Source organism: Panthera leo, chromosome B4, assembly GCF_018350215.1.
Source record: "Panthera leo isolate Ple1 chromosome B4, P.leo_Ple1_pat1.1, whole genome shotgun sequence".
Classification (NCBI taxonomy): domain Eukaryota; kingdom Metazoa; phylum Chordata; class Mammalia; order Carnivora; family Felidae; genus Panthera; species Panthera leo.
In genome coordinates, this window is record NC_056685.1 from 22963894 (window position 1) to 23540609 (window position 576716).

The window sequence follows — 576716 nt, forward strand, 5'->3', positions numbered from 1 at the left end:
ACCTTCTTTTGGATTATTTCCTTCATCGATGGACAATGACATTGACGAAGGGTTGTCTGCTACTCAGTTACCTTAAATCTAGACCTATGAAACGGACCAGGCCTCCTAGAACTAGGCTTTCTAGAGCATTCAAGATCACAATGCCTATCTTCTTGAGCTTGCACTCTATGGTAGCCTCTGGTCACAGGTGGTTATTGAACTTTGGAAATATGGTTAGTGTGAAATGCCATGTGTTGTGAGTGTAAAACATATACTGGATTTGGAATATTTAGTATAAAAATGTAGGGGTGCCTGGGTGGCTCAGTCAGTTAAGCGTCCAACTTCGACTCAGGTCATGATCTCACGATTTGTGAGTTTGAGCCCCATGTCGGGCTCTGTGCTGACAGCTCAGAGCTTGGTACCTGCTTTGGATTCTGTGTCTCCTTTTCTGTCTGCCCTTCCCCTGCTCAGGCTCTGTTTCTCTCTGTCTCCCTCAAAAATCAATAAAAACATTGAAAAGCTGTTTTTAAAAAATTTACAATATCTCGCTAATAATTGTTATATTGTTTGCTTATTGAAATAATATTTTGTATATATTGGGCTAAATAGAATATATTATTAAAATTATTTTTCTTTTTTTTTCTTTTTACTTTTTAAATGTGCTACTGGAACATTTAAGATTACATATATGAATCACATTTGTGGCTCACATTATATTTCTATTTTGGCAGTGCTGTTCTAAACCCAACTAGTCCACATCAGTTATTTGGCAATATAGCCTGAAGATGAGCCACTGAAGGGAATGCTAAAATTGCAAGGGCTTCTCATAGTTTGCTCTGCTCCTGGCAGACATAAGCTAGGGAAGGGCTGTACCTCTGGAGAGTGGCTCAGATACCATTTAGTACTCCCTCAGTGTTAAGTCATGAAGCGTAGATACAATTTGTGTCCTAAGACACAGAACTTTAAAGGTCTTGCCAGTGACCATAAATCTTGCTTAGGTGAATGCTAGTACCAGAACCAAAACCTTTTAGTTACGTTCAGTCATTGAATTACTTATAGAAGGACCTACTAATAAAATTTTAACTTCTTTTTTAAACGCCATGCTGGGCAATTTTAATGAACTGTTAACAAATTATGTACGTTTTCTAAAAACATCGGTTAGTGAGGAAATTACATTTCAGTCCCTGGCTGGTTAAATAGATAGAAAATCATATTGTATATTCTGATAAATTAGACAAACAGAAATTCCTTCTGTTATTATTGCCACATATGCTATAGTAGAGCATTCAACTGAGATGACCTTTATTTAGCAAAGGAGCATATACTGCGAAGAAAAATTTAAATAAAAAGTCGGCTGTGAACATGAAATTTACTTGTAAATAAGTATAGATCCAGTAACAGTTTTTTGCATATGCGTAAAAACTCACTTGGAGACCATGTGCTGTAATTTGGCAAACTCATTGCTAAGTCTTATTCCAAAAGTCTACATCACTGACATATCGGGCAGACTTTACTTCTTAAGTAATTAGCTTCATCATCATGACCCTCTGGTTTCTTCATTAATTTAGCAAATATTTAGTGAGAGCCTACTATGTACCAGGCATTTCTGTGTATTCTAGATGTTCAAGATACTACAGTGACGAATACAGACAACCTTTTTCTCTTTGGAACTTACATTTCACTGCTTGGATATTTTCTCACTAGGGAGAATGAAATGAAGTGGTAAAGTAAATCTAAGCAGTGCTACCTCAGAATGCCACCAGTGACATTTTGTTGGTTGGGAAGTGAAGTGAATTTGGGATTTTCTATTCGTGTTTGTCTTGGGGAATTTGAAAACAGAGGTGCCAATGAAAAGTGGAGGTGCACACAGCCTTATATATTCAGTACTAATTAGCATTTTCAGACAATCAGAAGACATTTTTATTTATTTATTTTTATTTTTTTAATATATGAAATTTATTGTCAAATTGGTTTCCATACAACACCCAGTGCTCATCCCAAACAGAAGACATTTTTAAAGTTTCAGATAAAATGATTAGACTGTGTTAAGAGATTTCTCAATAACTGGGGGGGGCGGGGCTTGGCATATTATTCAGCTTATTGTTATTATACATATTTTATTCTGTGGGTCTTCTTTCTTCTGCTGGGATATCCCAATCTATAGTTCACTGGATGTCTTAGTTCTTAGATCCATTAATTCTAGAAACTCCCAGTCAGAACAACTTCCCTTCTCATTCAAGACTGACTCCCTCATTCTCATTCTCTCACAATCTGAGTCTCACCCCCTTGTACATACCTCTCCCTTCCACATTTTCACTTGCATACACTTTCACAGGCTCCCCTTCATCCTGGCCCCCTTTCAGGCAGAGGATCCTTAAATACGGCTTTTTTTTTTTTTTCTTAAAGCTCAGCCGGTAGATGTCTCCATTACTCCCTCATTGCTAAGACCTCCGCAAGTAGGTTTTAATAATTTCTTTAGCCGACAATAAGGAGGAGGATTTGATAATTTGCCCAAAATGAGCAGATGCTCAGGAGGACACGTCTCCATCCTACGTCCTTCCCCTTCGATTTAAGTCAAAAATGAAAACTGCTCTCTCCCTCTTTTCCAGGCAAAAGAAAAGGCTGATTTAACTAAGCAGCAAGACGCCAACACCTTCCTCCTCAGTACGTCCAAGTTTCCTTCGCTCTGAGCCACAAACGCTCCGCTTCTCTCTTCATTCCCGCCCACCCCACCCCCACCCCCTCGGGTTTCCGAGTCATCAGGGAACGCGAGTGGGTGAAAGGACTCGGTGCTGCTGCATCCCGAGCCACCGCCTCCTCCTGCGCCTCCTCTGAGCCGCCTCGGGTTCAGCACTGGACAGCTCCCGCCCCAGCCCAACAAATGGCAGTCGGCTGATTGACACAGGAGTCGACCAAACAGAGAACAAGACGGCTTGAATCCGCCCTTCAAGGGTTTGGTTGAGGCCAAGCTGCCTCTTTAAACCGGCTTTTCTCCGGAGCAGGGGAGACAGGAGTGTGGTTTGTGGCCAAACCTAAGGGCTCCAGTTAACCAGCTGCCTGGTCCTATAAACTCCACAGAGACTAACGTCCTGAAAGAAATCTTTGCTCTTCGGGACTCGGTCCTGCGCTGGCGGTGCGGGTCTGTGTGCGCGCACTCCGCGCCTCGCGGCGAAGCGAACGAGGAGGAGCCAGAGCCGGGAGGCGGGAACGACCTGCCACGGGTGAGATGATGGAGCAGCGTCTTTGGCGGCCGCCGCGCCAGCAGCAGCAGCAGCAGCAGCAGCAGCAGCAGCAGCAGCAGCTCTTGAACACACCTCAATGAGAGCGACAGTGGAAGCTGCTGAGCAGAAAGACGTAAGCAGGCTAACTATAGCCGCCGGGAGAGAGAGGGGATGTAACCTGTTCTGCTCAAGGCTGTGAGGTGCGTAATCCCGAGCCGACCCATTATGGAGCGGGTGCAGCCAGCGTTGCCACAGGTGATTTGATTTCCTGTGACGGTAGCTTAGCCAGCCGGGACAATTCCAAAACATTCTTATTTTAAAGTCCTTTTCGGCCACCTGGAGAAGGGGGACGACTCCTAGGAAAAGTCTTACTGTTGATAAATTGACGACCAAAATTTAAAAAGTGTCTCCTCCCGTTACCTCCTCTCCTCTCTGCGAAGCAGATTGGAACCATGGCTTATCCCTTACTCTTCTGCCTCCTGCTCGCTCATCTGGGATTGGGAACTGCTAGCGCCAGCCGCGACCCTCCGGGACGGCTGGATCCCCCTAGAGAGAGAACCCTGAGGCTGAAGCAGCACGCCCAGCAGCCGGCTCGAGCCTCTGCCTCGGATTCCTCGGCTCCCTGGAGCCGCTCCACCGACGGCACCATCTTGGCGCAGAAACTCGCCGAGGAGGTGCCCATGGACGTGGCCTCTTACCTCTACAGCGGGGACTCCCACGAGCTGAAGCGAGCCAACTGCTCCAGCCGCTACGAGTTGGCGGGCCTGCCGGGGAAGTCGTCAGCCCTAGCCAGCTCCCATCCCTCCTTGCACGGGGCACTGGACACGCTGACACACGCCACTAACTTCCTCAACATGATGCTGCAGAGCAATAAGTCGCGGGAGGAGAACTTGCAGGACGACCTGGAGTGGTACCAGGCACTGGTGCGGAGTCTCCTGGAGGGCGAGCCCAGCATTTCCCGGGCAGCCATCACCTTCAGCACCGAGTCGCTGTCCGCGCCGGCCCCGCAGGTTTTCCTCCAGGCCACCCGCGAAGAGAGTCGCATCCTGCTCCAGGACCTGTCCTCCTCGGCACACCACCTGGCCAACGCCACGCTGGAGACCGAGTGGTTCCACGGCCTGCGGCGCAAGTGGAGGACCCACTTACACCGCCGCGGCTCCAATCAGGGGCCCCGGAGCCTGGGCCATAGCTGGCGGCGCAGGGACGGGCTTGGTGGGGACAAGAGCCATGTCAAGTGGTCTCCACCTTATCTGGAGTGCGAGAACGGGAGTTACAAACCCGGGTGGCTGGTCACTCTCTCCGCTGCTTTCTACGGGTTGCAGCCTAACCTGGTCCCGGAATTCAGGTAGGGAGGGGGGAAAAAGCAAAAGCAAAGTCTTCCTTCCGGTGTCTCATGTGGGGAAGGAACACTTGGCTGTGACTCTTAACGCCTCCCACCCCTCCCAGCGGAGACCCAGACTGAGGGACACCTATCGCGGGCGCCTGTGCTTAGGGACAAGAAGCGCCCTAGGTTTGTCAGTTCAGTGAAAGCTTCTCTCAGATCAGTTTCCCTGCAAGGGGCAGGGGACTGGGGAGAATTTGTCAGAGTTGAGAGAAATCTCGGATGCCCTGTGGTTCATTTCAACCCACGGGAGAGAAGGGAGGGTATTTCCCTTTCTAGGGTGATGGGAGGGAAGCTGGAGAGCTCGGGTGTGCCCGTGAGGCACAGAGTGGCCAGCATTGGATGAGGAAGAAAAGGGAACAGGAGGAAGACAAAGTTCCTCGGTTGTGCCACTTAGGGGTAGCCTCTGCCTGCTTTCTCTGTGCGAGGTTCAGGATACCCGTCTGCTGTTAGTTACCAGAGAGCGTGATTAAAAGAGTATATCCCCTCTGCAGTTTTATCCCTTCAGCAGTGAGTCAGTCTCAGCAGCATAGTTGTCTCCAGGATCCACTTTGCAGTTTGATCAGTGTGCTCCTTCTACCCACCTCTCTCCTCCCCCTTGTCTCCCTTCCTTGGTCCCCTCTTTGTCCTGTTCTCTGTGTCAGGCATACCTGAGGGTTCTCTAGTCCTTCACATACTCATACACTTTGTAAATGAACTGGATTGAGTTATCTTAGGGAGGAAGGGATTAGTTCGGACTGAATTCACTCAGGGAACTTGGAGGAAATTTAATAACAGTTTTTCTGTATTTCCTGTCTAAAGGTATAGCATTTGTGGGGAGATGAGAATTTGCAAAATAGCAGGGGTAACTTCTGCCCTGGGAAGTACCTGACCTTTCTGCTGAGGAACTTCTAAGAACTAGCACTTAAGGATCAATGTGAGGAAGGAACAGAAAGGGAAGAGTAAAAATTCCAAAGAGAGCCTTGGAGAGAGCCACAGATTGACTGGGGTCCTCCCTGATTTCCATGATGGGAGGCTCTGGCAGGAAGGTCTTGGGCATTGAGGTTGCTTCTGTATTTTTTAGGAACTTAGGCAAAAGTGAGAAACCTCTGTGTGCGAGTGCCTTGATGCTCTGTTTGGCACAACAAGGACAGGATGCTGACCTGGAGAAAGATACCAGGCTGAGTACTGCGTGGGCAAAAGGGGAAATCAGAAAGCTTGTCTTGGCAGTGTCATGTCCTGCTGAATGAACCCCAGTGAGTTGTTTAACCTCTCTGGGCCTCAGCTACTTAACTACCAAATGAAGGAGTTGAAGTAGATGGTCTCCAGGGAGCCATCCAGTTATAAAATTCTGTAGCTTTTGGTGCAGCAATACTTGAGAATATATATACAGATAGCAACCCCCCCCCCCGCCATGTGACTACATTAAATGTGTGTGTGTGTGTGTGTGAGTGTGTGTGTGGTGTGGGTGTGTGTGTGGGTACACGCACATGCATGTGTTTCTGTCTCTCTTAAAGATCTTGTCTTAAGCCAGAGTAACTCTTTCCTACTTTCAGGATAATCTTATTTCCTCCTGATTTCTGCAGGATCCTATTAGTAAGAGCTGAGCACAGCTTTGAGTCTTTGCCATAATGTTTGCTAGAAGAGGAAAGATCAGCAGATGCCATTCACTGCCAGAAAATTGTTTGTGGCCTTCAGATAAGTCTTTTTAGGGAGTCCCAGTTCTCAGGATCGATTCTTTCTTTCTTTCTTTCTTTCTTTCTTTCTTTCTTTCTTTCTTTCTTATCATCATCATCTATTTACCTATCTGTAATGTTTATTTTCTGTCAGATTTTCTATCTATCTATCTACCTATCTATCTATCTACCTACCTACCTATCGTCTATCATCATCATCTATTTACCTATCTATAACATTTACTTTCTGTCAGATTCTGTGGTAACTGCTTCACATGCATTATCTTGATTAATTTTCATGACCCTATGAGTTAGGTTTTATTATTTTTTTTAGTTTTTAGTTCATTTAGTTTTATTTTACAGAAAAAATAACCTGAAGCGGGAGAGGTTAAGCTTTTTTCCTGAGATCCCACAGCAGGTAAGTAGTAGAGCTAGGATCTGAGCCCTTTTCATACTTTTAACCACTATGTTAAACTCTGTTTTATGAAGGTGTTCTAAGAATGCTGCATATAATAGAGCTGCTACACAAAAAATATATGTATTTTCAAAGGTCAGATGTGGGTCTAGGGGGAGAGCCATTCATTTTCAGAATCATTTCTCTTAAGGCTCAGAAAGCATGAGTCACCTAAATAAACTCAGTGCCTTCTGCCAGCTAAGATGAAAAGCTGAGAACACAAAGGGTCTGAGATTGTGAGGGCTCACACACCCCCTACCTATTTTTTTGGACTACATTCAGAAAATTGTTTCCTCTGGCTAAGTTTCTTTAAGTGCTTTCACAGTCATCAATGGTATTCTTTAGCCAAGGCACAAAGCCAGGCCATTTAGTATTTGGCTCTCTACGAAGCTGGTTCATCCTGGCAGCATGTGTGAAGAGCAGAATAAGTGCACTCCTGAAGTGCCTTTGCTCGGTGTCTTGCACCCCTTAAATGCACAAGATGTTAATTATAGGAACTAGAAGAAATCTTCTGAAGATTAGATGGGTCCTCCTGTTGTCTCATAGATAAATAGCACTAAAAAGGTGAAGTGACTTGTCCAAAAATCACAAATCAATATAGTAATGACAGAACCAGGATCCAGGTCTTCTGCCTCTGGTTTACACTATACTTGATATTTATGTACCTAAATCATATTTCTGTGGCTCTCTTAACCCCTGAATACAATGCATGCTGGGGGACATAGTTTACTCTTCATCATCTTTTAGGACAAAAAAAATTGGCTCATAGAACACAGCTGTTGATTTAAAAAAATATAGTGTTCATTTCACACATTTGAGATACTATTTAAATGGACCTTTTCTGTCTCTTTCTAAAAGGCAAAGTGTTTTTTTTTTTTTTTTTTTTTTTGTTTTTCGGTGGTGGTGTTTTACGATATACAATATACATTCTACATTCTGTAATACAGGTGAATAATATTGTACAGACATGTTTACAGGGTAAACCTCAAATAAATTTTTGGAAAGCCATGATTAAGAGCTCTACACATGATTTAAAATGTATTTTGAACGTCCACAATGTTATTTGCCAAAAGCCTTATCTGTAGTGGAAAATCCATTGATAAAAATTTTCTTATGGAAGAGGAAAGGAAGAAAAATGTGGTTAAAATTTCCATTTAAGATAAGTTAGTATTTTCTCACATCTTGCATGTAATAGTCAAACGTTTAAACATTTTATTTTTAGAGGATTAAATCCCAAACATGAAATTCAAAAGTAATGTGAGAACATGGTTAACCACCTTCTTATATTAATGTTTATCATTGTAAAATACCTCTCCGAGTAAATTTTATTCCCCTCTGCTTCAGAATGACACAAGTATCTTAAGTTTAAAAGCCTGGCTTAAGACTCACATGGGAAGAGAAATTTATTGCTCATTTCTTTTTTTTTCAAAAAATGGCATTAGTTGCTTTAACCAAATGTCTCTTGGGTCTTTTGTTCTATAGTGTAAACATTTTAGTTCTCATATTCCATCTCAGCAAAAGAGAGAGTAATAATTTAATATATATCCTCAGTTGTTTATATTTATTACATTAGGTTTGTGATGTCTTTGTAGAGCTTTCCTTAAAGTTAACTCTTTGGTTTTGCATAATAATTTTTCATTGAGGAACTGGAAGTGCTATGGAGTTGGATCCCATTATGCTGAAATCATAGATATCTTCCTAGTGGTACTTTGTACTGTTCAGTGCTTAGGATGGATATAAGGTGTTGAATTTATATTAAGGTAAAGGAACCTTGGGAACTAATTATTTTTTGATGAGCTAAAAGAGACTTAGGAATTCACTTGGTTTCTTTCATCTTCTCAATTTGCAATGGAGGCAACAAGACCCAAAGGGCTAAAGGAACTTGCTAGGGTGGCACAGCTCTTTTGTGGTAGGTTAGGATTTGTGGGAACAAATATATATTTAGCACCTACTATATATCAGATGCTTTATATATACCATTGCATGTAATTGTATTTTCAGGTAGTGACAACTTCAGGAAAGTTGAGCAACCTGCCCAAGGGAACACAGCTAGTAAATTAGGGAGCCCAAATCAAGTTTAGGTCTATCTAGCTATGAAGCTCATACTGTCTTTCCGCCACCCTATACTGTTATCTCTTGTTTAACAACTTTATTTTCACCTTGTTACTTAAAAATATAACATAGTAATGACTTGAAATAATATATTTGGCCCAAATAAGTCAAACACACTTATTACTTTTAGGCCAACCACACAACCAAGTATGTCGTATAGTAAGAAGAGTATTAGACTTGACAGAACTTTGCCTCAAGTCCCAGTTTTGTCTCTGACTGGCTGTATTACCTGTCTGGAGATCAGCTTCTTCATAATTAAAATGTGGGAATGGAGTTTATGCTATCCAAATATCTTTATAACTGTTTTCTACGTATTCTTACTTGGTCTATCCAAATGGTCAACAAGTAGGCTCTGGAAACAGGAATAATACACATAAGTGCGGTACCTTGTGGAAATGATATTGCTGGGGAAGTAACATGCAGAGGAAGAAGAAACCATGTGAATGTCAGACTTGATGTTGATAACAAAAAAAGCAATAGGGCAATGAAGGAAAGATCACAATAGTATGGAAACCCCTTTTTATAAACTAACGCAGCGAACGTTGATGTCACTGATTTGCTGACTCCTGAGGGATCACTTCACTCTTTCCTTTACATCCTATACGCATATACCTCCATCAGTGATTCTGGTACAGATCTCTGCATTCAACTAGAGAGGGAAATTCACAGTATAAAAGAAATGACCATCTTGCTCCAAGCTAGACATATCTTACATCCCTCTTGTGGGTAATGATAGTGGTGAAAAGAGGTTGCCTGTAGACAGCAGAGATGCCTACCTGGGTTATATACCAAAGAGTTTTTAGATGAACTTCTGCCATTGAGGTTTTTCAGTCTCAATTATTTCATCTGTAAGCTGTGAATAGTAAAGTACATCTCCTTTGGGATTCTGTAGTGACTAAGTGAAGAATTGTGATCGTACAGGAAGTTCAGTAAATATTTTGTAATGTAACTTCTGGCTTCCCAAGTACTTCCCTCAGAGATAAACTTTCTTAGTTTAGCTGAATTAAAAGTCATGTGGTTAATAGTTTATAATTTATATGATGGCTTAGTTTCATCCCTCATTATTGTGAACACTTGTAATGACAGTGGATCAGGGTAGAAATATGGGCCTTGGAGACAGAAGATAGTGGCATCTTCTGGGTGGTGTTTGACTCATGGTGTTACCATGGGCAGTAGTTGCCTTTCTAATTTTCAGTTTCTTCATCTATAAATTGAGGGGGTTGGTCTAGGTGACATGTAGGACTCCTTATAACCCTGAAAGTCTATGATTATGTACATAATTAAACATGTTACTTTAACTTTTGAAGTTTTATTTGATTAGAATGCTGAAAACAGTTAATCCATTTTCATTTAAATGAAGATCATGTTCATATATGTTCAATGTAGTTTTTATCATAGTCATTTATTTATTAGAGAAAGCCCTCTTGATGTATACTGAGTTAAATATATATACTAATGGAAATGAGAGCTTTCTTTCTTTCTTTCTTTCTTTCTTTCTTTCTTTCTTTCGAATACCGTTTCAAAATAAGAAGCATGATCTGAGCTTTCAGATCTTTTTTTGAATGTTTATTTACTTTTGAGAAAGAGAGACAGAGCACGAGCAGTGGAGGGGCCAGGAGAGAGGGAGGCACAGAATTGGAAGCAGGCTCCAGGCTCTGAGCTGTCAGCACAGAGCCTGATGCGGGGCTCAAACTCACGAACCGTGAGATCATGACCTGAGCCAAAGTTGGACACTCAACCGACTGAGCCACCCAGGCGCCCCCTGAATTTCCAGATCTTGAAAGACCCCCTGAATATACTTAAAGTCAACATGAAGCTATTTTGCAATTTTTTAAATGTTTATTTATTTTTGAGACAGAGAGAGACAGAGCATGAGCAGGGGAGGGGTGGAGAGAGAGAGACACACACACAGAATCCAAAGCAGGCTCCAGGCTCTGAGCTGTCAGCACAGAGCCTGATGTGGGGCTTGAACTCACGGACCGTGAGATTATGACCTGAGCTGAAGCCAGAGGCTTAACTGACTGAGCCACCCAGGCGCTCCTGTTTTGCAAATTTCTAAATCAAGGGCATCAGTATGCCTGTGTAACTTCCCTCAAGATAACTAATGTTTAGGTTGAAGCTCCTTACCTACCCGCTCTTAATAACAACTCATTTTCAATTTACTTCTGTAGTTGGCTTTAAAATGTAAAGAAAAGGGCTATTTATTGTGGTGCAGCAGTGACACAGTATTACTTGCCATTTTCTAGAACACGCATTTGGAAGCAGAAATGGGATTTCTGAGACTGCTAAATAAATAACAAGAGTATATGCCTGCCCTCTGGAGAGGGAACTGATGCCCTCCCTAGCTGATTTTATAGCCTCAACTGCGAGATAAGTCAAATTTTACTTTCAATTCAAGAAAGGCAGCAGTTTGGTGTTCATTGTTCAGGGTTTTATGGCTACCTTTTTCCAACCTGCACTGTGTTTTATGATTATATTGTAACATACTGGGATGCCGAGAAGTATGCTGTTGACGTTAGTTTGCACTTGGTTGGTACAGAAGCATTAGTGCCTTGTTTGTTTTCTCCCTTCAGTTCTGGACTGGTATTTACAGGGTTATTTTAGCAGACTTACTAAAATAGTACACTGGGATTTTGATAACTTTGGCAGCTTGATGGCCACTATGCACAAATAGGCAGCACACTGGTACCGGGGCTATGCTCAGAGTGTTTGCAGCCGACAATGTTATTAGGCTCTTGTCCACAGCTTTGGCATATGTACCAGGGAGTGGGGGGTGAAGGCAGCTTGTTCTCCTGGTCTGTCAGCCTTATTTGCTTCTCAGCTGTTAGTAAAAAAAAAATTCTATGTGCAACTTCTACTTTATCTGGGCATTTACTCATCCCACAAGTCTTTCTTACTTCAGGGAAGAAAACATAAAAATATTTGGGTGGATAGGTTGTTTTATGAAATACTTCTTCAGTTAAAATACCTCTGTTTTCTACAATACCAAACTTAGTATAGGAGCCATGACTTTCTTTTTTGTATCAAAGCATATTATAGTGTCTCAAAGCAATTGCAGGATACATCTAGTTTCATCTAGGTAGGATTTATAGGAAACACAAAATTCGTTTAAGTGATCTGACCCCAAGATCATTTTTCCCAAACAAAAATCTTGTTACCTACCTTTTTGTCAAAGAAGGAAGTCTGTCTCTCTTGCTCTCTCTCTCTCTCGTACATGGTTAACAATTACTTCTAATTAATTTAAATACATATAATATCTGTTCTAACTTTCCCAGTTAAAAACTGTAACTACAACAAGACAATGTAGAATTTAAAAATATCTGTCCAGTTAGCAAAAGTACCCAGTGCATCTATAACTTAAAAGGAAACTTAGAATTACATAAGATTTTGGTTTATTTCTTTAACCTAGCTTTCTCTCCACTTACGTGTTTTGTCCCATGGGTATGCCTTTTTACATTACTATGGAAGAACTTTTATAGAGTAATATGACACATAGCTTTTATCTGAGAAAGAAGAAAAGGTAATTCGGTATAGAATAATATGTTTTATCAATTCTAAGATGTATTTCTTCCTGATTTTGATGTCTTTTAACTGAGATCTGTCTTATGATTGAGAGCATGTCATTTTCAATTGGCATACATTTCCTTTTAATGGTACACAATGCTGCATATTTCAATTAATGGTATCTTATATTTGATGAATATATGCCTGCCATGGGGCTCGAACTCATGAACTGGGAGATCATGACCTGAGCTGAAGTCATATGATCAACCGACTGAGCCACCCAGGCTCCCCTCTTTTTTCTCTTTTTTAAAGATTTTTTTTTTTTTTTGCTTTTCAAATTTTTATTTAAATTCCAGTTAGTTAACATACAGTGCAATATTGGTTTCAGGAGTAGAATTCAGTGATTTATCACTTCCATACAACATCCAGTGCTCATCGCAAGTACTCTCCTTAGTACTCATCACCCATCTAGTCAATCCTCCACCCACATCCTTCCATCAACCCTCAGTTTGTTCTCTATCTTTCAGAGTCTTTTATGGTTTGTTTCCCTCTCTCTTTTTTCTTCCTCCTTTCCCACACGGTCATCTGTTTTGTTTCTTAAATTCTACATATGAGTAAAATCATATGGTATTTGTCTTTCTCTGACTTATTTCATTTAACATAGTATATTCTAGCTCCACCCACGTCATTGCAAATGGAAAATTTTTCATTCTTTTTGATGGTTGAGTAATATTCTGTTGTATATATATACCACATCTTCTTTATCCATTCATTAGTTGATGGACATTTGAGCTCTTTCCATAGTTTGGCTATTATTGATACTACTACTATAAACATCAGGATGCATGTACCCCTTCAAATCTGTATTTTTGTATTCTTTGGGTAAATACCTAGGAGTGCAATTGCTGGATCATAGGGTAGTTCTATTTTTAACCTCCATACTGTTTTCCAGTTTGCATTCCCACCAACAGTGCAAGAGGGTTCCCCTCTCTCTTCATCTTCACCAACCCTGTTGTTCCTTGTGTTATTAATTTTAACCATTCTGACAGGTGTGAGGTGGTATCTCATCGTGGTTTTGATTTATATTTTCCTGAAGATGAGTGATGTTGAGCATCTTTTCATGTGTCTGTTAGGCAACTGTATGTCTTCTTTGGAAAAATGTCTATTCATGTCTTCTGCTCATTTCTTAAATGGATTATTTGTTTTTTAGGTGTTGAGTTTGATGAGTTCTTTATAGATTTTTGGATACTGACCCTTTATCAGATATGCCATTTGCAAATATAAAGATTTTATTTCTAATTAATCTCTACACCCAATATGGGGCTTGAACTCACATATGTGAGATTAAGAGTTACATGCTCTACTGGCTGAGGCAGACAGATACCCCCACAGTCCTTTTAATGTATGTGAAATATACAAAACATTGGGCCAGAAGTGGCAGAAACTTTTGTTTTCAGATTAGATTATCAAAGGATTATCAAAATCTTTCCCACACCATCTGGTGAAGGATTTCACTCACACTGTGGGAAAATGCCTAGGACAGTGAGAATAAAAGACCACTTGTAGGGGTGCCTGGGTGGCTCAATCAGTTAAACAACTGACTCTTGATTTCAGCTCAGGTCATGATCTCCCAGTTTGCTTTCGCAGTGCGGCGCCTGCTTGGGATCTCAGGCTTTGCTCTGACAGTGGGGGGTCTGCTTGGGATTCTCTTTCTCCCTCTCTCTAAAAATAAATAGGCTTTTTTAAAAAAGACCACTTATGGACCAAAAACAGGAGGAAATAGATCTTTCTTTTTTAAAGGGCTTAGAGGTTTTACGGTGTAAATAAAAACTTCATGGTGTAGCCACATAACTAGTTTCGGTTGGTGAGATTTAAATGGAATTGTGGAGTTAAGTGTTTTTTTCTTTTTCTTCTTTTTTTTTCTAGTCAGCTGCCTGAATGAAGAGTTTGGATTTCCCTTATTTGATGCCTCATACCACCGCACAGAGCAGGGTTTCTCATACTAGGCTTTATTGACATTTTGGGCCAGATCATCTTTTGTTGTGAGGGCTGTCTTGTTTGTCTTAAGACGTGCAGTAGCACCTCCGGCCTCTACTTACTAGATGCTAGTAGCAACCTCGTGGACCTCCTAGACATCAAAAATGTGTACAAACATTGCCAAATATCTCCTTGGGGGCAAAATGCCTATGTTTGAAAGCTGCTGGTGTAGAGAGAACTCATATAAATATGCTCTCCTGGGGCTATTTATTTCAAGGGTTCTGTATGTATATGTATGTGTATGTGTTCGTGAATGAGTCTGACAGATCACATTTCTATTTATTTATTCATTTTCTTACTTGTTTGGAACATAAGATCATTTCATATATAGAACCTGATATGAGTGAGGACTGGAAAATTTTCATCAATCAATGTAATATTAATTTACATTTTTACATCATCAGGGTTCAGAAAGAACAACTTGGCAAATTATTTGTAGGATTTGTTACTAATACGGCTTTATTATTCTCACGGTTAAGTGTTTTATATCTAAGGTTTATCCATAAAGGATGCATTTTGAAAAGAAAACGTGTGTGGGGGGTGGTGGGGTCATTCTTTAAAGAAGCAAATTTTAGTCGGTGTCCTGACAAAGCTTCTTTTTGAAGAATTAGAATTTTAGAAGTAAAAAGGATTTTAGAGATAATATAACCCAATTTATAGTTACTTTTACAAGTGAGGAAATTGACACCCAGGGAAGTGACCATCACTTGCATTAGCTATGGCTGCAGTGAACTTGTAATTTAATGTAGGCACAAATAAAAACACCCAGAGTCATCAAATAAAGGTTAACTTATATTCATTATTCACTGATTTCAAACATGGCTGGGCATCAGGATCATCTGGAAAGCCTGATAATATGTTCCTTGGCCCTCCCCAGACCCTGTGAATAAGATAATCTGAGGATAGGTTCAGAAGTCTATATTAAAACAAAGTCTTTGTAATTCAGAGGCAACTGATCCTTAAGAACCAACTTGGAAAAAGGCAAAAAGCGTTTAATAAGGTTGTAACATATATAATCCATTTCCCAAGATTTTAAGAATAAAAATTAAAAATTGTAGATGCTTAGCACCTTCAGCTTTAGTTATCCAAAGGATTTGGATACAGGCCATTCTGAATACCTGAAGCAATTCAATATTGTGAATGATCCTATTGGTAGGGGTAGACTGAATAGCAGGTTCTTCACGAAGGCAGAGACATCACAGGTACTGAGCCTTGGAATATGGGCCACAGAGTAGTGTGCTGTATCTCCCTCTCTTTATTTTGGGTTCCTTTTCTCACTGTTAAGATAGGGGCTATCATGAAAACAGCTGTTTCTGGTCTCTTTATATAAAAGTCCTATTTCCCCAACCAGTTCCACATGGCCTTCACATGCAAGAACTACATTTTATGACTTCCCATATTCAGTCCCTCTTGAAATCACCTTGCATTATTTCAGGGAGGCGGTATGGAATAGTGTCTAGGAGGAAGGGTTTTAGGATTATAAATGTATACTTGAATCCATGAGCTTTCACTTTTGCTTACCATGTGACACTGGGCAAGTTACTCAACTCTTTCCATGTCTTTATCTTGAAAAGGTATAGAGTACCTCTCATGGTTGTAAAGAGTAAACAGTCATATATATATATATATATATATATATATATATATATATGTTTATATATGTGTATATATGTGTATATACATGTTTATATATGTATATATATGTTTATATATATGTATATATATGGTTTATATATACATATAGTATATATATGGTTTATATATATAGTATATATATGGTTTATATATATTTTATATATATTTAGCATAATGTGTGGAATGTAGTATTTAAAAAAAACATTATAGAGTATATAACATGTGTCTGGCTAGGACTATAGATGCTGGAGATATAATAATGAAAATAACATGGATTTTTTTGTGGGGGTGGGGGAGATAGATGATAAATAAGAAAAATAAATATAATAAATAATTCTTGATAGGAACAAGTGATAAAAGTTATAAATAGGATAATGAGATAAAGAATCGCTGAGAGGCAGGGTGGGCTGCATTAAATAGGATGGTCAGGAAAGACCGTTGAGTTAAGAAATGAAGGATGAGGAGACAGGCATGGAACAAGTTGAGGTAATCATGATCTAAATAGGAAATAGCAAGAACAAAGGTCTTGAGACAAGAATGAGCTTCAAATGGTCTAAGAATAGAAAGAAAGTGTTACTAGAATGTACTGAGAAGTGGGTAATGACATAGAAGACGAGTGTAATATATGCAGAAGGTGTTCAATAAATGGCTAAGATACTGTGGTAATATAGAAACATATTAAGTGCTTTAAACATTTCTACCCCTTAGCAATCTGTAAATTGTGGATGAATCTACACTGTTTTCCTTTGGATGGTTTGGTTGTAATGTTATCTTATTTTGGTGCTTTTTTCTCTTTCCTCCTTTTACTCTTGGCCTTCTTGCCATTGCCTCCCTTAGCTCTGGGAGTTTGAGTTTTGCAGTCTCTCTGATGAGATTTCAGTAAAAAAATAAGCTATTTCTTTTTATAGATATATAATTTTTTAAAGTTTATTTTGAGAGAGAGAGGGAGAGTGAGTGTGTGTGTGTGTGTGTGTGTGTGTGTGTGTGTGTAAATGGGGGAGGGGCAGAGAGAGAGGGAGAGAGAGAAACCCAAGCAGGCTCTGTCAGCACTGAGCCTGACACAGGGCTCTATCTCATGAACCCATGAGATCATGACCTGAGCCAAAACCAAGAGTCAGATGCTTAACCAACTGAGCCACCCAGGTGCCCCAAGAATAAGCTATTTCTAGTTGCTCCATTCTCAAATGTGAATGAACAAATTGGAATTTGAGAGGCAAAGGAGGTAGAAATAAAAAATCCAAAATTTCTTGCAAAAATAAGCTGGGTGCTTTCCTTGCTCCCTGGCTCAAACCTGTACATAAAGCCTTTTCCAGACACAGACAGCAGAATAAGGGCAGAGACACAGCAGGTTAACTCCTGGGCGAAGCATCTTTTTCTTCACCAGCATGCCTGGAATGACGTCCTGCAGATCCCTGACTTCTCTCAAGCTGGTAGCTGGCAGGTCTTGTCATTTGGCATTTCCTGACATACTTTGTTGTCCTTTATGGTGAGGTCTCAGATGTAGAGGTCAGGGGCTGCCTGTGAGAGGCACAAGGCATAGAAGTGAGATTGGAAGAGTCAGAAGAGAGACCACAAATATTTGGACATGAATTTGGAGGTAGACTTTGCATTATGGGAAGTATAGGCAGGACTGTATCTCTAATGAGCATTAACAATGAAAATCTGGTTTATGGGTTTTAGGAAATAAAATAATCATCATTACCTTCTCTAACATGACAAATGTGGAATTTAATCTATTGGTTACCTTGCTTTTTGCACCCATAAATTTTAAATAATATCTTATATGATTTACTTTTCTTTCTCTGTTTTCCTACTTCTCTTGCTATTCCAGTATTTTTAGATAATTAAAGATGGTAGAATTTATAACCTGTCACTGCAGTAAAAAAAAATAATAATCATAAAAAACCAAAACCCTCTGTGCTTTGTCTATTGATTGCCTCTAAGAAATGAAACTTGAATAACTGAATCCGTGCATTTTCAGAATGTTCCAAATTCCAAGAACTAATGGATTATCTCTCTTTAGATCAGTTGCTCGAAACCCTGCTACCTTTAGTTTGCAAGTGTCTGCAAGGAGACTTCACATACTGCTCCCCACCCTTGGAATTGGCTTCTGCCTTTCTTTTTCTTGTTAAAGAAAGAAAAAGGAACCATATATTTTACTTATCTCTAATATCATCTAAGTTTTTAATCAATCATACTATTTCTTTAAAAAGTTTCACATTTTTTTGAAGCCATTCTTGTTGGAGTCTCATGTTTTCTGCAGAATAACTATCATGGAATATCTTTTCGAATTACTGAAAATTTGAATTCAACTGTGTGTTGGATGCAGGTTCTGTTATTTCTAGAATTTTTATTTTTTCATCTCCTGGAGCACAATTTCAAATACTTTCTAAGTATTTCAGGTACTTTCTAAATAAAATTTCTAAGTCTTCCCATGTCTGAAAACATGTCTTAGCGCATGATTGATTGTCAGAATATGGAATTATAGGTGCAAAGTCATTTCAGCCTCAGAATTTTAAAGACATTGTTTTTAGCATTTATTGATGGTGGTAAAACATTTTTGATATTAACCTGATTTATTACACTTTTGTAGGTAATTGTTTCTTGTCTCCCCATGGAAACTTTTAAGGTCTTTTCTTTTTCCTTGGGGTTCTGAATATTCATGATGATGTGCTTAGATGTGATTCATTTTATTCATCAACCATACCACTTAGTTGGCCCTTTTAGACTTTTCCACTCAGAAATTTTCTTTTGTGATTGCTTAAAATTACTTTCTCCTATCCATTTTCTCTTTCTGGAACTCCTAACAGGTATTTGACCTTCTGGGTTGATCTCTGTATTTCTTAACTTTTTTCTCATTTTTCCATGTTTTTCTTTTTATTTTCCCTTCTAGGAGATTTTATTTTTTCTTCCTTTTTAGTAAATTTACTTTCATTTGTCAATCTCTTTTAATTTCTACAAACTCTTTCTTGCTTTGATTGTTCTTCATAATTGTATGATCATTTTCTTAAATTTCTTTGAGAAAATTAAAATACCTATTAAATTGTCTTCTGTTGCCTGAATTACTGTTGTTTGTTCCTGGCTTAGTTGTTTTGCTTTTTCATACCAGTTCTTCTCCTTTATGCTACCAGTTCATCTCAAATGTGATCTTTAGTCATTGGTTTTATGATTGAAGGGCTCAGTTAATTTACATGGCTAGATGACGCGGAGCCTTCTCAGATGTGTAGGTCTAGTTTCTCAGTAGAACTCTCCCTTGATCGTGAGGCTTCATTTTCTTTAGGGTGCTTGAGAAGGAAGTTGGGAGTCTCTGGGCCACCCTAGACCTTTACTCTAGGAGAACTAATAACCAATTTTAGAAACTTTAGCTCTTCCCAGGCATTTTTTTCCATCTCTTTACAGAATCGTTCTTGGGTTTCAGTTTGGGAATAAATACCATTACAGCACACAAAGGAGGATAACTTGTGTGACTGTTTAGAAGGAAGTCCTTCAATTCATTATCTTGATGTCTGCCTCATTTTTACTTCTACTCTTGAAACCAATTGACTTTGAGTTTAAAATCTTTTTGAAAAGTCTGTTGGAAAAGACTCCATATCCAACTGCCATTACAATTGGATATAGAGGGATGAGGTAGAGAAATATATGCTCAACTCACCAACTTGAACAAGAGCTCAAACTTGGGTCTTCTGACCAGTCTTCCTACACTTATACCAAGGATATGGATATCATATACAGCCCTTTTCCTTATTAGGTATGTCTCCTTAGGCAACCCATTTCATCTCTTTTTGTCCCAAATTTCTTAACTATTATTTAGGGAAAATGATGTTGATAATACATAGTTGTAACATAAACTGGGGAAATAATATCAGTCACATACAGTTTCAGTGAGAACGTTTTAAGGTTGTCTAGCATAATGTCTGACAGTTAACGAGTACCTAATAAACGATAACTTAAAACATAGCGTTCAGAGCATCCAGGTAAACTCTATATTTAGTTCACATCTTGGGTTCCTAACCAGGGTGGCTTATTTTACTTTCAATGGGAAATTTTTTTATCTACTTTATGGCCTTATTTACTACTATTATTTCTGGATTAGAAGTAGCCTTTAGAGTAAACACACACACACACACACACACACACACACACACACAAACTGTGCAGATTATCATCTGGGTAATCTGACCTGAACATATGAATAAGAATCAACAGAAAAAAAAGAGAAATTTAGTAATTTAAGAAATGATTAATACAAAGATATTTTCATTTAGATATTGCAGCCAAACACTAACATAAATGGCACTTTTAATTAAGTTAACAGGAAACTGAAGGTATGAGATCATTATTTTATATTTTAAGACATAAATTAAACATTTATTTTCCATGACAGATATACTTTGTCATTTTTTCCTTCCTAGACATTAAAAAAGTATGACTTTCGACATATTATATAACTTGCCTGAACCTTATTTTCGTCATCTATAAAACGAGAGGATACTTCCTCTTTTATAGGATTGTTATTTGGAAAAAATGGGTCAATATAGGGGATCTCTTTGTACTGGGCCCCCTGAAAAGGGATTGTTATACCCCATTCAGAAATAGTCATATCCAAAGAGTTGATACAAGGAACACTGTGGATGTGTTTGATAAAATAAATTGTCCTCTTGTTATTTAAAATTGAAATAAAATGAAGCTCAAAACAATCCCAGCGAAGGAAAACCACAAAATGAAACATTAGTCAGCGACCTCTATAAAAGTGGCAGACTCAAAATGTATTTTTCAGAAAGAAAAATGCTATTAACAAATTCTGAACCCTAGCAATTTGAAGAGATATGCTGCACTTAAGTTTGAAAAAAAATATCTCCTTGAGGAGCCTCAAAATGCAAAGATTGTATATGTGGATGGAAAATAGATGTTTCTCCTGATTGACCTTACTTCATTTTGTATTTATTGGTTCTTTCTCTTTTTTTAAAATCACACTTGAGTTATTTTTTTTTTTTTCACACAAAATGTACAGATCTTCCCAAGGAAGGTGTGACCTGATTGCCAAAAAACCTTCCAAGAACAAGAAGCCAGACAGATGGAAGACGTTTGTCACTATGTAAAGTTTTGGCAAGCTTTCTCTGGACGTGTCTGCTGCAAAGTAGCATGGGGGAGGAGAACATTTCCTTGCTTTGAGACAGACTCTTGTCAAATTTTCTAGATGTTTTAGAGGGCATCAGATTATGTTCTTGGTTCTTTTGTATTTCTTGTAGTTATATGCTTGAATTAAATGATACAGATGCTGGGTGCTTTTCTGAGGATATTTTCTGAGGATGAGATGCCTCAAGTGAAGAAGCTACACAAAGCTTACTTAAGTCACTGAAACATGAATGTAGACTCTTCTACAGTTAGATGGAAAAAGAAAGAAAATAGCTCTTCTTCCCCTTAAAAAAAGTATTTTCACTTTTCCTTGATCGCATCCCATTTATGAGATATGCTCTTCTCTTCATATGCTACTTGTGTGCAAATAATTTTAATTAAATACTTGCTATATAGCTCACTGTTTTGCTTACTTTTTATTCACCCAACTGTTTAAAAAAAACAACTTTTTTTAGGGGCACCTGGGTGGCTCAGTTGGTTGAGTATCTGACTTCAGCTCAGGCCATGATAGGTTCGAGCCCCACGTTGGGCTCTGTGCTGACAGCTTCAGATTCTGTGTGTCTCTCTCTGCCCCTCCCCCACTCACACTCTGTCTCTCTCTCTCTCCTTCAAAAATAAATAAACATTTAAAAAAGCCCTTTTTAAAACGTTTATTATTGAGAGACAGAGAGAGAGAGAGGCAGAAAGTGGGGGAGGGGCAGAGAGAGAGAGGGATACATAGAATCTGAAGCAGGCTCCAGACTCAGCTGTCAGCACAGCTGTCTCGCACCCACAAAACGCGAGATGGTGACCTGAGCTGAAGTTGAACGTTTAACTGGCTGAACCACCCAGGCACCCCCCACAACTCTGTTTTAAAAGTCTCTCCATGTTGCTATATATAAAACCAGTCCATTTCTCTATTGCAATATGGTACTCTACTGCTGCATAGTGTGTAGAAACTGTCCAGTCCCAGGGATGGGCACCCAGACTGTCTTCAATTCCCTGAAATTACAATAACACTGTAATAAGCTTAAATACCCCTTTATAGATTTAAGTGAGAATTTCTTTGAAAGATAAATCCAAGAGCAGGATTTCTGGGTTACAGAGAGGAGTGAACATATTTTACAAAATATTGTAAGATTGTTCTCTCGACAGGCTGCATCAGGCTACATACTCACCACTAGGGCATAAGGGATCCTACAGCTTTATGTTACTGCCAACACTTGGTGTTGTGCAACTTTCTAATTTTTTGGCCAGTTTAATGAATCCAAAGTGACATCTCACTACTGTTTTAATTTACATTTCTCTGATTACTAATGAGCTTACGCATCTCTTCATGTGCACATTGTAAGTCTGTTGGGTTTACTTTTCTAGAAAATGCTTGTTTATATCCTTTGCCTTGACTTAAAAAGAACATCTTAAAAAGTTTCTACTTTTGGGGCGCCTGGGTGGCGCAGTCGGTTAAGCGTCCGACTTCAGCCAGGTCACGATCTCGCGGTCCGTGAGTTCGAGCCCCGCGTCAGGCTCTGGGTTGATGGCTCCGAGCCTGGAGCCTGTTTCCGATTCTGTGTCTCCCTCTCTCTCTGCCCCTCCCCCGTTCATGCTCTGTCTCTCTCTGTCCCAAAAATAAATAAAAAACGTTGAAAAAAAAAATTAAAAAAAAAAAAGTTTCTACTTTTATATATTTTTGATATATAGGAATCATAATAGGAAAATATTTCCTTACCAATTTTGTACATTGTAATATCACCCAGTCTGTCACCTTTCAGTTACCTTTTCCCTTGAACAGAATTTTCAAAAATTTCTGATGTTATTTTCTTAAAATTTTGCCTTACAGGTTATGCTTTTGGGTTTAAGAAAGCTTTCAATACCTCGTCACAAAAATATTCTTTTATGTTTTCAACCACTAACTTTAAAGGTTTACTTTTCACAGTCAGGTTTTGAACATCTGGAGTTACCTTTGTACATGGTTAGGTAGGTATCCAGGTATTATTTTTGTTCATTCAGTGAGCCAGATTCCCAACATTATCATCTTTATCATACATGTAAATGCCTTATATGCATATGTATGTTTCTGAATTCTCTATTTTGTTACACTGTTTCTCATGTCTGTTTTTCTGTTAATACTAAGTTTTATTGCCATGGTAGGGCAGTATGTCTTAATACTTGCTTGGGCAAGGCCTACCTCTTTTCTTTTCACAACTTACTTTTATTATTCTACTTAAGGTAAGTTATCAAGTTTTTCAAAATTCTATATAGAATTTTAGTGGTTCTGCATTAAATTTATAGCTGCATTTGATGAGCATTTACATTTTTAATATAGTAAATTATTCCTTCTTAGAGCATGGGCTCTCTCTCAATTTATTAAGATCATCTATTTTGTCTTTCATTAGAGCTTCAAAGTTTCTCCATAGAGGTTTTGTGTATTCTTGATTAAGTTACCTACTACAGAATTTATGGGTTCTGTTGCTATTTTAAATGGCATCTTTTTAGTTATAATTTTTTGTTGCAGATTTTGGTATAGATAAATGCTATTGATTTTTGTACATTGATCTGGTGCCCATTAATCTTGCTGCACTTTCTTATTATTCTCATATTTGTCTGTTGACTTATTGCCGGATAAATGATCCTCTACAAATAATGATGGTTTAATCTCATCTGAACTTTACATATCATTTTTTTTCTTTATAGAATTAGTTGTGACTTTCAGTACTATATTAAACAGCATCAGAGATAGTAAGCATTCTTGACTTAAAGGGAACATCTTAAAAAGTTTCTCCTTTAATTATTTTTGATAGAAGCAAGCTTTATCAAGTTAAGAAAGTGTCCTCCTATTTCTAGTTCATCATTAAAGAAAACTGGGTGGTAGAACTTTGGAAAATGCTTTTTTACCTTGATTAAAATAATCATATAATTATTCTTATTTCTTCTATTAATGCTGTGAATTTCATTGATATATTTTCTTTCTTCTTCTTTTTTTGGTCTTTTAAGTTTTTATTTTAATTTGTTAGTTAACACACAACGTTATATTAGTTTCAGGTGGACAATACAGTGGTTCGACAATTCCATACATCACCCAATGCTCATTACAAGTGTACTCCTTAATCCTCATCACCCATTTAACTCATCCCTCCCACCCACTCCCCTCTGCTAAGCATCAGTTTGTTCTCTACAGTTAAAAGTCTATTTCTTGATTTGTCTCTTTTTTCCCCTTCTGCTTATTTGTTTTGTTTCTTAAATTCCACATGAATGAAATCATGTGGTATGTCTTTCTCTGACATGCTTATTATTATTATATTCCTAATTCCATCCATGTTGTTGCAAATGACAAGATTTCATTCTTTTTTATGACTAATATTATATATAATTGTATTTTATATAATATACATATATGCATATGTATATGGATTATATATATAATTGTATTTTATATAATACACATAATATATTGCACCAACAGTGCAAGAGGGTTCCCTTTTCTTCACATCCTCACCAATACCTGTTGTTTCCTGTGTTGTTGACTTTAGCCATTCTGATAGGTGTGAGGTGATACCTCATTGTAGTTTTGATTTTCACTTCCCTGATACTAAGTAATGATGCACATCTTTTCATGTGTCTTTTGGTCATCAGTACGTCTTTGGAGAAATGTGCATTCATGTCTTCTGCCAATTTTTATTTAGATTATTTGGTTTTTTTGGGTGTTGAGTTGTGTAGGTTCTTATATATTGTGAATACTAACCCTTTATCAGATATTTAATTTTCAAATATCTTCTCCTGTTTAGTAGGTTGCCTTTTAATTTTATTGATTTTTTTTCCTTCACTGTGCAAAAGCTTTTTATTTTCATGTAGTCCCCATAGTTTATTTTTGCTTTAGTATCCCTTGGCTTAGAAGACATATCTAGAAAAAAGCTGCTATGGCCAATGTTAAAGAGGTTACTGCCTGTGTCCTCTTCTAGGATTTTTATGATTTCAGGTCTCACCTTTAGGTCTTTCATCCATTTTGAATTTATTTTTGTGTATGGTGTAAGAAAGTAGCCCAGTTTTCCCAACACTTTTGTTGAAGAGACTTTCCCTATTCAGTATTTTTTCCTGCTTTGTTGAAGGTTAATTGACCATAAAATTGTGGGTTTATTTCTGGGTTTTCCATTCTGTTCTATTGATCTATGTGTCTATCTTTGTACTAGTACCATATACTTTTTTGATCACTATAGCTCTGTGATATAACCTGAAGTCCAGAATTTGCTTTTCTTTTTCAAGATTGCTTTGGCTATGTGGGGTCTTTGTGGTTCCATATACATTTTAGAATTGTTTGTTCTCATTCTGTGAAAAATGCTGTTAGTATTTTGATAGAGATTGCATTAAACCTATATATTGCTTTGGGTAGTATAGATATTTTAAAAATATTTATCAGTTCTAGTAGGTTTTTGGTGGAGCCTTTAAGGTTTTCTATATATATTATCATGTCTTCTGCAAAGACTAAAAGTTTTACTTCTTCCTTACCAAATTGGATGCCTTTTATTTCTTTTTGTTGTCTGATTGATGTGGCTAGGACTTCCAGTACTATGTTGAATTAAAGCGACAAGAGTGGACATCCTTGTCTTGTTCCTGACCTTAGGGGAAATTGTCTGTTTTTCTGCATTGAGGGTGATGTTAGCTGTGGGTTTTTCATATATGGTCTTCATTATGTTGAGGTATGTTCCCTGTAAACCTACTTTGTTGAGAGTTTTTATCATGAATGGATGTTGTACTTTGTCAAATGTTTTTTTTCTGCATCTATTGAAATGATCATATGGTTTTTATCCTTTCTCTTATTGATGTGATGTATCATGTTGACTGATTTCTGAATATTGAACCACCATTGATACCCAGAAATAAATCCCATTTGATTGTGGAGAATGGTTTTTTAAATGACTTGTTGAATTCAGTTTGCTAGTATTTTGTTGAGGATTTTTAGAAATCAGAGATATTGGCCTGTAGTTCTTTTTTATTTGTCGCATCTTTACTTGGTTTTGGTATCAGGGTAATGCTAGCCCCATAGAATGAATTTGGAAGTTTTCCTTCCTTTTCTATTTCGGGAATAGTTTGAGAAGAATAGGTGTTAACTTTTTTAAATGTTTAGTAGAATCCATCTATGAAGCATTCTGGTCCTGGACTTTTGTATGTTGAGAGTTTTTTGATTAATGATTCAATTTCTTTGTTGGTTATCAATCTATTCAATTTTTTTATTTCTTCCTGTTTCAGTTTTGGTAGTTTATATGTTTCTAGGAATTTATCCATTTCTTCTAGATTGTCCAATTTGTTGGCATATATTTTTTCATAATATTCTCTTATATTTCTGTGATGTTGGTTGTTATTTCTCCTCTCTTGTTTGTGATTGTGTTTGAGTCTTTTCTCTTTTTTTCTTGATAAGTCTGGCTAGAGGTGTCAATTTTACTGATTTTTTTCAAAGAACCAGCTCCTGGTTTCATTAATCTGTTCTACTTTATAATTTAATTTTTTAGTTTCTATATCATTTATTTCTTCTCTAATCTTTATCATTTCCTTCCTTCTGATAGTAAAGAGTTCTTTGTTGTTCTTTTTCTAGATCCTTTAGGTGTAAAGTTAGGTTGTTTATTTGAGATTTTTATTGCTTGATTTTTATTGTTTGAGGTAGACCTATATTGCTATGAACTTCCCTTTTAGAACTGCTTTTGCTGCATCCCAAAGGTTTTGGACCATTGTGTTTTCACTTTCATTTGTTTCCATGTACTTTTTAATGTCTTCTTTTATTTCCTGGTTGACCTATTCATTGTGTAGCAGCATATTATTTTACCTCCACGTATTTGTGGTCTTTCCAGATCTTTTCTTGTGGTTGACTTCTAGTTTCATAGCATTGTGGTCAGAAAAGACACATGGTATGACTTCGATTTTTTTGAATTTGTCAGGGCTAATATGTGATCTATTCTGGAGAATGTTCTTCACGCATTTGAAGAGAATGTGTATTCTGTTGTCTTAGGATGTAATGTTCTGAACATATCTGTTAAATCTATCTGGTCCAGTGTGTCATTCAAAGCCATTGCTTCCTTATTGATTTTCTGTTTAGATGATCTCTCCATTGATATAAGTGGGGTATTAAAGTCCCCTACTATCATTGTAATATTATCGATTACTTCCTTTATATTTGTTATTAACTGTTTTATGTATTTGGGTGCTTCTATGTTGGGTGCATGAATATTTACAATTGTTATATCTTCTTGTTGGGTTGTCCCCTTTATTATTATATAGTGTCTTTCTTTGTCTCTTGTTATAATCTTTGTTTTAAAGTCTGTTTTGTCTGATAGAAGTATTGTTATTCTAGCTTTTTTTGATATTCATTTGCATGATACTTATTTCTCCATCTACTCACTTTCAACCTGCAGATGGCTTTAGGCCGAAAATGTCTCTTATAGGCAACACATAGATGGGCCTTGTTATTTTATCCATTCTCTCACCCTATGTTTTTTGATTGGAGTGTTCAGTCCATTTATATTCAAAGTAATTATTGATAGATATGCATTTATTATAATTTTATTGTTTATTTTGTAGTCGTTTCTGAAGATTTTCTCTGATCCTTTCTTGTCTTTCTCTCTTTAATGGTTTGCTGATTTCCTTTACTGATATATTTGGATTTCTTTATTCTTTGCATATTTTTTTAGTGGTTTTTGATATATCAGTACCAGTAGGTTTATATAAAGCCTCTTCTGCATATAACAATCTGTATTAAGGTGATGTTCACTTAATTTTGAATCAATTATTTTCTTGTCCCCTCCCCATGCTTTATGTGTCTATTTTAATAATTTATATCCTTTTATTTTGTGAGTTCCTTGACTGATTTTTTTACAGAAGTATTCATTTCTACTTTTTTGTTTCCTACCTTTATCCTTCAGTCCAGTTGTCTACAGAGGCTATCTTTGCCTGTTGTGGGCAGTGTTTGGTTCCTGGCCTGAATGTAGCATGTTTTAACTAGGTGTGCTCTGGTATGTTTGTGAAATGAGACTGTTGCCACTGCCACAGTAACTGAGGCTCTGCAAAACTCCCACAATGGGAGTTGTGGTGTTTGCAGGGATCTGGGCTGCTCTGAGGGAGAAGTTCCGCTGCACTGGGATGAAAGCAAGCATGATTGGGAAGGGCAGTATCATTGAGCATGATGGGAAAGGGCTTGGTATAAGCAATATAAGTAGTGTCAGAGCTGCACTAGTTCTCACTGGTGGCTGGTCCTGTGCTTATATGGAGGGGCAAAGGAGAGAAATGACACCAGCCAATTATTTTGCTCCTGGAGGGGTCTCTCCATGAATACTGTCTCTCTAGGTTTCACTCTGAGATGAACAAATAACCTCCCCACACTTGTGCCCCAGGCACTCTTCAGGTTACTCTTCCCATGCTGTGTGTCCATGGGTTGTTTGACTTCCTTGTATAGATGTATAGAGCAGTGCCCTCCAAGCTCTATAACCTTTAAAGGTTTTTAAAGCAGCCAAGCCTGCTAACCTTTAAAACTCTAGGCTTTAAACACCTCCTCGTTGCCAGAAGTCATGAAATTTAGACTCTCCCTCCTTCTAAGCCAATTGCTATGAGGATTCGTTTTGCCATTCACTCCCCCGTGTGCTAGTCTGTCTCTCATCCTTCTCCAAGACCACTCCATCCCCATTGCAGCAGCCACAATCTGCTTCTCTCCCAAACCCCATCTCCATACTTCCTACCTTCTTCAATGTGGCCTCTTCTACCTTTAGTTGTGGAGTTTGCTCTGCCAGTCTTCAGGTCAATCTCTGGGATATTTAAGGTGATCTGATAGTTATCTAGTTGCATTCATGGGATGAGGCAAGTCTATGGTCCACTTATTCTGCTGTAATCTCACCTCATTGATACGTTTTCTGATGTTAAAACATCCTTTCATTCTTGAGATATACTCCAGTGGATCATGATGTATAATTATTTTAAGATATTTTAACATTTGTTTAGCCAATATTTCCTTTAGGATTCTTGGATCTACATGTAGTTAAAATGGATATATATATATATATATGTATATATATGTATATATATATATATGGTACATATATATATGGTATATATATATATGGTATATATGTATACATATATACATGTATACATGTATACATGTATATATGTATACATATATATATACATATATATACATATATATATATATGGTATTATTCTCATGTGTTTTGGAATCAAAATCATATAAAATGCATTGTATTTGTTATATTTTAATTTGTTATACTTTTAATTTGTTATATCTTGTAAAGATATAAGAACTGTTCCTTAAAAGTTTGGTAGAACTCATAGACAAAACAGAAGCCTGAAGCTTTTCTGAGAAGTGAAAGATTTCAATTTTTTATGCTTATTGTCCTATTAAGTTTTATACTCCTTCTTGGGGCAAGTTTGCCATTTTATATTTTCTACCAATGTATCCTTTATCTATTAACTCTAGTTTTTAAAAGTTTATTAGAGAATCATTAATCATAACAGTTTTTAAAAACATTCCTTTTATTTTTCATTTGCCTACTTTTTATTTGCATATTTTCTTTTAAACACTTGAATCTCTTATCTTTTTAAAGAACTTTAGTTTTTTTTAATAACTGAAAAGTTTTAACTATTTTGAGATAATTTTAGACTTTAAGAAGATTAGAAAAGATCGTATAGACAGTTCCCACATACCCTTCACTCAACTTCCGATAACGTTAACATCTATGTAACCAGGGCAAAATTATCAAAACTAAGAAAGTAATGTTAGTACAACACTATTAATTAAACAACATATCTTAATCAGATTTCCTCAGTTTTTCCACTAATGTCCCATTTCTCTTCCAGGATCCAAAACAGGATACCATATGTTATAGGCTGAATTGTGTTTCCCAAAAACTCATATCTTGATTGTCCTAATGCCCCCATGCCTCATAATGTGACTGTATTTAGAGACAAGATCCTTAAAGAGGTAATTAAGTTAAAATGAGGTCATTAGGATGGGCCTTAATCCAATATGACTGATCTCCTTATAAGAAGAAGAAATTAGGACATAGGCATGCAAAAAGGGAAGACCACATGAAGATACAGAGAGAAGATGGTCATCTACAAGACAAAGAGAGAGGCCTCAGAAGAAACCAACCCTGCTGACACCTTGATCTTGGACTTCTAGACTTCAGAATTATGAGAAAATAAATTTCTGTTGTTTAAGCCACCCAATCTGTGGTACTTTGTTATAGTAGCCTTAGCAAACTAACATACCATTTAGTTGTCATGTTTCCCTAGTTTCCTCCAATCTGTGATAATTTCTGGGTCTTTCCTTGTCCTTTAAAGATACTTCTCATGTTATGAACCATTTGTTGACACTTTTGAAGAGTGCTGGCATGGTATGTTGTTCAGTGTCTTTCAGTTTGGATTTGTCTGATGGTTTGTCATGATTGGACTGACATTATGGACTTTGGAGAAGAATACAATAGACAGAAACTGTCTTTCTCATTGCATCATATCACAGAATACATAACACCAATATGTTTTAGTATAGGTGATGTTAGCCTTGATCACTTGGTTAATGTGGAGACCATATGAAGACACATAGTTTGCCAGCTTTCTCTATGCTAAAGTTACTATTTTCCCCTTTTTTTAAGTGAATTACTAAATTAAGCCCACCAAGGAGAGGTGAAGTAGTTTCCTGTTCATGGAGAGAGTAGTATCAAAGAACTTTGGGTGCACATTAATACCAAGATAGTAATGAATGTTTGGGGGGAGATGCTCTGAAGTTATTAAAATATACTGTTTCCTTTTAAAGTTTTTCCCACTAATTTTAGGATTTATCAGTAGGTCTTGCCTGCAACAATTGTTTATGTGGTATTCCAATGATGATTTTCTATTTCCCTAATTTTTTCTAAATTTATGGATTGGAATTCTTTTGAAACAGAGTTTTCCCTTTTTCCTCACTTTTTAATTTAATCACTTATTTCAGCATGGACTTATAGATATTGATTTTGGGGGCTGAATCCAATATTGTCATTTTTATTTTTTTGCTGAAATAGCTCCAAATTTGGCTGACTTCCACCTTGAATTAAATATTTAGATTTAAAAAAAAATCTTGTTTCCTTATAAGTGTATAGTATTTAAAGCAACAAAATTTCCTTCCAGTTTTATTTTTTATTTTTATTTTTTTAACATTAAAAAAAATTTTTTTTTTACATGTATTTATTTTTGAGAGAGAGAGAGAGAGAGAGAGAGAGACAGAGCGTGAGCAGGGGAGGTGTAGAGAGAGAGGACACAGAATCCGAAGCAGGCTCCAGGCTCTGAGCAAGAGATCAGCACAGAGCCTGATGCGGGGCTTGAACCCACGAACTGTGAGATCATGACCTGAGCCGAAGTCGGACGCTCAACCGACTGAGCCACCCAGGCGCCCCCCCTTTTTTTTTAAACTTTTTAAAAAAATGTTTTATTTTTTATATTTGAGAGAGAGACAGAGGGACAGAGAGTGAGTAGGGGAGGGGCAGAGAGACAGAGACAGAATCTGAAGCAGGCTCCAGGCTCTGAGCTGTCAGCACAGAGCCCAACACGGGGCTTGAATTCACAAACTGTGAGATCATGACCTGAGCCAAAGTTGGACGCTTAACTGACTGAGCCACCCAGGTGCCCCCAGTTTTATTTTTATCGATGTTCCACAGTTTCTTTATCTGTAGTGTTTTCATTGCTACTCAATACTGAGTATTTATTAATTTATCTTTAAAACTAAGGGTTATTTAGTAATTTGCTTTTATTTTTCAAACATATGAGATGCGTTAAAGGTAGCCTTTTAAGACATGTAATTCATAATTTAATGCATTATGATTCAAGGACATAATGTTATAATGTATAAGACACTGGTCCTTTGGAATTTGAGGTTCCCTTTGAAATATAACCTCTGGTTTATTTTCGATAAATATTTGGTAAATATTTTGTGAATGTTAAAACAGAAAGTGAATTATCTGTCATGCAAAGAGTTCTATAGATGCCTAACACCTTAACTCTACTAATTATAATATTTAGATACTTGCTAACATTGCTGCTTTTTGTTTGACCTATCAGTTTCTCAGAGAGGTATGTGAAAATTTCTGATTACAATTGTTGAACAATTTATTTCTGCCTTAAGTTATATACGTTATTCATAAAAATACACACATATGTGCATACACACTCAGGTGCACATATGTTCTTGATGGCTGTATCTTCTTAATCTACTGTTCCTTTTACCAATATAAGACATCTATATTCGTTAGATCTTCCAGTTACCTATTTCTGGATAACAAATGTATTGTAAAACCTAGGGGCATAAAACAAATATTTTCTTTTTTTCACAGTTCTGTGGGTCACAAATTTGGGAAGGACTTGGCTGGGTGGTCTGTTTCTGATGTATGTGGTATCAGTTGGAGTGGCTGGGGCTGGAGGATCCACTTCTAAGACATACCTGACAACTGGGCTGAAATGTGTCAAGTAGCTGGTGTATGTATGGGAACTTCTTGGTATACTCTCTCTCCATATTCACTTCACCTGGCATCTTGTATTTCCTCATGGCAGGATAATTTCAGGATAGCTAGGCTTCCTATATGCAGAATATACTTACCCCCTTCACACCCCTCTCGCCCATCTCATCGCCAAAGTCTCATCTCATTGTGGTATTGTCTTAAAGTCAGGATTAAGCCATTTGAATGAAGTCTAGATGAGCATGAGTCTTCATGTGTATGGTCCCTCAAGTATACTACCTCTGAATCTGAAGACCTATAAAGAAATATTATCTGTCTCCTTTTCCCATTATCCTCCCTTACTATATGATGATGGTAAGGGATAGCACAACTACAATAACACTCCAGTTAAAAAAAAAACAGGGGGACAGGTTACACATAGCAGCTACTAGATCATGGCAATTTTGAAATCCACTTCAATGCATATCACCAATTCCTTGATTACCCTGCTCCCTGGGAATAATTCTCTGAAGGTTCAGCCTTTACCTCTGAGCTCTTGAATCTGTCCTCTGAACCATCCTTCCTCTTCCCTAAGAAATTGACTAAGTTTTCAACTGAATGGCTTTCTTGGCTTCCTTCTTGTCCACGGAAGTGTGGGGAGGAGGAAGTATCTTTATTTTGTACTGTTTCTTTTCTTTTTAATTTAGAATGACAGTACTCCTACTTATGCTATTCATTGAAGAATGTTCTGGGTTTTCTATGAATCTTACTGGGTCTCACTCTATTAGACAGAAGCCAGATTTTTAAATCTTTTTAAGATAGGCAATTTTCTATCTTGGGCCCTGTGGCTATTGTGCAATAAAGCCTTAAAAATCTTAGAATCCCTATTGCTTAACAGAGAGTGTCTATGAGGCATACCTGGAAGACCATTTGGAGTCCTTTAGTCTAGCTGAAAGGTTCTATGAAACACCACCTTACATCTTTCTGACGTCTTAATGAAGGATTTTACAGATGCTCCCCTAAAGTGGTTCTTTGCTCTGAAGCCATTTAATATTCCAAGAATCTTTTGCTAGAAGAGATTTTTGCAATATTTCCCCCCGCCCCCTCCCCCCAATTCTGGCTCTCTGATATTTTTTCTAAATTTTACTCAAAAACTAAATAGCTCCATAGTGGCATTATTCACAACCAAAAAAGTGGAAACAACTCATTGTCTATCAACAAATGAATGAATTAACAAAACACAGTGTATAAACACACTGTAATACTCTTCCATTAAAAAGGAAGGAGGGCGCCTGGGTGGCTCAGTCGTTTGAGCATCCAACTTCGGCTCAGGTCATGATCTCACAGTTTGTGAGTTCAAGCCCCGCATAGGGCTCTGTGCTGACAGTTCAGAGCCTGGAGCCTGCTTTGGATTCTGTGTCTCCTTCTATCTCTGCCCCTCCCCCACTTGTGCTCTGTCTCTCTCTGTCTCTCAAAAATAAATAAATGTAAAAATAAAGGAAATTCTGAAACCTGCTACAACATGGATGAGCCCTGAGTACATTAAACTGAGTGAAATAAGCCAGCCACAAAAAGACAAACACTGTCTGATTCCAACTGTATGGGGTACCCAGAATAGTCAAATTTTTAGGGATATAAAAAAAGAATAATGGTTTTACTCTAGGGGTTAGGCAGAGCCAGGAATGAAAATTATTGTTTAAAGGGTAGAGAGTTGTAATTTTGCAAGATGAAAAGAGTTCTGGAGATTGGTTGCACAACAATACAAATGGACTTAACACTACTGAACGGCACACTTTTAACATGTTAAGATGGTAAATTTTGTGTTATGTATATTTTACCACAGTTACAAACTTTTAAAAGCCCAAACCAAAACTAAGCAGTTCCTCCTTTAGTCCATGTTTTTCTTTTTGTATCTATCATAGCCAAAAAAAACCCAGGTAGTACTTTCTGCATTTGGCCTAGAAACTTCCTGAGGTAGATCTACAAGTTCAATTATTCACAGGTGACAGTGTTGCCAAACTTTCCACATACTATGTACCAACAGTTCCTTTTTCCTCTGCCTCCGATACCATTTTCCTCATTATCTTAAAACACAATGTCTTCAAAGTCTTAAAAGACTTAGCCACATATTCCCGCTTTTATTAGCCATCTCTTTGAAAGCCTTCCAGCTTCTGCCGCTGCCTGATGCTAAAGCCAGAGCCACGTGTTTTAGGTTTTTGTTATGTCAGCAAGCCACTTCTAGCCACCAGATTTTGTTCTGGTCGTTAGGATAGACGACTGATGGCAGCTGGTCTACCAGCATCTGTATCATCGTTTTTGGCAGAACTTCTTCCCTGTACTCCCATCAATATTGACTATCTGGGCTGTTGGTGTCAATTTTTTGGTAGTAATGGAGCAGGAAATTGTTGTCCAAGGTACTAGAGGAGGAAGCAAAAGCAGAATTTAAAAACTTTCCTTCAACCTATCCAGTCTTTCTTTCCGTCCACTCACCCATAGTAGTTCATCATAGTTTTCAGTTTGCTTGGGTATTCTCTTTGCGGGGAGGGCATCATTGTTACTACTTCTGGCTTCTTTCTAGCATCTGCAGTTTCTTCAAGGTTAATATTTGGGGTGGGCTGATTGAGGAGACAGGGGAAATTTCTTTTTAAGTTTTCATTTACATTCCAGTTAGTTAATATACAGTTTAATATTGGTTTCAGGTACAGAATTTAGTGCTTCAACACTTACATACAACACCCAGTGCTCATCACAACAGGTGCCCTCCTTAATCCCCATCACCTATTTAACCCATGTCCCCTGTGGTAAACATCAATTTGTTGTCTATAGTTAAGAGTCTGTTTCTTGGTTTTCCTCTTTTTTCCCCCTCATGTTTGTTTATTTTGTTTCTTAAATTCCACATACGAGTGAAATCGTATTCCACATACGAGTGAAATTGTTTCTTAAATTCCACATACGAGTGAAGTCTCTGACTGACTTATTTTGCTTAGCCTAATACTCTCTAGCTCCATCCATGTTGTTGTAGCAAATGGCAAGATTTCATTCTTTTTTATGTATTTACCCAAAGAATACAGAAATACTAATGTTTATAGCAGCATTATCAACAATAGCCAAATTATGGAAAGAACCCAAATGTCCACTGACTGATGAATGGATAAAGATGTGGTATGTACACACACACACACACACACACACACACACACACAGGACTTAGGGGAAATATTACAAAGGTATGGACTATGGAAATTTTAGTCTGGTGGGAAAAACAGATCATTAAAATATGAAGAAGGTAACCACAGTGTATTATGGGGAGAAGAGAGAAGTAGCTTCTAAAAAAATTTTTTTTAATGTTTATTTATTTTTGAGAGAGAGAGAGACAGAGCATGAGCAGGGGAGGAGCAAAGAGAGAGGGAGACATAGAATCTGAAGCAGGCTCCAGGCTCTGAGCTGTCAGCACAGAGTCCGATGTGGGGCTGGAACTCACGAATTGTGAGATTATGACCTGAGCCGAAGTCGGACACTAAAACGACTGAGCCATCCAGGCATCCCTGTTTTTTGTTTTTTTCTTAAAAAATTTTTTAATGTTTATTTAATTTTGAGAGAGAGTTAAAATTTTTTTTAATTAATTGTTTTTTGAGAGAGAGAGAGAAAGAGGGGAAGTAGCTTCTAAATCAGATTTGGAGTTCATGGAAGGCTTTAGAAAGGAGTCAAGTAGGAATTATGATAGGTAGAGCATAGTTTAGGCAAAGGGACTTCAGGTATAAAGACATGTATAAAAGAATGGCTTTCTGAGACAACATGAATTTTTAAGGACCCACATGTAGTTGTGAATTGTCTGAAACAAAGAATGTATGCAGAAGAGTGGATGGAAACATGAATAGTAGCAGGGGCCTGAATATAATGTTATACCGAAGAGCTTGGATTTTATTCTTTAGGACAGTGGGAAATAATTGATTTTAAGCAGAGAATTGTTAGGATCAGATTGACATATTGCTAATTTTTTTTTACTTCTTAAAAATATTTATTTTTGAGAGAGAGAGACAGAGAGACAGTGTGAATGGGGGAGGAGCAGAGAGAGAGAGAGAGAGGAAGAGACAGAATCCAAAGCAGGCTCCAGGCTAGGAGCTGTCAGCACAGAGCCCAACACGGGGCTTGAACACGTGAACGGGAAGATCATGACCTGAGCTGAAGTCGTGGCTAAACTACTGAGCCACCCAGGTGCCCCAGATTGACATATTTCAAAGATTGCAAGGACAGCACAGTGTGATGCTTAAGCTCTAGTGCCCTTTGCTTGTGTGGAAACCTTCTAATGTCCTGGAATGAGCACTAACAATGAGTTTTGTGGTCAACTGTTTTCTGTAAAATTTTTAAAAGGAGGATATTTTAACTGCAAGGGTCTCTTACTACTGTAACTTGCTTCTATTACATTTTCCCTAGGCTGTGGGCATTTTGGGAACCAGCTAAGGGGAAGTTCAGGATTATTTATCTATATTAAAGTAGTTTGTAGTTACATTTACGTATAGCTAAGTTATTGCTAGCCATCCTGGTATACGAATAGCTTCTGGTAATGATCTTGCTACCCACCCAGCAGTTAAAACACAAAGATATGGGGCCAAAGGTCATATTGTGATACATGTGTTCATGATTTTCCACGTGTTTGTTAAAGAAGGACCCTAAACAAAATAAACATCAGCACCTACAAACCAGTATCTTTACCTGGAGCAATAGGAGGTAGGACCAAATCAGTAAGCTATTGTAAAATGTTTTTAGCCTTGTGAGAGATGAAGACCTGAACCAAGGCAGTGGTAGCAGAAAAGGAGGGGAAGGGTTAAGATGCAAGAAGCATTCAGGCAGTACAATCTAGGGAACTTGGCAGTTGTTTTGATTTGGGGGTTTTGCAACAGATTATCGACTCGGATAATTGGAAGGATGGAAGCCATTCATGGAAAAAAGAACATGGGGGCAACTGCAAATTTGGGTGGAGGACGAATCCCATTTTAGGCTTGTGGCATTTCAGGTGTCAGGTAGAGAAAAATGCTGGTCTGCAGCTCAGCTGAACACCCAGGTGTTGGGAGATATAATTTACAATATTTTCTTCTCTGGAGGCCACTCACCTGGCTTTTTTGGCCCTTGCTTTCCAGACCCCACACCAGGGAACTGCAGCCACTTACACAATCCCAGAGCTTCCCAGAGGCACCCGCTCACCGGATGTGGGAGCAGCACTTCCGCCCCCAGGAGGCATGCGCTTAGGGGACGCACAGCTCAGGGGCTGCTGGGCTCTTAGCCCGGCCCACCCTCTGTGGGCTCAGGGTAGCTAGTGGGTGGTTTTGCCTCTGCGTGGTTTTCGGCAGGATACCTTTTCCCACCCAGCGAGCGTTCTTTTCCCACCTAGTCCCCCAAACTTCCACTGCCTCTGCAGGAAGTCAACGGCACCTCCCCGAGGGCTTTGTAGGTCTCCAGGCACCAAGGCAGCACAGCGGCGCTAATGAAGATGAGTCAGCACTGAATTCCCAGCTGGTAAACGCACGACTCATTACCTTTGGTGGTTTTGCACAAACCCCGGAAAGCTTCGTGAGCTGTTTACGGTCTGCGGTGACTTTTGGTTCTTGCATATGAACCTAGAATTAAGAGGGAAAACTCTCAGTGATTAAGATCCCTATTTCTTAAGCCAGTTTCCCTTTGAAGGGACCAGAGTAATTGCAGCCTCCCGGAATCTTAAAGTGGCCAATGTTCCTGAGTGGGAAGATGTGCACTATCTTGTAACTAAAATCAGTGTAGCCAGATAGTTGAGGAAAACCTGACCTCGTTATTACTGACAGATGTGGAACAAATAAAAATGTATAGTTTTTATTAGTTTACTACTTACAGATGTATTCTAAATAAGCCATTCCTGGCAGAATACCAAGATATACTAGACAGTAGTAGCTCAGGGGGATATTTTGTGTCATTGACAGTTGACTGGTAATGGAGAGTGTGGTATGAACCTGCTGTAATGATACCTTGAGTCACTGGTTGAATTAGAAGTCTCCTGTCCACTCTTTAAAAAAAACAAAATCAAAAACCTAATCATTCCACTGACTTGCTGGAAGTTTTTCTTTTTCTTTTTTTGGAATCGCACTTCTTACTTTGTAGTATGACCCACACTACAGTGAAGCTCCATGAAGGCAGGAACTTTTTTCCCCCTCCTTTCTGTTGCATTTCAAAAGCCAAGAACAGTTTTGGCCCAAAGTAAGCCTCGACATACTTACTGAATGGTTGAAAAAAATGAATATATTGTTTTTCAAAGAGCATGAAGTGGAGCCTGCAGTGGGCCAGCATGATTGGCATGACCTATGTGGAACATAGTTCTAGTGAAAGTCCTGCAAGTAAGGCAATCAGAAAATGAACAAATGTTAATGGAATACCTTCTATACCCCAAATGATAACTTCCCAGATCCCCCAGAATTTACCATCTTTTCTCCATTAAACGTTCTGACATTATTATATTTGGGCCTTTGTGGTTCACCTCCGTGGCATCTCTCATAGTGGTGTGCTCATACCAGAAATAAGTATTTGTTGAAAGAGCAAGGGAGGAAACTGGCTAAGGCATTCGGTTGCCTGGGAATTCATTAATTTATCACATGAACAGCCATTTGTGTTATAGAATTATGGTCCACAAGCTTGCAAATTGTGTCTTTTGCAAATTGAAGTTTGTTTCTGTGAAGGATTTGAAAGTTTTCTATGATAATTTTTGGGTTTTCATTTCAGTGATCCTCTGAAAAATTAATTTACACATGTTCTGGGTTATCTGGATAACCAAATACTAGCAAGAGGGTTTGGTGTCTCTGTTTTCTATCTCTTTTGACCATGTTAGCGCTACTTAGTGTAGTACTTTGTTTCAGGTAAATAAGGAAAGATCAGAGGCAGCCTTACAAAACATAAGTGACTTATTCACCCCAAATTAAGCCCAAATGACATTAAACTGCTTTGTGGGAAGATTTCACAATAGTTTAAAAGGAGAAAAGAGAGAAATGAATCATAATAGGTGATAGAGTAGGTGATAGAATAGAATATTCTATATTCTATATCTATTCTATATATATATATATAATATAGATAGATATTATAGATATAATATAGATATATACATATAATATAGATAGATATAGATCTATATATATCTATTCTATTCTATTTAGTTTGGCCAAGTGTAATCATTGGTGTTTTTAAATTAATATTTTAAATTTAAATTTTGTTGAATTGATAGTTTTGTTTGCATTTATTTCATAATTTTGTGCGTATTTTTGTAGGTACAAGAACTATGATATGAAGAGTTTGAGCCTAACTTGATATTTGTACATATTTAATAATGTCATAATGAAAATAGTTTAAATTGGGAACAAGAGACCTTGAAAATGTGTTTTTGCTTTGCTCAAGTTTGTGAGAAATGACATTACAAAGCTTTGAGCTTTAAGGCCCAGAACATAGAATATTTATTTTAATGAAGTGCAGGTGGGGACAGTTCACTGTAGGAAAAAAATGTTTCTGCTGCTAGTAGTGCTCATCTTAGCAAACTGAAAATGTAAGAAGATGGGTTGGAGAAAATGGAAAAATTTTAGATAAAATTGGAGCTTTCTTTGCAGTTTTGCTTTTGGCTCTGAATTTGTGAGCTCTCTTTCTTAGTGATTTTTCTCAAATGGCTAAGTGAAATGCAGTGTTTTGGTTTCCAGAGTTAAGAGGAGAAAATTGCTAATCAGCACTTCTGTAGATGGTGCAAATCTCTGGTTTGGAGCACTGGGAGACCTGAAGGGCTGCTTAAAGTCTTTGTGGTGGACTATCAGAGGAAAGAGATGCTATCCTCCCCTCCCCATCTCCCTATCCCTGGCCCTGCATTGGGAGAAAGAAATGAGATGAAGGCCTTGTTTTGGTTTACTTTAATAGAAGGGGTACTGGGGGGGCAGTTGTTCTTTTAGAGTCAACTTTGCTACCATGTCCAGAGCAAAACTGTCAGGAATTCAGTCAATCAACTGAATATTTATTGAGCACCTCTATGGGCCAGGCATTATATGGGAAGCTGAAAACAGTGAACAATACAGGGTCCATGCCTTTGGGACTTAAGTAAAACTAATACTTGTTTTTTTCTGTTGTACTGTGTGCCTATCTTCACTTGGTACACTTTAGTTGGATGTGAGTGGGCGATGTGAAAATTTTTAGTGCACTCTTATATTGATTTGTCTGATTTCTGGGATGGAGCACAGAGGTAGAAATTGTAAAGGCTCAGATTAATTTGTTCTTATCTTTCTCTGTTTTTAAGGGGTGTTATGAAAGTTGACATAAATCTTCAGAAAGTGGACATTGACCAATGTTCAAGTGATGGCTGGTTTTCAGGAACTCACAAATGTCACCTTAACAATTCAGAGGTAAGAACATGAAGATAAAGTCCTCTGAAATCAGAAGCTCGGAAATGTATAACTTTTGAATTATATTGTATTTGTATGGGTAAGTGAACAAGAGACATCTTACTGGGAAAGAAAAATCTCCTATGCAGTTCTGAATGTTGCCAAATGAACTGGAAGAGGGGTAAAAAATGTTGTGCAGAATAACTGTTCATTTGGCTGAAGCTAAAAATATGTCTGAAGTTTTGCTTTAGTTAAAGTCTGACCCTATTCTTCAGAATGGGGCTCCAATTAAAATAGCCATGAAGTGAGAAATCCCAGGAGGGGTCAACCAGATTATGCACATTTTTATGCAGTGTGATGATTGTTGAAACGTAGAAGCTATACATTCAGACATGCTGCCATCTGGTAGGAAAGCAATAAAGTATGGCAGGGCAATTTTTGAGAACAAGGAGAAAACTATACAGGGACCTGGATATGAAACATGTATACTTGTGTATGTTTTTCCAGTTTGCAGCTGTGCTCGATTTCATGGGACTCTGGTTGGTAAAGAATAGGCCTAGAGATCATACATGTGGAAATAAGACTGTTACTTGTCTTTTGTAGTTTCAGAGAAGAAATGCTATGACATCCTGATTTCATTTTCAGTATCTATCTCTCAGGTCGCCAAATACTGGAAACAGCTGTACAATAAAATTCCTGATCTTAAACGAATACTTGGGCTGTCCTACCTTTGAGTCCATGAATTTGTGAGGAGAGTCAGCTTAACTTATTTAAAATACAGGGGATATTGCTATAAATGTAGTAATTTAAATTTTCAATTTTAATTTTTGCTCTTGTGAAGATGATTTTATGTAGTGCATTTTTTACCTTCTTACATGATCTTTATTGTTTAATTTTAATTTTATTTTAATTTCAGTAGAGTTAATATACAGTGTTATATTAGTTTCAGTTTCAATACGTAGTATAATCTTAAGGTAAGAAATTTTAAAGCAGAAGGATACTATCAGTGATTGCTTATTTGTGCCATTATACAGAGAAAAAAGTGCACAGGCATGTACACTGGTGTACATGCATGTACATATGCCCATTGCATGCTTCCCATGTGCAGCCTTCCCATATCCTGCCATATACAACCCATGTACTCCCATACCCTCATACCCCGCGACTCCCCAAATAATCTTCCACGGTTTCACACATCCCCACTACCTATACTATACCTCCTCCGATCCCCATACTCCCTACCACAATATCTCTCAACCCTCCCACCCACTAAAACCCCAAGAAATCCTCATAACTCCTCACCTCCCTCTAAATCCATCACATATTCCTGCCATATCCCTGTGACTCCTACTTCCTTAGTATCCTCTGTACATTCCTGCATATTCCCATACCCCCTCCCACATTTCTGTACATCTTCACATAGCCAACCCTCCACACAGCCCTCACTTCCTTCTCTCCCCTTACCCCCAAATTGGGACTCCAATTATGTAAGTGAAAGGTGTTGGTCTTACCAATTCATAGAAGTTAGGGTCCTCGTTTTGCTTCCTTTCACTCTTTGTTCTCATGATTTTTGAACTTTTCTGAGTTTCCACTTCCCTTTGGATTCATTCTGGCGTTTCTAAAGATAGGAATTTCAATCACTGGTCGGTGAACATCTTTAGCTTGATTATTATCTCCATGCCAATAGCATATAGCTATTTAGCTTTGTCTTTCAGCCAGGGTGGAATTTTTTTCTGCATGGATGTTGTAGTGTGGCTATGGGCTCATTTCTGTATAGCCTTGTTTCAGTGGTGTTCCTGGATGGTTCAAATAAGTAGTCTGTCTACAAACAAGGAGGTATTTACTTTTCAGTTTGTTACAGTTGCTGCTTGCCTCCAATAATCTTGGTACAGTTTTTTGTTTGTTTGTTTTTTCCTTCTAGCACTTCTGTTTGACTAGATGGTTATATTGGAAGAACTTCTTTCTTCTTTTGGAAGGTTGATTTATTTTCATTGCACCAAGATTATTAATTTTCTGGGTGTTGTGTCATTTTAAAGTTTTCAAATAAGTTATTTCAAGATAAAATATTATCCTCTGTTCTGGTTAAGAAAGATTAGGTTGCAATGTGTAACTCCCATTATATATGGGAGCATTGTATTTATTAGATTCCTATAGGAAAAACTGGGAAAACATGTCCTATAAAACAATGGACAGTTCTATGAATTTCATTTGAAAATGTTGTAGAAAGAGGCTTAATGATCAAAAATAATATCAACAAACACTGAATGTACAAAATGCATATTTTGACTTAGACTCTGGCTCTCTTCACTCTCTCCCCTGCTCAGGTGTTAGAATGGAGAGTGGGAGATGTTGGTGTCCTGGCCCATGAGGTCCTTGGTGGGTAGTCTGAATTGCACCAGCCTCTGTGGACCTCTTCACACTGTTGTGTTGGACTTCTCTAAGATTCTTCAGTTGATGCTTGTCACTCAAGGCACCTACAACCATTCCACGTCACATCTTCAGTCTAGGGACTACCAGTAGTCTTTCAGTCCCTCCTTGTACTGATATGAGTTGGAGACTAGGATCTGGCTTCTCTTGACGTTTTTATTGCTTGGGAAAACAAAGAAAAATCACTTGTTCAGGGTATTTTTCATCTGCGCTGGCTCTCCTTTGTTCCTTGTCACATGTCTTCTGTTGCGGACCCTAAAGATCACTGTGTAAACTGGCTTATTTTGGGAAGTACTTAACATGATTCATATTTCTAGGGTGTAGGGGCCTATCTTCATGAATATGCATATCATTAGAAACAGAGATACTCATCATGTTTATTGTGGTTTTTATCTTGCCAATGTTTCACATTCTTTTCTTGCAAATACTAGTGGAAGTCACACATTTTAGTTATATTGAGGCAAACTTTTCACTTTTGAAATGTTTCTGGTGTGTTGAATTTTTAGCCTGCAGGGTATCTTAAACCAGAATAGTGAGTCGGATGTTGGAAACAGACAAGTGGCATGTGACCAATGACAAAAGCCTCAGGAGCATTTTAGAAAGGCATGGGATGGTTTATGAGGAAATTGATTTCTCAATGAGTTTGGGTCCTTACAGGGACCCAAACGTTCCCTTAGGAGGCCACTATGTATTTTTCAAAGGGCAGAGTAAAACAGGATCTGAACCGACATCCTGAACTGGATTGCAGGATTATTCTGGCTGTTTTGTAAGTGACCAGATCATTGCAGTAGGGATTTGATCATGTTGTTAGTGTTCATTTAAATAATCCTTGGCCCATTTTCATATTGTTTGCATTTAATACACAAAATACTCTCTTACAGAATAGTTTTGAAAAACATTAAAATAATCAATATTCATTTTTGTTTTAAAAGCTTTCTTTTACTTTATTTCCATTATAAAAACTTTTTAATCATTATTTAAAGTAGGACGGTAGCCTTAAAACTTTTTAAGTATCTGCCCATTAGTATATGTGTATTTTTCATCTACAAAGTATATGAGTCTTTTATTATATTTATATATTCTATATATCATAAATTAGAAAACTTAGTTTGAGATAAAGATAAAATAATATTTTGGGGGCGCCAGGGTGGCTCAGTCGGTTGAGCATCTGACTTCGGCTCAGGTCATGATCTCACTGAGTTTGAGCCCTGCATCGGGCTCTGTGCTGACAGCTCACAGCCTGGAGCCTGCTTCTGCTTCTGTGTCTCCCTCTCTCTGCCCCCAACCCACTCGCATTCTGTCTCTGTCTCTCTCAAAAATAAATGAACATTAAAAAAATATTTTAATGTAGATTATATATTATAAAATTATATCTTTAACGAGAATAGTGAACTGATTCACAATTATGCTTCATCATTTTTTAAAAGTTTAATACTTAGTAATGCAGTGATTCAGAGGTCTCTAAGTTCAGTTTATTTTTTACTTTGTTTTAATGTCTGTCATGGTTGTTGAAAATATTCCTCACAAGAATATGTTATTCCAAATTAAAGAAATAAATTGTTGACTGTGTTTTCTAAATTACAATGTTCATTTTTCGGTTCCATCTACCAACTTTACAAAGGTTTTTGCAAAATTCAGCTGGTAGTCTTTCCTCTAACCTGATGTCAGTTGATCCTTACAAAGTATTTGGAAAGTTGGAATTTAAAAATTTTAAGGGAATATGTTAAAAAGTCCACTCAAACTTATGTGAAGAAGATTTTCAAACAGATTAGACACTTTTATTTCCAACTTTATACAGTTAATGAGTATTAATAGTTTCTGGCAACAAAAACACTGAAAATGTTTCCAAATACTGTACCCGTTTTCAAAATGCTCATTTGAAAAGGCTTTCTCATGGATTATTAAAATGTTACTTTTCCTTTGAAGGAACAGCTTATATTTTTGAAAGTACCTGCTGCATAGGCACTACTGACAACCACTTGTCATCATAGAGCAGGTCAGCAAATTTGGGGCATTTTCTTTTGTTTTTAAAGAGTAATGCATAACTAATCTTTGAGTTTAGAAACAGTAGTTCCCTTTGAGATAACCAGAAAATCTTTGTATGGGAAAAGGTTTTCCAGGTCACATACCATCTCATTAGGAAGAATTGTAAATATTTTACAACTTAAAATATACTCTGTAAATACACTTAGATGGTCAATTGTAAATGGTAATACATTGCAATTTGAAAGCTAGTGAAGAAACCAGTTAACCACTGTCAATATTTCTGTCATGGAATTCCTAGCATTCCTTCAGGATCCCTCCAGTGACTTATCAGTATTGTGGTCGATAGTATGTGGACTGAGTAAGAGCATTAATGTCAATCCGAGTCTTAAATTAGTAAAGCTTAATTTCTTTTTTTTAAATACAAAGGTTAAATATAAATAGAAGTTCTATTTTCTTTTTACATGCCAATTAACCTTGTGTCCTCTGCTGTGGGGATTACGTCTTGAGGTTATCAGATTTATGGTTCTATCTGGAATCACCAGAATGGTTGTGTTGTTGGCTCAGCCAATGGTTTTGTATAGCTTTAAGATACTTTTTCTGATATCTCTTTTTTCTACTGAATGTTTACATGAGACTCTACTTGTAACTCTTTACTACATTAAATCTAATTAATTTCTAAAGATATATTTTTAGAAAGTTGAAAATGTAAGAAAAGATGTCATTTAGTATGCAAGAAATTTAATGCAAAAATCTAAGGAAAGCAGAAGGAGTTATTCTCTTTTTGAAAGCTGTTTCATATACAGAATATAGCTTACTCATTTGGCTACAGCAGGATATAGAGTCCTTTTCCATACATCTCTGATTTAATTCAATTTGACTGAGGGAAATTGCATAGACACAGCTGTGTGTTAGTTCTCTTCTTGTGGCTGCAATCTCACCAATCTCTTCTCTTTAAAATCTCCTTTTCTCTAGAAAGGTTCTGCTTTACACATGTTATTGTCCTCCTATCTCTAGAACTCTGCTGTTTTATATGATAGTCACTAGCCACATTATGGCTATTGAAATGTAAATCAGTTAAAATTAAACAAAATTAAGAGTTCAGGTCCTTCCTAGCCTGATTTCAAATGTATAATAGCCATGGTAACTAGTGGTTACCATATTGAACAGTGTAGTGGACAGCTATCCTCTAGAATATGGTCTAGCTTATAGTGAAGTCAAAACACAAAGACTATTGAAACTTTTCCAATCTCTGAATTTCCTCTTGTAGTAACACTGACTTTAAATCCACTAAGGGACATCTAAGGAGAAACTTGAAGTGAATTTTGGCTTATATAGGCATTCTTATGATCTACTGTATTAACTCAGTTGAAAATAAATATTGAGAAACTTGCAAATGATTTTTAATGCCATTATTTTACACTGAAAACTGTAAAAATCTTTTAGTAAATGGTGAAAAGTAAGTACTGGCAATCTTTACATATTTAAATTTCTACTGTATTTGTAGTGAAACTTTTCTTTTTCCTTTTTGCTAATACAAAACATGGTTAACGTGAAGTCGTACTCTCCTGCTGGAATACAGGGCAATGATCAGGTGTTCATTGGTGCTTAGCAGAACCTGACATATTTGTTGAATCAATGGAGGCAGGCCACTCTGTTGCTAGACGGCCTCCCTGTAACATACAGCCACTGCTTTTGATATTTCCCACTGGAATTACCCAAAAATTGAGTTAATTTTTTTTTCTTCCTAGTACTCATTCAGATATTTGAAGATTGCTGTCAGTCTGCTTCTAAGTCTTTCTTCCAAGGCTAAATATCCCCTGGTTCAAGCGAGTATCCTTGCTTTACTAGACTTAACAAAAACAGGCCATACTACTACTCTATGGATCCATTTATTTCTGAAGTTGTAAAGCCCTAACGTGTTTGATTTTGTTATATAGTCCTTCTTTCTTAAATTAATAGAAACTGATTACAGTTTTCAGAGTTTTTCCACTATGCTCCTGAGAATTATTTGGACGAGATATCTGGAATTCTTCCCAAAGTAGGGTTAGGAATCACTCTCCCAAAATAACAGTACTGGGGTACATAAAAATTCAGTTAAGGGAAAGTTGGCTTTATCCTTTAGAGAAAAGAGGTTCTCAGCAACTGATCTAAGAGTTCAACAGTGGCTATCGCCATCTTGTGGTAGGGGAAAGAGAAAGACCGAGACAGAGACAGAGATAGGGAGAGGGAAGAGAAGAGGAAGGGAATCACTGGTAGGAAAATCTAAAATCACTATCAGAATACTGTATGTTTTTCCTTATGCCTAGTTTAAAACTGCTTTGTATTTAGATTCTGGTGAAATTGTGGACCACTATTTCTAACCTTGTCTCTTGCTACCCAGTTCTGACTTTAGTCTGTTCACCTCTAATTAGATACCTTAGGCTTCTCTGTTTGATGCCCAGTTTAAAAGTTTGCTGAACAATTAGTCTTGTTAATACTTATGATTAATGAGATATATGTTTTATCTTCCATGGGACACATTTTCTAATAGATTAATTCAAATTCATTGTTTTCGTTCATTCAATGTATATTTATTTAGCAATGTTATATTCTAGGTATTATTTAATACAGTGGTCAACAAGACAGAGGAAATCTATAACTGAAAAGAAATCATTTCATTCTAGAGGGAACCAGAGAGCTTAAAATTATATCAATTGACTTTAGCTTTTTAAATACTAACTTTGCTAAGGGACTAAAATACATATAGTAATTTTTGAGACATAGGAATGAATAATCCCTATTATTAAAGATAAGTCTTCACACATCTTCCAGAAGTACAAGAATTTACTTATTGAATTGGCAAATCATAAAAAAAATATAATGCTTAGTGTTGGTGAAGTTTTAGCAAAGTGGACATTCTCATGCAATATTGATAAGGATGCAAATTGTTCTCAGACTTTCTGGAAATATGGTAAAATGTATCAGCATTGTGAATTGCATTCTTCCTTATCCTATCTGTTCTTTTTCTTTCTACTTCTACTTTGAATAAGTTTTATAAGGGAATAATAAAAAATTGGCATAAATACATATGTATTGGACTACTTATTATAGTATATTGTTTACTGTAATAAAAATTTAGAAACAACTTAAATGCATAACAAGAAAGAATTGGTTACATTAATTATGATGCATGGTAAAAACACAATACTGTATTTCTATTTAAAATGATGATATTGGGGCCCCTGAGTGGCTCAGTCAGTTCAGCTACTTCAGCTCAGGTCATGATCTCATGGCTGGTGAGTTCAAGCCCTGTGTTGAACTCTGTGCTGACAGCTCTGAGCCTGGAACCTGGTTTGGATTCTGTGTCTCCCTCACTCTCTGCCCCTCCCCTGCTTATGCTCTGTCTTGTCTCTCCCTCAAAAATAAACATTAAAAAATTAAAAAAAGTAAAATGATGATATCATTCTTCATTCATTGATATGGAATGATATCTATGATATACAGTAAGGAAAAGAATCAGGTCCTCCAGCATGGTTTAAGAATTAATAAGAATTTTGGGATATAGAGTGAAGTGATATTATGCAAAAAAAGTCTTTTTGAACTGTATAAGTAGCTGAGTAGAAAACTGGTAAGAAGCAGCCAACTTTTATACCCTGAAAACAAGCCCTTTTAATTTTAGGACGTGAAATTTATAACTATAGGAATTATGTGCAGAGTGATTTCTGTAAGGCAACTCATTTGTATAAAGTGGGTAGACTGAAAGGGATAGGGCACATGCAGTCTCAAAAGACAAATCTATCTTTTAACTGTTCATGGTATCTCTATCTAGAACTCTATGGAGCTGGAAAGAAGAGAATAGAGAAAGCGAGTCAATTTGAAGAATCCTGAGAGTATCTATGAAAAGTGGCAGACTCCCTGTTATATCCAGAAACTCCTTTTCTTTTTTGGCTCCCAGTGAGGATTGCCAATGCAAACAAACAACCCCCTCCAAATCAAAGGTTACAGTTGGAAGTGGATGAATCCACAGTAAAAACTGTGGGTGGGTTTCACTTTTCTGTTGTTTCAACTCCAAGATTTTATCAAAATCTTAAAAATAAAGCTTAACATTAATACTAATGACCACTGCAGTTTCTTAGTAACACTTGCTTTTGGTCAAAAATTGTTCCACCTGCTTTGTCCCACGTGTTTTGCATACATAAAATTTATCTTTATAGTCTCCATTTTACCAATGAGATAGGCCTAGAGAGGTTCAATAACTTGCCTATAATCACACAGTTAGTAATTGGCAGAGTTGGAATTAGAAATCAGGTTTGCTTGATTCCAGAACACATTTTTTACGCAACTATCTTCTATTATTTTCTGGGAAACATATAATGGGATAAATCTATATTGGACTAAGAGTGAGCATGTACAGGGAGTTTTAGATTACAAAATACATTTAACTTTGGGGTTTGGATAGAAGAGATTAGGGGGTATTGTCCTATGTCGGTGTCACGTTAGACATGGTACATGGGCATTGCATTAAGTAGCCACTTTGAAAATCCCACATCCCTCTCACTGAAGAGAGGAATTAAGCCTAGGCTTTGGGTTTGTGTTTAAGAAGTGATTGAATTGACTGATGCTAACTTGCAGTGAAGGTCATAGCAGTTTGTTGTAGGGTTTTATTTGGGACCTTGTGCTGGCCGGAAAGTTCATCAAGTCTTTGAAAAATGATATAGGAGAGAAGTATTTAAGAATAAGTAAATCATCAGGGGCGCTTGGGTGGCTCAGTCGGTTAAGCGTCTAACTTCAGCTCAGGTCATGCATGATCTCACGTTCCATGAGTTTGAGCCCTATGTTGGACTCTGTGCTGACAGCTCAGAGCCTGGAGCCTGCTTCAGATTCTGTGGCTCCCTCTCTCTCTGCCCTTCCCCCGCCTCTCTCTCTCTCTCAAAAATAAAATAAAAACATAAAAAAATTAAAAAAAAAAGAATAACTCTCATCAAAAGTTAAAAATCCGAGACTAAAAAGATTTTGCTGAGTTGGAGAAATGGACCTGTCTATCAAGATGAAAGTTAGTAGGAACAAAGGTAAGATCCTGAATATGAATACAGAAATCTATCGTTCTGAACATAGGAAGAAAGATATGGTTTAGTTGTAGCACATGTGAACAGTAATATTTGGGAGAACAGTTGAAAGTTCTATATGAGTCAGTAGTATGGTATGGCTGCAAAACAGCAATAGCAAAAGCCAGCTTAGCCTTAGTCTAGGTCTTTGGAGGTTCACATCTCACTGTCTTCTAAACTTAACAGAAAATACCTCAAATAGTATGACAAGGAATATAGAAATTTAAAATAAAAGATCACTAAGGACTTTGAAGCATTGGTTTTTGAAGACTCAAAGACATTAAAGATGTTTTTCCAGGGAAGAGAAGACCTGTGGATGATCTGACAACTGTTTTCAAACATGAAAGTAGCTATTAAATGACTATTTATGTGTTTTCTGAAAGGACCCAGATAAGTGACTGACTTATCAGTAAGCCAGTAGGAACTACTGAAGGCTCTGTTTAGCTCAGCATAAGCGGAACTTTTGAACAATCAGAATTGTTCAAAAATTGAGAATATATATTTTTTAAACATGAATTTGTAAATGTGAATATTGGAGTTATTTAATCACACAGTGCCAGGATGACTACTTCATGAGGATGCTATAGGCTTTAGTATTTTCAACAGTGAAAGGTACCACTTGACAGAATTTTGCAGGGTTCATAAAAATTTCACGCAACATGGTTATACAGTTGCACTTGGTGCCTCTTAAGCTTTCTGCATCCCTAAGGTTTTTTACTTCTAGCATACTGTAAAGGGAAACACTAAAAGGTGCTTCCACCCAAACACAACACTGATTTTCCTTGCATTGAGGATACCTTGAATTCTCACACTGACTGTGAGATTTCTCAAACCTGAGATTTTCTGATTTTTCTCTGTGATAATGGGTAAAGCAAACTATTATTTATCTTTGCCACCTTCGTTTGAGCTAGCTTATAGGATTTTATTTCCAATTATTAAGCGCTTTGGGCACGGTGATGCAGGACTAATAAATTTTGATGAGAGTGAGAAGGAAACACCCAGAGATATTCAGCTGACATTAGATTGTTAGTCTGGGACAACCTGAACCAGAAAGGCAATATAGGGGAGTATCGTTCATTTTTTTTTCATTAAGCTAATTTGGTACTTTTGCTTATGAAGGAATCAGATACCTCAGAGTAGGAGAGAAACCCGTTTTTCAACTATGACAAACTCATGATGTTTGGTATCTACTCCTGAATAACACTGCTTTGTATACATCCGTATCACTATATTGTATCACCAATCTGGAACCTGTTGATCTATTGTACGAGACATCAGGTGTCAAACTGATCCAGCTTTCAGGTGGTCAAAACAAATTTCCAAGACATGTGGCAAACTCACATACAAATTTGGATTAAGGTCAGTATACAGAGTGTTCCATCTTGTAGGTGTGTGAGTGGCAGCCTCAGAAATTTCTTGCCAGTGGTACTCTTGTTTCACTCTATGGCATGACTTGGGATGGTAGGAATGTCCAGTTTGAAACAGAACTCAAGGGATACGATCCATCTCCTTAGACAGAGGTTGGTGAGGGCTGTACATATTGTCCTGACATCAGCTAAGAGGGGAGGTAGGTGTTAAATGAAGGGACCCCCTTCTAGCAGGGAATTAGAATACAAGTCAGAGTGTAGAAATAAAAGTGGTGAATATGGAAGATTGCAGCTCACTGGGTACAGAGATACCAAAGGGAGCCACTGTGTTTATGATAATATATAAATACATTTTAGACTCTAAACCATTGCTGAAGACAAACACCCTAAACACTCCCAAACTTCTCTGTGACCAAGGGTGAGAGTGGGTCCAATTTTAAGGTGGGAAATTAACAGCATGTTCAGCTGGCCACAGTAGGCGGGGCAAGAGGGTTGACTTGCATACACTAATGGATATGAAGTCAAAGTAACAGACTTTCTTGATCTTCTCAATTTGGTGAGAAAAGCTAGTGAACATATTTGGAATTTGTAGCTAAATTTATAATGGAGCCAATCAGGAGAAAAAAAAAATCTACCTATTAAACCTTTGCTTTTGTCATATTCAGTAGCAGAAAAATTGCTACTTGTCCAATTCTAGATATGAGAAGCAATCAGAATATACAGTAAGTGCTTGAGGGTGACTCTTTTGGGGTTAAATATAGCTTTGCATCATTAGCTTATGTGGGAAAAAATCCCATTATGACAGCAAATCAGATCTAATCTGGCACTCCCTCTGCTACAATTATATAAAATATGGTGGAAACTTGTCAAAGCTTTCAGTGAGAAATGAGGCTCCTGATGCTTGACAGCCCCCTTTTTGAGCACAGTGAAGAATCATGTTGCTTAGTTACAGCCTTTGGCTGATTTAGAAAGCTTTAACTGACTGTATTATACAAGAGTTAAACTCTAGCTTTGATATCCCTTTTTCCTCTTAAAAGAAAAAGCCTTATTTACCACCTTTCTATTTTTTTTTTTTTTTTTTTTTTTTTTGGTATCTTTACCAAGTCATTTATGTGTATTCATCCAGGGCAAGTTTCGATTTATCATTATTTTTCCCTCCCCAGGGTTTATAGATTGAGAGAGAACAAGTGGGTGGTTGATGATACAAGCAGAACATAAAGTATTGAAATAACTTAAGTGCTTTTGCCCTCAAAGTAATTTGCAAGTGTCTGTTTCAAAATTGTTTGTCATTTGAAGTCATTATGTTTTTGCCCTTTTTCAGCTTACTCATAGTTTGGGTTGCTATTGTCTTTATAATGCACAAGAATGTGTGACATTTAATTAAATTTTTGTATTTCCAAATGTGAACTCACATATAGGTGTGTGGAACAGTGAATGGAACAGTGAATGGAACAGTGAATGGAACTGGTGAAACAGGTATAAGGGTAGGGCCTGGAATTGCAGCCCAAACACTGAAAACAGAAGGATTAAGAGGAAAAACAAAGAAAACTTTAAATGGACATTTATAGCAGTTATTGTGCATGAATTAGAAAAGTGTGTAAAGGGGGAGTGTCAGATGTATCAGAGCCCAGAGTAAAAATACTCAAGGACTCATAAGTCTGGGGGAGACTTTAAAAGGCTTTTGTTTCATGTATTGTCTCCAGAAAGTAGTATCTTCTACTGTTTTAAATGTCCACACATTGAAAGTAGATATCTACTTTATTTTTATAGCTCTTTAGGAAAGAGAGCTGTCCCTCAGCAGTGCTTTCTATTATCTTACCATAATTATTGTATTGAAGAAAAGCCATGATTTAATCTTGATTATGTAATTATTTCAGTAGATTTTACTATTGGCTTTTCAGTACAATCTCTGTTTCATGCATGCAAAAGCAGTTTTTCCTGCTGGTGTGTACAAATCCATGATTACCTGGAGGAAATTCTATAGGGTTGATTCTGTATTTACATTTGGAGATAGGATAATGGGTAATTGTCTCTATAGACTTGGCTCCATTGAAATTCTAGTTCTATTGAAGCCCCAAATTCTTGGAACTATAAGGTGAGCCACTGTGCTTGTGGGCTTTGTTTATGTGCTGGTCTGCAAGTCACTTTCATTTGCTACCTTTTAAAATAGGTTTGTCTCAAAAAAAGATGTTTGTCACTCTTAAAAACTGAGAACAATCTGAGGGTTGATGGGGGGTGGGAGGGAGGGAGCGGAGGGTGGGTGATGGGTATTGAGGAGGGCACCTTTTGGGATGAGCACTGGCTGTTGTATGGAAACCAATTTGACATTAAATTTCATATATTGAAAAAAAATGTTTGTCAAATGCAGTCATTTTCAAAGTGTGTCCTAGGACCCCTAGGATCCTCAAGATCTTATTGAGGGAGTTTATGAAGTTAAAACTATTTTCATAATAATTCAAAGATGTTATTTGCATTTTGAACTGTTCATTCTTTTATGGGTGTACAGAGGCTTTATGATATGATATAGAAACAGATTGAATGCAGAAAGAAATATGAAGCAGAAATGTAAACTAATGATTTTTTTGTTTGGGAAAATATAGTTATTTTTCATAAATATGTTAACATGTTATGGGCTTATTGTTATTTTTAAATGAATTATTAAATATTTTCAAAATTTCTGAGTTTTAATATCCAATATGGTAAATATCAATGGATACAGTCAACATAAATAAAAGCTCTTTGGGATTCTGAATAATTTTCAAGAGTGTAAAGAGGTTCTAAGACCAAAGAGTTTGAGAGGTCTGATCTAGTGTATTTATAAGCTACTGTATAATTCTGATGTTGACTGTACTTCTTGGTTTCTCCTTCTTTCTCTTCCTTACTTCGATGATTCTGCTGGCAGATTTCCATACCCCCTCCATTTTCCCTCTTGATAATTTCAGCCTCAGGTCCCACTGAATTCAGTCTGTGTCCTCAGAATTGGCAGATGACAGAAAGACAACAATAACATTAGTTAAAATAGCAAGTTGTCTAAAATAAAATATCACATATTGTTTGTGTATTTCTAACTATAGTGACTGCATTCCAGGTAAAAATCTTCATGTATTATTTCACTTATTAGATAATTTGAATAAAAAAAGAAACTTTTATACTTTTCACGTTAATTTTTTAACAAATGTGGCCAAAATGTCAAAGGATGAAGTATATTGTATTTTACCCTTCCACCTTCCATGTTGGAATTTTAAATGTAAATTGAATCATTTACATGCTAAAGCATGCGGAATCCTGTGGAATTCTGCAGCCCAAAAGACCAATATGTCTGCTAGCTAATGCTGTTTATTAAAAAATAACATATTCAAGTAATGTCTGAAAATTTTCTTCTTAAGTTTGCTCTTATCATTGGGTAAGCTATTTAACTTCTGTTTTTAACTAACGGATTGTGAATTCAGTAAACATCATTTTTGGTGTTCAGTCAGGACATTCTTAGGACCAAATGAATCCCACGTATATATCTAAAATGAAAAGTCAATTTAATATTTTATTTCTTTGTTGAAATAGAGATTCCAGATTATTTTTTGTTCTTTAGTGAAAGACTTCACAGATTTTTCTTTAAATAGATTAAATTCTCAGTTGGTAGCTGTACAATGATATTTTGTTACCTTTGCAACTGTGATGCATGTGTTGCAGCTAAGGGCAGGGTAATGAGTGGGGATGAGTGGCAATGAAATCCTGTGCCTTTCCACCTGGGCCAGGGTTGATTAAATCTTCAGTTATGAAAGTGCTCTGTAGCCAGGTCTCTCTGGTGGCAGTGTGTCGAGCTTTTCCTTTTCCTCACTTTCATATCCAGTCACTTGCAAAGTGTTATCAATTCTACCTCGGTAGCTCATCAGTTTGTTTTCTTCTCTCATTCTTACTACAACTGACTTTGTTCTAGTACTAATCATTTCTCGCTTGGATGCTTCCAGTATTGTCCTGTGTTCAGTGTTATTCCTTTCCAATTGATCATCTGCACTGCTGCCAGTGTGATTTTAAAAAATATGATTATAACATCATATAAAATGTATGTATAAAATGTACGTACAGTATTTATTTTAATGTTTATTTTAGAGAGAAGGAGAGCACGTGAGCAAGGGAGAGAGGGAGAGGGAAAGGGAGAGGGGGAGAGAGGCGGGGGGAGAGAGAGAGAGAGAGAGAGAGAGAGAGAGAGAATTTTAAGCAGGTTCCATGCTCAGTGTGGAGCCTGATGTGGGGCTCAATCCCATGACCCTGGGATCATGACCTGAGACGAAATCAAGAGTTGGATGCTCAACTGACTGAGTTACCCAGGCACCCCTGTACAGTACTGCATAGTATTTTTATTTTTGAGATAATGTTGCATTGTGGTTAAAAGTGCTGGCTTTGAATTCAAACTGGCCGTGTTTCCTAACCTGTGCTCAAATATCTTTAAATGGGAATGATATTATGATATATGTAAAATGCATTTCACAGTACAGTCTCTATAAATATCAGCTATTTTCCATAGCACTTTGTACGCCTGAAATTATTAGTTGTTTATAATTATTTATTTATATCTGTCTTCTCTGCTAGACTATAAGTACCATGAAGGCAGAAACCACATGGCAGTGCAGGTTCTTTCCTATGTGCCACCTATAATGCTGTATTAAAATGATTTGATAGGGGTGCCTGGATGGCTCAGTCAGTTGAGTGTCTGACTCTTGATTTCGGCTCAGGTCATAATCCAAGGGTCTTTGGATTGAGCCTGGCATTGGACTCCATGCTGAGTGTGGAGCCTGCTTAGGATTCTCTCTCTCTCTCCCTGCTCCTCTCCCCCACTTGCTCCTGTGCACTCTCTCTCTCTCTCTCTCTCTCTAAGAAAATAAAAGTAAATAAAAATATTATAAAAATGATTTGATTACTGTCAATTGCAATCGGGTGCCTGCCCTTTCACTTTGTCATATGTGTATGTGTGTGTATACGTATGTGTATATATAAATACATATAAAGTTATAGTTAATCCTCAGAACAGTCCTAGAAGTTACCTATTACTATTCCAGTTTTATAGGTGAGAAAACTGAGGTTCAGATATTTTTTAAAAATTTATATAGATTACATATCAGTGAAGAATTTGGACCGATCAGTTGCTGATGCAAGAGTATCTTGAGGCAAAGGCTGTGACTTATGCATACATCTTATTGGTAAGGCTGTTCTTGTAGTTTAAGTTCATGTATAATACCATATTCTTGTAATAGAGTATCTCTTAAGGTCGCTGGTGTCATCACTATATCACACCCACAAGAAAGATTTAGATGAATTTCACCAGAGCTTGCCAGGCGCTCAATTTTCCTTCAGGAGTGGAAAATTCCAGGCAGAGAGCAGTTGCTCATGCTATTCTTCCTGGTTTCTGAAAACCTTCCCGAATATATAGATTGTAGGTCTAACTTTAATTTGTTTTATATTTCACTACATTTAAAATTTACTTCATTGATTTAATCATTGTAAGCAGTTCTAATTAAAAATGAATAGAGGTTCAATTAAAATTGATGGCTTTACTTCTTGTTAGAGAACTTCTATTATCACAAATACTATAATCAACTATTATTTTTAGGATAAAATAAAAACTCTGTACATGCCACAATGACTTAGTTATGTGCTTTAGTTTCTATTGTTTTCCATTTGTGATGGATACATTTTGTAAAATGTAAAGTATTCGGAGTAGGTGGCTCTACAAATTGACTAGTGATTATTCTCAATTTGCCATTGTCAAGTGTTTTTGTCACTTATCTAGATTTGAAAGGATGAACAAACACATGATGCTTTTAAGAATTGCATTTCTTGTTCTTTTTTGACATAAAAATAGAGAGCTTTACAAATACTACTCAGCTAAATCCTCCTCCACAACCAAACCACCAAATTAAAAATTAGATTATATTCTTGACAACAAATTTTGCAGCATATATAAATGTATAATTGGAGAAGCTTACCTTCATCAATTTTTAGCCTTCCCATTTCTCATACCCTCTACTGGACATTAGTTATTCTTGGTCAGTTTGATGGGTAAAAAGTTTGTGCTTAACTTTGCTTCAGTTTGTATTTCTTTGATAAGTAGTGAGGTTAAGTGTGTGTGTGTGTGTGTGTGTGTGTGTGTGTGTGTGTGTGTGTGCAGCAAGTAAATCAGCAAGTCTGTGAATATGAGATGTATATTATTTTATATATGTAATATATCTGGGTAGTTTAGATAATATTATTTTACTAAGATGTTGCAGTTATGCTATCCATAAGCCTACAAATTCACTCTGTAAGAACAGAGAAATGGAGATGTGACATATTACTAGTAAAATTTGAAGTGAGTTGAGCTTCTGTCCATTAGTTATACTTCCATTATTCTTTTATCTGAAGCTAAAACAGAGCTCTGTTTTTTATTAGCGAACCACCAAGTTGAATCTTCCCTGTCAGAGGTGGAAATCTAGAGATTTAAATGTTTTGTATCCTCTTTGTACTAGTTGTCAGTTTATGTCTTTGCTCCATATCCATTCTTCTTTGCCTGGCTTTGTGATGTTGCAGCTGAGCCCTGTAAGGATTTCTCTTTTGCCAGCTAGGACAATGTTAAGCTTTTTGGTAGACGGCATTGGAGAGACACTGAATGAAGAAGAGGCTTTTCTTCCTGGTTCTAAGATGCTTTTTTATTACGGCTCCAACGGTGAGCTACAGCCAGTGGCATGCAGGATGCCCAGTGTCCCACTCTCCAAAGAGTTTTGATGGCACTCACAGTCAGCTGGGACAGCTACTGGGATTCATCTTCCAGGGTTCCAGAGGGTTTCATTACCACCCTCCCAACACCTGCCCACATGCCCCTCTCAGGAGACATTCTTGTACTTTGTGCACCATCTTCTGTCTTCTGAACATGTAAAGTTTTATTTGTGATAGCTTTTTAATAACATTTTCTACAAATTCTACCAACTGTACAATTCCTTGGAATTCTAGCCATTTTGGCTTTACTAACAACCTTGTCTTTTCCATTCAGGGAGACTACTTAGTTTACCTTTTTCTGTGCTGCAGCCTAAAAGACTCTGCAGGCAGTAAACTAGGGCAGTCATAGGGATTACCTCATTTTTCTCCTCCTCCTACGGAGTATTTGGCTTTGCCTGTTGTGAAATGATGTTTTATTTATTTTTTTCCAGTTTTTGTATTTGGCTAAGGCAGCAAGGTAAATCTGGTCCTAGTTACCTTAGAAGCCCACTTCTGTTCTTTTAAATTCTAAAAATTAGAAAGTATTATGAAAATTAATATTTTAAGAAGTGTTTGCTTGCCTTAAAATGCAGGTTTATCATTGCCTTTCCTGCGCTTTAGGTTATCCTTCCAGGATCCTTTTTATTCTTCCCGAAGTACATACTTTTGAGGTTCAATTACTGAGGTCTCTTGGTAGTGAACTCTGTTCTTATATTTAAATATTTTTATTTTATCATCATTCTTTTATCATCATCATCATATCATCATCTAGCGAAGATATTTTTGCTAGACAGTTTTGTTATTTTTCCTCGACATTTTAAAGATACTATTCTGCTGCCTTCTGACTTCTATTGTTGTTGAGAAGTCTGCTGTTTTTTCTAATTGCCATGACTTTGTGAGTACTCTACCTTGTCTCTATAGGTACCTTTAATTTTGTTTTTTACATTCTCAGGATTTTTAAAACTAATATTTTAAGGCATAGATTTTTTGTTTTGTTTTGTTTAATTTATTCCACCTGAGATATATGCTTCCTGGATTGATGGGTTCACCTTTTGTATCAATTCTGGAAATTTTGCATCCATTGTCTCTTTGGATATTACTTTTTCTCCGTTCACTTTCCCTTTTTGACATTCCAATGAGACGTATATGTTAGATCTTTTCCTTCTGTTCTTTGTATCTTTTAACATTCCTCTCACATATCAATTTCTTGTTTTTCTGTGCTATATTGAGGATAGGTAATTTTTGGACATATTTTCCAGTACAGCTAATTGTCTCTACTTTTTAATCAGTTGATTATTTTTTTCACTTGTTTGGGTAACTTTTTAACAATTTCATAAGGAAGTGTTATGTTTTTCTCCTCCAAATCTGTTTATGTCTAACAGTATTGTATTGGTTGCCTGACTTTGTAATTATGCCCTTTATTTATTAAAACAGTGTGTGCATAGCTTCTATAGTTTTTCCCTATAGTTTCTATAGAAACAATTCTTGAGAGTAAAAATATTGTCAGGTGTTTCTTCTGGTTCTTATTCATAAAAACTGTTTTGTTTTATTTTTTCTTTTTGAGTTGGTATTTTTGTTTGTGAGCTCATTGCTTAACCTTATTCAGTGCTTAATCCTATTTTCAATGAGGAAAATTTAGATTTTGTTTTTGCTTCTTTCTGTATGTAAGGGGTACTATTGATCTGGGACATGGGAAGCCACTTCTGAGTGTCTCTGATCAACAAAACAGTTAGGATTTTTCTTCTTTACTTGTGGCTGGTCAAAGTCTTAATTTCATTGCTAAAATATTTGCCCCTGGGCAACTTTGCCCCTTTTGGCTGTCCATTCCTTGGCTCGGGCTTGATTCCATAGATACAGTTTTTCTGACCTTTTATTTCCTGTTTTAGTGGATCTTTGGAATCTTTTGTAGACCATTATGTCTCAAACATGTACTTTCTAATGTTTAGTTGTTGTGAAGCAGGAGTAACCTTTAAGCTCTCCTTATTACTTGCTGCATTAGAATTATACTGTTATGTGAATAAGTAGCATAGATTATTATTAACTTTCAGGAGGTGACTACTTGGAAGCATAAAAGATTGCTCATTGTTCCTATATAAGAAATATTTTTTTATGTAACTTCATAAATACTTAAGATATAATTCACAGCATGGAAGTAACTCTTTTCAGGCACTAGTTATTGGTACTGAGCATATAATCGATTGTAGTGTTATATATTATAACATTATATAAATTTACCAAAAACCTGAAAACCAGGTTATTTAGCTGAAATCATCTGAGAAAATAGATTTCCATATAATAATTATGAGCATAAAGTCTGCGGGTAGGTATCTGGGTTCAAATCCTGATTTCACCATTTATTAGCTGTGAAACTTTAGGCAAGTTATTTGATCTCTATTCTTCTTTCTTTTCTTATATGTGAAGAAAGATAATACCTACTTTGTATAGTTATTAATAAGATACTTTATTCTTTTATTCATTGACTGATGTCTGTTTCTTTACCACCAACTACATGTAGCTATTTAAGTTTAAAATTAAACTAAGTCTTATTAAATAAAATTAAAATTCAGTTCCTTAGTAACACTAGCCCATTTCACATGCTTTATGACCATATGTGGCTTGTGACTACCATATTTTATAGTGCAGAAATGAACATTTCCTTTAGTTCACAGGTGACTGCTCTCTCAAATGAGTAGTTATCAGCACAAAGCTGTCAGAAACAAGAAACAAGGAAACATGACACAATAATTTTCCAGTAAGTGATCCCAAAGAAATGGAAATCTGCAGGTTACTTGAAAAAGAATACAAATTAATTATTTTAAAGAAACTCAGTGAGATTCAAGAGAACACAGACAGTTCAATGAACTCAAGAAAACAATGCATGAACAAAATGAGAAGTTCAACAAAAAGACAGAAATAAGAAAAGAACCAAATAGAAATTCTAGAGCTGAAAAACACAATAAACAAAATAAAAAATGCAATAGAGACCTTCAAAATTAGGCCCAATCTGTTGGGTTGAAGACGGATCTTTTGGCATTATTCAGTTACAGGAGAATAAGAAACAAGAATAAAAAAGAGTTAAAAAAGGCTATATGAAGTATAGGATACCATCAAGTAAAACAACATTCACATTATGATAGTCCCAGAAAGAGAAGAGGGAGAAAAAAGGACAAAAACTTAAATAATAGCCAAAAATGGCCCAAATCTGGGGAAAGATATGGCTATCCAAGGACATGAAGCTCAAAGATCTCCAAACAAATTCAATCCAAAGGGATCTTCATTGAGACACATTATTATTGTTTACAATTTTTTTTCATGTTTATTTATTTTTGACAGAAAGAGAGACAGGTTGTGAGTGGGGGAGGGGCGAGAGAGAGGGAACCACAGAATCCAAAGCAGGCTCCAGGCTCTGAGCTGTCAGCACAGAGCCTGACGTGGATCTCAAACTCATGAACTGCGAGATCATGACCTGAGCCGAAGTCAGATGCTTAGCTGATTGATCCACCCAAGTGCTCCTTCAGTGAGACTCATTATAATCAAACTGTCAAAAATCAAAGACAGAAATTTTAAGGCAGCAAGAGAAGAGTCGTTTGGTACATACAAGGGAATCCCAATAAGGGTATCTGCAGATTTCTCAGCAGAACCCTTGTGGACCAGGAAAGAGTGGGATGATCTATGCAAAATGGTCAAAGGAAAAGCTGCCAACCAAGAATAGTTCACCAACAAAGTTGTCCTTTGAAATGAAAGAGAGACATAGACTTTCCCAGAAAAAATTTGTTACCACTAAACCTGCCTTGCAAGAGATGGTAAAGGAAGTTTTTCAAGATTTCAAATGAAAGGACATGATTGGTAACATGAAAACATATGAAAGAAGAAAATTCAATGGTAAAAGTAAATATACAGTCAAATTCAAAGTACTCTAATGTTGCAGTGGTGGTGTATAAATCACATTGAATTCTTGCATACAGGTTAAAAGACAAAAGTGTTAAAAATGATTAGTGCTACAATATTTTATTAACTGGTACACAATGTAAAGAGATGTCAGTTGGGACATCAACAATATAAAATGTGAAGGAGGCAAGTAAAGGTTTAGAACTTCTTTTATGTAATTGAAATTAAGTTATTATAAGCTTCAAATATACTGTTTTAACTATAAGATATATTATGAAAGCCTCAAATCACAAAGCAAAAGCCTATAAATAGACACACAAATGGTAAAAAAAAAAAAAAGAATAAGAGCATATTACTACAAAAATCATCAATTCATAAGAAAGTCAGTGAGAGAGGAAAAAAAGGAACTACAAAACAATCAGAAAGTAATTAACAGAATGGTGATTGTAAGTCCTTATCTATCATGAATTACTCTTAATATAAATGCTTTAAATTCTCCAATTAGAAGACATAGAGTTGCTGAGTGGATTGAAAGAAAAAAAAAACCAACTATATGCTGCCTAGAAGAGACTTATTTAAGCTTTAATGATACTTACAGGCTGAAAGTGAAGAGATGGAAAAAGATATTCCTTGCAATGGAAACTAAAAATGCAGGGGTAGCTATACTTAAATCAGGTAAAATAGCCTTTAACTCAAAAGCTGTAACAAGAGACAAAGAAGGCCCTTCTATAATAATAAAGGAGTCAATTCATCAAGAGATGAGCCCTGTAAATATATACACACCCAATTTTGGATGCTTAAATATATTAAACAATTATTAAGAGTTCTGAAGGCAAAAATAGACAGCTTTGCAATAATAGTGGGGAACTTCAATATACCACTTTAAACAATGGATAGATATTCCAGACAGAAAATCAATAAGGAAACACTGGAGTTGGATTATACCTTAGACCAGATGGACCTAGCAGACATTACAGAATGTTTCATCCTACAGCAGAAAAACATACATTCTTCTCAAGCACACATGGAACATTCTGCAGGACAGATAATATATTAGGTCACAAAACAAATAAATTTAAGATCAAAATCATGTCAAGTATCTTTTCTGACAAAAGGAAAGCTGGAAAATTCACCAATATGTGGAAATTAAATGACATATTTCTGAACAACAGGTCAAAGAAGAAATCAAAGGAAATCAAAAGGAAAGTCAAAAGTATCTTAAGATAAATGAAAATGGAAATACAACATACCAAAACTTAGGGGTTGCAACAAAAGCAGTTTTAAAAGGAAAGTTTATAGTGATAAACATCTTCATTAAGAAAAAAGAAAGTTCTAAGGGGCGCCTGGGTGGCTCAGTCGGTTGAGCATCCGACTTTAGTTCAGGTCATTATCTCATGGTCCGTGGGTTCGAGCCCCGCCTCGGGCTCTGTGCTGACAGCTCAGAGCCTGGAGCCTGTTTTGGATTCTGTGTCTCCCTTTTTCTCTGACCCTCCCCTGTTCATGTTCTCTCTCTCTCTGTCTCAAAAATAAATAAATATTAAAAAAAATTAAAAAAAGAAAAAAGAAAGTTCTCTTTAAATAAACAACCTAATTTTATACCTCAAGGAGGTATAAAAGAAAGAACAAACTAAACCTAAAGTCAGCAGAAAGAGAAAATAATAAAGATTACAGCAGAAATAAATGAAGACACTGGAAAAGATCAATGATAGACTTGTTGAATCAAAGCTGAAACTGATGTAATATTGTATATCAACTATACTTCAATTAAAAAAAAATTCAATAAACTAGGAACTGTTTCTTTGAAAAGACAAATGAAATTGACAAACCTTTAGCCAGACTCACTAAGGAAATAAGAGACAGGATTCAAATAGATAAAATCAGAAATGAAAGAGGGGATATTACAACTGATATCAAAGAAATACAAAGTATTATAAGAGACCACTGTGAACAGTCATATGCCAACAGATTGGACAACCTAAAGGAAATGGATAAATTCCTAGAAACGTATAACCTACTATGACTGAACCATAAAGAAAGAGAAAATCTGAACTAACTCATTGATTATTAGTATCGAGATTTAATTGATAATCAAAAACCTTCCAACAAAGAAAGCCTCAGGACCAGATGGCTTCACAGATGAATTCTACCAAACAGTGAAAGAATTAACACCAATACTTCTCTACCTTTTCCAAGAAATTGAAGAGGAAGAAACATTTCCAAGGTTACTTTATGAGGCCAGCCTTACTCTGATACTGAAGCCAGACAAGGACACTACAAGAAAAGAAAGTGATAGGCTAATATCTCTCATGAACATAGGTGTAAAAATACTCAACATAATAATAGCCAAATTCAAGGATCATACACCATGATCAAGTGGGATTCATCTCTTGGATGCAAGGTAACTCAACACACAAAAATCAATAAATGTGATATGCCACATTAATAGAATGAAGGATAATCATATTATCACCCAGTAGATGCAGAGAAATCATTTTATAAAATTTAACATTCTTTCATGATAAAAAAAAAACTCTCAACAAATTAGGTATAGGAGGAATGTACTTCAACATAGTAAAGGTCATATATGACAACCCCAGAACTAAAATCATACTCAGTGGTGGAAAGTGAAAAATGTTTTCTTTAAGATCAGGAACAATATAAGGATGTAGCCCACTTTTGCTACTTCTGTTCAACATGGTACTGGAAGTCCTAGCCATGCAATTAGGCAAGAAAATAAAGACATCTAAATTGGAAAGGGAGAAGTAAAATTATCTGTGTTTGTAGATGATATGATCTCATATAGAGAAAATCCTAAATATTCCATCAAAAAAATTGTTAGAACTAATAGATGAATTCAGTAGAATTTCAGGATACATAATCAATATATAAAAATCAGTTGAATTTCCATACACTGACAATGAACTGCCTGGAGAGAAATTAAGAAAGCAACTCATTAACTATAGTATCAAAAACAATAAAATGCCTAAGAATAAACTTAACCAAAGAGGTGAAAGACCTATATACTGAAAACTATAAGACAATGATGAATGAAATTGAAGGAGAGACAAATAATTAGAAAAATATACTTGTTTTTGGCTTGGAAGAAGTAATATTATGAAAATGTCCACCCTACCCAAAGTGATGTACAGATTCAGTGCAATCCCTGTTAAAATTCCAATGACACATTTCACAGGAATGGAAAAAACTAACTAAAATTTGTATGGAACCACAAAAGACCCTGAATAGACAAAGCAATTTTGAGAAAGAAAACAAAGCTGGAGGCATCACACTTCTGGTTTCAGAATATATCACAAAGTTTTTAAATCAAAACATTATGGTACTGGCATAAAAACAGGTATGCAGGCCAATGGAACAGAATAGAGAGCCCGGAAATAAAACCAGTCATATGTGGTCAACTAATTTTGACAAGAGTGTCAAGAACACACATGGGGAAAGATACCTTCTTCAGTAAATGCTATTGGAAAACATGGATATCAAAATGCAAAAGAGTGGAACTGGACTCCTATATAATGCAATTTATAAAAATTAACTCAAAGTATACTAAAGACTTAATTATAAGACCTGAGATCCAAAAACTCCTAAAAGAAAACATAGGGAAAAATCTCCTTGACGTTGGTCTTGGCAATGATTTCTTGGATAAGACACTAAAAGTACAGGCAACAGAAACTAAAATAAACAAGTGGGACTAAATTAAAGAAGAACAAACTAAACCTAAAGTTGGCAGAAGGAAAAAAATAATAAAGATTAGAGCAGAAATGACTTACTGCACAGCAAAGGAGAGAATAAATTTAAAGGGCAACCTACAGAATGGAAGAAAACAATTGCAAATCCTATATCTGATAAGGGACTAATATCCAAAATATACAAAGAGCTCCTACAACTTAATAGCAAAAACCAACTAATACAATTTAAAAATGAGCATAAGACATTAGTAGATATTTTTCTAAAGAAGATGTCAAATGGCCAATAGATAAATGGAAGAGTGCTCAGCATCTCAAATCATCAGGGAAATGCAAATCAAAACCACAATGAGATCTCTCCTCACACATGGCTATTACAAAAAAACAGAAGAGATCACAAGGGAACTCCTATGCACTGTTGGTAGGAATGTGAATTGATACAGCCATTATGGAAAACAATATAGTGTTCTTCAAAAAATTAAAAATACAACTACTGTATGATCCAAAAATCTTACTTCTGGGTAAATAGCCATAGGAAATGAAGTCAGTATCTTGAAGTGATATCTGATCTCTCATCCTCATTGTAACATTTTATCCACAGTAGCAAATTTAGGGAAACAACCTAAATGTTCTTCAATGGATGGATGGATAAAGAAAATGTGATATGTACAATGGAACATTATTTAGCCATAATAAAGAAGGAAATCCTTTCATTTTGGGACAACTTGGGTGAATCTGGATGGCATTATGTTAAATGAAATAATCCAGAGAGACAAAGACAAATACCATATGGTATCACTTGTATGTGGAATCTAAAAAACAAAACAAAACTAGTTTCATAGAAACAGATAATAGTATGGTGGTTGCCAGCATCTGAGGGGAGGAAGAAATGGGAATGTGTAGGTCAAAGGGTGCCAACTTTTATTTATCAGAAGAATAAGTTCTAATTAATATACAGCAGAGTGACTATAGCTAATTAGTCATTGTATACTGAAAGTTGCTGACAGTAGATCTTAGATGTTCTCATCAGAAAAGAGATGAATAAGTAAATGGTACCCAACTGATTTTGACCAATATTCTCAAATTTTTTTAAACCTTTCATTGGTTGTTAAGAAGTTAAGTAGACTTTTTCCTTTAAATGAGTTCCTCACATTTCAATAAGAGGGTTGGAAAAATGATGAATTCTGAAAATATATTTGGGTATGGCTTTTTGTGCTCAGGAAATTTCTGGAGTTTTTGTTTCCCTTATATAACTTTTTAAAAAATATATAACTGATTTTCAAATTGGCTTATGTACAACACCCAGTGCTCATCCCAACAAGTGCCCTCCTCAGTGCCCATCACCCATTTTCCTCTCTCCCCCACCCCCTCATCCACCCTCAGTTCTCTCTATGTAACTTTTAACTCAGTTATTATCCAGTGCTGAAATTTGCACTTTCATAAGAATACAATAACAACTCTACTGTTTTCTTATTTTGTTATATGATGTGCTGCACGTCAGTAAACTTAGAGTGTTCAATGAATTCTTAAATGTGTTACAGTTGAATTTTTATGTCACTTGGATAGTTGTTGGACAATTCAAACACATTTTTTGTACCCAGCCTTATTAGGTGAGATATCTCAGTGCAGGTATTTTTTTTAAGTGTTCTGGTAAATTGTTGAGAGCCAATATCTGGTATGTATTTAACAAATATTGGCCGAATGAGTAAATGATTGTCTTGAATGAGTGAAATGTTTATATAAACTAAACACGACAATTTTCCAAGAAAATTACCAATTCAAAGGACCTTTAGTTGCCATATGAATTTGTGGAATTTTCAGGGAAACCCAAAAGAGGAGGCAGTAAGCAGCTGTTGAGAACATATTGCAACCTAGGCCACACTTAAGTGTAGTTAATCCACAGACATAGACAAATATTGGCAATATACCTGGTGAAGTTTTATTTCAGCAAGCAGTCTCAGAAGCTTCATGGAAGGCACCAGACTTTGAAATAAAGTAAAATTTCAAAATGTGGCCGGTAGAAAGGTGACCATTAATTTCATGGCAATAAGAAGCCATGAATTAAAATCATATACTTAAAAAAAAATTAAAAAATATAAATTAAGTTATACAAACATAACATCAATATTTTCTGAATGATTGAATTCCTTGGGGAAAGCTGGATGAGATTCATATTGCTCCATATAATTCTTGATCTTCTTTGTCTTTTCCTACAGATAAATGAACGAGGTATATAGGAAGTTATCACTAGGGAAAACATAACATTGGAACTAAATGTTAATAAAACTTTGAGGTTGAGTTTTGGATTAGGTATCCACTTGTCTCTTCAGATAATGCTTTATTTGATTCGAAATGTTTTAGATATAGGTTGATTTTATTTTAATTAAGATTAATACTATACCAATTTTCAGAAGACTATTTATTTCAACTCAATAAGTTTTGTATGTTCTCTCTCTTTCTTTACTATTTTTTGATCAGTGAAACCTGAATTAGCAGAGACTTAGTATCATATTGAGGGAATCTCGGAAATTATGCATCGTGAGAGTAGTTTTAAGACATCCAAATAGAAATAAATTCAGTGGGTCTGTACATTGTCCTTCATTGTAACTCCCAGAATTTAGCCAGTACTTACCTTGATCCACCATGAGATGCCCAGTTCCTGGCCATATCCGTTCCTATACCAGATCTGGAATTCATAGCCCTTGCAATGTGAAGGTCTTAGGTATAATTCACAAGATTGAAGTTAAGGCAGAAGACAGTAACAGATTAAGGTGTTCTTACTGATGTTAGATCAAGTGGAATCATGTCATCTTGGCCCTCAAAGCCATCTACATTGATTTTATTCAATTTAGCTAACTAACCTCTTTCCCAGTAACTACTTTTCAAGTCATACAGTCTTTCACATGTCATAAAAATTCCTTTTTTAGTTCTGTACTTATTGTATTTACTGTGCGTTGGATATTATTTTACCCTTGTTAAATTTACTAGTTCTTTAAAGCCCAATTCAAGCCCTATTACTTGATTGATCATCAATAGAAGCAAGCTACATTTTGCTCTAAAATGGAAGTAATTTTCTCTATTATGCCAGTCAATTTGGTCTTTAATTATGCATTCTACTTGTAAATTACTATGTATGTTTCGGAGCTCACCTTAAGTGGATCTTTTCTGTAAAGCCTCTCCCAAATTGCATACCCCTCATGTGAAGTTCTTAGCAAAAAGAATCAATTAAACTTAATTGAATGCATATGATCATATGACCCTGTGTCTACTTTGCCTAATGTCTACTCATATTTTAAAACTAGGTTAAATACATGTGGGAATACATCTTTTGATCCCAAAGGGAGATCCCCTTAATATAAGTTCTCATAGCATTGAATACTTCTCATAGTGCATGAACTTTTATTTAATTGTGTCCATAATCCCTCTTAGATCATGCTCTTCTACTTGGGTTATGTTACTTGTTCTTTAATGTGTCCCCAGTGCCAGTCAGGGATATGTTGGTTGACACAAAATGGGTAATCAGTAAATTGCTTGTTTAACGGATCTTTGATATTATGAATACTCCATCTCCAGTAATATTAAGTGACTTGAGGGTTTCCTTTATGGGCCCTTTATGTTTAGCATGGATGTTTATATATAGAAGACAAAATAATTATTTATTCCCTTGTTTCTATGTATCTCTAGCACATAGGAAGAAAAGAGACAGGAAATGATAACTACCATTGGGAGAGAACTGATGGGTATTCGATGTTTCTAGGCATTTGAAGTCCTAATCTTCCTGTCCTGATTCTCAACAGTTTTAACCTTGCCCCAGTTACATAGAACAGTAGTCATCCTTTCTATCCAATATTCATAGACATTTCATTTTTTTTAATTATCTGGGTTTAAGCAAATAAATAACTACCCTTGCTTAGCTCATAATCAAAAGGCTCCAGTGGATTACTCCACCCTGCTATTACCACTCTTTCTGCTTCTGTGTATTTGGTAGCCACAGTATGTCTTTATGTTTGGTCATTTCTTGGGACTCTGTGCCCCATTTCTCAAGTACAACCAGAGATAACCTAGAGCAGGAGCTGCTGCTTTTTCTTTGATCTTTTTCTGCCCACCAGCTTTAAGATAGGAGTACAGTATATATGCTAGAAATTCAAACTCTCTGAGTGATACCTATGTAGATATAATTCATATCTGAGAACACAGAAGGTGATATCCAAACAAGATCAGGGAAGGTATGTGGAAATCCAGAGGAATCTGAAAGTATTTGGTTTACTTTTCCAGAGGTAGATTTTTATTCTAGCACCACAAATGATTCTGGGACTGATGTGGTCACTTGATTCATTAATGTAATAGTTGTCAGCAAATTTTGAAATCACATTTTGCATTTACTGGCTCCTAGGGCATGACATCTTGGTCGTTGCTTTAGAATTTTTATTTCTAAACTGGACTTTCTTCTAACTACTAGTTCTACAATTGCTCTTCGGAAAGGACACGGAAATGTCTTTAAAAGCTTGTTTGTTCATCAAGATATCCAAAAGCAATGCCAAATCAACTGAAGGGGAAGTAAAGAGGAGCCCAAGAGGGTAATTGGTGTAGGTGTTAATCAAACAACCTGTCTCTGGGACACACTGAAGAGGCCTATCCTAGGTCAGATCTTCAAGGGTGGCTCCTGGCTCAGGTTACGGCTCCTGTCAGTGAGTCCTCTGAGTCATAACATGGGATTCAGTGATTCCTTTTTTTATTAGCATTTAAGGTAGAGTGTTAAGAGGCAGAGAGGATGAAAAAAAGGAAACAAAAGAAAACCATAAATAGTAACCTAGAAACTGTTGATCTATTTCTGGAATGTGACCTGTTCTTCAACTGAAATTGAATTCTAGTTACTTTGTGTGTATAAATGTGTGTGGGGGGTGGGTGGGTGGAAGACTGTGATTCTCAACCTTGGTTTGTGACAAAATTGACAATCTCTAAGATTGTGGCAAAATTCTTTTTTTTTTTTTTTAAACCCTATACTTAAAAAATAATTGCTTACTGAAGTCCTGTCATGGAGCTTTTTAAAGAGTAGGTATAGTTCAATCAGTCCCAAATTAGATTGCCCTCTCTTCATTATTTATTATTATAAGACACACCATAGTTAATTTGAACTTTTTTTTTAAAATAGAAATTTTTGTTTTCCCTTCAGTTTTGCCCATTAAAAGCAGACAGGGCTGTCCTTGGTACACAGCCATGTCTCTACGGATGACAAATCTACTCTCAAGTGATATATTTTTTGAGGGTCGGTTCATTAATAAAGATGGTGAATGAGCTCCCTTAACCTCATGTAAAGCCTTTGGCCTGCTCTGTCCTTGGGAAAAGCTCATTTATAGTGATTTTTAAAGTGTCTACAAGGTTTTTTTTCTAAAAATGTGACTTAGCTTTAACTTCAGAAATGACTTTTCAATTCTTTAATCAGAACTTCTGATTGAGGCACTACTGATCAAAAAATTAAACACTAAGCTTTTAGGGGTGCCTGGGTGGCTCAGTCAGTTAAGCATCTGACTTTGGCTCAGGTCATTATCTCACGGTTCCTGAGTTTGAGCGCCATATCTGCACTGAGAGTGCAAAGCCTGCTTGGGATTCTCTCTCTTTCCCTCTCTCTCTCTGCCCCTTCCCTACTGGTGCATGCTCTCTCAAAATAATAAAAATATAAATGCCTTCTCTAAAAAAGATAAATGCTAAACCTTTAATATCCTCTGATCAATTCAACAGTGAAAGACTCTGAAGTACAATCATGGGGGATAGAATAGAATGATAAAGACATGGCATCTGTCTTTCAGGAGCTTGAGGTTTCACTGCTCATGGAAATAGAGAGCATAAATGGAACAAACAATGCATAAGCAATTAATGATCAATAAAGAAATTTTTGAATGCTAGAAGACCTGGCATTTAATTTCTAGTAACTTTTTCAGAAAAATAAAATTCTTTTTATAAATGTAATAGTTACTGTTTTATGCATCTGCTTAATAAATGAGGGCTTTTGGATGTGGCACTTTAGCAAGCATAGGAGATTTTTTATAGTGTCTTCATTCTGTGCTGACATGTTCAGAATAGGCGTTCTGGTCAATTAATGAAGAAATTCATATATCTGTTAATAGATATTGAAGAGTGGTCTTCAAATTAACTGATTTTTCTGAAATCATTCCTTTGGAAGCCTGAGATGCTTCAGTGAGGGTCAATGACATGGTTTAGTTAACTTGGAAATTTTTGGGGAATGTATAACAAAATGGTGCCAGAAGATCTAATTTGGTTTTCCAACATTCTAGCACTAACTGGAGCCATTCTCTTTTTCTTGGAAAGGTCATTTGTACTGAGACTTTCCATCAAGATGACAATCTGTTATTTATTGATTTTTAAAGTGTCACATCAACTGTATTACCAATATGTTACCTTAATACCTTTGAACCCTGAACTTAGTCTTGTACAAAATAATTTCTTCAACAACCTATAATGACTTTAAAATTGAATTTCTTCATTAGAATAATGGGAAAGGGGGTTCTTCTTTGAGAAGATCACTTATTGGATATAATATTAAGAGATATTGCTTGCATGCTTAAAAGAGCTATGAAAAATTATCCTCACATTCATGGAAAGCTTAAATAAGAGGAATCCTAAATCTGTGATTCTACCTTCAACTTTAAGGAGATTGGGAAGGAGTTGATTGTTATGAGTAATGCACTCAGAATCTTCTTTGATATAGGCAGATATAATTATAGAAAGTGTGTTAATTTTCATAAGCCTACTGTGGAGAAGATATTGGTAAGATGTGATACATTTTTCCAATGGATGATGCTCTCTAAGCATATGAGCCATGATGAAGCCATGATATATAATTTCTGGGCAATGCTGCCCAGAAATATATTTTATTTCTGGGCAATATATTTTATTTCTGGGCAATGCTGCCCAGAAATATATTTTAATGATGTATAAAATATCTCTGATTTGTTGATGGGATAACTGTCTGAGAAAGAAAAGTTTTCCTTTTGATGGAAAATTATAAAACTTGGGGTCGCTTGGGTGGCTCTGTTGGTTAAGTGACCAACTCTTGGTTTCAGTTCAGATCATGATCTCACGGTTCATGGATTTGAGCCCCACATTGGGCTCTATGCTGGTGGTGTGGGGCCTGCTTAGGATTCTCTCTCTCTTCCTCTCTCTCTGCCCTTCCCTTGCTCATGCTCAATCTCTCTCTCAAAATAAATAAATTAATTAAAAAATATATAAAACTTGCCTTGGGACAAAATAAGCAAACTGGATATTGCCCACTGCTTTTTGCCAATTTAATAATTATGTATAAAAGTAATTGGGGAAGAATGAGGAAACCTTTGAGGAAGAACAGTGGGAGAAAAAGCAGCCTTCTCATCTGGCCCACGTTGGCTCCCCAAAGTACTGCCTGCAGAAGTGCACCTGTGAAGTGGAAGGGCAAGTCCTGTTACCCAAGGAGATGACTGGCAAGCACAAAGCAACACTGAAAGCCAGCACCCCAGATGAAGGCCTCAGGCCACACCCAGGGATGTCCCTGGTTCTGTTGCTGGAGGTACTCTGAAAACCTCTTTGCCATAAAAGGGTCTCTTTCACACACCTGTGTGAAAAGGACATGGGAGGGTCGGGGGAGTATCAGCAGTCAGACTGCTGGATGAATATCCCCTCTCCATCAGATCAATAAAATATTTCCTGATCTCAGAACAACAACAACAACAGCAGCAGCAGCAGCAACAACAAAACCCCCCAATACATCAGAGTGGTAAAACTGTAGAAACCATAAAGTTCTGTTCTTGATATTTCCAAGTGATTGTCTCAAGTCTAGCATTTAGCTTGCTTTTTCCAATGGGAGGATCATGTGTGTATGAATCCAAGAGCTTTAACTATTGTATGCCGTTCACTTTCGGATTATGAGAGCAAACTTCTGTGGCTAAGTACTAAGGGACAAGGTGTTTTTTAAAGATTTATGCCACCACCCATACTTTGGGCTTTGGCTCATTGTTGTATTTATAAAATACTAAGAAAACCAAGTTTGCCTATACAAGTTTGTTGTTTTTTTTCTTTTTTATTCTGCTGAAACATCCACAAAAATTCCTTGACAAAAATGTTTCCTTTATGGTAAAACATGACAAATTGATTTACAAAACTGTGTGAGCTGATATTGACTCTAAAGTGGGTTTTTTTTATTTTTATTTTTTCAATATATGAAATTTATTGTCAAACTGGTTTTCATACAACACCCAGTGCTCATCCCAAAAGGTGCCCTCCTCAATACCCGTCACCCACCCTCCCCACCCTCCCACCCCCCATCAACCCTCAGTTTGTTCTCAGTTTTTAGGAGTCTCTTATGCTTTGGCTCTCTCTAAAGTGGGTTTTTAAAAATAGTGTGTAATGTAGCAGATCCTGAAGAGCAAAGCTTCTTATCACATGACAAAAACATAACTGTATTAGCTTAAAATAGTATTTTTCCTGAAGAATTTTGGTTTGCTTATTTTTTAAAATAGTTGGTAAATTTTTTTTTTTTTTAGGTATTTTGACAGTCACTGAATCAGAAAGTTCTGAAAGCCTCATAAGAATAAATTCATAGGAGCTCAGTAAATTATAAAATAACAAATAATTTAGGATTGAAAAAACAAATTCTACTTCTAATACTGTTATTGCACTGATATCATTACATTATATACAGTAAAACAAGAAATTTCAAGAAGGGCAATGGGAAAGGGAACAAATGTTAAAGATCTACATTCAGAGTACCTTGCTATTTTTGTTAGAAAACAGTTGAGTGTGTGATTGTCTGGAGACTAAAAGTGCTTTTGAAAGTATATTGGTGTAGTATATTCGATTATTGATTATTTCCAAAGGTGTTGCCAAATTTTCTCCTCTTTTAAGAGTATCTACTAGATAAATTTTAAACTCACTTTTTCGAGAGAGTTAGCTAATTTGGAGGCACAACTACTATAATACTCAGTCCTTGAAATCAACATAGAAAGTCTTAGGTATAGTCCTGCTGAGTCTATTACTTCCTGGAAATCCTTGCTGCAGGTTTTGTAATGGCATCAACTGTTCTATGGATCTGGACTCCAGCTATTCCTAGATGCTGCTTTCATCAGCCTCTCCAGTTGTGTAAGTGATTGATAATCATTCTCCCCCCCCCCCCCATCTCTCTCTCTCTCTCTGTCTCTCTCTCTCTCTGCAAATAGCTCCCAGTACTGCTCCCTGTAGATAATTTTAACAATGATAGCTGAATCTTGTTTTTCTCCCAGGTTTCCTTATCAATTTATCTCAGTTTAGCTTTAAGCATTAAATTACCAGGTATATTGTTCGATGGCAGGGCCAAAATGACTGTCTTATTTCTCATATGTGGTGTTAATTTTGTTTTGCTGCATAATAAATTACCACAAAGTTAACAGTTTATAACAATAAAAATCTATGATCTCAGTTTCTGTAGGTTAGAAGGTTAGGCAGAACATAACTGGGTCCTTTGCCTGGGTCTCTGCAGGTCTCAGGCATGTCACCAGAGGTTGTGGTCTTAGCGGGAGCTTGGGGTCTTCTTCCTAACTCATCCAAGTCATTAGAAGAATTTACTTTCTTTGGTTTTAGGACAGTGGTCCCTGTTTTCTTTCTGCCTGTCAGCCAGAGGTCACTTTCAGGTCTTAGGGGAGCTGTCTCAGGTTCTAGTCATGTAGTTCTTTTAGAACATAAAGGATTAGTTTTTCAAAACCAGCAGGAGAATGTCTTTTACTTTGAATCCCAGTCTATTTTGAATAACTCTTCCCTAACTAAGTCAGACCCATTCAAAACAATCTCCCCTTTGGGCCTCCTGGGTAGCTCAGTCAGTTAAGTATCCCACTCTTGATTTCAACTCAGGTCATGATCTCACGGTTCATGAGTTTGAGCCCCACATCGGGCTCTTCACTGACAGCGTGGAGACTGCTTGGGATTCTCTCTCCCTTTCTCTCTCTCTCTGTCCTACCCCTCTCAAAATAAATAAATAAACTTAAAAAATAATCTTCATTTTGACTTACTCAGAATTAAATCTGCAAAATTCCTTTATCTGTATCATATGATATAATTTAATCTTGGGAGTAAAATCCACCATATTCACAGACCTGTTCATACTCAAGGGGGAGAGGATTCTAAAAAGAATGTGTGTAAAAGGGAGAGGGGATCTTATGGGCCATCTTAGTATTTTGCCTACTACCTGTGCCATGTCTTTTCACAATGAGTTTCTATTTTCAGCATTGTTTCAGGATCAGAGTGTGGAATTAAAGGTATATTAGTGAGTGCTGTGACAGAGGCCTTGTGGGTCCATAACTACAATAACCTTGTGGCTGCCATCTGCATTTGTTCCCCAGAGCCCTTACTATATAATTACTGAGTCCTTTGGCCTTTTTAAAAAATGTATTTTTGGCAACCAAATAAGTATTAAAAAGCTTCTTTAATTACTATTGTGACATAAAAATATTACGAAGATATTTAGAAAAAGATATGAATTTATGTAGAGATAGTGTCCAAGAATCTGTTGGAATGTAGCATACCTTATCATGTATTCTATATGGAAAATCTGATCTTTATTTATTTATTTTTTAAATGTTTATTTATTTTTGAGAGAAAGAGAGTACCTGGAGGGGAGGGGCAGAGAGAGAGAGGGAGAAAGAGAATCCCAAGCAGACTTCACACTGTCAGTGCAGAGCCTGATGTGGGGCTCGAACTCACGAACCATAAGATCATGGCTTGAACCGAAGTTGGATGCTTAACTGACTGAGCCTCCCAGGTGTCCCTGGAGAATCCGATCTTTAAGTGTAGAGTGCTTTAGTTGTCATCCTTGGTTGGTCTATTCCATGTCCTAGTTTAACATGTAGATATGCTCAGCAAATCTACAGGTGAAAGAAAGCTAACAGTATTAGTAAATGTATTACAGTTACAGAATTGAGATCCAAAAAGCATTCTAACAGAATAAAAACAATTGGCTAAAGTTAACATGGTAAAGTTTGATAAGGATAAATATAAAGTTCTGCATAGCATTACTGTTTTTCCTAAATGAGAAACATTGTCACAGATAGAGGTTGGTGAGAACATGGTTTAGCAAACGTTTTAAATATGAAAAAGATTTAGAAATTTTGGTTAACAGTGAATTCCATGCGAGCCAATAGTAATATAAGGTTTCCAGAAAGCACTGATGGGGTATGTAAGAGTAAGGGAGGTAATAATTCTGCCCTTTTAATCAACACAGTAAGTAAACGGCATCTGCTATCTTTTTTTTTCCTTTTCTCACTTATCCAAACTAATTTCTCAAGGTTTGAAAACATCTTTGATGCCTATTTATGTATTAACATTTTGTCTATTCTGCTTACTAAATATAAATCACTTTGTATTCATATTATGTTATTAATTTGTATCAATGTTTATTTTGAATGGCCCTTAATGTTTAGCTACTGTTTGCAAGTAATATAGGTCCATGTTCATATAGGTATATCTACTTCTAAAATTAGACTTGTTTTGGAAGTTTCTTGTCCTTGAACCAAGAGTTGTCTTTTGTCCAACAGGATTAGGGAAACTGAAGAGTATAAAAAAATCCTCCCCTCTGTTGCTTATCCTTGCTCCTTATATATACCTCCTAAATTTTGAGACTATGTAAATGACTTTCTTCTACAAAATAGGACTAAAATGTGGTTTTACCAGTTGATTCCAAGGCTATGTGCTTAAGAAATAAAAATAATCTAGTCTCTAGCAAGCTAATTCCATGAAATCCTTTTAGCTACCAGAGAATTTCACTTGGTACCCAGGGCCAAATGGAGAGGTCTAAAACATTTCAAATAAACAACTTTAAGTGGATTCTTAAACTAGGTGTAAGAAACTGATCTTTCAGGGTACTAGATCATCCCTACATAAAGCATGCAGGCATGCATTTGCTTATTTATTTATTCATTTATATCTGTGTTCAAAATATACTTAATATAAAACTTAGTTACATTATAAGCGCTGTAATAATTCCTATATCTTGGGGTGCCCAGTGGCTCAGTTGGTTGAGTGTCCAACTCTTGATTTTGGCTCAGGTTATGATCTCGGTTCATGAGTTCGAGCCCCATGTCAGGCTCTAAGCTGACAGCACAGAGCTTGCTTGCGATTCTGTCTGTCTGTCTCTCTCTTAAAAATAAATAAATAAACATTAAAAAAATAAAAATAAATAATTCCTATATCTTAATTTTCTAGCTTAAAAAAAAAAAGAGAATGCTTCAGTACAAAATTTCTATCGAACCAGAGGCCTCCTTTAGCCTTTATTTTTTTATTTTTTATTTTTTTTAACGTTTATTTATTTTTGAGATAGAGAGAGAGCATGAATGGGGGAGGGGCAGAGAGAGAGGGAGACACAGAATCGGAAGCAGGCTCCAGGCTCCGAGCCATCAGCCCAGACCCCGAGGTGGGACTCAAACTCACAGACTGCCTGTGAGATCGTGACCTGAGCTGAAGTCGGATGCTCAACCAACTGAGCCACGCAGGCCCCCCTCCTTTGGCCTTTAAACATGGCTGCTAGACTGCTGACTTCCTCACTTTCTCCCTCTGTTCTCACCCTTCCTCTATTTCTTCCTTTTTTATTATGAAATATAGTATGCATATTAATTAATTTATATATTTTAACAGTAATGATAATAGTAATAATATCAAGATCCATGTAAATACCATTCAGCTTCTAAAATAATGTTTGAAGCCTCCCGTGGGTTTCTCCCAAAATGCATCTTCTTGCTACTATCTACCAATAAATGAACACTCTTTTCTAGGAAAGAGTTTTTTAAAAAACTTTCAAATATGTCTTTGCTGTTCTTCATAGTTTATTATATCTCTAAATGATAACATTTTTGGTTTTGGTTCTTGAGATATAAATACAGTTTATTCTTATTTTGCTTAATATATACTTTTTAATATTTATCCTTACAGATGTGTGTAGCTATATATTGATGCATTGAGTTTTGATGTTGAATACTGTTCTACTGTATAAATATACCACAATTTATCAGTTTTGCGGTCAGTGAACATTTGTATTGTTTTCAGTCCTCTCTCCCTTTTCCTTTGTCTACCCAGAACAGTGCTTCAAAAAGCATTCTTACACATATATGCTGGTGCATGTGTGCCAGAATTCTTCTCAGGAATGGAATTGCTGGGTCCTACGCTAGACGGAGCCTCCACTTTATCTGTGGTGCCAAAGTGTTTCCTGAAGTGACTGTACCAATTTGTATTCTCACCAGTGTTGTATGAGAGTTCTAGTGCTCTGCCACATTCACAGCCTTTGGTATGGTCTAATTCTTTAATTTTGATTTATATGGAAGATGTGAAATGGCATCTCATTGTGGTTTCAGTTTTCATTTCCCTGCCTACTAATGAGATAAACTTTTTATTCTTATGTTAATTGATCATTTATGTTTCTACTACATGGTAAAATGACTATTTTGTTTTCTTTTTTCTATTTGCTTTTCATGTTGCTCATATTCTTGATTTGTAGGATTTAATTATATATTGTATACATAAAGCCTTTGGTGGCTTAGTGTGATTATCTTACATCTGATTGTAGGTTGTATTTTAAAAATTCTCCTGATAGTGTCTTTGAGGAACCGAAGTTAATTTTATTAGATACTTAAAAACTTTTCCTTTATGAATTGTGCTTTTTACATCTTTTAAGCAAATCCTTTCTTATTCCCCAAATCATAGAAATATTACTTTTGAATAATTTCTTCTATGAGTTTTAAAATTTTGCCTTTCCTGTTGAAGTTCTTTGTTTATCTGGATGTGATTTTTATTATGGCAGAAGGTAGGAATTCATTCTAATGTTTTTAATGTCAGGGATCTGTAGACTTCTATAAAGGACAAAATAGTAAAAATTCAGGCTTTTCAGGTCATATAGTCCCTGTTGTAATTTTTAGCTCTGCCACTGTAGCAAAAAAAGCAACCAAGGACAAAACTTGAATGAATGGGCATGGCTGTGTTTTAATGAGACATTATTTACAAAAGCAGAAAGCTTACTGGGTTTGGCTTGTGGACTGTATTTTGCCAGCCCCCAATATGGATAACTAATTGTCTCAGATAAATTTTTTGTTTCTTTTCCCATTGATGTCCACTGTCTACTCTGTTGTATGAAATTTCCGTATACGTATGAGTCTGTTTCTGAGCTCTGTATTTTTTTTGTATTGTTTTACGTGTTCATTCTTGTCCTATCATCCCATGTCCTAACTATTATAGGTTTATTATAAAATTTAATATCTGGCAGAACAAAAACTTGTGCCTGATTCTTTAGATGTGTCTTGACCTTTTTTGGCTATCCCTCTTCTATATACATCTTAAAAATCAACTTGAGTTCTATAAAACCTCATTTAGAATTTGACTGAATTGTATTACATCCAATTGGGGAGAACTAAAATTAGAATATTGTATTCCTATTTATCTCTCCTTTTATTTGGGTCATCTTTAATATCTTAAACTAAAGTTGATAATATTCTCTTCAGTCTTACACATCGGTTTTTAGATTTATTCCTAGTTACCTTACTTTTGTGTTACTACAGTAAATAGTATGTTTCTAAAAATTGCCATTTTCTAACTACTGTTGATGTGTAGAATTTCAATTTACCAGCTAAACTCTCTTAATAATTCTAATGCTTTTCCTTAGGGGGTTTATTGTCTTTGTACAATGCCAATTTTGTTTTTTTCCACTCCTCATATTGTTCATTATTTTATTTGATTCCACTGACTACAGCTTCTGGTACAATGTTGAATAGAACTAATGAGAATGGGGATCCTTGTATTTCCCCTGCTTTTAAAGAATGATTCAACTTTTTCACTACTTCGTATGATGTTTGCAGGAGGTTTTCTGTTTGGAAGATGTACTTTATTTAGGTTAAGGAATTTGCTTTATTTTCCATTTTATATCTGATAATTACAGTTTTCGGTTTGATTCTTTATCTCTTTTCCTTATGATTCTCTCTCACAGAAGCTTATTTTTTCATGTATGTCGAGGCCATTTCTCTCAGAATATCATCAGTAGGTATCTTTTGATCCCTGGATCAAAGTGTTTTCTTTCAGGAGAGGAATTGTGTTTGCTCCTGGTAATGTGGTCACCATCATCTCATGACCCTTACAACTAATTTTTGGCCTAAGACTTTTTATGCCACTCAGTTAATATGAATTCTTATGCAGGGTAGACTTTTTTATTTTTTTCTGAAGAATCCAGAGTTAAGGCTAAGAATGATTTGTATTATTCTTTTGGTGGGACAGTTTTTGGGTTTCTCTCTTCCCCCTGCTCCCATCTTCTGAGAATGTCATCCTTTGAAAGCATCAGGTTTAAGGGAGCTTCTCTAATCTGACCTTCTACTCTAAAAGGGCCTTTGGCTTTGTCTTCTGTTCTTTATATGTAGCTGATTAAAAACTCAGGGTCCAGGTTAGCAAGAATTGCCATATTTTTCAAAGCAACTGCCAATTCCCACGCTACTTATTTCTTTTTTTTTTTTTAATTTTTTTTTAACGTTTATTTATTTTTGTGACAGGGAGAGACAGCATGAACGGGGAGGGTCAGAGAGAGAGGGAGACACAGAATCTGAAACAGGCTCCAGGCTCTGAGCTGTCAGCACAGAGCCTGACGCAGGGCTCGAACTCACGGACCGCGAGATCATGACCTGAGCCGAAGTCGGAGGCCTAACCGACTGAGCCACCCAGGCGCCCCACCACGCTACTTATTTCTGAGGATTTGTGTTTTGTTTCTATTCTGGCCCTTGAGAGTTCTCTTAATTTTTTGTCAACTGGGCAAGCATTAGGAAAAATGTTTTAAAATATTTCATTTAGCATTTTTAGTTGTGCTATACCAGGAGGAGATTCCGTGAACATCAATTCTGCTACATTACTGAAATCAGTATTTATTTCCCCTTTGTCTTTATTTATGGTGACAGCTTCCTGTCCTGAGCTATAGCCTACCTGACCATGGCTAACCTTTAAATCAGTGGTTCTCAAACTTTGCTGCACATTGAAACCACCTGGGAAACTTTTAAAAATCCTGATGCTCAGGTAACACTCCAGATAAATTAGATTAGAATATCTGAGACATCAGTAATTTTTAAAGCTCCCACAGGATTCCATTGCATAGCCAAGGTTAAGAACAACTCCTTAAAATCTGGCTGCCCATTTTGATTCATGTCTATTCCTGTTCACCTGCCTTTGTACTTTCCTCAGCCAAACCTTTTGCTTTTGAGGCCAGATGACCACATTCACAGAAAACAATTTTCTAATGCTCTTGACCCTCTTCAAACCAATGTGCTTTTTGTGTAACTAAATCTACTCTACCTGTGGTCAACTGAATAAGAAAATGTTCGGCTTGTTTTACTTTTCTTTACTACATTCTGGTTTTTTTTTCTTTTATATCTTTCACAGTATGCTGATGCAATTTTGTTTTCCTTTGCTGAGAAATTTTTAGTGCAAAGTCTCTTAATTCGCTAATTAATTCTGATAGACTAGTTTCAGAGTCTCAGCAAATCAGTGTGTGATATGCTTAGATTATGAATAGTTTAGCACAGAAAATGATGTAATTTCAATGGAATAAATTAGAGCCAATTAACATGGCAGAGTCAGTTATCTTTTTGAATAATGCAGATTTGTTCAGAAAAGCACTCTTTTATCTATAAAATGATCCATGCTTTTAACCGCTATGACTGTCATCACCCTTTTCCCTTTGGAGGTAAGAAAAAAGGAGAAAATAAATAACAAGAGCATTTAGGCCAGATATAGCAAAACAGAGAGGTAGGGTTGTCACAGACTTTGTTCTAGGTCAGAGTTTGTTAATTAACCATAACATGTTATTAAAATGCTGTGTTTTATGTCTTTAATGTAGCGCTTAGAGCATCTAAAACTGTGACACAATTTTAAATTTACAATGATTTCTTCAGGGGAAGTAATAATGACATTATTTCCCGCAAGTAAAACAAGTTGTTTCACTTTTTGGAGCTTTCTTATGTATCTTTTAGGGCTTGGAACCAAGTAGAGTAAACAGAGATCTAACTACAATATTAGCACATGATTAGTTTAACACATTAATTTTAGTGTCTACAAGATAAAAGATATCTCCCCAAGTGAACAGATGGCTTAACTAGGAATGGCAGATTTCTCATGATTTAATGGTAAGAGTTGTGGTCTGGAAAGCTTTGGAGAAAAATCACATTCTTTGGGCAAGTTGGTCTTTAGAAGCCGGCTATTGCTTTCCATAATAATGGATAATTATCATTATTTTCCTCTGGGGAACATTGTGTGGAATAACTAATTAATGATTGCGATGCACTTTGGAAGACATTCTGAGTAACTTTTCAGTATTTTACGTTTGAGTTTCAGGAGAAAATGAGTATAGATAAAGGAAACCTGGGAGAAAGAAAGCTCTTATTTCCACATCTCATAAAATGATTTTTCTGAAGTTTTGTTAATAGATTTAGTTCCTTTTCAAAGATGCTATTATAATTTTATTTCATGCTTGAAGATGCTGCTTTTTACTATTTTTCGAAAGCTCTGCTGCTGTGTGATGATCCTGTGTGCCTAGAAGTGGCTGTACATTCCAGTACATGGTGTGATAAGTTTTCTATAATGTTGTCTGTTGGTTAATGCTATCTTTTGGTATTTGAAGACCTGAATTTTCACCCTGTTGGACATATTTCTGATTTATTTTCAAGAAAGCCATCTCTAATTGTCACACATCAGGCATTGTTGACTGTAGCTCTTATTTCCTAAACCAGTTATGTGGTAACTAGTTTCCAAAGATCCCTCTCTCCCAATGAATCATACCCTCTGGTATTTATACCCTTGTCTAGTCTTTTACACATTGAATCTGGGTTGGCTGTTTGTAACCAGATTGATGATGCATATATATTTTAAAGCCAGGTTTTAAAAAGTCCTGCAGCTTCTGCCCTGATTTCTTGGAATGCTTGCTGTAGGGGAAACCAGCTGCCATGTTAGAAGTCCAGCTAATTTTGAGACTTCCATTCTGTAAGGCTGCTCAAGTGAGGTATTTGAAGGAGTCACTGGGAAAGATATATATGATATATGTTTGACCAGTTCACGGGTGTACAGCCATCCCAGCAGAAGTACCAGAGATGTGAGTATAGAAACATCTTCGGTGTGTAGACCAGTCAAGCCTTCACATGACTCCCGGTAACAGGTCAACTGTTACCTGATTGCAACTACGTAAAAGAACCCAAATAAGAGCAGCCCAGGTGACCCTGATCCACACACAATTTTGAGTGGGAACAAAATATACTTGTTTGAAGCCCCTAAGTTTTGTGGTGGTTCTTTAACATGGCAGAGAGAAGCAGAACAAGGGACAATGAAGACTTTGACATGGATTGCTACACTGATATCATAATGTTTTTTCCATTTTGATTACCTTTGCCAATAGTATCAGGCAGATCCTTCATATGTCAAGGTAGTGTTCTTAAAACTTGCCACAGTGATATTTAAAAGAGTACCTTTTCTGGTCTCCAGTTCTATCCATGGGGTTCATGCTTGCTTGAAAGTAGAACTGACCCTGTGACCTCTTTTTAATATTTCAAGAAGTCTAACTGAAATGGTACATTTATTCAAGATAAGGCTGCATAAATGTGTTAAGACAGTATGTTTCTTTATTGTTGTCTGTATTTATCAGTCTCTCTGTGTATCTCATTGAAATGAATTCTACTTAAACGCAGTGTTTTTGTTGTTGTTTATTCTTGTAGGTGAATATCGTAAAACAGGGAATTCTTTTGAGGAGAATAAAAAGAATTTTCTTAGCATATATTAGGCTTTGGTAATGTTTCCCAATATTTAGCTCTTTCCCTCTTCTAAGTCCATAGAAGACTGTACCTTCCAACCCCCGTACATTCAGGTTGAGCTGTGTTTTGGTCTGGACAATGGAAAATGGGCTGTGAATAGAAATGATGTGTGTTATTTCTGAGCCTGAGTATTTATTGCTGGCATAAAATGTATCATGCTGTCTCTTCTGCTACAGTCAGCATGAACATGTGTTCCATATAGTGAAGTTTCAAAGTAGAGGAATGTCTAATATCCTGAATCCCTAAGTGGCCATGTAGAGCAGTCTTCTATAGACTTGAGTTAGGCATGTAATATGAATGAGAAATAAACTTGTGCTGCATACATTCGCTATGATTTCAGGATTAATTTTTTAATTAATATAAATTAATTAATGTAAATTAATTTTTAATGGGTTAGCACTAGCTAACCTATCTTAATACAGAAAGTTTTGTCTCTTAAAATAATGGCTCACAGCAAGAATTGGGAGAGATGGTGTACTTAATGGATCTGTAAGCACCTAGCTCTGATTAGTTAATTGTAGAAAGCACATAGCAAAGCAGTGAGAGAATCAAAGACCAGAAGAGAACAGGTTGGAAAATTGGGATTCTACCAAGAGGCTGATCCTAGTTGGAGATTTTTGGCATAAGAACTAGAATAATGAGGGATATGAAAATAAAATTTTTCCTTTTTGGTTTTGTTCAAAACTGTTCTGATCTTCTTCGCTCAACAATCTAGTCTCTACTTTGATGCCAGAGTGAGATTTTCAAAATGACAATCTGGTATCACACCGCTGCTTAAAACGTTTCATTGGCTTTATGTTATTTGAATAAACATCAATATTCTTGAATTGGTATGATTTACCACACTCTTCTGATTCTCTGTTTCAGCCATACTGGATTTTTAAGGACGTGTTCTTTCTTTATCTGAAACCTTGTTTTCACTGCCCATCCTTTCAACCTCCCACTTTTCTAGTTAATCCTATTTAGCCTTCAGATCTCAGCTCAGTTCTTCCCCTTTAGTAATCTTGCTCTGACCATTTAGGTCTTTTGTTAAAGATATTCATAGAACTGAGTTTCTTTCCTGCAGGGCAATCACCTCAGTTTGTAATTTACATTTTTAAGTGTAATTATTTGATTAATAGTTGTCTTTCACTGCCTGATGGTAGGATCTTGTTTGTATTCCTCAGCATTTTAAGCCAATACATAGAAGGTAGAATGAATGCCTTTGTAGGCCTTTACTGTGAAGGGCCCAAAAAATCCAAACGATCTGAGGAGCAGGAGAGAAGAATTGATTTGTAGTGTATTGTAGCCATACCATAATTGGATCACTGGGTTTTAATGCGGTTAAACAAATTGGGATCAACTGTTTCATGTGAATACAGTGTGGTTTCAATTGTCTATGTTTTAAGCTTCCTGAGCAACTTGTTTCTTTGTTTTCTTTTTTGTTATAGAAAGATAAAAGACAGGTTTACTTAGCACATAGGGTAGCAAATAAACTCTATAAATAGTAGCTGCTTTCAATAAATATGTGTTGAATGACTGAATGATAATGTTTTATAAAATGATATGGGCAGTTCATAACCTCATGGATATCTTTTGATGAGGAAGAGAATGATCCTGGAAAGAATCACATAGAAAATTCCTTAGTGCCTGAAAATGGATATAAAGATTTTAATCTGGAATCTGCTTGAAAGTGTTTAATTTACATTCAGCAATGGTCTTATCCTAATTGTGACACTAAATTAAATAATTTATTTGGATTAAATTGTAATTGGCAGTACTTTTCATTTGGCCATTTAAGAAAATATGAGAGATGGTGTTACTTCTCTTCTGTTTCATCTTTCTACCCTCTATTTCTCTTTAAATTTCAGTCAAATGTGACTTAAACCTCTTCTGGAACTGGTTAACTCTATAGCATGGAAGCAAAGATAATTAAATGAAATAACATTCAGGATTTAAAAACCATCATGTATAAAAGATACCTACAGTGTTTATGAAGGTTTCATGTTATCATTTTCATGGAATTACTTTGGAACAGTATGTAAGAAAGAAGTTCATACCTCACTATAATTTCATTGCTACAAATGTGTCTTAATTTGACAACTTTCTTCCTAATGAAACCTCTTTAATTTTGAATTTGTGGTTGAACCCAGTGTTGCTCTAACTACGAGTAATGTTATTTTTACATATTTAATGATAGAGCCCAAATTTATGGTTACAATTTTTGAAAATAGGTGAGTAGGGAGTTATTCCTTTTGTGTGTGTCCTCCACTCTATCTAACATACTTTGCACACAGGAAGTGCTAAGTAAATGTCATTTGAGTTAACCAAATTGCAGAATTATCCAAAGCGGTGGAGGTTTTATGAAAATTAGATTTCCTTAACTTATTCTCAATTTCATTTATTATCACATGTCTTCCACTACAAATAGAAATATTTACCAAAATAACTTAAAATTGGTGCAAACTAGAATTGTGGGGAGTATGGACCAGTCCTTGTGCTACTGAAGCATAAATATTTTTTTTGTAGGTAGTATCTTCAAGTAGACTGTATGCAAAAAAGCGTCCTTTATATGCAACCTGAATATATATTTCAGTATTGCACATCAGAACTTTCTGAATACTTTGTATGTGAGATCAGGTGAATACTTAATCAAGTGAAATAAAAGAATACTCCTTAGCTTATGAATAGGATAAAGAGTACGCTGTTCAACCTGAAAAAGAATGTTTACTTGAATGTAATTCCCATAAGGGAATACTTAACTTGGGATCAAAGGCTCTTAACCCAGGGCCTATCAAGGAGGGTACATAGATGAGCTTTAGAATATCTGTGAAGTCTTTGCAATTTTATATAACATAATTGAGTATGTCTTCATGGATTAAACCAGATTTATAAATGAGTTTCCTGAGAGCTTATATATTTCTATTTGTTAAGACTTATTGAATTGTATACTTAAAGACAATCAATTTTTTGTATGTAAATTGTACCTCAGTTAAGCTGACCATCTCCCTGAAAGCTATGGGTCAGTGTTTCCAAGACATTAAAAGTAGACTAGTAGCAGACAGCAAGACACTTAGCAGTTTCTTCTAGATGGAACCTTTTCTTTCAGTTTTGCCCTTTCTTTGAGAACAGCCGCCAGCATACTTTCTATTTTTGTGCACAGACTTCTATAATTCACATATAAATGGAGGCAGGAACTAGGGAGGATATAGAAGAGTAGGTTAGCCATGAGTTAACCATATTGCCTTGACGATGAGGATCAAATAAGGTTAATAAAATGTCATTGGTATTCAGTAAATTATTTTCAAGTAAACTAAGACTTTAAAATATGTGAGCTGTGTTAGGAAATTCCTGAGTAATTTAAGGTGATACATATGTCCTTATGTTATTTAGTTTTTGATGATCTGTAAGGTGGGAGCCAAGAAACCCGGGCTTTAGTCTTTTGCCAATAACTTGCTTAAAACATTACTTGTGACTTTAAACAAATTAAATTTTTTTCTTGTCTCCTTTTCTTCACCTATAAAATGGAGATTATGTAACTTTCTCTGTATTCCCTATCATCTCAATACTCTGACATAGGACCTGGCACAGGGTTGACATTTCACTTTTTTTTTTTATTTTCAAATCAATGATTTTCTTACAATATTTAACAACATCAATTAATTGAAAGATTCACTTTATTTTGAATAGAACAGATGGTTCATGTAGGAAAATAGGGAAACTTGAAGTGGATTCTGGACATTTTAGATTTTAAACATATATTCATGAAGATGTAAAATAAGATTTTTTAGGTATACTCCATGTAGCTTCAGAAAGATTCATTAATTTGTGCATTGTTACATACATAGAGTAAAAAGGCATGATTGCTATTTAAAATCACATGAACAAAGAGAAAAGACAACCTATGAAATGGGAAAGATATTTGCAAACCATATATCTGATAAGGGGTTAATATTTACAATATATAAAGAACTCATACAAATCAATAGCAAAAAATAATCCAAATTAAAAAAAGGGGAAAGGACCTATATAGGTATTTTTCTAAAGAAGACATATGAATGGCCAAGAAATTCATGAGAAGATGCTTAATGTGACTAATCATCAGAGAAATGCAATCAAAGCCACAATGAGATATCACTTCATGCCTATTAGAATGGCAATCATGAAAAGTCAAGAGATAACGAATGTTAGCAGGGATGTGGAGAAAAGGGGACCATTGTGCCTGGTTAGTAGGATTGTAAATTGGTACAGGCACTATGAAAAACAGTGTGGAGAATCGTCAAAAAAATAAAAATATAACTACCATATGATCCAGCAGTTCTACTTCTGGGAATATATCTGGAGGAAATGAAACACTGTCAAAGAAATATCTGCACCCCCAAGTTTATAGCAGTATTATTTATAATAGCCAAGAAATGGAAACAACCTAATTCTCCAGCAACAGGTGAATGACTAAATAAGATATAAATACATGGAATATTATTCAGTCATAAAAAAAGAGGAAACTCTTTACAATATGGATGGACCTACAAGACATTGTGCTAAGTGAAATAAGTTAGAGAAAGACAAATACCATATAATTTCATTTATATGTGGAATTTAAATAACGCCCCCTCCCAAACTCATAGACAAAGAGGTCAGATTTGTGTTAACAGGGCGGGGGGGGTGGGGAGGAAGAATTAAAGGAAGATGGTCAAAAGATACAAATTTCTTATTATAAGATAAATAAAAACTAAGCATGTAATGTACAACATAAAGACTATAATTACCACTACTGTATAATATATAAGGAAGTTGTTAGGAGAGTAGACCACAAGGATATCACAAGGAGGAATTATTTTTTCTGTTCTTTTTTTTTTTTGTATCTATATGAGGTAATAGGTGTTAACTAAACTTATTGCAGTAATCACTTCATGATATATGTAAGTCATATCATTATGCTGTATACCTTAAAAAGGGATATATGTCAGTGATACTTTTATAAACTGGAAAACCCCTCAAAACCATATGAACCTTCCAAAGAAGGAGGTTCTGCCAGAAGAACTCTGTAGGTTTTTTGTGTTTCTAATGTATAAATGGCCTTCTGTTTTCCCTAAGCACCTTGATTCCCCCCCCCCCCCCCATTTGCAGGGGAAGGCTTGGAGCTAAATTTGGAAGTAGGATTGGTACTGTTGAATTTTTCTGCAAAATAGAGCAACATTTGGACTTCCTAGAAGGCATGCTTAAAGTACATGGAGAGGAGACATGAGAAGGACCAGGCAACAAGGCCAGAAGTTTGTGCCAACAAAGCATTTAATTTTGGATGTCCTACAGGCACTTTAGACCCAACATACCCCAAACTGACCTCATAAATGCCACCCTGTTCCAATATAGTCCTTTTTCATGCTTTCTGTCCAAGTGAATGTTTCCACCATATATCAACTTGCACAAGTCAGAAAGCTACGAATCTTCCTTTATATCTGTGTCTTCCTCATCACCTTATCCAAGGCCTGTTGATTTTATCTCATGGATATTTTTGTCTACTTTTCTTACTATCTACCCAGCAACACCTCTGTTCAGATTACCCAGAGCTTGAACTTTCTAATGGATCTCTTTATATGCATTGTTGTCCTCTCTGCTCTGTTCTTTTCCCTGCAGTTAAGAGAGTTAAGAGGCTGATATGCCATTCCTCTGCTTAGTTTTTGATGCCATCCCTGCTTTTAAGGTGAAGTTCAAAATCCTCTTCATGGCCTGGGAAGTTCCTGCATGCACTAGCCCGGACCACTTCTTTATTTTCATCCCACTGCTCTTATTCTTGCTCCAGTGATATTAGCTGGGCTTTCTTTTAGCTCCTTCAATGTTCCACACTCTTTCACACCCCAGGACACTTACATGTCCAGTTATGTCTTCTTGGATGTCTTTCTCCTGTTTTTATATCTAGTTAGTTCATTTTGCCTTTCAGTAACCTATTCAAGCAGCATTTTCTTAGAGAAGCTTCTAACTTCAGACTAGGTTTGATTTTCCTGTTATTTGCTGTCATGGCCAATGTTTCTTCATAGTTTTACGATAATTTTAAATTACACATTTATGTGATGATTTTACTTGTGTCTGTTTTTTCCATTAAACTCTAAGCCATATGGGTCTGTTCTGCCCCTAATTTTATCTTCAGTTCTTAGCACAATGCTTAGCATAATAGTCACTCAAATATTGAATGAAAGAAATATCAATGGAAGATATCTCATTTACATACTGTCCAATTTTCAGAGAGTTGTCTGTTTTAAGTTGCATTCCTTGGAGTGGCGATGAGCACTCTGTTCCATTCACCCTTATCACACCTGTGTCCTATGGCAGGTGAAGTTGGGGTTTATAATGTGACTATATAAACCAAGGACTTTTGAAGGCTGCCTATACGATGTTACATTCCAGAGTATTTAAGTTACACACATGATATCACATTGTCATGATACATTTCTTTTGGGCAAAAATACCCAGTAGTGCCCTCAGTTTGTTCGTTGGTGATAACAAATGCCTCCTGGGTCACCTTAAGCCAGTGTGCATACTTCTTGCCAGCAGAGAACTTAGAAGTTAGCTGTCTGAACCAGCAGTGGCAAGTGAGGGCACCTAATGACCAGAGGGCAAAGAATCATTTCTGAGCTATAGGATAATACAGCCACTTAGTTCAGTGGTATTAATGTAATTTAGTCATGTTGCCAAACAGTTAAAGTCATTTAAATTTGAGTCTTGTATATTTTTGCTAAACTTCTGAAGTGTTATTTTTAGTAATATATTGTTGGCTTCTTTGCCTTTTCGATTCCCCTGTCACATTTTGTTAACTAGAGAAATTTTGGATTTGGTGCTTATTCAGACAATAGAGATAGTATAGTGTCTCACTGCTTTGGCAGATGATTTATATCATATTTCCTATATTTTCCATTTCCTCTCCTTTGCTCTCCTTTCCTTCTTTGCCCATTTTTCTCTAGCCTTTTTTCGTTATCCTGTCTCAAGACCCCATCTCTTATTTACATGTTTTTATGGTTAAGTCAATCCATAAATGTAGACAGAAAGATGTACAAATGTCAGCTTTCTATTTTCAGCGGAAATTACCTTCCCAGAATGTTTATAAAAATGGATTACTTCTCTCAGGAGATTCATTCATCAAGAAACAAGTTGGTCCTCCTGTACAAAATGGAATGGAAATAGAAACAGTCAAAATATAGTAGGATAAACACAGCAATCAGAGATTGGATGGGGAGGGGAAGCCTAATTTGGAGGAAAAATGTTGGCTGCTTGTGAGGCAAAGAAATAGAACAGCAAATGTTCCTTCAAATTGCAACATTAGAGGAAGGTTATCCAGGGATGTACTAGACTTTTAAAATATTATCCAGAACTGCTTTGAATCAAGGTTGGGCTTCTAGAATTATAGCTAAGATCCATGCATATGTCAACATCATAATTTTATGGGATTCTAGAACATAAGAGCTGGGAGAATTCCTTAAGATAAGAAAGGCTATGTATTACCCAAGGTCACATCACATGTCATAACTGGGACTAGAATCCAGATATCCTGATTCCCAAATCATTTTTTAATGTCACTGTAATTGTTCTCTGGTTCTTTGGAGTTGCATTTCCTATGTCATCTATGTCCTTCCCTGTGCTGTCTAGTTTGCTGTCTGGGATGTGATCATCAGACCGTTTTAGTGACACCTCCAACACTGGCAACCACATTCTCAGTAGCAGTGTTTCTTAAAGGAGAATGGCATATTATGCAGTCTAACTAGAGTATCCTTGCTTTTACCCATGGAGAAGTAGTTTACTTGACAAATGGGCTACGGTTGAAAATCTATCCTAACAACATTCAAAGACTTTGTTAAGGGAATTGATATCTTAACTTTTTTGTGCACACAAGATGAAGTAAAGATTTTTGGCTTTCTTTTCCTATTATGTATAGAAAATAACATTTCCCTTACTTTAAACATAGTTTTGGGGGTAAAAAATGAGATAATTCACACCTAACTATAACTAAAGTACTTTAAGAAGTCTAGATAGGCGGGTCTACTCAGGACTTTAACTTACTAGGGAGAAAGCAGTTATTTGCTTTCCAGTTCACCGTACCTCTTCTGTACTTTCTTTGAGCATTGAAGAAAATTGTTTTTGCTCAAGGTGATTTTTCTCTGCTTTATGTGGTTTAGGAGAGTCAAGTCAATAGTTGGTTGTGATTATCCATTTAAACTTGAGGTATTTTTCTCTCCACCTAGCCCATTAATTTTGCTATTGAAGTCAACATTTGTATTAAAATTATTTACACAACACCTAATATTGTTTTTATTTCATTATCCAACTCTTTCTAAGCCTTTTTTTTTCTTTAGGAGAGACTCATTTTCCCTATACATCCAGAAAACATGTACATATTACATGTGATCAACCAAGTCCTTTGTAACATGTGAATAATGAAATAGGCTTGCTTCTAAAATAAGCTATTCACTGTGTCTCCAAATAGTAACCATATAAAGAGGGCATGAAAGAGTTTCAGTGAAAAGATCATTTTATGTGAAGATTAATTTATATGCATCCTCTAATTGGTATCCATTAGTTAGCAACATAGGTGACTGTGTCTGGCTTGTAAAACAACTTTCTTCTAAGTGTTCACTATGTAGAGATTATCATGAGGAAATTGGTGACAACTAAAAGCAAATTATCAAATTCCAAGGTACGTGAATATATGTCTTTGAAGTTAGAATATGACTCACCCTTTTGATACATCTAAAACCCATTAATGCACATGTTTTAAAAATTAATTTTGCTTGATGTTAGTAAACCACCAAAACCATATATCTATTTAGATGGGCACTGTAGAGATATTATGAAGTATTTCAGTTCTACCAGGTGTTACAAAATGAACTAAACTACCTTTATTGTGTTCTGTGATGTATTATCATCAATTAAGTAAATCCCCAATTGTAAATATAGAAAACACACACACACGCACACACACACACAAATTGTAAATCCCCAATCTGTAACCTAAACCATGACTTTTGCATGTCCTGAGAAGAGAAACTTTATAAAAGCTGAGTTATGGTGACAAAGAAAAAGGAATTATATTGTCAGGAAAGTAATACTACTAGAATTACAGAAAGTTATCCTTGTTTGAAAAAGTGGTGGGGCCATTTGTTTAGGAAAAATTATGCTAATTTAATAATATTTTCAGTTCTAGAATCTTGTTTATAGCTTGTTGGTATTAAAGGATTGTGTGCTGAGATTTTGTTTAAATCATCTTGAAAGTTTTTCATAACGTCTAGTTCTATAGGCACTGTTCCACAGTTTCACAACAAATTTCATACTTGAGCTTTGTTGAGAGATGTGTTTTTAAAATAAAGTTTAGGACTTCCTTGGGATGCCTGTCAAAAACAGATTTTGAGGCCCCTCCCAAATCTACTGAATTCCTGACTTACTAAGAATCCCAGGTGATTCTAATACACACTAAACAATTAGAACCATCACTTTATTAAATAATGATCCTTTTCTTTTTATATACTAACTTCTCCCACTGAACTCTTGAAACATCTGTCCTCCGCCTTAGCCCCTCATTAACAACTACGACAATAGCAGAAGAGAGAAAATACTTTCATACAAATAACAATCTTCTCAACACCCTTCCTTCACATGCTGCCAGGAAAAGAGAGATTGGAGAGGTTTTCAGAGGGAGAATTGAGAGGTGGATTCTTGGTACTTATGCTGCCAGACATTTTATTCATCTTTCATTGCCCCAGCTCACATGTGGCATCAAAGAATGCCATGATTAGAGGGCTAATGGTCGTATAGCCCTTTGCCACTAAAAAAGCACTTACACATATTTTAAAAATTCATATAACTTGTACCCACAAGGAAACCTAGATCATTTCGCTCACTTCTGTCATTTTATGGGTCAAGAAAAAGATGCCTAGAGAAGTGACGTGATTTGTTCAAGATCACATGCCTAATTGTTGACAGAGCTAAAGTAGGGACCCAGATATCCTGACTTCCAGACCATTGATCCTTTTAGGGCATGTTATTATAGAAATGTATATTGTAGTTATTTGTTTGAAGAGCAAATTGTTTTGTAGCTGGGACATTTGTTCTAAATAGTCTCACTGCTTTTCCACGTCTGTTTCTATTTATTTTATGTTGTGGGAAAACAACCAAAAAGTACATTTGTTATTGAGTGAGCTTTTGTGAAAATTGTAGCTTTCAGAGGAATTGGATCTCTGTCGCTTGAGGTTGAATTTGGTAACACTTTATTTTGGGTGTCAAGGCATAGTACATTTAATTAGCATTTACTGCAATAACACTGTTCGGTGTGAATTCTGATGATTAAAATGTGGATGGTAGTATCGCTGTACTTTGAGCAGAACCTACCCATGTGCAGTTAATATTCACTGGACTCCTCTCTGTCTTGCTCAGCTTTGATCTAGCAAAAACACACACAAACAAAGCAAGAAAAAAAAGGCTAAAACTGTTTTCTGCTTCTTCCTTTGGAATGTTTGCTTAATAGTTGTTGAATATATTCAAAGTATCTATTAGAATGGGTATGATAAGGAGGTCTTTTGCCCTTCCTATGTGACAATTCAGTTGAATAATTATTTAAATTTGGATGTAAGCCATTTTGTATAACATACAATGGTGATAAAATCACACTATTCTAAAAACCTAGGCAGAGACTAAGGAACACAGAGCACGAGTCTAAACAGATCACTAGAAATCTTTGTGGTTGGACTTCATCTGTCAAGAGATAAGGCAAGAGGAATACTTTAACTTGAGTGAGAGAAGTGTCACATTCTGTGCATGAAAAATGATATTCCCAGTGAACAGAATCTGCCAAGCACAGAGGCCATTTTGAATCAAGAAAGATGCTTTCTCTATTACAAATCCGAACAAGAAACTCACCTGAATAAATTCCACATTTTGAATCAAGTAAAGCAAAGGCAAGTAGAATAATTTCTGAACAGATTTGTCACAGAGTCACTAAGAACAGCGAAGCGTATATTCTAAAGGGTTTTCCCCCACACCCAGAGTGTTAATACCGTCTATTAAGTTAATTAAAAAATTTTTTGTAATGTTTATTTATTTTTGGGAGAGAGAGTGAGACAGAGCATGAGCAGGGGAGGGCCAGAGAGAGGGAGACACAGAATCAGAAGCAGGCTCCGGGCTCTGTCAGCACAGAGCCTGACGCAGGGCTCGAACCATGCGAACCATGAGAACATGACCTGAGCGGGAGTCGGACGCCCAACTGACTGAGCCACCCAGGAGCCCCATCTATTAATTTAATTTTAATTGAAGGTTTAGTAAAAAAAAAAGTTAACAGGAGTTTTTGAGCAGAGATGTAATGAGTAGGATAGTACTTACCAGCTCCTGCAAGAAAGATAAATATGATAAATCTTTTCAAAAGTTGGATAAAATAAAGTAAACATAATTTTAATTTAATAACTGATTTTGTAAAAACATAAGGGAAATTCCCAAATGTCAAAACAAAAACAAAAACCCAAATCAAAATCCAACCTCAAGAAATTATGGAGCTTAAGCCAGTGAAATAAGCAAGTGTGGGAACTTGGGTCACTGTGGGAACAAATGCTTTAATGAGGAAATTTGTCTTGAGGATTAATAGCTTTCTGGTGGAGAATTCTGTGGCAACTAGACCTAAGGCCATCATAAAGTGGCTAAACTTAGACCTTCAAAGGGATAGCACTCTTAAAAGAAAGTGGCCTAGAAAAAACTCTACTTGGCTGGCAAATTGGGTGAGTAACCTTTCTGACACCTTGGTAACTCTGGTTTTGGGAGGGGAGTAAGCTTTCCTGAGAATTTGCAACTTCAGGCCTTAGGCTTTCCCTCATTTGGATCTGGAGCTTGAATTTAAATTATCTATTTAGTAGGAAAAATCCAAGCCAAGATATTATTTTAAAGTAATTCTTGTTTGGAGGCCCATATGATTGATGCCTAGCAGAACCAAGTACAAATCTTTACTGAAGAACCACCTGAGGCCCAAGACCTCAGAATTCCCAGAGGCCGTGTTTAACCAAATAGTATATAGTAAAAAGTGACAACCATGTTAGGAAGCTGTGAGCAAGTTAGTGAAAATGATAAACAACAGAATTAGATTTCTAAATAATTCATATATTGTCATTGCCAGTATAATAATACAGTATATTTATATGTAAAATATAAAGATAGAAAGGAAAAAATGAGCAATGCACGAGAGATTATCAAATACGGCACAAAGATTTAAAGACAGACTTCTAGAAATGAAGATATAATTAATAAATTAAGTTATAAACATATTAAACTCAGGTAAGAGAGAATTGGTGAACTAGAAGATTGATTTGAAGTTATCTAGAATGTAAAAACAGAGAAATAGATGGAAAATATGAGAGTTTAAGACATATAGAGAATTAAATTAGAAGTATGAACATATGGCTACCCAGATCAGTAGATTGAAAAAAAAAATAGGAGGAAGAGGTAATATTTGAAGAAATAATGCCTTAGAAATTCCCAAACTGATGAAAGATAAATTCTTTGATCAAGGAAAACCCAGAGAATCTCATTTAAAATAAATAAAAAGAAACTCTGAGACACATCATGGTAAAACTAAAATAATAAAAAAGAGAAAATATAAAAAGTAGCCTGGAGTGAAAAATGACAAATACTAAACAATAATACCTAGAATATTAGTATCTTCAAATGCTGAGAGAAAAAACTATAATTGAGTACCCAGTAAAACTGTATTTCAAGAATGAGGGGTAACTAAATAACAAGCTGAGAGCATTTACCATTAGCAGTCCTTCACTAAAGGAACTTCTAAATGATATACTTAAGACAGAAAGATAAGAAAAGAAAAAAAAAAAAAAAGAAAAGATTATCTGAGATTAAAGCAAAAAAGAATGATGACCAAAGAAAATAGTACATATGTAGGAAATTATTAAACTTTCTGGGTAAAACATTAATAATACATAATTTGTGATGTTAGAAAAAATACAAGATATAATTAAAATACTGGATGAAAATATGTAAGCTAGGAAGGAATTAATCAGGTCTGAGCTTGTATGCTTTAAGAGGAGGGTAAATGATAACAATGACACTACTACTGTCACTACTATTATTAGCTTATATGAATTTAGTGCTTGTGATATACCAGGAGTGTTCTGATTGGTATATGTATATCAACCTACATTAGTGCCCTTCATAACCCTAGGAGGTAAGTGATTTTATAGATTTTACAGGTGATAAAATTGACAACCTAAAGCCACAGAAGTAGGACAGGTTGTGAATCCAGGTGATTGGTCTGGGTCCATGGCTTTAACCATTAGACTGTCCTACTACTGATTAATTTCAGTCTTTTACGTATGGTAAAATGTAAAATCACTGAAAGAAGAGTGGTGTACAACTGCCTTTACATTAGAAGATAAAAATGGAATAAGAGAGAAAAATTTGTAGGAATTCCACAGAAGCATAGACAAATTAGGCCAAAAGATTAATAATAAAACACAAAAAGCAAGTAAGATGGTAGAAACAAATCAAAAGATTACAGTCATAAATAAATGTAACTCAAAGTAGCTTGTTAGAATAGATTGACAGACTGAATTAAAAATAGAAAATCCAGCTATATTCTTTTTAGATAAAACACAGTCAAAACACAAGGACACAGATAGTTTGACAGAATAAGGATGAAAAAACATATTCCAGGCAAATTCTAACTAAAAGAAAGCTGACATAGCCATCTTAATGTAATATAAAATAGACTTGAAAGCAAAAACACTATTGGTTACAAAGATAGTCACTACATAATAAGGAAAGTTTTACTACATCAAGGAAGAGATAACTTTAAACTTGTATGCACCTAATAAAATAGTTTTAAACTATATAAAGCAAAACTTTATAGAACTGCTTGGAGAAATTGACTAACCCATCCATAAGGATGGGAGATATCAGAAATTGATGGGGGAGTAGACAATGAATAAGCAAATAGAAGATTAACCACATAGCTGAGAACTTTGATTCAATGTACATACACACACAAACTCTGGACCTCCAAACTGACAATGTATTTTTCTCAGTCACGTAGAAAATGTTTACAAAAATTGACTGTGAAGCCATAAAACACATTTCAACCAATTTTGAAGAGTTCATTTTATACTGAACATACCACATACACTACTCATGCAGCTAAATAAGTCACCAGTTAAAAAGAACTAATCCCCTTTCTTTTTGTAGGTTAAATCACTTCTAAATAACTCATAGGTAAAAGAAGAAATTAAAATGGAAGTAAAAAATAGTTAGAACTAAATAATAGTGAAAATAATACATATTGTCATTTTGGGATATAGTAAAAGTGGCACTTAGAAATGACTCCATAGCTTTAAATGCTTATAATAGAAAAAAAAAAAAAAAAGGCTGAGAATTAATGAGGTTAAGTGTCCAACATAAGAAATTAGGGGGGCTCCTCGGTGGCTCAGTCGGTTAACTGTCCGACTTCGGCTCAGATCATGATCTCACAGTTTGTGAGTTTGAGCCCCATATCTGGCTCTGTGCTGACAGCTCGGAGCCTGGAGCCTACTTCAGATTCTGTGTCTCCCCCTCTCTACCCCTCCCCTGCTCATGCTCTGTGTCTCTCTGTCTCTCAATAATAACTAAACATTAAAAAAAAAAAAAGAAATTAGGAAAAGAGTAGAATAAACTCAAAGAAAGTAAAAGGAAGAAAATGGTAAAGAACAGAAATTAATCAAATAGAAGACGATATGGAAAATGAATAAAACCTAAAGTTAGCTTAATAAAATCAACAAATAACCAGTGACATTTCTCACCTTAGTATTAAATGTGAAGGTATTTATCACAGAATACCAGTGTAGCTATAGAACTATAATCCAAATAAGAATAATAATTTTACTTGACTATTTTCCTTCTACAAGTTTAAAAATTTTAAACTTATAGGGGCGCCTGGGTGGCGCAGTCGGTTAAGCGTCTGACTTCAGCCAGGTCACGATCTCGCGGTCCGTGAGTTCGAGCCCCGCGTCAGGCTCTGGGCTGATGGCTCGGAGCCTGGAGCCTGTTTGCGATTCTGTGTCTCCCTCTCTCTCTGCCCCTCCCCCGTTCATGCTCTGTCTCTCTCTGTCCCAAAAATAAATAAAAAACATTGAAAAAAAAATTTAAAAAAATAAAAAAAAATTTTAAACTTATATTAAAATTAACTGCTTTTATATACTTATCTATGAGTTGTGCTAAATTCATGGAGTATTCACTATCATAATCAGGTTATAGAATGAATGGACCAATTACTCTCCCAAATTTCACTGTGTTGGCCCCCAGTCAGCTACTCCCCAGCCTCTGAAATTGCTGGCAACCTGTGATTTTGCTCTCTCCCTAAAAAGTTGCCTTTTCCAGAAAGTCATGTAAATGAAACCATATAGTATTTAGCCCTGTGTGTCCAGCTTCTTTTATTTAACATCAGCACGTGATATTCATTCATATTGTATATGTTAATAGTTTCTTTTTGTTGCTAAGTCGTATCCACTGAATGGTTATACCACAGTTTGTGTATCCATTTACTAGTTGAAGGACATTTGGGTTGTTCCCAGTTTGTAACAGTTATGTATAAAGTTGCTATAAATATTCATATACACATTTTTGTGTGAACATAGCTTTTATTTCTCTTGCTGAGTAATAGGAGTGGCACTGGCATATGGTAAATGTATTTCAGCTCTTTATAAAAAGCTGATACTTTGTTTTCCCATGTTGCTCTTTCATTTTGCATTCCCATTAGCAGTATCTGAGAATTGCATTTGTTTTTCATCTTCACCAGCAGTTGCAGAGTTTAGTTTTTTAAAAAATGTTTGCTAGTCTGTGTAGTGGTGTGTACTTTGGTTTTTATCTGCATTTCCCTAATGACTAATGATGTGGAACACGTCGTTATGTGCTTATTTACATCTTACATTACATCATCTTGGTGAAGTTTCTATACAGGTTTTTTTGGTGCTCATTTTCTAATTGAATTGTTATTTTCTTATTTTTAATTTTCAGAGCCCTTTGTATATTCTAGATAGTCTTATTTTCAATGTGTTATCCTTATTATATAACACTCAATTTTATTTTCTGGTATTTTGATGAGAATGTTTGAGTTTATGATAACAAGAGTATCAGTCTCTAGTTGCCTTGTAATGTATTTGTCTGGTTTTGGCATCAGAGTAATACTGTCATAACAATGATTTGGGAAGTGTTTCATTCTCTTCTGTCTTCTGGAAGAGTTTGTGTATAGTTGGTGTTATTTCTTCCTTAAATGTTTGATATAATTCACCAGTAAAACTATCTGAATCTGGAGTTTTCTTTTTTTTTTCTCCAATAGTTGTTTTTTAAAATAATGTTTTTACTAAAATATATTTGACATGTATATTTATAATGTCCCCTTTTTATTCCTGATATTGATAATTCATGTCTTTTTTTTTGACTAGAAATTCATCAATTTTATGAATCTTTTAAAAAAAAATTTATTTTTTATTTTTTATTTTTTTTTTTATTTGAGAGAGAGAGCACAAGCTAGGGAAAGGGGCAAAGGTTGAGAGAGAGAGAGAGAGAGAGAGAGATCTGTGCTGTGCATGGAGCCTGATGCAGGGCTAGATTCCACAACCCTGAGATCATGACCAGAGCCAAAATCAAGAGTCGGATGCTCACTAGATGGATCCACCAGGCACCCCTATGAATCTTTTTAAAGAATCCATTTTTGATTTCATGGATTTACTGTTTTTGTCTTCTCAATATCATTGATTTCTGCCTATGTTTTTATTCTTCTTGCTTTGATTTTAATTTGATCTTATGTTTCTCATTTTTTTGTACCAGAGGCTTAGATTACCAAGTTGAGACTGAATCATGTAATGCTATTAATTTCTCCCTAAGCATTGCTTTAGCTGCATCTAATACATTTCTATATGTTGTATTTTTATTTTTGTTCAAAATATTTTCTAATTTTCCCTGAAACTTCTTATTTGGCTGTTTAATTTTAAATATTTGAGGATTTTCTTGGTATTTTCCTGTTACTGATTTTGAGTTTAATATTTTTTAGTCACAGAATATACTGTTTATGACATATATGCTTTCACATTTAAGGAAATTCTTGACCCCGAATATCGTCTGTCCTGGTGAATAGTCCATAACCCCTTGAAAATAAGGTATATTCTTATGTTGTTGGGTAGAGTGTTCTTTAAATGTCAAGTTGGTCAAGTTGGTTGATAGTGTTGTTCAGGTCTTTGATAGCCCTTACTGCTTTTCTGTGGCTTTTTCTATCAATTGCTGAGTGAGGAGTCTTGAAGTCTTCAATTTTTTTTTTTTTTTAACGTTTATTTATTTTTGAGACAGAGAGAGACAGAGCATGAACGGGGGAGGGTCAGAGAGAGGGAGACACAGAATCTGAAACAGGCTTCAGGCTCTGAGCTGTCAGCACAGAGCCCGATGCGGGGCTCAAACTCACGGACCGCGAGATCATGACCTGAGCCGAAGTTGGCCGCTTAACCGACTGAGCCACCCAGGTGCCCCTTGAAGTCTTTAAATATAATTGTGGATTTGTCTGTTTCCCCTTTTAGTTTGATTAGGTTTTGTTTAATATATTTTGAAGCTCTGTTGTTTGTTGCATTCATATTTAGAATTTTTATGGCTCCCTGGAGAATGAATTCTTCTTTACCATTAATTATGTAATGTCTCTACCTGTTATTCTTTGTTGTGAAGTCTACTTTTTCTGATATTAATGTAGCTATCCCAAATTTCTTTTAATATATGTTTGAATAATATTCTTTTTCTATGTCCTTATTTTTTAACTTATTTTTGCTTTTTTTGTTTATTGTTTTTTAAATTAAAAAAATTTTTTAGAGAGAGGGAGTGTGTGTTCAAGTGGGGGAGGGGGCAGAAGGAGGGAGGGAGAATCCTAAGCAGACTCCACACTCAGTGCAGAGCCTGATGTGGGGTTCAATCTCACGATCCTGGGATCCTGATCTGAGCCAAAATCCACAGTCGGATGCTCAGCTGACTGAGACACCCAGATGCCCCATTAACCTATCTTTGTTTTTATATTTCATATAGGTTTTCTTATACATAGCATATATTTGGGTCTTGCTATTTCATTCAATCAGTCTCTTCTAACTTGTTTTTAGATCATTTATAGCTGATCTAATTATTTATATGCTTAGATTAAAAGCATATCATTTTCTAGTTTTATTCTGTTGTTTTATCCCTCTTTTTATCCCTCTTTTACTGACTTCTTTTTTAAAAACTGGATATTATTTATTATTTAATCTTATCTCCAGTATTGGTTTATTATTTATCTCCTTTTATTTAAAATATCTTAGTGGTTTACAGTGGTTGACAATATACATCTTAATTACCTTCAAATATTATACTGTTTCACATATAGTGCAAGAACTATACGCTATTTTTCCAATTCTTTCCTCTCATCTTTTGTGCTATTGTGGTGCTATTTTACTTTTCTACACACTATAAATGCATAGTATGAAATACTACTATTTTTGCTTTAGACTTTCGATGATCTTATAGAGTATTTAAAAATAAGAAAAACAGATTTCATGTTTTCTTTAATTTATTCCATTTTTAGCTTTTTTCATTTTTGTGTGTGTGCAGATCCAAGTTTCTGGTTGGTGCTATATTTTTTATGCTTATCTTTTACTTTGGGCTATCTAGGCCCTTTGAATCTGTGGTTCAGAATCTTTCATTGAATTTTATGTTCTCCCATAAATCTTGGGTACCCTGTTCTGATATTTTTCTCCACTCTGTTTCTTCTCTTGTATTAGTTTGGTACTTCTCTGCTGACCTATCTTCATGTTTACTGATCCTTTCTTTGGCTCTCTTTCAAGTCCAGTGATTTGCCTGTGAAAGGTGTTATTTAATTCTGTAAGTCTGTTTCTGCTTATAATGTTTCCATTAGAGTCTTTCTTATAATTTTCATCTTTGTTGAAATTACCTACTTATTCTTGTATTTTGCCTGCCCTTTCCTCTAGAGCCTTTAACCTGTTAATAATAGTAGTCCACATTCTCTAATAGTTTCTGTAGACATTGGGTATAAGATAGTAACAACTGAAGTAAATATATGTTTTGCCTAGAAATGTATATATTTTTCCTTCTGCTAAGCCTTCAGTGTACTCTTGAGTCAATGTGGACAGAAGTTGATCTGGAGTTGGGATTGCTGTTCATGTAGCTACCCTCATTGCACCGTATGCTTCAAATTCTAGTAGTTTTTACCTTGTTTTTAGAGTGATGCAGTTTGCCATGAATTTCTTTTCTCAATCTTAAGCCCTCAGCTTCACATCTTCCCTTTGTGCTGTACTTTAGACAGAGTTTCTTTCTGCTTTCTTGCCCAGTATCCATGCAGTATATTATTGTTACTTGATGCTTATTATCTTTGTGGTGAGGGTTGGGGGGGGAACTTGCTGCAATTTTGAATAAGCTTCTGTTTTAGGCAGGCACTATTTTCATGAGTCTCAGGGGCATGACTTTATCAGTGTTCCTATTCCATCCCCAGTTGTAGGTCTTGGACTGGGTATCCCTCTTCCAGATGTATAGGTTCCCACTTACCTCTTTTTTTCTCCTAGCTTCAGTGGGTTTTCACCAGTGCCCTACAAGTAAATATCTTTGTTGGGCTTCTACTAGTATTGGAAAGTATTTGTTCTATAGGGGAAAAAAGGAAAAATGGAACTGGGTGGACTTTCATGTGGTTTTTGAAATGTCTGTTGGTACTTTCCTCCATGACTACACCATGAATAATCCTTTTTCAAGACTCTCACCAGTCATTTTTTCTTAAGAGAAGCAGGTCAGGACTTGGAGAAGAACCTTAAAATGCTGTGAATTCCTCTTATATATGTGGCTCCCGAATAGTTTTACTCTCTTGCTAGCCCACATTTAACTTTTGGCAATTTATTAAAATTTTTAGCTGAATTCTTACTGGTGTCTGTACCAGATAAGTGGGTGCTCACATTTTCTTTTTTGTTTTGCTTATCTTTCTTTAGATTTTAGGTTAGAGTTTGTTGCTCTTTCTTTAGATTTTAGGTTGGAGTTTGTTGCCATACCACCTCAGCTTTTTAAAGAGTTCAAGAAAAGTTGGGAGTTTTCAGATTGTCCAGAATTTTCTTGGCTGTTGTTTATTGTGTTAAGAGTGTGACTAGTGTTCTTTCCAACTTTCTGCATCTCCCATAGAAGCTGATAGTACCCATCCATTATGTCTTAATGGGAAATTTTGAAAATGTGGAATTTATATTTATGGAATGTATTTTACAAATTACCAAAGCCTTTGGTTTGGACTAGCTCAAGCAGAATCCCAGTATAACATAATTTTCGCACACCTAGATCCACCTTGTCACCATTGGTGAAAATTGGAGTGGTAAGATAATAATAGCTAACATACATATAGTGCATACTATGTGCCAAACACTGTTTTAAGCATGTTCCACATGTTAACTCATTTAATCCTCACCACAACTTAATGTTTTACTGATAAAGAAAATGAGACACAGTAAGGGTAAGTCACTTACTCAAGATGACATGCTTTCTAAGTAGTCAATTGGGGTTTGAACCTGTGTTTTCAATCACTAAGCTTTATTGCTTCTCAAGAAAAGAAAGTATAAAAGGTGACAGATCCAGGTAATTTGGAATTTTGAAGAGCATTTAATCCTGCTTTTTCATTTTTACAAACAAGAAATCTTAACAGATGAGTTAAAGGACTTTTCCGGGGCTTATACACAGTTTGTATATGATTCAGTTTGTATATGATTTGTATATGATCAGTTTGTGGCTGATTCAGTATAGAATCAAGATCTTCCACTTACCATCCTATTTTTACTTCGTAACAACATTTGATTACAAATGAGAGTACAGTTCCAGTGACCCTGGCACTCATTTAAGTGCATCTATTTGATTTTTTTCTTTCAATGTATTTTATTGGGAAGAAAAGTGATCACTTGATTTTCTTTAATTTGTATTACTGAGAAGAAATGTACTCAAATATGGAAAATTTTCTAGACTTTCAAGACCTAGAGATTATTTTTTTAACTATTCTTCACTTGGACTAGAATTTATTTATAGGTTCAACTCAAATGGTGGAGGTGAGAGTAATTTTAAGTGTCCATTTTATTATATCACATCTATCTATATCTATATCTATCTGTATCTCCAAGAACAGAACATATCCAAAGTTAAAATATCTATCTTTGTTTAGACAGAAAAATATAAATAGCCACAGATTAGAATTTTCCATCAAAAGGCTCTTTTCCTATAGGTGTTTGTTAATTAGTACATTTATATATGATTATAGAAGCCATTTGTTCCACTTGGACTTTTTCCATTATAACTTATCAACTCTTGTTAGTCCTCTGAGTGAATGAATCTTAAAGGTACAGATCATTCATTATTGTGGCTCTACTTCTACTTCTCTTCTACTTAACACAGTGTTCATTTCCATATACCATTCATATACCTTTTAAAGGCGGAGTTTCTATCTTATATTCTTCCTTTTCTCTCTTCTTTACGTTTCTGTGATGGTTATGTATACACAGGAGAGTGTGTAAATGGGACAGGAGTCAGAAACTTATTCATTGTGTTCTGTGACTTATTAGTAATTTGGCCTCTGGCAAATGTTTTAATGTTTTTGAGCCTCTGTTTTCTCGCCTTCACCTCATGTTACATGAGGATCAGATTGGATCATTTATTCACCCACAAGCATTTATTGAACTTCTGTTATATGCAAGATACAATAATGGGCACTAGGGGCATAAAATGGATAGGACATAGTTGCTGTTTCCCAATGAGTTCATTTCTAGTGCAGAGATTGATATGTAAACAATTATGACATGCAAGTAAATGTATGAGTTTAATGTAGAAGAGACAGCTCTGAGAGTGTCAAACAAATAACAGGGGGTAGATTTAAAATATGAATGAAGGTCCACCAAGCAGGTAAGGAGAAAGCATTTCAGGCAAAGGAGAGAGTATTTAAATATCTTCTAGATGTGCATCAAGAACTGGTACAGACCCACAAGTGTGAAGGGTTGTTGTTATTTTTAAGAAACTATATTCTGAGGGGGCACCTGGGTGGCTCAGTTGGTTAGGTGTCCAACTTTGGCTCATGTCATGATCTCACGGTTTGCGACTTCGCGCCCTGCGTCGGGCTCTGTGCTGACTGCTCAGAGCCTGGAGCCTGCTTCAGATTCTGTGTCTCCCCCTCTCTCTGCCCTCCCTCCCTTGTACTCTGTCTCTCTCTCTCTCTCTCAAAAATAAATAAACATTAAAAAAATAAAAAAGAAACTATATTTTGAAGGATTATTAAAAATGTAATTTAAATTTGAAAAACATCCTGTTATGGTTGTTTATAACCTTAGAGGAAAGCTAGTTTTAAATTCATGAATAAGATATGGAGATAGAATGACAAATCAAGACTAATTAATTATAAGAAATTGGACTCTCTAAGTCTTCATTATCATGAGCCATGTTAATTAACATTTCCATTAATTACCTTGACAATAAAATAATCACACAATCAGTGACCCTGTGAAGTCACAAAAATGTAATAAGCACAAGGTAACATTGCTTAGAATGTCAAGGTTGGGGCCCCTGAGTGGCTCAGTTAGTTAAGCGGCCGACTTCGGCTCAGGTCATGATCTCATGGTTCGTGAGTTCAAGCCCCGTGTCCGGCTCTGTGCTGACAGCTCGGAGTCTGGAGCCTGCTTCAGACTCTGTGTCTCCCTCTCTTTCTGCCCCTCCCCCACTTGTGTTCTGTTTCTCTCTGTCTGTCAAAAATAAATTTAAAAATGTTAAAAAAAAATGTCAACGTTAAATAATTGAATGTAGGATTGGCTGTCACTATAGTAACAACCCATACAACACAGAAAGACTGAGAGATAGGAAAACTTACTTAAATTCAATATAACTCTTTTTATCCAGTATGTCAAAGATATTTCATAACACTGACTTTTAGAAACAAATTCCATATACATTCTTCCCAATTTTCTAACACGACTGCATTCCTATTAGTACTGTCTTCTTGTATGTCATTTGGAATACTCTGAGCAAATTTTGTCTTGAGATGTTAGAATTTAAGAAGAGAAGTATAAGGCAAGACAGTTAATGTATGTATCCAGTGTTTAAAGATGTACTAACAACTGCAGAATCCATTGATAAAGCTTAAAAGCAAAAGAGTACAATTCATATGATAAAATGTTATGATAACTTATCAATGCAAGAAAAAAGAAATTGTGATTTCAAACGGAAAGGGAACGGCAATAGAAATCATTCAAGGAAAGTATAGATCAGTACTCAGAAAAAAATAATCGAAAAATAGCTCTTTGTCTTTAGCAGTAGAAATATACTAGATAATCAGGTGGTAAATGACTTTACAGTAGGGAAGTTTTCGTATGTATAAAGCAAGGCATTTCACAGAGTATTTTCTTCTTTTTATTTTCTTACCATATATTCTCTCACTTGGAACCTAAGTAGGGTAATTTTTGTTTATTTCAGTTCTTCTAGATAACTATATGTTATGTAAATAAAATTGCCCTCTGAAATGTGTAATTAAAACACAATCTTAGGTGTGCCTAGGTGGCTCAGTCAGTTAAGCGTCTGACTTCGGCTCAGGTCATGATCTTGCAGTCCAGTCCGTGGGTTCGAGCCCCGTGTCAGGCTCTGTGCTGACAGCTCAGAGCCTGAGGCCTACTTCAGATTCTGTGTCTCCCTCTCTCTCTGCCCCTTCCCTAGTCCCACTCTGTCTGTCTCTCTCTCTCTCAAAAATAAATAAGCATTAAAAAAATTTAAAAACACAATCTTAACTGGACCAAATATAGTATATTTCTTCGGTTGTACGGTTGCACCAAAGTAGTACACATTAAAAATAAAATTCTACTTTAATAAAAATTTAACCAAAATATTAAAAACTTAATAAAAATATGGCATAATTAGAAAAAAGTAAAAGGTTTATAGTACTGACGGTCTCGTGCAATTATCTTAATATTTGCACATCATCTTCTGTATACTTCAGTCATACTTTTAACATAATTACAGCCATAATCTGCATTTTTATATTATAATTTTTGTATTATGTATTGTATTTTGTGTTGTGAATCTCTCCATCTTGTTAAAAATAAAAGATTTAAGTTAGCTTCCAAAGATATGCAAAATAGAGCAAGTAGCATAAAATAAAAACCAATAGGAAAAGAAAGAATGCAAGAGAAAGAGAGGGAAAGGTAGGAAAAGAAGAAATGTGTGAGGTAATATACAAAATCTATCCATTAGATTCTAAATGTAGGCCACAGATTTATCTTTGAGCAACATCACAAAGAGGGAAATGGGATCATTTCCTGATTTATAGTGTATAATAGATTCAAAGACCAGTTGTTTAGGAGAAGCACAAAATATTATTCTTAATCCTGAGACCCTAGAGAAATTTCTTTTGTTTCTCATCATAAAGAGGATACAGTGGCTTCAACATCCCTCTAATATCAAATATACTCATGAGTTTCATGGAGCCGTATGAAACATTTTTATATGTAGCTTTATATATTTGGTATTGACAAATACTATAGAACCAAAATAAAATACCATAATGCATTTTAAGAAAACATTTAATAACTCTGTTTACTTTAACATTAAAAAATCTATTTTGGATGAGTTGATTGCTCCTTTGTCTTAAGTTTTTTTTCAAGGCTACTTTGAATGGACACTTTTTCCACCTTTACTTTTGGATAAATTTTCCCATGATGAGCAGGGGGTTTAAAGCATTTCATTGACCTTAGATCTAGTTATGCTTTTCAATGCAACCTCCCTGAACATCCTTTTCATTCTTAATAGATTAGCTCTATATAACAGAAGTATTGAATGAGGGAGTAAAGGATTTGGCAACCAGAAATAGAGCTAAGTTTAGCAGCTTGTGGAAAGAGCACAAAATTTGAGGCCTATTAATAAATGAATGAATGAATTTTAAAGGTATTAATCTAATTCTACAAACACGAGCCAGATTTCATACACAAAGTTGCTTTTCTCTCTACAGAAACATGCACACCCATACACATGGACACATATGTATAGAAAGAGGAAGAAATTTGTTTGCTGGACAAAACACAAACTTAATTTTCTTAAGCTGATTTATTTTCTCTAGGAACTATGTTATAAAAGTCATGTATTTGTCAAGAATTATGTGGTTCATTAAGAAAGTAAGCAATGATAGATGATGATAAAAATACAAGGATTACAAGATGACAGAAGGAGAAATCAGTCACAGTGAGTTGGATGTGATTTTTCCCATCAGGAAATGGATGAGAGATATTATGAATTACACAGACAGTATGCAAAAGGTATCTTTTGCTACTTGTAAAATATTATATGTATTCTACTGTTCCTGATAAGGGATATAAGCTCATTGATTTCTAAATGACCCTTTGAAATTTTGTAGTTTTTCCTTTGTGGATTAACTGTAAAAGATGCATCCTTCATACGCTTCTGCCTATGAGTATTTCTTTTCTAATAGGGAATAGGGGAATTTACACAAAGTAGTTTACTCTCTACTTTTATCTTTTTCATTTTATGAAGAAAAACTTACATTTTAATATGCTCTGTGGAGTCAGGAGAGGTATCTGACCATGAAACCAAACCTGGCTCCAGACTCTCCTACTTAGGTAGTAGGTTCATTCTGCCTAGGCTCTGTAGGTTTTAAATAAATGGGGATAATCCTCATAATGAGGTTAATTATTATTTACAAGATAAAGTGATATATTATGTACCTAACACAGTGACTAGTAAATATTAGTCTCTCAAAAAATGGTAGCCATATTATTATTACTGATAGTGTATTTTTTGAAGCAAGTTGGCAAGAATAGTGACCAGATTTCTTGCTAGGTTCTTATAGGTACTACTATACTTTTCTAGACAAGTGTTTAGGATTGGAGAGAGAGAATTTAGACATTATTTTTTCATAGCAAGTTATATTCTAGTTTCTATGGATCATCTTGTCTTCTTAATCCTGATTTGGAGATTTTTTTTTTTTAATTTTTTTTTTTTTTTTTTACGTTTATTTTTGAGACAGAGAGAGACAGAGCATGAACGGGGGAGGGGCAGACAGAGAGGGAGACACAGAATCGGAAGCAGGCTCCAGGCTCTGAGCCATCAGCCCAGAGCCGGACGCGGGGCTCGAACTCACGGTCTGTGAGATCTTGACCTGAACTGAAGTCGGACGCTTAACCGACCGAGCCACCCAGGCGCCCCTGATTTGGAGATTTTAAATAAAGTTCTTTAAACTGATAACTTCTCATATTTTAAATGATGTAGGTTTACTTATAAATAGATTAATTTTCTTTTGCCCTGTCATTGTTGCACCAACTATATTATTTTGCTGTTGTATAAGCAATCAACTAATAAAAGATTAATGAGATTCCAGTTATTTGAAACAAGGGAAGGACTGCTGGCTAAAAGTAGGAAAACATAAGCATCTTTAGTGGGAGGATAGTGGGAGAAAGTTTGTGAGTCATCATCATTTAACAAAATTTTTAATCAGTATTAAAATCATGTCTTAATACTCTCTCATAATTAAAAAAGGGAGTGGAAATCCTTCTTTAAATTAACCTAGTTTTCTCAGCAAGATAATTTCAGTTCATAGAAGTATCTTCCTGCTGAATTTTCTGAGTCATGCTTGTGACTCACTGGGCTGGCTTTGATAATGGTGAGTCATTTCATATTTTCTGGGAATAAGGCTACCTGGCTATTATCACTTTATCTTTGGTAATGAGTTGAAAAAGTGTACCATCACAGGTGACAAGATAGGTAACTAGAGGAATATGGAAAGAAAATCCATTGTCTGTGATTTTGGTGTAATCTCATCAGGTAAAAGGCCAGTGATTTAAATAGTAAAAGAGATAGTACTCTAGCAGATGTTCTAATGTTGGCAAGAGCTTCCTTCTTTGCCGTGTTAAGAACATGGAAGCGTAATTTCCTATAGGCAATGACATTCTCTCTTTGCCTTCTTAAAACATAACTTTACAGGGAAAGATATTGGACCTTTCTGTTATTCATATAATGTCAAAATCTTAGGATGTCTAGCTTGTCCGGTAACCATCTGGATAATCCAAGTTAATCTCTCTTTTAAAGTAAACAACCTTAGCTGAATAGCAACCTTAATTTCATCTGCAGCCTATTTCTCCTTTGCCATGTAAAGTAGCATTCACAGGTTCTAGGAATTAAGATGTGGGCATTTGGAGGGTGGGGATTATTCTACCTACCACACATCTTAAAATAAAATTTTCTTTGTGCCATTTGAATATAAATAATCTTAAGGAAAATTTTCCTGGTAAAGGTTTTTACATAGCATGCTCTACTTCATAGATAGTAGTGATTTTATTAGCTTAACAATGTTTATATGCCAATGTACCCTTTGGCATGATTGAGAATAAAAGAAACCAGTTTATTTTCGTAAACTGTTTTAATTTCCAGGTAACCTCTTCTGCTCCAAAGAAGAGAAACATGGAAGTAAAAGAAACTCCAAGGGAGAAAGACAGAGGCAGGGAGAGGGAGATGTAGAGAGAGAAGGAAAGAGACAGATAGTATTAGAAAAGGGTATATCATATAGCAGAAATAAAACCAATTTAATTCACTTAGTTTTGTCTAAATGAAGCACTGTCTGATCAGAGTGAAAACATCACTGCTTCATCAATTGGTATTTTTCTGTTGGATGCTAAGACTAATGTGGTGGGTTAGTGGCCTCTGAGCTTGACTTTCTCAGCTATTCTTTGCTCAGTTAAACCACTTGTGTGCTATCAATATAAGCTGTCTATGATGCTTATGGTTAAACTTGAAATTGCTAATCCCTTCAAAATATAATGTGAGAATTTAGAAAAAGGTATATGGATATATGAATTGGAGAGTTGACAAGGGGAGGAATTGTTTTGAAAATAATATTCCTCAAGAAAATGTTTCAACTAATATAAACTGTGTCACACACCTTAGTTTCTCCATCTTTAAAATAAGGTGACCTATAGGATAACAAATAACCCCACCAAGATACAGTATAGAATCAGCAGTTTGAAAAGAACCTGGGGTATACAGGAAGGAAATCCATTTACTAATCTCAGATTGTACATTGGAGCTGGAGGAGCAGAATCTTTAGGAGACTTCTTTAAGAAGTAAAGAACTGGCAGGTGCAGTCTAAATACTGCAGTCTTCCTCCACAGTTTAAATATCTGGACACCAGTAGGAGCCAAGAATACTCTATCCAGCAAGGCTATCATTCAAGATCTTAGAAGGAGAGATCAAGAAAATCCCAGGCCTAACAAGAAATGTTAAAGAGAACACTGTGAGTGGAAAGAAAGAAAAGGCCACACTTAAGAAAATTAGGAAAGGAAAAAATTTCACAAGTACATGCAAGCATAATAAAACTAGTAGATTAATCACTCATAAAACAGGTACAGGGGTTAAAGAACAGAAGCAGTAATGTCAATTCTATCTAGAAAAATCAGCCAAGGGATTCACAAAATAAAAGAATGTAAAGTATGACACTATATTCATAAAACATGGCTGTGGGGCAGAGGAGTAAAAATTTAGTGCTTTTTACAAGGGGTTCAAATTTAAGTGATATTCAACTTAATATTGACTACTATGTGCCTAGAATGATATAAATAATTCTAATGGTAACAACAAATCAAAAACCTGTCATATTAGGCAAAGAGAAAGGAATCCAAGCATAACTCTAAAGAAAGCCATCAAACCACATGGAAAGAGAACAGTAGAAGAAAAGATCAGAGAAGAACTATGAAAACAAGCATAAAAGAAGTAACAAAATGGCAATAAGTACGTACCTATCAGTAATTACTTTGAATTAAATGAACAGATGTTCATTTGGAACATTTGGAACATTGCATTAAATGTTGCAATCAGAAGACCTAGGGTGACTGAATGGATAAAAAAGCAAGACTTATCTATCTGCTGCCTGTAAGAGACGCATTTCAGACCTAGAGATACATGCAGGTTGAAAGTGAAGAGATAGAAAAGCACTTATCATACAAATGGAAGCAAAAAGTAAGCTGGGGTAGCAATACTTTTATGAACAAAATAGACTTTAAAACAAAGACTGTAACAGGAGATAAAGAAGGATACTACATAATCATAAAGTAAACACTTCAAGAAGAAGATATAACAATTGTAAATATTTATGCATCCAACATGGAAGCACACAAGTAAAGCAAGCATTAACAGACATAAAGGAAAAAATTGATAGTAATACAATAATAGTAGGGGATTTTAAACACCCCACTTACATCAATGCATGGATCATGTAGACAGAAATATCAACAAGGAAACAAACAGTAGTTTTGAATGATGCATTGAACCAGATACATCTAACAGATAGATTCAGATCATTACATCTCAAAACAGTGGAATGTACATTCTTTTCAATTGCACATGGAGCATTCTCCCAAAGAGATGACATGTTGGGCCACAAAACAAATCTTTACAAATCCAAAAAGATCAAAATAATATCATGCATCTTTTTCAATGACAATGGTATGAAGCTAAAAATCAATCACAAGAAAAAATCTGGCAAGAACACAAATACATGGAGGCTAAATAACATGCCACTAAGCAACAAATGGGAAAACTAAGAAATCAAAAGAGAAAATTAAAAAAAAAAAAATACACGGAGACAAAGGAAAAGGAACACAATGGTCCAAAACCTTTGGAATGCAGCAAAGGCTATTCTGAGAAGGAAGTTCATAGCAATACAGACAAGAAAGAAAGAAAAGCAGAAGAGAGAAGCAAGAAAAATCTCAAATAACCTTACCTCACACCTAAAAGAGTTAGAAAAAGGACAAAGCCTAAAGTCAGTATAAGGAAGGAAATAATAAAAGATTAGAGCAGAAATAAATGAAATAGAGACTAAGAAACAATAGAAAAGATCAGTGAAATTAGAAGGTGATCCTTTGAAAAGATCAATGTAATTGATAAGCCTTTAGCCAGACTCATTAAAAAAAAAAAGAGAGGACTCAAACAAAATCAGAAATAAAGGAGTGATAACAACTGACACCACAGATGTACAAATGGTTATAACAGGATATTATGAAAAATTATATGCCAACAAATTAGACAACATAGAAGACCTGGATAAATTTCTAGAAACATATAACCTCCCAAAACTGAATCAGGAAGAAATAGAGAATTTGATTTCTAGAAACATATAACCTCCCAAAACTGAATCAGGAAGAAACAGAGAATTTGAATACACCAATTACTAGCAATGAAATTGAATCAGTTTTCAAAAAACTCCCAACAAACAAAAGTCCAGGACCAAATGGTTTCACAGGTGAACTCTACCAAATATTTAAAGAATAGTTGGTACCTATTTTTCTCAAACTATTCCCAAAAATAGAAGAAGGAAATCTTCCAAATTCATTCAACAAGGCCAGGAATACCCAGATACCAAACTGTATAAAGACACTACAAAAATAAAAGAACAATAGGCCAATATCTCTGATGAACATAGATGTAAAAATCCTCAACAAAGCGTTAGTAAGCTGAATCCAACAGTACATGAAATTATTCAGATGCAAACGTTGTTTAATATTTGAAATCATTCAACAAGATACATCACAATAAGAGAAAGGATAAAAACCATATGATCATCTCAATAGATGTAGAAAAAGTATTTGGCCAAGTTCAACATCCATTCATGATAAAAACTCTCAACAAAGTAGGTTTAGAGAGAATATACCTCAACATAATAAAGGCCATATGTGAAAAACCCACAGCTAATACCATACTCCTAGGGAAAAACTGAGAGTTATTCCTCTAAGGTTAGGAATAGGACAAGGATGTCCACTCTCACCGCTTTTATTCAACATAGTACTGGCAGTCCTAGCTATCACAATCAGACAATAAAAAGAAATAAAAGACGTCCAAACTGGTAAGGAAGAAGTAAAACTGTTTGTATTTTCAGAGGACATGATACTATATATAGAAAATCCTAAAGACTCCACGTAAAAGCTACTGGAACTGGTCAATGAATTCAGTAAGGTCACAGGATACAAAATCAACATACAGAAATCTGTTGCATTTATAAACACTAATAATGAAGTAGCAGAGGGGTAATTTAAGTTATAGTCATGTTTACAGTAGCACCAAAATAATAAAATACGTAGAAATTAACTTACCCAAGGAGGTAAAAACTGTACACTGAAAATGGTAAACATTGATGTAAGAAACAGAAGTGACTCAAACAAATAGAAACACATTCCATGCTCGTGGATTGGGAGAACAAATATTACTAAAATATCCGTACTGCCCAAAGCAATTCTCATTGCTTGATATTCATTAGAAACAAAATAGAAAATGTTAATATCTGGGCCCAAACTTTATAAATATTGATTTAATTGGTCAAATTCTTCAAATTTGGTCTTGATTCAGTAATCTTTCCCAAAGTAAAGATCTTCAGGTTAAAAGTAAAAGCAAATATTAGTAAGGAAAATTTATCCAGAGTGAGTGAAGAGTTTATAGGTGAAGACTTACTTGCTTTGAATTATTTCCTACATCAAGAGATTTTGTTAAAGCATTGGAAGATGTTAAAAGACTGATTCTTGATTTTTAGAAAGGGAGGGTAATCAAATATTGTATACTGCATATTGAGACCTTTGGCATTGACTTTTAAAATGAGATTCTAGAATAGATGTTTAAAATAAACGTTACTGAGGTATAACTTACATATATATATATATATATATATATATATATATATATATATGTAAATACATTGTAAGGTCATCTAGTTGTTTTTTTTTTTTTTTTTTTAATTGACGCATAGTTGACATTCAGCAAAGGTCATCTACTTTTGACAAAGCTATTTGCCTGTGTAACCACTACTCAAGTCAAGATGTATAGGATTTTCATCTCTCAAGAAAGTTTTCTAGTGTTTCCTTGCAGTCAGTCTCTCCCCATCTCCTGTGCCAAGCAACTACTCATCTAATTTTATTACTATAGATTTACTTGTTCTAGGATTTCATATAAATGGAATCATACAGTAGGTGTTCTTTTGTGTCCAGACTTTTTGTTAAGTGTAACATCTTCAAGATTGATTTGTTTATTGCATCTATCAGTAGCTTGTTACTTTTTATTCCTGAAAGTATTCCATTGAAAAGTCAAAAATATTCCCTTAGCTACTCTAATTTGGTGGGACTCAACCACAAAACTGTCTTTCCCATGGATCATGTGGGTGGCTTGCTTTTAGGCTTCGCTACATTGGATTAGAATACCTCTTACTCTCGGACAGGGGTTAGTTAGCAAGCTTCTTCCTGAAATGTTTAAAGGGTAAATATTTTGGAATTTGTTAGCCACATACAATCTGTGTCTGATATTTTTTAAACAACCCTTTAAATATGTAAATGTAAGTTCTAATTCATTAGCCTTGCAGAAACAGGGTACAGGTAGCATGTGGCCTGCAGGCTGTGGTTTGCCAGTTCCTGCTCCAGAGGAGTGCTGATCAATACAACTTTCTGTGATGGTATCTATAGTTGAGCTGTGCATTATGGTAGCCACTAGCCACATGTTGAGCACAGAAATTTAAAGTAGATTTTAAAAACCATTTGTGAACAACTAGAAGAGGAAGCATCAATCAGACACAAAATAAGTTCTGAAAACAGTACACAGGCTGCTATAATTTATTCTTTGACTTAGTTCCTAGTTTGGTAGGTGAATAAAATGTAGTAATCACAATACATGAAATTTGACAAAGCCTTTCATAATAGCCACACATCAAAATGGGGGAATTAGCTGTGAGGGTGTGAGGACAGTTAAGGATTCTTAATTGGTAATTGGTTGTAGCAATTAGATCAGATCTTTTATCTTGTGAATGCCGGTTCATGGTGTGTTGTTAGCAGCTCTGCTGTCCAATTAGTGAGCCCTAGCCGCATGTAGCTATATAAAAATACATGTAGATTAATTAAAATTAAATTTAAAAATTATGCTCTTCAGCTGCACTAGCCCCATTTTAAATGCTCAATAACCGCTTGTGGCTTGTGGCTGCTGTATTGGACAACAAAGACTTAGAAAATGTCTATCATCACATAGAGTTTCATTAGACAGCACTGCCAGGGAGAGGTTTCTAGGGACCTAGAAACAGATGAAAAAGATCTCTGTCTTTAATTGTGTTGACCCACATTTTTACCATAATTTAGATAAAGATTGCACAAAGAGAATGTGATAATCCAGTTTATAAATTTATAGACAGATCTGGGAAGGAAAATAGTATATTAAAATGACTGGAACAGCTTCCTAAAAGGTTTTGACAGCATCTTTGAAATAATAGTACCCCAAACTGTGAATTAATTAATACATGTCATATGAAAAATCACTTTCTTGGCTAAAAAATTTTGGTAACTGATCCTTTCTTAGTGAGTCAAAATGAATCTCAGCTTAGAGCACCTATTTTGTTTATTAACCTAGAGGGCTGGATTAGATCTAACAAGATAAGTTTTAACAAAGATAAAAGGGAAACCCTGCCTTATAGCTCTCCATATTATTTGTACAAATACAGGAATCAATGAGATCTGGCCTAGAAGCAATGTGTGTGTAAAGGGCTTGGGGGTTTTAGCCAATTACAGACTCAGTAGGGTTAGTCATATAATTCCCTCCTCTGCCCTCCTCTGGTAAGAAGTTATTGTGATTTAGGCTACACCCACATCTGTGTAGTGCTATACATAAAGCAGTGTTTGTTATTTAATTAAGTTGTGACTGCTGTGTCTTTCTAAGCAGCTTCATGTTTATTCCCTATGGTGGATTTTCTTAATAGTTTTCATTAAAAAAAAGCATGTGGCAGACAGAGCTCAGGTTTGGAAATACCTGGCTTAAAATCTCAAATTCACAGTTTTCTAAAGTTATCTACCTTGGCAAGTGTCTTTACTCTTTAAGAGTCTCAGTTTTCTCGACTATGATAATGTTAGAGAATAATATTAGATACTATCTTATAGTGTTACCCTCACAGATACCTACACTCAAGATTGCTGAAGGGATTCCCTGAGACACAAATACCTCTTCCTATACAAAACTGAGGTAGCCAGCTGGGAAGGTTGAAGAAGGGTGAGATATTTCATTCTTTGTCTAACACAGTGTTTCAGATTGCTGGCTCCGGAAGAAGAAGGCCAAGTTCATCTACCATTCTTACATTCTGTATGACCTTGAGCACACTACTCATCCCTTCTGTGCCTTAGTTTTTGCATTTGTGAGAGAGGGATGATAATAAAACTTGTCTCATAGAGTTGTTTTGAGGGCTAACATAAGAGTTAACTGGCATGTGACTCTTGCATAGGGCTTGGTATGGGGCTAGTGCTCAATGGCCACTATAGCTGTCGCTATTTCAGTTCAGCTGAGGCCTACTCATGTCATATGTTCATCCTCATGTCCTCCAATTATTGATACTCCTTCTATTCCAATTTCTTTCAGCCAGATATACATACCTTTCCTCTAAAGTTAGAAATAGATTTTTTAAACAGAATTTATTGACTTAAAAGAATCTCCCTCTATATTAACCATGATGCTAATACTATTATCTTAGTTTTTTAGAGAAAAAAATGTGTCTGGTCTTTAATTGGGAACTTTGTGGTAATATCTAGAATAAATAAATAATAAGTAAGTGATACAAGCATGAAACCATATTCCAGGTGTCAGAAAAATTTTATTTACCTAAAGCTGGAAATAAGAAAAAAAATTGGTTGAAACCACAAAGCCATTGGAAATTTTCCAAATGACTATAGATTGAGGGTGAAATTAGAAGTTTCTAATGTGATGTTCATTGTGTCATGTTATTTTCTGTTTCAGAATAATCATGCATTGTACATAAGGAAGCTATGCCATTTATCATTTATCCCTGTCAGTTTACTTTTGTCTTGAGGCTCAATACTTTTGCTTTTATGGAGAAGCTAAGTGCACATACAAATGAGAGAAAGAATAAATATTAGCTTGCTAACACTTGCTACGATTTATTGAATACAAGTGTGTGTATCTGCAGCTATGTGTTTTTTTTTTCCTTACATGTTTTTACAAATCTTCAAGACAGCTCTGCGAATGAGGATCAAAGAACTTATGGAGTTTGCCCAAAGTCACACTGGCTAAATAAGTAATAGGTTATAAAGTAGATTTTAGGGTCACTTTTCTTTGACATCGCCTCTCAGAATATGAGAACATCAGAGGACTATAAATAATCTGATAAACCTCAAGCATATAAAGCACAACACTGATAATATAATCCAGGTATCTTCTGATTTCTGTATATGCTCTGTAGCAATTTAACAAGTGGTTATCTAGTCTGTGTCAAGAATTTACCCTTTTGGAATGGCACATTCCACCTTTACGTAGTCCCTGACTACGTAGAATAACTTTCTAAGAACTTCTAGGGCTCTCACTGTTCAAATCATCTTACACCCTTGGTGGGTGGCTTTAAAAAACACTTTGTGAAGCACAATTTGAAAATAATTGTCTTATTCTTGTTTTGTCTTCTTGATTCAATCTCCCTATAGAATTTGGTTAGGTCAACTAAGATGGAGAGAACTGGTTAATAGAAATCAGTCTACTTCAGAAGTACTATGATGGCAAATCTGTCCCGATTGGGTGGGGTATGTAATCTCTTTCCCTAAAGAATGTCTTCCCAGATACCTAGCATTGCATTGATATAAATGAGTCCACAATCCTATGGAGACACAGAAACAAGGATTCATCTCAGTTTGGTTGGATCAGAAAATGTGTTTAGTAAAGGAGATGCCTGTGTTGTGCTAAGAATAAGTTGCAAGTAATAAAGTAAAGAAGATGAGAAGGGTACTGTGGACAGTGGGAAAGTGTGTGGATGTCTGGAGCCTTTCTTGGCCACTTGCTTTTGGCCTTTTACTTTGGCTGGTTGATTTTGTACAGAGCAGGATTAAGGAATAGACAAACCTATAATTTATAAGTTGCCTTGAGACGTAATGGAATTAAATCAGAAATATGGCTTTGGGTAACTCAAGTCTCTTTATTTGTAAGTGTATCAGAGGTAGAAGTGGAGGCAAATTAATCAGAGAGAGAGGAGTCTCTAAAAAAAGTGAATCTAAGTTATCATGAAATGACTTTTCAAATGGCATTATTGTTGAATGTTATTTTCATTTGTTATCTGAAATATTTTTGGTGTTTCTTCTTCCTCTCTATTCCTATTATTATCACACTTAGACTCTTATCACTTGACACTGACTATAGTAATTGCTTCCCAACTTACTTTGTTTCATGTTTTTCTCTCATTTTGCTAATATATCTCTATCATTTCCCTCAAATGAAATTTTCATGAGGTTACTTCCCTCATGTACAATGAATCCTTATCGCCCGCTACATATATCACTTTAATTTTGTGTCTTAGTTGGGTTTTAAGACCCTCCGTAATTTGGTTATACGTCTCCAACCTTAGTTTTCACTTAGTACTCCATATCTCTCATTGGGATTCAGTTGTAGTCAAACTGGTCTTATATTATTATTTATTTTTCCAGAAATACTTGCTGAGACATTGTGGATACAACTGAGAGCAAAACAGACATGGCCTCTGTTGTCATAATGCATAGAATGAAGTTAAGAAAAAGTACAAGGACATAAATTAGTCTTTTTCTACTTTTTCACAGTGTGTGCACATGCACATACATTTTTTTTATATGTTCCTATCTTTACTATATGCTGTATCTATTACTTAGAGTTGTTTTCTTTCTTTTCTACATCTATAAATATGTGGCAAGTGTTTGGAACTATATTTAATTGTGCATTTTTAGTTAAACTTAGGTGGAGCCTAAATACTGCATTGATCTGTATGTAAAACAAGGTTTTGAGAAACTGTTCAATAGGGACTTAGATGTACTTTCCAAAAGGCTGAAATTTAAATGTAAATTGAATCACAAATAGCAATGCTCAACTAAGTCTTGATAATAATGGGAACATTAGAAGTACTTTGTACCATCTTTTATTTATCAAAAAAGCATGTAGACACATGATATAAAATTTTTATCACTGTCTACTTGGGAGAGGTTTCAAATATATATTTTGGGATGATACTAGTTGAAGTTAAACAAAAATGATTTATATTCTTTTTGACAATTTCATTTTGAAACCACAGGAAAGCTTTTTGTAATTTGAAGATAATGACAATATTTTAAACATATGTGTGTGTGTGTGTGTGTGTGTGTATACACACACACACACACACACACACACACACACACACACATATGTATATGGAGAATTTATGTACAATCCAGGGTGGTTAATGTCAAAGAGGTCACTGTGGAGAGTTAGAAGAGTAGTTTCCTTAGGGCGACCTTTAGGTGTCAGCATTTGAGATGGAGGCTAACCATTGTTGTTCTTTTAAAGGAAACCAGCAAGTACTTCATTAGACACATTACAGCCTTCTTGTGCTTAGGAACACTAGACAACATTTCAGTACTATACTTTGAGACAATTTTAAATAGTAAAATTACCAACAAAAAGCTCAACTGTGAAAAATGTGGCACTAAATAGACCATACAAAGGACATTTGTTTATAATATGACAGCTGAAACAACATAAAATGTCACCTTGTTTAACCTCAGCTTGGAATATGTGTGTTGAGTGACTCAAATTTTTTGCTACTCTATGCATGCCCACAAATGACTGTGAAATTGCTGCAGTTGATTTGGAGGTTACAAATAAATTCCAGTGAATAAATTCACAAATATGGAATCTATGAATGATGAGGAGTAAATATATATATATATATATATGTGTATATATATATATACACATATATATATATATCTCAATGCTTTATATTTCACTAATTATCTGAATATTATCTTTCATAGCTTAAAAAATATATGGGTGCCAAGAGCCAAACAAGATTACACCTTGCATTTAAGTATCATATTTCTTAGTTTCCTCTTTGGAAACAGTTTCTCAGTACGTTTTGTCTTTCATGACTTTGACATTTTTAAAGCACATAGACAAGTTGACTTATAGAATGTTCCTCACTTTGGGTTTATCTGATGTTTCCTCATGTTTAGATATAAATCATACATTTTTGTCAAGAATATCACAGAATTGTTTGCAATCATTATGTTGGGAGGTATAAGATAGCTATTTGTCCGATTATTGTTATGTTAATTTTGTAGCCTTGGTTGAATCTAGTGTATGCTGGTTTTCTCTACTGTGGAGTTACTATTTTTCTTTCTGTTATTTGTGGGGAGATACTTTGAGATTGTAGAGATATCCCCTTGGAATTCTGTAATGAATTTTTTCCCATTACTTAAATAATTCATTTATTTATAAAAGTTTGGACTCATGGTTTTTATTTTATCCAATTGGTTTTAATCTGTTATGGACTGAATTTTGTCCCCCACAATTCATATATAGAAGTGCTATTTCTAGTACTTTAGAATTTTACTGTATTTGGAGATAGTCTTTAAATTGGTAATTAGGTTAAAATAAGGTCATTAGGGTGGGCCTTCATCCAATATGAATGGTGTCTTCATAACAAGGTGAGATTAGAACACAGACATGCACAAAGGGAAGGCCCCATGTTGAAAACACATGGAAGAGATGGCCATCTACAAGCCAAGAAGAGAGGCCTCAGAAGAAATGAATACAGCTGACATCTTGATCAGACTTTTAGCCCACAAAGTTGAGGAAATAAGTTGCTATTGTTTTTTTTTTTTTAATTTTTTTTTATTTTTTTATTATTTTTAATATATGAAATTTACTGTCAAATTGGTTTCCATACAACACCCAGTGCTCATCCCAAAAGGTGCCCTCCTCAATACCCATCACCCACCCTGCCCTCCCTCCCACCCCCCATCAACCCTCAGTTTGTTCTCAGTTTTTAACAGTCTCTAATGCTTTGGCTCTCTCCCACTCTAACCTTTTTTTTTTTTTTTTTTTTTTTTCCTTCCCCTCCCCCATGGGTTTCTGTTATGTTTCTCAGGATCCACATAAGAGTGGAACCATATGGTATCTGTCTTTCTCTGTATGGCTTATTTCACTTAGCATCACACTCTCCAGTTCCATCCATGTTGCTACAAAAGGCCATATTTCATTTTTTCTCATTGCCACGTAGTATTCCATTGTGTATATAAACCACAATTTCTTTATCCATTCATCAGTTGATGGACATTTAGGCTCTTTCCATAATTTGGCTATTGTTGAGAGTGCCGCTATAAACATTGGGGTACAGGTGCCCCTATGCATCAGTACTCCTGTATCCCTTGGATAAATTCCTAGCAGTGCTATTGCTGGGTCATAGGGTAGGTCTATTTTTAATTTTCTGAGGAACCTCCACACTGCTTTCCAGAGCGGCTGCACCAATTTGCATTCCCACCAACAGTGCAAGAGGGTTCCTGTTTCTCCACATCCTCTCCAGCATCTATAGTCTCCTGATTTCTTCATTTTGGCCACTCTGACTGGCGTGAGGTGGTATCTGAGTGTGGTTTTGATTTGTATTTCCCTGATAAGGAGCGACGTTGAACATCTTTTCATGTGCCTGTTGGCCATCCGGATGTCTTCTTTAGAGAAGTGTCTATTCATGTTTTCTGCCCATTTCTTCACTGGGTTATTTGTTTTTCGGGTGTGGAGTTTGATGAGCTCTTTATAGATTTTGGATACTAGCCCTTTGTCCGATGTGTCATTTGCAAATATCTTTTCCCATTCCGTTGGTTGCCTTTTAGTTTTGTTGGTTGTTTCCTTTGCTGTGCAGAAGCTTTTTATCTTCATAAGGTCCCAGTAATTCACTTTTGCTTTTAATTCCCTTGCCTTTGGGGATGTGCCGAGTAAGAGATTGCTACGGCTGAGGTCAGAGAGGTCTTTTCCTGCTTTCTCCTCTAAGGTTTTGATGGTTTCCTGTCTCACATTCAGGTCCTTTATCCATTTTGAGTTTATTTTTGTGAATGGTGTGAGAAAGTGGTCTAGTTTCAACCTTCTGCATGTTGCTGTCCAGTTCTCCCAGCACCATTTGTTAAAGAGACTGTCTTTTTTCCATTGGATGTTCTTTCCTGCTTTGTCAAAGATGAGTTGGCCATACGTTTGTGGGTCTAGTTCTGGGGTTTCTATTCTATTCCATTGGTCTATGTGTCTGTTTTTATGCCAATACCATGCTGTCTTGATGATGACAGCTTTGTAGTAGAGGCTAAAGTCTGGGATTGTGATGCCTCCTGCTTTGGTCTTCTTCTTCAAAATTACTTTGGCTATTCGGGGCCTTTTGTGGTTCCATATGAATTTTAGGATTGCTTGTTCTAGTTTCGAGAAGAATGCTGGTGCAATTTTGATTGGGATTGCATTGAATGTGTAGATAGCTTTGGGTAGTATTGACATTTTGACAATATTTATTCTTCCAATCCATGAGCAGGGAATGTCTTTCCATTTCTTTATATCTTCTTCAATTACCTGCATAAGCTTTCTATAGTTTTCAGCATACAGATCTTTTACATCTTTGGTTAGATTTATTCCTAGGTATTTTATGCTTCTTGGTGCAATTGTGAATGGGATCAGTTTCTTCATTTGTCTTTCTGTTGCTTCATTGTTAGTGTATAAGAATGCAACTGATTTCTGCACATTGATTTTGTATCCTGCAACTTTGCTGAATTCATGTATCAGTTCTAGCAGACTTTTGGTGGAGTCTATCGGATTTTCCATGTATAATATCATGTCATCTGCAAAAAGCGAAAGCTTGACTTCATCTTTGCCAATTTTGATGCCTTTGATTTCCTTTTGTTGTCTGATTGCTGATGCTAGAACTTCCAGCACTATATTAAACAGCAGCGGTGACAGTGGGCATCCCTGTCGTGTTCCTGATCTCAGGGAAAAAGCTCTCAGTTTTTCCCCGTTGAGGATGATGTTAGCTGTGGGCTTTTCATAAATGGCCTTTATGATCTTTAAGTATGTTCCTTCTATCCCAACTTTCTAAAGGGTTTTTATTAAGAAAGGGTGCTGGATTTTGTCAAAGGCCTTTTCTGCATCAATTGACAGGATCATATGGTTCTTCTCTTTTTTTTTGTTAATGTGATGTATCACGTTGATCGATTTGCGAATGTTGAACCAGCCCTGCATCCCAGGAATGAATCCCACTTGATCATGGTGAATAATTCTTTTTATATGCTGTTGAATTCGATTTGCTAGTATCTTATTAAGAATTTTTGCATCCATATTCATCAGGGATATTGGCCTGTAGTTCTCTTTTTTTACTGGGTCTCTGGTTTAGGAATCAAAGTAATACTGGCTTCATAGAATGAGTCTGGAAGTTTTCCTTCCCTTTCTATTTCTTGGAATAGCTTGAGAAGGATAGGTATTATCTCTGCTTTAAATGTCTGGTAGAACTCCCCTGGGAAGCCATCTGGTCCTGGACTCTTATTTGTTGGGAGATTTTTGATAACCGATTCAATTTCTTCGCTGGTTATGGGTCTGTTCAAGCTTTCTATTTCCTCCTGATTGAGTTTTGGAAGAGTGTGGGTGTTTAGAAATTTGTCCATTTCTTCCAGGTTGTCCAATTTGCTGGCATATAATTTTTCATAGTATTCCCTGATAATTGTTTGTATCTCTGAGGGATTGGTTGTAATCATTCCATTTTCATTCATGATTTTATCTATTTGGGTCATCTCCCTTTTCTTTTTGAGAAGCCTGGCTAGAGGTTTGTCAATTTTGTTTATTTTTTCAAAAAACCAACTCTTGGTTTCGTTGATCTGCTCTACAGTTTTTTTAGATTCTATATTGTTTATTTCTGCTCTGATCTTTATGATTTCTCTTCTTCTGCTGGGTTTAGGCTGCCTTTGCTGTTCTGCTTCTATTTCCTTTAGGTGTGCTGTTAGATTTTGTATTTGGGATTTTTCTTGTTTCTTGAGATAGGCCTGGATTGCAATGTATTTTCCTCTCAGGACTGCCTTCGCTGCATCCCAAAGCGTTTGGATTGTTGTATTTTCATTTTCGTTTGTTTCCATATATGTTTTAATTTCTTCTCTAATTGCCTGGTTGACCCACTCATTCGTTAGTAGGGTGTTCTTTAACCTCCATGCTTTTGGAGGTTTTCCAGACTTTTTCCTGTGGTTGATTTCAAGCTTCATAGCATTGTGGTCTGAAAGTATGCATGGTATAATTTCAATTCTTGTAAACTTATGAAGGGCTGTTTTGTGACCCAGTATATGATCTATCTTGGAGAATGTTCCATGTGCACTCGAGAAGAAAGTATATTCTGTTGCTTTGGGATGCAGAGTTCTAAATATATCTGTCAAGTCCATCTGATCCAATGTATCATTCAGGGCCCTTGTTTCTTTATTGACTGTGTGTCTAGATGATCTATCCATTTCTGTAAGTGGGGTGTTAAAGTCCCCTGCAATGACCACATTCTTATCAATAAGGTTGCTTATGTTTATGAGTAATTGTTTTATATATCTGGGGGCTCGGGTATTTGGCGCATAGACATTTATAATAGTTAGCTCTTCCTGGTGGATAGACCCTGTGATTATTATATAATGCCCTTCTTCATCTCTTGTTACAGCCTTTAATTTAAAGTCTAGTTTGTCTGATATAAGTATGGCTACTCCAGCTTTCTTTTGGCTTCCAGGAGCATGATAAATAGTTCTCCATCCCCTCACTCTCAATCTAAAGGTGTCCTCAGATCTAAAATGAGTCTCTTGTAGACAGCAAATAGATGGGTCTTGTTTTTTTATCCATTCTGATACCCTATGTCTTTTAGTTGGCGCATTTAATCCATTTACATTCAGTGTTATTATAGAAAGATATGGGTTTAGAGTCATTGTGATGTCTGTATGTTTTATGCTTGTAGTGATGTCTCTGGTACTTTGTCTCACAGGATCCCCCTTAGGATCTCTTGTAGGGCTGGTTTCGTGGTGACAAATTCCTTCAGTTTTTGTTTGTTTGGGAAGACCTTTATCTCTCCTTCTATTCTAAATGACAGACTTGCTGGATAAAGGATTCTCGGCTGCATATTTTTTCTGTTTAGCACACTGTAGATATCGTGCCAAGCCTTTCTGGCCTGCCAAGTTTCAAAGGAGAGATCAGTCACGAGTCTTATAGGTCTCCCTTTATATGTGAGGGCACGTTTATCCCTTGCTGCTTTCAGAATTTTCTCTTTATCCTTGTATTTTGCCAGTTTCACTATGATATGTCGTGCAGAAGATCGATTCAAGTTACGTCTGAAGGGAGTTCTCTGTGCCTCTTGGATTTCAATGCCTTTTTCCTTCCCCAGTTCAGGGAAGTTCTCGGCTATAATTTGTTCAAGTACCCCTTCAGCACCCTTCCCTCTCTCTTCCTCCTCTGGGATACCAATTATGCGTATATTATTTTTTTTTAGTGTATCACTTAGTTCTCTAATTTTCCCCTCATACTCCTGGATTTTTTTATCTCTCTTTCTTTCAGCTTCCTCTTTCTCCATAACTTTATCTTCTAGTTCACCTATTCTCTCCTCTGCCTCTTCAAGCCGAGCCATCGTGGATTCCATTTTGTTTTGCAATTCGTTTAAAGCGTTTTTCAACTCCTCGTGACTGTTCCTTAGTCCCTCGATCTTTGTGGCAAGAGATTCTCTGCTGTCCTGTATACTGTTTTCAAGCCCAGCGATTAATTTTATGACTATTATTCTAAATTCACTTTCTGTTATATTATTTAAATCCTTTTTGATCAGTTCATTAGCTGTTGTTATTTCCTGGAGATTCTTCTGAGGGGAATTCTTCCGTTTGGTCATTTTGGAGAGTCCCTGGAGTGGTGAGGACCTGCAGGGCACTTCCCCTGTGCTGTGGTGTATAACTGGAGTTGGTGGGCGGGGCCACAGTCCGACCCGATGTCTGTCCCCAGCCCACCGCTGGGGCCACAGTCAGACTGGTGTGTGCCTTCTCTTCCCCTCTCCTAGGGGCAGGATTCACTGTGGGGTGGCGTGGCCGGTCTGGGCTACTTGCACACTGCCAGACTTGTGGTGCTGGGGATCTGGCATATTAGCTGGGGTGGATCGGCAGGGTGCACAGGGGCGGGAGGGGCAGGCTCAGCTCGCTTCTCCTTCGGTGATCTGCTTCGGGAGGGGCCCTGCGGCACCAGGCGGCAGTCAGACCCGCCGGAGGGAGGGATCTGCAGAAGCACAGCGTTGGGTGTTTGCGCGGAGCAAGCAAGTTCCCTGGCAGGAACTGGTTCCCTTTGGGATTTTGGCTGGGGGATGGGCGGGGGAGATGGCGCTGGCGCCTTTGTTCCCCGCCAAGCTGAGCTCTGCCGTCCGGGGGCTCAGCAGCTCTCCCTCCCTTTGTCCTCCAGCCTTCCCGCTTTCCGAGCAGAGCTGTTAACTTATGACCTCCCAGACGCTAAGTCGCGCTTGCTGTCGGAACACAGTCTGTCCGGCCCCTCCGCTTTTGCCAGCCAGACTCGGGGGCTCTGCTTGGCCGGCGAGCCGCCCCTCCGCCCCGGCTCCCTCCCGCCAGTCCGTGGAGCGCGCACCGCCTCGCCGCCCTTCCTACCCTCTTCCGTGGGCCTCTAGTCTGCGCTTGACTCCGGAGACTCCCTTCTGCTAATCCTCTGGCGGTTTTCTGGGTTCTTTAGGCAGGTGTAGGTGGAATCTAAGTGATCGGCAGGACGCACTGTGAGCCCCGCGTCCTCCTACGCCGCCATCTTCCGGAACCTAAGTTGCTATTGTTTAAGCCACCAGTCTGTGGTATTTGTGTGGCAGCTCTAAAAAACTAATACCTAATCTGTTGCTATAATTATATATTTTGATACTCACATTGTCCCATATTTGGCCAGTAGGAGTCCCTTCAGTCTGCCTCCTGTATCCTTTTGACCTGTTCCTATTATTTCATGAGCATTTTCTTATTTTCTGGCACAAGATGTTCCAGGCTCACCTTATACTTTCTCAACCATGGCTCTGGAATCAGTTATTCATCCTTGGAGCCCTGATTCCTTTTAACGGAGAGTGGCATTTAGAAAACACAATTTGGATGCTATTGTGCTCATTACTATGAGGAAAGTATTGATTCTGGGATCTTTCAGGGATCTGTGTATGCTTCTCTTCCCACCCCCTTTCTCTGTCTCTGTGTCTATGAACATCTATGAGTACATATTTTTACCTCTACTTCCAAATTAACACTATAATATTCTCACTGTCTACACAAGACCCCTAGCTCTCCTCATCCTCAATCCTAGAATACACCAAAAGTAGTTTCATAATCACTGAGCCATCCACTGTGATAAATGGACTTACTAATTGAAGTTCAACATTTGTTTATAGTTCTTGTCTTTAATCTGAAGACAGGTAGTCTAAATATTGTGAAGTTATATTCATTTGAAAATTTGTTTCTTGGGGCGCCTGGGTGGCTCAGTCAGTTGAGCATCCAACTTCGGCTCAGGTCATGATCTCACAGTTGGTGAGTTCGAGCCTCACCTTGGGCTCTGTGCTGACAACTCAGAGTCTGGAGCCTGCTTCAGATTCTGTGTCTCCCTCTCTCTACCCCAGTACCCCCTGCTTATGCTTTCTCTCAAATAAACATAAAAAAAAGAAAATTTGCTTCTTGTTATTCCATTTTAGTGTTTTTTAATCCCCATTCTCATTGATATTTTTGTTTTTAAGTGTTAAAATGTTAATATGGTTCAAAAGACAAAATTTCAAAAAGAAATTCTCAGGAAAGTGTTAATTCCTACTCCATCTCTTAGAACTCTTTCCTACCCCCTTTTTCCTCTCTATTTCCACTTATCCCTATAGGTAGATCATTTTACTATTTTATTTGGTTTATTTATCGTGTGTTTTTCCCCCCACAAATGAGTTAATACTCTCTCTCTCTCTTAGTCCTCCTTTTTCATACTCTCAATGCTCTTCTGTATTTTGAAATTTCACTTAGCAGTATATTCTGAAAATAGTTCCTTATTAGTTCTTAGAATTCATCTTCATACTTTCCCAGACTGTATAGTGCTCCATTGTGTGGATGTTTCATAATGTATTTCACTATACTTGTATGTTTTAGCTTTTATATTATTCCCAGTATTTTGCAATTCTTGCAGTGCTCTCATAATCTTATACATAATATATTGACTCAAACAACACAGGTTTGAACTGCACAGGTCCAATTGTACATGGAGTTTTTCAATAAATACTGTACTGTAAATGTATTTGCTTTTATGATTTTCTTTTTTTTTTTTTAATTTATTTTGAGAGAGAGAGAGAGAGAGAGAGAGAGAGAGAGAGAATGAGAATGCAAATATATGGCACGGGGGCAGAGGTAGAGAGAGAATCCCAAGAAGGCCCCATGCTGTCAGCACAGAACAGAGCCAGATGCAGGGCTCAGTCCCACGAACCATGACCTGAGCCAAAACCAAGAGTTAGACACTTAACCAACTGAGCCACCCAGGTGCCCCCTTTTATGATGTTCTTAATAACATTTTCTTTTCTCTAGCTTACTTTATTATAAGAATATAGTATATAATACATATAATGTAAAAAATATGTGTTAGCATACTTTATGTTATTGGTAAGGCTTCTGGTCAACAGTAGTCTATTAGTAGTTAAGTTTTTGGGGAGTCAAAAGTTACATGTAGATTTTTGACTATGTGGGGGGTTTGATGCCCTGCATCCCTGCATTGCTCAAGGATCAACTGTGTATATGTGTATATGTGTATTTGTGTGTGTATCTCTATATATCTATGTGATATATATCCATGTTGTTGGGGATGTATCTTTAGGAAACACTCCCCAAAACGGAATTACTGTATCAAAACGTAAACACATATATTGTTTTTTTAGATATTGTTAAATTCCCCTCCAAATGGTTGTGCCATTTTGTGTTCATACTAGCAAGGTTGGTTGCCTGTTTTCCCACAACCTCACTAACATCACGTGTTGTCATCTTAATTTTGGCCAATATTATATGTGAGAAATATCTCAGCCTGGTATTTATGTATATTTCCTTTATTTTTAGTGAAGGTGAATATTTTTTAATGTGGTTATGGGCTATATTTGAATTGCCTGTTCATGTTTTTCAGGGTTTTGGTGGGGTTTTTTGGTTATTCATCCTTTTAATTTTTTTTTCATTTTTTTATTATAAAGTATACATACAGAAAATTTACTGTCTTAACCATTTTTAAGTATACAGTTGAGTGATATTAAGTACATTCTTATTGTTATGGATATGAATTTCTGTGAATATCAACCCCTTATTAAACAAATGGTTTACACATCTTTCCTTTCATTCCATAGATTGCCTTTCACATGGTTGATTGTTTCCTTTGAACCCAAAACTTTGAATTGTTATGAAATCTAATTTATTTTTTCTTTTGTTGCTTGTGCCTTTGGTGTCATATCCGAGAAATCATTGCCAAATCTAAGGTTTCAAGTTTTTGCTTTGTTTTTATCTAAGACTTTTATAGTTTGAGTTCTTATGTTTAGGTTTTTGACCCATTTTGAGTTAATTTTTGTGTATGATGTTAGATAAAGGTCTGACGTTATTCTTTTACATGTGGATATCCAGTTTTCCTGACACTATTTGTTGGAAAAAAACCCTATTTTTTCTCATTGAATGGTCTTGACACATTATTTCTAGGTTTATTTCTAGGCTCTCTTCTATTTCATTGACCTGTATGTTGGCCTTTATGCCAGTGCCACATGGTTTTGATTATTGTAGCTTTGCAGTGAGTTTTGAAATCAGGAAGTATGACTCCAAAACTATAGTTTTGTTCTTTTCAAGATTTTTGGCTATTCAAGGTCCCTTGAGATTCCATATGAATTTTAGGATGGGTTTTTCTATTTTTGCAAAAAGCATTGCTGGCATTTGATAGGAATTACATTGAATTTGTAGATCTCTTTAAGTAGTATTGACATTTTAGTGATATTCAATCTATGGGCATGGAATGTCTTTCCATTTATTTGTCTTCTTTAATTTTTTAAGCAAAATTTTGTAGTTTTTATTGTTCCGTAAGTTTTTAAGAGCTCCTTCTTTATCAGAGGTAGGCATACTTTATCTGTGAGAGATGTTAAAAATCTTTTCTCCCAGTTCAATAGTGTTTGACTTTGCTTATTGTATTTTTATGCCATGCAAAAGTTTTGTTTTTTTGTAGTGAAATTTATCTTCTTTTTATGCTTCTGGATTTTAAGTCATAGTTAGAAATCCTCAGCTACCACCAGTTTATATAAGAATTTACTGATATATTTTTCTAGAGCTTGTATGGTTTTATTTGTTTGGAATCTCTGATATACATGGGTTGTAAATGTTATGAGGTATGGATTTTATTTTGTCTTTCCCCAAAATATCTATCTAGTTGTCCTGGCACCATTTAATAATACATACATTTTTTTTTAACTCCGGCAATCCGAGATGACACCTTTATTTACTAAAATTCTGTATTGGGTTGACTTCTGTCCTATTCTCCAGTCTGTCTATTCATATATCATTGTTTGAATTATGGAGAATTAAAAATTTTAATATTTAGTTAGGCTAGTTTCACACTAGTAGTATTTATTTTTCAGTTTTCATAATTTAGCTTACATACTTCTTTTTACACATGAATCCTAGTAACTTCATAAAAAAAACTTTTTAGGTTTGTTACTGGAATGGTTTTAAATATGTATATTAACTTGAAGACACATGGCATCTTTATAATGTTGAACCATCCTATCTAAGACCAAGGGACATTATCTTATTTGTTTAAGACTATTTTTGTGCCTTTCAGAAGTTTCAGAAGTTTAAAGTTTTTCTCACATAGGCTTTGCCTTTTTTGTCAGGTTTATTCAAGGTATTTTATTTTCTGTTTTGCTATGGTAAATGCTTTTATTTTACTATATCCATTCTATTGGGTTATTAATTGTGTATTTAAAGGATATTGATTTTTGTATGTTAATTCTGTGTTCTGATAATTTATTGGATTCTCGTGTTACTTAAAGTAGTTTTATCATTGATGCTCTGTGGTTTCTAAAACCTCTACATAAATAGAAATAGTTTTGCTTTTCCATTCTAATGCTGGAAGTCAGCAGTTCCCAAGCTTTTTGGTCTCCAAGACCCCTTTACACTCTTAAATATTTTTGAGTTCCCCCAAGACATTTTGGTTATGTGAGTTGCCCATTAATATTTATTAGAATTAAGACTCAGAAAATTATAAGTATTTATTAATTAAAAAATTACAATGGTACATCCTGTGTAGGCTAGCAGATTTTTGGAAATGAGTTACTTTATTAAGTTAGTGGCAATATTGATATTATTGTGCATTTTTATAAATCCCTTTGACATCTGGCTTAGAAGCAGAATATATCTGTTTTTGCATTCAGTCTGTTACATTATTTTTTCTGGTTGAACTATATGAAAATTATCTGGCCTCATATAGATATGTAGCTGGAAAACAAAGGGGTATTTTATTAATATTTTCAGAGAATTGTAGATATTCTGTTTTATACTCCAAAATTTGACTTGTGGTAACTTCTCCAATATTATTTGTAATATAGAATCTGAAATTTATTTTTTTTATTTAAAAAAAATTTTTTTTTAACTTTTATTTATTTTTGAGACAGAGAGAGACAGAGCATGAACGGGGGAGGGGCAGAGAGAGAGGGAGACACAGAATCGGAAGCAGGCTCCAGGCTCTGAGCCATCAGCCCAGAGCCCGACGCGGGGCTCAAACTCATGGACTCACAGACCATGAGATTGTGACCTGAGCTGAAGTCGGATGCTTAACCGACTGAGCCACCCAGGCGCCCCTGAAATTTATTTTTTTAAATTGAAGTATAGTTGACACACAATATTACACTAGTTTCAGGTGTACAACAGTGATTCAACAAGTCTCCACATTATGCTATGCTCACCACAAGTGTAGCTACTGTTATCACACAATGCTATTACAGTAACATTTTTTATAGGAGTGACTTACTCATTCCATATATGGAAGCCTGAAACAATTTTAATATATTTTGTACAATGTTACATTAAAACCCATTAATGTATCTTGCAGTTTGAATGTGTCTTTTACTCATGCATGACTTTGTTACACATGTATTAGAGATCATTGTTTCACTGAGTTAGGCAATTATTCCAATTGTTAACACATTACATTATAAAATAGAAAAAAACATATTTGTTAAAATTGCTACTGATTTCATCAGAAAAGGCTTTAAATTGTTGGAAAACTGTCAGGTTCATGGTGGTAGATATAAGATATTTAAAACTTGAATTTTGTCATTGGCAGCAAATCTTGCCAGTTGTTTTTCTTAAAGTTCACTTTTTGTGTTTTCTAGAAAATATCTGCCAGATATCTAATCTGAATAACTATAATTTATCTGTCAATTTCTGTCATGGAAAATGGTGTTCCATGAAATAAGTGCTAATTCAGCTCACAACTGAAAGAATTGTACAAGTGATTTTCCTTGAAACAAAAATTATAATTTGGTATGCAACATAAGTCCTATATGCATACTTCCCCTATTATCATACTGAATATTAAAAAGAAATGTACTCAAGGCTTGAGATTTAATAATATTAATAATTTTTGCTGTTCGATTAAGGACATTCTTTTTTTAATGTCTATTTTTTGAGACAGAGAGAGACAGAGCATGAGTGGGGGAGGGTCAGAGAAAGAGGGAGACACAGAATCCTTAGCAGGCTCAAGGCTCTGAGCTGTCAACATAGAGCCAAATGCTGGGCTTGAACCCACGAACTGAGAGAGCATGACCTTAGCCAAAGTTGGACGCTTAACCAACTGAGCCAGTTGCCCCAGATTAAGGACATCCTTAAGTGATATTTTATTTATTTTCTAGTTTCTGATAGTAAATAATATAATCGTTACTAGTGAAGTTTGATGTCATGACCTTGATTTATACTAAGATGCCAGCAGTTTTAACCTCTATGCTGTTGCACCATCGGTACAAGTATCAATACAGTAGAAAAAGCAAGTAATATCTTAGTATTATTTAGGGAAAACTTTTGACATTGTGAACCCCTTAAAAGAGTCTTAGAATTACCTGGCTTTGCAGACCACATTTTAAGAACCACTAATCTAGGGGCGCCTGGGTGGCTCAGTTGGTTGACCATCTGACTTTGGCTTAGGTCATGATCCCATGGTTGGTGGGTTCGAGCCCCGCATCAGGCTCTGTGATGACACTCTGTCTCACTCTAAAAATAAATAAACATTAAAAAAGAAAGAACCACTATTCTAATAGATTTTTTTTCTAATTGCATTTACTATTATCTCCAATACAATGTTATATAGTAGTAGAAAGAGTGGATATCTTTATCTTATTTCTAATCTCAAGGATGTATCTCTTGTGATTTCCCATTAAGATACTGGTTTTAAAACTAAGTTTTGTATTTTATTATGTAGAAAGAGTATATATCAATTCATGTTTTCTTAAATGCTTTTTGATCAGAAATAGATGTTAAATTTTACCAAAGAGTAAAAGTTTTTATTTTTTATTTTTACTTTTTAAAATTGATAGCCATAATCATATCATTTTTCTTCTTAGATGTTTTATTATGTTGTATTATATTAAAGGACTAATCCATTGATATAATTCTGGAATAAATCTCCTTTGATAGTGATTTTTACATATCTTAATGTAGAATTGGATTTTTGATTTAGTTTAATATTTTAATTTTTGAAACGATATTGATAAATGATACTGATTGATAATTTTCTTTTGTTCTATTGTCTTTACACATTTAGATTAAAAAATTTTTTTAACTTTGTTTATTTTGAGAGAGACAGAGACACCATGAGTGGGGGAGGGACAAGAGAGAAGGAGAGAGAGAGAGAACCCTAAGTAGGCTCTGCACTGGCAGCACAGAGTCTGATTTGGGACTTGAACTTACAAAACCATGAGATCAAGACCTGAGCCAAAACTAAAAGTTGGACACTAAACAAACTGAGCCACTTCGGTACCCCTACACATCTAGATTTTAATATTACCTTTGCTTTATACATAGACTTTGGAAGACTTTTTTTTTTTTTTTATCCTGTTCTGGAATAATGTATGAAACATTAGGGTAGCTTAATCATTAAAGGTTTGGTAGAATTCTTCAGTCAAACCATCAGAACCTGCAGCTTTTTAGTTGAGATTTTTCAAAATTTTCTCTACTTATGAGTAATAAATCTGTCTTTTGAAGCGTTCTCTCTAATTGAGTAAATTTTGTCAATTGTATTTTATTCAGAAAAAAAAATTCATTCTATTTAGGTTTTCAAATTTATTAACATAGAGATATGCATCATTTAAAATTTTTAAAATTGAGTTATTGGTTTCTCATTATTTCTTGTATTGCATTTTTACTTCTCAGCTTTTTAAAAAAAGTATTTTTGTCATTTTTTCAAGAAATCAAGATTTTGATTTATTAATTGGATCAATGGTTTTCTTTTTTATACCACATTGAATTTTGTGCTTGTCTTTATTATTCCCCTCACTTTATTTCTTCTAGTTTGCGTTGTTGTTTTTTCTCTAGCTTATAGCTAGCTTCTCTAACATTTATTTTCATCCTTTTATTTTTATTAACAAAAGTGTTCAACACTAAAAATTTTTCTCTTGATTATTTTAAATGTATGCCATAATAATTTGCAGTGTTTTTATTATCACTGTCTTTAGAAATTCTGAAATAGCTATTTGTTTTTTTCCTTTCACCCAAATTGTTTAGTAGAGAAGGGACTTCTACCCTTAATATTCAGTAGGAAGGGCCTTTTTGTATTTTATTTTGTTATTAATTTCTAACTGAATTTTTGTCAGAAACCATTGTCTTTAATACTTCTATTTTTGTGAAACTTAGGCTTTCAGTATGACTACTATATAGTAAACTTTTGTTATAATTTCATATGCACTTAAGATGAAGGCATATTCTCTAACTAATGAGGATAAAAGTTTGATATATATCTGTAAGATGCAGTTTATTGATCATACAGTTTGGTCTGCTATATCTTGGTTTTTGTCCATTAACCTGTCTTATACTATGGGTGGTGTGTTAAAGTTTTTTAAAATTATTTTTCTGTCTCTTTTTCAGGTCTGTTCATTTCTGCTTTGTAAAGGTGGTTGGTGTACTAAGTGGTGCATGAATATCCATGAATGTGATATCTTTATTATGAATTGTGGCATTTAGCTTTTTTTAAAAAAGAATTTTTTATTAGAATGTACTTTATTTTATAGCAAAATCACAACTCCTGCTTCACTATTGGTTTCCTTTGCCTTGTATGTCTCATCTTTTCTGAATCACTTTCTTTTAGATGTTTCTTTAAATATGTAACATGTAGTTGGTTCTTATTTGTGAACCAGCTTGAAGGTTTTATCTTGTAATAGGTTTGTAAAGACAGTCTACGTTTATTGATATGACTTCTGTATCTCAACTCACTACTACTGCGTTGTTTTATTTCCGGGAAATTTTCCTTTTTGTGATTTGTTTGCTTTGTTCTTTAATTTCTAAAATATTCTTCGTATTTAGGATGGTTGATATTTTTTCTAGTAACTTCTTTTGTACTTAAAATACACTTTGTAATGCTTTTAGAAACTATATTTTTATTTCACCTCGTTATATAATTTGTCATTTTTAAATTGTACCCTTTGACCTCTTGCCCATAAAAGTAAGAGTTTATTCTACTTTATTTTTCTCTTTCCTTTTCTGTGTCATGTTTTAGTTGGACTATTTATGCATTTTTAGAACATATTTTTAAAAATATCCTTGTCTTCATCTGTTTTCTTTTTTTGCCTTATATATACAACTGAAGTTTCTCTACAAATAGATGGTACACATTTGCTTGTAGAATGCATAAGAAGGGCTCGTGTGTACTCTATTTCATGAGTTATTCCACGTTTAAAACTATTTTTCTGTACCCTTGATACTCAAAGGACAGCTTGGCTGCATATAAAAATCATGTTTCATATTTGCTTTAATTCTTGAAAACACTATTCTTTTGTTGCCTTGTTGTGTAATTTGCTTTTGAGAAGTCTGATGTCCATTTAATATTCTTGCTCTTGTAAGTTATTTGATTTTTCTCCTGAGACCTCTATTTTTCTTTGTTTTTATAGCCTAATAGTTTTTTTAAAGATTATATATATAATTTAAATCCAAGTTAGTTAACATAGAGTGTAATAATGATTTCATAATAGAATTTAGTGATTCATCACTTACATATAACATCCAATGCTTATCCCAACAAGTGTCTTCCTTAATGCCTCTCACCCCTTTATCCCTTCCCTCCCACCCAACACCCCACCAGAAACACTCAGTTTGTTCTCTGTATTTAAGAGTCTCTTATGCTTTGTCTCCCTCAATGTTTTTATTTTATTTTTTAATATTCACTTATTTTTGACAGAGAGCATGAGCAGGGGAGGGGCAGACAGAATCTGAAGCAGGCTCCAGGCTCTGAGCTGTTGGCACAGAGCCCGATGCAGTGTTCAAACCCATGAAACATGAGATCGTGACCTGAGCCAAAGTTGGACACTTAGCTGACTGAGCGACCCAGACACCCCACTCCTTCACTGTTTTTGTGTTATTTTTGCTTCCCTTCCCTTATGTTCATATGTTTAGTATCTTAAATTCCACATATGAGTGAAATCATATGATATTTGTCTGACTGACTTATTTCGCTTAGCATAACACACTCTAGTTCCATCCATATTGTTGCAAATGCCAAGATTTCATTCGTTTTGTTTGCCAAGTAATATTCTGATGTGATATGTATGTATGTATACATATATACACATATGTGTGTATATGCGTGTATATGTGTGTATACATACGTGTGTATATGCGTACAAACCACCTCTTCTTTATTCATTCATCAGTCGATGGACATTTGGGCTCTTTACATACTTTGGCTATTGTCAATAGTGCTGCTATAAACGTTGGGGTGTGCATGCCCCTTTGAATCAGCACTCCTATATTCTTTGGATAAATTCCTAGTAGTTCAATTGCTAGATTGTATCGTAGTTCTATTTTTAATTTTTTGAGGAACCTCCATACTGTTTTCCAGAGTGGCTGCACCAGTTTGCATTCCCACCAGCAGTGCAAAACTGTTCCTCTTTCTCCACATCCTCCCCAACATCTGTTGTTGCTGGAGTTGTTAATTTTAGCCATTCTGATTGATGTGAGGTGGTATTTCATTGTGGTTTTGATTTGTATTTCCATGATGAGTGATGTTGAGTTTCTTTTCATGTGTCTAGTTAGCCATCTGGATGTCTTCTTTGGAAAAGTGTCTATTCGTGTCTTCTGCCCATTTCTTCACTGGATTATTATTTTTTTGGGGGGGGTGTTGAGTTTGATAAGTTTTTTTATAGATTTTGGGTACTAACCAGAATATGGTTAGTATCTGATACGTCATTTGCAAATATCTTCTCCCATTCCATCAGTTGCCTTTTAGTTTTGCTGATTATTTCCTTCACCGTGCAGATTTTATCTTGATGAGGTCCCAATAGTTCATTTTTGCTTTTGTGTCCCTTGTCTCTGGAGACATGGCAAGTAAGATGTTGCTGCAGCCAAGGTCAAAGAAGTTGTTGCTTGTTTTCTCCTCTAGGATTTTGATGGCTTTCTCCCTTACTTTTAGGTCTTTTATCCATTTTGAGTTTATTTTTGTGTGTGATATAAGAAGGTGTTCCAGGTTCATTCTCCAGCATGTCGCTGCCAGTTTTCCTAACACCCATTTGGTGAAGAGACTTTTATCTATTGGATATGTTTTCTTGCTTTGTCAAAGATTAGTTGGCCGTACGTTTGTGGGTCCATTTTGGGGTCTCTATTCTGTTCCATTGATCTATGTATCTGTTCTTGTGCCAGTACTGTACTGTCTGGATGATTACAGCTTTGTAATACAGCTTGAACTCTAGAATTGTGATGGCTCCAGCTTTGGTTTTCTTTTTCAGGATTGCTTTGGCTATTCATAGTCTTTTCTGGTTCTATAGAAATTTTAGGAAAGTTAGTTCTAGCTCTGTGAAGAATACTGGTGTGATTTTGGTAGAGATTGCATTGAATATTAGATTGCTTTGGGTAGTATTGACATTTTTACAATATCTGTTCTTCCAATCCATGAGCATAGAATGTTTCCATTGTGTGTGTGTGTGTGTGTGTGTGTGTGTGTGTGTGTGTGTGTATGTCTTCTTCAAACTCTTTAATAAGTTTTCTATAGTTTTCAGTGCATAGATTTTTCACTTCTTTGGTTAGGTTTATTCCTAGGTATTTTATGGTTTTTGGTGCAATTGTAAATGAGATTGTTTCCTTGAATTCTCTTTCTGCTGCTTCATAATTGGTATATACAAATGAGACCAAATTCTGTATGTTGATTTTATATCCTGCAACTTTGCTGAATTCATGTATCAGTTCTAGAAGTCATTTTGTGGAATCTTTTGGGTTTTCCACATAGAGTATTATGTCATCTGCAAAGAGTGAAATTTTGACTTCTTTCTGTGAATTTGGATGCCTTTTATTTCTTTGTGTTGTCTGATTGCTTAGGCTATGACTTCCCATACTATGTTGAGTAACAGTGGCTGAGAGTGGGCATCCCTGTCATGTTCCTAAACTTAGGGGGAAGCTCTCAGTTATTCCCCATTGAAGATGATATTAGCAGTGGGTCTTTTGTATATAGCCTTTATGATCTTGAGGTGTGATCCTTCTATCCCTACTGTCTTGAGGGTTTTGTCAAGAAAAGAGGCTGTATTTTGTCAAATGCTTTGTTGCATCTATTGAGAGGATCATGTGGTTCTTATCCTTTCTTTTGTTAATGCGATGTATCACATTGATTGATTTGTAGATATTGGACCAGCCCTGCAACCCAGAAATAAATCCCACTTGGTTGTGGTGAATAATTCTTTTAGTGTATTGTTTGATCTCGTTTGCTAGTATCTTGTTGCGAATTTTTGCATCCATGTTCACCAGAGAAATTGGTCTATAGTAATTCCTTTTTAGTGGGGTCTGGTTTTGGAATCAAGATAATGCTGGCCTTGTAGAATGAATTCGGAAGTTTTCCTTCCATTTCTGTTTTTTGGAATATCTTCAAAAGAATAGGTGTTAACTCTTCTTTAAACGTTTGGTAGAATTCCCCTGGAAAGCCATCCGGTCCTGGACTCTTCTTTGTTGGGAGATATTTGTTACTAATTCGATTTCATTACTGGTTATGGGTCTGTTCAAATTTTCTATTTCTTCCTGTTTCAGCTTTGGTAGTTTATATGTTTCTAGGAATTTGTCTATTTCTTCTAGATTGCTCAATTTATTGGCATATAATTGCTCATAAAATACTTTTATTATTGTTTGTATTTTTGTGGTGTTGGTTGTGACCTATCCTCTTTCATTTGTGATTTTATATATTTGGGTCCTTTCCTTTTTTTTTTTTTTTTGATCAATATGGCTAGGGGTTTATCAATTTTGTTAATTCTTTCGAAGAACCAGCTCCTTGTTTCATTGATCTGTTCTACTGTTTGTTGTTGTATTGTTGTTTGTTTGTTTGTTTTGTTTTGTTTTCAATCATTGATTTCTGCTCTAATCTTTATTTTTTTCCCCTTCTTCTGCTAGTTTTGGGCTTTATTTGCTGTTCCTTTTCCAGCTTTTTTTGGTGTAATGTTAGGTTGTATATTTGAGATTTTTTTCCTTCTTTAGGAAAGCCTGGATTGCTGTATACTTCCCTCTTATGTCCACCTTTGCTGCATCCCAGGGGTTTGGGACTGTCGTGTTTTCATTTTCATTGGCTTCCATGTACTTTTTAATTTCCTCTTTAATTTCTTGGTTAACCCATTCATTCTTCAGTAGGATGTTCTTTAATCTCCAAGTATTCATGGTTTCTCCAGATTTTTTCTTGTGGTTGATTTCGAGTTTTATAGCATTGTGCTTTGAAAATATACAAGGTATTACATCGATTTTTTTGTACTTTTTGAGGGCTTATTTGTGACCCAGTATGAGATCTATTCTGGAAAATGTTCCATGTGCACTTGAGAAGAATGTGTATTCTGCTGCGTTAGGATGAAGGGTTCTGAATATATATGCTAAGTCTATCTGGTCCAGCATGTCATTCAAAGACATTGTTTTCCTGCTATTTTCTGTTTACATGATCTTTCCATTGTTGTACGTGGGGTGTTGAAGTCCCCCTACTATTATGGTATTATAATCAATGACTTTCTTTATGTTTGTGGTTAATTGATTTATTTATTTGGATATCTCCACATTGGGGAGCATAAATATTTACAATTGTTAGAACTCCTTGGTGGATAGATCCTTAATTATAATATAATCTCCTTCTTTATCTCTTGTTACAGTTTTTATTTTAAAATTTATTTTGTCTGATATAAGTATGGCTACTCCAACTTTCTTTTGATGACCATTAGCATAATAGATGGTCCTCCATCCCCTTACTTTCAATCTGCAAGTTTTTTAAGTCTAAAATGAGTCTCTTGTAAGCAGCATGTAGATGGGTCTTGTTTCTTAACCTTTCTGATACCCTGTGTCTTTTGATTGGAGCATTTAGTCCATTGAAATTTAGAGTGAGTACTGAAAGATATGAATTTAGTGCCATTGTGTTGCCTGTAGAGTTGGTGTTTCTGGTGATGTTCTCTTGTCCTTTCTAGTCTTTGTTGCTTTGGTCTTTTTTGTTTTGTCTTTTCTTCACTCAAAGGGTTCCCCTTAAAATTTCTTGCAGGGCTAGTTTAATGGTCACAAACTCCTTTAGTTTTTGTTTGTCTTGGAAACTCTTTATCTCTCCTTCTATTTTGAATGATAGCCTTGCTGGATATAGAATTCTTGGCTGCATATTTTTCAATTCAGCATGTTGAATATATCCTGCCACTCCTTTATGGCCTGCCATGTTTCTGTGGATAGGTCTTCATAAGTCTCCTGTGAACCTGATCTCTCTTTACTAATTGGTTAAGGACTTTTTTTCCCTTGCTGCTTTCATAATTCTTTCCTTTTGTGTATATTTTGTGAATTTGACTATGACATGCTTTGGTGATACTCAGTTTTTGTTGAATTTAATGGGAATTCTCTGTGCTTCTTGGATTTTGATGTCTGTGTCCTTCCCCAGTTTAGCTAAGTTTTCCAATATAATTTGCTCACATAAACCTTGTGCCCCTTTTTCTCTCTCTTTGTGTTCTGGGACTCCTAAGATTCAGAGTTATTCTTTTTTAATAAGTCACTAAGTTCTCTAAGTCTTGTATCAATCTCTTGTCTTTGTTTCCCTCTTTTTTTTTCTGCTTCATTATTCTCTGTAATTATATCTTCTATATCACTGATATGCTGCTCTGGTTCATCCTTCCTTGCTGTTGTGGCATCTATTCAAAATTACCATCTTGATATCTCAGTTATAGGATTTTTTTTATTTTTTATTTTTTATTTTTTTATTTTTATTTATTTTTATTTTTTTTATTTCATCCTGACTAGATTTTACTTACTGCAGAGAGGGATTCTATGCTTTTTCCAATCCCAGCTAGTATTCTTATTATCGTGGTTCTAAATTCTAGTTCAAACATCTTGCTTATATCTGTGTTGACTAAGCCCCTGGCTGTCATTTTTTCCTATTTTTTCTTTTGGGGTAAATTCCTTCATTTTGTCATTTTGGAGGAAGAAAAAAAATCAATAAAATAACATATAAAAATAAAAAGAAAAACAAAATAAGTAAAGGAAGCTAGATCCTAGGTGTGTTTTGCTCTGCTTGTTGAAAGAAGCTTGATAGAATAGAGAAAAAAAGGGAAAGAAAAGAAAAGAAAGGTGAGAAAAATTTTCAAATTAAAAAATATAATAAAGTAGAACAAAATGAAAATTAATAAAAAATTTAAAAATAAAATAAAGAAAACAAAAATAAAGTTTTCTCTTTCTATATTCAAGAAAAAGAAAAGAAAGAAAAAGGAAACAATTTAAGCAAAAACAGAAGCAGAGAAAACAAATAAACCAGCAAACAGAATGAAACCCGAATGAAGTTACATCCAGTTTCTCCTACAACTGAAACTATGAAGCCCTCTATAGTCTGTACATTAACCAGGTGGAGTGACTTGTGCTGGTCTTCTAGGGAATATGCTTGGAGGGTGTGGTTGGGCAGTGCTTGGTGTAACGGCTCCGTTCTTCAGTAGGTGGCACTGCTTAGCTTACTGGGGTGGATCAGTGTGGTGTGTATGCACACTTTCAGGAGAGGTGGAAATGGCTTCACCCAGCTCCCTAGTCTCTGGCACAGGAACTTCATACTCTCACCAACCTGCGATCAAGCACCCCTCTTTTGTCTCAGGCCTCTGTCTGCTCCCTGCCTCTACCCCATCCTTGTTCAAGATGTTTGCCTGCCTCTCCCCACAGTTTTATCTCAGATGGAGTTGTGTTTCAAAACCCCACACTTCAAAAACCCCTGTGGCTTGGACCCACTCCACTCTCTGGGGTAGGATCTCACTGAGCAATGGCCAGGTGCAGCTTGCCACAGAAAATGTTCTTGGGATGATGCAGTGGTAGAGGTTCAGAGATTATGGCAAATCACAACACACAGCTGGTGCCAAGTTTCACTGCACTCTGGCGTCTTTGTCCCAGTACCAGCATACGTGGCTGCTCCAGGGTCCACTGGGACCTTTGCCTGTGGGGAGACCATATGGCCTCTACCAAATGCACTCCAAGCAGAGGAACTGCTTCTCCCCATGTGGCAAACCGCTCAAACCCCACTGCCTGCTCCTGGGGATTTGTCCTACTTCCTCACCAGAACACTGCCAGGTTCTGAGCTCTGGAACTTCAGACTCTGTGCTCCACTGTTTATAGAATGTTCGTGGTATTGAAACCCTTTCCTTTCTTCCTGTCAATGGTTTTGGGAAACAAATTGCTTGTTCAGTCACCTTTGAGTGTTTTCACTTTTTCTCTGTCTTTCTTCCAGCTACTTTCAGGGGAGTACTTTTCTTGCACAATCCTGATGCACTGTACTCTACCCCTTTCTCTTTCTCTGTTCTGTCTCCACAAAAACAGCTCCCTACCCTCCATGGCTTTTCTCTCCCTCAGTCCACCTCTCCATACCATGTACCTGCCAAGTTCTGTGGCTCATTATGCAGATTGTTGTGATAATTCTCAGACCAATTTCCTAGGTGTTCCAAATGGTTTGGCACTGATCTAGCTGTGTCTCAGGGATGAGATAAGCTCAGGGTCTCCATGCTGTTCTGCCATCCTTAACTCCTCTCCTATAATCTAATAGTTTTAATAGGCTGTGTCTCAGACTTGATCATTAAGGATCAGTTTTCCAAGATATCTGGTAAGTGCTTTCCAAATATGGATTAAAGCGGAGGTTTCTAACTTTCTTAATACATAGTACCCATAGAGTCTCAGAAATATTTCCATGAAACCCTGAGACAAAAAAAAAGTATAATAATTCTATTCATGAAGTACTCTGGTCCAAACAGTATTATGTAATAATTAGTAAGTATTATGTCCTGAGAACTTGGTGGCCATTTGAAAGTAGTTTTCAACTAACTTAGATCAGCTACTTTGGATATGTGAGCCTGTTGAACACTGTACAATTTTTCAAACCTTAGAATCAAATTGGATCTTGCCTGCTCCACATTAGTTCTCAGATAGTATTTGCCTTTTACCACAACAACTATTGACAGTCCAATTTCACAAAGATTTGATGCCATGAAAAAAAATGTAGTAGTATCAAATGTTGAATCTGTGAACGATTTTTAAGTAGTCGTTTGTGTGATTTTCAACAGATGGTCAAATATTATTGTGTTTTCCTTACAAGCTTAAAATATTCCATGTCATGCCTGTGAATTCTCTCAGCATACTGGTATGCCTAAGCACACCACTTGGGAAACATTGGTCAAGTCTTCTTACTTTTAGAAAGTTCTTGGGTGTATAATTTTAAATATTAGTTTTTTTCCTACTGTATTATTTTCCTATATCAGGGACCTCAACTTTACATTTGTTATACATCTTGGACTATCTTAATTACTTTCTTTTTGACTTCTTTCATGTCTTCCACCCTTGTTTTTTCATGAAATAATTAACATACATCATTGTATAAATATGAGGCATATAGCACAATGGTTTGATTTGCATATATTGTGAAACATTACAATAGGTTTATCTAACATCCATCTTCTCATATAGATACAATAAAAATGAAAGAAAAAAAGGAAAGGTTTTTCTTGTGATGATGAGAAGTCTAAGGATTTACATTCTTCACAACTTTACTTACATATCATATAACAGTGTTTGCTGTAGCCATCATGTTGAACATTTATACCCTTAGTACTTACATATTTTGTAACTAGAAGTTTGTACCTCCTGACCACCTGCCTGCAGTGTCCCCTCTGCTTACTTTGCACCTCTGATAATTACAAGTCTGAACTCTTTCTATGAGATTTTTTTAAAGGTATCACATGTAAATGAGATCACACAGTATTTTTCCTTCCCTGACTCATTTCATTTAGCATAATGCCTTCAAGGTTCAGTTATGTTGTTGCCAATGATATGATTTTTTTGGTTATTTTATGGCTGAATAATATTCCATTTACCATTCATTCATTGATAGACACTTAGGGTTTTTTTTTTTTCCATGTTTTGGCTATTATAAATAATGCTGCACATATGGGGATGCAGCATGGGGTTATAGTTATCTTTTCAAGTAAGTGTTTTCATTTCCTTTGGATACAGTCCTAGAAGTGGAATTACTGGGTCATATGCTGGTTCTGTTTTTAATTGTTTCTCAGGTGCCTGGGTGGCTCAGTCAGTTAAGCATCCGACTTCAACTCAGGTCATGATCTCACGGTTATGGGTTCTAGCCCCACATGAGGCTCACGTCTTCAGCCTGCAGTGCAGAGCCCGGGGGCCTGCTTAAGATTCTGTGTCTCCCTCTCTCTCTCTGCCCCTCCCCAACTCACACTCTGTCTCTCAAAAATAAATAAATGTTAAAAAAATTTAAAAAAATTCTCCGTGGTATTTTGCATAGTGGCTGTATCAATTTATAATACCACCAACAGTATACTAGGGTTCCCATTTTTCCACATCCACATAGCATTTATTATTTCTAATATTTTGGTGATGGCCATTTTAACAAGCATTAGGTGATATCTGATTGTGGTTTTAATTTGCAATTCCCTAATAACTAGTTATACTGATCATCTTTTCATGTACTTATTGGTCTTTTGCTTACCTTCTTTTTTTAATTTTAATTTTTCATTTTGTAAATGTTTATTTAGTTTGAGAGAGAGGGATTGTGACCAGGGGAGGGGCAGAGGGAGAGGGAGAGAGAGAGAGAATCTTAAGCAGACTCCATGCCCAGTGCAGAGCCCAACATGGGGCTCAATACCGCGACCAGGAGATCATGACCTAAGCTGAAATCAGTACTTGGTCGCTTAACTGATTGAGCCACCCAGGTGCCCCTGCATACATTCTTTGGAGAAATGTCTATTCAGGTTCTTTGCCTATTTTTTAATTGGTTTATTTGTTTTTTAGCTGTTGACTAATGTGAGTTCTTTATATATTTTTGATACTAATCCCTTATACTATTCCATAATCAAATATTTTTTTTCTATTAAGTAGGTTTTATTTTCAGTTTGTCGATGGTCTCTTTTGCTGGACAGATTTGTGGTTTGATATGCTCCTACTTGTTTATTATTTTTAAAATTTTTTACATGTTTATTTATTTTTGAGAGACAGAGACAGAGTGTGTGCAGGGGAGGGGCAGAGAGAGAAAGAGGCACAGAATCCAAAGCAGGCTCCAGGTTTTGAGCTGTTAACACAGAGCCCGATGCACAGCTTGAACCCACAAACTGTGAGATCATGACCTGACCTGAAGTTGCCCCCTACTTTTATATTCTTTATTTTGTTACTTGTGCTTTGTAGTATCATATCTAAAGAATCGTGACTCAGGCATGCTGGGTGGCTCCGTTGGTTAAGTGATAAACTGTTGGTTTTGTTTGTATCAAGAAATTTCATTTCCCCTTTAATTTCTTCTTTCATTTAGCGGTTGTTTTTATGTCTTTTAAAGTTCACTTTCATTAAAAATTTTTTCAATACTCATTTTCATTCAGTTCATTTTGTATGGGGTATTTGTAATTTAATCTTTATGAGTTGGTTTTTGTCTTCATTTTTTCTTTACTTATCTAAAAAAAAAACCCCTGAGTTCCATTATTTCTTTCTTCTTTTTGGTAATTTTGCTTCTTCGTTTCTAAATTTCTGGCGCAATATTTGTTTTTATATCCTCCAAATACTTATTTGAAGATATTCAATATTATTGAGAATATTGTGCCATAGTCTTCTTTTGCTTTATATTTAGGTTTTCATCAGCTGAATTGTTTTGATTCTCAATTTGTATTTTCTTCACAAGCTTTGTTTGTTCCTATACTTTTTTGAACAGGGCTGGCAGTTTTGATGTGAGTTTTGAGATTTCTGGTTCAAGGACCACTCACTTCTCTTGGTAAGAGTTACACATAGTTTATTTATCGATGGCTTCTTTGGAAAGTAGTGAGGGATAGAGGAATGATGTGTGCCATACAGTTTTGTTTTGTTTTGTTTTGTTTTGTTTTGTTTTGTTTTGTTCTTTCCCACATGTGTCTTGTAGTATCCTGAATTTGCCTTCTGGCTTTTCTATCCCTTTATGGTAAAGTTTCCAATGGGTGCCTCTCTCTCCATTTTCTCTCTCCATCAGCATTGCCCTTTCAAGACTGCCTTTTGTAATCCCATGTACTTTAATGTTTTTTATCTATTATTAACAGTTTGATTTATTTGGGCTTCTTTTCCCAATATTTTCACATCTAGGGTGGACTTTCCCTTTCCAAGGGTAATTGAATTTAATCACAAACTTTCCATTCCATTCTTCTCTCTTCTGTATAGTGTTTTCCCTGGACTCTGGCTTATTGTCTTAAAGACTTGAGATAGAACATTAAGAAATAGCTCCACTGGTAAATGGTGTTTGATTTTTCTACATAGAACTAATTTGATTTCTATAGTGTTCCCTGTATTCTAGTCATAATGCACGTATATGTTTATTCTTCTTGGTTTTACTTATTTCAGGTTTTGTTTATTCTTATTGTTGATATACGTGGTTTTTGGAAGATGTTTTGCAATATTTTTATTCGTTTGATCACAGTGATCATAGCTATATTCACTGTATTTTATTTAAAAAATGAAAACCTAATATGTTTCATTTGTGCTTTAAATGTGTTAACTGCCTTTAAACCCTAGTGAATTGCTATATCCTGTAAAAATAGCTAAAATGTATTTCATGCCTCGAAGTACTCAAAAGTAAAAGTTCTAAAGCAGTGTCATGTTGATGAAACAAAGCAATTCTGGGTCTTCAGGTGTTAGGTTTTCTACACAATTTACAATCCCTGAACTAAAAATTAAACTTTAAATTTTTAAATATGATTTGGAAGGCTTTCTTTCAATCCCTCCAGACTTTTAGCTGCAAGGGGACTGAACTGTACATAATTCTCTACATGTACTAGGGTCTGTCAGTCTACCGGCATATACCTCAGAAATATTGCCAGTTTGGTTCTAGACCGCCACAATAAAGCCAATATTGCAATAAAGTGAGTCATATGAATTATTTGTTTTCCTAGTACGTATAAAAGTTATGTTTACACTATGCTTACTAAGAGTGAAATAGCATCATGTCTGAAAAAACAATGTACATACCTTAATTAAAAATACTTTATGGCTGAAAAATGCTAGCCATCATTTAAGCTTTCAGCAAGTCATAATTACTGATCACAGATCATCATAATGAACATAATAGTAATGAAAAAGATCGAAATATTGGGAGGATTACCAGAATGTGACAGAGTCATTAAATGAGCAAATGTTAGCAAAATGGTGCTGATGGATTTGACACAAGGTTGCCACAAACCTTCAATTTGTAAAAAATGCAATATTTGTGAAATGCAGAAAAGGTCAGCTGCAATACAATAAGGAATGCCTGCATTCCTGTGTTCCAGTGGCCTTTGCTTTCCTTGTTTTCTTGTTTAACATTGACTCATCTTTTAAGACTCTTCTTGGTTGCCACATCCATTAGGGTTCTCTCCTGACTGACTGCTAGTCTAGAATAGGTAGCCCGCAATGTCCATCCTTGTGATCCTGTCAATACCTCCATCATCACACTTGTCACAGTATACTGAAATTACTATGTACATAATAGCCTAACCCACTAAATTGAATATTTTGGGGGCAGGATCCTTGCGTTATTCACTTTTCTTATTCTTAGAATCAAGTACAACACGTAGGACATAATTGATTTTCAATAAGGATTTGTCAGACAGAATACTAAAAGTAAAGGCTCAGAAGTTCAAAGAGAATCTCTTGAGCTTGGTATACTGTGGTCTTTAGGATAAAACCTAATGTGAGTAGATAAAATTCTGAGAATAAGTAAAAGCCATATTATACTTTTTAGTTAATGAGGCATCTTAGTTGCTACCAAATGGATCAATTTTATGTAAAACAAAAGAGTATTATAATGATGATAAATAGTTGCTGATTGAGTTTTTTCCTAGCTAGATTTATCACAGTGATGATACCATCTTTTATGTAAAATATTAACCTCACTTAAGTGTTAACTCCAGGTACTTACGGACTGTGAACATGGAACGGAGAGGGGCTACTTGGACCATCTGTGACTTTGTTCCTCTCAGGACTGTGGCACTTTAGTCATCTGAGCTATTCACTTGTTAGAAATGGCATCTGAAACCACACGGAGATGATCTTTCTAGTGGTAATAATTGTTTTCACAATTGCTGTGCTCAATATAGAGATAGCTTTTTGTTTATAAATTGGCAACCTGCTATGGGACACTTAGTGTGTGAATATGGCCTTAGCTATTCCAAAAATGTGGATCGCAAAATCCTTGCTGCTTGCATATACACATGCATTTTTAATATTGAAATGTCATTTAGGTAGCATTCCTAGGATACATCAGCATTTTGGGGCTGAACTAAAATAACAATTCTGAAAATAATGTCACAGCAGCAGGATTTTTCATTCTGGTAAACTATTGTGTAAGAAATGTAAATTAAAAAAAAGAAATGTAAGTAAATAATATTTTCTAAATCTCAGGTAGAAGTAAGTGAATTTTATCCAGTCCTCCCTTAATATATCTAACGTAAAAACATTCTGATTATACTTGAATAATTACACACTGGCATCTATCTGTGACTTGTACATACATGGATTACTTAGAAATTTATACAGCATAGAGTAATAGGTAGGCCTTTGGAGAGTATATGTAGAGTTATTTTTAATCCTTGCTAGCCACTAATTAGCTGTGTAAATCTGTTCAGAGCACTTAATCTCTCTAGGTATCAGAGAGAGTTCCTCAACTCTAAAATGAGAAAGTTATAGAAGATGGTTTACAGACAATACTCTCCTGCTCTGTGAGTGAGATACACAATTTAAAACTAAACATGAATTTTTCTTAGGGTGAAACCGGAGTGTACTGAGTTGAAAGTTTTGTTAGGAAGCTGAACATTACAATAGGAAAGCATCTTCAGATATATTGACACTTCTACTTCTACAGAATTGTAATGCCTAATAAACATTTGTACTTGAGGGGTTCAATTTAAGAGTAGTGTCTTTATTTTTAATTTTTGTTTAATGTTTAATTTTTTAATGTTTATTCTTGAGAAAGAGAGAGACAGAGACAGAGACAGAGACAGAGGGGAGGAGGGGCAGAGAGCAAGGGAGACACAGAGTCTAAAGCAGGCTCCAGGGTCTGAGTTGTCAGCACAGAGCCTGACAAGGGGCTCGAACTCATGAACTGAGAGAGATCATGACCTGAACTGAAGTTGGACTCTTAAGAGACTGAGCCATCCAGGTGTCTCAAAAGTAATGTCTTTTTTAGTAAACACAAAGACCCATAATAGTTTTAGAACTAACCTATCTACATAGGAGGAATTAAGAAAGGGATGCCTTTGGAATGATATTAAGGATTTGTCTTGCAGCTATGTTTTCACAGAAAGTACACTATTTTTACTTACATTCTTTTGTATTATTTGGGGTAATTTGGAGAGGAGATGGAGATGATTGGTATCCCCATGGACTTTTAACAAAGAACGCTTTTAATAGGGAATTTTTATATACCCTTTGGTTATCATTTTTTTTTCCTACTGATCCTGCCTAGAAGTGACTTATAGATAGGTGTCCTAAAAGCAAGTACAATAATGAGCATTTCCAATCATGTTAAAATAAAAAATGTCCAAAGTGTATCAAATTTGTAATCTACTCTGTGTTGTGTTATCTAAGGAGTCTAATGAAGTTTTCCCTAAAAGCTTTAAGTAGCCTTGAACTATCCGGGCAATTTCTGATAATAGCCTCTGTGGTCTGAGAGTAAAAACTTTTGTGGGGAAGGAAAATGGAAGGATAAGGAGTTTAATTGATTTTCTCTCCTTTAAATAATTGTTAGCTTCAAAAGTAAAATATCAGCTTCCTCATTTTCCAAACCAACTCCTAAAGTATTTTATAACTTAAAATTATGTCCAAATACCTTAACAATCCTGGTCCTGCATTCCTTGTTTATAAATAAGAGAGTTAAGATATTCTCTAGCTCCGTGACATTAGATTGCGCTATCTCTTAGGGGCCCATGGATAGAACTACTGGAGTCTGGTATGATTTTTGTCACTGTAAAGACAACTCCTTAGCAACAAAACATTTCCCCTGTGGTCTGAAATTCCTAATATTATATCCATTACATGGGAATAATATTTCTTAAAGTGTCCTTTACAGAGTAGTGACTTTTTTTAATGATCTTGTGAAATTTAGCAAATGGTGCTGGAAGAACTAGACAGTAAATGCAGAAGAATGAAACTGGATGACTTCCTTACACTATACACAAAAATAAATTAAAAATGGATTAAAGACCTAAATATAAGACAGGAAACCATTGAAATTCTGCAGGGGAAAACAGGCAGCAGCTTCTTTGGCCTAGGCCACAGAACTTCTTACTTAACATGTCTCTGAAGGCAAGGGAAATAAAAGCAAAAATGGACTATTGGGACCTCATCAAGATAAAAAGCTTCTGCACAGCAAAGGAAACAATCAACAAAACTAAAAAGCAGCCAACGGAATAGGAGAAGATAGTTGCAAATCACATATCAGATAAAGTGTTAGTATCAAAAACCTATAAAGAATTTACCAAACTCAGCACGCAAAAAACAAATAATCCAGTGATGAAATGGGCAGAAGACACAAATAGACACTTTTCCAAAGAAGACATCCAGATGGCAAATAGACACATGAAAAGATGCTCAACATCACTCATCATCAGGGGAATACAAATCAAAGCCACATTGAGATACCACCTCACACCGGTCAGAGTGGCTAAAATTGACAACTCAGGCAACAACAGATGTTGGTGGGGATGTGGAGAAAGGGGAAACCTCCTGCAGTGTTGGTGGGAATGCAAATTGGTGCAGCCTCTCTGGAAAACAGGGTAGAGGTTCCTCAAAAAATTAAAAATAGAATTACCCTATGACCCAGCAATAGCAGTACTAGGAATTTATCCAAAGGATACAGGAATGCTGATTCATAGGGGCACATATACCACAATGTTTACATCAGTACTACCAACAATGGCCAAAGTGTAGAAAGAGCCCAAATGTCCATCAATGGATAAAGAAGATGTGGCGTGTGTGTGTGTATGTATACATATGTATACATATGTGTACATATACATATATATGTATATATGTGTATGTGTATGTATATGTATCAATGGATAAAGAAGATGTGGCGTGTGTATGTATGTGTGTATATATGTGTATATATATATATATGGAACTGGAGGATACATATATATATTATGTATAATGTACGTATATATTATATATGGAACTGGAAGGTATTGTCTTAAGCAAAATAAGAAAAGACAGGTATCATATAATTTCACTCATATGTCGAATTTGAGAAAATTAACAGACCATGGGGAAAGTGAAGGAAAAATAAGATACAAGCAGAGAGGGAGGCAAACCATAACAGACTCTTAAATACAGAGAAAAAAATTGAGGGTTGATGAGGGTGGGGGTGTGAAGGAGTGGAGAAGATAGGTGATGGGCATTGAGGAGGGCTCTTGTTGGGATGAGCACTGGGTGTTGTATGTCAATGATGAATCACGGGAATCTACTCCTGAAGCCAAGGCTACACTGTATGTTAGCCAGTTTGATAACAAATAAATAAATATACACATACGTACATACACGAATTCATACATACATTCACAGTACTACATTTAAAAATAAATAAGCCAATAAATAAGTCATTCAAAAAAAAAACTGATTTATTTACTCAGACTTTCAAAACTGTTAAAATACCAGAATGCTTTGTGCCTCTATAAGAAAAATATACAATTATTATTTCTCATACTTGGTTGCCCAGGTAAACCACTTCAAGGAGCACCTGGGGGAAGTATTGTTTGGTGGAAAATATTTTGGGAAAGCCTAGATTAAAACAAACTGCATCATCAAAATATTAGCTCAGAATTACTATTTTGTATCATAAAGTAGTCCTGGGGTAATACCCCAGAAGTTGGGAGCCGTTCTGCACTCAGACACTCAGGCCATGGCCTATGCCCGTGAGAGAGCAGACTCAACAGTAACACTGGGTCAAAAGCTTGAACAGCCAGCTGGTATCAGTGTCACATGGTGGAAAAAATACAGACCGGGAGCCACGCTGATGTGGGTTACAATTCAGGTTCTTTTAATTTCACACTCTATATTGTTGGTCAGCTCCGTAACCACTCTGAGTCAGTTTCTTCATCCTCAAAATGAAGATAAAGCAACAATAACAGTAGTTGTAGTAGCAAATACGTAGAGCTTCCGGCTGGGTACTTTTCTACTCACCTAACATATTTTAGCCGATTTGATCCTCACACACACACAACAAGATCACTTGAGATTTTCTTATTTCTGTATAAAATTCTGATTGTACAGGATTGTCGTGACAATTAGATAAAATATATGAAATGTCTGCTGCAGTGCCTGGGACAAACGGAGCACTTATTAGATTCTAACCATCACCATTATCATACTCAGCTCGAGGGTACTGAGTGCCAGGGATGTGTAGTCACGGAAGAGACGGAGCTGAAGAGGGTATGGTGGGCTGGGTAAGGAGACTGGAGGGATACTGTAGATAAATTTCAAATAGTTTCCACCATCTTCCCTGTAGCTAATTACGGCCATAACTTACACACTTAAAATCTTAATTTTCCTCCTACACTGCAATGTCACTTTCAGCAAACAGATGTTTATTTATCAGCAGATCTGTTTTCTATTAAATGCTTACTATGCGTGAGTAATAAGTAATATACATATGTCAGATGATCGTAAGCACAATAAAGAAAAGTAAAGCAGGAGAGGCAGATAAAAAGTATAGGGGTGAGGATGAGGATAATTTTTATATTTTTCTTCCATTCTTCTCTACAATTTCCACAGATAAGTCTACACAACAGAGAAAAAAGCAAAAAGTGAAGAAATGGGGAGAAAGGGAAAGAATTAGGGTATAAAACCTGTGATTGGCATTTAACATTTGTTTTATTCATTCAAAAGAGTGGAATGAAGAAAAACCTCCCTAAGTATCTGCAATGCCAGATACTTATGCATCTGGGCACATTTTTTTAAAAATATATATAGTTTATTGTCAAATTGGTTTCCATACAATGCCCAGTGTTCATCCCAACAGGTGGGCCCATTTTTAAAACCGGTATTCTCAAACCTTGATTCAGAGTCACTCAGACAACCTGATTCCATTGACTTTTTCAGTTTTTCCATGGTCTTAGATATTTGCTAACCTAATGCCTCACAAATGGCTAATATATTGCTGTGCTAAGCAGCATTTCTGCTGTCAGCAGTGCACCAGCAAATGAAGTACCTCACAAGGGAATCATTGAATTAAATGGTGCACACTGGGCTGGTTATGTTCTCTTCCACTTTGGAATGACTTCGCCTTCTCAGTTCCCAAGTGAAATAAAACTCCTTCCATCTGTGCTAGACTTGCATTCTGAAGGGGTTTTGGGATTTATGTTTCTTAGAGATGGAAGGCAGGAGTGATCAAGCACTAACCAAATGTAAATTGCCATGCTGGCTTTTGTAACTGTTACTATTGATGGGGGAGTTAATTGCCTGTGTACTTCATTTTTAACTATTGAGCTTGACTGGAAACTGAGAAGTTGACAAAAAGGTTAGAAGAAAACTGTGAAGAGACTGAAATTCAGAATGGCTTGCCTGGAAATATCAAATCTTTTTATCATTACTATATTTGGTAGGATGATCAGGATCTTCTTAAAATTTGTATTTTTTTAGAAGTTCGTATTATTATAATAACTCTATTAGTGGACATTCAGATTGAATATACTGCTCTACCGTAACCAATAGTTTGGTTGCTAGATAAGCCATTTCTGAAACTGAAGACAAAGATCTAAAAAATAGTGGTGTTAAAAGTGTGTCTACAGATAATGCTAAAATATGTATAATTTGTCCCTACAATTTGGTTAGCCCATTGGTCTGAGAGTTAATTTCCTTGAGATATTCTAGAATAGGAAGGCACTAATTTCTGTCTTGATAATGAAGGAAGAGAAATAAATGCAGGCAGTACTTAGTGTTAGATACCAAGGAATCCTCACAGTTTTGATCCTAGAACCCATGTTTGGAACTATGATTGAGTGGAAGTCTCAGATTCAGAAAGACTTTATTTACTTTAGTAGGGAATTGTTTGTAAATTTCAATAATTGTACTTTATTAAATATATATTCCACCATGTAAATATTTGGCACCTTATGTGTTAATTTTGTTGGAACATTTCTTCAGTTTCTGGAAACCTTGAAGAACATATTGATAGCATAATGTAGATTTGGGTGCCAATCTGCCCGGTAAATAATAAAAACTATTATAAATTTTTCTTTTTGCCCACGGAAATGAAATAATTAATGTATCATACTAAAGAATAAAATGTGAATGACATTTTCTACATCTTAATTTAATAATAATTCCACATGTGATTACTTTATATTTACTATTTCTAGCTCACTGGTAGTGTTCTACAGTTGTTGTGCCTGGTAGTTTGGTTGAAAAGCTTATAAATTTGTTTTGCTTTGTTGTAGGTGTGTGTAAGAGGTGTTTTATTTCCATTACCTAGCCTGCTGTACAAATATTCAATATTTTTCAGATTTTGTGATTTGGACATGTGAATCCAGCTCTTGGAACTCACTGTGTCTCTCCCAAGCTACAGCCCCAGAGGATAGTCTGTTACCTTTTACATATATTATCCATTATCCTCTTTTCTAACAGATGTAGCATTGTACAACATCTGTATTTATTCTCTTTAAGTTTTTAAAACCTTTCTCTTCCAGCTAACCTATCCTTTTACTTTTCTTTTCTATTCCACACACTTAGCCTACTTTTAATAAATGTCGCAACGGTAACGACTCACATTTATTAAAACAGAATTTTTATAATTGCTGAAAAACCACAGAAGGAAAGTCACATGTACTGGAAGTTAGCATAAGAGAACTCAAGTCTGGGGAAGCAGTTCCATGTTCCTTTCTGATCCTTGCCCAGTGTAATAAGTAGCTGTACAGTAGAGACAGACCAAAAGCAAAGAATACCAGGCTACCCTAGGAATACCATATAGGACTTTTAGTCTTGTGAGGTTGATCCTATTATATTTTTTATATGAATGATATTTAGAAATTAGAACCTAGGAATGCTTAGGAAACTACCTATGGTCTTTGTTGGGGTTGAATTTTACTTTCTGACATCTTCATTAAGAAAACCTTTTCTTCAAATATGAAACCAGGTTAACTCAATGATAAGTTGTTGCAATTTGACTAACTGACATCTGAATGGTTAAAGCCTTAACTCAGCTTTTGGAAAAACATCATTCTTTTAACTACCAAGGAGAATCAAGTGGAATTGAATGGAATGCAGCAATCTACCACATTTGGTCCTATACTGAAAGAACAAATTATAGTAAATAGTAATATAACAATAAATGTCTATGTTTACATTTAAAATAGTAGCTTCTCTTTACTGGGTTAATACTAGTTTCAAATCTGTGACAGAAAAGGGAAAGAAAGAAAGGGAATACCGTCTTAGGATGTGGCATGACACATTTAGTTATATTTCCAGTAATTGTTTTCTTTGCTGACTTAATTCTAATACTCAAGTTAGTTAGACAGATGTCACACTTTTCTACCAATTAGTGTTGTTTTGATGTGATCTACTGGTTCAGATCTATGTAAGCTTTATCATTATTAGAGGTAAAGATAACAAGAGAATTCTATCCGTGAACCCATAGCAGTAAAGCGGACTGACTCAAACATTACTCCAAGAGATGTGGTAGCATATTAAAATTGTGTAGGGAATAAAACGAACCGTAAGAAAGGCTAAAAGCAATGACTTTGAAGAGAAATTGCCACCATCGCCTATGATTTTCATCAGTATATCTGGCTTGTTTCATCCCAGGCTCTGCACTCCAGGGTGGAGACTTGTGTCACGCAGGCTGCATTTTCCACAGTTTCTTGTGACGTTATTTGGAGAAGAACCCATTCTATCATGGTTCAAAAAAAATCCTTTGTTCTCTATGGGATTTTATTCAAAATCATATGTGAGAGTGGCAGTATAGATTAAGACTAGCAATGAGCCTATAATTGTTGAAAAGTGCGTGGCAGTTGACTATTTGCTCTATTTTGTGTATGTTTAAAATATTTTCTAATAAAAGGTTAAGACAAAGCAACGTTAAAAAAATGGAATCCAAAACTGTATAAAAAAGGGAAAAGTCCTTTGTTAACATATGGCATCCAAGGAAAAAGTATATACATATATTTCTGTGGCTTTAAACTTAAAAGAGATTCGTAGAATGTGTTTATCAAAATCACATAGGGGACCTTTTGGCAAGTATATTTCTGGGGACCTATCACTGGAGATTCCAACTTAGTAGATCTGGAAGGGAAACATATTTCTGGTGATCCTTATGTACCGAACAGGCTTTGGAACCATTGCCAGCCTAGCTAATATGCATTGAAAAACTGTAAGGAACCAGGCATTGTGTTTGGGTAGGCCCTTGAAACACAGAAATTACTGAAAGTTATAGCTTCTGACCTAAAGAAATTTGGCTGCATTTTCTCACTTTCATGTCATTATTCTATCGTACCATGCTGCCTCTCTTCCCATCTTTCTTCTATGTAAGTCTATTTAACTTTAAAGAGAACATTTAAATGTAAAATTAATTTTCAATATTTGTATTTCTCCTTATAACTTAAAAAAATCAATGCTAATCCTAGAAATAACATCTGTTTACCACTAAGGAAGGGTAGTTACCCTCCACATTAAGAATGTTTCCAGTACATTTTAGGGTTCCCCCAGCATCGGCATCTAAAGGTGGCTTGGAGCAGCAGGGACAAGACGGTATGCCTGAGTTATTAACCCTTGCCTGACATTACCTAGGCTCTTGAGGATGAACGGGGCATTTGAGAGCAAGTTTAGAGAAACCAGACAGAAAGGAACTTCACTTTCTTGGGGTCTGTAGGGTCATCGGGCCTTGTAGATGAAAGACACTCAAAGAATATTGAGGTTCAGTTGATTTTATTTTTTAACTTAAAGTTAGCATTAGAACATAACTCTTCGCAGGTGACTTTTTCATTTTCTCTAATTCCCTTAACAACAAAAAACATGCTTTATATTACTTGAGGTTATAGAGGTCTAATATCCAAAGAGAATGGAATAAATACTATAGGCAAACAGGAACACTTTAGAAGTTTCTACGTTGCCTATTAGCTAGGGAGTCAGTGGTTGTCTTAAATGCGGAATGGTTTGAATGGCCACACTTCTGCAGGAAGTCTTTCTCTTGGCTCTTTTTTAGGTATCCCAGTGGTTCTCAAATTTAGTATGTAAAAGAATTACCATACGCTGTTGTATATACATATCCACATATTGTATTTTAAGATTTTCTTAATTTTAATCATGTAACATTTGACTGTCGGTCACTTCAGAGCTCATCTCTAAGGTAGATTGTGAGTGCTGTAGTGACATATTTGTCCCACTGGAATTAAGTGATTGGGCATGATACCATAAAGAAGGGAGAATAAATGATTAAAAATTGATTTTCACTCCAAAGGAAAAGAACAATTATTTACTAGTTTCTAAATTCCCTCCAAAATGAAAATTGGCCAAAGACATGTTAACTAAACATATAAGCAGAAGTTATATATCAAAACATTTTACTCTCAAAGCACATGATGGTTCTTTTTGCTAAGAGAAGATAGCACTCTAATTGTGAGGTGATTTCCTGGAGAAAATCCTTTACAGAAAGAAAATGACTGGGTGAGCTACTTATTCGATGCCATTTGGGTTTAGTTTCAAGTGTCCTGGGCCAAGTACAGACAGCTCAGAGACACCCGGCTCCCTCTGCTCTTGGCGGGGTTCCTCAAGTGCTGCTTTTTTTTTTAAACTATACGTTGTAGTTCAAATATAATATGGTTCCTATGAAGGAAATGCATTACTTCCATTTATAAAAAATAGAAATCAAAAGGGAATATTTTATCTATAAAAAGCTAAAATGGAATTATTGAAAGGAAAATAGGGTGTTTGTAAAAAATGAGAACTAGAAGTAGGCTTATTTCACATTTTGACTCATCATCATAATAATAATACTCCCAAAGTTTAGGTATTAAATGAATTATTTTGTGGCTAGCTAAACATTTTTATGAATTTAGATAAGGAGTATATTATGAGTAGAATTTGGAAGAAATCTTAAAATAAGAGCCCAAAATAGAACTCATTGTCAGCTTATTCTATTATTTCCATTTTCCCAAAATCTATAATCATCAATTTTTTCTTACTGGAATCATGTCCTTCCCAACTTGGCTCAGTATCCTGTCATTGCGAAGTTTTGTTGAATCTGACAACAGAGTTGACATCGAGAGTTCTGAGAAGTCCAGAGCTGTTGTGCCAGGTCCGTTTCAGTTTTAAATAAGCAGTTCAGTTTCTTTCATACTGTGCAAAAAATATGGTATCTGAAAGAAGCAAGGTCTGAATAGGAAGAACTTGAACCTTAGGTCAGACCTGGATTTCAGATTGTTTCTGAATAGATGGATCACCCTCACACGTTCAACCTCACACATTCAACCCAATTCTCCTTATAAAGCGGAGTAAATATTACCTCCTTTACTACTACTTACTACTATGAAAGTCCTGGTAAAAATAAAATGGACACTAGATGTGAAAAGGGCAGCACAAGACAAATATTACAAAATGAGATTTTTTGACTCACTGCTTTATGCTTTTATGTATTTTATTTTTCCATCTTTTCAAAAAATTGAAAAAGCCAAAATCAAGTGTATCTTCATTACTGATGTGCAAGTCAGGGGATGGGCAGGAATCAATGTCAGGTTTAGGAGAGGTCAGAAGAAATAAGATCTATCTGATGGTGAACAGCTGGCTAGATAGAAAAGGTCCATGAAATCTTTTATTTTTTAAAATAATCTTTTTCCACATTATTTTTACAAGGAATATTGCACAAACCTCTAGGATACGGAAAGACCGTAAGTGCTACAAATAGGTCACTTATTCAGGAAATAAGTGCAGTCTACAGATTTTTGCAATATTATGTTTCTAGAACAATCCAACACAAACTTTTGAGTTAGTAGTGAACAGAGGGAGAGCAAATGAGCGCTATACTTGGATTTTTTGGCATAAATACATGATTTACTAATGGCTAAAACTTGGTTTAATGCCAAAGATACAACTACATTCTTCATTAATATTTAATTACTCACTAATAGCTTTTTGCATAGGAATAGAAATTTCTGGGGTTATGGGGTGATGTAATAGCACCCTTTTGTTGATGTTGTAAGTGATGGAATATTGTTTTTATAAATAACTTGTTGACTTTCTAATGTTATTCATGAATCTGACCTAAAATATCTCAATATGGTAACTGGAATATTTCCTGGCTTATCTGTTAGAATGAAATCATCCACTGCTATTGCTCTATGGTCCTGTGGAATATCTCTAAACACAAGAGTTTAACCTTGTTGTTGGGGTTTTGTCCAGTAACTAAGACCTTTTCTCTAGACAATTACTTCCTCTCTGCCCAGGGAGTTACAAAGTCTGAAGAAAGGCTATTCTAATAAGGCCTACTGTTATTTTCTTGAAGCTTCTAGAACAATGTTGTCATTTTGTTTATACTTTATTGATAACCCAGTACCTTGGTTGTATCAAGTTTGCTTCTCTAAGGTGAAGTCCTTATATTGTTTAAAAAACTCTTGGTATGCATCAGGAATTAATTTATTATATTAGGTGCCCTCTTAGTAATCTTTTAAAATTGCCAGTCATCAATATGACTAAATGATTCCACCATTAACTAGTTGTGGAGCCTTGGGAAATTTAAAGAACTTTCTGTGATTCTGTTTTATCTTTGGCAAAATGGGGGATAACAGTAGTACCTAAAAGATTTGCTCTGACAATTCAATAAGAGTTCCTTACATTTTAAGTGGTGACCACAGTACTCGCACACAGTTAACAACCGATAAAGTTAGCTGTTTTATTATTATTATTGTTGTTGTTATTATTATTTGTGAACATGGATAATTGTCATAGTACTGTTATTGTCAAAGATATGGGTGATGGAGCTATGTGTATATTTACTCAAATAGTTAAATAGGCAAATATTTTGAAAAATGAATTCCTTGTGTTTAGCTTATTTACCTATCTTATAAAAATAAGACAAAAAATGTGGATAAGCCAATCTCTTTACTTGAACTTTTACACTTGAATTTTACAAGATAAAAAATATGTAGATAATAAAACCAGAGAGAATATATAAAAACTAATAGCATTACAGATATTTTAAAGGATACCTAAAAAACATTTATGTTGTGCCTCCTTTATTGTGATTCAGTTAGCTGTTATAGTAGATACTTTTGGTTGCCTTTGCAACAACCACCCCCTATCCCTCTTCCCCTTTCTTCTTAACAGAATTCTGATTCTATTCAGGTATCTGCTTACCCCTCAGAGACAAAGGATTAGATCCTGATAAATCTTACTCAATTTTGTGCACTCATCTATTCCCCTTACCAGTAATTGGTTTAAGTAAGGGCATGTTCTAAATCTGTAACTAATGAGACATGAGGGAAAGTCTGCTGAAGGAATTCTGAGAAACGTTTTATCCTAAAATAGAAAAGGTCTCCTTTTTGCTTCTGGACACTATGATGCTTGGAACTGTTGTAGCCATCTTGTGATCATAAAGTCATAAGCTTCAAGACAAAATTGATACATGAAGATGGCAAAGCAGTCAGATGCAGCAGAGATGCTAAGACATCGAATTAGCCAACATTGGAATTGCCAACCTCTTGGCTTCTTTTATAGGATAATAAATTCCTTATTGGTGTCATTCAGTTGAGTCAGGATTTTCTAGTATAGCTAAAAGCATCTTGAATAATAAAAGCATCCTAAATATTAGCTAAAAGCATCCTAAATAATGTTACTCATTGTGTACTTTTTTTATAATAGCATTTAAAAATTATATAAATGGAAAATGTAAGTAATTTATAACAATGGAGATCCTATAGATACACAAATTCTTATACAGAGTATTTTCTGAAAATATAGCAGCATTTGATATCTCCCAAAACCTTATCACAGTGATACTTGACAGTATTTGTTAAATTTTAAAATTTGTTAAAATTTTTAAGTTTTAACTTTTATTTTTTAGCTTTCAACATTCTCTTACTGTAAATGTACTATATGTACAGCAAACTGTACAAATCATAATTGACAAAAGGTTTTTTATGAAATACGTATCAGTTTTTATAAGGTGAACACACCCATGTAAATCACCACCTAGATCAGGATATATAGAACATGACTAGCTTCCCAAAAGTCTTCTCTGTATTCCCTAATCAACACCATCCCCTCATTCCAAGGGTAACCACTTTTATAACCTTATAGATAAATTTTCCTGTTTTTGCGTATTATATATTTGAGTCATGTACTATGCATCCTTTTGTGTCTGACTTCTTTTGCTCAACAGTTTGGAATGTGAGGTGCATCCATGTTATGCATTGCAATAGCAATTTATTTTAATTTTTATTTAGTATCCAATTATATGCATATACCATAGTCTATCCATTCTAATATGAGGGACTTTGGATTTTGGCTACTATGAATAATGTAGCTATGAACATTCTCATATACATCTTTAATTGTATATATATTCACACATTTCTATTGAGTATATAATTAGATGTGGAATTGCTTGGTCATAAGGTAAGTGAATATCCCTCTGCAGTAGATATTGTCAAAGAGTTTTCTAAAGTGATTGTATCAATATATACTTCTACCATCCATATATGAAAATAAAATTTGCTCTACATGTTTGCCAACATGATGTCAATTTTAATTTTAGCCTATCTGATATTGTATAATGCTGTCTCATTGTAGTTTTAATTATCAGTTCCCTGATAACTAATGAGATTGAGTGCCTTTTTGTATGTTCACTGGACATTTGAATATACTCTTTTTTAAAGTTCATATTTAAGTCTTTTAATATTTTTCCAAAATATGTGTTCTTTTCATTATTGATTTATAGAAATTTGTTTTATATTCTACATAATGTCCTTTGTCAAATTAGGGTATTGAAATATCTTCTTTGCCTGTAGTGCTTGTCTTTTCACTCTGTTAATGATATCTCTGTAGACAAATAAGGTTTTAGTTTCAATAAAGTCCAATTAATCACTTTTCCTTTATAGTTACTGTTTTTGTGTTGTGATTAAGAAATCTTTGCCTAAGATCTAAAGTCATGAAGAAATTCTTCTCTGTTTTCTTCAGAAGATTTATTATTTCTTTCATATATCTGGAATTGATTTTTATTTTTAAAATTTTTATGTTTATTTATTTATTTTGAGAGAGGGAGTGAGCAGGGGAAAGGCAGAGAGAATCCCAAGCAGACTCCACACTATGAGTACGGAGCCCAATATGGGGCTCAAACTCACAAACCATGATCATGACTTGAGCCGAAGACAAGAGTTGGATTCTTAACCAGCTGAGCCACCTAGATGTGCCTGGAATTGATTTTTATGAAGGTGTAAGGTGGTGATAAAAATACATTGATTCCATATGTATATTCAGTTGATCCCAGTGTTTTGTAGAGGCAGCTTTTAGATAAATCAGGTGGATTTATAGATCCAAGTATAAAAGTTGAGAGACAGAAGGTAAACTATGTAGAAAAGAGCTTAAGAAACAGAGAGAGTGCAATAAGAATATACAACATGGGTACAATTAAAGTCCCAGAGGAAGAAGAAGGCGAGAATGGACCAAAAACAATATTTGAAGAAATAGTGGCTCAGAGTACTGATGAGAAACCTCAAACCACAGATTTTGGAAGTACTGTCAACCTTAAAAAGATAAAAATAAAGAAAACTACAAGTATATATATATAATAGTATAAGGGCGAAAACCAAATGCAAAGACAAAATCTTAAAAGCAGTCAGGGAAATAAACATTGTTATCAAAGGGGCTACAATAAGACTGAAAATAGGCTTTTTATCATAGAGGGTGGAAGACAGACATTGTAATGACATCTTCAAAATGCCAAAAGAAAATAAATGCTGACTTAGAATGTTCTAGCTTTCATAAATGAAGTTACTTACACATTTTCAGACTAGCAATGACAAAATTCATCATCAGAACAACACCAAAGAAATATTAACAAGTATTCTTCAGGCAAAGGAAAATGATTCCAAGTGGAAGTCTGGAGATAATAGGAAAGATTGAAGTAGAATAGATTGAACACGGGTAGATATAAATTAATATTGACTGTACTAACCAATAGTAATAATGTTCTATAAAAATATGCTAGAGTATAAATTGGAAGGAAAGTTACTTGTCTGTTTTAATGTCCATGCATTGTCTGGGAAGGAAATTTATATTAGATTTTGATAAGTCAAGAGTGGATATTATAATCTCTAGGGAAACCTTCATCTAAAGAAATAGTAAAAAGATGAGTAACTATGCAGGTAACATATAGGAACACCAAAATGATGAATAATGAATCCAAAAGAAGGGAATCAGGAAAGAAGAAAGAAAGTAGGTGTATTTTATTGGGGATTCACTTCAAGTGGGAGTGCCCATCATAATATCTGGGCCACCATATTACCAGCAATGGAAATTCCTTTGTTCTTTTTTGTTTCTGTTTTTGTTTGAAATAAGCAAACCAGTAATTTCCCCCTTCTTTCATAAACCAGTATTTTGAATATTTTTCCACCAAGTAACATTTGCTCTAGATTTTGGCCTGACACCTTTTACAGATCTGTGCTAATCTTTTGTAGCATTTTTCCAAAGTTCAGTCCATCCCTAATACGTTTTCTGAAAAAAAAAAAAAAAAGAAAGAAAGACAAAGAAAAAAAAAACACAAAAAATGAAAGTTGAACATATGACCCTCCCCCCGTTTCCCTTAAATGCCTCCACTTTTCTTTTCATACCAAGCTGTGATTTAATTGACAGAGTTCCTGGTACCTAGTGGTCTTGAATTATTTTCTCCTTTAGTACCTATCTTTAGTGATACAAATACACGGTACCTCCATATCTGCTTGAAATATGCTAAAATTTAGCATACGCATCTGTGTGAACAGAATTTATTTTATTCCTTGGGTATTAGTTCTCTATAATAGCATGCTAAATTTGTTATAGGTTCTTATTTCCTCACTTTCATTATTAAGCCCTGAGTTGTGTACTAGCCCTTTAAATACTGAAGGGAGCATTGAAAAGCCTGGATGCCAGCATGCTTGTTATTAGCCTCCACTTCCTTACATCATTCCCTCTCCTGTTCCTTATTGTTGTTTCTTCAGCTCTGTAGTCTGTTGCCTTCTTTGGATCCTGACACTTACCTGATATTACTTTTCTTTAACAACTCTTAGAGATGTGTTTTTCTAAATAACTGACCATCTTTGCAACTCTCACTTTTTCCAACTCTATTTTTTATAGGAAAAGTAATTTAGTTTTGTTGTAAACTTTTAGAAGGCACAAAAAATTGCAACACAAACAAAAATGAATAAAAAGCACATGAATGTTGCCATCCTAAGAGCATCACTATTAAAATTTTAGTGTATGTTCTTAGGGAAAAGTTGTAATTTTTTCTTTTGTTTCATACAATTCTTCTCACTGACTTTGGAATCTGTTATTCTTTGCTGGTGATTATATAGGGACAGAGCTTAGTTACTTATTTCCCAAAGCTTTGTTGTATATAAATTGTAGCATAAGAGTGAGGATTAAATCTGTTGCAGAGCTCCTGATTTTGCATACTTCTTGGTTTGAATGCATTCACAGAAGCTCAGTGCCTTTTTTTTTTTTAATTTAAATCCAAGTTAGTTAATATATAGTGTAGTAATGGTTTCAGGAGTAGAATTTAGTGGTTCCTCACATACATGTAACACCCAGCGCTCATCCCAACAAGTGCCCTCCTTAATGCGCATCACCCATTTAACCCATCCCCCCCATCAACCTTCAGCTTGTTCTCTGTATTTAAGAATCTCTTATGATTTGCCTGCCTCTCAGTTTTTATCTTATTTTCCTTTCCTTTCCCTATGTTAAACTCTTTTGTTTCTTAAATTTCAGATATGAGTGAAATCATATATTTGTCTTTCCATGACTGACTTTGTTTAGCATAATACACTCTAGTTCCATCCATGTTTTGCAAATGGCAAAATTTAATTGTTTTTGGTTGTCAAGTAATATTTGTGTGTGTGTGTGTGTGTGTATACACACACTGCATAATACACTTTAGTTCCATCCATGTTTTGCAAATGGCAAAATTTAATTGTTTTTGGTTGTCAAGTAATATTTGTGTGTGTGTGTGTGTGTATACACACACTGCATAATACACTCTAGTTCCATCCATGTTTTGCAAATGGCAAAATTTCATTGTTTTTGTTGTCAAGTAATATTTGTGTGTGTACACACACACACACACACACACACATATATAAACCACATCTTTCTCCATTTGTCAGTCAATAGACATTTGGATTCTTTCCATAATTTGACTATTGTTGATAGAGCTGCTATAAACATTGGGGTGCATGTGCCCCTTCAAATCAGCATTTTTGTTTGTATCCTTTAGATAAATACCTAGTAGTGCAATTGCTGGGTCATAAGGTAGTTCTATTTTTAATTTTTTGAGGAATCTCCATACTGTTTTCCACAGTGGCTATACCAGTTTGCATTCCCACCAAGCACAAAGTGATCCCCTTTCTCTGCATCTTAGATAATATCTGTTGTTTCCTGGGTTGTTAATTTTAGCCTTTCTGACAGGTGTGAGCTGGTATCTTTTTGTTAAGCAACAGTTCCTGTTGTCTGCCTCAGCCCTGAGGGGAGTATGCTAGGGATAAGTGGGACTTGAGCTTTGTTCATCTATAGAGAGAACTGCATTTTCATGAGTTTTCTGATAGAATACTCATCAAGTCATGTAAAGCATCAATGAAAGTCTCTGATTAAACAAAATGAGGTTGTTTAGATAACTAGCAAACTTTCTGTTTTAAAGGAGAGTAAGATTTAGATATTGGTCATATGGAGATAAGTTTAATGTGCCTGGGTCGCCTCTTTTAATATGCTCAGGTATTAGAAATAAACATTGTTTGTTTTTTTAAGCAAACCATCCAGAACTTCTAAAATTTGATGTTTAGACATTTTAAGAGGTAAAAGAAAGTATGACTCTTGCTTCTAAATTTTGGCTTAATTGGAGAAGGAAGACAGTAAGCAGATGACTAAAACCTGATATGGTTTCCAATTCATTTAATTTTAGTCAACCCACTTAAAATTGAATATGAAAGACTGTTTTGACTACATCTGTTACTATCTGTATGTTCTTATGAAGATGCTAAATTGCCTAAATCTGTTAGCATAATTCAATTATTCTGCTTACAGAGATAATACTACAAATTTTACAAAAATGACCTTTTTTAGTGTATGGTTCTAGTTTGGTCTTAAAATCGTAGAGTTGGTGACCTTACAAGTCATCCTGATTGATCAAAATCTTGTTCAGTAGTTTCTAAAATTTAGAATGCATAAAGATCATCTATGGTGATTTTCAATAGTGCAAATCTTTGGACTTAACTTCCAAGATATTTTGAATTAAACAGATCTAAATGTGTCCCAGAAAGCTGGACAAGCACCCATGGCAATTCTTAGGCAGGCATTTTGTGGAGCATTTTTTGAAAACCAGTATTTAAAATATATTACTCCTGGCAGGTAATTATTTATCTTGCTAGAAGGTACATAAGCTCTATGGACTTAGGACCCTTGATAATTGTCAGCATGTTCCCAAGAAATAGAGAAAAAAAAAATCTCATTATCATTTCACAGAAGAGGGAGGTGCTATTAAATTAGGTGTTTTACTTAAGATCATTGTGCATATCTACCAATAGAAGCTGGAATATTACTCAGACCTCCTACACTAATCTGAAGCTACTGGGTCACATTTGCCTTCATTAGTATCTGAATTTTCATTATTTCTCTGTGCTTGGCATTCTTCTCAAGAGACATTCATCAGGACTCATTGCTTTAAAGGTTCAAGCAGCTGGAAACACTCTTCATATTGTACAGCATTAGATTTAAAATAGATCTCAAAATATGAAAGCACAGAGAATTCACTGACAGTATTTTTTGTGTTATTTTGTTGGGGCTGGAGATCAAATTAAGAACTAATTATCTTGATTTTTTTTAAGGAGGCTGCAGAATCTCATTCTCCACCTGTTTTATGGTTTGTTCCATTCAAGATAAAACATTACAAATGCTTTATATTAAAAAGTAAATGTCTAAAAATGAAGCATTTACATCATCATTTACTAGAAATGCTAGTTCTATTCATAGTTACTATATTCAAGTAATGCAGCTGCATTCTCCAAAATGAATGTCATTTGCTATATTTGACCCTGTGTTGAGAGGGAAGCCAGTGTCCATATTTGCTAGGTAAATAAGGACAGACTCCACCTGTCCTGTATTGCCATAGCAGACCATCCAACCTATCCCTCAGTGGTTCTGTCAGGCAACATTCTGCAAACAGAGAAAAAAGGACCCTCCTGCTGGCTGACCAGTGGGAACTCTACTAAGTCTCTTTCTGATAGAAACGTTTTTCATGCCCATACTACTGTGTGGCAAGGCTCTTGACATGATTTCTGACTTCTGTCATAGAACAAAAATTAAAGACATCTTTGTAGCACTTTGATCTCTTGTGAAATCAGGCAAGAGTACCCTTTGTGAATCCAAAGCCTAAGTCTGGAAAAGATCCATATTTCTCATAATCCTGTTATGTAGCCATTTGTATTTTTACTAATCATAAATTTAAACACAAGCCAGATTAAAATATTCCAAGGGAAAGACGCAAAAGATTTGCTGTTTAAACATGAAGCAATATTAGCTCCAGTGTCATAATCCTTATTATTTATGATCATTAATAATTCGGATATACTAATGATGCTATAAATCTGCTTGATTTTATTTTGTTTCTTTTTTTAGAAGTCATTAGTATTAGCTATATTTATCCTGGAAAAATCAAAATCTGCTGGCTTCTATTGGTTTTCACCATAGTTGGTACTTTAGCTATTTAAGATGTCTTAATCGGGGCTTGCTATACTTTACGAATAGGGAAATCAAAGCAGAGATAGCCCAAATAACTTATTCTATTCCAGAAACCCCCCAGAGGGTATCACAATCCATTTTAGCATTGGGCAGCAAGACATTTGTAGGATGGAATATGTTTGTGAGGCATGGGGGAGACAATGATATGGTATCTAGAAAAGTGTTGGATTAAAACACTTTGAGCAATTTGTATTGCTTCTAGAGCACACTGAGTAGATGGAACCCAAGATAATGAGGAAAGATGAGGAAAGTGGAGTTTAAATGTAGCATATCTAAAGTCACAGGCCTGGAGCTGAGCTGCTGACCCAAGTCACTCCTAAATGGATATTACAAGTCTGTGCTTATATATGCTGTATGTGATGAGAGTTACATTTTCATCAAATTACCCCTAAGAGTTTCAGTAGCCATTTTTTAAGTTCTTATAAAGCTCTCATGTTTCTGGGTGCTCTCATAATTATTTTGAACAAAGAAATATTGTTCTGGGATGATAAAACAACTGGATATGATTTATTAAATTTCAGATTTAATGCTCTTAAAGCCACCTGACAAAGTAAAAGTCACCAACCCACACTCTCCCAAAAAGGCAAATCACTTTTACATAGCTTTAGGAATTATTCCTGACACCTCAAAACTACAAGTGTTCATTATAAGAAAACTTTCCTCTTTTGTATGTATGAAAGACCATTTTAAAAATAATTCTTATAAAGAAAGATGGAGTCGAGCACACAAAATAACACATCTCATTTGGTAAGGGTTCTCAGATGTACATTTAACTTGTCCAACTCTTTCCAGGTATATATGCTCCTTATAGATTTCTTCGGCGTTTTCATAAGGCATTCATTCCATTCTTCCTCTGGGGCATTTAGGTAAGAAATCAAAATGCAGTTTGATAAATATACAGCGTGTTGCATTCCTGAAGGCAAGACTGAATTCACCCTTGTATTGTTGCTCGTGAAGACTTCATGTTGGGGGAAATTCCTGAAAAAAAAGAAGAAAATAAGTCAGAATTTTGAGTTACAGAACTTGAACCTGGTCATTTCAAGAGATAACAAAGGACCTAGATTTTGTTTTCTGGTATCCTCCAAACACAGGCAGGAAAAGACTGGAGCATCAGGTTAAGAACGCAGACGTGGAGTCAGATATACCCAAGTTCAAATCCTGGCTTGATTTTTATAATTTGTGTCCCTTTGGAAAAGTTACATAACCTGCAGAAGACTCAGTTGTCTCATCTTTAAATTAATAATAATTATAATTCCTACCTCACAGGATTGTGTTGAGGATTAACTGAGATGCTTGTAAAGTATTTAACATATCTGGTACCTGTATTAGTTTTCTATTGGTGTTATAACAAATTACAGAAATTCAGTGGCTTAAAACAACACAAATTCATAATCTTATGGTTATAAATTCTTTAGATTAGAAGTCTGATACCAGTCTCATTGGGAGAGGTGCATTCATTCTTTTCTGGAGGCTCTAGGAGAGAGTATTTCCTTGTCTTTTCTAGCTCCTAGAGACCTTCCTTCTACATTTCTTGGTTTGCGGTCCCCTTCCTTCATCTTCAAAGCAAGCAGTGTAGCATCCCTGTGACTCTCCTTTCATAGTCACATCTCCCTCTGTTCACAGCCAGAAAGGTTCTCCACTTTTAAGAACCTGCATTAGGTTAGACTCACTCTGATAATCCAAGACAATCTCTACATCTCAAGGCCCTTAATTTAGTCACCCTGTGTTGAGTTCCTTTTGCCATGTAAGGTAACATTCATAGGTTCCAGGAAATAAGATAAGATGTGGTTGTTTTTGGGGGGCCTACCATGGTGCCTAAAGCATTATTGGTAATAATATATATATACACATATATATATAATATACATAATAAATAATAGATTATATCATCATCATTGTGAAAGCCATGATTTCTTTCTTCATCGTTTTGCATTTGGCATTTGTTAGGAGTTCAAAAATACTTGGTTTATTTTTTGTAATAGAGGACTGTTTAGAAAATTGGAAGACACTATGGAGTACAGATAATGGCATAGGCTACATATTTTAATAATTCATTTATGTGTTATATTTTCCCAATATTTCAATGTATTTCTGCATAGTATTTTGACCTTTTCAGAAGACTTAGAGTATTTTGAAAATGAAAATGATGTTGGTGATTATATGGCCCAATTATAATTTTACAGATAGAAAAGCTGAAGAATAGGCAAGCTGAATCACCTATCATCATAGTTTGTTATAAGCAGTGCCAGTGTGAGAAGCGTAGCCTTTATTCCACTCTGCCATATTGTCCCTACCACCATCACTATCAACATTCAACACGCATGTGGGCCTTACTGGGCTGATAATAAGCCTTTGATGCAAATGTCTATTAAGGGACCTGTGTGCCTATTGTGGTATGTGCATGCCTTCTTCTTCTACACTTCTTGGCTACCATTTAGGGCTTTGGGCCTATGCTGCCTGAAAGTTGATGAAGAGTTCATGCAGCTCTCTGAATTATTCTATTCTCTGGATGATTCTATTTTGAAAAATTATGTTCCCTGAATTTTTTTATTCTCGGCTTCTTTATTTTTCAGAATTGTGTTGTGTGAGTAGGTTATATCATTTTCATGTTTCACATGAGTGTGAAGAGGTCTTAAGCTGAGTCCTGAAATGCTAGAGTCCAGCTCCAGCAGGTCCAGGGGTTCCCGAAGGATGAACGGGGTCGGCAAAAAAGTGAAAAAAAAATAAAACAAAAATAAAAATGGACACAGACAACAGCAGTGTGTTGAACTGGCCGCTTTATTGTGGCAAACGTGGCATTATATTTGCTAGCAATTTCCTTATAGCGTGCGTCATCTATGTTTTCTAGCATTACCTAATTCTAAAAATGTTCCTATGTGTAATCACCCTTTAAGGAATAACATGGTTATTTTCTCATAACGTTCCCTCCTGCCCTTTGCTTGTTGATTAATTTCTTACATTATTTTCATTGTGTATCTACGTTTATCTATAATCTGTAAAGCATTTGCTTTGCTGTTTTCATGAAAGGTCGTCTATCTCTCAACACCTCAAGTGGAACAGTTACAGGGACATGGCCTCTTAGTTGTTTCCCTGAACCACTTGTGGCTTGAGGAACAAAAGTGTTCACCTGAGTCTGAGGTGCCAGGAGGGAGCCAAGAGGGCCTTAGGAACCTATGCCTTATACGTTCTCAGTGAGACAATGCACCTAGGAACTAACGAACCATTCTGTACCTTAACCGACTAGGTTCAGTCATCATCTGGAATGCCTCCTGGGGGACAAGTGGGCCTACGGGTTGGAGTAACTTGTGCCCATAGATATACTCCTTTGTTGCCGCAGTGGGGCTTTTAAATCCATTTATTCCTCCTTTGCTGGCAAATGTGTGAGGCTATCCTTCCTTTAGGTAGAGGAGTCTTTATACGGGGTGGCAAGGGCTAAATGTAAGGCCGCACAATTTCCTTGCGGAACCTTATTTTCTTTCCCCAATGGTTCTTCTCCCAGGGGGCCTGTCGAGGGCAATTCCCCAACAGACAATTCCCCAGGTACTTTTATTAAGGCCAAATTACATAAAAGCGGGAGTACAAGAAGCTTCACTGTCGGAGGGGCCACCCTGCAGTCCCGATCCGTCCACCGCCCGGGCCCTGCCGTCAGGCTGGAGAGCTTGGCTTCCGGCACTGAAAATCTTAGGTAGAAGGCCTATATAGGTAGACCTGTTGACTTCCTGAATATTATTTTATGAATAAGATATGAATGATGCTGACAAGAGAAAACATTTAAGGTTGCTCATACTGTTATTATAAATATTACCTAGAAATGATATTTTAGGAAGGATGGAAGACCACATTATGTCTTGTTCATGTATGAGAAAAAAATAAGTTTATATTCTCTTTAGTAAGTATTACAATAGTTCATAAACAGGTTATAGTATTAATGGCTAAGAATCTACAAATAGTACATTGGTGGATAAAGTTAATGGAGGCAATGCTATTGGCCCTACCTAGCACTCCACATTGGCAAGCAAATAGAAACTGAGTGCTTATCTTTCCTGGTGAAATCAAAGCAAATTGTTACTGGAGTGCACAATTAATGAGTCTATAATATGCTCCAAAAGTTCTCTCTTTTTAATTCAATATACATGATCTCCTCACCCCCATGAAGAGGAGAGCCCCACACCTCAAGTTATAGATCTGGGGGTGGGGGGCTAGGATGTGTTATGTAAAAGAAGAAGCTTCAATTTTGGGCTTTTCAGGCCACTTGAAACTTGCTTTGAAGATTCACTCTGGCTGTTTAATTTATAGAATGTTAAATTCTAGGTTGGATCCCAAAGAAAATCAATCAACTGGAATCCTGATGTTTCTCATTATTTCACTGTTGACAATCCAATTCTAAATGTCTGTAAACAGTTGCATTCTTTTCCTATTGCTGCTGAACAAGTTACCACAAACCTAGTTACTTAACAAAAATTTATCATCTAACCATTCTGGAGGTCAGAATTATGAAATCAGCCTTACTGGTCTAAAGTCAAGATGTCAGCAGGATTGGTTCCTTCTGGAGATGCTAGGAAAGAATCTTTGCTCTTGCATTTTCCAGCTTTAGCTTCCTGCATTCCTTTGCTTATTGACCCTTTCTAGCTTCACACTACCCACCACCCCCCCACCCCGCCCTGCCCCCTCTCACATTTTCTTCTCTGACTCTCACCCTCCTGCCTCTCCCTTGGAAGGACCCTGTGATTATACTGGGCCCACCTGGATAATCTAGGATAAATCCCCCATCTCAATGTCCTTAAGCACATCTGCAAAATCTCTTTGCCATATAAAGTAACATGTGCACAGATTTTGGTTGTTAAGATATGGACATCCTTGGAAAGGAGCATTAATCGCCCACAGAAGTTACAGCTACTCCAGGGTCCAGTGAAATCAAACTGGTGCTCTTTTCTGGCAAGGCTAGAAGAAAGCTGTACTTGCCAACTTCATCTGGAAATTTTGCTAGTGGAATAATACCATGGAACTCTGTCTTGCCTGCTTTGTGGAAGTGGTTTGACTTGTTGCAAAGGTGAACCTGGTGACAATAAAAGTTGAATGAATTGGAACTATAAGATGACAGGGGCTGAATTTCCATGTTTAGCTAATGAACTGTGTCTAGGCATAGCTGACAAAAAGATGAATGAAGTAGGCTTTATCTTAATTGGGTTGACCCTAACTTGGAAAAATCAGGGGGCATGGAGGATGATCTCTTTCATTAATAACTATGTATTGTGAATATCCAGAAATTAATGCTTTTTAATAAAGTTCAATATTTTTTAGATAAAATGTAGTTATGGCCATAAATTTTGTTGGCAGGGTTATAGTCAGAGAAGACAATTAGAGAAATGGATTAAAATCATTCTTGGACCCCTTTTTTCTAGCTAACAGTACATTGACAATATTCCTTATCTGACTTGGTCAAAATTCCTCTGAATTCCTATCTTTGTTTCACTTCTCTTTAACCCGCCCTTTACTTGTGAGCATAGTATTGAAGGTGATGTTTGTGGAGATACAACACCATTTTCTTGACTTAGCCCATTGGCCAATTTTTATACTAATTTTAAAAGGATTAGGGCCAGGATCAGAAGTGGGAATGATAGGGAAGGTGAGGGAATGGAAGCTTTATCAGTTCATACTGCAGGGAGGAGTGTATTGACAGGGAAGTCAATTCCTTATTTCCTAAGGTTTTCTAAGAGTTGGTTGCCTTGGAGACAGGACAGTAGTTTCTGGTTAGATCTGAATGCTGGTGAGTGTCAGGGGTTGATGACCTTTCCTCCACCTTTGCTAGGATTTGTCCTCCTTTCTTTCCTGTCCTATTTAAAACAGGACTATATGTTTTAATATACATGTGCTCATCATAGGCTTTTTTATTTCCTGGCTTCAGTCTCTTTCATTCATTAATTTATTCATTCACTGATTTGCTCAGCAAATATTTGGTTGCCAGGTACTTATGAGTATTGCAAGATGTATGATGGAAATGTGACCAAAATGCTAAGAACAAATAGTCAACTCTCCCCGGGTGAGAGGGAGAATCTTTCACAGAAAAGGTGACATCTGTGCCCAGTCTGGAGACTGAACAAGTGTTTGCTTACAGAGAAAGGCTGACAACCTAACTGTGCGCTCACTCTAAATGTCTCCTAAGCACAGGATATGCCTGTGAAGAGAAGGTATTCTTGGGATTCTGTTTAAAACTTTTTCTTTGTTTCAATTAGGGTATCTAACATTTGAAATAAAATGTGACCCCTTTTTGAGAAGTCTCCAACTAAGACTGAGGGAGGGAGAGTTAAGCCCTCTTTGTGACAGCTTCTGCCTAAGGCAGTGGGCAGCAGTGGTAGCAAGGAAACAACTTTATTTTCATGTTAAATTGTCCTGATAATCTGGGATGGGGGGCAGGGGAGACATGGTCCTGGGACAAATGGTAAAGCGCAATATAGGACTTAATGAAGGTCTGAGGGGATTGCAAGGCTTCCTGAATTGGACTAAATGTTGTCATTATAAAAAAAGGACAAGAGACAAAGGATTAAAGGTAGCTACTGTCTCCTTGCATTTTTTAATTGATTCAGGTGGGGACTTGGTTCTGTTAAGGGTGATACCCTGGCCTGGTACATTAAAGCCACCAATAAATTTCTTTCTTTTCTAACGATGGGGAAGTAGCCACTGCCCAGAACCACTCAGATACCTGAGTCACCACCCCTCCCAGTCCTGGCCCCTTGGTCAGAACCCCCTAGACCTATAACTATGTATAATTTAGGGGAAGTAGATTTCTGCTGTTGAGTACTTGGTTCTCCAAGAAAATCCAATTTTTTACTAAATAGCTAATTTTTGTAGTACTTAAGCTTATTATTAAGCATATATACATTAAGCATATATACATATGTATATACATAAGCATGTGTGTACATTGGTATTTAAAAAGTACTTTACAATGATTATTTCCTACACCTTACTTTGTAAGGTAGATTTAGCCTAATTAGAATGTTTAATATAGCACAAAACAGAGGCCAAGTTTTGTTTTAAATAACAAAAGGTTTCCATTACTGATTTTTTTATAATAAAAATTGGCATCACAGTCTTGAAATATAAAATTTAGAGTTCTGGACAATTGCCACCTTTCTCACCTTTATGCTTACTAGGTCTTATTGTGGGATCAGAAGAAGGTCTTCCGTTCACAACTAAATAGAATTTTCCTCTGAGGGAAGGCTCAATGATATTCAAGTAGTGATCTACCAATGTCTAGTGAATCTTTTCAAGTCTACAAAGTAACAAATTTTAATTTGATAGTAAAGTACTTTCATTTGTGAAAATCCCTGAATATCTTGCTTCAATTCCCACAGTTACTTATGCTCTCTAGAGGAAACTGTGTTTTTATGTAAATAACTGAGTATTTTTTTCATTGGTTATTCTCATGTTAAAATATATTGTAAGTGTTTTACAATTTTTCTGCTAAAACGTTTTCATCATGATCATAATTTGCTTCCTTTTCCTCGAAATAGTAATTTTCTTATATAAGAAAAATTGATGTAATTAACATTTGTGGCTGATTATTTGTTTATTTAATAGGCTCACATTGTTACTTATACTTACCAAATGTAGTTCTTACCAGTTATCACTGGAACCCTAAGAACAATTTTGTGTTAACAAATAGTTAGAAACCATTGTGTTTTCTTCATGAAGTTTAAGATTATTTATGACAAGTTCAGTAATTGGTGAATCATACTTCATTTCTGTGTTAAAAATCAAGAAATCAGTGTCATTTTTCAGATCACATATCTGATTTCCTTTATTTTCCAGTGGGAAAACCAGTTGCTGACTATAGTTAAACTGAATTACTTAGATGTGCTAAGGAAATAACCAATATCAGTTATTGCTGGTGAAATACTTTGGTCATGGATTATTTTCTAGAATTTTAAAATTAGGGAGGGACCTGTACCAACATTCTTCTAGTCTAAACCATTCATCTAGTTTTTGTGTCTTTTTCAGAGCATCTTTGGTAAGTGCTTAACCACTAAGCATGAATACTTGGAAGGACAGAGAACTCACCACATGTTTGTATTTGACCATCTTTTACTAATAGACGTTCTTTTATATTGAGCCAAAATGTAGGTTCAGTCAGTAGAAGTAACGGCTTTGCAGTAAGTTGAAGCACTTGGGGACAGATCAAAGAAAAAACATAACCATGAGGTGACAAAAACACAGAATGTGCTTTATTTGGGTGTCTCTTGGACAGTTGTATGAAAGAAATCCCTCACAGCAGACTCTCCAGAGCCAGCAGGACAAGGTCACCACTCAAAAGGAGATGTCAAGGGAACTCCTGGGGGAAAAGGGGACTTATGCCTGCGGGTGATGTTGCTCAGTTGCAAGATGGGAAGTCTCTGGGTCAGAGAGTTCCGAAGGGTAGCAGAGGCTTGGGGTCCTTTATAGAGTCAGGGTTTGTCTAAACTGGGACTAGCAGGTGTTGGATGCCGTTTAGCAGGGTATGCAAAGCAGGCAGGCCCTAAGTGGCTAAAAATATGCGTATTTGGGCAATATTTAAAGTGATTGGATGTACAAAAATTTGGATTTGGCTCTGGTGGATTGGAACTAATTGTGCGCCTGCTGTAAAGAAGTATAACATAGGGCCAGTATAAAGGAGCCATCTTTAGCTCATTTATATAACACCCTTAGAGGTGATTAGAGAAATATATTAATATATCTTGCACAATACAGATATTTATAGCTCTATGTGATTTTAAAGTGTTTTAGACAGTGTTCATGTCCCAAAGAGTCTTCACTTTTCTCTGACTTAAATATTTCTAGTTTCTCCAAGTCTAACTTGTATAATGCTCTCCTGCTCATTCTATTTCCTTAATTTAAAGTTTATTTTTTATTTTCTTAAAATGTACAACCCAACAGTTTTTAGTATATTTAGAGTTGTGAAACCATCGTTACTATCTAATTCCAGAATATTTTTGTCATTCCAGAAGGAAAGCTGTACCCACTAGTGGCCACACTTCATTACCCTCTCTGTCCAGCCTTTGGAAATACTAATCTACTTTCTGTCTCTATGAATTTTCTTATTTTGAATATTTCCTATAAATGGAATCATGTGATATGTAGCCCTTTATATCTGCCTTCATTCGCTTAGAAATCATCCATTTTATAGTATGATTTGTATTTAGTGTTTTTTTATGGCTGAATTATTCCACTGTACGGGTATATTCCATTTTTATTTATCCGTTAACCAGATGATGGACACTGGGATTATTTTTACTTTTACACTATTATGAATAATGCTGCTTTGAAAATTGGAGTACAGGTTTATGTGTGAATATATGTTTTCAATTCTCTTGTGTATATACCTAGGAATGGAATTGCTGGATCATATGTTAATTTCATTTTTTTTAACTTTTTGAGGCTCTCCAAACTGTTCCCTATAATGACTTATACCATTTTACATTCCCACCAGCAAGGTAGGAGAGTTCAAATTTCTTTATATCCTTGCCAACATTTGTTATTGTCTGTTTTGTTGTTGTTGTTGTTGTTATTGTTGCTGTTATAATTATCCTCGTGCACATGAAGTGGTATCTCATTGTGGTTTTAATTTGCATTTCCATAATGACTAATGATGTTGAGCATCTTTTCATTTGCTTATTGGCTTATTATCTTTTTTGGAGAAATATCGTTCAGATTATTTGTCATATTTTTCATTGGATTCTTTTTAATTGTTGAGTTGTTAGAGTTCTTATATATTCTTGATAAAATTTCCTTATCTGTTATATGATTTGCAAATATTTTGTCCCATTCTGTGAGTTGCCTTTTCACTTTATTGATGATATTTTTGGATGCACAAAGTTTCTTAATTTCGATGAAGTCCAATCTATTCTTTCTTTTGCTTTTCATCTATTTTGTGTCAATATAAGGATAGATGTCCAAATCCAAGGTCATAAATATTAACCCCTATATTTTATTTTAATATTTTTATAGTTTTAGGTCTTTGATTCACTTTGAGTTAATTTTTGTATATGGTGTGAGACAGGAATGTAACTTTATTCTTTTGCATGTGAATATCCAGTTGTCATGGCACCATTTACTGAAAAGGCCATCCTTTCTCTTCATTGAATTGTATTGGTACCACAATCAAAAGATCAATTGATTATAAATGTAGTTCTTTAATTCTTGACCCTTTAATTGTATTCCATTGATGTATATATTTATATGCCGTGCCACACTGTTTTGATTACTGTAGTTTTGTGGTAAGTTTGAAATCAGGAAGTAGAGGGCTTGCTTCTTCAAGGTTTTCTTTCCTTCCTTCTTTCTTTTTCTTTCTCTTTCTTTCTTTCTTTCTTTCTTTCTCTTCCTTCTTGATTGTTTTTCTTTCTTCAAGATTATTTGGATTACTCTGGGTCCCTTAAATTTTCCTATGAATTTTAAGATCAACTTGTCAGTTCTGAAAAAAAAGGTACCTGGGATTTTGGTAGGGATTTTGTTGACTCTGTAGACCAATTTGAGTAGTATTTGTCATCTTAACAATATTAGGTATACCAAACCATGAATATGGTATGTCTTTCCATTTATTAGGTCTTCTTTAATTTTTTTTTTCAACAATGATTTCTGGTTTCTAGGATACAAGTTTGTACTTATTTTGTTAAATTTATTCTTTTTGATACTATTACAAATGCACTTTTCAAGACTTGTGGAGCCTCACTGAATTTATTAGTTTATTAGTCCTAATATTTTTTGTTGTTGTTTCCTTAGGATTTTCTATATTTAAGCTGATGTTAGCTGCAAGTAGATAGTTTGACTTCTTCCATTTCAATCTGCATGATTTTGTTTGTTTGTTGTATGTGTGTGTTGTTTTTGTTTGTTTGTTTGTTTTTTGTAAGTCACCCTGGCTGGAACTTCCACTACAATGTTGGGTGGAAGTGGTGTGTTCTTGATCTAAGCAGAAAATTTTCAGTCTTTCACCATTAACCAGTATGTGGATTTTTCATAGATATCTTTTATTAAGTTGAGGGAGTTTCATTATATTTCTAGCTTGTTTTTTCTATGTTTATTGATATGATCTTTGTTTTTGTGGTCTTTGTCTTTATTCTGTTAATATGGTGTATTATGTTGATTTCGTAAGTTGAACCAACCTTGTATTCCTGTAATGAATGGAACATAATCATGGTATATATTTCTCTTAATATCCACTGGGTTTAATTTGATAGTATTTTCTTAAGGATTGTTGTGTCTACATACTAAGAGATATTGATCTGTGTTTTTCTTGTGTTATCTTTGATTTGGTGTATCAGGATAATATTGGCCTCATAAAATGACTTTGGAAGTGTTCTCTCCTGTTCTGTGGTTAGAAGGGTTTCGGAAGGATTAGTGTTAATTCTTCTGTAAAGGTTTGGTAAAATTTACCAGTAAAGACATCTTGGCCTGTGCTTTTTATTGTGGGTAGCATTTTTGATTATTCAGTCTCATGTTTTTGGTGTATTTAGATTTTCTATTTCTTTTTAAGTTAGTTTTGGTAGTTTGCATTTTTCTAGCTTTTATTCTATTTCATCTAGGCTTTCCAACTTGTTGGTTTACACTTGTACATAATATTCCTTTATAATTCTTTTTATTTCTGTAAGGCTGATAGTAATATTTCCTCTTTTATTCTTGATTTGACCAGTTTCAGTCTTTTCTCCCCCCTTTTTTTTTCTTTTCTTGGCCAATCTAGTTAATGGTTTGCCAATTTTGATGTTTTCAAAAAACCAACTTTTAGTTTTATTGATTTTTTTCTATTTTTTAAAAAAATGTCTGTTTCATTTATTTCCACTCTAATCTTTATACTTTTTATTTCTTCTGCTTATTTCATGTTTTAATTTCCTCATCGTTCCAGTTTATTAAGTCAGATATTTAGGTTATTAATTTGAAATCTTAATTTTTAATATAGGCATTTGTAGCTATAAATGTTCCTTTGTACACCATCCTCAGTGTATCCTCAAATTTTGGTATGCTGTGGTTTCATTTTTATTTATCTTGATGTGTCTACCTTATGACATTTTCTTTGATTGGTTAATTAAGGGTATTTTTTAACTTCCACTTATTTGTGAATATCCAAATATTCTTATGTTACTGATTTTTTATTTTATTTCTTTTGGTCAGAAAACTATTTTGTATAATTTAAATCCTTTTGTGTTTATTGAGATTTGTTTTATAGTCTAACATATGGCTTATCCTGGAGAAAGTTTCTCATGCACTTCAGAAGAGTGTGTCTTCTATATTAGTTCGATGGACTGTTTTCTACATGTCTGTTAGCTAGGTTCAGTTTATAATGTTGTTCAAGTCATTTAATTTTCCATTGATCTTCTATCTACCTTTTCTATTTATTATTGAAAGTGGGGCATTGAAGTCTCCTACGATTATTAAATTTTCTGTTTCTCCCTTCAGTTGTCAATTTCTGCTTCTTGTATTTTGGGGCTATGTTTTTAGATGCATGCCTGTTAATAACTGTTATATTTTCTTAATGTATTGACTTTTTTATCCTTATAAATTATCCTCCTGTATCTCCAGTGCCAACCTTTATTTTAAATTATATAGTATTTTATACTAGCACAGCTACACCAGTTTTCTTTTGCTTTTTGATTTCACGGTATACATTTTTTTCTGTCCTTTGTTTTCAACATATTTATGTTTGAATCTAAACTGTGCCTCTATTTAAAAAATGTTTGAGTATAGTTGACATACAGTGTTACATTAGTTTCAGGTACACAACTTAGTGATTTGACAAGTTTATACATTATGCTATGTTCACAAGTGTAGCTACCATCTGTTCCATCACATTGCTATTATAATATCATTGACTGTATTCCTTATGCCTTTTATTCCCATGACTTATTCATTCTATAACTGGAAGCCTGAAATCCTCCTTCCCCTTCATTCATTTTGCCCAACCCCCCAACCACCCTGCCTCTGGCAACTGTCAGTTTGTTCTCTGTATTTATAGGTCTGATTCTGCTTTTTGTTTATTCATTTTTTAATTTTTTTAATGTTTATTTATTGTTGAGAGAGAGAAACAGAGTGTGAGCAGGGAAGGGGCAGAGAGAGAGGGAGACACAGAATCCGAAGCAGGCTCCAGGCTCTATGTTGTCAGCACAGAGCCCAACACAGGGCTCGAACTAATAAAACGTGAGATCACAACCTGAGCTGAAGTCAGACATTCATCCAATTGAACCACCCTGGCACCCCATTTATTCATTTTTTAAATTCCACTTATGAGTGGAACCTTATGGCATTTGTTCTTCTCAGTTTGGACTCATTTTACTCAGCATAATACCCTCCAGGTCCATCCATGTTGTCTCAAAGCGTGTGATCTCACCCTTTTTATGGCTATATAATATTCCATTGCATCTATATACCATATTTTCCTTATCCATTCATCTATTGATGGGCACTTATTTGCTTCCATATCTTGGCTGTTGTTAATAATGTTACAATACACATAGAGGTGCCTCTTGTGTACATTATAATTGAATCCTGTTTTTTTGTGGGAGAAGGAGATCATTCCTTTTTGTATCACTTCAATTTGAGTGTAGAGCCTCCCTTTAAACTGAATTTCAAACTATTGAAATCAGTAATCCATATATGAATGAATGATTATTAATTCTAGGTTACTTTATTACCATTAATGCAGCTGAAGGTTGTTTTAGTAGTTTTTGGCAGCCATATCACAATTTGTCAATTTATATAACTGGCTTTTATAAATCCAATCATATCATAGGACCCTATATTTTTGTGTTAAATTTTGTTTTGTTTTAATTAAACTATTGCCCTTTCTATTTCTGCTTTCAGTTAATTTAAACTCACTAGTAAATTCATCTAGTAAATTCAATATCACTCCAGTGATGATGATTATGATGAGTTCTAACATTTAATGAATGTGAATGGACATTCTATATGAATGGACATTGTATATATCTAAACTAAACTGCACTCTGCCATGTGTTAGATATGTGACCTGAAGCAAGTTAGTTAATCTCTCTACCCCAGTCTCATCTGTGAAATGAGGATGATGATAATCATATCTAGCTGAGTTACTATGAGGATTAAATAAAATAATATTTATAAAGCATTTAAAAATAATGTTTAACATATAATAAACACCATATGAGTATTTGTAAAATGAAATAATTCTATGAAATAGAGAAGACATTATTATTCCCATTTTTTGGGAAAGGAAAATAAGATTTAAAGAGATTGAGTAATTTACCCAAGGTTCCATTGCTATTAATTAGTGACTCTGGGACTTGAACTAAAGTGCCTCACTCCAGAGTCTATGTTCTTGCCCACTAATTCTCCAATATCATCCTCTTAATGCTTCATCCAAGCAATTGTTAAACATATTAAGGAAAATAGTGTTACGACCAAAGGCCTTAGAATGCACTGCCATAAGTTTCCTTTCATTAATTAGAGCTTCTTTTAATGATTATTCAATAATATCTTCAAACCTTTTATATTTCTTCATGAATAAAAAAATTAAAGTAATGGAAAATGCTTTGGTGAAGTTGATATGTATGCCTTCTGTGTATTTCCCTGATAGGGCATTGCAGACATTATCAAAAAGGAAATGAGGGTACTTTAAAATTTTAAGCTCTTAATGCTAATGCTTAGTAACTTTTGTGTTCCTTAAAAGGATTTAGTTATCTGATTCTAGAGTCAAAATGGTACTTTTTAGAACTTCCCAGTGTTCTTGAATATTCTTTTTTCCTGAATTTTACGTATGTTTTCTTGAATAATTTTTCCTTTTTTTTTTCATTTTTTTAAGTTTTTATTAAATTTCCAGTTAGTTAACATACAATGTTATTTTACTTTCAGGTGAAAGTATAGTGATTCAACACTTCATACAACAGCTGGTGCCTCATCACAAGTGCACTCCTTAATCTCCATCACCTATTTAACCCATCCCCCCACCGACCACTCTACTTCCCCTCTGGTACCCATCAGTTTGTTCTCTACAGTTAAGAATCTATTTCTGGGTTTAGTTCTCGCTTTCTCTCAGTCTCTCTTTCTCCATTTGCTCATTTTTTTTTGTTTCTTAAATTTCACATATGAGTGAAATCATATGGTATTTGTCTTTCTTTGGCTGACTTATTTCACTTACATAATATTTTCTAGCTCTATCCATATTCTTGCAAATGGCAAAATTTCATTCTTTTCTATGGCTGAGTAATACTCCTGTGTTTGTGTGTGTGTGTGTGTGTGTGTGTGTGTGTGTGTCTCACATCTTTACCAATTCATCAGTCAGTGGATACCTGGGCTGTTTCTGTAGTTTGGCTATTGCAGATAATGCTGCTATAAACATCAGGGTGCATGCATCCCTTAGAATTAGTATTTTTATATTCTTTGGGTAAGTACCTAGTAGTGCAATTGCTGGATCACAGAGTAGTTCTATTTTTAACTTTTTGAGGAACCTCCATACTGTTTTCCATAGTGGCTGCACTCAGTTTGCATTCCCACCAACAGTGCAGGAGGGTTCCCCTTTCTCTGTATCCTTACTAACACCTGTTGTTTTTTATATTGTTGATTTTAGCCATTCTAATAGGTATGAGGTGATATTTCATTGTAGTTTTGATTTGTATTTCCCTGATGATAAATGATGTTGAGCATGTTGACCATGTATATGTCTTCTTCGGAAAACTAACCGTTCATGTCTTCTGCCCATTTTTAGTTGGATTATTTGGTTTTTGGGTCTTGAGTTTTATAAGTTCTTCATATATTTTGGATACTAACCTTTTATCAGATATGTCATTTGTATATATCTTCTCCCATTCTGTGCGTTGCCTTTTAGTTCTGTTGTTTCTTCACTGTGCAGAAGATTTTTATTTTGATGAGGTCCCAACAGTTTGGTTTTGCTTTTGTTTTCCTTGATTCAAGAGACATATCTAGAAAGAATTTGCTCTGGACAGTGTCAAAGAGGTTACTGCCTATGTTCTCCTCTAGGAATTTTATGGTTTCTGGTCTCACATTTAGTTCTTTAATCCATTTTGAATTTATTTTTTGTGTGATATAAGGAAGTGATCCAATTTCATTCCTCTGCATGTAGCTATCCAGTTTTCCCAACACCATTGTTGAAGAGACAGTCTTTTTTTCCATTGGACATTCTTTCCTGTTTTGTCGAAGGTTAACTGACCATAGAATTGTAGGTTATTTTCTGGGTTTGCTATTCTTTCTATTTATCTGTCTATTTTTGTGCCAGTATCATACTCTTTTGTTCATTAAAGCTTTGTAATATAACTTGGAGTCTGGAATTGTGATGCCTCCAGCTTTGCTTTTCTTTTTTAAGGCCTGTTTTTAAAAGTCTATCTTCTTAAAGTTTAGGGTACATGTCATTTATAGTTGACATTTGATACTTGCAGATACTAGGAATGCTAAAATGGTATAGCTACTTTATATTTCCATCCAAATGTGTTTTGTTGTTGTTGTTGTTATTTTGTTTTGTTTTTGTTTTGTTTTGGTCAGAATTAGGTTTAGAACAGCAGGAAAGGCAAAAGCATACTAGATTTCTATGATTTTAAGGAGTGTATGCAGGACTTTGAATGTTATACAGATTATTTGGAGAGGCTTATTTTAATTATAAAGTTAAAGAAGATTTATCATCAATATTTTAATTGTTAATAATTTACTTAAAAGTTCTCCTATTTAGAAAAATAACTTTTTCGTGTGCAGTTCAATGATGAACTAAGGACATTCATGCATCTTGAAATTTTTTCTAGAATAAGATAAATTGTTTAAAGAATCTTGCATCTTTTTCAGCTGAGAATGATAGCAATTATACCAATTAAAATGATTTTCTTTGTGAGTGATAAATAATATTTTATTTTTTCCCCATCATAAAAGAAAAGCTCAATGCCACTTGAGAATATAGCATTTAGTTTGATTTAGCATTTAATAGGCAGTGTGGTTCCTGGCTTTTGGTTTAGCCCTATGCCCTTTATTTTGTAGCTGATTTGCTAATTACTATTGAAAAAGCCTCTAAAATTTCACTGGGGAAATGCAAATGTACATTGAGATTCTAAATACTTGAGAGGCAGCCAAGTACTGAGTGCATGCAAACACATTCTGAATTTTACATAATTTTTTATATAATTGCTTTTAATGTCCAGAGGCTTCCTCCTTCAATATCAGTATATAGATCCTTTCTCTTTTAGCAAAATCGTAATGAACAGAATGTTATGATTCTTTCAAATAAATAAAAATAATAAAAATTAGAATTTCTATGACAGGTGAAAGAGAAGGGAACTAAAAGATTTGTGGGAGGAGGCAGAAGTATGGCATAATATTAATTTTATAATTTTTATTGAAATAAGCATTGTGTAAAAGTACAAAATCATGAGTATACAGCACAATGAATTGTCACAAAAGGAACACACTTTTTTAAGTACCCCATATTTCAAGACAAAAAACATTACCAGTACCCAGAAGGCCTTCTTGTGCCCCTGCCCATCACCTTGTCCTCACTATTCCCCAAATTAGCAAATGTCCTGCCTTTTAACACTAAACATTGCATTTCTCTGTTTTTAAACACTATGTAAATAGAATAATGTAGCATACATGACTTATTTTATTCAACATTGTTTGAGAGATTCATCCATGCAGTTACATATAGCATTAGTTTATTTTCATTGTTGTATAGTATTCTATTATGTAAATAGAGCACAGTTTTATTCATTCTACTTTAGAGGAATATTTGGCTTTTTATAAGTTTTAGAGAAACAGTGCAGCCTTTTTTGCATGTCTGTTGGAGACTGCATATCTTTCATTTGGGTATATACCTAGGATTGAAATAGCTGGATAACAGGATTAGTTATTTTCAAATTTAGTAGGTAATGCCGAATTCAATTTCCAAAAGAATTGTATCAATTTATATGTCTGCCAGTATTATATGAGGTTCTACTTATTCTATTTCCTCACTAATACCTGGATTGTCAGTTTTTAAGTTTTAGCCATTTTGGTATGTGTTAGTTATTTTAAAATTGCTTTTCTCTAAAGACTAATGAGATTGGAAACTGTTATATGTTTATTAACCATTGTGACATGCCATTTAAACTTTTGCTCAATTTTACATTGGAATGTTTTGATGTGTAAATTTTTTCATATTCTAGATATGAACTATTTTTTATCATATATGTTGAAATACTTTCTCTTTGCAACTTGACTTTTTACTTTATAAATTTTATCTATTTGCTGATCAAAAGTATTTTTAAATTTTAATGTATTTTTTTACATTTAATACTGCCTCTAAATCATGAAGATGTGCTTTTATGCTCTTTTCTAGAAGCTTGTTTTGTGTTGCACATTTAGATCTTATTTTTATATATGTTGAGAAATAGGAAGATGTTTCATATTTCTCCATATGAATAGCCATGAGACCCAACACAATTTTTTTTTCAATATATGAAGTTTATTGTCAAATTGGTTTCCATACAACACCCAGTGCTCATCCCAAAATGTACCCTCCTCAATACCCATCACCCACCCTCCCCTCCCTCCCACCCCCCATCAACCCTCAGTTTGTTCTCCGTTTTTAAGAGTCTCTTATGCTTTGGCTCTCTCCCACTCTAACCTCTTTTTTTTTTTTTTTTTTCCTTCCCCTCCCCCATGGGTTTCTGTTAAGTTTCTCAGGATCCACATAAGAGTGAAAACATATGGTATCTGTCTTTCTCTGTATGGCTTATTTCACTTAGCATCACACTCTCCAGTTCCATCCATGTTGCTACAAAGGGCCATATTTCATTCTTTCTCATCGCCACGTAGTACTCCATTGTGTATATAAACCACAATTTCTTTATCCATTCATCAGTGGATGGACATTTAGGCTCTTTCCATAATTTGGCTATTGTTGAGAGTGCTGCTCTAAACATTGGGGTACAAGTGCCCCTATGCATCAGTACTCCTGTGTCCCTTGGGTAAATTCCTAGCAGTGCTATTGCTGGGTCATAGGGTAGGTCTGTTTTTAATTTTTTGAGGAACCTCCACACTGTTTTCCAGAGTGGCTGCACCAGTTTGCATTCCCACCAACAGTGCAAGAGGGTTCCCGTTTCTCCACATCCTCTCCAGCATCTATAGTCTCCTGATTTGTTCATTTTGAGACCCAACACAATTTATTGAAAAGACTGTTCTTTCCTCTACTGCTCTCCAGAACCACCTTTGTCATAAATCTCATGTTCCTTGGGTTTGCTTCTAGACTTTCTATTTTGGATCTTCGTATAATTTTTCTTGACTCATGCCAATACCACATTATTACCATTACTGTTGCTTTACAAAGAGACTTGAAATCTTAGAAAGCCATTCTTTGAGGGGTTGTTGTTAAGTTCCCTTGGTATTTTTGGCCCTTTGCCAAGTGGCCTATTTCCTTATAATTTTCCATATGAAATTTACGATCATATTATTGGAAGCATATTATGCCCATAGATTAAATGTGGAGATTGGACATCTTGACAATCATTAGTCTTTTAATCCATGAAGATGGGTGTATCTTTTCATTTATTTATATTTTCTTTAATTTCTCTTAATGAGTTATGTCTTTTGTATATGAAGAGGTTACTCAGTAACTCAGGTTACTTTAATTTTTTACTCTATATATTTTGAAACTATCTTTTTAGATGCATATAGATTTAGATTGTAATATATTCCTAAGAATTTGATATCCTTTTTATCTCTAGTAATACTTCTTGACTTAAAAAAAATCAACTTTGATACTAGTATACCTACACAGCTTTCTTTGGTATATGTTTACATGCTATATTGTTTGCATATCTGCCAACATGCCACTCATTTTCTTTCGGTCTTCCCACTGATTGTAGAGCACAGGCTGGATTTCCATTTGCCTAGGGACTGTCTGTTGGCTAGTCTATGGAAAGTTCAAGTGCCAGAGAATTAATATCCTTGAGAATAGCTGTAAACCACACTCAGGTGGGTAGCTCTTAGCTAGTTTAGATAGCTTAGCTCTTATTCTAAGGTGGTTTCCAGAATTCTCTAGAGGAGTTAAGTCCCAATTATCAGACTGGCAATTCTCTAGATGAAGCATCATTTATTTGATTCTGTCTTTCTTTTCCTGTCTCCTTTATTCCCTTTCTTCGGTTTCATGGAATTACCTATGAAATAAAGTATTTTATTCAAATCCTTATTTCAGGATTTGTGGATATCCAAATAAGATAATATACTTTCCATCTTTTATTTAAAATACTTATGTCTTTATTAAAAAAATTTTTAATGTTTATTTTTGAGAGAGAGCAGGGGAAGAACAGGGAGATAGAGGGAGACACAGAATCTAAAGCAGGCTCCAGGCTCTGAGCGGTCAGCACAGGACCTGATGAGGGGCTGGAACTCATGAACTCTGATCTTGACCTGAGCCAAAGTTGGATGCTTAACTGACTGAGCCACCCAGGCACCCCATGTCTTTATTTAAAATGTATCTCTTGCTAGCAGCCTTTGAGTTTGCTTAATTCAATTTGACAATCTTAATGTTTTATTTGAAGTATGTATTTCATTTTTTCCCTTTCCTCATCTGTTTTGTTTCTTAAATTCCATATATGAGTGATATCATATGGTATTTGTCCTTCTCTGACTGATTTCACTTAGCATAATAGTCTGTAGCTCCATCTATGTCATTGAAAATGGCAAGATTTCATTCTTTTTTGATGTTTATTTTTGAGAAAGAGAGAGAGGGAGAGAGCAGTGGGGCTGGGACGTGGGGAAGACAAAGAGAGAGGAAGACAGAGGATCCAAAGCGGGCTCTGCACCGACAGCAGCAAGCCTGATGTGGGGGTCGAATTCATGAACTGTCAGATCATGATCTGAGCTGAAGTTGAACGCTTAACCAACTGAGCCACCCAGGCACCCCAAGATTCCATTCTTTTTTATGGCTGAGTAATATTCCATTATTGTATGTATACCATATTGTCTTTATCCATTCATCAATTGATGGACACTTGAGCTGTTACTGTAATTTACCAATTGTGGATAATACTGCTATAAACATTGGGATGCATGTATCCCTTTGAATTAGGATTTTTGTATTCTTTGGGTAAATACCTAGTAGTACAATTGCTGGACCATAGAACAGTTCTATTTTTAACTTTTTGAGGAACCTCCATACTGTTTTCCAGAGTGGCTGCACCCAGTTCGTATTCCTACTCACAGTGCAAGAGGGTGTTCCTTTATCCACATAAAAAAAAAAAAAAAAAAAAAAAAAAAAAGAGAGAGAGAGAGAGAGAGAAAAAGAGGCAAACCAAGAAACAGACTTATTTATTATTTATTTAGCGCATGAGCAGGGAAGGGGCAGAGAGAGAATCCCAAACAGGTTCTGTGCTGCCAGCGTTAAGCCCGATTTGGGCTCTATGCCACACACCTCGAGGTCATGACCTGAGCAGAAGTCAAGTCAGATGCTTAACCGGCTGTGCCCCCTGCCATCAAACAGACTCTCAACTATGGAGAGCAAATTGATGGTTGCCAGAGGGGAGGGGGTAGAGTGACCGGTTAAACAAGTGTTGGGGATCAAGGAGTTTACTTGTGATGAGCACCAGGTATTTTATGAAAGTGTTGAATCACTGTATTGTATACCTGAAACTAATATTACATTGTGTATGTTAACTAGCTGGAACTTAAATAAAAATTTTTAAATAATGAAGTATGTTAAAGGTACCATCTGTTTTTAACATTTCTTTTTTCTTATTTATGTGTCTTCTTTCGGGTTCAGTCTTCCTTTCTGAAGACTTTCGACAACGAACAGGGATAAGGTAGACATTCATCCCTGTTTTAAAAAGGAGAAATCTGGGGCGCCTGGGTGGCTTGGTCGGTTAAGTGTCCGACTTCGGCTCAGGTCACGATCTCACGGTCCCTGAGTTCGAGCCCCGCGTCGGGCTCTATGCTGACAGCTCAGAGCCTGGAGCCTGTTTCGGATTCTGTGTCTCCCTCTCTCTCTGCTCCTCCTCTGTTCATGCTCTGTCTCTCTCTGTCTCAAAAATAAATAAAAGTTAAAAAAAATAAAAAATAAATAAATAAATAAATAAATAAAAAGGAGAAATCAGAAGGAGGAAAGGAGAGATAAGTCTCAAGCAAGTTCAAAACTTAGCAAGGCAAATTTCATTAGATCTTAAGGTTCAAGAACAATCTTTGATGCTGTGCCCTCTAGGCCCACTGGGATGGTAGCATCCTCAGCAGCACTTGTTATTGTTTGCTTTTTATGTTACCCATCCTAAAGTGTGTGAAGTGGTTTCTCACAGTGTACTTGGCTATTTTCTAAAACTTTTATTGATGTCCAATATACATACAGACTAGTTCGCAAAATGACCATACTTGTTTAACAAGCACTTAGATATAAAAATAGATTGCTAGGAAAAATGTCCACTTTTGTTTCTCTTCTCTCTTTATATGACTCCAAATTCATATATGTCAGATTTACTATAAACCATATATTCTTTGTGTTCTTTTCTATTATTTAATTTATTTTTTAAACTTCAGACTGGATATTTTCTGCTAATCTCTATTTGACTTGGCTTATCCTTTCTTTTCTGGTGGTCAATCTTGTTTTTTTTTGTTTGTTTTTTTTAAGTTCTAGAATATCTATATTACTCTTTTTTTTTTTTCAACGTTTTTTATTTATTTTTGGGACAGAGAGAGACAGAGCATGAACGGGGGAGGGGCAGAGAGAGAGGGAGACACAGAATCGGAAACAGGCTCCAGGCTCTGAGCCATCAGCCCAGAGCCCGACGCGGGGCTCGAACTCACGGACTGCGAGATCGTGACCTGGCTGAAGTCGGACGCTTAACCGACTGCCTATATTACTCTTTTTCTAAAAAAATAGATTCCAGTTCCCTGGAGAAGTTTTATTTTATATTTTATATTTAATTTAATTTTATTTTAATTCCAGTGTAGTTAACATACAGTGTTATATTAATTTCAGGTGTACAATATAGTGATTTAACAATTCCATATATTACTGAGTACTCATCAAAATAAGTGTACTCTTAATTCTCTGGGGAAATTTTATATTATCGTCTTCTCTTCTCTTGGACATAGTGATTATAGTTATGTAAAAATCTCTCTCAGTAACTTGAGTATGTACTCATTTGTGAAAATGTCTGTTTTCTCTTCGTGTATTTGGTAATACAGACAGACAATACAAAGGGAAGGGAAGGGAACGGAGTGATAACACACTCTGTTTATATTGTCAGAGTTTATATTGTCTGTTTTTCTCTTGGTGTATTTGGTAATTTGAGAGTTAATGCCAGATATTATGTTGTCATAGTGGTTCTGTATGCATTGCCTTCTTCCAGAGAGGCTCTATCCTGTCTATGATGCTTTACTAGATAGGGAGAGATCACCTTAACCCAAGTAGTGCTTGATGTATACCAAAATGGACAGAAGTCTGTGAAAAGCTCAGAATATTTATTTACTCTTATTGCCAGCGTATGATATTCCAAGGGCTTACTGAGAACCTTGGATATTTATTAGAGCCCTTTGTCCTTGGAAGGTCCTAAACTCCAGTTCAGGAGTTTAACGTTGTATTGTTGCCAGGAATTCAACCCTGTTTCTCTTCAGTTCCTGCTTTGCTTCTTGGACTTGCAACTTAGGCAACTTAAAAATTTAATAAACATCTTTGACACTTAGTCTTCTGTCCTCGCATTATCTCTGGGATTTTGTCTCTAGGGTTGAGTATTTTTGCAGCCCCCAAACTGATTATTTTTTCATCCTCAGGCCTGTGAGATTATCTAATTTTTCTGGCTTCTCTACCTCTTACCAGCTTCCATCTGTCAGATTCTTAGTCTTTCCCCACTGCCTCATATTATCAAATATTATGTTTGACTCAGAAATGGAGAATATGGAATATCTATGCATTTTCCTTCTTTCTATGATCTTGGCCCTTCAATTTTGGCTCCATTTGCAGTTTTCTGATGCCTCCACATGGGTAGGTAGGTTAGTTTGTTTCTTTCTCTCCTCCCTCCCTTCTTTTTTTTTTTCTTTCATTTATCTAGACATTTTAATTGTTTTTGGTGGGAACGTCATCCCGCTACACGACAATGTATCATAGCTAGAAATTAAAGTCAGTTCCTTCCTTCTCTCATTTTAGTAATATTTTTTGGTACCTACTGTACGCCAAGCACTGTGCTTGGAGTTGGGGATATTGCAGTAAAGATTGTACCAACTATTCAGGTAAAAAAATAGATTGTTACAGGGCACCTGAGTGGCTCAGTCGGTTAAGAGTCTGACTCTTGATTTTTTTCGGCTCAGGTCATGATTTCACAGTTTGGTTCCTGAAATCAAGACCTGCATCTGGCTGTGTGCTCAAGTGCAGAGCCAGTTTGGGATTCTCTCTGCTCCTCCCCCACTTGTGCATGCTCTCTCTTTCTCTCTCTCTCTCTCAAAACAAGGAAGTAAACTTAAAAAAAATAGCTTGTTACCTGTACCTCAGAAACTCCCTGTATTCTCCTCCCTCATCCTGCACTCATCTGCCCCACCAAAAAGTAATCATTATCTTGAATTTTGTGTTATCACTCTGTTCTTTAGTTTCACATACGTATATATCCTTAAACAGGACTTTATAAAAGAATTTTATAAAATTGAAATCATATTACATATATTCTTTTATTAATTTTTGTTCTTAGAACAGCAATTTATATTTGAACAAGTGATTCTATACAAATGTTTGAAGATGGACTCCTCCAAACATACCTTTTAGTGGTTTTAGGAGGCCATTTAGTGGTGAACAGGGCACAGCACCATACAGCAACTCTGATTTGCTTTTGTGCTTGTGGGTTGTGCTCTCTGAGAACTTTGTTCCTCTTTGCTACTGAAGCAAATAGCGTACGATGAAGCTTAGTAAGCAAGAGCTAAATTAAGTCAAGAATGAACAGAAAATTCCCAGTGGTTTGAGCTGTGGCCACAGGAAACACAGGGTATCAAAGGTAGAACATAGGTGCTTCTTAGTGAGTTTGGAGTTTAGGCCAGAGCAGTGTGTAGTTTTTTTAAGTGTTGAGCACATTAAGAACTATGTTTCTTGAGCCTTCGGGGCTATTTCTGTAGTAGGGTCTGGAAAGCTGGGTTTGCTTACTCAATGAGATATAATCCTGACATTTCCCAGAGTCAGTTTCAACTCCCACAAAGCATCTTGCTGTGTGTCGGTGTGAAGTGTGTAGACTTACAATGTGTCTGAGCCAGATGCTGCGTCGTCATCGTTTAGCCCTGTTTTTTGAGAGCTGGCTCCACTGACAACAAACACATGTCAAAAATTAATAATAGAAAAGTTTCTTTTTTTTTAATTTTAACCATATCATGAAGCAAAACATCCCCTCATTCCTCTCCCCCTACCCTGCCCCAGTCCATCATACTTTTTAAACTAGATTCTAGCAACTAATGAATAATAGAGACAAAGCATAGTTCTTTCTCTCCCTGGTGAAAAACGGCATGATTTGTTATTCATGAGTTCTTGTTTTCTTGGAGGATTGTTTGATGAAATTTGTGGGTGAGATGTATCCTATCATTGCCTGGAGGCCTTTTAGATTTCCTCGCTTAGAGTATTTTCCTTTTGTTTTTAATAAACTTGCAAATAGTTGTGGAGAAGAGCCACCTGTTTTAGTACGATGTCCCCGCAAACCCACTCCCAAATGAACACATTCAACATTTTACAGTATTTCTTCACAAGTTACAAAGACGGAGTAAAAGAAAAAAGCTGCTTTTAAAAATAATCTAGAAGATGAAGTTACTACTTCATCTTGCCAATGTCAAGACTCTTCCTTTGTCCCTCTGCTTGTTGCCATCTGCATTTTGAATAAGGTTCGGTCAGTTCAATACAGCAGGAAATCTTGTCTGAGTTAGGCAAGGCTTCTGTCTAAGCAGAACAGGCATGCTTTTGCCACTAAAGGGAAAGAAATGACAGCCTAGTCTACCATGGAAGGCCTTGGTCTCCATTGCTGTGTTTGCTGAGTTTGGTTTGGGATTAAGCATCTATGAACTGGCCTCATGATTCTCCTTAGACCCAGAGGGGCTTCTGTTTTCAGAAGTTCAGTTACAGAAGACATACTTCACTGGTATGCCCTAAATTGAAGATTTATTTTATAAAATCTGAGCTAAGCAACTCTGCATTGGGAAGGCAGAGGCTTATTTTTAAAATTTGTAACAGGTACAAGAATTAACTGCATGTCTTAAAAAATATATATATATGTATATGTATATATATAATATTTATATCATATATATTAAATTATTATATATAATTACTAAATTCATATATATATATGTACACATATATATGTTAAAGTTAATAATCTTCACTTACCTGAAGCTAAAGTAACTTCATACAAAATCCAGCAAAATGATCCATTTGAAATATTGCCCCAAACCCAGAAAAATGGAAAAATAAAAGTCTTAGAACAATCAAGATAGATTTCAAGTGGTGACATCCACTCTTGTTTATAGAATGCTACTATGCACCCGTATTTTGTGGAAAGTAGTTATTACTCTGGAGCCCGACCCCTGGGGTTGAATCCAGGCTCTGTCAGTCACTAGCTCTGTGGCTTTGGGCAAGCTTCTTTAATGGTCTGTGCCTCACTTTTTTATCTTTAAGATGGGGATAATAAAATTGATATAGAATTAAACGTATTAATACTTGTGCAGGCATTAGAACAGTGTCTGGCATATAGTAAACACTTAGAAAATATTAACTATTATCTTACTTATTCTTGCTTTGTTATTTATTATTTCAAATACTCTTGCTTTTTATGCTTGGTGATCTAGTTTTCAGGTATACAGGTAATTATAACTATAAATTAGAAGGGAAAAGACAGTTCTAGCATATTTTACATTTAAAATATGACACTTGGTTTTCAAATTAAGGAAAAAGGAAAAAAACATAAAAACTAAGCATAAGAACTCAAAAAGTTCAGCAGTCTTAGTATTTAGTGTATGAAAAAATAGCCATAAACTTTGAACAGCTCCAGAGGGCATTAGTGTATTTCAGCATAGTTTAGTACCTAGTGTTCAGAGTAATGATTCTGACTCAGGAAGAAATGTTAAATTCTCTTCATGGTGTTCAGTTCAGAGAAGACAAAAAGTGTTTTACATTTTAAGAAGATTCAAAAACAAACTTTAAAAAAAGGTATTGAAAGACCCATTTCTAGAGGATTTTTAATTATATGTTTTTTAAAAAAAAATTTTAATGTTTATATTTATTTTTGAGACAGAGAGAGAGTGTGAGCAGGGGAGGAGCAGAGAGAGAGGGAGACACAGAATCCTAAACAGGCTCCAGGCTCTGAGCTGTCAGCACAGAGCCTGACGCGGGCTCGAACCCAAGAACTGCGAGATCATGACCTGAGCTGAAGTCAGACGCTCAACCGACTGAGCCACCCAGACGCCCCAAATTATATCAGTTTTATTGTATTTGCATTTTTTTTTGCCTCCTCCTTTGGGTCCAAATTGGTTTTTCTTCAGAATTATATGTAAATATGATCCTTAGGCACAAGCATTGTTTCCATTAAATGCCCGACATACCTAAGTTTAGCCTTTGTTTTAGCCACTGCACTACTCAGTAGTACCTTCATACAAAATCTTCATGGCTGTCAAGCCAGCCAGGTTTTGTTTTGTGGTTAGGTTCACCAGGAGCTGAGACGAATTCCGTATCATGCCAATTCTGTGTTGCAACATGATCTGTAATGTTTACATACACATTGTTGAGGAAAAAGACCATTTTGCTCTAAATTCTTTTTTTAAATTTTTAATTGTGGCAAAAACACATGATGTAAAATTTACCATCTTAACCATTTTTAAGTGTACAGTTCAGTAGGTTAGCTATATTCACATTGTTTTGTAACAGATCTCTAGAACTTTTTCCTCTTGCAAAACTGAAATGCCATGTCCACTAAATAACTCATTTCCCCTCTCAGTCTCTAGCAACCATCATTGTTTTCTTTTTCTATGAATTTAATTACTTTAGATGCCACGTATAAGTGACATTATATGGTATTTATCTTTTTGTGAATGGCCTATTTTACTTAGCATAACATCTTCAAGGTCCATCCATGTTGAAGCCTGTGACAGTATTTCCTTCTTTTTTTAAGACTACGTAGTAATTCCGTTGTATGTATTAGCATATCCATTGGTAAACATTTGAGTTGTTTCTACCTCTTGGCTATTGTGTGTAATGCTGCAGTGAATATGATTATTTAATATTTCTTCAAGATCCTGCTTTCAACTATTTTGGATATATACCTAGAAGTGGGACTGCTGGATCACATGGCAGTTCTGTTTTTAATTTTTTAAGGAAACTCCATGTTGTTTCTTAAAACATGTAAAGTGGCTGCACCATTTTATATTCTCACCAACAGTGCATAAGGATTCTAATTTCTCCACAGCCTTACCGGTATTTGTTATTTTGTTTGATCAATAGTGTCCATCTTAACGTGTATAGACTAATACCTCATTGTGGTTTTGATTTGCATTTCTCTAATGATTAGTGATATCAAGCATCTTTTCATGTGCATCTTGGCCATTTGTATGTACTTTATGTAGACATGTCTATTCAAATCTTGCTCATTTTTATATCAGGTGATTTGTTGTTGAATTGTAGTTTTTATATGTTCTGGATATTAAACCCTTATCATATACATGGTTTACAAATCTTTTCTCTCATTCTATAGGTTGAAAGAAATTTTTAAAAATTTAATGTAGTCTCATTTGCTTTTTTTTTTTTGCTTTTGTTGCCTGTGCTTTTGATGCCATAATCAAGGAATCATTCCCAAACCCAGTATCATGAAGGTTTTCCCCTGTTTCTTTCTAGAAGTTTCATGGTTTTAGGCCTTATGTTTAGAACTTTAATCCACGTTGAATTTAATTCTTGTGTATGCTATAAGGTAAGAGTTCAGCTTAATTCTTTTGCATGTGGATATTCAGTTTCCCCAGCACCATTTGTTGAAGAGATTGCCCATTTTTCCCCATTGGCCGGGGAAACATCATTGCAAACATCGTTTGATCATTATATATGATTTATGTATATATGATTTTTATATATGATTATTTCTGGGCCCTGTATTCTGTGCCATTGCTGTATACATCTGCCATTATGCTAACACCACCCTGTTTTGATTATTTAGCTTTGTAAATGTTTTTGAAATTAGAAAATGTGAGACCTCTAAATTTGTTCTCCATTTTCAAGGTTGCTCTATTTGGGGTTCTAGAGATTCCGTATGATTTTTAGGATGTTTTTTTCCTGTTTCTGTAAAAACTGTCATTGGGATTTTTTTTAGGGACTTTAATAGAGATTGTTTGAGGTAGCATGGGAATTTTAGGAGTGTTATGTCTTCCAATCCACGAACATGGCTATCAGTCCAGGTGTTTGCATCTTTAATTTTTTTCAGCCATGTTTTGTATTTTTCAGTTTGGTTAAGTTTATTCCTCAGTATGTTATTCTTTTTTTATTTTTTTATTTTTTAAATATTTATTTATTTTTGAGAAAGAGACACATCATGGACTGAACAGAAGTCAGACACTCCACTGACTGAGCCACCCAGGTGCCCCGATTTTTTTTATTTTTTTAATATTTATTTTTGAGAGAGAGTGATAGAACATGAGTGGGAGAGAGGCAGAGAGAGAGGGAGACACAGAATCCGAAGCAGTCTCCAGTCTCTGAGCTGTCAACACAGAGCCTGACATGGGCCTTGAACTCATGAACCACGAGATCATGACCTGAGCCGAAGGTGGTCACTTCACCAATTGAGCCACCTAGGCACCCATTAGTTTTGAAGCTATTATAAATGGGATTGTTTTTTTAATGCCCTTTCTGGATTGTGATTGTTTTGTGTATAGAACTTCAATCAATTTTTTTGTATGTTATATTTGTATCCTAGAACTTACCTTAATATATTTATTAATTCTAATAGGTTTTTTTTTGATAGAATCTTTAGGGTTTTCTTTTTTTTTTTTTAATTTTTTTTAAACGTTTATTTATTTTTGAGACAGAGAGAGACAGAGCATGAGTGGGGGAGGGTCAGAGAGAGAGGGAGACACAGAAACAGGCTCCAGGCTCTGGGCAGTCAGCACAGAGCCCGACGCGGGGCTCGAACTCACAGACTGCGAGATCGTGACCTGAGCCGAAGTCGGATGCTTAACCGACTGAGCCACCCAGGCGACCCTCTTTAGGGTTTTCTACACATACAGTCATGTCTTCTGCAAACAGATAATTGTCCTTCTTCCTTTCTTTTTTGGATGCCTTTTATTTTGTTTCCAATTATTCTGCCTAAGACATCCAGTAATGCTGAAGAAGTGACAGTGGCCTGGGGTGCCTGGGTGACATGATTGCTTAAAGGTCTGACTCTTGATTTCAGATCAGGTCATGGTCTCATGGTTGTGAGATTGAGCCCAGAATCAGGCTCCACATTGGCAGCATGGAGCCTGCTTGGGATTCTCTTTCTCATCCTCTCTCTCTGCCCCTCCCCCACTCATACTCCCTCCTTCTATCTCTGAAAATAAATAAAAATATATTAGAAAAAAAAAGAAGTGGCTTTGTCTTCTTTCTGATCTTAGAGGAAAATCTTTCAGGCTTTCACCATTGGGTATGATGTTAACCATAGGCTTTTCATATATGGCCTTTATTATGTTGAGACAGTTTCTTTCTATTCCTAGTTTGGTGAGTGTTTTTATCATGAAAGTGTGTTGAATTTTGTCAAATGCTGTTTCTAAATGAATGGAAATGATCATGTAGTTTTTGTCCTTCATTTTGTCAATGTGGTGTATTACAGTGGTGTATTACATTGAATGATTTGTAAGTTGAATTATCATTACATTCCAGGAATAAGTCCCACTTGGTTATGGTGTGTAGTCCTTTTAATGTGCTGAATTTGGTTTGCAATTATTTTGTTGAAGATTTTCACATCAATATTAATCAGGAATATTCGTCTGTAGTTTTCTTTTCCTATGGTATCTTTGTCCGACTTTAAGGGTAATGCTGGCTTAATAAAATGAATTAGGAATTATTTTAGAAAAGTTTGAGGAAAAGTTTAGGTTAATTTTTCTTTAAAGATTTGGTAGAATTGTCCACTGAGGCCTCCTGGTCCTGGGCTTTTTTTCTCCATTGGGAGGTTTTGATTACTGATTCAGTCTCCTTACTAGTTATAAATCTGTTCAGAATTTTTATTTCTTCATAATTCAGATTTGATAGGCTGTATATTTCTGGGAATCTATTTTGCTCTACACTCTTGACCACCATCTCTTTCCATTCGGATCTGAATTACTCCTAGGAATGTGACTTTAATTGTATGTTGTTGAGACTATCCTTAATATATCTCTGCTCATGGCTTGGTAAATATGAGCATTTTGGTTTCATCAAAGAGGGCATCCAATCTTGTGAGTAGCTACCTCACTCACAGAGATACTGTAAGTCTTAATATAAGAAGCTTAGTGTTTATCAAAGGCTATCACGGAACTGCTACCTTCATGGAGGAAGAAGTGTTGCTTTTTTCCATTTCTACTTTCTTGGACTTGCATGAAGATAAAGTAGAAAGGTTTAGATTTGAATATCTAACATGAATGTCTTGAATACATAAAATGAATATTTTTAAATGAATGCTAAATTAGAGTAAAATTCTGAAGAATTTTTTCCTGTATTAGGTTGAAGATCTTTTTTAAATTCTAAATCCCTCAGGAGAAAAATTACAGAAAGCAGCTCCTCAGTCCAAATATGGTCAACATTGGTTGAGGAGACACCATACTTATGTAGAATTTTAAAAACTAGTTTGGCGTCACCATACTTATGTAGAATTTTAAAAACTAGTTTGAATACTAACCTAGTTACCTAATCTTGGAAATGTGTAAGTTTGGTTGGGAGATGGCAAAGTTAGAGTAGCTACAGAATCTTGATGGTGGATGGAGCAAGAAAGCATTGCAAGTTGATTGCAAGTTTATAATTATTAATAGAAAAATAAGCCTGGATCACTTTTATATTCTAAGTAAGACAGATGCATGTAAGTAATAGCACATTGGGTTCCATGGGGTCCTACAATCTTGGAATAAGTACAGCAGGATGATATTCTTATATTGATGTTAACTGACTGAATGCTTTTTACTTTTCTTTGAAAATATAAAGTAATTTAAGAAAAGGACAAAAACGTTTGAGGTAACTAATAATTCATATTGCTGTGTTTTCCATAGTAAGATTGGAAAACTTTTTTTTTAATGTTTAAGAGACTTTATATTTGGTCATATTTATCTGATCAGTTAGGTTTTTTAACCTTTATTTTTATTTCAACCTTAGAGTTAGTTTATTGTAAAGAGATATTCTTGTTCTAATAAACTTTCAGATCTGCCTTAAACATTTAAGGTTTTCAAATGAAAACTTGCAGTGCTGTCACATTATCAGGGAATTCAGTGTTATTTGAAGAAATAGCATTAACCTCCAAACTGCAGTGAGGCAGAATATTTAAACTACACCACTGTATTCTTAGTATGTAAGACAGTTTACTTGGATAAATCTATGCTGGATGAATGTTTGCTAAATGTAACTTACAAGAAATTTCACATATTATGCTCATAGAATCACAATCTAGTTAATGAGATAATGATACCCCCATTGAATTACTCTTCTGAGTTTCCTTTGTTTTTTCCTTTCTGCCTAACATTTTAGTTCTAGGGTGTCCTCTCACCACTTTGGACTTCTGTCCTTCATAGCCAATAGGCACTCTCTTAGTGATCTAGTCTTACCTGATTCTATAGCTTTATCTCTCATCTTTGTGCAAATCAATCCCAAATTATACAGCCCAGACATCTCTCCTAAGCTCCATACTACTTTATAAGCCTGCCTATTTGATATCTACAATTAAATTTAAATAGACACTTCACACTTAACATTTGCAAAACTGAACTTCTGCTCTTTCTTCCAAATCTACTCTATCAAGAGCCTTTCCTCACTCAATGATGGCAGCTCCCGTCTTAAGGTTGCTCAGGCCAGAAAACCAGAATAAAGTCCTTTATTCTTCTCTTCCTTTCAAACCCTATATTTAATTTATTAGGACATCTTGGTGTTTCTGCCTTCCTCAAACTGTACATGAATTTGACTGAATGGTTGTTCTTACAAATTAAAAAAAAAACTGAGGTTCAGAGAAGTTATGAGAACATCCTAAGTTCACAAAAGTAGTTAGTAATAAAGTCATAATTCAAATCCATATTTTCTAACTGACCACATATATAATATGTTCTTTTTGTAATACTAGTGCTTCTCCAAAATAAATGCTATAATTTTTTTTTATTTATATAGTTCAGAAATATGATCTGACCTATTGTGTAACTGGGTCTTTTTAAATAGTATATGTTATTTCAGTGAGGTTCTATAGGAATTTTCTAAGCCTAATTTTCTAATTTATAAATACTTGCCAATTCAGTTGAATTGATTGGTACTTATCTCTTCTTGTATCTTCCTCTGGGTCAAGAACTATGCTTTCAATTGAAAATTGTGTATTGGGTAAAAAGAAAAAGTGTGGGGGTAGAAGTCATGAAATAAAATATTCAAAGAGATCTCTTAGAAAGCTCTTTGTTAATATTTTCTTGTTATGTCTGAATTTAGAACATGTATTAACTCTTTTTTTTTTTTTTTTTTTTTTTTTTTTTTTTAATTTTTTAACGTTTATTTATTTTTGAGACAGAGAGAGATAGAGCATGAACAGGGGAGGGGCAGAGAGAGAGGGAGACACAGAATCGGAAGCAGGCTCCAGGCTCTGAGCCATCAGCCCAGAGCCCGACGCGGGGCTCGAACTCACGGACTCACAGACCGTGAGATCGTGACCTGAGCTGAAGTCGGACGCTCAACCGACTGAGCCACCCAGGCGCCCCGAACATGTATTAACTCTTGCTACCTTAGATAAAAATACTTTTCTATTTCTTGGAGTTTTCATGGTATGTAATATTGATTTTGATATTAATCATTGAAGCTTAGGTTATATAATTATTATTTAAATTATTTAGAGTTTTCTCTTAAGGGCTTCTGTATCAGAAGGACATTTTATAACTTTGAAATCCATTAGATCATATATTTTCTAATTGATTATTATGGCTAAAAGTTGAAAAGAAATGTAGCAGAAATGTAGCAGAAATGAAGTATGTCAAGCCAAATTTTATGAGATTTAAGGATCTCTTTGAAAGAAACCAAGATTAAGCTCTTGGGAGATGCCTATTATGTCTGTTGATGTGACATATTTGGAAAATGATCAATTTTTTAGATTTATGTACATGTAGAACACTTATCTATAAAACAGATTTTAGGTAAAGAGCCCTTGGTGTCATTATTCCATCCTTTTTTCTCTTTTAAATTTGTGTTTTAAAAGTTTACTTGTTTTATTATTTCACCAATTTGTGTTATTTTGTTCCAAGGATGAAAATTTGATGAATATTTAATTCAGAGAAGCAATTTTCACATCTCACATCCTACCTACCTACCTACCTACCTACCTACCTACCTACCTACTTGCCTTTGCTTTGATAGAAGTATTTAGCATGGAATCTCTTTTAAGACATTCTTATAGGCTTTGGAAATACCTCTCAAAGCAAACAGATGATTATTTGGGGCATCAAACCCAAAAGCTGCGCCTAGAAATTTGCTCCCTATGGCAACTAAATGAGTTAAAGTTGTGTGGTGCCTGCAACCATAATGGCATGTATTTAGAAAGGTAACTCAGTTTGCTGCTTCTAAAAAAAATGTCTGTTGACAAACAAATCTAAAATAATAGTTCAAAAAAGAGATACTTCTGTTACCATTTGCAGTGGTGGATATCTGTGAATCTTTATACTGTGAAATAAACTGGTCAACTATACTGCTGTCTTTTCTTTTTCATAGTGTATGCCAATTAAAGGCCTAGGATTCGTGCTTGGAGCCTATCAGTGCATTTGCAAAGCAGGATTCTATCATCCTCAAGACTTCTCAGTGAACAACCTCCCGAGTAAGTGCCCTTTGCTTCTGTGCATATATATGAGTATGCATAATATACACCATTATTAGTTATTCAGATTTTCTTTTAACTTTGTTGGGGTTCTTTATTTCAGTCCCCACTGGTTTGACATTCTTTCAACCCTTAAGGAGTTTTTGCTTTGGTTTGTCATCTGTAGTACCCTGGAGTACCATAAAAAAAAGTGTATATTTTGGTTTTCAGTACATTTCCTGAAAATAGTGTAGGTATGCAGTAAGCTCATTTGGGATTTAGTTATTGAGAGCGGTTGCTGCAGGAAGTTCCTAAATCTCATTTTGCTAGTTTATTTATTTATTAATTTGTTTATGTATTAGTTTTCTATGCTGCATAAAGAAATACCACAAAGTTGACACAAATTTATTATCACACGGTTTTCATTGGTTCCCTTTCTAGTCAGAGGTTAGCTTGGTCCCCTGACTCACCAGGCTAAAACTGAGGTGTCATCTGGGACATGATCTGATCTGAGGCCCAGGGTCTTCTTGCAAACTCATGTAGGCCAATATCTTGGAACAGTATGCTTGAAGCCACCATGTTTTGGATAGATGTTAGTCAGTCTGGGCTTCCTCTCAGCTTTTAAAAGTTACCTAAAGGCCTATCCAGGTGACCCTTTTACAACACTGCAGCTCACTTCTTCAACACTAGCAAAAGAATTTCCTCACTATGCTCAGATTGAAGCTTCTATGACACAATGTAATCACGAGAGTGACTATCCCATCACTTTGCCAGATAATGTAAACTATTCGAAGGAGAGACTATCTCATCATATTTACAGGTCCACTCACATTCCAGGGGAGGTGATCATACAGGGTGTATACTCCAGAATCAAAACTTGACTATCTGGTATTATATTCCTATTCCAGAAAATGTCAGTGCTACAATTAGAATGTTGTTTTTTTTACTTTATCTCTAGAGAATGCAACGTTGCCACATTGCACTTGTAGCCAGCTATTGGATATGGTAACAAGCACATTGGCTTGTAGCCAGCTATTGGATATGGTAACAAAGAGAGAGAGAGCGTAGTGGTAAAAGGGGTGGTTTTATAGGAAGTTAGGGTTTGGGATTACGGAAACTGAGGTGCAGGTATCTTTTAGATAGTCATTCACAAATCTTTGCAGCCCCTATTATTGGTCTATATAGGAGTTTGCATTTCTGCTAGGCGTCGTTCAAAGGGTACACTGAGATTGAGACCTGAGCTTCTTCCTCCGGGAATTTTGGCAGATGTTCGGAGGTTTTTTTGTTTTGTTTTATTTTCTCCTGGAAAAAATTATTCTTGGAATTGAGTCTGTTTACATTTAAATTTAGGCTCTGGAGATGAGTAACATTTTGCTCTCTCCTCAGTTGTATAGTTCAGAGTTCAGCCCTTGTTCTGATTAATAGTTAAAGGTATAATTCTAGGATGGCCTCCAAGATTCTGTTCCCACATGCCCTGTCCAATACCTTCCTCTTAAGTATGGGTAGGACCTCGGAATACAGTTAGTTGGTTACTCCCTTGCTTAGGCTATATTATCTAGCAAAGGTGATATACAGTCACCTATGTGATTACATTGCACTCAGTAAGATTCCTTCCCATAGTAAAAGACTGAAGAGAGGTTCTAGTGTTGGCTTTGAAGAAGTAAACTACCTTGTCGTGAGAGGGCCACACGGCTAAAACCTGAGAGTGGCCTCTGGAAGCAGAGAGCAAATCTCATGGGCAGCAACCAAGAAAACATGGACCTCAGTTCTACAGCTGCAAGCGACAAAATTTTCCACAAAGCCCGAAAACATGTGGAAGAAGATCCTGAGCTCCAGAGGAGAATTCAGCCAGGCCAAAACCTTGGCTTCAGCATAGTGAGACCCCAAGCAGAGAGCCCAGTTACACTGTGTCCACACTTCTGATCAACAGAAACTGGGAAATAATGAAGAGGTATTTTAAGCCCCCAAATTTCCAGTAATTTGTTATGTAGCAATAGAAAACTCATGCAATAGCAGTGATGATAACATATTTTCAGGATGGATATGCTTTTCTTTGCATGTGTGTGTACCAACCCATGGCAATACCAGAGCCACTTTGACATTCTTCACATTTATCGTCCAGACATAACATATGATTCAACACCGAAGAATGAAGAGAATAGGTTTTAGCTTATGTTCGGTGAAGGTATTTTGTATCTGGTTTACCCACATTTGTTCTCAGCTCCCACTATGTGACTGAAATAAAACATCTAAATATTTTAGAACCAGAGAATGACTATGCTATTTGCTTACAACACCACCAGGAGAAACTAGTTAACCTTTAACAACTTATCTTTATTTAATTTGCACACTCCTACTTTCTTCCTTATTTTAAAAGCCAGTGTTTTTCACTGGACCTACTTTCTCTAAGAAAAGGCGGCTTCTCTGTGTAAATCAGACTCCTGTGTTGTACATACTGCAGCCACGGAAAAGACGCCACAGTTTTTAGAAAGATGATCTATATTTAGACCTTAGCTGTGATTCAGCTTTGACCTTAGCACATACTTAACGAGAGCTGACCTTCCTCAATGACAGAGCAGAAAGCTAGCTACACATGACAATTTGAAGTCAGTAAAGTGTTCCTGGACCAAAACTATCTTTCCTGATGGTCTTGTCAGGTTGCAGGAAAAACCACTATTATTTACTCCTTGTCCTAAAGAAAGAATACAACAGTCTGACCAGGAATGCAAGTTATAACTTATCAGGGTCATCAACTGAGGACTGCCAAACATTTTTTCTATTTTTTGTTATTATCAAAACATATACTATATATATCTGTGTTTTGCTATATTGCCTTTTCATCATAGCATCCAGGAAGTTCACATTGACAGTTGTTTTCAAATATTTTTAGGGAGCTACCCATGACTTAAGGAATGACTAGGTATAGCTCTGGAAGAACCAACGGTAAAGAAGGCATTGAAGACCCAAAAATGAGATAACATTTGTGAAACTGATAGCATAGTATATGGCATGTAGTAAGTGTTCATAGATATAGTTAAATAAGTGAATAATCACACATGCATGTGAACAAACAGCAGTGATAATCCTTAAACATCATTGATCACTAGCACTTTGTCACCTATTTTATCATACTACAATAACCAATTTTTTAAAACTAGAACTTTGGGAGAATGAATTCTACGTGGGCAGGAGGGCAGAAGTGTAACAACCAGTGACACACTGAGTAGGGCAGTAGGAAGAATACTTGGGGGCTAGAGGCAACAGGAGGAAATTTGTTGCCTGATCAGGAGAATGGGATTCAGAAAACACGATACCTCAAAGATAAAACTCACTTAATTTACAGTTGTAAATCTAAAAGTCAACATCTGAAATTCCCACATCTATTATTGTCTGGTTATCACATTTGGAGACAGGAGCTGAGATATAGTGCTGTTGTCTTATAGAAAATGTAGATGTGGGGGCGCCTGGGTGGCGCAGTCGGTTAAGCGTCCGACTTCAGCCAGGTCACGATCTCGCGTTCCGTGAGTTCGAGCCCCGCGTCGGGCTCTGGGCTGATGGCTCGGAGCCTGGAGCCTGTTTCCGATTCTGTGTCTCCCTCTCTCTCTGCCCCTCCCCCGTTCATGCTCTGTCTCTCTCTGTCCCAAAAATAAATAAAAAACGTTGAAAAAAAAATTAAAAAAAAAAAAAAAGAAAATGTAGATGTGACTTAAAAATCCTGTTAAAATATGAAGTGATTTAAAATATTTATTCAGAGTGAGACCCACAGTAAACAAAGGGCTTGTAAAGACCAACACGGATGTGTTTAAATGACATGATTTAAAATTGTGCTGACAGCCCAGAGACTGTGTTTCTGGATCTCTCTTGAAATTGGTGGTCACATGTGATCTAATAGGATCTGACATCTGGATAGTAACAGGATTTCAGAATAACCAAGTACTGATGTATAACTGTCTCTTCAAATCCAGGCTGTGCACTTCCAGGTTGATGTAAAAGGAGCTTATGACACGCTCATCGCTCTCAAATGCATCAGTCTTTGTATGAGTTCTGTCTCCAGTGAAACCTCTTTTCTCTTTTCTGTGGATACATTCCCAACCTTTCAGTTTTACTTCTCTTGTCTTTTAATTGACTGATTCAGTGTATGTACCTTTCCAGATGAATCCAACTTACCAATGACCCATACTTAAAGATCACAGTCCCTGATTTGGCAACTCTGGTGCTAATGATGGTGGGGGGAAAAAGACAAGAAAGTAGAGATTTTAAAAAGGTATTATCTTGGAGCAAAAGAGAAGCTCTTTGAAAGCAGGTAAGATACAGGAATGCTGAGCAAACTGTTAAGCAAGGCTCGCCTTTCTGGAATAAGTTTACCCCTCCTTTTTTCACGATCGGAGAGCTGGAGGTATTTGACTTTATGCAGACTAAGTCCTTTATCAATCTCTAATACCGATCCCAAATTTAGAACAGATGAAGAGAGCTTGAACATCATGTTCTCATTATCAGCATCATCACTTTTGCTATTGGTAGGACTTCAACCTTGTGGTCTGATTCACTTCTGGTGTGGTGTAAAATTAGTCCTGATCAGTTTTATTCCAATTGTAGTAGCGTGGTTACCCATCTACTTGCGCTTTTGTTTTTGCCTCATTCATTGGACTAATTTTCACTTGTTAAGTCTTCCTTCATCAATCCTATTCATAGTGAATGGAGTCCAGTCACTCAGTGTGTCTGGAAGTTAGGGTGGGTTGCCAGTGGAAGAATTCCCAATGCCGTTAATGTTCTTGGACTGTCGACTATTGCATTTAATCTGTTTTTCTTTGACTGTATTCGTTTCTACTGTTGGGACATGCTGCATACAGTCTTGGACGTCCCTGGTTGTTAAATTTCTACCAGAGCTGAATTTCTTTCATAGGTTAGCACAGTGATTAAGAGCATGGTCTTTGGAATAAGTCTAACTTGGGTTTGAATGCTGGTGCTGCTAATCACTTGCACTGTGCTATATTATTTAACTTCCCTAACCTTCATTTATATCCTGTGTAAAATTGGAATGACACCACATGCTTTATAAAATTGGTATAAGGATTCCAGAATAAACTTAAAGTTCGAATAATAGTAGTTGGCACATACTAAATGCTCAAAACTGTTATTTTTATGATTATTTTTTAGAAGATTTTGTCTATTCTGCTTTCGTCTTTCCTCAAGTATCTCTCCATTTCGATTCCTTTCATCTAGCATATGCTCCACTTCCCAGCAGAGGATCATATTTTCACGTCCCAGACCTTTTCAGTTCAGTTTGTCCTTAAAACGGACCCTGCTATCATCTATAATATTCAGTCATCCAAAAATCTTCCTTTTTCCTACTAGCTGAAAATTACTTCAATAGATTTAAAAAATATTTTTTTATTTATTTACATTATTTTACTTTATTGGACTGCTAATTTGAGATTCACTTTTGTAAACAATCGTCTTCCCCAAAATATTAAAAAAGGCCCTCTGGCAGGGAGATGTGACTATCAGTCACATATTAGCTCACTGTAATAGGCAGAATGATGTCCCTTCCCACCCTTCAAAGGTGTGTATGTTCCACTTTCACAATCTGTGAATATATCAACCTCACACGGCAAAAAGGGACCTTGCAGATGTCATTAAGTTACAGACCTTGAGATGAGAAGATTATCCTGGATTATCAGGATCATTCTAATCACGAGTCCCGAAAAGCAGAGAAGTTTGGTGGCTGTGGTAAGAGATAGAAGTGAGGACACAAGAGGGGTCAGAGAAATGCTACATTGCTGGCTTTGAAGATGGAGGAATGAACCCAGCCAAGGAATGTAGGTGACGTCAAGAAGCTGGAAAAGGCAAGAAAATGGAATCTTCTCTAGATTCTCTGAAAAAAAATATAGCCCTACTGATACCTTGATTTTAGCCAAGTGAGGCCCATGTCAGACTTCTGACCTTTAGAACTATAAGAATGAATATAACTATATTCTATTTCATTTAGGAAGCAATATACACTTGTATTGTTTTAAGACACTGGGTTTGTGGGAATTTCTTATAGCAGCAATATAAAACTAATATACTCAGCTTGCTTCCCACCCAACATTCATTCCACTGTTTACAGCAGCCCATAGTGCTTTCTCTAGAGGAATTGTTCACAATTCTAGATAATTGACTCAGAACAATGTATGAGTGGGCTTTTGAGTCAAACATATTTGGGTTTAAATCTTGTCTTGGAGACTTGGGCAAGTCTCTCCTAAATTCTGAAATTCTCTTTCCATATTCATAAAGCAGGAATAGTGGAATCTATTCTTTGCTAGTTTTGAGGAGTAAATGAGATAACATACCATGTCCCCCAAATGATAGTGATTATTTTAATGTGAATATGGGGAATTTAGTCCTTTTACTTATAGTATTTATATATTGGATGTTGTGGGGATTGAATGAATAAATTGTAGCCAAAAAATACATTGTTTTTAATAATTTTATAAGTCATATCAGAATCTTTCCAAGATCTAAAATGTAGGAGACAATAGAAAAAATGAATATATGCATCAGTAAGCACATAGAAATATAGGGAAACACTGGACCTCTGACTATATTCATAGTGAGGGAATATAAATTTTAAAATGCTTGCACTGGGCTTCAGGTCAAACTTATTTTTACAACTAGCCATTCATGATGTAAGTATATGATGGCATATTAGCTAATCCTGATTTTATGATATGCGAATATACACTCATGTCCTAACAGTAGAAACCTTTTTGTATAATAGTCTAGGTATAACCATATTCAGCCAACTCTTCTCTTCTTGTGGACATTATAGATCTTGAACCAAATATACACAGAAATCTACTGAATGTGTTGGAGTTACTCATGTACATGTACCTTTTTCCACTTGATTTTTGGATGTGATTTTAACACACTGAAAACTGAAGACAGATTACTTTATCATCCTACACCATGAAAAAACAAATAACAATATATCTCCCGATGGTTAGCTCATTGCTGCATTGTAACTCCAAACCTTGATTGATGAATATGTTCCCTCTAGTTCTAATGAAAAAGCAAATATGCGTATGGAAAGAAGGGAGATATTTACCCTAATGGTGATTTCAGATGAGTGTTATTTGTACCTACAGCTAGTGTTGAACTCTCATTGACTTGATTCTCTGTTACTTTCAGCTGAATTATGTTCCTTGTCTGTGATTCATCTTTTTCTCACATGCCTTACAATGGAAGGAGGAAGGGGTCATGACATATGGGCATCTGAGTTAGTCTTGCAAAGGTCCAGGCTGTATCTTCCTCTGCCATAACCAGTTCCTATCATGGAGGGTTACAGTACCTCCAATCTGAGTGATTGGTTTATTGACTGATTTATATGTCTGAAAAACCCGTCTGTCAAAAAATATTACTGAGCATTGACTCTGCATTGTTTTAAGCACTGGAGAATAAAAAGTGAGTATAAAAAGTGGGGTTTCTAAGATTACTGGACAGACTCACATCTTCTCAAAACATATTGCAATATCCACAAGCAACAAATGAAGAAAGTCTTGAGTAAAATACAGCCACTGTTCAATCAGTAAATCAGATCAAACGTAAGAACTTTATGATTTAACTGGCCTTAAAAGGTTGGCATGTTTTCTCTCCATACTCAAATATTCAAATGTTATCTTTTTGCTCTTCTGAAAACACAGCTTTATCCTGCTGGCACTTAAGACTCTTAACCAGCAAAACACTTAATACTGTAGTGATATTTCTATCTGATGCTTGTACTATAGAGACCTGAAATATATAACTTCTGTTTCAATCCATCCTACCCACTTCAACTCATTCCTTTTTTTTTTTTTTTTTACTTTTTAAAAAATGTTTATTCATTTTTGAGAAAGAGAGAGAAGGAGAAAGAGAGAGAGAAATAGAGAGCATGCATAGGGGAGGGGCAGAGAGAGAGGGAGACACAGAATCTGAAGCAGGCTCCACGCTATGAGCTGTCAGCACAGAGCCCAACATGGGGCTCGAACCCACGAGCTGTGAGATCATTACCTGAGCTGAAGTCGGATGCTAAACCAACTGAGCCACCCAAGTGCCCTACTCATGCCTTTCTAAATCAGAAACTCAATGCTTTTTTTCCCCATAAAACATAGGAAGAAAACTTTCTGTGGTACATTTTAACAATATGTATCACAAGTCACAAAAATGTGGATACATTTGATCTATAAATTTGATACTTCTATTCCAGGATACTTGTATTCCAAGAAAATTCCAAGAAAAATAGCAATCTAAGAGATTAAGAGAAATGTATGTTCTTTTTTAATCAAAAAAAGGAGGGGCAGAAGAAAAGTACCCCTTTAATTTGTGCATTAATTGAATCTTTAGAAAACCAAGCCAAAAAGCTGATTTTAAGAAATTTCTGAAAAGTTGTAGTGTTTCATCAGCAGTGACCATATTTACCACTTGAATTTTCACACTAGATGACAAAATTTCTCATTGTAAATAGAGTGTAATTTTTGTTTTGGTAGTAGGCATTCAAATAGAACTTTGCATATAGGTTTTCTAATGTTACCTACTGATGTCATTTGCAATTCTCTTGATAACATTACCGTGTTGAAGGAAAAAGTTTAAGTTATTAATGCTTAACATTATAAGGGCAACTTTTAATTAGTAAATAATGCAGTTTAATCTTTGCTGAACTTTTTTGTGGGAACAGGTATTGCTAGGAATGACAACACTATTAACTGAAATTCAGATTTAATAAAGTGATAGTATGTCTAAGAAAATTATTTAAAACTCTATCTCTACATTTTTTTTGTTATTTTGAATTACCTATATTTCTTCAGTAGAAGATTTTTCTAAATCTCCAAATAGAATGAAATATTTAGAAAAGCATTGTTAATAGTGTTAACTGTTCTACTATTAGAATATAAAAAAGCTGGGGCGCCTGGGTGGCTCAGTGGGTTAAATGTCTGACTTTGGCTGAGGTCATGATCTCACAGTTTGCTAGTTCCAGCCCTGCGTTGGGCTCTGTGCTGACAGCTCAGAGTCTGAAGCCTGCTTCACATTCTTTGTCTCCCTCTTTCTGTGTGTCTCCCCTGATCGCACTCTGTCTCCCTCTCTCTCAAACACAAATAAACATTAAAAAAAATTTAAGAAAGAATATCAAAAAGTAGTACAGAGTTTAAAAGAACCATAAAATGAAGTACTCACTAAGGAATCATCTCTACTTCCTAGTTTAATGATAGAGAGTAAAGTATTACATTTATTATTCAATGTAAAACAATGTGGCCAAGAGTAGCATACAGGCACATGCTTTAATATTTGTTACATGCATCTAGTATACATTATTTTTCATAGCTGCATGTTTGCTGTGTGATACAATCTTAAAATTTCACTGATTCATACTTTGTGAAACAAAAATGTTATGAAACATCAAAACTTGCAAACTGATCAGAAAAGTTTTTTGGGAGACTAGAAAAATTACTTCATTTTAATAACGTTCCGTATCAGAGACTAGAGACCTGGCACGTAAATGCATTGCCTTGCCCTAGATTTCATCCTGGTTGGATGGCAATAGCCACAAAAGACATAACTGTGAGAACTGACGGAATTTTAATATGGACTATTCATAAAAAATACTGTATCAATACTAAACTTCCCAACTTTTATAATTGGAATATGGTTTTGTATGAGAATTCTCTTTCCTTAGGATGTACAAACAGGAGTATTTATGGGTAAAGGGATGAAGTATCTCTAACTATCGAGTGGTTCAGAAAAAAATTGTACACGTATAAAATCTATAAACATCTATCCATCTGTCTAGAGAATATCAATGATTGGGTAAATGCTGTGGACTATAAATAGTGGATCTAAGTAAAGGATATATGGAATTTTTTAATTTGATAAATTAATGTATAATTTTCTTGAACATAATAGTTCCATAGAATTCCATTGAGTAAATGTACTATGGTTTACTTACCTGTTCTACAGTTTATATTTTTATGAATTTATATAAATATAAAACTATACTTACATAAAAATGCCCCAGGGTTTTGTGTTATTCTGATGCCAATGTAGTAAAATTAAAGTAAACAAAAAGGTTAACATACTCTTCACAAATTTCACAATTTATCTCAACGGGCTCATGTTCACAGGTGAATATTTGATCCCTCAGGTATCCTGTGGTGCTACTATAACCTTCTCCTGTCCTTTTTTATATTTTTGCTCAAGGCAGCATACTGATCATCCATATAATGAGCTGAAAAGCTGCTGTCTATTGCCAAAGCTAATAGCTCTTCATATTTGCCATTTGTCTTCAGGAAAGCATTTGTTTTATCTGAATGTTCCAAGTATTATCTGCATTTTTATGCTTTAGCAAAACAGATTGAGATTCTGTGCATAGAGGATGATTACATGTTGCTCAGAACTGAGATTCCCAAATCAAATTATTCTCCAAGATGATTTCTAAACACACTTTCTTATAGGTTCCAAAGACTTCTATTCCTAACATATATTTCTAATTTGTCTCCAGCATCTTGAAACATAACATTTTTAAATAAATTCTTAACCACTAAATGGTTTGGGAACCTGAAGAAGGTTTATTGGATTGTATATTTTCAACTATACATTTGTATTACAGATAAGGTCTTTTATTCTTTTGGAAGAGCACTTTCATCATTAGCAATCATTTGCTGAGTATCCAGTATGTATAAAATACTGTTTTCAGTGCTAAGTGCATAAAGAGGTGTCTAAATCATGGCCCTTATCCTCTGGGAACTTAAAATTTTAAGCCATTATAAATTAAGGTACCACTTAGTAGATTAACAAGAAGCCCATTATTGTTATTCAGTAATATTATGATTTCTACTAGCTTAATATATTCCCTTGTCCTGGACAGAGAACTTCAGCATAAATTGATAAAACGTTTTTGAAAACTAGAAGACTATTTAATTGTGCTTTGAGTCCTCCAGGAAATACTGAATGTAGAAAGTTTCATGCTCAATTTTAGCTTTTCTGTGCTTTAGAAATCAGGTCTCTGACTTGAAAAACTTGTGGTTTTTCTTCCTCTCTATTTTACAACTCTGTGTCCCTTACAGAACCTCATGATTTTTCATACTCAAATAAAGTCAAGGCAATTATTAAAGAGGAAGTTGCTCATGATAGCACTTTACTATTTGACATTTGTGGGTTGATCTTGTGATACTTTGGAACTTAAAAAATAAAATGTGATCATAATTTTTCTAACAAATTGCTTTTATCCACAAATATTGAAGCATTTGTCTAACCAACATAATGTAGTATTACTTTTATGAAGAAATACAGAATGGTATGGACTTATGTCACTTTCCAACCTATATCTAGCTGCTACTATTTCAATAGACATAATATCTGTTAACTGTTATTTCAGCCTTACCTGAGGAAGAGAATGCAGTGTATGAGCTTTTTCTGTTGTATGTCCCTCACTCATGATTGTATTCTATGGCCTAGTATTCTGGGTCTTTTGTAATATTGATCTAGGTTGGAAAATAAAGATATAAAACCATTGTCCTATTCTTAGAGAGCTCACAGTTTGTTTGGGTACAGCATATACACATGTGGAACTTTAGCCGTTAGCCAAGTAGAAGAACACAGGCAGATAAAGATAGTTACAAGGAGTTGGAGCATCAGCAAGAGAGGTGAGACAAACTGGATTAGGCATGAAAACTTTTCTGTGTTGGTATGGATCTTGATAGTCAGTTGGTGAAGAGAATAATGGAGGAAAGTAGACAGGTTTAAGTCCAGCTGTGGACAGCAGGAATGTGCTATTCAACAGGACAGTCTGAGATTATTGTGTTCCTGAATGCTACCTTGAGTTTTCTGTATCAATAGGTTGAATATAGACAAGGAACATAGTCTCCCCAGTAAATAAGAATTGGAGGACATTGCGATCACAATGCAGTAATAACAAAATATGCCAATGTAGAGGGGACCATAATTAGGAAATATAAAGAGTAACAAAGTTGGATTACTGAAAGAAATGTATCTTTTTTCTATCATAATGCAGAAATGGTATCTAAGTCTCATTTAGGAATAATATTTTCTGGTAAGAGAAAGAAGGAAGGCAGAGAGGCCAATTTTTTTAAATTATATAAATGTAATACAATAAATTTCAGAAATAATGTGCCCCTTTTTTTTAAAAGTTCTTATTTTAATTACAATTAGCTAAAATCCAGTATTACATTACTTTCAGGTGTATAATATAGTGATTCAGCACTTCCATACATCACCCAGTGTTCTTCATGACAAGTGCCCTCCTTAATCCCCATCACCTATTTAACCCATACCCCCATCCTCCTCCCCTCTGGTAACTATCAGTGTGTTCTCTATAATTAAGAGTCTGGGGGCCCCTGGGTGGCTCAGGTGGTTAAGCATCCGACTTTGGCACAGATCACGATCTTGTGGTTCTTTCGTGAGGTTGAGCCCCATATCAGCAGAGAGCCCCCTTTGGATCCTCTGTTTCTCTCTCCCTCTCTCCTACCGCACTCACATTCTCTCTTTCTCTCAAAAATAGATAAACATTTAAAAAAATTAAGTCTCTTTCTTGGCTTGTCTTTATGTCTCTCTGTTTTTCCCTTTGTTCATCTGTTTTGTTTCTATATTCCACATATGAGTGAAATCAGATGGCATTTGTCTTTCTCTGACTGACTTACTTCACTTAGCATTGTACTCTCTAATTCCATCCATTTCACTGCAAATGTTAAGATTTCTCATCTTTTGGAGGTGCCTGAGTGGCTCAGTCAGTTAAGTGTCTGACTTCGGCTCAGGTCATGATCTTGTGGTTCGTGAGTTTGAGCCCCACGTTGGGCTCTGTGCTGACAGCTCAGAACCTGGAGCCTGCTTTGGATTCTGTGTCTCCCTCTCTCTCTCTGCCCCTCCCCTGCTCATACTATGTCTTTCTGTCTCAAAAATGAATAAACTTAAAAAAATGTAAGATTTCACATCTTTTTTATGGCTGAATAATATTCTGTTGTACACACACACACACACACACACACACACACACACCATATCTTCCTTACCCATTTATCAACTCATGGACACTTGGGCTGCTTCCATAATTTGACTATTGTAAATAATGCTGATATAAAATTGGGGTGCATGTATTCCATTTGAGTTAGTGTTTTTTGTATCCTTTGGGTAAATACCCAGTACTGCAATTGCTGGATGGTAGGGTAGTTGTATTTTTAATTTCAGATTGTTTTCCAGAGTAGCTGCATCAGTTTGCATTCCTACCACATTCCTACCAACAGTGCGTGAGTGTTCCTTTTTCTTCACATCCTCAACAACACCTGTGTTTTTCTTGTGTGTGTGTTTTTGATGTTAGCCATTCTGACAGGTGGGAGTTGATATCTCATTGTAGTTTTGATTTGCTATTCAACATTAGTGATATTGAACATCTTTTCATGTGTCTGTTGGCTATCTATGTGTCTTCTTGGCGAAATGTCTGTTCATCTCATCTGCCCATTTTTAAATTGGATTATTTGTTTTTTTTGGGTTTTCAGTTTTATAAGTTCTTTATATAGTTTGGATACTAACACTTTATTGAATATGTCATTTGCAAATATCTTCTCCCATTCCATAGGTTGCCTTTTAGTTTTGTTTGTTGATTCCTTCACTGTGCTTTTTTGCTTTTGTTTCCCTTGCCTCAGGAGACATACCTAGAAAGAAGTTGCTACTGCCAATGTCAAAAAGATTATTTTTTTTAAATATGAAATTTATTGTCAAATTGATTTCCATACAACACCCAGTGCTCATCCCAACAGCTGCCCTCCTCAATGCCCATCACCCACTTTCCCCTCCCTCCCACCCCCCATCAACCCTCAGTTTATTCTCAGTTTTTAAGTCTTTCATGGTTTGCCTCCTTCCCTCTCTGTAATTTTTCCCCCTTCCCCTCCCCCATGGTCTTCTGTTAAGTTTCTCAGGATCCACATAAGAGTGAAAACATATGGTACCTGTCTTTCTCTGTATGACTTATTTCACTTAGTATAACACTCTCCAGTTCCATCCATATTGCTACAAAAGGCCATATTTCTTTCTTTCTCATTGCTAAGTCATATTCCATTGTATATATAAACCACAACTTCTTTATCTGTTCATCAGTTGATGGACATTTAGGCTCTTTCTATAATTTGGCTGTTGTTGAAAGTGCTGCTATAAACATCGGGGTACAAATGCCCCTATGCATCAGCACTCCTGTATCCCTTGGGTAAATCCCTAGCAGTGCTATTTCTCAGTCATAAGGTAGATCTATTTTTAATTTTTTGATGAATCTCCACACTGTTTTCCAGAGCAGCTGCACCAGTTTGCATTCCCACCAACAGTGCAAGAGGGTTCCCGTTTCTCCATAACCTCTCCAGCATCTATAGTCTCCTGATTTGTTCATTTTAGCCTCAAAAAGATTATTGCCTGTGTTCTCTTCTAGGAGTTTTATGGCTTTCTGTCTCACATTTAGGTCTTTAATCCATATTGAACTTATTTTTGTGAATTGTGTAAGACAGTGGTCCTGTTTTTTTTTTTTCTTCTGCGTGTTGCTGTTCAGTTTTCCCAACACTATTTCTTGAAGAGGCTGTCTTTTTTTCCATTCCATTCTTTCCTGCTTTGTAGAAGATTGGCCATTTAGTTGAGGATTTATTTATGGGTTTTTTATTCTGTTTAATCTATGTCTTTTTTTGTGCCAATACCATACAATTTTGATTACTACAGCTTTGTAATATAACTTGAAGTTTAGAATTGTGATGCCTCCAGTTCGGTTTTCTTTTTCAAGATTACTATGGCTATTCATGGTCTTTTGTGATCCTACACAAATTTTAGGATTATTTGTTTTAGCTCTGCGAGAAATGCTATTGGTATTTTGATAGAGATTACATTAAATATATAGATTGTTTTAGGTAGCATGGACATTTTAACAATATTTGTTCTTCCAATCCATGAGCATGAAATGTTTTTCATTTCTTTGTGTCATTTTCAGTTTCTTTCATCAGTGTTTTATAGTTTTCAGAGCACAAGTCTTTCAACTCTTTGGTTAGGTTTATTCCTAGGTATCTTAATATTTTTGGTGCAGTTGTAATGGGATTGTTTTCTTATTTTCTTTCTGCTGCTTCATTATTGGTGTATAGGAATGCAACAGATTTCTGTACATTGATTCTGTATACTGTGACTTTACTGAATTTGCTCATCAGTTCTAGCAGTTTTTCGGTGGAGTCTTTCGGGTTTTCTGTATAGAGTGTCAAGTCATCTGCAAATGAAAGTTTTACTTCTTCCTTGCTGATTTGGATGCTTTTATTTCTTTTTGTTGTCTTATTGCAGTGGCTAGAACTTCTAGTACTACGTTGAATAAAAATGGTGAGAATAGACATACTTTTCTTGTTCCTGACCTTACAGGAAAAACTCTCAGTTGTTCTGTATTAAGGATGGTGTTAGCTGTGGGATTTTCATGTTTGGCCTTTATTATATTTAGGTATGTTTCTTCTGGACCTACTTTGTTGAGGGTTTTTATCATGAATGGATGTTGTACTTTGTCAAATTCTTTTTCTGCATCTATTGAAATGATCATATGGTTCTTATCCTTGTTCTTATTGATGTGATATTTCACACTGATTGACTTGTGAATATTGACCCACCCTTGCAACCCAGGAATAAATCCCACTTGATCATGGTGAATTATTTTTTTAATGTATTGTTGAATTAGGTTTGCTAATATTTTATTGATGATTTTTTCATCTTTGCTCATCAGGAATATCGGTCTGTAGTTCTCTTCCTTAATGGTGTCTTTATCTAGTTTCCATATCAGGATAACATTGGCCTCATAGATTGAATTTGGAAGTTTTCCTTCCTGTTATATTTTTTGGAATAGTTTGAGAAGATTAGGTATTAACTCTTCTTTAAATGTTTGGTTGAATTTGTCTGTAAAGCTGTGTGGTCCTGGACTTTTGTTTGTTTGGAGTTTTTTGATTATTGATTCAATTTCTTTCTGGTTATCGGTCTGTTCAAATCTCTATTTTTTCCTGTCTCTAGCTTCATAGTTTTTGTGTTTCTAGGAATTTATCCATTTCTTCTAGGTTGTCCAATTTGTTGGCATATAGTTTTTCATAATATTCTCTCATAATTGTTTAAATTTCTGTTGTATTGGTTATCTCTTCTCTCTCATTTGTGATTTTATTTGAGTCTTTTCTCTTTTTTCCTTGATAAGTCTAGCTAAAGGTTTATCAATTTAATTGATCTTTTCAAAGAACCAACTCCTGGTTTCATTGAGCAGTTTTATTATTTTTTAGTTTCTATATCATTTATTTCTGCTCTGATCTGTTTTATTTCCTTCTTGCTGCTGATTTTAGGTTTTGTTTGTTATTCTTTTTTATAGCTGTATTAAGGGTGAGGTTAGTGTGCTTTATTTGAGATTTTTCTTGCTTCTTGGGGTAGGCCTGTATTCCTATAACTTTCCCTCATAGAACTGCTTTTGCTGCATCCCAGAGGTTTTGGACCACTGTGTTTTCATTTCCATTTTTTTTCCATGTACTTTTTAATTTCTTCTTTTATTTCCTTGTTGATCCGTTAATTGTTTAGTAGCACGTAATTAATGTCAGTGTTTGTGATCTTTTCTGGATAATTTCTTGTGGTTGACTTCTAGTTTCATAGCATGTGGTCAGAAAAAGTGCATGGTATGACTTCAATCTTCTTGAATTTGAGGCTTGTTTTGTGGGTTAATATGTGATCTATTCCAGAGAAAGTTCCATCTGCATTTGAAAAGAATGTGTGTCATTCAAAGCCATTGTTTCCTTGTTGATTTTCTGTTTAGATGATCTATCTATTGTTGTAAATGGGGTGTTAAAGTCCCCTACTATGATTGTAATATTATCGATTAGTTCCTTTGTGTTTGTTATTAAGAGTTTTATGTATTTGGGCTGCTCCTATGTTGGGTGCATAAATTTACAGTTATCCTATCTTCTTGTTGGATTGTCCCCTTTATTATTATATAGTGTCTTCCTTTGTCTCTTGTTACAGTCTTTGTTTTAAAGTCTATTTTGTCCAATATAAATATTGCTACTCCAACTTTCTTTTGACATCCATTTACATAATAGATGTTTCTCCATCCCCCGACTTTCAATCTGTAGGTGCCTTTATGTCTAGAATGAGTCTTTATATGCAGACTATATATCGTTTTTTGTTTTTGTTTTTGTTTTTTTGTTTGTTTGTTTGTTTGTTTGTTTTTACCCATTCTGTCACCCTCTGTCTCTGTCACTCTCTGTCTCTTGATTGGAGCATTTAGTCCATTTACATTCAAAATCATTGTTGGTTGATATGCATTTATTGCCATCTTATTGCTTATTTTGTTGTTTTTGTGTCAAGATTTTCTCTGATCCTTTCTTGTCTTTCTCTGTTTCATGGTTTGCTGATTTTCATTAGTGATGTATTTGGATTTCTTTTTCTTTATTCTTTACGTATTTAAAATTTTTTTTTCAACGTTTTTTTATTTATTTTTGGGACAGAGAGAGACAGAGCATGAACGGGGGAGGGGCAGAGAGAGAGGGAGACACAGAATCCGAAGCAGGCTCCAGGCTCCAAGCCATCAGCCCAGAGCCTGACGCGGGGCTCGAACTCACAGACCGCGAGATCGTGACCTGGCTGAAGTCGGACGCTTAACCGACTGCGCCACCCAGGCGCCCCTCTTTACGTATTTATTAGTGGATTCTGATATATGGTTACCATTTGGTTTGCATATCACCTCTTCTGCACATAGCAGTCTATGTTAAGTTGATGGTCATTTAAGTTTGAACCCATTCTTTTTTCCTTTCTTCCTTACATTTTAGGTATGTGTTATTATATTTTATAGCCCCCTTTTAATAAGTACTTTGACAGTTTTTTGTACTGCTTTTGTGTTTCCTACCTTCATACTGTCACTTTTGTCTTTCCTTTCCACTCAAAGAGTCCCCTTTAATATTTTTTGCAGGATTGGTTTACTGGTCATGAACTCCTTGAGGTTTTGTTTGTCTGGGAAATTCTATCTCTCCTTCTATTCTGAATAATAGCCTTGCTGGATGGAGTATTCTTGGCTACAGATTTTTCCCATTTAGCACTTTGAATTCATCATGTCACTGCTTTCTGGTTTATAAACTTTCTGTTGAAAAACTACTAGCCTAATGGGTTTTATCTTATAAGTTGCTACTTCTTTTGTTTTGATGCTTTAAAATTTATTTATTTATTATTATATTATGCAAATTTAATTACAATATGTCTTGGTGTGGGTCTGCTTTTTTTTTTTTTTTTTTTTTTTTTTTGTGTGTGTGTGTGTGATAGGAGTTCTCTGTTCCTCCTGGATCTGGATGTTTGTTTCCTTTCCCAGATTAAGGAAGTTTTCAGGTATTATTTCTTCAAATAAATTTTATGCCTTTTCTCTTTTTATTCTGGGACTCCTACAATATAAACGTTATTACATTTCATGGACTCTCTGAGTTCCTTAAGTATAGTCTCATTTTGCACAATTCTTTTGTCTCTATTTTGTTCAGCTTGAGTACTTTCCATCACTCTGTCTTCTAGGTCACTAATTCATTACCAAGCTTTTTCCACTGTGATGTTAATTCTATCAAGTGTGTTTTTCATTTCATTTATTGAGTCCTTTCTCTCTGCTATGTTATTCCTTATCTCTGTGTTAAGGGTCTCACTCATGCCTTCCACTCTTTTCCAGTGAGTATCCTTATGATCATTGCTTTAAATTCTCTATGATATATCTGTTTCACTTAGATCTCTGGCCATGGCCTTGTCCTCTTCTTTCACTGGGGATAAATTTTTCTGTCTTGTCACTTGTCTGCCTCTCTGTGTCCATATCTGTGTGTTAATAAGGTCAACTATGTCTTCTGCTCTTGAAAGGAGTAAATTTTTGAAAAAGAGGTCCTGAAGTGCCTTGAAGTACAGTGTCCCTTGTTCACCAGTACCTGAAACTTCAGGAGAGTATCCAATGTATATTGCTTATGCCCTGCTGTTGTCTCAGAGTCACTTTTCCTTTCAGTGCAGTCATCTTCACTGACTATCTGCCTGTCATGGGTTTACTCTTTGTGGTATTAGTGGGACCCAGGCAGGCCAGCTCTGAGGAGGTGTGCCTGCCAGGAAACTTGGAAGTGTGACAGGGTGTTAGCAAAACTTGCACTGGGCCACTAGTCCAATGTCAGATCTCCTAAAATGATGCACCAGCTGGTAGCTGGGGGCCAGGGTGGCTGGGGGTGTGGCACAGTGGCTAGGCTTGGAATGCTGTGGCAATTCTGTACCCAGTAGCTGGATGGGGCCCATATGCTAACAAAATTTGCCCTGAGCCCAGGGCTAAGGCTAGCAGGCTTGCAGCATAGGAGTCCTCAGGAGAACTTGTGAGTGTGGTACACTGCTAGCGGGTTAGATAGCAAGTATCTGCAGAGTTCTGCCTCCTGCAGGTGGCTCTGTGCTGGGGAGCAGGGAAGGAAAATGGCACCTACCAGCTCTATCACTTTTTTGGAGAAGTCTCCCAACATGCTTTGAAATGTTGAGGATGAACAGATCTGCTCCCCTTCTCCCACCCCCACCACCCCACCCCTGCCTTGTATAAACTTGTGGGTGTGTGGCACAGCCCAACTCTCAGCTTTTGATGGTTGCCTCTCAGCTCAGGCTGCTTTCTTTTTAAGGACAGAGACCACCTACGACTCACCCTCCTGGCTGGCCCGCTGCTGAGTCCACTGACTTTTAAAGCTCTAGAATCCAATCCCCCTCCCTGGTCTTACAAACTCCCACAGTTCAGCCTCTCTGGTTTTCAAAACCAATCATTATGGGGATTAGTCTTCCCCGTGCGAGCTGCTTGGTTCTAGGACCCATTTCTCTGCACTGGTCCTTCATCACAGCTCCTTTCCTCCTGTAGGCAACCTCCCTCCACCTTTCTGACCTTCTTATCCTTTCAGATGCATCTTCTCTATATTTAGTTGTGGAGTTTGTACCACCAGTCTTCAGATCACTCTCCAGTTTATTGACTTGGATGTGGATGATATCTACTCCCCCATATGGGATGAGGAGAGGTCAGGGTCCTCCTACTCTGCCATCGTCCCAAGCTCTGACAACAAATGTACCACATTATTAATTGCAAAAGAGAATTTGTTCTTTTTCCATTTTTAAAAAAATCCTTGGATATGTCTTACAGAGAGGAAACAAATAACTGATCTTAAACCCAAACGTTTAGAATGTTACAGAGTGTCTTATGTGAGCCTGTGACAGTACTCTACAAATCTGAGTTGTTGAATTCGGCAAAATCTGAAACGAGAAACTGTTTTGTTATTTTTTTTGCTAATGTGAAAGTAAGGTTGTTCCTCTGATCGTGATTTAAGCTTATTGGGCCTCCAGGTCTTAAAAATCCGCTTTGGGTAGTTTGATCAATCCATTTTATTAGGGCATCTCACCATATTGCAATTCAGTTAAAATCTACATAACAAAGAGTGAACTGGAGAGGGTTCTACTCTTTAAATAAAATAGTTTTAATTGGGAGTAATTAATTGTATTCTGTACAATCTTCAACAAATTGATAGAGACATAGTATTATAAAGAAAAGAAAAGGACCACAGGCAAAGATAAGCTACTTCTGCAGAGTAAATTACTTTGTGAATGTAGAGGAAAGTATTTAATAGCATTAGAATCATCTGTGTGACCTGCCAGGCTCCAAGCTTGTTCATCTCTCTATGTCCAGCTTCTGGTTAAGCATGTTGTTCAAATCTAGAGGGGTACCATTCAAATTCTCTTCTATATGAGTGACACCAGAAACAGCTGACTTTGGAACCTAGAAGCTATTGTAGTTTGTTTTTGTTTTTGGGTTTTGGGTTTTGGGTTTTGTTGTTGTTGTTTGTTGGTTTGTGGGGTTTTTTTTCCCACCCTGTATCACATACGCTTGACCCACTTCATATTTTAGCTACTATTATGGTTACAGAACATGCTGCCAGTACCTTACCTCAAATGCCCACAGAATTTCTTCCCTTTTTTGGCCTCAGGGCTTTCTCTGATGCCCCCCTAAGCTTGCTAAGCACTTATCCAGGAGTGCAGAGAAATTGAAGTCCCCTGGGAATAGCTGTCAACCAGTAGGATTGGTGGTTGCTGCAAAAATGGGCCAGCCTCTCCCATCCTTTGGAGAGACAAATCTGAGGGGTGCTTTTTGCAGTTTTAATGGTCCTCCCAGGAAGATTCATTCTCCATGGTGTTATCCAATTCAATACTTTTTATTGCCTTTCCTTTCTTTCCTGTTTCTAGCTCATCCTTCACTCCTGTTTTTCTGGGTCCCAAATCAGCTACCTATATTCAGGTACTTATCTCAGGCTCTGCCTTTGGGAAACCCAAACCAAAGCAGCTTTAACTTTTTGATGGTGGTAAGTCACATTTAAGCACAGAGAAAATATTTGTCTGCTGGTTGGCTGTTCTTCTTTTAAAGCTTTTTGAATTTACAATTATAGAAAGAAATAATGCAGTAGCCTTTAAAATTTGAGTCAGAGCCAGGGAAAGTTTTGCCTGACTAAGAATTTTGTTTGACATTAATATTGGAGGACCCCAGGAGGTGTCTCTATCTATACTCATTCCCTTGGTGATCTGACCCGGTCTTTTGGCTGTAAATGCTATCTATATGCCCATGACCTTTGTGTCTGTATCTTCAATGCAGACCTTTCTTCCAAACTCCAGACTTCACATCACTACCAGGGTCTCTGGTAGACATCTGCAAACTGAAATGTCAAGTTTGAACTTACTTACGGCCTTCTCCAAAAACTTCCACATGCATTCTTCTCTTGGTTGTTAGTAACTTCATCCATCCACTTGTTAACACCAAACATCTAGGAATCGTCTTTGACTCTTTTCTTTCTCTCTCATTCCACAACCAACTCATCAGAAAAATCTGAATCTAGCCAATTTTTACTGTTACACTGTGGTCCCAGCCACCGTTAAGTCTCACATGTATTACTTCGAAGCTTCTCACTAATTTCCCTCCTTCTTATCCTTGCCCACTCCACTATATTCTCTATATTACCAAAGTAATCCTATAATTACATTAGGTATATCGTTCTCACTCCCCTACTCAAAATCCTACATGGCTATCTGACTGAAGGTAGAATCCAAGTCCCTACAAGTGACCCACATATGCCCTTTATGATCTGGCCCTGTTACTTCTCTGACTTCATCTTCCACTGTACTGCCCCACACTCAGTCTGCTCTCGCCACACTCGCCTCTTTGCTGTTACATGTGCCTGGTATGGTTCCACCTCAGGTTCTTTATACTGGCTCCTTTCTCTGCCTGGAATTCTCTCCGATCACAAGTCATAATGGATCACTGTCTTACCTCCTTCAAATCTTTGCTTTGATGTCACTTGTAGAATGAGATCTACCCAGGGCCGCCTAGTTGGCTCCGTTGGTTAAGAGTCCAACTTTGGCTCAGGTCATGATCTCACAGTTTGGGAGTTTGAGGCCCACGTTGGGCTCTGTGCTGAAAGCTTGGAGCCTGGAGCCTGCTTCAGATTCTGTGTCTCCCTTTCTATCTGCCCCTCCCCTGTTCATACTCTGTCTCTCTCTCTCTCTTGCTCTCAAAAATAAATAAACATTAAAAAAAGTTAATAAAAAGAATGAGATCTACCCTAACCACTTATTTAAAATTGCATCTCTCACCCCTAGCTCACCTGACGCCCCTGACCTTGCTGTACTTGTTTTTTCCTCTTGGCATTTCTCAGTTTTACATACAATATTATTTACCATTATGTTGATTGGTTGTTTTTGTTTCCCTCAGTAGAACACAAATTCCACAGGCACAGAGATCTTTGTTTTGTTCACTGATTTATTCCAGTAAAACAGTTCCTGACACATCATTTGACACTCAGAAAATAGCTGTTGAATTGAACAATAATTTGTTTCTGTCAAACTCTGTAAAACTTGAGGTACTATTTTATCAGTGCTTTCTATATCATACTCATTCCAAAAATGATTTGGAGTACCTTACAGAATTATAGTTTGCAACAGAATAACAATTAAAGATGAGGAAATTGGGCAAGAGTAAAATATTGGTCATGAAAAAAATCAGGGATAAGGTTAGGTTTTCTATGTTTACTAGAAGTGGACCACGGATTTGGTCCTAGGCAAAGAGAAACTCTCAAATTTCGATTGGTTAAAAATGATGGAAAATTTAACAAAGCTGAAGAACTTGTCAAATGTAGTTAAAATGTGACTGTGACTGTGACTGCTTGTCATGGTTGTGTTATAAAAACCAAGCTCAAGTATACAGAGCACTTAACACTTTGCAGTGCAGTCAACCCTTAAACAACATAGGGATTTGGAGTGCAAATCCCCTGCACAGTCACAAATCCACGTATGACTCCTGACTCCCCCAACTAGAGCTTAACTACTAATAACCTACTGTTGACTAAGTCCTATGAAAACTAGAGTTGATTAACATATATTTTGTATATTTATTATGTGCTGTAATTTATTATTACAATAAAGGAAGCTAGAGAAAAAATGTTATTAAGAAAATGATAAGAGAAAATACATTTACAGTAGTATACTATATTGGTACTATAAGTTTATTTCATTTGTTTTTGAGATGAATCATCTGTTATTACCTACATCAATATTGCCTTTCTTATATAATACGAAACACTGTAGATGTTAAATGTATTACTAACACTAGACATCAAAAATGAAAATGTAATATGGAAAAGAAATTCATATTTATTTATAGATATTACAGTTCAGGCAGTGATAAAGAAGCAGTAATATTTAGTGTAGTCAATACATTTGCTTCATGGTAGCCAACCCTGTATACTAATGGATGAACCATATAAAATGTCTACGGCATACGGTATTACAATCATATTCATAATATTGTCTTGGAAACGTTGTTACATTAAAAAAACACTTAATAGGCTCATACACAGTTTCTCCAATTGAGAGAGAGAGGCAGACTCTACCGTAATGTTAATTCTTTGGAAGCAAAGTTATAAAATGGTAAGAAAACTGGCACATTATTAATTTTATATTAAATATCACTTACTGGATGCCTTTGGAAGAATAGGTTATCCACTTCCATACAAGTCTTGCACATGATGTTCTATATAAAGAATACTTAAGTGAGGATGATGATGGTGACACAGAAATGTCTCATATAGTTCTTGCTTGACAGTTACTAGATTTTCACATGAAGACACATACACATACAACAAATAAGTTTAGTAACTGTATGGCATGATTATTATTTAGTGTCAATTAAGTGGAACTAGCTCAGCAAAAAGGTCTTCATCCTCACTGTTTATATGTTGAACTGGGTGTGGAGGAAGAAGGGGAGGGGTTGGTCTTGCTGTCTTGGTGGGGGTGGGGGCATAGGTGGGGAAGGGGAGGCAGGAGAAGCAGGCACGCTTGCGGTCACTTTACACAAATATATCTGTTTTTCACTTCTCTGTTTCTATATGGTACCAATCCTTCTACCCTGATTTGTGTTACTTTTAGCACCTGTATCAGATAATAGTCCATGTAGTAAAAGAAGCTAAAAGAAGTCCTTAAGTAATCAGAACCCTTCTGCCAAATTGTGTGATGTCAACTTGTTTTCTGGTACTTCTTCTTCTTCCTCTTTTTCTTCATCATCTGGCACTTCTTGGGCCTCACTCATCTCCCTCAAGTGGTCTTCTGTTAATTCTTCTGACATGGTATCCATTCACTCTTAAATTTCTCTTTACCTCCTCCACATTTTTTTGCCATGGCTCTGTTGTAAATCCCATGAAGTCATGTATAACATTTGTCACATTCTTTTTCCAGCAGGAATTTATTTTGGGGCTTGATGGCTTTTGTGGCTCTCTCATTATAACAACGATGGCATCTTCAATGGCATAATCCTTATACACTTTTATGATATTCTCTCTGTTGTGGTTCTCTTTCATGGCCATGATGATCATTTCCATAGAGTACCATGTAATGAGCTTTAAAGATCCTTATGACCTCCTGATCTAGAGGCTGAATTATAGACATTGTGTTTGAGGATAAGTAGAACCCTTTGATGCCTTTGGTGTTGAAGTCAATAGGGTTCTGGGTGGCCAGGGGCATTATCCAATATCAAAAGAACTTTAAAAGGCAGTACCTTCCTGGAAAAGAACTTCCTAACTTCAAGAACAAAGCATCAATGGAACCAATCCAGAGAAAAGGGTTCTTGTTGTTTAGGCCTTCCTGTACAACCAAAAGACTGGCAGCTGGTGTTTATCTTTTCCCTACAAGGAGCTGTATAGATAAGGGCAGTCCTGATCATAAACCTGACTGCATTTGCACAAAAGAGCAGAGTTAGCCTATCCTTTTCTGCCTTAAATCCTGGTGCTCACTTCTACTCCTTATTAATAAACATCTCTTGTGGCATTTCCCACACCACCCTAACCCCCCACCCCAGAACAGGGCATTTTCATCTGCATTAAAAACCTGTTCAGGCAGATATCCTTTCTCCTCGATAGTTTTCTTAAAGGCTTCTGAGAATTCATCTACTGCTTTTAATTGGCAAAAGCTGTTTCTCCTGTTATCTTGACATTTTTTTAAGCCAAACCTCTTTCTAAAATTCTCAAACCATCCTTTGCTGGCATTAAGTTCTCCAGCTTTAGATCCCTCACCTTCCTTTTGCTTTAATGACTTCACTTTTTTTTCAAAACATATTAGAGTCCATAGGTATACTTTTCTTATAGCAATCCTGCACCCACATAAAAGCTGCATTTTCAATATGAGATTGAAATGTATTTTAGGATGTGCCTGCTGGCATAGCTGCAACAACATCTTCACAAATTCCTTTTTCTTTTTCTTTCTTTCTTTCTTTCTTTCTTCCTTTCTTTCTTTCTTCCTTTTTTCTTTCTTTTTTTTTTTTTTTCAATTGTCTTTACTCTGGATTCTTTTATCTTGAAATGGCAGGCAACTGCAACTGCAGACTTCAATCTACGGTGCATATCAAGCAACTCAACTTTTTCTTGTAACGTCATACTTTTCTCTGCTTCTTGTGGGCACTTCTTTTTTTTTTTTAAGATTTTATTTTATTTTATTTTACTTTATTTTTTATTTTTTTTTAATATGAAATTTATTGTGGGCACTTCTAGCATCACTAGTGGCACTCTGTATGAGTCTCATGGTGTTATTCAAGGTTTACGGTATTGCCCTAAACACAGGTAAAAAAATACGTGAGAGCCCTGAAAGGTCACTTTTTATGTGCTACACAATTTACTGGAGAGACAAAATGCTCATGCAGAGATGATTAGCAACAGTTGGGGTTTTAGGAAGATACTGGCAATGCTTGAGCTCATCACAATAGCATCAGGAGGTGGCTACAAAATTATTAGTGCAGTTAATTTTAAGCACTTATGATTTAATACTGCATCTTTACATTTGTTTACATTTCTCTCAACTGTGGGATGGTTTCATGTGTTGTCTGTAAATATATGCACATTTTGATAGATGTTAAAAAAATTTTAAATTTATTTTAATGTTTATTTTTGAGAGAGAGAGAAACAGCGAGCGAGAGTGGGGGAGGAGCAGAGAGAGAGGCAGACAGAGAATCTGAAGAAGGCTCCAGGCTCTGAGCTGTCAGCACAGAGCCCAGCACAGGACGCAAACTCATGGACCGTGAGATCATGGCCTGAGCCGAAGTTGGATGCTTAACCGACTGAACCACCCAGGCACCCTAAATGTTAAATTTTATAATATATTTGTGTATATTTTATGATAGTAAATGTTCAAATAGACTGGCGTCTACATATATTTATGCATCCATTACATATGCAACTTTTTCTTTAATTTGTCAATATTTCTAGGCTATACAGTTTATCTGCAAGTTTTTTTTTTATCTGCAAGTTTTTTCAAATTGTCAACATTCTCCCAAAATTTTCCAATACATTTATTGAAAAAAATCCATGCATAAGTGGACCATGTGGTCCAAACTGATGTTGTTCAGGGTCAATTGTATTTTTCTTATTTGAGCAATTCAGGTGCTGTATCTCATACCATCTGGGAGAATTATGCCATTAGCTATGGGTGAAGTTTCAAGTTTAATATGTATAGAAAGTAAATAGTATACACTTCTTGGCTGATAGACAGCCGAGAGCTTCTTAAACTTAAATGAGAAAATTTCTGCCTGTTTAGCTAAAGCAATAAGCAAAGACTGGATTAAGAAGGGCTATTTCACAAAATAAAGACTTTCCATAGATACTTTCTTTTTTTACTAATTTAATGTTTGTTGTGATTCTATTTATAGAGTTTGGTTTATTGAAGGGCATTTGCACTTGTTAGGAATTACTGTCCCTTGTTACCAGATGTCCAGTCTATAAAACCATAACTTTAATATTTTGTCTATTCTTTTTATTGTTTCTGATATGAAGGTAAATTCCATCCATATTCTTCCATCTTGGTCAGAAGGGGAATCCTGACCTCTGTCTTCCAAATTTGTCATTAGCAGTCTTGACATTTTTGTCACCATCATCAGACCATCTGAATCTTTGACAACTTTCTTTATCTTATTCAGTACAATAACCCTTTCTGGCTTCATTCACGTGACTATCCAGTTTGCACTCAGAGTTAATTAAGTTATTGTTTTCTTAGTATCCTACACTTTTGTACTTTGTAGCTTTTGATACGTGTGCCCTATCATTCCTCAAGTTTTTATCTATATTAGATACCTGTTTTTAATCCCTTCAAATGCCACTTGGCCCTACCTCTTACTCCAGTCATTGCTCTGTTTCCTGAAAGCCTTGAAGAGCTTTGCATAAATACAGTTGTATTATATTTTGCCTCAGCTTGGGACTTCATACCACACTTTTAAGTTTCTGTTCTACTCTAGGATATCACTAGAGTCATGGCACAAGATGCAGGAATCTGCTCCAAAGTTATGAGTACACAACCAAAAATGTACAGGAGTTGATGACTCTGAAGGCTACCCTTGATCAATTGAGATCGATGATGAAGAAATGTTTTCCTCTTTCATCCCTTAGATTGACTCAGACTCAGGAGGTCTCTGGAGGATTGAGCACCAGCCACCCTGAAGGAGTGAAGGCTGTAGGTCCATCACACAGCCTTGTATTGGCTTTTCCTCCTTCCCTAAAATGCCACTGTCACAATCCTTTCTTTATTCTCTCTCCTTGACTGCTCTGTCTCTGCAGTGGTTTCTATGCTACTGGTAATTGTAGAAAATAAGAAAAAAACTGGTTTGAGTAGATCTCCTAGTAAATCATACCATCTTACTCTAAATGGATTCTTTTTCTGCGAAGTGATCCAAGTAGTCATCTTGTATAATAGTGCTGCTCGAATCTTTCATGTGTTCATCCTCAAGACCGGCTTTCTTCTTTCTCAACACCTATTCTACCTGAGTTGTTCACAAGTATAAGACTACACAACTGACTTCCACATTTTCTTTGATCTGTATTTCAGAACAGTTTTCAACTGATTCTCCTCTCTATAAAAAAAATAAAAATAAAAAAAATCTTTAATCCATCTCTACTTCTTTCCTTTGATGACGAGAAAAGCCATCACTTATTCTTACAGTTAATTTCTCCAACTGTGCTTTTGATTACATCCAATCCTCCCATCCTATCCTTACCAGTCTTTCCAGTGCCTCCTTTTACAGAACTTACCTGTAATAGAAGAAAACAAAACACAAAACCAAAATCCTTTTTTTTTACTTCATTATTCCTATTAACTATGAACTTTTCTTGCTTTTTTTCATTCAAAGGAGCATTTATTGAAATAATATTCTATTTTATCACATATTTATTCCTTAAGCCCCAACAACCTAGTTCCAGTCTTTATTGTTCCTTGGGAACCACCATCTTGAAGGTCAACGAAGGATAAAACAGTCATTTTGCCTCATAGCCTTTCTTCAGTCATTATCATTGATCACATTCCAGTATGTTCCAATAAATCTGTTTTCTTTTATGAAATTGTAAAAATTTGGACATATCTATTCTCCCTCTTTACATTACCTAATTATTGTCTTATCTACTCCCAGAACTCTCTGTAGGTTCTTTCTCTGATTCTGATCCTTCTCCCACACCTCAGTCTTATATTATTGTTCACTTCTTGTTGTGTATTACTCTTGGACAATGAGTTGGACCTCAAAGTTAGCTTCTCTGAAATGGAGATTATCATTCCCATTTACTTCCTCCTTACCTCAGCTCTTCAAAGCTTCTAACTTTCTTGTTTTTGAACAATAGTAATTTTCTTTAAGGCACCAACGATTTCTACTTCCTCTTTGCATCTTCAATATTTGAAGAAGAGAAAATAAGCACTCTGATTTATATACATTAATTCATTTAATCCCCATAGCAATTCACATTTTGTACATAAGTAAACTAAGACCCAAAGTGGTCAAGTGAGTTGCCTAGTATCTCAGAGCTGCCTAGGAATGGGAACCATATCTTCTGGATACCTAAATTCATATACTTTTCATTGTGTAACAGAATAGTCACTCTTAAACATCATTGTATACTGAATTATCAAGAAATACTTAATTATGTTTTTTCTATTTTATATATTAAGGAAGGAAAGAAGACAAATACATTTTAGAAAGAATATGAACCTTCTTCAACAAGAGTTGAAAGTTATAAAGACTTTCTATTAAACTTTATATTATTAAAATGCTATTTTAATCAGAACAACCTCTTTCTCAGATTCCTCAATCTATCAAGGTTATGTTACATACTGAACAGGGTGGTTGTGTTATACACTAAACTGGGTGGCTATCTTATATACTAAACTGGGTATATATTCCCTAATGTCTTTCATATTGAGTTCGGAGTTGGAAATAGTTTTTTTTTTTTTAGTTTATGTTATTAATTGGATATTTTTCAATGTTAAACTCAACTCAACAATTAAAATCTTTACCTATTGAGCTTCAGAGCTAAATTAAGTTTGATAACTGAGAATAAGAATCTAAAAGTAAAGGGAGGGTCAATAGTGGCAGTTAGTTAATAGTGGAGAAATGTCCTATGAGTAGACAAAGTGGAAAATTACATGATAGCCTGTAAGTATGGATTATACTCTGGGCAAAGGATGCACCATCATTAGGCAATTGCACAGTGAACAACTGTCGGTTAAGTGCCATTTTATCCAATTTAGACCTAATGAACTTAGTAGATGAGATCCCTGCTGAATTAAGGAGCAATCAAAGCCTCATTTTGGATTCTGTGCCATCTAGGTCAAGAAGTTCCAAAAGTGTTGGGTATGACTTGGTACAGGAAAGAGACAACTTTCTTCTCCTTCCTTCTGGTTAATTCTTTAACAAATACTTATGGAATATGATTTGTGCCATAGAAAGTATCATTTGGTGATTGGTAGATAATGATATAACAGAAAACTCTTCTTTGCCATTGAGGAATTTTAGTTACACTTTTGCTAATTTTTCTCAGTTACTCTGAATGACATTTTTAAATCAAAGTGATAAAAAAAAATTTTGTTTGAGTCTAAAAGCAAAGTAACTCTCTCCCCTAGCAAGAAGCTTGCTAAAAAGTCTTTAATAAAAGGGATAAGGAATGGAGAGGTGAGGATGTGTTTTGTGTACTCAATCTCACCTATCTCAGAGGTGCAATGACACTGTGGTTTTATTTGGAACTTTCAGGAAGGGATCCGGATCACCCTTTGACAGGAAGTGCAAAAGATGTGTCAGAAGAAGCCCATGTCTGCCTACCCTGCAGAGAGGGCTGCCCCTACTGTGCTGATGACAGCCCTTGCTTTGTCCAGGAGGATAAGTATTTGCGACTTGCTATCATCTCCTTTCAAGCCCTGTGTATGCTGCTCGACTTCGTTAGCATGCTCGTGGTCTACCACTTTCGCAAAGCAAAGGTAAACCCAGGTACCCTGGTTATGTACTTCCTTTTTATTACGAAGTGACCACTTCTTTTTTCAAACAAATTGAGTTTTTCCAAGCCCCAGTTGCCTCTCTGTTTGGCAGAAGTCTTCCTATTCCCATATAATATAATTAGACCAGAGTATGAACGTTACATTCTTTAACTTCCTAAGAGAAGTAGGGTTTAAAAATATGGAACCTTATTATAACATTTTCTTCTACAGAATGCTTCCCCCAGTTTAGTGTGGAGCCTCAGTACTTTATTGCCTTGAAGAACTCTCTTTTCTATCTCTTTGGCTTCTAGAAGAACTTATTTTGCTAGTAGCCAATGTATTGTTAATTTTTTTCATATCTAGAAAGCTTTTTGGTATTTGTTATATTTCATTTTTATTTCTCTTAACCATTGACAAATGGACGACTATTTTTGAGCACATTATCCTACAAAGGGCTTATATGACTTTTGAGCGAGGCTGCCCTTTGGTTCTGTTCTGAGAAATCAAAGAATAGTATAAACATTTATATGCTTCTTAGTCAGGGGTGGAGGAAATGCTAAAATGTCCAGGGTAAACATTTCTGGGAAACTGTCTTCAGTTGGTCACCCAATGAATTATATGTAGCCAGTGTTGTCAGAATTTGTGGTTCTGTTTCTTTCAGAAACTTATTTGTTGTACTGGGGGAAAAAAAAACCACAAAGTCTAAAGTTTCCAGCTTTTCCAAATTCAAATGACCCCTTCGTGTTAGCAAAGTTATACAGATTGGTTTAGATAACCAAGCTTACTGGAAGCATAAAGTGTTCCCATTAGAAATTTTAAAAATAAAACAACTCTCTGTGAATGGCATCTATTACAAGGCCTCAAGTCAACATAATAAAAGAAAACCCTCTATTGAGATTCTAGGAGAATGTATCCATTATGTTAATGTTATAGACTTTAATAGTTATTTTAAATAGACAGTTTCATTAACAGAAGCATACAACACAAATTAAAATCAGGCTTTAAGTTAGTCAGAAAGTGCAAATGGGCAAAATGCTCTTCATTTAACCAATACTTGTTTTTCTTTTGCAACAAAATATGTGTTAAAGTGTATATGTAATAAAGAAGCAGGCAAGTGGGGTTGAGAAATATCTAACCACTGTTACCTAGATAACAATCCGTTTTTTAAAACACCTATCCCTGGCAGAGCAGGTAGAATTAAAAGGTCTATTTAATAAACTGTTCTGAAATCTCTCTATGTAGTATAATTCATTTGCACAGGGGATAACAGTTCTTTACAAATTTTAATTGATTATAATCATTAATGATTGCTGTGCTAAATGGAGTTAATGATATATAATGGGCAGAATATTACATTGGATATTAAGAAATCTGAGATAGTTCTTTTTTTTTTTAATATATGAAATTTATTGTCAAATTGGTTTCCATATAACACCCAGTGCTCATCCCAAAAGATGCCCTCTTCAATGCCCATCACCTACCCTTCCCTCCCTCCCATCCCCCCATCAACCCTCAGTTTGTTCTCAGTTTTTAAGAGTCTCTTATGCTTTGGCTCTCTCCCACTCTAACCACATTTTTTTCCTTCCCCTCCCCCATGGGTTTCTGTTAAGTTTCTCAGGATCCACATAAGAGTGAAAACATATGGTATCTGTCTTTCTCTGTATGGCTTATTTCACTTAGCATCACACTCTCCAGTTCCATCCACATTGCTACAAAGGGCCATATTTCATTCTTTCTCATTGCCACGTAGTACTCCATTGTGTATATAAACCACAATTTCTTTATCCATTCATCAGTTGATGGACATTTAGGCTTTTTCCACAAATTTGGCTGTTGTTGAGAGTGCTGCTCTAAACATTGGGGTACAAGTGCCCCTATGCATCAGTACTCCTGTATCCCTTGGGTAAATTCCTAGCAATGCTATTGCTGGGTCATAGGGTAGGTCTATTTTTAATTTTTTGAGGAACCTCCACACTGTTTTCCAGAGCGGCTGCACCAGTTTGCATTCCCACCAACAGTGCAAGAGGGTTCCCATTTCTCCACATCCTCTCCAGCATCTATAGTTTCCTGATTTGTTCATTTTGGCCACTCTGACTGGCGTGAGGTGATATCTGAGTGTGGTTTTGATTTGTATTTCCCTGATGAGGAGCAGTGTTGAGCACTGAGATAGTTCTTGATGGACCAATGTCTTGATCTATGTTAATGTTACTTAACATTTCCAAAGTTACTAACCTTTCAAACTTCTCTGGGTCGTCATATGAAATGCTACTTTATAAGGTTTTCATGAGAATAGATATCTTCATGTATCATTTAGTGAAATTTCTATAGCTACAAACTAGTTGTAGTAAATAAATTAGATGTTATCTAGTTTTAGGATGGTCACTTTTTGAAGAATCAGTTTTCACAGAATGTGACATAATATAAGGGGGAATATTTTTAGGAAATGATATAGGTTAATATAGTCAGTGAATGCAGATCTAGTATACTGAAGAAAGGAAACATTTGGTGAACTTTTCTCTTCTGATTTCAGTTACCAAAAGGAAGAGAATTGTGAAAGCAGTAAACCATTTCCAGTGTAAAGATGGCATGTTTATAACATGTAGATATTGGCTTTGCTTTTTAAAGTTCTCTTGTGTCTTTACAGCATTTTTTTGCATAAAGCAGAAAACTGATCATTACTTTTGAGGTAATACTGATGCCTCTCTTACAAGTTTCCCATTGCATTGCCTACCCACTGATAGTATAAAGAATAAACAACTTATAATCTAAAAATTTATATCTATTTTGACAAAAGAGAAAGACATTGTGTGCAATGTAGAAGTAGCATAATATTATGGGTGAGTGTGCAGACTCTAGAGTAACATTGCTTGTACTTGAATCCTGTCCAGCCCCTTGAATACCATTATACTTTGGGAAAATTGCTTAGCCTCACTTCAACTAGTTTCTTCCTCTATAAAATTGGGGTTGGGGCGCCTGGGTGGCTCAGTCAGTTAAGCGTCCAACTCTTGGTTTCGGCTCAGGTTATGATCTCACGGGTTTGTGAGTTCAAGCCCCGTATCAGGCTCCACACTGAGAGTATGGAGCTTGCTTGGGATTCCCTCTTTCTCCCTCTTTCTCTGCCCCTCTCCCACTTGTTCTCTCTCTCTCTCTTTCTCTCTCTCTCAAAATAAGTAAATAAACTTAAAAAATGGGGGTTAATATACCAAATACAAAAATAATTTTAAATGGGTTATACACCTAAATATAAGGCCCAAAACTAAGAAACATTTTTTAGAAGAAAACATAGGCATAAATCTTCATGATTCTGGGTTAGACAAGGTTTCTTAGATACAGCATCAAACGTATACATGACAAAAGGAAAAAATAAATAAATTGGACTTCATCAAAATTGAAAACTTTTGTGCATCAAAGGACATCATCAAAAAGGTAAAAAGACAACCCCTAGAATAGCAGAAAATATTTACAGACTATACTAGTACTCAGAACATACAAATAATAAAAGGACAACAGTATTCAAAAATGGACCAAGTGATCTGAATACAAATTTCTCCAAAGAAGATATGCAAATGGCCAATAAGCATATGAAAATGCTCAATAACATTAGTTATTAGGAAAATTCTAATCAACCCTATAGCACATGCTAGCATAGATAAAAATAAAAAAGACAATAACAAGTGTTGTTTAGGATGCGGAGAAATTGAAACTCTCATTCATTGCTATTGGGAATATAAACAGTGTAACTAACGGTCCCTAAAAAAATTAAACATAGAGTTATGATATGCCAATAATTCCACTCCTAGGTGTATACCCAGGAGAATTGAAAACATATGTCTAAAATGACTAAAATCAAAAACACAAGAAATAGCAAGCAGTGGCAAGGATGTGGAGAAAAAAGAATACCTCATGAACTATTGGTGGGAATGCAAGCTGGTACAGCCTCTGTGGAAAACAGTATTGATGTTCCTCAAAAATATTAAAAATAGAATTATCATTATGATCCAGTAATTTCACTACTGGATATTTACCCCCAAAAAACAAAAACAGTAATTCAAAAAAAATACATGCACCTTTATGTTTATTGAAGCATTATTTACAATAGCAAAGATATGGAAGCAACTTAAGTGTCCATCTGGAGATGAATAAAGAAGATGTGGTGTGTGCGTGCGTGTGTGTGTGTTTGTGTGTATGTGTGTGTGTGTATACACACAGAACAACCTCGTGGTTTCCAGAAGGGAGGTACCTGGGTGGAATAGATAAAGAGGATTAAGGGTACATTTAACCTTGATGAGCACTGAGAAGAATATAGAATGTTGAATCATTATATTGTACAGCTGAAACTAATAACAAAAATAAAACCTTTGTATACACAAAAATGTTCACACAAGTGTTGATAACAGCATATTTCATAATAGCCAAAAAATGGAAACAACCCAACTGTTCATCCAGTGATGGATGAATAAATAAAATGTGGTATATCCATAAAATGGCAAATTTTTTTGTCAATAAAAAGGAGTGAAGTACTGATACACCACAACATGGATGAATCTTGAAAACATGCTAAGTGAAAGAAAACAGTCATGAAAGATCATATATCGCATGATTACATTCATGTGAAAGGTCCAGAATAGGCAAATTGGTAGAGATAAGAAGTAGGTCAGTGGTTGTCAAGGGATACAAGGAGGGTAGAATGGGGTGTTACTGCTAAGGTGTTCAGGGTTTCTTTTCTTTCTTTTTGGTCCAGTAGATTATGGTGATGCTTTCACAAATCTGTCAGTATACTACAAACCACTGGCTTGTACACTGTAAAAGGATTTATATCTTAATAAAGCTATTATAAAATTTTTTAATTAATTTTTTAATATTTATTTATTTTTCAGAAAGAGATAGAGCATGAGTGGGGAAGGGGCAGAGAGAGAGAGAGAGAGAGAGAGATGCAGAATCTGAAGTAGGCTTCAAGCTCTGAGCTGTCAGAACAGAGCCCAATGTGGGGCTCAAACTCACAGACTGCAAGATCATGACCTGATCTGAAGTCGGATGCTCAACTAACTGAGCCACCCAAGCGCCCCTATTATAAAAATTTTTGAAGGAGTTTATTAATTGCCTCACAGGATACTTTTGAAGATTTAATGAGATAATTTATATAGAGTACCTTACTAGACATTTGTCTTTTGTTATTATATTATTTTATTATATTTATTATACATATTATTTATTATATTATTTTAGACCTCTTTGTGAAATTAATAATCTGTTTCCTTCCAATGTTAGGGGCTAAGTATGACATTTAAAATAGCTTAAAAGATAAGGTGTTTAAAAATATAGCCATGCCTATTTGATGTAAGTAGTGGGATTCCAGGCAATAAATTCATTTAAACTGTCTTTATAATTGTAAATGATCATTTTATACTAATCCTAATAGATTGTCCAGATAGCTGAAATGAACAAAACACAGATTCTCTTATTTTGGCTAACTCTTCACTATGAAGGAATGGAAGGAATGCTAAACTGTAGGCAGGATAGTTTCACTTAATTAGTCTCAGTTAAAAAAAAAAATGTTTTGAATACCCAAGCTCCACAAGTGCCAATTCACATATGCACGTGCAATTACACAGGTATTTCTATATAGATAGTTATCTTTAAAAAGTGTTTACTATGCATTTATTTATATGTGGCTTTTTGTTATTTTTCAGATGTTAAGTGTACAAGTAAGCTATAGCTATTTACTATTTATATTTATCTATATCATTGACCTTTCTAGGAGGGTTCCAACCTCTACCTTAGAAATGAGAAAGTTACAGAAATCTTGAGAGACTATCAATTATGAAGTCATGGAATGTATGCTCCCTGTTGTGTTATTGCAATGGTAGCAGTTTAAAAGCTGGTCATGTAAATCAATTTGTTACTAATTTCCTGGTTTTTATTTAGAAAGATGACAAAATATGAGAACTAGAATGAAGTAACCCCTTTTCATAGAAAAGAAAACCCAGCCTCTAGGAGATTGTCAGTTGCCCAAAGTAACCCATTAGGGTGGGGTAGGTATGTATTTATATTTTGTCTTACGCCAGCACCCATAATAAAAATTTCTAGAAGATTAAAAGTATTAATAGATTGAGGCTCAGTGAAAAAAGGGTAGAAAAAAATTAGTTGAAGTCAAGGGTGGGGTTAAGATATGGAATGATTCCATGAGGGCAGGTATACTGTTTTTAGCCTGTTGCTAGAAAAAACTTTCTGGGGTTTTCTAGCAATAGTGCAAAGAGGAGAAAAAAAGCAAGTTAGGGTTCACAAGATAAAAACTGACCAGTCACTCAGATGAAATTTGAATATGCCTATCATTAAGTCTTCAGAGATATTTTTCCTGTGGATTCTTAAATAGAAAATATTGTTAAATGTATTGAATGATAAACATCCTTACAGAAAATAAATATAATAATTTTCATAGCTTTATTTGTTAATTTTCCTGATATTGTGCTAAAGTTTATTTATTTATTTATTTATTTTTAATTTACATCCAAGTTAGTTAGCATATAGTGCAACAATGATTTCAGGAATAGATTCCTTAATGCCCCTTACACATTTAGCCCATCCCCCCCCACAAAACTCCTTCAGTAACTCTCTGTTCTCCATATTTAAGAGTCTCGTATGTTTTATCCCCCTCCCTGTTTTTATATATTTTTACTTCCCTTCCCTTGTGTTCATCTATTCTGTGTCTTAAAATCCTCATATGAGTGAAGTCATATGATATTTGTCCCTCTCTGACTAATTTCGCTTAGCATAATAGTTCCATTCATGTAGTTGCAAATGGCAAGATTTCATTGTTTTTGATTGCTGAGTAAAACTCCATTGTGTGTGTGTGTGTGTGTGTGTGTGTGTGTGTGTGTGTGTGTGTGTGTACACAGGTTCAGGTTCATTTTTCTGCATGTCACTGTCCAGTTTTCCCAGCACCACTTGCTCAAGAGACTGTCTTTATTTCATTGGATATTCTTTCCTGCTTTGTCAAAGATTAGTTGTCCATATGTTTGTGGGTCCACTTCTGGGTTCTCTCTTCTGTTCCATTGATCTGAGTGTCTGGTTTTGTACCAGTACCATACTGCCTTGATGATTACAGCTTTGTAATACAGCTTGAAGTCTGGGATTGTGATGCCTCCTGTTTTGGTTTTCTTTTTCAAGGTTGCTTTGGCTATTCGGGGTCTTTTCTGGTTCCATACAAATTTTAGGATTGTTCTAGCTCTGTGAAGAATGCTGGTGTTGTTTGAAATTGAATATGTAGATCGCTTTGGGTAGTATTGACATGTCAACAATATTTGTTCTTCCTATCCAGGAACATGGAATCTTTTTCCATTTTTTTGTGTCTTCTTCAATTTCTTTCATAAGCTTTCTATGGTTTTCAGTGTATAGATTTTTCACCTCTTTGCTTAGATTTATTCCTAGGTATTTATGGTTTTTGGTGCAATTGTAAATGGGATCGAGTCCTTGATTTCTATTTCTGCTGCTTCATTGTTGGTGTATGGGAATGCAACCGATTTCTGTGCATTGATTTTATATCCTGCAGCTTTGCTGAATTCATGGGTCAGTTCTAGCAGTTTTTTGGTGGAATATTTTGGGTTTTCCATATAGAGTATCATGTCATCTGTGAAGAGTGAAAGTTTGACCTCCTCCTGGCCAATATGGATGCCTTGTATTTCTTTGTATTGTCTGATTGCTGAGGCTAAGACTTCCAATACTGTGTTGAATAACAGTGATGACAGTGGACATCCCTGTCTTGTTCCTAACCGTAGGGGGAAAGCTCTCAGTTTTTCCAGATTAAGGATGATATTAGCATTGGGTCTTTCACAGATGGCTTTTATGATCTTGAGGTATGATCCTTCTCTCCCTACTTTCTTGTGGCTTTATATCAAGAAAGGATGCTGTATTTTGTCAAATGTTTTCTCTGCATCTATTGAGAGGATCATGTGGTTCTTGTCCTTTCTTTTATTTATGTGATGAATCACATTGATTGTTTTGTGGATATTGAGCCAGCCCTGAATCCCAGGTATAAATCCCACTTGGTCATGGTGAATAATTTTTTTAATGTATTGTTGGATCCGGTTGGCTAATATCTTGTTGAGGATTTTTGCATCCATGTTCATCAGGGAAATTGGTCTATAGTTCTCCTTTTTAGTGGGGTCTTTGTCTGGTTTTGGAATCAAGGTAATGATGGCTTCATAGAAAGAGTTTGGAAATTTTCCTTCCATTTCTAGTTTTGGGGACAGCTTCAAGAGAATAGGTGTTAACTCTTTCTTAATGTTTGGTAGAATTCCCATGGAAAGCCAGCTGGTCCTGGACTCTTGTTTTTTGACAGATTTTTGATTACTAATTCGATTTCTTTACTGGTTATGGGTCTGCTCAAGTTTTCTATTTCCTCCTGTTTCAGCTTTGGTAGTTTAAATGTTTATAGGAATTTGTCCATTTCTTCTGGATTGCCCATTATATTGGCATATTATTGCTCATAATATTCTCTTATTATTGTTTTTATTTCAGCTGTGTTGGTTGTGATCTCTTTCATTCTTGATTTATTTATTTGAGTCCTTTCCTTTTTCTTATTCATCAAACTGGCTAGTGATTTATTAGTTTTTTTAATTGTTTCAAAGAACCAACATCTGGTTTCATTGATCTGTTCTGTTTTGTTTGGTTTCAACAGCATTGATTTCTGCTCTAATTTTCATTATTTCCGGTCTTCTGCTGGTTTGGGGCTTTTTTTGCTGTTATTTTTCCAGCTCTTTAAGGTGTCAGGTTAGGTTGTGGATCTGAGACCTTTCTTCCTTCTTTAGGAAGACCTGGATTGCTATAGACTTTCCTCTTATGACTGCCTTTGCTGTGTCCCAGAGGTTTTGGGCTGTGGTGTTATCATTTTCATTGGCTTCCATGTGCTTTTTAATTTCCTCTTTAACTTCTTGGTTAGCCCGTTCATTCTTTAATAGGATGTTCTTTAGCCTCCAAGTATTTGTTACCTTTCCACATTTTTTCTTGTGGTTGATTTTGAGTTTCATAGTGTTGTGATCTGAAAATATGCACGGTATGATCTTGATCTTTTTGTACTTGTTGAGGGCTGGTTTGTGTCCCAGTATGTGATCTATTCTGGAGAATGTTCCATGTGCACTGGAGAAGAATTCCACTGCTTTAGGATGAAATGTTCTGAATGTATCTGTTAAGTCCGTCTTGTCCAGTGTGTTGTTCAGAGCCATTGTTTTCTTGTTGATTTTCTGATTAGATGATCTGTCCATGCTGTAAGTGGGGTTTTAAAGTCCCCTACTATTATGGTATTATTTTCAATGAGTTTCTTTATGTTTTATGATTAATTGATTTATATATTTGCATGCTATCACATTTGGAGCATAAATGTTTACAATTGTTAGGTCTTCTTGGTGAATATACCTCTTAATTATAATATAAAGCCCTTCTTCATCCCTTGTTACAGTCTTTATTTTAAAGTCTAGATTGTCTGATGTAAGTATGGCTACTCTGGCTTTCTATTGTTGAAAATTAGTATGATAGATGGTTCTCTATCCCCTTACTTTCAATCTGAAAGTGTCCTTAGGTCTAAAGTGGGTCTCTTATAAACAGCATATAGATAGATCTTGTTTTCTTATCCATTCTGTTCCCCTATGTCTTTTGAATGGATGATTTACTCCATTGACGTTTAGAGTGAGTAGTGAAAGATATTAATTTATTGCCATTGTGATGCTTGTAGAGTTGGAGTTTCTGGTGGTGTTCTCTGGTCCTTTCTAGTCTTTTTTGCTTTGGTATCTATCTATCTATCTATCTACCTACCTACCTACCTACCTTTCCTTCCCTCAGAGAATCTCCTTTAAAATTTCTTGCAGGGCTGGTTTAGCGGTCACAAACTCCTTTAATTTTTGTTTGGGAAACTTTTAATCTCTCCTTCTACTTTGAATGACAGACTTGCTGGATAAAGAATTCTTGGTTGCATATTTTTCTGATTCAGCACATTGAATATATCCTGCCCCTCTTTTCTTGCCTGCCCAGTTTCTATGGATAGGTCTGCTGCAAATCTGATCTGTCTTCCCTTGTAGGTTAAGGATTTTTTTTCCCTTGCTGCTCTCATGATTCTTTCCTTGCCTGAGTATTTTGTGAGTTTGACTGTGATATGCCTTGTTGATGGTCAGTTTTGTTGAATCTAATGGGAGTTCTCTGTGCTTCCTGGATTTTGATGTCTGTATCTTTCCCCAGGTTAGGAAAGTTTTCTGCTATGATTTGCTCACATAACCCATCTACTCCTTTTTCTCTCTCTTCATCTTCTGGGACCCCTATGATTCTGTTATTGTTCCTCTTTAACGAGTCACTGATTTCTATAACTCTTAAATCTTGCTCTTTTGCCTTAGTCTCCCTCCTTCTTTCTGCTTCATTTTTCTCCATAAGTTTATCCTCTATATCGCTGATTCACTGCTCTGCCTCATCCATTCTTGCTGGCATGGCATCCATCCGTGATTGCAGCTCAGTGATAGCATTTTTTTATTTCACTCTGACTAGCTTTTACTTCTTATCTCCACAGAAGGGATTCTAATCTATTTTTGACTCCAGCTAGTATTCTTATTATCGTGAGTGTAAATTCTGGTTCAGACATCTTGCTTGTATCTGTGTTGATTAAGTCCCTGGCTGTCATTTCTTCCTGCTCTTTCTTTTGGGGTGAATTCCTTCCTTTTGTCAGTTTGAAGGAAGAAAAGGAATGAATTAGGTAAAAAAATTTTTAATTAAAAAAAATTAAAATTAAAAAATTAAAAACAACACACACACACACACACACAAATCAAATATATGATGCTAGATCCTAGGTGTGTTTTGGTCTCGGTGTTGAAAGGGGCTTGATAAGTTAGAGGAAAAAAATGGGAAAAAAAAAAAAGGAAAACATTTGAAAATTTGAAAAAATGATCACAATGAAATAAAACAAAATGAAATGATGGAAGTAAAATAGAATTTGAAAAATTTACAAAAACGTAAAAAAGAAAAAATTAAAGAAAAACATTTTTTAAGAAAAACATTTTTAATAAAAATTGAGAATAAAAATAAATTTTTTCTCTTTCTGTATTCAAGAAAAAGAAAAGAAAAAGAAAAAAAATTGAATATGTGGACCAGTGAGCAGAGTGAAATACGAGTGAAATTACATCATTTTCCTCTAAGATTCAAACTATGAAGCACTTTATAGTCCGTGAACTAAGCAGGCAGGGAGACTTGTGGTGTTCCTGAGAGCAAGGTTGGCCCAGTTGGGTGGGGCTTAGTGTAATGGCTCTGTTCTCCACTAGATGGCACTGCTTAGCTTACTGGGGTAGATTGTTGTGGTGCTGGTAGGTGTGTATGCGCATTCGCTGGAGGGGTGAAAGTGGTGTCACCCAGCCACCCAGTCTCAAGTATTGGAACTCTGTTCTCCTGGATCAGCAATCACACGCTGGTCCTTTGTCTCTGGCTTCTGTCCACTTCCTGCTTTTACACTGTCGGTGATCAAGCAGTCAGGTTGCCAGGTGGCACCTCCTTCCTGAGTTTTATATCACATGCGGCTGTGTTTCCAACCCCTCACTTCTGAGGGACTGCGGCTTTGTCCCATTCTGCCCCTCTGCATGAGGGTCTCACCAAGCAATGGCTGGGTTCCAGTCGCACCCAGGAATGTTTGTGGCACCATGCTGCTGCCGATGCCTAGAGACTGTGCCTCGGTGCCAGCCCACCCCAGAAAAAGTTCATGTGATCGTGTAGCAGCAGCATTTCAGGGATTATGGTAAATTTCAACACAAATCTAGCACTAGGCTTCACCCTTAATGACCTTGTTCCAGCACCAGCTAATGTGATTATTCTCCGGGGTCCACTGGGGCCTTTGCTTGTGGTGGGGCCACACAACCTCTACCACATATGCTCCCAGCAGAGGAACTGCCTCTCCCCTTGTGGCCCGAGGGATCCCCCAGACTTCACTGTGCTCTTGGGGATTTGCCCTTCTCACCAGAGACCTGCCAGGTATCAAGCTGTGGAGTTTCAGACTCTGCACTTCCCCTGTTTATAGAGTCTTAATGGAATTTAAACCTTCTCCTTTCTCCCTTTTTATTTCAGTCCCTGCAGCTGTTTCCACTTTTCCACTTTCTCTCCCAGCTGCTTTTGGGGGGGGGGTGCTTTTCCTGTACTCTCCCTACATCTCCATCCTCTCTCCACAAGCAAAAACAGCTCCCTCCCCTCTGCGGCTTCTTTCTCCCCCACCTCACCTCTCCGCAGTGTGTACCTGCTGAGTTCTGTGGTTCAGGTTGTGAAGATTGTTTTGTTAATCCTCAAATTTGTTTTCTAGGTATGCAGGATGGTTTAGTGTTGATCTGGCTGTATTTCATAGATGCGAGACACAAAAAACTCCCATGCTGTCCCACCATCTTGGCTCCTCTCTGTGCTAAAGTTTTAATGTTTAAATATAGCTTAGGTAAATCAATTCTGTAGAGGCATCACAAATGTGATCCTGATACCCTGTTCTTTGCTATTTAATGTAATGCAAGGATACCTTTAGAATATCTAGATTAGAGTTAGCCAGTGTGCATCACACATGCCATCACTACAAGGCAGTGATAGACATATTTGGTCTTCTTTCCCATTTGATCCAGAATTAGCCTCAGATCCCCTCTCATCAAGCAGGACTCTAAGCAGGTTCTCTGCATGAAATTTCTTCACCATCCTGGATCTAGAAAAATGGGAGGACTGTACCTTCATCACATAAACATTCTGAAGTGTTGTTGGTTCCTGAGTTTTCAAAAGGTATTCACTGGGCGACCCCAAGTTTGAGGTGTGAAGATTGGATGGCAGCTTCTTCTTCATATTTCTGTTGAGTGGGAAGCTATGGGCTGTAATATAATAGTGAGACAAGCTGGTGACGGAAGTGATACGCAGTAATGATGGCTAAGGCATCTACTCAGACATGCACCTATAAAGAGGTTAGAATCTGAGACTTATGCTCGTTTTCCTGTTTCTCCAGCATGTGAACCATATTATTTCTTCCAGTTCCACCAGAATTTATAGTATATAGCATCTTAAATGTTTTTAGTATAGAAACTACATTTCATTACGGATCTATTAAAAATGAACCATTTGTGAACTTAGGCATCTTTTTTTAATTAAACTATTTCTGTGAAGTGACAGAAATAACCACATTCACAGATCGAAAATAGAAACAGTGATGGCAGCATCAAATCCAACAGCTGATCCTGTATATCAGACATCATGCAAATGTACTGTAATGGTAACAGAAAACAGTTCTCTGTTCTAAAATGAAATATTAGGAGACATGAGATGATAGAGAAATTTGCCTTTAGTTTCACTGCTTCTCCCAGGAAGCCTAATTATAGGTTCATTTAGTTAAATGAGGTTTACCCATGCCAAAAATACCAACTATGCAGTTACATACCAATAATCATTGATTGAAGGTTGGTTTAACGTTTTATCATTTGGAACAGCACAAACTAGATTCCATTATATTTTTAGGTGAGGTTTGTAGTAGGATACCACAAAGAGCAAATTCAATTTTACTCTGCACAAACATTTAGAAAACTAATTATGTACATTTGTCCTTGTGCCCTTGGTTAAAGATTAAATCTGTCAACAAATTGAATGATTTTGACCCTAGTGAGATCTAAAACAGCAATTTTAACACAGTATTTTAAAGATGCTGCGTATTGGGGCACCTGGGTGGCTCAGTTTGTTAAGCGTTGGACTGTTGATTTCAGCTCAGGTCATGATCTCATGGTTTGTGAGCTCATGCCCCGTGTCAGGCTCTGCACTGACCATGCTGACTGAGCCTACTTGGGATTCTTTCTCTCTCTGCCCCTTTTTCTCTCTCAAAAATAAATAAATTAAATTTAAAAAAAGATACTGCATGTTAAATATTTTAAAATTATTTCTACATGGTTTTAAATGTTTGTTTTTGAAGGAGAGAGAGAGACAGAGCATGAGCGGGTGAGGGACAGAGAGAGAGGGAGACACAGAATCTCAATCAGGCTCCAGGTTCTGAGCTGTCAGCAGAGCCGGATGTGGGGTTCTAACTCACCAGCCATGAGATCATGACCTGAGCTGAAGTCGGTTGCTTGACCGACTGAGTCACCCAGGTGCGCCCTTCTACAGTTTTAAACAAATAATTTGACAAGTAACATATTTTTCTATTAGCTATTCTGAAGACAGAGTATGGTTCCTTAAAGCTTAATAATGTCAAGTGTTAGCACAATTTATTTCCAAGTGAAAAATATGGAGGAGAAAAGATACACTGGAAGGAACAGCAGCATATTCCACTTCTGAAAAAAAAAATTGTTTGCTTGATTTATTCTTAGTAAATTTTAGCATGGTTCGTTTGAGCTTAGTAGTTTGGGGGGAAAAAGTGATAGTCATTTTTTAAAAGCGAACAAACTGTGGTTTGTGTTTTCCCTTATATTGCTGTAGTAGTTATTTTTCTTTAATTAGCAATTAATTGACAAGGGATTTTATAGCTGCACATTTTTGGTTTGGAAAATTAGATGCTTTTAATATAGAGTGTGACTGATTTGTTAATGAAATTCTATTAGGCTAATTATGATGTTCTAATGCCTATGTTGGTGAAATAAAGGAAGATGTATTACTTTTTTATTGTGGTAAATATACATAACATGTAATTTACCATTTTTACGCTTGCAATTCAGTGGCATTAAATACATTCACATCGCTGTGCATCACTATCTGCTCCAGAACTTTTTCATCATTCCAACTGGACTCTGTCCCTCCTGGTAACCTCTCTTCTACTTTCTGCCTCTCCAAATTTGTCTTTTGAAAGTATCTAATATAAATGGAATCATACACTGTTTGTCCTTTCCTATCTGGCTTATTTCACTTAGCATAATGTCTTAAAGGTTTATCCATATTGGAGCATGTATCAGAGCTTTGTTCCTTTTTACTGCAAATAATATTCCATTATATGTATTTGCCACATTTTGTTCTATCAGTTCTTCTGTTGATGTACATTTGGGTTTTTTTTCACCTTTTGGCTAATGTAAATAATACTACCATGATCATTGGTGTACAAGTATTTGTTTGAGTCACTGATTTCAATTCTTTGGATATAACCTAGGAATGGAATTACTGAATCATATGATCATTCTGTGTCTACCTTTTAGAGGAAACACCAAACTTTTCCACAGAGGCTGTAGCATTTGATATTTCACCAATAATTCATGAGGGTTCTAGTTCCTTCACGTCTTTACCATCACTTGTTATTTTGTTTACTTTTTTAATAATAGCCATCTAATGAATGAGAGTGCTATCTCATTGTGGTTTTGATGTGCATTTTCCTAAAGATTAGTGACTATTGAGCATCTTTTCATGTGTTTATTGACTATTTGTATACATTCCTTGCAAAAATGTTTATTCAGGTCTTCTGTTAACTTATGAATCCAGTTGTTTGGTTTTTCATTGTTAAGTTGTAAGAGTTCTTTATATATTCTGAATATTAATCACTTATCAGATATAGGATTTACAAATATTTTGTCATTCTGTGGGCTGTTATTTCACTCTCTTGAAAGTATCCTTTGATACCCAAAAGTTTTTAATTTTGATAAAATTCAATTTACCTGTGCTTTCTCTTGTTGCCTATGTTTTTGGTCTCATATCTGAGAAATCATTCCCGAAGCCAATGTCATGAAGCTTTTCCTTTATATTTTTTTCTAGAAGTTTTAGAGTTTTAGGACTTACATTTAGATCTTCATTCTATTTTGAGCTAATTTTTGTGTATATTGTAAAGTCAGGATTCAATTTTATTCTTTTGCATGAGATTACCTGGTTTTTCCCAGCACCATTTGTTGAAGACATTTCCCTATTGCCTGGTCTTGGCACCTTTATCAAAGATCAGTTGACTATATACATGAAGGTCTATTTTGGGGGTCTCTCTTCTGTTCCATTGACCTATGCCTTGATACCAGTGCAACACTGTTTTGATTACTGTAACTTTGTAGCAACTTTTAAAATTAGGAAGTGTGAGTCCTCTAACTTTGTTCTTCTTTTCAAGATTATTTTGGCTATTTGGGAGCCCTTGACATTTCAAATGAATTTCTACGTTTTCCAAAACACCATCAGATCTTGAATAGGAATGCACTGAATCTGTAGATCCCTTGGGTGCTATTGCCATCTTAACAATATTCGGTCTTCTGATCCATGAACACAGAATGTCTTTCTACTTATTTATGTCTTCTTTCATTTCTTTCAGCACCGTTTTGTCGTTTTCAGTGTGCAACTCTTTTGTCTACTTGGCTAAATTTAAGTATTGTGATATATCACTTTTTACAAATAGATTTTGTGATTTGTACCATCCTTCAATTAAATGTGTATACTTCCACAGGTTATCTTTCATAGTCCCAGTCAATCATCTCTAAAATTTTCCTTTTATAATTAGTAATATTATAATAGTAATTATAATTAGTAATATTCCACTTTCATGCCTTTCATTTCCTTTGCTTTTTATGGAAGAGAGGTACAGCATAATACATGAAAAGAGGTAGAATTGTTGGAAGCCAAGAACTGGTACCTTCATTGCAGCTGTAGAGGGACTATAGAAGATGCATACTGATTTACAAAATTGTTTTCTTAAACTTCATTCTGATATTAGTCCATTACTACTACCCAACATAGGATGATGTTATTTATTTCTGTATATTTATGATATATGATATTTTCCTTAATTTCTGTTTTCCTAAGGATGACAAGGTTGATCTTAAATTTATTAGGTATTTTAATTCTATGGAACTAATAAAATATCACCCAATATCATAATTATAGTATTTTCCCTCCCCATTATTGAATATATATAAGAAATTTAGCACTTTTATTTTTCCTCATCTCCTCCTTCCCATTTTATTAACATGAAATCTGTGGTTAGTTTCCATCTGTTTTCAATAAGAGCCATCATGTGTTTCAAAGGGAAAACAATTCCTTAACATATTTTGGCTTTTGCTGCAGTTAAATCGATTGTTTAGACTTCTTCCTGTATGTTTATATGGTTTAATTGCTCACTATATATATTTCCAGTTGTGCTTTCTTGCCTTTGAGTTCTGACTTTTGGCCAATCTTTCCTCATTATGAAATATACGTATCTTAATGTGGTTTGTTTCAAAAAGGGTAGTTCTATACCTATGTCATATCTGACCTCCCTACCCCCACCAACTGTGGCTTTTTACATGACAACACCTTGGCTAGGGCAGAAATGGGGGGTTACTTTCTTTTTCTTTCAAAACTCTATTATCGCTGCTTCATTTATGCTTCAAAAAGAAGCATTGTGGGCAATTTCCAGGATGGCCCAGTTTTTGTCCTTTATGGAGCAAAACTTCTCGTCTGAATACGTATTAACTTCTTTACTTACTTTTACCATCATGATATGGTTCTTTTTTCATTGAGGTTGCAAAAAATGAAATCTATACTCTCAAACTTCAGATCAAGTTTTTTGGTTTTTTGATACTAAGAAGTCTCCCATGTGTTAGTTCTTATTTTATCTCTTCTTCTCTAGTTCCAGGCTTCTCTTTGAAGACCTCTTATTAAGTATAGGTTGGATCTCAAGGCTTGCTTTCTTTTTTTTTTTAATATTCTCACTGATGTGTTTGAAGGATTTCCCATCTCGAGATGCTTTTGTTTGTCTTCTATTTCATTCTTTCCATTTTTAGCACCTTCCAACCTGCTGTCCCCCATCTACAGGATATTATAAAATTCAGATATTCAAGATATTATAAAATTCTGTTTCTTTTTTTTGCTATCAATCTATTTCAGAGATATTTCCTCAAAAATGACAAATTTATCCTTTTCAGTTGAACTTATTTGGATTGTTTATTCTTATCTTCTATAGTATTAGCCTATAGTCAAAAGGAGGAGGAGCAGAGTAACTTCAAAACCCAGATTTAAGTTAAAGGGAAATAGACAGTTAGTAGTTAGAGATTCAGCAAAGGGCTTGAGGGGTTGGGAAGGAGCCTAAAGCATCCTATTAGTGAAATTCAGAGCACTTACTCTTTGGACTGCTGATAAGGAAAAATCACTTTGAAGGGAAACTCATGTATCTCCTGACACCTCGCCCACCTCTCCCCACACTGTTTTCAAGTTTGTTTTGTTCTCTGTACACTCATTTATACTGCCACTAATCCACTGAGTGCTGAGGGAATGACAAAGAATTTGATTTTTCAGAATTGGTCACTGGTCGGACTGTAATATTTTTTTTCAGTCAGTATTGTAGTTACCTACTTACTGTTTACTGTTACGTTGACATCATTCACTGATGGTTCACACTGCGAAGATAGATTTTTTTTTTCATTTGTATAATCTTAAAATCATATCAGTTTTGGAAAGGGAAAGAGAGGAATTTGCCTGATACATCTTGCCCACCCTGCTATCTTACCAGGAATACCTATATTCTTTGGGATTTTATTCAGTCATAGACTCTTGGAATTTATATGAATTCTTTCTTGTGAGTTTTGCAGATTTTGTATTCAACTTGCATATTTGTTCAACCTCATAATATATTTAATATTAGTACTTTTCTTAAAGTAATATTTACTTTAATATATATGTTTCCATTTAACCTAGCTGCCAGTGCAGGACTGATTGTGTAAGCTCGAGTTCATAGTTGTTGTGCATTTAAACATGACTGGTTATGTTCCTACAATTACTTTATCTAAGCTTTCGTATACAACATAAAACAAATAAGAATATTGTTTTATAGACTTGCCTCTTACTAAAACACAGATGGGTTGGAACATATTTCACTTACAGAACAGAATTTAGAATATTTTCAAATTACCTTCATTAATAAATTATGTTGGATTATTTTATTCACTTACTTCACTGATAGGACGTGTTTGAAGAAGAAATAAATTTATAGGCAATATAGCCAAACAACATTAAGTTAATTGTAAAGAGGAAATACGAGTCTTTATAAAATACTTAATTTCCAATTGAAAGGCACTCTAATTATATTCAAAATCAATGTATTTAATATCTATTTTTTGTGACCTAGGAGTCAAAGGACCGTTCTGCTGCTATTTGTCCTTTTATTTATCCTTTGTCTTTAAAATGGTAAATTTGATGAGGTAATTTCCAAGCACTAAGATTCTATGATTCTTTGAATCTGGGAGACTCACATTCTTAATTTGATATACTAATTGTATAGAAAGATTATCTGTAACCTGCTGAGGCCATCATTCCTCTAGCTAACAGATTGTGGACATAGGTGTCATCGTCCCTGGACTTAGAGAACTCAGTGGGTCCAAGAGTTTGGAAAACAGTAACAAAACAACAACAGTATATGAACTCTGGAATACAACCTGACTGATGTAGTAAGCAGTGTAGGGGAGTATTGAATCTACAAATAGGAATCATTTCATACCAGCTAACGTGAGATGAATGTTTTTATGACTATGTGTGTATATGGACTCATTCACTGAAGGAATTTCTGGGCCATTCCAAGAGTTACTAAAAAAGAAAGTATCACAACTTTTAATCCTGTAGTTTTGTCCTTACGGGGGTAAGAAGATAAGAACTAAGCAAAGCATATATCATTTAAAATAAAATATTTGATTCTGTAACATGATGCCTGATAGCATTTGTGTAATTTTTCCTCCCATGAAATATGTTTAAACATATGTATGAAGAAACCTGAAGTGCTAGACTTGAAAACTGGAGAAATATAAACATGTTTTCTGAATTAACTTTCAAATGGTCTTCTTCAAGTTATAAGAAGTCTGAGTAGGGCCAGCCCCAGCATTAAAAGTAGGTGCAGGGCAGAGTGTGATCAAGGAAGTGTGGGCTAAGCATCCCTGTTCCAAACATCAAGGCCAATGTCCCCAAGGTGTTAGGGCTTCACTTATTTTGGTCCTGAAAGCTTTCCAGTCTTTAAGGGCTTCCTATTTAAAATGCAGGTACTGTGTAAGTAGGACTCGTTGTCATGCTAATGAGGAGGGGAACTTGAGCTAAAACCTGATTGCCCCCTCCCTTCAGTTTATTGGAGCACTGTGTTAAAAAAGATTCTGAGGCAGCTAATGGATTTATTCTGAAAGGTAGTTACTGGCTAGCATTAGCAGCCCTAGATGTTAGCAGGGAAACTGATGACAGGCTCACCACATTATTTGCCACTTCTCTAGGAGTGTCGGGCTCAGAGGAAATAATGAGAAAAGAAAAACTATCAACTTAGGATATGAGAGGACCTTTGCAATAATAATGGCCATGAAACTATTTTGTCTAGGGATAGCCCACCTCTTGAAGAATTATATCAAAATTCAGGGTTTCTGCAGATGATGAACTGCTACGTTTATCCAAGGTATAATGGATTTACTAGGAGTTATCCTATTCCATAATTTACTAGCCAGTTCTAAGGCATTTTGAACTTGATGCAGTCTGAAGTGTACTTCGACAGGTGCCTTTCCCTAAGTATTTAAAAGTAAGTGTATTTCAAATAAAATGTAATGCTTTCAATTCTTACTCATTTTTACTTCTCTTCTGACAAATATATGTGGTATATTTTAATAAAAGGACCAGAAATTTGATCTTAAAAAATCACGGTCTCCATCCCAGCACACAGTATTTATCCCCCCAACGTATTTTGTTGACATAAAAATATTTTATGAGCTCTGAGTGGAGCATAGTCCCTAAGCTCAAATTTAGAGTTTCATCTCTTTTCTTCCTCTAGTTACTTAGGAAATTATTTAGTTCACTTGTAGGTTACCTTTCCTTAAAGCTACTTTTATTAGTGATCAGGAATGTCTACTTTTTCTGGCTTTCGAATTGTAAAGAGTGAGCTTTAGAAATAAGTATAACATTTAAACAATTAAAAAAAAAGTAAAAGCAAATTAGGAAAAAAGTGTTTTGGTATACTATGGTCGTAAAGTATTCACATTCTTAATATAAAAACAAAACGCTCTTAGAAATCAGTAAGAAATAGAAGAATATCCAATTGAAAAATAGGCAAAGAACACACATAAGCAATTTGTAAAAACAACAACAGTATAAAAATGCATTCTCTATATTCATGAGTAATTACAAAATTAAAATTAAAGCAAAGACATGTACTTTTATAATAATAATAATGCTCTGTGTTGGTGAGATGTTAGGGTCTAGGTGCTCCCATCCATTGCTGAGAGTTGTGTACATTGGTAGAAACTTCTGGATAAAATTTGGGATTGTTTAATAAACTTAAGAACTCATAGTAGTTTTACTTCCAGAAGACTTCACTAAAGGAATCATATGTATGCACATAAGAATTTACAAATCTATTAATATGTGTATGTATGTTTATCAAATCAGTATAATATAAACAACCTGGGAACAATTATGTTTTGAAAATTGGACTGTGGTATCCATGCACTTCAATATGTGGCCCATAAAAGTGATCTTTTAGAATACTAAGTGATAGGAGAAAATGGTTTTAATATAGTTATTTAATCATAACCTTCTCCACCACATTTTCACCATTTATTAAAGTTTTATTTTAGCATTTTCCATTTTATAGGGCAACTGGTAGGCCCAGTTGATTAAGCATCTGACTCTTGATTTTGGCTCTGGTCATAATCTTGGGGTTTGTGAGTTTGAGCCCCACATCAGGCTCTCTACTGTCAGCATGGAGCCCACTTCAGATCCTCTGTCCCACTCTCTCTTTCCCTCCCCTACTGGTTCTCTCTCTGTCTCTGTCTCTCTCTAAAAAATAATAAATAAATAAATAAAAACTTCAGCATTTTCCATTTTTTATTTTTCCTCGTTTTTTCTTATGCCATCCCTCTCTGCCTCCCTCCCTCCATTCCTTTCTTCCGTTTATCATCCATCGGCTGAGCATCTACTGAATGCTTGGAACTATTAACCATCCTGGGAGTATAACGCTAAACAGGACAAATAAAATCTGCCTTTGAGGAGTTGGCATTTGACACTGGAGATAGGTAATACAAGAAATAAAGAAGAATGTATCAGGTGGTAGTAAGTGCTGTGATCAAAATGAAATAGTGTAACATCATAGGTATGAATTTGGAGCTATAGAATTCTTATAGCCACCATGTAAGTAGATATCTTCATTTTATGTTTGAGTAAACCAAATCATAAAGAATTTAAGAAACCAGTCTACTGTTACTTGGAGAAGCTAGGGTTAACATTCAGCTCTGTTTGACTTTATAACTCATGATAGTTCTTAGCTACTGTGCTAAACTATCTGTCCTATGGTTACAACACAATTTTATCTTAAAATCTAATAAGTAGACCCAGCCAACACTGACCACATTGTAATAATCCAAATTCTAGGCCTGCACACATTCTTTTTTCCAAATTCCCTTATTCCCCATCAAAACTTATATGTCTTACGCTTCACTCTTGCCATGGCTTACTAGTTAACTAAATGAACTTCTTGTGTGGCACCATTTTTATGGCTTTATATGTTCCTTGGCTCTGCTCATTTGAGTTACCAGACAGTTTTACATTCTAATGGCATCATTTAGTACTTTAACCCAAGGAGAAACTCATACTTAATGATTTAGGGCTGTGTGTGTGTGTGTGTGTGTGTGTGTGTGTGTGTGTGTGTGAATACAAATGTGAATATATGTTATGTGCATATCGGGGTGGTTGGTGGTAAGGGTAAACATGGGGAGAAGCAAAAGAGTGGAGAAAAATAGTTTAGCTGAAGGAATCTCTTTTCTTTCTGCGCTTAAGAAATACCATTTAAATAGCCTCCTACTCCATCTGGTGGCAGCAATACTAATTATGAGTTATAAAGAACCAGACTGATTATAACATGTTTGTGTATGCCTTAAGAGACAAAATGCTTAAATGATCAAAGCTTGATTCCTTTTTTGAGGCACTTACATTTACTAATGCATATTTGGATGGTAAGGTCAGTTACATATTAAGTATGCTAAAAATAACTCATTAAAAATAGATGTACTAATAAACTGAATTGCTTGCCATTTGAAAAATATTGTGAGGGGCGCCTGGGTGGCTCAGTCGGTTAAGCGTCCGACTTCAGCTCAGGTCACGATCTCACGGTCCGTGAGTTAGAGCCCCGCGTCAGGCTCTGGGCTGATGGCTCAGAGCCTGGAGCCTGCTTCTGATTCTGTGTCTCCCTCTCTCTCTGCCCCTCCCCTGTTCATGCTCTGTCTCTCTCTGTCTCAAAAATAAATAAAAACGTTAAAAAAAAATTTTTAAAAAAGAAAAAAAAAGAAAAATATTGTGAGATGAATCTGGTTTTTTTAATAAATTCCTTAGATCTTCATTTTTAAAGCCATTCAAATATACGTAAAGGATTTTACACAATTATAAATTAGTGTTTTCATTAACTGTTTATTCATGAATATTTAGCTAGGTTTACAAAGGTGATTTTGATTCTGGCTTGCCCATGAGAGGTTCACAATGTAGTGGGGGATGGATATAAGGAAATACAGGATGTATATAAAGACATATACTGTAGTGTGTTTTGAGTTCTTGACAAGACAATAGGGAATAGTGATTAAGGTCACAGACTAAAATCCATCTATGTCTCTGTCCTGGCCTCTTATATAAGAGCTCTTAAACCTTAGGTAAGTTACCAACCTCTCTTTATCTCAGTTTCCTCCTCTATAATATAGGGATAATAATTAATCTAATCTCATAGGGTTGTGGTGAAGATAAAAATATATGGGATGCTTATAAGCTTCTTATAAATTAATGACCTGTGGAAGTGCTCAATAATTGTTAGCTATTAATAGGGCTATGTATAGAATATGATGGTGGCATAAAAATAAGAGTAGTTAGGGGGTGGTCTGGGAGATTTCAGAGAAGTGACACTTGAGAAGAATCTTGAAAAATGAATTTCACTGATCAGAGGGGAGGTAAGAGGGACAGGCTAGGCAGAGAGACATATGTACAAAGACACTGGAGAGCACAAGACACATCCAGAGAAATTCAAATATTTCAGTATGGATCCTGAAAAATCTGGCTAAGCATTTTGGATTTTATCTTATAGGCCATTGAGATGAATTGTTGATCTGGCTAAAGACGTTTGTTAGACATATGGTCATGGAACCACAGAAATAAGTTTGTCAGTCATTCACTCATTCATTCAGTCTTTTTTTGAGGGTGTACTAAGTTCCCAGGCATTCTTTATGGAATGAACAAAACAGGCAGGGTCTGTGATCCTATGAATGGAGTTCATAATCTTGTGGGGTAAAGGTAAGTGAGTAAGTAAGCTAATAAATACCAGAACTGATAAGTGCTATGAAGGAAAGAAACAGAGTGAAGTGAGAAAGGAGAATAAGATTGGAGAGAAGAATGGGGTTGAGGAAAATCTATGCAGATGGGTTGTTTAGGAGGACTACACTGAGGCAGTGTCATTGTATCTGAGGTCCTAAGGATAAGCAGGAGGAGGAGGCGAAAGAATAGGGACAGGAGAGTTATTCCAGGAAGAGAAAGCCATATCTGGGAAGATGCCAAAGTGTCAAGAAGCTTGCAGTGTTTTAGGAACTGAAGAAAGCCAGAATGGATGGCAAATAGTGGCTGAGAGGGTGAATGGACAGAGATGAGGTCAGAGAGATAGTCAGGTGCCAGCCATGCAGAGTTCTATGGGCCAGAGTGGAGAGTTTTATTTTACTTAAAGTGCAGTCAGCCACTGAAGGATTTGATGCAAGGGAATAAATGATTCCATTTAGGTATTAAACTAATTTCTCTAGCTGCTCTCTGGAGAGCAGATTAGTAAGGGACAAGTGTAAAAGTGGGGAGAAATGATAAGAAGTCTATTGAATTAGTCTAGGTAAGAGATAATGATAGCAGTGGGAATGGAGAAGAGTGGCTAAATCTGAGGTACATTTAAAAATAGAACTGACAGGGCTTGCTGATGAATTTGATGTAAGAAGTGAAGAAAAAAGAAAAATCAAGTTTGATTCCCTCAGTTTTATAGCTTGAGGGACTGGGTTAAGAATAGTACTATCCACTAAAATTAAGAAAATGTGAAACACTGGAAAAAGAATGTTTGAAGATCGGAGGAAGCAAAAATCAAGAGTTCCATTTTGAACGTAAGTTTAACTAGGGTTGCCAAATTTAGCACATAAAAAAACAGGATTCCCAATTACCTTTGTATTTTAGATAAGCGATGAATAGTGGTTTAATATAAGTCTGTGGCAAAGATTGTAAACTAATACTGAAACATTATATATTGTTTATATGAATTATTTAATATGTATTTTATTTTATCTGGCATCCCTAATGGTTAACCCCTCCGTGGGAATCAAAGTGGAGTTGTCAGGTGGGCAGTTAGATGTATGAGTTGGAAGCTGAGTGCACGGGTTTTAGGCTAGAGCTATAAATTAGGACTCAGAAGCATTAAGACATAGAAATTTAAAACTGTGAGAATAAGTGAGATTCCTCATACAGGAAATGTAAAAAGAAGAGAATGCTTAGCTCTGAGCTCTTCAACAATTCAAAGTAAAATGTAAGAACCCTTTTTGAGTAATTGAGGAGTGACCAAAGAGAATAGAGGGAAGCCAGATCAGTATCAGATTACAAAATCCAAAAGAAGGTAGTATCTAAAAGAAGGAGAGAGTGAACAACTATGGGGAATACTACAGTGAGAAAATAAAATGAGGGGAGAAAAGTGCACTGTGGATTTGGTAACACAGAGGTCACCGGCAACCTTAACAGTATACTTTTATGTCATGACTGAGGAATTAGAGAAAGCACACGTTCCTGAAACTTCTAAGAAATCTTATTTGGAAAGACAGCAGGGAAACAGAGTTGGCTGGATGGTGATAGTTAAAACCATGAAAACTTCTGAGCTTTCCCAGGGGAGTGTAGAGAGTAAGAAAAGAAGGCATTTGAAAGAGAATCTTAGCAATTTAAAGAAGAAAGAAAGGAGGAAGGGGGACAGAGGAGTGAGATGTATGAGCCAACTCCAATGTAGGAATTTTATGGGAACAAAGAGAAAGTGGCTCAAAAGAGATGGAGTTATTAGCAGCAGTAAATAACACAGAGCAATGAAGAAAAATGAGTGCTAAAACAGCTTATTGTCCCCATGTCACACCGTTTCACTGGAACATAGGTGTTTGGTAGCTGGTAGTCTTAATCTTCAAAATATTATGGATATTTTTAGTCTTTTCCGTATTTCACATTGAGGAAAAGCTTGTCAAACCCAACACAAAATCCTATTGGAATTTTGATTGGGATTGCATTTAATAGAGTTAGAACATTTGTCTAGTCATACAGAGAAAAAATGTTAGATCACTCCCTCACATTTGTAAGAAATCCCAGATGAAAATGCCTCTATGGATTTGATGATTATGAAGGCATTGAAAATTTTGCCCGAGCAGTTTCTGAGCAGTGGTAGTCACAGAAGTCAGAGTGTAGTGGAATCATAGGTGGATAAGAGAGAGAAAAGCAGAGAATAAATGTACAGCGTTCTTTCCAGGAGCTTGGTTCTAAAGTGAACAGGAAGACGGCATGACCAAATAACCAAAGAGGAAACTCTGGGTTGAGACTTAGGTTCAACTCAGGTTGAAACTTAGGGAAAACGTGGAATATTTGTTGAAACAGGATCGCATGGGCAACAGAAGGGAATAGGATCCTAGGTAGAAGTGGAGATACTCACTTTGGACCAGAGAAAATCTGAATTGTCTCTCAGATGGGAGAAACAGTGATGCTGATGAAGCAGATATCAATAATTTGGGGATGAGGCCACAGAGTTGAAGAAATTCTTGCACTTTCTGTCTGAGATTTGGAATAAGGTCAATTACAGAGTGTTCTTGAGTGGAGTGAGCCGGAGACTTGAGGGGACTGTCGAACGTTTGGCATAGCCACTGGAGGGAAAGTAAGGGACGCCCAGGTGCACATAAGAGGATTGCTGAGAACTCAGATCAAATTGGAAAGCAGAGGTGTTTCTCTGAAGTTTTGCTGAAAGGAAGGAAAGACAGAGCGTTGAAAAGATAGAAAGTACCAGCATAGGAAGTTATGTTAACTGAATGGTTATCATTCAAGGAAGTACAGACATTTTACAAGAGGCATTTTGCTTTGTGTCCATTTGTTTTCTCTTAAAGAAGATTTACAAAATGTTCACTCTCCAAGTTTCTTAGTGCATTTACAGCATTAATATGTGTGAACATTAATTAATTTTACAGAAGTCCCCAGGAGGGAGAGAAATAACAGTAATTAGCATCTTCAGTTACAAATGGAGAAAATGATGCCTAAAGATACTCCTGAGGTCATAATGCAAACCACTGTTTACTCATAATTAAATGAACAACATCCTCTAAATTCAATGAAAACAGCAATTTTATAAGACGTTAGTGGGAGTGTTACAGTTACGTGTCATCTTGAGTCCTTTCTGTTGTAGGAGCTCAGTGTAGAGTTAGGCCTATCACAGTTAAAACTGAAGTCAGGGAGATATATTTTGTGACTTTCACTTCCTGACACAGCAGGGGTCAGCAAACTATGACCTGTCACCTGCTTTAAAGAAAAATCAAAAGAAGAATGTTTCGTGAGGCGTGAAAATTATATGGAATTTAAACTTCAGTATCCACAAATGAAGTTTGGTTGGAATGCAGCCACACTCGCATATCTTCATGTTGTCTCTGGTTGATTTCACACTACAGAGCAGACGCGAGTAGTTATGATGGAACTAGTAAGGTCTGGAAAGTCTAAAATATTTACTAGTTGGTCCTTTACTGAAAAAAGTTGGCTGTCACTTAAAATACACCACCTGCCTGGTCTAGTTTCTATCCCCATAGTGCCTTCCTTATTGCTGCTACACATTCCAGAGCTACTTGTCTTTTTATAAGGAATGCTAAAAATCCTAGACCCAAATGAACAAATGTTCAGTGCTGGAAAGTAAGGTTCAGGTCAGGATGCCTGGATACAGTTTGGCCAGAGGTTACCTTGGCGCCCTTTCATTCTACCGTGAGGTCACTTCTGTCAGCTACAAGGGTGAGTCTGATTCGGAGCATTTGCTAGTTTCTTGACCTGCTGCTCTCTTTGTGACATAATCAGGCCTTTCAGATCCTGAACTTAAAGTTTCAAAACAATTTCCATAGGCAGAATAGTTGAGCAAGGAGATAGGACAGCTAGGCCTCAATCTGTATTTCAAATATAGCTTCCAGGGGCCTACTCCGTTTCTTGGTTCTGAGGTCTGCTGGCCTCGACAAGCATGGCTTAGCTGCCTTGGTCATAATTTTAAATTTTATTTACATTTTTACTCTACTGAACAAAATTTCATTTGGGGGTGAGCTCTTGGGCCACTGCTAATTCATATGCAATTTAACTTTGTCAGTACTTGAAAGATTGATCTTGCTCAACTAGAGTGCAGTTTTGAGACTGCATTTTGAGACTCCTAATAATTTTTCTGTGTCAGCATTTCTCAAACTAGAGGCCAGGCACTATCCCTTAAGGAGATTTCAGAGCTCATTTGTACCCCCTTCCTTCCTTGTATTTGTATCTATGGTGCTTTCTGTCCCTCGGCATTCTCTGTTCACCCAGTTAGAATCACAGGGCTCTCAGGCGACAGGAAGGGTAACCATGACAAGGAGTTATACATTTTTTCCTTCTGCTGGAGATTTTTAGAGATGAGCTGTCATGAAACCAAGGTTCTGTCTTATCTTTGTCTTCCACATCTATAAAAATCATACTCTCCTCCACACACCTATAAATATATAAGTTGGCTTCCTGAGGGCAAAAGGGGACCTGTTCTGGGTGTGTTTTCTTGTCTGCAGCATCTCAGAGTGATAACTTGCTCTGGGGTTTCACTTCAATATTGGATTTTCCTTCAGATTACCTGTCTTGTCTCTCTCTACCACAGATCAGAGGGGAGAAATGGACTGAATGCTAGCTGAGGACGCGAGCTTCGGCCACCATCTTCAGAGGGGCGCTTAACCCTGACAGGTGGAGTCAGGCTGTTTTAAGAAAAGACATTACTGACTATGCCTACAGCTGGATTCCTGTACAGTAGCCAGTAAGAGAAAAGAGAAGGCCTCTCGAAACACTTCCTTTAATTGACGGTTTGCTAGTTGGTGTTTGTAGAAGCAAAGCATAGATTTCTATTTTCCCCTCTTAACTATTTATAATAGCACCCCACCAATAGGGCCTAAGAAATACATCTGACAGAGAGACTTTTATTTCACTTGGAAGAAAGCCCAGTTGAGAAAAAGTTTAAGTTCAAGAGAAGTAAGATTCTCACTGACCTTTTTTCTCTTCCTTCTTTTGCTTTGCAAAGTCTGTGAGACTTAAATTATCTTTATAATGCTAATTAGCCAGGCCAGGATTTCTTCATATCCTAGAAATATGCAGAATTTTTGAGAGGTTAAAAAGTCTTTAAAGTTTATTTACCCATTCTCATGAATTCCCAGTTTATTTTATCATTTCTTTAGAAAATATTACTAAATTTAAGTATAATACTGTTTTATAATACTGCTGAGGGCTTTGAAGGGTATATGTTATTTTCTATTCCAGAATGTAATATTCAGATAGGAGCATTTTTGCCACTTGAGTAATACAGCCAATTTTTAGCTCTAGGACCCAAATTTAAAATAGATTGGAGGTAGGACTCAGTCTCATTTCGAAAACATGTGGCCTCGTTTTAACTATGAAAAATAGAAAAGAAGGGAAGCAAGGTGAATGATAATAGCAGAGAACCTTAAAGGAAATAAAAAAATGCCATAACTTTTATTGCCTTATGGCAGTAGAAATTTAATACATAATTATTATGGAAGCTGCTATCATCCATATTTATTTTACTCAACTTCTTTTGGAGCCTCAACACTTTTATGTCTAAAATGTTTTCTTCCTACTCAAGTCTACGTCTTTAACTCAGCACACACACGTTTCACTAACACCATGGTCCTGCTGCTTTGCCCTGGCTCCTCCCATTTACAGTATGTCTCTGCACCAGAGTCAGTTAGCAAGCAGAAGAGCATACGCTGATCTCTCTCTGTTTGCCCCCTCCCCCGAAAATAAACATTTGAGAAAAAAAACCTGGGTGGCTTAGTCGGTTTAAGGGACTGACTTTGGCTCAGGTCGTGATCTCACAGTTCGTGAGTTTGAGCCCGGCATCAGGCTCTGCACTGACAGCTCGGAGCCTGGAGCCTGCTTCGGATCCCGTGTCTCCCTCTCCCCCGTGCCCCCTTAAAAATACATAAACATTAAAAAAAGAAAAGAATAGCATATGCTGGCAATGCCAAGATGACCAGTTTACCTTCTTCTGGCTTTTATGACTTGGGGTACCCTTTTTGCTTTGGAATTTATCCCACAATTCTCACCCTCCTGACTCCTGGACTCTGGCTGGCCCGTCTAGACACTATTATTGGTGGTTTGCTGCTGGTGGGCGACTACCAGTAAAGTCTCGTGTGCTTGGATCAGGTTGGTGTCACTTAAATCTATCAGGCAATCAATTTCAGGTTCTGCTGTGTGGCCCTTAAAATGTGAATGAGAAGACAGACCCCCTTCTCATATCTTATGAAAAAGTTTCTTGGAATGGGGTCTCCAAGCACATATAATTTTTTAAATTGTCCTATGTGTTGCTAATATACCTCTAGGGTTGAGAGCCATTGACCTATAACCTTGAGAATTGCTCTTTATATCCTCTTCCATGGCTGAAGGTAAAGCCTAAAAACTGTTCTTCTCATCCGTTCTTCTCATTAATTTATACTTTTTACAATCACATGAACACTAAACCTTTTAGAAATCATGATTAATCTATTTTTTGGCTTTCCTTGGTCAGGGAGAAATAAAACCAAAGGAAGTGGTATTCCTTAAGGGCACCAAATTTCAGAGACAATGGAACATGCAAGAGAGAAAAAGGGGCCCTTCCCCCTAATCAGGATTCACTCAGTGAAATTAAATTCACAATCTCTTTATCCCTCTTTTCCTTTTACCATGAAATAGGAAAATTTATTTTTAAATGTCTGTGAAGGTAGAGAGGAGGCACACATGGAAGCTGATTCTAAAAGAAATCAAATATCGAGGAAGACCCTTGATTAGGCTACTCTGGATGTTAGCAGCATGGAATGACTGAGAGAGACAATAAAGGCTACACAAACTAGAAAGGAAGTTTAGATTTGTTTCTTGTTTTGTTTTGTTTTGTTTTGTCTTTGACACAAATAAGCCAACAGAAATGCTGTGTGAAAGTAAATGAGCAGTTAGGCACAACAACAAATGAGCCAGCAAGGCAGAAGGCAAACACCAGTGGCTCACCAGTGAGATAAGTATAGGAAATAAGCTAAAAGACATGACTACATAAGACAGATGTAACAAACACAGACAGCAGATGAGAATCACATATAAATAACAGAGGCAGCTGGAATTCAGCTGAACCCTAGACCCTCTCTCCTATTATCTGTGCCTAAATAATCACAGACATTTCCTCTGTCCTGCGAACCCATGGTCCCAACTGCCTAATTGATATTTCTGCTGTGCCTCAATTCATCAGTATGTTAACGACCAACTTCTGGATCTTCCTCTGCCACTCTTTCTTGTCTCAGGGAATGCCACCACCATCCATCAGAGAGTAAGTAAGAACCACAGCATCATCTTTGACACTTCTCTTTTCCTCAGCTTTCATAGCCAGTCTATCGTAAATCCCTGTCAAGTTGGCACCCTCAAATGGATTTACTTCTCTCCATCTCCACTGCCACCCCCTTGTTGTAGTGCCCTGCATTCATCGGAATTCTCATTCAGTATCCTCTCTCTACCCTGCAGCCAGGGAGATCTTTTCTAAATTCAGTTTTGTCATTTTAAAACTTGTACCCTTCCTCAGAAACCCTTTGATGGCTTTCCAGTGCTATAGGATAGAGACCAAAATCCAAACCCATACTTACAAGTTCAAGCATGCCTGATGCTGGCTATCTTTACAACTTCAACACTGACTTCTCTCCCCTTCCTTTTGGCACTTAAGCTACACCCTTGTCATTGGATAAACCATGCACACCAGGGACTTAATAATACCTGTGGCTTCTCTGTTTGGAACACTGTCAATTTTCTGTATCCATTACCACTCCACCTATTTAACTCTTTTTTTCTCCTTCTAGTCTTTCATATCTCAACTCATCCATCACTCTCAATAAAGCCTCTCTTAAGCTCTCATTCCCATCCAGATTTCTTTTCTGTGTCCTATTGCAGTTCTGAGAAGTTTTCCTATAGAACAGGGCTTTTCAACATCAGCACTATTCACATTCTGAATTAGATAATTCTTTGTTGTCGGGGCTGTCCTGTATGTTGTAAGTAACATCCCAGACCTCTATCCACTAGATGTTAAGTCATGACAGTTAAAAATGTCTCCAGACATCATCAAATATCTGCTGCCCCATTAAGAACCATAGCTTTAGAGCAACAATCTCTACCTCAGTCTGTGATGTATGTCTTTCCTAAATAACTGAGTACTCCATGAGAGCCAGAACTGTGTGTGTATGTGTGTGTGCATTTTGAATAGAAGAATGGGGAAAATGAAAAACAAAACACCAGTGGGAAATAACGTCACTATTCGATTGTCAACTCCAAAGTGTATTCTTTCTTTCTTGTCCAGATGGAAATTTGAGAATTCCAAACATGACATCATTGAATTTAAAATCAGCATAATCTTGAGGTAGCGCCACTAGAGAACATCAGTCATGGTATATATGCTTCTGGTCCACTATTTGAAGTTTCCAGATTATGCTTCTTGAGGAGGAGGCTCAACTTCTCTGCATCTAAATAAGCATACTAAAAATCATACATATCCCTCATGCAGTTATGTAGCAATTTGGTATTATTAACTATTTGGGGAAAAACTATTCCTGCAACTTATTTCATGTCTAAGTTTGAAATGGAAATGGAGTATACAGCCTTCCTTACATGTAATAGGAATGCACTCTGTGTCTTCTGTGAGGTGTTTTCTGGTAGCTCCATGTGGCTGGTGAAAAAGATAGACATAAATACATTAACAACAAATAAAAATGTAAATAGGAGTGGGTATACAAAAGGAGTAACACTTGACTCTAAATAGAAACATCAGGAACATCTTTCCAGAAAAGGCAGTATTTGAACTGCTTTGAAAGATGAGTAGGAGTTTTTAGGTAAAAGAACAAAATTTGCAAAGTTCTTGGGATTAAAAAGAACCCAGAAGAACACAGCATGTGGTCTATGGAGTGTTGGAGATGAAGGTGGAAAGGTTGGAAGGAACTAGAACATGAAGAGCTTTAAATGCTGAGATAAGGAATTTGGATTCGTATACAGTAAGTCATCACAAGAGTTTAAGAAAGAAATGACACGGTACATTTATGTTTTACAGATATCTCCCTGGCTGAATGCAGAAGGTAACCTAGAACATGGGGACTGGAAATACAGAGACCGTTTAGGAATCCATTATAATTGTTTCCAGAGAAATGAAGAAAAGCGTGATTTAAGGCAGTGACGGTAGGGGTGAGAGAGAGGGAGTAATTTTCAAAGATAATTCGTAAGAAGAAACAGCATAGTACTGGCCGTAGTGATGAGAGAAAGGAATCTAGAATGACTCTCATGTTTCTAATTTGATTTTCGTTATACACTGTGAAGCCGTTAACAAAGAAAGAGGATTTCGAAGGAACAGGTTTGAGTGGACTAAGAGGAGTTTGGTTTTGGACATGCTAAGATGAAGACATCCATGAAACTAGTTGGAGGAGACAGGACTGGTGCTCAGAAGAGAGATCAGACCTAGTATTTAGATTTGAGTTACCGTGATGAGGTGGTAACTGATTATGGGAATGAAAGCGGTACCCCAGAGAAAAGGTATGAAGAGAGGCAGATTCCTACTGTGTATCACCCAGGGAGGGTTTAGAAAAGAAAACCCTTATTCTAGGTCTTTATCCAAAATTTGAATCAACTGAAGGATTTGAATGTTAAGATTCAGTAAGAGAAAGTAATCAAATTACTTTTATGTCCGTTTACACTGATTTATTTATTCAGCTGGTATCAGGAGAACTAGTGTTAAAATGCCTTAAAATAGGTTCTATTTACAGCTTTCTGTGAGTCAGGAAGTCACAAAATCTTTGTAAATTTTGCAAGGCTTCAAGAACAGCCTTCCAGATATGTGCTTTCAGACCATAGGCATATGGTGAGAGAGTTGTTGTCTTCCAAAAGCAGTGATTAAAAAATAGGAAAGTTTGGATAGGGTTTTAGACAGTTTTGGGGCACCAATGGACCCATTCTGTTTTAATGACCACCTTAATTTTACTCACTTGAGAGCATACTTTGCCCATGGATTTCCATATATATCTGTTTCAGAACTTTTTGTACTTTATCTGGCATGTGGTCCATTCATGTTAATGACTGGACATGTGATTATGGCCATTTTAATTATGTAAACCAAAATACTCTATTTTATTATTTCATAATTGACATGCTCAAATCAAGCTCTAGCCTATTTTTATTGAAATATATTTGATGAATCACATTATGTAAATTTAAGACGTACAGCATGTTAAATTGATGCATTTATATATTGTAAAATGATTGCCATTATAGTGATAATTAACACCTCTACCACATTACATTATCATTTTTTAAGTGGTTGGAATAATTATGTTCTAGTCCTTTAGCAAGTTTGATGATTGTAATACAATATTGTTGTCTATATTCTAGCCTATTTTCTTGTTACATTGGATAACTATAAAATTGTCTTTGCCAAAACCAGTTGTAAACAACTAGGTACCGTGAACAGACTCTGATATGAATTTTGAGCTAAATGTTCACCAGCAAATGGATATAACGTTTTTTGTTGTTTTATTTTTATGTTCACCAAAAGGCAAATCAGCAACTTTTTTTTTTCTAGTGACATTTTTAATTGGTAGATAAGACAGGGAAGATAATCCAACAAAATCTTCCATCAGTTTTAATAATAGCAAATGAGGGTTTTGTTGCTTTATTTATGGTGCCCTTTTAGAAAAAGGCATTATCTGAGGCCAGACAAACGAGTGACTAATCAGCTGAAAGGTCATAAAAATGTTATTGCAAATTTAAACACAATTGTAATATATTAGCAAAAATTTACTCATATCAGAATTAAATTTAAGAATTCGTTGAAGGGCAAAATTGTTTATACCTAAGGAGAACAGAATCAGAATTTAACAATCGATTTCTAGAGACTATTTTCAAAATAAATGTTATGTGCACTAAGAAATGAGCAGGTATATATGTTTTATATAGTTATGATATATTTTACTATAGTTTATTCTGAAAAATCATATTTAATTTGAATTTTGATAGCTTTTAAAATAAACTAAAACTAATACTAATAAAATAAACTTTGCTCAAAGACACAGAACCAGTAAGTGGCAGAACCATTATGCAAGTCTCAAGTCATAAAAACGGCAAAGCTTATGTATTTAATTACCATGCTATGTGTGTGAGTGTTTCTCATCTTTGATAGAGTGTAAGTAGAGAATTATGAGCTTCTTTCTATTTCTTGTACCCTTTCTTATAGGGCTTTCTTCTGTCTTTGCCACATGATCAGATAGATGTAAATGAGTGAGAAGTTTGGAAATGTTACTAGCTTCAATGTAAGCTACTATAACACACAAAATGAAGGTACAAATGGTAGAAATACCAGAAAATTATAGAGTAAAGGTTTCTTTGCTGCTTCACTCCTTGTATGGTAAGTCTTGCAAATTGGTGGCACCAGCTTCATGAGATTTGAGGGATAAAAGCTCTGTTAATTTTTATCTTTGACCCTTTAGCGTGAGTTTCAGATCCTTTAGTATTACTTATTTTTTAATTAAAATATAATTCACATAGAGTGAAATGATCTTAATTGTACAGCGCAGTGAGTTTGACAAATGCATACACCTTTGTAATTCATACCTCTGTCAAGATGTAGAAATTTCCATTAGCTCCAGAAAGTTCTCTCATGTCCTTTCCTAGTCAATCCCCATGCCTCTCTCCACCCCTACCTAGAGATGACCATCGTTGACATTTCTATCACTATAGATTAGCTATACTCATTCTAGAACTTTATGTAAATGGAATCATGCAATGTGTTCTCTATTGGGCCTGGCTTCTTTAATATATGTTGTTTTGGACATTCATCTTGGTCGTGTGCATCAGCCCTTCTCCCCTTTCATTTCTGAGTGGTATTTCACTGTGTGAGTTTTATATAATATGTTTATCCATTTTCCTGTTGGATGGATATTTGAGTCGTTCTGCTTTTTGATTATTATAAATAAAGTTGCTGGGAACATTCTTGTTGAAGTCTTTTTGTGATCAAATGTTTTTGATAGATATCTACAAGCAGAACTGCTTGGTCACAGAGCAGATGTATTTTTAACTTGGTAAGAGACTGCCAAACCATTTTCCAAAGTGGTTATACAGCTTTGAATTCCCATTTTATAGGGCACCTGGGTGGCTCAGTCGGTTGAGTGTCCAGCTTCAGCTCAGGTCATGATCTCACTGTTTGAGTTGGAGCCCCGCATCGGGCTCTGTGCTGACAGCTCGGAGCCTGGAGCCTGCTTCGGATTCTGTGCCTCCCTGTCTCTCTGTTCCTCCCCCGCTCATAGTATGTCTCTCTGTCTCTCTCTCAAAAATAGAGATTGAAAAAAATTTTTTTTAAATTAAAAAAATAAATTCCCATTTTGTATTCCTATTATTGATTTATGTAAATTCCATTTGCTCTAAATCTTCTCTACATTTGGTATTGTCAGTCTCTTTAATTTTAACAGTTTTATGTTATGTTTTGTTTGTTATGTTATGTTATGTTATGTTATGTTATGTTATGTTATGTTATGTTATGTTATGTTTTTTAACAGTTTTAACAGTTTACTTTAATCTTTTCCACCCTTGTGTGAAATGAGAGTCCTAAACCGTTCCATCTTATAAATGCAATACAAGGATATTTTACAGAGTTTGAAAAACGCTGAAAATTTTAAGTAATGTAAAAATCACTTAGAAGTCTACAATTTGGTACTTAAAAACATTTAAAATTTAACATAAAATATTTCCATATATAAAAATTATACTCCTATACTCTATTGTCATTAAGTACACTCCAAAACCTTGAATTTTATGACATATTATTACATCATAGAGTATATCATAATTTATTTTACCATTTGTCTATATCTCAGGATATAGATTGTTCCTAATTTTCTCCCAATATGAATAATGCTGTGCATGGAACATTCTTATAACAACATCTTGTATATGATTCAGATATTTCTTTAGGACAGCTTTCTTACCAGATCATAATGTTGTCTCATGTCTAGTCCTTATAGCTCTTATTTCTTTTTCTTATCTCATTGTATTTAATAGAAATTCTGGAATCATGTGAAATACCAATGTTAATATCAGGTATCCTTACCTTGTGCCTGGTTTTAAGAAGAATGTCTGCCTCACCGCCAAGACTTGTAGGTTTATTTATGGTAGATGTTCTTTCTGTTAGGAAGTGATGCTTATGAACGTTGCTTTCAACATGAATTTCAGTTGTGATAAGAGTGCCACTCATGGACATATTGTGCGCAATGAGCATAAAGTGTGGGAAACCTTACCCAGGTTGGGTAGTTCAGAAAAGTCTCTGAAACTTCTGTGTCTGCCACCTTGTCTGATACAGGGAAGGCACTCAAAAAAAAACTTTATTGTATGAAAAGTCCATGAAATTAAGACCCGAGGAATGAGTTGAAGTGAGCTAGATGAGGGTTGGAGAGGGAGGTGGGAATAGGCCAGGGTGAAGGGACAGGATGAGCTCTGACAGCCCTAAGGTGGGGAGCAGCTGCATTTGCAGAACTGAAGTGGCCAGGCTGGCAGAAACATCATGAGCAAAGGGCAGTGAAGTGCAGACGGGGCTGAGGAGGCCCCAGGGGCTATGTGGCACAGTGTGTTCAGGGTTTCTACTGTTAGAGCTTTCAGAAAATGATAAAACCAATTGATATTAAGTATTTTCTTTTGGGGTGCCTGGGTGGCTCAGTTGGTTGAGCATCCGGCTCTTGATCTCAGCTCCCATCTTGATCTCAAGGTCATGAGAGCCCATGTTCGGCTCTGCACTTAGGTGTGAACCCTCCTTAAAAAGTATCCTCTTTTTCCTTTTTCATGCTACCTTACATTTCACTTCAACAGATATTGGCATTATGATTATTACTTTTTTTTTCTTTTACATGATAAATTTTTGTTTATTCCTTTTTTCTCTGGACTTTGCTTTTTCCATCATCCCTCCCTTTTTTCCTTCATTTATCTTACTTCCTTTCCCCGTAACTATAAATGCTTATTACATGACAGGCCTTAGAGATGATGCTTGGATACCTTTCCTCTAATTAAGTCTCTTGTAAACAGACTCCAAAACTTTATTTTGATTTCTTTGGCTTTTTGATTTTTTTATACCTACCCTGAGTAGGTCTCCTTCTACATCCCTCCCTTTCTTCTTTTTCCCTTCCTTGGTTAACATTTAGGATTTTTAGTTGATTATTAGCTGAATAATAAATGAATGCATTGTTGTTTTTATACAAAATTAACAATGAAAAATTATAAAGCAGTAAGAAAGACCCCTGTTTCTTTCCACTTCTGCCTTTTCCCAGAAGATATATGCCATCAAGGGTTAAATATATGCATGTACACTCTAAGCATACCTTTTGCTAAAAAGTTTTTTTTATTTCAATATTACTTCTATTGGAGCTCTTGTCGTGCCTGTACATATCTTTTTCATTTTTAAATAGCTGCATTCATATGGATGAAGCATGGTTTACATTCTCTGCTATTGATGGATATTCCAATTGTTCAATTTTTCACCAGGTATTGTACCAACAGTGCTTTGGTAAACATTCTTGTGCGTATATTTTTGTGAAAACATGCAAATAGTCACTGAGGATAAATTCCCTGGAGGTGGAGTTGCTGGTATAATCAAGTACAGACACTTAAAATTTTGATAGGCACTTCAAAACTGCTTATTCAAAGGCTTCATCAGTTTGTATTTTTATCAGTATGAAAGTGCCCATTTTCTGGCTTTCTAATCAGTGATTTTTGTTATCAATCTTTGTAACTTTTTCAATCTAATAGGTTCAAAATGAAATACAATTTTTATTTACATTTCATGATTACTTGTGAGGATGAGTACTTTTTCACATTTTTATTTCTACTTGTATTTCTGCTTTGAATTCCCTGTTCACAGCAGGGTTACAGTTTTCTATTTCACATGCGTCTTTGTATTTTAGTGGGAGGTTGGTAAAGGTTGTTTCAGGGGCCTCTATCCAGATGCTATTTTAAATGACAGCTTTACAGAGTTGAATTCTGAAAGTGAGAGGGGCAAAGTTGAATGCTACCACTATATAATATTGCCTCTGTCAATTTCCTTGAGCAGGTTTTTTGACCTCTCTAAGCCTCAGGCATCCTAATTTACAAAATGGGGATTTGTTGTGAGGATTAAATGTTTTTGTGAGGGTTAATTAACATAAACTGTGTGGAATACTAGCTGGTACAAAAATTCTGCTGTCATTACTGTTATTGTTGTCATTACTATCACTTTTATTATCAACATTTTGTTAAAATCAAAAGGTATCTTCAATTGGGGAAAATGCCATTGAATGAGCAAACTAGCAATGCTAGATATACTTCTAGGTCCCTCTTTTATCTAATGCAGTGGTTCTGGTTATACCTGCTTTCCCCCAAGTTGTTTTTTTTTTTTCTTTTTATTCCCAGAATTTATGCATTTTCTGTCTTTCATGGGCTTAAAAATGTAGCGAACAAAGAAACAAAGAGAAAACTATAGTAAATGAAACGCATTCATGGGGGTAGAAGAGAGCTGCTGTTCTGGTCCTTGGAGTCATACCTACACAGCATGTCATGAAACCCATCACATAGTGAAAGATGTATCTTAAAGTCATCTTCCAGGGGCACCTGGGTGGCTCAGTTGGTTGTGTCTGACTTCGGCTCAGGTCATAATCTCACAGTTCATGAGTTCGAGCCCTGCAGCGGGCTCTGTGCGGATGGCTTGGATGGAGCCTGAAGCCTGTTTTGGATTTTCTGTCTCCCTCTCTCTCTCTGTCCCTCCCCTGCTCATGCTTTGACTCTCTCTGTCTCTCAAAAATAAATAAAACATGAAACATAAATAAATAAATAAATAAATAAATAAATAAATAAATAAAGTCCCTTCCCATATTATACAAAATTCTGCTTCAAAGAAAGAAATTAATAAAGGGAAGCAAACTACTCATTTAGCCTACCCTTAACAGAGGTTTAGGGGATTAACTGAGGCACAGATGTGTGGTAGTTGTGGTTAGATAGACTTATTCTTGATGGATTTAGATGTACAACTGGAAATAAAAGCCTTTTCTGAAATATGAATTGCTTCTTTAAAAAAACTCAACAAAAGATGAGAATGATGGGATCCTTCATTCCTAAAAGTAACCTCTACATCCTCTGAATGGTTTGCTTATATAAAGGAGCAATCTTAGAGGAAAAGGGGCATCTTAGCAGAAAGGGTCATAGGCTCTTTGGGGGCATAAGAAGACCCACTGTGTTAATAGCTCTCTTAACTTTCAGAGTTCAAGATCTCTGCCTTTAGGTTTTAAGTATTGGCTATCTGTTTTATCTTCTAAGTCCTATCTGGAGGAGCAAACTTTTAATTATTATTAGTCACTGACACCCTAATTGGCATTTATCATATCCTTTTTGTTTATAACTAGTAAGTAAGATTAAGCATGGAAGAAATTACAAGTTGAAGATTAAGAGGAATAAGGGAATTATTTTTAAGTATGTGCCTTAGCTTGAAGAGGGCAGGCCTGGATGAGGTGACAGAAAGGGTGCCCTGAGGGTACTGGTTGTCTGAAGTGGAAGAGTTGAGGGCAGAAGAGCACAGGGGCAGAAGGACCCCAGAAGGCATTTGCAAGGAAGCTCAGAGAACAGTGACTTCATTTATGCTTGAGTCCACTTCTGCCTCCACCTACCCATCTGCTTCCTCCATTTTATCCTTATGAAACCAAGACCCTCTAATATGCTAAACCAAACTTAAACAGATGGTTTCTATTACTTCCCTCCTCTTGTGCTTCTCTTCCTTTCCCTTTTCCTCCAATTACTAAGATTTTGATTATTTAATTTATTCTCTAAATCATACAGCAAACCCGTAAAAAGTGAAGAATTTCCTCTCCACTTGAATATGGATCAGCATGCATGTTGCTTTTCATTGTAATCATTTATTTGGTTACTTATTAATTTATTTGGTGAGAAAGTCAGTGAAATTTTAGGACTTCTGGGAAATACCAAAGGTATTTGAATATGTCATAAAACCTACCTCATTTATTTCTAGCCTATAGATGTATATTCAGAGAGTTTTATTACAATATATTAGCTGATTACCATTAACCACTGGAAAATTTTAGTTTTTGAAATCTTCAATTTCAGGTGCCTATAGGTCATTCACATAGAATTCTCTTATAGGAAAGTGAAAATATGGGTCTAGAGCTCCAGAAAGAGGTCTAGGCTAGAGATAAAGACCTGGAATGATTAGTTTTAAAAAACTTCAAAATTTGATTACTTCTAGAAAACTGCTTTAGTAATAGTTCGGATTTGTTAAAGACTTTTTTAAAGGCAATTTCCTTTTTTTTCTTTTTTTTAATGTTTATTCATTTATTTTGAGAGAGGGAATGTGTGAACAGGGGAGGGGCAGAGAGAGACGGAGAGAGAATCCCAAGCAGGCTCTGCCCTGTTAGCACAGAGCCCAATGCGGGGCTTGATCTCATGAACCATGCGATCAAGATAACCTGAGCCAAGATCAAGAGCCACCAACTTAACCTACTGAGCCACCAGATGCCCTAATAGTTCTGTGTTTAATGAGGTAAACACAATTGCTTTCTAAAAATCTATTACATTGTAAAACTTTTTTCTGCTTTTTAAAATAACATTGTTTTAACTTTTTAGTAATTCTTTTCTGTCAAATGTCTAAATGTTCTTAATTATTTCTTGTGTCTTTTTGAGCTGATAGCCTAATCCTAATACATTTTTATAATATATTTTAGAGCTAAGAGTAACTAAGTAGGATGCAAACAGAGAAGAATGCCTAATTAAAATATCCCTCAGTTATTGTGACCTTTCTGAATCCTGTATGGAAGGGTTAACATTTGTTATCTGAATAAAAATTATGAATTTATTATTTGAAAATCTTTGCAGAACCATATTTATAATGTAATATATAAAACTCTAAAATATCAAGATAAGTATCTAATTGCAAACATGTTATGATTTCAAAAACATATGGGAAAGGGGCATTAAGGAATCTACTGAAATCATTGCTTCACTATATACTAAATAATTTGGATGTAAATTGTAAAAAATAAAAAATAAAGTTAAATAAAAAAAAGGAATATTCTGGTAACAAATCAGGCAGATGAAGCTGAAATCATAATAGATACCATAAAGAATGGCAAAATTCTGTAGTCTGTTCAATGTGAAATAAACTCAAATGAATAAACAGAAAACAATTAATGGATTGTGAAAAAAATAGAAATGACAATCAAAATGTAAACAGGATTAGTTAATATATCACTCCTTTTTTTTCCACTTTGTCTTCGGGCAAACAAGTTTAAGAATGATGCACTCCGTGTGGACTGAATCCCACCCATAATGCCCGTTTAATGATTCTTCTTCTTAATTTGGGGAAAATCAGAATCCAATTTACTGCATGTCATCTAGAGATATTTACACAATTTTAGAGGTTGAGTTTTGAGTTCCTGTCTCTATCACCCTTGCACCTAAGTAACAATTGTTTTGTTTTGTTTTTCCCTGTCAGATATAATGCTGCTCTTTTAAATTTCTGAACTGCTAACTTTAGCAAATAAGGAGCCATCTATTGGCTTATTCACCGAAATGCTCATCGTGTTTCTTTGGACATTTCTAAGTGTCTTGTCAGAATTAAAACTTTTGTGTTAAGGTGGAGTTGAAGGAACAGAAACAAGTCGTAGCCTGTTTAGACTATTTCCAGATATCAGACAATATATGAAATGTTCCTTATTTTACATGTTGCCTAGTCATTCCAGGTATTCCTAAACATGCTATAGAAGACAGATGATGTGTTCAAGACAACCTTAACGGTTCTGAGCAATTCTCTTCTTGTTCTCACATTGGTTTTTTTTCCTTAAATAAGGCGATTGAAGAGATGCTGATGTTGTCTGGCTGACATTTGATGGGTTCTCTTGCCTCTGTGTGAGCAGCAGTACTTTAAAGTCATTACCTTACAGACCACAGTTTTCAACACACCAGACTGAAAAAGAAAAAAAAATTCTGAAATTGGACAATGTTCAAATGATAAAGTAAGATGCTACTTAGCAATTAGGCGAAACTGAGCAATGATTTATGAAGTTTCTTGAATTTATTCAAGTATAAAATATATTTATGTTTAAAAAATGATGTCAAACTAGACGATATTTGAGTTCATCTCTATAACAGAGATTATTTGAAGAAGCAAAGTGTTTTATTAATATCTTCTAAAATACTTAATATTTTATATTTTATTATGATTCTGTTTGGATTCTTCATGAGGAGGAATTTGTTCTTTCAATTATCAACTTTTTATTTGAAAATATATCAATCTCAGTAGCTTTTAATCAATAATAGAAGTCTAAGCAGATAACATATTTTGTTTCAGTAATTTCATGCCACTTTATTTAAGGTTATACAGTAATCTTTCTCAAGGCAAAATTCTTTAGTTTGTGAAGTTCACTGTGTATGCTTTTTGACATTTAGAGAATTTATCTCCATTATGTGAAATATGAGTTGCTCTGTTTATTAGTACTGAAAGAAAAAGAGAATTGAAGTTTGCAAATAGATACAAAGACATCAAAGCTATTTTTGTAAATTATGGGAAAAAATGAGGACAAATAAGGACCTGATCATCTATATTTCAGGAATGTATCCTACTGGCATCTTAGCAGAGGAGAGGTGCTAAGAGGTGGGAAGAAGTCTGATAGAAAGAGCTTTGGTACTAAGTTATTAAGGACATACGCAGGAGAGATGAGCTTGGCTGAGTAAAGGTTATCCAAAATGTTCCCTCTCATGCATCTGTTATTCTGCATCTCTGCACTTGCTGTGAGTGTTAGCAACTTTGAGCCATAATATCAGGCACTGAAGTTCCGTGGGGAGTGGGAGGAGGAAACTCCTCTGTATGCTCACACTATTTGAAACAAAGCTAAGCAAATGGACAGGTATCTCATGTAAATCCTGCCAAACCTGCATTAAATGGTGAATCATAATTAATAATGAATGACCTGTTATATCTAATATCACGTGCATAAAAATACCAGAAATTTTAAAACTCAGTGTGTTGTACTGTTTTAAAGAATAAGAAACTGTATATGTTTCATATATAATGTTTATATGAAAGTATACCCATAATGTATATATAAAAGTATATACATTATGTGTATGTATATACATTATGTGTATGTATATACTTTTATATATACATTATGTGTATACTTAATATATATACAGTACTTTAATGTATATGTTAGTCTTGATTTTATTTTTGGATAAATTAATTTTTCTAAAATGTCTTAAACAGCTCCACTACAAATTGTCAAATCATGTGAAAACAGGCTTTCTTGTGAACTTTTAGAAATTAGGAAGAATTCCTAGTTAAGGCAGTGTGACAATTTTTTAATGTTTTGCATAAAGCCATCAAGAATTTTAAACTGAATAGTAATTTTTTATAACATTTGAACTGAACTCCTTACTTGTAATTTATTTATTACTTGTGTCTATTTATTTTAAAATGCTTTAGTAGTGCTACATGTTTTTGTTATTATATTACATGTAATTCTGTTCCTTTGGGTAAGAAAATGACTGAGGGTCAGATTGGATGTACAGAGGAAATCACACTGACTTAAGAATCAGCAGCAGTGGATAATGGGACCTTGTTCTGTCACTCATCAGCTGAGTGATCTTAGATAGACTGTTGATCTCATTTTCTCTATCTGTCCATGAAACATTGATGATGAAGTACCATTGACAGAGTGCCTGCTCTATGCTGGGCAGTGTTATGGCCAGTATTTGCAACAGTGCTGCAAGGAAGGGCATCATTACATCCATTTTATTAAATGAAGAAACTGAAGTTCAGAACGTTCAGCAACTTGCCCAAGATCACACAGCTGATAAGCGGCCAATGATGAGATTCCAAACTGTCTGGATATAAAGCTCATATACGTTATTACATGCATTTAAAATTCTCTGTGGTACTGTTCTTGATGATGGGAGAGTAAGAGGATCCTAAACTTACCTCATCCCAACAGATACATCAGTGGAACTAACTCAGAAAATGAATGGAACACTGGCAAAATAGACTATCCACAGTTAATCACAGGGAGGAGGCCATATTGAAAATGGTAGGAAGGACAGAGTCCTAGTCAACAATGAAACTAACCCAAGAGACTGAGCATAGTGGGGGACACCACAAGAATGGACAAGGAGATGAACAGACCCCCCACCAGACACCCTAGACATAAGGGACCTAAACTAGAAAAACAAGTCCCCCAAACATTTGGCTTTGAAAACCAGAGGGGCTTAACTTTGCATGGTTTTACAATCAGTGGGGCTTAACACAGTAACTTTAAAAATCAACTGGAAAAGCTAGAAGGAAATAGGAAACTGAGACCCCACCCTTATAGAGCCAGCATAAAAAACAACCCATCTCAGATACAGCATAGAGGGAGCAGTTTGAAAGTATACAAGAAGAAGATTTATTTATTAGTCTCAAAACATTCACTGGAGGGACAGGGATCTTTCGGAGACTTCTCCAAGAACAAAATGCTGGTGAGTGCCACTATTCCTCCTCCCCAGCCCAGATACAAGGACACCTGCAGGAACCAGTATGAACACTTACCACCTTGCTTGCTAATACAGCATGCCCTGCCCCTGCATTCTCCTGTGGATTTGCCCCATCCAACCTGCACCACTGTCTAGGAGTCCTTCCAAGCAGTGACTGACATGTCTCATTCTGCAAGCATACCTGACAGTGATCAGCATCACTTCAAAGGGTCTCTTACCCAGGGAGAGGGGAAGAAAACCACATACACCAGTTCAGCTGCATCCCTAGCAATGGGCTGGGGGCAGACAACTGATTTGATTGCTGGCCCTGCCTCTCAATGAAAGCATCTCGGAGAACACAGGGAAAGCATCCTACAGTTCCCTGTGAACCCAGTAGTGGACTGAGGGCAGACATATTGCCTAACCCAACTAGGCCAAGATGGCCACAAACTGGCCACTTAATAGTAGAGGGACCAAACTCTACCCACAACAGGCAAAGAGTGCCATTGTAGCTGACAAGGCTGAAGGCAAACATGGTTCAGCATGCAGCACACTTAGGAGACACCCCTGAAGTGCCAGGTTCTGGTGAAGGGGACATTGTGCTACAGGGCACCACAGGATCTCTTCTTCATAAGGCCACTACTCTCAAGTTCAAGAGATGTAGCTGACTTTCCTAATACATAGAAATAAACACAGAGAGTTGGACAAAATGAAGAATCAGAGAAATATGTCCCAAATGACAGAACAGGACAAAATCACAGCAAAAGAGCTAGATGAAATGGAGATATGCAATATGCCTGATAGAAAATTCACAGTAACAGTGATAAAGAAAGATACTTACTGGACTTGAGAAAAGAATGGCGGATCTCAGTAATACATTCAACAATGAGATAGAAAATATAGAAAAGAACCAATCAGATGAAGAACTCAATGACTAAAATTAAAAATTCAGGGAATTTTGTAGTAGGGAATAAATGAATAACTGTAGGGAATAAGTGTAGTAGACTAGAGGAAGCAGAACAGATCAGCAAACTGGAAGACAGAATAATAGAAAGCATCCAAGCTAAACACCAAAAACAAAACAGAATAATGGCACCCATCAGCATTTTTGTTAAGAGAACTCAGCGATACATCCAGCATAATAATATTCACGTTTTAGGGATCCCAGAAGGAGACGACAGAGAAAAGGAGACAAAAATTTATTTCAAGAAATAATACCTGAAAACTTCCCTAATCTGGGAAAAGAAACAGACATCCAGATCCAGGAGGCATATAGAGCCCCCAACAATACAAAAGCCAAGGAGGTCTACACCAAGACATATAACAATTAAATTGGCAGAAAGTAGTGATACATAGAAAAATTTTAAAAAGCAGCAAGAGAAAAGAAAACAGTTACATACAAGGGAAACTTCATAAGGCTATCAGCTGACTTTTCAGCAGACTTTATAGGCCATAAAGGAATGACATGATATACTCAAAGTGCTGAAACAAAACAAAACAAAACACCCTGCATCCAAGAATACTCTATCCAGCAAGGCTATCATTCAGAATGGAAGGAGAGATAAAGAGTTTTCCAGACAAATATAAGTTAAAGGAGTTCATCACTACTAAACTAGTCTTATAAGAAATGTTAAAGGAAAGAAAAGGACATAATCATGAGTAAGAAAATTAGGAAAGGAAAACATTTCACAAGTGTATGCAAACATAATAAAAGTAGATTAATCATGTATAAAAACCATTATGGAGGTTAAAGCACAAAAGCACTAAAATCAATTATATCTATAAAACTCAGTTCACAAAATGAAAGGATATAAATTATGACATCATATACATAAAACATGGCAGGGGTAGAAAAAATTTAGTACTTTAAAGTGGATTCAAACTTAAGCAACCATCAACTTAATTGGAATGTGCTATATGCATAAGTTGTTATATATAAACCTAATGGTATGAATGAAAAACCTGTCAGAGATAAAAATTAAAGAGAAAAGAATCTAAGTGTATCATTGAAGAAAGCTATCAACCACAAAGGAAGAGGGAAAGAGAAGAAATGAACAGAGAATAACTACAAAAACAATCATAAAAAGTAACAAGGTGGCAATGAATACATACCTATCAATAATTACTTTGAATGTAAATAGACTAAGTGCTCCATCCAGAGGACACAGGGTAACTGAATGGATAAAAAAGGAAGGTCCATCTATATACTGCCTAAAAGAGATTATTTTCAAACCTAAAGTCACATGCAAATTGAAAATGAAAGGATGGAAAAACATTTATCATGCAGATAGAAGCAAAAAGAAAGCTGGGGTAGCACTACTTATATTGAGCAAAATAGACTTTAAAAGAAAAGACTATAACAAGAAACAGAAAAGAAGACTACACAATCATAAAGGGGACAATCCAACAAGAAGATACAACAATTGTAAATATTTACCCACCCAACAGGAAAGCACCCAAATACATAAAGCAACTATTAACAGACATAAAGGAAGAAATAAAGAGTAGTACAGAAATAGTAGGGGACTTTCACACCCCACTACATCAATGGATAAACCATCTAGACAGAAAATCAACAAGGAAACAAACAGTGGCTTTGAATGATACATATGGATCTGACAGATTCAGAACATTGCATCCAAAACAATGGAATACATATTATTTTCCAATGTACGTGGAACATTCTCCAGAATACATCACTGTTAGGCCACAAAATAAATCTCAAGAAATTCATAACAATTGAGCTCTATCATGCATCTTTTCCAACCACAATGATATGAAACTAGAAATCAATCACAAGAAAAAATCTAAGAAGAACACAAATATATAGAGATTAAATAACATGCTACTAAATAATGAATGGGTCAACCAGGAAATCAGAAAACACATAGAGACAAATGAAAATGAAAACAATGGTTCAACATCTTTGGGATGCATCAAAAGCAATTCTAAGAGGGAAGGTTATAGCAATATAGATCTACCTCAAGAAGCACGAAAAAATTTCAAATAAATGACCTAACCTTACACTTAAAGGAGCTATAAAAAGAAATACAAAGCCCAAAGCAAGTAGAAGGAGGGAAATCATTAACTAGAGGAGAAATAAATGAAATAGAAACTAAAAAAGAAGACAACAGATCAATGAAACCAGGACCTGGTTCTTTGAAAAGATCAACAAAATTAATAAATCTTTAGCCACAGGAAGAAGGAGAAGAGGAAGAATAGGTGGAGGAGGAGATAGAAGATTCAAATAAATAAAATCAGAACTAATAGAGGGGAAATTACAACTGACACCACAATACAAAGAACACCACAAATACAAATATTGTGAAAGTTATATGCCAACAAATTGGACAATCTGAAGGAGATGAATAAATTCCTAGAAACATATAACCTCCCAAAATGAATCAAGAAGAAATAGAAAATTAGAAAACACCAATTACCAGCAATGAAAAAACTCCCAACAAACAAAATTCCAGGACCAGATGGTTTCACAGGTGAATTCTAGCAAGCATTTAAATTTTTTTAATGTTTATTTATTTTTGAGAGAGAGACAGAGAGAGACAGAGCATGAGTGAGGGAGGGGCAGAGAGAGAGGAAGGCACAGAATCCAAAGCAGTCTCCAGGCTCTGAGCTGTCAGCACAGAGCCAATGCAGGGCTTGAACCCACAAACCATGAGATCATGACCTGAGCTGAAGTTGGATGCTTAACCAACTGAGCCATCCAAGCACCCTTCTAGAAAACATTTAAAGAAGAGTTAATATTTATTCTTCTCAAACTATTTATAAAACTAGAAGAGGGAGGAAAGCTTCCAGATTCCTTCAACAAGCCAACATTACCCTGATACCAAAACAAGATAAAGACACTACATACATACATACATACATACATACATACATACATACATACATACGAGACAGAGAGAGAGAAATACAAAGCAGTATCTCTGATGACCATAGGTGCAGAAATCCTCAACAAAATACTAGCAAACTGAATCTAACAATACCTCAAAAAAATCACTCAGCACAATCAAGTAGTATTTATTCTTGGGGTGCAAGAGTGTTTCAGTGTTGGCAAATCAATCAATGTTATGCATCACATTAATAAGAAAGGTGATAGACCATATGATCATTTCAGTAGGTGCAGAAAAAGCATTTGACAAAGTACAAAGCATTTGACAAATTTGACAAAGATTCATGTTAAAAAATGTCAACAAAGTAGGTTTAGAGAGAACATACCTCAACATAATAGAGGCCATATATGAAAACCACAGCTAACATCGTACTCAATGCTAAAAAACTGAGAGCTTTTTCTGAGATCAGAAACAAAACAAGGATGTCCACTCTCACCGCTTTTATTCGACTTAGTACTGGAAGTCCTAGCCACAACAAGACAACAAAAAAGAATAAAGCACACCCAAATTGGTAAGGAGGAAGTAAAACTTTCACTTTTTGCAGGTGATATGATACTATATGTCAAAAACTCTAAAAGACTCCACCAAAATATACTAGAACTGATAAATAAATTCAGTAAAGTCGCAGGATACATAATGAATATATAGAAATCTGTTGCATTTCTATACACTAATAATGAAGTAACATAAAGAAAAATTAAGAAAACAATCCCATTTATAATTGCACCAAAAATAATAAAATAATTAGGAATAAATTTAACCAAGGAGACCTGTACTATAAAAACTAAAACCATTGATTAAAGAAATTGAAGATGAAACATACAAACAGAAAAATACTCCATGCTTACGGATTGGGAGAACCAATATTATGACAATGCCTATATTGGCCATAGAAATCTACAGATTCAATGCAACCCCTATCAAAGTACCAACAGCAGTTTTCACAGAACTAGAACAAATAATCCGAAAATCCAATAGCCAAAGCAATCTTGAAAAAGAGCAAAACTGGAGGAATCACAATCCTGGATTTCAAGATGTACTACAGAGGTATAGTAATCAAAACAGTATGGGAGTGTCACAAAATAGACACACAGATCAACAGAATACAGAGCTCAGAAATAAACCTATGCTTTTAGGATCAATTAATCTATGACAAAGTGGGAAAGAATATACAATAGGAAAAATACATTCTCTTCAATAAACAATGAGAAACTGAGAATGAAGCTGAACTATTTTCTTGCACCGTGCACAAAAATGAACTGAAATGGCTTATACACCTAAATATGAGACCTGAAAGCATAAAACTAGAAGAAGGCAAAGGCAGTAATCTCTTTGACATGAGCCATAAAAACATTTTTCTAGATATGTCTCCTTTGACAAGGGAAATAAAAACAAAATTAAAATGTTGGGACTGCACCAAAAAAAAAAAAAAAAAAGCTATTGTAGAGGAAGAGCTATTGTACAGCAGAGGAAGCCATCAACAAAACGAAAAGACAGCCTACTGAATAGGGGAAGATATTTGCAAATGATATATCTGATAATGGGTTAATATCCCAAATATATAAGTAACTTATACAACTCAATACTAAAAAATAAAACCATCCAATTAAAAAATGGGCAGGGGCCTGAATAGGCATTTTTCCAAAGAAGACATACAGGTATCCAACAGACACATGAAAAGATGCTCAGCATCACTCATCATCAGGGAAATGCAAATCAAAACCACAATGAGATATTACTTTACACCTTTCAGAATAGCTAAAATGAAGACAACAAGAAATGACAGGTGTCAGTGAAGATGTATAGAAAAAGGAAACTTGCTCACTCTTGGTGTAATGTAAATTGGTGCAACAATTGTGAAAACAGTATGGGAGTTCCTCAAAAAACTAAAAATAGAATCACCACATGATCCAGTAATTCCACTATTGGGTATTTATCAAAAGAAAATGAAAACATGAATTTGAAAAGATATATGCACCCCAATGTTTCTTGCAGAATTACTTACCATCACCAAGATATAGAATCAACCCAGATGTCCATCAGTAGAGGAATGGATCAAGACGAAGTGGTGTGTATGTGTGTGTGTATATATACAACGTACTACTACTCAGGCATAAAAAAGAATGAAATCTTACCATTTCCAGCAACATTGATGGATGTAGAGGGTATAATGCTAAGTGAAGACAGTCAGAGAAAGGCACATAGCATATGATTTCACACACATATGGAATTTAGGAAACAAAACAAAAAAGAGAAAGACAGAAAAACAGACTTTTAAATATAGAAGGAGTGGTTGCCTAAAGGGAGGGAGGTAGGAGGGATGGGTGAAATGGGTGAAGGTGATTAAGGGTATATATATCATGATAAGCACTGAGTAATGTATAGAAGTATTGAATCATTATATAATATATAACACTATATGTTAATAGTATAATAGTATAATATAGTTAATAGTGCTAATATAACACTATATGTTAATTATGCTTGAATGAAGAATTAAAAATAATTAAAACTCTGTGGATTGTTTTGATTTCACTTTACCAATCTCTGTCCTGAACATATCCTTTTGCTTTTTTTGTACCTTTTTTATTGCTGATAATTTTTTTGGAAAAAATAATACTGATTTGAACCGACCCCATTTTTGGCAATTGTTCCTTGACAAATTTTTCTAAATCTGAATGGTTTTTCAATATTTAATCACAGATTTTTGTTTAAGTTTATTTATTTATTTTGAGAGAGCGCACAGCACACACGCACACACACATGAGTGGGGAAGGGGCAGAGAGAGAGAGAGAGAGAGAGAGAGAGAGAGAGAATTCCAAGCAGTCTCCATGTTGTCAGTGAAGAGCTCAATGGAGGGCTCAATCTCATGAACTATGAGATCTTGACCTGAACCAAAAGCAAGAGTCAGGCACTTAACCAACTGAGCCACCCAGGTGCCCCTCATCACAGATTTTCTTAAGAGAAACTAACTGCATATAGTTTGCCAAACTGGACGTAGTCTGTTCTCATTTATTAATATCACTGTAAATAAAATTATTGAAAAACAGTGTCCTCATATCTCTCAATGTCAGGATTCTTTTCAGGACCACTTTTACATCTTGCTTCCAGTTTATTATTGTGTAACTATTTCATCAGGTGTTTATTTGTAATCTCCCAGTCTGTGGATTTCTCTATAGAAATAGAAGAAGTCCGTTCTCCTTGCTATCACAGCTAATTCTTTTGGTAAATAATATAGATTTATAGTCTTGGTTTATCATCCAAACTTATGCCAGTTCTTTCTCTTCAGAATCTAATTCTGTTGCTTTATTGTAGTTTCATTTTGCCTTCTGAGGTACAGCTATGTAAAAATACCTTCCTGCTCAGAGGTTCCTTTTGTAATAGAAAGAAACTTTAATTACTACCAGGCTAAAGAAATCAGCCATAATTCAAAATAGCTGCACTGTTTTAGCAAGATATACATTAATTTCCCCAGTGGCTAAAAATGTTTTAAAAATATAAATGAAGTAGTTAGTCCTTGTAGGATCAAGGAAATAATGACAAAGCATTTTAATTGTTTTTTAAAAAATTCAGACTTCAGCATTCTTGTCGCCTTATTACTTCCAGTGACTTAGCTTCCTTTGGGTGCCTACCTCATGGGCAAATCTTGTGGCGATTGCAATTGTGGTTCATTTTACATCTCTCTACTTTGCATCCAAGGATTATGAAATTTAGAAATTGACTTTGACGTAATTCGATAAGATTGGTATCATACTATGAGCTCTTTTCTTTAGTATATAAGTTTGATATCTGTTACAAACCTTCGTAAGTCAGTTCAGAAAATTTAAGAAATGGGGCAGGTGGGATGAAGTAGAGTGAAATGGAATCTGTACACCTCTCTTGTAAACTCTGGAATTATATTCATTAGGCATTATAGATCCTAAAGGAGAGACTTAGGCTCAATGATAACTCCCCCAGCTTTATATTCACCTGTAAGTATCATAAAAATACTGTTTGATAATTTTATGCAGGAAGTTGGTACTGAATAAAATCTTTTTAAGTAGATATTAGTTAGGAAGGGCTTCATTTAGGCCCTTTGGTATATTATGATGCCTAATGGTGGAATTTTCTAATAACTTGAAATGACACATTTTAGATTTCTTTTCTTTAATTTTACTTATTAAATTATTAAAATTCATATTACACAGCAATGCATGACTAAATCTGCAAAGAAATTAAAATGTTTTTGAATAAGTTGATCTATACCCAAATCTATCCACTTCTCCAGAAAAAAAAAAAAAAAAACATCGTTATCAGCTTGGTATGTATCCTCCAGATCTGTATTTTGTATATTTAAATATATCTGGAAAATATATGGTATTGATTTGTGTGTTAGTGTTTTATATAAATAGTGTATTGTAATTGTTGATCATCTTTCAATAAAGTTTTCTAAGAGTTTTGCAGTTAGCAATTCTGGTGGAAAGGGTTTCATACCACCATTTCTATCTCGGGCACAACTGTGAAGGAGTTGAAATTTTTCTTTGGGCTCTGTTATTCTGCTCATCATCTCTCTTGTCCATCTTCATTTTTCTTTTTTTTTCTTTTAAGTTTTTCTACTAACCTTAGTTAGTTAACATATGGTGTAATGTTAGTTTCAGGTATAAGATACAGTGATTCAACACTTCCATACATCACCCAGTGTTCTTCATGACAAGTGCACTCCTTAATCCCCATCACCTATTTAACCCATCCCCCCACCCATCTCCTTTCCATAACCACCAGTTTGTTCTCTATAGCTAAGAGTTTGTTTCTTGGTTTGCCTCTTTCTCTTTTTTCCCTTTTTTAATTTTATTTACTAAATTCTACATATGAGTGAAATCATATGGTGTTTGTCTTTCTCTGACTTATTTTGCTTACAAAACACTCTCTAGTTCTATCCATGTCGTTGTAAACGGCAAGATTTCACTCTTTTTAATGGCTGAGTAGTATTCCAGTGTGTGTGTGTGTGTGTGTGTGTGTGTGTGTGTGTGTGTGTGTGTGTGTATTACATCTTCTTTATCCATTCATTAATCAATGGACATTTAGGCTGTTTCCATAATTTGGCTATTGTAAATAATGCTGCTATAAACACTGAGGTGCGTGTATCCCTTTGAATTAGTGTGTTTTTGTTTTGTTTTATTTTATTTTTGTATTATTTAGTTAAATACCTAGTACTGTGATTGCTGGATCATAGGGTAGTTGTACTTTTAACTTTTTGAGGAAACTCCACACTGTTTTCCAGAGTAACTGCACTGTCTTCATTTTTCAATCCTCCTCTCTCCTTCCTCATCCTATCACTTAGATTCTAAGAAAATATTTCTGTTCTTTGCTTTGAACTTAAGTCAACATATTACTTACAACACTAATATATTAATTCTTGGCACCAGGTATAAAATAAAAGGGTTTGTTCTAGATCAAAGAACTTCCAGTACCAAGACAACGGGGAAATTTTTTAGGGAGCATGAGGTTTCTTTTTTTGTCCCTGAAGACCCACCTATTAGCTACCTATTCATTCTGTGAAGCCATGAAGCCAACTCAGCCCAAGAATATTTTGAAGAGAAAAGTACACATTATGGAGTCCCTGGGGGGCTCAGTCAGTTAAGCTGTCCAACTCTAGACTTCAGCCCAGGTCATGATCTCAAGGTCCTGAGATCAAGCCCCACATCGGGCTCCAGGGTGGGTATGGGGCCTGCTTAGGATTTTGCTCTCCCTTTGCCCCTGCCCTGCGCACACATTCTCTCTCTCTCTCTCTCTCTCTCTCTCTCTCTGTCTCTCTGTCTCTGAAAAAAAAAAAAGGAAGGAAAGAAGGAAAGAGCACATTTTCTTTTTTTATCTTTATCTTTTTTTAAATATATGAAATTTATTGTCAAATTGGTTTCCATACAACACCCAGTGCTCATCCCAAAAGATGCCCTCTTCAATACCCATCACCCACCCTCCCCTCCCTCCCACCCCCCATCAGCCCTCAGTTTGTTCTCAGTTTTTAAGAGTCTCTTATACTTTGGCTCTCTCTAACCTCTCTTTTGGATCACTCTAACCTCTCTTTTGGCTCACTCTAACCTCTCTTTTTTTTTTTTTTTTTTCCTTCCTTTCCCCCATGGGTTCCTATTAAGTTTCTCAGGATCCACATAATAGTGAAAACATACGGTATTTGTCTTTCTCTGTATGGCTTATTTCACTTAGCATAACACTCTCCAGTTCCGTCCACATTGCTACAAAGGGCCATATTTCATTCTTTCTCATTGCCACATAGTATTCCATTGTGTATATAAGCCACAATTTCTTTATCCATTCATCAGTTGATGGACATTTAGGCTCTTTCCATAATTTGGCTATTATTGAGAGTGCTGAAAGAGCACATTTTCAATAGGCCTTTCATTTGGTTATGGAACCACTTTTTGGAGTTCCAATTAATAATTTGAAATTATAGCCTCCTCTGCTCAGCCAGGAGCTAGGCAGTGAAGGGCTAAGAAGATTGCTCAACATTACCAAATGAAAAGGAAACAGGTTATTTACTGTAAGAATATATGCACCACTACCACTGCTATGTGGTAATAATGGTTGTAACATAGCTAAGAAACTACTGGCCCTAAAATTAAAAAAAAAAACAAACAAACTCTTGGGTTCTCGACCCCCACTTTTAGCTTTTCTGGGGCCATTTGGATCCCAAGCATGAAAAAAAAAAATTGACTGCTACTTATATCTCTTTCTGTGGATTTCAAATTAATCATCCTGGTGCTGTTTTTTACTTTGAAGAGTGCATACCTACTTACTAAGTATCAGGCATAATAGTAGCCATTATGTATACTTCATAGTTTATTAAACTCAGATTTAATAAGGTTAAGATTAGGATACACATTTTACGGGTGAAGACATTGATGTTCAAGGTTGCCTAACTCCCAGGGATTATTTCATAATTCAAACTGAGATGAAGATAACTCCAATATCTGTCCTTTCCGTTAAGCTTTGCAACTTCTTTTCCTATCCTTTTTTTTTAAAAAAAAATATTGCATTGATTGTTTTATAAGCAGTCTTGTATAATGTTTTGGACTCTCGCTCTTAGTGTCATCTTTTTGTAAAGTTTAAAAAATAGTACTCATAATTAGGTATTTATGTAATTTGCAATCTTAGAAATTCTACCAGCCAAAACCCACTTAAAGGCTTGCTGATAGAAATTTTCTTTTCACTTAAAAGCATCTGGTAGCTAAAATAAAGACCAATAGTGAGAAGCCACTTGAATAATCAAGTCTGTTCACTGTCTAAACTTGTTTCTCCATTGCAAATTCTTAGATTAATAAAAGCCTTGAGTTCTTTGAGGGATTACATAAAGTATTCCTCTGTGTCTAACAATGTTCTAGCAGCAGTGTTTTGAAGACATATTATAATTTCCTGTTTCTGGCTGTCATTTATCTGACATTGTTTTAATGTAATGGACTCTTGTGGCTTGGGTTTTCAGCTTCTTTTTGTTGTTGCAAAATCTGTTGCTACTACTTCAAATTATTTTCCTGTGAAGATACTATGTTTGCACCATGTATAATTTTTTATATATTTCACGTTGCATTTAGTGATTGATGTTTCAGAAATACAAGCAAGATATTTTGTGTCTGTGTATTTCTTGGATTGAAAGCATCTTCTAGTGTTCTCAGCTGCTCAGTTTGCTCATGGATTAAAATTTTAGGGGACAAAATTCCATAAAGCCACTGGAAATATCATTAAATCCACCACCACCTTTATAGTCAGTCTTTTCGCATGTTTCAGTTAAGGTCTCTTGTCTGAAATACTAGCCATTTTTCATTCACTGGTTGAGGCATTGTCACAATAGGTAAGCTCTTCCATTGCTAGGAATGTAAATTAACAATGCCTTTTTCTTTTTTCTTTCTTTCTTTCTTTCTTTCTTTCTTTCTTTCTTTCTTTTTTAGAGCATCAGGGCATCGGGCCTTATTCTGTTGGAAACAATTCTTTTTGGGTCTCTGCTTCTATATTTTCCGGTAAGTAACATAATTGTATTTTAAAAATAGCCATTTATTTTATTTTGCTCAGGCAGTAATATAAATATAAATGAGTAATGTATTATATATGTAAATAGTTATATATATCATGTATGCATACATATATATCATATATATACATATATATGATATATATGATATATATAACTGTTAACACATATATTACTAGTTTATAATTCTTTATATGCACACTTGTTTATATACACACATACATATGTATAAATACATATATATGTATATATGATATATATAACTATTCACATATATATATAATATATGATATATATAACTGTTCACATATATAATGTTACTTGCTTATATATATGTTTATGTACACATATCTTTATATTTATATAATAAATAAAGTGTAAAGTGGAGCTAATCATATTTTTGTTCTGAAATTTGTGAGTATGGGGTTAACTGCTTAAGTGAGCTAACTTGTCAAGGTATGATTGGTATGTATGCTTACCATAAACATATAAATATTGGTTTTCTTCTTCTTCCCCCTCTACTTGAATCAAACCATGAGACATACCAAAAACTTCATGCTGAAAAATTCTAAATGGTTACATAGAAAAATAAACAACATGAATGTATGTGTGGTATTGGTGGCATAGGTAATCCTAGTAGACTCTTCCTATCACAATAGTAACCTGTCTGTAACCAGAAGGTAAGTACCGATTTTACTAATTCAGTTCAACCAACTTGTATTCAGCAGTTACTACATGTCAAGTGCTATGCTAATCGGGGAATATTTTGTGAGTGACAAAAATTTGATTTCTTCTCTCAGGAAGCTTACAATGTATAGAATGAGATGAGTAAGTATAGACAATTATAATTGAAAAAAAACCTAAGGTGCTGTGGAGACACTTGGAAGAGACAACTACCCAGGTCTAGGGAATAAAATATCACTTGACTGAGATCTGAAAGATCAGTAGAAGTTAGAGAAGGAAAAGGTAGGGCTTCCATGGCCTCATGTTCTTTTTGGTTTTCCTCTTACCTTACTAACTGCTCCATTTCAGCCTAATTTGCTAATTCTTAATCTTCTTTCCTACCTCTTGATACTTGAGTGCCTCAGAGTTCAGTCCTTGTAGAGCTTTTCATAGTCTACATGCTCCCTTGGTGATCTCATCTAGCCTCAAAGTATTTAAAAATACTATTGATATACAATGACTCTCAAGTTTATATCTCTAGCTTAAACCTTTCCCCTGAGCTCCAAACTCATATTCAACTGCTTACTCGGCAATACATTTGAGGGTCTACCAGAATTCCCTATCATGCTCTGAACTGAGATACTTGATCTCTCTCACCCCCAAAGGCAGTCTCCCTATCTCCATTGATGACAACTCTCTCCCTCTCATTACTCAGGCTAAAAGTTTGGAGTCATTCTTGACAACTTTATTTTTCTTACATCCATCAGAAATCCTTCAAAACATACCAAGAACCCAGCCACTCCCCCGTCTCGGTCACTGCTGCCATCCTGGTGTCTAAACCACTATCAGTCTCTTCCAGATTTTTGTTATAGTCTCTCCCTGGTCTCTGTGAGTCCCCATTTTACTTAAAGTAGAAGCCAAAATCCTTGGAATGGGCAACAAATTATAACATTGCCTGCTCCATTATCCCATTTTTTTTATCCTCTGTCTTCACTCAGTGTTTATAAGGGTTCTTAATCTATTCAGGTTTTCTACTTCTTGAATTATATTTCCTCTTAAGATAGAATTTATTTGGGTATAATCATTTTAATTCTTCCATGAAATCATCTCTTTTACTGAAGTTGTCTGATTTACTAGCATGGAGTTATGCACAGTAATTAATAGAAGCGATATAATATAAAGAGTCGTTATCATGCCTGGGACTCTAAATGGCAAGTTGTACATGGTAACATTTTGTCTTCCCTGTAGAACTACCAGAAAGATGTTTAACCAAAGTTATAGAATCACCCAATTAGGACTAAAAGGCTGAAATGACTTCACTAATCTGAATAAAAATTATCTGAATATCTGCAGCTGCAGTCACCATCATCTTTTTCCTAAACCTCTGCTATTTTAAAATACATTTTCTATCCAGTAGCCAGAGGAATATTTTAAAATATAACATCTAATTTTTCACTACTTTGATAGCTAGCTTCCCACTGTTCTTACAATAAAGACCAAAACCCTTGATACGGTTTATGATGTGTATAGTGTGGTGCTTGCCCACCTCCTCAGCCTCATCCAGTACCATTTATCTTCTCACTTTCTGCACCCAGCTCCTCTGACCTTCTTTCAGTTTATAAATGATACATAATCTCTCTCATGGTAAGTATAATAATAGCTACCCCAAAATGGCCACCATCCTGAACCTATAAATATGTTACTTTATGTGGAAAATGGGAATTTGCAGATGTGGTTAAATAAAGGACTAAATAAAGATAAGGAGATTATCCTGGATTATCTAGATGGGCCCAAGGGTCCTCAAGGATAATGAGAAGCAGAAGAGAGAGAACCAAGATGGTATCATGAAAAATGATTGGACTGGCTATTGCTGCCTTTGAAGATGGATAAAAGAAGCCACAAGCCAAGGGATGCAGACAGCCTCTAGAAGCTGGAAAAGGCAAGGAAATAGATCCTTCCCTAGAGTCTCTTGAAGAATACCTTGATTTTATCCCTGTAAGATCCATTTTGGACTTCTGGCTTCCAGACCTGTAAGATAATGAATCTGTAGTGCTTTGGCAGGGGGGAGTTTAAATGTTTGTTTATTTTTGAGAGAGAGAAAAAGATAGAGTGAGCAGCGAGGGACAGAGAGAGTGGGAGACAGAGGATCTGAAGCAGGATCCAGAGAAGAGAAGAGAGCCGGATGTGTGATATTGGGCTTAAATTCACAAACTGCAAGATCATGACCGGAGCGAAAGTCAGCCACTTAAGCGACGGAGCCACCCAGATGCCCCAAATCTGTATTGTTTTAAGCCACTGAGTTTGTGGTAATATGTTATAGCAGCAATAAGAAACTAATATGCCTCTTGTCCTAGGATGTTTTTCCTTCAATTTTGAAGAGTCCTCTCTTCCTTCCCCTACCTCCATCTCACCACTTCTTCTGCCTAATTAACAACTAGTCATTCTTCAGATTTCTGCTTCTTACTTTTTTTAGGAAAGCTTTTCTTGACCCCCCAATTGGAGTCAAATTCCTTACAATAATTTCTCATGAAATCCCACTGTCTTTCTTGACAACCCCCGTTTCAGTTTGTAAGTGTACATTCACAAGTGCAATTAATCTATTAATGTCATTTTCCTGTGCAAACTCTAGTTCTTTGAGAACAAGGAGATGCTCCATTTATTTTCCTCACAGCCCAGAACCTGTCACCATATCTGAAGCACAGTATATATGCAATGAATGAATGAAAAAGATTATACTTGGATGGATTTAGAACTGTACCCTAAACTAGTGGCTATTGTCCTACTGAAGTAACTTCCAAATAGAATCTGCTTGATTGTGGAGAACTAAGAATGATAATCCTTATTAATATTACTTTAGTGCTAACAGTCAGTTAAAAAACTTTTTAGGGATACCTGGGTGGCTCAGTCACTTAAGCATCCAATCCTTGATTTCAGCTGAGGTCATGATCTCAGGGTCACGGGATTGTGCCCCATGTTGGGCTTTGTGCTCAGGAGCCTGCTTAAGACTCTCTCTCTCCTTCTCCCTCTGCCCCTCCTCCCAGTCACTCACACATGTGTGCGTGCTCGCTCGCTCTCTCAAAAACAAAAACCAAAAACCAAAAGCATTCTTTAATGTTATTTTGAGATGTTAGCACAATTTGGCTTTATTTTTATTTATAAGGTTCATATTTATTCAAATGAAGTGGTTGTATTACTGAGCATAGGCCTGAAATCTATAAAGGAATTTTAAAGCCTCTTCAATGAGTGAAGTACCTTATTAAGCAAGGACATTGGAAAGAATAGTAAATTTTAGGCTAATAAATGTTCAAAGGAGTTATTAAAGACCCTTTCATTGACTGGGATACAATTTTGAAAGACATCTGATGGACCCATACCTATTGATGATTATCAGATACAGAGAAAAAGAAGGGAGAAGAATGGACATTTATAAGGAAATATAGGGGTGCCTGGGTGGCTCAGTTGGTTGAGCATCATCAGACTTCAGCTCAGGTCATGTCTCACAGTTCCTGAGTTCGAGCCCCACCTCAGACTCTCTGCTCTCAATGCGGAGCCATTTTGGATCCTCTGTCCCTCTCTCTCACTGTCCCTCCCCTGCTTGCACACATGACCTCTCTCTCTCTCTCTCTCTCTCAAAAATAAACATTTTTAAAAAGGGAATATAATGATAGCATTTCTGCTTGATAATTTTAATATGCCTGGGACAGAATAACAGAAAAGAAGACTTACCAAACAAGTAGTGTCCAACAGAAACATTACAATACCTCATCGTATTGACTTCATGCTTAATTAGCTATCTATTTCATCTTCTATAACATGTATTTTTCTGTAAGTTCCCCAGTTTACATTGGGAGATATTAATGTATAGTTCCCAAGTTTATACTGTGTGCCTTGGTTTCAAATAAGTTAGTGTTCATGCTCTGAAGACAGAATGGGTCAGGTTACTTAATGAACGTTTGGATAGAACATAAGACACAGGGAAAAAAAGGAGATTAAAATATACTATTGATTGAGTCTAGAAAGGAAAGTAATTTTATTTTAGGTGAAACAATTGGAGAGATGATGTATCGGAAATTGATAGTAAAGGTGTTTTGGTTTTTATTTTCCTACATGGGGTGTGTATATGTGCATGGATGCACATGCATAAATCATTCTTGACAAGAGAAGTAACTTGCTTATTGGGCCAGGGCTCATTGACTTCTCTGGGTTTTACAGAAATGAAGTTTATAACTTCTGGCTAGACTTTTTGATTCAGTAAATCTAGTATAGCCCAAAGGTCTAATCATTTGATGATATAAATGTGACCTATACTTTTCCTATTTGTTAAATATCTTACCTACTTTCTCTGTTCCTGGTGTGGTCTCTACCAGAATTGCTCGTGAAAGTTTTGAAGGGAGTTATAGTTTATTGTTCTTTTTTTTTTAAGTGTGCTTGAATAAAGGAGAGTTGTTTTCAGCAATGGGTAACTCCATGGAAGGAGGCTTTGGGTGTTCACTGCTCTGCCGAGTTGTTATGCAATGAGCCTTTTCTTCTTTTTATGCTGCATATTGTTGTTCAGATTTGCAAGAATTAAGGTTATTTTTGCCTTTTCTAAGCAATCTTAGACTACACACGATTTCATAACAATGCTTATATTGGGAAGTCCAAATTAGAGATTATCATCACTGTGCAGATGAGGACAAACCAAAATCTGACTAAATTTAGCACTGTTATAATTGGATAGCAGAGAGCGAAAGCATTTAAAACATTTTCTTACAGATTCTCAAAAGAGACTCATGATTTGAAGTCCATATATTTGTGAACAAATGATTAGTCTTCATAATCACCTAAAAACCCCAATACAATTTCTAGAGGAAAGAAAAAAAAGAACTTTTAAAAATCAACTAAAGTATATTTAACCTATTAAATTACATAAAAATGACATTTTACCAATTGGTAAAACATAATAAGTGATATGGAGTCTAGAAGTTCATTTTTGACTTGAGTAAACCAACAGTTTCAGCTAATAAGGTGAATTTTTTCTGGTAACCTTGAATAGCTATTTGGTTGGCTGATGTGCCTTTTTATAAAGAACACTCATACTTGTATAAATAAATACTAATTTTCACGTTGTTTCCCTACCCCACCCCAGGCCCTATGATAAAGAGCTAAAAAATATTAGGAAAGGAAGAAATATCAGATACAACTTAGTCTTTATTCAACCTATATTTTGCAAATAAAAGGACAGGCTGAGAGAAACTATAACTTATCCAACTAAGTAGTGAGAGAGCCCAGAATAGAATCTAGTCTCCTGACTCCTTTCACTCTGTGATGCTACCTGTGGTAGCGGGTGTGAATATGTGGTTGAGATCACATTAGACCAGGTAATCAAGGACACCCATGTTCTACCTTCTGATCAGTCACCTTTCCATATTAGGTCTCCAAGGAAATAAAAGGCAAGAAGATAAAACAGGGAACCAATTTAAAATAGCTTAAGTTCTGGCTGTAAGAACCCATGTAAAACTCCTGTGAGCTTGGATGGACCATGTTATTGAACCATATGAACTTTCTGATTCTGAGACATTTGACTTACAAAAATGGCTACTTTATATTTAACCTGGTAAATAACCCTATAGACCATGTCAGTTTGGTTTCAGTGGCACAGAACCTAAGAGGGTGCAAAGATTGCTTTTTTAATTGATCACCCCAAAGACTAAAACTAAAACTCAGATTTTGTTTTCCTTCTAGTATAAAGTACACACAACATTCAAAAGCAGAGGGAAAACAAGACAGTATTGCTCTGAGCATAGAGCTTCAAAGGAGGGAAATAAAGGAGAGACAGTTGAAATCAGGAAGGGAGAGTGAGAATGTGATCATGAGAACATATAGCTAGAGCAGCTGAGCATATTGTTGTTGTTAGTATTATTATTATTTCCGTTATTATTTATTTTAAAGCTCAAATTAACCTAAATAAGGCCAGTGAGAGCCCCTTGAAGCTGGCTCCTGCATTCTTTCCATATTACCTAATTATTCTGAGCCCTTTCCTCCATTATAGTGCAACAGAAAGTACTTTCCCTAGCCCAGCCCTGGAATCAGCCTTTTCACCAAGGAGCCCTGGTTGTTTTTAGGGAGAAATGTTCGCAATTCAGTACTGAGACAGATTCAGTTCCATTGTGACAAACATAGGGTACCAAATTCCCAATTTTATAGCTAGGCCAGTGTTTCTCAACCCTCAGTTATCTAGAGGCTTTTGTAAGGAGATTTCTCCTCAGCTCAAAAATTCCATCTTTAAAACACAGTTTTTTAAGCTTATGTAGACTGCATCTTACTTGCTGTCATTTAGATCCATTTGGATGGATACCAGAGCAAAAGGGAAAAAGTAAATTGGAAAGAAAGTTAAATATTCATGAGCATAGCAGTACTATCAAGAAAACAGTAGTATGGGGATAGTTGTTTCATGCCAAGGTAGCTTGAAGAGTATGGGAATAGAAGACTCTTTTTTATTTATTTATTTATCTTGAGAGAGAGAGAGAGAGTGTGTGTGCACAGACCTGAGCTGAAATCAAGAGTCTGACACTTAACTAACTGAGCCACTTCTTCGGGGAATAGAAGATTCTTAATCCCAAACTACTAGTAAATTCCAGGAATATTGGTTAAAAATGTGGATATTAAAAGACAAAAACTAGACCACCTCCTTCAAGGGAGCTGGAAGAGTTTGACACTAAGACACTTTGTTCTCTCTTTTTCTTAAGTTTATTTATTTATTTTGAGAGAGACAGAGGGAGCTGGGGAGGGGCAGAGAGAGGGAGAAAGAGAATCCCAAGCATGCTTTGCACTGACAGCACAGAACTCACTGTGGGGCTCGAACTTACGAACCTATGAGATCATGACCTGAGCAGAGATCAAGAGTCCAACACTTAACCGACTGAGCCACCCAGGCACCCATTTGGTTTTCTTTTATAGGATAGGTTAGAGGAATCGAAGACATGGTTATAAATGTCTTGGAATTCTGTGTGGTTCCATTTATCCACTTGTTCCTGTACACTTCCCTCAGCCTACCAGAGAGAAGACTGATAGTTGGTAGGTGTGGTCATCTACTTAACAAAAGTCAGTAATTAATAATCTTCCTTTAGCTGAAAGAGTTTTAATAAACTGAGAGCCTTAAATCATTTAGAATTGGACCCCTGGCTTTAGTTTGTCAGTGAAAAAGCAACAGTGTTTAAATTTTTGCTAAAATAAATACCAATTAGACTGTATTCTTCTTAAAAAATACTCTGTTGTTTTCATGAAATATACTACCATTGTTTGCAAACTAAACACAAAGAAAAAGTCACAACCAAACACAACCAAAGTTCATTATCATTCAGAAATAATCACAATGTACATTTGATCATTTAAGACATCTGTGTGTACACATTTATACATTGAAATAGAAAATGGGTGAATGGTGGAAATCAGGATACACATATATGACATTTTTAATAGAAACTTAGTTGTAATCTTTATTGTTTTAACCCAAAAACTGAAGTGAAACTAAAGATATTACTGAGCTTTAGATAAATGAATCTTCACAGCAAACATTATTAGTCCTAATAGGTTTCTAAAGTTAAAAAAGACTACAAAATGTTTTAAAAGTTGGGTTAATTCTTTTTCACTTATCTATATGTTTCAACTTTAAATAGTATCACTTGACTTAAGCTGGGACAGCTAAGAAATCAAATTTAAATACAGTTCCTTTTGCCTCTTCCTTCCACTTTTTGATTTTTGTTAGTTAAAAATCTTTGAATTGTTAGCATTTATAACATGCATATAATATGCAGTTTTAAAACTATTATCCACATACTTGTTTGGTCTTAGGTCTTTATTAAATAGATTTAATATTTTCCACTAATGTTTGTAACCTGGCTTTTCATTACTCAGTTCTTTATTTTAATTTGTCCCTTGGTTTTCATTAATAGGTTTTTCATGAAGGAAAAGCTCTATAGTTCTTGAATTTTTATATGCTTGAGAATCTCTACCTAGTGTCCTTATACATGAAGAATAACTTGCTTGAGTATAAAAACTTCAAGACACACTTTGTATCGCTCAGAACTTTACATCCATCATCTGAATATTTACAGCTCTTAAAATAGCCTGATTTCTCCCTCCTGTGGATGACTTAATATTTCTGCCTACATGCCAATAAGTCATTCTTCAGTTTTGCAATTAAATAAACTAGAAATTGCCTTGAAATTTATCATTCTGTGTTATTTTTTGTTTCTTGGATCATAGTGTTTCTTTTCAATATATAGATGTAAGACCTCTTCTATTCCTGGAATTTAAATATATATACATTTAACTTGTTCCTTCTTCAGGAACAGGAATTATGTATACGTTGGATTTTCTTTTCCTTTGGTATCTATAAATGTTTCTAGTCACCTGTATATCTTTGCTCTTTTCTATTTTGCCCTGTGTGTTTGTTTTTTTTTTTTTATGTCCATTTAATTCTGAGAGAGAGAGAGACAGACAGAGCATGATCAGGGGAGGGGCAGAGAGAGAGAGACAGAGAGACAGAGGCAGAGGCAGAATCTAAAGCAGGTTCTAGGCTTCGAGCTGTCAGCACAGAGACTGACACAGGGCTCGAACCCACGAACCCTGAGAGCATGACCTGAGCTGAAGTCTGACACTTAACCAACCGAGCCACCCTCAAACGCCCCTGCTTTGTGTATTTCCATCAAGCCTTTATTCTGTGACCTTTATGCTATTCTCAGGTGTGTTTATTCTGCTTGAGTGGATTCTAATATTCTTTTAACCTCTCCACTGTTATTTTCATTTTCACTTTCTCACTTCTTCTCCAGCTTTCTTGGAGCAATTGTATTGCTTTCTCTGTTTTTCTTATCTCTTCTTTGATTCTATTGTCTTTTTCTTTAAGATTCTTTATCAGAAGGAACATATTTTTTGGAATTTCTCTGAAGCTGTGAGAATTAATTTGAACTTGTGCCAATATTCTTGGGTAACGTCACTTTTGTTGTCCATTCTTCATATGCCTTTTTCTCCATTATTTAAACAAAGAGTATGTATGTGCTGGTTCCTTTCTGATTTTGTGTGTGTGTGTGCGCGTGTGGTACTTCTTTTTTATTGTGGTAAAATATACATAAATATAAACTTACCATTTTAATCATTTTTTTTCAATATATGAAATTTATTGTCAAATTGGTTTCCATACAACACCCAGTGCTCATCCCAAAAGGTGCCTTCCTCAGTACCCATCACTCACCCTCCCCTCCCTCCCACCCCCCATCAACCCTCAGTTTGTTCTCAGTTTTTAACAGTCTCTTATGCTTTGGCTCTCTCCCACTCTAACCTCTTTTTTTTTTTTTTCCTTCCCCTCCCCCATGGGTTTCTGTTAAGTTTCTCAGGATCCACATAAGAGTGAAACCATATGGTATCTGTCTTTCTCTGTATGGCTTATTTCACTCAGCATCACACTCTCCAGTTCCATCCACGTTGCTACAAAGGGCCATATTTCGTTCTTTCTCATTGCCATGTAGTACTCCATTGTGTATATAAACCACAATTTCTTTATCCATTCATCAGTTGATGGACATTTAGGCTCTTTCCATAATTTGGCTATTGTTGAGAGTGCTGCTATAAACATTGGGGTACAAGTGCCCCTATGCATCAGTACTCCTTTATCCCTTGGGTAAATTCCTAGCAGTGCTATTGCTGGGTCATAGGGTAGGTCTATTTTTAATTTTCTGAGGAACCTCCACACTGCTTTCCAGAGTGGCTGCACCAATTTGCATTCCCACCAACAGTGCAAGAGGGTTCCCATTTCTCCACATCCTCTCCAGCATCTATAGTCTCCTGATTTGTTCATTTTTTAATGTACAATTAAGTGGCATTAAGTACATTCACAGTGTTTTGCAGTTGTTACCACTATTTCCAGAACTTTTTCATCATCCCAAGTTAAATTTGTCCTTTTATGCCTGGCTTATTTCACTTAATGAAATATTTTCAGGGTTCATCCATGTTGTAGCATAAGTCAGAATTTCATTCCTTTTTATAGCTGAATAATATTCCATTGTATGTATAATACCACATTTTATTTACCATTTATCTGTTGATAGACATTGGTTGCTGCTACCTTTTGACTATTATAAATAATGCTACTTGAACATTGGCATGTAAGTATCTGAGGCCCATCTTTCAGTGTTTTGGGTATATACCTAGGAGTGAAATTGCTGGATCATATGGTAATTCAACTCTTAAGAAACTGCCAAGCAATTTTCTAAAGCAGCTGCTGCAGTTTATATTCCTACCAGCAACTCATGAGGACCAGTTTCTCTACGTACTTACCAACACTTGTTACTTTCTGTTTTTTTTTCTTTTTAATAGCCACACTAATGGGTATGAAATGGTATCTCATTGTGGTTTTGACTTGCTACCTTTCATATTTGAAGAAAGCAGTTTTTATAGGTAGCTATTTTATGAAGAATTAAATGGAGAGCAACAGAAGGAATAGATTGAAGCAGGCTACTTTTATTTTGAGATCACATGAAGCCACAAATTTAGGTTATATTATAATCTGAGGCTTCGCGTTCCTCTTTTACCACACTTTTTTAGCTCTGGATACTTTCCTTGGCTAGTGTGCTACTTAGGTACATCAACAAAGATGACATCTCCAAATCTCTCTCTCCAATCTGGGAAGACACTAGGTTTCTATAGGAAAATTCACCAGTTCCCTTTTGGCCCTCCTATGCCAAATATTCATTCTTCAGTGAATAGATCTGTTATAATTATACTTTTAAATTGTAAGCCTTTGAAGAGTAGGACCGTGTCTGCTGCATCTACTTCCTTTATCGCACATTGAAAATCGTTGAGTTTCAACATAATTCTAACTAAAGCAACTGACACACATGCACATACACCTATATAACTGTGTGCCTGTATATCTCTGTCTATCTCTGAGTTCCCTAGAGAGAGGTAAGGAGGAATCTAGACCAATAATAGAGGCTTTAATCCTAGCCTACAAAGTCTTACGTGACCTGGCCCCAATCTCTTTGACGTCATACTCCCCTCCTCTCTGCCTCTCTCACTCTGCTGCGACAGCACTGGTTTTGATGTTCTTCCTTGAGTAGGTCTGGCATGCACCTACCCTCACAGCCTTGACATTGGCTGTTTCTTCTTCCTGGAGCAGTCTTAACTGCTTAAGTTAACTTAACCCACATATATCCCTGGGTAATTCCCCATCTTCTTTAAATCTTTGCTCAAATGTCAAGCCTTCATTGAAAGGAAGTTAAGGAACTCGTTATTTTATAATAAACAGGGAGAGGTTAACTCAAAAATTAGGACATTAAAGTGAGAATAAACCACCACAATTGCAGAGAATCTCTAATGGAACCAAATGGAAACAGATTCAGCGGTGATGTGGAGGCAGAAATGTCACAGTCTGGCAGTAGACTAAGCACATAATAAATTATCCTGAAAATGCCTTAATAGCAACAAATAAGGAGATGCTTGCTCTGGCAATGATAGAGATTTTGACAGTCAGATGGGTTGAGTCAAAAGATAAGAAATTGTACCTCTGCATCAATGTCCTAGCTAGCATGTTATAGCTCTCTAGTAAGAAAAAAATTATAAAAAAGGGTAAAGTATCAGTTTATTTCTAACTCCCTTGCTAGAATTTTTGGGATAATGTCTTTGTCCATGGGAAAAAACACAGCAGAAACTCATTTTGTCTCTTTATCAATGGTTATTATTTCTCCTCTGATTATAAAAATGTATCTTAAATTTTCCTGTGCGGGCCCAAGACACATATGTAATTAACTATTTCTGAAATTTGGTAGTTTATTTTCAGTTAATAAAAAAGCCAACAAATGTATACTGTAGGGTTAGATATTAAATGTGAACCTGTGATTTAAGATAACTTTAATAGTCTCTGGAAAACATTCTCATATTAACAAACTACCAATACTGTGATGTCTAAGTTTATCTCTGTAGCCTTATGCATGAATAATTTGACATAAGAAGGCAAAAATACACTTAAAGATGTTTAATAGATAATTCAGAAAATAGTTACAAACAGAAAAATAGTTGCTAGACATGACATTAGCAATGTGTCTTAAAAAATAGTTTCCCCTTCAAAGCTATTATAGGAAACAGTTGTGGAAGACTTAGAAACATCATTTAAAAAAGTAGCAAGTATTTTTTTAAAAATGACAAGGAGATGACGCTTTGACATGGCAAATCATACCTTAAATGTCAGGGACTACAAAGTGTCACTGAAGAGTCACAATTCAATAAAGCAGAATTATTACTTAAAATAGCAAAACAGGAAAAAATATCAAGACATAACACTTACATAGAATCATATTAACAAAAACCTAACCTCAGAGCAGTCTCAGGCTGATATAAGTGTGATTGAAGAAATCATTTGGACCCATAGCTTCAATTAGAAAGGTCAGTGTGAACTTCTGGGATAAAGAACTGATTGCTTTCCTAAAACGTATCAGAAAATATGTCAATTTATATATTTATTTCAGTAATACATTTACCTAAAATGAATTAATTATTAATCATTATTATAATTATATTAATATAAATTATTTAAAGGAAATGCAATTTATGATTAAATGTGTATAAATTTCCATTATTTGTCTCTCCATGAGTATTCCAAAATGAAATTTATTTTGAATGCCATCTCTAGGCTTCAGCAATAATATAAATATGACTAACCGAAACATAGACATGTTCAGATGACATTTTCATCCAAAACTTACTTTAAACTTAACTTTGACTTTCTTCATTCTTCACACTTTAATTTCTATATGAAAGTGTCCACTTTTCATCATACTTACAGAAATGTGGGAAAAAACACTTGTCCTGATATTGATTCTTGTCCATTTCACATGTCAGTCATGCCACTGGGTCCAGATGTGACCTAACACAGCCTGCATACAAGTGCTGTTGTTTATTGTGAAGAGGGTAGGAGAGGCTTTGCTGATTATATGGATTCTTTCAAAGCAGTTGCACATTTCGCCTTCCAGTATAAAGCACAGCATTTCATCAGATGCTCTGACATAAAAGATGCTCTAAAAAAAGAAGAGGTTAAGCACATATGGCATATGCCCCTACTTACGGAGTCACAGTGAACATCTCGTATGAAGGCTTTGAGATCTGCTCTATCTTGCTCAATGTTATTACCTCCTTTTCCACATAATACCTATGAAAATATTTGTAATTAATAATATAAATCCTATAATGTATGCCTTAAAGAATACATGTTAAAAATCTCATAATGTTGTCTAAGTGTGATTCCATTTATACAGAGTGAAATTGTGTGTGTGTGTCTGTGTGTATAATATGAGCATATGAGGTAAACCTTAAGAAAGCAGGAAAATGACAAACACAAAATCCAGGATGATGGTTGCCGGAGAAGGGGGGGGAAAGCATGGGATCAAAGAGGAAGAGGGGCATAAAGGAAGCTTGTAGTGAATAGTAATATTCTCTTTCTTAAACAGAGTGGTGGATAAATGGGTATGGTCATCTATTCTCTCCCTATATAAAATCACGAGAGATAGATTATACGTAGGTAGGTAGGTAGGTAGGTGGGTAGAGAGAGAGATAGATGGATGGATATGCTGTGATGGTTGGAGGTGCAGAAGATGAAGAGGATCCAGTAAAGGAGACTGGGAATAACCTAGCAGGGAAGTACGAGTAGGATCAATTGAATATACACATTATGTTTAAAGAAAGAAAGAGAAAAGAGTGATTAATTTCTTTGGATGCTGCTGATTAGTCTTCTAAAATGAGGAACAAAGATTGGCTCCTGAATTTGGAATGTTGAGGTGGTACTGACCAGACCTGTTTCAGAACAGAGGTGAGTGATAAATGGAGAAGATTAAATGGAGACCGCAAGTAAAATCCTCTTTCTACAAGTTTTACAGTAAAGAGTAGAGAATTGGAGTACTGAAGGAAGTTGTAGGTCAAGAGACTTTTTTTCTTAAATGAGCTAAATTACATTCTTGCAGAGCTATGGAATGATCCCATAGAGATGGAAAATGATGGTGCAGGAGAGAAGTGAATATTGTCATAAAGAAAGCCCTTAAATAGTCCTTAAATACGGTATCCAGTAAGTGGAGAGTTTGAACTTAGATCAGAACACATCTAGTTCACTCATTGTGTTGGTAAAAAAAAAAAAAAGGAGACACTAAGACTTCTCTTTATAAATACCAAATGAAAGCCTGGGGTCAGGGCAAAAATTAGAACTCGGGTCCTCTCTGAGAATGTGTAAATTTTGGCTGTTTGTCTCATTTTCCTGTTGATCAGGACTTCACACTAGATTCAGACAGTATCTCAGTGCAGTTGGTTGGGAGCCCTTATGAATAAACTGCAACTTTCTAATAATTGACAGTGATTTTTCAGATTTGGGGATAACTATTCCACAGTATACAGTGGTCTGGATCATGTATCTCCTCTGAACAATTGTGCGTTCTATGGCCAAATGACTGTCTCTGATAGAATAGTGACTAAGATGATGATTACTATCCTTCAAGTCCTAGTCAGTCCAGATTCAGGCACCCTTGTGTCTGTGTATTCTTCAGACACTGTCACCGTACCAGTCATACAGTCACTTGGGCTATTTCTGCCATCATAAAGCAAATGAAAGATTTGATAATTACCTACTCTGGACAGACAGTACAGATCTTCAGGACTAACACTGCATTGATCTGTGATATAAGCTCAAACAGAATTTTAATTAAAAAATTTAAGCTATAAAAATGGATTACACACCTAATAACCTAGACTTGTTGGCAACTGTTGACAATACTGAGTAGTACTGGAATTATTTTTCCTTCACTTGGTCAACATTTTGCCCTTTTATTTCACCTTCTTGTCCTACTCTGTTTAAATAGAATGTTGAAAGTCAAAGTTGAATGCTCAATGTTGGCAAATTGTACAATTTTCAGGTAATGTTTAAATGGCATTTTTTTTCACCTTGGGAATCTTGGCTTCAAGGAAGTCTCACTTTTCGCTTTCAGTGTCTTCTCAGTTTTTCCTTAGAAAAATATATTTTATTTCTGCCCCTTTGCATTTGAAAGAAATGAAGCCATGCTTCCGTCCTGAAAAAAAGTCATATGGTGATGTTCTGAAAACACTGAGAAATGAAGTCCTGCCTTCAGAGTCCTGGACTTCAGGGAGGAGGTGCAAAAAGAGAAAGGGGTGCTTGGGTAGTTCAGTCAGTTGTGCGTCCAACTCTTGATTTCAACCCAGGTCATGATCCCAGGGCCATGGGATCGAGCCCCACATGGGGCTCCGTGCTGCGCTTGGGACCTGCTTAAGATTCTCTCTCCATTTGCCCCTCTCTCCTTCTCTCTCTCTCTCTCTTTCTCTCTCTCTCTCTCTCTCTCAAGTAAAAAAAAAAAATTAAGAGAAAGGGAGAGAAGAAGATTATCTCTCTCATTAACACTGTTAATGAATTTAGGGAAAAAGTACTACAGAATAAGTATTACACCATCATTTCTCTACTGCAGTATCGCTGTATTATGTTTGGTTTTATAGTTGAGTTCCTGTGTTTCCCTCTCCATTGTAAACAACAAGATAGTGATATGAGAGCTGACATTTATTTTGTGATTCTCCATATCAATGTCTGAAGTACTTTGTATGTGTTTCCTTATATCTTATACATCTTTGCCTTCTCTAATGTGTAACATAATGTCTGGCATATAGTAAGAATCCAATGAATATTTTTCTAGTTTCCTGTAAACAAGGCATTAGATATGCCAACAATGCAGAGCATCTGCATAATAAAAAGGTTGCTACCTGGTATTATGATATAAAAAGCTCTGATAAAACCCTGTTATAGAACCCTGTCTTCGTGGTTGACATGCTAACAAAATTAGCGTTGTTACTTAACTTTAATTGCTATAACTTAAATTAAGTTATAGCAATTGTTTCCTGATAAATTTAATATACTAGCTGGTAAACACCTTATCTCTTGTATACTTATCTGATCAATATTAGGCTTTATAGTATAGTGGTGAAGAGCATGGACTGTGGAGCCACTGTAACTGACACTTATTAGCTGTGTGACCTTAGTCATTTAAGCTCTCTGGACCTCCATTGCCCTATCTGTAAAATGGGGATTATAAACTTACCGTTGGATGATTTTATGCATGCAAATGCTTACAATAGTGCCTGATGCAATTATGAGATGTGTAAGTATTAGTTAACAAAGTAGCATATCCTAAAGTAGGAGTTCTCTGACTTTACAAGCATCAGAATCATCAAGGACTTGTTAAACCCCAGATTGCTGAGCCCCACTGATTCAGTAATCTAGGTTACAGTCAGAAAATTTGCATTTCAAATAAGTTCCGAAGGGATGCTGGTAACCCCTGGTCCATGGTCATTGAACCACACTCTGAAAACCGTTGGCCTGTAGCAATGCATTTCAAACTATGTGTGGTGAATGAGTGAATGTTTTTAACTCATTTGTTAGTTTTGCATTGTGTCAATCTGTCATAGACAAAGTGTTTGGTAAAATACAGTAAATATTAATTACCAGGAAAGTGAAATGAATAGTTACTTTTGGAGTTTTCCAGCTGATCTCATTATCAGATAAATGGGAATTTTCTGTCTACACCCTCAAAAAGGGAGAGAATTCATATAGCAAATAAAGTGAATTGTGTGCACTTATGTTTCATGTTAGGCACTTAGTCCCTTCTGGTATTTTAGCAATCCTTTCTTGTACTCCCTTTAAAAATTTTTTTTCTATTTTTTAATTTAGAGAAAGAGGGAGAGAGAGAGGGAGAGAGTGAGCGAGAGCAAGCACGAGTGGAGGAGAGGTGCAGAGGGAGAGAGAGAGAGTCTTAAGCTTCATGCTCAGCATGGAGCCCAACGTGGGTTGGGATCATGAGCTCAACCGAAATCAAGAGTTGGATGCTCAACCAACTGAGCCACCCCTATGCTCTTCTAAATGGAGACCAAAACAACTGGAGAGTGTGATGCTAAGTGAAATAAGCCATACAGAGAAAGACAGATACCATATGTTTTCACTCTTATGTGGATCCTGAGAAACTTAACAGAAACCCATAGGGGAGGGGAAGGAAAAAAAAAAAAAAAAAAAAGAGGTTAGAGTGGGAGAGAGCCAAAGCATAAGAGACTCTTAAAAACTGAGAACAAACTAAGGGTTGATGGGGGGGTGGGAGGGAGGGGAGGGTGGGAGATGGGTATTGAGGAGGTCACCTTTTGGGATGAGCACTGGGTGTTGTATGGAAACCAATTTGACAAGAAATTCCATATATTGAAAAAATAATAAATAAATAAATAAATAAATAAATAAATAAATAAATGGAGACCAAAACATAATGTATTCTTAGGATCCTGGGATTAAGATATGGATATCTTTGGATGCTGTTATTCTGCCTATCACACCAATCATCAAAAATTCTCATTCAGCACACCAGTCAGGCAACCCCAATCCAGCCAGAGCTGCTAAAAAATCTTTGAGACACTCTAATATCCAAAGCTGGATTTTAAATATCATCAGCCTATAAGACAAAAAAAAAATGTTTTACAGTACCTATGCCATGAATTTGATGAATTTGTCTTTCAGATAACTTTACTCTCCTACATAGGGATTGATCAATTTTTCTGTAATTACTTACATACATTAAAAATTAGCAAAGTTTATGTTAAAAGACCATTTTTTTTCTGATTATAAATACAGGTCCCTCATTCCCTCAATGCCAGCCATCTGCTGGACTTGCATAGTAGCTACCCTAGTTAGAGATGTGCCCTATGTATTCTCGTTTTTCATAGTTCCACCCGACCTGCTTTATTCATCCAGAGTACGTTTACTGCCCGGCTTTCCATATGGTATTTGATTTTGCTGCCCCTAACGTTGAAAATTCCGACAAAAGGAAAAGCATCCTTGTTTTGACACCTACTTAAAACTCCAATTCAAAAAAATAACACTGTATTTAAATGAAGGAAGTCTCCCATATGCTCCATGAGTTCCCATGTAAAATAAACAAGTAAACTGACTTAACTAAAAATAAAAATTTAAAGGGATAGTGCATAATTGTGACTATTTAAAAACTCAGAAGGTAGATAACAAGCAGTATGGTGGTATTAGGATTAGATACAGGTGTTGGGGTCAGGATTAGCTGAAATTTCCAAGGAACATAAGAACAGAAGCTTTAAAATGCTAAACTGTCTTTCTCCCATAGAAAGAAGTATGGCCGTGAATAGTCCAAAACTATTTCACAGCTATAGGGATCCTGGGTGACCCATTCCCTCTTTCCCTTCTAACCATTTCATCTTCATCTAAGGAAGCGAGGATGTGGGAAGAAAGTGTGAAGGGGGAGGGAATACTATACTTCTCTTTCATTTAGCCCCATTTGTCAGAATTTCATTATGTGGTCACCCTTTGCTTCAAAAGAAATTGTTTGCTTGTCTGTTTGTTTGTTCGTTTGTTTAACATAAGGGGCCATGTGCTTAACTGAAAAAGCTGAGAGAAGGGAATTCTTTGTGTTATGAGATCTCATCTCTGCCATGCATGTGATTTTTATTTTCTTCCAAATGCTGGTTTGCATGTTCTGTATTTCTTCAATGCATATATATTATCTTTATAAAAGATAAAAAATATATCTTTTATAAAGATAATATATATGCATATAAAAGAAATCCTGTCTCTGACTCTAGCAATGACTTTTGAGGAGAGAACTAAGGTTACTGAGGTACTGATTATGCAATTCACAATGCAGACTTCATTTAGTGGAAAACTGCCTATCATTATTAATTGTAATCTTTATATAGCTCTTCTTGTTTCTTTCACTTGCTTGGGAAAAAAGTAATTATGTAACAGATGTGATTCAGACAGGAAAGGAAGTCCCTATTTAATCTATGGGGTTATTAGATAACTACTAAAGAGGGACTCACCTAAGATGGGTTTTCCTATAGGGGGTTTTCTGGTGACAGCTCAACTCCTTTTAGGGTGCACTAGTTTTGATGACTTAAAGACCTTTGGAAGTTATTTTAAACTACATAGTGTAGGTACACTGAGTTTAGTGTGCTAAAACTGGGTAGGGAAGCGATGGTTTTTACTCTAAGCTTTATTCCCTTTGCTATGAGGCCTTTTTATTTTAAGGGAGATAATATTGCTACAAATTGCTAATTTTGATGTTTAACAAAATGCTCCACATTTCTTTAAAGTCAGAGATGTGTCAAATGGGAATAGTTGCTAAAGAAATTTGTTTAAGGAAGCTTCACATTTAAAAGGCTGGAAATTTTATCTGGCTAGGGCTAGGACCAATTATGCACAACTGTTGGTTGTCATCATATATATTTAGCGTTTGCCTCTATTTTCGTTTATATTCTATACTCTAAATTTTCCTCAATCACTAGGCAGATGGCAGTGATAAGTTTTATAGTGTTTGGAGTGATGATAGTTTTTAAGTATTAGGAAGACATATTCTGAGAAGCCAATTTTAAATTGAATTCCTAGATATTATAGGGCACTGAATAAGGTACAAAGGGTTTTTTTAATGATCTTTTTCTTCTTTTTATTCAAGTATAATTAACATATAATGTTATATTAGTTTCAGGTGTACAAAATATTGATTCAAGAATTCTGTACATTACTTGGTGCTCATCGTAAGTGTGGTTACCATTAGTCACCGTATAATGTTATCACAATATTATTGACTATGCTGTATTTTTCATCTCTATACAAACAGAAGTTTGTACCTCTTAATAATAACCTTTATCTGTTTTACCCATCCCCCAATCCATCTTTCCTCTGGCAGCCACCAGTCTGTCCTCTATATTTGAGTCTGTTCTTTTGTTTGTTTCTTTATTAATTCATTTTTTTAGATTCTGAATGTTAGTGTAATCATAAGATATTGATCTTTCTCTATCTGACTTATTTCATTTACCATAATGCCCTCTAGGTCTACCCATGTTGTCTCCAATGGCAAGATTTCATTCTTTTTTATAGCTGGGAAATATTACATTGCATTTATATACCACATCTTTATCCATTCGTCCATCCATGGACACATAGATTGTTTCCATATCTTGGCTACTGTAAATAATACTGCAATAAATATTGGGAGGTGCATGTATCTTTTTGAATCAGTGCTTTCACTATTTTCGATAAATACTCAGAAATGCAACCACTAAATCGTATGGTAATTCTATTCTTAATTGTTTGAGGAACCTCAGTACTATTTTCCATAGTGATTGCACCAATTTTAAATTTACATTTCCACCCTTGTTTCCACAACCTCTCCAACTAACGTTATTTCTTGTCTGTTTGATAATAGCCATTCGGACAGGTGTGATTTGATATCTCATTGTGGTTTTGATTTGCCTTTATCTGATGATTCATGATGTTGAGCATCTTTTCAAGTGCCTATTGCCCATCTTCATTGGGAAAATGCCTATTCCAGTCCTCTTCCCATTTTTAATCAAATTGTTTAACTTTTCATTATTGAGTTGTATGAATTCTTTTTTTTTTTTTTAATTTTTTTTTCAACGTTTTTTTATTTATTTTTGGGACAGAGAGAGACAGAGCATGAACGGGGGAGGGGCAGAGAGAGAGGGAGACACAGAATCGGAAACAGGCTCCAGGCTCCGAGCCATCAGCCCAGAGCCTGACGCGGGGCTCGAACTCACGGACCGCGAGATCGTGACCTGGCTGAAGTCGGACGCTTAACCGACTGCACCACCCAGGCGCCCCTGTATGAATTCTTTATATACTTTGGTAATTACCCCCTTCTTAGATGTATGATAAACAAGTATCTTCTCCCATTCAGAAGATTGCCTTTTTATTTATTGTTAATGGTTTCCTTCACTGTGAAAAAGCATTTTAGTTTGCTGTATTTTTAGTATAAAGTAAATGTAATGCAAAAAAAGAAAACCTTTATTAGTATAATGTAAGTCATCCAGTCATTTAGTTTTAGTTTTGTTGCAGTTGCCTTTGGAGCCAGAACCAAAAACAGTATAGCCAACAGTAATGTCAGGGAGCTTACAACCTATGTTTTCTTCTAGGAGTTTTATAGTTTCTGGTCTTATATTCAACCTTTTAGTCCATTTTGACTAAATTTGACTAATTTTTGTATATGGTGTAAGATAGAGGTTCAGTTTCACTATTTTGCATGTAGCTGTCTAGTTTTTCCCACACCATTTATTGAAGAAACTATTCTTTCCCTATTGTATACTCTTGCCTCCTTTGTCATAATTAATTGACCATATATGTACTGATTTACTTCTGGGCTCTCTGCTTTTCCATTGATCTGTGTGTGTTTTTATTTCAGTATCATACTGTTTTGATTACCATAGCCTTGGAGTATAGTTTGAAATCAGGGAGCATAGTACTTCTACCTTTGTTCTTCTTTCTCAAGATTGCTTTGGCTATTCAGGGTCTTTTGTGATTCCAACAAATTTTAGAATTATTTGCTATACATCTATGAAAAATGCCACTGGAATTTTGATAGAGATTGCACTGAATCTGTAGATTGCTTTAGGTAACATGGACATTTTAACAGTAGTAATTCTTCCAGTCCGTGACCACAGAATTTATTTGTGTCTTCAATTTATTTAATCAGTGTCATAGTTTTCAGTGTACAAGTCTTTCACCTCCTTGGTTAAATTTATTTTTAGGTATTTTATTCTTTTTGATGTCCTTGTAAATGGTATTGTTTTATTAGTTTCTCTTTATGAGGGTTTATTATTAGTATAATGTAAATCATGTCATTTGCAAATTATGGCAGTTTTACTTTGTCCTTTCCCATTTGGATGACTTTTGTTTCTTTTTATTGCCTAATTGCTCTGGCTAGGATTTCCAGTATTGTACTGAATAAAAGTGGTGGGAGTGGGCTTCCTTGTCTTGTTCCTAATCTTAGAGGAAAACTTTTCAGTTTTTCACCATTGAGTATATTAGCTATGAGTTTGTTGAGAGTTTTATCATGACTGGCTGTCGAATTTTGTCAGATAATTTTTATGCATTTATTAAGAAGATCTTGTGACTTTTATTCTTCATTTTCTTAATGTAGTGCATTACATTGATTGAAATGCTGATGTTGAACCATACTTGCATCTGTGGAATAAATCCCACTTGATCATGGTGTGTGATGCTTTTAATGTACTTTTGAATTCCATTTGCTAATATTTTGTTGAGGATTTTTGTATCTATGTTCAAGGATATTGGCTTGTAATTTGTGTGTGTGTGTGGGGGGGGGTGTGTGGTGTCCTTGTCTGGTTTTGGTATCAGGGTAATGCTGGCCTCATAAAATGAGTTTAATAGCACTAGCTCCTCTTCAATTTTTTGGAAGATTTGAGATTAGCTATTAGTTTTTGAATATTTCATAGAGTTTGCCTGTGACACCATATGGGCCCGAACTTTTGTTTGCTGAAAGGCTTTTGATTACTGATTCAGTCTCCTTACTACTAATGAGTCAATTCAGATTTTTCTATTTCTTCATGATTCAGTCCAGGAAAGATGTGTTTTCTTAGGAATTTATTTATTTATTGCAGATTTTCCAGTTTTTTGGTACACAATTTTTCATAATTAGTCTTTATGATCTTTTGATTTTTGTGATATCAGTTATAATTTCTCCTTCATTACGGATTTTATTTATTTGAGTCTTCTCTCCTTTTGCTTGGTAAAGTCTAGCTAAATATTTGTCAATTTTGTTTATCCTTTCCAAGAACTAGCTCTTAGTTTCATTGGTATTTTTTTTCTCTTTTTATTTTTTTTAGCTTCTATTTCATTTATTTCCACTTTGATCTTTATTATGTCCTTCCTTCTAAAAACTTTGGTTTGTGTTTGTTCTTTTTTCTCTGGTTCCTTTAGGTATAAAGTTAAATTGTTTACTTGAGACTTGTTTTGTGTTTCTTGATATAGACCTGTATTGCTATGCATATTCCTCTTAAAACCGCTTTTGCAGCATCTCATAGATTTTGGGTTTTGTATTCCCATTTTTATTTGTCTCAAGGTATTTTTTTTATTTTCCCTTTGATTTCTTCATTGGCCTATTGGTTAGTCAGTAACATGTTATTTAATTTTGTGATTCCAGTAGTCTTCTTATAATTAATTTCTAGTTTGATACCACATGGTCAGAAAAGATGCTTCATAATGTTTTCAGTCTTATTAAATTTATTGAAACTTGTTTTCTGGCTTAACATGTGATCTGTCCTGGAGTGTGTTTCATGTGCACTTGAGAAGAATGTCTTTTATGCTTCTTTGTGGGTGGAATGTTTTATATATAAAGTCCACCTGGTCTAATGTGTCATTTAAGGCTAATGTGTCCCTATTGAGTTTTTCTCTGGATGATCTATCTACCAATGTGAGTGGGATATTAAAATCTCCTACTACTGTTGTATTACTGTCAATTTCTCCCATTAGGTCTAATATTTGGTTTGTATATTTAGGTATTCCTATGTTGGGTGCACATATACAGACAAATGTTATATCCTTTTGTTGCATTGATCCCCCCTTATCATTATATAATGTTCTTCTTTGTCTTTTATTACAGCATTTTTGTTTTAAAGTCTGTTTTGTCTGATATAAATATAGCTACATCAGCTTTCTTTTCATTTCCACTTGTTTAGAAAATCTTTTCCCACACCGTCTTTATTTTCAGTCTATATGTATCCTTACATTTAAAGTGAGTCTCTTATAGGCAACATATAGATGAGCCTTGTTTTTTTCAATCCATTCAGCCATTCTGTGTCTTTTGATTGAATCTAGTCCATTTAAAGTAATAATTGATACATATGTACTTATTGCCATTCTGTGGTTTTTTGGCAGTTTTTGTAGTTCCTCTTTGTTCCTTTCTTCTTCTCTTGCTGTCTTGGAGTTTGGGGAATTTCTTTTAGTATTGTGTTTAGATTCCTTTCTCATTATCTTTTGTGTGTCTACTGTATGTTTTTGCTTTGTGGTTACCATGATGTTTACATATAACATAGCAGTCTGTTTTAAGTTCATAGCAACTTAAATTTAAACACATTCTAAAATGTCTATTTTTATCTTCCCACATATTTATGTTTTATTTTTTTATTTAAAAAATTTTTTAAATGTTTATTTATTTTTGAGAGAGACAGAGACAGAATGCGAGTGGGTTAGGGGCAGAGAGGGAGACACAGAATCTGAAGGAGGCTCCAGGCTCTGAGCTGTTAGCACAGAGCCTGACGTGGGGCTCAAACTCACGAGCTGTGAGATCATGACCTGAGCCGAAGTCAGACACTCAACCGACTGAGCCACCCAGGTGCCCCAACACATATTTATATTTTTGATGTCATATTTTACATTTTTAAAATTTTGTGTATCCCTTAACTAATTATTGCCTAATTCATTTTACTACTTTTGTACTTTAACCTTCACACTAGCTTTAAAAGTGGTTAATCCACTACCCATTTATACATACATTCAGTTTTACTAGTGAGACTTTTACTTTCATATGTTTTCTTGTTATTATTGCCTTTTCAGCTTAAAGAGGCTCTTCAACATTTCTTATACTGCTGTTATAGTGGTGATTAACTTTTTTATCTTTTGCTTGCCTAGAAAACTTTCTATCTCTCCTCCTTTCTGAATCATAGCCTTGCCATGTGGAGTATTCTTGCTTGGCAGGTCTTTCCTTTCAGCACTTTGAATCTGTCATGCCACTCCCTTCTAACCTACAGAATTCCTCACAGGAATTCTGTTGATAGTCTTATGGGGGTTCCCTTTATGTAACATGTTCTTTTTCTCTTGCTACTTTTAAGAATATCTCTTTAACTTTTGACATTTTAATTATAATATGTCTTGGGTTCATCTTATTTGGGAATCTCTGCTTCCTGGACCTGCATATCTGTTTCCTTTCCAGGTTAGGGAAGTTGTCAGCCATTCAGGTAAGTTTTCTACCCCTTTTTCTCTCTCTTCTCATTCTGGAACTCCTATAATGCAAATCTTATTGTGCTCGATGTTGTACATTAGGTCTCTTAAACTATCTTTACTTTTTTTCACTCTTGTTTCTTCTTGTTGCTGTATTTGGGTGAGTTCCACTATCCTATCTTACAAGCTGCTGATTCGTTCTTCTATTTCAACTAGTTTGCTGTTGAACCTTTTTAGTATAGTATTAGTGCAGTAATTGCGTTCTTCAGCTCTATGACTTCTCTTTGTTACCTTCATGAAGTTTTTACTGTGTTTGTCCTGAGTTTGATGAGCATCTATAGGACCATTACTTTGAGCTCTTTATCAGGCAGATTATTTATTTCCATTTCATTAAATCTTTTTCTGAGATTTTTGCCTTGTTCTTTCATTTGGAACATATTCCTCTCTCATTTTGCTTGATTCTCTGTGTTTGTTTCTATGTATCAGGTGAAATAGCAATCTTTCCCATTCTCGAAGGTGTATTTTTGTATAGAAGGTGAGCCTCATTGTTCCACCCTGCCCTAGCTCTCACTTGTCTCTTACACCTTTGCGATTATGTAAGTAGCCTGATTTATTCTTGATAGGTCCCAATTGCTGAGGTTATGCCAAGACCTGTTAGTTTTCCAAAGGGAGTGATCTCAGTCAGAAACTAGATTCAGGCTGAGTAGAAACCAGATCTTCAGGCAACAGCTACTTTTAAAAAGTATGCAAATATATATATGTGTTCCCATGAGACCACAATTATAGATATCTGAAGGTATCCTTTGGGCAACAGTTGCAAGAATTGGGGCTTCAGGCAAACGTATAAACTCCTTTCAGGGAAGTAACAGCAAGCTGTGACAAGGCCAAGGGAGGGTGCACACATGGTATCCCCCTGCCTGTGTTCCCCATGAGCACCTCTGTAGCCTTTGGAGGTGTACTAAACCTGAAGTCTGTCCTTCAGCTGAAGCTCCACGGCAATTAATCGGACCTGTTTCATGTGCAGACTAGGGGTGTGTTTTGGTCTTCTCTCTGTGTTGTGTTCTAGGTATGACACCCTGCCCAGAACTGTCTTTCTGAATGTTAAGATCCTGTGGGGCCCAGGAGTATAAGCCCCTATCGTCACCAGAGCCAGGCAATCAAGATACACCTCCTGTGTGGATTGTGCTTACCCACCAGCTTTAGTAAAACTGTGGGAGGGTGTTGGGATCAGGGCACACCTGAAACCTTAGCGAGCCCTGAGATGAGCTCTGGGGCAGTGCATTCCCTAGCAAGGTTTTGTCTGGGCATGCCGACGAAAGCTAGCAAGGTGGAGGCAGAACACAAAAAATGATACTTTTAAATGTCTCTGTCCCTGAGGAAAATCCCTGCTAATCCCTGCCCCTCTGGCAGATGCTGTAAGATGAGCGACTGAATCATTTTCACATAATCTAATCATCTCTCAACCTGCCGCCTTTGCACTGGTTCCTGGGATGAGTGAGTCTCCACATGAGTCCCTCAAAAGTAATATCTCAGATCTCCACAACTCCCTGGATACCTGGAAGGAAGCCCCATTGATTTCTAAAACCAGACATTTTGGGAGACTCATCTCTCTGGTGCAGGGCCCCAGAGTGGGACACAAACTCCTCGCTCCTCAGGGAGAGGCTGTGGCCCACGAGATCCCTCCCTACAGTGTGTTGCCATGCAAGCAGTAAGGTTTTTGGCAAGACCTTGTCTCTGCTTCTCCTACCCATTCCTCTTATCCCTTATGGAGAGTGCTGTTCAGCTAGTTTTCAGTTCTTTTTCATCAGGATTTATTCCATTTGTCATTATAGTTTTGGTGTGCCCATGGGAAGAGATGAGCTCGGCGTCTTCCTGTGACACCATCTTGGACCTCCCCCTTGCCGGGGCAATTTTGGAGGACATGTTTTCTACATGGGGTAGCTGCAAGATAGGGGAGGATTGCCTAAGACACATTGGATTTTGTAAGAGTGACATATAGTCTTGGTTTGTCACTGGGATTTCTGAGTTGATTTGTTTCTGCAGCTTAGCCTCATTGAACATTGACTAGTAACTATCTCAAAAAAATGTACATTTCTCAAAATTGTTGAGATAAATTATCATGTATGGATCACTGTAACACACCTGGTTTCTTCCTATATCCCTAAAAGAATTCAGATTTATTCTCAAAATTTTTAATATAATTTTAATGTTTTTATTATAAAAGTGTTCATTTTTAGAAAAGTTAGGAATTGAAGTATAAAGATAAGAAAAATTACCCATAATTCTACTACAAAGATAACTTGTTGATACCCTCAGTTGTTGGACATTTATGTGGCCAATGTGGTTTCCTGTATTTGTCATTGCCATTAGTGCCATGAAGAACATTCTTGGGTCAAAAACACTATTCACACGGAAAAGAAGAGGGCAAATTCTCTCTATAAAACACTACCCCTTGCTTACAGACTTCCTTCCACCATCTCTTGCTTCTTCAGTGGCACGAATTTTTTTTTTTTAATTTTGTCACATGCTGTTTAGGAGATACAAACTGTTAGAGTACACTGCTCATTGTCTACTGAGAGTGTGTTATAATGAAAGAGTTAATCTTCCTGGTCTTCTTTTCATCCTTTAGTTTTAGATAAAACACTACCTTTACAAGAAAAATATTTTTATATCTGGACTCTAAGCTCTTTTCTTATACTCTAATCCAAAACTTTAAAGACTTCATGAGTCTGTGTTATCTACCTATGGCCAAGTCTCTTTGAACATGCAGTGGGAAGACTGTCCACACAGAGGAAGTTACTAGAGAAAAGCTGACATTTTACATGAAAGGGTGAAAATGAAAATATTCATCATGATGAGCTTACTTTATTGGTCTTGTAACAAACGATAGGCAATCCACTTATCCAGTAAATGAAAAATGAACTCTTCCTACTTTGATGCTAATGATATTTATTATCCAATATAATAAATTTGTGTTTAAAAGACTTGTTTTCTTAAATTACCCTTTATGTTTTATTTTTAATATTTGAAAATTATTTTTTGGATTTGAGTAAAAATTGGCACTTAAAAAGAGTGAGATTACAATGCTTACAAAAATCTTTATGTACAGAATTGCAACTTAGAAGAACACCATATTTTCTGGTTGATTTTAAAAAGTTTATTGACATTTAGTCCTTTCACAAAAAGAGAAGTTTAGGATGTGTTTATTGTTGAATCATAGATGCCTTTGTTCAAGGAGCATTGAGGAGCTAGACTTTGAGAGGTCTCCTAGTATGGGGCCTACTTAAACACAATTGCAGTGAAAGCCCTGTGCTCTGCTTTTGTCTTCCCTCGTCTGACTCAGCATTACTCACTCAATTCCTCTCCCTTTTATATAACCCAGCACCATTCTATTCTAGCCAAGTTTATCTCTGTACCACTCAGATAAGCCCCATGCTGCTCTTTGTAAATGTCATTCTTAGAGGAGGGTAGTCTTAGGATATTTTCTAAAAGAATTATTTTTTAAATTATTTCACTGACTGAATTCACTCTGAAGGATAGTTTGAGTCAGGGGCTTTTTTTTTTTTTTTTAAATCTTTCAGGAGAGCATCTGGGACACAGAGCAGGTAGCCCATTATTGACTCAGGAAACTCCCTGGACTTGTTAGGCGGATAAACACAGAGTGAAAGAATGGGTCTGAGTTAGTTAGATGTTCTTGCAGTGTCTGATGTAAGCAGCCAGGTTTCTGAACGACCTTATCTATCACAGATTTTTAGTGTCTGTATTGGAAAATTATTGTGTTACCCATTTAGACTAGTGAATTAAACATCTATAATATAAATTTTTTTTAACGTTTATTTATTTATTTTTTGAGACAGAGAGAGACAGAGCATGAACAGGGGAGGGGCAGAGAGAGAGGGAGACACAGAATCTGAAACAGGCTCCAGGCTCTGAGCTGTCAGCACAGAGCCCGACGCGGGGCTCGAACTCACGGACCGTGAGATCGTGACCTGAGCCGAAGTCAAACATCTATAATATAACTTACAATTGGAATACCAAAGCTGTGAAGGTGTGTATTTTGTGACAGTTTGGTGAGATGACACGGTTTAGTCAGAGTTGATAATATAGATGATCTTTGAGGGCTTTCTTATTTACAAAAAAGTACATAAGGTGATTTTGAAGTTATTTGTGTATTGTGCTTTCCTTCAAAGTTCATAAATGGTGCCTATTATAGCCTAAACCATTCTAAATGTTTCCTTTAAGATTTAAGTCATTTTTGAGGTGTCTGGGTAGCTCAGTTGGTTGAGTGTCTGACTCTTGATTTCAGCTCCGGTCATGATCCCAGGGTTGTGAGATCAAGCCCTGTGTCAGGCTCCACACTGAGCATGAAGCCTGCTTAAGATTCTCTCTCCCTCTTCCTCTGCACTTCTCTCTGGCTTGTGAGCGCTCTCTCTCTCTCTCTCTCTCTCTCAAATAAAAAAAAAAATTTTTAAGATATAAATCATTTTGAAAATGTCACATAAAAGCAAATGTCATTTAATATCTGGAATGTTTTAGAGTTAAACTTATCTATAATAAAGTCATGAAAATTTTACACACTAGAGAGGAAAGGTAACTTCTGCATTTGGGGCCCTCAATTGCCTAGATACTGATTTGTAGGAAAGAGGAGGGAGAGGGAATCCAAAAATAAAATCTACCAGATATTCTAGGGTAGAGAGAAGAATCTTTGCTATGTGTGGAGATATTGCTAAATAATATTTGTTTTGTATAACATAGATCAATATACAGATAAAACTCACTGATCTCTATTATGAATTAATTTTAATTCAAATACTTGTTCACTAATATCTCAATAGATTTTAATTTTTATATTTTTTCTAATCATAAATTATTATGCTTCATTTGGAAATTTATTAAATGGAGGGGCACCTGAGTGGCTCAGTCTGTTAAGCATCCAACTTTGGCTCAGGTCATGATCACACTGTTCGTGGGTTCAAGTCCCACATCTGGGCTCTGTGCTGACAGCTCGGACCCTGAGCCTGCTTTGGATTCTGTGTCTCCCTCTCTCTCTACCTCTCCTCCACTTGCACTCTGTCTCTGTCTCTCTCTCTCTCTCTCAAAAATAAACATTTAAAAACTTTACAAAAAAGAAATTTATTAAATAGAAAGCTATATGAAAAAAAGCAGAGATCACCTGTATCCCCATACTCAGAGAAAATTTTTATAGTATAAGCATGCATTTTGGTTGATACTACTTTTATCTAAGTGGAAAAATTGGAATCCTACTTTAAATAGTGTTTTTATCTTTTTTAAATTTCATTTACATATATCATTAAGTATGCACCAACGTTATCATTTATAACAGTTGCATAGTAATTTACTGCATGGATATACTATATTACCAAAATTTATTTAGTTCTTCCTGAACCTTTAGTTTCTCTTTCTTTTTCGTTTTCTTTTTTTCCCTAATGCTTTAGGCTATTTTAAACCACTCCACAGTGAAGTACTTTGTATGTGACTACTTATATAAATCTCTAATTGTTTCTGTAAAGTGCATCACTCTGAGTGGATTAAAGAATATGAACTCATTTATGTTTAAAAATGTGAATATTTTAGGGGCAGCTGGGTGGTTCAGTCCGTTAGGCATCCAACTTCAGCATAGGTCACGATCTCGCAATTTGTGAGTTTGAGCCCCCCATCAGGCTCTGTGCTGACAGCTCAGAGCCTGGAGCCTGCTTCAGATTCTGTGTCTCCCTCTCTTTCTGACCCTCCCCCACTCACTCTGTCTCTCTCTCTCAAAAATAAATAAACATTAAAAATGTTTTAATTTTAATATTTTAAAACTAATGTACTATTCTTAAATAAGTTTTATTTATTTTAATAAGTTTTATTTATTTTTTTTTACGTATTTTATTTATTTTTTAGAGAGGGACAGAGAGTGAGTGGGGGAGGGCAGAGAGAGAGGGAGACAGAATCTGAAGTAGGATCCAGGCTCTGAGCTATCAGTACAGAGCCCGACGTGGGGCATGAACTCACAAACTGTGAGATCATGACCTGAGCTGAAGTTGGAAGCTTAACCGACTGAGCCACCCAGTCTCCCCAAGTTTTATTTATTTTTTATTTATCCTAAGAACCAAAAGCTGGAAACAACCAGGGTGTTCACCAACAAGAGCATATAGCCATTCCATAAAGTATATACTGTATACTTTCATTTATATGAAACTGTAGGAAAGACCATTCTAATTAATGGTAATGGAAAGCAGTGGTTGCCTGGAGCCAGAGGTGAATGGTGGGAACTGATTCACTGTAGAAAATTTATAAGGTGAGGGGCGCCTGGGTGGCGCAGTTGGTTAAGCGTCCGACTTCAGCCAGGTCACGATCTCACGGTCCGTGAGTTCGAGACCCGCGTCAGGCTCTGGGCTGATGGCTCAGAGCCTGGAGCCTGTTTCCGATTCTGTGTCTCCCTCTCTCTCTGTCCCTCCCCGTTCATGCTCTGTCTCTCTCTGTCCCAAAAATAAATAAACGTTGAAAAAAAAAAATTAAAAAAAAAAAAAAAAAAAGAAAATTTATAAGGTGCAGATAAGCAAAGAGAAGAAAATTATCTCACCATTTAAAGATTTGTATAGCACACTTTTTTTTAGATATATAAGTACATGAAGAACAAATTCAGTTTAATGAGATTTATTTATTGACTTAGCAGGCAATATTTCATGAGTAACTCTGCCACTTGTGCTATTCTTGAGATTATTTTAAGATGTCATTCTTTTCATTTTAATGTTTAAAAACTTATTGTGTACTGCTATGTCATTTAACTATAAGAAGAAACCTCCACGTGATGATGAGTTGTATATTAAGTAAGTCTGCTTCCTATGAAATTTTTCTGCAGCTTTGATCTCTATTACAGAAAACAGTGGAGATTCCTAAAATTGTTATTAATTTCACTGAAATTAGCCTACGTTATAAAATTACCGATATGCATTTAAATTAAACAATAACCCCATTTCTTCTCTCCTTCAGCTGAGGAATTTTCCATGCTTCATTACCTTCCATTACTTACCTTTTAACAGGGCTTCTTAACCTCGACACCACTGACATATTGCTGTGGGGTCTCTCCTTTGCATTGTGGGATGCTTAGTGGCATCCCGGCCTCAACCTACTAGGTGCCAGTAACATCCCTGCCGGAGCTGTAACAAACAAAAATGTCCCCAGACATTGCCAAATGTCCTTTGAGAGGCAAATTCACTCCCAGTTGAGACTCCTGACTTAAAGAAAATGCAGCACTTTATTCTTAATATTGCTTAATTACACATATCTCCCTGTCAATCACTTAATATTCTTCTGATAATTAGGCTCTGGCCTTTCTGTTCTGCTGTGATTGCAGATTAATGAGGTAAAACTTTGAGAGGTCTTGGCTGTATATGTCCATATATACTCCAGTTACTTCTGAACATCGACTAAATAAAGGCATCCTTTGGAATGCCACTGTCTTGGACCATGAGAAATGGAGAGACACTTTAGAGATATGACCACAGTTCTCCTTACAACTTTACAGCAGGTGTTTAACTACACATGACTGTCTGCTAGATTTTATTCAAAACAAATTAAGCAGACTTAATTTTACTTCTGCATATAAGCAGGTGTTTAACAAGGTTAAAAGTAAAGTACTCTAGGGAATTTTCAAGTTAGTGGAAACCATTGGTGCTTTTCCAATTAGCTGGGAAAGAATGCTTGGAAAAATTAGAGGCATTTGAGAGAAAGGAGAGAATTTTAACAGCTGAAATAGCTATCCTCATTGTCATTTTGGGCTAGATAAAGATTATCTTCCAGCCTTAGAATAGTTATTAACCCATGTTCAACAGTTACTATCCTAAAGAAACAATCCGAGGGATAAACAAGAAGAGAACAGAGTTGTCTTCATGGAGTTCGTAGTGTTGGAGGAAATTGTACATAAACATTTTTACAGTTGGGTAACTTTACCATCAGTGAGAAACAATTTCATTGATTGGCAGTATTTCATCAGTTGCCAAATGAGTTGTGCAGACAGTAACAGCAGAAGTTTATAAGACAGAATTCCACAGACTGGAGAGATCAGAAATGTATGGTTGGAAAAGCTAGTATCTGAGCTCGGAAAGGAGGTAGAGGAGGCAAAGGAGAATCTCAGTGGAGGGTGGTTTGTGTTAAGATGCTACTATAAGAAAGCTCAAAGCATATTTGGTGTGTAGAACTGAAAAAAAGGGGGGCGGGGGAGAAAGCCAGAAGGAAAGGCTAAAGCCAGATCCTTGAAGTCCTTGAATATAAGGCTAAGGAGTTTTTATTAAATAACGGAAGCTAATGTTTCCCACACTGGTTCTGTGAAACAGTAATCCAGCAGATGCCTTCTGAATAAAGTGTTCTGTGGGTAAATAAACTTGGAAAGTGTTGCATGCTAAGTGTGTATGCCCTCCTGGTGACTTAAAATGCATATGGGTATTTAAAGACTATGATTAACTTTGTTAAAGCCAGCATTTACAAATGCATTTGATCACAAGGTACCTATAGGGTAGGGTTATGAGGAATAAGAACATAAAGTATCTATCAACAGGAGAACAACCTAGAATTTGCAGTTTGGTAATAGGGAAGCTTTAACCATGATTTCGAAACAGGAGGTGGTATTACCAAAAAGATATTTTAGTCAGTATCGGCTTGTACACAGATTAGAAAAAATGCACATAAAATATTCAAAAGATAGGACCCTTAAGGAGAAAGCTTCTGTTCCAGGTATTCATTGATTTGGTTTTTCATTTTTTCATCCCCCCACTACTACTTATTAAGCAAATACCATATGTTGTGTGATAAGCTTGGTGAATAAGATGTTGAACAAAGGAGAAATGGTCCTTGCCATCATGGAGTTTAGAATCTAAAGGAAGAAGACAAATGTAGATTTAAATTTTTATGGATATTGTTTAAAAAAAGAGAGAAAGAAAAGAACAAAGACTGCCGTTGATCAATAATGCTGAAAGAGACCACTTCATTTCCTCTTAAATATGGCACTAAACCTTGTTAAAATAGTTTAACATTGCTGATTTCAAGGTTTAAGTGTAGCTTTATTTAATCTTGGACCAGTTTAGCATTTTGGAAATAACATTTTAAAATACCGATTTGGAGAAAAGAAAGGAAGTATAAGGAGAAAAGAGAGGGGGAAGTTTTTATTTGTAATTATAGTTTTTCCTTTCGTTTGACATATATGCAGAAAAGTGCACATTCCATGAATGTGCAGCTTGATTAATTTTCACAAACTAAACACACTTATGTAACCAAAACAAAACAATGTTATCACCCATCTCCCCTCCCCCCGCAATACACCCTCATTTTCCTTCCAGTTATGACCTTCCCTGCCCATCAGAGTAACCACTACCCCTACTTCTTTCATCATAGATGGTATTTGCCTCTGTGTATGTGTTTGTGTTGTGTATAAATGCAGTCATTCATTATATAGGGTTTTAAATGAAGACCAGAAGGCATATTTGGTTCTAAATAGAGATCTTTCTATAAATCAGTGGTTCTCAGAATTGGTCACACATCGGAAGCACCTAGGAACTTTAAAAGTGGCTCACATCTAAATCCTACCCCCCAAAAAACTTAGTATAGTTGGTATGAAGCGAGGCCTGAGTGATAGAATTTTGAAACCTCTCTGGATGATTCCTCTGTGCACCGAAGGTTGAGACTCACTACTGCAATGTGTTGAAAGTGAATCCATAGATGTTTACATAATATTGGAGCTAGCTTTATGCCCAACTGTCTGACTAATATTTGTAAACCCGGGATTTCTGTATCTAGATTTTAGGTTGTAATTTGGCAGAAAAAGTGGATATTATATGTGACTAATAACCCTCCCACGATCTGTCACCTGGGCAGCAAACCATTTTTCAATTCAGTACTCTGTGGGAGGCAAATACAGTTGCCTTGTTTTAGAGCAGCCTCTGCTTATAAGACGTTGGAATGTTATCAGGTACTGGATTGCAGAACTGTCAGATTTGTGTCAAAAGGCATTACATGCTGGGCATTGAGACTCAAGAGCAGTGAATCATGTGCTTGAGAGCTTTAAGAACCCCTTAAGCCTGCACAGCCTGGGGATGGCCCTGGGGACTGGGGATGGTTTTCTTCTCAGGGCCTAAGGAAGCCTTTGGGGTGACTAAGATATTTCAGACTTGGAAGAATGCAGAGTAGAGTTCTCAGGAATCTAGAAAAGTGGGAAGCAAAGAAGCATCTGAATGCTATGAAATGATTTTCATTTTAGCTTGAAGACCGACTTAGTAGCAAAGTAATAAAAGTAGATATATTTCATTTATTTTTCATCCTTTCTCAGAAGTTGCAAGTTCTGATCTTGGGAAAATTTTATTTTGCAAATGATGAATTGCAGTTTCAAGAGTCTGGACGAGGTTCACTGTGAGTCAGTGAAAGGAATTTACCTGCCCTGAAATACAGTGGAATCTGCAGTTCCGTACCCAGACGCTCCAGTTCTGTTTGCAGGGTCTCCTGAAGGACGCTTGTCCCCACCACTCAGAAGAGCTGGGATCATGCGCCCTGGGATGTCTTTGTGCTGAGGTGATATGTTGACTCAGCCATTCAAGAGCCAGAGATGTTCCTGAAGAGCATGTGTTTGTTCCTTGCCTTTTTGTATTTCCTGTGGTCTAAATTACCTGTTCACTTTTTGAGGATATCATGGTTAATAAGAGATAAAGACCCCTGCTCTCAAGGAGCTTAGAGTCTAGCAGAGGAGTCAGAAGATAAAGGTAGCTAACAAACAGATAACGATTCTAGATAATGATGAACGCTATGGAGAATACAAACAGAAGAGGCAGAGTTAGAAGAGCACTCTGAGCTGGTGGCACGTGAGGTGAAAAGCAAATGAAGAGAAGGAGCCATTTTCATGAACCCCAGGCAAGAAGACTAGCATGGAAAAAAAGCCTTAAATCAAGAATAGACTGTGACAGGTTTGAGACTCCAAAGCAAGCCCAGAGGGCCGGGAGCACAGTGAGCAAGAGGTGGACGAGGCTGTTACGGAGGGTCTTGGTGGTAGAAGGAGTCGGGATTTTATTCTAAATTCAGTGGGAAGTCTTGGCATCCAACAGGTCAATTGCCTTCACTTTATTTCCTTTTAGCATGCAGTTAGCCAGATTGTTAAAAAGCAGAATGAATCCCATTTTTCTCAGGAGGTCAGACATTTATGAATATTCTCTTCAGCTACATGTTAACCTCAGGAAGATTAGTACCATAATCCCAAAAGAAGATAAGAGAGAGAAAAGTATGTTTTGATTCTTGCCCTTTACCCTGTTAAGGATTGAGCCTGTAGTCTGTGGTAATCATTAATTGAATCTGGTTTGCTGAGGGCTGCAGATTTCTTTTAAAACCCGTATTTTATTAAATTACATTGCCTATGTACTGCAGTTAAATATGGAAGGAAGCACCAGTGTGAGACCTTCATTGGATTTTAGAGTGATATTTGCTTTTAATTTGATGGTCTACGGTCTACTTTGACTTTTTCTAAACACCTGGGGATCACTCCATGCCTTTTGGCAGAAAAAAAGGAAGAAATGAAAGCATAGATTAGATTTCTATCACTTTTAAATCCTGAAAGAAAGTGGGACAGGACCCTTATTAAGTTACTCTAGGATGCGGCACATATGACCTTTACACAGTGATTTATTTAAGATGATCAATCTTAACCAAATGATCAAGTTTTCATTTATTTGTTTGGAATTAAAACATAAAAGCTGGTGGATTTTCTCTGGATGTTTCCCTTGCTGACACATAGAACTGGTTTGGCTTCTATTGAGGCAGATGAACGCATTTAAATCTTGGAGAGGTATACACAGTGTGAAGTGACTGATAAATGAACAGGGCTTACAATTGCAAAGTTATTGCACATGGCAGCTTATTGGCATATAAATTAAACTGCTGCAAGGTAGAAGAATGGAAGAAAAAATTAGGTTGCTGTGTGAGATCAAATTAATTCAGGAATCATTTGGACATTTTATTCCTCTGAAAATAGTTTGCTTGGAGGTCTCCGGCTGTGTTTGGCATCAGGCCATATTCACACTGAAGGAAAACGTGCTTTAAGACTTGCCGTTATGCAGCACAGCAGTGGTTTCAGTCTATCACGCTCATAAACAGAAGGATGCTTTCTGGAAATAATCCCTGGTAGGAAGTGGATGCCAGAAAGGTCAGAGGAAAGAGTGGGACACTGACCTGCCTTGGGCAAACCGGGTGGGAGAAATCCCACAGGTTGTGGCTCAGAACCGAGATAGTCAGGGCCACTTTGGGAGGAGGGAGGATGATTGGCCCCAGTGTAGGGCGTCCTCACAGGGAAGCCACTCTGTGTATCCCCACTAGAGGAGCACAGCGCCTCCCTCTCTTCATCTCCCAGATCTCACCGTAAATGCCACTTCTTCAGAGGAGCCTTTCCTAACCGTCTTCCAAAACCCTTCCTTTCTGTTATTTCCTATCACCTAACCTAGCTTTTCCCCTCTTCGTGATCATTTGAAATTATTTATTTATATTTGTGTATTTACTGTCTCTCTCCCTTACTAAATTACTCACAGTTTGCACTCGGGTAGCATCCTGTTACCTTTGTCAGTGTGTCTGCAGCCGTTAAGTCAACACTTAATTCGCCCTGACAGGAGGCAAGTAAGAAATATTTGTTGAAGGGATATACAGAACCTGGATGAAAACAATCTGAAAAGCGCTATGGACTGGGTTGTAGCCCTTGTACAACAGCCTTGGGAATGCAGCTGTGGTCAGGGTGTGCTCAGAGAGACAGGAAAATGCCTGAGGAGATTGGACTTGAACCTGCAAATCAGGTTGGTGAGGGTGCCTGACACTCTCTGCCTCATAAATAAATACTGCTGAAGTCCTGTGACACAGGCTGGGAAAAATCAGTTCCCACTTTAGTATTGAAAACAGGACCAAATGTAAAAGAAGCTGCCCAACTTATACAGCTAATGAATAGCAGAGCCAGGATTTGAACCTCTAAGACCAGGCCCTGCGTTCCCTTCCATCTCATCTTCTGACTGCTCTCCATACATCTGGCGCCCCCAGCAGCTGCAAACTATTGTCTTTCCCCCAGTCGATCCCAGAGTTTGTCCTGAGTTCTATAAACTCCAGCCTCCAAAGCCCATCTGCTAACTCTCCTCCTCCGGGTGCTGCTCTGTCGGGCACCTTTTGCCTGGGAAGATTACCAGCTCTGATTACTGTTTCTTGAAATGAAACAGAGGAGCCCAGGGCTAGTCCCAAAGAAGGAATGCCTGAATCGAAGACTATTTTAAGCTTCCCCTAAGACAGAGATAGGCTTATATAATCTCAGAACAGTCATCCTTTTCAAAGCTAACTGCAGAGCAGATTAAAGTAGATACAACCAGGGTATTTTCCACAATAAACTACCCTCCCCAGGACCCCTGGCAGGGGAGAACACTACCGTGTACTGAGCACCTACCGTGTGTCAGGCACTTGACATAGATTATTGTATCTGAGGTGAACCAAGGTTAAGTGTGGCATCTAACCAAAGCTCTGAGTGATGCTGTAACTTAGAACCACATTTATAGGATTGCCCTGGTACCAGCACGGTGAGTGAGGGCCAAGGTGGAACCACTCTGCCGTCTCGTAGTCTTCCAAGCACTGAAAATACACTGGCTTGTTTTCCCTGCCCCTGGTGGGCAATGATGCCCTATACAGTTGGCAGTTTTCCAGTATTGGCGGACCATTCTGTAAAAGTGCAGTGTGCAAATGAAGAGGCCAAGAGGAGGTAACTCCCAAGCATATAGTCTACAGGCAGGGCCACCTCTGTTGCCAGGAAAATGGATTGTGAGTAAACCTTAAGCAAGGGAAGTCTTTGAGTTACATTTATACCTTTTTTCAGACACTTTTGCCCCCGCCTGCCCTTCACATGTTAAAGGTGCTGTGGTATTTATAACATTCCTTCCTGTAAGCACTCTTATATTTAAAACATTCCTTCCTGTAGACACTGGCATGGCAAAAATAATAAACACATGTAGTAAGCTCACTAATACCTTTATGTTATTTGTTATTATAGATTTATTATATTATTATTATTTATCTAACCCATAGAATTACCCAAAACTTCTAGAGAAAATTCCCAAGCCACCTTTCCTATTTTTCAGTTGTAGATAATGCTATCCAAAGGGCAGAAACTTCTCTTCCTTGATAAAAAGTTTCAGGGACAGTAATTTTAAAACACTTGATCTGAAATCATGAGTATAACTTTATAGTGTGGGGAAAATCTAGGAATACATAGGATATCAAAATTTAAGCCAGTCCTGTTTTAATACTAATAAAAGAAAAAACCCAACCTTTATCGTAGATATCTAAGCATGTATGGACATGTGGTTCTCTGTCCTTGTAACAGATTCTACATTATTGAGAGTGAAGAAAACTAGAGTTGAGGTCAGTGCCCTATCAGTTAGCCCAGGCAAAGGAACTTAGCTCCCTTACTAAAACAGAATCTCCAGTATTTAGTATTAGGAGGAGACTACGTGGCTCTTCCCATTCCTTGTCAGCTCCTCAGAATACACCAGACTCTAAACAAGTAGACATGCTATGATCTCTGCTTAGAATTATTGTCTACTACTTATCACATGACTGAAGAATGACTTCCTGTCATGCCTTAAATATCACTTCTCCAGAGAGGCCTTCTGGCCTACTTTACCCTTAGTAAGCTTCCTCGCTGTTGTTTTCCATCTTTGCATGCTATTTCTTCCGTAACATTTATAATAATTTATAATTAATACTGTTTTGTTTACTTATTTATGGGTCTCTCCTTCACTTAGTTTCAACTCCATGAGTTCAGGCACTGCATTTTTTATTTGCTAATATATTGTCCTTTCCCTAGCACAATGCCTGTCACATAAACTCAAAATTTGTTGAATAAATGAGTGAATGAATAAATGACAGAATAAACAAACTAGAGTGATTAGTGGCCAACTAAGTACTTCTGCCTTTTTCTAGAAATGTTGAGTCCCCAACTTTACTTGTTTTGGTTTTCAATTGGCTCCAAGAAATTTAGTGCTTTCATCCTGTGTCCCAGAAATAGATGCCAGGCCCAGCCTTTAGCCTGGTTCCTTACTTCCTAACCCCTGGCCAGCTTCTACATGGTGAGCATCACTGTACAGCCCATCATATGGAAAATACCTTTAAATCCTTACCACCTTCAGAGTCAAGACCAACAGAGATAGATTTCAACTCTATGGCAGTCTAGGACATTCCTATTCCTCCCAAGTTGGCTTTCTGTGGGACAGGTCTTCTTTCCAGAGTGATTGACATTATTGAGGACCTCGCTCTTTATATCATACATCAACTCCTACGTGCAGGAATGTGGCTTTTCTCTACTGATTGAACCTTTTAATCATGGCTGAATACTCTAACTCTAAATTCATATAATTATGTTTTTTATCTCTTAATAGAAATTTTTATTCTGTTGCATGTTGTGATGTGCACTGTATTAGAAACATGAACATTATTTCTGGATAAACCATTACCTACATGCCTTACATGTGATCTTTACAGGAATTCTACCTGGAATTCAATCCCACCTCCACCACTGACTGTACAGTCTTAGGAAAATGATTTAATCTTTATATGCCTCAATTTCTTCATCATTAAAACGTGAATAATAATAGTACCTGCCTCATAGGGTTGTTATGAAGGTTAGATGAGATAATATATGTAAAGCTTAGAACAGGGTCTTAAACACGAGACATTATATAAATGTTAGTTCTTATTTTGATGACAGTGATAACAACTAAAGCCTGTCTGTATATTTTCTCCTTTCTGTTTTTCATTTTTAGAGGTAAAGTTGATGTATAGCATAAGCTCTGTGGTCTTTTCCAGATCTAACCAGATTCAAGAGTTCATGCACTATTTCTAAGCACTGAATTCTAAATTGTATGATAACTCCTTAACATGAACTGAATGCAAATTTAGGATAGTTTCTTTCTGGAAAAACAAGCCATTTTTACACATGCCCCATGCTTTAAATCAAATTCCCTTGAATAGAGGTTCCCTACTCTCCTACCAAGTTTCTAAGCCTCAAAGTACACTCAGTGCATTCATCTTCTGACCCTCCAAATCCCTTTGCTGTCTCTTATCTCTGGATTTCTTTTGCAATGTTTACTTCAATTCCATACATCTTCCAAACAAATGCCAGGATGGATTTTTCAAAAACACAAATTCAACTATGTCACTCTACTGTGTAAAACTCCTCAGTGGTTTCTGGTTAACTTTAGGATGAAATTTCATTTGCTTGGTATGGCATACAAGACCCTCAGTGATTTGCCCTTGTCTTTGGATCTGGCCTCTCTCTTCCCACTACTCCACACTTTGTGCACCAGCAAATAAGAGGGTGCTTGTGCTTCCCTACAACCGTAATCCTATCCCATGCCTTCATGCCTTTGTATGTGCCTCATGCAAAAACCCATTTTCTCTTCCTCAACTGGATAATTCTTTCTTGTTCTTTAAAACATTTTTTCTCATCAAGGAAGTTTCCTCACTGAGTTTGGCAATCTTTGTGCATGTTCCTCAATCAAAACACCTTTGATACATTGAAATGATTTGAGCACGAATTTATTCCCTCCTTTAGATTCTATATTCCTTCATGGCAAATGCAAATCTCAGTTTTCCTTGCGTTCTTAACACAATGTCTAATAAATTTTAAGCAATAAATGTTAAATTGAACTATTTGTATCTCTTGGAAAACTTAATGTCAGGTTCGATATACATACATCACAAAATTGTGATTTGTCTTTAAATTCTGTAGTTCTACCATAGCCAGCCAGTCACAAGACAGTGCTTTTAAAAGTAACCATCAAAGAAGAATTACAGAAAATGTTTAAGACAATGATAGCATTAAGAGAATAAGCTATGTCTTCTATAAATATTACTTGGAAAGGTATATTCTTTTAAGCCTTATTAAGTTATAGTCATATAGAGGTCATTTAAAAACTATCCTCCAGAAAGTGGACCCCAACTCATGCTGAAGGAGTAGATATCCACTGGTATATTCCTAACTTAACCCAACAGCAGGGTGGCAAAATTAACTTATGAAAATATAAGTGAGTTAGAAGGCAATCTTTGAAGCATCTTATTTTGATGAAGCAAGAAATTAATAGTCTCTAAAAGCCTTTTGAAATACCATTTTCTGCTATGTAGCCTTACGATATAGATAGAATTGTGTCATCAAAATGTAAGTGTGTCAGATAACAATGAAAGAGCTACACTCCCATCCACGTACTAGCCAAGGTTTAACCCTGCTTCACTTGTGAGATCAGACAAGATGGGCCCATTCAGTGATATGGCCGTAGACTGAAGGAGCTACACTGATAACTGATCGACTTAATTTTTATTCTGAGATGTACAAAAAAACCCAAAAATTTGGAAAAGTGGACAGAAATGTCTCCAAAAAAGTGACAAAATAATTCAGTAATTACAAAACACATGCACAAAAAAAAAGATTTTTGAAAACTTTATAGAGCTGTCTACAGAGCATCAAAATAATAAAAATAGCTCAGAAATTAAAACATAGAAAAAAAGAAAAAAGAAATTAAAAAAACAATTTAGTGAAGAAATCAAAAGGAAAGGAAAGTTTGGTACGAAAATGATTATGATTTGTTTTCCTCTCGATATATTCCATATGCTCTGTGGTTTCATAACTTGACAAGAAATGGACCACATATTTGACATGGAACTTGCTAATAGTTAGCACAAAGGGGGAAACATAGTTACATTATATGAGCTTCTCTGAGATTAAAAAAGCAAACTACTTTTAGCATATTGAGTGCCAGAGATTCTCATTAAGAGACAGCTCTGTTTTGCTTTTGTGTTTCTCTGACAAAGCAATAAAGAAATAGGAGTATCTCCTGAAACAGTCTTCACGAGGCTGATAGCATGACACTAAAATGCAGTTCAGCAAAATCTGCAAAGACTCACCCAATGTAACATCAGTATGTAGTACTCAGATAGTATGCTTTAATTCATATACTTAAGAATATCTGAAAGACATTATTATTATTATTATTATTATTATTATCATTATCATTATCATTATTCTTTCTTGCAACTTAGCCTTTGCTACATATTGGTTAGCATAGATTTAAGAGTTTGTACTCTGACCATTAAAGTAAATGTTATATTTTATCATTTGAGGATATAATTATCACAAAGAATGGCCAATGTCCATTTTATCAAAGTGTATCACACAGGATAAATTAGGCTATGCTGTGGAACAATCCCAAACTCTCAGCAGTTTAAAACAAAAACATTTATTTCGGGCTCAGGTTATCCATCTGTCATGGATCAGCCAGAGGCTTATTCTGAGATTCAGGCAGTGATATGCAGCATTGCAGCCACATTACACCTCCTGACCAAAATTCACGTGCCATTCCTAATTTTAAGAGAGAGTAGAAGTGTAATCTTACCATTGTGTGGAAGGGGAGAGAAGAAAATTTGTGATCAGCGCTAATTACTACACAATGGTGAGGAGCCTGGTTAAAAAGTCACCACTCTTCAGAAAGCACCACACCAGAGCTCTGAAATGGAGTGGGATATAATATTATCAGTAGAATATGGGTAATTGAATCACAGACCTAATAGAACTGAAAAATGAGTTTAGTAAGGTTGCAGGCTACAAAATCAATATACAGAAGTCCACTGGATTTCTATACACTAATAATTAAGTAGCAGAAAGAGAAATTAAGAGGACAGTCTCATTTACAATTACACCAAAAGTAATAAAATACTTTAAACTTAACCAAGGGGGCAAAAGACCTGTGCTCTAAAAACTATAAAACATTGATGAAAGAAATTGAAGATGACACAAACAGATGGAAAGATATCCCAATGCTCATGGATTGGGTGAACCAATATTGTTACAATGTCCATACTGCCCAAAGCAATCTACAGATCAATGCAATCTCTATCAAAATACCAACAGCATTTTTCACAAAATTAGAACAAATAATCCTAAAATTTGTAGGGAACCTATAAGACCCCAAGTAGCCTTAACAATCCTGAAAAAGAAGAACAAACCCGGAAGTATCACAACCCCAGATTTCAAGATATACTGCATAGCCATACTAATCAAAACAGCACAAAACCAGACACATAGGTCAATGGAACAGAACAGAGAAACTACAAATAAACCCACAACTGTATGTTCAATTAATCTTTGACAAAGGAGTAAAAACTATGCAATGGGAAAAAGTCTCTTCAACAAATGGTGTTGGGAAAACTGCACAGCTACATGCAAAAGAATGAAACTGGACCACTTGTTTACAGCATACACAAAAATAAACTCAAAGTAGATTAAAGACCTAAATGTGAGAACTGGAACTATAAAAATCCTTGAAGAGAGCACAGGAAGTAACCTCTTTGACATTGGACATGGCAACATTTTTCTGGATATGTCTCCTGAGGCAAAGGAAAGAAAAGCAAAAATAAACTATTAGGACTACATCAAACTAAAAAGCTTCTTCACAGCAAAGGAAACAACAAAACAAAAAGACAGCCTACAGAATAGAACATATTTGTAAATGACATATCTGATAAAGGGCTAATATCTAAAACTCAACACCCAAAATAACTAATAATCCAATTAAAAATGGGCAGAAGACACGAACACGTATATCTTCAAAGAAGACATACAGTTGGCCAACAGACACATGAAAAGATGCTCAACATCACTCATCATCAGAGAAATGCAAGTCAAAACCGCAATGAGGTATCACCTCACACCTGTTAGAATGGCTAAAATCAAAAACACAAGAAAAACGTGTTGGCAAGAATGCGGGGAATAAAACAACACTCATGCACTGTTGGTGGTAATGCAAACTGGTGCAGCCACTGTGGAAAACAGTATGAAAGATCCTCAAAAAATTAAAAATAGAATTACCATATGATTCAGTAATTCTACTACTGGGAGTTTACCCAAAGAATATGAAAACACTAATTCAAAAAGATATAAGCACCCTATGTTTATTGCAACATTATTTACAATAGCCAAATTATGGAATTGACCCAAGTGTCAATTGATCAGTGGATAAAGAAGATGTGGTATATATGTAATGGAATATTATTTGGCCATAAAAAAGAATGAAATCTTGCCATGTCCATGGGTGGATGTAGAGAGTATAAGGCTAAGTGAAATAAATCAGTCAGAGAAAGACAAATACCATATGATTTCACTCGTAGGTGGAATTTAAGAAACAAGGCAAAGGAACAAAGGGAAAAAAATATTCTCAAATATAGAAAACAAACTTATGGGTACCAAAGGGGAGGTGGGTTGGTGAACGGGTGAAATAGGTGAAGGGGATTAAGAAAACACTTACCATGATGAGCACTGAGTAATTAGAGAATTGCTGAATCACTATATTGTACACCTGAAACTAATATAATGCTGTATGTTAATTATACTGGAATTAAAATAAAATAAAATAAATTTTAAAAAATAATATGGGTAATTAAGAGCCTAATGTTTATGCTGCAAAGCAGTAATTTTCATGATAAGAAATCCATGCTTTACAGATTCTACCCAAAAAAAACAAAAAACAAACAAACAAAAACACGAAACATCAATCTGGCTATAAAAATAGGTTTATGGCATTCTTCAAAGTAAGTTATATATCACAAATCAGGAAAGGATACACTCTATCAGGGAATTATCTTTTAAATTCTAATGATACTGTAACAACTATCTGACATGACAATAACCACTTGAACACATTATTTTAAAACAAAACTACCAGAATCATCCATTAATTTCTCCTTATGCCAAAGGAGGAAGAGGGAAATTCCAAAGCTTCTTTGACCAACAAAAATATTCAAATATTTATACCTTCAGAAATCTGGGGTTCCAATCTGAATATTATTACCCAGGGCAATTGACAAAGTATAGTTGGTATTTTTGTAAACATTTTTCTCCAACTTAATCTTAATGTTCAGAACTAGATACTTCAAATATGATCAATCTCTTTTGATAAGATGTCTTAGCACCTTTTTTTCTTCTGCCTGTCAAGAATTTCTTTCACAAATAGCTACTAATTGCTAAGGTCTATATAGATGAGGCTATTGATTGCCTTAGTCCAGAGATTTTCTACTTTGATAATATTGACAGTTTGGGCTAGAAAATCCTTTGTTGGGGGTAAGAAGGAGCTTTCCTATATTATAGGATGGTTAGCAGTATTTCTGGCCTCTACTCTCTGGATGCCAGAAGCACAACTGCCTCATGACAGCCAGTACTGTCTCTAGACATTTCTGAATGTCACATAGCAAATGATTACCATGATGACCATGCTTAACTGAATTAGAGCCCACCCCTGGGATCGATATAAAATCAGTGTCCCTGAATATTATGGACTTTATTGTGCAGTGTTGCTTCAGTTACCATGACTACATAACAAATTACATCAAAACTTTGTGGCATAAAACAACCACTTACTATGTTCATGGAATCTGTGGGTCAAGAATTCTGACAGGATACAGCAGGAGTGGCTGTTCTCTATTCCACAATGTCTGGAGCCCCAGCCGGAAGACTTAAAGGCTTAGGGTGAAATGTTCTGAAGGCTTCTCACTCATACATCTAACATTGATGCTCACTGTTGGCTGGAAGACGGTAGCAGCTGGAGGGGTGGCTGGAACATTTACACTTGGCCTTTCCATGTGGATGCCTGGTTTCCTTACAAAATGGTGTCAGTGTTCCAAGGACAAGCATCCCAAGAAAAAGAGAGCCAGATGTAAGCTGTATTGCTTCTTTTGACCTAACTCCAAAGTCCCATAACATTACTTCTAGCATACTCTGTTGGACAAGGCAGTTACAAGGCTTAAGGAGGCATATAAACAGTACACTGTAAGAAGAGCATATGGGTTAGGACAGAGATCAGTGTACTCATCTTTGAAAAAAAACAGTATGCCACAGAGATGGATAACCCTTGATGACATCTGAGTTCTGTTAGTAAGTGAAGACAGAAATTTTGTTTGGATAGACAACAACAGTGTTTACTAATGTGCCATTATTTGATAAAATAGCCCAAAGAAGAATAAAAAATGTATATCCCATACAATTAATAAATTACTTCTAAAGATGATATTATGTAGAAGCTTTACATTTTAACTAAACTAAAATAGCCACATTGTAAAGCCCTCCGTTTTACTTATTTTAGCACGATATACAAATGGATACAAAGGTGATAATAATATTACTTGGCAATTTGGCCCAGTAAAATCTAAGTGTTTAGATGAACTTTTGAGACTCCATCGAATGGATTTTGCAAAAATAATGGCACTTTGCTAATGGTGTGAAAGAAATGGCAGAAAACATCACACAAATAATAGCTCATATGAGGACTGTTGTCAACATGCATTTAAGGAGTCATCGCACCCTACATGGACAAATGGTAGCTGTGACAAGATGATAACAGACACTGAAAGTTGAAGCACCCTGGGTGAAAGGAGAGAGGCCCAGAGACTAATTTGCTTGATCTTCTACTTTGACAATTACAAATAACCCCTGGGATGCTTCTACGGAGCCCAGTTTAGTAACTAGTAATTAGTGTAAAGAACAGTGAACTAGGAATCAGGAGACCTGAGTTAAAGTCCTGGTTTGGCTAACAGAATGACTTTTCACAAATTGGCTAATCTTTTTGGGTCTCAGTTTCTTACTTAGTAAGTTAAGACAATTGTCATAGATGATCTCAGAAGCCCTTTTTACTTCTACAATTCCTTGCCAGTTTGGGGAAATGTCCAAAAATAGTCAAACAAGCAGTTTCAACTAGTTTCTATTAATTCTGTTACTTCCCAAGTAGGAGACCATATCTTGGCATGGTCAGGGTATGTAACAGATCCCCCTGTTTTTAAAGAGCTCTAGAAATCTATTTAGGTTCTGTTTTCAAGGAAATTCTATGCTTACTTTTTCATAAAAAGCGATCTTCCAACAGACATATAGTTTTCTTATCCCTTGTAATGTCAACTTTCATCAAATTCTCGTTTGCTTTAATAATGAGATATGGGAATTGGGGGAAAATGAATGATTAGAAAAGAGGTATGGATTTAACTTTGCCTTGATGGAAATTGGATCCACTGAATATAATTCATTATAAAGGGAGACCTGTGCATTGTAAAAGGATAATCCAGGGGTGCCTGGGTGGCTCAGTTGGTTAAGCATCTGTCTTCACCTCAGGTCATGATCTCATAGTTCATGAGTTCAAGCCCCACATTTGGCTCTGTGCTGACAGCTCAGAGCCTGGAGCCTGCTTCAGATTCTGTGTCTCCTTCTCTCTCTCTGCCCTTCCCCTGTTTGTGCTCTGACTCTCTCTCAAAAATAAGTAAACATTAAAAAAATTTTTAAAAAAAGGCTAACCCACAATTTACCACTTATATACAAAATTTAAAGCTCACAAAATAAGGTTATATATTATTTATAAATACATATAAGTGGAACAAAGGTAGAAAAACATGTTGTGGATGCATTTACATCGAATTCATTTTAGTGTTTGCCTCTGGAGAAGGTAGGAGTCAATGAGAGAGTGGAAGGGAATTAGGAACAATCTAGTTGATATTGATAAAGTTTTGTTTTGTTTAAAAACCCAAAGCAATTAATAACAAAACTATTCACATTTATTCATTTGTGTGGTGCGCAAATGACAAGGTTATATTATTCTGAGCTTATTTGTTTAAAAAAAAACTCTTCACAAAATAAAAAGATAAAGCGGCATTGAAGAGTCCTGTCAAGAGCTGAGCTGGAGAGAGCTGAGCTGCCAGGTGTCCGAATGAATAGCTGATTAAGGCAACAAGCCAAAATGAAAGTAACAGACAAGCCTTTCATCACTTTTGGCAGTAGTAGAGGCAAGAAACTGAGCAAGAGAAAGTCCTGGCTTCCCCATTGTTTCTTTTTTACCCCATGGAATGGCACCAAGAGAGGGTCAGATGAATCAGCAGACAAGGGGAATCTTCTCACTGCTGAGAGAGCCCTGAGGCTGGGGGCTGGGGGAAAGGCTAAGAATGGAACAGTACAGAGTACTGAATCAGAGTAGAGAAAAGTGTCTTAAAGGTCCTTCAGTCAGGAGATCTCAGGGTTAGGTACCTATGCTAAGAATGCATATATGAGTAGAACATGACTGTCCAGAGGGCCAGAGTGCTAGCCTGTAAATCCCTACAGAGACTGTGGTGCATCAAGACTGTACATCAGGTCTGCTGTGGCGATGGCAACTTTTCCCCATGAGGCCTGTCAGGTAAAGACTCTGTAATCATCCATGGTTGGCCTGAAAAATGGTATAGAAGTTTTTGATGAGGAGCTTGCCTCAAGACTCAAAACTAGTGAGTTTTTGAGCTGGACTCAAAACTCAAAAGTAATGAGTTTTCCCAGTTTGAAAAAAAAGTCATGTAGTTGAGAAATAGATAATTTAATAACAATATTTGGAGATTTCAGTACCCTGCTTTCAATAAACTATAGCACACCTAACCAGAAGATCAACAAGGAAATAATATAAATCAGCTGGATCCAGCAGACATCTACAGAATATTCCCCTAAGATCAGGAAGAAGACAGTAATGTCTACTGTTACCACTTCTAATAAACATTGTACCAGAGGCTTTAGCCAGAGCAGTTAGGCAAGAAAATGAAATGAAAAGGCATAGAGGTTATAAAGGAAGAAGTAAAATTATCTCTACTTGCAGATGGCATGATCTTATATAGAGATAACTCTAAGGAATACACACTAAAACTATTAAATTAACAATTCAGTAGGGTTATGGGATAAAATCAACTTGACTTCCATATTTTCAATGGACAATCCTAAAATGAAATTAATAAGAAAATTCCATTTAAAATACCACCAAAAAGAATAAAATATTTGTGAATAAATTTAATAGAAAGTACAAGGCTTGTACAGTGAAAACTACAAAACATCATTTACAGAGATTTAAAAAACCTACATACATGGAATTCAGTGATTAGAAAGCTTATTATTAATATGTCAGTACTCTCCAAATTGACCTACAGATTCAATGCCATGCCTATAAAAATGCCAGCTATCTTGTTGCTGAATTTCCCATACTGATCTAAAATTTATATGGCAATACAAGAGGCCTAGAATATTCAAAAAGAACAACAAAGTTTGAGGAATCATACTTTCTAATTTCCACACTTACTACAAAGTTGCAGTAATCAAGAGATACTGCATAAGTTACTGGCAAAAGGATAGATCAATGGAATATAAATCAGTGGAACAAATTGAAAGTCTAAATATAAATCCTTACATTTAAGGCCAACTGATTTTTCCTAAGGGTGAGAAGACAATTGAATGAAGATAAGAAAGACTTTTCAACAAATGATGCTGGAAGAGCTAAGATATCCACATGCAGAATAATGAAGTCAGATCCCTACCTCACACTGTATAGAAAAATTAACTCAAAATAAATCAAAGATATAAATGTAATCATTAAGACTATAAAACTCTTGGAAAGAAACAGATATAAATCTTCATGACTCTAGGTTAGACAGGGTTCTTAGATATGATACCAAAGCCATAAGATAAAATAGATAAGTTGGATTTCATCAAAATAAAAAACTTTGTGCTGCAAATGATACCATCAAGAAAGTGAAAAGAGTGGGTCCTGGGTAGCTCAGTTGGTTAAGCATCTGATATCAGCTCAGGTCGTGATCTCGCGGTTTGTGGGTTAGGGGGTTCAAGCCCTTCATCAGGCTCTGTTCTGAGTTAGGCTTAGAGCCTGGGGTCTGCTTTGGATTCTGTGTCTCTGTCTCTCTCTCTCTGTCTCTGTCTCTCTCTCTGTCCGTCCCCTCCTTGCTCTCTCTCTCTCTTTCAAAAATAAATAAATAAACATTTTTAAAAATTTTTAAAAGAAAGTGAAAAGAAAAAAATAGAATGGGAGAAAATATTTGCAAATCATACATCTAATAAGGGACTTGTATCCAGAATATGTGATGAACTCTTATAACAATAATAAAAAGACAGAAAACCCAATTTAAAAAAGAGGAAAGCATCTGAGTAGATTTTTTCCAGAGAATATATACAAATGGGCAATAAGAACATGAAAAGATGCTCAGGATCATTAATCATTAGGGAAATGCAAATCAAAAATTGTAGGACACCATTTCATATCCACTAGGATAGCTGTAAGACAGGCAATAGTAAGTGTTGGCAAGGATGTGGAGGAATTGGAAAGCTCGCACATTGCTGGTGGGAATCTAAGACAATGCAAGCCATATTCTAAAACAGTTTGGAATTTCCTCAAAATGTTAAACACAGAGTTACCATATAACAACAATTTCACTGCTATGTATATAACCAAGAGAAATGAAAACATGGTCTTACTAAAACTTGTTTGTAAATATTCACATTTTTCACAATAGCCAAAAAGTAGGAATAACCCAAATGTTTATCACCTGATGAATGGATAAACAAAATACAGTATATCCATATGATGGAATATTATTCCTCAATAAAAAGGGATGAGTACTGATATATACTACAGCGTGGATCAACCTTGAAAACATTATGCTGAATCCGAGAAAGCAGTTTATAAAGACCACCTATTGCATAATTCCATTATAGGAATTTTTCAGAATGGGCAAATTTACAGAGACAGAAAGTAGATGGCCCCAAACAGAGGACAAATGGAGAGTGACTGCTACTTGATATAGGGTTTCTTTGGGGTGGTGAAAATGTTCAAAAATTGATCGTGATAATGGTTGTACAACTCTGTGAACAGAATGAAAAACATTGAATTGGATGGTTATTTAAATGAATAATTTAAATGTGAATTATTTTGCACTAAAGTTGTTTACAAAACTCACAGCAACTCTTGTTTGAATAATAACAGTGTGGCTTATATTGAACTAACCTTACCCCACATAATAATTAGAAACTCTGGACAATATATAAAAACATAACTATTTGAAGGTATTGGAAAACTACCCAAGGCAGGCAGAGACAGGAAGGAATTTAACCTGTGGATAACAGAACTGCACTGGATGCGATCCACATCATTTGACTTTCCCCTGAGGACACCCCCCAGTTGATGCAGTGGATCCAGGCTAGAACTCAAGCAAACACCTGAAATCTAGTCATGACATGTTAAAGCATAGATTTCAGTTCTTCTAGAGAAGTTCGAAATTGAGGGGATACACTGTCAAAATGATGCGGCCATAGGAGGGGGGTTTGTCAGTCTGAGTCCAATCTGGAGAGAAACTATACAGGAATTTGAACAGTAGGAATTTAATATGGTTATTAAACTATGACAGGGGAGTTAAGTATAAAGATATAAAGAGAACTCTAAATGGCATCCTGGGGCAGAGAGAAAGTGCCCAAGAGAAGACAACTTGAAAAGGGGCTCCATCTCCAAGGCAAGAGTTTTGTGTTTGTTTGTTTGTTTGTTTGTTTTTTAAGTTTATTTATTTATTTTTGACAGAGAGAGAGAGTGGGGAAGGGGCAGAGAGAGAGAGGCAGAGAGAGAGAATCCCAAGCAGGCTCTGCATGGTCAGCACAGAGCCTGTAGTTCAAACTCAACAAACCATGAGATCATGACCTGAGCTGAAACCAAAAGTTGGACGCTTAATCAAATGAGCCACCCAGGCCTCTCTCCGCAACCCCGCCTGCCTGCAAGGCAGGAGTTTAGACCTTGTTGTAGAAGGTGTGGCTACAGCCTACCAGATGAGAGAAAAATGTACTGGATTACCCAGGAAGTGCTGGTCCACAGTTGCCAGGAAAACAAGGAAGTACCTTCTGGGATTCAGGCAAAACAAGACTAAAGGGCAAGCGTGCAGAGAGTAGAGGCTTTGGGAGCCCACTCACAGACTGGGCAGCACTTGGGCATAGATTGCCAGACACGGGAAAGCAAGGCCCAACTGTATGCTGTTTACAAAAGATGCACGTTAGACAGACAAGATGAAAAATAAAATGATTGAAAAAGATATACGAAGCATAAGAAAACTGAGTGGCTTTGTTAATAACAGACAAAATAGATTTCGAATAAGGAGATATTAACAGAGGTAAAAAGGTGCATTTCATCATGATAAAACTGTCAATTCATCAGGAAGACATGGCAATCCTAAACATAAATTCACATAAATAACAGAACTTTTAAGATACATAAAGTAAAAACAAAACAAAACAAAACAAAACTTAAAAGATGGCTAAATTCACAATCAAGTCATATACTTTTATACTCCTGTCTTGATGAGAAATAATACAACTATACACATACACACAAAAATCAGTTAAGATTGTAAAAGATATAAAAACATTGGCATAATTGCTATTTATAGAACACTACACTCAACAATGGAAGAATACAAATTCTTTTAAAGTACATGTGAAGTATTCATCCAGATAATCAAATGCTATGCCAAACAGTAAATCTCAATATATTTTTTAAAATGGATATCATAGGGGCAACTGGGTGACTCAGTCAGTTGAGCATCCAACTCTTCATTTCTGCTCAGGTCATGATCACAGGGTCCTATGATCAAGCCCTCATTGAACTCCATGCTGAGCATGAGGCCTGCTTAAGATTCTCTCTCTCTCTCTCTCTCTCTCTCTCTCTCTCTCTCTCTCTCTCCCTCCCTCCTTCCCTCCCCCTCCCTCCCTTTCTCCCCCCCTTCCCCTCTCCCCTGCTTATGTGCTATCTCTCTGTCTCTAAAATATAAATAAATAAATAAATAAATAAATAAATAAATAAACAAATAAACAAATAAATAAAATGGAGATCTTATGATATACATTCTATGACCTCAACTGAGTGAATTAAGTAATTAATAATATAGTAACTTAGAAAGCCTCAAATTGAGAATTAACTGTCTAAAAATCTAGTTTGTAAAATAAGAAGATCACAATGGAAACGAGAAAATATGTCAAACTGAATGATAAGGAAAATACAAGATATCAAAATTACTTAGATGCAGCCAAAGCCGTGCTTATAGAGACATTATAGGATTATATGTTAATGTAGAAACACTATGTAGAAACAAAATATGATTCATGCTTTCACTTTACAAATCTACAGAAAGAACAAATTAAAGCTAACCTAAGTAGAAAAAAAGGAATAATAATGATGATAAGAAGCTATTAAATAGAAAACAGACAACAATACAGAAAGCTAACAAAACCAAGAGCTAATATTTTATTTTAAAAATAAAGTTGACGGGGCACCTGGGTGGCTCAGTCGATTGAGTGTCTGACTTCAGCTCAGGTCATGATCTCACAGTTTGTGAGTTCGAGCCCCACATTGGGACCTGTGCTGACAACTCAGAGCCTGGAGCCTGCTTCAGATTCTGTGTCTCCCTCTCTCTCTGCCCCTCCCCTGCTTGCACTCTGTCTCTCTTTCTCTCTCTCTCTCAAAGCTAAATAAACATGAAAATAATTTTTAAAAAATAAAAATAAAGTTGACAAATCTCTAGTAAGACTGATTAAGAAAGAAAAGAATACACTAGTTACCAATATTAGAAATTAAAGAGAAAATATCACTCAAGATTCTACAGACATTAAAATGGTAGCAAGACAATATTAGAGTAAAACTGTATGCCAACAAATTTCAAAACTTAGATGAGGTGTATACATTCTTTTGAGAATACAATTTACCAAAATTGACAAAAGATGGACTCAAAAATCTGAATAGGCATGCTCATATTAAATAAATCAAATTTTTAATAAAAAACTTTTCAAAAAGAAAACTATGGGCCATGTCTTTATTAGCCTTTTCTATCACAGGTTTTAGAAAGAAAGATTGTCAACCTTACACAACACTTTCAGAAAATAGAAGAGAGAATACTTCCCAATTCATATTATGAGGCTAGCATACCCTGATACCAAAACCTGACCAAGATATTATAAGAAAAGCAAATAAACAATAACCCTCATAAATGTAGATTCAAAATTCCTTAACAAAATATTAGCTAACTGGATCTAGAAATAGATAAAATGATAATACCTCATGGCCAAGTGGTGTTTAGCTCAACAGTTCAAGGTTGGATTTTTAAAAATCAAATATTATAATTCACCATATTAATAGGATAAAAGAGAAAACTTATATGATCATCTAAATTGATGTAGAACATTGAAAACAATTCAATACCCATGTATAATAAAAACTCTCAGAAAACAAAATAGAACAGTTCTTCCTCAGTTATGATAAATGCCATCTATCTAGAAACCATACTTAATAGTGAAATATGTACTATTTCCTTAAGATCAGGAACTAGAAATGGATATTTATTCAAACCAGCACCATTCAACATCATACTGGAGGTCCTGGCTAGTTGAAACAAGGCAAGAAAAAGAAATAAAAGGCTACAAATTGGAAAGGAAGTAGTAATACAGTTTTTATTCATGAACAACATACTTATTTGCATAAAAAAATCTAAAGACAGCTACAACACTAGAACTACTGAACTGAATTCACTAGGTGATTTGGCAAGGCTTTTGGATACAAAGCTAATATACAAAAATCAGTTGTTTCTATACACAGAAGCAAACAATTAGAAAGTGAAGAATTCTAAATTACATTTACTGTAGCATCTAAAAGCACCGAGTGCTTATAAATAAATGTATCAAAAATGTGCAAGACAACTACACTGGAAACTACAAAATATTAACAAAAGAAAATAACACCTAATAGGTGGAAGAATGTATCAAGTCCATACATTAAATAAGTGAATGTTTTCTTCCAATTACTCTGTAGAACCACTGCACTTGTAATCAAACTCCAGTAGGCTTTTCTTGTAGAAATTGGCAAGTTGATCCTAAAATTTATATAGAAAAGCAAAAGGTCTAGACTAGTCAAATCAATATGTAGCAAGAACAAAGCTTATACTATCAGATTTCAAGAGTTGCTTTAAAACTACAGGACTCAAGACAGTATTAATTGGACTATGGGTAGATGAATAGATCAATCAGACAAAATAAAGTAGCCAGAAATAGATCCATACATATAAGGTCACTGGATTTCTTCCCTTTTTTTTTTTTTTTAATGTTTATTTATTTTTGAGAGAGAAAGACAGAGCATGAAAGGGGGAGGGACAGAGAGAGAGGGAGACACAGAATCCAAAGCAGGCTCCAGGATCTGCCTGTCAGCACAGAGCCTGACGTGGGGCTCAAACTCATGAACAGTGAGATCATGACCTGAGCCAAAGTCAGATGCTTAACTGACTGAGTCACCCAAGCGCCCCTAAGGCCATTGGATTTCTTTCCAAAGGACTCAAGGCAATTCAACATGGAAAGAAAAGTCTTCAACCAACAGTTCTAAAATAACTGGATAAATAAATGGGGGGAAATGATGACAATCTTGGGGTAGGTAACAATTTCCATGGGAGAACACACCAATCACTGAACATAAAAAGAAAGGATAATTTGGAATTTATGAAAGTTTAAAACTTCTGGTCCTCAGAACGCATCTTTAGTAGGCCTTCCATTGCTGTGAGGGGAAGGTGGAAGCTGCATTGGTGGTTACCATGGCTACTCAGGCATTGCCTTCACTTGTAATTTGTTATTTTACTAGTTCACACAAGTAGAAAGTAGAAGCATCATGGAAGGGTGCCTGATACAAAAAAAAATGCCAAAACGTTGTGGTGAAACACATAAACACCATGGTAGCTGTGTTGCGGAGGTCGTGATGGGGTTAAACAGAACATAGGAAGCTGCTTATCGTCCTTGGCCTAGTGACTGCTCTGATGGGGACAAGCCATCCTTCATTCCTTCATTCCTGGCCCATGGAAGCTGGGCCTGATCTTTTCCTTTCATTGGTCCCCTCTCTGTTTTACATTCTACCTCCCAGATCTGCCTCCCAGATCTACCTCCCATCTTCTCCCCATGTTTGTTTGTTTGTTTGTTTTTCTTGATCCTCTCTTTCTAATAATTGGCAAATGACCAAAAGTAGTTTTCAAACACTTTTGTCTTACTTTCCCACCAATTTGATTTAAACCAAATAATAACAAGCCGAAAACAACAAAAGGAACCCTACTGGCCCTTCTTACCTAACAGCGTCAGTATGACGCCACAAAAAAAGTCTAGTTTTATTGCACTCACACATGATCCGTGCTTTTTGCCCCTCCAACCTACCCCTTTTAGGGTGCAACAGGAGAGTCGGGAGATTAGGGGGGGCAACCAGGATCTGTGTACACATTCTCTCCTTAGACCTCTGTGATGAGCCAGAGTGGAACTGTAGCTGTGTAGCTTCTAAAATGAGATTATACCTGTGAAAAAATTTCTTAAGATTCTGAAGCCTTTCCCCATATATGGGAGTATTGTAGTGCCAGTGTGAAACCACGTACTGCACCAAAAATGTGATAGTCGTTCATCTCCAAAGAATACATGCTTAATGATCCCATTTCTGTAGAGTTCAAAAACAGCCCAAACTGACCTATGGTCATGAAAGGTTATTACAGGTGCAGAATGCACAGAACCTAGCACCTGACTAGACACTGTGGAAAGGTAGGCCCATCTGATAGCCCTTTGAAGCTTTTAGGAAGTGTCCTTGCCCCCGCTCTGACCCTCACTACCCCCACCCCACCCCCACAGACAGCATGCTGCAAGAGCACGCAATTGCTATTGAGTCAGCAGCAAGCAGGAAAGGTTAAAAATACCTAAAGAGCGCTCCTCAGCTATCCAGATAAATAAGCACATATGCCAAGAAAAATATGCACGCTAAAATTCTGTTTAAGGTCTTGCTTAAACTCAGCAATTTTGATGTGACCGTACCCCTGGAGAGAGAAGACGTCGTCACGTGAAGCAGTTGGAAGCAGGCCAAGGATCTGCTCCTCTTCGTCTCAGTCTCTCTCTGCCTCTCCCTTCAGTATCTCCTCCTGCATCAGTGCCAAACTCTTCCATCTCTGTGCCAGCTCTCTCTGGCATCCGAGAGCCTGCGTCACCGGGATCTTCCCATCCAAGCAGTAGACCGTGTCCTGACCCGTGTCTTCCCTTCCGCTTTCCATCAAAACTTCCCCATCCTGTGCCTATTCCTTTAAGAATTCTTTTGTCCAGGGGCGGCTGGGTGGCTCCGTCGGTTAAGTGTCTGACTCTTGATTCGGGCTCAGGTCATGATCTCACAGGCTGGCAGCACGGAGCTTGCTTGGGATTCTCTCTCTCCTCTCTCTGCCCCTCCCCAGCTCATGCGTGCTCCAAACCAACAAACCAACCAACAAACAAACAAACTTTAAAATAAAGGAAAAAGAAAACCAGAATTGTTCTGTCCGAAGTGGCTTTCAGTTAGTTATCATCACTCTAATCCTTTCAGATAAATTTTGATAGGGATCTTTTGAAGATACAGAGAATGATTCTAATGGCCGGTATCTTAAGCATTGTGACAACCTGAAAGAAAAATATTTTTAAATAATTTATCTTTTTATTGAAGACTTTAAAATTATGTGATTTGTCACACATCCTTATGAGAACACAGTAGCAAATCTAGCAAAAGTTATTCCTCCTCCTTCCTTGTGACTTGGACATATTCTTGGGCCTCCAAATCTATCTTAGTGCATTTAGGTTGTTAAACCTAAAGAGGCAGCTGAATTTAGAGCTGTTGATTCCTAAATGAAAAACCTTCTCATTCATTCACTCGGTAAGCAAAAATGAACATACTTCCAGTGGAGAGAGATCTAAAAATGGTATTTTTATGCAATGTAATATGTTCCATGATATAGATATGAGCCCAGAGAAACAGGCTACTACCTATGAAATATAAGAAAGGCTACAGAAACAAGTAAATATTTGTTCTCTGGAATAAAGAGTAGGGAAGTAGCTGGGTGAAAAGGGGGAAAGAATGTTCTAGAGTTGACGGCACAAATACAGACACCGAGTTATGAAAGTCTGTGCTCACTTGGGTCTGCAAAATTGCATGTGGCTAGCACATGGATATGTTGTTAGATGGTATTGGAAGAGAAGACTAATAAGGAATTGTGGAGAGGAGCACCTGGGCGGCTCAGTCGGTTAAGTGTCCGACTTCGGCTCAGGTCATGATCTCATGGTTTGTGAGTTCGAGCCCCACCTTGGGCTCAGTTCTGACAGCATCGGGCTTCTGTGTCTCCCTCTCTCTCTGCCCCTCCTCTGCTCACACTCTGTCTCTGTCTCTCTCAAAAATAAAATAAACGTTAAAAAATTTTTTTAAAAAAGAATTGTGAAGACAAATAAGAAGGGGAATTTGTATACCACTACAAACAGGTACACTTTAATAATAAAACAGGAAGCCAAAAGTGGTTTCCAAGCAAGGATGAGAGATTATCAGATTTGTATTTTGGATAGAAAACTTCTAACAAAATTTGGAGTATAATTTCCATTCACTGAGGTAAAGATGTCCTCAAGGTAGCACGGATGAAGGAGGAAATTAGGATTAAACGCAAGTAGTATTCTTAGACTAAACATCTTTTTTCCATGGCCTGGAGCCTGTGGCGTATGGTTCAAAAAACAGCTCTTACAGGTGATACCGTATTCCACGTGATCCAGCACATGGCCATGTATATCCCCTCCAGTCTGAGAAAGACCAGAGGTGAAAGACAGTGAAGTTGAGGAACTTCAAGGTGAAGTTTGGGTGTGCGGAAGTGCAGAGGGTAGAGTGGGAGTTGTGGAAGAAAGTTCTGTGTGTGTGAAACAACGTGGAGTTCAGTTCTTGTGGAGACAAGGGCGGAGGAGGGGGGTTACTGCAAGAATTTCAAAGAGAGAAGGTGCATGTGTAAATATAGAACATTTATCTGAAGAACACTGACTCTGAAATACTTAGGTTGTGGGGCAATTAGTCACTTGATTTTCACCAATAAGGAAATGCAAGTTTGGGAGACCAAACAACTTTTCATTAAAATGGAGAGAGAACTGGGGTGCCTGGCTGGCTCAGTTGATTAACCATCCAACTCTTGATTTCAGCTCAGGTCATGATCTCACGGTTCATGAGATAAAGCCCCGCATTGGACTCTGTGCTGATGGTGTGGAGCCTGCTTGGGATTCTCTCTCTCTCTCTCTCTCTCTCTCTCTCTCTCTCTCTCCCCATGTGTGCTCTGTCTATAAACAAACAAACACACAAACAAACAAACTTGAAAAAAAGGAGGGGGAACATTCTTTGAAAATGTTAACAGTTTAGAGTAATTCCACCTTTGACGTGTTTAAATTACTGTCATCTTGGGCAGGTCATTTAACCTCCTAAGTATCTCAGTTCGGGAAAGAAATAATCAGGTATTTAATAAACAGTAAAAATCCCACGTACAGATTTATTTTTATTATTGGTAATGACTGTGTGTTAAACAGAGTACTCCGGGACAGGAAAGTGAATACAAGGAGGATTGAAAATATACGGAGAACACCCATTTGTTATTGCTTACTGACAAATGCTGAAGAGCTTTTATGGCATCCTACAGTTAAACTTAGATTTTTATTTTCAGCTCCTTTATTTAGAGCTGAGTTATAAGAATGTGTCCTCTCCAAGAGGGGTGAGGCAATGAATGACTCAGACTGAATCAGGCTGGCTAAGCAGTTCCTTCACCATAGTGATCTGATATTTTTTATGTCACTTTGCCATTGACAGAGAATTTATAAGGATCAGGTAGAATCACTCAATGCTCACTTTAAAGAGAAATGAAAACAGTTTGGAATCAATCTTTAAGGAATCAATTATACATATATATATATGTGTGTGTGTGTGTGTGTGTGTGTGTGAGAGAGAGAGAGAGAGAGAGAGAGAGAGAGAGAGAGAGAGAGAGAAACAATTCCACTACTCTAGTTGACATAGTGCTTTCACATACATTTTTCCCATCCCATGGAGGTGAGAGAAAAGGGATTATTAGCTCAGCTTTCTAGGTGAGAAAGGAGATGGTCAGAATGATGTGCTGAAGGCCGTGCAGCTGGTAAGCGGCAGAGCAGTCCCTTGGGTCTTCAAATACTGTAGTCTTTCCACTATGTGCCTCTGCTTCTCAAGAAACACATGCACATTTCTGCCTGGGGTTTGAGAGTTGGTCATGGCAATGGTGAAGGCACACTTAACAACTGACAGGCCAGTTCTGACTCTGGGTTGTGACTGCGGCTTGAATAATTACTTTTTCAGACTTTTAGTGAGGTTGTGGTTCATGGACCCTAATGTTTTATATATTCTGCACACTTTATTCAACAAATTTGGAACAATCTTTGAACTATAAACAGAAAGATGGTTTTTCCCATGAATGGTCTATGCAAGACTGTCAATGAAAAGGATGACCCATAAAGCTAAGGTAAACAGATGGGCGTGGCCAAGGGACAGGGGCCACCTGAGGACCAGAAATGGCACATTGATCAAGTTTTTATATATTCTTTTCTTGACTTTAAAAAAGTTTTGGTTATTAAGCATCTTATTATATATTGTGTCACTTTATCATTTTTTTCTCTCCTCAAAATGCTGTACTTCAGTCCTTTTTGTGTGTGCGAACTCTTTTGCACCTTGTAGCTGTATTGAGGTCTGGGAGTTTTAAGATATTCCCATTTCTCTTCTGTCATTTTTCTGTATCTTTCCATCTTCATTTAATGTCATAGATATTACATATTGTACCTTCTCCACTTCGCTCTCTCATCCGGATATTTAGAAACAGCCTCCCACACCCCGGAGGCGAGGTTCACCTGCAGCCTCCCTGAAACCAGTTTCAAGTAAGGCATCCTTGTGGATGACAAACTCAGGGTTCGACTGCAGGCAGAGTGGCCACTTTGCCCTGACTCCAACAGTGAAAGAGCTGTGCAGTGTCCTCCCAAGAACCTGTGTGTGTGTGTGTGTGTGTGTGTGTGTGTGTGTGTGTGTGTCACATACTGGGTGGCAAAGACTGGTAAAGCTGTCAGGACAAACATGAGATTCTTTCCTTAAAATGTTAAAATAAAGATTTATAGTGATTACAGTGAATGTCAGAAATCTTTGTATGCATTTTCTCATTCCTGTATTATAAAAGTAATATATCTTCATCGCAAAAAAAAAAAAATCAACTAGTACCAAAGGATGTAAATTCAATAGTAAAAATCCCCCTCTCCCTGCCTCTTCCAATCCACCCACCCCAAAGGTAAATAATCTTTTTTTTTTTTTTTTTTTTTTTTTAATTTTTTTTTGACGTTTTTATTTATTTTTGAGACAGAGAGAGACAGAGCATGAAGGGGGGAGGGGCAGAGAGAGAAGGAGACACAGAACTGGAAGCAGGCTCCAGGCTCTGAGCCATCAGCCCAGAGCCTGACGCGGGGCTCGAACTCACGGACGGGAGATCGTGACCTGAGCTGAAGTCGGACACTTAACCGACTGCGCCACCCAGGCGCCCCATCCTTTTTACATATATACAAACAGAAGCATATTTTTATTACTGTTCTGCAACTTTCTTTTCATTCAAACGGTTTCTCTTAAAGATGTTTTTGTAGCAACAGAGTCAGCCATTTAATTATTTTAAATTTCTTTGTTTTCCATTTTGTATGTATGTAACATGAATTATAAATTTAAGCCATCCCCTCTGGGTAGACAATATTTTCAATGTTTTTGCTATTGTGAATAATGCTTTAGTGAATATTGGACATAAATATTTGCATATTTTGTATGCATGTATATGTAGGACATTTTTTTAGAAATGGAATTCTTACTGTATTTTATTAATTTTTGGACACTTTCCTTTTTTCCTAGTCTTGGTCTGAACCGTGGCTACACCAGCTCCATGTGTGTTTTGCTTCTGGGCTCTAAACTAAATCAGCAGCTCTTAACCCTTGTTAAATTAAAACTACCTAAGAGCATTTTTTAAAATTCAGATTATTCAAACTGTGCCCTGAAACTCCTAACTCAAAGTTTCCACAAGGGAACCCTGGGCTTTCCCATGTTTTTACACGATAGGTGATTCTAATGTTGACTCAGAGTTGAAGACCATTGAATTGGTTCCTGGCTTCCAAATTTTCCCTTGATGATGCCTATCTCTTCTCTCAGACTCAGTAGTTCAGTCTCTGTGATGTCACTCTTTTCTTTCACAATTTTCTTCATGAATCATTCTGGTTTTGTTTTTCAGCACTCATTTTCCCATTTGTTTCTTTGTTTGCTTTTTGGTTTTTTTTTTAATGTTTATTCATTTCTTGAGAGAGACAGAGAGAGAGAGAGAGAGAGAGAGACCGTGAGTAGGGCAGGGGCAGAGAGAGCGGGAGACACAGAATCTGAAGCAGGCTCCGGACTCTGAGCTATCAGCACAGAGCCCGACGCAGGGCTTGAACCCACGAACCATGAAATCATAACCTGAGCTGAAGTCAGTTGCTTAACCAACAGAGCCACCCAGGCTCCCTAGTTTCCCATTTGTTAATTGCATTCTGATCTTTAGTTATATTTTCCATTTCTTTTTACTTGAAAATTACTTTTACCCTATAAACATTATTCAGTTTAACCCCTCCATGTTTGCTACACTAAACAAGCTGGTTGAAGTTCTTGGTGACCAGGCATTCTACAATATCCAGCCTCTATCAAAGGCCCCTATCTTTAACTTATTACTCTTTCCTACATGATGGCAGGCAGCGAGACATCATGATAATGAGCTTGTCCTATAGACTCAGGCCAGGTTTAAACCCCGGCTCTGTCACTTACTAGCTGTGTGACCTTGTCCAAATTCCTCAACTTTTCTGTCCATCAGGTTCCCCATGCGTAAAGTGGAAATGTTAATAATGCCACCTTAAAGGATTTGTGTAAGGAACAAGTAAGTTGTTTCATGTAGAGCACCTTAAAAGTAATTGGAACATAGAAAGCACTCATTAGATGCTATTATTGTTATTATCCATCTCCCATCTCCCTTCGAAAAGATTATGAGACAGACCTCTGAGAGGCTTCTCTCTCTTTGGATGCATGTTTCTGCTTCTTTGGTTTCTTCGTCTGATTATATGTTGCCATCTGCTTTCCATCTTGCAGAATTTTGTTGATATCTGTCATCTGTTGGCATTTCTACTCATCCTCCCTTTGGTCTTGACTGTTGTAACATCATCAACTAGACTTTCCAGAAGTAGCAGACATACACATGTTCAACCTGCCAGGTTTAACTTGAAGTTTGCATTCTTTCTTAGTCACAATTTAAACATAGACATAAATACTTGAAAAGATTCAAATTATTTCTCCCAAACCACCCTGACCATATTTTTCTCATTGTTTAAAAATATTCCAAACAAAAAAGTTGTTTCTCCACAGCTTCTAGTCATGAGCTATGTGCAACAATCCCAGAATTACGAACTTAACAATGAATTGGACTCCATGGAGAGGCAGCCTTGGTAGATTCCTTTTCATCTTTTAAAGAGTTCTCCTTTAAAATTATTTTTCGTATAATCCTTTCTCTAAGTGCATGTTCTAGTTATGTAATGGCTTTTGATTCCATACTCTTCTTACATCATTCACTTTGAAAATAACAGCATTTCTGATGATTTAAAAGTAGGGTTGCCTAGGGGCTCCTGGGTGGCTCAGTCAGTTGGGCGTCCGACTTTGGCTCAGGTCATGATCTCACGGTCTGTGAGTTCGAGCCCTGCATCGGGCTCTGTGCTGACAGCTCAGAGCCTGGAGCCTGCTTCAGATTCTGTGTCTCCTTCTCTCTCTGCCCCTCCCCCATTCATGCTCTGTCTCTGTGTCCAAAATAAATAAACATTTTTTAAAAATATATTAAAAATAAAAGTAGGGTTGCCTTTTGTGGTAGATAGCTTCTAAGATGGCCCCAGTGATTCTTGCTTCCTGGTATTCAGAGCCTGTGCATTTCCCTCTGTTTAACTAACCTGTTTTTAATCAATAAAACACATCAAATGTGAAACGAAGAATGTCGCTTCCATGATGAGGCTACAAAGATTATTACATCTATCTTACAAACAGACTCTTTCTTGCTGGCTTCAGTGAATCAAATTACTATGTTGGAGAGGTCCATATGGCAAGGAACTGGGAGTGGCTTCCCACCAAAAGCCAGCTCAGGGCCCCACTTTCTTCAGCCCTCAAGGAACCAAATTTTGTCAATAACCACATGAGCTTAGAAATGTGAGCCCTCAGATGAGATCCCAGCCCTGATTAATACTTTAATTGTAGTCTTATGAGAGACCCTGAAACCAGCAATGCTTAGATTGCTAACCCACATATACCGTGAGATAGTAGATATGTGTTGTTTTAAGGTGCTAAGTTTATCGAATTTGTTATATCAATAGGTAACAGATATACCTGGCTTTCCCTGCCTTCACCAATCGTGCTAATAGCTCTGCTACTGCTTTAAGAACATAGTTTGCTTTATGTGTTTCTTTCCCATTCTGCATATACTACATTCTCAACTCCACAGTATTCAGAAGCTTCTTTTCTGTTAGTATTTGAAGATATGTGTACAAGAGGACTAAACACATTTTTGACTGAAATGTGACAAATATCAAAAGTAATTCTTACGTTAATAGTAAAACTGGCATTTGCCATTTATCTGTGGTTTATTAAATGATTCTATAGATACTATAGGATTTTGCTTTATCTTCATTAAACTGTTGAGGAAACTGAATTCCACAGAACTTAAGGGATTTGTTCTAGGTTATATGTCTAATTAGTGGTAGAGCCCAGACTGGCATTTATGGCAGCTAACTCCAAATTCCTTGTTTTTATTCATTGCACTAGGCTGCAGAACTCCTTCCACTTGACTGGTAGGCAACTCATATATTTGCACTATTTTACAGATGAGAATTTTCATATTTAAAGTTTTGTGTCTTATCAGATCTATTCTCCTGCCTCATATATTTTACTTAAGCTAATTAATTCATCTCACATGTGTGTGTGTGTGTTTATTTTTATTTAGCTCTAAACCAGGTGTATCATTCTTCCAGCAATCACAGCAAAAATTCATAAGATACATGCTACATATATTTTATATTCTGAATTAAATAAAGTCCCCCAATGTCTAATGGCCTCTCATTACCATCCTGTTTACCAACTCTTGTAGTGTTCTTTGTCCATTATAAAAAAAAACTGAATATGAAAATCATTGATCATATTTAGAGCTCATTTGTTCCTGAACCTGTTCATTCTCAGGAGATATATTTTTTACCTCTCTGCCAATGTATCAGATAAACTATACCTTTCTTATTGTTAAATTTTAAGAGAGGATCTGGAAAGCTTAGCTTTATGCTCCCATTATCTGCATGGATTCAACTAAAAGATTCAGCTATCTTGTGTTGTCTTACCATTTATTAAGCTCCTGTAAGAGATACTGGAATACTTTTTTACTTAAATTAACCTTTTTTTCTAGTTATAGAAAATTTTTAAAATACTGAGAAGTATGTGCATACTTAATACTAAAACCAGAGACCACTGGCAACACTGTTAAGTTCATGAGATACTTAGATTGACATACATACACACACATAAGTGTATATATTTGTATTTATTCAAAACCAACCCTTAATAAATATTGACAATAAGGTTTTCAACTGGAGCCTAACAAGAGTTTATGACCATTTCAGAGAATATACATTTTTTTTCATAGTGACAAAATGGTTTAACTGTAATACTTTGGTCATAATCTCACCATTCCGCTCATGTGTATGTTTAGTGTATGTGTAGTGTATGTTTTTCTCAGAGGAACATACAGTTCACTCATAAGAGCATCAGGAGAGAAAATAGGAAGCAGAACCATAGCTTTAGATTTTTTGTTTCTTTGTTTTTGCTTTTTTGATAATTGCAGAAAACATAATTTTGGGATGGACTTCTTAATAGGAGCAAACAATACAATTCATTTCCCCCACTGGCTTTTATGGGTACCCCTTCATGCCCTGCTTTGTGGAACAAATTAAGGGTGTTAAAGGTAATAAGCGGGGAGTAGATATACTATCATTTATGTATACGTATGTGTGTGTATATACATTCATTTATAAAAATAAATATTAAGCATGATCAGTATCATACCTAAACTCTATATTTTATGTGCTGCTTGTTTTTTCACTTAAAATAAATCCCAAAAACTTCGCTGTATTCATTAATATTTTTGAGAACTTGATTATTAAGGATGGTATAATCTTCTCTTCATGCACCTTAATTTACTTTTGACCAGAAAATTATTGCTTTTGAACACATAAACTGAGGTTATAAAAGCTTAAGACAAAGATAGTCATTTGTTTCTATGTTTATTGTTGGGATGGAGTATTGCCACAAAGTGCCTTTTCTTGTGGAGAGATAGGAAAAGAGACTCGGGAGGCTCTCTGTTCCCTCTCGCAGCATCCTCTCTCAGTGTTCTTCCTTCCACCTTGCCTGTGCTTTCCCTTAGACAGCTAAGTATCACGTATCTGAGTGCCGCATCCTGACAGTTCTAATCGGTGAATGGATGGAGAAGAGGGCAGCCGATGGGGGAGAAGTGGTCATGGACTAGAGGGCTGCAGGACTGGCTGAGGTAGAAATAGTCCTCACACAGTGAGGACACAACCAAGGACATTTTAATTTGTTTGTATCGTTTAGTAAAAGCCTCTGGGGTCACAGAATTAGACCCTGACAAGGAGTAGGAATGAAAATCTTTCCCTGTTATTTTTTGGCTTTCAGATCTTATTCTGGTTCAGAGGATGAGGCATGTGATGTTTTATTTAAAAGGTGTGCTTGTTAATTCGATACCATCTACCAGGCAGTGAGTAGAATCACCAGTGAGACTTTGGGATCTTGTCATCTTTGCCTTTAGTTTTTACAGCTGTGACCCTTTTAATTTCCTTTTATATTTTGAAGGGTATTATACTGGAGATTTTAGAGGGGCTGTGTCAGGCATACATATCTCATCTGCTATCACAATAACCCCAAAATGTTACTTCTCTACATTTTAAATATTTAAAAGTTATATATATATATATATATATATATATATATATATATATATATATATATATATATTATGTTTTACTCTATTAATTTATTCTTCCTTTGCTGCTTTGGAGCAATAGGAGCCAAGTACAAAGTAATAAGTTCTAGACCACGGTTGTGTAAAGACATAATCACAGCCATAGTCCCTTTCATTTGTGTGGTAATTGCAGAAGTGTAAAGTTGTATTAAGTAGTTTTTATTTTTTTGTCATTTGGATCCAACTTTAGATAATTACACATTCACAAGACATACATTTTCATCCTAAATATTTCCTGTGTGTGGAATCATATCTCTTGCCAAATATAGAAAAAATGATTTTAGAACACACTCAAGGAACTTTGAATCTACTTATTTTATAAAGCAAATCCTGTATAAAAGTGCTTAAATATATGTAGTTCCACTCACACGATTCATTCCCAGCCTCCTACTTCAAAAGATAGCAATTCCAGTTGGATTAAGTACCAGGATTTAATATTAGATATTTCCAAGCGTTACCTTGCAGACTGTCCTCCGTCAAGATATCAGCTTTATCCTTTACTTGTTTGGTAAGGAGTGTTGGGAGAGAGTAAACTGGAGAAGGTTGAGTAGCCCTGGAAAATATTTGACTAGCAAGACTTTTCCTTGGACAAAGCAGAAGGAAATTGTAGAAGTGGCAGAGAGAGCCCTTAAAACTTTAGAAGTTCTTCACATCCTCATCAAAGGACAACTTCATCAACAAAACTCCTGTCATTTGCACCTGTTACTCTCCCATTACCCAGTAATCTTTCTCTTTCTTCTGTAAATAAAATGGTTCACACACACCTACTAACACAGACACCAAAGCATGTTGCGCCTCGTTCACCTATATGACTAGTTTAATTCACAACCAATTTCACTGGACTGAAGCAAATAACACTGGACGAGTCGATTAGGAAGGTAGAACTACTGTGTCCCAGGCTGTTAGGAAGCTGTTGCCCAGATCCTTAAAATATCAGGCCTAAAACCAGAGCTTCACACGTTTTACTCTCAGGGCTCTGGGAAGAGCACTGGGCTGTGCAAGCTTCTGACCATTTTACCTTCTCAGCGGTCCTCTTCCTAAAGCGCTGGGCCTCACACCTACTGAGCTGACACAGCAGAGTTTAATTTTCTGTCTCTGATATTGCGTCTGTATTTGCAAAAGAGAGCTATTCTATTTAAAAATGTTCCTCTATTTTGTGCCTGTTTGGAAAGGCTGATATTTCTTTTCTCTTGTGGTTCTCTTTTCTTCCCCCATTAGCTGTGTTCAGTATCCAAAGAGTATAGGCAATCAAGCTGACTTCAAAACTAGCTAAAAAAAAATTCATATTTGATGATATGGGTGAATAATCTATATAGATTTGTTTGTAATGAGGGGAAGACTTGGAAGGCCATTTCCAAAACAGCGGTGCTTTTTTTTTAAGTTTATTTATTTATTTTGAGGGAGAGAGAGAGAGAGAGGCAGGGAGTGAGGGAGAGAGAGAATTCCAAGCAGGCTGCACGTTGTCAGCGCAGAGCCCGATGTGGGATTTGAGCTCACAAACCATGAGATCATGACTTGAGCCAAAACCAAGCATCGGACGCTTCACCGACTGAGCCACCCAGGGGCCCCAACAGTAGTGCTTTCTAAAAACACAATGCCTAGAGTATCCCACTCTGAAAAATCTTCCAATGTTGAAGAACCAAGTCCTTAAAATATACAGAGGTCTCTTTTTCTCTCACCCTACCCTTCTAAACCTACTTCACATTTATACCCTGTGCTCATTCATCCAGCAATTATGCATGGTCTTCGGTCCTTAGGTTACTCAAGGACAAAAGTGGTACTCTTATGTCCTGCTTCTCACACACCAAGTATCTTTATATCTACCATTATCCTCTAGTACTGGAAAGAATATGCAGAAAGTTTTCTCTTGAAATATGTACTTTGAAAATATACCTCAGACAGTTCTTCTAGTAGAGGAACTTTGTATGGATTCTGGTTTGAAAACATACTATTTTTGATAACCATGGGAAAATTAGTTAACCCCATCAAACTTCAGTCTCTTTATCTTTACAATGAGAATAGTAAAGTATATCTTGGAAGGAATATATCTATCATACTAACTGTGTGGGAGGCATGGGGAGCTATTATTATTGCTACATGAAATGGCAGCTATTTGTATTATCATCATCATTCATAAAGTCTTCAGCTCAGGGGCTTAGATTTTCTCCATTTCTTCTGTTATGAAGGTTTTTATAATATGTGTCAATAACTCAGAATTTGGGAAGGGGTATCTATAATATTTTTTAATCCATACATTTATATACATTGTATTTAACAAGAAAAGGTGAAATACTGAGGTTTGAAAGACATTGAAACTTCCTAGTCTTTCTTTTTTCTCTTTTCTTTTCTTTTCTTTTTTCTTTTCTTTTCTTTTCTTTTTTCTTCTCTTTTCTTCTCTTCTCTTTTCTTTTCTCTTCTTTCTTTCTTCCTTTTTTCCTTTCTTTTTCTTTCTTTCTTTCTTTCTTTCTTTCTTTCTTTCTTTCTTTCTTTCTTTCTTTCTTTCTCATTATAGAATATATTAACTACTAAAAAGCTAGATCTGGGTGGGATGTTGAGAACTGACACTCAGTGCATCAAAAAATAAACTTATCATCTTTTCTCCTTCCTTACTTCCCCTTTCCTTCCCTCCCTTCCTTTCTTAAATCTCATTCATTCCACATACATTTAAGGCTCACATACCATCGCCAGATAGGATACCAAGGAATGAGTATGTAATCATGAGTAAGATAGTTACGATCCCTGTCCTCATACAGTTTACAAACTAGCAAGTAGACACATTTAACAAATGAATTACAGAAATAATTATATCAGAGTAGAGTTGGTGAGTGCAATGAAGAAAAGCTCAGAATTCAGCACAAGTAACTAATGTGCAGAAGATGAAAATCCAACTCAGTCTGGGGAGTGCCAATCCAGGAAGGATAAAGTGAGGGTGGGGAGGTTTCTAAGCAGAGTTAACATAGTTTTACCCAGACTCATGCATCTTCTTTTTTATCTGTTCCCTTTCAAACACAATCATCCTCCCAGTCACCCAAGCTTAAAATCTTCACATTATTTTTGATACTTTATTCTCTTTTGCCTCAACAAATAATCAGCTGCCCAATTTTCGTGAATCAGCGTGTTCTTTCCTCTGTTCTCTTGAATGCCTGAATTCCCATCCTCACGACAGTAGTTATATCCTTCTTTACCATTTTCCTACAGCTGTATGTTTTCTTTCATTCAACACGTATTTATGAGCACTTTCTGTGTGCCAGCACTGCTAGCGATGTTATGACAGAATTGAACGTGATAAACGTGGTTGTCACAAAGCCTACAAATCGAATTCAGTGCTGTGGATCTGGTGCTATAAGTAAGTAGGGGCAGTGTGCTGAGCCCACAGGGAAGGTCTCCTCTTTCTAGAAGGAGAGAGATTTAGACTGAAGCCCATAGGGTGAGTAAGAATAAGCCACGCACAGGTGAGGCAGTTGGATTGTCTAAGGAGCACTCAGTCAGAAGGGAGAGCAGATGCAAGAATTGGAGGGTTGGCATAGGTGAAAGTACTGATGTTACATAGAGGTAACTGGTGTCTATCATCCTAAATAATTTAGACTTTTTCATAAGAGCCCTGGGAGCCACTGAAATGTTCTATGCAGGAGAGTTACGGCAGCAGAAGCATCTGGGGACTGGAACAAAGGGGGATGCTGAAATAAGATACAAGAACAGGAAAAAGTTTGGTGAGGAAGATGATGAATCCATTTTGTGTTGTTTTGTTTTTCTCTCCCAACTGGCCCTCTCACCTTCAGTATCTTCCCCTTACATAGCATCCAACCCTCATGCATGCTGCTGCCAGATTAACTCCCTGGAACACACTTCTGATCTCAATTTAAAGAAGTTTAATGACATGTCTGCTCAGGGAATAGAATCTGAATTCCTCACTCTTTTATTCAAAGCTGGTTCCATCTCTGTTTTAAAGCTTGATTTTTAGTGTTGCCCTTTCTGTCTTCCTGGCTGTAAGCATATACTCTATGCTCTTGAAGCTCTCCCACAACTGTGCCTTTGTCTTGGGCTCCCTCCCCCTTTCCTATTCGCTTACATACTTAAACCCTCTCCCCCTCAGGTTGTTACTCAGGATACCTTCACTTGTTCCCACTGAGAGTAATTTCCCTTTTCTCTGAATCCTCAATATGATTCGATTCACAGTATGCTAGCATTTGTCACCTCCCCCACGTGGTAGAACTACTTAGAGAGGCAAGATGTGAACCCTGGAACTCAACTGCCTGGATTCAGATCCTAGCTCTGACGTTTCCTGGCTTGTGACATTGAGCGCATCTCTTAAATTCTCTATGTGTCATTCCTCCTCTGTAAAATAACGTTCCTACTATGTAAGGTATTGTGGGGATTAAATAAGTAAATACTGTAAAAATGCTTAATTTCATGTCTAGCAATAGTGCTGTGTAAACATTTGGTATTATCATGCCATTATTTTTATCATTTACACGTAACATCCACTCTTCTAAACTATAACCTGATAACCTAATGCACATTGGATTTATTCTTATGACTTCTAAATCACTTACTGCCTCACACAGAGTAAATAAATAGTGAATTGTGAATTAGAATCACAATGATTAGTGAATTGTAATTGGACTTTTCAAATACTTTATTTTGTATATAATATTTTCTTTGTTAAATTGACTAAAATAATCATTGACCAAACATTTAACATATTTAAATTTTCTGTGTGTGAAACACATGGAATATATGGAAAAGCATGCCTTTTCTGATTTTACATTGATTCAGGGAGACCTCCCCCCATACAGTTAACTACAGTATAAGATAAAGTAAAAAAGATGTGATACAGTCAAAATGTGATAAGGGGAATTCAGAGAGAGTGGGTGGAACAATCAGAAAAGAATTCACTGAGATAAGATATAATTATACTGCAGTGAGAATGGTCACTTTTAGAACAAAGCATGCATAAATCAACTCTCCTAATGGTATTAGCCAAAGTTTATTGAATGCTCAATGTAGCAGGCACTATGTTTATCACGTTCAAACTTCAAAACAGTACCACCTAGAAGTATTAGTGTTGTGTTCATTTTAAAGATGGGAAAACTGAGGCATAGCAAGGCAATGTTAAGTAATTTGTCGAAGCCACACGACTAGTAAGGAAGAGAACCAGGATTGGAACCCAGGGAGACTGGATTCAGAACCTGTGTTTCTCTACTACAAAATTAGGAGTTCTACTTCACTATTGCTGAACCATTTCTAACAATATATTTTATTAAGTTCAACAGAATTTCACTTTCTATGATTTTTAAGCTTATACCTCATCTGTAGATATTGAAAAAATTGACTATTATTCTTTCATTTATTTCTGACTGACTCAATCTCTCATTAATTCTTCCTCTAATTCTTCATCTGTGAAATAAAAGTTGGAAGCTATAACAGTAGTTCCTGAATAATTCAAGAGCAATTTTTTCCTTCAAAATAAAAATATATGCAAACTTTTATATTACATTGTTCACCTTTGCTTATTCATTCCCTTATCCATTGCTTGGTGTGCAATGGAAAACTTTGCAATAAGTCACAGGATTTTTCAGTTTCCAAGAATCTACTGTGCTAGAATAATCTTTAGAACCATTTCTAGTGGAAACATTTGAGCTTTTGTATATTCTAGACTTTAGGTCTGTCTCTCTCTCTCTCTCTCTCTCTCTCTCTAGTTTCTAATATGTCATTTCTCTGTGCCATTAGAAGGAACACATGTGATCCCCTAATCCCTTAATCTTCTATCAAGTTTTCTCTATTTGTTTTTTTCCTCCTAAATTTTCACTTCCTCCTAAGGCTCAGATTCCTTACTAAACAATACAGCCTCTTTTGCAGAACTTATAATTACTATCAGACCCTTGTGTAAAGGAACTACACAACTCCTCACCTCCAGGTCTCTCTTTTTCTTGTTAGCCTTTGTGTCTACAGCTTCTAGTAGAGTGTCTGGCTCCTGGTAAATGCTTCATTAATATTTACTCGATGAAAACTCTGGAGTGAGAAGAGAGGAGTGAGTGAAGCAATTGAGCCAAGCACTAAGTGGAGAAAGTACTACAGAGTGGGAGATTGATTGGGGAGTACAGTACAGGCTAATCCTCTCAGGGCTAGTTCAGACTGGGGAAAGGTACTGCCAGAAGTGTGGAGGTGGGAATCAGCAAGGCTCCAGCGAAGTATCATAATGGAGGCCAGCCTGGCTGGCCCTCTGGGGAAATAAAGAGCGTTAGGTTTGAATGTACCACAGGCTTAGAGACAATTGATAGAAACTCCTGAAAGTTAAAAGTTAAGGAACTTAGGTTTGATTGGAAAACAATAGGGAGACTCTACAATCCTTTGATATGGACAATGAATGATCAAAACAATATAAAGTTTTGTTCAAAAAGATATGTGCTTATGTTAAAATTCATATGTGTTAAACATCAGATTATGAAATACTGATTTTAGTCTATGGGTCATCAGTTGATCCTGAAGGTCTCTTTCTTTCTCTTCTCATCCCACAGGTTGTTATTTTGTACTTTGAGCCAAGCACATTTCGCTGTATTCTCCTAAGATGGGTCCGTCTTCTCGGTTTTGCTACTGTTTATGGAACTGTCACACTCAAGCTTCACAGGTACATTATATTTCCTAAGTTTTCATTCCTAGGAGAGGATCAAAGTGTCTTGGCATGTCATTGCAAGCTGGGTCAGCCACATAAATGGTTTAATTTCAAGAATTGAGATAGCAAGATGATATATATTTTTCATTTTCAGGGCAATATTATTAAGAATCTCTAGGAGAATCTTTAATACAACTGAATTTGAACAACATGCTTTAATAAAATATGCCATTAGGTATGAAAATTTTAATTCTGAATAAAAAATAGTTTAGAATGAATGCAAGACAGTATTTACTAGCTAAGAATAGGAAGGAAGACAAAGACAGTACCGCTGAAATAATAGTCCAGGTCCCGAGCTACCAAAGAATCCTTACATAGTAGAACTCAGCAATATGCTTACTTGACATAAACTACTGTTCTTCATTCATCAATCACATGCCCCAGGGTGATCGGCTGATATTCTATCGGTGAATTTCAAAAAAAAAATGGTGTTCTTGACTTTCCTCCTTAACCAGCGTGCTCAAGTGATTATCAACCTTGTAAATTAGATAATAGTATGAATTCTTTTATACTTAGTTTCAAAACCACCTACTTTTCTTAATGTATATGATAAATAGGAAGAAGAAATAGGCAATATAATATATTATCTGTGCACAAAAGGGTTTTCCATGCCTCCTCTTTGCAAGCTCTCTCAATGCAGTGGTGCCAAAGACCATCAGAGAGAGATCGTAATTTCTCCTGCACGATAAATCTGCAGCCCTGTAGAGGAAAACCTTTATGCTGATTAGCTTTAAAGTCATTTTATAACCATAGGAAACCATTCATATTTCCATGTTAATTTGATCATGTTTCTCAATAAAAGTATTTTAATATGGCTCAGAAAGCAGCTTATTTTAGAGCTATAATATGTGTTATATTTATCTTTAAATGTTCCCCTTTCAATCTTAAAATGTGATCATTGTATTGTCTATTACACAAGAAGTTCCATTTCTTTTTCTGGTTGTTGCTTTTTGTTCTGTTTTGTTTGTTTGTCTTGTTTCATTTTTACTTATTTACTGGGAATGCTCCAGACTATCTTTTCGGAATAAATGTAAATATCCTTAACTCTCAAGATTCCTTTCTTTTATATATGTCCTATAGTACACAGCACATTGGACTGGGTTTTAGGAAATCCAGCTTAAATCTCAGTTCAGCCTCTAACTCTAGGAAAGCATAGGCTTCTATTTCCTGTAAATGGAAAGGATTGGACAAATCTCTACTGTTCTTTCTGACATTCGCTTTATTCTTCCCACACCACAGCACGCTTTGCTATTGTGTTCTCATAGTCTCCAAGTGTCTTCCAGTTTTCATTCCTTATATGATAGCTGTTTTCAGCTGGTGTTCACCAAAGAAAATGAGTAATCATTTTTATTGCTTATAACAGACAATAAGCCTTCTAGAAATCCTGAGAGAAAGGATGATCTCTTGAGATTTAAAAATTATCTTTCTCCCTGTGAGTCTAACACTTGGCATCTCTTGGGTTCTTTATTATGTAATACAGTCTGTTTATTTAATTATCTTCTTCATTTTTACCTAATTTACTTTCTTTTTGAAATGAGGGTCTTACCATTGAATCCCCACCTCTTTGCACAATGGCTGATACATTGGAGGTGTTTAATACACATTAGTCGATGATTGAATGAATAAAAATGTCAGATGCAGCCTTGAAAGCTGCTTCCAACAGTTCTCTCCACACATAATGCATTCATTCATAGGCCCCTGACTCACTGTATGTCCCCAAGTATCTAGAACATATAACTCTGGTCTGTAAGAGGCTGTTTGGTGGGATGCAAATATAGTATTAAATAGCACTGAATCGTGTAATGAGAAAATTACTTCCATTTAGGTTCTCTTTCCATCCTTCTGATTATATCCAAGAGAAAAATTAGTGTGGAACCAGAAAGTCTCTGACACCTGCCAAACAGTTTCTAATCCTCCTTTGCAACAAAGAACAGATCAAGCTTTGGGCTCAGAGCTGTGCACTGCAGTGCGGTCTGGATATAACCTATTAACTCTCTCATTGCACTTCTATACTTACTTTCTGTTTCTGGATTATTGGTTCTTCATTGAAAGTAGCAATATAAAAGTTTCTTTTAAAATATTTTAAAGCAATAAATAGAAATTGATTTAAAGAATGTATAGCTTGTACGCAGACCTAGGCAGAAATCTTGAGTGGGGTCTGCAAATGATTGGAATTTGAGAAACTAGATTAGTTCATCATTCTTTTGTTTAAAGACTAGAATTAAATCTCTATCTTTCTATGTATCTCTAGAAGTCATTGTAGTGAAGAGTTACCCCCACTGAAGTCTACATTGAATAGAAACTGTTTCTAACTTAATGAGCTGAGTTATTCTTATCCTGTCTGAAACATATGGCTTCATATTATATTCTGTTTTTTTCCATATTGTTTAAATTGAACTGATTCCAGTATTGTTTAAGTCTATAAAACTGAACAGTTAGTATCCAAGAAGAATGTGAACAACCCAATGAAAGTGACGGCTGAACCAGCTTTGTATTCTCCATCCTTAGTTGTGCATCTTGCCCATATTTATATATTTAGATATTTGTTAAGTGAATGAATGGGTTATAGTGAATGGAGCAGCTGGGGTGCCTTTGGTTGGTATCTTTTAGATTCAAGCAACATGTGGCCCTGAAGAAATGACTTCTAAGATTTTGTAGTAACATGATATAGAGGAAAGACATAAATCCTAACAAATCCAAATTTGAATTTTAATCCTGCCATTAACTATTTACAAAACCAAAAATACATTATTTTAACATCTGAAAATCAGTTATCTCACTTCACTTGTAAAGTTGTTGTAAAGATTAAATATGATTGGAATATATGTAAGTATATCAAGGGGGAGGGGTTACTATGGCTAAATTAAGCAAAAAGGAAATTCATTGGAAGGATAGAAAGTCACAGAACTAGGCTTTAGAGAACCTGACTCAAGGCAGATTGAGGAATCAAGACAGCATAGTGAATGCCATATATCATTTTCACAGAAACTTCATTTTTCATTTCAAGATTTTTTTAAAGGTAAACCCAACTCTTTAGGCAGAAAAGTCTAAGGAAATTATCAGTACAGACATATAAGATGAATGTTATAGTCGCTTGAGAATAGGACAGGCAAAAAAGACCTGAGTTTTTGTTTTATTTCAGTCACTTCCCCCAAGGCTTAGTAATAGAACATTTCTCTCTCCATCTCCTGGTTTCTCATTGATTGATTGTAGTGTTTACAGAATTCCAGTATCTCAGAAAACTTGAAGCAAATGTGAAAAAGGAACAAGATCTCTCTCACTCTGTCACAGAGATGATACTGTTAGCCTGGGATGGGGACTTAAAAGTTCCATGTACTTTTACCAAATCTTCTACTTTTTAATTTAGTGGTGTCTCCCCACATTTGAGACTCACGCAGTCAAAGACTACAATGCCAAACCAAAGGATCACTAACACATGATGGAGATAAAAAGCAGACCAACTTTTAGTTGTCCTTATTATTGCCTTAAATTATCTATAGGCAAATCAGTCCCTTTTTTACCTACACCCTAGGGCAAACCAGTCCCACTGCCCCACCTTCAGGCAGTGCAATTTATTTGAACCTGAAACTATTTGTTCCTTTTTGGAGAAAGAAAGAAGGAAGAATGATCAGGTTTTAGCTTGCTTAATATGGATCAAAAGGGAAAATAGTGCTCAAGTAGGAAAAAATGAAGGAGTTTCATTGATAAAAAGGAGTTTCCTTCAGGAACCATACATATGTTTGACTTGGGACATGAATGATGTAAGACAGATCTAAAAGAACATCTAGCACCTCCATGGATGTGTGTGTTCACAGATTACTTGCTAAGTTAAGTTGGTTTAAGAAAATTGGGAAGGCAGTATCTCTAGGTGCAGAAAAGCCAAGTATAATTTCAGGAGGCAAAATGAGGCAATGTTTTAAAGGAAAGGAGGTGGAAAGAGATTAAGAAACTTAATGCTAAAGGAACATTTTCCTATTCCCTATAATATGGTTTCTGGAAACAAATTGCTGCGTTCCTTTTTCCAAGGCTAATCAAGGAAAAAACAAAAGACTTTGTTGTACTATATTTAAAATGAATATTTAAGCAAGCTGTGAAAAAGCCTTCTTCTGGGTCTGGATGAGGGATTTTCACTTCATACATTATTCAGTATTCCTTGCTCTAGATACAACACAATACATGGCAGTTTTCTCTACTGTGCTCATTAGCACCAAATATTTATACTTTGTGAGAAGGATTTTATTTTATTTTATTTTATTTTATTTTATTTTATTTTATTTTATTTTATTTTTGGTTGTTTCCTAGTAAATTTTGAAAAGCGACTGGATGATATTTATATTTATTTATTTTATGTATTCTTTATAAGGATACATAAAATACAGTAAGGTATGTTAAATTTTTGAAAGAGCAAAAGAAAGAAAAGCAAGTGTGGGACTATATAAAGAAGCTAAGAGCTTGTAATAAGATGGTTTCCTTCTTTAGCTTAACTTATGATAACCACTGGCTGGCAGGCAATTTGAGATAGGAACTTAGGCAAATTAGACTGTCTATTAGCTGCAGAACCATCTGCCTTAACAGACCATTGAGCAAGGTGTTGGTTAGACCTCATTTATGAAAGCCAAAAAAATAACAACTTTTGTTCTTAGGTGGCTGAGCAAATGCCTCTGGGCATACACAAGATTACTCTAAAACTCTTACAGTTAACTCCAGCTCACAGATGAATGATGTTGAAGGTCCCAAATCATGGTCCATAGGGGTTTGAATATGAAATAGTTTCAAAATGGTTTTAACCAGTTGCCCACCTCAACCAAAATAATGTCTCAATTAAACATCCTTTGAGCATGTAACCACGGACATTGCATTTTGACTAGGAAATGGGAAGAGTTTGCCATATGGATCATGATAATGATGACGATTTCAGGTCCTCCTTTCTGCTGAGTTCACTGTGATTTATCATCTTTTCCGGCTGCCTACTCTGGATTTAGAATACCTTCACATGAAGAATTACTCATAGTAACATTTCTTGAGAACCATATTGTCTCAGAGAAAAGGGACTCATACGCTTCTGAGGAAGGTCTCTTTTCCTGTTAGAGTTATATTTGGACATTGTTAAAGAAAAAAATTATTCTGACACTCATTAAGGAATGGTGAGACAGACTTCATTCAGGGGTCAATGACAATGGAGTTTTACAGCAGGGGAGAGAGATTGGGCTCAACTCTGAAGATAACAAGGAAAAGTGGAGATTAACAGTGAAGGAGCAGTGGATGGAAAACTAAGAGAAAGCATCAGAGGCAAAGGAGAATTTCTTGCTAAACCAATTTGATAGGAGTCTTGACAAAGGCAAGCCAAGGTGGTCTCAGATATCAAGGGTGGGAGATTCTCCCAAAACTGACTTAGTAAGACTCTTGCTACAATTGGGCAGTGTAAAGACAAGGGAAATCCAAAGAGAATTTACTTCTGCTTTTTTCTCTTTTACTGTGTGGATTAAAACAACAACACACCTTGAGCTTCTATGTATTTTGAAACCTACTCTCTCAGGAATTTGTTGCAAATTGAAATTTAGGCATTTATAAATTATAGAGAATGTAGTCATTACACAAAATTTAATTAGTAATTGAAGCAATTATATCCTTTTATTGGAATAATTGAAACTTAATTTTAGGAAAAACAAACAAAAAGACAAGGGCAGTCCAAAGATTGGGCCCAGTCGAGCAGAAGGTTCAGAAGAGCCTGGCTAAAGTTTGATTAAACAGAGAATCTTTGTTAATAGAAAACTAAGTAAGTTCCAAATTCAAAGAAAGTTACTTAGCTTCAGAGGCAGACTACCAAATACCCGAGCCTTTGCCTCCTATACCCACACTTTGCATTTACTGGAAAATAACTAGGTGCTCTATAGAAAAATGACATGCTTAGGATGATAATTTAGAAAATAAAAGTTTCAAATTCATGTTTCAGAACTATGTCTAATACTGGCATTTTAAGAGGTTTGGAAAGAAAATTAGATTTGTAAATAATTTGACTTTCTCTTTACCTGTTTCTTAGTTCATTGAGTGCCAACCTAGGCTTTGTGAGATTAAGATTTAAACAGTTTCCCTAGAGATATTTTTACCATTTTAAATTATTTGCAATGAAACAGGAAAGATCAAAAGACATTTGGCTCTTGACAATATAAATTTACCTCATAATTTCATTAATTCAAGAAACATTGGCATGGAATGCACCATAAAGACTCACACTAATGCACAGAACTATTTGCGTGCTATCCCGATTCTAATTAACTTTCAGAAAGTGTGTGGTTACATATCTTAGCTTTGCAAGCCCTACATTTCTGTCATTCTGATCACTCATATGCTTGGAAGGACCTAGAAAAAGTGAGGCCTTGAAAACCTGAGAAATAAGCAAATTGTGTCCTCTCACTTGTCCTTCCTATACTCATCTCCCCTTTCTTGGGGTACTTGTAATCCGTCCAGAGCTGTCTGAGACTGAGTCCTGTGGGACTTGTATACAGCTAGTCCTTATGAATGGCTCCGCAGAAACCATGAAAATAGAGTCCCCTAAGCTCCAAGAAGTTACTCTTTGATTATAAAATCTCCAACTGGAGGACAGGACAATTCCCTCTGCTCCTTCCTCCCCATCCTGCCCCTTCTAATGACTTCACACTGCCCTGTCTGGCTTCCTACAGGACCCAAAGGTTTGGCCCAGCTGAATGGCCCTAAATATTGTTAATTATGTTGGTATATTCTTGTCACTTTCAGAAGCTAATTAAGGGTTGCTGGCTTGAATAGCTTCATTTATGAATTAATAAACTCAATTTAATCTACTTATAGGAAATAAAAGATTTGGGATATGTAAGCATATTGATAAAAGATGTCTTTTATTAACTAGAGGTCTGTATTCATACAGAACTTTTAACATCAATGAGCACCTTTTCAGTATAATTAGAAATAAAAACAAAATTCATTTTTTAATTTTTCTACTTTTCAGAACATATTAAATATTAGACATGAATAAAATGGGAACATATCTCAGAAAACTAAAGAGATTTAAAGCGTTACTTATTTTGTCTGACTTCAGATGTCCTACTTGATTTTTTGTGATGCATAATTTTTAAATACCCTTTATTGTGTAATATCTACATTCAAAGCTTTTTAATATTAAACTCCTTTTTTTGTTTTTGAGATTATATATATATATATATATATATATATATATAGGCTCTAATTTCTAATCACAGCAGGAGCATTTTATGTCAAGATTTCTGGAAATAGGTTTGAATTACAGTATATAGTTTAGGGGTTATGTGCCACTTTGGAAACATAGGATGTTTTTTATTGCCTGGATTGTATGGTGTCACCTTGTATATGTGTGTGTGCAATTCTCTGTGTGTGTTCCTTAACATTAAAATGCCAAATAAGAGCCCATCTGGTAATTCAGAATTAGTACTTCTTGGACTATAGTTGATAAATACTTTATCCTAATGTTCTTTGTTAGAGACTGTATGCCCTCAAGTGGAAATATTTCTCTTCCTCATGTGAAGTAGATGTGAGAGAATAAGTGGGAAATGAGATTAATTCATTCATGTAGCAAAAAGAAGGGCAGCCAGGCTTTAAAGGCCACAGTGAGTGCTCACAGCAGCAGCACATGCACTAAAATTGGAAGGATGCAGAGAAGATTAGCACGGCCCCTGTGCAAGGGTGACATGCAAATTCATGAAGCTTCCACACTTTTGACTAACAATGTGCTGTAATAAATATATTGACTAAACATTAAAAAATTTTTAAATTTCTTGGGGCGCCTGGGTGGCTCAGTCAGCTAAGCATCCGACATCGGCTCAGGTCATGATCTCACAGTTCGTGAGTTCGAGCCCCGCGTCCGGCTCTGTGCTGACAGCTCAGAGCCTGGAGCCTGCTTCACATTCTGTGTCTCCCTCTCTCTCTGCACCTTCCCTGCTCATGCTGTGTCTCTCTCTGTCTCAAAAATAAATAAACATTAAAAAAAATTTTTTTTAATTTTTTTTTAATTTCTTAAAAAATAAATAAATAATAAAGGCCACAGTGAGACAGTCTGCTTCTGCAAGCTGTTTGCTGCCATCTGCCTGCCGTTGTCTGGGCCCAGAGGCAGGGGCTCGGCTGGCCTTATTACGTGGACACACCTATGTCCTTCCTGATGCGCCATCTACTCACCTGGCCTCTGCTTACTCTGCTGCCCCTCCCCCAGCATTTACAAGTGTCCACTCCCAAATATCTGAGTTGTGTTCACGTTTTCATTCAGCTCAAAATAATTTCTACTTTGAATTATTCTTTGACCCACAGGTTATTGGTTATTTAGTTTGCAAATATTTGAGAGATTTTCCATAAATCTTTGTTTTTGATTTCTAATTTAATTCTGTTCTGGTCAGCACACATTCCTTGTATGACCTGAATCCTCGTAAATTTATTGAGACTCATTTTATGGCCCAGAATATACTCTATCTTGGTAAATGTTCCACGGGCACTTGGAAGAATGTGTCTTCTGTGGTTTTGTGGTTGTTTAATAATTTTGTTCATCTTTTATATCCTTATTAATTTTCTCTCTACTTGTTCTATTGAGAGAATAGTTGGAAATTTCATATTTGCCTGTTTTTCCTCACAGTTCTTTCAGTTTTTACTTCAGATATTTTGAAGTTCTGTTCTTAGATGCATAAACATTTGGAGTTGTTCGGTCCTATTCGTAGGACATGGATTCATGTCCTATCCATAATGATAAAGGATTGACTCCATTATGAAATGACCTTCATTGTCCCTGGTAATATTCTTTGCTATAAAATTTACTTTGTCTGATATTAATATAACCACTTTTTATTTCTTTTGATCAGTGTTAGCATGTTATATCTTTTTTCCCCATTATTTTAACTTTAAACCTTTTGTTTTATATTTATTTTTAAAAATGATTTTTTAATGTTTATTTATTTCTGAGACAGAGAGAGACAGAACATGAGCAGGGAAGGGGCAAAGAGAGAGAGGGAGACACAGAATCAGAAGGAAGCTCCAGGCTCTGAGCAGTCAGCACAGAGCCTGATGCAGGGCTCGAACTCACAAACCATGAGATCATGACCTGAGCCGAAGTTGGTCTCTCAACCAACTGAGCCACCCAGGCGCCCCAAACCTTTGTTTTACATTTAATGTGCATTTCTTGCAGAAAGCTTACGGTGAGGACTTGCATCTTTAAGTCTAATCTGACAACCTCCGTCTCTTAATTTGTGTATTTAGACTACTTTCCTTTAAACATGACTATTGTTAAGCTTGTGATTTTAGATAGTATTACCTGTATAATACTTTCTAACATGTCATTGGCTTGCTTGGCCTCTGGCTATCCTAATGTCCGTCACACAGAATTCACATGTGTCCAGTCCAAAAGACTGGATTTGAGCTAACAAGGAATTTAACACTAGAAGCTCAACTATTCTAGAAATTCCTAGATACTGCAAAGTACCAAAACTGACTCAAGAAGAAATAGAAAATCTAAACAAATCTGAAACAAGTAAAGACATTGAAATTACTAATCAAAAATCTTCCCCTCCCGCCCCCCCATCCCCCACATACCAGTACTGGAAGGCTTCACTGATGAGTTATATCAATGATATAGAGAATAATTAACACTAATTCTTTGCAAACCATTCTGAAAAATAGATAAGGCAACACTTCTTATTCATTGTAAGAGGCCAATGTTACCCTGATACCAAAAATAAATAAACATATCACAGGAAAACAAAACTACAGACCGATATCTCTTATGAATATAGACATAAAAATCTCAATCCAGACAGAATCCAGCAACCTCTAAAAAGGATCATACATCACGACCCGGTGGGATTTAGACCACACAAAAATCAATCAATGTCATAGAGTACATTAACATAATAAAGGACAAAACCACGTGATCATCCCAACAAATGCAGACAAAGCATTTGACAAAACTCCAACACACTCTCATGATAAAACACTCTACATCCTTGGAATGGAAGGGAACTTCCTCATCCTGATAAAAGTTATCTATGAAAAACCCACAGCTGACATCATGCTTAATGATGAAGGACTGAAGTCTTTACCCCTAAAGTCTTTACCCCTTGTTCCTAAGATTAGGAACAAGACAAGAATGTTTGCTCTTGCTACTTCTAGCCAACATTGTCCTAGAAGTTCTCACCTGAGCAGTTAAGCTCCAAAAAGAAATAAAAGATATCTAGATCGAAGAAAGAAGTAAAACTGTTTCCAGATAACATGATCTTCTATAGAGAAAATCCTAAGGAATCCACCAAAAACTATTAGAATTAATAAACAGGTTTAGCAATGTTGCAGTGTACAAGACAGACATGCAAAAATCAGTTGTATTTTACACACTAGCCACAGACTAAAACTGAAATTAAGGGGAAATTTTCATTTACAATAGCATAACCATAAAATATGTAGGAATAAGTTTAACAACAGAACTGCTAGAAAGGTGCCCTGAAGACTACAAAACACTGTAGAATTAAAGAAGACCTAAATAAATGGAAAGACATCCCTTGTTCATGGTTTGGCAAGTTCAGTATTTTCAGATTTCTATCTTTCCTAAATTGAATCAGCCTAATTCCTATTAAAATCCCAGCTAACTTTTTTGTGGAAATTGACAAGCTGGTTCTAAAATTCATATGGAAATGCAAAGGAACTAGAATAGCCAAAACAATCTTAAAAAAGAAGAAGAAAGTTGGAAGACTCACACTTCCTGATTTTAAAACTTACTTCAAAGCTACAGCAAGAGGAAGACGCACACAGATCAATGCCAGGTTTCTCCAGGCCAAAGAATGAGGTTGGACCTCTACTCTACACCATTTACAAAAATTAATTCCAAATGGATAAAAGACCTAAATGTAAGAGCTAAAGCTATAAAACTCTTATAAGGAAACACAAATATTCATAGTCTTGGAGAGAAACCTAAAGCACAAGCAAAAAAAGAAAAAAAGTAGATAAGCTGGACTTTATCAAAATGAAAAACATTTGTGCATCAAAGGATACTATCAAGAAAGTAACAAAATAACAGGGGTGCAAGGATAGGCAAAATGGGTGAAGGGTAGTGGGAGATACAGGCTTCCAGTTATGCAAAGAATAAGTCACAGGAATAGAAGGTACAGGGAATATATATATCAATGATATTATAATAGCACTATATGGTGACAGATGGTAGCTACACTTGCAGGGATCATAGCATAATGTATGAACTTGTCAAATTACTTTATTACACACCTAAAAGTAATGTAACATTGTGTATCAACTATGCTTCAATAAAAAAGTGAAAGAATGAAGGTAAAAATCATATCAACTCAATAGGTGCAGAGTAGTATTTGACAAATTCAACATCCATTGATGATAAAAACTCTCAACAAAGCAGATCTAGAGGGAATGTACCTAAACATACTAAAGGCCATATATGATCACAAAACCACAGTTAACATTGTACTCAGTTGTGAAAAGCTGAAAAATTTTTTTCTAAGATCAGGAACAAGACAAGGATGCCCACCTTTACCACTTTTATTCAACATAGTATTGGAAGTCGTAGCCAGAACAATTAGGCAAGGAAAAGAAATAAAAGGCATCAAAACTGGAAAAGAAGAAGTAAAATTGTCACAACTTGCAGATGACATGATATATATAGAAAATCCTGAAGACACCACCAAAAATCTATTAGAACTAATAAATGAATTCAGTAAAGTTGTAGGATATAAAATAAATATACAAAAATCTGTTGTGTTTCTATACACTAATAACAAACTATCATAAAGAGAAATTAAGAAATAGTTCCATTTAAAATTGCATCAAGAAGAATAAAATACCTAGGGATAAATTTAACCAAGAGACGTGTACACTGAAAACTATAACACATTGATGAAAGAAATTGCAGACACGAACAATTGGAAAGAACGAAGCTGGGGGCATCATGCTCCCTAATTTCAAAAGATATTACAAAGTTATGGCAATCAAAACACACAGAGGTGGAACAGAAGACCATTCAGAAATCAACCCATTGACATATGGTGAATTAATTTACAACAAAGGAAGCAAGAATGGGAAAAGGATAGTCTCTTCAATAAACGGTGCTGGGAAAACTGGACAGCCACATGCATAAGAATGAAACTGGACCACTATCTTACACTGTACACAAAAGTTAACTCAAAATGGATTAAAGACTTGAATGTAAGACCTGAAACCATGAAACTCCTGGAAGAAAACATAGGCGGTAAGATCCCTGATATCAGTCTTAGCGATGAATTTTGAATCTGATTCCAAACACAAAAGCTTTTATAAAGCAAAAATAAACAAGTGGGACTACATCAAAATAAAGAGCTTCTGCTCAGCAAAGGAAACCATCAACAAAATGAAAAGGCAGCCTACTGAATGTGAGAAAATGTTTGCAATTCATATACCTGATAAAGGGTTTAATAATCCAAAATATATTTAAAAACTCATAGAACTCAATAACAAGTGTGCCTGAGTGGCTCAGTCAGTTGAGCATCTGATTCTTGGTTTTGGCCCAGGTCAGAATCTTACAGTTCATGGTTTTAAGCCCTATGTGGCTCTGCCCTGGCAGTGCAGAGCCTGCTTTGGATTTTTTTTTATAATAGCCCCAAACTTGAACCAACCCAATGTCCAGCAACAGAAAAATGGATAAGCAAGTTGTTCCTGAAGTGATGGAAGTGTGGGTTATATAAGCTGTTGCATTCATCAAAAGTCATTGTTTTGTGCACTGATTTGTGTATTTTGTTCTGTGTAAATAAATTTAACTTTAAGGAAAGAACTGGAAGTTCAGTTGCTTGAGCATCCAACTCTTGATTTCGGCTAATATCGTGATCCCAGTGTCGTGGGATAAAGCCCCGCATCCATCTCTGTGCTGAATGCGCTCTCTCTCTGTGTGTCTCTCACTCTAAAATTAAAAAAAAAAAAAAAAAAACCCTGCACACCAAAAAAAGTGAAAAGAAAACCCACGGAATAGGAGGAAATATTTGCAAATCTGATAAGGGTCTGATATTCAGTATATGTAAAGAAGTAATACAACTCAACGACTAAGGAACAAACAATACAACTTTAAACATGGGAATTGAATTGAATAGAATAGACAATTTTCCAAAGAAGATATACAAATGGCCTATACCTACATGAAAAGATGCTTAACTTTTCACTAGTCATTTCAGATATCACATTCAAACCACAATGAGATTGCACTTCAAACCCATAAAGATGGCTATAATCAAAAAGTCTTCTTTTTTTTTCTTAATTGTCAAAAAGTCTTAAAATAACAGTGTTGGTGAGGATGTGCAGAAATTGAAAACCTCATACATTGCTGGTGGGATTGTAAAATGGTACAGCCATGTTCTGAAACAATTTTGTTCCTCAAAATATTAAACATAAAGTTACCATATCACCCAACAGTTCCATTCTTAGGTGTATATCCATGAGAATTGAAAATACATGTCCAAACAGAAAAAAATATATACAACAAATTTTCATAATAAGATTATTCATGAAAGTCAAAGATTAGAAAGAACCCAAGTGTTTATCAGCTGATGAATGGATAAACAATCCATGATTTATCTGTACAATGAGATATTATTCAGTGGAAAAAGTAATGAAGTGTATTCATTAATGCTACATAGTCTATGATGTCATTTACATGAAATATTCAGAATATTTCATAATAGACAAATTTGTACAGACGTAAAGTAGATTAGTGGTTGCCAGGGTCTAGGGGAAAAAGAAGAATGAGGAGTAACAATAGGGTATGAGGTTTCGTTTTGGGGTGATGAAATTGTTCTGAAATTAGATAGGGGTTATGATGCACATTTTATGAATACACTAAAACAACTGAATTTTATAAATTTCATAAAAGTTAAATTTACCATATTTACCGTGTCTCATAAATTTACCATAAGATGAAGAATTTTATGGTATATGAGTTATATCTCTGAAAAGGAATTATTCATATATTCATGAAAGTTCAATCAAGAAAATTTAAGCAAGATGTATAGGTTTGTATAAGAAAGAATAGCTTTCTATTTACCTTTAAATTGGAGAAGATAATTACAGAAATGTCCTCTTCGCAATTTTAAATGTAAACCTGAAATACCTAGGAATAATCTTAAGGGTTGATATGAAAGCACTACAAAACTTTTAGAGAAAGCTTTCCAAAACAACAGAATGAGAATGGCCAATTCAACAAATAATTTTGAAAATTAGCTCTTTGTCTAAAAAAAATTACCTCACAGTCTCATCTCAATTTATAAGAATTGCAACAAATTATAAAACTGAATGCAAAAAAATTTGAATAAAACAATGGGAAATTATGGATCAGTATTTCATTTATTTCAGGAGAAAGGGTTTTTTTTTAATTATAATTGTTCATAATATTAAATATCCAAGGAGTAAGATACCCTCATACTCTGAAGAAGAGAGCATAAATGGTACAATCCACTGAAAATATCTGGTAATATGTATCAAGAGCTTTTTAAAAAGTGAGTTATTTTTTTGAAATCTAAAGAAAAGTGTATACAAAAATTGATCTGCAAAAATTATTCATAATGTTCTTAAAATATTGGTGTATAGGTAAGACAAACATATGCATAAACATAGATTACACTAGGTGTCAGCCAGAAAATACAGTATTCAGTCAGGCAGCTTAGGAAGGTGACCTGAAAGAGAAAGGTTTGTCAGGGGCTGGGGAGGTAGAACACAGTAGAGAGAAACTAACCCAAGAATACGGCAGGTCCTAGTCTATAAGCAAAGAATGTTATGAGGGGCACTTAAAAAAATAGGTCAAGCTCATGAAAAAGGGGGCTTTGAAGGCTATAATCACATATACTTGTTAAGTTGCCAACAATAGTACATTTGCTTGGGGTGCCTGGGTGGCTCAGTCAGTTAAGCTTAAGCATCTGACTTTGGCTCAAGTCATGATATCATGGTTCATGAGTTCAAGCCCCACATCATGTCAGGCTCCATGATGACAGCTCAGAGCCTGGAGCCTGCTTCAGGTTCTGTGTCTTCTTCTCTCTCTGCCCTTCTCCCACTCACACTTTGTCCCTTTCTCTCTCTCTCCTCTCTCTCTCTCTCTCTCTCTCAAATAAGTAAACATTAAAAACATTTTAAAAAGAAAATAGTACATATGCAGAAGGATTATGATTTTTTTTCATATTATAGCCAGGTTTACATAGATAAAATTTTTCCTATGTTCTCTAGTCACTAGAAAAGTTTTCCTAAGTTGGCATCTGTTCCAGTATAAAAATATGAGACTTTATATCTTTAAAAAATATGTTTGACCTTGTATACCACCTTTCTTGTAAGTTCCCTTTTCAATTAGTTTTCAATCCATTCTAAACGTGATAAGAGAGATGAAACAATGTTCCCCAATATAGATAGTAACAACTGATATGTATAGAAGTTAATGCACTAGATTTCTATTTTCCATTCTTAGACTTTTGGGGCTTTGAAGGAGTGAGAAAAAAATGTTCATTGGATTGTAGTTTAGAATGAAAAAAAATAATGATGTGCTTAAAAGATTATGTGCCATCATATGTCATGCTATTTACAAATATAGAATGTTGTATGACAAAAATGCTCAAAAGAACCACATAAATTATATATTGTAATCCTAATATCATAAAACACGTTTACATATAGACAAAATACTAGAGAATAAAATTCATCAAAATGCTAAGTGTTTCTGTACAGCTAGTGCTACTTTAGTTTAGGCATTCATTTTTCTCTGTTTGCTTATAGTTTCTATTGTTTTACTTGGACCATATATTATAGTTTTAATGAAGGAATCAATTTGCATGTAAAAACAGATGAGTCTGTGATATTGTATAATAGGCAAGGCAATGTAGTAGGTACTCTGGGACCTGCAAAGAAGTTTAAGTCAGAGTTTAAAATCTAGTGGTGAAACAAAGTGTAAATAGCTAGACAGTATGAGAACCAAAGAGCAATCACAGGAATACTTTATAATTAATTTCCAAAAGTTTCACTGACAATAACTGAAAGTTCTTCTATTTTAAGGGTAATTAATACCATCTAAAAAGTTAAAGATACTACCAGTCAGAGTCAGACAAACTGAAGAGTCATTACATACTCACATAGCAAATCCTAATTTCTTTTGTGGTCGCATCTTCTGCTTGCTAGCTAATATGTTTTGTGTATTTTACTGTGAGTTAAGGTGAAGGTGAATGCAATGGTAATTTTAGAGTTTTTATATATTTAATTTTTTGTATTTATATTGTTTAGCATCTTTTTTATGAGAAACCTAAAATAGGATAAATATATTAACATGCAACTAGTTATTGAGAATTTTATTTTCTTGTTTTTATAAGTAATCACACATACAAAAGAGTAACTTCATATTTGCAAAGAATTTTGTCATCTTTTTGTGGTCCCCTATGGCCTAGTACTATTTTTTATCTATAAACGTATGGTAAAGAAACTGAAAGACTAGGGGCGCCTGGGTGGCTTAGTCAGTTAAATGTCGGCCTCTTGATTTCAGCTCAGGTGGTTTCTGATATGTTTGTAATATGTAATATGCGATAAGTTGTAATAAGTATCAGTACTTCATGCCTTCTTATTAACGAGTAATATTCCATTGTATGTATGTGCGACATACATACATACTTGGTTTATTCATTCATCATTTGATGGATGAGTTGTTTCCATTCCTGACTATTATGAATAATGTTACCATGAACACTTACATACAGGTTTTTTTGTGTGTGAATCTATGTTTCAATTCTCATAGGTATATAAGAACTAGAAGTGGAATTATTGGGTCATGTAGTAAATCTATGTCTAGCATTTTCCACCAAATTGTTCTCGGGGCTGTATCATTTTCTGTTTCCAGCAGAGATGTATGAGGCTTCCAGCCTCTCCACATCTTCAGCAGTTATTATCCACTTAGTTTTATTATAACTGTCCTAGTCTGTATGAAGTGATATTTCACTGTGCTGTTGATATACATTTCTTCAGTGATTAACAATGTCGAGATTATTTTCGTGTGTTTATTGGTCATTTATATCTCTTTGAATATGTCAAGTCCTTTGCCTATTTTTAATTAGGTTGTTTGCCTTTTTGTTGTTGTATTCTGAGTTCTTTATATATTCTGGATATGGACCCTTATTAGAAAAATTATTTGAAAATATTTCTTTTTCAATTCTGGGGCTTTTCTTTTTCACTTCCGTGATAGTGTGCCTTGATATACAATTATTTTATTTTTGTGAAGTTCAGTTTATTTTTTCTTTTGTTACATGTGCTTTTGATATCATATTTAAGAAACCATTGCCTGATCCCAGATCAAAAATTTTACCTCTGTTTTCTCCTAAGCATTTCATAGTGTTAGCTCTCATATTTGGGTTTTATACCTTTGGAATTAATTTTTGTATAGTATGTAAAGTAGAGGTCTAAATTTATTCTTTTACATGTGGATATCCACTGGTCCCAGCACCATTTGTTAAAAAAAAAAAACTATTTTTATTGAATGCTCTTGACACCATTGTCAAAAACAGTTGACCATGGGTGTAAAGGTTTATTTCTGGATAATCAATTTTATTCCATTGAATAAAATTTACCTTTAATTGCTCATACTTTAATTTACTCATATCTATCCGTATGCTAGTGCCATACTGTTTTGCTTGCTGTGGCTTTATAGCAACATTTGCAATCAGAAAGTATGAGTCGTCCAAGACCACTTTGGTTTTTTTCCTAGATCATTTGGCTATTTGAAGTGCTTTGTAATTTCATATGAATTTTGGTATCGGTTTGTCCATTTCTGAAAATAAATCAATTGGAATCTTAGTAGGGAATGCATTACAATCTCTAGATTGACTTGAATCTATAGATCAATTTAGGAAGTATTGCCATATTCAGTCTTCTGATCCATGAACACTGATTGTCTTTCCATTTCTTTAGGTCTTCTTTAATTTCTTTCAGTAATGTTTTATAGATTTCAGCACACATATCTTTTACCTCCTTGGTTAAATTTATCCCTAAGTATTTTACTCATTTTGATGCTATAGTAAATGGAATTGTTTCCTCAGTTTCATTTTGGGATTGCTAGTATACAGAAATAAAACTTTTTTTTTTTTGCATGTTGAACTTGTATTTTGCAACTTACTAAATTAGGTTTTTAGTTCAAATTGTGTGTGTATGTGTGCACGTGTGTGTATTCTTTAGGGTTTTTTATATATAAGACCATGTCATCTACTTATAGCAGTCCTTCTCCTGTTCCAATATGAATACCTTTTATTTCTTTTTCTCAACTAATTTCCATGGCTAGAACTTTTGGTACAGTGATGTGTAGAAGTGGTGAGAACAACTTTTTCGCCTTGATTGTGATACTAGGGGGAAAGATTTAAGTCTTTCACCATGGAATATATCAGCTGTGAGTTTTTCATAGAAGCCCAATATGGATCAAGTTGAAGAATTTAACTTCTATAGTTAGTTATTGATGTTTATATCATGAAGGAGTGTGAGATTTTTGTCAAATGCTTTTCCCTGCACAAATTAAGATGATCATGTGGGATTTTTCATTCTATTAATTCTATTAATATGGTATATTATATTGATTAATTTTTGTGGGTTAAACCACCTTGCATTCCCAGGATAAATCCTACTTGGTCATGGGATAGAATTCTTTTAACATGCTTTTGAATTTGAGTTGCTAGTATTTTGCTTAGGAATTTTGCATGTATATTCAAAAGGGATATTGGTCTGCAGTTGTCTTTTTGTGATGTCTTTATCTGGCTTTGGAGTCAAAATAATGCTGGCCTCATAAAATAATACAGAATGTGTTTATCCCTCTTCTACTTTTAGAAGAGTTTGAAGATAATGGGTGTCAATTCTTTAAATGTTTGGTAGAATTCACTGGTGAAGCCATCTGGTCCTGATTCGGTTTTTTTTTTTTGGAAAGTTTTTAATAATTGATTCAATATCTTTGCTTATTATGGATCTTTTGAGATACTCTACTTCTTCTTGAGTCAGTTTAGGTAATTCGTGTGTTTCTAGTAATTAGCCCATTCCATTTAGGTTACCTAGTTTTTTTGGTATACAGTATTTGGTATACAGTATAAGTATTCTCTTATAATCCTTTTTATTCTGTGAAGTTGCTAGTAATGTCTCCCCTTGCATTCCTGATTCTAATAATATGAATTTTCTGTTTTCTTTGTCAGAGTAACTAAAAATCTGTCAATTTTGTTTATCTTTTCAAAAAACCAGCTGTTGTTTGTTTATTGTCTCTATTGTTTTTCAATTATTTATTTCATCTTACTCCACTCGAATATTTATTATTTCCTTCCTTCAGGTTTCTTTCAATTTAGTTTGCTCTTTGTTTTCTAGTTTCTTAAGGTGGAAAGTTTGATTTGATATATTTCTTCTCTTTTGCATTAGCAGTTATAAATTTCCCTCTAAACACTAAATTTTTCAAAACTCATAAGCTTTGGTATGTTGTGTTTTCATTTTGATTTATTTCAAACTATTTTCTAATTTCTTCTGTGATTTCTTCTCTAACACATTGGTTGTTTAAGAGTGTGCCATTCCACCTTTTGGGATGAGCACTGGGTGTTGTATGGAAACCAATTTGACAATAAATTTCATATATTGAAAAAAAAAGAGTGTGCCATTCAATTTCCACATATTTTTGAATTTTTCAGAGTTCCTTCTATTGTTATTTCCAATGTCAATCCATTGTGGTCAGAGAAAACACTTTGTAGGATTTTAATCTTTTTCAATATATTATGACTCATTTTGTGGCCTAATTTGTGTCTATCCTAGACAGTGCTCTCTGTGCACTTGAGAAGAATGTGTAATCTGCTATATAGTTTTATATACATGTCTATTAGATCTAGGTGATTCCTAATGTTGTTGAAGCCCTCGATTTTCTGATTGCCTGTCAAGACAGTCTATCCATTATTGAAATCAGGATATTGAAGTCTTCAACTATTAATGTAGAACTCTGTTTCTCTCTTGAGTTCTGTAGTATTTGCTTCATATATTTTGAGGCCCTGATGTTTGGTGCATGTGTATTTACAATTATTAATATTTTGATGGATTGATACTTATAACTTGTAGTGTCTTTGTCTCTTTTAACAAACTTAGTCTTAAACTATTTTTTAACATAGCCATTCCAGCTCTTCATTGGTCACTATTAGCATGGGGTATCTTTTTCTGTTGTTTAAGTTTCAACCTATTTTCTCTTTGGAGCCAAAGTGAATCTCTTGTAGACAACATACAGTTGGATCATTTTAAAAAATCTATTCTCCCATCTTTAACTTTTAGTTGGAGAATTCAACCAGTTTACATTTAATGTAATTACTCATAAGGAAAGACATACTTCTGTCATTTTGGTATTTATTTGTATGTATCTTTTATCATTTTATTCCTCAATTCCTTCATTACTACTTGCCCTTATGGTAAGACCACTTCTACATTTTTATTCCCTTTTCATCTATTTCTCTATGTGGTTGTTTTGTTAATAGTTGCCCTGAGGATTACAATTCACATTCTACAATTAATATTCTAAATATATAGGGGCTCCTGGGTGGCTCAGTCAGTTAAACATTCCACTTCGGCCCAGGTCATGATCTCGCAGTTTGTGGGTCGAGTCCCTCGTCAGGCTCTGTGCTGATAGCTCAGAACCTGGATCCTGCTTTGGATTCTGTGTCTCCCTCTCTCTCTGCCCGTCCCCCGCTCATGCTCTGTCTCTATCTCAAAAATAAACATTTAAAAAAAAATAATATTCTAAATATATAAAAACCTGGTTTCAAATAATACCAATTTAGTTTCAATAGTATACAAAACCTTTGCCATATATCACTCTGCTTCCCTTTTACTTTGTGTCACAAATTATAATCTTTCAACATTGTGTGACCATCAACATAGATTTATACTTATAACTCTATACAGTTGCCTGTTAAATTATATAAGAAAAAAGAATAGTTATAAACCAAAAATACATTAGTACTTACCTTTAGATTTATTTCTATAGTTACCTTTACCAATGTTCTTCATTATTTCATGTGCATTTCAGTTACTGCCTAGTGTCTTTTATTTCAGCCTAGAGGCCTTCCTTTAATATTTCTTTTTTTTTTTTTAACGTTTATTTATTTATTAGAGAGAGAGAGAAAGAGAGTGAACATGCACAAGTGGGGAAAGGGCAGAGAGAAAGGGAGAAAGAGAATCCTGAGCAGGTTCCTCACTGTCTGCACAGAGTTGATGCAAGGCTGGAACTCAAGAGCCATGAGATCATGACCTGAGTCAAAATCAAGAATCAGATGCTTAACTGAGTCACCCAGATGCCCCTTCCTTTAGTATTTCTTATAGAGCAGATCTACTAATGGTAAACTCTTTCCATTTTATTTATTTGGAAATGTCTTAATTTTTCCTTCATTTTTGAAAGACAGTTTTGCCAGATAATAGAATTCTTTGTTGACAGGTTTGTTTTTTCTTTTAGCATTTTTTTTTTTGTATATGTGCTGCTGAAGCAAGCATTCTTTTAGCATTTTTAATACATTATCCCACTGCCCTCTGGCCTCCATAGTTTCTGATAAGAGATTAGATCTTAGTCTTATTAAGAATCCCTTGTATGTAATGGGTAACTTTTTTCTGGTTGCTTTCAAGATTTTCTCTTCATTTTAGCTTTCAGCAGTTTGATTATAATGTGTCTTAATGTGAGTCTCTTTGAATTTGTCCTACTTTGATTACTTGAGCTTCTTAAATATGTAGATTTAAGTCTGTTGTCAAATTTGAGAAGTTTAAGTCATTATTTCTTCAAATGTTCTTTCTGGCTTGTTTCTCTTCTCTTTCTGGAACTCCCATTATGTAAATCCTAATATTCTTAATAGTGTACCACAGGTATCTCAGGCTCTATTCATTCTTCTTCATTTTATTTTCATTTCTGCTCCTCATACTGTACAATTTCAATTGACCTATATTCAAATATACTGATTCTTCCTTCTACATTGTCAAATCTTTTTAGAGAATTTAAATCCTTTTAGAGAATTTTTCATTTCAGTTATTGTACTTTTCAACTTTTCCATTTCTTCTTGGTTCCTTTTTATTTCTATTCATTGATATTCTCTATTTGGTGAAACATCATTCTTTCTTTAGTTCTTTGTGCATGGTTTCTTTGGCGTTTTGACCATATTTAGTACAGTTAACATCTTTCTCTAATACGTACAATGCCTGGGCTTCCTCAGAGGCAGTTTCTATTAATTTCTTTTTTTTCATAGGGGCCATATACTCTTGTTTCTTTGCATGTCTCTTTTTTTTTTTTTTTTTTTTGAAAACTAGAAGTTTTGAATATTATGATGTGGTAAATCTGGAATCAGATTCTTCATCTTCCCCAGCATTTACTGTTGTTTCTTGTTGTTGTTGCTTTTGTTTATTTGTTTACTGGCTTTTCTGAGCTAATTCTGTAATATCTGTATCTTTTGTTATGTATAGCCACTGAAGTCTCTGTTCTGTTGACTTAGTGATGAGCTAGTGATTTAACAGAGATTTCCTTAAAGTCTGAAACAAATAAAAACCTCTTTTACATTTCTTACTTTTTGTACATGGACTGTGTGTGTATGTGTATATTGGGACATGTCTTCAACACTCAGTCAAGCACTTTACCACTTTGCCTTAGACTTCCTGCTTCTACAGAGCCTCGGGTCAACAGGATATGAGAACTTAGGGCCTTCTTGGGTCTTTTCTGAGTATTTTTCAGCTTTTTAGATGCCCAGGAATATATGGGAACTTTTCAAAGCCCTTTTTGCCCAGCAGATCTCTTTCCCAGCCTTCATTCATTTTTGTTTAGTCTATAGTTTGTTCTAACTGTTACCTCTTGCCCCAAGTGACATCAACCAATCCATTTGCCTTTAAATGTTTTAGTCAAGTGACCCTCAGCCTTGGGAGGGTTCCCAGTTGGGTGACTTTAAAATGCAAGTCAAAACTGCAGTGAGATATATCACTTCACACCTGTCAGAATAGCTAAAAATAAAAACATAAGCAACAAATGCTGGTGAGGATGTGGAGAAAAAGGAACGCTTTTGCACTGTTGGTGGGAATACAAACTAGTAGCAGCCACTGTGGAAAACAGTATGGCAGTTCCTCAAAAAGTTAAAAATAGAACTGCCCTATGATCTAGTAACCACACTACTGGTATTTACCCCAAAAATAAAAAATACAAATTGAAAGGATACATACCCTATATTTATCACAGCATTATTTACAATAGCCAAATTATGGAAGCAACCTGAGTGTTCACTGATAGATGAAGGGATAAAGAAGATGTGGTGTGTATATATATATATATATATATATATATATATACAATGGAATATTATTCAGCATTAAAAAGAATAAAATCTTGCCAATTATAATGACATGGATACAGCTAAAGAGTATAATGCTAAGCAAAATAAGTCAATTACAGACAAATATCATATGATTTCACATATATGTGGAATTTAAGAAACAAAATAAATGAGCAAAGAAATAAAGAGAGAGAGAGAGAGAGATAAACCAAGAAACAGACTTTTAACTATAGGGAAAAAACTGAAGGTTACCAGAGAGAATGTGGGTGGGAAGATGGGTGAAATAGTAATGGGGATTAAGGAGTGCACTTGTCATGTTGAATGCTGAGTAATGTATAGACTTATTGAGTCACTATATTGTCCACTTGAAACTAATATAACTGGAATTAAAAAAAAAAATAAAGGCAGGCCTTTTGAACTAGTCCTCCAGAGAGCCACCAGAAAGGTCAAAATGAACAACCACAATTTTTTAAGAAAAAGGTGTATTCTGTTTGCCTAGTACTAGTTGCCTGTGATGAGGATGGGGGATGTTGTCTTCAAGTCCACCACTGATCTGGGGAGTGGGAGATAGGACACTGGATAGAACAGTATGTTAAAATGTCACAAAACTTTTTACTCAGATTCAGTTGTTTTTCTCTTGGTTAAGCATCCCCCTGGTTGCTATAAGCTTTTGATTCTTTTCCAGGGTTCCAAAAAAAGTTGATTCTAATAGTTTTTGCCACTTTATTCATTGCTTTTATGGGTGGATAGACTTGTGGGTTCTTTATTCCATCATTTTTGCTGATACTATTCCCCAAAACCATAGTATTTTAATTGCCTATTGATGTATGTTTACTAAATTATAATGAACCTGGGAGCAGGTAGATAACTGCATTTGCATTTCTAACAAGATTCCAGATGATATTGATGATACCGGTTTGGGAACCAGTGGCCTAGAGCAAGCAACATCTAAACTGAACCTTGAAATAATAGGTAGAAATTAGCAAAATTAGGTGTTGGTATGGGGCAGGGGGGGGGGGCAGTGAGGAAAACTGAGGGCAAAGGTTCACATATAGTCCACAGGGACCTGCAGGTCTATAGGAAAGGGAGAGTGGTGAGAGATAAGGCTGCTGAGACAAGGGGGAACCAATATTCAAAGGCATTTAAAGGTCTTTTACCATATTAAGGATCTAGGATTTGGATGGGGAGCCACTGAAGCACTATAAACAGGGAGTAACATGATCAGAAGTGACCATTGTGGCTTCAGTGTGGAGTGTGGAGTGTGGATTGAAGGTAGGCAAGACCAGTAAGTAGACTAGTTAGGAAGCTACTATAGGAGCAGGTTGATGACCAGGAGCCAGTATAGCAGTGAAGATGGAGAAGAGAAGGATTTGAAAGATATTGAAGAGGTAGAAATTAAATTCTTGATCACTCATTTCATGTCTGGAATGTAAGTGAGAGAGAAAAATTAAAGTTTATTCCTAGGTTTCTGCCTTGATCAATTAAGTGATACTAGTCATTGAGATAAGTAACACAGGAGAAAAGTAGGCTAGAGGAAGAAGGAGTGGAAAGAGGGATAATTTCATTTGAGGACATGTTGATGTCTAGTAGGTCACTGAGTAGAAAGATCTTGAGCTCAGGAGAGAGATCTAAACCGAAGATAAGGATTTGGGTCTCACCAGCATGTAGATAACTGAAACAGGGGTGTCAATGGAATTCCCTGGGTACAATATTTAAAGTAAGAAATAGATCTAGATGGCTACATTTAGGAGGTCCTTGGGAAACACTACCACTTAAGGGGAAGACTGGAGAAGCAGAATTTGCATCAGAAACTAAAAAGATGCTGACAGAGGAATAGGAAGAAAATCAAGAGGATGTGACATAATGGAAGCCAAGTGCTTTAGCCATGCTGAAAGCTGGAGAGAGATCAAGTAAAAAAAAAAAAAAAAAAAAAAAAAAAGTACAAATATCAATTAGATACTTGGAGAAGTACAAGTCCTGACAGCGGAGTTTTATGAGCTCAAACCAGAAATGTGTGGGAAGTAAAAAAGTAGAGACAGATACTCCAGTGACAGCCAATTCCTGGGTTGCCCTTTTCATTGTTACAACATCATTTCCATGAATTTATCTACTGTTAATAATGAGAACTGAATATATTCTTTAAATATGCCTTTTTAAACTCTGTCAATTTCTTGCAATCTTCTTGTATATGTTACTGCTTTCCTTCAGAAACAGTGAAACCTTCTGAACAGATGGTATCCTAAAGATTTATCTATGAAAAAAAAATAGTAAAGTAATCTAAGAAATTTAATTATTGTATTTTTTCCTACAGCTGTATTTCATATAAATGCATATCTAAGGATTTCATTTTTAGAAGTTGCTATCTAGGGAGTGAACCCATATAAACTAACAAGAGCTTGTTTTTTAAAGATATGGCAGAATTTTCTCATTTTATTTGAAAACAATGCTGGAAAAATTCATCTTCTTCCATTTTACAAAACCCAATATCCTGAAATGCTCAGACTGAAGTGCACAATTGTGTTAGTGTGTTTCCTAGTATTCAAAAGCCAATAAAACTAATAACAGGAGACCCATGAAGCCTTTGGCTTTGGTTTTTCCTCTCTGGAAATAAGATTATGGGATCTATGATAATCTTGAATTCTCAGACTATACAATAAATACCCAAGACATCAGCTGGAAAACATGAAAATTTCTAATAATTTAGAATTCAGATTTATTGATTAAAAGATTATCAAAGTGGGATCATATAGATTTCCTCTGCAAAATGCAACTTACTTTTCCTGCTTTGTACTTTGTTATGTTATGTTATTCTCAAGCTAGAATATCTCCTTATATCTTCTCCACTTTCCTCCATTTCTGTTGGTATCCATTGAAGTCCAGGCCAAATATAAGCTATTCTATTAGGTTATTAGACTTACTAGGTACATACAATGTAGAATATATGCTGTTTTATATGGTAGTTATTTCTACACTTGATTCTAGTTAGATTGTAAGCTTCTAGAACTGTATCTTATTCTTCCCATGTTGCTTAGCATGATACCCAGTATATGATTGTCACTGTATAAATATTTGTTTATTATAATTCTATTTCAATTCAAATTGTGTCTAGAATTAGAACAATTCTTTTTTTTTCTGCCTAGCCAAAATATAGAAGACCATAAAAATGAGCCAGATTTCCTCTTTTAAGCTCCTAGTCTTTCAAAATTTAGAATTCATCCAGGTATGACCAGAAACAATTATGTGTACCTAGTGGCTGCAAGTTTCTCCTGCAGAAAATAAGACTGGAACTGGCAAAACACATTAATTTAAAAAAAAATTCTCTTATTTCTAAGAGTTCTCTGAATTTTTTGATCTGCTAATTACAGTAGAAGTCTTTCTTATGGGGATTAGTCACTGGTCAATAAATTGATACACTTGTTTAAAACTGAAAGGCATTAAAGTAAAGTGTATAAGAGACTACAATTTAAAACACACAAATAATCATTTACCAATGTTTTTTAAATAGGCCCCTTGTTTGACTATGGGTCTGACGTTTGGAGTGCATTGTTCTCTTTCTAACATAAATTACTGTAGTACATTATCTACTGTTCACAATATTGGTTCTTTAAATAAGAGCACAACTTGGGGGTGCCTGGGTGGCTCAGTCGGTTAAGCATCCAACTTTGGCCCAGGTCATGATGTCATAGTTTGTGAGTTCGAGCCCCGCTTCAGGCTCTGTGCTGACAGCCTGGAGCCTACTTCAGATTCTGTCTCCCTGTCTCTCTCTGCACCTCCCCAGCTCATGCTTGCACTCTGACTCTGTCAAAAATAAATAAATTTTAAAAATAATAATAATAAATAAATAAGTAAGACCACAAATCTAAAGATTTTTTTAAAGCATTCTGAGCATAGAATCTTTCTATATTTTTCTGTTTTTTGACCACCCCAATATATTAAAGTTTCCTCACTTTCCCCTAGGTTAACAGCCTATTTAATGATTCACCTACATGGAGTCTTTCCAAAGCTTTCAAGACAGATTTTATACAAATAAGTCTCCTTTTGTTTCAGTCATGTGTAATTATTTTATTTATAATTTGGTTAAATTATATAAATTGATAACAATGGGCACTATTTGGGGACACATACAACTGATTCTTAACAAGTAGCAATTCAGCTGGTTGGAGTCGAAGTGTTTGAGGCATACCAGACAGAGGTAGCAAGTTGAGTGTCGCTGCTAGCATTTAGCATGACATGGGCAGTACTCAGTATGTTTTACATAGAGAATGGAGAATAACCCTTAATCTGATAAACTAGTTGAGTGGAGAATAGTTAAAGAGGTCTTCTGCTGTACTCTTTTTTATACATATCTTGCTACATTGTTCCACAGCAAAGTTGAGGGTATTTTATTCAGTATTAAATAACTTCATGCTGTGTGTTAGTTGAAGGACATTGAAGGACAATGGAGTTAAAGATATAGGGGAAAGAAGGATAAATAAAAGTCTGCTAAAAAGTCAATTTCTTTGCTAGGTGTATTGTGTTGATTCTGGAAGAGCTACTGAAGGTCTATAGAGACAGAAAAAATAGTATAAGACATCTAGGCTATTTTAAGTGTGTATGTTTCATTTCTGGACTTAAAATGATTTTTGTGAAGAATTCATAGGAATACTTCATAAAAATTTTATAAAGAATGAGATGAAGGACAGAATAGAAATTTGGGAAAATAAATTTATTTTTGCCTTTTGGAAATTGATTGTGGATACCCCCATAGTATCATGAACCATTCATGGTAGTTTATTTTAAGTCACAATTTTGTGACATAAAATTTCAGAATGAGAGTGGGGAGTTAAAATCAGCTAAGAATATTCTGGGGATAAAGTTAAAGAAATGGGTAAACAGAAGGACCTGTACAGTAACTTTGGATTTTGCCTTCACACAATAACTAGAAATGGAATAGTTCTTAGATATAACTTAACCCAGTAGTTCTCAACTCTAGCTATTCATTTGAATTGCATACATAGAAAAAATATTATTTATTTATTTATTTATTTATTTATTTATTTATTTTAGTTTTTTTTTAATATGAAATTTATTGTCAAATTGGTTTCCACTCAACACCCAGTGCTCATCCCAACAAGTGCGCTCCTCAGTACCCATCACCCACTTTCCCCTCTCCCCCACCCCCCATCAACCCTCAGTTTGTTCTCTGTATTTAAGAGTCTCTTACGGTTTGCCTCCCTCCCTCTCTGTTTTTAAATTTCCCCCTCCCGCTCCCCCATGGTCTTCTGTTAAGTTTCTCCAAATCCATTTCTTAAATGTCGTCCCAATCCTCTTCTTTAATATGGTGATCTTAATTCAGTTACCCTATTTAAATATCTCTCTCATTGTTTTCATATTTATTTCATTATTATTTTTGGTAAGGTAATGAAATAATTATAGAGAGAGGTCATTTAGAATAATTTTCAGAAAATAACTTTTGTAACATTCTACTGTTAGAAAAACTGGTTTAAGGAAATTTTTGACTTAGTATAATATTGTAAAACCCAACTACTTACTTTAAGGACTATTTTTGAGCCCTTAGAAACCCTGTGTGAGCAATGTTTGCCTATGGATCTTTTTTTTTTTTTTTTTTTTTTTAAATTTTTTTTTCAACGTTTTTTATTTTTTATTTTTGGGACAGAGAGAGACAGAGCATGAATGGGGGAGGGGCAGAGAGAGAGGGAGACACAGAATCGGAAACAGGCTCCAGGCTCCGAGCCATCAGCCCAGAGCCTGACGCGGGGCTCAAACTCACGGACCGCGAGATCGTGACCTGGCTGAAGTCGGACGCTTAACCGACTGCGCCACCCAGGCGCCCCTGGATCTTTTTTTTTTTTTAAGATCTTGAGTATTTTCCTTGAAATATTAATACATACTCAAAAGAATTCCATCCTTTGCAAATCTGTTGACTCACTGGCATCTAATGTAGGATATCTGTTTTGCTATTGAAAGATTAAAAACTAGAATGAAATTAAGTGAAGATATAAGCAATACTGTTTTTGAGGTTTTTTTCATGTTAAAACTGCATAAGTAGGATGTGGGTGGGTTTAAATTTCACCTAGAAAAATAAAATATTGTGGAGTTTTACTTTCTGACTATTAAGCTTGCCTTCACATTTTGATGTTTTGCTTTTCCAGGGTTTTGAAAGTGTTTCTTTCACGAACAGCCCAACGGATTCCATATATGACTGGTGGACGGGTCATGAGGATGCTGGCAGTAATTATCCTGGTAGTATTTTGGTTTCTTGTTGGCTGGACTTCGTCTGTTTGCCAGAATTTGGAGAGGCAGATTTCACTTATTGGCCAAGGGCAAACATCTGATCACCTCATCTTCAACATGTGCCTCACTGAGCGCTGGGATTACATGACAGCAGTTGGTATGTGGTCACTTGTTTTGTGCACTTGCCTTGTCCTTTTTCCAGTGGCATTAAAATAGACTTCTGTAGAAGCCTTACCACCCGCCTTTACCAAACTGAAAGGAATTTCACCTGATATGGTTTTGGTAAAGCAATATTATGAAAAGGACAATAATGACATGTGGATTGCAAACTTTTTCTGAGTTCCCATTCTTTTTTTCATAGTTATGTAGCTTTGTAGTTTTGTTGAGAAAACACAATCGAGGAAATTAGGAAGGAGAAATGCAGCAAATAAAGGCAACTTCTTTGCACAGAGAGTTTCTATTTTCCACCTTCTCACTGTATTCCCATTAGATTAACAGTAGCTGTTCCCTTGATTTATTTCTTTAGTTGGGAAAAAAAAAAAGGAGACATGCTGGAATTTTTAATATAGGTTTGGTCCTGTGATATATCAATCAGACTTAGGATCCAGGGTACTCCCTGTGTAGAGATTTTCCTTGCAAAATGATTAATTAATCTATCTTTCATCTGAAGACAATTTATTAGGAATTCTCTGGAGGTCCAATATTACACAAAAATGAAGCCATGCTTTTTAGGGATTAGTGAGAGTTTGATGACTTAGAAACTAGAGAACTCGGGAGAATCACATAAAGGCTTAGGCCAGAAACACGGGTTTCTCTGGCATCTTGGTTTTTTGAAAAATGAGGAAGAGAAATCAGCAGGAATTTTTCTGCTGTTAACATTAGGCTATTTTAAGCTAGGCCTCTAAAGATACAAAAAATAATGAAAACGAATTTTTATTATTTTGTTGTCATTCCCCTCAGTAAACCACAGGACAAATCTTAATTTTATTTGGCAGATGTAAAAAATAAACACATGAGTTTAATTCCTATTTTCTGTCTCCCCATACTTGGAGATTCTTGGTTGAATATTCACATTTAGTATTTTGCCAGAAGTTAATTAATAAAATATGTATTTAGTTTATAATTTAAATGTAATAATATTTTTCTGGGCAAGACATTTTAGAAATTTTCTGGGCCTGATATCTGTATGAATAAAGCAATGTGGGTATATAAAAGAATGGTTATATTGATAATATGTAAAGCCAATCATCATTATTTTGATTAATATCAAAGAAGAGATCAGAAATTATAATTAGATCCATATCAGTATATATCAATGTCAGAAGATAAAGCGTAGAACTAATCTGATTCTGACTTTCATATGGATATGAAAATTTAAAAAGTTGTATAGATATAAGATTTCTACTCAACATAAATCTCTGACATTATTTTATATTGTTCAATCCAAGTTAACCAAACTAGGAAAAATCATTTCCCCATATTACTGTGAAGAAAAGCCCACTATATTTCTTTTCTGTTTTATAATACTCAAAATACATCATTGGGTAGGGAATAAACAAGCAGAAAGCATGGCCTATTTACCTAGCCTTTTTTTGTATTTGTACATCTTGGTTTTGAGATGTATTCAAGGCCTTTTAAAAATTTCTTTTACACTCTAAAGAAAATCATATTTATGATATCTGATGTCTATATAGAGTGAATAAGAATATATAGCTGACAGCAATCTGTAATTTATTTTCCATAAACTTTGTTATATATAAGTAAATTTTCATACAATAAATAAGACCCACTGGGTATCTATAATTTCTCTGATACTGTGTTGAACGTTTTGCAGGAGATATAAAATGAATAAAACCCTTATTCCTCTCACCAAATAGCTTACTATTAGTTTGTATAAATAAATGGAAATTGTTAAAAGTTATTAAAAACAAAATTATGTGGTGAAGACTCTTGTTACAATAGTAGCTCAATAAAGGAAGACAACAGTCTGGACAAGAAACCAGGAATCTTTATAAAAGAGAAGTTCTTTGAGCCATGGGTAATATTTAGGTTATTGTAAAGTGGCGCAGGGAACATTCCCTTTGATAGGAATAGTGGTGAAGGTGGATGGAAATTGTATGAAACATGAAGGAAGTGCCCAACTAGAAAAGAAGATTATGTTGGAATACATTGTGACTAATACTGGATATGTAAGTTTCTTGTGAGTCTTGAAAACCTGTTATAGGAATTTGGAGAACGAGGAATGTGATGTGATGATGAATCCATAAAGTCAATCTAGATTGCCTTCAGGAGAGAGATATGTATAACTCTTTCCTAAAGGCATATATAGATATACATAGATAGATTATAAATAATAGATATAGATATAGATATAGATGATATAGATATATCTCCTAAAGGTATATATAGATATATATAGATGTACCAAATTCAGGGGTTTTGATTCTACCTAATCATTAGATGGAGAAAGAGCAGTGGTTCTCAAAAGTGTGCTCTCAAAACCAATGACAGCAACAGCACCTGGGAACCTGTTAGAAATGCACATTCTTGGGCACATTTACAGACTTGCTTGTCAGACCCTGGAATAGCGGGGCCCAAAAATGAACAAATCAGGAGACTATAGATGCTGGAGAGGATGTGGAGAAACGGGAACCCTCTTGCACTGTTGGTGGGAATGCAAACTGGTGCAGCCACTCTGGAAAACAGTATGGAAGTTCCTCAAAAAATTAAAAATAGACCTACCCTATGACCCAGCAATAGCACTGCTAGGAATTTACCCAAGGGATACAGGAGTACTGATGCATAGGGGCACTTGTGCCCCAGTGTTTATAGCAGCACTCTCAACAATAGCCAAATTATGGGAAGAGCCTAAATGTCCATCAACTGATGAATGGATAAAGAAATTGTGGTTTATATACACGATGGAGTACTATGTGGCAATGAGAAAGAACGAAATATGGCCCTTTGTAGCAACATGGATGGAACTGGAGAGTATGATGCTAAGTGAAATAAGCCATACAGAGAAAGACAGATATCATATGTTTTCACTCTTATGTGGATCCTTAGAAACTTAACAGAAACCCATGGGGGAGGGGAAGGGACAAAAAAAGGTTAGAGTGGGAGAGAGCCAAAGCATAAGAGACTCTTAAAAACTGAGAACAAACTGAGGGTTGATGGGGGGGTGGGAGGGAGGGGAGGGTGGGTGATGGGTATTGAGGAGGGCACCTTTTGGGATGAGCACTGGGTGTTGTATGGAAACCAATTTGACAATAAACTTCATATATTGAAAAAAAAAAAAAGAATAGCAGGGCCCAGCAGTCTGTGTTTCACAAGCCTTCTAGGTAATTTGGATGCTATTCTAAAGTGTAGAACTACTGACTCCAAAGAAGTAATCAGATGAACATAGTAAATAAAACACGTATCACTTATCTCAGCTGTGTTCTGGGCATTCCATAATACTGTTTCCCTGATCAATCATTAGAACATTGTTTGCAGTGATTATTTCAAGTCTTATATTGTACTCCCTCTTCATACCTTCAAACTTCTTTTCTGTTAGATGCCTCCTCCTTGAAAAAAGTAAGTAGGAGCAATTAGACATCAGTTGTTTCCAAATCTTGCCTACATATCTATAGATCTTCCTGTATTTCTATCCATTCTTATTTTTTCTTCTTATCACCTAAAGTAACCCCTCATCCAACATTAACCCCCTTATCTCCAGTGACCTCTCTCACTTTATATGACTTTCCTGTCTTCTGATACTCCCCTACCTCCCAAATCATTCATAAAAAGATTCCCTTCTGGGGCACCTGGGTGGCTCAGTCAGTTAAGCGTCCAACTCTTGATTTTGCCTCGGGTCAGGATCTAATAGCCCTGCATCAGACTCGGTGCTGAGCATGGACCCTGCTTGGTATTCTCTCCCCGTCTCTCTCTCCGCCACTCTCCCACTCACGTACACACATGCACATTCTCTCTTTCTCAAAATAATCTTAAAAAAAAAAAAAAAGAAAAAGAATTCCATTCTGACCACAACGTTCTCTCAGGCTATTTAACTGCTCCCTCTGCGATAGTTCTTTAGATTCATGGGCTGTTTTTATTGTATTTTCCTGCCACTAGACTCTGCTTTCCTCCAGAGAGACAGCTTACCTGGTGGCAAATTTTTACGCTAGCAAGGATGAAACTATGGAAAAAGTAGACATTTTTTAAATACAGTAATTCTGGATAACACCAGAGAAGGGGATACACAGAAAGCAAGGAGGACCCTGCGCTCACTTTCCTGAGGACTGCGGGGTAGGAAGTACAAGAAAAAATACAGATCCATAGCTGCTGCTGGAAATGCATTTCTTTGGATGATAAGCAGGTCTCCGTGAAGGTGAGGAGAGAGACGCTAAGAGGAGAGATTATGATTGGAAGATCTGGGGCATGGCTTTAGCAGTGAGATAAAAGTAGCAAGACTTGAGAGGCAGGCATTAGTGAAACTAATACTCCCACAGATGTTAAATGGTAGCATTAGGGTCTCAGAAAATAAAAGACTAGTGATAGGGTGCAGAGACCATGAGATGAGAGGAAGTCAAATGGTGGTGGTGTTTGTTTTGTTATCTTCAGGCATTGTTTTGTTCCTACAAACTACTGGAACACCATAGTTTCAAAAACTCCAGCAACACGTTTCTCTAAAGAAAAGTCAAGACACATAGTTTAACAACAGGAACAAATATTTGAAATTAGGACTGTCTTAAAAAATCAGCGACATGTGGTTGCTGTGGGTTTTTTTTCACACTACCCTACAGCAGTTCCATTTATTTATCTTTCATGCATCTTTGATTTTTCTTTCTAGTGCATGTAGCACTAGATATTCTGTATTTAACCTCTTTTAATTTAGTGTTTTCTAATGTGCAGCAGATGCTTCTTTGCAGTTCTCTTTATATATTTCTATAAGTAGTGTGTTTGCCCTTAGATTTTTTTTATACTCAGACTGTTATTCAAGAGTAAATTCTTATATCTTCAGTCAGCCAAGAGGAAACCTGTACTAAAAGCTAAATTATTCCATTTCCTAAATGGAAATGTTTCTATATAAGGGACAGGCTGTGGAGAAGCAATAGATAGGTTTTACCTGGAGGTTGTGGAAAATTTTCGTCAAGAAGCTCTGTACACTTACATCAATGTCAGGAGTCAATTTAGAAAAAAAAGAGAAAGTAATAGTTAATATATTTATAAACATGCATTCTGGGTTAGCTTTCCCTGTCAAAACGGATTTAATTTTTAAAAATACAAAATAGGGAACCATTTGAAAGAGCGCAGTACTAGTCTTCCCACTGAAGTAGAACTCTAGGTAGAAATGTGGGTCATACATTTAAAGAATTTGCCCACTGCATAGGGCATCTCCAGAACTGCTCAGACAGGTGATTTCCCTGCGACAAGGGTTTCAGACAGATGAAATAGGTGTAGAGACTGCTTGCGAAATCTCCAAACCTCTATGAGACTCAGTTTCTTCTTTGAGTTTCTTTGTTTGAAAACATAGAAAGGGGAAAATGATGACTTTCAGAATCCCATTGTTATTTATATCTATTTATAATTCTTAATAATCACGTTTGTCCTATACAAAAAAAAAAATGTGAGGTCAGCTTTCATGAAAAACAAATAAAGGTGTGGGGCACTTGGCTGGCTCAGTCGGTAAAGCACGTGACTCTTAATTTCAGGGTGGGGAGTTTGAGCCCCACGTTGGGCAAAGAGATTACTGAAGATAAATTAAAAAAAAATAAAATAGAAGTGTAAACATTGCAACTATAAAAGACAGGTGAACATGGGGCAATGTGAGGGTGTTTTCCAGGCCCAGAAGTCTGAGAGCTTTTTAGTGATTTATTTTATTTTTTATTTTTTATTTTTGTTAATTTACATCCAAATTAGTTAGCATATAGTGCAACAATGATTTCAGGAGTAGATTCCTTAGTGCTCCTTACCCATTTAGCCCATCCCCCCTCTCACAACCCCTCCAGTAAGCCTAGTGATTTTTTTTAATCTGGTGGAAAATGAATTTCAAAATGTGAATGTTCCAGAATACTTCTGGATCAGACTAGCTGCCATACCTCTTTGGAGATCATCTATAACGATAATAAAAAATACTATAAAACTCATACTATTTATCATCCTGTGACTCACCCCTTTGAATTTTCTGAGTATGTTTCAATACATTATCTACAGCTCATATGCTTACATCTGCCCATCCCTCCTTTCTCTCCCAGCCTGGTAGCTATAATACTCCCCAGCAACATCACCTGGATTGTTCTCACTATATCCCTGACACCTAACAAAGTATTTGTCAGCTCTTGATAAATATTTGCTGAAAGAATAAAGAATGAGCTCAGCTTCCTTTATCTTGTAATATTTTCTATGGTCAGGATTAGAACAGTGTGAGGAAACATGATAAAGCTAAAAATCCAGCAGTTACACAATGGTCCCCACATTCCCCTAATGGTATGTTCAAATTTGGGAGGTATTTTTGAGCAAGTTTTACAAACTAAATTGACAGCCCTGAGCCCTTTTTATAAAATTCTACCTCTGACTTGTCCAACAGTCAAAATAAGAGATTGGTACAAATTTGGCATGGCAAAACAAAATTATGTATACTTTTAAACATTACATAATTCACTTACAAATACTGAAGTAGAATAAAACTGATATGCTATTGATAAAAAATTTTTATTACTCCACTATTCTATGTAAAGGATAAGAGAGTTGGGACTGAGAAACATTGTTCTAAATTAATGGAGGCAGCAAATAAATATCCCAAAAATGTTGGTAGTAGGATTCTCAGATTTTTTTTTTTCTAAATCTATTTGCCCTATTTAGTAAGTTGCTAGTCAGTTGTGCCTCGTCAAGATTTTGCACAATAGCAACTAAATTTTTCATGGCTAAAAAGTTAAAACTCTTTTACCCTATGAGTTTCCTAATTTGTTGGTACAAACTAACACGAGTAGAATTAACTTCTCATGCCTGAATTATCTTTATAAGGTCACCTCTAGAGTAAGGAAGACCATACTTTTTCACCTGGATTTAGTGCTGGCAGGCAGAGTCCTCCAATATGGGGCTTCCAAGTTTGGAATACATAATTTCTTTAATTTTTTTTATTTTTAAATTTTTTTAATGTTTATTTATTTTTGCGAGAGAGAGACAGAGAGAGTGCGAGCAGGTAAGGGGCAGAGAGAGAGGGAGACACAAAATCTGAAGCAGGTCCTAGGCATTGAGCTCTCAGCACAGAGCCCAATGCGGAGCTTGAGCTCACAAACCACGAGATCGTGACCTGAGCTGAAGTCGGATACCCAACCAAATGAGCCACCCAGGAACCCCATGGAATACATAAATTTAATACAGGTGGTGATATAGTGGAGTTCATTCTTTCATTGGTTAGCAGTCAGTATCTGACTACACATTCAGAACATAGACTGAAGATAAACAGTACCAATGACCAAGACAAATTAGAATAAGTGAGCAGACATATACCTTACCTACAAGAAACAAGGCTGCAAAAGGGTGACTGATAGATGGTAATGTCACGGACATGTGGAACTTCTATTGCATGGCTAAATCTCAGCATCAAACTTTAGTTCAGATCTAGGCAAGCACTGAAATGTTTCCTTGGTTTCTTCTAGAAGTTAGGTGATGATAATCTAATGTGATTTAAAAGAGATGTAATTGAGAATAAAGCTATTTTGCCGCCTTCCTTAATCAAGCACAAGAATATATACAAAAAAATTATATCCAGGTTTCTGTTTACCTCCTGTTATTCTCTGTATCTTTCTATATCACCGTTATGGCTTAACTCTTCTCAACCACATTTATATGATTTAATAACTATTCCCTGATAAGGATTCTTTTATAAATTAAGATCTTTGTCCATGTCTTCATAGTTGTGAAAAGTCCACCAGTGCATGAGGTATCTTGTGGGTTTGGAAACTTCTTAGAGCTTGGCATCCCTTGCTGTATCTTTTATTCACCAAGTTTGAAAGAAAGACATAGAGAAAAACCTAAGCAACAATCAAACAGGCATGTTGAGCTTGGGTTCCCATTTCATTTGGGAATTTTTAAATATTTGGTGGTTCTAAAGTAATCCCAATATTCATTATTCCACTGTTCAAAAGTTCTAATTCATTTCCATGAATTCCACATGGAATGTTTTCACTACAGGAAACACAATCTTTACTCTCTTCTTCACTGACATCCTCTTCTTTTTCTCTTCCTTCCTAGTATGATATCTTAAACACACAAAACAACGTGTCCAGACACTTAGTTAGTCATATGCCAATGTTTAAAAGGAACCAAGAAGAATACGGTAACTCTCTTACTGAGTTATATAGGGAAATTCTAAAATAGTCATTGTTTCTGAGGATGTAAATACTTAATTACCGTAGAAGATTAGTCTATCTTATGACAGGTGAAATGTGATATAAACACCATTTAATGAGTGTGGGAGAAAATAGATTAGACTTCCTCTTCATCTGACTTAGATTAATGTTCATGATGTAGGTTCATTTACATACATCTTCTTTTAGTCTAATGTACCATATGTCTTCATCCACACTGCATCACTTGTTACCACTTTAAAAATGTATTTTTAATTTTCAATCAAAGGATAAAAGCCTGACCACAGAGACAATTTATTTGCCTTGGCTTGGGCTGCATTGCTAGAAACTCACACATGCTTTTGGAGGGTCTTGCTTGACTGTTTTTAGAAAGAGCGAAGTGGGGGGTATTTTCTTGTTTATCTGTATACCACGTCTTCTGAAAAGTCTGTTACATCTTTGAGGAGTATTTATTTATATGATGCTACAGGGCTAACAGGACAAATTATTTTCTATCTTAATTTTATCCTTACAGTGCTACTTTTCTTTTTGGAAATTTAGGAGATTTGAGGTTAGGGCTGGGGATTCTCTTGGGACAGCTCCTAAAGGCCAGGGAGCAAGAGTATCTAAGATACTCATGGTGGTCATAATTTCTTCTCAGGGGTTTCAGCTCCCAGGGAGCCCTGGAACTTTCAAGGGAGGAAGCAACATTAAGAAGGAAAAAAAAAGGCTGTCTTTAGTTGCTTGAACAGAATATCCTATAGATTAAACTCAGTTGTCAAGAAGATTTTGGCAGATCTTTTCCTTGTATTGAGAGGACTATCACAGTTTAAATAACAAGCTGTTAATCCCTATAGACTGCAAGCTTCCCTGTATTCTTACAGCTCAACCCATTCTGATCTCTGCAGTAATCATAAAGAGACTGGTACCACCATTTCCTCTGAGATTAGAATATGTAGGAGTAGAAAGGTTTGTGGGTTTTTCAGTTTCAACTCACTGGGACCCATTCCCCAAAGTAGTGGAAACTGTGGGATAAATTAAATAAGAAAAAGACCTTTAGGCCAAGAAAAAGGCAGATTTGTAATGACCATGTGAGTCCCCCACTCAGTGGTCAAGTAATGTCCTGAGCCAAGCCTAACTGAGCAAAATTGTCTTCAAAAGATTTTATAAGCTAGAAATTGAACAAGGAACTTAATTTCTTTAACTTCCAGAAGAGATAATGGCACTGTAAGTATAAAACTAAGGTATAAAATAAATTGTTGTATTCTCTCTTTCCCCTTTAACATCATATAAAAACTACATCTCAAAGAAGTAAAATAATTTTCACAAAGATAGAATATAAACAGAAATATAGCCCCCCCCACACACACACAATCATCCTAAAACCACTCAAGCTAGCCCTTAAAAAAGTATGTGCAAATATAGGGACATAGCCCAAACAAAGGTAAATAATTGTCGATGCTGTCAGTCTTTAAAAAAGGTTGACAATTTTAAACATAGTTTTTAAATTGTTTTAATGTTTTATTTATTTTTGAGAGAGAGAGAGAGAGAGAGAGAGACAGAGAGACAGAGCATAAGCAGGGAGGGGCAGAGAGAGAGGGAGACACAGAATCTGAAGCAGGCTCCAGGCTCTGAGCCTGAAACAGGGGACACAGGGCTCGAACTACCACCCCAAACCATGAGATCATGACCTGAGCTGAGGGCAGAAGCCTAACCGACTGAGCCACCCAGGTGCCTCTAAATGTAGTTCTTAAAGGTAACACAAAATCCTGACCGCAGCTCCCTCTTCAAACAACACACATGTAAATGACAGGGAGAGGGAAATGGAAGAAACACTACTAGAAGACACAACTTGCTGTCCTGACATTGACCCTGTGCCTTGTGACATTCACCCTGTGCCCTGAAAGTTCCCCAACTTTATTTTATCTTTATGAGCTCTTCCTACGTTCATGATCTTTAATGTGGGTCCATAGACTCTGGAGTGTCTGAATTTCACTAAATTTCTATCACCCCATATCAAACCTTAAGAACTTTAAATGTACGTGCCAGAGACAGAGGGGAGAAAATATATGCCTTCTCTAACTTTCCCACTCAAGACGCAGTGGAGATGGTGAAAAACTTGATCCAAGTTCTAGAGATGTATGAAAGGAAGCAATAAAGAAAAGCCAACCTGCAAATGTGTGATCATTCACAGCAGTGCTTGCCTTGGAGAACTCCTTAGCAGTGAGTGTAAGAGAGGAATAATCAAGTCACCACATAGTTCATATGATTAACAATCGTATTCCTTAGTATTACGACACGGTATCTGTGATCCGAGCTTGAAACTGGGACATTCAACATTTTGCCCAGCCTGCAATAAAGCCTTCATACATGTAGATAATGTACAAAAGGCATTTAGTACAGTGCCTGGCACGTTCAACAGATGTTAGCTACAAAGTCAGACTCAGGGGACAAAAAGTAATTCCAAATGGAAGTACTAGCTTTTCCTAATTAGCATACTAATTATTTAAAGTGCAAACAATTGTTGCTTGGGAAAATATTTGTTTTCTTCAATAGGATGAAAAAAAATATTTCCCAAGGTTTTGTCTATGCCTCTGTTAATAATAGAGCAAAGAATAGAGTTAGTAAGAGCATCCTCATCTCAGCCCAAGGATGTCATTTCGAGAACACTGGTCAGGAACTAAGGAGCCTGTGTTCCAGGCCCTACTTTGCTGTGACCACAGGGATGGCAACAGGGATACAACAGGGTTCTCCACAGGCATGTTCTGCAGCCCAGCGCTGCCCATCCCTGTGGCTCACTGCTTCCAGAGAGCTGAGGAGGGAGCAGACATTCCTGCCTCCACTGTCCTCCTTGTGAAACCCACCCACATTCTACTGCTTCAGTCTCTGTCCCAAAGCTCAATAAAGGGACTTCAGGCAAGCAGAATCACAGCAGTTCACCAACCACCCATCTTTGCAGCCACATACACACTCCAAACAGCACCCCCAGACTCCATGGTCTAATAAAGTCACTTCTAGCTTTAAAATTCTATCAAGAGTATCATTCTCATTGTTTTCAGCATTGTAACTCTCGCAACTGTTCTTATTTTAAAAAGAAAAGGCAACTAAGCCTCCCAAATATCAAGGCTCCCGTATGCCAGTTGAGGCCTAGAACACTGGAACTTGAGTTACTCTCAAGCGGTATTGAAGTTGTTTCCATACTTCATGATAACTTCTGTGCTGCCTACCATGTTATTGCATGCACAAAACCAGAAAACTTTGAAAGTGAAGGACTTAGAGGAAAACAGAGGAGGACATTAAAAGAAATACTTAGAGGGGCACCTGGGCGGCTCAGTCGATGAAGCATCTGATTCTTGATTTCGTCTCAGGTCACGATCTCACGGTTTGTGAGCCTGCATCAGGCTCTGCGGTGACGGCGCAGAGCGAGCTTGGGATTCTGTCTCTCCCTCTCTCTCTGCCCCTCCCCCACTTGCGTATGCTTCCTTGCTCTCTCTCTCTCTCTCAAAAATAAATAAGCATTTAAAGAATTCTTTAAAAAAACAGAAATTCTTGGAAAATTCAACCTAAATGTGTCATTTATATATTTACTTGTGCCACATAAAAATAATTTTAAAGGGGCTAAGAAGCATAAAATACTACTAAGACAAAAATGCCTTTGCAGCACAGCAAAGCAGGGAACCACAGCTTGAGAGACATTTGTACTCTGAAGTTGTTTTCCTCTCAGCCATCGTGGGTGTTCTGAGATCACAGAGCCCAGGCGTCTTCAGTGTCCAAGAACTGATACTAATTCTCACTTTGCTTGACCCAGCCCTTTGGAAAGATAACTTGAAATCGCTTTCACTATCATATATAAATTTTTAAAAGGCCATGGTAGCTCACTTTCAAACTGGTATCCCTTATAGATTAAAAAGCAAAATACCTCAGTTTTCTGAAAGCTCCACTTGGATCTTTGAATATAAATGCAATTCCCTCTCTAACTGTACTCATGCCTCCCATCAAAATCATTTAACAGCAGAAATTATTTTCTAAAGCAGAAGCACAACACATATTTCAACTCCCACGTAATAACACTGCAAAATTTGGTAACATCTGCATATTTTCTTTCCTAATTGCAGTGTTAGTTTGAAGTTAATTATATGAAACTGATTTTTTTTCCCAAGCACGACTTTTATATATCACATTTAGTTTAATTGGTACTTTGAATAATAAATTGTTTTTCAGCCAGAGCATATTGTTTGATATTGCTAATGAAATGATTTTAATGTTAAGCTTAGCTGTTGGGAGGAATCTTATTTTATCTCTTATTTTTAAATATAATTATACATTACAGCACCCTAATTAACCTGTTTTCCTTTTTTTAATCCTCAAGACAACATTATGTAAAAACACTGCAATAAGGGACAGGAGATAGTGTCTTCAGAAGGAGATAGTTTCTGCTACGTGGAAATCCTTCCATTTCAGCATACTTCTGTGCTGGTGGTTGTTTAACAATATTTCTGGATTCATTATTCCTAAGTGGCAAGCACATTACCATACATGTCGTGGCCCATCAGTAAACAGCAGTTAGCACTATTAATAATAATGCCGGTATGACCTTTACACGTCTGTAATCCCTGCAGTGTTAGAGGGAGTGACAAGGTAACAGAAAGTCTACATCTCTAATAACATGAAAGTGATATCATTTATATTCTTTCAATTCAGCAAATATTTATTGAATCTTATCTATGTATGCTCCATACTGTTGCTGTCTATGTGGGCAAAGGCAGAAAAAATCATTGAAAGCCTCGATTCCTTGTTGAATCATTAGATTGCGCACCTGAAATTTAGATAACCCTGGATGTTAATTATACTTGAATTTAAAAAGTAAGTAAATAAATAAATAAGACTTGCTTCTTTTCCTGAAGGTCATAACTATTTGGGGCTAAAGAAGGGAGTGATTAACATGACTCCACAAATAATTTTCTCTCAATTATATATCCTGTGGCATTATTCTCTGCATTGTGCGATATTGATAGTTAAAACCCATAAGAGATTAGAGGAAGGAAAATTCAGTGCAAGGTAGAATCAATTCAGGTGGCTTTGTGATGGAGGTGGGACCTGAATTGGACATTGAAAACGTGGATAAGATTGGAAAATGTGGGTGAGAAGAAATTCTTGGTGTGAGCAATAGCATAAACAAAGACTCAGAAGCAAGAAGAATCTTTGAAGTGGTCAGAGGACAATGAGTCTTCCTGGGCCAGCTCAGAGTTCATGCTAGGGAGTATTGGAAGGTCATGTTGGATGTATAGCATGAAGTCACAGGGAGCTAGGAATGCCAGGACCAAGCCTTCGTAAAATAATAGTAAGCCACTGGAGATATCTGAATGACGATGCATGCAGTACCTCACAAAAGCCTGACCTGAGGGGTTAACAACTAGATAAATCAGGGGTGAGAAATATACAAGCACAAAAGAATAAGGCCAAGCAAAGTGGGCAACTAACATGAAGCCTGGGTAGCAAGAAAGGCTTAAATGTGAGGACATGTCTGCCCAGGCATGAATCCCTTGTAGTCTTCCTTTTGGGGCAAGAATTATTTCCAGGGTCCTAAGTGAGTATGAGTGAATCTTATAATGGAAATGTGAATCAGCTAACCCAAGTGGAGTGCCAGGGATTTGGACAAATCCTGATGTGATCAAAGTGGAGTTTCAGAAAATAAAGAATGAATGAACACAGGATGAAGCCAGGTTTAGATGGGGCAGTTGAAAAATAACTGTAACATATAAAGAGCAATATGATAGGCACTTAAAAGGTAGTCATTGTGGGCACTGGGAGGAACGGTCCCTATGAAAAACAACTCAAAGTAGAAATGTACCAAAGAAAGGCAGCTGAGATTTCCAACCTGGGTAAAGAGGCGATAGCAGTACCATGGACAGAAATACAAGTTAGAGGGCCACTGGGTGGCTCAGTCGGTTAAGTATCTGCCTCTTGATTTCAGCTCAGGTCATTATCTCAGTTTGTGAGATCATGCCCCATGTCAGGCTCTGCGATTACCATGCAGAGCCTGCTAGGGATTCTCTCTCCCTTTCGGTTCCTCCCCAACCCGGACTTTCTCTTTTTTTCCCTCTCTCTCTCTCTCAAAATAAATGAATAAACTTAAAAAAAAAAGAAAAGAAATACAAGAGTTAGGAAGGAAAGTTCTACATGAAGACCTCAGCATTTCTTGATTTGCTTTTCCTGATCCAGTAGAACTCGGCTGGAAAGAACATTTATAGCACATGGCCAGTGGCCAACATACTGAATAATTGGGACTGAATAAATTTCATGGAGATCTTGGAGTGTGCCTTATTTTTTATTTGGCTTCTAACCACATCAGGGTTTTAGAGTATCTCTTGACAGATGTGTTTATTTAAGGGGTTTTCAATAATTAGGGCACTACCTATTGTTTAAATACTGACAGAAATAGGCTGAAAGGTTGGCAGGTAAAACAGCTTTCGCATATGGGAATGGAAGTCAGTGTCTCAGTAGATAAGTAAGTAGGTTACCTCCAGGTAATGCATTTGATGAAATATTTTCTCCAAATTAGAGCTTTCTTCTTTCTTCTTATTAATTAGATATTATCTTCTTTAGATACTATCTTCCGTGAAGTCATGTTGCTAAGACAGATAAAATGGATGGTAGAAATTATTGGTCAAAAAGGGTTAAAGTAGTGATGTTCAGTTTGGAAAAAAAAAGTCAAACGAGATGTTTAACAATAAGATCCATTTAATGTGTGTTTTTATGTATTCCTTTACTTATCTAATATCTACCATGTCCGTAACTATATTATGTGCTTTATATCCATTTTTTAATTTCATTAGCAAATAATCTCATGAAATATGTACTTTTTATTATTCTCATTTTCCAAATAAGAAAACTGTGGCCAGAGACGTTAAATTGCCTCAGATTATGCAAAGTTAATTAGAGACAGAGCCAGAATTTCCAATCAGGCCTAATGTGATTCTGAAGCCCTTATCCTTAACCGCTTTACTATGCTTGTCTCTTCTGGCTTGATCCCACAAACAAGGTGATTATGAATTTTACGAAGGCTTCAGCACTCCACCCACAAAAGATGGGATTTCTGTCATGTGTGAAGAAATAATGGTTCATTTATAAAACATGCCACTGAATGTTTATCAACCTATTTTCTCACATTTCTAGCAATGGATATTTTTATGTTGTTGAACCAGATCCAATGCGGTAAGACCTTACATTTCTAGAAGCTACATATGAACACAATACAAGCCTTTGTTGCCTTGATGACTTCATTATGACCCAGATGCTCCGTGAATATCTTAAACTCAGGTTGGGGATGTAGAAAATAATTTTACAGTTGTTTCAGGAAAAAGCCAGGCATTAGCAAAAGAAAAATCTGAGACACCAAACACTGTTTTTAAAAAAGCAAGAAAACAAAAACCAAAGTGTACCTTGAAAAGTCTACACACTGAATAAAATCTTAAATGTATGTCACGTGTATTCATATGTGAATGACATTTTGTATGCATCTACTTCTAGCTAAACTTATGTTTCTGTAATAGACACAAAATGCATGCTAAAGCACTTAAAATTTGCATTTTTATTCACCTATAAAACTAATGGAAAATTGTTCTTTTCTTTGTTGTTGTTCTTCTCACAGCTGAATTTTTATTCCTCTTGTGGGGTGTTTATCTCTGCTATGCAGTGCGGACAGTCCCATCAGCATTTCATGAGCCACGCTATATGGCTGTCGCAGTTCACAATGAGCTCATTATCTCTGCTATATTCCATACAATTAGGCAAGTGCTCTATAGAGCTAGCAAATAACTGTTTTATTTCTCCGATGTGTTGTGGTTTGATTTAAATAGCAAAATTGGGTAAAATGCATCATGGAAAGATTCAGGAAGGATAATGTTTTTAAGCTGACTAATTTCTTTGTCACAGAAATGGCAAATGAATGTAGGGTTTTGTTTTTTTTTAACTGTTCTTAGTTCCTGCTGATGTTTTGTTACTACCTTTATCTTGAAGGTTAATTACTCTGTATTATTGTATTCTATCAAACCACTTATAGGAATGTCATTGAATATTGTTATGATATGTAATACTTTTTGTTCTGAAGATATAAAGCTACACATGCATACATCATAAAGTTGATATAATAAATTATCTGTGTTTCCATTCATGTTTAATACATGGGGTTACGCTTTTAAAATCAATATTCAGATAGACAATTTATGTGTATTTATTCTGCTGAATTCAAAACTAAAAAACCATTCCAACCCAAGGACTAGAGTTTTGTGTGCAATGGGGTTTAGCAGTGACCTTCTATTGTACGCATGGATGCCTGGCCCTCCATTTTTTGGTATCCCCTATATTTCTGTACTCGGTGAGTACAAAGGAGGAAGAAAGGGGCTAATGATAAGTGAACAAAATGAAATATGTGTGACTTATCTTCTGCGAATTTATGCCTACCTGAAAATGAAATGAAAACCTCAGTGAGAACAAAAAAGGAAATCCTATAATTTCAAAAGTAACAAAAAAGATGTCATTCACTTGCTCGACATATATTAAAAGTTAGGACGTCCTTAAGAATGCAATGAGAAATTTTAAATATTCAGCCATTTCCCTCTGTGGAAAAACATTAATAATAGTGGGAGTCAGAGTGGGAAGGTGTGGATCTGTGGAAGTTTTGGAAGATATTTATCATTTCTCACTTTAGTCAATAATTATAAAATTATATCTTGCGCTTCTAGGAACAGATGACGGCAGAGAGCAGTTGAGCCTTAGACACACCTACACTTTTTATCTTTTAAGTAAGAAAGGGGGTATTTATGATTTGATCATCTTGGAGGCTCCATCAAAGGGCTAGGAATCCAGGGAATTTGCCTCTTTGCTTTGTCTTGACCCCTCTCAAAAGAGAGAGAAAAGAGAAAACGAGAAGAGGAAGGAAAGATGAGAAGCAAAATATGATATTATAACTGGGCAAAAAGAAGTCTCTGTCGATCCTATTTAGACTAAAGCTGGAGGACACGAGAGGAGGTGTCCTCGGTGCACAGTGTAGTGAGCACCAGAGAGGACTCTGCCATGGGCGGAGCCCCAAAGTCTTCACAGGTCTCCCAAACCATCTCCCAAGAAAAGCTGCATTTTTGTTTTTTGTGTCCAGGATATCAAACACATATGTTTCAAGGTATAACAAACATGCTTCTCTAGAACCATTTATAAGTTGAATGTTATATAAACGAACCAATTGCAGAGTTCTAAGCATACCAAGAGGCTTATTGCAGATGAGTTTAAATGTCTTCTGTTGCCAGAATGTGACCACGTCATGCAAAGGCCTTCCTACTTTTGCCCTACAATCAGCTGCTGTATTTCTTAGAACCAAATTGCCCAAGAAATTAAATCTGTTTAAAGCAGTTGCCTAAATTGATTCTTATCCTTTTCTACTTGAAGATTTATTCTTTTCAATTTTCATTGTTAAATGTTTTTTCAATGGATTTGATTGATTGATTGATTGATTTTATTGATTTATTTTTTCAATGGATTTTAAACTCTCAATTGGTCCAAGTCTTTTCAGCAGTAGGCAAGGTAAAGCACTTTTGAAATGAACTTAAAAAAAATTCTTAAGAAGGCAATAGGTGGTTATTACAGATAAATCATAAAATGATAAAAAATAAACTCCCTAATCCAACCACCCAAAAGTGATAAGCACTGTTAACATATTAGGAAACACATGCTAAATATTCACTGAAAATAATTTTCTTGGGAGCCTGGCTGGCTCAATCAGGGAGCATGCGACTTTTGATCTGAAGGTCATGAGTTCAAGCCCCACATTGGGCATCGAGCTTGCTTTAAAACAAAATTAGCTTTCTTACTTTGCTTAGGTCTTTCCTACAGAGTCCCAAACAACCCATTAGCCTAGCCAGATGAACCATGTAAATGATGAGCTGGGTGCACATAGACACAAGTGCTGACTGAATTGTTCCTGTTGAACCTAGTAGATTTGGTGTTAGACATGCCATGCTCACAAGATCAATTTTCTTCCAGACAACTATGTAGTCCCCTATAAGTTTTGAACAGGGAGGACTTCCAATGGCAGCAGGGTGATCAGCCTTGGTAGGCCTTGGTATTTTCTTAGGCAAGCCTAAGAACACCTGCGTGGGAAGCCCTACATTTTAAGTTCCAAATTTAACTCACCTTTCAATTAGATTGTAGCATATTGGCTTCAAAGAATCGTAGTATACATTAGCTACTTTCTCAGAAATTTAACTTGTATGGTCATAAACAGCCAAGGATAGAATTATAGTTTGACACACTAAATCTACAGAACACTGACTTTAGGGAGATGAGCAAGAAGCAAGTAATAGGCAGTAATAATTAAAGGAGTCAAGTATATACAATTTCTTATTTACATGTGGACTGAATTTGTACATGCTATGATTCCAATATTGGTAAATTCCAAGAATAAGAAACAAGAACGTAATAATTTAAATAAACTGGGTTCATCTTTGTAATTTTTTAATAGAATCAAATAATATTAAATAAGGCATCCAACATCAGCAAAGATATTCTCTATCAATAGGAAATATCTGTTCTTTATTTGCTTAAAATATAAAATTATACATACATAACTGTATGTATGTATGTATGTATATATACATACATAAATATGTAAAGCTATAACTGAATATTTATATACAGATTTACTTTTATTCCCATCAAATTGCCAGATTAAACAAATAAACTAAAAGGATTAAGTCCGGCAGTCTCATAATGCAGAAGGCATTTTGCTTAATCTGTTCTATAATCCTTCACTAAGCATAAAGCAGAGCTTTGGGAAAGTGCGAGATTTTAAAAGGTTTGCTTTTCTTCCTAACTTGAATTTTTGAATATTTCTATGGTCCTGACTGTTAGATCTATTTTTTTAGGAGCTGAAATAGTCTTTCAAAGAAAACCAATCTTTAAAATGACTGCAAAACCCAATTTCTCTTAAGATCGTTCTAGTCAGAATTGCAACCTAACAAGCCCAGCAGTATTTAAAAGCTGGTTAATTTGGGGAAAATTGATGTTCGTATACAGTACTTCAAAATTACTTTTTGGGAGACTCACCATTTTAATTTAAAATACATGTAAGCATTGTTCCTTCCAGATACTGTCAGGCTAACATTCACTTGCATTCACTGGCATTCATAATGTTCACTGGCATTTGAATAGGAATCCCCAGTGCGTGAGCCTGTGGACTATAGACCCATCCCCTTCCATATAACTGTCTGCCCCAGAACTGGAAATGGCCCCAGCAGTTTGGGATGAGATCATTTTCCAGGCCACATTTTATATTGCTTCTATGCTTCAGATACTGTAACTTGTTACTGAGGTTGATGATCCTATTTCACTGCTTTAAAAAAGAAAAAAAAAAAATCTCACCTGACCCTACAGAGACTCTGTCAAAAAATATCTAATCCCTGAACAAAGTGGATATTCATTTAATCATATCCAAGGCAGGTATAAAGCCACTTTTCTGACAAAGGAATTAGAGAAGATGTTAATTCATAAAATCCTGTTTAGTAATGTGTGAGCTATCGTGAGTTTTCTGTACTTCTATGCATGTATTGTAAGTCAATTTTGTCTATGCCTCCAAACACAGGGGAAACTACCTCTCCATTTTGGACAACTCTTGAGCCTCCATTTTAACTTGATATTTGAGGGAGAGGGGGTGAGAAACTTGATATTTGGGGGAGTGGGGGATAGGATAGAGGTAAAAATGAGGAAGAAATCCACTTAGTGGAAATTCTGAGTATAAATAATACTAATTTACTTAGTAAAACATATAAAATTAGTTTCTTCTATGTTTAGATTCATATATGTTTATATAACATTATATATGTTAATGTTCATAAGCATTGTCTTAAGATATAAGCTTTTTAAATTTGATGATGTATATCACTGAATCAAAATGCTGATTGTCTAATTCCAAATGCAGTAAAATCTCGTATTTAGCTTTTCGTGGATAAACAGTAGATGGGAAAAAATTAAAAGAAAAATATAATTGCAGAGGACCTTGATAAAAGCAACATCTGGCTTCTGAAAAAGAATGAGTCCTTAAAACATGAGTTTGTTTGTACATATACCTAATGATTTATGAAAATATTCCAGCAATTACCAGAGTAGATCTCAGTACTGAAGTTTTCCTATACAAGTTTCCTGCAAACTCTCCTAGAACACAACTTTATAAATTACTCAGCAAGATATGATTTTAAATATGGCATTTTAAATTATCATAAAACAGTTTGATACTTTACAATAACTAATTTTTTATTTTAGAAGAGGCGTTTTACAAACCATTAGTATATTCATTTTTCCATTACATTGTTCATCATTGAAGCCTTTGAGGTCATTCACAAAGACAGATAATTACCTACTCTTTTTTTTCTTATTTTTTTTCTTGATTAATGTTTTCAAATGTAGAGAATTAGAATCAAGAGTTATTTGGATGTGTCTCATAGCCCAAATTTTCCTGAAGTCACCAGTTTGTAAGCCCATTCTTCTTTTGAATTCATAAGTGTCCGTTGCTTTAATTTTAAGACATTCAATTTACATACAAAATAATAATTCCAGGAAATGATTAGCACATTATATATCTATATGCTGTCTTTCTTGCTAATAACTTAAAATAATAAATAATAAAGAGTTAATATCTTTATCCAATTGCAGTCACTTTGAGCCTTATTCTCCTGTGATGACAATATATGCCATAGAAACAGCAATACAACTGTTTCCATGCTTGCTTGTTTTTTTAAAATACACCAAGAAAAAAAGTTTCCAAGTATCCTAGGGTTTTAAATAGAGATCTTGTTGGATTACTAACTTGGTGAATTCTCATTTCAGATTCGTTCTTGCCTCAAGACTTCAGTCTGACTGGATGCTAATGCTGTATTTTGCACATACTCATTTGACTGTGACAGTCACCATTGGGTTGCTTTTGATTCCAAAGGTACTCCTTTAACATTACTTTCTCTTGCAAGACAATTATTTTAAATAAGCATGGAGTTGTTTCTCCTTTAAAAAAATATCTCGCATATAGGCCAAGAGAGCCTTGACGCTCTAAAATAATTTTAAAGCTCTCTCCTCAGGGAACTAGATGTCTCTTTTCTTTTGGAATTTATTAAATAGCCTATATAATTATTAAATGCTTCAATTTTTACAAAACCCATCATCTGGTTCAGTTCTTTTTCAAATATTTTGATACACAGTTATGTTTTAATTATGGGCTCAAGATGGCTTTTGTCTGTAGCTATAACATCAAAATTATTTTTTGAAAAGAATTAGCCTCTTCTAAGAGTCCTCTTGTTTGGATTGATATTCAAGAAGCATTGTATTGCAACCATTCAGAAAATTTTTATATAAATAGAAATAAATAATTACACTGTTGTGTATAGAAGAATCCTGCTTAATAAAGATGGGCTGACAAAGATTTATCTAGACAGCATACTGAAGTGGGGGGAATTATCAATATGTGTTCCGCCCACACTAGTTATACAGTAGGGAATCATTAGCTAAGACTTTCATCTCTCTGAGTTTCAGTTTCCTCATCTAGGACATGATAGCCATAAAGCTGCTTACAGTGAAATAACATGATCGCAGAGTGTGGGAGAATAACATACAAGTTAGAGCATTATTATTATTTTCCTCTTTTGCCCATGGAAAAACAAAATATTAGGACACTATGTATCTGTGTAAGTGGCACACGATATATTATTAGCATGGTTGAGACAAGAATTGTGATTTCTTATCATTCACTCCAGGCTTTACCTCCTCTCACAATTAACCAAAACACTAAATGAAATTCAGCCTGACTGAAAGCCCAAACAAATGTAAACAGAGCCAAATGCCTACTTTCTTCCTTACTTGAATTATACCAAACAGCCACAGTTTCCATGGGCTAGTCTGCTACTGCAGTTTATCCTATCCATTTTCATACTTTCCATTATATGATTACATTTTTATTAGATGGATATACTGTATACTCAGGCTATTTATTCAGTTGTAAGAATTGAAAACACGTGTTCATACAAAAATTTGCACATGAATGTTCCTAGCAGCACTATCCATAACAGCTAAAAAGTGGAAACAACCCACATGTCCATCAACTGATAAATGTATAAACAAAATGTGGTGTATCTATACAATGGAATACTGTTCAGCAATAAGAAGGAATAAAGCACTGATACACGCTACAACTTGTACAGGCCTTGAAAACATTATGCCAAGTGCAAGAAGCTAGACACAAACGGTTGCATGATTCCATTTCTATGAAATGTCCAGGATAGGCAACTCCATGGAGACAGAAAGTAGATTGGTGGTTGCCACTAGCTAGGGAAGAGGGGATATGGAAGTGACTGCCTACTGAGTTCAAGATTCTTTTGGAGGTGAGGAGAATATTCTGGAATTAGTGGTGATGGTTGCACAGCCCTGTGAATATACCAAACATCATTCAATTGTATGATTTGAAATTGAGAATTTCATGGTATATGAATTATATATCGACTTCAGATAACTACAAAAAAATCGTTGAGGGGCTTTGCCAAGCACTGGTCTATGTACTAGAATAAGAGTAATGAACAGATAACATATGTGCTCTTGTGGTACTTATGTTCTGGAGAAGGGGGAAAGAGAAAAGATAAGATAAATATTTCAAATATTATTTTAGATGGATATAAGGAAATATAATGCAGTAGAAAATGGACAATATCTGACAAGTAACTGTTTCTTAAACTCATGGTCACCTCTAAGACTGTGCTTGACAAAAGCAGGTCCATTCTTATCAATAACCTCTCAGTGATTCACTAGTAGCTTGTGAGATTTGGAAGGATAGGGACTGTGTTTTATTAATCTTTATGGCCTTAAGTTCCTGACACATGTGGGAACCACAAACATAAGTAGAAGAGTGAAGGCAAGATTCACCCATTTCTGTGGTTTCTCAACCAGTCCCTATAACAAAGCCTTCACAGTTCCTTAAGTAGAGAATTGCCATTTCACATTGTTATCTTATATTGATGTTCACCGGCCCACATAAATATTTTAACAAGTATTGACATTGAAATTGCTCTGTATCATCAAAGGGTGATCTGTTAATTTTTTAAAGGAGTATTTGAGCTGATGACAAGCTGTGAGAAGAGAACTCATTTCCCTAAGCCTTTCTCTCAATTTTCATAGAATAGTCACTTAGTTTATATATTGTGTGAAGTGGCTGGATTGTTTTGAGTCTCCCAGTCTCCCTGCTTTCCATCATTTACCCAATTCATTCTTCTTCATGTCTCTATTTGCAAAAGAATAGAGATAGCAAGAGTACGTGAAACTGAAAAATATCAAAAGGCCACATGAAAATAATAAAAATACCTCAAAATGTTCGGTGAAGGAGGAACTTGAGAATAATGAGCTTGAGAAAAAATTCTGTAAGTTCAGTGAATCTCTGACTTTTAAAGTTAGATATCATCACTTTAGGCTGAGAGGGCTCTGTGCTCCAGAGAGGTTCCACGATTTGTTCAAGATATCACTGTCAACACAGTTGAGGTTGGAATTAAGATCCCTTGTCCCCTGAGTCTTGGAAGCAACTTTTTTGAAGCTAAGTGGAGTAGACAGAAAGTCACTGTCTGTGATCAGAGCCACTTGTGCCCTTAGATGAAATACAGTGTCCCCTATTTGAAACAAAACGACAAACACAAGGTAGACCCTACTGCTCAAAAAATATTTCCATCCAACTGCCGGGGAGTTTAAATTGCTACTCTTGGAAAACATTTGTTTGGGTTTTTCTACCTATTTTCATTTTCAAAATGCAAATATAATGGAAGAGGAGTAGCGTAAGTGAACACTGGGAGCCTGGAGAAAAGACAAGGAAGAAAATGGTAGTCAGAGAAGGAACCACTTATTAATATTGCCTAAGAGCTGTAGCGTGTGACATGGAAAGCAAAACACAAACATAGCAGCAGATCTTTTGTGAAGACTTCTAAGCCGAAGAGATGATATGAACATTAGAACCTTTAGAAAATTATTATGCTCTGCCTTATAGTGGGCTAATGTCTACAGCTCATATTGAGTATCTATTGCAGTTTTCACATTCAAGCAATAACCCACGAGATGACATTGCTACAGAAGCATATGAAGATGAGCTAGACATGGGCCGGTCTGGATCCTACTTGAACAGCAGTATCAATTCAGCATGGAGTGAGCACAGCTTAGACCCAGAAGACATTCGGGTAATACCAGTATTTCATCTTTCTTATTTCAGATTAACCCCATTTATACAGGCAAGCCCATGTGGGCTGAGGTATGTGTATGCTCATCTGTGTGCATGTGTGAGTCAGAGAGAAAAAGAGAAGGGGAATGTGTGTTTTTGTAAGAACCAAAGACATCGAAGGGAGAGTTAATTCAGGTGTAAAACACTTATCATGGTAGAAATTCTACAGGCCAATCTTGATAGTCTCAGCTGACTTTTATTGGCAGCCATAATGATGAACTGGTTACACTGGTCCCCTAATACCGTTTATGACATTTTGCTGATGGAAAGGCAGATCTGTGAGCAGAGAGAATGGGTTACTGAGAATAATCTGTGACAACATATCAGCATTTGGAGTAAGAAGATGCTTTCAGTAACTGATGGTCTGTTGTCCCCTAGATCTGATCTAGGTGTAATTTTATCAATGGCTACATGATGCTTCCAATATCATTTAGGGGTATGGCTTATCGGTAGATAATACGCTGTGTTTTTATTGTGATCCTAGTTGAGTCCGGCACACATAACTCGTAAGTCCCAAGGGCTTGCTCCATGAAACAAGGGTAAAATGCATGTGTTCAGGTCTTAAAGTTCAAACGCTATGTGAAGCAGAATGCAAATTAATAAACCTCAAATTACATTTAGTAATATTATCTTGCTAAATCACTAAGTTCCACATCTCTGTGAATTTGCTCTTGTTCTGGCAGGATGAGCTGAAGAAACTCTATGCCCAGTTGGAAATATATAAGAGGAAGAAGATGATTACAAATAACCCCCACCTCCAGAAAAAGCGGTGCTCCAAGAAGGGCTTAGGCCGTTCAATCATGAGGCGTATCACCGAGATCCCAGAGACGGTCAGCAGGCAGTGTTCCAAAGAGGACAAGGAAGTCACAGACCACAGCACAGCCAAAAGCACTGCCCTGGTCAGGAAGAACCCGCAAGAGTCTTCAGGTAACACCGGGAAGCCCAAGGAGGAGTCCCTGAAAAACCGAGTCTTCTCACTGAAGAAATCCCACAGCACTTACGATCATGTGAGGGAACACACAGAAGAGTCCAACAGTTTACCGGGGGAAAGCCAAGAAGAGGAGTCTACAGAACATTCCACACTGGAGTCTCTGTCAAGTAAAAAATTAACACAAAAACTGAAAGAGAACAGTGAGGCCGAGTCCACAGAGTCTGTGCCTTTGGTGTGTAAGTCAGCAAGTGCTCACAATCTCAGCTCAGAGAAGAAGCAGGGGCACCCACGAACATCCATGTTACAAAAGTCTCTCAGTGTCATAGCAAGTGCCAAGGAGAAGACTCTTGGATTAGCTGGGAAAACCCAAACATCAGGCCTGGAAGAACGTGCTAACTCCCAGAAACCTCTGCCAAAAGATAAAGAAGCAAACAGAAAATACTCAAATTCAGATAACGCAGAGACTAAAGATTCTGCCCCCCCAAACTCCAGTCATTTGGAGGAGCCAAGAAAACCTCAGAAATCTGGGATTATGAAGCAACAAAGGGTCAACCCGTCCACTGCCAATTCTGAGATGAGCCCAGGCACCACCCAGATGAAGAACAACTTTGACATAGGGGAAGTGTGCCCTTGGGAGATTTATGACCTGGCCCCTGGTCCCGTGCCTTCAGAATCAAAAGTTCAAAAACACGTATCTATTGCAGCTTCTGAAATGGAGAAAAACCCAACTTTTTCCTTAAAGGAAAAATCTCATCAGAAGCCTAAGGCAGCTGAACTATGTCAGCAAACCAATCAGAAGAGCATAGACAAGGCTGAGGTATGCCCTTGGGAGAGCCAAGGTCAGCCCGTTTTGGAAGATGAGAAGAATTTGATTTCCAAGACTCAGGTTCCCCCAGGGAGGGCTAACGATGAGAATGGCGGTCAGCGTTATGCGATAAACGTGTGTGCTGGGCAATATGAAGAGCTGCCCCCCAGAGCTGTAGCATCAAAAGTAGAGAATGGAAATCTCAACCAAACGGGAGACCAGGAACAAAAAACATCTTCCCCTGAGGAAAATGTGCCTGGCTCCTATAACTCAAGTAATAACTTTCAGCAACCTTTAACATCGCGAGCTGAGGTGTGTCCTTGGGAGTTTGAGACCCCAGATCTACCAAATGCTGAAAGAAGTGCTTTACCTGCTGCCTCTTCCACTTTAAGTGCAAATAAGATAGCAGGGCCTCGGAAATAAGAGGTCTGGGATACTTGTGGGTGTAGCATCCCCAGAAAGAAAAGGAGAAGAAGGAAGAAACCCTGAATTCCACAGAAGGTAGAAATTCCCAAAGAATATTTGTCAGTCAAGGGAAAGGGGAAAGACGAGGGCAGAAGAAGACCTGGAGGGCAGAGCAACATCACAATGGAGGAATTAGACTGGCCTAGAGAAGTCTTTCCCCTGAGGACATGAGGAGAATCCTTACATTTCGGCATGTAGGGAGAGTAGCCCTCACCGTCTGCCCCTGATCAGTATTTGCCCATGGCCCTTTGAAGATCCTAAGCAAGGCAAACCAGAAGACACAGTATGAGATTGTGCAAAGAAGAAGAAGGTATAGACATATACGACCGAAATTCTAAGTAGCTAACTGAACTTACTTTACCTATTTAACCTTGATAGCACTGCTAACTTAATGCATCCCAAAAATACCTTTTATATTAACGATTGCTCTCATTTTCTTATAAATGTATGTTTCAGTACATGGTTGTGTCTCATATTCAAGCATTCCAGGTTGTATAACTTTTGCAAATAACTTTGATATTATGTGACACAACACATTTATGCAATCTGCAGCTACTCAATTGTTCTCGCAAGTTACAGAATACCTGCTATCTATCAACTTTAGTTGATTCTTGAAGTACAGTAAGCTTTCTCTGGCTTGGGAAGCCATAACTGTTATGATAAACTCTTTTCGTTCTGGCTGTGGTTTATATATATTGTGAATTTGGATTTGACTCTATTGTTTCACCTCATGGTTTGTTATACTGTCTTAATCAGGGTTTTTTATACAAGTTGAGTTACTTGTTTTGCACTTCTTGTTAGGACTCTGAGACCCAGCGGTCCTACTCTAGTCATATGTCTCAGTAAAGGACAACTTACCTATTGTTTGTTCAGAGTCAGAGACAGGTAACGCCTTCATTCCAATCTATTGTCCCTTTTAACTCTTTTCAGTATTTCATACTTAGCAGCATTTCGTAAGGAAGAAGCTAAGAGTGAGAAAAATATACTGCACATTAGTATCACCACCGAAAGGGAAGACTCTAGGAATGACATGAGAATTACAACAGTAATTCTCTTCCCTGCAGAGCCAGGGAATTTGCCTTTCAAAACACAGACAGAAAGGGAGCTACTGATAGCACTTTCAAGGGAGTATTTTTTTAAAGAGAAAAATTATGATAGCATCAAGATCATTGTATGGATATATTTTTATTATGCATACCTAATATATATTTTAAATTACCTCCAACTACTTACTCTCATAAACTCTTACTCGTTGCTTCAGCTAGGGGTAGCACTTGCTGGGCTTAAATCCCAAAGAGGTTTATAACCTGATTTATTCAAAGCCTGTAAGGTGGTACAGGCTCTTCATTCTCCCAAGCACTGGAAAACTTACAAGTCCTACATATTGCCACCTCGCTCAAAATTAAAAATGCCAGGTTCATATGCAAAGCAAAACAGCTCCCAGAGCGAAATTTGTAAAACTTACTGCCTTCCACGCTGATCATTTGGCATGGAAATCCTAAGCTGCTGACTTAGCCCTACTGGTGTGATCATGAGAAGAGATTCTGATCTGAAGCTCAGTCTCATCTTAAAGATGAATTACTTAGAAATAGAATGCAGACTTCCCTTTCTCTCCCTGCTAAACGCTGGAGTATCGACGGCTTATTTGGCCAGGACATTTCCAGCCTAAGTAACGTTTCATTTAATGAGAAGCAAGGAGAACATGCTAGGAGGATGAAAGATAAGAAAAGAGAATCGGAAGGCAGATATGGGGCTGTTCTGAGAGAATATCATTCTCAGTGGAGGGTAGAAACTAGGACTTCTCTTTATTCATCATCAAATTTTCTCAACGATTTTTATTCAGGAGTCAATGAGCGTGTCACCATTTTGCAAAGCTGTGCATAAATCTTCCTCACCCATTTGCTCACTTTGTGCATTACTCAGGTTGGTGGGGTAGGTTTGAAGAGATATAGAGATTCTATTTTTCTGCATTTCCTTCATTTATTTCCTTCTTTTCTTCCTTTTCAGTCAAGGCCTATGTATTCAGTAACCTTGGAATACAACTTTAAGGTATAGTTGTGAACTTGGATAGGAATTGCCAGGTCTACCTGCTTGTTTCACTTATGTTCAAGGTCTGTGAGCACTTTATTCGCTTTTTGAGACATAAGCAGTCAAGCATCAGTGACTTTTTATTGCACTTCAGGATGATCCTGCTAGAGATGTGGCTTAAAGAAGACTTGCCAAATTATACCTTAGTGACAGTCTACAGTCCATAGATTTTTCTCCACCAGCATAAATCAGTGAGAGTGCCTAGGGTCTTTCCTAGAGTTTCATTGCCATTGCTTATCACCAAGAGAAGTTTAAATCTACAATTCTTGAGGTTATTTTCCTAAATCGATAACAGTAAGAAAGTGAATAAACACTGTTAAGGTCACAAACATTTGCTAGGTTGTCCTTCTCAATGCATGTGCAGGCTGCATCCTGTCCTTGTTTTTAAGCCAGGGTTTATAAATAAGTAGATTTATACCAATCTTAATAGAACTGTATATTTTATGCAAGAATTAAATGCTTTACGACATGAATTATATAACTCAGCCCATTGTAAACTTTGGTGGCAACTTGGATTTGAAACTCGACAGTTCTCTTGTATTTGCTTCCTAGGTTTCTGCATGCAAGTGGTGACAGGTAGGACTGAAAAACACTGCCTTTTGACTTCTAGCATTTAGCAACCGAGAGTTGTAGAGTCAAAAAAGCTGTAAGTCTCTTCACTTAATCTGTGGTTCTTCTGAAACTATTATCTGAAACCTACAGCATCCCACCATGAAATATTTGGTAAATTTATGTTGTGATGTGTTACAGCATGTAAATAATAATAACTTCTCTGCAATAAAACATATTTATATGAAAGTGATTCATGGCGATTTGTGTGTCTATCAAAAGAATCAAATTTATTTCACCTAACCAACTTGAGAAGGAATCCCGTGTATCTTTGGCTTTGGTACACATGCACATACATCCTCATATGCTTATGTACAGAAATATGTGATCAGCCAGATGTGGCCTCAAACAGGTAACCATTTGGAGCCAATAAAACCTGTTAGGACTAGTGATTTTGATTTAAGACGGCTCTGCCTAAATGGGAAGTAATTCAGTTACCTTTTTTAATTATCTGAACACACACGGGCAACTTGCTAAGCAATGGTGATGATCTTTAGATGAACAGGAGTTCCAATGTCCCGTGTCCAGTATCCAGTCACTGCTGCAGTAATACAGAGGACAGCCTGACTAAGTCATGGAGTCAGGGGAGGCTTAGTAGTGCAAGCTCATAAGGCTGAAATTCTGCAAAGGCATCAGATATAAACAGGAGGTGTAACCCTGGAAAAGTCATTGCGCGCAGCCTTGCACGCCATGCTTCGGATTAACTACAGCCTTATCCTGCAGTACTGGGACCTATCAAAAAGCATTAAACTGGGTCATAATGAAGTCATGTAGAAGGATCATTTGGGGAGCAGCCCAGGAATGGACTGAAGTGGGAAGAGACTGCAGGCAGCTACATCAGTTAGAAGAGTTAAAGGAAGGGAAGGTGAGGGCCTAAAGAGGAGAGGAAAAGATTTTATTGGTTATTTTCTGAAACTAGAGTCTTCAAATGGTATTGGTGTTGTTATATGAGGTCAGAAAATCAGAGCAGTAGATAACTATATCAAGTATAAATGTTCCTTCTAAGCTTATTGACACTTTGGATCGTTTCAAAAAATTTAAAAGCCCTCTCTGAAAATCTATAGACCTCCTGTCACCTGCCCACAAGAAAAGCTGTGGAAAAGAATAGCAAATTCATGCTGTGGGAAGACCTTATATTAAACCAGGCTGGGAAAAGAGCTGCAGTATAGACTTAGCTTCCCATGTGAGAATGGCAGCTCTCTGAAGCAGAGAAGCAGATGAGGCAAGAGGGCAGAAGAGGGAGCAAGATGCTCCTTTCCAGTAACCAAGTCATTGAGAACATCCTTCCCCATCTCTTTAGACATGTGTGTCCTGCATTCTACATATTCTTTGTGCTTAGACATAGAATCAGTGGTTTGAGCTCTTTGACCTTAAAGGGCTAAGACAAAAGCAGTTGGCAATTAACAAGTCATGAAAGTCAAGTCTACTGTCCCTTCTCATGTGATAAGGAAGGTAGAGTCTTATCCGTTGTTGGAATTGCTTAGTTGACGACTGTATTATTTTTCCATATATATGCATAATGCTAGCAATTGTTTCTTTGTTCTAAATTTAGAACTTTCTGTTAAAAAATACCTAAGGGAAATATTTCCATTGGAAATGGCCTTTATCATGCAAGTAATAATGTAAATCTGTTGTTCTAAAACACTACAGGTTGGTTAAGATTTGCTTTATTATTTCAGCAAATTCCATCCTTTTTGCCTTAAATAGTTATAAAAACAGAAATAATATCAAAGTTTAGTTATCTTCTCTTCAAATATATGCTTCTTGGAAAGCAGCATATATTGCTTGGAAAGTTCAAGCACAATTGTACGTTCTAATTCAATATTAACTGGTTAGAAGGCAGATGATGAAATGTATGAATTGGTTTTTTACTTCCCTCTCTTTCTCTGTGATGTGAAAAGAGTACTTTGTCAGAAATAACACTGATCAAATGAAAATGGAAAATGAGGGATAAATATAGAAAGGGGTCTGTGTTGCATAACAGTAACATTCCTGGAAAGAAAAAGAAGTCAAATAATGCAAATAGAAAAGTTCAGGACATACTCTTCTAGAACATACTCCCATTTCAGTTCAAACAGTAATAGGAAAAGGGGGAAGATGCCCTCTTTTGAGTACGTAAAACAAAGATGCATATTTTCCCCCTAAAAAACCATGGGGTTTTATTCCTCAAGGCCTTTTGACTTGCTGCTTGGTCCATCTAAAATCTTTTCCCTCCTTCTTTTCCCTGTCAACATCTTATGTATGCTTCAGTACCACTGCAATTATATAATGTATTGTCCAAAGAAAACCTTTGATTGTGCAACTGCAGTATTACAATTGTGACTGGACAAAAACTTAAACCAGGACTGACCCAGGAACCCCAAGATGTTGCATTGTTTACCCTGTTCAAGGAGCAGCACAAATGCCCCACTTCCTGTGTGGGGACACTTTCCTAATGCCCCAGATCAGAATGAATTCCTCCTCTTCCATACTTACCTTAGGAATTTGCTTATGTCTGTAATTGCATTGACTCACAATTTAGTCACATGCTTCTCTGAATACTCTGCCAAATTAAGGGCTCCTTGAGGGTGAGGAATTTTTTGATCCATTTGTAGATCCCCAATTTCAAGCAGTGTGCTTTTCTTGGAGTTCAATAAATATTTGCCAATTCAAATTTTGATTACTAACCATTGTCTAAAATATACTTGAAGAGAAAGAAAAATTCAGGAGTTGGACGACGACTAGCTACAAAAATTCTCAAATGTTGAATACTAATTGGTCTTGCAATTTGTTAGAGCTGTAAAAGACATCTCCATATTTCATAAAAAGTAAATATTTGGCTGTAGAAACTTGCTAGTCTTTCTGAACACTTTCTGAAAAATAAAGCATGTCAGGATCTATACAAGATGATCCACATAAAAATAGACCCTGATGTTAAACATTCAGATGTTTCTGAGAAATGAGATAGTTTGAACAAACTATTTGGATATTTGACTGACTTTAGGATTTTTTTCACATTTTTTATTTTTGAGAGATAAAGAGAGTGAGCACATGAGCAGGGGAGGGACAGAAAGAGGGGGACAGAGGATCTGAAGCAGACTCTGTGCCGACAGCAGAGAGCCCGATGCAGGGTTTCAGCCATGAGATCATGACCTGAGCTGAAGTCGGACATTTAACTGACTGAGCCACCCAGGTGCCCCATGACTGTAGGATTTCATTTCCATATATTTCATGTTACATAGGAGTCATTGTACACATTCAGTAACCCTAAAGGTGCTATATGTGAAAGAAATATGTACATACATACAACTTTTTTTGTAACTTGGAATATTGCAAAAGTTATCTAAATTTGCCAAATAGTGAAAATATCACGAAAGATATTTCTCCTTTTCTTATATCTTAAAGACGAGTAACTATGAACACAAATGGTGACTAATGTAGCTTAAGAATTTGTCCCTCCACTTCTTACAATACTCTGTCCATACAGTAAATGAGAAACTTGGATTTATTACTGTGGTTCTCAGGCCATGCAAATTAATCAGTATTAAACCAGAGTTAAAGGGTGCCTTATACGGGAATTGCTTTCTGGGAAAGCAATGAGAAAACTATAAGAAGAATTGTTCAAGAATACTCATGTACAAACTTGGTTTCATAACCACTTGGATAAAAAAGTCAGCAGAATGACTCTGCTGGAACCACTTGCTGGAAAGCTGGAAAGGCTGTTATTCAAATACACATAGACACTGTCTCTTTTTACATCCTCCAGCAAAGATGTAGAAGAATCATCTATTTGCTCAATTCTGACATTATCTGACCTACTCAGAGAGAGTCACCACACAGAGCAGTGTACCCTCCTCGGTGGTTAAAGACCCAGAGGCCATGAAAAGGCTAAAGCAAAACACGCCTTTCCTTCTGCTCTGTGGACCTACTTGCTTTAATTACATTTCTATACCTTTAAGTTTAAAAACATTTTCAAAGTGTAAATTTAAAAACGTGTAAGTAGTTGGGAGATATTTATTTAAATATAATTTATTGTCAATAGTTTCTGTTTGAAACTATGTTTTCCCCTCCCCTTCCCCCATGGTCTTTTATTAAGTTTCTCAAGTTCCACATATGAGTGAAAACATATGATATCTGTCTTTCTCTGATTGACTTATTTCACTTACCTGCAGTTCCATCCCCATTGTTGCAAATGGCAGGATTTCATTCTTTCTCATTGCCAAGTAGTATTCCATTGTATATATAAACCGCATCTTTTTTATCCACTCATCAGTTGATAGACATTTGGGCTCTTTCCATAAGTTGGCTATTGTTGAAAGTGCTTCTATAAATTGGGGTACATGTGCTCCTATGAACAGCACTCCTGTATCCTTTGGATAAGTTCCTAACAGTGCAATTGCTGGGTCGTAGGGTAGTTCTATTTTTAGTATTTTGAGGCACCTCCACACTGTTTTCCAGAGTGGCTGCACCAGTTTGCATTCCCACCAACACTGCAAGAGGGTTCCTGTTTCTCCACATCCTCACCAACATCTGTTGTTTCCTGAGTTGTGCATTTTAGCCACTCTGACCATTATGAGGTGGTATCTCAATGTGGTTTTGATTTGTATTTCCCTGAGGATAAGTGATGTTGAGCATCTTTTCATGTGTCTGTTGGCCATCTGGATGTCCTCTTTGGAAAGTGTCTATTCATGTCTTCTGCCCATTTCTTCGCTGGATTATATGTTTTCAGGTGTTGAATTTGATAACTTCTTTATATATTTTGGATGCTAATGCTTTATCTTATATTTCATTTGCAAATATCTTCTAGTTGGGAGATATTTTATAGATATTTTATAACATGTGCAAATAGTGGTAAATATTGCTGATATGTAAAAGAATGAATCAAGAAAAAAACTAGGTGTTCGAGACTGTTTCTGAAACCTGGTTCTGCCACAGGTATGTTTGGTTTGGGAAAGTCTTTTCAGCTTTCTGTATTTACATTTCTTAACTTAGACAATGAGAGGTTTTGGGAGATGGTATCTCAGGACCCCTCCAGTTCTATGACTAAGGTGTGTGTGTGTGTGTGTGTGTGTGTGTGTGTGTGTGTGTATAATTTCACTTTGGGTTTGAATGTGTTAAGCTGTTTGCTAGAATGTATATAGTTAAACAAACTTCTTAACATCTAGTCAAACATTTGGCAAATTTAAAATTATCTAGAGAAAGAAGACAAACAAATGAAAGGGAACAGCAGTGTGACTAATCCCCATCCCCTTAATTTTTGATATATTTTATACTAATATAAAATTATAGAGTTCTCAGGTTCGGGGGGTGGGGGAGTCATGGAATGTACTTCGAAAAGCAAAATGAGGGACACCTGGGTGGCTCAGTCAGTTAAGCGTCCGACTTCAGCTCAAGTTATGACCTCACAGTTCACGAGTTTGAGCCCCACAGCAGGCTCTGTGTTGACAGCTCAGAGCCTGGAGACTGCTTCGGATTCTGTGTCTTCTTCTCTCTGATCCTCCCCTGTTTGTTCTCTCTGTCTGTCTGTCTGTCTGTCTCTCTCTCTCTCTCTCTCAAAAATAAAAGCATTAAAAAAATAATAATTAAAAAAAAGCAAAATGAAGCTAGGGTCATTCCTTGAATCAGATGCTGGAAAGCAATTTGCTTTCTGAATCATGAGACTGGCTCAATTTCTCACTATTAGTCCTTGCTGGGAATAAATAGCTCTGATTCTTTAAGAAGTAGCTATTAATGATCATATATCATTAGAAGCCTGGTCGAAATATTTTTGGGAGACCAAGTTTTAAATAAACTTTATAAGCCTAAAGACTAATGGAATCAAACATAATAAGTGTAAAATGCAACTATGTAGTAAGATTTGTGGACGATTAATCCAGAGAGTCAATTTTGTGTAATAAATGCCTCCTCTTTCAAAATGATCTCCAGAGTACAACACACCATATTTTCCCTTGATGCTCAACTCAATGTCAGCTTGGAGAGTAGACAATTACTACTAGTCAGAGAAGAGAGAGCATGAGTAACACAAATTATGTACTATAGATTTCTCCACATTGATGTTTACAACTTTCTCATTGTATTTAAAATAAAAAGGATAACATCAATTTAAAATTGATTCCGTTTTCCTGAAATTTGGCCCATTTTACATATATGCATTACATCCCATTACTTCTCTATAAATTGAAAGAGCAAATCTCCCAAGTCCAAATATTGCACAAATGCATCATGGTCCCTTTGCGTTTTATTTCTCTGGTAATTATCCCCTGTTGTTTCATAAAACTGTGTTTAACTTGAGAAATTTTTATTATCTTTGATCCCAAGGGGTAGGTGAAATACCGGGAATGGAGTAAAGATAGCTCATTGACAGCCTGTGTTGTGTAAGCAAGAAGTTTGTGTCTCTATAAAGGACAAGAAAATATTTGTAGCAGGCAGCTGATATTAGAAAGTTAAATTGAGAATAAAATTTTTATTTTTTCTTGAAATCCCTTCCTGGTTTTGAGTTGAAATTAATGAAATTCAGGCTTCTGGACCATTTGGCCTGGGACCAGAACACACAAAACAACGGCCATAGCATCATTACGAACGTTACAGAGATTCTGAGGTATCTGAGGTTGGTCCTGAAGAAGCCTTCCAGGGTACGATTTAAAGGGGCAGGATTTATGCCCAGGTGGCTTGGACATTTTTTTAAGAGATGAACAGACAGTAGAAGTATACCTAATAGCAAGAACAAAAGAAGGGCAAGGCTAACACTAGGCAAAACTCTGATGTTGACAAAAATATGAATGGACCCAGCTTAAACCTCTGTGCTATGGTCTAGGAGGCCAGTATTTAGTTTATCTCAGACAGTGGCTTGAATGTTAGCAAAGGTAATGTAAGCTATGTTGGCTTTCAATGCCTTCTACATGACTAAAGAGAATTTTTGCTTTAAATTTGATAGTGCATGTAAACGTCATAGATTTCTGCACTACTTTCTTTAATAAATCAATGGGAAACTATTGTTTCTTGTTGTATACAAGATGGGAAGGGGCAGTAACTCGTCTTTGCAGTTCACAGAACCCTAGATCAAGGAAAGCTTTATCTGCTGGAGTGACTAAATAGAAATGGACTGTGTTTTCCTTGAAAAAGGGATGAATGAGTATTTTGCTTGATGAAGGAAGAGAACAAGAATATGGACTGTTTTAGAATGTGAGATTGTTCCCACTTATATACAGCTTTCCCTGTGAGACTATTATATATACATCCTTACCCACAGGCACATGGCTTGCAGGGCCTTCCTGGGGAGGAGGGGACTCCCTTCCCCCACTGACTTCAGGCTTAGACACATTCAAGCAGAGCTTTAAGAATGTTCATGTGGTTCTTGGTTGTTTTCTCTCTGCTTCAAGAACAGCATGTCCTACATTGGCACTTCTCCTCTGGCCTAGATCTCAGAATAAAAAAGACATGTGGATCAGAGCCACACAGAGCTCAGCAAAATCATAGCAGTTCTGCAGCCAACACATAATATGAGCAAAATGTGAAACTTTGTTTTTGTGAGCTGCTGAGAATTTAGGGTTCTTTGTTAGCACAGCTTAACCCAGTGAAAGCTGACTGATATTGAAAGTCTGTTCAATTGATTGACCAAACTGTAGCCTAAATTCCATCATGATAGCCCTTACTTTGGACCTTTCAACAATGGAGTTGAACGAGGAGAAGGCAATGCCACAAATAGAGTAATTATTGAGGAGAGAAATGGCCTTTTATAGAATAGGAAACCATCCTGTTAATGAGGAATCCATTCTTTGAAGGATCTATATAATAATTCATTCCACCTGCTACTTGCGGTGCCAAATGAGTGAAAGTTCCATTTTAAATACAGATCTTAAGTCTACTCTTGGAATGTACCAGCTTTATCAAATACTGTGGAATCAGTGATACTACAGGTCCGAAGCTCTTTTGGTGTAAAACTCCTCATGGTGGGCTTTGGGTGCACAGAAAGTTTTAATTTTATAGTGGCACTTCAAGAAAAGAGAAATTATAAAGTGAAGTAATCTGCCTGTCATGACGATGAAGTGTATGATATATTATAATATCCACCTGAGGAGTGCACATTGAGGGACAAAGTTGAATTTTCTGACTACCTTCAACCAATTTACCTGAGCAGTCACCCCTTCTTAAAATTGACATCGCAGGGGTGTCTGGGTTGCTCAGTTGGTTGAGGGTTTGACTCTTGATTTTGGCTCAGGTTGTGATCCCAGGATGGTGGGACTGAGCCCTGCATCGGGCTCGACAGTGAGTGTGGAGCCTGCTTAGGATTCTCTCTCTCTCTCTCTCTCTCTCTCTCTCTCTTTTTTCTCTCTCTCTCTCTCTGTGTGTCTCTCTCCCTCTGACTCCCTCTCCCCCACTTGTGTACTCTCTCTCTCTCTGTCTCTATAATAAATTAAAATTTTTTAAAAATTAAAAAAAAAACAAACCTGACATTGCAGAAGGTGATGCTTTGAGACATAACAGCATGTAAATCATTTGGTAGCCTCGGTTTCTCTTTCCATATGTTTTATCCCCTTGGTCCAAGATGGTAACTGCATATTTTAGGCTTTCCTATGATATAACATTAATACAATTTACTTGTTTGATATTCACAATATACACTTGACCCTGGGCAGCTAGAGAGAGATGATAAAGCAACATTTCTGCTGCCTCGTGGTAGATGGTGGCATTACAGTGGGTGGTTCTAGGTGGTAGTCTAAGTTTTAACAGAACAATTTGGGAATACCCAGAAAGTTTATCAAGAATATTCCTTTTATAAGGTGTACAATTAACAGTCTAAGATAAAATCCAAAAGAAACTGAGCATAAGATCATCCTGAGGATATAATGCTCCTCTTTCCTAGAAATGATCATTTAAAAGTAATATTTGAATTAGACAATTCCAGTTTGAGGGAGATTCTTTCCAATATGAAATTTAAGCAAGAAGATAGTGAAATGACAGTCTACTTCACTGAGTTGTTGGTTTGGCCCAGTTCTCCACAATGGGCTAACGTTCCTTTCCAACCAAATCGATTCAATGAGTTTTTCTTGAACTCCTTATATGAACTGAGAACTGAACTTTGAAGAACATGTTCCCTATCTTTAAGATATTTGATACTCTTTCTGAATCTGTTAAATCCCCCACATCTACCAAACAAATAGAAAGTTGTTTATGCATTAGGATTCAAATCCTTCTGAGACCAATTTATAAGGATTAAAACCTAGTTAATTTATTAGCATTTTGGTAAAAATATGTAGCCTTGTTTTTCTACCTTGTCTGTGAGACCCCTCTGGTAAACTTCTTCCAGATGAATGGGTCTAGTCCATTAAAAGCTGGAAAACATGTGTATTCTAAGATTCTGTTCTCTTTGGCTAATGTTTGACCTTTTTGGAGCATCTTAAGTAACAAGGATATAAAAATAACCTGGCATTTACATAGCACCTCTTTCCCCAGCTCAAAGAGCTCATTGTTCTAGGAATTCCCACAGGTGTTCTACTCATCTGTGGGTCCTCCAAAAGGTACATCCCATGCTGTGACCCAATCATATTTATTCCCATCTTTTTAGTTTAGCAAGAAAGTACTTATATACTTGTTTCCACCTTCATTTAAAATAACACAATTCTGGGGAATCTGGGTGTCTCAGTCGTTTAAGTGTCCGGCTCTTGATTTCAGCTCAGGTCATGATCCCACGGTTGAGCCCATGATCCACACTGAGCATGGGGCCAGCCTGAGAGTCTCTCTTCTCCATCTGCCTCTCTCCCCTGCTTCCACATGCACGCATGCTCTCTCTCTCAAAAAAATTAAAAATTAAAAATTATAATAACACAATTCTAGTAATCCATTTGCTTCATTTGCATCTCAAACATAAATATAAGTAAATTATTCAGGATCTATTGACCATTTAGCAGCCATTCTCTCTTGATTTTTAAAATTCTCCTTATAAGCTTCATCTGAAAGATATTTTGGTTCCATCATCTTGACTTTTTGTATCTGTTTTTGTTTTATTTGAATTATAATACCTATGTTTTCCCTGTGTGGGAAGTCTAACAGCCTCAGGGTTCAGGAACAGCCCCAAACTTGGATGTGAGTTAGTGGTTGACCATGACTGGTGGCCAAAATAACCGAGAAACGCTCCAAGTACAGAAGACAGAAGGTCCAGTGGGAAAGAAGAGCCTGATGTAAATAGATGAGGTTGTTAAAGCCTAGTGCCAGGAGCGTCAAACTGGCAAGTATCCGAAAAGGAGGCGGAAAGGAGAAATAGGAGGCAGTAAGGAAGAAATGAAAACAATAGGACGAGATGGAACTGTGAATGGCATGAATAATAGATGAACAGTGATGAAGTCAGCCAAGTACAGACAGACTGACTGTAGCATGAGTGCCCTCAACAAATAGGGCAGTCTGGGGTCCTGAAATGTAGAGACAAAAAACAAACAAAACAGAAACCTGAACAAACTGAAAATCACGATGTTATTGCCCATATGTATAATTAAATACGCAACATAATTGCTTTGCCCTTCTTCATACTTTTCTATAAAACATATATGTGTTGTATCATCCCCAGTGAATAAAAAGGGCCTCCAATCACCACATTTACATTGTGACCACTGTAAAATGTGTCGTGCTCACTGGAAGGAAACTTACTCTCCTCCCTTTAGGAGCCAGGAGATATGAGAGAAATCTAACAGAGATATATCGTTCATAAAGCAATGTGTTTTAAATGTTTTAATTTTTTGTGAATCAAATCCATAACAAGTCATTGTGAAGAAATAATTAAAGCAGTTTTCTAGAAAATTACCTTTTTTAGATGAAAAATCCAGTTATTGTCCCTAATATCAACTTAAATTTTTATTATTTTCATTTAGAATGTTTGGTTTGCTTCAGGGGCTTTCAGACCGCCATGTAATCAAGAATGAACTACTATACAAACTGAAGCAGAATAAGCCTATACTTAGATACATAGAGAAAAAGTAGTTACTCTTCCCCAGAAATGCTCTGCTCTTCTTCCAGGCCTCCACCAGCCGGCCTGGGAGACAGGGACAACTGTGATTTGCAAATGATAATTATTTCAATTCCTTCTAATCTCAGCACTTTCCTTTTTGTTTGTAAGCATTCTTTTCTTTTTTTGTTGTTGTGGTAAGAACATTCAACACAAGATCTACCCTCTTAACAGATTTTTAAGTGTGTATAACACAGTATTGTTATCTGTATGCACCATGTTGTACAGCAGATCTCTGGCATTTATTCATCATGCATGACTGATATTTCAGACCCATTGATTAGTAACTTCTCATTCTTCCTCCCCAAGTCCCTGGCAACCACCATTTTATTCTTTATATCTATGGGTTTTACTGTTTTAGATGCCTCATAGAGGTGAAATCATGCAGTATTTGTCCTCCTGAGACTGGTTTATTTCACCTAGCATAATGTCCATCTTCGGTATGATGAACTTCTGTGTAAATAATGTCATACTTTGCCCCTCCCCTTCTCTCCAGTGCATCTGGGTGTGGGAAGGGTCTTACTGGGTTCTCATGGTGAGAGGGAGATGTGGTCATTGGTTCTGATTGGTTTGTTCACTGGACAGGTGATGGAGGAATCACCTCCATCCACTCTTTTGCAATCTTTACCACTGTCATCCTGGAGCCTGCATGCCTAGAGACTTGGCCCAGGTTTAGAAATCCTTGTTTCTTCATTCGTCGGCAAATTTTTACCCCAAGGCACTTCAGCCCACTGGTAGGTACTCTTAGCACCTCCACATCTCATACCTGGGGCACACAGTCATCCAACTTTCTTGCACACCGAGTATGGGCCATGAGTTTCAGAATAGCTGCTGTACTCAACCTTCTGTCATCTGTCACCGCCTTCATGCCATCACCTCCCCCACCCCGTGCCAGAACGACCCATATAGAGTTTCTCCTGAGGGTTTGCAGCCTCCCCTTGGCCCCTGGGACAAGTATGCCATGAACTTGGACTGTCCCATGCTTCTCTGTGTTTCATGAAGCCACTCCTCCACCCCAGATGCTTCAACCAGAAGTTATATTTGGTGGGGGGATGAGAACCTGGTATATGACCTTCTTCTCTCCCTCTTTCTCCTTTCTCTGCCCTACAATCCCACCAGACTAGAAGGGGTAGGCTTCTAGTTTTTCCTTCATCATATTTTTCCCCACTCCCTCATTAGTGGAAGGACTATGTTCTCTACCTTTAAGGAGTTAACTCTATGATCCATATCATCCAGGCCTAAAGTAGTTTAGAAAATCCTCTTTCCCTACATCAAACCAGGCATGCAAGCATAGTGTTTTGTTGCAAAATCCTGTTTAGAATAGCAGAAGCTTAATATTAACTATTTCTTCTTAGATTCCTTCTGAATAATCCTCATTCAGATCCCCATTTTAGGCAGATAACTCTCTCAGATTTGTAAGGGAGATGCTAATTTTCACAGAAATACAAAAGAGAAAAATACATTAATTTGGAAAAAGAGTTACCTAAATATTAAATGTTGTAGTAGTATACTACAGAAATGAAAGTTAGAACTAAAGAAGTTTGGAGTTCAGTTTCAAAGCTGGGAATTAGCAATGGTGTTTGAGTAATACCAAAGTGGAAAGGCTTCTTGAGCAGGAGAGCTTGAAAATGCTCTGGAAAATCAGTCCACTGCACTTAATTTCAGGCTCCTCCTGTGCCATGTTCTCTGGATCCTCTAGCTTCCTCTTGTCTCCTTAACACAGAATCCCCGGACTATTTCTTTGGTGGGATGATTCTTTCTTTCTGACACATTCAAGACTTTTCTAATTTTTCCATAAAATATGTGTTAAATCTCACCTTTAATCAAATACTTACAAAAGTAGTTTCTGGATGGGCATATATTTGATATGTTAGAACATTTTGCCAAATTGACAAGTATAATAAGATTGGCTATTTGTTCCTAACTGCTGTGGACAGCATGGGGAAAGAAAAAGATGCGTTCAGAGATTCACATTCCCACCTCTGGCACCACATAATGACCTGAAAGCTTCTACGTCTTCCTTGAGAGAAATATTTACCTCTTGTACCATAGGATTTGGATTTATGAAAACCTAACCCAGAATCTCATGCAGTGAGTGAGTTGCATTACAACTCACTGAATTACAATGCAAATTGAATTCCCAACTTTACAAGGTATTAAAGTAAAGGCATTGATTAGGAAGGAATGGAGTCTTGAAAACTGAAATGGGGCATATGAGTAGATACTGATAAAGCTGGGGACACTGAGTCTTCTTGATTTGTAGAAACGGCCCTTTCACCCCCAACTGAGATTAATCCAGTTTTGCCTGATGAAATTGTACTGGCCTCCTCTGAAGGAATTTCCTTGAAAGACATAACTGGTTCACCTCAAAACATGCCTATACCACTCCTCTTTGCTTCTAGACCCATAGCTAGACTCAAGTTCTAGCAGGGCTCCCAAAAGGGGTGACTTATGACATGTGTTACATTCCAAAAGACGACACAATTTTTCTAGTTTATACAGACAAGAATATGGGGAATATGTGTAGTAATTAATGTTAAAGTGTGAGATAACGGTGACAGGAATATAAAGTTGTGTCAGGGTGAGTTTATTAGGCCTTCTTTTTTTTTTTAACTTTTTTTTTTTAACGTTTATTTATCTTTGAGACAGAGAGAGACAGAGCATGAACGGGGGAGGGTCAGAGAGAGGCAGACACAGAATCTGAAACAGGCTCCAGGCTCTGAGCTGTCAGCACAGAGCCCGACGCGTGGCTCGAACTCACAGACCACGAGATCATGACCTGAGCCGAAGTCGGCCGCCCAACCGACCAAGCCACCCAGGCGCCCCTATTAGGCCTTCTAAACAGCGATTCTGGATTCACTATTGTAACTTGAGGACTTAGAAAGGACTCTGTCTTTTTGATTGACTGAAACATGGACCCAAAGGTGGCCTACACTAAGTGAAGTTGAATACTGGAACTTCCTTGATGTACTAGAGAAAAATATATCTAAAGGCTTAGGGAGATTGGAATGTTGAAGTTGATTTATCAGCTAACCCCCCCCCCCCCAACCTGGCCAAGGGGCCAGAGGACATAACTTTCATTATGACTATGAAAAATCCATTTGTGAGGGGAGCCTCAGCATCCTAGAAGAACTCTGTGGTCACTTTTTTCTGTAGTTCAAAACTATAAGGTGAACTGCTATCACTGACCTAGGATCCTTAAATGTCAGAGAGATAATTGGATTCCAGGTGGCAAGAGCCACTGGTGGAAATTAATCACCAAAACAACTTGCCAGTGGTTATCATAGTGAACATCAGCGACAAAGCAGCAATCATAACATCCTGACTCACAGGCTACTTGATCATAGTTTCCCTAAGAGAAATAGGTGGGCAGTCTACTAAATTCTTCCTTGGTTTGCATATGTGGGGAAGTTTTAGGTCAAGTGATAGAAGTCTAACATGAATCATCAAAACAGAGAGTCATGGCCCCTGAGTCAGTTCCCAGACTTGAGCCAGCTCACATACCCGGAAGCCCTGGTATGAAGAGGACACCAGGTCCTTGGAGAAGGGCCCCCTATACAGCCAAAAATTGATATTATTAATCTTTCTCCTGGCCTTCTGCAAAGAGGGGAAAGAGCCTTTCACAGGGGTGACTATGCATTGGGGAAAAGGAAATAATCAGACTTTCAGAGATGACTGGACACTAGACACAAATTCCAGGAAATACAAAATGTCATCGTGGTTTAAAAGAGTAGTGGCCTATGGAAATCAAGTGATCAATGAAGTCTTAGTTCACGTATATCTCAGGGTTAGTCTCGGAGCTTATCCTGTAGATATTTCTGCTATTCCAAAATGCATTATTAGAAATATTATTAGAAATATTCAGCAATTGACAGAATCTCCGTATTGTTTCTATGACCCATAGACCATGGTGGCAAAGGCCAAGGCCAAGTGGAAGCCACTAGGATTGTGTCTACTTTGGAATATAGTAACCCAAAATCAATACTGCATTTCTGGAAGTATTGCAGGGATTAGCAGCAGCATCAAAAACGTGAAGAAAGCAGAATCAATGATTTCCACCACATCCCAGTCAACTCACTTATTTAGTCTGTGAAGAAAACAGATAGTTCTTAGAGAATATCAGTGGATTATCATAAACTTTACCAGGTGGTGACTTCAATGGCAGCTGCTATTCCAAATGTGGTTTCCTCATTTGAGCAAATTAACACATCCCCTGGTACCTGGTGTGTAGCCATTGATCTGGAAAAAGCTTTTCTCCCTACCAATTAGTAAAGACCATTGGAAGCAGTTTGCTCTTTGCTGGCAAAACCAGAAACACACCTTCACTGTCTTACTTCAGGGGTTTATCAATCCTCCAGCCGTATGTCATAATTTAGTCCACAAGGACCTTGATTGCCTCTCTTTTCCACAAGATTTCACAATGGTCCATTACAATGATGATATAATGCTAATTGGAACTACTGAGCAAGAATTCTAGACTTATTGGTAAGACATTTGCATGTCACAGGGTGAGAGATCAATCTGACAAAAATTCGGAAGATTTCCAGCTCGGTGAAATTTCTGGGGGTCCAGGAATGAGGGGCTTCCCGAGATATCACTTTTAAGGTGAAGGATAAATTGTTACATCGAATCCCTGCTATAACCGGAAGAGAAGCAGAATGCCTAGTGGGTCTCTGGAGTTTCAAGGCAACATATTCCTCATCTGGGTGTGCTGCTCTGGCCCATTCACCAAATAACTAGAAAAGCTTCCAGTTCTGAGCGGAGCCCAGAACAAGAGAAGGTTCTGCAACAAGCCTACGCTGTTTGCAGGCTGCTCCGCCACTTGCGGGAATGGGTCCAGCAGACCCACTGGTGCTTAAGTTGTCAGTGGCAGATAAAGATACTGCTCGGAGCCTTTGGCAGCCTCTATGGGCCAATCATACTCCAGACCCCAAGGATCTTAGAGCAACCATCCCTGCAGATAATTACTTTCCACTTGAGAATCAGCTTTAGCTTGTTGTTGGGTCTTAGCAAAGACTGAATGCTTAACCATGAGCTGCCAAGTTGCCATGTGACCTGAGTAGCCCATCATGAACTGAGTGTTATCTGACCTGCCAAGCCAGACTGAGTGTGATTAGCAGACTCCATCATCAAATGGAAGTGGTTTATATGAGATCAGGCTCGAGCAGGTCCTGAAGGCACAAGAAAGTTACATAAGGAACTAGTCCAGATGCCCGTGGTTCCCACTCCTGCTACATGACCTTCATGAAGAGTTTTCTGTGTCAGTCCCAGGGAGCAAAGTCCATACCAACCCATAACCAGGGCCAAAACAGAGGAGAGAATTAACAGTTGAAGCCAAATGGATCAGAGACCGAGGATGATCTATTCTTGAAAGTGTTCTATGTCTGTCCGGGGTCCAGTCAAAAAACAGAAGCCACACTAGTGATTTTGACTGGGAAAATTATCAACTAGTAACAAGGGATCAACTTCAAAGAAGGCCCAAAGAACTACGAATAATACAGAAATAGCAGGCGCCGAGTGCAGCCACTACCCCTAGGGCTGAGAGAAGTGCCCAAGTGGTAACAAACTTGGAAAAGGCTCCACTCCGCAGCTGAGACTCATGTCTTTGGAGAGGATGTTTCTGTGCATGTGTAGCCCACTGCCTGGTGAAGTTTGCTGAGATGTCACAAGCCACGACTGGTGGGACGAAATGGCCCTTAGGATGGGGGATAGGCTGATGGAATGAATGTCTTGCTGGGTGGTGATGGAAATCACCAGAGGGTGTGCACCCCTGGGTCTCACATACCCGCCATTGTCATGCCCTAGAAGCAAGAAGAGAACAGCACCAGAAAGAGGAAGAAAAGTGCCTTCCTCTTTCAGTGTCTCTCCCGTGCTCTCTAACGTCAAGCCCTAACACCGCACCTGCTGATGAAGGAGAAGTGTTCTAGGGTCCGTCTCCAGTAGCACAAGGCAGAGCAAAGAAGAGTGGATTTGGAACTGAAACATTAATAACTGGCATAGTTTCAAAGTACACAAAATGGAAATACAGGTTTAGAGAATGTCCTCGGTCCACCAACGTGATTTTCAATGTCATGTTCTTGATCTCCGACAAGAAAATGTTGGGACTAACTAATGGACATAATGGCTTTTGCAATTAATCTGCTCCTAACTGTGTAATTGCAAGTTCGCTAAGTCTGCCCTCCCTAAGCCAGTTCTTGAAAAAGATGTAATAGGCCAGTTCCCCTTTACTCTCAGCAGGTTGGTCTAAAACCTAATGAGATAGACATCTGCAGCAGCTCTGTGTTAGGGCTTCATGCCCATTACTAGTAACTTCCCACAGCATCAGCTGGAACTGAACAAGGGAGATTTGCAAAAAACATTTGCTACAGAAGCATATAAACCCAATTTGAATATCTTAAAATTTAATTGCTTCTATGAATTGTATGACTGAATTCACCAATTAATTCAGTCAAAAGAGTCAAACTGGCTGCTTCTGCAAGTCAAATTAATTTCCTAACCATAGAATCATGTACTAGATTCATCGTGAGACACTAGAAAGTTTTTTCCAGGGAAACTTTTAAGAATAGGATTTTATCAACCAGGGTCTCAGAGGACTTAATTTAGGTTTAATCGCTCTTTTTTTATCTTTCTACTGACGAAATGTGGCGAGTCTATGACTAATTGGGTTGCACGCAGAAATCCAGCCACGTGACGAGAACAAGCCTTGAAGTAGGCTGAGTACGGGAGAGTTCCCATGTGTTCCCTCCAGGGATGGCATAGTTTTCTTCCCTGGCCTGTAAGCTCATGTTTCTGGAACTGAACTAGTCAACCTACTGTGGACTCAGCTTGGCACTCAGTGTTGAGGGAGGTTTCTACAGAAGAAATAGTCTAGCCAGGACATAAACGTATGAGAAGGCTACAGAGAACTAAGAAGGGGTTTCAGCTGTGTGGCACAAACATGAACTCCAAGAGGTACTCAGAGACGGAGACGATCTGTGTGTGCACGAATGCCCTGGGCAGGGTTCGCGAAGAAGATCGCACTGGCTTTAGCTGACACTTTGTTGTGGCGGAGTGGCACTTGTGGGGTGCTAAGAGTGGAAAGATTGAAGTGGCTAATGATATAAATCCTAGGTCCCAGTCCTAGCTCATCTACTCACTGGATCTGTGACTTGAGGTGAAATACTCAACCTTGTTCTGCCTATGCCTGAAGGGCTAACAGATGATTTGCCCACCCACAATGAGACTATGTAAACGGTGAAATTCCATCAGCATCTATTATTCTTGAGAAGGCACATTTAACAAGACTCTGTGATTAATCAGAATATCTTTTCCTGGCCATACCTACTTACAGTCACCTTTGAAAAAAAAATTGCATTTAAATAAATTTGAAAGGAAAATCGCCTTCAGCTGCATAACTCACTGAGAATAAAGACAATAGGAAATGAAACAACATCCCAGAGTCACACACTTATATTTGTTTGTTCTTTATTTTAACCTAAAGAATACAGTCATTTTTTTTAAGCTGCAATAAACCATGCCAAGTGCCCAGGTTCTACGGCATATGACAGCTGAGAGTCCAGGATGGGTTGAAGGCTCTATTTTTAGTTTTTAGTCAAAGGATAAAAATCAGACTTTCCTGTGGGAATCATCTACACTGAGTCATGCAACACCATCAGGCCAGAATAAAATAGCTCTATAACCCAAAGCGTTCATTACCTATGAAAGAAAAAAACAGAAGCAGCTTTAGAGATGCCTCTCACTGTTACCTTAGAGCTTTTGTAACATTCTCTGAGATAAACATGTTGCCCTCAGTCAGTGCAAATGGGCGAAGCAGCAGACCTTCATGTTCAATTGGAAAAAGGAAAATTAAATTAAAAATTTAGTGTGAATTAGAAATTCAAGATTATTTCAATCTAAGGCAAGGAAGAAAGCAACTGGTCACTCTAAATAGTATTCAGTAAATTGTTTGACTGATAATGCTTAAGCTTAGCCCAGCTGCCCAACCTGGGAGTCTGTTTCTCTTTTCCAGGACCAAACACACAATATTTGGTTACTTCAAGAATGTGCTGGGTGTGGGGCTCCTGGGTGGCTCAGTCAGTTAAGCGTCTGACCTCAGCATGGGTCATGATCTCAGGGTTGGTGGGCTTGAGCCCCGCTTCAGGCTCTGTGAGGACAGCTTAGAGCCTGAGCCTGCTTCAGATTCTGTATCTCCCTCTCTCTCTGCCTTCCCTGCCTTGCACTCTTTCTCTGTCTCTCAAAAATAAATAAACATTAAAAAAAAAAAAAAAGAATGTGCAGGATGTGGACACCAAAATAATTTTCAATATTGTCTAGGCATTATGGGCTCATGTTCTGAAATGCAGATGTCATCTGGGGTTTTTTTTAATGTTTATTTATTTTTGAGGGGGGGAGGGGCAGAGAGAGAGGGAAACAAAGGATGAGAAGCAAGCTCTGTGCTAACGGCACTGTGCTAACGGCAGCGAACCCGAGGTGGGGCTCAAACTCACAAACCATGAGGCTATGACCTAAGCCAAAGTCAGGTGCTCAACTGACTGAGCTACCGAGGTGCTCTGGTTTAAACACCTTCATTTTTGAAGTACCTGACACCTATAGAATTTTAACAACTTTCCTGGTTTACTAACAAGTTAGTGAAGGAGCAGAATCTAGAACCCACAGAACAGAAAGGCTTAATGACTATATTTGCTTAAAGTCCTGGTTTTCAACAGGGGAAAGAGCAGATTCCAAGAACTATAGACTAATGTAGTGGAGGAATCATAAATTCATAACCAGAGGGAACCATATAAATCATTTACTCTGACCCACTCATTTTAGAGAAGAAATGGGATAAGACAAAGTAAGGTGCTGGCCTAGCAACATTCAACTGGTCAGTGACAGAGCCTGGCCCTAGAACCTGTGTCTCTTGATCTTTGCCTGGGGAATCTTTCCACCTCACTAGCATTGAGATTCTTCCCAGACAAAATTCTAGAATTGATTATTAAACAGATGGCTTGGGAGCATTTAAAAAAAAAAGCGATCGTTAGCAGCCAGCATGGGTTCAGTTAGAACAAGTTAAGTCATGCCAGGCTAACCTCATCTCCTTTTTGATGCAGTTGCAAACAAGTGTATACATTATCAAAGTAAGCTAAATTGGAGGGGAGGGGTGTGCTCCAGCAGAATTGAGGTGAGCTATATTTACCCAGCTTCAGGCTATAGCCAACCTAGCTTGGTCTGTATTTTTCCTTTCCTTGTTTTCCTGGCCTATGCTTTTTTCAGAACTCAATAATCTTCCATTTCCCCTCACTGGAGTCAACCAGCAAGAATCCACATTCCTTCTTTTATTACCTTTGTACAGCTGGGATCCATTACCTTTTCCACATTGGAGACACAAGATTCATATAAATTGTGGAATTTGGGTTCTTGTGAATGCTAACTATTGTGGGGAAGACACATAAACATAATATCCTTAGTGCAGGAAGACATGGGGAGCTTTAGATTCACCTGGTGATTTTTCTAGTGTGGTTGGGCAGGTACTATGCATCTCCAAATGTCAAGAGCCCCAGAAGGAAGGGAGATACCATTATCAGGAGACACATGAAGAGATGAACATCTCTCAGTTTGTGATAAAATCGAATTATCAGGCTCTCCTATGGATCATCATGGCATGTGTTGTTATGGAGATAAAGAGGTAAGGAACTTTGAGGGGATTTTGGAAAATCTGCAATGAGAGAAGAGGTGTTAATCTATATAAATCTTTGTCAAATCCTTACCTTGGGCTTAGCTTACTCAATAACATTGCCCACTACCCCATGTCAGAGGACAACATGAGGTCACCAAAGTTTCCTAGACTGGGGAGGTCCACCCAGGAATGTTAATAGGATGGGATATATAGTGTACCTTAATTGCCAAAGACTTCAGTGGTGTCCCCATCAAACATTGCAGCCAGATTATAGGACACAGCCCATGTTGATTGATGGTTCTAGAGTTCTCTAGAAGTCAACCACTGTCCTCTGTTCTTGGCTCTTTAGTGTTTACTCAAGGACCTGGATGAAAGAATGTTACTTGTTGACCAAGGTAATAGCCAAAAGTTGAGGGTTACCTTAACTTTCTAACAATTCTGTGCAAAGATGGTGTCCCCCCAGGAGAGAGTAAGTTCCCACTATTGAGGTGGTAAGGCTGGAAGAAGCATGGTGGCAATACAGCCAAGATGTAATGCATCTGTGAGGCTAGGGGCCTAAATATCTTTAAGAATTCTTTCCATTCTGTGATTCAGGTATTCTAAAATGAAGGTCCATGAAAACATCTGAGATGCAAATGCATACCACTTATTAACGGTTAGAGAAAGTAGTGTTTCCTTCTTTTTTTATTACCCTTTTTCAGTTTTGTCCAAGGTGACACATGCCATATGTACACAATCTGCTCAAGACCTGGATGAATAACTCAGAGGAGACCAGCCAACAATGGGGAGCCTCTAGGTTAAGAGAGTGAGAATGAGTCACAAATGGATGTAAAAATTATATTTGCAACACAATGTTTGGATGAAAAAATATATATCCCAGAGGAAAAATGACCTGTTTACTCTGTAATATCCTAGTGCAGAGGAAATATTACTTAAGGGCAGAAAATGGACTTAAAATATGTTTCCATTTTAAATCAAAGAACTCATGATGAGTTGTTTTATGATCATTTTTAAATACAAATACAGACAAATACATAGCAAGGTGAGCCCTCACCTCTCTCCAAAGAACCCAAGGGTGCATGGTTCCTTGGAAGCTGATAAGTATGCATCTTCATCAGTTGTCAAGTAGTCAAAACCCATCCCGCCAGAATCAATCTCAGCCATTAGGAAACTACTCAACATCAGCAACATCCTCCCTCTTTTCCTAACCATTGTAGCTAAAATAATGCAAGCAAACAAAAATAGAAGAAATGTCCCTATAATTTAGGGTCTCCCTAGTTAGTGACAGAGGAATGTCTATAAAACACAGATTGGCTTAAATTATGGCAGGAGTGGTGGACAAGGAGAGGTAAAACTAGGCTCATTCCAGGTTCCATGCTTCCATAGCTATAGAACCTAATCTGGGCTTCACATTCTCCATAAATCCTCATTTTTAGAGGGTAGGATTCTTGGAGATGAACTACTCCATGAACTATCCTTTGGGATTTAGCTAGATCCCAAAGGATAAGATCCCACATGAAGAGGTTTTCAGACAGATGCATCAGGTGCAAGGGTCCTCAGGAGGGCAGTTTGGGTTGTGCTTGAGGAACTTACAAAGGCTGCTGTGGTCATAAGATAGGAGGGAGCTGTATGAGTTGGAAGTGTTGGGAGAGGCCAGATCATGTAGGGCCTTTGTGCATTTAGGTTTTTTTATAAGCACCGTGGAAAACAATAAAGGATGTTAAGCAGGGCAGAGACATGTCATGAGTTATGACGTTTAAAGCTTACTCAAGCTCTTCTATGAAGAATAGGTCACAACAGAATCAAGAGTGTAATAAGTAGGAAGACCAGCCTGGTGGCAACTATAGTTGTATAAGCAAGAATAACAAAAGTTTCAAATAGAAGTGTAGTGGGGAGAAGCGGAAATTGAGAGATCGTTAGGAGGTAGCAGCTAATGACTGAAATGTTATTGTATAGATAATACAAAAGTAGGTTTTCAAAAGTCTGAATGAACAAATGCAAAGCATTGCTATTAATATGGCAACACAGACCAAAATGTGTGGTTCAGACTATAAAAGGGTACTCTTGGTAAACATGGTTACTAAATTTATTCCTGAGCATAAGGAAGAAAGTGTTGCATATATACATTTACCCACCAGGCAACTGAAGAGCTCAGATGGGTACTTTCAGCAGGCAGGGCAAAAAATTATCAGCAATAATTACTACTTCAATTATTTCCCACTATAATTCCCCCACTATGGTCAAGTTACAGCTGCCCCTTTTGAGGTAGGTCTGTCCTTACATACTTGGGCAACATCTTGAAGTTACCAGTTCTGTGCAGATCCCATGACTGTTTCCATGATTGTTTTCCAAGAAGGGTATTCCCACTCCTTACCCATAGATTCATCTGGGACATCCTTGATAGCCTACTACTTTTACAGGGCATTGAGACTTGCAAAAGATGCATCCGCAAAGGCAAAAATAGCCGTGCAATTGTGGAAGCCCCAAATAAAACCATTTACATGATGTCATGTAGAAAAATGAAGTGGTTTATTATCTGAACTTTTTATCTTTGACCATAAGGATGAGCCATATTTAGACATAGCCCAAATGACTGCTCCATAAAGAGCTTAGGGCTACCCTGATTCTGGAAGATGCTATATAAAAAGCTCAGTTCTATTTCCAAGGCTGCTATAGAACAAAAATAAATCATAAGAAGCCTGTACATTCACTTATACATACATACTGTACCTTCTCTAACTGAAAATATTCACACAACAGATTGAGTTCAATATGCTTTCCCTGAAGATGTTATTCTGAAAAACAGAAGTGCCATTACCTAAAATAAAAAAAGATAAGAACATTAATTGCACAGTGTTTCCATTGCCTCCACACTATCTCCGCTGATGATGCTCTTAACCTCTCCAAACACAAGATGATCCAAATCAGGATCTGAGTTTAATTAGAAAGTACATGATCGAATCCCAATATTTTGAGCAGCTTGCATTCACAAGTCAGAAATTAACAACTGTGGTCCAGGGAATGTGTCTTTAGGAAATGTTCCTAGTCCACTTGGGATCAGTATTGGTTTTCTAGATATTGCAAAGCAGAAAATAGATACCAGTATACAGTGGGCAATGTGGGATTCCTTTGAAATTGCACAGGTACTTTTTGTTTCCTGTTAAAGAAAGGCTATTTTAAATGATATCACTCATAGTAAGCATATCTTCAACTGCAGCATTAGCAATTATTCTAGTCCCTTTTGAAAGTAATTAAGCAATATGAATCAAAAGCAATAAAAAAGATGTATACCTTTTATATAGGCTTATCCTCAACTTATGAAATAGTAGCCTAATAAAACATTACAAAATATGGGAAAAAATCACATGCACAAAGTATTTCTGATCTTTAATAGTAAAAAATTGGGGGCAAAACTATATAATAGTTTGAGGAAACTATATAATAGTATGAGGGAAAAAACCTATATATCTAACAATAGGGAAATGATTAATTCAGTTATGGTACATCCACTTAATCTAACATAAGATCTTTTCAAAACTAGGGTTATAAAGGCTATATATGAATAGTGCTTCTAATATTAAATAATGAGTTAAGCTCTAAAGTTATTTGACTTCAGTAATATAAGAAGGAAATGTCCATATTGGTAAGGCCAACTACCTAAAACTGGATTAGGGTTTTGCTTGGGAATCAGCTGAATCGAGTTGTTAAAAGATAAACCGAGTCGCATTAAAAGTTTTAAGAGTTTATGTGAGCATTTATCAATTTTAATCCGGCAAGCTGAACAGGAAGTGGTAAGAGGCAATGCACCCACCCACCAGCAAGAGCCAGACTTGGAGAAAGTGCAGAAGCCAAGAGAGGAAACGATTTTACTGGCTACGGCTAAGTCTAGTTGGTTGCTGTGATCGGTCATCCTTAGTGTTTTCATCTTGTCACCCTGAGACATTTGCAGGCTTAGATGTGGGTTTTCCCCACATCTATGGTCACCATGGCATGAGAGCCACATGAACCTAACGGTGTTCTTGTTCAGTATGACAGAGTAGACACCAGGCTCCAATCCTCACCATCTATGCATTCTGCGTGGGTTATAAAGTAGCATGGAAGCTTGGCCCTTGCTGAAAGGCTGCTCTGTGTGTTCCTCCGGACCCCATCTCCGTTGTGGGCCCTCTAAGAAAGGCGTCGTACTAGATGCAGTGACTCCTCGTGAAGACAACCAAAGCGAAGGGCTATTAGGGCTGACACCCGCTGCAGTGTCGTACCTGCACTGCAATACATACAATACATATTGTATACATACATATAAAATACCTCTATTGTATGAAAATCCCCAGAAATAGAAACCACCACCACGACCACAACAAAAACACTAAGAATGCATTAATATCCAGGTGGAAAATGTTACTCATCAGTCCTTTGTGGTTATCACACATGATCTCTTATGACTGATTTATTTTTTTATCCAGGTTCCATCAGTTAATAGTCATGACCTATTGCTATGCTTGGACAGTGACCTTGCAATGATTTCCCTCTGAAATAGACTTCCTTCCATGCCACTGCTCTCCCCAGCGTATCCTTGTTCTGTGGTGAACATGTCATTGTTAGGCAGAGACAAGCATTGGTCTCAGAGCTCTCTGTCTCTGAATCCCTGGCTTATGTCTGTTCAACCCTCTGAGAAGTATGATTTGTAAGTAAAAGCCACCCTGGGGCTCACGTAGATTCACAATTTATCTCTACAGTTTTCATGTTATCTTGTTATCCTGGTGTTGCCTTGAGGCTCTTGAAAATAACACTTGAAAAGATTCACATTTCTCACATCTAAAGGACGTTTGTGATTCCTTTTTTTTTTTTATACCCCACCTTATTTGAAAAAGGAGTGGTGGAAGCTTGGAATAATACAACAGATTTAAAGAAAGACACGAGGATAAAGAGAAAACAATGGTAGAAAAATAAGTTGCTGCCAGGGTAAGGATAGCACCCAGGATGCATTCTTAACATCCCCCCAAAACAGAGCTTTACATTTGATTTATAGCTCTCCAGCTTCCACAGTAAGCATGGAGAAATAATTATTATCATTAACACATATTCTTTATAGTTACTCTGGGGAAGTTTTTCAAAAGTGTCCATCGATGGATGAATAGGTAAAGAAAATAAGGTACACACACACACACACACACACACACACACACACACACTATAAATATTACTCAGCTTTAAAAAGAAAGGAAATTCTGCCATTTGCAACCACATAGATGAACCTGGAAGATGTTCTGCTGAGTGAAATGAGCCAGTCACAGAAGGACAAATACTGCATGATTCCATTTATATGAGGTATCTAAAATAGTCCAATTCATAGAAGCAGAAAAGACAATAGTGCTTGCCAGGGGCTGAGGGAGTAGGAAACACACAGTTGTTGTTTAAGGGGGATAAGTTTCAGTTACACGAGATGAATGAGTCCTAGAGATCTGCTGTACAGTATAGTACCTGTAGTCAACAATACAGTATTGTGCGCTTCAAAATTTCTTAAGATGGTAAATCTCAGATTATATTCCTACCACCAAAACGGGAGAGACCCAGGAAACTTTGGGAGATGTTGGATCTGTTATCTTCATTGTGTTGAAGGAATCACAGGTATCTGCATATGTCCAAACTCATCAAATTGTATCTACTAGATATGTGCAGTTCTTTGTATACAGATTATACCTCAATAAAGCTATTGAAAGCAAGTACACATAACCACATTTAACCATTTTTTTCCAATATTATCAAACAATAAGTCTGCTGCACAGAAATCCATAATCAGAACAAAACATAATCGTGGATTGTTAATAGGGTAATGAGTCTAACACAGAGAATATAGATGACCCACATAATCTATGTTCATTTCTGTCAAAATATTCTGCTTTTAAGCATAATACGTTGTTAAAAGAAAAAATAAATAAAGGGGCTTTGAGGAATAAGGCTATCTTTCCATCATTCATATTTGATTGCTCATAGTGTTGTCTATTTGAAGGTGGATAAAGGAAAATTTTCCTCGCAAACCAATGTGGTCAATAGCATTGATCAATGTGCAGTAACCCCTCCTTAGGTGACCTCAGGACATTAGCTCCGGTAGTATGTATGACAACGTTGGATGATAAAGTTACTGGGGTTCAGGGTGGATAACATCTCTGCTTCGTATGTTTTCACAGTACCCTTCAAAATATGGGAACAGTGAGTTAAAACAATCTTATTTGGGGAAGTGGGTGTGATGAGGAGGCATTATGCAGCTTTTATGCTGACTCATCAGCTCACAATGAGATAAGCTTGCATGAGAGCACCCAAGAAGCAGTCAACATTCATTAGATACATCTTCACACTATAAATTTTTAAGGTAAAATGAGACTTTCATATAGTAAGGTTGCAACTGGTAAATAACACGCCCAAGTTCCACATACACTTGTCTGCAGGTGATGATAGCCTGGCTGGTTATTTTTAAGTCATAGATGTTTTTCAACTATTTGCTTGCTCTACAACTTTGCTGAGGTGCAATTGATGTAAATAAACTGTCCATACTGAAATTGTACCATCTGATGAGTTTTGACATAATAAACTCCCATGAAACCATCACTATCGTCAAGTTAATGAACCTGTCAATCACCCTTAAAAGTTTTGCTCATGTCTTTCACACTCTTTTAGTATAAATTGTTTTGTGTCTGCCTGTTTCCACTACATGGCAAAGAATATACTTTTTAAAAAATCAATTCCATTGTGAGGTGATGGATATTTATCATCTTCTCTTTTACCTACAATTGATGATTGTCACTTTTTATAGGGCCAGTCTACCATCATTCCATATGGGGGGCATAGAGTTGAACATATGCCAGGGACTGGCGAAGTCCTCAATAAAAGAAAAGAAAGGAAGAACAAAGGGATAGAAAGAAAGAGAGAATTGAAGGGAAAGAGAGCAATATTAAGAGTGAGAGAAAAAAGACACCCAGTCAACACTGCAGTGGGGCCTTTGGCTAACAACACACGGAGAGTGACTTTGGTGGTAAAGAAATGAGAAGATCTTGAAATGTGCGACGCCATGGCCCGGTAAAGAGCGTGAGATGGGGAGATAGATGGCTGAGCTGGAAGAAAATTCCTCTACCAACTCTACCCATAAACCAGGGCTAAAGGCAGAGAAAAACTCCCTACTCAGGAAAAAGGAGCTTCTTTTGTCAAATTAAATGAGCCTGAACCTGCAGAGCTGAAGTGGCCGATGAATATTGTTAATTGGTGCTGTTTCTTCAGTGCAGGAAAGACTTCCCAATCAGCCTAGCAATCCCTCTGCCACACAAACAACAATGTATTAATAAAAATGAAGTTTCAGAATCCTTGTCAATGATGAGCTCATAATCCTGTGCCCTTCACTTCCCCGGGAAAGGTAACCCTACCTGAAAGTTGCCAGGACATCCTCTCTCCAGGCCATTCCTTATACACAACAGTAATTCAAACAGTGATTTTTTTTTTTCCCGTAGGAATTTCTACATTTAGATGTCAAACAAGCTGTTCTAATGGCCTAATTGTAATTCTCCCTTCATCAACAGACTTTTCAAGGAGTTTCAGATTGAAAGTAACCAGGCAACTCTGCTCGATGCTTCTTATTCTGAAAAGCAAGGGGGTGGGGGTGGGGGGGGGAAGAAAACAGAGAACCATTCCCCCTTTTAAGAAATATCATTTTTATTTATTTTACAGTTTAAGGAACTTGACGTATATTTCCACATAACCACAACCACATTAAATTTTTGTGTGTGTGGTTTACTTTTTATATTTGAGACAGAGACAGACAGAGAGCGAGTAGGGGAGGGGCAGAGAGACAGAGACAGAATCTGAAGTAGGCTCCAGGCCCCAGGCTCCGAGCTGTCAGTACAGAGCCCAATGCGGGGCTCGAACTCACATACTGTGAGATCATGACCTGAGCCGAAGTCGGACGCTTAACCGACTGAGCCACCCAGACGCCCCCCACAACCACATTAAGATATGGAACATCTATGTCATTATAAACACTCCATTGTTTCCTTTGCAGAAACCCCTCCCCCAAATCCTGGTCTTAGACAACCACTGATTTGTCTTCTATCACTATAGATTAGTGTTGCCTTTTCTAGAATTTCATATAAATGAAGTAACACCATGACTTTTTTAAAACTCAGCCGAATGTTTTTGAAATTCAATCCATACCTCATGTCATCAGCAATCCTTTCCTTTTCATTGCTTCATGGCGTTCTATCATATGCATATACCTCATTGTGTTTACTTATGGACATTTGGGTTATTTTCTGTCTTAGGCTTTAATGAATAAAGCTACCATGAATATTAGCATCCAGAGATATTTGTGGACATATGTTCTCATTTTTCTTGGGTAAGTGCTTAAGAATGGAATTGCTGTCTCATATAGGGAGTGTATTTTCAACTGAAAAGAAACTGCCAACTGTTTCTAAGCTAGCTGTTTTGTGCTTACTCCATAATTGCAAAGATTTTCTCCTGTTTGTCACTAGATGTTTTATAGTTTCAGGTTTTAAACTTAGGTCTAACTGCAATCTTGAGTAAATTTTTGCATATGACATGAGAAACAGAGTTTGAGGTTCTTTTTATTTAATATATGTTTATTCAGGTATCCAACACCTATTTGTTGGAAAGACTATCCTAATGGATTATCTTGCCACCTTTATAAGCAATCAATTGCCTATACATTTGTGCTATATATCTAGACTCTTTATGCTAGTCCATTGATCTATATATCTATCTGTATGCAAATAATACATTATGCTGATATGTTATTTGTTAGAAAGTCTTGAAATCAGATAGTTCTAAATCTTGCAACTTGATTCTTTTTTCCCCCTTAAAACTATTTTGCCTATTGTCTGCCCTTAGCATTGGATTCCACATAAATTTTAGAATCAACTTGCCAATTTCCACAAAAAAATCCTGTTGAGATTTTGATTAACATAGCATTCAATTTATAGAACAATTTGGGTACAGCTGACATTATTTTATATTTTATTTTATTTATTTTATTTTATTGTGGTAAGAATTCTTAACATGAGATCTATCCTCTTAACAAAATGTTAAGCATACAATGCAGTACTGTTAACTATAGACACAATAATTGATTCATTGGCACAAGAATTGATATCTTAACATATTGACTTTCCAATCCTTAAGCATGCTCGATCTCTGTGTTTATTTATATAATCTTTACTGTCTCTCATTTTTTTTTATGTTTTAGAGTACAACTCTTGCACATATTTTGTTAAATTTATTCCTAAGTAGCTCATGTTTTTAGATGACCTATTAAATGTTGTGATTTTATAAGGTTTTATTTTCCAGTTGTTATTTTAGTATATAGAAGTACATTTGGTTTTTTAGGCACCTGGCTCAGTCAGTTAAGCATCCAACTCTTGAATTTGGCTCCCGTCATGATCCCAGGGTTGTGGAATTGAGCCCTGTGTTGGGCCTCATGCTGAACGTGGAGCCTGCTTGGGATTCTCTCTTCCTCTCTTTCTCTCTCCCTCTCTCTCTGCCTCTCCCCTCCCTGCTTGTGCTCAATAAATAAATACATAAATACATACATACATACATACAAAGATTCGGGGCACCTGGGTGGCTCAGTTGATTAAGCATCCTACTCTTGATTTTGGCTCAGGTCATGATCTCACAGTTTCATGAGATCAAGCTCCACACCAGGCTCTGTGCTGACAGCATGGGATTCTGCTTAGGATTCTCCCTCTCTCTCTGCCCTTCTCCCACTCACGCTCTCTCTCTGTCTCAATGAATAAATACACTTTTTAAAAAAGCATAGGGGCGCCTGGGTGGCTTGGTCAGTTGAGTGCCCGACTTCGGCTCAGGTTATGGTCTCATGAGTATCAGCCCTGCGTCTGGCTCTGTGCTGACAAACAGCTCAGAGCCTGGAGCCTGCTTTGGATTCTGTGTCTCTCTCTCTCTTCCCCTCCCCTGCTCATGCACTGCCTCTCTGTCTCTCATGAATAAATAAATGTTAAAAAAAATTTTTTAATAAAAATAAAAAAGTATAATTGATCTTGAACATTATGACTTTGCCAAAATATGCAAATTTATGTATTTTTGAGCTATAGTTTTAAAAATATTTTTTCTAACCTTCATACTATGAAGGAATGAAATGGCACATGTTTGCCTGATATCACTTCACAGGTCATTGAGAGTCTTAATTTTTTCTTTTTGTTTTCTCTATACTCCATTTGGAGAGTGTGAACTCAAGTTCATTGCTATTTTCTTTTGTAGCTCTTAATATCTACTGTTTATTGCCTTCAGCAAAAATATCATTTAAACATTGCATTTTTCAACGTTATAAGTTTCATTAAAATAGATTTTCCATATCTTACCTGGTGATGTTTATATTTTCTCTTAAATCCTTTAGTGCCTGTATAGCAAATATTTAAGAGTCTTTGCTACTTTTATCATCTCTATCTTTTCGGAATCTTTGATATATTTTTCTCCAAATTACGAATGACATTTTATTATTTTTTCATATGCCTCATACTTTTTTTACTGGAAGTTAGATTTTGTGATTCGTATGATGTCGAATACTAGAGTTTGTTGTCTTTAAAGAGTATTGGACTTTGCTCTCGAATGTACGACCACTTCAGAGTAGTTTAATTTAGTTTGGATCCATTTAATTTTTTTAAAACCCGTGACCTTTCGAGGAAGTCTACTGATCCCCCAGGTGTTTAGTCCACTGTGGTTGACGGAAAGCTGCACACCGCCCAGCCCCTGTGAACTGTGGAAATTGCTAGCACACACATCCCGTGCCATTCTTTCTCTTCGCCTCATCGAATTCTACCCTTTGCATGTGCGATTTAGTATCAGCACTAAGGCGACCTCCATGCGTGGATCTGGACCTCTTTGCTGGTATACCCTTCTCTCGGCTACTCCACGCTCAAAGCTCAGTCACCTCAACCCCTGCAGACTCTGATCTCTGTTTCTTCTGTGTCTCCGCTCAGTGAGACCATGATCTGTTCAAGTTTCTCCTGCCCAGAAGGTGCCTCCAGGCAGAAAGCCGAGCTCACAATAAGCTCACAAGCATTTTAGTCCTGCATTGCTTTTGGTCTAATGTCTCAAAACAGTTTTCACGTTGTTTATGGCAAGACAGTGAGTCTGGTTCCAATTACTCCATCATGGCTTGAGTGAAAACTTCCTTTCAAAAAGATAAAGTATAAAGAGTTACATAAGTAAGGGTACAGCAGAACACAGATACAGTAAAATTGTAATTGCTTTTACTTTTTTCAGTTGCACCATTGAGCTACAGTTGCTTTTATCCTACTGTTTTATGTAATCACAAATAGAACCACAGTGACCCCTTTCTTTTCTATTAAAACTTCCTCCAAACGTGGATAGAGAAACCAGGTGTAGACACTATAATGAAAGTTAAAGTAAAGTTACTTACTTCTATTGAAAATTTGCATTTAGAGGATGTTTTTTACTTTTAATAAATTCTGCTCTGTCTTTTTTTTTTTAACGTTTATTTATTTTTGAGACAGAGAGAGACAGAGCATGAATGGGGGAGGGTCAGAGAGAGAGGGAGACACAGAATCTGAAACAGGCTCCAGGCTCCGAGCTGTCAGCACAGAGCCTGACGCGGGGCTCGAACTCATGGACTGCGAGATCATGACCTGAGCCGAAGTCAGCTGTTTAACCGACTGAGCCACCCAGGCGCCCCTCCGCTCTGTCTTAAAGTGAGACTTTCACCACAGATAGATTTTATTGTCCTATTTAATAATGGGCAGGGGAGTGTCTAATCACTGAAAGACAATTAAAAGAACAGTCTTTTTCTCTGTCTTTGCCTTTTTTCTGTTCATGTGATTAATCTTTAATGAGTATTCTGAGGTCCAACTCAAGCCTAATTCTCCAGGGAATCTTACCCAATTATTTCGTCCCTGTTTACATTAAGACAACTGCCAGAAAAGAGACTATAACATACAGTGCCTTAAAGTCCACAGGACTTTCTGTCTATGCTGACACTTTCAAGGTAAGCAGATCCGAGTGAGCAAGGCAGCTCCTTCCAAAGTATCTTTCAAGTCACTGTAGCATCATCCTTCACACGCCTTCCCCTGCACGATCAAAGTTGGATGTCTGCCACTTTCTGTTCCAGAACAGCCAGTTGTAGGGAAAGAATATAATGGAGGAGAGCCCATCCGTATGGCCTACGTCCAAAAACTCACACGTTCGTGGTGAAAACTTGGTTCTATGGCCATACCTAACCACAAGGGAGGCTAGAGCATGGAATGTAGCCAGGTAGCCATGGTATAGCTACCTCAACACGTAAGAAGAGGAGAATGGGTTGTGGTGGACAGCAAGTAGTATCTTAATTTCATTCTACCCTCTCAGAACTCAACTTCATGTTCGGATCTGGCATAGCAGTCGGCTCTGTTGATCAGATGAGTGAGAAGGGACGCTCAAAGTGGAGGGTCCATTTCACAGACAAAATTTTGGCCAGATAGAGATTGGTAAATCTGACTCTTGCTTGGCGATTTTCATTACTCCTTTATGTGAAGTCACATGTGAAGTCACATGGGTCTACTAATGAGATTTCTCCAGTTCAATTTCCATTTAGCGCTCACTTAGGATAGACAATAGAGAAATGCAATATTACGCATTCGTCATGACCGGTCTGTGAGACAGACAGACTAGTTCAATCTTGGTTTTGTCATTTCAAAGCTTTGTAACTTCAGGTGAGTGCCTTAACTTCTCTGAGCCTCCGTTTGTGGATAAGTGTAACAATATCTACCTTACAGATTATGATAAAGATTAAACAAGGTAACGTTTATAAACATCTAATAGAGTGCCTGAGCACACAGTTGGAGCCCAGTAAAATAGGGGTATAACATGTATATGTATGTGTGTACATATATATATTAATTTTGTTCTCTCTTGTTCCTCACTCACTGTTCTTTCTTTGGAATGTTCAGCAATGACAAATGTATATTTAAGAGATACTGATCTACATTTTGTTCTTATCCCCCACATGGCAACCCAATGTGTTTCTCGTCTACTTACATTATCTAACCAATAAAAAAATACACGTTTCCTTTCTGGAGAAGCAGCTCATTCCTTGAAGTACATGTCCAGCATTCCATAAATAACGATCATCAACTAAACGTTGAAAGAACATTTCAGGCAGCAATGCAATCAGAAGAAAGGTGACCTTTTTTGAGAAACAGAAGATTGTTGGCTGGGGGAGGGGGAGGGCAGAAGACACAAGCTAATTTTAAGTAATGGTAAGACTACCTGCCTGGGAATCTCTTTGCTAACCTGAATTCTTCCACAATGAGCTGTGTGGCCTTGAATGAGTCGCTTAGTCTGCCTGGGCCTACAAATAATAATAACCACAACTATCACTTGTGAGAAATTACTGTACGAAGCTCTGTGCATTCATTTTTATATTTAGTTTTATAATCAAGCCTAAAAGGACTTAAGTAAATTCTCCAAAGTTTCTGAGTTCTGGAGCAGCGGTTTTAATCCAAATCTGCTTTACACAAAAATCATTGCTCTTAACCAAATGGAGAGGTCAGACGAGCTTATCTTTCAGGTTATATAAAACTCTAAAATTCAATGAGTTTATGAATTTGGGTCAAGGAAAGATCAAAACAAAAGACAGTTGCCTGGAAGACACCGCAATGAAAGCTATTTCTTTGAATAAGGCAAAATTCATTTCTTTGAATTTGCAGCTCAACTGTGCCATTTAGCACAGGTTAAGATATACGCGATCTAAAATACATATTCATAAAGCTGTTCTCTTTCTCTTATACTCACGAGTCAGGACACTTGAAGCCAAGGAAGAATTCCAGGGAGGCTCCACGAGTTTGGAATTGGCTCTAACAGAACTCATGTGTGAATGACCTCCTCAGCTTTCTAACATGGAACCCCTTACATTTATTCTTTATTGCATCCCGTTGTTTACGTGTCCATTTGTCTCCTTTATTAGACTGCTTTCTCCCTGGAGAAATTGCTCGCGTTTTCTACAGTCTTATACAAGCCCAGGGTTCCCACTTCCTTTGCATGTTTCTGTTTTTTTAGCACTTTTTTGCACTGTGGTCCACTTCAGAAATCCTTGCAGCCCACTGACTCTCTTGGCATTGTCAGTGATTTCCAACTTAGAGCCCTTGGTTTGATTTTAAACTTAAAAAAAAATTTTTTTTAATGTTTGTTTATTTTTGAGAGACACAAGAGAGGTAGAGAACAACAGGGAAGGGGCAGAGAGAGAGGGAGACAGAACCTGAAGCAGGCTCCAGGCTCCGAGCTGTCGGCACAGAGCCCGAGGCGGGGCTAGAACTCACAAGCCGTGAGATCATGACCTGAGCCGAAGTGGGATGCTTAACTGACTGAGCCACCCAGGCGCCCCTGATTTTATTTTAATATGCAACTTGGCAAATATTCCACCATAGAAATCTGCGGTAGTCCCTACAATGGTATCTGTGCTCAGAATCCACTGGTTTCCCAAATAGCAAACTGAATCTCATTTTGTGCTCAGCTGAGACAGCCTGCCATGCTATCATTTATTTCACTCTCACATGTACCCTGTGTTGTGTGCTTTACATCTGCTCTCCTATGTAATCCTCCTAAGAACTGTAGACTTTATCTAACTATCTGATCTTTGCATATTTTGCATCCTTTATCTCCATTATGGATTTGCTTGCTTTCTTCAAACACCTATTCCTAAGCTACCAAGGTTTTGGTGTTCAATTGGCTTATAAAACATTTTATTTATTAAATTGTTATAAACCCAACTGGTGTAAACCCAGATCGGTGTAAACCCCATAGCGGCAGCATTAAAGAAAACAACATAAAGCACACAACAAGCTAAAGTTGTTCATACAGTCAAAATCCAAAAAAGTAAAAAATAAAATAAAGACATGTCTCACATGGGGCCCTGGCTCTAAAGTAATTCATTCTTCTATTTAATCGTCGATATTTCTAAGTTTTTTTAAGTTTATTTTTACTTATTTTGAGAGAAAAATAGCAAGCAGAGGAGGGGCAGAGAGAGAGGGAGACAGAATCCCAATCAGGATCTGAGCTGTCAGAGCAGAGGCCGATGCAGGGCTCAAACCCACGAACTGTGAGATCATGACCCGAGCCGAAGTCAAGAGTCAGACGCCTAACCGAATGAGCCACCCGGGAGCCCCTGATTGTTGATATTTCTGATCTAGCCCCATGGACACGATGACAGATGAAGTGTGTGTTTGGATGAACGCCTGAGTATGTTCTGCTTGAAAATTATCATGCAGGAATCAGTATGGAAGATTTTTTTTTTTAATCTCAGAATAAATATCTATCTCTCTTCATACATCCCAAACTATATGTGTGACCCCAAGGAGAAAGGAAAGCTGTTGCACCAAGTGTTCTAATTAAAGTATATTTGGAGGGGCTCCTGCTCAGAAAACCTTCAACTCAAAGTTGAGAGTTGGGAGGGTACATGCCATAGTGATGAGACATCATACATCAACAAGGGGAAACTCTGCTATTCCCTTGTGACACCAAGGCTTGTAATTTGAGTTTAGGTACGACTGTAGAACACTACTGCAAATTGCCATGGTGAAGAAATTTGCACAGTGCTTTCTTGTTTAGGAAATATTTTCATTTCCATGACCCAAGGATGAGGTATTGCTCACGGTCACCACTGAACCAAAGATGAAAATAATGGGGCAGTCACTTAAACACTGAGCAGTAAAAACAGTATGCATGTAAATGAAGTCTAGAGACAGAAACACTGCAAATAAGAACAGTGTAGCACTATAGGTAACTAAATGTGCCTGGTCTGGAGTTACTTTCACAGGGAAGGTTTCAGGAAAGAAGCAAATGATAAGGGAAAGAAACCCACCTTCCTTAATTTTAAAAAATGAGCTGCTATCGTTCTTATCTATCTATCTATCTAATCTATCTATCTATTCTTATCTATCATCTATCTGTCATCTATCTATTATCTATCTATCATCTATCTATCTATCATCTATTATCTATCTATCTATCTATCTATCATCTATCTGTCATCTATCTGTCATCTATCTGTCATCTATTATCTATCTATCTATCTATCATCTATCTGTCATCTATTTATTATCTATCTATCATCCATATATCTATCTATCATCTGTCTATTTACCATCTATCTGTCTATCTGTTTATCATCTGTCATCTATTATCTATCTATCGATTATCTGTCACCTATCATCTATCTATTATCTATCTATCATCTATCTATCTGTCATCTATCTACCTATCTATATCTATCCTCTATCTACATACCTACTTAATTTCACAAAAGATTTGAAGCAACATAAAATAATATAAATAATAGTTTAGTTAAACAGAATAGAAATACTTCTAGAAATTAAATACACATAGGTTTAAATTCAATAGGAAAATACAAGCCAGTAGAGTTAGAGGAAGGATGGATACAAAAGAAAGCGTCAGATAAAGACTGGAACAGATACCCAGATATTTAGAGCATTTGGAAAAGTTATGCCAGCTTATCAGCAAAAGGAAATCTTCTCCTTACACTTAAGCTTGAAATAAATTTCTTACATGAAACTGAAAATAGAGAACACTGAGTGAAGAAGTGTATGACATTCTCAATCACTTCCTTCCATAAATGCAGCAGAATCACGTGCAAGTCTCTTTCTTCGACTATCCCTGAAAGTCAGCTAGAGACTCATTGCCAAAATAAAGTTTGAAGGATGTTAAAACAAGGTAGATTCAGTCTGCACTCTTAATTCCAGCTTTATCTAGGGGGAAATTCTAGTAGTTCTATCATAGTTTTTCAATCTTTTAAAAAAATTTTAATGTTTATTTATTTTTGAGAGAGACAGACAGACAGACAGGGTACTAGCCAGGGAGGGGCAGAGAGAGAGGGAGACGCAGACTCTGAAACAGGCTGCAGGCTCTGAGCTGTCAGCACAGAGCCAGATGCGGGGCTCAAACCCACGAACTGTGAGATCATGACCTGAGCTCAAGCTGGACGCTTAACCAACTGAGCCACCCAAGGGCCCCATATTTTTCAATCTTAAATACATATAAGATCCCTCCTTGGAGAGGTTTGATGAAAAGCTGAGCTGCTGACAAGACAAGGTTATTTTCCTCTGGAGCACTGGTATTTGAGAGCACAGCCTTTAAAGGGGATGTCACCTGATAAGAGGAAATTTTGTAAAACTGGAAATATCTAATTGGGACTCTCAACTGAATGGACAGGCATCCATCCCATCTCTCCACTACGTCTTGTTTTTAGAACATAAGCAAATAGACAACCGGCCTGTGGTGAAGCCTATGATGAATATTATGAATCAGACACCAGTTCCCATGAGTGTGCCCCCCACCCCCAAAGTAAATTCTCCGACACCAACTGGGAGTCCTACAATCCAGTTCAACTCTGACAGCATCTTCCTGGACGAATTCCACAAATTGAAGCCTCTGTTCCCCAAGACTGTCCCTCCTCTTCATATGCCACTCAAAAGTCCAGGCTGTTAACCTGTTCTTGTGACCCAGTGGCTATAGATCAGAGGTTCCCACAACACTCCCCATCATTCTTGGGTTTGCTTAATTTGCTGGAGAGGCTCACACAACTAAGGGAAACATTTTACTTACTAGATTACCAGTTTTTTATAACAGGATATAACTCAGGGACAGCCAGACGGAAGAAATGCATAGGGCAAGGTGTGGGGAAAACACGTGGAACTTCCATGCTCTCTCTGAGGGCACCGATCCCCTCGAATTTCCGTGTGTTCACCAACCTGGGAGCTCGCTGAACCCAGCCCATTAGGGTTTTTAGGGAGGCTCCATTACATAAGCACAACTGATTAAATCATTGGCAGTTGGTGATTAAAATCAATCATCAGCCCCTCTCTCCTCCCCAGGAGTCAGGGAGGTGGGACGCAAAGTTCCAACCCTCTAATTACCTGGAGGGTTCCCCTGGCAACCAGCCTCTATCCTTCTGTGATTTAGGGGCTTTCTAAGAGTTGTCTTATTAACATCACAAAAGACACCTTTTTATTGCTCTCAACACTTCGGAAATTCCAAGGATTCTAGGAGCTCCGTGCCAGGAACAGGATGAAGACTAAATATGTATTTTTCTTATTATAAATAACAATGTCACAAATATTATGTGCTGCCTTGACATCAGAAACTGGGAGAGCCTTAAATGGCCTAACTGCAAGTTCCTCTCCATGCTCTCTGCTCCTGTGGATAAGGCTCACTAGCCAAACAAACCTCCTTGTCAAGAGGACCAGACACGGTTCCTGCTAATCCCTGAGTAGCAGGTTTTAGTCCCCTGTCACCCCATGATATTATTCAAGCAACCCAATCACATCCTCCTGCAGGAACCAGAGGGCACCCACCCTCTCGGTGCTACAATCCAGTGTCCCTCAGTCCCCATTTGTTCACTCTGATTCCCAAGAGCAGCCTCCTCATGGCCCTGCATGGCGATCAAAACATGGCCTCCCAGCTACACCCTCAAGTATATTGAAACAGCCTCATCACCTTCTTTGGCCGTCAAAGTCATCCAGACCAGGGTGATATCCAGTGGCTCTTTTGTCCTTATTCTCTCTTCCTGTCATTCTCAACTGAAGAAAGAGGCAGTGGAGGAAGGACCTTTGGGAGTTAGCCTCACCCTCTCCCTGACTTTCACGTTCACCATTTTCCTCAGCCTTTGTTTTCTCCTCCCCCCCCCCCCCCCCCCCCCCCGCCTCCAGCTTTTGAGACCCACCTCTGTGTTGCTCTATGTGATCGAAAAGTGTTATCTTCCCTTCGAATTATATCCATTCTAGTGATAAACAACTCTTTTCTCCAACTTTGTTTCTCAAAGCGTGGTGATCAGACCACCTGCTCTGGAATCGCCTGGACTCCATGAACTGCTGAATTTTGGACCCCATTGAACAGAATCTCTGAAAGTGGGTCCAAAAAGGCTGTGTTTTTTTTAATGTTTATTTATTTTTGAGAGAGAATGAGAGAGAGAGAGCAGGGGAGAGACAGAGAGAGAGGGGGACGGAGGATCTGAAGCCTGTTCTGCATGACAGCAGTGAGCCCAATGTAGGGCTCAAACTCATGAACAGAAGCATGAGATCATGACCTGAGCCAAAGTTGGATGCTCAACCGACTGAGCCAACCAGGTGCACCTTGGGGTTTGTATTTTTAACACACTCCCTTAGTGATGCTGTGGCACCTTTGGGCTACTGACCTAGACTTTTTACATCAAAGCAGTGACATCAAAGACCATGTATCACTCATACATCCACCTCCAGTTGCCTTAAGGTGAGACTCAACCAGAGAGCCTGGCTGCACTGGGAACCTGAGACAACAGCTCTGTGCCTTTATTGCTGCCCCTGCATTAATGGGGCACTTTGTGCACCAGTAGGAGACTCTAATGTCCTGTGTACTCCCACCTCACAGGTATAGCAGGAGAGACTAAAAATAGACCCTACCTGCACAAAACATTTCAAATGGAGCTGCTTCCTTTTTTTTCCTGATGCTATGATCCAGGGACATTGCTCTAGAAACATGTATTCTCAAGTACTCTTGCTAGGAAGTGACATATAGGTATGAGTGTGACCTCTTTTTTGTTAAAAACCCGTGTGAGGGGGAAAAAAACAAAACTGCAATTTTAAGTACACCTATTGACATTACATGTAAACTAATTGAGGAAATTACCAAATACTGTGTATATCTTGGCATATTTGGTTTTCTATTTTCCGGGGACATTTAGTTTACTAATCTACATTCAGATTTTAATTATTAATAACAATTAATTCCTTGTTGATCTTACAAGTCATCTGACCCAGACACAGCAAGCCAAGTATGGTCTTCATATATATCCAGTTTCAAGATGTTCCGAAAATCATGTAAATCAATGATTCTGAACCTAATGTGTACGTAAGAATCATCCAGAGAACTAGTATTCATAGTGCCTAAGAGCATTTTGAATACCAATTCTGGTTTTGAATCTCAATTGTGCCAGTTATCAGCGCATAGCCTTGGGCAGGTTATTTAACCTTTCTGTGCCTCAATTTTTCCATTTGTAAAATGGGCATAATAATATGTACCTCATAGCATTGGTCCAAGAATTAAATTAAATTAAATTAAATTAAATTAAATTAAATACTTTAAGAAAGTATCTGTCAAACAACACACACTCAATATGTATTATTATTCAATAAAGGCTACTGGACTGTACTTTCAAACACTTGAAAAGTTTCATCCAAAGCAGATTCTTGGAAAATCTACCTTTTAAATAAGTATTTCTAATAATTCTGGTGCTGGTGGCTCATGGACCAGTTTAAGAGACAGTAATCTACACCAGTGCTCTTAAGAGGGGTGGGCCAGCAAACAAAAAAAGATAATTCCTTGGGCTTTAGTAAGAAATGTTGGTATTCTATTTCCATTTGTCTTCTTTATCTAAAAATAAGAAATCCTTTTAATGCTATTTAAAATACTAATTGAGGGGCACCTGGGTGGCTCAGTCAGTTGAGTGTTGGACTCTTGATTTTGGCTCAGGTCGTGATCTCATAGTTCATGGGTTAGAGTCCCATTTGAGCACAGCACTGACAGCTTGGAGCCTGCTTAGGATTCTCTCTCTCTCTCTCTCTCTCTCTCTCTCTCTCTCTCAAAATAAATAAATAAAATTAAAAGAATAAAAATAAAATGAAACCCTAGTTGATCTACCACCCGTGTGTGGGATTATGACACAAGACCGCCACATCAGGATCCACCCAGCCACAACAGGGCAGTGCCATGGAGCTTCAGTTGACTTAGGATGGCCAGTCCCCACCCCAGCACCAGCCACTGTCAGGACCAGGGTCTAGAGTGGAAAGCCCCTCCACCAGGGAAATGGAGCTGGCCGGAAGGGGGACTCATCCCCACTCACCCCTCACCAAGGGCAATGAGCATCTGTGGGGAAGCTGGTACTAAACCGTTCGTGGAAGATCTGCTTCTGGGTACAGTTCCGTCCATAGTCCAGGACCTCCCTCACTGTGACCTATTGAAAGTTAGCCCTCCCACACAAGGGGTTCTAAAAAAATAATAATAATAAATTTTATTTAAAAGAAGAAAAAATTATATTTAAAAAAGAAAAATTATTAAAAAAGAAAAGTAACATACTAGTGGATATTGGTCTTATATGGTTTGGATGCCACATGAAAGGCTCAAGGAACCCCTTATCAAAGGAATTGGGAGTCCCACAAGGTTAAGCTGATGGTGGACCCACCCGATGGCTTGATTTCAATGCATTGTGATCCATTGCAATTTAATACCACGCTGAATGAGATGACTTTGTAATTTACATTTTTTCATCTTAAAGTAGATGTGGCTCAGTCGGTTAAGCGTCTGACTTCGGCTCAGGTCATGATCTCACAGTCTGTGAGTTCGAGCCCTGCATCGGGCTCTGTGCTGACAGCTCAGAGCCTGGAGCCTGCTTTGGATTCTGTGTCTCCCTCTCTCTCTCTTGCCCCTCCCCTGCTTCTGCTCTGTCTTTCTCTCTCTCTCTCTCAAAATAAATTTTAGAAAATTAAAAAAAAATATATGCACCCTTATAAAAGGAACAGCTGACTTAAAAAGATTTGTGCTGAGGGGCACCTGGGTGGCTCAGTCTACTTTGACTCAGGTCATATCTCACGGTTCGTGGGTTCGAGCCCTGCATTGGGCTCTGTGCTGACAGCTCAGAGCCTGGAGCCTGCTTCAGATGTTGTGTCTCCCTCTCTCTCTGCCCCTCCCCTGCTTACACTCTGTCTCTCTGTCTCTCAAAACTAAATAAACATTATGAAAATTTTGAAAAATAGATTTGTGCTAAAAAATCATATATCAATGATAATGCTAACAATTTCAGCAAAAGTGAAGAATAAGAAAAAGGCGAAGTCGCCATTTGCCTTGGTTTTTATACAATTTCTCTGCCTACCACATCACCAATAAAAGTAATCTTCATGCAGTCTACCCAAAAAGAGGCCCCCAAAAGTGCATTTACCAAGAAGCTACTTGAAATACGAACTACTTCTGCTCTCATTACTGATTATTTCACCCCACATACATGTTATGCCTTATATACTAAAGAATGTTACCAGTGCAGTTTAAAACTTTGGAGATCATGAGAATAAGTTTTAGGATTTGAGATTCCTTCTGTCAACCACTAAATTGACAGGTATGGAGATCAACAACAAAAGTAAGCAACTGTCTTAACTTGGGGAAAAAATGACCATCTTACTAAGAGTCTAGAAGGGCGGTATGCGATCAAAAAGATGCCAGATTTTTAGATTCAGTTCCTTCCTTGGAGCATACAATAAAATGAAAGCCAGTTACTCAACCTGAGCCCAATTGCAAATTGGCTTTCCCTTTTGGTTTGTCCTTAAGATGCTTGTATAATAAAGCTGCTTAATGAGAATTCTGAATATATTTTCTGTGGGCAGAAGTTGGTTCCTTCTTCGCTTTGGGAAATGACTCAAGAAAAGAAAATGTGTGCGGTACAGAAGAGTCAGATAAACATTGATGTGATTGAGGCCTACTGCAGGCCGAATAAAATTTTTGCAGGCCAAGTGCCTTTGAAAGGCATTTACTGTGCTGTGTGTAACTGTCTGTAATTATGTCAGAGTCACCCATTCACTTTGTACCTAATAGATGCTCATTGTCAAATAAACATCAGCCTTCAGTTGAATAGTGTGTTGGGAAAGGAGTCAAAGAGAATAATTCTTTTGTTACGGTAGAGAAAGTATCATGGACCCACAATGCTCAGACCTCTAGGGAGGACGCAGGCTACTTTGGATCTGACCTTTGGTATTTGTATTTTCTGACATTTACTAAGAAGGCAAAAGCACGTGATCTACTCCTGAACTTCTAAATGCTTATGTATCTTCTGCTCTCTGGTACCACACTAACTACAGCAACCCGCCTATGAAAGTTAAATACTGGTTTGTGGCTCAAGTTACAGCCACAAGCCTAAGGCAGCAGAGCTTAAAATCGAGTTGAATCGAAGGAAATTGCCATTTTTGGAAACCAGATATGGTCAAAATTTGGCTCTGGAACCAACTAACCCTGAATTCAGCGTGGGCCTACCAGTGCTGGTGAGTGGTTCTACTCCAGACCAGCGCTGCCTGGGCCCAAAGCCGGCTCCTAAACTCTTTGAATGTTATACCTTCATTTACCACCCTCATAAATGTAGTATCTCTAAAACCCTGGGTTAAAAACATTTTCACGTGCTAACCTAGTTACTTGAGAAACTTCTGCAACGAGAAGTTGAATGCTGACTTTTAAGTTCTCTCAAATGGAAGATGTTCATTTTCCAGAAGTGATCTGTGCCAAGCAAGGTCCAGAAGTTTGTGAATTAAAAAAAATGAAATTGATATACGAATGCACAGACCACAACTGAACCAAACAGGTGAGTGTATTTTCCCCTTCAAAACAGTCTCTGTGGGAACCTATACACTTATTCCCAGGATGAGGTTATTGTTTTAAAATATACTTGGTGCCACTGTCGGCATCATCCTTGTTATCTCATATCCATGCCTCGCAGATCTATTTATCTTGAGGTAGGTGAATGAGCAGCCAGCACTTTATAAACCACATGCTCAATACATTTTAATAGCGGTGACAACACCAAGAGGTACGACCACTTTGTCACAGTTTAGAGCAAGGTTTTCTGGAGCTAAACAATTCTGGGATCAATCCCAGGAGTGTTTACAGATTAGTTACGCAGGGTGACGGGGGTTGCAAATATTCACTAGTAAATGGAAAGCCAAGGGTGGGGGGGAGATGAGCATGAAAAAAAATATTATGAATGGGATTGGATGTGGGATGAATGGGATGTGGGTAGGTGGTATCTATTCCACACTATTTTCTGAGAAATTTTTAAATTCTGCTCTATGATTTTATGGAAATTCTCTAAAACTTGAACATGTAGGAGCGAAAGCACTTTGATCTGTCAGATCGGTCCTATGTGAGCTTCTGTGTTTGTGGACTTTTTCCTGCCAGGTGGTGTTCACGAGTTGCCCTTCCACAGGAACCTATCCGGCGGCATATCGGCACGCTCCCTCCGGCTTTCTTGCTGATAGGAGATAATCTTGAGAGAGAGAAGATTGACCCTTCTTCATTTCCTATCCCTTCAGGAAGTTACAGCACCCAGTTCTGCCTGTGTTTCAAGGTTCTACTCTCAGTGAGTTGCTGAAAATACGATTCACAGCCTCCCAACAACAACGTCTGTCGTCATGGTGTCTTGGGTGCTCCCCGCCGAGTTAGTAGTTGACTCGGGGTACAGTGTCATAGCTTTTTAGAGTGTTCCTTAACCACAGCCACGTATTTTAGTTGATCAGCCACGCAAATGCCTGTAAATGTCATGATTCCATCTTCCAGATACTCTCAAATTAAGCCTAATCCAATGAGACTTTATACGGCTGGAGTTTTTTTGATCTGGAGTAGAAAGGCTGATACATGTTGTATCAGAGGCTGACAAAATTGTGCTCCTGTAGATTCTCCTGCGTTCCTGATCTTACAGACCAGCAGTCCCTCAATGTCCTGTCCACCCAACAGAGTCATCTGATTACTGGAAACAAGAAAGGCAGGAATAAGACAGTGAGCCAGGAAATGTGCCAAGACTATCACCTCATTTATTGTAAAACAACCAGCACTGTGGCCACACTTATTAATGGGGTGTCTTCCGTAGAGCTGTTATCTGGTGAGCATGTTTTAAAAAAAGAAGAAGAAGAGAAGTTAAGGATAACGCACACCACAACCCACAAAGTTTGGGGGAAGGACAGTGACACGAAGAGGCTGGGGAGGGGTGACAGGTGCGGGCACAATATTCTGAGTCAGGAGCTGGCACAGCCTGAGTTGAAGCAGGGCTGCTCCCCATTGCTGGCAGGCCCCCTTGGATTCAAGACTGTTTGGCTCCAGATTTTCCACGGATTCTGGCCAACAAAAATGCCCATCTCACGTGGTCCAACTTAAGGCTAAGCTCTGTTGCCTGCAGTTTGTCTTTGGTGCCCCTCGGTGATCCAGCTATTTCCCCCTTACACCCAACCCTCTTCAGGGCCCCAGCCCGTTGCGTGGCTTCTCGCCGGAGCCCCCATCTTGCACTGTCTTGAGCTCCGTTTCCTCTCCCTGCCTCAAAATCCAAGGTTCTCCAGTTAGAGGTCACACCTGCCTGTGGCTGAGGCTTCACGCATTACACAGCTTCTCCCCGCCCCCATCACAATTTGACCCAATGAGATTCACAATAAGAGAATTTTAATTGGAGTAGAATTTTAAGTACAGCAAAGAGGACTCCTTTCGGTAGATCTGGGGTGACGGGGGCATCTTTCTCAGACCCCAATTCCAATCACGGCCAGGTGGCCATCGACCTCATCTAGACATACCACAGCATTTTCCTCAGCACTTCTTTTGGTGATAATGAAGCTGGAGAATATATTGCACTGTTTTCCAGGCCACACTCTAGATGGGTCTATTTTTGTGGCTCATTTGGCAATGGCTTTAAATAGTGTCTCTTAAATGGCATTTTGACATCAGGGAGTTTACCTTTGAGATAATTTCCCCAGCTTTGGGGCCGTTCTTTGGCTCAAGATATATGCTGTTATGATATTGCAATCTACTGGGATAAAAATAACTCATGATGTCAAACCCTCAGCCCAGGAGTACTGCCCTCACGAGATAATCTGCCAGGAGGAGAAGCAGGGTGGGCCAGGCCCAGAGCCTCCGCGGAGACAAAAATAGAGTGCTAATGGCCTTCAGTGGCAAGGAAGAGAGTGGGAAGTGGACAGAGAGATTTATAAAGAAAAACGGTTCTGAGCATCTGCTAAGTCCCCATTCTCTTACTTCCCTCCGGTCTATTCCTGTCTTCTCTTTCCACCGCGCAGGCAGCTCCTCAAAATAAAGAGCCTTGCTCCTGCCTGCCCTGGCCTCCAACCGAGCTCGGAAGGAGGCAGGCCATGAATGATGATTGTCTGTGTCTGGAGTTTTAATTGAAAAACATTCCCTGAAATGGAAAGACACACAGAGGAAGTGATCTCATCGTCAGTGATTTTGGCAACTTTCAGTTTGGTTTCTCCGCCGTGGAACTCAGTGCAGCAGCGCCCCTCAGTGGCCGCACCCCAGAACTGCAGGGAGGCTGACTGCCCTGTGAATGAGCTCTGAGACCAGGACGCGGGTCTGGGAGGCAAAATTCCCAGCGGGAATCAGAAAGGCTAACACTTCTCTCCTTGGGCCAGCTGGGAGTGGCTTCTCCACATATTACAGTTTTTAACCCAGGAGGAGCGGCCACCCGCTGTGATGGGTATATAGGAGAAAGGTGAGAAAATTAAATGCTGCACATGAATTTGGAACTTCTGTCCAGAAACGGAGAAACAAGATGATAATTGTATTACCCTCCACTCAAATAAGATTCTTGTGAAGCGAAGCTTATTTGGAAAAATACATTAATATGCTTATGTGTGCTCCCAGTGTGTGATTCTACCTACAAATGCATACTAATCATTGTAATCAATCACTCAAGACCTTAAAGCAAACTCATTCATCAAAATTCAAGCTGTCTTCTTCATTTTGGGAAAAGAAAAAAAAAAAAAAACCACTCCTATCTATAAATCCGAACTCACAGAAGCAAAAGAATAGATTGTGAGTCTGTCTGTCGTGGAGGAGACAGAGATAAAAGTTCTCAAGGCTCTCTGTGCTCGTATTTTCACTCCATATCTGTGATGCACCCGCAAGAATAATATTTTATTTCTCTCCTTAATATCCAAATGATAAACCTCTCAGAATGCAAGCAAAGGATTTTATGCATTGCACGAGTCAAGAGATTTGATTCCAAATCTGGATCTATCTAACCAAAGAATTAGTCTGCTTCTCAGAGGACTAAGAGGAAGGGATTCCTGTCAGGGAGGTGAAGGAAACATTTAACAGCTATGTCTTCAACCCTGCCCAGTCACAAGACCAAAGTGTTGAAGCTTCTGGAGGTTAAAGAGGAGCCTGCTAGAGAAAATGCTAAGATAGGCCAAGTGGCTTCCAAAACAAGGCCTCTCAAGGTGGCGCCCGATGTGGTTCCCAATGTCCCAGCCTTGTAGGTTTTGAAACACGGTTTGTCAGTTTCCCAGGCGTGGTGTCACTCCTGGGGACAGATTTACCTTAGTGACATGGGAGAGACTGATCTATAACCTAAAACTCCAAATATACAGTGAGAAATAAAACTTCCCAATGGACAACACATTCTTTCTTGCTAATAAACGTCTCTTCTTATAGAAAAGGCACATGGGAAGGTGAATTATGATTGCAAGGTGGTTTGGTAATCATGGAATCAGAGCATGCGGGCAGGAGAGGAAATGGTATCATCTGAATGGCTAATATCCCTGCTCTGTAATAACCTGGCTCACCTATGGTGACCGTGCTCAGGCTGGCTCTATGAAGCCTGCTGTCTTGGGCTGGGCTCCCCAGATGCAGGCGGACTCTGAGACAAAAATGTATATAAAAGTGATAGTTAGAATGTGCTTCCAGGAAAAACTGGTAGGTGAGTGGGGAAATGGGACAAGAATGCAAGTGGGGGTGCCTGGCTGGCTCAGGGAGCAGACCATGTGACTCTTGATCTCTGGTTGTGAGTTCAAACCTCATGTTAGGTGGAGAGATTAGTTAAAAATAAAATCTTAAAAAAAAAATAAGCTAGGCAAACGTGAGTTATCAGGCAAAATCCCCAGGCAGTTAAGTTGGGTTCAGTACCACAGGAGAGCTCTGGACACAGCGTAGTTCCCACGTCAAAATGTCCCATTCAGGGGTAAGGGAGTTGGAATACTTTTATTTTTAACAGTTTATTTATTTTTGAGAGAGAGACAGAATGCGAGCAGGAAAGGGGCAGAGAGAGAGGGAAACACAGAATCTGAAGAAGGTTCCAGGCTCCCCGCTATCAGCACCGAGCCTGACAGGGGGTTCAAACCCACGATCGGTGAGACCATGACCTGAGCCGAAGTCGGCTGCTTAACCAACTGAGCCACCCAGGCGCCCCCTTCTTTAAAAATATATATTTATTTTTGAGAGAGTGCACGAGCAGGGAGGTGCAGAGAATGAGGGGGACAGAGGTTCCAAAACGGGCTCACTAACAGCAGAGAGCCCCAAGCTCTCACCCGTGGGCTCGAACGAATGAACCGAGAGATCACGACTTAAGCTGAAGTCAACCAACTGAGCCACCCAGGCACCCCCGGGAGTTGGAGTACTTCTACTTCTGCTCCCACAGTCATCGGGTTAGAGCTGCCCACAGGGGCAGGTGAAGCAGTTTCTGGCAAACTGAACACAGGTCAGCACTGACCTCAGGTCAGCACTTAAGACAAAGAGGTGCAGGAACCGGCTGTTGGAAGCAAAAGCACACAGGCAGACCAACTGCACTAACATGGAAAGGAATCCCTGGGGGTGTCTGCGGGGCACTGGCATGGTCAGCCGGAAGATCAGCGCACCTTCCCCGGGAATGTTCTGGGCTGTGTCCCAGGCTTACTGTCTACCACCTTTCAGTTCTGAGCACCTCCTAGGGTTAGTCTTTTCACCAGCTGTGTCCCGATCTCTAAACTTGGGTGTTCATAATCCACTCTTTTAATCAAATAGAACTTAGAGTGACTTTGTTTACATACAGTTGTGCTTGACTTCTGCATGTCCACACTTCGTTATTTTGTTCTCAGAGGAAAACCAGATTTTTCACCCACATACATATGGCTTACATTGCATAAGTGGGGATGGGAAGGATTAGGAGCCATACACCGTGTAGTTGGTCAAGCACCGTGTGGGGCCGGAATTGTGGCACTAGAGGGTGAAAGCCATTTAAATGAAGCTACACTGTTACTGTATCCAAGTTTTCTCTACAGACTCTAAATATTTTATCTTCGACTTTGATAGACTGCAGAGGAAATCATCCCCAGGAGAATGGCCACGCATGAACAGGGTTAACGAGGTGGAAAATACCCCACAAAGACCCTGTGTGTCCAAGGTCTTGGAACCCTACACAAATAGACTCAGACTTGCCAAACTCCTTCTTCCCTCAGCCTTGGAAAGGGAGCCCAGCCTTATACGTAACATTTTATTCAGCCCTTTTCCTTTCCCCATGCACACATTTTCCACCCCCACTCCAGCCCCACCCCCACTGTATCATTGACTCACTCCTTACCCCTCTTTCAGTGTAGAATTCTATTATTTTAGGTCCAGGGGAAAGTTCTCCTCACATAGTTAAAGAAGCTGTTCTTTATATAAAAGGGCAAAATTCCTTCTCAGCCGAGATATTTCTAATACTCTTTGGTGAGGGTCTAATGTGGAAGATTATCTAAATCAACCATGGGTGAATTTCCATCCAGCTTGCAGGATACAAAGGACAACACCGCAATCTGAGCTGGTTATCCTAAGATCCGATGTTGCTTTGATTCCGATGGAAGGTGAAATAAGGAGGGAAAAGCAGCAACAAAAAAGGGTTCCACATCTTGAAGGTGGATGAAAATACTGCTGGAGAGGACAACATTCCCATACACAACCCTGCTGAGCTGTAGCAAGGTCTCAGTACTCTGTTCCCCTACACCAGGTAACAGGAAACTCAGAGGCATCGCCTAGAATGTGCAGCTTCCAGACTCGCTCTACCACCCAGGAGCTCTAGCACCCCAAGGGTCAAGCAGAGGGGGGAGGGGGGGCTTCCCTGCTTGCACACTTCATTGCGATGGCTCTGGGCCCAAGAGAAGTAACCGGAGAAGACGTTCGAGCTTTCCCCGGTGTTATCCAGGGTGCCTTTGGGAGAGGGCAGCGACCAGCAAGGGCCACTCACGCACCAGTCAATGAAAATGCTCCTTAATCAGGATTTGTAAGTCATGATGGGGTTCAGCCTGAGACTTGGTTTCCATAATTGGTAGACTGCTTTAAAAAACACTTTTACTGGGATGCCTGGGTGGCTCAGTCAGTTAAGTGTCTGACTTCAGCTCAGGTCATGATCTCCCAGTTCGTGGGTTCAAGCCCTGCCTCAGGCTCCATGCTGACAGCTCAGAGCCTGGAGCCTGCTTCGCATTCTGTGTCTCCCTCTCTCTCTGCCCCTCCCCGGTTTGGGCTCTGTCTCTCTCTCAAAAATAAAATAAACATTTTACAAAATAAATAAATAAATAATAAAAATAAAATAAATTAAAAAACCCTTTTACTAACATCGTATGTCTGTGTGTTGTGGTCAGTGCCCTGGCAATCTGGCAAATAGAGCAGCCAGTTGGGCTGACTGGTGATAACATGAATTCAGAGTTCAGGGTGAGGCCTCTAGTCCAGCAAAGCGTGACACCCCCCAAAACCCTGAGCTGTAGTGGGCATAGGCACCTCCAACCCATGGGCTCACACGCCATTTTCTGCATGGCTACAGTGTTGGGGAGTTTTCTACCCGGAATGCCTTCCCCCCCCCTCACCCATTCTTTTCCATATGCCATCTTGGAGTCTAGAATTCCTTTAAGATATTTAACATTCAACACAAACCCTCATCCCTGCCACAGTTCCCCTGCTGCACACCTTTTCATCCCTGTGCCCGTCATAACTTGGCATTATCTTCTGTGGAATTTGTTTTTTTCTATTATGTAGGTGCCTTCAGTTAATCTCATTTATTACCTCAGCATCTATGTAAGTACCTTTCTGTGCTTTGTTTTCTTCATCTATGAGTTGGGGACAATAATAACAGCCCTGGCCTCAGTGGGCCGCCATCATGATTACCTGAGTTAATACATGTGAGGTACCAGAACAATCCAGACACACCGTAAGTGCTCAAAAAGGTTAGCAACGGTGATGATAATGTTTGTTGTTGTCATCATAACCTGATATAGTCTCAGTAAATATTTTGGAATGAATGAATAGGGCAAAAATAATTAGTAATTACCCAGGAACATCGATGACTTGAAAACCCGACCGGTCTTATGTCTCAGACTCCTCTAAGGAGTGTTTGTCACACCGGTTCTTCCAGAGAGTCTGGGCTGTGTTTTGTTAGGCCTGTGTAATGACTTCCAAAGGCTTCCATGTCTGTAAGATAAAATCCCACATCAAGTTAAATAGGAGAGACCTGAAGATATTGAATTCTTCTCAGAAGGAAAGGAAGTTGCCATTAGTTTTATTGCTATTGGCTCAGAATAATAGCGGTTTCTGCTGCCATGGATGAATCTTAAATTGCCTAAATTTGAGAGTCTGGAAAATGATAAAGAGGCTTATTCCTCAATTATAACACTGGTTGCATAAGCCCCGGAGACTTGGAACTTCCTGAAATATTTTTAAAGAGCTGACCATGATTGGTAGCCACCACTGATGCATTCAGTTTGCATGATATTGTGTGTTTCTAGTGATTTTTTTTTTACATTATTCTATGTGATATGTTTTCTCTCCCTCTAAAAATGGTAGTCAGTTCTTAAAAGGAGCTCAACCATTTGCATTGTATCCGTTCTCTCTTGTACCCATTCTTTCATAAAACGTGACAAAGCAATGGATTTCGAGTTCTACTAAGAGGATCACTTGAGGACTTTGCTGCAAATGCACATGTCACAGCCCATCCCCAGGCTTTGAGGCTCAGTGACTCTGCCCAGAAATATACATTTGGAAAAAGACCCTTAAGTTATTTTAAAGCAGGCATCCTCTGGTCCCTGTGTTTAGAAACACTGTTTCACTGACACATAAGAATATATAGGTCTCTAGATAGATAGATGATAGATAGATAATGACAGTTGGAACCAAGTTCTTTAGAGAAAAATAGGGGCACCTTGGTGGCTCAGTCCGTTGAACATCCAACTCCGGCTCAGGTCATGATCTTGAAGGTCGTGGGTTCAAGCCCCGCGTCGGGCTCTGTGCTGACAGCTCACAGCCTGGAGCCCGCTTCAGATTCAGAGTCTCCTCCGCTCTCTGCCCCTCCCCCATACATGCCCTTGTGTTCCCCCCACCCTCTGTCTCTCTGTCTCAAAAATAAACATTAAAAAAAAATTTAAGGAAAAAGAAAGTTATAGGAGAGAACGCATGACAGTTGGGAGGGTTATGCAGAGTGATAGGAAGTCTCTCTGAAAATGGGCATTTGTGGAGAGACCTGAAGGTGTGAGGGGCAGCCCCACCTCCACGCCCAGCTGCTGGGAAAAGAGCAGGCAGTGAGGAAACAGGGCGATGAGGGCCTGACTTGGGTGTGTTCTTCCAGGGATGAAGAGGCCCGTGTGGCTGGGGTGGTAGGCAGGCAGGACGGTAACAGACGCAGGATCAGAGAGGCCTCAGGGACCAGCTTGTGATGGGCTTTGTAGGCAACAGGTGGGACTTTGGTTCTTATTCTGAGCAGGATGGAAAGCCACACAGGAGGATCTGAGCCACGGAGAGACGCGACAAGCGATGTTTAAGGGAATGCAGACATGGAGGGAATGCGGATGAATGCCAAGATGCCGGGGGCGGGATCCCACTGCCTAGGAGAAGTCGCGCAAAAGCCACAAAGCATTTTGGTCTTCTTATCGGAAATCAAAAGATACAAACCTCCAGTTGTAAGAGAAAAAAAGGTGCGACATGATGCCTGTAGCTAACACTGCTGTATGACATGCAGGGAAGTTGTTAGGAGAGTAAATCCTAAGAGTTCTCCTCCCAAGAATACTTTTTCTTTCTTCTTTACTTTTCAGAGTGTCTGTAGGAGATGACAGGTGTTGGCTGAACCTGTGGTAATCATGTCACAACATACGTTAATCAGACTGTCATGTTGTATGTTTTAAACGTATACAGTGATGTATTCCAATTGTTTCTCAATCAAACTGGGGGAGGGGAGCACAAAAGAAGGAAGTCAAGGAAGGAAAATGTAATACGGTAAAACCTCGGATTGCGAGGAACTTGTTCTGCGAGTTTTCCACAAGACGAGCAAACATTTCTGATCAATTTTAACTTGATAGATGGGCAGTGTCTTCCAATAGGAGCACTATGTGACACGGAACATCACGTGATCACAACTGAGCCAGTGGTTCTTGTATTCGCTTTGACATTCGAGCGATTTGGATTACAAGCATGTTTCCAGAACAAATTATGCTCACAAACTAAGGTTTTGCTGTACAAGGGAAATGAAAAGCTCCAGAAGACACACATCAGAGGATACTGAGTGAGGATTCACAGCACCACAAGCAACTTTTTTTTAAATTCACTGTGGACTTTTTTAAGCCAAAAAACACCCTGAAACTCCCCCCATGCCAAGCTTCCTCTTGAATGGGACAGATTTTGGGTTAATTGTGTGGCAGCTACAAACAAGGCAGTGACAGAAGAGTCACCACCCAACTCTGCCCCGCATTCAGCCTCCTTTAACCGAGGCTGGGTTTGTTCGGCCATCAGGGCCCAATGGGCTACAAAATCTGCATAGAACTGTGCCCCAGAATCTTCTATTTTCTTCTTCTCTTCTTTTGCCTCACATGTTTCTTACTCCTTTCTTCCTCTTCCTGCTCAGAAGTCTGAGAAATAGTCTGAAATAACTGTGCACGCTCCTCTTAAAAATTCTAAGCAATGCTTAAAAGTACAAAAAAAAAGTTTGAAATAAAAGGCATCACATAGAAACAATCACTATTAACAGAAAGTAAACTGATAGACATTTGCACAAATTCGGTGGCTTCAAACAACAGAAATGTGTTATCTTACGGTCCCGTAGGCCGTCTGAGACCAGGCTCACTAGGTTAAAATCAAGGTGTCGGCAGGGTTATATTCCTTTCTGGAGGCTCCAGGAAGGAATCTGTTTCCTTGTCTTTTCCAGCTTCCAGCCCCTTCTTCCACCTTCAAAATCAACACTGTAGCATCTCTCTGATCCTGCTTCTGTGACCATGTATTTTCCTCTGATTGTAGCTGATAAACGTTCTCCACTTCTGAGGATTCATTATCCACTGAGCCCATCCAGATTAATCCAGAACAAACTCCACAATCCAAGTTCCTTAACCTTAATCATATCTGCACAGTCCATTTTGCCACATAAGGTAACAAATTCACAAGTTCTGGGGATCCTAATCCCCATGAACACTTTGGGGGAAAGGGAAGTCATTATTCTGTCTACTAGATAGATAAAATGCTTTTACAAAAATACAATATATGTTATTTTTTCAAACTGTTTAGTTTAACCTAAATTAACAAATTTCATAATGAATTCTTGCAGTGAGAAACCTCTAGTCATATTGTGATAAGTTAAAATGACAGATGTAATTATAGAAAGATAGATTGGAAACTTAGATCAAGGTCCAAAACGCTGCACCTCAACAAAACAAGGTATTGTTCAAAGTCCATGTAGTGTTAAAGTAAGCATACGTAGGGTTTCCTTATTTTGAAATATTGACTAATTGGCATTCTCTGTAATCTCTGGGTCCTACCATCCCCTCCATCACCACCCCCCAAAATCTGTAAGCTCATCTAGTTATAGTTTTTGGGTTTCCAAACATTAGGCCTGATGGGAATGGATGAAGGACATCCCTTTCATCTTCTCAATCCCTGCCACCATGATGGGAGGAAGCTCTATCAGTCATGTGACATGGCCCACTGGAAGAAGAATTGAAAGCCCTGTCTGCCAGCCCAGTGTGAGCTCCCAACCAGAGCCAGCACCAACTGGCAGCCAGTTGAGTGTAGACATGTGGGACCTTCCAGCTACTCCAGGGCTCCAGTCATCATCATGTGAAACAGAAGAGCTACTTAGTCAACCCGCAAAATTGTGAGGAACTACGTGTTACTGTTGATTTATGCCACTGTTTAGATGTGGTCTGTCAGCAATTAAATCAATCAAACTGTGTGAAGATGCTGGTAGAAACGAAGCCTTAGATGAACGTGGAGGAATGAGCTGTGTGCCGTGGCCCAGCTTGGTATGTGACAGACACTATCTCATGTCTGCTCACACCACAGTTGTTCCTATCATCCAGGGGGATCACTATAACTCCAACATGAACTTTGCTGGGGACAAAAAACTGTAACTGTTGTGAAATTCACCCTACACATCTTCAAAGGAAGCAGTAGAATGGGGGCGGCCCAAAACACCTTTGCCCCTCCAGCCAGGTGCAGTTGGCAGCAAGGATAACTCCCGCTTTTGCTGGATCACACTTTAGGGTGATCTCTGGTTGTCATACATGAGCTGTCTGAAAATGCCATTATGGGGGCGCCTGGGTGGCTCAGTCGCTGAAACATCTGGCTCTTGATTTTGCTCAGGTCATGATCTCACCATTTGTGAGTTTAAGCCCCATGTCAGTCTCTGTGCTTACAGCTTCCAGTCTGGAGCCTGCTTTGGATTCTGTGTTTCCCTCTCTCTCAGCCCCTGCTTTGCTCAAACACTCTCTCTCTTTCTCTCTCTCTCACTCTCTCTCTCTCTCTCTCTCAAAAATAAAATAAACATTAAAAAAATAAAACGCCATTATGGATATTCCCTGCAGTGACATTTTCACCAGCTCTCTTGGTGGCCCTGTGCTCTTTCCTAGATTTCTCCATGGATGAGCCTGGAGATCCTCCTGAGTGAGGAGAAGAGTCACATCCAAAGGTTCACTTATAATAACAGTTTAGCCACAGTGACTGAAGCCCACGTTTCCATGACCACTTTGGAGAAAAACAAGATTTGTGAGAATAAGCGGGGGCAACACAAAACATATCTGAAGAGTATGATAGAGAGAAAGGTCAATACCTCTATCACGGTCGCAAGGATGTCCAGCAGGAAAATTATGCAGGACCTCCTGAAGAAACTTTTGAAATAAGAGGCCACCACACAAATGACAAAAAGTCACGGAAGAATGATAACTGTCTGCATGTCTAGATGGTCCGCGAGTTCTCCATAGCCATGGTCAGTTCCAATCGTCAACGGTCAGATGGCACTCACTCCCTCAGCCCACCTCACCTCTCCCCAGCTGCCCAGTCCTGCGCATCCCCATGAGGTCCCAGGACTTAGTATCTCACTGCAGAATGTGATCTTTCAGCCCCTTGAGATCAGCTCTCACAGGGGCAGAGCCTGAGGAGGCTTTGGATTACTCCTAACTCAGAAATTGAATCCTTTTATGAGTTTAATCTTGGACACGGTCATTTACCGTAAAACACAGGAGACCCAGTATAGGAGCACTCATTGGTAGAACAAGCTGCAGCGGGAATATCAGGGTGGGCAGGGCAGCCCTCTTGGCATTAACCTAAAACTGAGCCACATTCTGGATGGTGTAGGTCTGCCTTATAAAGAGACAGTCCAAAGGGTCTCCATTCCCAGCGACCTATTAAGTATTTCGGGGGAGAAAGCTATGGGATTTGTGACCCCCAGGACCAGTGGGCGGAACCTGCCTTCCCAGGACAACTTCTGCATCCAGTCTGTGTTGTATTTCCACTATGACCCTAGACTAGATCCCTGGAATGCTGCCAGGAGGCTGTGGCTCCCTCCTGGATCTCTGCAAGCTTCCAGACAGTGTCTAGGGTGAGGGGTGTGGGAGGAGGGAGGCCAGAACTCTCAGCCTGTTGCTTAGCAGCACAGGGGAAGCCGTGGCCCTGCCTCCAAACAAGGCTGTGCCCTTTAGGTGCCTGAGCCACGTGTGGAAGAAAATATGCAAAACTATTCAGGTTTTAATGCATCTAAATGTCTGACCTGTGACCTGTGTAAAAAGCAAAGGCTGTTCTAACACTGGCTATTTTTCTATTAAAGCCTGCTACCTTGTTAAAGTGGAATTTTCCCTAGATTAGTTAAATTTTAGTCACCTGTAGGAAATTTAAATTCTAATTGGGGTAAATAGGTTGTGCAGTAATTGTAGTAAAATAATATTTCCATTATAATTTTTTTTTTGAACGGTCACCAAAACAGACTTTTTCTCGTGGGGAGAGGAACAAAGGTGGTGGGCAATTCTTTGTGAAAGTTTGAAACGCATGTGTGCTGTGTGGACACCAGTGAAAATAAAATGAAATGGAGTGGAGTGGGTAGGTGAGGGAGTCCAGGGCCCTGTGGCCGCTCGGGAAGAGTGGACGCCGTGCTGGCTGGAGGACAGAGGAGCCGCCCCTGGCCCACCTGACCTGTGGTCTCGGGAACTCCGTCACCAGGTCCCCCGGCAATACCAGGAGACTTGTGCGAACCTCCAGCCTGGAGCAAAGGCCGGCACCAGGCGCAGGGATAGTTAAGAGGGGAGAGAGAAAGGAGGAAAGCCAGCCACTGCCAAGGCCACGATCGTGGAGCAGGCGCCTCCTGCCAGACCCTGGTTCTTCGGTGTCAACCACTCTCAGCCCTGGTGACACATCCCCAGGGCGGTGAGACTTCCGCACTCCGGCATCTGTCTGTCTAGCCATTGGCAGCAATGATCAGAGGCCCCCAAAACTCTGCAGGTGCTTGGGAAGAACTCCGTTCCCGGGCCCACCCCTGGAGCTTCATTCACGACCACCCTCTCTCTCTGGAGATGGTCTAGCGAGTGGCCAGAAGAGAACTGTTTAGAGCCTGAGCTGCTGCCCCAGCATTTTCCAGTAGGACCACCCTGCTCACAGCGAGCCTAGAGTTTAGAGAAGGACCCGAGTTTAAGATTCCTGCCCCAAGACCCCGCTTTGCTTCTCCAGGGGCACCTTTTACAATAGCCACTTAGAGTCGAGCCCTCAAAAAGTTAGTGACCTCCATCCCAACCACCTTATAAGTATGAGTTTTGGCCACCCCACCCGCTGTCTCCTGCTCAGGACCTGGACGGAGGACTGCCCTTCACCGGCCCCCTGAGCCCTTCTGTTGCTGGGATCTGTAAGTAACAAATCTTATGACTCTCCTTCCTCCGTGTGGATGTATTGAAACTGCACCTTCAGTCGAATGACCCCCCGGGGATTTTACTTCCCCAGAGTGGGAGTTCGGATGCCGAGGGAGCTTCCTGCCGACCCCGTGTCATGTGGGTGGCTTGTGTGTTCTCACTCTGCAGGGCATAATCTGCAATATTCTTAATTTAACACATCAGCTACAGGACCCCAACCCTTGAAGGCATCTCCCAGTGCACCTCCCCCTGTAGAGTCGGTCTCCACAAAGGCCTGGACTCCCTGCCGACCCCCACAACCAGGGCCTTTGCAAAGCTGCTCTCCTGACCTCACCTTCCTTCAGTTTCAGCTTTTGATCCGCTTCTGCCACACCCTTTGGGATCAGGGTCAGTCTGAGGCCAAATCCCTGTATCCTCCACTGACTGTCTGAAACATCCCTTTACTATCTGCCCCTAGGCCACCGCCTCCTGCAAACCCGCTCAAGGGGCTCCTTGCATCTGCCTTGCAGGGGGAGCGAGCACCCTCCTTGCCCCAAGAGCAACTCCAGACCCGTAGCCCTGTCCCCTCTGAAATTCTCCCATCCTCTGACCACCACCACTGCCCTTCTTTCCTGCAGCCCTTTCCAGAACTCTGAGCTGCCCTCCCCGTCGCTTCCTCATGAGGCAGCTCCTTCCCTGGTGGCTCCTCAGTGCCATGCTCATCAGCATTCAGGGTGAGTTTGTGTCCACAGTTGGCCTGGTCCCTTCCTCCCTCCTGTCCTCTCCCCCAGTGACCTGTGGCCCACCTCCCGGCCTCTCTTTCCATCAAGCCCGCAGGGTCTCACCTCAGCCGCCATCCCCCCAGTCTCAACGCCAACTCCACTTTCCAACCACCTCCTTCTTCCCTCTGACTCACTTGGTCTCCTATCCTGGCTTCCAGACCTCTTTGACCTTTTGTTGGCATTTCATCTTTCACTTGGTCTCCAGAGCTCTTGGATCGAATTGGGATAGACCTGGACACCCGGAAAAGTTCCGAAGTCGTAGATGTGGACTTGTTGGTGTGGGGGATGGAAAGTGGTGGGCGATGAAGAAGCGAGCTGAGGAAGGGGTCAGAGAAGATGTGCTCAGGTTGTGATGGGATTAAGACCAGCTTGTCTGGATTACAGGTTGAAGTGACGGGAGAAAAATCAGTTACAATCTTGAAAAAGCGCGACGCCATCAGACTAACTGCTGAGCTCAAGCTCCAGTTCACGCCTGAAGCATTCTCTGACTAGTCCAGTCTCCCGGGCATTCTTGGTGCGCTCAGAGTCCTGCATTTATTATCTGATGTAGGTCAAGTACTGCGCTGAGCACTGGTCTAAGCCCAAGGAGACGTGGTTCCTGCTATCAAGGTAACTAACCATCTATCGGAAATAATAGCTCAAAGTCATTAATATTATCAGATAGGTATGTGTTGGAGCCATGAGAGGAAAAAAGCTCATCTACATCTACATCAGGAAGTTTTCCTGAAGGAAGACACACGTTAGCTGAGTTTTGAGGGGAAAGAGGAGTATGCTGGACAGGCCAAACCTCAGAGTGCTTGCAACACTCACCCCTCATCCTGATGGAAGCTGCCTCCTCCCCATGGCCCTGCTATTGCAAAGATCAGTATCACAGTGCCTCACACCCCCGCCCCTCCTTCAAGTGCCCTGCAGCCACGGGGAGTTTGCACCCTGCCACACGGCCTGGTTCAGGAAGACCAACCAGATAACGGTTCTAAAGTATTGGACATGATAAGTGCACAGAGAGAGACTCAGCAGAGGTGTCAGAAGCTTTGAAGGTGCCATGAGATGGAGGCTAGGCAATGATGGGCTATAACCCCTAGAGAGCCGCAGGTATGACGAAGCAGAAATGCACACGCCGAAGGAGCCAGCAGGCAGAGAAGGGAATGGACAGAGATGAGCAGAGATGCCACAAGGGAGACCCGAGCCCCTGGGGGACATAGGACCAGGCGGGGACCTGGTATTGTCATCCCTGCCTTTCTGTTCCAGCTTCGGTCCCCATATATTCTTCCAAAAAAATCCATTTTTCTTAAGCCTTAAAATGACCCCCAAAATATAGTTTCAAGTATACCCCCAATGAAAAATTTTGTGTGTGTGCACAAGGAAACATGTCAAATGACGCTCACTGGAAGAAATGTAGATAACAGTTAACAGAGGAATAAATAATTAATTGTGATGTATTTATGTGTTGGACCAGGATTCTGAAGTCAGAAGAGCGAACAAGTTGTCTAGATAGATAAATGACAGGTAGACATAAATATGTGTATACACATACAGATACATCATACGCATCACACATATATTGACAGGGATAGGTTCTATGTTATAATGACAAAATAAGAAATCTCACTTAAAGGGTGCCTGGGTGGCTCAGTTGGTTAAGCGTCTGACTTCAGCTCAGGTCGTGAACTCGTGGTTGGTGAGTTCGAGCCCCGTGTCGGGCTCTGTACGGACAGCTCGGAGCCTGGAGCCTGCTTCAGATTCTGTGTCTCCCTCTCTCGCTCTGCCCCTCCCCCATTCGCACTCTGTCTCTCTCTTTCTCTTTCTCTCTCCCTTTCAGAAATAAATAAACTTAAAAAAAAAAACTTAATATAATAAAATAAAAATAAATTAAAAATCTCATTTAAAAGGGGTGCCTGATTGGCTCAACAGGTTGAGTGTCTGATTCTTGAATTCAGCTTAGGTCATGATCCCAGCATCGGGGGCTTGAGCCCCACATGATGCTCTTCGTTGGGCATGGAGCCTGCTGAAGATTCTCTCTCTCTCCCTCTGCCCCTCACCCCGCTTGTGCACTCTCTCTCTCTCTTTTAAATAAAATAAAAAATAAATAAATAAAAATCCCATTTAAAATGCACATAATACCATTTCTATAAATTTAAAACAACAGAATACATGCTGCTTGCTCTGGATACATGTATGTACATACAACTGTAATAAAAATTCATTTGAAGGTTATAATCTAAATTCAACACAGTAGTTGCCTCAAAAGATAATGGACTAATTTGAGAAAAAGAAATATTTGTTAACTCTATAAGGTTTAACTCATTCAATGACTTACTAAGAATTGAATCAAATGGGACCAATAGTCAAAATGATTAATTCGCTTATTTTTAATGTTTTTTTAAAGCTAAGAAAATGAACAGGGTGCAAGTGAACAGAAAGGAAACGAAGAAAGTATAATCATCTGGACGATGAGGTCAGAAGCAAGAGCACAGACGTGAGAGGAAGGGTGGATGGGATTAATAGATACATCAAACAGAAAGAAAACCATCCGTGGGGTGTTTGACTGTGGGACTCAGTGAGGGGGAGAAATCTGATTTGGCTCCGAGCTTTCTGGCTGTACTGATTACAGAAGATACGACACGGAGCAGATTCAGGGAGGAAGCTGATTACTCTGGCTTCGGACACGCTAAGTGTGAAGGCTCCTGCTTCATCTCTGTGGGAGATGTGTAGTAGACACATCCAGACTAGAAACAGAGACTGGAAATCATTTGCATCAAAATTGCAGTTGAAGCCGTGGAACATGGGTGGCCCAGGGAGAGTACATAGAGTGACAGTGACAAGAACAGGTGCCAAAGGATGGAAACTTGCACTAAAAATGGACCAGAGGTGGCCAAAAAAAAAGGAGTCGGTGAGGTTCGTGATGAGAGTACACAACCTGCCAGAATGGTTTTCTCGAGGCCCAGGAAGGCAGGCCCCTTAAAGGGAGTGCTCGACCGTGAGGAATGCCACAAAGAAACATGAATACATTTATGCCGTTTGGAGGTGCCAGGAGATGAGCCACAGAATCTCTTTCTTTGGCCAATCTTAGCCAATGACCTTTACAACTCCCTTCTTTGTGTGGCTACACAAACATACGTAGTGTAAAGACCTAGGACCTAAGAATGAAGGGGTCGAGGTGAAGCTGTTCCTTGTACATGTCCAGTCCTTCTTTTCTTCAGTTCAGGACATTCTTATGACATTTTATGACTTTACCTTCATTGCTGACGCTATTCTAAACCTCTTCTTTGAGTATCGGGGTGTTATGGGGTGAATTGTTTTCCCCCCCAATTCACGTTGAAGCCCTAACTCCCACTAACACAGAATGTAACTGTATTTGGACCTGGGGTCTTTGAAGAGGTAATTACATTAAAATGAGGTCATTAGGGGGGACCCTAATCCAGTCTTGCTGGTGTCTTTATAAAAAAAAGGTGATTAGGACCCAGAGAGACACCAAGAAGAGAAAAGACCACCTGAGGACACAGGGAGAAGGTGGCCATCTGCAAACCAAGAAAAGAGGCGTCAGGAGAAACCAACCCATTGATATCTTGATCTTGGTCTTCCAGCTTCTAGAACTGAGAGAAAATAAATTTCTGTTGTATAAGCCACGTAATCTGTGGTATTTTGTTATGTCAGCCCTGGCACGCTCTTTCAGAAACAAAACAGCCATGCCTGCCTTCCTGTGTCCGTTATAGTGTGTGTACTAGAGGGAGGTCTCTTTGCACACAACGAGGCTAGAGCACCGTTGCACTCTCTGAAACCAAAGGAAACAGGGTAGGGAATAAGGTCAGAAAGAAAACACAGAAGTAGACTATGTAGATCATTTGAAGAACATCTCTGTTGTGGGGCGCCTGGATGACTCAGTCCGTTAAGTTAAGCATCCGTCTTTGGCTCTGGTCATGATCTTGTGGTTTGTGAGTTCGAGCCCCGTGTCAGGCTCTGTGCTGACAGCTTGGAGCCCGGAGCCTGCTCCAGATTCTGTGTCTCCCTCTCTCTCTCTTCCCCTCCCTTACTCATGCTCTGTCTCTCTCTCTCTCAAAAAAATAAATAAGCATTAAAAAAAAAAGGAAGAACATCTCTGTTGAAAAATTTTTTTAAGTCACAAAGTGTTAGATAGCCAATGGGCACATTAATAGATGTTCAACATCACTAATTATTAGGAAAATGAAAATCAAAACCACAATGGGAAACCACCTCACAAAGGTTAGCTTTTGCTGTCAAAAAAACAAAAATAACAATGTTGATGAAGGTGTGGAGAAAAAGTAACCCTCGTTTATTGTTGGTGGGAATGTAAATTGGTGCAGCTACAGTGGAAAACAGTATGGAGTTCCCTCAAACAATTAAGAGTAAAGTTACCATATGACCCAGCTGTTCCACTTCTGGATATTTATCCAAAGAATACAAAAACACTAATTTGAAAGTATTTATGCATGCTTATGTTCATTGCAGCATTATTTACATTAGATAAGATATGTATGGAAACAATCTAAATGTCCATTGATATATGGATGGGTAAAGAGGATATAATAGATAAATAGATAGATAGAGATAGAGAGAGTTATATAATGGAATATTATTCAGCCATAAAGAATGAAATCTTTCCATTTACAGCAACATGGATGGACCTGGAGGATATCGTGCCCTGTGAAATAAGTCAGACAGAAAAAGGTAAATATTATATGATTTCATTCACATATGGAACCTAAAAGCACAAAACAAACAAAAACCGAACAATACAATGCCAAAACAAACTCAGAGATACATAGAACATACTGATGGTTACCAGAAGGGAAGGCGGTGGGGGTGGGCAAAATGGGTGAAGGGAGTCAATTGTATGGTGACGAATGGTGACTAGATTTTGGGTCATGATCACTTTGTAGTACATACAGTCGAATTATAATGCTGTATACCTACAACGTATATAATGTTATATACCAATAACCTCAATATTTACCTCAATTTATATACCTCAATAAAAATAAAATCTGGAACAAGAACCATTCAGATCTGAAAAAATAAAAATAAGAAATGAAATTACAACATCTTGGCTTGATAAAAACTCCTGGAAAAAAAAAACAGCAAGCACAAATACCCAATTGATTCTGTTGGTTTTAAATGACACCTTGGTGCCTCTTCAGAAAAGTGAACAAGGGGAAATGACACAAACCTGGAAAGCCAGACAGCAGAGTTTTAATGATATCCTGCCGGGAGACTGTAAAGGTGTGTTGGGGGCATGCATAACTTTGTTTTATTTATTTATGTTGAGAGAGAAAGAGAGAGAGAGAGAGCACAAGTGGGGGAGAGGCAGAGAGGGAGGTCTGGCTCTGCGCTGTCAGCACAGAGCCCGATGCAGGGCTTGAACTCACAAACCACGAGATTACGACCTGAGCTGAAGTTGGATGCTTAACTGACTGAGCCACCCAGGTGTCCCTAGCATGAATAACTTTGAATAATGTGTGATTTGAGCAGGGTCAAGAAAGGGAGGGATAGAGAGTAGGTGTGGGGAGAACAGCAGAGGACATTCTCACTCTCTGCTCCCAGCCATGCCTTCCTGCCTCTTACCTCCTGTCACGTCAGTGCTCCCGGGGAATGTGGGCAAGAGGAGCCCCTGCCCCCAGCTCCATACTTTACAACAGTTCTGCCTCTCCTCAGCCCACCTTTTCACCATCGGACAAGGAACCCAGGGCCATGAACCCTGGAACCTATGCACCCCCTCTTAGACCACACATTCTGTGTACGTGGGACCCTGGAATTATCTACTCCAACAGTCTCAAGTCAACTGCCACATCTCTACCTCCTTCTTAACAGGGTCCATGCTCTGGAGGGCCTTGGTGGCGTCCAGTGTGCATGTGCCCTCTCCTGGGGGAGGGGACATCAGCTACAACTGGGATGTGAGACTGGGATACCCACACATTGTAGCCGCCTCACCACCTGGGAGGGAGACAGGCATGAGAAAAGAAGGGGCTGAGTCCAAAGCCAGGGGCACAGAGGCTGGTTCTCCTTGTAGGTTGACATTCTGGCACTCAACATCGAGGAACCTGAGTTCTGAATTCAAACTTGACCTTCCGTGTCATTGTGAAGCCAATTTGTCAAGGAAGGAGGATAGGACATTTTATAACAGTTTGTACCTTCATCTCCCCTTCAACATTGAACATATGGTATGCGGACCTCCATTTGTACAGGTGGGGGTCTGCCTGCCCTCCTCTGACCTCTCTCCTCTGTAACCCCACAGCCCAAAGTCTGCTTGGATAGAGCCTAAAGATACGCAGGTTTATCCCCTTTATTTTAGTTTATTTATTTTTTTTTTATTTTTAATGTTTATTTATGAGAGAGACAGCAAGCAGGGAAGGGGCAGAGAGAGACAGAGGGAGACCCAGAATCCGAAGCAGGCTCCAGCCTCTGAGCCGGCCACACAGACGTGGAGCTTGAACCCACCAACCATGAGATCGTGACCTGAGCCAAAGTCGGACGCTTACCTGACGGAGCCACCCCGGCGCCCCATCCCCTTTATTTTATATCGTTATGTCTACATTTGTCACTCCCTCCTTAAAGCATTAAATGATGACATTCTCAACTAATTTTTATAAATGAATACTGGGATTTGTGGTATTTGCCCTTTGTTTATGCATGTCAAGGGGCAAAAGGATGGATGTCCTTTTGTAATTCACTCAAAGATTTGTCATTTGTGTCCTCCTTTTCCACTGTTACAACCAACTATCAAGCCACACTGCAACGACCCTTCCGGTCCATCACCACAGCCATCACAAACAGAGACGTCTCTTGGTCTGAGCTATCTCGGGAGCATTAGCACACCGCCCCACGCAGCCGTCCCTTCTCCAGGCGCTCAGGTTTTGCAGTGTTATTTGCAGTGATGGCGTTTGGTCAGCAGATGGCAACGAGCATCTTGTAAGAAAAGAAAAATTATTTAGGTTGAGTTAAAAATACAGAGAAAGAAAGGGAGAGACAGCGCAGGCCCTGTGGAGGAGCGGCCTGCTGCACAGTCCTGTCTCCCCTGTGCGGCAGGGGGCGCACTTCCTATAGGCCGTCGGGGGTCCCTGGCGCCCCCAGGCCCCGGCTCCTGCAGCCCAGACAGCCCAGCCAGTCCCTCCTTCGTGTTCGGAAGTTGTTGGCATGAGACGTTCAGTGAATGTCACGCGCAGATTGGGGGGTTCTGGAAAGGGAGACCGATGTTGGGGTGGCTTGGACAGAAGGTCGCCCCCAGCACCCACCCACCAGGAAGGGCTACCTCGGGGGCGCTGGACCTTGCAAGCGGCCCACTCTGACCTGCCTCCCGGGCTGCTGCTCTGTATGCATCCAGCATCCCCGTCTGGCTCCGGACTGCAGAGGCGGTCCTCCCCCCCGGGCAGCCCCGTGTGACAGAAGACAGCTAATTTAACCTGCTTGTGTCCTCAGCTCCCTTCTTATCTGGCGGTTGCCATGGCAACCCCCAAGGTTCCTCAGGCTCTTCTCACTGACTGACCAGGCCCCGAAAAACCACTCTGGAATTGACGGTGCTATATTTGGGTAAAACTTAATGAAAGAACAGGTTGACCTAGTTTTCATTGCTACACAATGAAAATGGCAGGGACGCGGGGTGGTGCCCAATAGGAATTTGCTCCCTTCGAGATGGGGAGATTACAGAGGCGGCTGTGGGTCCGGCAGAGATCTCGCCCTGGGTGACTTCCTCATCGTCCAACAAGAAAAACTCAACACGAAAGTTAGGGGCCGATTCTTCCATACTGTGGGCGCATTTCAGAAAGGGCAGAAATGTAGACTTCCTTTTCGGTGTTTTAAGAAAAACATAACTTTAAGAAGGTTTTACTTCTTTAAATGAAGAGAGAGAAAAAACCCTGCATTGTCCATTGAAAAATGCAGAAGAAACCTCCCTGACGATTTGGGCCTGAAGTGTGCCTGTGTTGCTGGATTTGTCCAGGTTCCAAAGGCTCTTGTGGCTGAGGGTCCTGCTGCCCGGTCCTCCTGCCCCTGGTCATCCCCTCCCCTTCCGAGTGGACTGCCCTTATTGATTTAATTCTAATGATTAAAGAACTGGTGGCATGTCAGTTCTGAAATGAGGATTAAAGACTGGGTTCTGCCTCCAGGGGCTTTTTGCGGCTGGGAGCACTGAGGACCACGCGGTGAGGACACAGGACAGCTGATGGAGAGGCCCAGGTGGCAAGGGACTGAGGCCTGCCAGCAGCCAAGAGGGAGCTCACAACCTAGGCTGAGTGGAGCCCCGGCAGACAGCTTCACCGCAAGCTCATGGGAGGCCCGAGCCGGAGGACCCAGCTCAGCCACACCTGGAGTCCTGTCCCACAGAAACTGGGGGACGATGAACGTCTGTTGTTTCAAGCCACTAAGTCTTGGAAGATTTTGTTAGCCAGCAATCAGGAACTAATACAGCCATTTGTTCTCTTGTTCCCTTGGTTTGGATTGTGGTTACAAGCAAATCCTTTCAGAATACACCCGGTCATATTTGATGCTGGCCTTCATCTCATATGGCTGTGTAATGGTAGGCCAGTTTCCTGGTCTCTCCAGTACTCAGTTTCCTTGTCAATAAAATGGGCTAATACTTATAAAGAGCTCATAGAAAATGCTTAGTAAACTAGCTATTATAATTATTGAATGCAAATTACTTACCTTTGTATATAACTGATTTCCTCTAAATCTATCATTTAGCTCCTGTACTGATTTCCCATGAAATGTGATTAAAACTCGATGGAATAAAAAACTCACCATTTGGGGGCACCTGAGTGGCTCAGTCAGTTAAGTTTCCGACTTGGGCTCAGGTCATGAATTTGCCGTCAGTGAGTTCGAGCCCCACGTCCAGCTCTGTGCTGATAGTCCGAGCCTGGAGCCTGCTTCAGATTCTCTGTTTCCCTCCTCTCTCTGCCTCTCCCCCGTCTGTGCTCTGTGTTTCTCTCTCTCTCTCAAAAATAAACATTTAAAAAAATAAATACAAACCCACCATTTCAGAGCTTCGTAGATCTTCTATGAGACAGTGCAGATGTTACCTAACTGTGGTTACAAGGTGTCATGACCCCCACATGTCCGTAATTCTGTGAACTCTGTCCTAAGAACTCTGCCTACATCCACAAAAGGGCAGAAGCTATATGCCCTGAAGGACATAAAACTATCAGGTAGAGATTTTATGGACAGTTGATAATCTTAAAGAAAAGGCTAGGCAAATGTGTCTTGGGCAGATTGGGCATGACAAGGAGTGAAGGCAGAGGTCCTGACCAAGCTAGTGTTTCTTTGAAATGTGAACTCATGCACTGGGTATAGCAGCACCCTGTGCTGGGCATTGTGCAGGATCCAAAGGGAATGGCAAACACAGCCGTCGGACTCCTGGGTCTCCAGTCAAATTGGGAGATAACCAGGTAATCCCTGGGAGGGACGAACCGTGCACACACGTGAGGCAAATCCAAGGAAGGGTGGGCGTTCGTTTTCAGAAGTTGGGCGAGACCTCTTCCAAATGACAGTTCTACACTTTCCGGATTGGCATCGAATGATAAAATCAGTGGCCGTGTCTGCTCACCCTTGGTATCACCCATAATGTGCATCCATGACAGATAAAATCCAGGAAGTTAATGAAGTTTGTTCCCTCAGAAGCTAGTAAATCCCAAGAGAGCATGTATTAAGTGCAGACCTCAAATTCAGGTGTTTTGCTGCTGATAATGATTTGTTGCTAATATTTCTTGAACATTTAAAGTGTACTGACTGAACAATCCTATCAGGCAGGTACTGTTAGGTCCGTTTTCCAGACGAGAAAATTAAGGCACAAGTAGGTCTAGTCTTGTCCAACCCCACACAGGTAGTAAAGGCATAGCTGGAATACAAAATTCAGCAGTCTGTCAACAGAGCTTGTGTTCCTACCCACTAGGGGATACAGGCTCTGGCATATGGCTCTAGGATTCAACCTCCTTTTAACCTCCAGTCCATATTCTGCTCTGTTGCAGAATCTCAGCCAAAAAACCCAAAAATCTCTGTTGGGGCACCTGGGTGGTTCAGTGGTTAAGCGTTCAACTTCATCTCAGGTCACGATCTCACAGTTCGTGGGTTCGAGCCCCATGTCAGGCTCTGTGCTGACAGCTCAGAGCCGGGAGCCTGCTTGGGATTCTGGGTCTCCTTCTCTCTCTGTCCCTTTCCCATTCGTGCTCTGTCTTTCTCTCTCAAAAATAAATAAACATTAAAATTTTTTTAAAATAACCAACCAAGGTGTCACCCATTTTCCCAAGGGTCGTGTTTTAGTTTGTTGGGAGACTCCAATAGCGTTTCGGGATCCAGGTGGCAGCAGTGAATCTGGTCCTTGGTGGTCAAACCACACAAGATGTTGCCGCTTTGTTCCTACACAGGCACTACTCGGGTTTATTCCAGATAAGCCACTTCTATTGGAAGCGAGCCAAGGGGAAACGAGACGTCCAAGACCAGATCCTACTCTCGCCTGAGTGGGTGTGCAGTGGTTGGTTGGGGTCAAGGAGGCAGTACATTGCAGCCAGGGGCACATGTATGTTTGCATCGACCTGCCCACCCACACCCACGCCAGATATGCTGAGGAAGGGCCCGCCCTTTCCTGAATTTTCATTCACATACAAACACAAGAGGCCCCTCACCAAGGTCTTACTTTATTTTTTTTTAATTTTTTTTAACGTTTATTTATTTTTGAGACAGAGAGAGACAGAGCATGAACAGGGGAGGGTCAGAGAGAGAGGGACACACAGAATCTGAAACAGGCTCCAGGCTCTGAGCGGTCAGCACAGAGCCCGACGCGGGGCTCAAACTCACGGACCGTGAGATCATGACCTGAGCCGAAATCGGACGCTTAACCGACTGAGCCACCCAGGCACTCCACCAAGGTCTTCCTTTAGACGATCCAGACTCCTGACTGGCTCAAAGGCTTTAGCGGCAAGACTTTTCAGTTTAGATTTTCCCCTGAAGGTTGTGGGTGTTCTAGAAATTTTTAAACCTGTCGTATTTTGAAAGGCAATGCTCTGCTTGAAAGAGAGACAAGAAAGTGTTGAAATGTCAGGCAAAAGAAGTGGGAACAGAAAAGAAAAACTAAGAGAGGTAAGCACTTCACATCTCCTCCTTAGTATGGTCACTATCAACTTCATCACTGCCACCTTCACTACTACCATTTACTGCATGTCTCCTTGGTTGCAGGGCACTGTGTCATGGGATCTGCATGTGTCATCTCTAAGCACATGCTCAGAGGTCACATTCTTGTGACCTGAAGGTGGGAGAAACTTCCCAGGGCACACAGTGACCAGCTCTCGGTCATCTGCCCTCGCTAGCTCAGTGCACTTGTTTGGGTACTGAAAGGTATACACCCCAAAACCCACTGTATGTCCCTGCTGGGATTGGGCACCAGCAGTAGTCGAAGCCAGCCTTCCTCTCCCCCCCATCACACACACAGGCACGCACTCATGCACACACGCATGCACGCACACACACACACACACACACTTCTGCTCCTATGCTGGGGCACCCCAGGGTAGAGATTGCACCTGATGCCCACTGTACATCTACCATATGCATGGAGTTCAGATGCATCTCTGCCCGAGTGGTCTCCAAACAGAAATTTGAAAACTTCACTGAAGCAGAGGAAAAACAAGATCCTCGGGCTCATCACCTTGATGCCCCTTTCCGCACTGTCTCTTCTATGAATGAGTTGTCTCATGAATGAGTTGGGGTTAGTCTTTGCTCCCCCTTGTCCCTCTCCAGCAGAGGCTGGTGTGGTTTACGGATGACTCTGCCCAACTCCTCACCTTCCCCAACAAAAAAGAACCAGACAACCACAAAGTCCCTTGCTGGTCTTGTGCATGACCCTTTATAAACCTAAAGTTTTTCCTAGGGGGGAAAAAAAAGCATTTTCTAAATGAAGTAATTTGTTTAGACATTGACAAACATTAATGTGTCGTTACGAATTAATTTACCAAATTAATCGATCAGTTTAGTTAAATAATCAGATCAAGCAGATAACAGGCCAGTGTGATCTGGTCTGATGAAATTAGATGAGCAGAAATACCAGATGATTAGACCAGATTACCCAAATGCTCTTTAGAAGCATTCACAGGCAGAAAGTGCGAAGTCTTCCCAGGGCCTTATGTCCTCACCCGGGGAGAATCTAAGGGTTGGGCTGGTGGTGAACTGACTCATGATCACATCGCTTGGACGTCTGCTTCTGCCCTCATTCACACCCTGATGCTCACCACTTCCCTCTTTTACTTATGAGGCCTTCGTGATTACGCTGGTCCACTGGGACCATCCAGGATAATCTCCCCATTGCAAGATCCCTAACCTCTGCAAACTTTCTTTTGCCAGGTAAGGGAACATATTCCCAGGTTCCCGGATTAGGTTGTGGATTATCTTTGTTGTTGTTTGTTTGTTTATTTATTTATTTTGAGAGAGAGACAGAGAGAGGCAGAGAACAGAGAGAGAGAATCCCAAGCAGGCTCCGCACTATGAGAGCAGAGCCCCAGGCGGAGCTTGAACCCAGGAACCATGAGATCATGACCTGAGCCTCAGCCAAAGTCAAAAGAATAGAACGCTTAACCGCCTGAGCCATCCAGGTGCCCCCTTTGTTTTTTTTAACATGTTGTTGTTTTTTTTTTTTTTTGAGTGAGAGAGAGAAAGAGAAGGGGGGAGGGTCAGAGAGAGACGGGGACAGAGGATCCAAAGCAGGCTCTGCAACGACAACAGAAAGCCTGACCGTGGGGCTTGAACTCACAAACTGACAGTTAACCAGCTGAGTCACCCAGGTGCCCCAGTAGGTGGGTTAACTTTGGAGGGCCATTATTGTGCCTCCCACAACAACCTAAGGTCATTGCCAAATTTTCAGAAGTCATGATGGCAAGTCTGGTCCCTTGCAGACACCTCCATGCTTAGGGACTCTAAAAGGCTTTATGGGATAAAACTGTAAACCCCTGATTCTGCCACAGCAACTAAACTAATCTCTCTGCAGTAGGGCTTAGGTGCCAGAAAACTCCTGTGACCACAGAAATATGCAACCTGGGAGGATAAATAGCATGCTTCCATTAACATCCATCATCTATGACTAGAAGATGATGGGTTGGTTTACAAACTCCCTATGATTAAGAGGAGCTATAATTAATTACATGTTGGAAGGAAATTGACTGATAATGCTCAGAACATGGGACTCCAGCCCCCTTACTCCAGACTCTAGAAAAGACAAAATCATTGAATTTACAAGTACTTCTGCCATAAAATATGTTAACTGGAGATAGGGTCCAATAATAGACTCAGCTATACTGAAATACTTATGTGTGTACTTAAATATAATCTCATATTGGGGCACCTGGGTGGCTCATTTGGTTAAGCATTCAACTTCAACTCAAGTCATGATCTCATGGGTCATGAGTTTGACCCCTGCATCAGGCTCTGTGCTGACAGTGTGGAGCCTGCTCAGATCTTCTGTCCCCTCTCTGTCTGCTCTTCCCCTGCTCTCTCTCTCAAAAATTAAAAATTTTTTTCTTAATTTTAAAAAATCATAATATAATCTCATATTTTTCTCCTGGTTTAATTCTACTGACAACAGTGCATTTAGTAGCCCCCCCATGCTTGGAACTGAGGATAAAGTCTTTAAGGGTAAGAATGAAAACAGTTTAAAATATGCCATGTCCTGAGTAGTGGCAGTTAAAAGTTGACTTGGTCCTCAAGAAGTTGCATTCATCTGGAAGTGCTGCCATAACAAAGTACCGTAGGCCAGGTGGCTTAAGCAACAGACATTTATTTTCTTGCAGCTCTGGAGGCTAGAAATTCAAATCAAGGTGTTGGCAGAGTTATTTCCCTCTGAGGCCTCTCTCCACAGCTTGTCGATGGCATCTTCTCCCTGTGTCTTCATATGGTCCTCCTGTGTATATCTGTGTTCTATCTATATATATCTATATATCTATGTGACACCAGTCCTATTGCATCAGGACCAAACCTAGTGATCTCATTTCAACCTACTTAACATATTCTAGACCCTGGCTCCAAGACTGCCTCCTGGGGGTTTAGGACTTCAACATTTGAATTTGAGAGGAATGCAATTCAGCCCATTACAGGAATGTAGTACCTAGTGGCGCAAAGAGCAGGTGGCAACAGAAGTGGGCTGAGAAGAAATGCATATACACATGTGGAACAGTCATGAGATGAGCTGTGACTTGACCCAAAGAGAGTTTAATTTGCCCTTAATTAGAGGGAAGACACCAGTTACAGGGACAATAGATAGTACGGAGCTCCCACCTGCTTCTGGATAATTCGCTAATAAAAGTGTAGTTTCAAGATTTTTGGCCTTCCTTCATCTATATTCTGCTTGTCATGGCAGTTCAAGAGTACCCAGAATATGTCTCTTTCCCCTGTGGCTAGAAAACTCTATCTTTAACCTTGTATTACGAGGCAATCAATCAAAATAGAAGAGATATGAAAGTTTCCCACTTTACCTCCTGGGGACAGAAAACTCTGTCTTCATGTTAGCTTTGCCCCTAAACCTCTCTACCTTAATTCTCTGATCTATAATAAAATAAGATATCCTGGATGATTCCACAATTCTATTATTTAGTGGGGTTGGACTCAAATCTACTTATGACTCTAGAGAAAATTATTTCATGTTGGTTTCCCAGGGAAAGATTAAATTAAAATCATGACCACTTAACGGCTAAATACCAGATAAGGATGAATACCAATAAAAAGAAAAAGAATTAGAAAAATAAGCAATGGATACACTGTTTATAGTTTTTATTAACATTAATCATGTCCTTATGGCAATTACTGCCTGTATGAGCCAGCCAGGGCTGACCTAACATAGTGCTGCAATTGATGGCTTAAACAACAACAGAAATTTATTGTCTCCCAGTTCTGGAGGCCGGAAGTCTGAGATCAAAGTGCCAGCAGGATGGCTTCCTTCTGAGGACCCTAGAAAGAACCTGCTCCAGGCTCATCTCTGCTCCCAGGCTTCTGGGTCCAGTCTTCACACGGCATTCTCCCTGTGTGCACGTCTGTGTCCAAATTACCTCTTTTTATAAGAACACCAGTCACATTGGAACAGGGGCCCACCCTCCCCTACTATGACTTCAACTTAACTAATTACATGTGCAACCACTCTGCTTCCAAATACCTCATCTCCTGGGATATTGAGGGTCAGGACTTGGCCATATCAATTTTGGAAGAACACATTCAATCCATAACCCTATCCGTCCATGGATTTAAAAAATAGTGAGAATATTTCATTTTCCCACCTCTTTCATTTCAAAAGAAAGACTCAGTCTTAGTCAACATGTACCTGAATTTTCTGTAATGAGAGAATGTAATGAATAATTAAATCAAAAGCAATTTGAAAACATCTTCTAAGCCAACTAAAATAAAAATTCCAATTATAAAATGGATCCCCCTTTATAAGTGCATAAAATCTGTTTGCCTCTAGAAGTTTCCTGATCCTTTTAGCATATCTGTTTTTCTCCTCCTACTCATGCGTGTGTTAGGGTTAGAAGTTATTTTCAGAACACCTTCCACTTAAGGAATCCTTCAGGCAACAAAGTATCTGTTTCACACCACCTGTCATTATTCAGGGGTCCATGAGGCACCTGTAAGGAAGAGAACTGCCATGAATGACTGGCACCCCGGGGCCAGAGATGGGAGATCGGGGGATCGGGTGAATGGCACCGTTTGTTTATTTCTCTTTTAGTCTATGTACCCACAAATAAATATGTGATGGCTCAGAGCAACCACAATTGAGACGTGTTTGATACGACTAAGAAAGCCTCCCTAATTCCAGTGTAGACTCACTCGGCATTCTCCAGAGCACATATTTACAAATAATATATATTTGCATCCCTCTTATATCTCACAGTAAACACGGCTAGCACATAATTTCTTTAATTCTTCTTCACTTTTAATTAGCTTTTACAGAGAATAATATTGCAGGTAAATGCCACGTCACAGGAGTAACATTTTCTGATAACTTAGGAATTCAAAGTGACCACAAAGGATTCCCACAATTTGAGAAAACCGTAGTTTAATATGGACCTTTCAAAGACAAGTATACAATTGGCATTTGTTGATATTCCTCTAACTCTGGTTTGAAGAGGTCTACTATGCTGAACACTTAATGCCTGATTTCTCAGGGGCATAACGTTTTAAAAGCAGGTTGAGAACAAAAATCTCATTAGACATCGCCTGGTTAATGTCCTCAAAGTAAATCAGTGGAAATGATAAAAGCCTGTCTGTGGACATAGAGAAAGCATCTTCTAGAGCTGAGGGGACATCTTGTGGCCAATTTTAGTAAGGATTTTTAAAAATGAGGTATTTTGACTCTCTAAATACAGTGACCAGTTACAGTGTGTTAGAAATTGCACCTTACTCAGGGAGCATAAAGATGAAGAAGACATAAGCTGCACTTTGAAAAAGCTCCCAGAATAGAGAGGGACTGAGCATTTTAGTATCACTAGCCCTCATTTGCTTTATATATACACAAGAAATATAGGGATCTTGTAAAAAAGTTTATAAAATACAGATGTAATGAACATTTGTGTGTTTTTGCCTGTCCTCCATATATCCACGTCCCTCACCACCTCAGCGCAGTTGGATTTTGGAGTTCATTCCTCTCTCAGCCACCGTCCACATGTTGGGGAGGATTGCTGGTCAACCCCTCCGGCTTCAGGCCTCTCTAGTCCTCATATTCTATCGGGAGCACGGGATCCAGGCTAGGTAAATTTGTTCACTTCCAGCAGTGAACTTTTGTTTGACATACAGGGACAAAGATGACCCCTTTCTGCGGGTGGTCTGTCAGCCTGGAGATGCTGCTGGCCAGCTGTTATCATGTGGGAAATGAAGGAGCCCAGGGGAAGGCAGAGGCAGGAAGAGAAGAGCACTCAGGGTCTGACCACAGGATTGGAGCGCCTGGAGCCAGTCACACCACCGTGGACTGTTCCATAAAAAAGGGCTGATCCTGTAACAAAACCAAATGGATTAATGCAAAAGACAAGCATAGAAAGAGAGAAAGAATGACAACCAACCAACTAATGGAAAACTATTAACAACCTTCAGGTAGGTAGGTAGGTAAGTAGGTAGGCAAGTATATTAACGTAAACACAGTAAATAAATAAAATATATTTATATATTGATGTATTATTTGTTATTATTAAATACTTCTAAAACTTAGCTTTCCCGGCGAAATACAATGTGAAAAACTTTCCACATACATAGATGTCACACTGCTTTTACTTAAAGTTTGCATAGTTATGATGCTGTAAAGGCATCATAATTTGAACAATTGATTGTCATTTGTTGGACATTTTGAACATGTAGTCTGTTTGCAATCTTTGTGGCTGTCAACAATGTTGTGATCTTACATGCTTTCCTGAAAAATTGTCAGACTGTTTCCTTAGAGAGAATTTTTGAAGTTCCAGCAGTAATTATCTAACTGTGTTTGAGATACAATAATGATAAATTGGTTTTATTCAGATGGCTTTACTGCCCTTGGAAAACATAGATGCCAGCCAGGGTCATGCTAATGTTTCAGATTCAGACTGTGACACTATTAGCCTCAGGAATTAAAACACCCATGGGGGCATGGGGGACTGGGTCAATGGCACTATTTGTTTATTTTTCTTTTTGTCTATGTACCCACAAATAAATATATGAAAAGTGGCTCAATGTCATTACTCATTTGGGCGGGGGGATATAAATCACAATGAGATGTCTTCCATGATCATGAGATAGCCGATTAGAAGGGCGAAACTTAAAAAGATTTACCACATCAAGTGCTGGTGATTAAACATAAACCATTCCAGGACCCAGCCCTTCCACATCTAAAGATTAACCCCAAGTCAATTAAAACATAGTTTACAAATCTTTACAAGTATTTATACAGGGATGTTCACAGCAGTTTTTTTTTTTTTTCCTTTATAGCCCCAGATGGAAACAACCTAGACATCTATATAAATTAACAATTTGTTGGGGTGTCTGGCTGGCCCAGTCAGCAGAGCATGCCCCTCTGGATCTCGGGGCTGTAAGTTTGAGCCTAGCTTGGGGGTAGAGATTACTTAAATGTAAAATCTTAAAACAAAACAACAAAACCAAAAAAACGATTTGTGGTGCATCCTCATAACGGAGTGCTATTCAGCAATAAGAGAAGAAACTACTGATTCACACACACATGACAAGAATGAATTTCAAAATCATTGCTCTGAGAGAAATAGCTCATCATAAAAGAGTACATACTATATGATTTTTTTTATACAAAACTCTGATACATGCAAGCTAATCTGGAGTGACAAAAAGCAGATCTGTAGTTGCCTGACCAAGAATGCAAAGTGATAGCCTATAATGTGGCACAAGAAAGTGTGTATTTGGTGCGGGGGGTGGAGGGGGGGAAGGGAATGGAAATCTGTATCTTGAATTGTGGTCATATTTTCATGGGTGTATATATGTCAAAACCCATGAACTGTACACTTGAAATGGAGGCATTTTATTGTATATAAATTATACCCAGATGCAACTGATAAAACAATTTAAAAGCAAACACCATACACGGCTTACAAGAGTTTCTTTAAAAGTGAATATACAAACTGAGGGTTGATGGGGGGTGGGAGGGAGGGGAGGGTGGGTGATGGGTATTGAGGAGGGCACCTTTTGGGATGAGGACTGGGTGTTGTATGGAGACCAATTTGACAATAAATTTCATATTAAAAAATAAATAAATAAATAAATAAATAAATGTGAATATAAAGCTTGAAGGTACAAGCATGGAAAGTAACATGCTATGAAAACACCAAAGGAAAACAAAATCACGAAATATGGACTCCAAGGCAAGAAACACTATTAAGAGGAAAAGAAATATTTCATAAAGATAGAAGAGTCAGGGGGCACCTGGGTGGCTCAGTGGGTTAAGCATCTGACTCTTGATTTCGACTCAGGTCATGATCTCGCAGTTCATGAGTTTGAGCCCCACATGGGGCTCTTCATTAACAGTGAAGATCCTGCTTGGAATTCTCTCTCTCTCTCTCTCTGCCCCTCCCTTGCTCAGGTGCTCTCTCATGTGCTCTGTCTCTATCAAAATAAATAACCGAGTTGAAATTTTTTTAAAAAGATGGAAGAAGCAGTACTTCAGGAAGACACAAGTGTAAATCAATATGCACCCAATATCATATTTTCAAAATATTTAAATGATATAAAAAGTAACGATAAATTACACAAATATATAATCATATTTGAGGATATTTATCACTCTCCTTTTCAGTACTGATACAAGAAGACCAACAGAAAAAAAAAGTAAAGCTATAAAATATTAGAACAAAATGACTAAGCAACTTGAGTGATTTGACATTTATAAAATATCGCACCAGGAAATTGCATTCTTTTCAAGAGCACCTGGAATAGTTAATTAAATTGGCCATTTGCTGGGCCATAAGGCAAATCTCAGTATATTTTAATGAATTAAAATCATAGAGTGTGCTCTCTGACCACAGTGGAATTAAGCTAGAAATTTATTACAAAAAGATAATTAGAAAAACCCAAAATGGTTAAAATTAGATAATACATTTATAAATAAGCACAGATTGAGGAAGAAATAATGCTGGAATTTAGAAAATAATTGGAATGAAGAATAATAAAAACACAGCATTCCAAAATGTGCAGTAGAGATAAGAATCTGCTTAAAGGGCCTTACCTACAAATATTAAAAAGAAGAAAGGCTGAGGATAAATTAATTGGGGGTTCTGGTCTTAAGATAGAAAAAGAACAAGCAAATTAAGACCAAATAATATGGAAGGCAGAAAAACATAAAGGAGAGAGTAAAACTTAATGCTAACAAAGTACAATAGATAATTAATAAGACAAAAATTTAAATTTTTGAGAAGACTAAAAAAAATTGATAAGTTCTTGGCAAGTGTAATGTTTTTCAAAGCAAAAAGTAACATGAAAACATGGAAACAGACATGAATCTAGACCCTAAATATATAAAGAGGCTAATAATGGGGAACCCTTAAAAGATACAGCAAAGGATTGCAATCAAAATGTAAAAATTAGGATATTTATGAGACAATTGGAAATTTGAGCACCGAACATTGGATAACCAAGGAATTGTCACCATCTTGTAGGTGTGGTGGTGATGACACAGTTAATTAAAAAATGTACATCTCAGTTCCCTCCCCAGACCCGGAAGTAAAGGCATCTGGCGAGTACGGTCCAGTTTGAGGGACAGCTGTTTTCTAGACCTGGAGAAATGCAAAGTCCTCTCTCTTTAAGGCAAATGAGATCTTATCTACTACTGTCAGTGTTCGGAACCATTATCCAGTGGAGGGCACCCTTAAGCATCTGAAAGAGAGAACAGATTGTTGAACTGTCATTCCAAAAGGTTTGGGATATCTGACCATTATGGCACCAAGAAACTTCTTGTGTATGAGAGGTAACTTTCTCTTTGGTTCAAGATGTTGGATGATCCGGTTTCCTGCAAAAATCCTCCTTAAATTAGTTTCGTTTAGGCTTTACAGCGTGAAGTGTGGTAATACAGACAATGAGTCTTCAGAGAATGAAGAACTACTGAATAACCTACTTAAAATGGGAGTAGATGTTGACATGGCGAAAAAACGACAGCCTGGAGTTTTTAATAGGATAGGAACTAAAGAGCAAGACCTGAAGATGTTCCTTCTATCCAAAGGAGCTAGCAAAGAAGTGATTGCTAGCATTATATCAAGATATCCACGAGCCATTACACGCACACCTGAAAGTCTTTCAGAACGGTGGGATCTGTGGAGAAGAATTACGACATCAGACCTTGAAATTATAAACATCTTGGAACGTTCTCCTGAATCTTTTTTTCGGTCCAGAAACAACCTAAACTTAGAAAATAATATCAAGTTCCTCTACTCAGTTGGATTGACCCATAAATGCCTTTGTCGATTGTTGACCAATGCCCCACGTACCTTCTCCAATAGTCTAGATCTGAATAAACAGATGATTGAACTTTTGCAAGAAGTCTGTTTGTCATTGGGTCACAATGAGCCCAGAGATTTTGTTGGGAAGATAATTTTTAAAAACCCTTTCATTTTAATTCAGAGTACCAAACGGGTGAAAACTAACATTGAGTTTTTACAGTCCACTTTCAACTTGAACAATGAGCAGCTGCTCATTCTGCTATGTGGTCCAGGAGCTAAAATTCTAGACCTTTCCAATGACTATGTCAGCAGAAACTACACAAATATCAAGGAGAAGCTGTTTTCTCTTGGGTGTACTGAAGAAGAGGTGCACAGGTTTATCTTAAGCTATCCAGATGTGGTCTTCTTGGGAGAGAAAAAGTTTAATGATAAAATAGACTGCCTCCTAGAAGAAAAAATTAGCGTATCACAAATAATTGAAAATCCTCGGATTTTGGATTCAAGCATAAGTACTTTAAAAAGTCGAATCAAAGAATTGGTAAATGCTGGCTATAATTTCAGTACATCAAACATCACTCTTTTATCTTGGAGTCAAAAAAGATATAAAGCTAAATTGAAAAAGTTAAACACTGAACAGAACATTGTTCTAGGGAATTAAAAAGTATCTTATAATGTAATGATACCTCATTTTGAATTTGGGCCTTTCAAAAAGGAGAGGTTTGGTTTCTTAACTGTATATACTGTATAACCTGCAAAAATTGCTGCTAATGATCCTTTGGATATTTTACTGTAAAGGCTTGTAAAAACTCATGGTCAGGATGCTCTAGTATAGTTTTTCCAGTTATCTTTTCTCTAGTTTGAATTAATACAACATCCAATTATATGATACAGGCTGTGACTGTCCTATGAATGGTAGTTTCCTGAGTGTAGGACAGAACAATATGTGGAAAGATAAAAAGTACAAAATAAGCTTTTGGTTCCTATTCAGATTAAAAAATCAACAGAGTCATTTGGATAGTTCTATTTCCTCTCAGGGTTTTGAATGGCAACTGATTTCTCCTGTTCCCACATATCTAATTGTGGCTCATCTTCAAAATAAAATGCCAGTAAAAATCTGACAAACCAGAAAGGAGGGGTTTTTATCTCAAGTTCTACATTCTCCAATTAAACCATTAGTATGTTCCCCCTACCCGCCCCCCCAACTTAGGCTCAATTTACTATGGGTATATCCTGATTTTCTTTGAAGAAAATGGCAACTATGATGGGCAGAAAAATGGCCACCCAAAGATGTCAGTGTCATAATTCCCAGAATCTGAATGTGTTATGTTACACTGGAAAAGGACTTTGCAGATGCAATTAAATTACAGACCTTAAGACAGGGAGATTATCCCAGATTATCTGTGTGGGCCCAATGTTATCATATGCGTCCTTCAAAATGGAAGAGGGATGTAACAGAGGAGGTCAGAGTAATATGATGTAAGGACTTGACCCTATTTACTGGATTTGAAGGAGGAAGGGACCATGAGCCAAGGAATGCAGGTGGCCTCAAAGAAAATGGAAAAGGCAAGGAAATGTTCTCCCCTAGTGCTACTAGAAAGGGACACAGCCCTGCTGGGACCTTAAATTTAGCACTCTGAGACATGTGTCAAACTTCTGACATTCAGAACTATAATATAATCATTTTGTGTTGTTTTAAGCCACTGAGTGTGTGTCTGTTGTTACAGCATCGAATAGATGAATATAGGAACTAAATGATAATTAGTTGCATTATAGGTGAAGTCACAAAATATGGTTCTTTTAGCATATCTGTGTTTCTTTCTCTTGTAATTAACTTTTTTTTAATCCACATAACTTTTTGGAATGATGACTAAGTTACTGTTTGTGAAGACCTCTAAATGTATAAAAAACTAAATGTAAGTAATAAAGTCTAAATAAAGAAATATTTTTACCTGAAAAAAAAAAATGTACATCTCACATTGAGATGCATACCACAGTGCCTCTGTACGGGATGATCCGATGATTTGCTCCAATATATTAAGAGAGCAGAGCTGGTGGTAGGGGCATGAAAGGAAAGCAGTGTTTTTGCTCTGCTGGTTGTTGAGAGGGTGGGGGTGAGAGGTACATGGGATTCATCAAACCACACCGTTTACATATGTGATATTCAAATTTTTCCATAATAAGCAAATTCCTAAAAAAAAAAAATACTATGAAGCAAACTGACACAAGAAACACAAAAAATATATTCTTATATGTATTAGAAAGATAAAATCCATAATAAAAATCTTTGGGCCCCAAAACAAACAAAATTGTTGATGTAGATGACCAGACTTGCAAATCCTAAGGAGTTACAATTAACCAATCTTACATAGATTCACCAGTGACTAGAAAGAGTGAGAAAAATTCTCAGTTAATTTTATGAGACTAGCATAACAAACCTGGCAAGAACATTATAAGAAATGTAAATCAAACACAAATATACTTCATAGATGCAGATGCAAAAATTTTTGAAGAAAACATTAGAAAACCTAATCTAGCAATATTTTTTTAAAAAAAAAAAACAAGAAGGCAAGTTGAATTCATTCCTGGAATGTAAGTTTGCTCTATCACTCAAAAATCTATTACCAAAAATAAATAAATAAATAAATAAATAAATAAATAAATAAATAAACCATTATCACTTTGGGAGAATAAAGAACAAATATTACATGATCATCTCAATAGACGTGGAAAAAGTAGATAATAAAAATTTAACATTTATGATAAAATTCTTATTTAACTACTAATAGAAGAAAAAAAAATAAAGCTAATCAAGGGTGTATATGTATAATATCTATAGATACCATACAGAATGGGAAAGTATTGAAAGCTTTCCCCTGAGACCAGAAATGAGACAAGGATACCCATTATTATCAGTTTGAGTCAAGATTGTACCATATCTTAGTGCCATGTGGCAAGAAAAAGAAACAAAATATATAAGAATTGAAGGCATAGTAATAAAAGTGCCATTATTTTTATTTGCATTATTAATACATAAAACGGTCAAAACTGTACACAGTCCATTTGCATTAATAAGTAAACATAGTAAGGTCACTGTTTAAAAGTCAACATACAAATCAATTACATTTTTATATTTGAGTACTTAATCGAAAATAATTTTTAAGTGACATTATAACATCTGAAAAAAAGTAAATACAAAAGAATAAATGCAGTAAAATACTTATAAATCATATAGGCAAAGTGTTATTGAACATTATTATGTACAATTAAAGAAAATACAACTAAATGTAGGAATAAAGTAAGTTCATGAATATACTCATCAACATACTCAAATGTTGAAAAGAAGTCAGTTCTCTCAAACTGACCAATAGATTTAATAAAGTCTCACTCATAATCCCAGCAGGATTTTTTTCCAGGAAATTGACAAGATGATTCTAAAATTTATATAGAAATGCTAAAGAGTCAGAATATCCAAGAAAACTTTTTTTTAAAAGAACAAAGTAGGAGGACTTACACTACAACACAAAACACCTTTAAAGAAAGAAGACATAATGTAAACTTACTACAATCCATAAACTAAAATTCCCATCATACAATTTATAGCATTAATAGCTGTCCACAAAAGCAGAAAAATATGATCCATAATAAAGAAAAAATAATAATAGAAGTTCACTGTGAGATGACAAAAATTTTGGAATAGTAGTCAAGGATGTTAAGACAGCTATTATAAATATAGTCAAGAACTTAAAGGACATTAATGAACAGATGGGGAATCTTAGCAAAGAAACAAACTATAAAAAGAATCAAATGGAGATGGTAGGACTCACAACAACTGAAGTAAAAAAAATTCACGACATTGGCTTAACAGAAGATTGATTGCACAGGGCGGAATAAAAAGTCAGTGGTTTGAAGATAAATCAATAGAAATGATCCAATATGAAGAACAGAGAGAAAAAAGATAAAAAAATGAACAGAACCTCAGTGGCCTTTGAAAGACCCTCTGAACATATATGTAATTGGACTGTCAGAAAGAGAGAAGATGATGGAACAGAAAAAAAAAAATATTTGAAGAAATAGTGGCTGAAGTTTTCCAAAAAGTGATGAAAAACCAATTTACAGAACCAAAAAACAGAAAATCCCAAGCAGGAAAAACACAAACAAAATCACAGCTAACCTGAAAAGCAGCCAGAGAGGAAGACATTATTAAGGGGGAAACATATGCAAATGACCACTGATTTCCCACCAGCCACAGCAGGTGTGTGTGTGTGGTGGTGGTGGGGGGGGGGGATATGCAATGAAATGACCCAAACAAACCTGTCACCTCAGCATCCTATGCCCCCAAAAAAGAAGCTTCAAAAATGAGATTGAAGCAAAGATATTTTCAAATAAATGAAAGTTGAAAGAATATGAGGCGAGGAGACGTGAACCACAAGAAATGCTAGAATAAGCTATTCAGACTGAGGAGAAAGGTTACTGAATGGAAATTTGCATCCACGGAAAAATAGGAAGAGTATGGGAAATGGTAGTATGTGGATGAAGATATATAGGACTCTCTTTCTCTTTCATCTCTTAACTTATGTAAAAGACAAGCGACTGAAGTAATCAGAAAAACATATTACAGGTTTTATAGAAAATGTAAAAATACAATATATGATAAATGTAGCATAAAGGACAGGTGGGGGCAAATAAAATTATACTGCTGTAAGCTTCTTATATTTCATGTAACGTCATATAATTTCAAAAAAATTTTTTAATGTTTATTTATTTTTGAAGGAGAGAGAGACAGAATGAGCAAGGGAGGAGCAGAGAGACAGGGAGACACAGAATCCGAAGCAGGCTCCAGGCTCTGATCCGCAGAGCCCGATGTGGCACTTGAACTCACAAACTGTGAGATCATGACCTGAGCAGAAGTCAGACACTCAACCAACTGAGCCACTAGACACCCTGCCATACAATTTTTTTAAGTTTACTTATTTATTTTGAGGGAGAGAGAGCAAAAGGGGCAGAGAGAGAGGGAAAGAGAGAATTCCAAGCAGGCTCCACACTGTCAGCGCAGAACCTGATGCTGGGCTCAAACTCACAAATCATGAGATCATGACCTGAACCCAAATCAGGAGTTGGATGCTTACCTGGCTGAGTCACCCAGGAACCCCTAATGTCATACAATTTTAATTACAGATTGACTGAGATAAGTTAAGAATGTATATGTTAATCCCTCGTGCAACCATTAAAAATAATTTTTAAAAGAATAAAAAATCCCGGGCACCTGGGTTGTTTAGTTGGTTAAGCTCAGGTCATGATCTCATGACTCCTGAGTTCAAGCCTCACGTTGAGCTCTGTGCTGACAGCTCAGAGCCTGGAGCCCGCTTCAGATTCTATGTCTCCCTCTCTCTCTGCCCCTACCCAACTCCCCCACTTGTGCTCTGTCTCTCAAAAAAAAAAAAAAAAAAAAAGAATAAAAAATCCAATAAAATACATTAATTGGAATATTGTATTAATTTTTGAGGCCCATCATAACACAGTACCACAAACTGGGTGGCTTTAACAACAGAAATTTATTATTACTGTTCTAGAGGCCAGAAGTCCCAAATCAAGGTGTCAGCAGGGCCATGTTCCTTCTGAAGAAGTCTGTAGGGAAAGATGTGTCCCAGGCCTCTTTCTCAGCTTCTGCAGGTCCTTGGCTTGTGATAGATAATTCCAGTCTTCCCATGGTGCCCTCTGTGTGTGTGTCCCTTCATATGGTGTTCTTTTTGCAAGGAAAACCAGTCATATTCAGTAAGAGGCCCACCCTACTCCAGTGTGACCTAATCTTAACCAATTACATCTCTAACAAAAGTATTTCCAAGTAAGTTCACATTATGAAATTCTGTGGGGTTAAGACTTAAACATATGAATGGAGGGGGACACAATTCAACCCATAACGGATGCTAAAACATATTTGATTAATCCCAAAGAAATCGGTAAGAAAAAAGAAGAAGAAGAACAGAGGAAACAAAACAAAATCCAAACCAATGGCAAAATGGTAGATTAAATACATCCATAACAATAAATACAATAAACATAAATAAATATTCCAATTAAAAGTAAAGGACCATTAGACTAACTAAAAAATCAGGAATCAACTATCTATTGTCTACAGAGATGCATTTTAAATATAAAGACACAACTATGTCGAATATAAACACTAAGCATAAGAAACCTGGTGTATCTCTACTAATATCAGATAAAATAGACTTAAAGATGAGGACTATTGGAAGAGATAAAGAGGGGGGGTGCCTGGGTGGTTCAGTCAGTTAAGCCTCCAACTTTGGCTCAGGTCATGATCTCCTGGTTCGTGAGTTCGAGCCCCACGTCAGGTTCGGTGCTGATAAATTGGAGCCTGGAGCCTACTTCGGATTCTCTATTCTGCCCTCCCCCACTCATGCTCTGTCTCTGTCTCTGTCTCTGTCTCTGTCTCTCTCCCCCTTTCTCTCCCTCCCTCAAAAATGAGTAAACATTAAAAAAAAATTTTTTTAGAAGAGGTAAAGAGGAATAGTCCATAATGATACATTCATTAAGTCATCAAGGAGACGTTATCTTAAACAAAAATGGATTTAAAAGCAGAGCATCAAGAACCGTGAGGCAAAAATTGACAGAATTAAGAGGAAAGATAAGCAATCCACAGTCACAGTTAAAGAGTTGTCACTAATCTCCCAGTAATTGATATGGCAAGTGGACAATGAGCAGTAAGGATAAAAAATATTTGGGTTTTGTTGCTGGTGTTGTGATTTTTTACCATTTTTTTTAAGTAGGCTTCACACCCAATGTGGGGCTTGAACTCATGACCCTGAGGTCAAGAGTTGCATGCTCCAGCAACTGAGCCAGCCAGGTACCCTAAAGATAAAAAATATTTGAAATGACACTATCAGAAATTGATCAGACTGGCATTTATAGAGTACTATTCGTAACAAGGTGTTGTGGACTGAATGTTTCTGTTCCCCAACATTCACATGTCAGTAGTTTATATTTGTCTTTTCTTGGAATTTTTACTTTATTTTTTTTATCTTTTTAAATTTTTATTCATTTTTGAGAGAGAGACAGAGCATGAGCAGGGGGAGGGGCGGAGAGAGAGGGAGACGCAGAATCCAAAGCAGGCTCTAGGCTCTGAGCTGTCAGCACAGAGCCCAACATGGGGCTCAAACTCACCGACTGCAAGATCACGACCTCAGATGATGTCGGACACTGAACCGACTGAGCCACCCAGGCGCCCCTGGAATTTTTAGTTTAAATATAGGGGGGCAGAAAACAAAAAAAAAATGATCATTTAAGTACAGTCATATGCTTTCTACACAAGTAAAAGTCAATTGAAGCAATCCAGAGCCAAACTGAATTATGCACATCTTTGCTGAAGTCAACAAATGGTCATGTAATACAATGATCAATTGATTTTTGACAAAGGCATTAAAAAATAGTGCCTGAATGACTGAGTAAACACATGGGGGGAATAAATCTCACTCAAAGCTTATAGTACACACAAAGTTAATTCAAGAACAATCATAAAGCTAAACATAAAAGTTAAAAAAGTTTTAAAAGACAAGAAAGCATTTCCATGAACTTGGAATAAGAATAGATTTCCTGGACAATTCAGCAGAAAATTACTAAACGTAGATATAACATTGAGAAACTGGACTGCAATATGGTTAAGCATTACTTATCAGAGGCACCTGGGTGGCTCATGTGGTCCCAGAGTCATGGGATCGAGCCATGTGTCTGCCTGCATACTGAGCACGGAGTCTGCTTAAGATTCTCTCTCCCTCTGTGCCCCTCTCCTCCATTCATACTCTCTCTCTCTCTCGCTCTCTCTCTCTCTAAAAATAAATAAATAAATGTGTGATGGGTATTGAGGAGGGCACCTGTTGGGATGAGCACTGGGTGTTGTATGGAAACCAATTTGACAATAAATTTCATATTAGAAAGAAAGAAAGAAAGAAAGAAAGAAAGAAAGAGGAAGGAAGGAAGGAAGGAAGGAAGGAAGAAAGAAAGAAAGAAAGAATTGCTTATCAGAAGACATTGTTAAGCAGATGAAAAAGTCAGTCATAAGTTGGGAGAAGAAGATTCTCAATATATAAATCTGACACAGGACTTATGGGCAGAATTTATTAAAGATAACTGTATATAGTGATCAAATGGTAATCAGGCCAGTAAAAGAATGGTCAAAAGGTTTGAAAGATACTTCATAAAAGCAGATATATAAATAAGCACATTAAAAATGCTCACATTATTAATCATGAGAAAATAAAACCACAATGGAGATTCTCCTTCACATCCAGTAAAGTTAAAAAGAAAGAGGACACTAAATGTTGCTGCAGATGTGGAGAAACTGGAACAGTACACTTCGTGTGTGGAAATGGGACATCACCCTCCCGTTTTAGATAGCTGGTAACTATAAACCTACCCCCTGACCCAGCCTTCCACTCCTAGGTAATTATCCAAGAGAAATGGCAACATGTGCCACAAAAATATTTGCACATGAATGTTTATAGAAGCTCTCTTGTAATAGCCAGAAACTGGACACAACCCAAATGTCCATCGAGCAGGGAACGGGTACATTGTGCTATATTTACACTACGGAACACTATTCAATTAAAACGAAACAAAACAAAACAGAGGTTCCTCGGTGGCTCAGTCAGTTAAGCATCTGACTCTTGATTTCAGCTCAGGTCACAATCCCACGGATCACTAGATCAAGTCCTGCATTGGGCTCTGCACTGACAGCATGGAGCCTGCTTAGGATTCTCTCTCTACCTCTCTCTCTCTGCCCCTCTCCTGCTAGTTCCCTTTCTCTCTCTCTCTCTCAAAATAAATAAATAAACTTAAAAAAAAAAAAACACCAAAAACTCCTGCCATGAATGAAACACAAAAGCATTAAATTAAGTGAAAGGAGCCAGACATGGAAGATCATGTACTCTATGATTCCATCTATGTGATTTTCTGAACCAGGTAAAACTAACTGATAATTGAGTGGGTTCAGTTTCCTCTAAGTGAAGGGAAGGAAAGCACTGACTGAGCGAGTTCATGAAGGAATGTTCTGGGCTTATGGAAATGTTTCATATTTTGATAGAGGTATCAGCTACACGGTATATATATTTGCCAAAATTCATCAAACATCACACTTAAGATCTGTGCATTTCAATATACATAAAATTTCCTTCAATGTAAAACGAAGAGAAAAGAGAACAAAACACATGTATTCAAAACAACAAAGCATATTTGCACTAACATGTACATAAAAATGAGGGATAACTTAATATTCAGACACAACAGACTGTTTTAGCTACAGTGTTGAATGGTTTCTTCAAATGTAACATTTAGGTTACTTGTTCATTTTCCAGGGTTAAAGTTTTAAGTCTTTGTGAGGAAAGAAGAAAGAGGGTAGGGAACGGGGATACAAGGAAACAAACAAGAAAAGCAAGAGATGTTATGTGGGCATGACAACAAAGTGCCATAGATCAAGGGGTAGGATGGCTCGTATTGTACACCTGAGTTACACTGTCACTTGTTCTCCATCTCACACAAATCTTTGGACCTCTGGCCTATGGAAGACTCCTTTCCCAGTTTCACCATTGATAGGGTGTTGAGTATGATAGGATGATTACACGTGTTGAGTTTTCACCCTATCTCTATATTTTTAAATTATTTGTTACTTCCTTCACTAATGTAAATGTGATCTGAGATTGAAGATAATATCATTTAAGTTACCTTTAATAGTTTCTAAATTTGGCACATTTGAAAAACTATTTTGCAGGGCACCTGGGTGGCTCAGTCGGTTGAGTGTCTGACTCTTGATTTTGGTTCAGGCCATGAACCCCGGGTCGTGGGATGGAGGTCTGCATCAGGCTCCACACTGAAAGTGCAGTCTGCTTAAGATTCTCTCTCATGCTCCCTCTGCCCCTCTCCCCCACTCGATCTCTCTCTCTCTCTCTCTCAAATAATAAAAAGAAAAAGTATTTTGCATGATAGATTGTACAACTACAGTTGTAAAAATATGTCCCAGAAAACAGACCAAGCGGGAACTGAGATGGAAACTGCCAAGGCCCCTCTCTTCATTGCTTCTTATCTCACTGGTTTTTACTTTGAGTTCCTTGGTGATTGCTTTTTAACATGTAAGTGTATCCATTCATGGCCACTAGATGGGTCTCTACTCAAAAACACTGGTTTTGTTCCTATTTTTTTTTCCCTTCCACAGTGGTGGTTAATTACATTAGTATTTGCCTGTTCTCTCCCTTCCAAATTACGTGTGTTGAGTTTTCGTCTTTATGGATTTGCTAAAAACAAAAGTAATAATCCTAAGCACCTTAACATTTGAACAAAACATTTGTTATTCCAAACAAAGGGAGTATTTGTTACAGCAAGAATACTCAACTGGGTCAGGCAGAGGAAGGTACCACCTGCCCTGAATTCAGTGAAAGCTGAAATTCTCCCTCCCTCCCTCATGCCCTTCCTTTCTTCCTTCCTTCCTTCCTTCCTTCCTTCCTTCCTTCCTTCCTTCTTTCCTTCCTTCCTTCCTTCTTTCCTTCCTTACCTCCTTCCCTCATTCCCTTCTTTCCTTCCCTCCTTCCTTTATTTCCTTCCTTCCTTCCTTCCCTCCTTCCTTCTGTCTTTCTATCTTCCTTTGTACCTTCTTTCCTGTCTGTCTCTCCCTTTCTTCATATTTTCTTTCTTTGCTTCTCTGGCACTGTGGGATTCTGCCTCCAGAGTGCAGACAAGTAAAAGAAATTAGAAACTGGAGCTCTGGGCAGAAATGACACTGATATGCAGTTCCTGCTCCAGCAACTCTACCCATCTTCTCCTGGCTGATTTTTACAGAGCCTACAGAACTGAAGACTGCCCCTTTGTTGCTCCCTGACCTCATGCTCCTTGATGTTGTCCAGCGGGTGAAACAATTGCTCCTCAGTGACTGACACCAAAGGAAGTCAGGGACTGGGCACAATTCCAGCAGATGGAAATCTAGGCTCGCTTGCTCCAGTCCTACCTTGGCTGGGGTCCCCTGGGACTCTGTGCCCACATGCAAATTACCTAACCGTACTGGGTCTCGGTTTCTTTATTTATGAAAAGAAGATAATAATTTTACCTACTACATCTGGTTTTTGAGTAATAAGTGAGTAAAGTAATTGGAACCATACCTGAGACATAATATATGATCAATAAATACTAATAATACTAATGATAAGGAGGGAGGCAAGATGGCGGAAGAGCATGGAAGTTTTTTGTGTGTCTTGCGTCCATGAAATACAGCCAGACCAACACTAAACCATCCTGCACACCTAGAAAATTGATTGGAGAATTAACACAACAATCTTCACGACCTGAACCACAGAATTCAGCAAATACGTGGCACAGAGAGGTGAACTTGGGGAGAGAGAAGCCATGGAGGGCAGGGAGGTGCTTTTGAGTGCGGAGAGAGGATGGAGACCTTGGGGGAGAATACGGGAAAAGCACTCCTCCCCAAAAACACTTGGGGAGAGAAAGTGGAAAATTGGAAACAGCCACAGGGACTGAACTAAAAAGGGAGAAAGGAGAGGGTTTAGATTCCATTAAGACTGTAAACAAGGAGCACAAAGTCTGCAACTCCACAGTTCGATACCTGGCAGTGCTCTGGTGGGAAGGGCAAATCCCCAGGAGCAGAGTGGGGTCTGGGAGGTTCTTGGGCCACATGGGGAGAAGTGGTTCCATTGTTTGAAGGACATTTGGTAGAGGCTGAAAGGCAATCTGGGCCCAGCAGACCCCAGAGAATGGCCACATTCGCTGGTGCTGGAACAAGGTCCTTAAGGGTGAAGCCTGGTGCCAGATGTGTGTTGTGATTTTCCATAATCCCTGAAATGCTGCTGCTTCACTTTATCCTAAACTTTTTCAGGGAAGTCTGGCACCTGGCTGCAGTCTCTGAGCTTCAGCAGCAGCACAGTAACACGATCTTTCCTGGGTGTGACCAGCATTTGGTCATTTCTCAGAGAGACCCTCCACAGAGGGGTGGAACGGGTCAAGGCCACAGTCCCTCAGAAGTAAGGGGCTGGGGAAAACAGCCACATCTGAGACAGAACTCAGGAGACAGGTATTACCTGGGGCTTGGTCATGGACAGTGTAAAAGTGGGGAGTGGAGGAAAGCTGAAGACAGAGGACAGGCGCACGATTGCTGATTGGGGAGAACAGAGTGCCGATACTAGAGACTGGGTAGCTGGGTGATGCCATTTTCACCACTCATGCGCATGTGCATACGCACCTATGGGCACCACAACAATCCACCCCAGTAGGCTGGCAGCGTCATCTAGTGGAGAACGGAGCCGTTACACTAAGCACTGCCCAACTGGGCCAACCTTGCTCATCAAGAACATAAGTCTCACCACCTGCTTAGTTTATGGACTATAAAGCGCTTCATAGTCTGACTCCTCAGGGAAAACGAAATAATTTCAGTCATATTTCAGTCTGTTAGCAGGTCCATATATTCACTTTTCTTTTTTTTCTTTTATCTTTTTTCTTTATCATTTCTTTTCTTTTTCTTGAATACAGAAAGAGAAAAAATTCATTTTTATTTTCAATTTTTATTAAAAACATGTTTCTTTAATTTTTTTCTATATTTTTTTACTTTTGTGTAAATTTTTTCAAATTCTATTTAACTTCCATCATTTTCTTTTAGACTACTTCAATGTACTCATTTTTTCAAATTTGCAAACGATTTCCTATTTTTCCTCTTTCTCTTTTTAATTTCTTTTTTTCTCTTTTCTTTCTTCTTTCTTGAATACAGAAAGAAAAATTCATCTGTCTTTTTAATTTTTATTAAAGATTTGTTTCTTTAATTTTTTTACTATATATTTTTGTTTTAACTTTGTGTAAATTTTTTCAAATTCTAGTTTACTTCCATCATTTCATTTTAGTCTACTTCAGTGTATTCATTTTTTCAAATTTTCAAATGATTTCCTTGTTTTTTTCTTATTTCCCCTTTTTTCTCTAATCTATCAAGCCACTTTCAATGCCCAGACCAAAACACACCTAGGATCTAGCATCATGTATTCGATTTTGTGTGGTTTTAATTTTTTAAATCTTTTAATTTTAATTTTTTCTACCTCCTTAATTCCTTTTCTCCTTTCAAAATGATTAAAAAAAGAATTCACCCCAAAAGAAAGAGCAAGAAGATGGGGCACCTAGGTGGCTCAGTTTGTTGAGCGTCTGACTTTGGCTCAAGTCATGATCTCACGGTTCATGGGTTCAAGCCTTATGTTGGGCTCTGTGCTGACAGCTCAGAGCCTGGAGCCTGCTTCAGAGACTGTCTTCCTCTCTCTCTCTCTGCCTCTCTCCTGCTCACACTCTGTCAATCTCTCTCTCAAAATAAATAAATAAATAAATAAATACACATTTAAAAAAAAAAGAAAGAAAGAGCATGACGAAACGACAGCCAGGGACTTAACCAATTCAGATATAAGCAAAATTTCTGAACACAATTTAGAATCACGATAATAAGAATGCTAGCTGGAGTCGAAAATAGATTAGAATCCCTATCTGTGGAGATAAAAGAAATAAAAACTAGTCAGGATGAAATAAAAAATGCTGTAACTGAGCTACAATCACGAATGGATGCTGCGGCGGCAAGGATGGATGAGGCAGAACAGAGAACCCGCGATATAGAGGACAAACTTATAGAGAATAATGAAGCAGAAAAAAAGAGGGAGATTAAGGCAAAAGAGCACAACTTAAGAATTAGAGAAATCAGTGACTCATTAAAGAGTAACAACATCAGAATCATAGGGGTCCCAGAAGAGGAAGAGAGAGAAATTGGGGTAAAAAGGTTATGTGAGCAAATCATAAAGGAAAATTTCCTAACCTGGGGAAAGACACAGACATCAAAATCCAGGAAGCACAGAGGACTCCCATTAGATTCAACAAAAACTGACCATCAACAAGGCATATCATAGTCAAATTCACAAAATACTCAGGCAAGGAGAGATCATGAAAGCAGCAAGGGAAAAAAGTCCTTAACCTACAAGGGAAGACAGATCAGGTTTGCAGCAGACCTATCCACAGAAACCTGGCAGGCCAGAAAGGAGTGGCAGGATATATTACTGAATGTGCTGAATCAAAAAACTATGCAGCCAAGAATTCTTTATCCAGCAAGGCGTCATTCAAAATAGGAGAGATAAAAAGTTTCCCAGACAAACAAAAATTAAAGGAGTTTGTGAGCACTAAACTAGCCCTACAAGAAATTTTAAGGGGAACTTTCTGAGGGGAGGAAAGAAAAGAAAAAAAAAAAATATATATATATATATATACAAACACCAAAAGCAACAAAGATTAGAAAGGACCAGAGAACACCACCAGAAACTCCAACTCTACAAGCATCATAATGGCAATAAATTCATATCTTTCAGTACTCACTCTAAACATCAATGGACTCAATGCTCCAATTAAAAGGCATAGAGTAACAGAATGGATAAGAAAACAAGATCTATCTATATGCTGTTTACAAGAGACCCCCTTAAGACCTAAAGTCACCTTCAGATTGAAAATAAGGGGATGGAGAACCATCTATCATGCTAATGGTCAATAAAAGAAAGCCAGAGTAGCCATACTTATATCAGACAATCTAGACTTTAAAATAAAGACTGTATCAAGAGATGCAGAAGGGCATTATATCATACTCCAGGGATCTATCCACCAAGAACCTAACAATTGTAAACATTTAGGCTCCAAATGTGAAGCACTCAAATGTATAAATCAATTAACCACAAACATAAAGAAACTCATTGATAGTAATACCATAATAGTAGGAGACTTCAACACCCCACTCACAACAATGGACAGATCATCTAATCAAAAAATCAACAAGGAAACAATGGCTTTGAATGACACACTGGACAAGATGGACTTAACAGATAGTTCAGAACATTTCATCCTAAAGCAGCAGAATATACATTCTTCTCCGGTGCACATGGAACATTCTCCAGAATAGACCATATACTGGGACACAAATCAGCCTTAAGTAAGTACAAAAAGATCAAGATCATACCATGCATATTTTCAGACCACAACGCTATGAAACTCGAAATCAACCACAAGAAAAAATTGGGAAAGGTAACAAATACTTGGAGACTGAAGAACATCCTACTAAATAATGAATGGGCTAACCAAGCAGTTAAAGAGGAAATTAAACAGTATATGGAAGTCAATGAAAGTGATAACACCACAACTCCAAACCTCTGGGATGCAGCAACGGCGGTTTTAAGAGGAAAATATATAGCAATCCAGGCCTTCCTAAAGAAGGAAGAAAGATCTCAGATACACAACCTAACCTTATGCCTTAAGGAGCTGGAAAAAGAACAGCAAATAAAACCCAAAACCAGCAGAAGACACGAAATAATAAAGATTAGAGCAGAAGTTAATGCTATTGAAACCAAAAACACAGTAGAACAGATGAATGAAACCAGAAGCTGGTTCTTTGAAAGAATTAACAAAATTGATAAACCGCTAGCCAGTTTGATCAAAAAGAAAAAGGAGGGGCGCCTGGGTGGCGCAGTCGGTTAAGCGTCCGACTTCAGCCAGGTCACGATCTCGCGGTCTGTGACTTCGAGCCCCGCGCCAGGCTCTGGGCTGATGGCTCGGAGCCTGGAGCCTGTTTCGAATTCTGTGTCTCCCTCTCTCTCTGCCCCTCCCCCGTTCATGCTCTGTCTCTCTCTGTCCCAAAAATAAATAATAAACGTTGAAAAAAAAATTAAAAAAAAAAAAAGAAAAAGAAAAAGGAAAGGACCCAAATAAATAAAATCAAGAATGAAAGAGGAGAGATCACAACCAACACAGCCGAAATAAACACAATAATAAGAGAATATTATCAGCAATTATATGCCAATAAAATGGGTAATCTGGAAGAAATGGACAAATTCCTAGGAACATATACACTACCAAAACTGAAACAGGAAGATAAAGAAAATTTGAACAGACCCATAACCAGGTCAGGAACAAGACAGGGATGTCCACTTTTGCCACTGTTATGCAACATAGTATTGGAAGTTTTAGCCTCTGCAGTCAGACAACACAAAGAAATAAAGGGCATCCAAATCGGCCAGGAGGAGGTCAAACATTCACTCTTCAAAAATGACATGATACTCTATATGGAAAACCCAAAAGATTCAACCAAAAAACTTCTAGAATTGATTTATGAAGTCAGCAAAGTTGCAGGATATAAAATCAACACACAGAAATTGCTTGCATTCCTATACACCAACAATGAAGTGGCAGAAAGAGAAATCACAGAATCGATCCCATTTACAGTTGCACAAAAATCCATAAAATACCTAGGAATAAATCTAACCAAAGAGGTGAAAAATCTATACACTGAAAACTATAGAAAGCTTATGAAAGAAATTGAAGAAGACACAAATGGAAAAAGATTCCATGCTTCTGGATAGGAAAAACAAATATTGTTAAAATGTCGATACTACCCAAAGCAATCTACATATTCAATGCAATCCTTATCAAAATAACAGCAGCATTCTCCACAGAGCTAGAACAAATAATCTGAAAATTTGTATGGAACCAGAAAAGGCCCCAAATAGCCAAAGCAATCTTGAAAAAGAAAACCAAAGCAGGAGGCATCACAATCCCGGACTTCAAACTATACTTCAAAGCTGTAATCATCAAGACAATATGGTACTGGCACAAGAACAGACACTCAGATCAATGGAACAGAATAGAGAACCCAGACATGGACCCACAAACATATGGCCAACTAATCTTTGACAAAGCAGGAAAGAGTATCCAATGGAATAAAGACAGTCTTTTGAGCAAGTGCTGCTGGGAAAACTGGACAGCAACATGCAGAAGAATGAACCTGGACCACTTTCTTACACCATACACAAAAACAAACTCAAAAGGGATGAAAGACCTCAATGTAAGACAGGAAGCCATCAAAATCCTTGAGGAGAAAGCAGGCAAAAACCTCTTTGATCTTGCCCGCAGCAATTTCTTACTCAACACGTTGCCAGAGGCAAGGGAAACAAAAGCAAAAATGAACTACTGGGACCTCATCAAACTAAAAAGCTTCTGCACAGCAAAGGAAACAATCAACACAACTAAAAGGCAACCGACAGAATGGGAGAAGATATTTGCAAATGACATATCAGATAAAAGGTTAGTATCCAAAATCTACAAAGAACTTACCAACTCAACACCCAAAAAGCAAAATAATCCAGTGAAGAAATGGGCAAAAGACATGAATAGACACTTCTCCAAGGACGACATACAGATGCAACCGACACATAAAAAAATGCTCCACATCACTCATCATCAGGGAAATACAAATCAAAACCACACTGAGATACCACCTTACACCTGTCAGAATGGGTGACAGTAACAACTCAGGCAACAACAGATGTTGGCGAGGATGCGGAGAAAGAGGCTCTCTTTTGCATTGTTGGTGGCAATGCAAGCTGGTGCAGCCACTCTGGAAAACAGTATGGAGTTTCCTCAAAAAATTAAAAATTGAACTACCCTACAACCCAGCAACTGCTCTACTAGGTATTTACTGAAGGGATACAGGTGTGCTGTTTTGAAGGGACACATGCACCCCCATGTTTATAGCAGCACTATCAACAATAGCCAAAGTAAGGGAAGGGAAACAAAAATAATATAAAAACAGGCAGGGGACAAAGCATAAGAGACTCATAAATATGGAGAACAAACAGAGGGTTACTGGAGGGGGTGTGGGAGGGGGGATGGGCTAAGTGGGTAAGGGCCACTAAGGAATCTACTCCTGAAATCATTGTTGCACTATATGCTAACTAATTTGGATGTAAATTTAAAAAATACACAAAATTAATTTTAAACATACTAATGATTACTACTATTATTAACATAAGCAGACATCAAGTTAAAAGAGAATCAGGATTAGCAAGTAGCAGATGAGATGACATATAGTTGCCTTTTTATCTTAAGGCCTTTGTCTTAAAATCTCTTTGGACTGAGAACCAAGGTCTTTTCCTATGTTAAAAAAAAGCCTGGGACACCTGGGTGACTCAGTCTGTTAAGCGTCTGACTTCGGCTCAGGTCATGACCTCCTGATTCACGAGTTTGAGTCCCCAGTCGGGCTCTGTGCTGACAGCTAGGAACCTGGAGCCTGCTTGGGATTCTGTGCCTCCCTCTCTCTCTCTGCCCCTCCCCCACCCCTTTCTCTCTCTCAAAACTAAATACACATTAAAAGAAAAAAAAGCCTCCTTTCCAGGGCGAAGTACAGAGTGAGAGCAGGCATGCAGGCATTTCAAATGACTCATAGCAAGTTTCCTTGGGCTGTGGGGATGAAAGGAGGAGATATCAGTAAGCGTTTGCAAAGTTCTTGGAGGCTGGTACATAAACTCAGGATTGTCACCTAGAGAGAGATGCATTTGGGGTTGTGGGCTTTGATATTATAAAAATATAAGGTTTCCTAAAATTAAACCACTGCTGTGGAGAAACAGTACTTGCCTTAGAGGATGTTGGGAGAAGCAGGAGCAGAGAGAACATCATTGCCCTGCTCCACTTTGTTTGAGGCTGTCACAGTTGAAACTAATAAGGACCAAGGGGCTCCTGGGTGGCTCAGTCGGTTAAGCGTCTGGCTTTGGCTCAGGTCATGATCTCACAGTTCATGAGTTTGAGCTCAGCATAGGGCTCTGGGCTGACAGCTCAGAGCCTGGAGTCTGCTTTGGGTTCTGTGTCTCCCTCTCTCTCTGCTCCTCCTCCACTCAAGTTCTGTTTCTGTCTCTCTCTCAAAAAAAAATAAACATTTTTAAAAAAGAATAAAGAAAACAGTAAGGACCTTGCTATTCTGCTTCCAGATGGTACGCAATTGTTTTAAAATTCAAAGGGCCTTTCAACCTAGAATACCATTCTTTACGTGGGGGGAGGAATGAGTATTATTTCCCTCAGAGGGACTTTTAGCAAATGAAGAAACCATAGCCTGGTCCTGGAATTGGCCTTATGTTGACACTTCCAGAATGAAGAAAAAGGTAAACTTAAAATATTTTAAGGATGCGACACCATACTTTGTCCTAAACTGTGATTATACATAAGGTTTCTTAATTAACATTCTCTATTATTATGAGAGATTTCTTGTAAGATGTAGAAATATTTGAATAGAAAAGGGGGGCAAGCTTGGGTTATTTTTATCACATAAGGGACCAGTTCAGAAATCAAAAATAATATTCTAGGCTGTCACACTGAATTATTTCCGATAATTACTTTCATTGCTTAAGGCCTTCTTGTCAGATTTTCAGAAATCATAGGTTTAAATTTGCATAAGACATCCTGTTTTGTTCCCAAACCCTGAGGACACTGAACTGTTCTCACAAGGCTTCTAACAACTTTCCTATTGTGCAATCTAATGGAGAGAGCTCAGTCTCGAACTTGCTCAACATATGGGAAGCTTTTGACATGATGAGGCACCTCCTTTTAAGACAGTTTCTTGTTTTGACTTTTATGAAACCACATACTTCTAGTTTTCATGCTATTTTTCTCAGTGATGCTTCCGTTGTCTATGGCTTCTCTTTCTCAGTCAGGTCATAGAATTTGGGGCAATGAAGGATGCTGGTGTAGACTTTTAACTTCTACTACACGGTCTCCAGCCAATCCCTGCCCTTACCATCAAAGGCAATCACTGTTGTGCTCTTTTTTCTACCATACACTGGTTTGACCTAGTGTAGAACTTCATGAAAATAGAATTATGCAGTATGTACTTTTCATTTGCAGGGTGGTTACGGACCTGCAGGTTGCAAAATGTTCTATTTCTGTAATTTTCTCGGCACAAAATGGAATTTAGGACTAAAAAGAATGTGGAGCATGATACTGAGGAAGAACAAAATTAAAATACTCACACTTCCTGATTTCAAGATTTACCTTAAAGCTACCGTAGTCAAGACAATGTGATTTTTAGGAAGGAATAGATACATAGATCAATAGAACAGCATAGGTATTCCAGAAATAAACACATGCAAATATGCTCAATAGATTTTTTTATTGTGATGAAGTATACATAACAGAGACATTTTAATCACGTTGAAGCACACAATTTAGTGATGTTTGGTATATTCACAGTGTCGTATAACTGTTACCACTATCCATTTCCGGAATGTTTTCATCACCCTAAACTGAAACTCTGTACCCATAAAGCAACAATTACTCTCCCCCTACCAGCCATGGGAACCTCTAGTCTACTCTCCAGTCTCTATGAATTGCCTATTCTAGGTACCTTGTATAAGTAGAATCATACAATATGTGTCATTTTGTGTCTGGCTTATTTCAATTAGCATAATGTTTTCAAGGTTCATCCATATTGTAGCATGCGTCAGAACTTCATTTCTTTTTAAGGCTGAATAATATTCCATTGTATGTTTATACACCATTTTGTTTATCTGTTCACCAGTTGATGAATGTTTAGGGTGTTTCCACCTTTTGGCCATTGTAAAGGATATTACCATAAACATCGGTGTACAATATCTATTTAATTTCCTGCTTGCACATCTTTGGGGTGTATACCTAGGAGTGAATAGAGCATATGATCTACTTACATGTTTAACTTCTTGAGAAATGGTCAAACTGTCTTCCACAGTGGTTGCACCATTTTACATTCCCACCAGCAACATACAAGGGTTCCAATTTATCCACATTTTCATGAACACATTATTTTTATATCTTTTTTCATATATATATATATATATATATATATGTGTGTGTGTATATATATATATATATATACACACACATATATATATATATATGTAAAACAGCCATCCTAGTAAGTGTGAAGTGGTATGTCATTGTTTTTCATTTGGTTTTGATTTGCATTTCCCTAATGGTTAGTGGTGTTGAACATCTTTTCATGTGCACATTGGCCATTTGTATACCTTCTTTGAGGGAATGTTTAAGTCCTTCGCTCATTTTTGAATTGGGCCATTTGTTTTTTGTTGTTATTAAGTTGTTGGGAGTTTTTTCTATATTCTTGATATTAATTCTTTCTCAGATATGTGATTTGCAAATATCTTCTCTTATTCTATTGCTTCTTGTTACCCTTTTAATTGTGTCCTCTGATGCACAAAAGGTTTTAATTTTGATGAAGCCCTATTTACCTATTTTTTCTTTTGTTGCCTTGTGCTTTTGACATCATTATCAAGAAATCATTGCCAAATCTAATTCATGAAGCTTTTCTCTTACGGTTTCTTCTAAGAGTTTTATAGTTTCAACTCTTATATTTAGTTCTTTGATCCTAGTAAATTTTTGTACATGATGTAAGATAAAGTTCTTTTGCATGTGGATATCCATTTTCCCAGCAACAATTATGAAAATACAGCCAAGTGATTGTTGACAAAGATGCTGGGGTAATTTACTGTAGAGAGGATAATCTTTTCAAAATATGACCCTGGAAGAATCGGGCACCCATATGCAATTCAATGGCAAAATGATGGTCTTTTCTACAAAGGGATGATTTTTTTTTTTTTTTTTTGCAGTGGGCATCTGTATGAAAAAAAAATGAACCTAGACACAGAACTTACAAAAAAAATTAACTAAAAACAGATCACAGACTTCTGTGTAAAATAGAAAACTAAAAAACTTCTAGAAGAAAATAGGAGAAAGTCTATGTGACCTTGGGTTTGATAATGGGTTTTAGAGACATCACCAAAAGGACAATCCATGAAAGAAAAATTGATAAGTTGAGCTTTTTAAAGTTAAGAAAACAATTCTGTTCACAATAGCATCAAAGAATAAAATATGTAGAGTAAATTTAAGTGATTCATACACTGAAAACTACAAACATTGCTGAAAAAAAATTAAAGAAGACCTAAATACATGGAATGACATTACATATTCAGAGATTGAAAGAATGTTAAGATTGCTATCTTAATATTGATTTTGATACAGTCCCTATCAAAATTCCAACAGCTTTATTTTTTTCCAGAAATAGAAAAGCCAGTCCTCAAATCATATAGAATTACAAGGGGCTCCAAATAGTCACAACAATATTGAGAAAGCAAAACAAAGCTGGATGACTCAGACTTCCAATTTCAAAAATTGAAAACCTACCACAAAGCGACAGTAGTCAAAAAAGTTTGATACTGGCCCAAGGATAAACATATACATTGGAACAGAATTGAGACTCTAAAAATAAACCTAAATATTCACAGTCACTTGAGTTGCAACAGTTTAACAGGGAAAGAGTATTATCTTCAACAATTGCTAGAACAACTAGACATCCAAATGCAAAAGAATGAAGTTGGACACCGAAGGTCACAACTCTTGGAAGAAAAGATGGGGGTAAATCTTCATGACCTCAGAATTAACAATACACTCTTAGATCTTACACCAAAAGCCTGGGTTGCATTATTCATAACTAAATAGCCAGAATAGCCAAAACGTCCAAAAATTGATGAGTGGATAAATCAAATATTACATATCTATAAAGTAGTATATTAAAAATATTACTTGGCCATAAAAAAGGAAGGAAGTACTCATACATGCTACAACATTTGTAAAACTTAAAAACATCATTCTAAGTGAAAGAAAGCAAACTTGAAAAACCCCACATTGTAAAATTCCGTTTATATGGAATGTTCAGACTTGGCAAATCTTTAGACACATGAAGTATACTGGTAGTTGCCAGGTGCTGGGACCAGGGGGGAATGGGGATGACTGCTAATAGGTATAGGGTTTCTTTGGGGCACCGTGAGAATGATACAAAGTAACGGAAACTCTCACTTACTACTTTCAGGAATGCAAAACAGTACAGCCATTTTGGAATATAGTTTGGCAGTTTCTTATAAAGTTGAACATCATCTTGCCATAGGATCCAGCAATCAGACTACTAGCTTTTTACCCAAGTCTATAAAAACTTATGACTACATAAAATCTTGTACACGAATGTTTATAGCAGTTGTATTCATAATTTCCCCAACCAAGCAACTAAGATACCTTCAATCATCAAATGCGTAAGCAAATTGTAATTCATCTATATAGGGAAATCTTATTCAGCTATAAAAAAAAAAAATGAACTAGCAAGCCACACAGGACACAGATGAATCTTTTAAATGTATATTTACAGGTGAAAAAAAAGCCAGTCTGAAAGGCTATATACTATATTATTCCATTTGTGATATTCTGGAAAAGGCAAAACTATAGAAGCAGTGAGATCAGTGGTTGCCAGGGGCTCAGGGGAGGGAAGGAAGGTTCAATAAGTAAAGCACAGGGATATATTAAGGGTGGTGAAAACATTCTGCATGATACTGTAATGGTACACAAATCACATTATGCATTTTTAAAAGCCTGTACAACTTTATTGCAACAAGAAAGAATCTTAATGTTTGCGAATTAAAATGAAAATCATTTAGAATTCAAGGGTGTCCTAGGATGGAATGCAGAATGTGACCAAAATTCCAACTCTATTAAAAATGTGTGAAAGTGCAGGTAGTAGGGTAAAAGAAACTGACCTAAGAAACTTTGGAAATGATTGGAGTCTGCAACTCTAAAGGTAAACAAAGAAAACAAAACAAACAACAAAAACTGTAGATAAGCGTTGTACTCTAGTTAACAAAGTGGCTTCCCATTGGCATACAAGTTAACAATTCTGAAGCCACCATATCTGTATACTGGAATTGAGCAATTAAGAAAATAGAGAGTGGGTGGGAGGTTAGAGGTTTGCAAGTGCCCAATAATTAGAGTTGGTGAGATTTTATATGAACTCATGTTCACCTTCGTATAGCTACAGATAGTTACATATAGAAATACTTTAAAGACATGTCAACACATTAGTATATGCACAGATATATCTTTGCATCAGCTGAGAGGACTTAGAAGCAACCTAATAACAACAAGCAAACTAGCACCCAGATTTTGGTGTCTAATACCATTCTCCAATAAAAGGTACAAAGACACCTGATTCTAGAGCTGGGGGAGGAAATGTGAAAGATGAGTAAGGAGCAACAGGTGAAGTTGTGTTTAAAAAAAGGGAAGGGATTGGGGTGCCTGAGGGGCTCAGTCAGTGAAGCGTCTGACTTCGAGTCATGTCATGATCTCACAGTTTGTGGGTTTGAGCCCCATGTCAGGCTCTGTGCTGACAGCTCAGAGCCTGGAGCCTGTTTGGGATTCTGTGTCTCCCTCTCTCTCTGCCCTTCCCCTATTCACATTCTGTCTCTCTATCTTAAAAATAAATAAACATTAAAAACAGTTTTTTAAAGGGGAGGGAATACAATAATGGGGGTTGTATAAAAGGGACACGGGAATCAACCTAAAGAGCTCCCAATGGGCAAAACCTAAACAATTTGAACAAAATACATAATGTAGTATTGAGTTATAACACAGAGTAGAAACAAATATCCTTGAGTCCATACTGATGTAAATAATTGAATGAATAAATAAATGGGGGAGAATAAATTTCTCATATAGGAGAAGTCTGAATAATTTATGTAGACACCCCTTTCTCAAGGGGGCGGAGGATAGCTACCCCTTACATGTGGCTGCACACAATGACTCTCTTATAAATGGTAACAAGGGACAAGAGCATCTTTGAAGTAAAGAATCCTGACAAATTCTACAAGTGATCAAGGTTAGCATCAGAGACAAGTCACGTTGATAGAATGGCACTTTATCTCATAGCCTTCCTCCTGAAAACCCACAACCCATTTAATCATGAGAATAGCATCAGACAAACTTGAACTGAAGGACAGTCTACAAACACCCAACCATTAAGTACTCAAAACTGTCAAAATCGTCAAGAGCAAGGAGGGTCTGAAACACCATCATGTTCCAGAAGAATCTAAGGAAACGAGATGACTAAATGTAACATGTTCTCCTGGATGGGATCCTAGAACAGGAAAAGGACACCAGGTAGACAATATGGAAATCTGAATTAATTATGGAATTTAGGTAATAATAATGCACTAATATTGGTTCAATAATTCTGATGTCTTAAAATAGGGGAAGGTGAATGTGAGGTACATGGGAACTCTGTAGTATCTTTATAGTTTTCCTGTAAATCTAAAGCTGTCCTAAAATGATATTTTTAAGCTTACTTATTTATTTTGAGAGAGTGGATAAGGCGGGGGGGGGGGGGCGGAACGGGCAAAATGAGGGGGAGAATCCAAGCAAGCTTTGTACTGTTATCACAGAGCCTACCATGGAACTCGACCTCACCATCTGTGAGATCATGACTTGAGCCCAAACCAAGAGTTGGATTGGCCTCCCAGGCACCCTTAAAACGAAAATTTTATTGTAAAAAAATTTGTTTGGAGAGTTATAAGAGGGAATCATCTCAAAAGTTTCTGGAAAATAAAAAAACACTTGGACAATGATGATGGATCACAAACCTCATTTTTTTAAACCACTTTATTGACAAATGATTGACATACAAAAAGCTATACATATTTAATGTGCACAACTTGGTGAGTTTAAGATGTGGCTGGGTTTTTTGTTGTTTTATTTTGTTTTGTTTTTTAATTTACATCCAAGTTAGTTAGCATATAGTGCAACAATGATTTCAGGAGTAGATTCCTTAAGTGCCTTACCCATTTAGCCCATACCCCCTCCCACAACCCCTCCAGCAACCCTCTATTTGTTCTCCATATTTAAGAGTCTCTTATGTTTTGTCCCCCTCCCCGTTTTTATATCATTTTTGCTTCCCTTCCCTTGTACAAACCTCATTTTCAGGAAAAACAAATCTGTAAAAATGAGGTCCTATGCAATATTCCCTTTATTGTCTCCCAGGGTGATTTCCATAAATTTCTAGAGTGGGAACTTCATATTCATATAGATGCTTAAATGAAGTACATGCAGTTGGGATTTCATTGTTCTGCTAGGAGGACGTCAAAGGCAAGAGGAAAATTTTCAAAGGTGAGGTCTTTTGACCACATGTCTATGTGTCTACACAAAGCCACCAGTTTGTTTAGTCTGAGTGTCCCTGTGCCTTCCACTAATTTTTTGAGATATTTACCAGTGTTTAATCTTCAAGCTAAATTCCAGGTGATATTTTCTTTCCCACATTTCTCCTTAGCAACAACTTAAATTCTTTCTCTTCTCTATTTAAATTTTAATACCTTTCGCAGTGTTGAAAATAGTATATAACCGATTTAATTTTTTATCATCACAATAATTATCCAAAGTTTGTCCAATAGGCCAGGCATCATCTTAGGCACGAATGTCTATTTCTTTCCTCCTCACGCCTCAATGCACAATGAAATGATATTTCAGTGTTTTACAGAATTGCATTCAGCAAAGTTTTTCTGTTTTTCAGATGATCCCAGCACAGAATTAAGATAATGATGTTAAAGTCGGATTGACAGAGAAGTAATGAAAATTCAAACATTCTTATTTATATGGATGAGCATGATATTGAATTATGAGGAGTGATTTAATTTCAAATCATTTCTGCTACTTCAGATCATACTGGATTTATATTTTATGAACATTAGCATTTGGATTTTTCGAAAAGATATTATGGTGCTGTAACCCTGTTTCAGAACTACAAATACATTCTTCCCATCTAAATTTGATTTGAACTGTCTGAATATATAAATGCTATTTATATTTCTCTAATAACTCTCAGAGGTTGATGATTTGCCTTCCTGTCAATATTTAAGCAAATGCAACTTCTTTTTAACTGGGTAACCTTATTCACAGATGAAGAGTTTAAGGCAGATCTTCATGATAAAAATGCGATTAGGGAGACGCTGAAGATCATGGATAAGTATGATGTGTTCTTCTAGTGACAAGTGGTAGCAGAGTCACTGAAAATATATGATTTGAGGGAGGCCACCGGAATTATTACCTTTTGCCCACATATCTATTTCCAGGAAGAGTATTAAATGTCAAGCACATCTTTCTATAGTAATACCCAAAGTGATTTGTGTACTTTTAGGCCCCGAATATATTTATGGAAATTCACACGTCAAGGTACTGGGGAATTATCCCAAAGAAGTTAAAGTGGAATTGTCTGGCTCATTATTATTATCAGTGACTGAGGTCCAGGGAAACCAATTTGCTTCCTGACACATTGTTTGATTTAGCCACTGAATGACTCACACCAAATTGAAGACCTGAGGCTAACGCTGCCTGCTTTAATTCTAAAGATAAGCTAGGCTCTTAGTTCAAAGATAGCCTGTAGAAGTGGCTGACAAATCATGAAGACTATTAGTGACGCTCAAATTATACAGCCTGAGTTTGAGAACTGTGATTAAATATGGACCAGTCCCAATTAATCACCAAGTAAGCTACTTCTCCCCTGTGTTCCCTTCATTCATTCTGACAGTTGTTATCTAACGAAGCTATAGAAAGAATTTGAAAAGGAGCCTAAACACTTAGCATTTTGGGTTGGAAAGTTGTGTCAGTCCATGGAGGTTTTCAGAGTCTGAGGGATTTAGGCAGCGTCTAACTTAGAAACAACTCATTCCAGGGGCACCTGGGTGACTCAGTCGGTTGAGCATCTGACCTCGGTTCAGGTCGTGATCTTGCCGTTTATGAGTTCAAGCTCCACACAGGGCTTGCTGCTGTCAGTGCAGAGCCCGGTTTGGATCCTCTGTCCCCCTCTCCCCTCTGCCCCTCCCCCACTTGCTTGCACTCTCTCTCTCTCTCAAAAATGGACATTTTTTAAAGAAAGAAACAACTCATTCCTTCAGAGAAGGGGACAAAAAGCTATGTCCCCCCTCCCACCTCGTATCCCTCTGCCACCACCTAATATTGCTGCCACGTTGGGAAGATGATGGAGAACCTCACAGATTTCAGAAGTGAAGGTGAGAATGAAGCCCAAAGAGGCAAAAGTTGCGTATGCAAAGTAAATCTACAAAACTTTGCGTCTCATTTTACTTTGAGAAACTCTGATATTCCACCAATTTAGAAACACATTCGGGAGAAAAAATGGGACTCTTTTTGGGCTGTTGAAGAGCTATTACTGTCAAGTTAATTAGTTGAATCAATATGCACGACTCCTAATGCCCAATTCCCAAATGTGCTCAGGGAAAGATCATTTTGATCAGAGGGAGTGTAGAAAATAATTTTGGAGTCTAAGTCCCTGTGGAAGAAAAAGTAGGAGCTACAATAAGGTCCTGGAGACAGCATGGAGAAGAGCTCAGAAACGGACACAGGAAAAATTGATGTCAAGTGCCATTTTTTTTTTTAATTTAGGTTGGTCCCGTGCTCAAAAATACATGAGGTTCTCCTTCCCATCCCACTCCCTCTCTCTCATTCTCTCTTTTCACTTCCATCTTTGTTCTTTGACATAAGCTCAACCACTATCCTTATGGATGAAGGAAGCGCTCCTTCTCTCACCCGGACTATCAATAAAAATACATTTGTAGAATGAAGTATCTGAATTCCAGTCAATCAGTCAATTTATATATGAGCTCAGGTGCACATTTCACGGGTAGGGTGAGAGGTGGGTTGCCTGAACATATCTCTCACAGGGGCCTCCTTTGCAAATAATTGTTTCTCCCTCTTTTATGTTCATTTTCCTCCCAGGGACTAAATGCCAGAGCAGGTCGGCTCTTCTGCACTCTCACAACTTCCTGACCTGGCATTCTGTGATTGGGAAAAAATACATGACTCAAAGAAGGGGTCCCATTTCTGTCATTCTTTGAACTTGAATCTGAAGAAGGAAAAAGAGAAGGCCAGGGGAATGAGGTGCCTTGGTCACCACAAGTCATTCATCAGTAAAGATTCGTGGAGCCCTCGGTGCGGGTGTTGGAGGTCATCATAGCAATGATACACTTGCTGAATGCTTTGCGGGTGCCTGACCCCGCCCTAAGCGCATTGCATCTATCACCTCATTGAACCCTCACAAAATTATTTTACGTGGATCCTATTAATATCCCCATTTTACAGATGAGGACACTGGAGCACAAAAAAAAAAAAAAAAATCAACAGTTTGCCGACGATCATGCAGCTAGTGAGTGACAAAAGCCAGGATTTGGCTGGCTCACATTGGTTCCAGTGGCCGGGCCACAATCTCCTCCACTAGGCTCCAGAGCTTCTAGCGATGACTCATTCTTTCAATTTTTTTTGAGAACTGTGTCAGGCACTGGGGATACACATGGTAAATCAAAACATACGTTGGTGGAATATCAGAGTTTCTCAAAGATGATTAGTATTAACTGACTGCCCATGTGGTAGGTAGTCCCCAACGGTGGCCCCAGCAAGGCAGCCCTCGTGGTGTCCATGCCCTTTTGGATCCCCCTCCCACACTGAACATGGGATGGCCCTGTGATGCTCCACCTGTCCCAGACCTTATGCCTGACAAGGCCTAACAGTTTTTATTTTTGCATTTTGGGTAGCCCTCACCCTCCACGTAAGAGATTCCTGCTGTCCTGGGAACACCATATGGAAAAGAAGGGGCCCAGAGACCATGGAAAGAGAGGGGCCCAGCCGATCCAGAGAGCCAGCTGAGCCACATTTCCAGTCGCCCCTGCACAAGCACCAGGTATGCGAGCAAATCATCATGGGGGTTTGGGCCCCACCTGCCATTGCAGCGGCAATGAAACACCTCAAGGAAGACGGGCAGAAGAGCTGCCCAGCTGAGCCCCGCCAACCACAGAATCGGGAAAGATGAGGAAATGTCTGGGCTTCTCTAAACTCAAGTATGATTAACATGCAATATTACATTGGTTACAAGCGTACAACATATTGATTCAACAATTCTGTGCGTTTCTCAGTGCCCACCACCAGCTATCATCATACAACGCTATCACAATATTATTGACTGTATTTCCTATGCCATGCTTTTCATCTCTGTGACTTATTTTCTAAAGGCAAATCTGCACTCCATAATTCCCTTTTTCTCTTTCACCCTCTGGCCTACCGACCTCCCCTCTGGCAACCACCCGTTTATTCTCCATATTTAAGAGTCTGTTTGCTGTTGTTTGTTCATCGGTTTGGTTTATTTAGATACCACATATAAGTGAAATCCTATGGTGTTTGTCTTTCTCTCTCTGACTTATTTCACTTCGCATAATACCCTCCAGGTCCACCCAGAAATGCCTGTTGGTTTAAACCATTAGGTTCTGGGGTAGTTTGTAATACAGCAATAGTCTGCTTCAAGCGGAAGGTCGTAAATATACCAGCACTAATTCTCGTAATAACCTCGCAAGCTCAATTCACATAGGAGGCAATTAAGACTCTGGAAGATTAGGTGAGGTGCCAAGTAATGCCAGGATTTGAACCTGGCCTGTCAGCCCCAAATGCCTGTCCTGTTTCCCCTTGCCTTTGAGGGGCTCACAGTCCAGGTGAATAAGTAATGTCTCTGCCTCCAGCTATCCTAAGGGCCCTTCTGTGGCCCCGGGGGCACCAGGGAGCAAGAGCAGAGCGCTGTGTGGGCTATCACCTTTGCCCCACATTTTTTTCTCCATCCTTCTCAGCCATGCTCCATGTCCTGGGAGGTTTCACACTGTAGACCATCTCATCTGGGCTCACTTGTCCTCTGGCAGTCTTTTGGGTTTGGCCACTGTGAGGAATCCATAGATGAGAGGAGAGAGAAGGAAGGGGTTTTTTTCTCTGTTTCTGTCAAGCTTCTCCCTAACTCCTGGGAAGTCGCTGTGTCCCTCTTGGCCTCTGTGTGGTGACCCCTTTGGCCCTTGGGCTGTCACTGGGCTTCGGTAACAGTGCTTTCTCTCCCTGTCCCTTCTGCCCTACCAGTGGTGTGGCCTCACATTGTCGTTAGTCTCTGTGTCCCTAACATCCCCGGTGTGTTCCTTTAACTCTGCACACACCGCTCTAGGTCTTCCCTTCCTGGGAACAACCTGAGGTACCTCGAGTTTGTTGCCAGGACTTCAACTGATGCGAATATTTTCAAAAGGTAAATAGTAGGCATGTTTACTATTGTTAGTTAAAGGATAAGTGATACTGATTCAATCCGTCACACCTTTCTCTTCCCGCAGGAATACGGTTGTCCTCTGCCTTAATTCCTAGAACTAATCTTGAACTCAGGTTAGTAGGATTTAAGAAGCCTCAGAAAAAAACGGCACGACATACCAGACGCATTCTTGCTGTGAGGTCAGCTCTCATCCCTTGACTCCCAACTGAGCCTTGACCACAGTGCCTTAGTCACCGCCTTGGTTACCCGCTAAGTACCCACCACCTCCCACCGCACGAGCTAGGAGCCCTGACTCTTCCCTGCCAGGCACTTGCTCCACCTCAGGACTGGAGTAGGGCCATGAAACACCACTGGCCAATGAATAAGTGGGGGTTCCACTTGCTAGAATGCTTACTTGCCTTCTTGCTAAAATTTCTAAGTAATTCCTGATCATCAATTGTCAGGAGCCCTAGTTCATGTTGAATCTCCGTGAGATCAAATTATTACCAAGATCTCGGGGCACCTGGGTGGCTCAGTAGGTTAAGCATCTGACTTCGGCTCAGGTCATGATCTCACAGCTCATGAGTTTGAACCCTGCGTCAGGCTCTGTGCTGACAGCTCAGAGACTGGAGCCTGCTTGGGATCTGTGTCTCTCTCTTTGCCCCTCCCCGCCTCGTGCATGCTCTCTCTCTCTCTGTCTCTCTCTCTCTCTCTCTGTCTCTCTGTCTCTATCAAAAATAAACATTAAAAAGATTATTACCAGGATTTCTTCCTGCTTCTGTTGCTATATGCCATTCATATTCTATGTGTCAGACCAGGACCCCCTCTCTGTCTGTGGCACACCTACCTCTGAATTCTGGTTCTTAACGCTTAGAGTCTACTCTGCCCCACTCCTGGTCACCCAAGCTCCCACAGCACTTCCTGTGAGCTAACAGGTTTGCTCAACCACATTGAAAAGAGTCTTCCTGTAACTGTTCAAACCAAAAACATTGGTAGATGTTATTTGCAGCAACATGGCAGTTCTGAATTAAGTGAAAATGGATCCAAAAAGCAACCATGTGATTTTATTCAGAACAGTGGTTAGAAGCCACAAAGTCACCAACTATTAACTTAGGTATTTAAGGAAGGTATGATGTCTTGGTAAGAAGGGGGTGAAAACGATCGGAATGTATCTGAGAGAGCATGGGAAGTGGGGAAGTATGAAGAGCCAGGAAAGACAAATCTTCTAGGGAATTTCTGTATAAAAAGAAACCAAGACATGGAGCAGTAGCTTGAAGGGAAGTGAAAAGAAGTGAGTCTTTAAAAGATTTTGTCAGAGAAGCATTGTCCTCAGGAGATGACACTTAGACATGGGATTTAGTGCACAAGTGGCTGCCCAGAGCTACGGGCAGTTTATTCATTGTCACCAAAGGGAAGGCAGGATTACGGGCAGAGACACAGACAGATTGAGAAATTTAAAGATAAGAAATGGAAGTTCTTTTTTGATCACTTCTGTCATCTCAGGAAAGCAGTAAGCAGGAACCAACTAGAGTGAGAAAGAAGAGTTTTGGAAGAGAGAGGCAGTGAAGAGTCGTCTGAGAATGTCGGTGACATGGCCAGGGTTGGCGGAGGACCCAGAGTTCCTTGAGAAGTTTGGCTCCCTAAGTTCACCACCATACAGCCAGTATGGTTGTGTTTTTCTCCAACTGCATTCAGCTCCTTGGATACAAGAGTGGAATAAGCAGAGAAGTGGGTTGAATCCACATGGAGGTTCTGTCAGGTGAGTAGGACGAAGGAAAGGGGGGCAAGAGACCGTGTAACACACAGGAGAGTTATAATGATGGGCCTCTGATCTGAGGAAGAAGAGAAGTGAGCACCAAGGTACATAAAATGGGAGAAAATGGGAGAAAAAGGGTAAGATGAATAGAGTAGAAATCTCATATTGGAGTTTCACAGACTACACAGCGAATTCTAAATGTAATAGGAAGGACTAAGATTGCATTCTTCTTTGGGAAGAGAGGATAGCATTAGAGAAATTTCTCCTCCTCCCCCTCCCCCTCCTCCTCATCCTCGTCTTTCTTCTCCTCCTTCTCCTTCCCCTCCTCTTCCTCTTCCTTCTTCTTCCTTTAGAAATTTCATATAAGCTAAAAAGTGCTCTTGAATGGACTATTTACTGATGAAAAAGCATGAATCCCATGAATTGAAAGCCTCTGATAAAGAGACAAATACCAACTCTCTTAGCTAGAGCATGAAAAACTCTTAATTGGGTTATTTCCAAAATAAAAAATATATGTATTTTAAAAGGGGAGGCATAAATTCAAACAAGTAACACTAGAATGATATTGGGCCCATTTGTTTTTGCAATTTTCAGCAAAAGGGAAGTTTCACTCAGGCAGAAAGAGCCCCATGAAGCCAAGAGCAGATGACCAAATTGCTTGCGTTCATTTCCACCTCCCCATGCAGGCGACAGCCCGAGTCACAGCTCAGTCCTAAACTGGGTCCTTAGAAAAGCAAATTAACTACTTCAGGTCAGCAGGGAAATTACACTTACAGCAATAGTAATTGTAAAAGTGCTGAAATTGTGTGGCACTGACAGTATGTTTTTCAAGAGAAGGACTTCGCCATGAGGCAGAATAGGGCCCAGTCGCCCACAGGGACCTGTTAAATCAACAGCACCTTAAAAAATATTGGGGCAAAGCAGAACAAAGTGATAATCTGGGTTTCCCCAGATATGACCTAATTTTATATATGGCAATGAATGGCTTAGAGATGCTCATAAAATAAGCTATAAATCTGACCTAGGAAGACCTTGGTAATTTTTCTTTTTATCTTTTCTAACCATCTTCTGTGTTTTCTTCAGCTATGTTCCCAGGAGTGTAGGAATCCGATCAAAGACATTTGTGGAAGGAAACTAATACATTCTAGTTGGTGTTTGAAAGTATACATCACATAATCTATAAAACTGTGGCATCCCCAGGAGCCTGGATATGTTATAAAAATTCCTCTCAGGGAGATTCCATGTTCTGTAGCCTCTTCTTTGTCTGGACTTGATGGTCTTGCACCACTGGGTTCGAGACTTCTACTCATCTTCCATGAGGAGAAAGAGAACTGACATGTAGGCTGCCCCACCACGGACCACGGACTCCTCACACATGTCTGATGCATGGTCGGGATGGGCATTATTATATCCTCCCTCCACAGAAGAAACTGGGTTTAAGGAATTCTCCAAGTCACAGATTAAATGAGCGACTGAGCTGGGATTCAAACCCAAGCTTATAAATCCAGATCTTACAAATTGAAAGCTTCTTTCTCCTTTGACCAAACCAACCAGGGCTGCTGACTTCATCTTAAAAGCCAATACCTCCCTGACTCCTGACTTCTTTCGTTTTAAAGCTTTCTGAGTTTTACGAGAGCTCAGATGAGCCACTGAAATCCCAGTCTTCAGAAAACCCCACGGGGCCACCTCTACTTGCATAAAAACTACCTTCCCTTGCATCGGTGGCCCTGAAGCAGCTCCGGTGAGAACAAAGGCTTTCAGGTCAGGACACCAAAAGCATGTTCCGGCTCCTGCCACATCACTGCTGGGTGACCCTGCTTTCGAGTCAAAGCTTCAGTTTCATTCAGGAGAGAAGATTAAAAGGTACACTATTACCTTTTTCACAGGGTTATTGTACAGACTGAATGAAATACCGAATGTAAAGGATCTAGCACAGTGCTCCCTAAAATGATATTGTATATATTACAGTTTTAAAAATCAGCTACACAGATTAGACTCTTTAAGGTTATCTCTGGTGACAGCTATCAGTCATTTTTATTTAACCTTTAACCCACTCAGCTCTCTCTAGTTTGTTTAAAAGCCTTTAAAGGCTCAGATCATGTCCCTATTTCTTTGTATCCTCTACACAGAACACAGGGCTTTGCACAGAGAAGGTTCTCCAAAGATATTGGTTGAGGTGATTTCATTTCATAAGGTATTCTCTTTCAATAGCAACAGAAAGGACAATTCAAGATGGACCGTGGATTCTGATCATGTGTTTCATTTTTATGCTGAGTGGCTCTTTGGTTTGCTTTTTACTTTTATTATTATCATTATTATTATTATTGTTTTAATGTTTATTTATTTTTGAGAGAGAGAGACAGAGACAGAGCACAAGCCGCAGAGGGGCAGACAGAGAGGGAGACACAGAATCTGAAGCAGGCTCCGGGGCTCTGAGCTGTCAGCCCAGAACCCAATGGGGGGCTCGAACTCACTGGAGATGACCTGAGCTGAAGTCGCACACTTAACCGACTGAGGCACCCAGGCGTCCCTGTGCCCATGTTTTCAAATGACACTTGGGGGCAGCAGTGAGTCAGCTTGCCCTTCCCTATTATGAACCAAAAGAAAACACAAACTCCAAAGGTAGGAGCTGACAGATAGGAAATGAATAACTCTCAAAATACGTCACTGGCTTTCAAATGACTATGCACTTTGCTACAGAAATCTATTTAAAAGCAGCATACCCTTCTTCATGCCGCATGGGAGCTTCTGAGGATAAATGATTTGTTTTCTTTCTCACCCTGGGTGGCAAAGCAAACCTGCAAGACATTTAACCGTTTACTCACACAGCAAAATGGAGCATATGTGTTTGCTACCTCATAAAGGAAGATACATTTAAGTACACATTTATGAAGGTAAAAGCTGCATCTACTGCTCTGGTTAAATACTACCTTAGTAATTGGAATCAATTAAATCAGTTCAGTGAAACATTGGAATAAAACGCTCCATTAGTCAGGTTTTTGTCCTGCAACACTAAAAAGAGATAAGTTAAGGGTAGTAGCAGGAGTTAATAGTAGAGGTTTATTTAGCCAAGCAGCTTCCTAAAATGCTCTATGCCCAGTAAAGAGCTTACCCAATCTCCTACAGTTATATTTACATCACTGCAAAATATATGTTTAGACGCTCAGTCGATGCCCAGAACATTTGCCCCTGGGTAGTACAAGAGCTTACCAGTCAAAACCAATGTGTTAACTGTTTGATAAAACAAAGTAGATTTAAGCGTTTCTTTCTTTCTTTTTTTCAGATTTGAAAAAAGGTACAAAAGAAAGCTCACGGAGGAACGCCTCTGCCCCAAAACTCGGCCCCATCTGTACCCCTCACCAGAATCTGAGGAAATAACATACATTTTCATGCCAGTAGGGTTTCCATGAAAACCAAATGGAAAAGTGCAATAGAATACACCACAGGCTCTCAACCTAATTTCTGTTATATTTATTCCCTGAATTATTATATAAGCATTTATTCTTCATTTATTCATTCAACAAACATTCACAGAACATCTAATATGTATCCAGCACTAGGAATATAAGGATGAAAGGCAAATCTGTGTTTTAAAGAAGTTCACAGTCTAGGGTGCAGTGAACACATATGCGCACACACACACACACACACACACACACACACACCTGTAAGTAACTGCAATCACACTGATTTCTTTTAGGCTTGGAATCTGTGATTTTTCTCACAGCTAAACAAAATTGCACCTCAGAGCATGGTCTCAGCACAGATTTCATTTTACAGATGAGGAAAGCGAGTCCAGGGCTGTTAAAGTCTATCAATGAGTGTTTGTGTCCTCTTAAAACACATGTCAAAATCCTAACTCCAGATGTGATGGTATTAGGAGATGGGGCCTGTCCACTGCAAGAAAGCCAACCTGAAAGTGGATTAGTAAACACTCTATTGGTTGTCTTATGCAGACTCTAGCCTGGGAGACAGTCTTTAAGATTGCTCTGGAGAACTGCTCCGAAGCTTGTTAGCTACGATTATATACACAAAAGGGTAAAAGGGTACACCTGCTTGTGACCAGCTCTCCAAACACCTGCATGTCACAAGGTATAATTTGTTATAGTTGTAAAAGCTAAGGTTTAATTTCCACATAGACACAAGAAAGACCCGTAGGTCACCTCAATACATTATGTTCCTATCATGTCTGATTGTTCAAAAGTATTGCTTGCCTACCTCAGCTTAACGGGTTTTCCATTTCTTCTTCTTGTTTTTTTTTTTTTTTATTTCTCCCTGAGGTCACTTGAGACTGTCACAGAAGGCTGACATCCGTTGCCTATTTCATGCATTGCAGGTTAGCACAAAGGTGTTTGCGAAATCATTAAGTCACGAGGGTGGCACCCTCATGAAGGAGGTGAGTGCCCTTCTAAGAAGACACAGGACAGCCTGTTCTCTCTCTCTGCCAGGTGAGCACATGGCAAGAAGGCAGCCATCTGCAAATCAGAAGGCCATTGTCATCAGAACCAAATCTACCAGCATCTTGACCTAGTACTTCCCAGTCTCCAGAACAGCTAGAAATAAATGTTCGTTTTGTAAGCCACCCAGTCTATGGTAATTCGTTATAGCAGCACAAACTGAGTAAGACAATGGGTATTATTGAAAATCCATTTTTGTGTTTCTGGGACTTTAGATATTTGGAAAAAGAGGGATGTCTGGGTGGCTCAGTCGGTTGAGTATCCGGCTTTGGCTCAGGTCATGATCTCACGGTTCATGAGTTCGAGCCCCACTTTGGGCTCACAGCTGTCAGCCTGGAGTCAGCTTTGGATCCTCTGTCACCCTGTCTCTGCTTCTCCCCTGCTTGCACTCTCCCTCTCTCTCAAAAATAAATAAACTTCTAGATCTTTGGAAAAGGATTTCAGGTAATGTAGAAAAGGGAAATAATTTACATGAAGATATTCATTCATTCTGTCAAAAATTATGCAAATTCTATGCCCATTCTCCTCTACCTCATCAGTGTGGGAAGAGCACAGGAGAGCTCTAACCCTCAGTCTGATCTGGTGGCTCCAATCCAGTGTTGGGTCACTCGGTGCCCAAGAGAAGGAGCCCCTGCCTCTTTCCAGGGGAAATTGTTCATTGCCATCAGCAGCCCAACCTCTCAGTGGGGAAACCATAGTCCCCAGAAGTTTTCAAACACCAAGTTGGGGTTTAGGTATTTATTCAAAACCAGAAAATAACCTTTATTTATATCCTTTCCCGACTTCTCCCAGATTCCCATCTGCTTTGGGGCGTTTTTTTCCATACAGTACCATGTACCCAGGGAACACACCAGGCTTGAACTCACAAACCATGAGATCATGACCGGAGATGAAGTCAGATGCTTAACTGACTGAGCGACCCAGGCGCCCCCACACGCTTCAGCTTTCTAAGGAGACACTTGAGGCATGAGACAAGAAAACCTGAAAGGAGGGAAGGAGATGGAGAAGAAAATTTCTCTCCTGCCAAAACCCCTCAAATTGTTGGGACAGGAGACAGGAGGGAAAGTGATGTATACCAGTTGAAGACACTAGTGAGGGAATTAGTGTCTCTTGAGTTCCTACTCTGGGAGTTGGCATCTCACAGAGATGTTGGTGAGGGGATCATGGGGCAGTGTTATGCCCACGGATGACCTTGAGTTTCCCACAGGCTCAGAGGTGAGGTTAGGGCAGAGCCTCAGCCAAGACAATCACCGTCTATAATGTGACGACATGTGACCACGGACAGTCTCTCTGCACTGACAGAAAAAGCTCTCCTGGACCCAGATACCTCCCTCCCTCCACCCACCAGGAACAGGTGTGACAGGAGCAGAACTCTCACCAGACCACGTCTGAGAATTGCAGGATCAAACCATGGACTGGAATGTAGACTAGAGAACGAAAGAACATGTAGAGATGGACTGACAGACAAATCTCTGGATTCGATAGAAGAAACATCTCAGAAATGACTAGATTATATTTTCTGCCAAGAACACAACTGGACACTGGGAATGAAAAATCAAAATGAGTCATAGAGATTTTTTCTGATGTCGTATTTCCAGATACCTGGAGTCGTGTCAATTATTATGACCATAAAAATGAATGTCTATCATGCAAATAATCCATTGGAAATATAAACGACTTATTTAGCACCGTGTCAACCAAAATGCTTGCCCCCACTATCCTATTCTCTGGATGAATGTGGCCTATTGAATCTTGAATCTGTTTTTATCACTTAAAGTCCAGAGGTGTTGGTGCTATTTAGACACAAGACTTAATTATTCTTCTTGTATCACCTCTGAATCTTTCCAGTAGGTGGATGTTAGTCCTGAGTCTAAAAGTAGAAAAGAAACACTTATGGAAATATATTCATCTAGCCATTAGCCGTGATAGAGGTTAACAAGGCATTTTATGTTATTACTAGCAAATAGGCATTTAAATTCCTTACCCATTAGGAATTCTCAAATCTCCATGTAGATTGTTTTCCGAAGTAGATAAAAGCAACCAGGGAAGAGGTTAGATGCAAGTCGGTGAGCCTAAGTGATGCTAGTGAGTCTGAGGTGTCCACTGGAACCAAGTGTTACCAAAAGCATGGTTTCAAGGGTCCTGGATGTGCACGTCTTCCTTAAGAGGTCTTGTATTTACTGAGTTCCAAAGAGAAGGGAGAAGAGGGAAAGATGGCAGGATAGGGGTGGCGGTAAGGATGAAATTAAAGGGGAAAAATTCCACTTGCTATCTCAATGATGGCTTTTTCTTTTTTTAAGTTTATTTATTTAATTTGAGGGAGAGAGGGAGGAAGGAGCAGAGAGAGACACAGACTCACAGGCAGGCTCTCACAGGGCTCAAACTCACCACTGGTCATGACCTGAGCCAAGATCAAGAGTTGGAAGCTTAATGGACTGAGCCACCCAGGCGCCCCATCAATGATGGCTTTTTTAAAAACCCAACTCGAAACATCAAAGTAGACCTGACTGCTTCAATATCCTTGCTTCTTTCGGCAAGGGTGGGGAGGGGCGTACACCCAGATGAAGCTAAATCATCCCTAAATGGTGTCTGAGGGAACAAAGTCATGAGACAAGAAAGGCACAGAACTTTCATGTTTTTTTAAGGCTTCAGCTATTGCCCCCCCCCCCCTGCAAATTGGCCACTTCAACCATTTGCCTAAATCTGAAATATTTGCTAATTACAAATAATTTAAGAAAATGTTAAAAAATATTTCTGATTTGGAAATCTTTGCCCTGCTTGTCTGTAGCCTATATAGAATATCTGTTTTAGGGTTAAAGCATTGAAAGTCATATCCCCATTCCACCCACCCTAAATGCATGCCTAACTTGCCTTTCTGTTTAAGTGGAGGGTCACCTGCACTTTGGTGCCCTTAATACGATACCCATGCTGTCCTTTACATCCAAGAAGAATCCAGGAGTTCAACCAAGTCTTTCCAGAAGCTCTGAAGCCAGCCCTACCATTTCAGTATTCATTTATTTACATCACAACTAAATTATAATGATTATAAACTACCTCCTTTACCCATCTTTCTTTTATAAAGTACGAAGCCGAGGATAGACAGGAATTACTCCTAGAAATATCACAAAATTCCCATCTCTCCAGTGTCATCCTTTTGCTTCGTTTGAAAAATTTTTTAATGTTTATTTTATTTTTGAGAGACAGAGAGAGACAGCGTGAGCGGGAGAGGAGCCGAGAGGGAGAGAGACCTGGAGTACGAAGCAGGCTCCAGACTCTGAGCTGTCAGGACACAGCCCGACGCGGGGCGGTGAGATCAGGACCTGAGCCGAAGTCGACGCTCAACCTACCGAGCCACCCAGGTGCCCCATTGTTTTGCGGTTTTGTTTTGCTTTGTTTTGTTTTGTTGTTTTCTTTTTCCCAAAGAGGAAAGTCACTGCCGGCTCTAAAGGAACATCACTCACTGTGGGAACACTGCCCCCCTTCCCGGACCTCCCCACTGTGCCTCTAAAAGTGCTGTCTGTAACCAATTGTTCCTGTCGAATAACAATGCGCGCTGCAGGGCTTTTTCCGCCTGCCTGCGAATAGATTAGGCTGCCTGCTTTTTCCGTGTGTGAAGCCGGCACCCGCGAGCCCCCAGGAGGCCATTATCAGCCGCCAACAGATGGAGCCTATCAGCGCGCTGTCAGTCATCCGCACCTGTGGATTGCGCGCCCGGGCCAAAAAATTAATTGCTTAGAAATATAAAATCGGCAGGCTCAGATCCGAAAGGATTAAGCAAAACTGGTTACGCAAAGGAAAGAGGAAAAACCATGCTCTGCTAGGGAACTTTATCGACGTCCGCATATCTGAGCGCATGGCACGTTTAGCATTTGAGGAGGTTTTCCAGCACAAGAGGGACTGCAGGATTACAATCGAAACGTTTGGAAAGAGAAAAAAAAAAAAGGCAACTTAAAAAAAAGGAATAATGGCCATTGCTTCAAATTGGGCCATCCACATGCATCCTAAAGAAAACATCCCCCCTCCTGCAAATTTTTCATCTCCTATTTTTATATTTCGCTAGTGAATTTCACATTTAGTCCGCTGGTTTCTTCATTCTCCTTATTTTTCATTTGTCATGTTTTTCAGTTTTTCATATTTTACTGCTCCTTCCTATTTTTCATATTTATTTTATATTTTTCATATTTACTGCCTCTTCATACTGCTTCTTCATATGCTTTTTCATATTTTACTGCTTCTACGGTTTCGGTACCAGCAGGGAGAGGTTTTCAGTTTTCTTTCGTTTTCCATAATGGTTTCATGGGCCTATTTTTATAACTCATTATTTTCTAGTTTCCCTTAAAGAGTATCCTCTGGATTCCCTTGCAAAAATCTTCCTCACTGTGTGACCTTTGGTTATCTCTTTTTTTATCTCAATTACCTGCAAAATAAAGCATGATCGCTAAGATCCCTTGCACCTCTGAAATTGTATGACTATAAAATCAGTTTCCTCCCCTATTTAGAAATGGCTTTGACAAAATATCTGGAATATGGAAATAAGAATTATGGGGGGGGGGGGGGAAGATACCTAGGAGGAATGTATGTTACATTGCTGAACACAGCACTCTACCTCTGAAAATTTTTTTTTTAATTTTTTTTTTTACATTTATTTATTTTTGAGAAACAGAGTGAGACAAAGCGTGAGCGGGGGAGGGGCAGAGAGAGGACACACAGAATCTGAAGCAGGCTCCAGGCTCTGAGCAAGCGGTCAGCACAGAGCCTGTTGCGGGGCTCGAACCCACAGACTGTGAGATCATGACCTGAGCCGAAGTCGGACGCTCAACCGACTGAGCCACCCAGGTGCCCCCCTCTGAAAATGTATCCAATGAAACAACAGATTATTATTATCAGGGTCATAATGAGGAAGTATCATTCAGTAGTTACGATTTAGTAGTTGGGTTATCTTAAGTAGAAAATTAAATACAGTTTTTACCTGTCAACATTTTGCCTTGTTTTAGTTTTAAAACAAATGGTATCTTTGATCCTGACACAGGAAAGCAGTGTATAGTCTACATTTGAATTGAAATATTTTTTTTTTCTCTGCCAATAGACATTTAGGGACAATTTAATTCAATTAAGAATAAATTAATTCGGGGCGTCTGGGTGGTTCAATCCGTTGAGCGTCCAACTTTGGCTCAGATCATGATCTCAGGGTTCATGAGTTCAAAGCCCTGCATTGGGCTCTATGCTGACAGCTCAGAGCCAGGATCCTGCTTTGGATTCTGTGTCTCCCTCTCTCTGCCCCTCCCCTGCTCGTGCTCTGTCTCTCTCGCTGTCTCTAAAAAATGAATAAACATTAAAAAAAATTTGTTTTAAAAAGAATAAATTAATTCAATGAAATTTTCATTTATCACGTGTCAACTTCTAGCATATGCTGGAAATAAAATATAGTGCCTTTCCTCCAGGAATTTGAAATCTGAAAGATTGAATGAAAACAAGTGCACAGGGGCTCTGGGGATGATTCAGTCGGTTAAGTGTCCGACTGTTGATTTTGACTCAGGTCATGATCCCTGGGTTCGTGAGTTTGAGCCCTGCACACTCAGGCTCCACACTCACAGTGCAGAGACTGCTTGGGATTCTCTCTCTCCCTTTCTCTCTCCCTCTCTTTCTGCCTCTCTCTCTCTCTGCCCCACCCCCTCTTGCACACATGATTTCTCTCTCTCAAAATATAAATAAACTTTAAAAACAGTGCACAAATAAAAATAAGATAAAAATAATACCAGCCACCACTTAGTGAGCACTTATAATGTGTAGTCATTTGATATATGTCCGCTGTACTTAATCCTCAGAACAATGCTGCAAAATATCGTCATTATCCTGTGGGTTTTTTAAGACTTCAGTTTTTAGGGCAGTTTTAGAATCATTGCAAAATTAAGAGAAGGTACAGAGATTTCCCATATGTCCCCTACACCTACAGATACATAGCCTCCCCCATTATCAACGCCCCTATCAGAGTGGTACATTTGTTACAATTGATCTACCTAAGCACACATCATCATCACCCAAAGTCCACGGTTTACATAAGGGTTCCCTATTGGTGTTGTACATTCTATAGGTTTGGACAAATCTATAATGACATTTATCCATCATTAAAGGATCATATAGACTAGTTTTATTGCTCTATATATTCTCCATGCTCCACCTACTCATCCCTTCCCCTACACCATCCCTGCAACCAACAATCTTTTAAGATATCTCTATAGTTTTGCCTTGTCTAAATGGCATATATTAGGACTCATACAGTATGTAACCTTTTCAGAGTACACATTTAATAACATGTACTTAAGGCTCTTCCATGTCTTTTCAAGGCTTGATAGCTCATTTCTTTATAGCACTGAGCAAGATTTCATTTCCTGGATTCCACTGTTCACACTTTATTAAACCATTCACCTACTGAGGGGCATCTTGGTTGCTTCCAAATTTTGGCTATTATGAATAAGGCTGCTATAAATATCCACGTGCAGGTGTCTGTATAGGCGTAAGTTTTCAACTCCTCAGGGTGAAAACCAAGGAGAGTGATTAGTGAATCATTTGGTAAGAGTAAGTTTCGTTTTGTAAGAAACTGCCAAACAGTCGTCCAAAGCAGCTGTGCAATTTTGCACCAATGAGTGAGATTTCCTAGTGCTCCACATCCTCACCAGCATTGGATGTCTCAGTGTTCTGGAATTTTGCTCTTTGCAAAAGGTCTGTAGTAGTTTCTCATTGTTGTCTTAATTTGCAATTCCCTGATGACATGATACAGAGAAGCTTTTCATATGCTCATTTGCATTCTGTGTATCTTCTTTGGTGAGGTGTCCATAAGGTCTTTGGCCCATTTTTAAATCAGGTGGTTTGTTTTCTTATCATTTAGTTTTAAGCATTTCTTGTATATTTTGGATAACAGTCCTTTATCAGATGTATCTTTTGCAAATTTTTTTATTTTTTCCCAGTCCATGACTTGTCTTCTCATTTTCTCAACATTGTCTTTTGCAAAGCAGAAAACTTTCAATTGTAATGAAGTCCAGCTTATCAATGATTTCTTCATGGATCATGCTTTTTGAGTTATATCTAAATAGTCATCACCATACCCAGGGTCATTTAGGTTTTTTCCCATGTTACCTTCTGTGAATTGTATAGGTTTGCAATTTATATTTAGGTTGGTGATCCATTTTGAGTTCATTTTTGTGAAGGATATAAGGTCTGTGTCTAGATTCGTTTTCTCACATGTGGATGGATATCCAGTTGTTCTGCAGCATTTGTTGAAGAGACTATCTTTGTTCCATTGTATTGTCTTTCTTCCTTAGTCAAAGATCAGTTGACCTTATTTATGTGGGTCTATTTCTGGGCTCTCTATTCTGTTCCATTGATCTATTTATGTGTTCTTTCATCAATACCACATGGTCTTGATTACAGTAGCTTTATAGTAATTCTAGAAGTTTGGTAGTATCAATCCTCCAACTTTGCTCCTTTCCTTCAATATCGTGTTGGCTATACTAGGTCTTTTGACTTTCCATATAAACTCTAGATTTTGTCAATACCCACAAAATAACTTGCTGGGATTTTTAGTGGGATTGTGTTGAATATAATAGACCAAGTTAGGAAGAACTGACATTTTGACAATATTGACTTTTCTTATCCATGAGCATGGAACATATCTGCATTTATTTAGTCCTTTTTATTTTACTCAACAGAGTTTTATAGTTTTCCTCATAGAGATCTTGTACATATATTGTTAGATTTATGCCTAAGTATTTTATTTGGGGGGTGCTAATGTAAATGGTAGTGTGCTTTTTAATTACAAATTCTACTTGCTAATTGTTGATATATAGGTAAGCAGTTGACTTTTGTACACTAACCTTATATCCTGCAACTTTGCTATAATTGCCTATTAGTTCCCGAAGATATTTTTTGTCTACTACAAAAATTTGGATTTTTGGATTTTCTACATGGAAAATCATGTTATCTGTGGACAAAGACAGTTTTATTTATTCCTTCCCAATGATTGATTTCCCTTCTTATCTTATTGCATTAGCTAGGACTTCCAGTAGGATATTGAAAAGGAGTGGTGAGAGGAGACATCCTTGCCTTGTTCCTGACCTTAGTGGGAAAGCTTCTCATTTCTCACTCTTACGTATGATGTAAGCTGTAGGGTTTTTGTAGATATTCTTTTCTTTTTTTTAAAGTAGGCTTCACACTAAGCATGGAGCCTGATGCAGGGCTTGAATTCACAGCCCTGAGATCAAGACGTGAGCCAAGATCAAGAGTCAGATACTTAACTGACTAAGCCACCCAGACACCCCAGATATTCTTTATCACACTGAGAAAAATTTCCTCTATTCATAATTCACTGAAAATTTTTATCATGAATGGCTTCGAGATTTTGCCAGTTGCTTTTTCTGTATCTATTGATATGATCATGTGATTTTTCTTTTTCAGCCTGTTGATGTGATGGATTACACAAATTGATTTTTAAATGTTGAACCAGTCTTGTATAACAGGGACAAATCCTACCCAGTCATAGTGTATAATTTTTTTTATACATTGTTGGATTTGATTTTCCAACATTTTGTTGAGTTTTGCATCTATGTTAATGAGATTTGTCTTTGCATTTCTATTTCTTGTAATGTCTGTCTCATGCTGATGTGTATTCCTTCTGAGAGAGAGTGTAGACAACTGGTATAATTTCTCCCTTAAATGTTTGGTAGAATTCACCAGTGAACCCATCTGGACCTGATGCTTTCTGTTTTGGAAGATTATTCGTTATTGACTTAATTTCTTCACTAGACACAGCTCTATTTAGATGTCTAATTCTACTTGTGTGAGTTTTGGCAAATTATATCTTTCAAGAAATTGGTCCATGTCATCTAGATTATTAAATTTGTGGTCATAGAATTTAGAGTTGTTCACAGTGTTCTTCGATATCCATAGAATCTGTAGTGATGTCCCCTCTCTCGTTTCTGAAATTAACAATCAGTATCCTGTTTTTACAGATGAAAACACTGATTTCAGTAAAATTAGGTGATTTGTGCAGACACAAACCACCGGGCAAGTATAGGAGGTGCACTTTGAGTTCAAATGTCTTTGTAGACTGTGCCCTGCCTGTAGCACCAGGTAGTACATTATTGCACAAGAGAGATTTAAAATGGGTTTCAAAGTGGTATCAAGACCAGTGCTGAGAGCGTATTAAGAAGGAATATAACTGATTTTAAGAAGGAATGTAGCTGATTTTTACTTCTAAGCACCCCTGAGATGAGCCAGATTCCCTTGTCATAACTCTCACTGCACCCTGTATATCAACTTTCCTACTGCTGATCACACTTCCAATTATGTTATAGTTGTTATATTATATGTTATTATATTATGTTATGGTTATACTATAAATACCCTTCCCTCTAGAATTAAGTTTGTAAGTACAGGAACCATTAACATGCCGGTAAGTGTTAAACAACCAGCTCTCTGAGTTTGCTCATCTCTGTGATTAAATACTCACCAGCCACCAACATGCTGGCTACCAGCTTGTTCCTGAAAATTTAACAGACCAGCTGTAGCACATCACTGATGGGAACTGTCTATATTGCTTATCAGTAGTATATCCCCAGTGCTGGCACTTGGTAAACTTTTGACATTTCTGTTGAATGAATGAGATTCCTTCCAAGTTGAAATTTCTAGAAGGGTATATTTCTCTTATGATCTGGTCTTTGGTTAGGAGATCGTAATCCATATCTGCCTAGTGCTAACAGTCCGGACCAGGGAAAAGTTGAGGAGTTCCAGGAGTTATAACCACATCATTATAAGCACATTTACGTAACTGTTGCCGAAACACTCAACATTGTGATGAAGCTGTTACTGAACTCAAACATGTCTGTGCACCCGATGTGCAGTAAGCCAATGTCTGAGACACCAATTTTGAAGCAAAGGAAGCTTTATTGTCAGCAGGGTAGCCCAATGAGAAGGGAGGGGGTCATTCCCCAAACTGTCTTGCCCTGTTGAGCCTAAGGACAGCTTATATATGTTTGGGGAAGAAGGTGAATATATGAGAGGAGAGTAAAGGGTTTCTTGAAACCCTGAGGTGGAGGGCTTGAAACAATCTGGAGTTATGCGTTCTTCCAGAAAATGAGGTGCCATTTGGGACCTAATACAATCAGGTACATCAGATAATTTCAAGACAAATGTTACCATCCGGTCCCCATTAGGTTTCTACAATCAGTGGGTAAACAGGGAGTAAGGGTAAAAAAGTCAAAGTTAACGATTGACCACGTATGAGGTTATGAGATGCATAAAGTGTAATTAAGTAGGGAACAAAACAGCATGGAGCTAAGTTAATAATGCAACTAATACAACTGTAGTTCTGCTTTATGTGTGCTTTCAAAACATGTCCAGGAACCAAGCATCCAGCCTCAGACCTTAGGTCTGGAAGGATGGGAGGGAATGAGAAAAACATAGCTATTATTTATGATCTTCAGGAAAAAACTAATGTGCTATATTTATTAAGGTTTAGTCATAGCCATAATAAATGATAATATTTAGATTTACTACTCTTAAATTTCAAAGGCTTGCCCAGCACAATTCCAAAGAACATAGCTAGTGTCTTTCTTGGAGACATTACCATTCTCTCTTAATCTTCAAAATGCATAAGATTAGAAACAAGAACATAAACACCCAAAACAGCACTCCAGGCATTGCATACTATTGATTATAATGGCAATTATTGTTGTCCCTGCTATCATCAGAGGCATATATGCCCATCTCCTCCACTGGATTATGAGGCCCTGGAAGAAAAAAAATACTATGAGGATTCTTCTGTGTGTTCCTTTATGTCTTTCCCATGTGGTTTCTCAATAAGCCCTCAAATTAAATATACTATCCCATAGTGAATTGATTATACTAGCAATCTTATTAAGGCATATGGCCTCACAGTGTCCAGGAAATAGCTAACAAAATCAATATTAAGGAATCTGTTTGTTATGGGGTGCCTGGATGCCTCAGTTGGTTAAGCATCCGACTTTGGCCCAGGTCATGATCTAGCGGTTCACGAGTTTGAGCCCCATGTCGGGCTGTGCTGACAGCTCAGAGCCTGGAGCCTACTTCAGATTCTGTGTCTCCTTCTCTATCTGCCCCTCCCCTGCTCATACTTCGTTACTCTCTATCCCTGTCTCTCCCTCTCTCTCAAAAATAAAAATATTAAAAAAAGAAATCTGTTTGCTATAGGTGCATTTAACTGTGACTTTTGTACCTTCAGGCTTATAGATAAAAAGAAAGATCAGGGCTTATATTCAGGGCTTTACTCTTAAAATTCTTAGCTACTTCTTTTCCCTCTCATTTCATAAGTCAGGCATATTTGTCCTCATTGTTATTAACAACATGGATGATAGAGCGAACAAACTATCTTGGTTAAAATCCTGGATCTGCCTTGGTCTACTTAACTTAAACACTCTCTGCCTCAGTTTCCTTATCTGTAAACTTTGGGAAATAATTAATTATACCTACCTCACTGGGCTTTTGTGAAGGTTAAACGTAGTGATGTTATAAAGTGCTAGCACAGTGAATATGCTCAATAAATATTAGCTATCCTTATACATATTTTATTCTTGTAACTGCCCTCCCACCTTAAAAATATTTCTAGGGGCGCCTGGGTGGCTCAGTCAGTTGTGCGTCTGACTCTTGATTTCGACTCAGGTTATGATCTCAGTTCGTGAAATGAAGCCCTGCATCAGGCTCCATGCTGAGAGTATGGAGTCGGTTTGGGATTCTCTCTCTCCCTCTCTCTTTGCTCCTCCCTTGCTTGTGCTCTCTCACTCTCTCTTTCTAAATAAATAAATAAATAAATATTTCTAGATTTTTTTTTTTTTTTTGAGACCTGGTTGATTTATTCGGACCTGGATGTATCTGAGTATATTTGTGATCTCTCACATCAGGCTATAAAAGTCCCATTACACAAGATTTGATACCGAAAAGCTTGTGGCTTTTAGCTAAAGAAAAAGTCACTACCCTTCTATAAAGTACATCAGAACTTTGATGGCATAGGTCATGCTGGAAAATGAGGATCTTTGAGGTCTTTAGAATTAACTTTAAAGGGTGCTATATAATGCTTGATGTGAAAATGACCTATCAGAGTGGATAAAAATACATTGCACAGAAAGGTGGCATTTTTAGAGAACGTGTTATTTACTATACCTGCCACCCAGGCTCACTTGCTATGGTGTGGGGACATTCCATGACTACATACACAAATGAAACAGATCAAATGCGACATTTCTCGCTGAAAACCAGTATGTTGTAGCGGAATGAGAGTAGCCTGAAAGTCAGAAGATCCGAATTCTCATGTTGATTGCTATTAAATTGGTGTGTGATCTTGTGCAAGGCTCTTCACCTCTGCAGGGTCTGTTCCTTCATCTGTAAAAGATGCTGATTGGGAGAGACAATCTGTGAAGCCTTTACAGTTCTATGATGCTATCGTTTATAGTTTGTTCCTATTCAGCCTTAGAATTATCTGGATTTAATGAAATTGGGAAGGCGGGACAACCTGATCTTTGATTAGCTGATGCTGTGCTCGAGGTTTATTTTTATCTCTTTCCTTTCTCAAACTAATTTTTGATATAGGCCAAGGCCTTCCATGGTGCCTTCTACGGACAGGTTTCACGAATTCCAGGTCAGATAAATTAGAATAAATAAGTATATGATGAATGAACATTTTTTTCATTACTTAATTCACATTATTTTAAAGCCCATCAGCTGGTTCTGCACCTAGCAGACCATACAAAAGAGAGGACTCTGTTGTTTCCTGGTGCCACAGACTTCAATTTCTCAGATTTGATAGAGCATTCCCATCCTGAGATGAACATTCACTCATTTCCATCTCTAAATGGCATTGGCCTTTGGTGTTCCAAGGACCCAAAGAGCATACTTCACAACCAATTCAATGTAAGTTGCAAAGATGGGCTCTTCTTGCTTTCATCCTGTCCCTAATGTAGGTGACCACATTCTGTGAATCCCTCGGGGAAGAACTCCAGTGATATTTCTGTTATCCCCTAGGGGATGGCTCCCTATTTCAGCTCCTTTAGGAAATAATGTTTACTGTCTTTCTGACTAGAAAAATATTTATTGTCTCTGATTATAAAAGTAATACCTGATCTTTGTGGAAACTTTGAAAAAGTATTTATAAGTAATCAGAAATGCCAAAATTACCTGTAATCCTATTAATCACAATAGCTGAAAGGGCGGGCCTACGCCGGCCGACTCCATCTTGTTCTGTGTTCTCCACCTTGAGTGACTATGTCCCCGACATGACCCCTTTTCCGGGAAATTCACAGAAACCTCAGACTGCGCCTCCTCCCCTTGAGTAACCTCCCGCTCACCCGTTCAAACTTTCTGATCAAAACACGCCCAGCGACCTGCGTAACAGGACTCCGACCCTTCCCCAGCCAATCGGCTGAGGCCACAGCCATTACCTCACCAACTGCCCCTAGACCCCTATAAAACCTTTGTGCTTTTGAAACTCGCTCTCTCTCCCTGGTATCTCACCGCTGCGTCGGTGCAGGTAGGGGATTGAGCTCGAGCTAGCTCGAATAAAGGTTCTTTTGCTTTTGCATCGGACTCGGCTCCCTAGTGGTCTTTGGGGATCACGAATTCTGGGCATAACATTTGGGGGCTCGTCCGGGATCCCCAAGACCCCTGAGGGACCCCCGACCCGGAGAGCCTGACTGGCCACGGTTAGTGTCTGTTTGTTTGTTCTGTCTTTTCTGTGTGAGCTCACTTCTGGAGTTCTGGTAGTGCCCGACGCGGTCTAAGTGGACGCACTGGAGGACCACGGGCCGGGAGTTTCGGAAGACGTTCCGATTCTCCCTTCTGGAGGGACGTGGAATCCCCTCAAAGGTCTGAGACGAGGCGGGTCGCTCCCGCTGGTCGGTGTGAGGCCGTCGTCTTTGGAGGGACGTGGAATCCCCTCAAATGTCTAAGCTAGCTTTCAGTGTTGCTTCCATGGAGTTGGAAGATTTTCTAGGGGCCCTCTGTTTGTCTGTTTTTGTGTTTCTCTGTTTTGTTCTGTGGACTTACTGGACGGACGTTATGGGACAGACTCAGACTACTCCTCTAAGTATTATGATTGATCACTTTAAGGATGTGAGGGGAAGAGCTAACAACCTCAGTGTGGAAGTCCGAAAGGGTCGGTGGCAGTTTTTTTGTTCTAGCGAGTGGCCAACTTTCAATGTCGGATGGCCACCAGAGGGGACCTTCGACCTCCCTACCATCCACCGAGTCAGGAGTATCATCTCTCAGCCTAAGACGGGCCATCTTGATCAGCTCCCTTACATTATCACTTGGCAGGACCTTGTGGAAGACCCACCCTCTTGGCTTAAACCCTTCCTAGCCCCGCTCCCTCCGGAGCCAAAACCCATTCTTGCTTTGCAGGGGACAAAGAAGAAGAAAAGTCTTATCCAGCCTTCAGCACCCCTCTACCCTGTCTTACAGGGGGGTACTGAAGAAGAATTAATTTTTCCTCCCTCGTATAACCCCTCTAGGATGCTGGAAGAACACCATCCTCCCCCTCCGGGGGAGGCAGATGCTGTTCCGAGAGCGGGAGGCGGAAACGCTCCAGTGGGAAGCCCGCCCCTCACCAGACAAAGGGCTCAGAGGGAGCAATCCGCCTCCGCCGCCGACTCCACTATTCTGCCCCTGCGAGCCACCGGACCCCCAGACGCGGAGGGGAACCAGCCCCATCACTATTGGCCTTTCGCCACTAGTGACCTCTACAATTGGAAAGCTCAGAATCCTAAGTTTTCCGAGAAACCGGCAGGGCTTATTGATTTATTAGACTCTGTTCTTTTTACCCATCAGCCCACGTGGGACGATTGCCAGCAGCTTTTGCAGGTCCTGTTCACGACTGAAGAAAGAGAAAGAATCGTCAACGAGGCCCGAAAACTAGTTCCGGGCACAGACGGGAATCCCACCACCAACCAGGCTCAGATAGATGCCTCCTTCCCCTTAACTCGGCCCCAGTGGGATTTCAACACGGCAGAAGGTAAGGAGAGGCTCCGGGTCTACCGCCAGACTCTAATGGGGGGTCTCCGAATGGCTGCTAGAAAGCCAACCAATTTGGCCAAGGTAGGAAATGTACAACAGGGAAAAGATGAATCTCCGGCTGCCTTTTTAGAACGGATCATGGAGGCATTCCGTACCTATACCCCCATGGATCCAGAGGCTCCGGAAAGCAAGGCAGCTGTTATCATGGCCTTTGTAAACCAATCGGCCATAGACATTAGGAGAAAATTACAGAAAATAGATAGACTAGGAGAAAAAAGTCTGCAGGACTTACTGGTGGTAGCCGAAAAGGTATATAATAACCGAGAGCTTCCTGAGGACAAGCAGGCCCGCGCCATGGCGACTGCCAGCAGTAAGCAGACTCGAGACCTGGCCAGAATACTACTAGCTACCACTGCTGACTCCCCTGAGGAACGAGACCGCCATCTCCGGCAGCTGGCAGACGACACAAGAAAAGGTAAAAGAACCACCAAGGGGGGGAAGCAGAGGCTGCAGAAGGATCAGTGCGCATACTGCAAGGAGATAGGGCATTGGGCCCGAGATTGTCTGAAAAGGGCCGGCGGGAAAGGAAGCAAGACTGATCGAGTAAAAGTCCTAGAGCTAGATGAACTAAGTGATTAGGGGAGTCGGGGTTCGGACCCTCTCCCCGAACCCAGGGTAACTCTTAAAGTGGAGGGGACCCCTGTTGACTTCCTTGTCGACACCGGAGCACAACATTCGGTCCTCCGCACCCCACAAGGAAAACTAGCCAGCAAGAAGTCCTGGGTACAAGGGGCAACTGGTATGAGCCAGTATTCATGGACTACCCGAAGAACAGTAGATTTGGGAACGGGCCGGGTATCCCACTCCTTTATGGTAATACCAGAATGCCCCTACCCGCTGTTAGGACGGGACTTACTGACCAAGATTGGAGCTCAGATAACTTTCAGACAAGGGGGGCCTCAGGTCACCGATGGCAAGGGCCACCCCATCCAGGTCCTGACCATGAAACTGGAGGATGAATACCTCCTCCACCAGGAGGCGCTCCCGAGAGAGGATAATATAGACAGATGGCTACAAGAATTCCCCTCGGTTTGGGCAGAGACTGGGGGGGGGATGGGACTAGCCGCTCATAGGACCCCAGTCCTGGTAGAGCTCAAGCCAGGAGAGAGTCCGGTAAGGATCAAACAATACCCCATGTCACAGGAGGCCCGGAAGGGGATCCAGCCACACATCCGGAGACTACGAAGCCTAGGGGTACTAGTTCCTTGCCAGTCTGCCTGGAACACCCCCTTACTGCCGGTCAAAAAGCCTCACACAAATGACTACCGACCGGTACAAGACCTCCGGGAAGTAAATAAGAGGGTCGCGGACATACACCCAACTGTTCCCAACCCATATACTCTCTTGAGCTCCTTGGCGCCCTCCAGGGTCTGGTATACTGTACTAGATTTAAAGGACGCCTTCTTCAGTCTGCCGCTGGCACCCCAGAGCCAACCCCTGTTCGCCTTCGAGTGGCATGATCCGGAGGAGGGCTACAGTGGGCAACTCACCTGGACACGGCTACCTCAGGGATTCAAAAATTCACCCACCATCTTCGACGAGGCACTACACGAGGACCTGGGTGAGTACAGAAGGGAGCACCCTGGCCTCACCCTCCTACAGTACGTAGATGACATCCTGATTGCTGCTGACACGGCCAAAGACTGTGAGCGAGGGACCCAGGACCTGCTGGCTACCCTGGGAGCTTTAGGGTACCGGGCATCCGCGAAGAAGGCTCAGATATGCAGGGAGAGGGTAAGTTACCTGGGATATATCCTGGAGGGCGGACAGCGGCGGTTATCAGATGCCAGAAAAGAAACTGTCCTAAAGATCCCTACTCCCACCTCCCGAAGAGAAGTGAGGGAATTCCTAGGATCAGCCGGCTACTGCCGCCTCTGGGTTCCAGGTTTTGCTGAGATCGCCAGGCCCCTATATGAAGCTACCAAAGAGGGGAAAACATTTAAATGGACTGAAAAAGAAGAAATTGCCTTTAATCAGTTAAAAAAGGCCCTCCTAAGTGCCCCAGCCCTGGGCCTACCAGACATTATGAAACCCTTCCACCTCTTTGTAGACGAACATAAGGGAATAGCAAAAGGGGTTCTAACTCAAGCCTTAGGCCCCTGGAACCGCCCAGTGGCTTACCTGTCTAAGAAACTAGACCCAGTGGCTGCCGGCTGGCCGCCATGCCTAAGAATTATTGCGGCGACAGCACTCCTAGTCAAGGATGCAGACAAACTGACCCTAGGACAGGAGATCTGGATCACAACCCCACACGCCATTGAAGGGGTCCTGAAACAGCCTCCTGATAGATGGATGAGCAATACACGTGTGACTCATTACCAGAGCCTCCTACTCAACCCTCCACGAGTGCGGTTCCACCCCAGTGCAGCCCTCAATCCTGCAACCCTGCTGCCCGACCCTGACCTAGGTGCTCCACTACATGACTGTGCGGGAATCCTGGAACAAGTACATGGATTCCGGATGGACCTGACCGACCAGCCCCTCCCCGATGCCGAGGCTACTTGGTTCACTGATGGCAGCAGCTTTGTGCGAGATGGACACAGGTATGCGGGTGCAGCGGTGGTCACCGAAATGGACACCGTATGGGCGGAGGCTCTACCCTCCGGAACGTCAGCCCAGCGAGCGGAGCTCATAGCCCTCACCAAGGCGCTGATGCTGGGAGCTGGAAAACGGCTTAACATCTACACAGACAGCCGTTATGCATTTGCCACAGCTCATATTCATGGGGCAATTTATCAGGAGAGGGGGTTACTGACGGCAGAAGGACGGACTATAAAAAATAAGCAGGAGATACTTAACCTGCTTACGGCCTTATGGCTTCCTGCCAAGCTAGCCATTATCCACTGCCAAGGGCACCAAAAAGCTGATAACCCAGTAGCTAGAGGTAATCGAAAGGCTGACCAGGCAGCCAAGGCAGTAGCCCTTACTCCAGTCCCCACCATGACCATACAACTACCAGACCCGGGAGACCCAGTTTTACCAGACCAGCCCAAATACTCCCAGGAGGAGTTACAGCGGATCAAGAAACTCCCCATGGCCCAGGAGATAAAGGGATGGTGGTATACACCTAACAAGGAGCTCGTGCTGCCAGACCGGCTCGGAGTCTCAATATTAGAGCACATGCATCGGTCTACTCACATGGGGGCCCGAAAATTAAAAGACTTAATCCGACATGCCGGAATCAAGATTCACCAACAGGACACCAAAATAGAGCAAGTTGTATCTGCCTGCAAGACCTGCCAACTCACCAACGCGAAAGCCACATCAAATAAAAAAGGAACCAGGCTCAGAGGCACCAGACCGGGAGCCCAATGGGAAGTCGACTTCACTGAAGTCAAACCAGGAAAGTATGGTTATAAATATCTTTTAGTATTTACAGACACCTTCTCTGGCTGGGTGGAGGCATACCCAACCAAGCATGAAACGGCTCAGACGGTGGCTAAGAAGCTACTAGAAGACATCTTACCCAGGTATGGTTTTCCTGCCATGGTAGGATCAGACAATGGACCAGCTTTTATCTCTCAGGTAACACAGGCAGTAGCCAAGGCGGTGGGGGCAAACTGGAAATTACATTGTGCTTATAGGCCCCAGAGCTCAGGACAGGTAGAAAGAATGAATAGAACCCTAAAAGAGACCCTTACCAAATTAACCATGGAGACTGGCGGGGACTGGGTGACTCTCCTACCGTACGCCCTTTACCGGGTTAGAAACACTCCTTACACTCTGGGTTTTACTCCCTACGAGATCATGTTTGGCAGGCCACCCCCTGTTATTCCCAGCCTTCGAGCTGAACTTCTTGCAGAGTTTAAAGATCAAGAACTTTTTCTTTCCTTGAGAGGGCTCCAGAGGGCGCACGAGGATATTTGGCCGCGCCTCCGTGCCATCTACGAGGCTGGCCCGACCCCGACACCTCATCAGTACAAGCCGGGAGACTGGGTCTATGTCAAGAGGCACCACCGAGAGACTCTCGAGCCGCGCTGGAAGGGACCCTACATTGTAGTGCTGACAACCCCCACCGCTCTCAAAGTAGACGGCATCGCGACCTGGGTCCATCACACCCACGTTCAGCCAGCGGACCCCTCCTCGATCCGGAAGGACTTCGTCACGCGATGGGCCATCAGTCGGGACCAACACAACCCGCTCAAGCTCAAGCTCAAGCTACAGCACATTCGACCCACCTAATATTGGTAACTCTGTTAACTCTGCTTGTCATTGCTCATGCTACCGGGAGTCCCCACACCCCCCAAAACATCACCTGGCAGATCATAGATACCAGCTCAGGGACAATACTTAATTAGACCTCCCAGAGCCACCCCAGGGACACATGCTTCCCAGAACTTAGCGTAAACTTCCAAACTGTTCCCCTTGTCACCATAAATGCAGCCGGTCCCATGATTGGGTCCATAAGTTACATGACAAAGGGGGAATGAAAGGGCGGGCCTACGCCGGCCGACTCCATCTTGTTCTGTGTTCTCCACCTTGAGTGACTATGTCCCCGACATGACCCCTTTTCCGGGAAATTCACAGAAACCTCAGACTGCGCCTCCTCCCCTTGAGTAACCTCCCGCTCACCCGTTCAAACTTTCTGATCAAAACACGCCCAGCGACCTGCGTAACAGGACTCCGACCCTTCCCCAGCCAATCGGCTGAGGCCACAGCCATTACCTCACCAACTGCCCCTAGACCCCTATAAAACCTTTGTGCTTTTGAAACTCGCTCTCTCTCCCTGGTATCTCACCGCTGCGTCGGTGCAGGTAGGGGATTGAGCTCGAGCTAGCTCGAATAAAGGTTCTTTTGCTTTTGCATCGGACTCGGCTCCCTAGTGGTCTTTGGGGATCACGAATTCTGGGCATAACATAGCCACCATTATTTCCAGGAAATATTTACGCCCAGTTTGCTCGTTTTTCCTATGCATGTTGTGTATGTGTATTTTTAAAAAACAAAATAAGATTCATGCCATGTACAGTCTTGTGACCTAATCTTTTCATCTAAAATTATACACACAGTATTTTCTAACATCCTTAGGTATTAATAAAGGCGCTTTTTGAAATGGTGGCATAGTGTTGTTGCATTACATAAATTTACCATAATTTGCTTAATTAACCTTCCATTGTTAAATACTTACTTTATTTCTATTTTTCACTCATGAATAAAACTATAGTATACAACATTGTACATAAATTATAGTACACATCTATGATTATTTCCTTAGAACAATTTAATATCAATGGAATCACCAGGTCAGGAATATTTCTTTTCTCCCTCCAGTAGTAACTGGAGGGACCTATTTTACTGCATGCTCACCAAGACTCCAAATTATCACTGAAAAAACATCTGTCGACTTGGTAAAAGAAAAATGAAAATTTGCATTTCTACATTACTCATAGAGTAATTTTGATCATGTGTATATGGATCCTTTTTTTTTTTTTTCAGTATGTGAATTCTCTATGTCGGTCCGATTGCATTTCCAACAATCTACTAAAAGAATCTCAGAGAAACTATGGGTTGCCACATGTTATAGCCCCTATGTGAGTGGTAGCTTCTGGGTCCATGAAGAAGTTGCAATTGTGAGGAAACTCCTCGAGCAAACCTCTTAAGTCACTGTCTTAGAGAAGGTATGACACTAAGACCATAGATCAGATGGGCAGTTGATAGTGCTTTGGACTGAACGATTGTATCCTCCCAAAATACATATTTTGAAACCTGATCCCCAGTATGATGATACTTGGGGGTCAGGCTTTTGGGGGTGAATAGGTCAGCCTAAATCCTGCTGTTCTGACTGGCGATGTCTAGGCAAGAGCGAGAGAAAAGAACCGGAGGTCAGGTGACTAGGCTCATGAAAGAGGAGCCAGAGAGGTCAGATTTTTAAGATTTTTTCAATTTCATTTCAGTTAACTGTTTGTGTGAATCCTTGGACTCATGATGGAAATGTTTGTTTTGTTGTTGTTTTCATTTTTCATTGTTTTCATTTTTTTATGTTCATTTTTCATTTTTCATTGTTTTCATTTTTTTAAATTTTTTAATTTGTTTTTGTTGTTTTTATTATTATTATTTTTTTAATAGTTTGGGCTTCTGTGCCAGAGATCTAGGACCAGCCACCCTTGGATGAGCCTCTCTTGCCTGAAGAGTATTTGGAGTTAAAAAGCAATCAAAACCCAGTAGATTCAGGAAAAGATCTTTACCTCCCCCAGAGCGGCGTAAAAGAATTTAGATAGAGGACTTGCTCCAGGCAGGGAGTTAACATCACAGAGAACTACATACACTATGAACTAGGGGTGGTGGACAGGGAGGAACCTAGTTGATCAAAGTCCTTTATGCCCTATTGTTTCTGAGGCCACAGCAAACCCTTGTTTACCAAACATTTACTCTTTTTCATCTTCCTGTGAATTGCATTGCTTCCATTGTGAAGTCCCAGACCCCTACTGTCTTATTATTTCAGGATGGCGTATATACTTTATTTTGCCTGACTATCCTTGAATTTCCATGTCTGTGAGGGATTCCTTGTAGATACAAAATTAAAGGTGATTTTCTCCCGTTTACCTGTCTCATGTCAAATTTGATTGTTAGTCCAGCTAGGACCTAAAAGAGGACAGGAAATTCTTGCTCTGGGATGTATGAATACTGATACTATATCCTGAACGGAGCCATTGCTGGTTTTGTAGGTCAGCATTATAAAGGATGGTTACATTCGCTGTCACAGAGAATTGGGTGTTTTCAGAATCAACTCTGAATCAGTTCTCACTGTCATTTATTATATAATGGATTTAGGGCACCTGGATGGCTCAGTCAGTTGAGCGTCTGACGTCTGCTCAGGTCATGATCTCAAGGTTCATGTGTTTGAGCCCCGCATCGGGCTGTCTCCCGTCAGCTCAGAGCCCACTTTGGATATTCTGTACCCCCCTCTCAAAAATAAATAAATCTTTATTATATAATGGATAAACACCACTGGATGAATTAAGCAAGCAGGCATTATGCTAGCATGGCTAACATTAAGGTGTAGGCCAATTTATTGAACGTACTTACTTGACAGCCATCTGTTTATCCTTTGATGCATTTCATCTTAAAGGAAGATGTATACTAATTAAACAACTTTACCCATAAAAGTTACACTAGTATATCCCCTCATGCTCTGTCAAATTTCTGTGTGTAATTTTTAAGGTCTGTTTCAATTACCCACATTGGATTGTTTTTAACCAGCCACTCCTCCTTCTCTCTGTTCTAGCCTCTGACCTTTTTATGAACAATTTACGGTTTCACCTCAAGTTTCCTTCTCTCTGGTGATAACAAGGGGGACAGTACTGTAACTCCAGAAACACCTGGATATTTACCACCTATTTGGTTATTTTCCATTTGGTTTCAGATCAAATCTTGGCACCACATATTGTGAGGCTGTGTCTATCACACAACAGGTCCCAACAAACAGTCCGTGAAAAACAGACAGCAGCTGGCTGGCTGGGAAGGTAGCTCTGTCTTGTGGCCAACTGCTACACCAGCCACGGCAGCAGGTATTCAGTAAGTGCCTACTCGAAGCATAGAATCTGAAACATTTAAAATGTGATACTTGCCTGTACAACTGGCCTAGGACTCTGTGCCACGTATCTCATGGCTGGTGGAGCTGTCATTCCAACCTTTGGAGGTGGCCTCAGGTGACCAGTGGCAGATCATCGGCTGTTCTTTATCCCAGGCTTCAACTCATTACAAGGAAGCCATTGTTAATGAGCGCTAACATCCAATCTGTAGATTTGATTCTAAAATACCATAAACCTGGGGCACCTGGGGGCTCAGCTGGTTAAGCATCCGACTTCAGCTCAAGTCATTCACGATCTCGAGGTTCATGAGTTCGAGCCCCAGGTCTGGTTCTGTGCTGACAGCTCAGAGCCTGGAGCCTGCTTCAGATTCTGTATCTCCCTCTCTCTCTGCCCCTCCACCACTCACACTCTGTTTCTCTCTCTTTCTCTCTCTCTCAAATAAATAAATAACATTAAAAAAAATTTTTTTTTAATCTCATAAACCTGAACCATGTGGATTCACATGTGGTTTGTATGACAAGAAATACTCTTTTCATTTTTTAAAAGACAAGGCTGGTACCCTTCGTCCTGGAATTTCTGCTAGGAAGTGGTGGGCGGTGCCCCCTGTTAGAGAGAAAACCACCTGGTGCACCTGGATGGCTCAGCCGGTTGAGCATCCGACTTCAGCTCAGGTCACGATCTCACATTGGTGGGTTCGAGCCCCTCACAGGCTGGCTCTGTGCTGCCGGTGCGGAGCCTGCTTGGGATTCTTGCTCTCTCCTCTCCCTCCCCCGCTTGTGCTTTCTCTCATTCTCACACTGTAATAAATACATAAATGAAAGAAACACAGGCCCAGAATGCCATCACTTAGGTTAAAGCCCCAACTCAGTAAGCCAAGATTTGATACCTAACCAGACTGTGGTTTCACCTGCCCCCGCCCAGGCATGGTATCTCTCACCAGTCTACATGGGGACTTCCTGGTCAGCACTAGGGTACTGGTGGACCCCTTTGGTTCTCTTTAGGAGGGCGACCTCGCCTAAAACGATGGATTCTTTGCTAATAATTTCCTTTTTTCCGCTCCCTCTCTACCTTTAAAAACCTTTCCTTTTCTGTAGCCCTTTGGAGCGCCCCTCTACGTGCTGGAACAAAAGGCTATTGACTACTAAAATGACAAATTAGGGGAGCAGAAGTAGCCTCATTTCAGATATTGTTGGCCACGAGTCTGGTGTCTGGGGTGCCACATTCTGCAGAATCCGGTTTGCTCTTTCCATGAACTTTTCTTGGGACTTAAGAAACATAGACCATCTTTTGATGCCTCCTGCATTGTGAAAACAAACCAACAGAGAACCCAGGGCAATTTATCAAGAGGGGCTGTCTCTTTGAAAAACACCCCGAGGCCACATAAATAAGTAATATCTAATTAAAATGCAGACTCTCAAATGCCACCCCAGCGATTATTCATTTATCTGGGATGCGGCACAGGACCCCATTTTATGAAGTACCCGGGGACACTAATGCAGGCAGTCCTCAAGCCTTGCTTTACGAAACACTGATAAAGATTCAAGTTCTATGGGTGGCATTCCAGACCCCGGCAGAGGCCTCAGAGATTTAAGGTAATGGAAATAAGGGAGGACTATATTCACCTGTTTCGCTTCCATTGCTTCACAAAAACCATTTTCTCCAGCCCACATTTTTATTCCTAATTAATTACCACCTTATCCCAGCAAGAGTTGTGGCGATGGACTTGGCCTTTTTACCACTCACCTGACATTAACCAATTCTCTCATTTTGGCAAACAGGAAGCAGCTATTTGCAAAGTTGACCGAAACAAGCCGGCTAGGTAAGTGTTACCCTGACCACTCCCCAGGAAAAGGAGTCGGAGCCGATAATGAACAGCATCTATGCTGTAACTCTCTGTGCTCCGAGACAGACACGTTCTGAGAACTGTTCTCTCTGTTCCCTCCTTTTGATTCCTTGTGTAACCCTGGCTACGCATTAGGATCACCTGCCAAGCTTTTAGAAGGGACTAATTCCCCAGGTCTCCCCGGAGACTCCGATTTAAAGGTCTAACTAGGTTGCTGAAGAGAACAATGTCTGAGCTGCTTTGAAGGCTGAACTGCCCACTGGGGCAGAAAGAGCATGCCGGATTGGAGAAACACATTTGCTATGGCATAGAAGCATTTATTTATTTAACAAATGTTTATTGGATACCTTCTCTCTGCAGGGCTGTGTGCTAGGAGATGGGGAAAATACAGCAAAAAGACACAGAGCCTACCGCGGAGAAGCTTGGAGCCCAGGAGTCACGGAAGAACATCTCTGGGATAGACAGTGGCACCCACCTCTGGTCTCTCTGCTTCTGTCCCCGCCCCCTTCAGGGCTATTCTCAGCAACAGCAGCAACACGAATTCCCTAAAACCAGGATCCGATCATGACGCTCCTCACTTAAAAACCTGCCTATGGTTTGCATCTCATTCAAAACAAAATCCAATGTCCTCGTGATGGTCTCGAAGCCCTAAATTACCTGGCCCTTTCTTGCATCACTGACCTCATCACCCCTGTTCTTCTCATGGCTCCCCACAGCCCGGCCTCCCCACCCCCCAACCTTCCTGATCTTCAAACCCAGCAAGCATCCTCCTAACTTCTCTTGCAAACCTCCACTCTTCCCTCTGCCCTGAAGGCTCTGTAGGATCCCCACGTCCCCACCTGTCTGCTTCAGGTCTCTGCTCCTACTTAACCTTATCAGGCAAGCTTCACTGACCATCCACTGTAAAAGGACAAATGCCTGCTACCTCGCCGGCCTCTCTTTCTTTACCCACTTCATCGTCCTACCGCACTTTGTGTGACATACTGAATCTTTCTTTTTTGACTTCTGTCTCTCTTTTACACCAGTTAGGACTCTATGCATCGATGTAATCCAAACTGGGCCTACCACATGGCATGGCTACATGCCACCTGCTGGTCCTGCTAAATGCCCAACAGTACAGGTCCCATAGCTGGCATGCCATATATACACACTGAATGGATAACTGGGCATCCACACACAAGGGCAGGAAACGGGGCTGGAAGGGAGCCAAGGGAAGCTCAAGAAGGCCCAGTTTGCCTTGTTCTTTGCCTTATTCTTTCTGCTTTAAAGGAAGAGACAGGAGCAGATCTGTGATTTAGAAAGACTCCTTGGTCAGAATGGAAGATATGACGAGTGCAATTATTTCCCCATTTTATAAATGAAGACGCTGAGACACAGAGGTCAAGAATGTGCCCAAGTTCACAAAGCTAGTAAGCAAATTAGTAAGATTCAGGTTCGAGAAGTTTGCCTCTAGAGTCTGCCTTAATCACCAGGCTCAACTCCCATCAGATTAAAACAATTTTTTTTTCTGACCAGCTGTCTCTGATTCACTGTGTACTTTATTTTTTTATTATTTTAAAAAATTTTTAATGTTTGTTTATTTTTGAGACAGAAAGAGACAGAACACAAGCAGGGGAGTGGTAGAGAGAGAGGGAGATCCAGAATCTGAAGCAGGCTCCAGGCTCTGAGCTGTCAGCACAGAACCAGACTTGGGGCTCAAACTCATGAACCTCGAGATCATGAATGACTTGAGCTGAAGTCGGATGTTTAACTGACTGAGCCACCCAGGCGCCCCAAATCCATCGTGTCCTTTAAACCAACACCCAACATCTAAGCTTAAACACAGTAGGTGTGCATTTACTTTTCCTTTTTCAGAGGGAAGAGAATCATAAAACATGTTCTATGCACGATCCCCCAGGCTGGCATGTCCTCCTTCTTTCTCCTCTAAGTTCAAGTCAGGTCTTGGGAAGCATTTTCCATACAAGGCACTGCTCTAGCTATGCACGGGCACTGCTTTAAGTATATAGGGACATTACATTAAGCTCTAGAATGTGTCAGCATGGAAGGAACATTTCCCCAGGGGCCAGAGCCCTAGGGCAACTGTCAGTTAACAAAGAATGATTACAGTTTCTAAAATGATGCTATCAGAGGGCACAGGAGGGGACTGGCCCTGACAGGATGAGGCATCTGTCCCAAGGCAGTGAAGGCCAAGAGTAAAAGAGGCAGAGAGGTTGAAGGAGAATGTTCTAGAACAGACAGAACCAGAACAAGGAGATAAAATAAACTGATCTGTCTTAATTCATGGAACAGCTTCTGCTCCTCAGTACGAAGTTTCCAAAGAATTCTAGAATTAGATATGAGTAAGTACCTTTAGAGAGTCTGTCATAGGTCTCACTTAAATATCTTTGGCCTCAGTTGAAATTCATTTTCTTTTGTCTGGACTGGGCAATAATGGATTTTTCTCATAGCATGAGCTGTGTGATTATGTGATTTTGAGAGTCTGAGTGTAGCTATACAGAAGGACTGGACAGATACTGGAGATTATTGTAAGGTTTTTTCCCAGGCAATTCTGCTTGTATTCATCTGCACACTTCTGGAGAAACTGAAAAATTGGGATAATTTTATATCTATTTAAGAAATACCTGTACTTTTTTTTCTTCTTTAGGGATTTTCAAAAAAATCAAGTGTATATAGAAATACTTCACCATATTGGACATTAGAACCCTTAAAATGACATGACTAAAAAAAAAAACCCAAACAGACCCTGATGTCCTATCACGTTTTAAAAGCAATATAATGGAAAACACTAATTTAAAAAGATATATGCACCCCTATCTTTATTGCTGCATTACTTGCAATAGCCAAGATATGAAATCAACCCAAGTGTCCTCCCGTACATGAATGGATAAGGAAGATGTGGTATATATATAATGGAATATTACTCAGGCATGAAAAAGAACAAAATCTTGCCATTTGAAACAACATGGATAGACCTAGAGGGTATACCGATAAATGAAATAAGTCAGCTAGAGAGAGACAAATACCCTGATTTCACTCATATGTGGAATCTAAAAAGCAAAACAAATGAGTAAACAAACAAATTAAAAGCAGAAACAAACCCATATATAGAGAGAACAAAGTAATGGTTGCCAGAGGGGTTGGGGGGTGGAATGTCCAAAATGGGTGCAGGGAAATGAGAGGTTCAGACTTCCGGTTATGGAATGAGTAGGTCATGGGGATGAAAGGCACAGCCTAAGGGATATAGTCAGTGGTATTGTAATAGCGTTCTGTGGTAACAGATGCCTACACTTGGGGTGAGCACAACTTAACACATACTGTTGTTGAATCACTATGTTGTACACCCGAAACTAATGTAACATTGTGTGTCAGCTATACTTGAGTAAAAAATATATTAAATAAATAAATAAATAAATAAATAAATAAATAAATAAATGCAAGCAATATGGCAGGGGTGGGATGGATCAGGCCATGGTCAGATTTTCTCTCACATCCAAAACTTTGCTTGGAAACCTTTTGTAAAGTAATTATAAGTCTTATCACTTCACATATAGAAAATCTAAGTTTTTACCCTCTTATAAAAACCATCTGTGAGAGGTATGAACAGCAGATACCATGTGTCCCAATATGAGATGAGAAAACTGAGGGAGCATGTTGAGCTGGCTCGCCTAAATTTATATATTTCACCCGTGAAGGGTCAGCCTGGGGTCAAGGCCAGATTCCCTTAGATTCCAAGTGTCTTTCTTCCCCAACTTAGATTATGTCTAGTGACAAATACTTAGGTTGAAGGAAGGCCTTTTTGAAATGTAATCATTTCTTCAGTGTCTTCCATTTGACATGAACAGATGATGTCAGAATCTAAACACTTCTCCTGAGCAATGAAGAAGATAAAAATTTTGTTTTTTCCCCACTGCACAGTGTCTGCCTAATAGCAGATCTTCAGTAAGTACTTAATGAAAATGAGTAAATCAATGGTGGGGCAAGGGTAAGAGAAAGTCTGAACTTAATACACACTTTCCATTTCCCAAGACACATGGACTTTGGTAGGAGAAGGGGGTTTGATCTCTAAGACCTCTGACCTCTAAGATCTCTCTGACCACTGCTGCATGTGGTGGCAGAGCTCAAAGTGCCTATCACCTCCTGCCACCCACTCCGTCACCACCCTCCAGCCCCAGCCCAGGCAAGAGGGTTCATATTTTATGTTGTATAGTTTAAACCAGTTGGACCAGGGATGGGTGCCTGACCTCCAAAGAGCCAAGTAGTGCAGACCATCTGATTATCTGTGATTATCAACAGTTTGGACGAAGAGACCAGAAGCCATAGTCAGAAATTAAAGGTCGCCATGGCAAGCCACAACTACTTACAGTAAAAGGGAATCACAGTAAGAGAAAGCTGGGGAAGTCAACGTGCAAAGATGAAATTGTAGTAGAGGTATAGGGAATGGGGAGAGGAGAGTCCATGTGGCCAGAGAACCCCACACACAGAGATGAAGAAGGAGAACAGGAGGAGTGAAGGGAGTGAGAGAGAGAGAGAGAGAGAGAGAGAGAGAGAGAGAGAGATGGAATTTGGTTCCTGACTTCCCAGATATTAGTATAGTTCTCATGAAACTCAATTTTATTTCATTTCCTTGAGACTTCCTTATATTGTTTCAATAATCCTTCTTCTTCTTATTGTATTTCATTCCACCCTTTTCTTTTTGTTTTTTTTGCAACGAAGAATTTTCAATAGAATAGCATATTTTAAAGTTAAAAGCCAAAATTTTGAATAAAGCTGAATATAAAAAGCAGTATGTTCATCAATTTTGTTTTAGATGGACTCTTTTAATTAAGAATTTTGTGCCAGTGGCTTTAGCAAAGCCATTGCTAGTTGACATTGGTATCTAGGGCATTTGAGCAAGTAAATGTGTTCTGTCACCTTGCTGACAGAAAAGTCTATTTGAATTGGTTTCCAGAGAATTCTGTCACTTCAAACTAATGAGTATTTTTACAGATCCAAAGCATTTATGGAAGGAAGTTTATTGTCCAATCTTTGGGAAAATAAGAAAATATTTGGTTTCCTTGAGTGTGACAAATAACTAATTTGCTAATAAATGGATAATGTCACCCTGTCACCTCTATGGATAAATGATTACCTCTTTTAGCCATTTAGATATACTATTTGCTTTCTTGCTAGTACAACTATGATTTATCGTAGCAATACCTCCTACATAGTAATTCCTTATTCAATTAACATGGTAGATATGTGACATGATATACTGTGATATACCTATGACATATGTATATATATATAACACATATGTTTTTTCTTTTAACAAATATTCATTGGGGGTCTGCTGCATACATAACGCTAGGTGTTGGTTGGGGAAAAGGGACACAGGTCATCATCCCTACTCTTAATATTTAAACAAACCAGAATGATTATTGATTTTATAATGTTCTGTTAAAACATAGGTATACTGTATTGTTCCTTAGAGGCTGGTTTGGAGAATTAAGGTTATTTTCAAGTCTGGAAGTCCTTACTCATTAGAAGTTGATTTGGATGAAGATTCTCCTCTGCTCTATTCATCGGTGGTAATCCACCACACTTATCCCCAAAACTGTTTGATGAATAAATGAGTGAATGGGTGAAGAAATGAACTGGTGAGAATCTAAGCAGAAAAATTTTACATGTGGAATCTGACACATTGAGAGCAGCAACTAAGCCTGGTGTGAATGATTTAGATAATAGTTGTGGTTTTTCCTAGGGCATCCTCTGAGCATCAAAATTTGGACTCCACTTGGTTTTTCTCAATATTGTACCTTATTTGCGTGCTACATACAGCCTTTATAGTAAAATATATTCACCTGAGACCACTACTCTTACCCCTTGACTGATCCCAGGACTTGATTAGTAAGGGAGTCTTCTTTCCAGGATGTTCTGAATACTTCTGTCTTCCTCCCTTGAAAGGTTAACACCAGGGAGAGATGTATGGAGCTACTGGCTGCTTTTTCTCCAGCTCAATCCATTTTCTGCTATGGGTCATTTTAAACTCCTTACAACTGGAAGAGTAATAGCCTGCAAGTAGTGCTAGTGGGAAAAGATTCTCCCGCTGCAGACCTTAATGATATTTTCCATGGAACAAATTTAAATCATTCAGGCCATTGTGTTTGGGACCACCCCATCTGCCTACGGTGGAGATGATTTAGCCCTACGAATGCATAAAAGCTTCGGTACTACTGGCCAACATTGTGATTTCGATACATCTAAGGTTATTAAGTCTTAGATTTGATCTGTATTCTTAGTGAATTTAATCTTAAAAATGAATCCAAAATTTAACTTTAAAATGGCAGACTGGAAATGGTGTTGCCTTTCTGCCTTTTTA

General features: G+C 37.5%; 2 protein-coding genes, 1 long non-coding RNA gene and 1 other non-coding gene across 4 annotated transcripts; 3 read left to right on the forward strand and 1 right to left on the reverse strand.

Annotated features, from left to right (window-relative positions):
* Window positions 1-3649: 3649 nt before the first annotated feature.
* Window positions 3650-429106, forward strand: GPR158 (G protein-coupled receptor 158). Its single transcript, XM_042945146.1, has 11 exons — window positions 3650-4545; window positions 40843-40948; window positions 206269-206371; window positions 236958-237181; window positions 294738-294806; window positions 369683-369792; window positions 399323-399561; window positions 415389-415527; window positions 420611-420716; window positions 423832-423978; window positions 424703-429106. Exons 1-11 carry the CDS (start codon window positions 3653-3655, stop codon window positions 426176-426178), a joined length of 3612 nt encoding a protein of 1203 aa, XP_042801080.1. The 5' UTR covers window positions 3650-3652; the 3' UTR covers window positions 426179-429106.
* Window positions 266359-273079, reverse strand: LOC122223986. The gene is made up of 3 exons (XR_006204593.1): window positions 272978-273079; window positions 269996-270053; window positions 266359-266444 (listed from the first exon to the last, which is right to left on the reverse strand). It is a non-coding gene; the product is annotated as an uncharacterized LOC122223986 (long non-coding RNA).
* Window positions 377458-377564, forward strand: LOC122225682. Its single transcript, XR_006205296.1, has one exon. It is a non-coding gene; the product is annotated as a U6 spliceosomal RNA (small nuclear RNA).
* A 79241-nt stretch (window positions 429107-508347) lies between the features above and the next one.
* Window positions 508348-510281, forward strand: LOC122225511 (transcription termination factor 1, mitochondrial-like). The gene has a single exon (XM_042948374.1). The coding sequence runs from the start codon at window positions 508373-508375 to the stop codon at window positions 509528-509530; it is 1158 nt and encodes a 385-aa protein (XP_042804308.1). The 5' UTR covers window positions 508348-508372; the 3' UTR covers window positions 509531-510281.
* The last annotated feature ends 66435 nt before the right edge of the window (window positions 510282-576716 follow it).

Excerpts from the sequence above, each read along its gene's own strand:
- LOC122225511 (XM_042948374.1), top strand. The coding sequence starts at position 508,373 with ATGGCACCAAGAAACTTCTTGTGTATGAGAGGTAACTTTCTCTTTGGT.
- GPR158 (XM_042945146.1), top strand. The coding sequence starts at position 3,653 with ATGGCTTATCCCTTACTCTTCTGCCTCCTGCTCGCTCATCTGGGATTG. Across the intron at positions 4,546-40,842 it reads AACCTGGTCCCGGAATTCAG|GGGTGTTATGAAAGTTGACA; the intron begins GTAGGGAGGGGG and ends TCTGTTTTTAAG. Across the intron at positions 294,807-369,682 it reads CTCTGCTTCTATATTTTCCG|GTTGTTATTTTGTACTTTGA; the intron begins GTAAGTAACATA and ends CTCATCCCACAG.